General features: G+C 40.9%; 1 protein-coding gene across 1 annotated transcript; it reads right to left on the bottom strand.

Moving 5' to 3' along the window:
* Positions 1-40,927: 40,927 nt before the first annotated feature.
* LOC126475260 (phospholipid-transporting ATPase ABCA1-like) lies at positions 40,928-448,021 on the bottom strand. The gene is made up of 26 exons (XM_050102975.1): positions 447,813-448,021; positions 422,390-422,738; positions 372,237-372,443; positions 366,716-366,819; positions 356,590-356,748; positions 318,796-319,033; positions 307,901-308,065; positions 305,950-306,134; positions 303,611-303,866; positions 281,380-281,534; positions 269,888-270,043; positions 251,111-251,182; positions 235,085-235,223; positions 204,190-204,439; positions 165,212-165,306; positions 160,290-160,402; positions 150,087-150,542; positions 149,698-149,980; positions 117,390-117,515; positions 117,096-117,284; positions 105,332-105,565; positions 86,254-86,483; positions 86,029-86,176; positions 69,588-69,798; positions 56,244-56,463; positions 40,928-41,435 (listed from the first exon to the last, which is right to left on the bottom strand). Exons 2-26 carry the CDS (start codon positions 422,691-422,693, stop codon positions 41,256-41,258), a joined length of 4,875 nt encoding a protein of 1,624 aa, XP_049958932.1. The 5' UTR covers positions 422,694-422,738; positions 447,813-448,021; the 3' UTR covers positions 40,928-41,255.
* Positions 448,022-527,750: the final 79,729 nt, after the last annotated feature.

The raw sequence follows: 527,750 nt of genomic DNA, 5'->3' as shown, positions 1-527,750 counted from the left end.
GTCATGTATTGTTGTTTTTCTGACATGTTCCACATCCTGGAGGACCTCCTCACTACGGATCAATTGGAGTGAAAGTAAATCTAATCTAATCTAATCTAATCTTCGTCATCTGCAGAGCTAGTTGGCATATAAACTTGTACTACTGTGGTAGGCATGGGCTTCGTGTCTATCTTGGCCACAATAATGAGTTCACTGTGCTGTTTGTAGTTGCTTACCCGTACTCCTATTTTTTTATTCATTATTCAACCTACTCCTGCATTACCCCTATTTGATTTTGTATTTATAACCCTGTATTCACCTGACCAAAAAGTCTTGTTCCTCCTGCCACCGAACTTCACTAATTCCCACTATATCTAACTTTAACCTATCCATTTCCCTTTTTAAATTTTCTAACCTACCTGCCCGATTGAGGGATCTGACATTCCACGCTCCGATCCGTAGGATGCCAGTTTTCTTTCTCCTGATAACGATGTTGTCCTGAGTAGTCCCCACCCGGAGATCCAAATGGGGGACTATTTTACCTCCGGAATATTTTACCCAAGAGGACGTCATCATCATTTAATCATACAGTAAAGCTGCATGCCCTCGGGAAAAATTACGGCTGTAGTTTCCCCTTGCTTTCAGCCGTTCGCAGTACCAGAACAGCAAGGCCATTTTGGTTAGTGTTACAAGGCCAGATCAGTCAATCATCCAGACTGTTGCCCCTGCAACTACTGAAAAGGCTGCTGCCCCTCTTCAGGAACCACACATTTGTCTGGCCTCTCAACAGTTACCCCTCCGTTGTGGTTGCACCTACGGTATGGCTATCTGAATCGTTGAGGCACGCAAGCCTCCCCACCAATGGCAAGGTCCATGGTTCATGGGGGGGATTACTTGATACAGAAATCTTTTTGTACAGTAGCTCAATATGTGAATGAAAATGTATATAATCACTAAATTTGTAAGTGTTGTCAAATTAGTATAAGTAATTTTATTTTGAGTACTATCATAGGCATATGACAATTATTTATTGGTATTCCTGTATTTCCTTTGGAATATTTAGTTTATCTTCACTCCTGTTTATATCACACATTTTTAACATGTGAAACAAAAATGTTCTCTTAACTGAATATGCTGTTGTTTAGCTGATATCTTATTTACATTGTATCTTTTATTGCATTTATGTCAGATATATTTCAACTGTGTACAATCTGACACATTCCATATCATAAATATATTATCATCCTTAACATTTGAAATACAATTTCCTGTTAATTGATTGTGCTGTTGTTTAGTTGATTTTTATTTACATTGTATCTTTCTATTGTACTTATACAAATTATATTTGAACTGTGTAGAATCTGACGCATTCCATATCGTTGCGATTCACTTGCTACCAGGATCTATGTCATTCTTATCTCCAGCCAACTGCAGAACAATTTTTAAAATCCCAGATGATGGAAATAGACCAGTTGTGTGCTTTACACCCCTCCCCTGTCCACTTCCAACCTATCAGAGCATAGTATTAAAAAACAGCCCAATTGTGTTAATGGGAAATTAAAACCTTCTCCCCTCCTTATCTCCAGTCAGTCTTAGTGTAGTATTTAGTGTGCTGTGCATGCTGGGGCAAGAGTGAGGGGGTGGTGACCGCTGGTGGGCCCAGGTGAAACACTGTTGACAGTTACAAGTGACTTTTATTGACTTCAGTACATTAGGCAGTGAGGCAGACATGCCTCCACCATTTCCCTGGCTGCTGCTGACGAATGGGCGACAGCTTTTGCTCGTAGCTGCTTAGCAGGCTTCATACATTGCTGAGGCTGACAATCTACGGAGGCCATGACTGTTAATGGCTGCAGTGGTGGCATGTGAAGTCTGGTGTGTGTGGGATCAACCTGCTGTCCTCAGGTAGGTGTTGTATTGCGGCTGTGGCACCAAGTCCCACTAGGGACTCAGTGGTCAGCAGAGCTGTGCGGCATCAAGACCCATGAAGGACTTACTGCTTGAACCCATGGCTGGTGCTGGCACAGACCAGCTGTCTTGCTATGCAGTGTAGCAGTGGCATCATGGTGGTGCTGCTGGTTTCCAGCAATACAAAGTTATCTGTGCCCTAAAGTCCAGACTTATTTACATGCATCCATTGTCCATTTGCTTCACTAAACCCCAGTACCTAGCCACTTCACCCATAGCCAGAGACTCTGTCTGGTGTGATGATATCACCCCCCTTGCTACATACTTACCATTATGCGGCAACATTTACTGCTGTGCTTGTCTCTCCTTGCTTTGTAATCTACTAGTGTGTCTGTTATTATGACCCAAATATCACCACACTGGTGGCTACTGGCTTGCAGCTGTTAACACATATTTTGATGTTGGCTTGCATGTTACTTCTCCTTACTGGGTAGTGGCATTACACTGCACTACCCTCTGGAGAAGACCTGGTGCCAAAGGTCTTACTTTGACCAGTATTCCACTAGGGTCAGCCTACCCCATATTCTATAGATGAACACATTTATTACTAGACAGGTTATTTCTATTTACCAGACAGTTATCAGACTTATCCTGAAATTAAGAAACAACTCTCCACCCCTGTTTGGGGAATCCAGGCAACAGGAACTCGAATCACTCATGCACTTCCAAATGCCTCATCATCTCAGATACATCACGGCTACGCAAGCAAAATCAGAGTCACTATGACGTTAGGTATTGTGACACTATGTCATTGCTACTTGAAATCTAAAACTCCATCCATATAGGCCTCAGAAGGCCCAACAGTACCAACCAAGTGCAATGTCATCCTCAATCAATAGGCATCACTGGATGCAGATGTGGAGGGATATGTGATCAGCACACAGCTCCACCAACTGTTAACAGTTTTTGTATCTGAGGCTGCTACTTTCTAAGTGATGTGGCTCCTCAATTGGCCTCACAAGGGCTGAGTGCACACCGCCCACCAACAGCGCTCAGCAGACCTGGACAGTCACCCATCCAAATGCTAGCCAAGTCCAACTGTTCTTAACTTTGGTGATCTGACGGAAACTGGTGTTACCAGTGCAGCAAAACTGTTGGCACCTGATGGCTGACATCTCAGTACTGAATTACTTGCTGCAGGAATTATTTTGCTGTGATTCACCCCTCCTGTATGGTTATCATTTGACTTAATGAATGGTCTAGTCATGCTTCCCAGGTGAAATTACCTTCTTAGGTAAGGTTCTGCCTGGACAAAGTCTCTAGGGGTTTCTCTGGCCAATACATCTATGTTTGTGTCATATTTAGCAGAGTCATTCCCATCATAGTGGCTGGCAAATTTTATGTCATGTTCCACAGATCATTTTCCCGATTATTTTATCGATATGATGTGGAACAAGTCAGATTATAAATGGAACATACGAGGTGCGGCTAGAAAAAAACCGGACTGATGCTGGAAAAAACATTTATTTGCAATTATTTACAATTTCATGTTATCTCCTTCAATGTACTCTCCTCCTCGGTCTCTACACCACTCCATACGAATTTTCCACTGTTCATAGCAATGCTGCAGATCATTTTCGGTAAGTCCATACATTACTTCCGTCGCTTTTTCTTTTACTGCTTCAACAGTCTCAAATCTAGTTCCTTTCAAGGCTGACTTGACTTTAGGGAAAAGAAAAAAGTCACAGGGGGCAAAATCAGGTGAGTAGGGTGGATGATCTAAGATGGGAATGTTGTGTTTTGCCAAAAACGTCTTCACTGACAACGCACTGTGAGCTGGGGCATTGTCTTGGTGAAGGATCCATGACTTTTTTCTCCACAAATCATTCTGTTTTCTCCGTACTCGCTCACGTAGGGTAGCCAGGACGCTAATGTAGTAATGCTGATTCACTGTTTGTCCCTCTGGTACCCAATCAATGTGCACAATCCCTTTGATGTAAAAAAAAAACAATCATCATTGCCTTGAATTTCGATTTTGACATTCGTTCTTTTTTTTGTCGTGGAGAACCAGGAGTTTTCCAATGCATCGATTGGCGTTTAGTTTCGTGATCGTAAGTAAAAAACCACGATTCATCGCAAGTAATAACAGTTTGTAAGAAAGTGGGATCACTTTCAATGTTTTCCAGGATGTCAGAACAAATCATTCTTCGGCGTTCCTTCTGTTCAATTGTGAGACACTTTGGAATCATTTTTGAACACACTTTGTTCATGTTGAAACTTTCATGAAGAATCTGCCTAACACTTTCCTTGTCAACTCCTGTTAACTCAGACACTGCTCTGATTGTTAAACGGCGATCTTGTTGAACAAGTTTACCGATTTTTTCAATGTTTGCATCAGTTTTTGCTGACAATGGTCTGCCAGTGCGAGTGTCATCACTGGTGTCTTCGCGGCCATCTTTAAATCGTTTAAACCACTCAAACACTTGTGTTCGCGATAAACAATCATCGCCGTACACTTGTTGTAACATTACAAACGTTTCACTTGCAGATTTTCCTAGTCTGAAACAAAATTTGATGTTAACACGCTGTTCTTTCTGTACACTCAACATTTTCCGACGCACAGACAAAACATCAACTACTTAAAACAGACGCCACGGCAGACTGAGTGCAGGAGGCAGATGAAACTCGAGCAGTAGGCGGAGCGAGAGTCACGTGACAGGCCACGCGACTTTCAGCCTTATTGCATTCGTTTTATTGTTTCACCAGCACTAGTCTGGTTTTTTTCTAGCCACACCTCGTACATTACATAACATCACACTTAGTCCCATTTATCAACAATCCACTACTCTATAACTAAACATTTTGCTCCTGTGAGCCTCCACTGTTAATAGCAACGAGCTACTGGTACCACATTATCATATATTGAGTATATCCATTATAAACCTGAGCTCTGAAAATATGGTTTCACCTCTTTCCAGCATGGACATCCTTCCGCTCTACCTCTGAATAATTGCATGATACATGAACTTCCACATGTGGTGATCTTGTGTGCTGGGCATATAGTAACCAGCCTGCTCTGGAATTGCTGAAGCTCATCCTCAGTCATCACTACATGTTGATCCTGTCATCCACTACCAGCAACACCACATCTTCTCTCACTTGCAAAAACTTCTCCACCATCATTAACTTCACCAGTTAAGTATGCATTGAGTAATATTTAAATACAGTTCCCTCACTGACATGTACAGTTGTGCATTATCTGTCAACAAGTCCACTGCTGCACTACAGTGGTAGAATGACTGGTTCTGGCTACCCGGCTCCACTACTAGCTGCAGTTCCAATAGTCACTCTTTCTGAATCTTCCTCAATCCTTTCAGTTACTGCTCAGGGAAGAGCAAGACTGGATTCAACTGCACGTGAAGAACCTGATGCACAGCTTCCTGTAAATCTGTCAGCTCCACTCTTACATCCCAAACATTAAACGCTAAGCTCAGTGACCAACTGTGGCTGGACAATACTATGTCTTGTTGCTTGGGTTGTTGAGTTGGGCTGTTTTGGGGGATGAGACCAAACTGTGAGGTCGTCGGTCTCATCGGATTAGGGAAGGATTGGTAAGGAAGTCGGCCTTGTCCTTTTCAAAGGAACCATCCCAGCATTTGCCTGAAGAGATTTAGGGAAATCACGGAAAACCTAAATCAGGATGGCTGGACGCGGGATTGAACCGTCGTCCTCCCGAATGCGAGTCCAGTGCACTAACCACTGCGCCAACTCGCTCAATGTTGCTTGGAAAATACAAGTCCTCCATCTAGGTGACGACCCTGCAGTGCATCCACTCTGCCTCTGGCAAAGAGACACAGCTCTATCAACACTAGCATTCTTGTCCTCCGGTCCTCCACTATGCAGCACATGAGGACAGGGACCATTGTCACCCTCCCTTCCTTCAGAAGCTTGTTGCCCATGACAGCACACCCCCACATACCATAGATAACTCCTAATATATAATCTTAACTCTATCCACATCAGCCAACCATACTATACAGAAAAGCAATGAAAAATATCGCAAAACATAAGACATAATTATTACTTCATAGGCCTTAATGCATATCAAGCATGAGGTATCTGAACCTCTTCCTCTCATTATCCATCCCTTGGTTTCTTCTTCCATGGGTCCTTCCTTATTCTCATTCTTGCTTCCCATAGAATCACTTCTTGTGAACCCTCAGTCACAGATACCCAACATGCATGATTGTTTACCCTATAGGCAATTGTAGCTTGACAATTTCTGACGAAATAGTCTCGATCACTTGGCAGCGGCCCTGCTATCATGTTACAAACTTCTTCATTTTTTCATTCAGAGTATAAGGACTTGAAAACATCACCCACTGCCCCACTCTGTACTGCAGTAATGTTCCCATTTGCTTCACTTTACCTTCCTCATGGACTCTTCTTCACACTTCCTTCACTTTTCTTGAAAATTCCCAGACTGACTCAGCATTCCTGCTTCACTTTAGTGTAATCATGTCGAATGGTGAAGGTATTTTCTTCCCATACACCACCACAAATGGCGACAAACCTGTGTGTGTACCTTGGAGTTATATCCAATCAATGCAAAGCTTAAATATGTGTCCCAATCCAAATAGCGAGCATTCATGTAATAACCCAGCATCTTCCCTATTGTCTGATGTACCTGCTGTCCTGTTAGCCTGGGGATGAAGTGAACTTGTTCTTAATTCTTTCACTCTTAACTACTTCATCAGATCTAACACAAAGTCCATTCCTGGTCAATAATTATCATCCTTGGTACCCCAAACTTCAATATCCACCTGTTCACAAATGCTTGTGCGATCATACCTGCCTGTTGATCCAGCATTGGTGCAATATTTAATCTTTCTCATTACACAATTTATTCACTGACAGAAAATGCTGTTTTGAGTTTTTGTTTGTTTTCCTTGGTAAATGAAAGTCCAAACTGGTTTCTGCACCATGATCATGTCTAGTTCTGCAAGTGAAATACTTCATATGTTTTCCCCGATTTGCACCAGACATTAGTAGATGTAATCACCTGGTGCAGAAAGGATACCCAATTTTTAATAGTTATTTAGAAACAGACCGACTTCTTCTAGTTGTTATTATGGCCTATTGGTTTAAAAATGGTGTCCATGTTTTGTGCCTTTGGTCCCTAGCCCCAGAAAAGGACCCACAGTTAAGAATAGAATGTGCACAGGAATAGTATGTCACTACAAGGCATTACTGTTATTATCTGATTATAGAACCCAAAGAACATAACAGTCTGCTGACATTCTTTTTGCATGCACCTTTGTGTGTTCATTCCATGTTAACTGAAAACCAGTATTCATTGTGGTGCTTCGTACACAGTCTATATATTTATGAATGAAAGAAGTATTAGTGTCAGTGGTGTTGAGGAACAACTGAAATCATTAAAACTGAACAAAACTCCAGGGCCCGAAGGAACACGTCAGATTCTATACTGAATTTGCAGCTGAGTTAGCCCCCCCCCCCCCACCCCCCCCTCTTACTATAATCTTTCGTAGATCCCTTTAACAAAAAAAATGTGCCCAGTTCTTCAAAAAAGACGCAGGTCACATCCTTCTACAAGAAGGGTAGAAAAGGTGATCCACAGAAGTACCATCCAGTATCCTTGACATCAATTTCTTGTAGAATGTTAGAACATATTCTGAGCTCAAACATAATGAGATATCTTGAACAGGATGACCTCCTCAAAGCCAACCAGCATGGATTTCGAAAACATTGATCATATGAAACCAGACTTGCACTTTTCTCATCTGACTTACTGAAAGCTTTGGATCAAGGCAATCAGGTAGATGCTGTATTTCTTTATTGCCAAAAAGCATTTGACTCAGTACCACAACTATGCTTACTGTCAAAAGTACAATCAAATGGTGTATCAAGTGAAACTTCTGACTGGATTGAGAACTTTTTGGGATGGAGGATGCAACATATTATCTTGGATGGAGAGTCATCATCAAATACAGAAGTATTTTCGGGTGTGCCCCAGGGAAGTGTGCTGGGACACTTGCTGTTCATGTTGTATTGTCCTTGCAGACAAAATTAATGGTAAAAATCAGGCTTTTTGCAGGTGATGCAGTTATCGATAATGATGTACTATCTGAAAGAAGCTGCATAAATATTAAGTCAGATCTTGATAAGATTTCAAAGTGATGCAGAGATTGGCAACTTGCTTTAAATGTTCAGAAATGTAAAATTTTGCACTTCACAAAACAAAAAAACATGGTATCCTATGACTATAATATCAATGAGTCACTGTTGGAATTGACCAACACATACAAATACTTGGGTGTAACACTTTGTAGGGATATGAAATGGAACAACCACAAAGGATCAGTTGTGGGTAAAGCAGGTAGTAGACTGCAGTTTGTAGGTAGAATACAGGGGAAGTGCAATCAGTCTACAAAGGAGATTGCTTACAAATCACTCATGCAACTTCTAGAAAATTGCTCAAGTGTATAGGACCCATACCAGATAGAACTAACAGAGGACACTGGAACGTATACGGAGAAGGGCAGCACAAATGGCCAGAGGTTAGTTTAATCTATGGGAGAGTGTCACAGAGATAACAAAGGAACTGAATTTGAAGACTCTGGAAGATAGATGTAAACTATCCCAAGAAAGTCTACTAACAACGCGGCTTCAAATGATTACTCTAAGAATACACTCCCCCTCATGAACCATGGACCTTGCCATTGGTGGGGAGTCTTGCATGCCTCAGCACTACAGATGGCCATACCGTAGGTGCAACCACAGTGGAGGGGTATCTGTTGAGAGGCCAGACAAACGTGTGGTTCCTGAAGAGAGGCAGCAGCCTTTTCAGTAGTTGCAGGGGCAACAGTCTGGGTGATTGACTGATGTGGCCTTGTAACACTAACCACAACAGCCTTGCTGTGCTGGTACTGCGAACGGCTGAAAGCAAGGGGAAACTAAAGCCGTAATTTTTCCCGAGGGCATGCAGCTTTACTGTATGGTTAAATGATGATGGCGTCCTCTTGGGTAAAATATTCCGGAGGTAAAATAGTCCCCCATTCGGATCCCCGGGTGGGGACTACTCAGGAGGACGTCGTTATCTGGAGAAAGAAAACTGGCATTCTACGGATCGGAGCGTGGAATGTCAGATCCCTTAATCAGGCAGTTAGGTTAGAAAATTTAAAAAGGGAAATGGATAGGTTAAAGTTAGATATAGTGGGAATTAGTGAAGTTCGGTGGTAGGAGGAACAAAATCAAATAGGGGTAATGCAGGAGCAGGTGTAATAATGAATAAAAAAATAGGAGTGCGAGTAAGCTACTACAAACAGCATAGTGAACGCATTATTGTGGCCAAGATAGATATGAAGCCCACGCCTACTACAGTAGTACAAGTTTATATACCAACTAGCTCTGCAGATGATGAAGAAATTGATGAAATGTATGATGAGATAAAAGAAATTATTCAGGTAGTGGAGGGAAACGAAAATTTAAAAGTCATGGGTGACTGGAATTCGAGAGTAGTAAAAGGGACAGAAGGAAACATAGTAGGAGAATATGGATTGGGGGTAAGAAATGAAAGAGGAAGCTGACTGGTAGAATTTTGCACAGAGCATAACTTAAGCATAGCTAACACTTGGTTCAAGAATTGTAAAAGAAGGTTGTATACATGGAAGAATCCTGGAGATACTAGAAGGTATCAGATAGATTATATAATGGTAAGACAGAGATTTAGGAACCAGGTTTTAAATTGTAATACATTTCCAGGGGCAGATGTCGACTCGGACCACAATCTATTGGTTATGAACTGTAGATTAAAACTGAAGAAACTGCAAAAAGGTGGGAATTTAAGGAGATGGGACCTGGATAAACTGACTACACCAGAGGTTGTACAGTGTCTCAGGGAGAGCATAAGGGAACAATTGACAGGAACGGGGGAAAGAAATACAGTAGAAGAAGAGTGGGTAGCTCTGAGGGGTGAAATAGTGAAGGCAGCAGAGGATCAAATAGGTAAAAAGGCGGGGGCTAGTAGAAACTCTTGGATAACAGAAGAAATATTGAATTTTATTGATGAAAGGAGAAAGTATAAAAATGCAGTAAATGAAGCAGGCAAAAAGGAATACAAACATCTCAAAAATGAGATCAACAGGAAGTGCAAAATGGCTAAGCAGGGATGGCTAGAGGACAAATGTAAGGATGTAGAGGCTTACCTCACTAGAGGTAAGATAGATACTGAATACAGGAAAGTTAAAGAGACTTTTGGAGAAAAGAGAACCACTTGTATGAATATCAAGAGCTCAGACAGAAACCCAGTTCTAAGCAAAGAAGGGAAAGCAGAAAGGTGGAAGGAGTATATAGAGGGTCAATACAAGGGTGATGTACTTGAGTACAATATTATGGAAATGGAAGAGGATGTAGATGAAGATGAAATGGGAGATACTATACTGCGTGAAGAGGTTGACAGAGCACTGAAAGACCTGAGTCGAAACAAGGCCCCGGGAGCAGACAACATTCCATTAGAACTACTGACGGCCTTGGGAGAGCCAGTCCTGACAAAACTCTACCATCTGGTGAGCAAGATGTATGAGACAGGCGAAATACCCTCAGACTTCAAGAAGAATATAATAATTCCAATCCCAAAGAAAGCAAGTGTTGACAGATGTGAAAATTACCGAACTATCAGTTTAATAAGTCACGGCTGCAAAATACTACTGCGAATTCTTTAGAGACGAATGGAAAAACTGGTAGAAGCTGACCTCGGGGAAGATCAGTTTGGATTCCGTAGAAATATGGGAACACATGAGGCAATACTGACCCTACGACTTATTTTTGAAGCTAGATTAAGGAAAGGCAAACCTACGTTTCTAGCATTTGTAGACTTAGAGAAAGCTTTTGACAATGTTGACTGGAATACTCTCTTTCAAATCCTGAAGGTGGCAGGGGTAAAATACAGGGAGCGAAAGGCTATTTACAATTTGTACAGAAAGCAGATGGCAGTTATAAGAGTTGAGGGACATGAAAGGGAAGCAGTGGTTGGGAAGGGAGTGAGACAGTGTTGTAGCCTCTCCCTGATGTTATTCAATCTGTATATTGAGCAAGCAGTAAAGGAAACAAAAGAAAAATTCAGAGTAGGTATTAAAATCCATGGAGAAGAAATAAAAACTTTGAGGTTCGCTGATGACATTGTAATTCTGTCAGAGACAGCAAAGGACTTGGAAGAGCAGGTGAACAAAATGGACAGTGTGTTGAAAGGAGGATATAAGATGAACATCGACAAAAGAAAAACGAGGATAATGGAATGTAGTTGAATTAAATCGGGTGATGCTGAGGAATTAGATTAGGAAATGAGACACATAAAGTAGTAAAGGAGTTTTGCTATTTGAGGAGCAAAATAACTGATGATGGTCGAAGTAGAGAGGATATAAAATGTAGACTGGCAATGACAAGGAAAGCGTTTCTGAAGAAGAGAAATTTGTTAACATTGAGTATAGATTTAAGTGTCAGGAAGTCGCTTCTGAAAGTATTTGTATGGAATGTGGTCATGTATGGAAGTGAAACATGGACGATAAATAGTTTAGACAAGAAGAGAATAGAAGCTTTCGAAATGTGGTGCTACGGAAGAATGCTGAAGATTAGATGGGTAGATCACATAACTAATGAGGAGGTATTGAATAGAATTGGGGAGAAGAGGAGTTCGTGGCACAACTTGACAAGATGATGGGATTGGTTGGTAGGACATGTTCTGAGGCATCAAGGGAACACAAATTTAACATTGGAGGGCAGCGTGGAGGTTAAAAATTGTAGACGGAGACCAAGAGATGAATACACTAAGCAGATTGATAAGGATGTAGGCTGCAGTAGGTACTGGGAGATGAAGAAGCTTGCACAGGATAGAGTAGCATGGAGAGCTGCATCAAACCAGTCTCAGGACTGAAGACAACAACAACAACAAGAATATACAACCCCCTACATATCGCTGACATAGGTATCATGAAGATGAGTTTAGAATAATTACTGCACGCAAAGAGGCAATCAGACAATCATTTTTCCTGCACTCCATATGTGAATAGAACAGGAAGAAACCCTAATAACTGGTACAATGGGGCATACCCTCGCCATGCACCTCAAAGTGTTTTGCAGAGTATGGATGTAGATGAAAATTCATAAATTTGCCAATTCTTGAGAGTTTTCTATTATTTTACCATCACGGTTGATTTCTATCTTATTACACTTGTGTCTGCCTTTTGTAATTTTATTTTTTATGGCATTGCATACCGATTTTCTTTTTTTACTTTCTTATATGTATTTTCGTTATTGAATGATATTTTTGTAGCAAGTGGTCCTCTCCTGTATATTTGTTTGTACCTGTGATAGTAATCTAGGATCTGCTGATGAGTTTAGTGCTTTTGTGAAGTACTGAGGAATTTAAGTATCTAGAAGGACTTTCTATTACCCGCTATTATCCATCTATTTTCCTTAACTGAAGTGGCTATTTTTGGAAATGTTCCCTCAAAACTTTATTTAAATAATGTGCAGAATTTAGAGAACCTAGAATCTACATTGCTTTCCCTGTACACTTCATCTCAGATTTGATTAGCCAACACCTTAGAAAAAATATGTATTTTACACTCCAAGAAGATTCTTTTGTAGGCCTGCAGTTTTCAAGATTTTACGAAACCTGTCTTTAGATTCATTATCTGGCAGTAATGATCAGATATGGCTAGATATTTTAGGAATGCTTTACAATTTTCCCTGCCGATATCAGCAAGTACATGGTCTAAGACTGATTCTGACCTTTTTGATCCTCTGGTAGCAGTCTTTCAATTTGTGTTGAGCCAAAAGTGCTCAAAATATTTAGGAAGTTGTTATTAATTTCTCCCTCAACACTAGCGTTAGTATTCATGTCTCCACATATTATTGTGTTAATTTTGGGGAATGAGACTCTTTCTAGGACTTCAGTTAATTTGTTGAAGCAAGTGTTCACATTATCAATAGATGAGCAGTACACACACAGAATGAATAACTTGTTATGGTTGTCTGGTTTTGTTGTTTGATGGCTGCCAATTCACAATGTTTATCTACACTAACTGTTTTCATGTATTCTCTAGCTTTCAAATGAGTGCTACCTTAGATACAAATAAGGTTGTTCTATAGCAGCAGCTTACTTATTCATATGGTGATAGCATTATATGCTGTATTTCATTGTCTCATTGCTCTGTAATGCATACCACTGCACTGTTCAAAGACTGTAATTAAATCTCAGAACACCACACTGTATCTTAGGTGAGCATGTGCATCTGGATAATATGCCCTTTTGACTATTTTCCGAGTAGTAAATGCTTGCAGTACTTCTTTTAACATTAACCTAAGTGTTGAGTTTCTTTTATCTAAGATTATCTTGCAGTCACAGATCCAGGGATTTGAAATAGTTGTGTATTAACTGTTACAAGTGGTTGACATGGATTTGTGTTTTGAGTGGTATGGAGTTGCCCCTTTGAGAAGTACAGTTGAGTGATTCGCAAATAAAATGATTCTGTGACATCTAAATTCAGGTACAAGGAACAGCAGATCCCCCAGTACTGAACTCTAAGATACCCATTGCTTGACTGTTTTACTTTGAAATAGAATTTCAGTTACTGAAGTCAGTTGCTTGTCTGCATACATAATACATTGTATCTCCTACAAGCAACTGCTCAGGAGCAATGCACTCCATTTGTTTGTCAGTAATCTGATACCAGCCTTCAAAAGGCCTTTGATAGATGTGGAAATACACCAGTAATGAGTTGTTTCATATTAAAAATAATTATTATTCAGTTTATTAATCACTGACCACTTACAGCAAATAGGCTTGAACTTTAGATATACAATTAAGAATAATTTTTACATTGAAGTTTTTACAATTTAATTCCACATCTTTTAGAAACATCCTTAACTATTAATGTCAGTCATTTTTATTTCGGATAGTTTGTATACAAAATGGTCACAAACCTACATAGCCCTTACAGTGAAGGTCACTCTGGCATCTCAAACACCTTTCTGAAATGGGCAGTTAACTAAATTGTTGCCCCTCCCACGTTTCTGATCAACAATGCTTTCCAGACTGGAAAATTTCCCATGGTCCTGAAGGCTACTATTGTTATCCCAGTTTATAAGAAAGGGGACGAAAACAGACCTGAAAGTTACTGTCCAACATCACCAGTCATAGCCATAATATCCGAGGTTGTATTAAATTACAACTTTGTAGATATTTTGGGGGTCAAAATCTATTTTCCACTTCACTTTTTGGCTTTAGGCCAGGTGTGTCTGCAGTAAATGCTATAGAAACTCTTGTTACTGACATTCTTGATGGTTTTGAGAAAAAATTCTTCAATTGTGCCTTACTACTAGATCTGAGCAAAATATTTGATACTGTGTCAGGTGAAATACTCACAAATAAGCTAAAGCGGTGTGGTACCAAGGGTAATGAACTAGCACTACTTAGACCTTACTTGAATAACAGAACTCAGGTAGTTATGGTAAATAACTGTCAATCAAATGCACCATCAGCTGTTAGAGGTGTGCCACAAGGCTCACTGTTTGGACCCTTACTTTTTCTGGTCTACAAGAATAACTTGCCTGCTTTATAACAACACATGTCTATAATATATACTGATGACATTATCCTGATTACCATGGTTAACAACTTGGAAGAGTTGAGGAAAGAAGCAAAAGCAGTGCTTGAAAAGTTTATCATATGGCTTAACAACAACAAGCTTATACTAAACAATAGCAAGACGAACTGTGCACTTCTTCCTGCACAAGCTAAATGAAAAAGTAAATGAGAATGATTTTGTTAAACTCCTTGGATTACACCTGGATACCAAACTGACTTGGGGCGGCTGCACTGCACAATTATGTACCAAATTATCTAGCATAATCTTTTTGTTAAACAAATTAAAAACATTCCTACTATCCTTTCTTTCAGTCTCATCTGCAATATTCAATAAAACTACGGCGCAACTCTCCCGGTGCTTAAACAGTGTTCCTGTGGCAGAAACACAGGAATTACAGAAAGCATTTTAAAGACATCTTGATTGCACCGTCCCTTTATATTAAAACAGGTCTTCTTTCCACAAAAAAATAATAAATAAATAAATCAATAGAGAAATAAAAATAAAAGTAAATACATAAATACTTTACCTTGCAGAACAGCTATCCATTCCCATTAAACAAACTAGACGTAGAATTTACTAGGCTGTGCAAGATCCATTCCCATGAAACTAGACATAGAATTTACAGGACTGTGCAAGATCCAAAGTATCTACACATGCACAGAAATGAAGCTATATAACAAGCTACCACCATCAATGAGAGATTTACCAAGTGATACTTTCGAGAAGCACTGTCATAAATTGTTAGTTGATAAGTGTTTCTAATGTTACAGAATTTGAATGTACACAGTAAATCCACTCATCCAAATGTATTCTTCAAATCTGTCACTTACTATAATAATTATGCTAAGAGAGAAATAAAAATTCAATATTTTGTATTCCTGAAACTGCTAAAGTGCATGCAAAATATTACAGAATTGTATAAAAAATGTATGTGTTTCCTACCAGTTTTAAATGCACCACGCGAAATCTGACAGCACTAAGAAAATTTCTAGCAATGAAATGGTAAAATAGTAAACATGATGTAAAACTTCAAATATAAAATTGTCTATTTCAACATATGTTGGCTAACAACAAATAGATAGATAAATTTTGTAGTCTGAGAGAGTGAGTAATCAGTCACATATCTTAACTTTGAAAATATTATGGGGCAGTGTCCAAACAGGCATTGGAAATGTATTAAAAAGGTTTTAGCATGTTATTTTGTGTGAGTTTGTGGTCTTCGTGAGTTGGTGTCTCAGTTTTTTTTTGCCTTTAATGTTGTGAGGATGTATAGTCTCTGGTATTGAACTCATTTGTTTTTATTTATCATGTTAAGCAGTTATATACAGCTATTTGCATAGATTTGTTGTGTCTAAACCAATATTGAAATACAGGGTGTTTGAAAAAGAATTCCCTAGTTTTAATGTTCCCTAAAATCTGTACAAAGTGACATACACTATTCTCGTTTGTGGTGTTTGATTCATCAACTCTCCAATTTTGTCCCTCCTACAATTGGCAGGTCTGGTTGACCTTGAGATGGCACCAGTACTGTTTTTTTCCTGTGTTCCATCAGTTCAGTCCAGGTGTGCGTGCAGTACAGTGTAGAGCAACTCAGCAACAATGTGTATTTCACAACAGAAAGCACACTGTGTTGTTTGGCTTGTGAAAACTGAGTCAGTTATAACAGTGCAACGTAATTTTAGACATTAGTATGATGGTGAACCACCTGCGTGCAGCTCTTGACACTAACTTTCCAGGAAGGTGGATAGGTGGTGTTGTGACAGTGCCACGACATTTAACAGTGCCGCCACGACAGCACGCGCAAATGGCGATAGAGGCGCTCCGTAACTCGGCTGAGCGTGGGAGCGCCACCTAGCTAGAAACGGCGCCAGCCGCATGTCACAGCACGGCAGTTGAATAAGAGATACTGAGTTGTTATCATGTAACGAGCTATTGTTTCTAAGTGAGTGTGTTTGGATATTCACGCAATTATTGGTGATTAAAGGTTATAACACTTTTTGGCGACGAGATTGGATATTTTCACTGCGTTGTGGATTTGTGTGTTCGTGACGGGGTAGAAATGAAACAGCTTATGCAAGCGCTCATTGAACAACAAACACAGCTGACGGCTGCTATTCAGGCATTGTCGACGTCGCTTACTCATCGTCTGTTTTCCTCTTCTCCGCCTACATTCCCTCCTTACGATGAGGCCGCTGAAGATTGGGAGGATTATGAGAAGTGTTTGCGGCAACACTTCTTGGCTTTTGGCGTTGTCGACGCTCCTATGTGTAAGTCGTTATTTCTATCTTGGATTTCCCCACGGATCTATCAGCTGCTATCTCAGTTAGCCCCTCTGCGGGAACCTGCCTCTCTGTCCTTCCAAGAAATGTGTGACTTATTGTCTAACTATTACCGAAAAAACATCCACGTCGTTGCCGCCCATGTGGCGTTCTACCGGTGTCGTAAATAGCCCCATCAATCTTACCGGGCTTGGGCTGCGGAACTACACGGTCTGAGTAGGAAATGTCAGTTTGTCACGGACACTCATCATGAGTCTTATGCTGATTCAATGGTTAGGGATGCTATTCTATGGCTTGCTCCTGATAAAGAAGTTCGGCAACGTGCCCTACAACTGCTAAACCCGTCGTCGTCAGAAGTTCTAAGCATCGCTCAATCCTTTGAAGTGTCTCACGCTGCTGGCGCGCAAATAGACGCGTGGTGTGATGTAGGCGCTGTACAGTCAACTTTCAATGCGGACAATTTGCTGTTTCACAGGAGAACGAAGATGTGGCGGCAGTTCACTTGCGTAAACAACATCACGTTGGGCTGCAACGCTTGCAGCGAAAACAGCAACCACAGAAGCAGGTTCGTTCCACACTTCCTTCTTGTCCACGTTGTTTCGTACAGCATGATAGGGCTGCATGTCCCAAACGTAGGGCTACGTGTAATTCATGTAGGAAAAAAGGCCACATTGCTTCTGTGTGTCAGTCCCCTAAAGTTCCTGTCGACGAGGACGAGGCATCGGACATGGATGTTAATTGTGTGCTTTCTCAAACAAATAAATTATTTATTACTGTTCATGTTCTGGATAAAGACATTCGCATGCAAGTGGACGCTGGCTCTGCAGTAACTCTCATTAATTCTCGCACGTATTTGGAGTTGGGCTCCCCTCCCTTGTCTCCAGTTACGCGAAATCTGAGAACTTATAATAAACAGAAAATTCCTATCATTGGCCAGTTTGATGCTTCCACTGCCTACAAGTCTGATGTTAGGCCACTCACGTTTTATGTGGTGGATCATGCGGGCACTGAAAATCTGTTCGGTTATGATGCTTTCCAGTTGTTCGGGTTGTCCATTGATGATGATGTGCACCTCATATCTGAGGATATTCTGTATCAACAGCTGGATGGATTGTGTTCTGAATTTTCATCCGTGTTCTCTGCTGGTCTGGGTCATGCCAAGGATTTTGAAGCCCACATTACTCTTAAACCTACAGCTCGCCCTAAGTTTTTCCGGGCATGCCCTATTCCGGTGGCGTTGCATGCATCTGTCAAGGCTGAGATAGACAGGTTAACAGCTGCAGGGATTGTCCTTCCTGTTACCTCCAGCGAATGGGCATCGCCCATCGTGGTGGTTTCTAAACCAAACAGGAGTCTGTGATTGTGTGGTGATTTTAAAGCCACTGTCAACGCTCAGAGCCTCATTGACACTTATCCTCTTCCCCGTCCTGAGGAGTTATTTACCAAGCTCAATGGGGGGCAGTTCTTTACCAAACTTGACTTATCATAGGCATACCATCAGTTGCCGTTGGATGCTTCTTCCAAGGAATTTCTCATCATCAACACTCCTTGTAGGTTGTATCAGTACCAGCGGTTACCATTTGGCGTCGCTAGCTCGCCAGCCATTTTTCAGCGGTTTTTGGAACATCTCACGGCTTCCGTTCCCGGCTGCATAAACTATCTGGATGACATTGTTGTCATGGGGGCCTCCACTGAGGAGCACCTTCGCAATTTGCGTTCACTGTTTCAGGTTTTGCATTCGGCTGGGTTGAGGTGCAATCTGGACAAGTCACAGCTCTTCCAACCCTCCATTGTGTATCTTGGTTTCCACTTGTCCCATGAGGGTATACGTCCTCTACGTCAGCACGTTGCAGCCATTAATGCTCTACCCCGGCCGTCTACGGTCAAAGAACTTCAGGCGTTTCTAGGCAAGATTGCTTATTATCACAAATTCATTCCATCCGCGGCAGCGGTAGCTTATCCTCTGCATCAACTGTTACACAAAAACGTCCCTTTCTGTTGGTCCGATGAGTGTGAGCAGGCTTTTGTCCGCCTGAAGGCTCATTTGCAGTCGGCGCCTTGTCTTGCCACATTCCATCCGGGTCAGCCCTTGGTTCTGGCGACTGACGCGTCACAGTATGGCCTAGGGGCTGTTCTCGCCCATCGGTACGAGGATGGGTCAGGACGACCCATCGCCTATGCTTCCAAGACCCTCAACGATGCGCAACAGCGTTACTCTCAAATTGAAAAGTAGGCGCTTGCTATCATTTATGCTCTAAAAAAGTTCAGCGTTTTTTTGTATGGTTCTAAGTTTCACCTCATCACCGACCACAAGCCGCTGGTCTCTCTGTTCACCCCATCAGCGTCGCTTCTGGATAAGGCAGCTCACCGCCTGCAATGTTGGGCCTTATACTTGTCTCGTTTTCACTATGAGATTCACTATCGCCCCACAGCCCAGCATGCCAACGCTGACGCATTGTCGCGATTGCCAATGGGCCCTGACCCGGTTTTCGATCATGATGAACTACTCTGTTTCCACATTGATGAGGAAGAACGTCATGCGGGCGAGGGTTTTCCGCTTACAGGTTCGCAGGTCGCGTTGGGTACTGCACGGGACCCGGTCCTGCGTCAGGTGATCGGATTTGTTCAACGGGGTTGGCCGGACTGGACCAAGGGCCGGGCATCGGATCCCCTTCGCAACTACCATGCCTTGCGCCTTCATCTGTCTGTTCGTGATGGTGTTGTTCTTCTGGCCATGGATGGCACATCTCCACGGGTCGTGGTGACAGCCTCTCTTCGCAAAGATGTTCTCAAACTGTTGCATGAAGGCCATTGGGGTATTTCTCGGACTAAGTCCCTGGCCCACAGGCACGTTTATTGGCCCAGTATTGATTCGGACATCATCCACATGGTTGCTGCGTGTGGTCGGTGTGCTCAACAACTGGCTGCACCTCATACTATGCCCTCTCTGTGGCCTGATCCGGCGCAGCCATGGGAACGGGTACACGCCAACTTTGTCGGCCCCTTCCTTGGTACTTACTGGCTACTGTTGATTGACGCCTTCTCGAAGTTTCCATTTGTTGTTTGCTGTCCGTTGCCCACCACTGCAGCAATGACGCTAGCTTTGTCCAAAATCATTGCGCTAGAAGGTCTTCCATCCACGATCGTCACGGACAATGGCCCTCAGTTCTCTTCGCAGGCCTTCCGTGATTTATGTACTGGACAACGGATTCATCATGTTATAGCACCGCCCTTCCATCCGCAATTGAATGAGGAGGTCGAGCGCCTTGTCCACACTTTCAAAAGCCAGATGAAAAAATTCCTTAGTGATTTTAACACAGATGACGCTCTGCTCCAATTTCTGAGTTCTTATCGCTTCACGCCTCTGGGTGATCGCAGCCCTGCTGAACTCTTGCATGGCCGCCAACTGTGCACTCTACTACACCTGCTTCACCCTGTCTGGCCTTGTGCTGTGTCCCCTAGCGCGGGAAAATACTCGGTGGGCGCCGACGTGTGGGCACGAGTGTATGGATCTCACCCTAAATGGATTCCAGGGGTGGTCAAGGCTCTTCGCGGCTGCCGGCTTTGTGTAATACATACGGACGACGGCATGGTTGTTCGCCATTATGACCAGATGCGCCCACGAGTGATGGCCACGCTGGTGCCACTGCCGCTTCCTTCGCCTCCACCAGCCCGAGAAGCCAGTCCTGTCACTGCTGCCGATCTACCGTACGTGTTGATGCAGCCGACATCGCTACCGCTTCCAAGTACGCCGGAACCGGCCCCAGTCGCGACGCCGCCTTCTCCGGGACCCATCTCGCTGGAGCACACCCCCAGGTCCACAACACCTATGGATGCTGCTCTGGAGTTTTCACCCATAATCTTGTCCAGGAGGCACGTTCCACGCACGAGCTTCCGTCCTGGACATTTTCGACCATACTCTCGTGTCTCTCCGCGGGATCTTCTCGGGGCCTCACAAGAGGCCATGGATGTCTCTGCACTGTCCCTGTCTCCAAGGAAGTGAGTGTTTTTTTTTTTTCAAGGGGGGGAAAAGTGTTGTGACAGTGCCACGACATTTAACAGTGCCACCACGACAGTACGTGCAAACTGGAATAGTGGCGCTCCACAACTCGGCTGAGCGCGGGAGCACCACCTAGCTACGAACGGCGCCGGCCGCATGTCACGGCTTGGCAGTCGAATAAGAGATACTGAGTTGTTATCATGTGACGAGCTATTGTTTCTAAGTGAGTGTGTTTGAATATCCACGCAATTATTGGTGATTAAAGGTTATAACAGGTGGGGCTGGTCCAATACCTTGGCCACCATGAAGCCCAGACTTAACCCCACTGGTCTTTTTCCTTTTGGGGCACATAAAAAATGTTGTGTACAGTGAAAAGATGAGAGACATCAATCATTTATGGGAAAGAATTGTCTCAGCAGTATGGACAGTTACACCTGAAATGTTGGTGAATAATGGTGAGGAGTGGAATATCATCTTGATTTGTGCAGGGCAACAAATGGATCCCACATTGACATCAACTAACATTAAATTTTGTCTCACATTTTTGTGAAAACAGGAACTGCTTTGAGATTTTCAGTGACCTAAGGAAAGCAACTGTCTGGAAAGGACAACAACAATGGCAGGTTAGTGGTTCAGCGATAACAAGAGCAAATTTGTTAATGACAGTTGATAGACTGCCAACTGTAAAGAATATTTTAATCCTCCGGGGGCTGCGACAGAATCATCACTAGCACTTCGCCGCAAAAGGCAAAGGTCCTAGGTTCAAATCCTAGTCTGCCATACAGTTTTCAATCTAGAAGGAAGTTTCAGATAAGCACACACTATGCTGTATAGTGAAAATTCATTCTGGAAACAATCCCTTATACTGTGGTCAAGCCTTGTGTCTGCAGTATCCTTTTTGCCAGGAGTGCTAGTTCTACAAGGTACACAAGTAATCTTCATTGAAGTTTGGAAGTTAGCAGATGAGGCACTAGAGCAAGTAAAACCATGAGGTTAGGTCATGAGTCATGCTTGGATGCGCAGCTACTGAGCACTTGTTCATGAAAGGTTCCCAGGTTCGAGGCCTGGTCCTATACAAAGTTTTAATTCTGCCTGAAAGTTTCAAATCAGCACACTATGACATCTATTTTACTAAACAATAGAAAATTCACATTACCTCTGGTTTTAGTCAGAAAATACATAACTGTTCAGAGACATCAAAGACGTGGAATATCAATCGTAACAAATACTGACAGTGTTCTTATATCAAAGGTCTTCATATGACTTGCAGTAATAAAAATAATTTACTGCTATATCCTTATATTTGCAAACAGAGTTCTCATTAGATTCCTTCCAATCCAGAAAAAATATAAGTCAAAGAAATCCTTTACAAAATTTCAGAGTATGGAAACCATCCTTGTAACCATTGATGGACACCAACTACTTTCTCGAACGCCTGGAATCCTTACCCAATCTGTTACCCCCGGAAACCATCCTTGTAACCATTGATGCAACACTTCCTTATACACAAATATTCCGCATGTCCATGGCCTCGCTGCGATGGATAACTTCCTTTCACGCCGATCACCTGCCACCCTACCTAAAACCTCTTTCCTTATTACCTTAGCCAGTTTCATCCTGACACACAAGTTCTTCACTTTCGAAGGCCAGACATACCAACAATTAAAGGGAACAGCCATGGGTGCCAGGATGGCCCCCTTGTACGCCAACCTATTTGTGAGTCACTTAGAGGAAGCCTTCTTGGTTACCCAGGCCTGCCAACCCAAAGTTTGGTACAGATTTATTGATGACATGTTCATGATCTGGACTCACAGGGAAGAAGAACTCCAGAATTTCCTCTCCAACCTCAACTCCTTTGGTTCCATCAGATTCACCTGGTCCTACTCCAAATCTCATGCCACTTTCCTTGACGTTGACCTCCATCTGTCCAATGGCCAGCTTCACACATCCGTCCACATCAAACCTACCAACAAGCAACAGTACCTCCATTATGACAGCTGTCACCCATTCCATGTCAAACGGTCCCTTCCCTACAGCCTAGGTCTTCGTGGCAAACGAATCTGCTCCAGTCCTGAATCCCTGAACCATTACACCAACAACCTGAAAACAGCTTTCGCATCCCGCAACTACCCTCCCGACCTGGTACAGAAGCAAATTACCAGAGCCACTTCCTCATCCCCTCAAACCCAGAACCTCCCACAGAAGAACCCCAAAAGTGCCCCACTTGTGACAGGATACTTTCCGGGACTGGATCAAACTCTGAATGTGGCTCTCCAGCAGGGATACGACTTTCTCAAATCCTGCCCTGAAATGAGATCCATTCTTCATGAAATCCTCCCCACTCCACCAAGAGTGTCTTTCCGCCGTCCACCCAACCTTCGTAACCTCTTGGTGGTCACCTCCACATCAGGATCAGTTATCAATTCATTGCTGTGTTTAACATCTTATTTTATGTGTACTGTTTTGTGTTCTCGTCTTTGCCTTTTTGTAATATTCCACATTGTTTTTAGATTGTTGCTGGATTGGTCAATGTGCTCATCCTTGTGCATTCTTTCAGTATATTTTATCAACCATGTTAGGGTACATGCATAACTATTACAGTACACTGATCAGCCAGAACATCATGACCACCACCCACTATCAATATAAACCTGTCCAGGCAATACCAGTGTTGAGTGGTACTTAAGATAAGTAAATAAATTAGTGAAATTAGAAAATAAATGAAAAACTTAGTTTAGTTTAGAAGAATTACACACTGGCAAACAGCGGGCAGAGCAGCAGAGCAGATGAGACAATGACCATGAAGTCAGCAAGTTCAGAAGCCATCGCCCTCCCCACATAAGCGGACACTGTCGATTCGGCCATCAGGGCATCGCCCGACCAGCTCACGTGTTTCTCAGTTGTCACATGTGAGCAAAGGCCCTCGCTTACATTCCAAGAGCCAAAGACCAACGTTAAGAAGATTATTCGAGAAGCTTTTCAACGTGACAGAAGAGGCAATGACCGGCTCACGTGTTTCTCAGTTGTCACATGTGATCAAAGGCCCTCGCCTACATTCCAAGAGCCAATGACCGACGTTAAGAAGTTTCTTCGAGAAGCTTTTCAACGTGACAGAAGAGGCAATGGCTGTGAAGTCGTTCACCTCCAGTAAACTGAAGTGAATAAATAAGCGAGACGCAGTGGGCCCGACAGACGAAGGAAGAAGAAAAGAGTAGCAGTTGTTTTCAGTCAGTTTCGGTGCTGAAGACCGTCATGCAAGAAGAGACTACATCACGCACAGACGCACCAAGTCCGCCGCTGTAATGGAATACCAAGCAGCAGCCTCAGCGCCAGAAGACAGAAGTTAAAAGGTATTTGAAGTCTGATTTTTACGTACCTGAGTGACTCGTGAGGATGGGAAGGAGACGGCCTCACATCAGCAGTCACCTGTGAGCTGGAATGAAGGTCTGACAGCCGAAGACTGGCAAGCGGGAGTCTGTTGTTCGAGTCCGGGACACTGGCCTTCCCCCGCCTCGCCCCTCCGCTGGCCGACGCACAACACATGTGGCCGCTTAGAGAAGAGAAACACTGGGACACCACATCCAAGGATCACCATCCGATGCACGACTTTGCTCTCAATAATTAAACGGGCCACAGCACGATGCGCGTCTCCAGTCAACTGGGTGAGACGGCGACACGAGATACACACCGCCAGGCATAATCAGATGCTGCCGCTGACGCAGCAGAAGGCTTCGCAAACGACACAGCTGCCTCTCTCCGAACCAGAATATCGAGTAAGGAAACAGTTGTACGAAACTTGCAATAAAAGTTATCTTGTGTAAAAATGCTGTTTCATTCTACCTCATACCCGTGCCAAGGAAGAACCCACCCTGCCCACATGTTGTTAAGAAAGAAAAATTAATTTATTTAGTATTTTTACCCTGACATAATGCTTTAGAATCAAATGCCCTTTGCAGTAATGCTCATTCTGACAATTGACTAGCATCAAAAGAGAAAATCCAGTTACATTTAGTGTCAGAACTGTTACATTTGGTGTCAGAGAAAAAAACCCTTGGCTCAATATGAGGTGTGAATGAGTCACTAAAGGTCCACAGTTAGTATTGTTTAATGTGTAAAAGGATAGAGGTTCGCAGAGCAGTCGTAATATTTTCTTTATTTAGAAGTGTATTTGCTCTCATAATTTTAAGAGTTTGTCGAAAATATTTAAACATCTTTTTAATTCAGTATAGTAAGATTGTGTAACTAACAGTTTGTAAAATGATGGCACGAAATCGTAGAAAGTCAGAGTCAGCACCACAAGCGGTTTTGACTGCGGAAGCTATTCAGAGCTTAGTTAATCAAATAGTACAGATTAAAAATGATAATAATGCATTATTTAAACAGTTGTGTGAGGTTAGGCAAACCAGTTCAATCCCTCCCACCCTAGATTCCTCAGCAGCAGCCTTGGTAACTCCTTTTTCAGGTAAACCTGTCAAAGACATAACAGCCTTTTTCGATGATTTAGTAGCAGCTGCAAAGTTAGGATCATGGTCAGATGAACAGCTCTTACAAATGACAAAGTTAAGATTGATAGGAGAGGCTAAAGCACATGTATTATACCATGAAGAATCACGGAATGCTCCAACATTTGAGAAATTGAAGAAAGGATTACTTAAACGTTTTCAAAAACAGAACAGCTGTAGATTTTATAGGGAAAAATTAAACACTATCACTCAGAGGCAAAACAAGTCGTTAGAAAGTTTTGTAGATAGGATTAGAAAAGTTAATATTAACACCTATCAGTTGACAACAAGTGATGAAGCAAATAAAGTTATTTTACAAGAGGCAGAAGATAGAGCTCTGGATACATTTTCACGTGGGTTACCTCCTGAAAGGTCCCGTCATGTCAGGGCAGAGTTCCTTAAAAATTTTGCGGAAGCTGTATCTGTGGCGACGGATTTCAAAGAAATAGACATTGCCACCAGATACACGGAGAAGCGAAATGTATTTTCAGCAGGAGTACAATGTTTTAGGTGCGATCGACAGGGACATATAGCAAAAAACTGCAGACAACCTCAATGCACTTATTTTCGTATAATAGGTCACACATTCAAGGAATGCAGGTCTAAGAAAGTTTTGGAAATAGAAAGCAGTTAAACACGAACGGGAATGTCGGAGCTGCCGCCAGGCGTTCCCAATAAAATTTCATGCCATTAAGGCGAATGTGAAGGCGGACTGCTGGTTATCTGCTACCATACAGGATAGGGAGGCAAGGATACTGGTGGATACAGGCGCCAACGTATCAATAGTGAGTAACGAATGCATTGGAGAAAAGAAATATGACCCTCCAAGGTATAGATTGAGTGGAGTAGGAGGAGATAAAGTGAAGTCATTAGGATGTACATCATTGATTTTCTATATTCACGGTGTACAATTTCAAGAAGATGTAGAAGTGGTAACAGAGGTAACTGACGAGGTACGACGCGATCCTAAGGCTGGATTTTCTGAATAAACATCACACTAAAATCGACCTCAGACAGCAAACTGTAGAACTTAGCGGAATAGTGTTTCAGCTAGGTGACACTGCTGCAAAGGGCCCGCTGCCGCAAGATTTCCCCAACCGGAAGGCGAAATCAATTACACTGCGTGCAACGTCCTTGAAGGTTGATTCGCGGGATAAGATACCATTTGGTTCAGGAAAACTTTTCTGGATGACCGTTGACCCTGAGGTACCTACAGATACAATATGTCTAATAGAGCCACTAGAGGAAAATGAGGAATTAGATGTATCACATTGTTTTGTACGTAGAAGTGTTGTACGGCTTCAAGACGTTGAGGGAGAAAGAAAAGTACCAGTACATATTGACAATTTCGGAGTGGAGGACAGAGAGTTGCATAAGGGAATATTAGTAGCTACAGTCAGTACTTTTGAAGAAGAAGATTTCATTTGGTCAGATATTGATGATGGTCAGAAACCAGACGCCTATAAAACCACATTACGCCAGAAGATTGAGCATTTGAAAGGAAATGATAGAGACACAATAGAAGCAGTTTTAGTTGAGTTCCAAGATTTATTTAATGCAGAAGATCCACTACCAGCAACAGATATCACACAGCATAGGATCCCAACAGGAAATAGCCCCCCAGTTTATAGGAAGCCTTATAGAGTTCCGCGTCACTTACAGCCAGTACTGGATGAATTTTTAGAACAGCATCTAAAAGATGGAATTATAGAATTTTCTGATTCGCCTTATAATTCAAATATTGTAATTATTCCAAAGAAGTCTCCCGACAGTACGAATCGATATAGATTTTGTTGTGACTACAGACACCTTAACAAACAAACTATCTCAGATGTTTATCCTCTTCCAAACATTACAGATATCATTGACAGTTTGGGTAACAGTAAATACTTTTCAACAATCGATTTACGTAGCTGATATCATCAATTGGAAGTTGCACCTGAAGATAGGCATAAAACAACATTTTCTACCCCTGGAGGCCAACGGCAAATTATAAAAATGCCTTTCGGTTTGAAAAATGCACCAGCAACTTTTCAAAGACTACTCAATGGAGTATTGTGAGGACTCAAAACTCAGCAATGTTGTGTATATCTAGACGATATCATTGTATTCTCCAAAGACATTAATGAACATGCTGTGCATCTGCGTAACGTTTTTCAGAGACTTAGAAAAGCTAAATTAACGTTAAATATGGAAAAATGTAGTTTTGCATTGACAAAGGCTAAATACCTAGGGCATGTCATTAGTGAAAAAGTTATTAAAACAGATCCTCGATTAATTTCGGCAGTTAAGGACTTCTCAACACCACAACGCGTTAAAGAAGTATAAAGTTTCATTGGTTTCGCATCGTATTACCGAAAATATGTTCAAAATTTTGCTGAAATTGCCTGACCCTTAACCCAATTATTGAAAAAGGGTGCAAAATTTCATTGGTCTGAAGATTGTGAATCAGCATTTTAAACCCTTAAAGATAAGTTAACACACAGTCCAGTATTAGCCTACCCAGATTATAATAAAGAATTTATTTTATCCTGTGGCACAAGTGGTCATTCAGTAGGAGTTGCTTTGAGTCAGAATATTAATGGCGTGGAACACCGCATAGCCTACGCTTCGAGACAAATAACAGTGGCAGAAAGAAATTATTCCACAACGGAGAAAGAATTGTTAAGTGTTATTTATGGCATCAAATACTTTAAATGCTACTTGTGTGGTAGCAAATTCAAGGTTATTTCAGACCATGCAGCTTTAAAATGGTTCCTTGGGTTAAAGGATCCATCTAGTCGTCTTACCCGTTGGGCCCTACGTCTTTTCGAAATGGATTTCGAAGTTATCCATAAACCAGGCAAAAAACACACGAATGCAGACTGCCTAAGTCAGAAAATAGCACTTTTGGAAGCAACAGGCCGAGATACTGCGGACTGGAGAAAGGCACAAGATGAGAATACAGAATGCAAAAAATACGCAACTCAAAAACAAATTTGCTTTGAAGATGGTGTATTATAGCGAAAAACAAAACTTGGACAGCGAATTGTTGTTCCCCAACACCTCAGACAAGAAATAATGGCAGAGGCCCACGATCATATCCTTGCAGGACACGGTGGACAGCGGACAACCGAAAGACGCGTAGCAGAGCGATTTTGGTGGCAAACCAGAAAGCAGGATGTTGCGCAGTATGTTCGTAATTGCATTGCGTGCGCACAACGAGCTGAACTTTCTCGTTTAAAAATACCCTTACAGAGGCTCCCCGAGGCTTCATGTCCATTTCAAATCTGTGGAATGGATCTATAAGGGCCATTTCATAAAATACCTGCTGGTAATAGGTATGTTCTTATGATTATAGATCACTTTTCACTCTATCTAGCTATGGTAAGTCTCCCAGATCAGCAAGCAAAAACAGTTGCCCAAGCTTTAGTTAACTACTGGATATTTAAATTTGGCGTACCTGAAGCTATTATCACAGATCAGGGATCTAATTTTATGTCTGAATTAATGAAACAACTATGCCACTTACTAAAAATACGTAAATTACGCACAACTCCGTTACAACCTCAGTGCAATGGATGCACAGAAAGAGTTCATCGGACAATTGGCAAGATGCTTAGTTATTTTATTAACGAACAACATTCCAATTGGGATACCTATTTACCAATAACCGGGTCGATATACAACGCCAAAACGCATGAAGCAACTGGCATGTCACCTTATGAAGTGGTCTATGGGAGAAAAATGCCGTCCCCCTTTGATGTAATCAGGCAGAAAAACGGAAAAGTCAGAGAAATGGTAAAAGATTTCAGTCGAATGATGAAGGATGTATGGAAAAAGGTTCAAAAATCTAATACAAAGGCTTTGGAACGACAGGAAAGATTAGGTAATGCCCAAGCTAAATATCCAAATTACAAAATTGGTCAGTGGGTGATGCTGTCAACCCCATACATTGCGAAACGAAAAACAAAGAAATTTGTAATAAACTACAGAGGTCCTTATCAAATTATTGAGATCACGTCACCAGTCAATGTTAAATTGCAACTGCCCACCCGAACTACTATCGTCCATGCAAGTCGGTTAAAACCTCTTAAGGGCGCTCCAGATGTAATTCCTTCAACAATAGTGTCTACTTTTCCGAAGGGTGGAGGAAGTTCCCGAAGAGGAAAAAGAGTGGCCAAGCCAGCACAACATAAAGACATGGCACCATACAATCTTCGCTCAAGGGTGCGAATGTCCTAGTTGAATCATAGTAAATTGTGGATAGTATACAAATGTAAATAATTCGTAAATGATAATGTTGTTTTTTTTTTTTTTTTTTTTTTTTTAAAAAAAAAGAAGTTGAATGTAGAAACATGTAGATCTTGTAGTTAACAATATATTCCTTCGTTTCTTTGTTTTTGTTTTTACTAGGTTGATGGCCCATAACTATGTTTGCTTTTTTCAGAAAACCCCATACAAGCATTTCCTTCACAAAACTTATCCTACCTCAATGACTCCCTTGACAGTTCCTTTCTGAAGTCATTAGATATGTCCATAAACTCACAGCAAGGCAAAATTGATGCCAATGTTATGATGCAACATGTCTTAAAATTAAAAAGTGAGCACAAAACTAAAATTATAATGCTAGGAATGGGTATATCTGGAACATTCGTGTTGGTGTTTCTGCTTTGTACAGTTTTCTTTTATTTAAGACAAAACAAAAGGCCAAATAATAATATACCACTTCATCAAATCCAAATTAACTAGATACCACACTCTTAACTGGTGTACTTCAGTGGTTACTTGAGCATTAGTGTATTAATTTTGATTGTACTTCAGTCTTTATTAAACAGTCTCATGTTAAAATAAACAATACTGCAGAACAGATATTCTTTCATTAATATAGGTTAGATTAAACAGGTGTTGCTATGTAATTTTCTAAGTGAAAAATCTACTTTTTTTTATTCATTGTCATCCAGATTTGTTACACTTATTACAACGATTTACGTGTGAACTATGTGATTCATGAGTGTACAGTGCTTTAGTAAAGTGATAAAGTATTTTCAACATACTTAATGTGAAGCATGTGTAATCATCTAAGTCGAGAGTTTTCATTGCTTGTGTTAGTGCTTTTTCTGTGTAAAGAGTGATGGAAACTGTACAACTTCTCAGGTATTCGAGAAGTGCTGTGATAAGTGCATTCAACATGTGGCAAAACCGAGGTGAAACCACGTCCAGACATTGTTGGCCAGCCAGCCCTCATTACAGGTGTCAGATGTCGTATGTAGGCTGGGCAGACAGGTAAAACAGGACAGGTGGTGAACTGTGGCGTAACTGCTGGGAAGAGTAGAAGTGTGTCTGAACAAACAGTGCACTGAAAGTCTCTAACAATGAGCCTCTGCAGCCACGCATATGCCAACGTTAATACCATGACATAGGCAACTATGACTGAAATGGGCATGTGACTATCAACATTGGACATTGGCACTGCATCGCATGGTTTGACGAATCCCAATACCTTTTCCATCATGCTGATGGGATGGTGCGAATCCGTTGTCTTCTAGGGGAACAGCTCCATGACACGTGGACTGTGGAAACAAGCTGGTGGCAGCTCCATTATGCTCTGGGGAATATTCACTTCGGCATTCATGGGTCCAGTGGAGCTCTTGCGAGGCACCATGATGACCAAGAAGTATTTTATACTGGTTGCAGACCACTTACACCCCTTTATGACAGTTATGTTTTCCAACAGCACTGGCAATTTTCAGCAAGATAATGCACCATGTCACAAGGCCAGGATTGTGATGGAGTGGTTCGAGTAACACATTGGTGAGTTCCAATTGATGTGCTGGCTGTGATACGTTGCCGCTGTTGTCTGTGCCAGCTACTAGACAGGTGGTCATACTGTTCTGGCTGACCAGTGTATTTGAGTAATTGATGAGAATCATTGCTTTGTTTACACAAAATAAGGTGTATTCTCTTACTATGGCAGGAATATTTTATAACTGGTGTGATCCAGTTCTTATTTCCATTGCTGTTATTAAACCATACTTTTACCTGGAAATGTCTCCTATAAGTGAAGGACGATTATTTCATGAAATATTCTAAATTTCCTGTTGACATCATCAATTGCATTCATGTCCGACCACTTTCCTTCACCGAGGGTGCTGCTGAGTTTGCTTAATTCTCCTTCTTAAAGATTTGGGTGGGACTGAATTTGAGGTGTCTTTTTTTACCTCAACATTTAATTTGAGGTCTTATAAGTGGCCACTTAATTCTGCATTATGTACTTCTAGCTGTAAGCTAATTTTATTTATAGTCACAAGAACTTGATATAAGATATTATCTGGTTGGCTCACTTACCAGTCCATCAGATATTAAGAATTTACAAGGCTGAACAATGTATCCTGTTTCTATTTTGGGTGAGAAAGTAAATTTTTAAGTCACCATATATAATTAAATTACTCTTCCACTGGTAGAGGGAAACATTCCACTTGGGAAAAATATATCTAAAAACAAAGATGATGAGACTTACCAAACAAAAGCGCATATATATATAATAGAGGGAAACATTCCAGGTGGGAAAAATACATCCAAAAACAAAGATGATGCGACCCACCAAACGAAAGCGCTGGGACATCGATAGACACACAAACAAACACAAATATATACACAAAATTCCAGCCCTCACAACCAACGGTTGCTTCGTCAGGAAAGAGGGAAGGAGCCCTCTTTCCTGATGAAGCAACCATTGGTTGCGAGGGCTGGAATTTTGTGTATATATTTGTGTTTGTTTGTGCGTCTATCGACGTGCCAGCGCTTTCGTTTGGTGGGTCGCATCATCTTTGTTTTTGGATGTGTGTGTGTATATATATAAAGTTTGTTTAAGGAATCATTAAGATTATTTGAGGGAAGGGAAAGAAGGTCAATAAACTGTATCTATAAGGGGCAATCAACAAGTTTCTATTCAAAGGCTGTACAGTTCATATTTGGTATGCTAATATCAAACAAAATCTTCATGAGCACTGAGGCAATCATGCCAGAAATGCACCGGATTGAAGATATCCATTTGGTAGAACATTGTCTCCTGCTGATGCTCAAGAGTTTCTCACTTGTCCGAATGGGATGAGGCTGGTCTACCAGATCGATCGGCATCTCGTCCCAAACCACAACCAGCACAGAACTTGGCACACCATTTCACAATGGTGGTTTTTGGCAGGCTTGCTGCTCCATGCACATTCTTCATTCTTTAATAGATGTCTACCAGTGTTATTAAGCAGCCAAGAAAAGAATAACAGCATGCTGGTCCTGTTTGGGTGCATTTGGTAATAACATCGCCATAGTTCACCATTCTGAATTTACTTCACACACATTGGAAAGACACAAATGCCACTCTAATTTCTTGTCTATATGTCAGTGCTTAAGTACTTGCACTGCAGTTCCATTATACTGCACATATGCTGCACCCTCAAATCAAAACTTTTTGATCTCTCTGATGACATTTAGTACGCTGAATGGTAAAATGTAGGATTTTCCCCCATTTGAGTTTCACTTCAACCTGTTCTACTGTGAAGGCTGCAGATGTTAGATTGCATAGTGATTCCCGCAATTTGTCGCACTGAACCATTAAGCATTACTATAGCAAACATGAGATCTTGACTTGCCTGATGCCAATCTGAACAGCCATCAGTACACCATCAGGGCAGTTTTAAAGCCTGGGATATAACTCCTCGTCCATGTTACTGCATATGCCATATTTTCGCAAAGCATTGTCTGACCATAATGACAATGCATGCAAAGTAGCAGAGGAACCATTGCTTTTCTAGTCTGCATATTCGCCTGCCATGATGACCACTTAACATGTATAGAGTATGGCTGGTCCTCAACTTCACTGCCATCTTTGCATATTGACATATGGTGGGAGGGGAGAGGCTGGCTCCATAAGCACACATCAAGTGATTTGCTCAGTTTCATTGCACTGCATTTAGACAGTCCCTTTAAAGGGTTGTAGGATGTATGAATATCACACCACAATGAATTTTTGGAGATCATGAGTAAGGGTTTAAAGAGACCAAAGAGAGAAGGCCATCAGTCTCCTATGCATGTTCCACAATAGTAGCAGTCTACCCAATCTGTCTATATATTGAGTAAATTGTGTGTGAAATTCTAAGACAGTATGTTAAATGTTTGCGTAGCTTGTACCTAAGGTGGGACATGGGAAATAGCCTGGTATTCACCTAGTGTGATCTGCCTAAAAACCACATTCAATCTGTCCAGCACACCAACCCTTAGATGTTAATCCACCAGGTGGATTCAATCCGAGGCCAGCATCCCTCCTTGTCTAGGAAGTAGTCATATTAACTAACACATGCAGCTACTCTTGCGAGTTCATTTACAACTTTGTAAGCCTAATTATTATACTGTCTCTTGCCTTGCACCTAATCTGAATTATGAAGCTTATTTAAATCAACCATACCCTTCTTAATACTGTAAATTTCATAAATGCTAGTGCACATATTTCTCTACACCTGAACTGATTCAAATATATGTATTCACTGTTCCTTTTAACCTTCAAATTCTCACTCTCATCATGTATTCACAGGTGTACTCTTTTCATTTTGAGACATTTCATTTTATGTTAGAACTTTCCCTGTAACTGAACTTCAACATTTATCTACATTTTCATAACTAAAGGAAATCTTTTACATGTTCACAATCTTCACAAAGCAATGCTAGACAGTTCAGTATACAGATGAACTAGATAAGACAAGAACAAAGTACAGACATAAACTGTGTGAAGAGGGAACAGAGAGATGTATAATCCAGTAATCCCTGTATGTAAGTTGATGACAAATTTATCTGACCTGTTCTACTTCTACATCTACTTACATACTCCACAAGCTACCATAAAGTGTGTGGTGGAGTATACACTGTACAACTACTAGTCATTTCCCTTTCTATTCCACTGACAAATAGCGCGAGAGAAAAACGGCTGCGTTTATGACTCTGTACAAGCCCTAATTTCTCTTACATCTTTGTGGTCATTATTTTCAAAATGTACATTGGCAGCAGCTGAATCATTCTGCAGTCGGTTCCAAATGTAGGTGCTCTAAATTTTCTCAATATTTGCTCAAAATGAATGCTGCCTTCCCTCCAGGAAGTTCCTGATCCACTTCTGTAATACCTGCATGCCATTTGAACCTACCATTAACAGATCTAGCAGCCAGCATCTGAATTGCTTTGATGTCTTCCTTCAATATGAGTTGGTGTGGATTCCAAACAAGAATGGGATGCACTAGTGTCCTATATGCAGCCTCCTTTACTGATGGACCACATTTTCCCAAAATTCTCCCAAGGAACTGAAATTGACCACTTGCCGTCCCTACTACAGTCCTCACATGCTCATTCTATTTCATACTGCTTTGCAATGTTATTCGTATATATTTAATTAAAATGACTGTATCAAGCTGCACACTACTAATGTTCTCCACTACTGGCCATTAAAATTGCTAAACCAAGAAGAAATGCAGATGATAAACGGGTATTCATTGGACAAATATATTATACTAGAACTGACATGTGATTACATTTTCACACAATTTGGATGCAGAGATCCTGAGAAATCAGTAGCTAAAACAACCACCTCTGGCCTTAATAACGGCCTTGATATGCCTGGACATTGAGACAAACAGAGCTTGGATGGCATGTACAGGTACAGTTGCCCATGCAGCTTCAACACAATACAATCAAGAGTAGTGACTGGCGTATTGTGACAAGCAAGTTGCTCGGCCACCATTGACCAGATGTTTTCAATTAGTGAGAGATCTGGAGAATGTGCTGGCCAGGGCAGCAGTCGAACATTTTCTGTATCCAGAAAGGCCTGTACAGAACCTGCAACATGCGGTCATGCATTATCCTGCTGAAATGTAGGGTTTCGCAGGGATCGAATGAAGGGTAGATCCATGGGTCATAACACATCTGAAATGTAATGTCCACTGTTCAGAGTGCCGTCAATGTGAACAAGAGGTGACCGAGACGTGTAACCAATGGCACCCCATACCATCATGCCGGGTGATACGCCAGTATGGTGATGACTAATACACGCTTCCCATGTGCGTTCACCGCAATGATGTCAAACACGGATGTGACCATCATGATGCTGTGAACAGAACATGGATTCATCTGAAAAAATGACGTTTTGCCATTCGTGCACCCAGGTTAATCGTTCAGTACACCATCGCAGGCACTCCTGTCTGTGATGCAGCGTCAAGGGTAACTGCAGCCACGGTCTCCGAGCTGATAGTCCATGCTGCTGCAAACGTCGTCGAACTGTTCGTGCACATGGTTATTGTCTTGCAAACGTCCCCATCTGTTGACTCAGGGATCGAGACGTGGTGGCTGCATGATCCGTTACAGCCATGCGGATAAGATGCTTGTCATCTCGACTGCTAGTGATACGAGGCAGTTGGGATCCAGCACGGTGTTCCATATTACCCTCATGAACCCACCGATTCCATATTCTGCTAACAGTCATTGGATCTCGACCACCGCGAGCAGCAATGTCGTGATATGATAAACTGCAATCGCGATAGGCTACAATCCGACCTTTATCAAAGTCAGAAACGCGATGGTACGCATTTCTCCTCCTTACACGAGGCATCACAACAGCGTTTCACCAGGCAACGCCAGTCAACTGTTTTTTGTGTATGAGGCACCGATTGGAAACTTTCTTCATGTAAGCACGTTGTAGGTGTCGCCACTGGCGCCAACCTTGTCTGAATGCTCTGAAAGCTAAACAATTGCATCTCTCAGTATCTTCTTCCTGTCAGTTAAATTTTGCATCTGTAGCATGTCATCTTTGTGGTGTAGCAATTTTAACGGCCAGTAGTGTATTTGATCACTACGGTTTTGTTTTTCCTACTCACCTGCATAACTTACATATCTCTCTCTCTCTCTCTCTCTCTCTCTCTCTCTCTCTCTCTCTCACACACACACACACACACACACACACACACACACACACACACACACACACACACACACTTGTACCTGTAAGGTGCAGGCATGTGTACACCTGTGACGTGTGTGTGTGTGTGTGTGTGTGTGTGTGTGTGTGTGTGTGTGTGTGTTCACTAGCTCCAGAAAAGTTTGGTCCTGAAAGCTAGAAAGTTTTCTCTCTCTTTTGTGTGGAATTCAATATTTCTGCTATTCAGTGAGTGGTCTCCTTTACTCCTAAATTATTTAAAACGTGTTATCCAAATGTAAAATTTGTAAGTAGGTATAATTATAATGCTAGTTTTTTCTACCACCATCTTCGGACAGATGTTTGGCAATAAAAGTTCCAAGGTGTAACTCTTTCATATGCAAGTACTGTATACTTTACCACATAAAAATGAAAGATAAAATTAATGTATCAAGACCTTCCAAAACAAAGCACTTTAGACAAAAGGGTTGTACACACATACTGCAAAAATTTACATTTCCCTATGAAAAATACCATTGGTTCATGAAATGAAACATGTCTTGAACCTGTGAGAGTGTCATGTCTCTTCCTCATATTTTCTAGGAGTCACTTCTTGTTGTGGTCTTCAGTCCAGAGACTCGTTTGATGCAGCTCTCCACGTTACTCTATCCTGTGCAAGACTCATCATCTCCTAATAACTACTGCAACTTACACCCTTATGAATCTGCTTAGCACCCTTATGAATCTGCTTAGTGTATTCATCTTTTGGTCTCCCTCTACGATTTTTACCCTCCATGCTACCCTCCAATACTAAATTGGTGATCCCTTGATACCTCAGAACATGTCCTACCAACCGATCCCTTCTTCTAGTCAAGTTGTGCCGCAAACTTCTCTTCTTCCCAATCCTATTCAATACCTCCTCATTAGTTATATGATCTACCCACCTAATCTTCAGCATTCTTCTGTAGTGCCACATTTCAAAAGCTTCTATTCTCTTCTTGTCTACACTATTTACTATCCGTGTTTCATTTCCATACATGGCTACACTCCATACTAATACTTTCAGAAAGGACTTCCTGACATTTAAATCTATACTTAATGTTAACAAATTTCTCTTCTTCAGAAACGTTTTCCTAGCCATAGCCAGTCTACATTTTATATCCTCTCTACTTTGACCATCATCAGTTATTTTGCTAAATAGCAAAACTCCTTTACTACTTTAAGTGTCTCATTCCCTAATCTAATTCCTCGGCATCACCTGATTTAATTCAACTACATTCCATTATCCTTATTTTGCTTTTGTGAATGTTCACCTTATATTATCCTTTTAAAACACTGCCCGTTCTGTTCAGATGCGCTTGCAGGTCCTGTGCTATTTCTTCTCCATGGATTTTAATTCCTACTCCGAATGTTTCTTTTGTTTCCTTCACTGCTTGCTCAATATACAGGTTGAATAACATCAGAGATACGCTACAACCCTATCTCACTCCCTTCTCAATCACTGCTTCCCTTTCTTGCTCCTTGACTCTTGTAACTTCCATTTGGCTTCTGTACAAATTGTAAACAGCCATTTGCTCCATGTACTTTACCCCTGCCACCTTTGAAATTTGAAAAAGAGTATTCAAGTCAACATTGTCAGAAGCTTTGTTTAAGTCTACAAATGCTATAAACATTGGTTTGCCTTTCCTTAATCTATTTTCTAAGATAAGTCGTAGGGTCAGTATTGCCTTGTGTGTCCCAAAATTTCTACAGAATCCAAACTGATCATCCCCAAGGTTGGCTCCTGCCAGATTTACCATTCATCTCTAAAGAATTTGTGTTAGTGTTTTGCAGCTGTGACTTATTAAACTGACAGTTCGATAATTTTCACACTTGTCAACACCTGCTTTCTTTAGGATTGGAATTACTATATTCTTCTTGAAGTCTGAGTTGTATTTGACCTGTCTCATACATGTTGCTCACCAGATTGTAGAGTTTTGACATGGCTGGCTCTACCGAGGCTATCAGTAGTTCTAACGGAATATTGTCTACTCCCGGGGCCTTGTTTCGACTTATGTCTTTCAGTGTTCTGTCAAATTCTTCACGCAGTATCATATCTCCCATTTCATCTATCTATGTCTCCCATTTCTATAATATTGCTTTCAATTACATACCCTCTATATTGTCCTTCCACCTTTCTCCTTTCCCTTCTTTGCTTAGGACTGGTTTACCATCTGAGCTCTTGATATTCATACATGTGATTCTCTTTTCTCCAGAGGCCTCTTTAATTTTCCTGTAGGCAGTATCTATTTTACCCCTAGAGCTTCCTGTGATTCTTGGCACTCAGCATACTCACTTTTATTGTACAGAAAGTAATTCCTTACTTCAAAGAAGGTTCTTCCGCCATGTAATCTGAACTTAACAACACTTCTGTCTCACGTACAAAGTATACTTTTGAATGGGGATAGCCTGAACTACCTCTCACATCATGCATCATTACCTCTGCAGTCATACTAATGCATCTATGCTTTCTTGTTTTCACACATTACAAGTAAGATTTAACAGCTCCCTCAAGTTAAGAGGGACCCACCTGGCGTCTTAGTGACCTGGCCTTCCTTTATAAATCTTCCTAATTTAGAATTTTATCTAACAACAGTACTTGGAATTTTATTTCCGGAAGGTAAGAATTGACCAGTCACCTTGCAATTTTATAACCTTAGACAAGTTTGCCATTTCTCAGATAAAAAATCCACTGCTCTGTGGTACAAGGCAAAATTAAGAACTTGAAGCTCCACAGATGTGGACTGACAGTTGTTACAAGAATGTTATGGTACCCACATTGAGCAAAAAAATAGAGAACTAATGTCTACACAGGTGGACTGATGGCAACAATCAGAACCAATGGTTGTTTTCCTGTTTACATACATATTATATATAAATACTATTTCTACTCTGATTTACCTAAACAATATTCTGCGTTAACAGGAACTGTCTTTACATTTTTACCATGGCAGAAGTGTTATGGGTAACGCCATTCAAGAAAGAGACAGCTGTATGTATTATAAAAACAGAAAGAAGGTTGCCAAGGACTTTTCACGTATGCTCAAGAAGTTTTGCTGAGAATCTTGAACACATCCTCCAGTAAGTTCTGATCTCTTGCCATACAATTCCCGTATTTTTGGAGCCCTGAGGAAAACAGTTGTGGCTGTCTTATTTGCTTAGGATGAAGAGGTGTACACCTGGGTACAATATTGTTCCATAGACAAGGGCAAACATTTTTCCACAAAAGCAATGAGCATCTTGCTTCACAATGGGATGGATGTATTAAGAGTTAAGGGAATTACTTTTGAACTAATAAACAGTTTGCTTACTCTTTTTCCAACAGTCTTGTTTTAATTTGATTGCTTCTTCTATCATGTGCTAAATTAAGTATGGTTATTAAATGAATATCAGTTTCCAAGCTGGAGAATTTGACCATGCTTTACTGCCGTTTACTATATGTAAAGAAAGGAAAACTTATTAACTCCATAATGACCGTATATGCTGAATTCTTTCAAAGATCTTTTTATTGCAGAACAATTTTATTTCCCTTTTTAAGATACAATTTCTTTGGCATTTATAAACATATAAAAAGAAGGCCACAGCATATAGCTCACATACATGATTCTTTTTATGTTATTTTATACATAAATGTACAAAAATGCACTGATAATAGAAGGCTCATGTAACTCATTGTCTTAGCACTTCAGTTAAAATATGTTAATACCTATTCCAACATGTATTACTTATATGTTACATAAAAAAGTCATCTCATAAATAAATCCGTAAGTTAAAATGAGATTCGTAGTTTTTAGTCAATGTAATATAGCTGCACACTTTGAACATTACCAACAATTCAAATATTATAAATAAATAAAATATGTGGTGTATCTATCAGCTGCCTTACTGTCTTTATTACAAGCTTTATGACAATTCATTTCCACGCTACTGATAATATCATACAGCAATCATCACTAGCATTGATTTGCTTGACTACAAAATTAAAGCTCAAAGACAAAACATTACTTGTCAGTGCAGTTCCAGGATAATATGAAAAAGAGATAATTACATAAAGAAACAACAAAAATAATAGCTGCACATCGCAGTGTAGTCCTTGTTCTCATCATCCCCAAAAGTAATACATTTTTACACTGCTTGACATTTGAATATTCTGAATTATCTTCCCAAATTATAATGACTGTTCAGGAATCACAAAGCACACATATACTTGCATTTTCTATTTCCTATTCATAGTCCCTAACTTTAATTTATCCCAAGGACTGTAGTGACGTGTCATCAATCTCTATCAATACTAACACATTCTGTCAACAACAACTTATGGATATAAAATGTCTCCATATTGAGGCACAATGAACCCTCAATGCTGAATCTCCCAGCCTAACATAATGCTTGCCTGAATAGACACTGCCATTCACTCCACCATTTTCCCCTTCTTCAATACCCTACGACGTACTCTCTCAATATCTATGTCTTTCTTTGTTAATAAGCTTACATACTGTAGACTGTAACTTATTTTACTCAGTAATATTGCTTACTTTATAAGCAATCAACAGTACAGAATATTTGGCATGATTTATAAAAAAAAAAAAAAAAAAAAAAAAAAAAAAAAAAAAAAAAAAAAAAAAAGAAAAGAAAAGAAAGCGCATGCCAGTATACTTCACAGTACACTATGTAATTCCTTGTCCAGTGAAATTACAATGTTAAATCAAATGCCACACTCAATATTTATTCAGTAACAAGACTAGCACCCTGCCAGTGGAAAAATAATTCTTTGTTTTTTCAGAGCTAGTTTTCATATCAAAAAGATAGAAAAAATAAAAGTTTTAAATAATCTTACAAATATGCATCATAAAGTTGTAAATAGTCTATACAAATATGCATCATTTTTACAGGAGTGATAGTAAACTTAAAAATTAATCTACACATATCATTTTTTTTTATTTTGTCTTTCTAAACTGATGCAATTCCATCTGTATTCTGTCTCGCAAAAGACATAAAAATCTGCTCCAGTGTTGTTTCACTTACAGCATAGTCTTCTATCACTCTGAAATTTTTCTTCATTTCTTCTAATGTTGTAAACAATTGTTTCAGTGTGATTTGTGGATTGGTTATCTGATAATGAAGTAAACCCTAAAAAAAATTGTTTTATGTATAATTAATTTTACTATCAGCAGATTTGTTAATGATACTCAAACTAGAATATTTTACTTTAGGTACGGACTGTTCATAAAATACCTAGTTGTTTTGGGCTGCACATGTACAAATTAGCTTTCTGTTGAGAAATAACTTTAAAAGCAACATGAAAACACGTCTTAATATTAATTTGTCAAATTATGTAACACAACCTAAAACATGAATGAAGATTAACAAAGAAGTTGTACTCCCATGGTTCAAGAGGGAAACATATGATTGAGGAAATTCTTTCACATAATTTCCATGCCTTACATCATTATAAATCAGCGCGTACTATACCTGTTATGAAGGGTACAGGATGAGGTGAAGAAAAGTAAGGAAAGAAAACAGAAATTTTCAGCAAGGTGGGAGACTGTTTGGAAGAGTGGAAAGTAGTTAACTGTACAGTTTGAGATGTAACTGTCAAGTTAATAAATCTACTTAATGCAGTAGTCATACCACATCCATATGGAAGTAGGCAACACACTTTTCAGTTACATTATTTGGCACCTCTCGACTACATGAATACTCTATAATTCATATTTTTATTATCTTCACCTGCAATCTATATTCCTTAGATTTTAAAAGTTTTTTATGATCCTTTAAAGTAATTTAATTACTTGTAGACAGGAACATACATAATATCATTTTATATACTGGGCTTTGAAAATATAGAGATCAATACTTCAAGGAGCCATGTTTCAGTTCAGCCTTTTTGTTGATATTAATATCACTTCAATGATTTAATACAGGTTTTTTTCCTAAAATTCATAAATTTTTATCACAGAATCTGGTTATCCAACGTGTAATAGTGCATTAGTCTTTGATTATGTGTAAATAAAAGCAATGGGAATCTATAAGCATTTTGTCTATAAAATTTGACAATTTATTCATCAGCTACAAAATTTCACAAATTTTGGGTAAAAAAAAAAAAGTCTAACAACAATTATTAGCTCAGATTTTTTCTTTGTTTATAAAAAATGTGTATAGCCATTGAGAATTATGTGAATATTTAATTTTCCATTATAAATATATAAGTTTACTGACAGCAAGAAATGTAATAACTATGCTTGTTATTTGAGAACTAAATCCTTTGCCTGCTCAAGATGTGTTAACGTGTGTTGCTGCTACTGTCCCCAGGTGTTCTGTACAAGTCAAGGAGAGTGGGTCTGCGCATTAGCCGAGTCAGTCTGTGACGTGACGTGCTTTCGATGTTACGATGTGGGGAGTTGGCGACACCATGTCACGTGGCACGGCCGTATGCCACAAGGACCAGTTGAGTTGCAGCAACAAAGAAGCATGGGCTGCTGCCGGAAAGTATTAAAGTTGTATTCACACGACTGGCCAGTGGCGACCAGGATTTGCTAATACCTCGAGTGCTATGTGGATGGATGGCGTGTGAATTTCACACGAAGAAGAAAAAATTAATCGCCAAGCTTTTGTGGTGGGTTCCTCCTTATATATATAGTGAATATTATTGTGTACTTAAGGACTGTTACTGTTGCAGTTGCTTGTGCTAATGGCCAGTAAAGCATTCACTGCAGTGGTGGCGAGACAAGCTATGTTCTGGAACAGCCATGAAATTATGTTACTAAAGTGGCTAGAAATAGCGCCTCGCATTTGTAAGTTTGGATCTGGTGCTTGGTGGCACGCTGAAGGTAGTTGGTTCACTTGAACTTCATTTCTTAATGTAGTTCATTTCTTAATGTAGTTATATATTTAGAATTTTCTGGTTTTATGAATTAGTGGTAGTTGTTTTTTAATAATTTCTTGTGTGTATGGAAGGCAAGTGGCCATGATAAATATAGGTCACATTGTGTTTTAGGGTCGGATAGAGGACGTGTGTATTTTGGTCTATGGCCATAGGGGCCATGATTATTGCGTTAGTGACGTTTTGCCTTAAGCTTGCATAAAGTCTAGAATCTTCCGGACGCTGAGTGTAGTAGAATGCTAATTGTAAATAGAACAATTAATAGTACCCTTCAGTTCAGATAGCATCAAATTAATTTTACCTTTTCAGTAAGTGGAAAACTGAGTGAGAAAGGCGATAGCCGACATTGTAAACATTTGGTTGTTGTTACCGGCACATACAGGGGCCGTTGTCACAAGTGTGACAGTTAATATTGTAAATACTAATTATGGATAGGGCCTTGATATGTAAATGATGTTAACTGATTATTACTGCTGATGAATTCATGTGTATGTGTAATCAATAAAGAAGTCTTGCAACTCCAAACTGGTTGTGTTACTGGCATACAAGGTTAGAGTGTGCAATCGCCACACCAATGGTAGCAGAGCACTCTTTCCGCTGACGGCTTTAGTCTGTTTGTAGTTGCTATGCTTGGCCTTATATTGTTTCTTTTGTCTCTTTTCTGACTTGTCTTTTGTTAATACTGTGGACTTGTTGCTTTCAGCACTTCCTTGTCGCCATGGCCAGTCAAATCTGCCCCGGCATATTGTATTTGCATCAGGATCATCTAGTGCATGAGTTTCGTGAACGCATCCTGTCAACCGAGGGCAGCGTAGCCGATTTAGTGGCCTGACTTTATGCCGCGGCTGACGCTCCAGTATTGTTGTCCATGGATGTTTCTGTCTCGTCTATCTACTTCCCTGGCTGAATTAGTGGCAACTATTTCCCTTTTTGAGCTTAATCCACCTACTCCTAAACAGTTGTATCGCATTCAGGCCCATGGCCCATTACAACTCTTGTCTTATTGATTTAGCCACAGTAGGGGTAGCAGTAATCGTTCTGGGGTTAACTGTTTCGGAGCAGGATTGTGTTAACCACATACTGGAGGGAATCCACCCGCAACACCACACACACTTAGTTTTGGCGGAAAGGCCAGGTAGTTTCCAGCAAATCCAATGTCTGATTAATACAGTGGATGCCTTAACATTTGCTGATGAGCAGATACAAAACTTAGTCTCAAAAATGCGCTCCCCGTGAATCGTCGAGCCACAGGTGCCGACGAACCTTATGCAGAACGTGTCTAACATCCGACTCTGTTTCCACTGTCAAGCTTCCGACCATCTTGTCCGACAGTGCCCAGTGCAGCGTCATGAACGTGCATCTAAGTGACGCCAGAGTGGGGTTATCGTCCGTTTCCCACCTCCCTTACGTATGTGCGTCTCTGAGAAACGAGCCGGTCTGTGACCTGCTCGATTCCGGGAGTTCCCAATCTTTGGTAGATAAGCTGTGGTACCTGGAGTTTTGGCGCTTGTGCAGATTTTCTAGCCTTCGTCCTGGCAGGTACAGATGTCGTGTGGCTAATGGGCAAGAGTTGCCTGTCTTGGGGGAGGTAAGAGTTAAGGTGTTTGTACAAGGATTTTCTTGGCCGATCTTGTTACTGATAGCTGACGGATTGAACACCCCTCTCATTCTAGGGTGTGATTTCATTCAGGCAACACAGTTGGTATTAGACTATACAGGGGGGACGTTTTATTTCAAGTTCCGGCCTGATTGCAAAATTAGCTTTTGTAGTTGCAATCGTGCGAGTGGGGTGCACGCGGTGACTGAGGACGCAGAGCAGGTGGAGGTATGTCACTTAGATCTCGACCAAGCTCAGCAGGTGAAGTGGTTGGTGGACGATTATCCCCAGGTCCTGACCACCAGACTGGGAATGATGAATTTAATTAAGTATAATATACTGTTGACCGATAGTGTTCCAGTGCGCCATGCACCTTACCGTCTTTCCCCACCCAAAATGAAAATATTATGTGAGAAGATCGTTCACATGTTACTTGATGAGGTCAGTAGGTATTCAATTCTCCCTACGCTTCGCCTGTTTTTCTTGTTTCCATGGGACAGAGCGGTGACTATCGGGCTCCTTAAACCAGAAGGTCACACTAGAGTCAGTACCTTTACCGGACCTCCGTAATTGTTACACCAGGTTCAGAGGTGACACCATCTTCACGGTCCTGGACTTGAATCAGGCTTATTACCAAATTCCCCTCACCGAAAACTCTAAAGCAGCCACTGCATTTTGCACCGATTGGAATTTGTTCAAATTTAATTGTGTGCCCTTTGGATTGGCGACTGGTGCAGCAGCATTGTCTCAACTTCTCGATAATGTGCTCGGGGACCTCAAATTCAAGTGCATGTATAACTATCTTGACGATTTAGTCACTTTCAGTGGTTCATTTGAGGATCATCTCGAACATCTGAAGTAAGTCTTTGACAGATTGTGTTCGGCAGGCCTAACGGTGAAGCCCTCTAAAGTTAACATCTGCCGTCTGTGTATATCCTTCTTACGACATCTCATATCAGCAAGTGGGGTGCGTATCGACCAAAGTCGATCAAGGAATTTCTGCCCCCTCACGTCAAGCAGGCAATTGCATGTTTCATCGGTATGACTAATTTCTTCAGGAAATTTATCCTCAGTTTTGCCCAGATTGCAGCCTCTTTGAACCAGCTGCGAAAAAAGAATACTGCCTTCGTTTGAGGAGGTGAACAACAAGAGGGCTTTGAAGCCCTCAAGACAGCAATTGCTACCCCTCCGGTCTTGACGATACCGGATTTTAACCAGCCTTTTATTGTCCAGACGGACGCATTTCATGCCGGCATTGCCGCGGTGTTATTGCAAGAACAACAGGGCAAAAGGCACTCCTATGCACCTCGGTGCCTTAATGACACAGAGCGGAACTACTCCATCTATGAGTGCGAGGCATTGGCGGTCCTCTTTGCTTTAGAAAAATTCACATTCTATTTGGAGCACCGTGAATTTGTTTTGGGATTGTTACAGTCAGGCAGGGAAGAGTACCCCCTGGATCAGATTTTTATCGATTACATTAGCCCTCTGCCCCTTACTAAAAGAGGAAACAGGTACATACTGGTTGCTATTGATGCCTTCACCTGTTTCATGTGGCTTCTGCCCACTCGTGGCATTACTACCGAAATTATGGTGCCAACAGCTGTCTAGGATCATCTCCTGGTTTGGGCCTTCTTATCTAAGGTGTTCAAGGGGTTTTGCTTTGCTAATGGGATCAAACACATCACAACTACTCCCTATTATCCGAAGGCATCCTTCGCAGAGCGTGTCAGTCGGAATTTGAAGGCCGCTCTCTGCATTTATCATTCACGAACACCTACGTGTTGGGATGCTACCTTACCCTGGCTAAACCAAGCCAAACTCTGCCAAGCATGAGTCCACGGGCACTGCGCCTAGCTGTTTAATGTTCGCTTATGTCCCGAACTAGTCTCTCTCTCCAATTTATGGGACATTAACAACCTTCTTCCATGCCAGGTTACTCCGGTGAGTTTGCAGGAAAATTGGAAACGGGCTAAAAATAATTTTGATCTGGCCCACTCGGTATAACCAAGGTAGGCGTTCCTTACACGGTAAGGTCGGGGATCTCGTGCTCATCAGGGATGTTGCTGGCGGTACCGGGTTTGGTCTGAAAGGCAAGCATATGCCACGATTCAGGGGCCCATGCCGCTAGTGAAAATCCTTAGTCCGGTCAACCTTGTAGTCAAGGATCTCTCATCTGGCCGTAATTCCAGGGTGCATCTCAGTCAGGTTAAACTCGGGAACCAGTGTACCCCATAGTCTGCTGCGGTTCCTAAACTAAACCCTCCCCCTCCGGTCATCCTTGGGGGGGGGGGGGGATTGAGCCAGTCCAGTGGGTTTCTGGCACCAGGCGATATCGATTCTTACTCCCATCTTTGATTGTTGTCCCTGTGCCTTGTTCTCTTTGCATCTTTTGAGGCAGGCTATTAATGGTGGCGCGCATGTGCAAGTCGAGGAGAGTGGGACCGCGCATTAGCCGAGTCAGTCTGTGACGTGATGTGCTTTCGATGTTATGATGTGGGGAGTTGGCGACACCATGTCACGTGGCACGGCCACATGCCATGAGGACCAGTTGAGTTGGAGCAACAAAGAAGCATGGGCCACTGCCAGAAAGTATTAAAGTTGTATCGACATGGCTGACCAGTGGCGACCAGGATTTGCTAATACCTCGAGTGCTATGTGGATGGATGGCGTGTGAATTTCACACGAAGAAGAAAAAATTAATCGCCAAGCTTTTGTGGTGGGTTCCTCCTTCTATATATAGTGAATATTATTGTGTACTTAAGGACTGTTGAATGTTGCAGTTGCTCGTGCTAGAGGCCAGTAAAGCATTCACTGCAGTGGTGGCGAGGTGAATTACGTTCTGGAACGGCAATGAAATTATGTTACTAAAGTGGCTAGAAATAGCGCCTCACATTTGTAAGTTTGGATTTGGTGCTTAGTGGCACGCTGAAGGTAGTTGGTTCACTTGAACGTCATTTCTTAATTTAGTTATAGATTCAGATTTTCTGGTTTTACAAATTAGTGGTAGTAGTTGTTTCTTAATAAATTCTTGTGTGTATGGCAAGTGGCCATGATAAATATAGGTCACATTGTGTTTTAGGGTCGGATAGAGGACGTGTGTATTTTGGTCTGTGGCCATCGGGGCTGTGATTATTGCATTAGCGACCTACTGAAGTGACATATTGCAATTTCAATCATCTATTTGAAGGTTGATTGTCACGTTAGGTACTGCACATTTGATTTACATGGTGTCAGCCATTCAGCAAAGACAGATTATCTTGTAAGGTGGACCTTAAGTCATTGGGTGTGGACTGACACATCTTTTCATGTAGTATCTTGATTTTATTTATTTATTTATTTATTTATTTATTTATTTTTTTTTTTTTTTTGGGTCAAAGGAAAATAAGCTCCTTAATTCTGTCCATTGGTTAACTTGTAATATGTTTGTATTAAGGTATTGCTTTTCTATATATATTTGTGTAACTTGTATACAGGGTGTTACAAAAAGGTACGGCCAAACTTTCAGGAAACATTCCTCACACACAAAGAAAGAAAATATGTTATGTGAACATGTGTCCAGAAACGCTTACTTTCCTTGTTAGAGCTCATTTTATTACTTCTCTTCAAATCACATTAATCATGGAATGGAAACACACAGCAACAGAACGTACCAGCGTGACTTCAAACACTTTGTTACAGGAAATGTTCAAAATGTCCTCCGTTAGCGAGGATACATGCATCCACCCTCCGTCGCATTGAATCCCTGATGCGCTGATGCAGCCCTGGAGAATGGCGTATTGTATCACAGCCGTTCACAATATGAGCACGAAGAGTCTCTACATTTGGTACCGGGGTTGCGTAGACAAGAGCTTTCAAATGCCCCATAAATGAAAATGAAGATCGTTGAGGTCAGGAGAGCATGGAGGCCATGGAATTGGTCCGCCTCTGCCAATCCATCGGTCACCGAATCTGTTGTTGAGAAGCGTACGAACACTTCAACTGAAATGTGCAGGAGCTCCATCGTGCATGAACCACATGTTGTGTCATACTTGTAAAGGCTCATGTTCTAGCAGCACAGGTAGAGTATCCCATATGAAATCATGGCGGTGAATCGAGGAAGTACAGTACATACTGACAAAACTAAAATGAGCTCTAACATGGAAATTAAGCATTTCTGGACACATGTCCACATAACATCTTTTCTTTATTTGTGTGTGAGGAATGTTTCCTGAAAGTTTGGCCGTACCTTTTTGTAACACCCTGCATACTACAGTGTGTCTGCCGCTCATGTTTTCCTGTTTTCAGAAACGTGTATATTGGTCGACGCAAGCAAACCTCGCCCCACGAGCTTGCAGTGTGATGGAATGTCAGGATTTGAACTCAGGGCCGTCAGGACTCGGTTAACGCGTGATTTCTCTATTCTGTTCAACGAGAGGCTTATTTTAGGCAGAAGATTTCCTACTGCCCAAAGTTGTGTATAAGTTCACCCTTTGGATCGTGTGTTTGTGAAATCATAATAAATTAACATTTGCTTGCATCCATCACATGTTCGTCAAATTGACGTTTAGCCTTAAGCTTGCATAAAATTTAGAATCTTCCGGATGCTGAGTGTAGTAGAATGCTAATTGCAAATAGAACAGTTAATAGTACCCTTCAGGTCAGATAGCATCAAATTAATTTTACCTTTTCAGTAAGTGGGAAACTGAGTGAGAAAGGCAATAGCCAACACTGTAAACATTTGGTGGTTGTTACTGGCACGTAAAGGGGTCGTTGTCACAAGTGTGACAGTTAATATTGTAAATACTAATTGTAGATAGGGCCTTGATATACAAAGGTTGTTGATTGATTATTACTGCTGATGAATTCATGCATATGTGTAATCAATAAAGAAGTGTTGCAACTACAAACTAGTTGTGTTACTGGTATACAAGGTTAGAGTGTGCAATCGCCACACCACAGCTCTCAGTCCCAAAAATAATTGAGCAACAGAAGTTTCCTGGAGGCAGTAATTCAGCACCTTTGTTACAAGTACTCTGTCAATTTACTGATAAAATTTTGACAGTCAATATGCCTTTATTCTGGACATGAACCAATTTTGCTATCTCTAAGACGTTGGAGCAATGGCTCATCAGATACCCTCAGTATACTATCCAAAGGAAGTAGAAAATTTTGACATTCAAAGTATCTTCACTCTGAACGTGCTCTAATTTTGCCATTCCAAGTCGTTGAAGCAATTATTCATCAGATATCCTCAGTTCTCCATCCAAAGGAAGTAAGTGTGGAATAAAAGCATTTGTGCTGTGTTATTGATTGATTGTTTATGTTCTAGATTTTACTGTGGATAAGACTGATCAACAGAAATTGGCTTCCACAATTTTTGGAAAAGTGATGAGATAGTGGCAGCACTCATGAAGCTATATTTGAAAAGGGGACATAATGTTTATAGCGACGATTGGTATTCCAGCCTAGATCTGCTCCTCTGGCTTCATAACCATGGAACGATCATATGTGGTACTATTTTCAGGAACAGGCACAAGAAGCCAAAACTACAGGACAAATTGAAATGAGGAAAAACCTATTTTATGTCCACTGATAAATGTTTGCACTGAAGTGATGTGACAGAAGAGAAGTGTGGATGTTGAGCAACTGTAATACCGCAGAAATGTTCCAGATGGAAAACACTAACAGAAAGACTGGTGACAGAATATGCCAATTTCTTACAGACGATGACTCTGGTATGGGGAAGTTGACCATACTGACATGCTACAGAGATCAATCAAATCAATATGAAACACTGCGAAGCAGTATAAAAAGTTATTTTTCCGTGTATTCGACCTATGCATTTTAAATTCTCATGCTCCCCACTGAGTAGTAATAAAGTGAAAAAATGGTAGTGTATCATCTGTCTCTGGTAAGAGAAATTGTTGAAGCTTATGTCACAGAAGAGAGGAAAGCTGGCAGATGAAGGCACTTTGATGACAAAAATCCTCTACGATTTACTGGGTAGCATTTTCTAAATATTACTAAAAAAAAAATAAATGCATCTAGAAACCCGGTACAAATGCCGAACATGCACTATACCACCATGTTTCAAGGCTTATATTATAAAATAATTATTAACCGTGGATAATTGCACAGGAAAGATGAGATTACACTGATATGTGTCTAAAACTAAATGAAAAACAGAAAATAAAAATGAAACCAAACACAAAATAAAAATATATTTTTAACTTTGCCAGTGCCAATCTAGACAGTAATGTATTCTAGAGAAGCTTTACGATACAAAAAACTTTAGGTGTCGAGTAACTGTATTTATTTTATATTGAGGGTGGCAAAATCCAGAGCACCCGATGAAGTTGTCACACCCAGTATACCAGAAATATTCAAATGTTCAGAAAAAGCAAGTTGGCTGTGCAGCAAAACATTACAGGTAGTGACACAAAAGTTGTCTCTCAGCACAATTTGCAGTATTAGGTGACAACAAAGCCATATTCGGCATGAAATGCAGTGAGAACATTTGCAGTGATCACAGGGTCAAGGGATAATGCTGAGCATGTAAATGTCACATTTAGTTTATGAAGCTTAGACGCATATTCCATGTCAGTGTATACTGTACGCAATGATTTGAGAACACATATGCGAGTGTGACAGAAAAATTGATATTTTATTCTGAAGTATGTGAAGTTCCTGGGTCTCTCACCAAGAGAGACTGAAATATGACAATGAGCTGAAATTTGAGAGAAGATTTACAAAATTCTACTTACTTCTCCTGTCACAAAATGATGTGCTACAACAACATTTTTTAAATTAATAACACAGTTAGACAATATACAATATTTTGCAATAGGTGGGTGTGAATGTCAAAGTCTCCTTATTTATTTGTGTGTTATAAAACGCTTATTAATTTGTTCATTTAGATGAAAGGTCTTTAGAGAAACAGGGCAATCAAGAAGAAGAAGAAGGAGGAGGAGAAGAAGAAGAAGAATAATAAGAAGAAGGAGGACAATAATGATTATTACTATGGAGAATAAGTACAGATCATAATTTGTAAACAATAGTTTGTTCCTACCTAATTTCTAAAATCACTCTGAAAAACAGAGAAAATTACTGTGTACAATCAATACTATAAGCACTATCACACTTTTGGAAGAATACCAAATCTGTTTGGCTTTACAAAGGATAACAGCATCAGAGAAACCATTATGACATTACACTAGACAACTGAAGCAAGGTCTAAGAAAAAATTCAAGACACTTACATAGGCTCTCTCTCTCTCTCTCTCTCTCTCTCTCTCTCTCTCTCTCTCTCTCTCTCTGTGTGTGTGTGTGTGTGTGTGTGTGTGTGTGTGTGTGTAAGGCACTCCACAGCATAAAATGATACAAGATGTTTGAAATGCATACCATGAGAGGAAGTCTCAGATTAAAGCGGATATTAGGCGATCTTTCTTCTGCTTTGTTCAACGAGTCTATCCAAGCAATTAGCAATAAAAGAAAGGATCAGAAGTAGAACTACAATTCACTGTGAGAGGGTAAAAAAAAAAAGGAGGAGGACGATGTAGGAGCTCCAGAATCAGTGAGGAAAGAAATACGTGGCAAACAATACAGTAACAATGTGATAGAACCTATGCAAAGATATCAAGATTAACTTGCTTGGTACTAAAGACAGACAAGAAGACTTAATACTGTAGGAGAAGACTGAGATTGGAACATATATACAAATGATTGGGGATGTGATTAAAATAAAAATTATTTCAAAATACATGAAACAAAAAGAGTTTGTGAGACTGTAAGTACTCTCTTGTTTCCTGCAGCTGAAAACTTAAGATATTGAATAGTAAGCAATTTCAAATTTTGGAAGTTTCCTTCTTATTCACTAATGGGCTATCAATACAGGCTTAACTGATTCAAAAGTAATTTTTCTCTCAAGGCTTGCAGGTGGTGTTAGCACAGGCACTTGAAAGTATTTAAAACTAACATAACAGAAGTCAGTACCAACGATTTCAACAGTGTAATTCTCAGTTAACAGAAATACAGTACATTCTTCATACACAGTATAGCTATAATATCAAGGCCTTATTTAAGTCGTGGTGCACCTCCAATTTTCTCCATTTTGAGATTCTAAAGCTCAAATGTAACTGAGTGATACCAATTCTCTGACCAAGATACCTGAAATCCTGCAGTCCATCACTTGTGAGGGATTATCATTTCTTTCTATTGTCATCACTCAATTACTGGTATGTTTAAGTCTCAGTATATTGAAATGAATGAAACTGGATGTGTACCACTACTGAAATAAAGCCTTCAATTGACTTTCTGCTGTAACATAATAGATTACTAATATGTCTTCGCATGTTTCTTTAAATTCATCTGGAGAATATGGCAATATATCTTTGAGTTAGTTTCGGGTTCCGTGAATCATTTGCACAATAAATTGTAATGACGTGGAATGAGTCATTTATTTTATCATAAATTATGTTGTAACAACATACTGATTACTTACAAGCGGGTTAAAAAATGAGTTATTTATGAATAAGGGAGATGACTCACCCAAAGGCGGAAGTGCTGAGTCATTTATAGGTGCAAAAACAAAGGGTACGGAGCTTGTCTAGCTTTCAGAATGCTGTTCCTTTTTCTGTCTGTAGGAAAAACGCGCGCGTACCCCCCCCCCCCCCCCCCCCCCTCCCCCCACACACGTCTCTCACTACATTGTGCTCATTTGACTACCAGATGTGTAATAGCCCACAGTGAGTGTACTGGGGTGGAGGGTGGGGTGTGGGTGTGCGTAAGGGTTGGGGTGGGGGTGTGGGTGGCTGGCTTGTGGGAGAGTGGGGAGCCATCTGTCTGCTAGCTAGGGGTGCAGGTAGAGGGGACAGTTGGCAGACTGCTTTGCACATGATTTCACATAATTTGGGATGAGAAAACAGCACACAACTAACTGATGTGGGGACACAAATTAGACGGGGGTACTGAAGCAGGAGAAGGCACGTGCAGATGGACTAGGATGTTGTGTAGGTTGGGTGGGTGGTGGAACACCACTTTAGAAGGGGTTGGAAGTATCTTTGGTAGGATGTCCCTAATTTCAGAGCATGATGATAGATAATCAAAGCCTGACAAGGGAAGTGGTTCAGTCATTTCAGTCCGAGTTGGTATTGGTCGACAAGGGGGGATGCTTCTTTGTGGTTGGTTCTTGGGATAGATGTGAGTATCAGGTGTGTGAGGATATGGCATGGGAAATCTGTTTATGAATTAGGTCTGGAAGGTATTGCCTGTCTGTCTCACAAATGAGGCCTTCAGCATACTGGGCAAGGGAGTTATCATTACTGCAGATGCTTCTACCATGGGTGGCCAGACTGTATGGAAGGGATTTTTTTTTTTTTTTTTTTTATGTGGAAGGGGTGGCAGCTGTCAAAATGCAGGTACAGTTGGCAATTGGTGGGTTTGAGGTGGACTGAGGTGTTGATGGAGCCATCTGAATGGAGGACATCAGCATCTAGGAAGGTGGCACAATGTATGGAAGAGAACCAGGTGAAGTGGATGGGAAAAAAAGGTGTTGAGGTTGTGGAGGAATGCGGATAAAATGTCCTGGCCTTGGGGCCAGATTATAAAGATGTCATCGACAAACTTGTACCAGATCAGGGGTTTTGGGAAGCTAGAAATGTTTCCTGTACAGATATGAGTCAGTAATTCCTGCCCAACACCTTTTACACATTACAATAATAGATATTCTTCTACAGGATAGTAGGAGTTGTCAAGGAGAAACTTTTTCAGTTTGTTTTCAAATGTTACTTTGTTGTCCACCACACATATTATTTCACTGGGCAAATGATAAAAAAAATTTTGGTTGCATTGCTGTGTACCCATTTTTGTGCCAAGGACAATATTAATGTGGTGTAATCAATGTAATTTTTTTCTCTTGGTGTTGTAATTATACACATCATCATTTCTTTTGAACTGCAGTGGATTATTTACAACAAAGGCCATGAGGGAATAAACATACTATGAAGTAGTAGTCAAAATATTTACTTCCTTAAATAGAAGTCTACCAGATGATTGCATGTGAGCACTCACATTTTTCTTACAGCAGGTTTTTGAGCAATTAAGACTTTCTTTCTTAAAGATGAGTTACACCAGGAATGTTATTCTGTATGACATTACTGCGTGAAAATAAGCAAACAGAAACAACTCGCATAGAACTGAAGAGTTGAAAACAACCATTATCAGGGCAATTACAGAAATCACACCAAATGAATTGGCGAAAGCTTCCCAAAACATGCTGAGGGGTGCTGAGTTGTGTATTGAAGTTTATGGTGAACATTTTCAGCACCACCTGTGAACTACTTACCTACTGAGCATTCAGCATGTTGTTTTTCATAATAATAATTAGCTACTCAGTATTTACAATAAACAAGTGCTGTTCATAAGACATGGGGTCACTTCCATTTTATCTTCTCCCTATTGTCATAGATAACTGTTGCCCCACAGTAATGACACACTCGAAGCATTAAACAGCACATTTGCATGATATCCCAGCCAACTGCTTATTTGATTGATAATTATCTAGTAGACATCTGCCTCATTGTGGGATTGTGTTACTAGTTTCGAATTTGTGTCATTTTCTTGCATTGATTGTAAATTTTTCCTCATCTAGCTTCGTGTTTACTGTATATTACTAAGGAACAGGTACATGCTTGCAATTGTGAAACAACAATGGAATGGAACAAGACAATGTTCTTTGTGGCTGGCATGCTTTTTACGTAGGTATGCCCACTGGTGGGTTAAAGAAATAGGTACCTAAAAACACGCCTGTATTAGAATGCAGTGTTCTGTCAAAATTTCAGAGCAATTGGTCAAGAACTTTCAGAAATACACAGTTTTGAATAAATGGACATTCAATTTCTATTTATATAGATCTTCACTATGCTAACTATTATTGCAATCTAAATAACGTATCTTTTTCAGGAGAAAAAAAAAGTGTGCCTCGTGTATGGCTGCCAACCAAGTACCATGTTTTAAGTATAGACCAAAGACAATAATTTTTGAAAACAGTTAAGGCAGGAGAAAGGGAGAAGAGTGTGCGAGGGATAGGGGGAGGGTGATGGTGTGTGTGTGTGTGTGTGTGTGTGTGTGTGTGTGTGTGTGTGTGTGAGAGAGAGAGAGAGAGAGAGAGAGAGAGAGAGAGAGGGGGGGGGGGGGGGGGGAGAGAGGGGGGGAGAGGGGGGAAGGAGGGAGGGAGGGAGAGAGAGAGGGGGGAGGGGGGAAGGAGGGAGGGAGAGAGAGGGGGGGAGGGGGGAAGGAGGGAGGGGGAGAGAGAGGGGGGAGGGGGGAAGGAGGGAGGGGGAGAGAGAGGGGGGAGGGGGGAAGGAGGGAGGGAGAGAGAGGGGGGGAGGGGGGAAGGAGGGAGGGAGGGGGGGGAGAGAGAGAGAGAGAGAGAGAGAGAGAGAGAGAGAGAGAGAGAGAGAGAGATATTTAATACATACCACATGCTCGTCTTGGAGAAAGCAGTTATTTTTAAATTTTTCTTGAAACCAAAATTTCAGTTTGTTCACTTGCTCTATGTCACTTCCAGATTTTATCTTTATCACAACAGTAAAACCTTGCCCAAACACTTGTTTCAGATACTGACTGTTCCCCATGCACATGAACTGTCCGGCCACCATAATTGCCAGGCGAGTACATAAAGCTTCGCATTCCTCCATGCTGTAAAAAAAAAAAAAAAATTGAATATTTATAATGGTTATAATGGCTACTGCTCTAAAATCCTAAGTGAATTAAAACTAAAACTATGAAATAGAACAGCAGTAAAAACTAAATCCTCAAACATTCACTGAGACTTATTCAGCAAATGCGAGAGACAGTATGTTTGCAGGTGTCAAGTTGAACTGATGATTCCATTTTTATACATTAATAAAATTTCAGCTTCTGCTAAAGGACACTTTTAAGCATCCACATATATTATACAACTGTTGTACATACGCATGCAAGTAAGCATGTTCCACATCTCCTCCTAACCACTGGAGTGATTCCAACCAGTCTTGGTACACTTATCACTTACTGTCTGGAAGTCATTGGTGTGGGGATAAGAACCAAAGTAGTTGGGGTGGGGGGGGAGAGAGGGGGAAAAAAACAGTGTAGCCCACAACTCACAAATAGCAATACTTCACTCATCCAGTATTTGAGAATGAGAGCACTCAGAGACAGAGACTTGCAACAAACTTTACACATAATTTCAAACCTTTAAAAAGCTTTCCCTCACTGATGACCCCCCATAAAATGATGAAAGGAGAAAAGTTTATCACTCACAAATTTTTTTCTGTTCATGCAGTAAGACAACCACATGAAGCAGGACATTTTAATTAATTACCTTTTTGTTATTAATTGTATTCACAACATACTTTGCAGACAGTATTCATATATACTACCGAATGTACCAGAAGAATTGTATCATTGGCCAACACATAATTCAGGATATATGTCACGAACACCGAGGTGTGTGGAAAACACCTGCATCATGCAGTATGTTTAAATTTCTTACTTCACTGCTACTAACTCTACATTCAAAACTTTTCACAGACAGTATCCATATCTGCCACTGATTGTACATACAAAAATATATCATTGTACAACACGTACTTCAGGAGATATGATGTCAAAGGCAAAGGTGCATGAAAAACTGCCACATCATACACGATGTTTTAATTTATTGCTTCTTTACTACTAACTCTATTTGCAACACATTTCACAAGCAGTATCTACATATGTTGCTGAACGGACCAACAAAAATATATCATTGTACAACACACAGTTGGGAGATATGATGTCAAATACAGAAATGTACAAAAACTGCAGCATCATGTACAACATTTTAATTTATTATTACTTTACTGCTACCTCTATTTGCAATACACGTCATACACAGTAACCGTATATACCACTGGATGCACATGTAAAATTGTATCACGCGGCAGCACATAGGTCAGGAGATATGACATCATAAACACCGAGTTGCGAGAGAATTAAACAGAAGGGCAAAATTCACTAGAGATACTGGTGACATGTGTACAAATGTGAGTGAAATACATTAAATATATATGTGTTTGTGGGCAATGCCACAGGTAAAAAGGTCATCCTAAATACCTGAACAACTTCAACCAAGTTTGGTAAAAGTATTAGTTCCAATCCGGAAAGAAATGCTGTGGGGTAATGTAGTATCATAGCTTATTAATACTGCCAGTGCTGGTGCCTTGAAGATCCCTGCTTGTGATGTGAGTGGTACTTTGAACAGTGCCACAATGAAGAACCTCTATGATGCTGATCAATGAAGACCACCAGGACAGTGTCTTAAGTGGCGAGCACCAGTCTGCCTGTCTTTAATACTTCCGTGTCACTAGTTGGTGCCAAACATTACACCAAGCTGTTGATAGCTCACTCTACCAGCAAATAATCAGCATACATAGACGCACGCTCTTGTCGGACCTATGCTTATCGCTAGCTGCATCTGCCGCATGTTTTCAACAGTGTAGCAGTTCTTTTGCACAATTTTAGTAAATTATATTTCTTTAAACTGCACTTATGTCAACTAATTCTTTTGCTTGCCTGTCCAGATTCCTTTAGCTACAGACCCTCTGACCACTTCCAGCAATTTATCATTTGCACACAAGGACATAACATTTGGTTCCTTGGAACATAACAGTTACAGACTCGCAACACAACAGGTAAGATCCACCAGTGTCCTATTTGGTGCAGCAAGGAGAGAAAGAAGGGGGAAGGAGGAAATGGACAGACAGTGAGGGGGCAAAGATGAGATGGAAACAGATTTGGGGGGGGGGGGGGGGGGTGAGGAGGAGATGGGCAGATAGAGACAGAGAGGGGGAAATCGACAGGGAAATGAGACAGGAGTTGATGGACAGAGGAATAAAAGAGGAAGAAGTGGACAGAGAGAGGGGATAGGAGTTGATGGACAAAGGAAGAAAAGAGGAAGAGGTGGACAGAGAGAGGGGACAAGAATTGAGAAAAGGGGAAGAGAGAGGGGACAGGAATGATGAAAAGAGGAAGAGGTGGACAGAGAGAGGGGACAGGAATGATGAAAAGAGGAAGAGGTGGACAGAGAGAGGGGACAGGAGTTGATGGACAGAGGAAGAAAAGAGGAACAGGTGGACAGAGAGAGAGAGGACAGGAATTTATGGACAGAGGATGAAGTGGACAGAGAGAGACGGGGGACTGGAATAGATGGACAAAGGAAGAAAATAGGAAGAGGTGGACAGAGACAGGAGAACAAAGAGATAGCCAGAGAGAGGAAGGAGGGGAAATGAACAGAGAAGGGGAAGAGGAGGAAATGGACAGAGAGGGGGAAAAGGAGGAGAGGAACAGGGAGTGGGTGGAGGAGGAGATGGACAGAGAAAGGTGGAGGAAGTGATAAACTGATAGAAGAGTAAAATAAATACATACCCACCCAATGCCAGGTCCTCAGCTAGTAGATGATGAATCTATAGATTGTGAGATTGTGTAGCAAACACAAAGTTTTTTGGATGAATATCGATTGGAGGGAACATACAAAGATACTGGCAAAAAGAATGTCCTCAGCATGCTATGCTCTAAGGATGTTAGCATCTTTGTAATAGCCAATTTTTTGTGGTGACATACTATGCCTACATTCTCTCAATTCTTAGCTATGGGATGCTTTTCTAGGGACTGAAGGCACAAAACATGGACATGGTTTTTAAACTTCAGAAAAGGGCAATAATAACAATAAATGGAGGTAGTAGTAGGACTATTTAAAAAATTAGGCATCCTTACTGCAACAAGTATATCTACTAAACTGTGGTGCCTATCATGGAAAATATTACAAAATACTAGATCAATAGTTCTACACACAGTAATGGAGCAGCAGCCATTTTGGAGTTACATTTATCCAGGAAAAACAAACAAAAAACTCAAAACAGCATTTTACACCACGGGATAAAATTGCATAATAAATTGCCAAAGGAAATGATAAAAATTACTAAAATAAATTTGTTAAGAAAGCAGCTAAAATGTTCTTCACAAGTAATGTATATTACATAACTGTAGATCACTTAGAGGACTCACAGTAGTGGATGGTAATGAAAGGGGTAACTACAGCATCTTTTCATATGTCAGTATATGATTGTGGTTTACTGCTTTCGCAGGTAACATGTTTCAAGATGTAAAATACATGGTTGTTGGTTTGCTGGTGGAGGGGACCAAACAGTGAAATCATCGGTCCCATTGGCTTAGGGAAGGAAGGCAGCTGTGCCCTTTCAAAAGAACCATCCCTGGATTTCCCTGAAGCGATTTAGGGAAAACCTAGATCAGGATGGCAAGAAGTGGGTTTGAACCATCGTCGTCCTGGATGTGAGTCCAGTATGCTAACCACTGTGTCACCTCGTTTAGTAAAATGCATGACAGGACTGTTTGTTGGGTTAGTTTTTCAGGTGGCAAGCAGCACACAGTTGAATCTGGAGTCTGGGATTGAGTTAAGCTTCACAGCAGTATCTTCAGAGTCCAGGAGCCTTTGGTGAACATCTTAGAGTATGCATCAGTGAAGAGCAGAACTATGTTTTACATTGCAAGTAACCGGACACAGTCCAGGAGTCATCTGCAGGTGTCCTCAGTGTGTGCGGCAATGAAGAACAGAACTATATTTTATACTGCAAGTTACCTGAAACAAACTGTGTGTAAATCAAGAAACATGATACAATAGGAAATTACTGAATAAAGCATCACAGCTGTTAAGACCTCATATTCTGGAGGTTGGAGCTGCTCTGTCCAGCTATTCCGATTTGGGTTTTCCATGGTTTTCCTAGATCACATTGTCAAATCCCAGGATTATTCCTTAATCAAGGCCACGAGACATTTTATGTATTCTGTATATTTTGGACTATTTTGATTGGCAATGGATTACCTTGACAAATCCTATATCATTGTGGGATGATTTTTGGATAAATAAAGGTAAGTAAGTACACGAATTGCAAACTTCAAGGCTTGAACCCATGCTCAATCTTAATGCAGTTATAGCATATGCGAAAGACATGGGTGTGATCTTATGATCAGAACGGAACAGAACCTACAGAAAGCCAATAGTAGTTTAAATAAATATTAAAAAATTGTCTCGTTCCAAGCTAATTCTCAGGAAAACTAGCCTAATACCAATGTGGAGAGGATTCAAACTAGACTACAAAAATAATTGCTGCAGTAGGCTGGTATATCCATAAGGGTGAAATCTTCAAGATGGGGACAAATTTTATAACTCTAACAGTGACCTTGGGCTAATAGATGTTCATACAAAATGCTTTGCACTTTTGATATAGAGAACAGTGCAACTGTACCACAAATACCAAGACAGTGCACTACCTGGAACTATAAAGACATATAAGCCAGACAGTGTCCAAGTATCGATAAATTTGGGATAAACACATCAAAATGTTGCTGCTGGAAACTGGCTACCTCTGGGCAGAAACAAACCTACTGCAAGATTGAACCACTGCTCAATTATACTAGCTAATGAATATCAATGGAAGAGTCAGCCATATGGAAGCAACATATACCTATAAGGACTGGGACATAACACGGAAGAATATTCACAATGAAGTGTTAAGAACTGACATAAGATCAGCCTCGTACAAAATAGTTAATGAAACATTACCGATGCAATAAAAATTTCACAAAATACATTTGTCATAAACATCTACAGCTATGTTATTACTCTGCTATTCACAATAAAGTGCCTGATAAAGGGTCCAATGAACTATCTCTCTACCGTTCCACTCTCGAATGGTATGCGGGAAAAAATAGCATTTAAATTTTTCTGTGCGAGCCCTGATTTCTCTTATTTTATTGTGATGATCATTTCTCCCTATGTAGGTGGGTGCCAACAGAATGTTTTTGCAATCTGAGGAGAAAACTGGTGATTGAAATTTCATGAGAAGATCCCGTTGCAATGAAAAACACCTTTATTTTAATGATTGCCACTCCAATTCACGTATCATGTCTGCTATCTCCCCTATTTCGCAAAACAAGCTGTCCTTCTTTGAACTTTCTTGATGTCATCCATCAGTCCCTCCTGATGTTGGTCCCACACCACACAGCAATACTCCACAATAGGGCGGATAAGCATGGTATAAGCAGTCTCTTTGGTCAACCTGTTGCACCTTCTAAGTGTTCTGCCAATGCTCTACCCACAACATTATCTATTTGATTATTCCAATTTAGGTTATTTTTAATTGTAATTGTAATCCCTAAGTATTTAGTTGAATTTACAGCCTTCAGATTTGAGTGACTTATCACATAATCAAGATTTAACAGATTTCTTTTAATACACTTGACAATAACTTCACACTTTTCTTTATTCAGGGTCAACTGCCACTTTTTGCACCAAACAGATATCTTATCTAAATCATTTTCCAATTTGGTTTGCCCATCTGAAGACTTTACAATCAGTAAATGACAGCATCTTCTGCAAATAATCTAAGAGGGCTACTCAGATTGTCTCATATGTCATTAATATAGGTAAGGAACAATAGAGCGACTATAACAATTCCTTGGGGAATGCTGAATATTACTTCTATTTACTCGATGACTTTCTGTCTATTACTACGAACTATGAACTTTCTGACAGGAAATCATGAATCCAGTCACCCAACTGAGGCGATATTCCATAGGTACGCAGTTTGGTTAGAAAACTGCTTGTGAGAAACTGTTCTGGAAATGTAAAAAATATGGAATCAATTTGACATCTCCTGCTGATAGCACTCATGAATTCACGAGTATAAAGAGCTAGTTGTGTTTCACAAGAACGATATTTTCTGAATCCGTGCTGACTGTGTGTCAAAAAAATCGTTTTCTTCGAGGTTCTTCATAATGTTCGAACACAGTATATGTTCCAAAACCCTACAGCAAATCGACATTAGTGATATGGGTCTGTAATTCAGCGAATTACTCCTACTTCCCTTTTTGGGTATTGGTGTGACTTGAACAATTTTCCAGTCTTTAGGTACAGACCTTTCTGTGAGCGAGCAGCTGTATATAATTGCTCAATATGGAGCTATTGTATCAACATACTCTGAAAGTAACCGGACTGGTATACAATCTGGACCAGAGGTCTTGCCTTTATTGAGTGATTTAAGCTGCTTTGATACACCGAGGATATCTACTTCTATGTTTCTCATCTTGGTAGTTGTTCTTGATTGGAATTCAGGAATATTTTTTTGGCGTATTTGGTGAAGGAATTTCAGAAACCTGTGTTTTAATAAGTCTGCTTTAGTGGCACTGTCATCAGTGACTTCACTGTTGTTATCACACAGTGAAGGTATTGATTGAGTCTTGCCACTGGTGTGCTTTTTGTATGACCAGAACCCCTTTGGGTCTTCTGCCAGGTTCCGAGTCAGAGTTTCGTTGTGGAAATTATTAAAAGCATCTTGCATTGTAGTATGTGATATATTTTGAACTAAACTTTGCCAATCTTGGGAATTTTGCATTCTTTTAAATTTGGCATGCTTTCTTCATTGCTTCCGCAGCAGCGATCCAACTCATTTTGTGTACCATGGGGGATCAGTACCATCACTTATTAATTTATGTGGTATATATATCCCTAAATCACCGTCGATACTGTCTCTTTTAAATCATTCCATATCTTTTCTACCCTTATATGATCAGATTGGAAGCAGTGAAGACTGTCTCTTAAAAAGGCAATAAGAGCATTTTTATCAGCTTTAAGTAGACATACTTTGCGTTTCTTTTTGATAGTTGTAGGTGTTACAGTATTCAGCCTAGCAGCAACTGTCTTGTGGTCACTAATCCCTGTATTTGTCACGATACTCCCTATTTGTCCAGGATTATTTGTTGCTAAGAAGTCAAGTATTCTTTTGCAAACATTTATGATTTGAGTGGGCTCATGAACTAATTGTTCAAAATAATTTTCTGAGAAAGCATTCAGTACAATTTTGGATTTTATGCCTGCCACCGTCTTTAAATGTATAATTTTTCCAGCGTATCGAGGATAGATTGAAGTCTGATTGTTAAGTATAACCTGTACCCATACTACTTGGCAGGAACTATCTACTTCAATTTCACTACAAGTTGAACTACTTCTGACAGCAATAAATACTCCACCACCAACTGTATTTAATCTATCCTTTCTGAACACCATTAGACGGTTTGAAAAAAATTTGGCTGAACTTCTTGCCGGCTTTAGCCAACTTTCTGTACCTAGAACTATTTGAGCTTGTTCAGTGCTTTCTATTAGGGCTTGGAGCTCTGGTTCTTTCCCAACACAGTTACGATGATTTACAACTACAATACCGATCATTTCTACAACTATCTTACTGTGTTCCACCCGCCCTTTTCTAGGCGGACAACCTTTATGTGGTTTCCTGGGACCCTCTAACCTAAACAACCACCCAGTCCCTTCCACAAGGCTCCCACTACCTGTGTAACTGCTTCCTGTGTGTAGTAGACTCCTAACCTATTAAGAGGAACTCAGAAACCCGCCACCTGATAGTGCATGTTAAGGAATCTGCAGCCTACAAGTCACAGAACCACCTGAGCCTCTGATTCAGACCCTCCACTCAGCTCTACACCAAAGGACCACAGTCGGTTCTATCGACAATGCTGCAGATGGTGAACTCTGCCTTAATATTACAAGCAAGAGTGGCAGTCTTTACCATTTCTGTTAGCCACCTGAAACCAGAGAGCATCTCCTCCGATCCAAAGCAACGCACATCATTGGTACCGACATGAGCCACCACCTGCAATTGGCTGCACCCTGTACTCTTCATGGAATCCGGAAGCACCCTTTCCACGTCCGGAATGACTCGCACACTGAGTGCACACTGGCTTCCTTCCCCTCCTTGGCAGCCATGTTCCTAAGGGGCCCCATTATGCACCTAACATTGGAGCTCTGAACTAAAAGCAAACCCACCCTCTGTGAATGCCTCGACATTGCTGTCCGAGAGGCTTCCTCTCGAACAGCGTGGATTACTGCATCTGGTTTAGAGACTTTGTCAGCCACATATAATGCCCAAAACCTGTTTGTCAAGCAAACCAGGGAGGTCAAGCAAACCACGATCGGCCCCTTGGAAAGACTATCGCTGCCTGCCAGACTTTGGAATGATCTCCCCGCGTCCAAAGCCCCCCCCCCCCCCCCCCCCTTCCCCCCCACAGTTAACGCAGAACAGGAAATCAGCGATCATAAAGCGGTTACTGCATCGATGATTTCAGCCGTAAATAGAAATATAAAAAGAGATAGGAAGATTTTTCTGTTTAGCAAAAGTGACAAAAAGCAGATTACAGAGTACCTGACGGCTCAACACAAAAGTTTTGTCTCAAGTACAGATAGTGTTGAGGATCAGTGGACAAAGTTCAAAACCATCGTACAATATGCGTTAGATGAGTATGTGCCAAGCAAGATCGTAAGAGATGGAAAAGAGCCACCGTGGTACAACAACCGAGTTAGGAAACTGCTGCGGAAGCAAAGATAACTTCACAGCAAGCATAAACATAGCCAAAGCCTTGCAGACAAACAAAAATTACGCGAAGTGAAATGTAGTGTGAGGAGGGCTATGCGAGAGGCATTCAATGAATTCGAAAGTAAAGTTCTATGTACTGACTTGGCAGAAAATCCTAAGAAATTTTGGTCTTGTGTCAAAGCGGTAGGTGGATCAAAACAAAATGTCCAGACACTCTGTGACCAAAATGGTACTGAAACAGAGGATGACAGACTAAAGGCCGAAATACTAAATGTCCTTTTCCAAAGCTGTTTCACAGAGGAAGACTGCACTGTAGTTCCTTCTCTAGATCGTCGCACAGATGACAAAATGGTAGATATCAAAATAGACGACAGAGGGATAGAGAAACAATTAAAATTGCTCAAAAGAGGAAAGGCCGCTGGACCTGATGGGATACCAGTTAGACTTTACACAGAGTACGCGAAGGAACTTGCCCCCCTTCTTGCAGCTGTGTACCATAGGTCTCTAGAAGAGCGTAGCGTTCCAAAGGATTGGAAAAGGCCACAGATCATCCCCGTTTTCAAGAAGGGACGTCTAAAATATGTGCAGAACTATAGACCTATATCTCTAACGTCGATCAGTTGTAGAATTTTGGAACACATATTGTGTTCGAGTATAATTACTTTTCTGGAGGCTAGAAATCTACTCTGTAGGAATCAGCATGGGTTTCGAAAAAGACGGTCGTGTGAAACCCAGCTCGCGCTATTTGTCCACGAGACTCAGAGGGCCACAGACACGGGTTCACAGGTAGATGCCGTCTCTCTTTACTTCCGCAAGGCGTTCGATACAGTTCCCCACAGTCGTTTAATCAACAAAGTAAGAGCATATGGACTATCAGACCAATTGTATGATTGGATTGAAGAGTTCCTAGATAACAGAACGCAGCATGTCATTCTCAATGGAGAGAAGTCATCTGAAATAAGAGTGATTTCAGGTGTACCGCAGGGGAGTGTCATAGGACCGTTGCTATTCACAATATACATAAATGACCTGGTGGATAACATCGGAAGTCCACTGAGGCTTTTTGCAGATGATGCTGTGGTGTATCGAGAGGTTGTAACAATGGAAAATTGTAATGAAATGCAGGAGGATCTGCAGCGAATTGACACATGGTGCAGGGAATGGCAATTGAATCTCAATGTAGACAAGTGTAATGTGCTGCGAATATATAGACAGATAGTTTTCTTATCATTTAGCTACAAAATAGCAGGTCAGCAACTGGAAGGAGTTAATTCCATAAATTATCTGGTAGTACGCATTAGGAGTGATTTAAAATGGAATGACCATATAAAGTTGATCTTCGGTAAAGCAGATGCCAGACTGAGATTCATTGGAAGAATTCTAAGGAAATGCAATCCGAAAACAAAGGAAGTAGGTTACAGTACGCTTGTTCGCCCACTGCTCGAATACTGCTCAGCAGTGTGGGATCCGTACCAGATAGGGTTGATAGAAGAGATAGAGAAGATCCAACAGAGAGCAACGCGCTTCGTTACAGGATCATTTAGTAATTGCAAAAGCGTTACGGAGATGATAGATAAACTCCAGTGGAAGACTCTGCAGGAGAGACGCTCAGTAGCTCAGTACGGGCTTTTGTTAAAGTTTCGAGAACATACCTTCACCGAAGAGTCAAGCAGTATATTGCTCCCTCCTACGTATATCTGGCAAAGAGACCATGAGGATAAAATCAGAGAGATTAGAGCCCACACAGAAGCATACTGAAAATCCTCCTTTCCACGAACAATACGAGACTGGAATAGAAGGGAGAACCCATAGAGGTACTCCGGGTACCCTCCGCCACACACCGTCTGGTGGCTTGTGGAGTATGGATGTAGATGTAGATGTAGATGATGCCACTTGGCAGCAGCCTTAAGCTGTGTGATGGAATCCAACACAGCCTGGAGCTGTGAGCTAAGGGTCACCAACTTAGCTCACATCTGTACACAACAAGCACAGTTCCTATCCATTACTGAAGTCGCTACTCGTAAAAATATATAATAAACGAACGGTGCACTCGGCTTATTAGCAGTAGGAATTTAAGTGCTCTTTCACTGATGGTCTATCTGACACTGAGCTACGCAAAACAAAAAAAACAAAAGCCTGTACAATATGAGGGTCAATATAAGTGTCTATAACAACAGCGGTATTAAAACAAAACGTTGTGCCTAGTAAGCACTCACTCAAACATGCAAGAAATTACAAAAATAAACTAGTAACTATACAGGTATCTGTGAATATAAGTCGCTCTTGTTGGAAGCACGTAAAAATGTAAAAATATATAACAAACAAACATTGTACTCACCTTATTAGCAGCAGAAACTTGAGTTGCTCTCTCACCGATGGTCTATCCGACACTGTAAATGTATCAACACCCAGACACACATGTATGTCTGTGAAGAAATGATGCCATATGGGTATGTGCAGAAAGAACGACTGATTTCCAGAACACTGAGACAGCACACTCATTAATGTTGGTTCTACAACCAGTTGGAAACTGTTACCTCACAGCCAAGAAAAATACTTGTACATGGTTGGTAGGAAATACTGTGCATTATTTAACAAGTGACCAGGATGAGCAATTATATCTGGGCTATACTGTGTACATTGCAACTGGGGCAGAACTACTAACGAAAGATGCTAAAAACAGGCAAAAGTATGCAAATTATATCTCAGCATTGGAGCTGATGAAAATATGAGGTGGGAAGAAAAAGAAAAAAAAAAGGAAACGAGAGTGAGAGGTGAGAGAGAGAGATAGAGAGAGAACTAAGAAAACTACTACTGCAGTTTCTGTTTGATTGTCTGCTGCAGGTGACTTCCTCCAATGAATTTTCATGCTTGCTAATCATTTTTCGAAGTTAATGTGTTTTATTGCATATGCAGTGGCATTGGCTGTTCTATCATAAATGAAATTTACATGCTGTGTGTCTTTCAGAGCAGCTACACAAGTGATGCTTTAGTGCAAGTCCAATGATCTTTAAGGTTCATACATTTGATATTAGTCTGTAGCATTACGACTCTCGGCACATTATCGACTGAAGAACTATGAAAGTCACCTTCTCTTTTTCATGTTCCTCCTTGTCACTGAGCAATGCACTGAAAAGTAGTCTATCTCTTTAATTGTTATCTGCAATACTACAGTCTTATAGTTGAATATTCCTGGGAATATATTATTATGGACTTTATTCACCTGAAAAAAGCCAATAAACATAGTGGTATGGTGTTCATAGCTATTCAGTGTTGGCGTAAACATGCTACTAGGATGACATATTGGCCGTGTGGTTTGAGGCGCCATGTCACGGACCACGCAGCCCCTCACGCCGGAGGTTCGAGTCCTCCCTCGGGCATGGGTGTATGTGTTTGTCTTGGCATAAGTTAGTTTAAGTTACTTTAAGTAGTTTGTAAGCCTAGGGACCGATGACCTCAGCAGTTTGGTGCCTTAAGAATTTACACACATTTGAACATTTGATGACAAATGATACTGCCATATATATTCTGTTTAATTTTTATTCAGACTGCCTCTGTACTAAATGGTTAAAAGTCGATGCTGCCTTCTGAGCAGAAGATTCGAAGTTCAAATGCCTGTACCTCTTCAGTTTTTTTCTGAGATAGGGGGTCTGGAATGAGGTCCATTCAACACTTGTGACACCAAATGAGGAGCTGCATGCGTAAAGAGGAAGTCGCATCAGGTTTCATCTACTGGCAGTAATGGTTGGAGGGATAGGCGACACGCTAATCATATGTTCCGTGACCACAGGCTGCTGCTCCTACTGCCTTATAGGCAGCAGCTGGCCAGTTGGAACAGGTCTAAGGCCAAACCCTGAGTGATGTTTACATTTAGATTTTTATTCATCCAATCTTGAATATACTTCAGGCGTGAAAAACCAACTTACTAGAAAATCTGTTTTATACTGTACTCTTTTTAATTTGTTGAGATGTTCGCAACTCTTTCCGCACACCACTTCTCTTTCCCGAATGTGGATTTCATTTAGACATTTCTGCTACTGCTCAGTCTTAAGAACAAGATGACGAACTATGAGAGTACTTATGGCCTGCAGATCCTTTTATAAGATGTGGAGTGTCATGAAATTGCTTAGAGTAATTTCAGTGTTGCAGACTACATAAGATCTTCTAAGAAGATGTCTTTTGTTTTACCATTTTGGTATTTTGAAGACTGTGTTTCAATTAGAGCTTTTTGAAATGATATATCAACTGTTTGCATTTCATATTCTACCACATACATAAAGTACAAACACCATTCAGATTTTATATTCAAAATCTGACTCTGCATATAGAGAAGTGACTCACCTGTGAGATGTTAAGACAACAGCTTGTCCTGTCTTGTGGATCTTCCCAAGAACATTCCAAAGTTTCCGCCGTGATACTGGATCCACACCACTTGTCGGTTCATCAAGGAACACAATTGGAGGATTTCCAATTAGAGCAACTGCTGCACTCAGTTTTCGTTTATTACCACCACTATAAGTACCACAAAGCTTTTTTCTGTATTCATTCAATCCTGTTATAACATAAATCAAAAAAAGTCTTGATTGACAACACTGTAAATGAAAAAATAATATTTCACATAAAACAGCGGAAACATGTTGCAAGTTTCTAATACCAATTAACACAAAACTAATTTAAATTCCAGCATCTAAGAGAGTTTGTTTTTTATGTATAAAGTGCAAAAAACTTATGAGCAATGTTTGAGAAGCAAGAGGAATTCTTCTTACATGTTACCTTGTAGTGAGTTAAACAATAATTCAAATATTATGTGCTTTGGCACAGAGGCCTGAAGTACATATTTTTGGAACAGTCAGTGTAGTCACCAAATTTGGTGCAATCTGTATTACCTATTCTTGCATACAATGATAATAATAATAATAATAAAATTGTGCCTAGATATTTATGTAAGTCCAGCAAAGCTGTCATAGGAAAAATGTATAGCCATTTACAGAAAAAACTAGTGGGATGGAATCTAGTCAAGGGAGAAACATGTTCAGTGACCTATAGTCAAGTCAGTGTAAGAAGTTCCCTGATGTTGCAGTGGGCCGGGCATGGCAGCTTTGCCTCCAGCAGTCATGTAACATGATTTTGTAAACGTCTATACGGCAACATCTTAGTGTATTTACGGCTCTGCAGATGGCTACTGTTTTCACTTGCAGCCATCTGATCTTTGCAGTTGAATGCTGCAACAGCACTGACAGCTGTCAGGGATCTTCTTATGCCAACTCAACTACAGAAGAAGACTGCATCTAATGTTACATGAAATTTAGAGAAGAAGGAAAAAAGGAGAAGTAAAAATAATAAAAAAAAGTCTTTCACTTTCATCAGGTGAAAAAAACCTTACCCTTGCCCTTACAGCACTTATTGTTAAAGCTAAATTAACTTACCCTAATTTTACTTTGTTTTAGCCGGCCGTAGTGGCCAAGCGGTTCTAGGCGCTACAGTCTGGAACCGCGCGACCGCTACGGTCGCAGGTTCGAATCCTGCCTCGGGCATGGGTGTGTGTGATGTCCTTAGGTTAGTTAGGTTTAATTAGTTCTAAGTTCTAGGCGACTGATGACCTCAGAAGTTAAGTCGCATAGTGCTCAGAGCCATGTGAACCATGTGTGTTTTAGTCTATAATCACAATTTTTGATTTTGCCTACTGGCTACCAGTTTCAGTACGCATTACCAACCTCAGGTCATGCTATGATAAAAAAAAGACAATACATAGTTAAAATAATAATGTAAGCAACATTTACACAATATTTTCTCTCTATATTAGCAAACATATGGTATTAAGTGCAGCCTAAAAATACACAGGTAGCCCCTCAATCCTGGCACACAGTTATCATGCTCACTTCCCAGGTAGCTACTTCACAGACTAAAAGTAAAGGTCAAGCTGAGCTTTAAATAGATGCAAATTGTGGCAAGTAGTGATAAGTGTGTCCCCTGCGTACAGAGTCTCTTGGATTTTCTTCTTAAGAAACTGTAAAAACATTTAAAGAATAAAAATAGCATCAAATATGAAACAACATGATAAAACAAAGAATAAATGTATGTTGGTTGGTGGCAGTTGAATCTTTTGCAGTCAGTGCCACAAAAATGTTCACACTACTCCTGGACTCATATGAAGAAGAGTTAGGATTACAATTATATCTAAACTAAAATGCTCTGAACAATGTCATTGAAATTCCACTAAGGACACTAGACATTAATCTGTTGAATTGTGTAGCTTAGCAAACCTGAACAGACATTCCAATAAAACCAGAAGCCAATACACAATGGAATCTTACATAGAGGTCAAGATTAATTAACACTGGAATCTCAAATGGAAAAATGACAATATAAACTTGCCAAATCATCTGATAAAATGTCACAGTCTCCCCTTGGATACTTTCACATGGAGGGATTAAATAACCATTTGTGAAAAACTGCAGGTTAGTATTCATTGAAGTTACATTAAAAATCATAGGCATCTCCTTAAAATTACAAAATACATATATATAAAAAAAGAATGGTGCATCATTTCACTGTCTCACAGAAACAAACACACAACACTCACAACACAATCTAAATAAAATTCTCACAAACTCTACAACAATGTGTTCATGTAACAAACATAGCTAAGATATTTGAATATCACAGGAAACAATGACAAAACAAATGTCTACTCAAATTACTTAGTAAACATAAAGTTTCAGCTTACAGGCACAATCCTAACCTTTGTGTTGAGGCATAAAACAAGAGGCTTGAGACATAAGGCAATGGAGTGCTCATCTGGCACAATTATCCAAAAGTAATTTAAAACTGACACTAGTGAACATGTGTAGGAGGTGGGCTTTATTGTCCATTGTAAAAAGAATACATGTTACAAAACCTTGACTACTGTCCCAAACTCACTGCCAGCCAACTAGCAATGCACAAGTATAAAAGTGCTGTATACCATTCAAAACATTACTGCTCACGGAACAAGAAGTAGTGTGTGGCAAGGAACTGTTAGATGATGTTTAAAGGCACATGCCAACTAGGGTAACATGAGCAATAAGGCTGTGACAGGTCCACAATCCATTATGACTATGACTTCTGAAAAGGTGGAGATCAGTAAGACATAGATTCTGCAAGAGTGGTGGGGAGGGGACAGGAAGCATAGGGACTGAAAGGTGCAGAAGAGAGGACAGTAAGGCATGGCATTGCAAGAAGTGTGAGGTGGGAGACAGGAGTGACAGTGCATCATTGCATGGTCGTCCTATCACAAAGACAAAAGCTGTGTACTAGAGCAGGTGGAGAATAATCCCTCATGTTTTGGATAGGTAACTTGCCAGGTGAAGGAGTTAGAATGTACTTTGACAATATTATAGAAAAACATGATTTTTTCACCCAAAAAAATGTTACAACCCAAGCTATATCAGATACAAACAAGATGGCATCAAGGAAACAGTGTAGTGACACAGTGTTTGTTTCAAAAAGTCAAAGGTTTAACAGTTCATTGTGTAAGAAGTGCAAAAAACGTGTTATCAAAGGCATCTTGTGTACAAACTGCAATTTCTGGCTACATGAAAAATGTGCGGAAGTGACACTACAATTCATAAAGAATGACATTTCAGCTTTCCCTTCTTTGCTTAGTACTAACTTTCCATCTGAGCTCCTAATATTCATCATCCTGTCTCAATTCTCTTGGTTATATTGAACACATTTGACAACATTGTTAGCAAAATCCAAAATGTTACTGCAAAATGTGCCATTGACCTAGAGAACTGGTTTGATTTTGAGCAAAGGAGAAGCACGACAGATGCAATAAATAGTATTGTCGAACAAATAAGCAAATATTTAGACAAGAGCAGTAAGGTTACAGAAATTTTTTGTGACCTCACAAAGGCTTTTAGTTCTATAAACAGTACCTTGCTCACTTCACAAACCTAATGAGACTGGGATTGAGGGCAGTGGCTTACAGTGGCTTCTACTTATGGAATAGAAAACACAGAGTGCTGAATGGAGCAAATTACTATTCTTATTGAGCATTCCACATGGCTTTATACTAGTTCAAGTTTCATTTCTGTTCTATGTGAATGAGTTACATCAATATCACCTCCCTGTTATTTTGTTTGCAAACAACCCTTGTGTTATACGAAAAACAAAACAAAGGAAAAAAAGCCCTGAAACATTGTTCAATATTCTCAGCAGCTTAGAAACTGGTTTCAGCTTAATAGTTGAATCTGGAACTATCTCAAACTTATGTGGTGTAGTTTAGAACCAAACAGTAAAAATGTACACACACAGCACAGAGTACCTAACAAACAAACTTAGCAGCTTCATGCAAATATCATCAACTGCAACTGACATGGACATATGGAATATTACCATGCACTTTGTAACTGTTATTAGGTACAGTATTATTTTTCAGGAAGTTCTGCTGCATAGAGTGCATACCAAAGATACAGAATGTAATGAAGATGGCGTTGAAGTATGGAATATGCAGCAGACTCTGTCACAATAAGGACAATAAGAGCACAAATGTTAGGAAGAAGAGAGTGCTGCTGCTAGACAGCAGTCATGGCAGAGTTGTAGGCCCTGTATTAGAGGGCAGTTAGGGAAGTGCTGGGTTAGATCAGGTGATAGGGGTTTAGAGCCTTTGTGTAATGCTTTTACAAAGGACAATAAGGTAGTGATAGTGGGTGGGACAGGTAACAGCTTGGATAGGGATGGGGCATACAACATAGGTGGTGACATTAATAAGATAGCTTCTCTAATTGGTAGCACCAATGTAAGCGTACTTGGCCCATTGTGGCAGCATGATCAGCCTTGTTTCAGCAGTGCTGTTCAGTGAGTCAATGCTGATCTGGAAATGGTGCTGACGACCGCTGACCAGGTGCACACTGCACTGGTTATATTGCAGACTATCAGGAGGTGGGGCTGCACTAAGTGAGGTTTACACCTCAATAGGACAGGGAGAGGGAGGTTGAGGGAGCTAATTATTGGGGGTGTAGAAGGTAGGTGTGGAGACACACAAGGTAAAATATTTGTTGCCATTGTTAATAGGACTAGCCTTCTTTTGGGATAAAGCATGACAGCAGGCTCCCCTCCCTTGTAAGTGTTTCAATCAGTTTAGAGATTTCTTCATCAGGTGCTCAGAAGATTGACTGTTCCACATGAGAGTGAACAAATACTATGAAAATTTGCTTGGAATTATCTACTATTCATCAAAATGTGCAGTCCATTAAAAATAAAGTACACCAGCTTGAAGATGAACTTCAGTCTTTGAACAGTGTGATGGTATGCATTACAGAGCATTCGTTGCTGCTGTAGGATGACATTAAAGGCAAGGGAATGACGTCTTTATATTACAGGTGGCACATAGTTCAAATCTAGTGATGATCTGATCACAATTAGTAAGAACAAACATTTTGAACTGGCAGCCATTGAAAAAAGCTACATGCTGTGAGAATTTAATTATTGCCACATGCCAAATGGTAATGTGGGCATTTTCTGTCACAAATTAACCAAAGTCCTGGAAAGAGTCTCAACCATCTAAACTGACATAATAATATGTGGATATGTGAAGACACTCCAAGGGATTGGGTGAGGTGGAGGGGGGGGGGGGGGGGTTATTTACCATGAAGGAATTATTTGAATGGGGCAAAAATCAGATGATTTACTGAAGAGAAAGAGATTCACACATTGAGGAAGTCAATAATGTTCTGGTCCACCTCTGGCCCTTATGTAAGCAGGTATTCAGCTTGGCACTGATTGATAAAGAGTTGTTTGATGTCCTCCTTAGGGAAATCATGCCAAATTCTGTCCAGCTGGTGCGTTGAATCGTCAAAATGCCAAGTCCACTGGAGGACCCTATCCATAATGTTCCAAATGTTCTCAGTTGGGAAGAGATTCTGCTACCTTGTTGGCCAAGATAGTGTTTGGTAAGCATGAAGATAAGCAGTAGAGACTCTCACCGTGTGCAGGAGGGCATTATCTTGCTGAAATATAGGCCCAAGGTGGCTTGCCATGAAGGGCAACACAACGGGGTGTAGAATATCATCGACATAGCGCTGTGCTCTAAGGGTGCCACAGATGACAACCAAAGGGATCCTGCCATGAAATTAAATAACACCCCAGACCGTCACTCCCGATCATCTGGTCGTATGGCGGGCAACAGTCAGTTTAGTATCTCACTTCTGTCTGTGGCGTCTCCAGACATGTCTTCACTGTTCACTGGGGCTAATTTCAAAGCACGACTCGTCACTGAAGAAAATGCACTCCTTTCAAAGACATTACAGCCCACCATTTGGCCCAACAGCCAGAAGTGGTGGCCTGAGATGATATTTCTTTTTGTAGCAGGACCTATTTGTCATCTGCGGTACCCTTCGGCGGTGGTATGTCGACGATATTCTATGTTTCATTTTTTTGCTCTTCATGGTAAGCCATCCTGGGCTCACATTTCAGCAAGATAATTCTTGCCTGGACACAGTGAGAGTCTCTAATGCTTGTCTTCATGTTTGCCAAACCTTACTTTGGTCAGCAAGGTTTCTGGACTTCTCCCCACCTGAAAACATTAGGAACATTATGGGCTGGCCCTCTGCCCAGCTCAGGATTATGGCGATCTAACACATCAGTTGGTCATAATTTGGCACGATATCCCTCAGGAGGACATCAAACAACTCTATCAATCAATCCAAAGCCAACTAACTTCTTGTATAAGGGCCAGAAGTGACCAATGTGTTATTGACTTGCTCAACATGTGAAGTTTTTTCTCCTGAATAAATAATCCTATTTTTCTGAAATTTTAATCATTTGTTTGTCCTCAAATGTACATCACATCTATTGATTCCAACCAATTCAGATAATTTCTTTGTGATGTGTCATTTCTTCGTCTTCATCTTCTTTTCTCCCCCTTTGAGAGCCTTGAGTACTGGAGCGAAGGTGAAATTACTAATAATTTTCTAAATATTTTAAATATAATTTATCTATTTTGAGCACTTTTGGCAAGGCTTAAATGGTAAACACTGCTATTAGGATATCAAAAAATGTAGCTTCAGTCTTAGACTATATACTTACAGATATCATCAGGGAATATAGTAGGTAATCTTTGCCTTTTTGATCATTATTCTCAGATAATAAAGCTACAGATGGACTTGGTAAAGACCACAGAACTGTAAATCTTCAAAAGGATCTTCTCAGAATATACAAGGTGTGCAACTTTGCTTCTGTCGTTTGCCGATAGGTGGCAACAATGGTAAGTAGTAGTCAAAAGGAACAGATCGCAGACGTCACGCAGTTAGCTTGGACCTTGGTCAACATAATCTCAGTCAAACACTAGTCAATTTGTGTCTGCATCATAAAGTGGTCTTGATTGAAAATGTCAGTTTACAAGCCTAATTCTCATCATTTGTGGGTGGTGTAACGGTTTTGTTTCAATATGAAGAAAACAGCGGCTGAGTCTCATTGAACGCTCTCAAGTGCGTATGGTGAGGACACTATTGTGAAAGAACACGTTGTGAGTGGTTTCATCGCTTCAAGATCGGTGATTTTAATGTCATACACTGGCATAGTAGTGGAAGATGCAGAATTGGAGACATTGCTGAGTGAAGATCACATCAAACTCAAGAAGAATTGGCACAATTAGTGGGAGTGACACAGCAAGACATTTCAAACCATCTCAAGGCAATGGGACTATTCAGAAAGAACGATCTTGGGTCCTACGCGAGCTAAAACCAAGAAACGTTGAACAGCGTTTGTGTGTTTGTGAACAGTTGTTTCAGAAGCAGAAATGGAAGGGATTTCTGCATCACATTGTGACTGGGGATGAAAAATGGGTTCATTACAATAATCCTAAACACAAAAAAAATCATGGGGATATCCCAGCCATGGTTCCACATTGAAGGCCAAACCAAATATTCACGGCTCCAAGATCATGCTCTGCATTTGGTGGGACCAGCTCGGCGTCGTGTACTATGAGGCATTAAAACCAAGTGAAACAGTCACAGGTGCTCATTATCAAACACAATTAAGGTGTTTGGGCAGATTATTAAAAGACAAACGGCCGCAATACAGCGAGAGGAACGATAAAGTGATTTTGCAGCATGACAACGCTCGACGCCACACTGCAAAAGAGGTCAAAACATATAAGAAAACGTTAAAATGGGAAGTCCTACCCCACCTGCCATATTTTCCAGACATTGTTCCCTCTGACTATCACCTGTTTAGATCAATGGTGCATGGCCTGGGTGCCCAACACTTCCAATCTCATGAAGAAGTCATGATTGCATTGATTCATGGATCGCTTCAAAAGACGAACAATTTTCTCGATGCATGACTCTTACACTACCCAAAAGATGGGAGAAAGTAGTGGCCAGCGATGGAAAATACTTTGAATGATACATGTGTAACCAGTTTTTTTTTCCATTAAAGCCTCAAATGATTGGCGGAAAAAAACAGCAGAAGCAAAGTTGTACACCTCGTATAATACTTACTTTTTCTACAAATATCAACAATATCATGAAAAGGATAGACTGCTATTCACTGTAAAGATGACACTTTAAGCTGCAGACAGCCACAACATAAAAACTGTTGCACATTGGGCTTTCAGCCAATGCCTTCTTCAGAAAAGAGAAAACACACATATTCACACAAACAAGCACACATCATGTGAACTTCAGCACTGTCTCTGGTTCCTGTGGCCAGAATGCAACATTCACATGGAACGAAAACAGCAGCCTGGAGTGGGGTGGGGAAGGGGAATGAATATCAGGGTATGGGTGGGAGGAGAGAAGAGCACTCTAGCACTGTCTGGTGAAGCATGCAGACTGCAACAGGACAAGGCTGCCAGTTATAACATACGGAGGCTGTGGGGGATGGAGGAGGTGGGAACAGGGAGTGCAAAATGGGGAGGGGAAGAGAAGAGAATGAGAAAACTGTTGTGTGCATAGGCAGAGACCAGTGCACAGTAAGAGTACGTGGACATGAACTGGGAGGAAGTCATAGGACAGAGGGCACAGAAACTGTTGGGTGGAGGATGGGGGAACAGTAGGTAGCCTTTTTGAGAAGACATTCCAAAAGTAGCCACCTCTACAGCAACAGCTAAGGAAAAAACTGATAACAGTAGGAACACCTCAGACACACTTAAATTTCTCAGTCTTTTAAAAAAGGACTGCACTAATCCACAGTTCCTAGATTACTATCGCAGGTAAAGAAAAATTACTACAGGAGGGCAATGTTTGTTGCAAGATCATTCAATGACAACATAATATTTAAGGCAGAAAATAAAAGCAAAGTAGCATGGGATGTCGTAAGACAAGAAACTGGAAAAGGCTGGCAGATGTGAATGACTATTTCTCTTATTTCTCTGGTATTGCAGAGAAGTTGAAACAAAATCTTCCTATAACACACAAAGCATCACAAAGACCCACAAAGCAACCAGAATGATGTTATTTTCCTCAACAGAGCTTGAAGTCAGGAAAACAGTACAGAAAATAAACAATAAGAAGTTGGCATGTATGTATGAGGACCCAGTTTCTGTTCTAAAAGTGTGCACAGACAGCATACAACCCCCATTAATGAGCATAATAAATGAGTCCTTCAGTCAGGCATTTTTCCAGAGTTTCTACGCATGCACCAGATGTGCACTTACTAAAGAACGGTAATGCACAAAGTAATTGAAAACTATTGGCCCATTTCACTATCATCTACTTTCTTAAAAATATTCAAATCTGTTATACAGGATTGACTAATGAGTTACATGAACTAATACTTCCCCTACTTTGGTTTCCAAAGTAGGGGAAGTACAATAATAGCCATTACTGAGTTCACTCAAGTGGTACTTTAAGATCTTGACAAGGATGACTGTATTTTAGGCATATTCTTAGACTTGCCTTGAGTTTTTTTACACTGTAGATCAGAACGTACTGCTCAAGAAGCTAGAAGCACTAGGTGAAAGAGGAATAGCAAACAAATTTTCCCAGTCTTACATGCAAAACAGAATGCAAAAGACTGAGATAGTTCAAAAGTCTGCTAATGATAAGTTTTTAGTACAACAGTTGTCAGACAAAAGACACATAAACATAGGTGTTCCTCAGGTTAGTGTATTGGGTCCACTACTGTTCTTAATATAAACAGATGATTTTCCAGATAGTGAAAGACATGGAGAAAAAGTTCTTGTCACTTTAATATAAACAGATGATTTCCAGACAGTGTAAGGTATGGACAAAACGTTCTTGTCATTGGTGACAGCAACATCATAGTCACTGATATAACACCAGAGCTTGTGTTAGAGAAAGCAAATGAAACCATCAAGAATGGTTATGGTTGGGCAGTGTGTAATAAATCTGCATTGAACATAAAAAAGACAAACAATATGGACCTCACCAGACAGTGAAAACAATTCTGCCACAATAGGTGTAGATAATAAAACTACTGATTGTGTAACAAGCACAAGGTTGTTAGAGATCTATATTGATTATCAATTAAAGTGAATGAGTGCACAAAGATATTGGCAAAAATAATGTCATCAGCATGTTATGCTCTTAAGGTTTTATCATCAGTATATAATATCAGTATCTCATGCTGACATAATATTCCTACTATGTTCAAGTATTTGCTATTGGGATTCTTCTCTAGAATTATTTACAAAATTGGGCAGTCTTATTGCACCAAGTGAGCACATCTACCAATCTGCGGTGCATATCTAGGATAACACTGCTAAATATTCCACTAATAGCTCTTTATACAATCATTGAACAGGAGCCAGCAATGGACTTACATAAATCAAGGAGAGGGGGGGGGAGGGCTCAAAAACAGTAGTTTCTATCATCAAATAAAATTGTATAATAAACTGTCCAAGGAAATGAAAGGCATTACTAAAATACATCTGTTCAAAATGACAGCAAAAACACTCTTCATAACCATTGCATACTACACAATTAAAGACTACTTGGAGGATTCAGAGTAGTGGGTAATAACAAAAGGATTAACTACAAAGCCCTGTTACATTTCAATACGTGACTGTGATTTACTGCTTTTGCAAGGAATACGTGTCAGGATCTAAACTGCATGGTAGTAATGTTTTGTACAGGTGGGAAATTCTGGGCAGAGATGGAGTAATCCACTGTTGTTGTAGTGGTCTTCAGTCCTGAGACTGGTTTGATGCAGCTCTCCATGCTACTCTACCCTGTGCAAGCTTCTTCATCTCCCAGTACCTACTGCAACCTACATCCTTCTGAATCTGCTTAGTGTATTCATCTCTTGGTCTTACTCTACGATTTTTACCCTCCATGCTGCCCTCCAATACTAAATTGGTGATCCCTTGATGCCTCAGAACATGTCCTACCAACTGATCCCTTCTTCTAGTCAAGTTGTGCCACAAACTTCTCTTCTCACCAATCCTATTCAATACTTCCTCATTAGTTATGTGATCTACCCATCTAATCTTCAGCATTCTTCTGTAGCACCACATTTCAAAAGCTTCTATTCTCTTCTTGTCTAAACTGTTTATCGTCCACGTTTCACTTCCATACATGGCTACACTCCATACAAATACTTTCAGAAACGACTTCCTAACACTTAAATCAATACTCGATGTTAACAAATTTCTCTTCTTAAGAAATGCTTTCCTTGCCATTGCCAGTCTACATTTTATATCCTCTCTACTTCGACCATCATCAGTTATTTTGCTCCCCAAATCGCAAAACTTCTTTACTACTTTAAGTCTCTCATTTCCTAATCTAATTCCCTCAGCATCACCCAATTTAATTCGACTACATTCCATTATCCTTGTTTTGCTTTTGTTGATGTTCATCTTATATCCTCCTTTCAAGACACTATCCATTCCATTCAACTGCTCTTCCAAGTCCTTTGCTGTCTCTGACAGAATTACTATGTCATTGGCGAACCTCAAAGTTTTTATTTCTTCTCCATGGATTTTAATACCTACTCCAAATTTTTCTTTTGTTTCCTTCACTGCTTGCTCAATATAGAGATTGAATAACATCAGGGAGAGGCTACAACCCTGTCTCACTCCCTTCCCAACCACTGCTTCCCTTTCGTGTCCCTCGACTCTTATAACTACCATCTGGTTTCTGTACAAATTGTAAATAGCTTTTCGCTCCCTGTATTTTACCCCTTCCGCCTTCAGAATTTGAAAGAGAGTATTCCAGTCAATATTGTCAAAAGCTTTCTCTAAGTCTACAAATGCTATGAACGTAGGTTTGCCTTTCCTCAATCTAGCTTCTGAGGTAAGTCGTAGGGTCAGTATTGCCTCATGCGTTCCGATTTTTCTACGGAATCCAAACTGATCTTCCCCGAGGTCGGCTTCTACTAGTTTTTCCATTTGTCTGTAAAGAATTCGCGTTATTATTTTGCAGCCGTGACTTATTAAACTGATAGTTCGGTAATTTTCACATCTGTCAACACCTGCTTTCTTTGTGATTGGAATTATTATATTCCTCTTGAAGTCTGAGGGTATTTCGCCTGTCTCATACATCTTGCTCACCAGATGGTAGAGTTTTGTCAGGACTGACTCTCCCAAGGCTGTCAGTAGTTCTAATGGGATGGTGTCTACTCCTGGAGCTTTGTTTCGACTCAGGTCTTTCAGTGCTCTGTCAAACTCTTCACGCAGTATCATATCTCCCATTTCATCTTCATCTACATCCTCTTCCATTTCCATAATATTGTCTTCAAGTACATCGCCCTTGTATAGACCCTCTATATACTCCTTCCACCTTTCTGCTTTCCCTTCTTTGCTCAGAACTGGGTTTCTGTCTGAGCTCTTGATATTCATACAAGTGGTTCTCTTTTCTCCAAAAGTCTCTTTAACTTTCCTGTATTCAGTATCTATCTTACCTCTAGTGAGGTAAGCCTCTACATCCTTACATTTGTCCTCTAGCCATCCCTGCTTAGCCATTTTGCACTTCCTGTTGATCTCATTTTTGAGATGTTTGTATTCCTTTTTGCCTGCTTCATTTACTGCATTTTTATACTTTCTCCTTTCATCAATAAAATTCAATATTTCTTCTGTTATCCAAGAGTTTCTACTAGCCCCCGCCTTTTTACCTATTTGATCCTCTGCTGCCTTCACTATTTCACCCCTCAGAGCTACCCACTCTTCTTCTACTGTATTTCTTTCCCCCGTTCCTGTCAATTGTTCCCTTATGCTCTCCCTGAGACACTGTACAACCTCTGGTGTAGTCAGTTTATCCAGGTCCCATCTCCTTAAATTCCCACCTTTTTGCAGTTTCTTCAGTTTTAATCTACAGTTCATAACCAATAGATTGTGGTCAGAGTCGACATCTGCCCCTGGAAATGTCTTACAATTTAAAACCTGGTTCTTAAATCTCTGTCTTACCATTATATAATCTATCTGAAACCTGTCAGTATCTCCAGGCTGCTTCTATGTATACAATCTTCTTTTATGATTCTTGAACGAAGTGTTAGCTATGATTAGGTTGTGCTCTGTACAAAATTCTACCACGCGGCTTCCTCTTTCATTTCTTACCCCCAATCCGTATTCACCTACTACGTTTCATTCTCTCCCTTTTCCTACTGACGAATTACAGTCACCCATGACTATTAAATTTTCACCTCCCTTCACTATCTGAATTATTTCTTTTATTTCATCATACATTTCTTCAATATCTTCATCATCTGCTGAGCTAGTAGGCATATAAACTTGTACTATTGTGGTAGGCGTGGGCTTCGTACCTATCTTGGTCACAATAATGCGTTCACTATGCTGTTTGTAGTAGCTTACCCACATTCCTGTTTTCCTATTCATTATTACACCTACTCCTGCATTACCCCTATTTGATTTTGTATTTATAACCCTGTAGTCACCTGACCAGAGGTCTTGTTCCTCCTGCCACCGAACTTCACTCATCATCATCTTCATCTTGGACAGTTTCCAGCCACTGGCTGGGTCTGTCGGGAACACAAGCCTCTCCATCGTGTTCTGTCTTTCCACCATTCCCCCTCTTCCACCTTCGTCCAGTTCTCTCCTCTTCTCGTCACACATTCCTTCACTCCCTTCACCCATCTATCTCTTGGTCTTCCCCTGGGCCTCTTCCCCTCCAGTTGCAGATCAAACATCCTCTTTGGAATTCTTCCCTCATCCATTCTCTTCATGTGTCCATACCACTGCAGTCTTGATTTTTCTATCCTGTCCTGTACTGGTTCCTCCTTTAGTCTTTCCCTCACATACACATTTCGCAATCTGTCTCGTCTTGTTTCACTCAACCTGCTCCTCTGGAACTTCATTTCACTAGCTTGTATTCTACTTTTGTCGCTTTTGTGCATTACCCATGTCTCACTTCCGTATGCCAATATGGGGACAAAGTAGGTTGGATTTCTGTGGCACCTCCTTGCTCCAAATAAGCCCCCTAATGCATTTGAAGAACTGCCCTGCTTTTCTGCACCTTTCATTTATTTCTTACTTTCAATCATGCTTCCCAGGTACTTGAAGTTCTCTACCACTTGTAGTTTTTCCCCTCCACAAGTTATATCCAAATTTGGCCTATTCTTCTTCCTTGTTGTGACAATTATTTCACTTTTCTTTGCAGAGAAATGCATTCCATATTGTGCTGCCGTTGCCTCCCATACATCTAACTGCTCTTGCACCTCCTTCTCGCAATTTCCCCATAACATCAGGTCATCGGCAAAAAGCACTGCTTTCATTTTATGATCTCCAATTGCATCTGATACTTGCTGTAGGATTTCATCCATAACAATAATAAACAATAAAGGCGAAAGTGCACTTCCCTGTCGCAGCCAATTTTCCAGCTTGAACCATGCAGTACGTTCCCTCCCCACTTTCACACAACCCTCACTTCCTTCATACATTTTTCTGACTTTTCGTGTTATCTCTTCATCTATCCTTTTGCGTTCAGCACATCCCAGAGCTTGTCCCTATAGATACTGTCATACGCCTTCTCAATATCTAAAAAGGCCATGATTAAGTCCTTCCCGTACTCGTAGTGCCTTTCCTGCAGTTGCCTTACTGCAAATATGAGGTCCATTGTTGATCTTCCCGGTCTGAAACCATACTGCTCCTCTTGCCGTCTACTTTCAATACTGCTTCTTATTCTCTTCTCCAGGATCTTTTCATAGATTTTTCCACAGTGGCATAGCAGGGTGATTCCTCTGTAATTCTCACATCTCCTTTTATCCCCTTTCTTGAAGATCGGGACTATAATTCCTTTCTTCCAATCCTCAGGAATTCTGTTCTCCTTCCACACCACCCTCAGCACTCTGTATAGCCACTGGGTTCCTACTTCTCCTGCTGCTCGTATCATATCCACTGTTACTTCGTCCCAACCTGGTGCCTTGCCCCCTTTCATCCTCTTTATGGCTTCTTCCACTTCATTCCAAGTGAGATCATCAATTTCCCCACTATTATAATCGTCTGCTGCCTTAGGCTCTCCATCGCTGTTAGTTACCCGCTTGACGGCATTCAACAGATCTTCAAAGTACTCCTTCCAAATCTTTTTGAGCTCATGCATTTCCTCCACAACTCTTCCATTATTATCCATGATCCTCAGGCACTCGCTTCTGTCGTTCCTCTTATTTCTTACCATGGTGTAAAGTACTTTTTTGTTCCCTTCACTGTCCTCTTCTAAGGTCTGTCACCGAACTTCACTAATTCCCACTATATCTAACTTTAACCTATCCATTTCCCTTTTTAAATTTTCTAACCTACCAGCCCGATTAAGGGATCTGACATTCCACGCTCCGATCCGTAGAACGCCAGTTTTCTTTCTCCTGGTAACGACATCCTCTTGAGTAGTCCCCGCCCGGGGATCCGAATGGGGGACTATTTTACCTCCGGAATGTTCTACCCAAGAGGACGCCATCATCATTTAACCATACAGTAAAGCTGTATGCCCTCGGGAAAAATTGCGGCCGTAGTTTCCCCTTGCTTTCAGCCGTTCGCAGTACCAGCACAGCAAGGCCGTTTTGGTTAGTGTTACAAGGCCAGATCAGTCAATCATCCAGACTGTTGCCCCTGCAGCTACTGAAAAGGCTGCTGCCCCTCTTCAGGAACCACACGTTTGTCTGGCCTCTCAACAGATACCTCTCCGTTGTGGTTGGACCTACGGAACGGACATCTTTATCGCTGAGGCATGTAAGCCTCCCCACCAACGGCAAGGTCCATGGTTGATGATATTGACTTGTAAAATGGTTACTTCTGTACATTTTATAATCACAAACATATTCTTTAACAGACAATATTATTAAAATTAAATACATTAACAGGATATCAATAGCAGAAAACACCAGCACCGTATCAGATTAATATGATAACAACAATTAATGATGATAAAAATCGACCACTCACTGTATAGAGGAAGCAGCAATTAATGACACACACACACACACACACACACACACACACACACAGACAGAGAGAGAGAGAGAGAGAGAGAGAGAGAGAGAGAGGGGGGGGGGGGGGAGAGGGGGGGGGGAGAGAGAGAGAATCCTTCAACATTTACCAACTTTTCCACTTTCTCTGTTCAGAACAATCCATTCCAGTATTGCAGCAGCCTCAGGAGAACCAGAAGAACTTAGGTCTCTCTGTCTCTCTCTCTCTCTCTCTCTCTCTCTCTCTCTGTCTGTCTCTCTATGTGTTAAGAGAAAGGAAGACCTTTGACAAAAATATGTTTTGCCTTTCAGACAGTACAATAAGAGGAATAAAACAACTGTAATAAATTATTTAAGGTAAATGAAACAAAAACATCCTAGGACAATGAGGTAAAATTCAAATTTTACTGTATTTACAGCTTACCTAGTAAGTTTGTCCACAAATTAATCTGAGAAGTAATCAAAGTATCTGGAACACCACGTAGCTTGGCATACATTGATAACATTTCGTGACCAGTCAAATGTTCATCAAGAGCATCAAATTGCGGGCAATAGCCAATGTGTGACAAATACTAGAAAAAAATATTGAACATTGAAAAAATTCTGCAATTTGAGGACACGTTGAAAAGAGCAAACAAAGTAAAATTACCTTCTGTTTATTTTTTCTGAGTTTGTACTCAAAAATTGAAACTTCTCCTGAAGTGGGTATAATATCGCCCGTCAACATTTGAAATGTTGTTGTTTTACCAGCACCATTAGTTCCAAGCAAGCCAAAACATTCTCCCTCTCTGACACCAAAACTAATTCCTTTAACAGCTGGAAAACTGTGGTATTTCTTCACCAAATTGTAGACCAACAATGCATCATTTTTTACAATTCCTGCAATGAAATAAAATAATTTTAGACTTCATAAAAAGTAAGTGTAGGACAAGTAACTGATACATATTCATTAATTTAACACTTATTCTTAAAGAATGGATTACACAGCATCATATTTCAGTCCTGAAAAACCATCCAAAGAATTTCCAATTTTGCTATTATAATACCTATCAGGCTCATGAATAAACAGGCACAGGGTTCATGATGTAGATTTTTAGATATGATTGGGAAATGCATAAAAGTAATTGTTGTTGTTGTTGTCTTCATTCCAGAGACTGGTTTGCTGCACCTCTCCATGCTACTCTATCCTGTTCGAGCTTATTTATCTCCAAGTAACTATTGCAACCCACATCCTTCTGTATCTGTTAAGTGTATTCATGCCTTGGTCTCCCTCTATGACTTTTATCCTCTGCAGTTCCCTCCAATACTAAATTCATGATACCTCAGATTGTGTCCTACCAACCAATCCCTTCTTCTAGTCAAGCTGTGGCACAAATTCCTCTTCTCCCCAATTCTAATCAGTATCACCTCATTAGTTACGTGACCTACCCATCTAATCTTCAGCATTCTTCTGTAGCACCACATTTTGAAAGCTTCTATTCTCTTCTTGTCTAAGCTAGTTATCATCCATGTTTCACTTCCATGCATGGCTACACCCCATACAAATACTTTCAGAAGAGAGACTTCCTGACACTTAATCTATACTCGATGTTAACAAATTTCTCTTCTTTTAAAACACTTTCCTTGCCATAGCCAATCTACATTTTATGCCCTCTGTACTTCAACCATCATCAGTTATTTTGCTTCCCAAATGGCAAAACTCATCTACTACTTCAAGTGTACCATTTCCTAATCTAATTCCCTCAGCATCGCCTGATTTAATTCGACTACATTCCATTATCCTCATTTAACTCTTGTTCATGTTCAGCCTATATCCTCCTTTCAAGACACTGTCCATTCCGTTCAACTGCTCTACCAGGTCCTTCGCTGTCTCTGACAGAATTACAATGTCATTGGCAAACTGCAAAGTTTTTATTTCTTCTCCATGGATTTTAATTCCTACTCCAAATTTTTTTTTTTTTTGTTTACTTTACTGCTTGCTCAATATACAGGTTGAATAACATCAGAGATACGCTACAACCCTATCTCACTCCCTCCTCGGTCACTGCTTCCCTTTCTTGCTCCTTGACTCTTATAACTACCATCCGACTTCTGTACAAATTGTAAACAGCCTTTTGCTCCACGTACTTTACCCCTGCCACCTTCGGAATTTGGAAAAGAGTATTCAAGTAAACAATGTCAAAAGCTTTGTCTAAGTCTACAAATTTTGTAAACATTGGTTTGCCTTTCCTTAACCTATCTCTTAAGATAAGTTGTAGGGTCACTATTGCCTTGCATGTTCCGACATTTCTACAGAATCCAAACTGATCTTCCCTGAAGTTGGCTTCTACCAGATTTACCATTCATCTCTAAAGAATTTGCGTTAGTATTTTGCAGCTGTGACTTATTAAACTGATAGCTTGGTAATTTTCACACCTGTCAGCACCTGCTTTGTTTGGGGGTTGCAATTCTTCTTGAAGTCTGAGGCTATTTTGCCTGTTTCATACATCTTGCTCACCAGGTGGTAGAGTTTTGTCTGAGCTGGCTCTCCCAAAGGCTATCAGTAGTTCTAATGGAATGTTCTCTGCCCCGGGGCCTTGTTTCCACTTAGGTCTTCCAGTGCTGTGTCAAATTCTTCACACAGTATCGTATCTCCCGTCTCATCTTCATCTACATCATTTTCCATTTCAATAATGTTGCCCTCAAGTAAATCGCCCCTGTACAGACCCTCTATATACTCCTTCCACCTTTCTACCTTCCCTTCTTTACTTAGAACCGGTTTTCCATTTGAGCTCTTGATATTCATACAAATGGTTCCCCTTCATCCAAAGGTCTCTATGATTTTCCTGTGGGCAGTATCAATCTTACCCTTAGTGATACATGCCTCTACATCCTTACATTTGGTCTCTAGCCATTCTTGCTTAGCCATTTTGCACTTCCTGACAGTCTCATTTCTCACTTTGAGGAGACGTATGTATTCCTTTCCGCCCGCTTCATTTACTGCATTTTTAGATTTTCTCCTTTCATCGATTAAATTCAATATCTCTTCTGTTCCCAGGGATTTCTACGAGCCCTCTTCTTTTTACCTGCTTGATACTCTGCTGCCTTCACTATTACATCTTTCAAAGCTACCTATTCTTCTCCTACCATCTTTCCCCCGTTCTTGTCAATCGTTCCTTAAGCTCTCTCTAAAACTCTGTACAACCTCTGGTTCTCTCAGCTTATCCAGGCCCCATCTCCTTAAATTACTACCTGTTTGCTGTTTCTTCAGTTTTAATCTACAGTCCACAACCAATAAATTGTCATCGGAGTCCACATCTGCCCCTGGAAATGTCTTATAATTTAAAACCTGGTTCCTAAATCTCTGTCTCAACATGATATAATCTATCTGAAACTTTCCAGTGTCTCAAGACCTCTTCCACATATTCAACCTTCTTTCACAATTCTTAAACCTAGTGTTAGATATGATTAAGTTATGCTCTATGCAAAATTCTACCAGGCGGCTTCCTATTTCATTCCTTACCCCATTCCATATTCACCTACTACTTTTCCTCCTCTTTGTTTTGCTACTATTGAATTCCAGTCCCCAATGACCATTAAATTTTCATCTCCCTTACCTATTCGCGTAATTTCTTTCATCTCATCATACATTTCTTCAATATTTTCATCATCTGCAGAGATAGTTGGAATATAAACTTGTACTACTGTGGTAGGCGTGGGCTTCGTGTCTGTCTTGACTACAGTAAAGCGTTCATTATGTTGTTTGTAGTAGCGCACTCCTATTTTTTTTTATTCATTGTTAAACCTACTCTTGTATTATCACTATCTGATTTTGTATTCAATAAATCTGTATTCACCTGACCAGAAGTCTTGTTCCTCCTGCCACCGAACTTCACTAATTCCCACTATATCTAACTTTAACCTATCCATTTCCCTTTTTAAAATTTTTAACCTACCTGCCCCATTAAGAGATCTGACATTCATGTTCCAATCTGCAGAATGCCAGTTTTCTTTCTCCTGCTAATGACATCTTCCTGAGTAGTCCCCGCTCGGAGATCCGAATGGGGGTCTATTTTACCTCCGGAATATTTTACCCAAGAGGACGCCATCATCATTTAACCATACAGTAAAGTTGGATGCCCTCGGGAAAAATTACTGGTGTAGGTTCCCCTTGCTTTCAGCCATTGCAGTACCAGCACAGCAAGGCAGTTTTGGTTAATGTCACAAGGCCAGAACACTCAATCATCCAGATTGCTGCTCCTGCAACTACTGAAAAGGCTGCTTCCCCTCTTCAGACACCACACATTTGTCTGGCCTCTCAACAGATACCCCTCCACTGTGGTTGCACCTAACGTACGGCGGTCTGTATCGCCCAGGCATGCAAGCCTCCCCACCAATGGCAAGGTCCATGGTTCATGGGAGGAGTCCTAAATTAGTGTTGTGAAAAAGAAAGACTGTGCATAGGTATCAGCCATGGAAATTCTTGAACAGAATTTCAAATAACTATCCTGTTCAAATTTAGTGTTGGTTTCAGCATTGTAATTGTGGCATCCACAACACAAAAACAATAAAACTGAAAATTATTAAAAGAGATATTATTATCTTCTTTGAAGTTTACACATTTTTATGTGAAAGAATATTACTTAGTCTTTGATCTCATTCCATTCTATTAAACAGATACTGAAACAACAACGACTACCTTCACCAAAGTGTCATGATTCTCTCTCTCTCTCTCTCTCTCTCTCTCTCTCTCTCTCTCTCTCTGTGTGTGTGTGTGTGTGTGTGTGTGTGTGTGTGTGTGTGTGTGGACAAACATGACATTACCTTATCTAGTTCTCTTTCCTGCAGCAATGTTATAAGTGGACTGCCACAAATATTACCACGAGGAATAAATTCTTATCCATAGGACATTATAACTGAGTGCACACATGGGGATGATGACTATAAAGGAGTAACATGAAAAGAACAGTTTTTTACCTTTTATGTATGACATTATGAATTAGCTCTGTTCCACAACATAACAGTAATCTGTTCCTGTGCCTATGCCCCTGACCTACCTCCCATACAAAAAAGAGCTATATAGCATAATGGTGTATTTCGAGGGATATGCTCTGAATTCTATACCAGAAGAAATGAAGAAGAAGACAGGGGCAGATCAACAGTACACAAAAACAGGTGAGGAACACAATTCCCAGCAGTGATGCATAAAAAAATGCCTATCTGCCTGATGACCTTCAAAAGTATGTCTTTGGTGATTAATTAAATTAATGTTCAGTAAAAATAGTATGTCTAGGAGCTCAGGTGTTACATAATCAAGGACCTAGAATCATTTTGCAATGATTCTGCACAAGGGACTCAAAGGAATAGGTGAGGTGAGGAACAGTCCGGAGAGGGACTGGATGTACAATGTATGTGGTTAATAGAGCCAATTACAGTTCCTAACATATCACACATGATGCACTGTAGTGTGTTATCCCAATATAATAATTAGATATGTCTTAACAATGCTTTGAACAAATGTAATAGAATCTGGATTATGATTATGGTGATGTGATGGTTTCAAGTCTGTTATCAACATATTTATCAGCACCCTTCCTGACTATTAACGTATGAATCTACACAAAGCCATGCCTTTGAGCAATCTTATTGGATTGCACCTCCCATTGTGGGACATAAATACAGTAAAATCTTTTTACTGGAAGACACAAACTTAGCGAAGGTCATGTAAACATACGGACAGTAAATGACAAAGCATTTTCACCACAGTCCGCCTCTGGTAGCTGAGTGGTCAGCGTGACGGAATGTCAATCCAAAGGGCCCGGGTTTGATTCCCGGCTGGGTCGGAGATTTTCTCCACTCAGGGACTGGGTGTTGTGTTGTCCCAATCATCATCATTTCATCCCCATCGACGCGCAAGTCGCCGAAGTGGCGTCAAATCGAAAGACTTCCACCAGGCGTACGGTCTACTCGATGGGAGGAACTCGTCACACGACATTTCCATTTTTTTTCACTACAAAATATATTTACAGTGATTAAAAAGACATTTACAAATTGTTTCAAGAACATGGATCACTGTCAGATGATGTAACCCATTTATTAGCAAGAATAAGAGCTTTTAACATGTAAGAAGTTCTGGCACAAGTGTGTAACTTTCATCAGATTGTTTGTTTCAAGTCCATTTGCACGAGAACATATTGTGTAGATACATCAAATGTGTTTTAAACAGGCATTGTTTATTGTAACCACGAAATCTTAATATGTTTACATTGGTGTTGTCTTAGGTCTTAACACTGATCTGATTCATCTCCCCATGCTAGTCTATCCTGAAAAAGCATTTTCATCTCTGTGTTGCTATTGCAATCTAGATTAATTTGAACCTGCTTACCATATTTAAACCTTAATTTTCCTCTACAATTTTACAATTAATGTAAACTATTAAACGAGCTCGTGCAAAAGTGAACAAAGAGACTGTTAAGATGTTTTTCTCCAATATCAAGGAAAAGCTGGAAAATCTCCCACCTAGCAACATGATCAACTATGATGAACTATGATGAAACCAACATGTCGGATGATCCACGCAAGGGAGTAAGCATGATGAAAAAGTGATGGACTCATCAAAATGTAGGTTCACAATAATGATGGCAGCTAGTGCAGATGGTAAACTGCTTCCTCCGTACATCCTTTACAAATCAGAGCATATGTGGGACATGTGGCAAGAAGGTGGACCACAAGGAAACCGTCTCAATAGGAACAAAAGTGGTTGGTTTGACCTGCCAGTATTTTGAAGACTGGTTCTTTACAATCGCTTTGCCCTATCTGAAGAGGCAAAATGGGCCAACAGTCATCATTGGAGACAACTTATCCAGTCACGTGTCTTTACGTGTTATTGAAGAGTGTGAGCGGAACAATATTTCATTCGTTCTCCTTCCCCCCAACAGCATGCACCTCCTCCAACCGCTTGATGTAAACTTCTTCAGGCCAATGGAAGCAGTGTGGCGAACTGTATTAATTGATTGGAAGACACACACTCGTGGGACCATTTCCAAGGATGCCTTCCCATCTCTTCTGAAGCAGACACTGACTAAGATTTCAGCAAACTCCAAGGAAAACATAAAGGGTGGATTTTGCGCCATGGGCCTAATCCCTTTTGATCCAGATCATGTCTTACGAAAATTGCCTGATAATGAGGAAAGCCAGCAAAGCAATGCAGACGCATAGTCTTCCACTTTTGAAGAAATGCCCAAAGAAATTTGTTATCCTCCAAATAAGCTTGGTAGCTCCTGCCGCCACCGCAAACTAGATGTTCAACCTGGAAAATCAATCACTGGCCGAGATTTTCAAGGAAACAAAAACAGTGCTGAAACACGTGATAGTGCTTCTAGCAGTAGTGAAAGTGAAAAAGACACATAATCCAATAAAGTTTTACTGCTGAAAGACGAGGCTTTTCTTGTTGCAGAGTACAAATATGAACGTGGAAACAAGGAGCAAACAAGGCAGTATGTTGGAGTGGCCACAAATGTTGGTGCTATGGAAGTAAGTGTGAAATTCTTGCGCCCACAAGAGAACAGTAAAAACATATTTGCGTTTCCTAATGTCCTCGATGAAGAGACAATATAAAAATTGCAAATTTCGAGAATACTTCCCACATCAGTTAAGAAGAGAGGAATGTTCATTTTTCGAGAAGATGTGCTTTAGACCCGAAGACAATCGTTTATTTAAAGTGTCTGCGACCTAATTTAGAATGATGAGTGAGAAAAATTATTTTGACCTTTTAGTTAAATTACCTTGTTTGTTTCCATCTGTTTTTAATATTTCAGTTAAGAACTGTAAAAAATTTTATTTAAATTCTTGCAAAATAAAAACTTATTTGTAATATATAAAATTCATTATATCATTCCATATCACTTATTCGTAACAAAGGGCCACCTTAAAAGGTGTAAATTGCCACCAAAATCAAATAAAAAGCATGTAGAATTTTCAAAAAAGGCAGTAACTGTGCGAATTTGCCCTCTATATACTGTAACTTTGGACAGAGATTTAAAAAACACATGTGTCCAAAATCAATATGCCTACACATACACTTTCTGGTTCTGGGATATTTTATTCATTACACATATACCATACAACTTCCATAACAATCAATTTAATCTAACAATATATACGAAACTTACAATTAAAACAACAACAAAACCGTCTGAAATCACACCGTTTGACGGTACTTCTCTAATTTTACTATATGTGTCATCTATCTTTACTCTACTCATGGATGCTTCTACAGCACTGCATTTGTTCTCTAGTCATATCTGCTTAGCCATTTTGCAATGTCTGTCAAGCCTTCTTCATTTGCTGCATTACAGAATTTAAAAAAAGGTAAGGCCTCCTTTGAAATCGTAGTAGTGGAGCACCCAATGACTAGACTGAACACAGAAGTGACATACAATTTTTTTTCAGACCAGTTACATTTCTGTATGTAGCATCAGAATCTACACATCCATTTTTGGAGGCTCCAAGGAGAAAAATATTACCAACTTTTAGTTTTCATCATCACACCTACATTCCAGTCAGCATAAGAAGAGCCCCAATAATTAACTGCATTATTGCCAACTTTCAGCTGTGTAATGCTAACAGCTGCAGGCAAAAATGATGATCATCTACACAGATGCAACAACCATGATGCGTTGTCATAGAGACATTTAAAAAGTCACCTTATATGATTGGCTGAGATAAACATGCAAAGCTGCTGTAAACCAACTCACTGTTACTGCCAGGGATCTTCTTACACTGATTTGACTACAGCGTGATGATACAGTGTGCTGTTAGGTACAAAACACAATCATCTCTGGTCTGTATAACCAACAATTTGGACAGAAAGCATTATGTTTCTCGCATGTCCTATCTTTAATGTCACCCTGACATTATCTTTCATAAAGGTAACACATCCTTATCTACCATGATAAAGACGGTATTTGACTGCTGTCCTGGGTAGCACGTTCTCCAGATCTCTCACCCACTGAAAACATCTGTTCATGGAATGCCAAGAGACTGGCATCCCACCACTCATTAGCCACTAATGATTTATACTCTTTGGCACATAGTTTAAGCAGCATGGAATGACATACCAGTACCTGTCATCCAAGCTCAGTTTGAATCAGTGCACACCCTGGTCAGACTCTCTACTGTTGCCAGGGATGGTAGCTTTGAGTACTAAATTTCACACTTTGTACACCAACAAAAAATCTACCTCATTCAAGTAAACTGTAAAGGACCAGTCCCAAACTCTTCCACGAAATGCATGATCTTGGATGCCTCTGCACCTGTTTATGCAACAAATCCTGATGGAATTTTAAGTAAAATTAAATCATCAGTGTGGTGTGTCTGTGCATGCCACCGAAACTTAGCAAGCAAATTTCACTGCCCCATGGGGGTTATATGGTGGGGTAGGCCTCATTCCCCATGTAACTGTAGTTTGTCTGTTCTTGCCGCTATAACTCCGGCACACACTCACTCAGTACTGCGGGGGTTGTATGGTATGTCAGTCCTCCAATCCCCATCCATGAAGAAGGTTTGGAACTGTAAGGGTCTGGTTTGCAGATATGGGTGTCCAAAGGGTGCATCACACCAATGGACTTCCTGTGGGAAGATGGTGAAGCAGCTTGGAATCTAGTGTAAAAGTGGTCAAGACTGGCCAGAATTTTCCTTCTAGAATGTTGTATCATCCAGAATATTTGAGAATGTCCTAAATCTCAGAATGTTGTATCATCTAGAATATTTGAGAATGTTCTAAATCTCAGAGGTAATCCAGAATTAACGGGAGGCAAATTACTAACTCATTGAGGACAGTTGCGGCAAATGCTTGCAGTTATTCCAAAGACAAATCCAACAGCAAAAATCGATGCACATTTGAAGAAATTACTTCTGGGACCTCAAGTAAGGGAAGTACAGTTAAGAACAAATATGAGAGTTCAACTTTCCAAAGAAAAATCCAGGATGGAATAACGATATTATTATGAAAAGACTAGATTGCTACTCACCATAAAGGGAGATGTTGACTCACAGACAGATACAACAAAGAGACTGCTACACAAGTGAGCTTTTGGCCAAAAGTCATTCTTCTAAAGCATCAGCACACACATATTCGCCCAAGCAAAAGGAACACACACGAGCACTGCCTCTGGCCACTGAAGCCAGACAGCAAATAACTGCTTGTGATACAAGAAGCAATCTGTGCTGTGGGGGTAAGGAGGGGGCTGGGATGGTGAAGGTGGGGAATAACAGGGTAGGGGTGGGCAACAGTAGAGTGCTGCTTGTAAGCATACAAGGACGTGCCAGGGACAGGGCAGGGCAGCAAGGTGAAATCAGGGGGTTGGACATGGGATGGGGAAGGGGAGACTACTGGGCGTGCTGGTGGAACAGAAGATTCTGTAGTGTTGGAGTGGGAACAGGAAAGGGGATATGTGAGTCAAGGACAGGGACTAATGAAGGTTAAAGCTAATTGGTTACGATAACATAGGATATATTGCAGGAAGAGATCCCGCCCAAGCAGTTCAGAAAAGCTGGTGTTGGTGGTAAGGATCCAGGTGGCACAGGCTGCGAAGCAGTCATTTACGTGAAGAACGCTATTTTAGGCAGCATGCTCAGCATCTGGACGGTTCAGCTGTCTCTCAGCCACAGTTTGTCAGTGGCCACTCACGCAGACAGACAGCTTGTTGTTTGTCAGGCCCACATAGAATGCAGCATAGTGGTTGCAGCTTAGCTTGTAGATCACATGACTGCTTTCACAGACAGTCTGCCTTTGATGGGATAGGTGATGCTTGTGACCGGACTGTATGGATATAAGCCGTGAGGCAAGGGGTTGGGTCAGGAGTGGAATAGGGATGGACAGGGATATTGAGTAGGTTTGGTGGGTGGCAGAATACCTCTATGCAAGGGGTGCAAAGGATAGTGGTTACGATAGTCCTCATCACAGATCACGATGAAATGTAGTTGAAATCCTGGTCGAAAAGTGAATCAGTTGCTCTAGAACTGGTTGGTACTGAGTCACAAGGGGAACGTTTTTTTGTAACTGAATGGGGTCTCCGGGAGGTGGTGAGTGACTGGAGAGATGAGGCACAGGAGACCGCTTTCTGTAAAGGTTGGGAGGGTAATTACAGTCTGTGAAAGCCTCAGTGAGACCATTGGCATATTTGGAGAGGAACTGCTTGTCACTACAGGTGTGATGATGGCCATGAGTGGCTAAGCTGTATAGAAGAGACTTTTTGGTATGGAATGGGTGGCAGCTATCGAAGTGGAGGTATTGCTGGTGGTTGATAGGTTTGAACTGAAGTACTGAGGTAGCTATCTTTGAGGTGAAGGTCAACTTCAGACCTACCACCCACCATCAATTCCTCCACTTCACCAGCTGCCATTCATTCCATACCAATAACTCCCAACCATACAGTCTATCCACCTGTGGCCTTGCAACTCTAGTGATGAGCACATCCTCTCCAAATATACTGATCATGTCGCTGAGAACGAAATTACCTTCCCAATCTTGTAGAAGGAGATCTCCTGTGCCTTATCTCTCCAGTAACCCAACACCTAGTAGAGGCCTACCGTTCAGCCACAAAGGAGCATTGCCCTCGAGACTCAGTACCACCCAGGACTCTAGCAACTGAGTCAGATTCTCCACCAGGGTTTTGACCACGTCTTATCATGCCCTGAAATGAGGAATATCCAACCGATTATCCTTTCCACCCCTGCCACAGTGGTACGCCGCCACCCGCTGAACCTACACAATATCCTCATCCATACTTATTCCACCCCCATGCCCAACCCCTTGCCTTATGGCTCATAGGCCGTAACTGACCCAGACGCAAGACCTTTCTCATACATCTTCCCGAATCACCTACTCCAGTAGTCACAAGCATCACCTAACGCCTCAAAGGCAGGGCTACCTGGGAAAGCAGTCAAGTAATCTATGAGCTACACTGCAACCACCGTGATGTATTCTACAAGGGCTTGACAACCAAGAAGCTGCCTGTTCACATGAATGGCCACCAAAAAACTGTGACCGAGGGGGAACATGACCAACCTGTTGCTGAGCATGCTGTCAAACACAATGATCTTCATTTTAATGACTGTTTCACAGTCTTTGCCATCTGTATACTTCCTACCAAGCCCAGCTTTTCTGAACTGTGCAGGTGTGTGTGTGTGTGTGTGTGTGTGTGTGTGTGTGTGTGTGTGTGTCCCACTCCTCCCCTACTTCCCTCATTTTTTCCTCTCCCCTACTTCCCTCCTTTGCCTCTCCCCTACTTCCCTCCTTTGCCTCTCCCCTACTTCCCTCCTTTGCCTCTCCCCTACTTCCATCCTTTTCCTGCTATCCCTCCCACTTCCCAACCTCACCCTCCTCCTTCCCCCACAACCCAGATTGTTTTCTCATCAGGCACAGTTGCTTGCAGTCTGGCCTTAGTGGTCACAGACAGTGGTCATGATGTTCTGTATTTTAATGACTACTTCACAGCCAGTGCCATCTGCATCCTTCCTACCAACACCAATTTTTCTCAGTTGTGCAGGTTGGAACTCTAGCTTTTGACTGAAACTTCAAATGTTTAGCAGTCTCTTTGTCTGCAGCTCAATATCTCCTCTATATGGTGAGTAGGAATCTATCCTTTTCACAATACTGTCAACTTTCCAATTATGAAGAAGCAAAACATTTTGTCAGAAAACTCTTAAAAATTAGTGAAGGCAATCCTTCCCCCACAACCCAGATTGTTTTCTCATCAGGCACAGTTGCTTGCAGTCTGGCCTTAGTGGTCACAGACAGTGGTCATGATGTTCTGTATTTTAATGACTACTTCACAGCCAGTGCCATCTGCATCCTTCCTACCAACATGCATGTTGGGAAAGAGGGAGGGATTGCACGACATTGATTGTGTAACTGGCTGAATTGACCTTATGAATGATTTATGTAACATTAGTAAGAGCCCAAATAAATTAACAGATGAAGTTTTCCCACACTTTGTTCAAAATTACTTAAGTTGGTTATTTGAAACAATCATTTTAGCAGTGAGAAACGAAGTACTTGATGATATTAATTCAAAAATTGAAAACAAGAAATACTCATGAACAGTTAACAAAGAATATAATAAAAGCAGGGGGAAAAAAAAACCAACAGCAGCATTTGTTCTAAGGATTCCGCTCATATATACAGAACTCCAAGTTTGATTCAGAAGACTGCAATATCCATTGTTAACACCATTTAGTATCACTATAAGTAAGGCACAAAAACAAACATTAAGATGATATGATATTAATCTGAAACAAACATGCTTTTCTCACAGTCAGTTGTATGCCGCTTGCTCTAGGGACCAGAAACCCAAAGAATTTGTTCATCTAGTCACCAAATAACAAGATGACAAATGTAGTTCATTAAGCAAGTATTGTGATTAAGTTAATTATGTATGAAATACTAGTTAAAACAAAGCAAAGTTAGCTTTCACTAAATTAAACACAGCTACATTGAGAATAAAATGAGTTATTACAGCTATATAATTTCTTTATTTAAAGATGATTCTTTTGATTTTCATTTCAGATGCTACCCTTGGGACCCCTGCTGTGTATTATAGTGGTTATGCGGTGGGAGCTGTTGTGTTTCTGGAAATGTGAGTGTTTGAAGTGGTCAGTATCACATTGTGGTGGGCATCAAGACATCTATCTCTTTCGCATCAATGCATATTTAAGGGAAAAGTTTGAGATTTATCTATATTTAGCTATGGACATTTTTAAATGTCAATGAATCTTTTAAAATGTTCTAAAATATTTTCTAATGTTGTAGGTTTTACAATGTTCCACATAGTTTCTGAATTTTTTTAATGTTCTTGAATGTTTTGAAATGTTTTCGATGTTCTATAAAGAAGTGACAGGCAGAGTACTTTATTTCAAACTAGACAATGTAAAGTCCAAGTTGGAATATCAACAATTATGGAAAAGATAGATTGCTACTCACCATAATGATGACATGTTGCATTGTAGACAGGCAGAAGGAAAAGTCTGTAACACATTAACTTTTCAGCCGAAGCCTTTGTCAGAAAATGGAAACATGTCAGCATTCACATAAGCAAGCACACTTCAGGCATACATGACAACTATCTCAGGCTGCTCTGGCCAGCTTGAGACAAATGTGTCAAATGGGACAAACAATACATAGTGGAGTGGGAAAGAGGGAGGGATTGCACGACATGGGTGGGAGAAGGGGAAACAGGCTGCCTGGCAGAGCGTGCAGAGACTAGAGGGGGCACACAAGGCTGTGTTGGGAGAGGCTGTCGGAGAGGGAGAGAAGGGCATAAAGGAAGCGAAAAAGGAGAGGAGCAGAGAAGTAGAAAAGATCAGTGGTTGCATTGGCATAGAGCAGTACACAATAATGGTGGGATATGAGTTGGGAGAAGATGATAGGACAAAGGGAGCAGAAACTGTCAGGTGGAAGGTGTTGAGATAACAGGTTACCATAGGTCGAGACCAAGATGATTTCTGGAGTGGAAAATGTGTTTGAAAGATAACTCCATTCTGCACAGTTCAGAAAAGCTGGTGGTGGAGGGGAGAATCCAGATGGCCCAGGTTGTGAAGCAGCCAATGAAATTAAGCATGTTATGTTTAGCTGCATGTTGGGCAATGGGGTTGTCCACTTAGCTCTTGACCACAGTTTGGCAGTTGCCATTCGTCCCAGTGAACGGCTGGTTGGTAGTCACTCCAATCATTGAAAAGCTTCTTATATTGTTTTCACAACCAACTAGCTATTCACGAGGATGAATAGTCACCACCAAACTGTGGCCAACAACAAAGTGGACCATCCTGTTGAATAACATGCAGCTGAACATAACATGCTTGATTTCTACAGCTGCTTCACAGCCCAGGCCATCTAAATTTTCCCCTCCACCACCAACTTTTTTAAGCTGCCCACATGGGAGTTATCCTTACATCCCAGCCACAACCTGTGGTAACCTATTGTCCCCAAACCTCCACCTAATAATTTCTGCTCCCTTTTATCCTCTTCCCTCCCTCCCTCCCTCCCTCACAGCCTCCCATTGCTGTATCTGGCTGCCTTGTCCCCCACCTCTACAACTGGCACGCTTCATCAGGGAGCACCATTTCCTCTCCTCCCACCCATACCCTGTTATACCTCCACATTCCACACTCCAGATTGTTGCGCCCGTTCAACACGTTTCTGTTTCAGTCCGTCCTGGACAGCCAGAATAGAATGGAATGGAAGTTTATTGTCTCGTAACAGACAATTTCAAGCCATTGACTATGTACAGGAGACTCGTCACAACACAAAAACTAGTTTACAATTTTCCTTACAATATCAGTAATATAATATATGTTACTGAATAATTAATTAAATACTTAATTGATTAATAATTTTTCGTCAAAGTAACAAACTTTTACAAATTAACAGTCACAAGTACTTGCTCTCTCCTGTTCAAATTTTCAGGTTGTCATTTACGAATTATTCTACTGAATAGTAACATTTCTGCACTAGTTTCTCATATAAGGTTTTTTTAGTGTTTCTAACTTTATGTTGAGCAATTCTCTTCCTTTCACTTTGTTACAAATTTTCATACCCATACAATGTGGAGTGAGATAGTGGCTTGTGTGTGTGTGTGTGTGTGTGTGTGTGTGTGTGTGTGTGTGTGTGTGTGTGTGTAGCAATCTATCCTTTCCATAACTGTTATTTCAAATTATGGTACTGTTGAATACTTCATCAGGTTAAAGAGTACTGCAGAGTATTTTTGAGCATTCAAGAGCACTTTTTAGCACTGCACAGTAAAACCATTGGCAAAAATTTTCAACCTCTCTCTAGATACTAGTGTCTTTCCAGATGTTCTGAGAATAGCAAAAGTTTTACTGCTGCTAAAAAAGTTCTTCTAATAAACTATCAAACTACCACCCCATGTCAGGGTTAAATTCCTTCTCAAAAATTCCACAAAATTTCTGTGCCACACTCATAAGTTTCATACATAAATCACCTCTAATCATCCAACAATATGCCTTTAAAAAGTCTAAGACTGCACAAACAACAATTTATGGATTCTTAGACTGTATTTTTACAATCCCCTGACCAATATAAATTAGCTGCAGGTATTTTCCTGGACTTTTTATAAGCCTTTGATATCCTGGACCATAAAATTCTGCATGAAAAATTAGAAAGACAAGATGTAAGAGGTGTAGCACATAGTTAGCAGTGTTCATATGAGTTTACACTATGAATAAAACAAGAAACAATTCGTTCCTTTCCAGCAAATTAGCAATAAAATATGGTGTACCTCAGGTCTCAATGCTAGAACTATTACTCCTCTTGATTTATGTAGACGATTTGTTGAATTAGTAAGTACTCAGAAAACTATCCCATTTACCAATGATTCCAGCACATTGCTCACTGGATCCAGCCCAGAAACCCTGCAGCCAATGGCAGGAAGTTCTATGGAAAGACTTTCAGAGTGGTTCACATAAAGGAAATTCACTGGAAATCTTGTACATCTCAACATTCATTTATTTCCATCATCTATCCAAATCTCTATTCAAATATGATTAAAAGTGATCCTCTAGAAAATGTAAGTGTGACAAAAATTTTGGGTCTGATAGTTCAGCATGATTTAAAATATGGCATACACATAAATAATTCATCAAAGGAGCTCACATTGGTATGCTATGGTCTACAAATTATTGGGTTCATTTTCTGATGGCACTGAACTCTTTAAATATTTTTAGAATGCAAAAATGAGTTCTAAGAATAATCTTTATCTTTAAAAAGATGGAATCCGGGAAATTTCACTTTGCTAAGCTTGGTGTTCTGCATGTTCTAGGATTGTTCATTTATGAAACTATTTTGTTAAATAGGGACTACCTCTTGAAAACAGGGGAACCACTACAAACAAGAATTACTGTACCACAGGGAAATCAAATACATACCAAGCATATTCAAAAAAATGTCCTATCAAACGAGCATAATTAACATTTATTTCAAACAACAGAATAAGATATCATAGGAAAGAAAAAAATGATACTAAGCTAATATTTAAAATAAAACTAAAGCCATTTCTAATAAAGCACTGTTTCATCTTGTGAAATAATTTCTGAACATGTAAAATAAATGGAACTTAAAAATTTAATTGTATGAATAGTTACCCAATTTTAAATTTTCACACTGTTTTTCTGATACTGGGTATTACTGCATCTTTATTTTGACCTGTAATGTATTACGATGCTGGTACGTGTTCATTTAGATGAAGGGTACATGGGGTTTGACATGAAATTGATGGATTTTGTGCTTGTATGGTCTTCTGTCATTCCCCATTTGTGCTGCATTTTTGTAAAATCTTCCAAAATTTAGTGGTCACATCTTGAAGAGCACATTGGATGTTTTTCTCTAAAATATTTGGGGATGGTATTTTAGACAGATGGAATCCTATTTGTCGTCTTTGTTAATGGTGATATGGCGAGCTCTAGGAGTCAATCTAGCGTGAGGTTGTCCTTGTCTTATCCTCCTTTTAATCACCTTTTCTAACAAGCATAGCGTACCATCAGCCTATTCCAATCCTTGAAGTGTGAAGCACTTACTCCTGTGGCGATGAGTGAGATGTCCCAGTTTCATTTACCACAAACTGCTAGGACTTATTATGACCTGGTAATATGTCCAAGTACTTCCACTTATGAACCTCAATGGGTTTAGAATATTAGGTCTAACTTAAAGACAGATATATGTGGCTGTTCCAAAAATTGGAAGCACCATATGAGTACAGTGATCTTCTCCACTTCACTAATTATGCTCTTCATTATCTTCTTTGTTTCAGTGATGGCTTCTCCTTTCCATTCTCTATTAAGCTGCTGCAAGTTTGTACTTAAGTCTCAGCAGGACAAAGTGTTTCATGCACATATTTGTTTGCTAATTCCAGCTGTGACTCACTAATGTTATAGTCCATATGACATTACATTATTTCGTTTTGCGAAGTCCACAATTTTACTTTACATTTCTGAACATTTGAAGCAAGTTGTCAATCTTTGCACCACCATGAAATCTTATCAAGATCTGGCTGAATATTTATGAAGCTTCTTTTCAGACATTACTTCATTTTATAGGTAATTGCATCATCTGCAAAAGTCTGAGGTTATTATTAATATTGTCTGCAAGGTCATTAATCTTAAACATGAACAGCAAATGTCCGAACACACTTCCTTGCAGCACGCCTGAAGCTACTTCTTCATCTGATGATGAGTAACCATCCAAAATAACATGCTGCATCCTCCCTACCAAAAAATCCTCAGCCCAGCCACAAATTTTGTTTGATACACCACGTGATCGTGTTTGTCTAATAAGTCCAGATGTGGTACTGAGTGAAATGCATTTCAGAAATAAGGAAATAACACATCTACCTGACTACCTTAATCCAAAGCTTTCAGAATGTCAGAAAAGTGAGAATTGGGTTTCACATGATCAATATTTTCAGAATTCATTTTTATCAGTATGGAGGAGGTGATTTTGTTGGAGGTATCCCATTATGTTTGAGCTCAGGATATGTGCTAAGATTCTACAATAAATCGGTGCGAAGGATAATGGACAGTAATACCACCATTCTTTCAATTGTGTGTGACCTGTGCTTCCTTCCAAGTACTGGACAAGATTTGTTGTTTGAGGGCTCTATAATAGATTACAGTGAAAAGAGGGGTTAACTAAGCTGCAAATTCAATACAGAATCTGACAGAGATACCACTGGGTCCTGGAGCTTTGTTCAGTTTTAAAGATTTCAGCAGTTTCTCAACACCACAGACACTAATACTTATTTCATTCATCTTTTTACTAGTATGGGGATTAAATTGGGGTGATTCTCCCATGCTTTCCTTTGTAAAGGAACATTAGAAAACCGTGTCTAGCATTTCAGCTTCTGCTCCGCTACCCTCAATTTCGATTCCTGTATCATTTGCTAGAGACTGGACGCTAATGATGGTGCCACTAACAGCCTTTACATATGACCATAATTTCTTCGGGTTTTGTGAAAGGTCATTTAACAATATTCTGCAACAGTAGTCATTGAAGGTTTTGGGCATTTCTCTCTTTATGCCGAACTGGGTTTCTTCTGCATCACTCTATCTACAGTCCCATATTTTGTTTTACACCGATCATACAATAGTTTGTTTCTTTAGAGCAACAAACCAGAAATAACTGTATGTGGAAATATGCTCACCAAAGGCTTTTGATTGTGTGGAGCATGATATCAGCATATAGAAGTTAAAATATTTTGGGATACTTACATAGCAGCTTCATACTTTTTCTATCAACTGCATGACAGAAGAAGGTGTGTGTTGAAACAAGACTTCAAGGGTTCAAAATTATAACTGACATGAGAGAACTATACTGGTGCATGTGTATTCAGCAACCTGTCGGAGCATACTGAATGTCTTGTGGAAGTTAAAGTGGAGTTCAAGTCTGAATAATAAAACATAGTATGGCAATTCTTTCTACTTCACTGAAGAATATTTCCACAGGAATTTTTGTATTAGGTTCTAATATAATTAAAATTAGCACTACAATACTACAATCATTCACAAAATTTGGTCATATTACTCAATGGCCTTAAATAAAATATACACCCTTGATTTCCTTACGCATCCCAGACATTCATGGAATGTACCATGGGATCTACAGAACAAGATGTATACATGGATGTATGATGGATGGATAACTGAATTAATGAATTTCAGAGTAAGTATTACTTTACCTTGCAATTGCATTTTTACTCTAAGTTCTTCTTCTTTCACATCATCATCTAAAGACCCTCTTACTATCGTCCCTTTAAAGACAAGTTTTTCAATTAATGCATATATTTTCTTAGTCAAACCATATTCTATCAGCAGCAAGATGAAAAAGAAGACCAAGCCATCAATTCCAAAAAACATTATATCCTCTGTCAGGGTGAATTCTTTGGGTAGCACTGTTGCAAAATATGACATGTCTGAAACACAAAACACAAAGGAAAACATTTTCAAACACATCATACATATTTCTACAAGTAGTTTCTTAAGTGTAATTCAGAAGAAATCTGTCATTTACAACACTATATGAAACCAAGTGGTGCTGGTGGCATAACACACAAGAGATTGTCATGAAGTTGTAATTATCACCACACAATATAAAGTTACATAATTAAGTTTTTGATTGTTTGTTTCCAGCTCATGCTTCTTCCACTGTCTACATAACCTGAATGTATAAATATTAATCAAATGCTTTCTTGTAATAAATTCTATATTCTTTGTTTCTTCATAGTTTTGTGCAACATTTTTGTCATATTATATTGCCTTAGTGTTCTACTGATTACAGCTGAGAACATTTCTTGATTATGAGTTTAATGAGCTCAAAGTGGCAATTAATAATGGTAGTAGTTACAGCTGCAAAATATATCTATGTGGTTGGAAACTTCAGTGCCGTCTCACTTCTACGTTCATTGAAAATCAGGATGCATGGAACAATCGTGAATCATTTAGTATCTTTACTACTGTAGAAACTTGGTTTCAGATAAATGGGTTGAATCTAACCATGTCCAAGACCCACACGATGAAGCTCAAACCAATCAGCATAAATGTGAGCAGATTACAATTATTCACAACAACCAAGATGTAAAACAAACTGACTCAGTAAAATCTCAGGATTAAATCTGAATAAAAATTTGGAGTGGCAGATACACAAAGTACCTAGCAAATAAATTGCACAGCTTTACATTTGCAATGCAAATATGATCAACTGCAACTGTTACAGTCACACAAAAAGTAGCACATACATGTTGCATCTGTTATTAGGTATGGTACCCCCCACACCCCCCCTTTTTTTTTAGGGGTGGGGTATGACTCTGTCAACATGTTGTGTCTGCTAAAGATGCAGAAAGAAATCATTTGGAATATGTGCAGCATACATCATAAAGAACCATGTTATCCATTATTTAGAAACCTAAAAAATATTAATTGTCTCATCCCTAAACATTTATGAAATTGAGGAGGGTTTTTTTTCCCTTTTCAAAACTGGCTACAAACAAAAAACTGAATTTTTGAAGAAGTGCAGTTTTAAAATATCAAACCAAACAAGACAATTTAACATTGACACAGATTTTGCAGGCAGGATTCTGATTGTGTGTGTGACTTTTCTAAGCTTTTCATTGTTATTCCAGAACGGAGGGACAAAGTTTCCACATATTTGCAAAGGTTGTTAAATGCAAGCCGGATGGAAGTTAAATTTTGTGTGTGTGTGTGTGTGTGTGTGTGTGTGTGTGTGTGTGTGTGTGTGTGTGTGTGTGTGTACACACTTTACTTCCTATTTTGCAAAGAAATACAATAACCTACTGCAATAACAGTTTAGTAACCTACTTTTCCATAAACGTTTCATAAGCAGAAATGCAAAGTAGCAACAAATGCTACTGAAATAAAACACAAAATACTAGCAACAACAATACTGAAGTGGAAATCTATTGCTCACTTTCAACATTGTTCTTATAAAATTAATCTGCTCCTTCTGGCATGTTAAAATGCCTTATAACTTTTAAGATATACTTCTTCTTTCCCTGGTGATCATGTTGTACTTTTCCAAGACAGCTGTTTTCCTTACTTTCTGGCTGGAGTTTCTGGATGTCCTTGCCTCACACTCTACTCTACAGAATTTCCACTATAAGTATCCGACACCGATAACAATACCTTCTTCTTAGACTTTTCATACACCATCATTTGCTGAGCAGCATTTTGAAAGGCATCTTGCAAGGGACCCTCTGAGTGCAAGGCAGCAAAAGGCCTACCACGTTTACCGCATTTGATGCCCCACATATTGTCACAATATTGGCTGCTAATGGCAAAAGGGGGAACTAATGGAGGTATCCAACACTGAGAACAGCATGAGGCTATGGAGCGTAGCTGAACTGCTTAGTCGATGAGTGCCACACTGCTGCAGTACTAGTAGTGTTGATACAAAGCAGAGCAATGGCAATGATAAACACAGCAAACATTGCATTTGTTGTGCAAACCATCCATTTTTTTTAACTACATTGTTATTCTACCTTAATGTCACTCAGATGCAAAGTGCAGTTTGTGTTTATCAGCTTTTGCTTCAACTGGCTGAGAGGAACTACTGAGTTTTGCAAAAATTCAGTTTTCAACACCTTATAACAATGACAAATGTCAGCTTTTGACAAAATCGTTTCAATAGAATGTGCACGGCTACAAGCTTGATTTGTAACTACAAAAATCTACATTTTGAACAAATGAGCATTTACTGAGTTTTGAAAAATGCTCCTCAATTGTTTCATTTTGTATTCCCCACAGCAATTATTTGCAGGAAAACATTTTGTTCACACATGACATGAGGAGGGGCAGAGGGGGGGAGGGGGGAACACTTTGTGTTCTGTACCCTGAGACTGTATGCCCAAGCTCCTGGACACATAGAAATGAAAATGCATAATAAAATAATAGGGAACAAATTAATGCCAATGAAGTTAGGTTCACCGAAAAGAAAGTTATATGAGGCACTGATACTGAAATACTATTACTCAGGGGATTAATTCATGCAGAACAACTGGTAATTTGAGCTCGATACTACTTGTCACTTATCCTAAGAATATGTAGCTGTTCACAGAAATATCATCTTAGAGTTATATTATTAATTACTAGAGCAAAAATTATTAATAGTCATGCATCCTCCCCACATCTGCAGTTGAACATTATGTATTTAAGAAGTGGATTCCAAAATCACTCATGAAAATTTCAGTCCAAACTGGGCACAGACTGGGAATAATATCAGGTCACGATACTAATTAATAGTCTCATCTCAAATATGAATAATTTTGTGGTAAGCACACCTACTTGGCTAGCCAAATGTCACCCACTTAATATTGATTCTGAAACTTTATTATTGTCAGGATAGTTACACGTTCACCTGCGGATAACTTGGAAAACAATCTGCTCACACCTAAATATTCACACCAAGTTTGATGTGAAATAGGTGAGGTTTCCATGATTCATTATGTCAAATGACTTAACATTTGATGGTCAGGTTTGAATTTCATTTTAATGACAGGATTTACTCTTCTTGCAAGTTTGTGGGATGTGACTAAAAGAAAAGAAACAGAGTAGAAAGAATAGCCTTCATTTTAGGGGTTAGGACGACCATACAGTTAGGGGACTACTGATCTGTGTTAATTATCAAACTGGCCTCATAATCAGTTGTTATGCTTTTGCAAGCCTGTTTTTAATTTAGTCATGAAATAATATCATGCAAACCTGAAAACATGTCATAACCAAGGGGAAATCAAGAAGTTGATCGGTAATCTTTCTTATTCTGTAGTAATATGCTGTTGTCATAGTTAAAATGATGGCTTTTTTGTTATTTATTCTTTAAATTTTTGTATGATTCTGTCTTTGATGGTGATGATTGTTGTTTGATAATGGACTCATAAGTAAAAGTTAGTTGGCAACTAAAATGCAATAGATTATTCACAGCAACGTTTTTAATTCTTAATTCTGAGGGTAAATCAAACAGAAATGGGACTTTAACTATTTTTGAAATTATTTATTGATAAATAAAAAGAAACTGTAATATATTTTCTATACAGTTTCTGAATTTAGGAAAAAAAATTTCCAGCAAGGAGGAAGGCTTTTTTATCCAAGTATTGTAGAACGAACCTGGTTGTCAACTGAACAGGAATCCCTCCATGCCCTCATCATCTTCAAATCGTTGCATCGCTAGAGCTTCTTTCAGCAGTCCAAACAAATTAAAATCACAGTGCAATAGGTCCGGGCTATAGGGAGAATGGCAAAGATGGCAGACAGTGTGAAATACAGACTGTATCAAAAAGAATCACTCAATTTCAAAAAATCATAACTATTATATTATTTGAGATGTGTGTGTGAACAATGTACTTTTTGAAAGAGCAAACTCTCGAGTTTTATGTGGTTTCCACTAGGTAGCAGCAATATGTGTCCACTTCAGTTCTAGTAAAAATAGTGTCAGGACAACAGAAAGCATTGTCTGTTCAACATTTTACGCAGTGCGGTCAGTAATAACTGTTCAGCGTGACATTCATACTAGGTATGGTGTGGATCCTCCTACAGTACAGAGCATTAGACAATGGCATGCACATTTCCAAGAAACAGGTTGTTTGTGTAAAGGCAAATCTCCGGACTGTCACCGAGTGTCTGACATAGACGACCAACACAACTGCCATGGTTTTACAAGGAGTCCACAGAAATCCATTCCCCATGCAGCTTGACAGCTCAACATGCCCCCGAGGTCTGTCTGTCATCTGTCACGTTGACATTTACACATGAAACCATACAAAATTCAGCTACTGCAAGCTCTTCATGAAGGTGACAAACAACAACATGTGAAGTTTTGTAATTTCATTCTTGGCAAGATGGAGGATGACAGTTTCCTTTTACACTTAGTGTTTCATGATGAGGCAACATCCCATTTAAATGGAAGGGTGAACCATCATAATGTGAAAATATGTGGTATGGAACAAAATATAATGTGTTTTGTGCAGTTTCACATGAAAAGGTGTAGGGTCCATTTTTCTTTGCCGAGAACACTGTTACAGGAAGCACATATCTCAATATGTTTGAGAACTTTCTTTTCTCACAGTTGGAGGCTGCTTCAAACAACTTTATTTACCAACAGGATGGGGCACCTCTACACTGGCATCTGGAAGTGTGAGGATTTTTTAATCAAAGGTTACTGAACGATGGATGTGTCACACTGGACCAAATGATTCAGCCTTACATTATTGGCCTCCAAGGTCACTGGACCTGACACTACGTGCTTATTTCTTATGGGGGTTTATAAAAGACACTGTTTATGTGTCTCCGTTACCAACAACAATGAATGAACTGAGACATCGCATAACACTGTGGAAGCTGTAACTGAAAACATGCTCACTGCAGTGTGGGAAAAATTTGAGTATCACATTGACATATGCCGTGCATCTCAAGGGGGGGGGGGGGGGGGGCATACTGAACACCTATGAAAAAAAAAATACATTTTGAGTTTCCCATTCATCAAAAAACGAAATTCATTGTATATTTTTATTAGTTTCAGAAATATAGACATGCCAAATTGGATTGTTCTTTTTGCTACACCCTGTATTATAGTGCTGCTCCTCCTCAATAAAGAGTAAATTTTGCTGGTAAAAAGGAAGCATGTGTAGAATGTAAAGGTGAAACATCAGACCTAAACAAAAGTATTTCTAGTTTGCAACTTGTGATCAGTGTGCTGTAATGGATGTAAATAAACATGCATCTGAAAATAGTGAGCTAATGTTGAAGCAAAATATGATGAAATTAAATCAAGAAAATGCTATGTCCTCACAAAGTGGAAAACCAAAACAAGTGTGGAAACAGCATGAATTTCTTGAACAACAACTGCTATGAAGCACCAACTGTAATGAACCATGAAAAGTCAACAAGTGAACGAAGTGCTCTCAAACTGTTAGGAAATAGTAAGGACAGTAACACCTTTAAAATATGCAATGGAAACAGCAAGAAAGTGGAAAACAAAAAAAAAAAAAAAAAAAAGGTTTGTAAGTAGTGCAAATTTAGTGGGCAACTGCTGTGAAGCAAAAAGAGAACTGAACACAACAAAATTTCCACGTGATAGTTTGACTCATTCCAAGAAACAGACATATACAATATCAACCATGAATGTGGTCAACAAAAATGTGCTGACCTTAAGTTAAGCTGAAATGATGCCAATGTCAGTAATGTTGCCACATGGCTTGATAATGAAGACATGCAAAGACAAAAGAACACTACTTCTAGTATCCAGGAAAGTGCATTGTACAATAGTAAAAGAGCCTCATGTACTAACTGCACAGAAAACAACATTAGGATGGGATCAACAATCTCACCACAATCCTTTTTTAATTTAAGTAAGGAGACTGACTGTGTCGACAAAGTATAAAGTTAATTACATTCAGACAGGGCAGACCTGCTCCTATCTTATAACAACTCTATGGTATTTTTGCATGTCAACATCACAGCTTTAAAAAATAAGACAGGTGATCTTACTGTTCCTCCTACTATGACAAAATAAAAATGCCCTTATATATCTTACTGAACAGTGACTAAATGAGAATCAATTATCTCTGTGTGAGCCAAAGGGCTACTGTTTAGTATAAAGTTTTTGGAGAAGTCTGAACAACTGGGGGGTACTCTGATGTGTGTCAGCTATGATCTTTTGGCAAAATGCACTAATCCTGAAATCAGTAATTTCTGCATTGGAAGTATATTTGAAGCAGCTTCTATACTATTGCCAGATCCCAAACTAATTGTAGTGTCTGCATACTGTACCCCTGACAGCAATATTGATGTCTTCACGGAAGTACTAGGTAGAACAATCTCCCAATTGCAGAAATACACACAAAATAAAATCTTAATCTTTGGGGTTATTAACATTGACACTCGGGGACAACAACAAAGCACTTACACATACATAATGTCCTCAGGTCCCACAATATGTTTTGCGCAATAACAAGCCAACAAGGTATCTATCATGTCCGGACAATAACGTATGCAGAAAGAAATATGTACGAAATAGAGCTTTTTAATACCAAGTATCTATCAAATAATGAAGGGGATATGGTTAAAATTACTGACAAAAAATCCCACAGAGCAATGAGAACAACCCAAGTACATTAGAATTGTTAATGATTGTTATATCGTAACTGTGTATGACAGAATGTTCCAACTTCCTGTTTCACTTTGCAAATGTTGTTTAAGCTTTTGACAACTTTGTTAATCCTTTTTCCAATATCTTTAATAAGTGCTGTCCTAAAGAATTAAAATGATGCAAGGCAAAACCAAGCAAAATTAATTGTATAAGTTTACATCAATGGTTTACACCTGACCTCAAAAAATTGGGAGCATAGGTCATCAATCTTTAAAATATATCAAAGAACAGTGAAGAAGATAGACTTCAGTACCTTCAACTAAGGAAAAGGTACAGATTATAAATTAAACAACAGAAAGAAATAGGAAATGATAACTATATTTAGCAATCAGAAAACAAATGTAAGGTTCCTTGGAGAATCATCAAAGCACAATTGGGTAATACTAATAAAGCCACTTGTGACACTACCAGTATCACACCCAATGTTATGAACAACTTCTTTATTAATTCTGGCAGCAAAGGATACCCAGCTCAACAAAATGTCAACTTAAAATCAGGCATTAATAAACATTTAGAAAATACAAAGTTATTGATATCACACAACAAATCCGCAAAATCCTCATTCAAGTGGGCACAAGTTGCTGTTACTGATATTGCAGTAGTTATAGTAAAATTCATCAATTAGAAATCAGAAGACTTGTATGGTCTATCAAATTCTATTATTAAAAATATTGCAATCACTCTGTGTACTAATATATTGGATTTTTATGAGTTATTATTTTCCAGATTGTTTAAAGACAACAGTAGTTGTCTCTCTAGATAAAAAAGGGGACAAGTCATGTGTTGACAACTATCACCTATTTCTCTTGTACCAATACTTTCAAAAATAGTTGAACATTGCATGTACCAACAAATTTACAAACACTTCACATGCATGGAACACTGAAAAACACTCAGTATGGCTTCTAGGAAAAGTCGTCTACACTGAAAGCTGTTGAAAATGTTGTTTCAACAATACTCAGCACCTCTGAAGCAAAATCATCTGTTGATGCCCTACTGATTGACCTAAGCAACACATCTGATTGTGTGTCATCAGATTCTAATAGATAAACTGAGGTGCTATAGCGTTCAAGATATAGAACTCACACTTACAGAATCATATCTTGACAATAGTAAACAGAAGGTACACTTCATGGTGAGAGCTCTGGATTCTTATATTTTTCGAGAGGCATGCAAGGGAAAGCAGAAAGGTGGAAGGAGTATATAGAGGGTCTATACAAGAGCGATGTACTTGAGGACAATATTATGGAAATGGAAGAGGATGTAGATGAAGATGAAATGGGAGATATGATACTGCGTGAAGAGTTTGACAGAGCACTGAAAGACCTGAGTCGAAACAAGGCCCCCGGAGTAGACAATATTCCATTGGAACTACTGACGGCCTTGGGAGAGCCAGTCCTGACAAAACTCTACCATCTGGTGAGCAAGATGTATGAAACAGGCGAAATACCCCCAGACTTCAAGAAGAATATAATAATTCCAATCCCAAAGAAAGCAGGTGTTGACAGATGTGAAAATTACCGAACTATCAGTTTAATAAGTCACAGCTGCAAAATACTAACACGAATTCTTTACAGACGAATGGAAAAACTAGTAGAAGCCAACCTCGGGGAAGATCAGTTTGGATTCCGTAGAAACACTGGAACACGTGAGGCAATACTGACCTTACGACTTATCTTAGAAGAAAGATTAAGGAAAGGCAAACCTACGTTTCTAGCATTTGTAGACTTAGAGAAAGCTTTTGACAATGTTGACTGGAATACTCTCTTTCAAATTCTAAAGGTGGCAGGGTTAAAATACAGGGAGCGAAAGGCTATTTACAATTTGTACAGAAACCAGATGGCAGTTATAAGAGTCGAGGGACATGAAAGGGAAGCAGTGGTTGGGAAGGGAGTAAGACAGGGTTGTAGCCTCTCCCCGATGTTGTTCAATCTGTATATTGAGCAAGCAGTAAAGGAAACAAAAGAAAAATTCGGAGTAGGTATTAAAATTCATGGAGAAGAAATAAAAACTTTGAGGTTCGCCGATGACATTGTAATTCTGTCAGAGACAGCAAAGGACTTGGAAGAGCAGTTGAATGGAATGGACAGTGTCTTGAAAGGAGGATATAAGATGAACATCAACAAAAGCAAAACAAGGATAATGGAATGTAGTCGAATTAAGTCGGGTGATGCTGAGGGAATTAGATTAGGAAATGAGGCACTTAAAGTAGTAAAGGAGTTTTGCTATTTGGGGAGCAAAATAACTGATGATGGTCGAAGTAGAGAGGATATAAAATGTAGGCTGGCAATGGCAAGGAAAGCGTTTCTGAAGAAGAGAAATTTGTTAACATCCAGTATTGATTTAAGTGTCAGGAAGTCATTTCTGAAAGTATTCGTATGGAGTGTAGCCATGTATGGAAGTGAAACATGGACGATAAATAGTTTGGACAAGAAGAGAATAGAAGCTTTCGAAATGTGGTGCTACAGAAGAATGCTGAAGATTAGATGGGTAGATCACATAACTAATGAGGAAGTATTGAATAGGATTGGGGAGAAGAGAAGTTTGTGGCACAACTTGTCCAGAAGAAGGGATCGGTTGGTAGGACATGTTCTGAGGCATCAAGGGATCACCAATTTAGTATTGGAGGGCAGCGTGGAGGGTAAAAATCGTAGAGGGAGACCAAGAGATGAATACACTAAGCAGATTCAGAAGGATGTAGGTTGCAGTAGGTACTGGGAGATGAAAAAGCTTGCACAGGATAGAGTAGCATGGAGAGCTGCATCAAACCAGTCTCAGGACTGAAGACCACAACAACAACAACAACATGCCTCAAGGTTCCGTAGCGGGACCCTTATTGTTTATAATTTATAGTAATGACCTACCTAGTACCATGCCATGTAGATCAGTTCTGTACGTTGATGATACCACTTTCGTTACAACTGGAAATGACACAGAGTATCTAAAGGGACAAACCAAAGCCAACCTAAGAATTTCTAGTAACAAGTTTAAAGACTATGAATTAACTGGAAATCAAAATAAAACCAAATATGTAATTTTCTAATTTGTGAAATATCAACAATATCAGTGTGTCACTTCAATTTGGATTCCAAATTAACTCTGAACTCCCACACAGATTCTATATGCACTAAATTCTCAAGAGTCATCTATCTATTACACAAACCTAGAGCATCTGCGAGTGAAAAAAATGATGCTCAGTGCTTATTACACATTTTTTCATAGACACACAATGTACTGCATACAGCTTTGGGGCAGTTCCACTGGGGCACAATGAGTTTTCATGTGGAAGAAAAATTTTATCACATGTTTAGCTGGTATATTCAAAAAGAATGTATCTTGTAAGTAACTTTTCAATAAGCTGAGTGTCATGACAGTCCCATCATTACTTATACTCAATTACCTAGTCTACACAAAAGAAACCCAAGAGAACTACAGATTAATGCAATTATTTCATTGTCACAATATATGTCACAAGGAAAAGACTGACTAACCCCTTAAAAGATTACACAAGACTGACAACAGCTATACACACCTTGGAGTAAAACTGTTCAGTGCACTGCCGTCAGAAATACACATTACCTAATTAAAAACCTTTAGAAACATTCTACAAAATTGTCTTAAAAGAAAGCTTTCAATGCTATAGATGAATTTTTTGATTGTGCAATGGAAAATCTCAAATTTAAACTTATACTCATTGTGCGTTAGGATGAAAATTTACATGATTTAACTGTTTCCTTTATTATTACCTGTACCATTATGTATTATTCAATTTGTATGAACTATTAAAATCAATAGCCCGAAAAATGCTTGAAGATGAAATAAATGAATTAAATAAAAGGATGATCAAGTTTAGTCCAGCACATTTCTTCAAGTTTTGAGATCATCAGAATTGCAGTATGGGCCTGGAGTTGTTTTGGAGATGCACCCTTCATCATGTTAACCAGCTCACAGCAGTAAGCAGCATTGATTGCCCATTGCTCATGCAAAAAAAATCAATGAGCACAGTGTCTCATGGCCAAAGAAAATTGTTGAAAAAACCTTGCAACCTACAGTCGAGTGCTGACTTTCACTGGAGATATCTCCTCTTTCCTCTGTCACTCCATACTGGCTTGTTTCAACTTGGAAGTGTAGTGGTGGACCCTAGTTTCATTGTAGATGGTGATCAGGCTCAAAAATGCATCACCTTCTTTCACAAACCTTGCTGTAAGCCTCTGAGAGACCTTTAAATGTCTCCACTTCTAATCCACAGTAAAAACACTAGGGACCCACCTCACAGGTACTTTATGGAACTTGATATCATCTGTGTTGATTGCTTGAGAGCTCCCATAACTTACCCCAACCTGTTCTGCAATTTTGTCAACACTAGCCTATTGATCATCTTCAAGAATGTCTTCGTGCAAATCTTTCTGTCTGCAATGCCGGTCCAAGGATGGTGATTCCATCCTGATTTTCACTCATTCTCATTCTTCTAGGCAAACACATGGTCCTTGACAACGCTAGGTCCCTGAATTGCGCAGTCAACCTCAGACATGGTGAGCACCACTGACAAGCACTAACTGACTGGCCAGCTCTCCCTCTCCTAAGGACCCGTCCCAAACATACTACAAACACAGGGCCAGTTCTAACTGTAAACATGCAGGAACAAAAATCCTGTGTGTACTTGATTTAAACTTGTTTGAAACTGATTTGCCAGGTAATAATCAACAAATCAATATATAAAACCATTCTCCGAAACAAAAAAATTCTACAATGAATTTTATTTACGATTAAGTCATTGTCATCTTTACCTTCATCACAGCCTGGTTGTTTAGTGACCACACAGTTAATCCTCATTGCTGTTATTGTGGCATATTTCTTCATGCTGCTTGACAATGTGTAGTGTGGTATCATGTGAAGCACTGTATCAATGATTTTTCTTTCAGTGTCAAAATTTGGACTCAGTGACATGAGATACACTACAGCACATCCTATTAGACCTGAAATATATTATAAAATTATAAATTAGTGTGTCAAAAAAGATACAAGCGCGACACAAAATTACATTATATATACCTATGAAGTTATGTTCACAGTGTACCTACCCACAATAAGATTGGTAGTCACTATCAGGTTAAATGCACTAGACACTGTTCCTCGCAGATAACTACAAACATATGTGAATGGAATTGCAGAGAATCCATATAATATCAATAACATGACAAAAACACCTGAAAAATTTACAAAAGAATTAGAACTCAATTGTTACAGCTTCAGCTTAGATCCAAAAAATATATAAATTTTGACAAATAGAAAATAAAAATAAAATTTAATTCATTAAATTTGCTTTAAACAACTGCTCAACAGAACAAATTAATACACTTGTTGTCTTCTTTGATGTATGACCCCTTTTTCTGCAGTAACAGCAATAGAGGTTATTTATAGGTTCAATAATGTCTCTTTCGACTGTAATAACAGTATTTCAAGACCAAGTGCATTTTGCTATGTTTTAAGGCATCTTCGGTGGTCACTGCAGCTTATAATCAATGACTTTACACACAGACAATACAATGGATATGCACTGTGACTATTCATGCACATGCAGCATATATATTTTTTATGAATTCTTGCATGTATCTTAACAAACAGCAGAGATCAAAATGCAAAAACTTGGAATAATACCTATTGCTGCAAGTGCACAAATGGTCACAATAAGTAACGATTGTTTCATCAATGAGGGAAGCCACCAATCATCACAAGTCACAGTGACCACTGAAGATACTCCAAAATAAATTTAACATGTTTGGTCTTAATAACACTTTTATTACAGTCACAAAAGACTGCATTAGCCTATATATATCATACCCTGCAGAACAAATTAAATAATTGTCAGAATGGTCAGTTGTAATATATCCTTGTGCTGGAACAGTTTTTGTTACATCTGACACAGAAGCAATTAGCAAGTATGTGGAAATTATACAATAGCTGGTGATCATTAAAGAATATCATAACAGTAATTTTGAAATTAACAAGTGAAAGTCCATAGTAAAGTAACAGGAAAAAATAAAATACAAACATTAGGGTGAGTAGTACTTTCTGTTTGTTTTAAAAAGACAACATACAAACTCAAAAAAATATTGGGTGAATGGGAGACATGCTACCAAGAACACTCCAAAATTTCAATGAAAAACCACTGAAGGAAAAGCAAATACCATAAATGACCATGGAGACAACCGTCATGATAACAAAGACCTGCTTAATAAACACACATGGCAATAAATTAATCTTTACCTTTCAGAATTCGTGATTCTTTTTGCAGTACCAAATCACAAGTTTCAAGAAAGAAAACGTTGAAAGATATGTAGATCATGATCCGTAAGAAAGCCCATGCAAGGTCTACATAAGCAGATTAAAGTAACAACAGAGTGTGGAAACGACAAGTAAAACTAAGATTACAAAACTAGGACAATAAGAGAATTTGGCTCTTGCTTCATATTAATTATCTACCATTTTATTTGAATCAGGAGGTAGAATTTAGTCCTGTTTGCATATGATCATGCATTGTTGTGAAACTGAATGAAGAAGCAGCACCAGATAAAATAGTACATGAGGTTTTCATGAAAGTTACTGACTAGTTTTGCACAAATGGGTTAGAATTATACTTTGTAAAAACACAGCTAATCCAGTTTTGTAATGTTAAAAGTATCTGATTATGTATTGTCCAAGTATACCATCAAGAAATAATAAACAGTGCAGAAAGTATGTTATAAGATATTAGGTATGCATTTTGAAGTGTGTGCCACACAAGTAGAAACACACAAAAGAAAAATAATTATAGTCACAATATACAGGGCTCCAACTGGTAATTTCCAGCTATTCACTAAACAGCTTGATGCAGTATTAAATTTCTTAACTTCTAAAAATAATGAACTCATACTAAGTGGAGATTTTTATTTAAATTTTCTGGAGGATAGTCACTCATGATCCATACTATAGTCTCTTAACACTTCTTGTAATCTCATTCCCTTAGTACAGTTTCCAACCAGTGTTATGGGCACCAGCACTCACTACTACCGATAACATTTTCATAGATATTACCACACTAGCAAATCATAGTATAAATCCAATATTTAATGGCCTTTCAGATCATGATACCCAGTTGATTACATTTAATATAGTGGGGTCCGATTCAACTAACAACAGGAAGTGGGAAACTATATGAATAATTAATGAAACAGGAATTGAAGGTACAAAAAGCTGTTTGAGGAATACAGACTGGATAGATGTATACAATTCACCGGGATAAATGAAAAATATAACTGTTCCTCTAATATAGTCGTAGGTCACATTGAAAACTGCTGCCCTAAGAAAGTAATCAAAGGAAATGGATTAAATGTTTCAAAACCTTGGATTACAAATGAAATAAAAGTATCTTGCAAAACAAAAAGAAGACTGCACTTAATGTCAAGGGAAAATGATGACTACAGAGCTAAATCACATTACAAATTATATTGTAAAATTCTAAACAAAGTAATCAGAATCTCAAAATGTATTTATTTTCAAGAAAAAATAAATGCCTCTAATAACAAGTTAAAAACTATATGGAACATAGTAAAAAGTGAAACAGGAAAAACCAATCAGGCAAATGAGGAAATTATGTTAAATGTAAATAATGAGTTGATTAGAGATATTTCCAAAATTAAAGACACTTTCAACAACTTTTTCCTTTCAGTAGCAGACAACTTATGTTTGCATAGTTTCTCAGCAGACACCTTAAAATATTTAAAAAATGCATTTCCGCAGAAGTTTGACAAAATTCAACTATATCGTACCTCAGTGAAAGAGATTTCTAATATTTTTAGCTCTCTTAAAAATAAATGTTCCAGTGGTTATGATGAAATCAGCACTACCATAATTAAATGTTGGTCCTCAGAACTTTGTGACATACTGAGTTACTTATGTAATGAATCCCTCCACAGTGTTACTTTTCCAGAGAGGCTTAAATATGCTATTGTCAAACCATTACACAAAAAAGGAGACAAATCATCGGTGGAAAACTTCCGCTCCATTTCATTATTTGCAATATTTTCAAAAGTGTTTGAAAGGGTTGTGTACAATAGACTTTATAAACACTTATTACAGAAAAATGTTCTCATTCGCAATCAGTTTGGATTTCAAAAAGGATTGTTAACTGATCAAGCTATAACCACTTTTACAGATGATATATTACAATCCATAAATCAAAAGTTATTACCACTTGGAATATTGTGTGATCTGGCTAAAGCTTTTGAGTGTGTAATCATGATATCCATTTACAGAACTTAAAATATTATAGGATAACAGGATTTGCAGGCTCGTGGTTCTCATCCTATCTTTTTAATAGGAAACAGTGAATGTCTGTATCAGGCTTACCACACAACAATAGTCATTCAAACTATGAAATCATCAGACAAGAGTTGCCCCAGGACTCTATTTTAGATCCCTTGTTGTTCCTATTATATATTTATGACCTTACATATGCAGTGTCACAAAATGCACATTTTGTCTTATTTGCAGATGTTACAAGTATTGGTATAAAAAACAGTACCCATGATCTCACTGAGCCATCAGCTAATGAAATATTTCTAAGTATCAATGGGTGGTTCACAGCAAATGGATTGTCACTGAACTTTGACAAGACCCAGAACATACAGTCTAGTACCGCACAAAGAATACCTGATCCTATGACTATAATGTATTTAAACAATGAAATTAAAGCTGCAGACAGCTTCAAAATTTTAGCGTTATAAACTGGCCACAACCTAAATTGGAAAACTCACACTCTAGACTTAATGAAACACCCTAGTTCAGCTACATTTGCCGTAAGCATGATAGCAGAAGTAGGTGATTTAAAAATGAAGAAGTTAGTTTATTCGCCCTACTTCCATTCACTAATGAGTTATGGAATTATCTTCTGAGGAATCTCCTTTCACAAAGAGAATATTTTCAAAATTCAGAAATGAGTCATTAGAATTATATCTGGTGTCAGTCCTAGATCATCATGCAGAGACCTCTTTAAGAAACTGGCTATTCTGATATTACTTCTTGTACATATACCCACTGATGTCCTTTGTCATTTCCAACATGTCTCTTTTTACACAAAATAGCGCAAACCATGATTATAATACCAGAATTAAAAACAATCTGAATAAGGACTATAAAAGCTTAACATTACTCCAAAAAGGAGCCAAATGCATAGGTACTCATATATTTAATAATATACCAGAGCATACCAAAGGTCTTGTAAGTGCTAAAGACTGGTTTCAGAGTGAATTAAAAAAAAAGAAAACAACCTTTGACTCTTCCCACATCCCAGAGACTCCTCTCCAAGGGATCCATGGAAAATGATAAATGTAATGTAATATTGATGAAAACTTAAACTGGAAAAGTCATAAAGTACACTTGCTACAACATTTAGGTTCATATACTTACGCCATTAAAATAATTGCCAGCTATGGGTATATAGAAGTCAGTAAGTTAACATGTTACGCATATTTTCATTCATTCACTGATGTCTTATGCGATAATATTCTGCAGTATAACCATATTACGAAAAGGATAGTTGCTTCTTACCATACAGCGGAGATGCTGAGTCACAGATAGGCTCAATGAAAAGACTGTCATGAAATAAGCTTTCGGCCAACCAGGCCATTGTCAAAAATAGATCGCACACGGGCGCGGGCGTGCGCGCGTGCTCGGCAAAGAGCTTGGCAATCGCGTTTGCGCCGGTAGATAACACGCCATTTATGGTAACACTGGGAACACCTATTGGGGTCTGGTACCTGAAAAGATGTTTGATCTTTGCCCAACTTTGGAAGGTGACGTATGGCACCCAATGATTGAGACGTATCTCTCCCAACACGCCTGCTTCAGTCATTTGATAAGTTGGCGAATGTGGGCATGGAGCCATTTAAAGGCTATGAGGTGCTCCAGAGAAGAGTGCCACTTATGCCGCTGAAGAGCTTGCCGACGCTCCTTAATTGCTTCAGCGACTTCCAGCGACCACCAAGGAACTGCCTTACGCCAGGGACGCCCTAAAGAGCGAGGGATCACGTTTTCTGCCGCGGAAACAATTGTGGTAGTCACCTGCTCAACCGTGACATCGATGTTACCGTGAGTGGGAGATTCAAAGGCAATAGCAGAGGTGGAAGTTTCCCTGTCTACCTTGTTTAAAGCCCATCTGGGCAGGCTACCGCGGGCCTGATGCTGGGGCAGGGACAGAAAGATGGAGAAGTGGTCACTACCACACAGGTCATCATGTGCTGTCCAGTGGATAGATATGAGAAGTCCTGTGCTGCAAATTGATAAATCAATGGCCAAGTAACTACCATGAGCCACACTGAAATGTATGGTGGTCCCAGTATTTAAGAGGCAGAGGTCAAACTGAGACAGTAAAGTTTTGATATCTCTGCCTCAGCCAATAAGCATGGTGCCACCACATAAGGGGTTATGGGCAAATAGGAAAGGTTTAGGGAGTGCAGCTAATACATTAAGGGGTACTGCACCATCTGGAGGAAGATATACATTGCAGACAGTTATTTCCTGCGTCATCGTTATTCTGACAGCTACAGCTTCAAGAGCGGTTTGAAGGGGCCTAGTGTCACTACAGACTGAGTTTAGGACATAAACGCGAACTCCACCTGACACTCAATTATAGTCGCTACGGTTCCTGTAAGTGGCTCGAAACAGCATATCCAGACACTACGGGATGATGATGGCATTGAAACAGAGGATGACACGCGTAAAGCTGAAATACTAAACACCTTTTTCCAAAGCTGTTTCACAGAGGAAGACCGCACTGCAGTTCCTTCTCTAAATCCTCGCACAAACGAAAAAATGGCTGACATCGAAATAAGTGTCCAAGGAATAGAAAAGCAACTGGAATCACTCAATAGAGGAAAGTCCACTGGACCTGACGGGATACCAATTCGATTCTACACAGAGTACGAGAAAGAACTTGCCCCCCTTCTAACAGCCGTGTACCGCAAGTCTCTAGAGGAACGGAGGGTTCCAAATGATTGGAAAAGAGCACAGGTAGTCCCAGTCTTCAAGAAGGGTCGTCGAGCAGATGCGCTAAACTATAGACCTATATCTCTGACGTCGATCTCTTGTAGAATTTTAGAACATGTTTTTTGCTCGAATATCATGTCGTTTTTGGAAACCCAGAATCTACTATGTAGGAATCAACATGGATTCCGGAAATAGCGATCATGTGAGACCCAACTCGCTTTATTTGTTCATGAGACCCAGAAAATATTAGATACAGGCTCCCAGGTAGATGCTATTTTTCTTGACTTCCGGAAGGCGTTCGATACAGTTCCGCACCGTCGCCTGATAAACAAAGTAGAGCCTACGGAATATCAGACCAGCTGTGTGGCTGGATTGAAGAGTTTTTGGCAAACAGAACACAGCATGTTGTTATCAATGGACAGATGTCTACAGACGTTAAAGTAACCTATGGCGTGCCACAGGGGAGTGTTATGGGACCATTGCTTTTCACAATATATATAAATGACCTAGTAGATAGTGTTGGAAGTTCCATGCGGCTTTTCGCGGCTGATGCTGTAGTATACAGAGAAGTTGCAGCATTAGAAAATTGTAGCGAAATGCAGGAAGATCTGCAGCGGATAGGCACTTGGTGCAGGGAGTGGCAACTGACCCTTAACATAGACAAATGTAATGTATTGCGAATACATAGAAAGAAGGATCCTTTATTGTATGATTATATGATAGCGGAACAAACACTGGTAGCAGTTACTTCTGTAAAATATCTGGGAGTATGCGTGCGGAACGATTTGAAGTGGAATGATCATATAAAATTAATTGTTGGTAAGGCAGGTACCAGGTTGAGATTCATTGGGAGAGTGCTTAGAAAATGTAGTCCATCAACAAAGGAGGTGGCTTACAAAACACTCGTTCGACCTATACTTGAGTATTGCTCATCAGTGTGGGATCCGTACCAGATCGGTCTGACGGAGGAGATAGAGAAGATCCAAAGAAGAGCGGCGCGTTTCGTCACAGGGTTATTTGGTAACCGTGATAGCGTTACGGAGATGTTTAATAAACTCAAGTGGCAGACTCTGCAAGAGAGGCGCTCTGCATCGCGGTGTAGCTTGCTCGCCAGGTTTCGAGAGGGTGCGTTTCTGGATGAGGTATCGAATATATTGCTTCCCCCTACTTATACCTCCCGAGGAGATCACGAATGTAAAATTAGAGAGATTAGAGTGCGCACGGAGGCTTTCAGACAGTCGTTCTTCCCGCGAACCATACGCGACTGGAACAGGAAAGGGAGGTAATGACAGTGGCACGTAAAGTGCCCTCCGCCACACACCGTTGGGTGGCTTGCGGAGTATAAATGTAGATGTAGATGTAGATCCCTTATATCCATGGGGGCAGGCATCTGCATTGCCGGGAACCAGGTTTTCTAGAGGGTAATGCAGATAGCAGGTGTAAAGCTTAACAGTTGCCGCAGCTCAGCCAGAGGGTGGAAAAAATTGCTGCAATTCCACTGGAGGATGACGTCACCATGAGACTGGGAAGGCATGGAACATTTAACGAGGCAGTTTACACCTCAGAGTCACCTGCTGCCACTGACTTTTTGCTGAGCAGTCTATACCCATCGTGTCTGGGGGTCTGGCGAGATCTAGGTCCTCAGTGGACACCAGTATCTCCACCCCATCTTCAGACGCAGAACTTGTAGGTAGCAGTGGTGTGGGTTCAAGAATTTCCTTGGTTTTAGGGGTCTTCTTTTTGGATTTCTCTAACTGCTCCTTGGGTTTCCCTGGCTGGGAGGACTTTACTGGCCCAGTCTCCAGGGCTGAGGATGAGTGTGAAGCCCTATGACCAGCTGCTTTTGAGCTCTTCAGACAATGGCGGGTGTCATCTTTCCCACAAGCAGAAACCTGGGAAGGGAGTGACCCAAGGGATCCCTTCCTAGCGAGAGAAGCCGAAGAAGACTGACGCTTCTCTGGCTTAGATGTGGGGACAGATGTCCCCAATGGTTGGTTTGGGGGGGGGGGGGGGGGGAGGGGGGGGTGTTGATCCTGAAGTAGGTGACTGGGGTTGGCAGAGCTGATGGTACCAGATCTGTTGTAGCGGCAGCGTATGATGATGTCATACATACAGGATGCAGGCGTTCAAATTTTCTCTTAGCCTCAGTGTAAGTCAGTCGGTCCAGGGTCTTGTACTCCATGATTCTCCTTTCTTTCTGGAGAATCCTGCAGTCTGGTGAGCAAGGCGAATGGTGCTCTTCATAGTTGACACAAATGGAAGGCGGGGCACATCCAGTATTGGGACATGATGGGCATCCAATTCCCGACATGTGATGCTGGAAGTACAATGGGAAGACATATTGCAGAACTTCAGCACTTAAAGCACCGCATCGGGGGAGCGATATAGGGCTTTACATCACAGCGGTAGACCATCACCTTGGCCTTCTTAGGCAATGTATCACCCTCGAAGGGCAAGATGAAGGCACCGGTGGCAACCTGATTATCCCCCGGACCCCGATGTACCTGTCAGACAAAATGCACACCTCGCCGCTCTAAATTGGCATGCAGCTCATCGTCAGACTGCAAAAGAAGGTCCCTATGAAATATGATACCCTGGACCACATTTAAGCTCTCATGGGGCGTGATGGTTACAGGCACATTCCCCAGCTTGTTACAAGTGATCAACATCCGTGAATGGGCAGAGGATTCTATTTTGATCAAGACTGACCCAAATCTCATTTTGGACAAGCCCTCCACCTCCCCAAACTTGTCCTCTAAATGTTAAAAAAAAAGCAAAGGGTTCATCGTCATGAAAGATTCCCCATCAGCCCTCGAACATACAAGGTATCGGGGCAAGTAAGATCTGCTGCCATGCTTAGCCTCACATTCCTCCCATGGTGCGGCCAGGCAGGGGTACGATTTGGAGTCGTACTTATGTGCATTGAATTGAGCTCATGAATGCTTAGAGACTACTGGAGTTTCACCAACAGCAAGAGATGATGGACTATGCTTCATTGCTTGTCATCAGCCCTGATGCCACCCACTCCGACCAAGGGTCCTCCCCACAGGCGCCACCTAGCCACAGCAAAGGCCACCTGGCAGGATGGCCATTGCCGGGAGTCCCAATGTCCCAGGGGGATGGGCATCTACCCCTTGGCATATGTGGGGAGTTAACGGTGCAGACATCAGTAGAGCGATCCCTGTGTGGTCAGGGGGCTACAACCAACAGGGTACATGACGGCCCCACCGCAACAGACTGGCTACCATGCTGGATATCAGATGCAAAGAAGTTCATGGTCATCGTCGACGCAGAAAGCAACACTGCATAGCACATGGTGAGAAACGCATCCAGGAAGTGTCTTCGGCCAAAAGATGGAGAATGAGAGAGGCTGAAAAGCGATGACGAGAAAGTGGGCTAAGGATTTCAATGCACGATGGACACAATGCACCATGTAAGGTGCCCTTCCCCAATTGGCTCACTCTTCTGGAAAATTTTGAAGACTGGAGGTCAAACGCTACAGGGGACCATCACATAAACATCAAAATGTGTGAAACTCCTTTTAGTCGCCTCTTACAACAAGCAGCAATACACCAGGCCTATTCTTACCCCCAAACCCACTGGGGGGGAGGGGGGGGGGGGGAGGCAAAGTCTGGGTGTGTTAGTGGAATAGAAGGCTTTGTCATACTGGAATTGGAACAAGGAAGGGGCTAGATGGGTGAAGACAATGACTAACGAAGGTTGAGACCAGAAGGATTACTGGGATGTAGGATATATTGCAGGCAGAATTCCCACCAAAGCAGTTCAGAAAAGCTGCTGTTGGTGGGAAGGATCCATATGGCACAGGCTGTGAAGCAGTCACTGAAATGAAGAATGTTAGATTGGGCGGCGTGCTCAGCAACAGGATGTTCCAGTCGTTTCTTTGTCACGGTTTATTGGTTGCCATTCATGCAAACAGAGAGCTTGTTTGTTGCCATGCCCGCGTGGAATACAGCACAGTGGTTGCAGCTTAGCTTGTAGATCACATGACTGGTTTCACAGGTAGCCCTGCCTTTGATGCGATAGGTGATGTTTGTGACCAGAGTGGAGAAGGTGCTGGTGGGAGGATGTATGGGACAGGTCTTGCATCTAGCTGTATTAAAGGGGTATGAGCCATGAGGCATGGTGTTGGGAGCAGGAGTTGTGTAGGGATGGATGGATACCGTGTAGGTTTGGTGGATCATGAAATACCACTGTGGAGGGTGGGGGGAAGGGAGGTTGAAAGGATAGTGGATTGGACATTTCTCATTTCGGGGCACAACAAGAGGAAGTCAAAACCCTGGTGGAGAATTCAGTCTGCTCCAGTCCTGGATGGTATTGCGTTATGAGGGTAATGCTCCTCTGTGGCTTGACAGCTGGACTTTGGGAAGTGGTGGATGGCTGAAAAGATAAGGCACAGAAGGTCTGTTTTTGTACAAAGTTGGGAGGGCAATTACAGTCTGTAAAGGTCTCAGTAACTGCTCACTTTGGCAAAAAATATTCTTGCCACGAAAGAATGTAATTAGAACCATATGTGGGGTTCATACACATACATCTTGCAATTATTGCTTTAAACTATCGGAATATTAACCACAGCCTCACATTACATTTATTCATTTACAAAATTTATTATCAACACTCCATCCAAGTTTGAGACTAACGGACATACTCACCAGTACAACACTAGATAGAAAAATGATTTGAGTTATCCTTTAATGAACCTAATTTATCATGGAATGGGGTGAAATATGCAACTATAAAACTCTGTGACAACTTACCCATGGAAATAAAATAGACAGACAGCAGAAGTGTTTTCATATTATACAAAGGTTGTTTCTCCTAACAACTCTTACTATACCATACCACATCAAATCGTTTATCATGAATATGGTCTGCAAAACAAGTACCTTCACTGCCCATTATAAAAGCAAAACATCCACAAGACATGGCCAGATGTCAGTGTATTTGCGTACATGTATACACCATCGGCAGGTATAAAAATGATTACAGCTGCAATTCTCTGTAAGGAGTAGAATAATGGCCATCAGAGTGCATTACTGTTGTTACAAGGCCTGATAGGGAATAAAGGGGCACAAAAAGCATCAGCTGAGTGATCACTGTGAAGGATTGGGTTGTTTTGGGGAAGGAGACCAGACAGCGAGGTCATCGGTCTCATCGGATTAGGGAAGGACGGGGAAGGAAGTCGGCCGTGCCCTTTGAAAGGAACCATCCCGGCATTTGCCTGGAGCGATTTAGGGAAATCACGGAAAACCTAAATCAGGATGGCCGGACGCGGGATTGAACCGTCATCCTCCAGAATGCGAGTCCAGTGTCTAACCACTGCGACACCTCGCTCGGTCTCACTGTGAAGGAGGCAGACGTGCTACATACTCATGTGTGACAGCGTTGTCAGCATCTGACACGGTTTGAATGGAGCCTCACTGTTGGTTTCCATTTGGATGGATCGTCAAATCTCACAGTACCTAGATTTGTGGGCCATTTGAATGTCACAGTTGTCAGATGTTGGACTGCACTGGAATGTGAGGGCGAGCAGTCGTCGTCGTCAAAATTGGTCAACCACTTTTGACCCCCACAAAAGATGATGTAACAAGCACACTGTAAACACTTCACAGCTGCACCTGTCAGCTGACAACAAGTAATGGGCTCCCTGCTACATTCTGTGTCATACCATACCACTGGTTGAATACTAGTACCAGCTAGACTAAGAAATTACCGTCCCATGCACAGGCTGCCGTTAACACCACAACTGCATTTGAAAAATGTGATGCCAGCAAGATCCCGAGATCTCTACCCGATAGAACATGGGTGGTACCAGCTTGGACATTAACTCTGTACCAGCGCAGTACCCATGTTATCAATGACCAGTTACAACAGCAGTCGGCCAGCTTGCCTCAAGAGGATACAATGGCCTTATGACACCATTCCTAACTAAATCAGTGCATGCATCTGGACCAGAATGGGTGCACCATCATACTGACAAATGGGCTTATACTGCCAAGTTATTTGTAAGGCTGACTCAATTTTGTAATCACTGAAATAACCTCACTTATCCTCTCAATCCCTGTAATTTCTTTCCATTTCTTCCTCCCCATCTGGATGCTGTGCTTTTTTTTGTCCGGCAGTGTAATTAATTTTGTTGATGTAGAATCTGCATCACGCTCCTGTGATACAGTCACACAGGCTGCAGTGAAAGAAAAATTTAGAAACTGCTTTTTGCGTGTTCACAAGAAAAGCAAAACTGTCAATGTATGCCAGAGTCTAATAGATGTCTGAAAGCTTTAAGAATTAGCAGTTTTCCTAAGGAAGAGGAAGTGAGACTAAAGGTAGATGGAAAAGATAATGATCAATGGGGAATGGATACTAAGGCAACGAAAGTGTAAGGAACAGTGACTAACAATTACAGAACAAAATAGCATTAAAGGAAGACGATGTGACAGATAACCACAGTGTATCTTCCCACCATAAGCTGCAACCATTACTTTATCTTGGATAGTTTACAACTGTTTTCAACACTAACTGCTTCAACTAGTATATTCAACATAGTAGTGCATTACAGGAACTCTACAATATGGACTAAGATGAATGGTAATTAAAGAACTACAAGTAGGTGCTGCTGTAGACAAATCAGGAGGAGGACGGCACACTTTAGAAGGCATATTAACTATGGTATGTATTTTTGGAAGATGGATGCTGCATCTTTTGGAAGGTAAATGAAAGCAAATAAGAAAATTAATATTCCGTCAACATTCGGGTGAGCACTGCTGGATATTATTAATACTCATTGTGATATTTTGTCCGACTACGTTTCAGCCATTCTGAAGGTGAGTCCCTCGCAAGATTGTTAAATAACTTTACACGATACTGTGAAGTAACCATGATGCATGCATGAGAGAGAACACTGTTGGTAACAAGAGTGTCAGTCACAGATACAACTATATAAATCTAAGAATAAAAGAAAGCAAGCACAGAGTCAGCAAATCCACAAGACTTATGAAGTATTTCATTGATTCTTATGAACGGCATGTGTTGGAACGACAGGCAATGAAGGCTTAGAGCAATGTTCCCTTTGAAAGTGCACAAGTGAAATGAGTGGTTCTCATGATTGGTCAAGCTGGAAATCCTTCTCTCTGTAAAGCAGGTTGTCAGCTAATTGCATTTCCAGAGCTTCCTTGATGAGGGAATCACAGCAAAGAGAGACTGTGGCCAGTATCTTAACTTCCCCATAATCCCTGGAATGGCCAATGGAAATACAATGTTCAGCCACTGCAGATTTATTGGGCTGTACAAGGTAAGCATACTGTTTGTGTTCAAAGCAACATCTGTTTAGAGTGCGTATTTATTTGCCCTATGTAGCTTTTACCATACTCGCACAAAATTCTACATACATCCGTCTCACATAAAAACAGTCATCCTTCACAGATCGCAGTAGATCACATTCACTTTATGTTTCAGTCATTATAAAACAGAAAACAACTAATTTCAGCAATGCTATGAAAAGGACAGATTGCTACTCACTCTATAACAGAGACATTGAGTTGCAGACAGGCACAACAAAAAGACTACTAAGCACATTAACTTTCTGCCAGAAGGCCTTTGGCCTTTACACACACACACACACACACACACACACACACACACACACACACACACACACACACACATACATGACTACTGTCTCTGGCTGCTGGGGCCAGACTGCAGAAAAGGATAGATTCCTCCTCACCATATAGCGATGTTGAGTTGCAGACAGGCATAACAAAAAGACTATTAAACACATTAGATTTCGGTCAGAAGCCATTTTTTCTGAAACAGTACATGCAGCTTCCACACGACATGATATTCTCCAGGAGCAGCAAGATCGTCTTCATACCAAAAATCTGGCATCGTGTAGAATTGACTGATCATTTTTAAATAGTCTGAACTTTCCTGGTGTAGCCACACTATCTTACAGTAAAGTATTTGTTTGATTTTCCCAACTGCTTTTCCTGTCAGAAAACTAAATACAGAATTTCTGTTAGGTAATACAGGTTGAATTTTTCGAACCAAATACTTGTCTAAAAAAGGTCTACATGGCTTTGCTAGGAAAATTTTGTTGCTTATAGTGTCATATATGACTGATAGATTTATCACTGCAATTTGCATTACCAGTAAATAATTTTTTCAAAAGTAGAGGGGCACAGGCGGGGGGTGGGGGGTGGGGGCCTATGAGGGTACGATATGCTATTCATGGTTGGCTCGACTGGGGGGAGGAAGGGGGAGGGGAGGGAGGGAGGGAGGGAGGGAGGGAGGGAGAGAGAGAGAGAGAGAGAGAGAGAGAGAGAGAGAGACAGTGATGGGGAGGGAGAGGGAGAGGTGTTCCCTGAGATTACAAACTGAATTAAAAAGCACTTTCTGGGACTGAAATCTGGCTGCACTGGTATTACTTGTAACTTCATTAATTTCATATGTTGCTGGATTATTCTTTGAAGTATTAACCTTTCATCATATGAAAGTTCTGGAAGAATGCAACACTCAACTCTCTCTCTCTCTCTCTCTCTCTCTCTCTCTCTCACACACACACACTCACACACACACACACACACTTGTGCCCCTACATAGTGCAATCAGACACATACTGCTAGGGCTGCATTTCAACAGGTGGATGGGTGTAGCGGTGACAAATTGGTACCAAAGTCAGTGATGTGCAGCACACAATGAAGATGATGTGGAAAGATGGATTGGGATAGTGACAGGATACAGTGACGGGAAACTGTTTGTTAGTTACAGGATGTGGGCACAGTGGGTTAGCGGAGATTGGGGCTATGGGAATTATGGGAATGAAGGATGTTTTGCAAGGGTAACTCCTATCTGTTGTTGAGAAAAGCTGGTGTTGGATGGAAGGATCCACATGGCAAGGATGGTCAACTTCATTTGTGGCTACAGTTTGGCTGTGGCCAATCATTCTGATGGACAGCTTTTTGGTGCTCATGCCCACATGAAATGCTGTGAAGTGATTGCAATACAGCTTGTATATGACATGTCTGTTTTCACAGGTGGCCGTATCCTCTGATGGAACAGGGGGAGCCTGTGAGAGTACTGGAGTAGTATGTGCTGGATGGGTCAGGCAGGTCTTGCATCTGGGTCTTCCAAGGGATAGGACCCTTATGGCAAGGGATTGTATGTGGACACTGGGGGGTGGAGGTGGGGAGGGAGGTGGCACTGGGGTGGCTCAGGCTGTGTGGGTGTCAGAGTACTACTTTAGGAGGTGGTTGAAAGGTTTAGGTGACAGAGGGGGGAGGGGGGGTAACATCCCTTTGCAGCTGATTATTGGGGATCGTGGGGGTTTAAGGGGGATGCAAAGGAAATGGCTTGGAAAATCTGTTTGCAGACTAGTTTTACTGAGTAGTGCACGTTTATGAAGGTCTTGGTGAAACCTAGAGCATGCTGGGCAAGGAAATTATTGTCACTGCAGATATGCTAGTCACAGTTGGCCAGGCTGTATGGGAACAATTTTCTCATGTGGAAGGGATGACAGCTGTTAAGATGCAGATACTGTTGGTGGTTAGTGGATGTAATGGAAGAATGAGGACAGGGTGTTTTGGTTCTGAATTCAAATCATGAAGAAAAGAAACCATCAGTGAATCTGAACCAGACAAGTGGTTTGGAGTTTTGGGAATCTGGGAAGGTTCCCACTTGATGGCCCACAAACAGGTTGGCTTAGGGGGGAGACATGCAGGTGCCCAATGCTGTGCCATGGATATTTTTGTATACCATCCCCTCAAAACAGAAATAGTTGTGTGTAATAACATAATTGGTACGGAGTTAGCATCCCACTTAGTAAATGAATCCACTTCATTTACTTCCAGTATGATGGACGTGGAAGAATTTTGAGCAAATTTTAAACACATTGTAAATCACGCATTGGACAAGTATGTGCCGAAAAAGTGGGTTACGGATGGAAAAGACCCATCGTGGTTTAATGGCGCAATTCGGAGAAGCAAAGGCAGTTGCACTTGCGGTACAAGAAAGATCGGGAGAATGAGGACAGGCAAAAAAAAGTTAGTAGAGATTCATGCTGCTGTAAAAAGAGTGATGCGCGAAGCATTCAACCACTACCACCGTCATACCTTAGCAAAAGATCTTGCTGAAAACCCAAGGAAATTCTGGGAAGCGGTAAGCGGGTCGAAGGCTTCCATCCAGTCACTCACTGATCAGTCTAGTCTGGCAACGGACAACAGCAAAACGAAAGCTGAAATTTTAAATTTAGCATTTGAGAAATCTTTCACGCAGGAGGATCGTACAAACATACCGCCGTTTGAGTCTCGTACTTATTCCCATATGGAGGGCATAGTGATAGACATCCCTGGGGTTGCGAAGCAGCTGAATGGGTTGAAAATAAATAAATCGCCAGGTCCTGATGGGATTCCAATTCGGATTTACAGAGAATTCTAGATTGCATTGGCTCCTTACTTAGCTTGCATTTATCACGAATCTCTTGCCCAATGTAAAGTCCCGAGCGACTGGAAAAAAAAGCACAGGTGACGCCTGTATATAAGAAGGGTAGAAGGACGGATCCTCAAAATCACAGACCAATATTCTTAACATCAGTTTGTTGCAGGATTCTCAAACACATTCTCAGTTCAAATATAATGAATTTCCTTGAGACAGAGAAGTTGCTGTCCATGCATCAGCACAGCTTTAGAAAGCATCGCTCCTGCGAAACGCAACTCACCCTTTTTTCACATGATATCTTGCGAACCATGGATGAAGGGTATCAGACGGATGCCATATTCCTTGACTGCCAGAAAGCATTTGACTCAGTGCCCAACTGCAGACTCCTAACTAAGGTACGAGCATATGAGATTGGTTCTCAAGTATGTGAGTGGCTCAAAGACTTCTTAAGTAATAGAACCCAGTACATTGTCCTTGATGGTGAGTGTTCATCAGAGGTGAGGGTATCATCTGTAGTGCCCCAGGGAAGTGTGGTAGGTCCGCTGTTGTTTTCTATCTACAGAAAATATCTTTTGGATAGGGTGGATAGCAATGTGTGGCCGTTTGCTGATGATGCTGTTGTGTATGGGACGGTGTCATCGTTGAGTGACTGTAGGAGGATACAAGATGACTTGGACAGGATTTGTGATTGGTGTAAAGAATGGCAGCTAACTCTAAATATATATAAATGTAAATTAATGCAGATGAATAGGAAAAAGAATCCCGTAATGTTTGAATACTCCATTAGTAGTGTAGTGCTCGACACAGTCACGTCGATTAACCCAGATAGTCCTGAATTTTTATTTTTATTTTATTTTTTATTTTATTTATTTATTTATTTTTTTTTTCAAAATTGATTTATATCTTATCTACTTTCATTCACAAGGTTGTAAGGAAGAAAGTAAAAACAATTTTGAGTATTTATTTTTATTTAGTATTTCCAAAAATGGGTGTCCTTCCAGAAGGACGTCAGGACAATAAGGGAACATGTTTTTAAAGTATATGACATTGCGCAATTAACTTGTTTCGGTTTTCATACTTTCAAATAAACATAAATAAATTTGAATTATAGGCTAAAAAAGCTAATAAATACAAAAAACAAAGAAAACACCCTATACACATATTTTATGCACTAGTATGATAAGACAAAAAGCAACAAACATGAAGTGGTTCCTCACATTTTATGCACATAGTAGTAGTTTTTTTGTGGCAACTTCGACATTTCAGCTGCTTCTTCTTTTTTGTTACCTCATCTGTTGGTAATTCAGCAACATAATGTTCTCTTCCATCAAATCTAGAATCTAGTTTTGCCCTCTTACTAGGACGTCCTCTGCTGGTAGTGACTATTTTGTGACTTTCAAGAATTGCAGTGACAATTCGACGACGAAATGTCAGATGATCTATGGGTTCTTCATTGTGCTTGTAAAGATCCAAGGCATTTTGCTCTGCAATGTCTATAAAATGTGCAATGATCGGGAAATATCACTCTTTCCCTCTTATAGAGCATCTATATAGGGATACATTTTGGTCAGCTCGATCCATGCCTCCCATATGAGTACTGTAGGAGTGTAATAAGTTAGGTTGAGGCACGCTAATCCTTTTCTTTTGTTCCCTGGAAAATCTTGCTACAGAGCGTAGTGGTTGCACTGTGTCAAAGTTGGTGGCTACAGTAACAACACTGTTATCATTTCAACGTACAATGGATATCCCGGATGCTGAGTCAGAACAAACTTCGTATGATCCTCTATTTTCTTTTATCATTTTTTCTACAGGTGCTAGAGTACAATTCTTAACTCTGTTTCCTCTTATTGTTCCTGTTGCTTCCACGCCCCTCTCTTTTAGGTCATGTAGTAGTTCAACGCTGGTGAAGAGGTTATCAAAGTATATTCGATATGGAACATGTGGAAGTAACTGGTCAACATAAGTCATTACCACACCGTACCCCATACCTTTCGTTTCATAATCCTTACTACACATGCCAGCCCCTTGGTAGGGTTCGAGCCAAATAATATATCCACCACTTGTGCCTCCATACCAAAATTTGAATCCTTATCGGATTGGTTTCCCTTTTATGAATTGTTTGCACCCGTGACTTCCGAAGTATGGGACCATCGATTCATCGACAGAACGATGCCGCACGTGAGGCGCAAATTGTTTGAATCTACTATTCAGCATACACAGTAATGGGCGGATTTTCCCAAAACGGTCTGATTTATCTAAATTGTCATTGTTGCATACATGCAAATTGGAAAAGATGAAGTCAAATCGATGTCTGGACATGGCATTTGTTACAAGGTCGTTGTGACTGTCTTTATCTGATTGACAGTACATCTTTCTGCGTGACACTGTTACATATCCACTTAGCAGAAGTATTGCAATAAACACCAACATCTCATCTTCTGAACAATCACCTAGTCTATTTCTCTTGGCTGCGTACTGATTTGTGTATGTGACCATCATTAGAAGCACTTCGTTATCAAAAAACTGTTGGAAATATTCAAGCGGTGTTCGCCCTTTCTTCATTCCAACTGTGAACATTAGAGGCCATACAGGTGTTGGATTAACAATTTTACCACTTTTCCAGTTATATTTCTTGAGGTTTAGAACTTTATTCTTCGATAGCCTTGCTGGTTTGTTTGTGGTTGTTGTTGTTATTGTTGCTGTTTTTGTACTGCTGGAGGGTCCTGGAACAACATCAGAGGTGAAGGATTGTTTCCTTGTTGCATTCACAGCATTACCATTGGTAAAAATGGCCAAATCACAAAGCGCAGTAGCATTGAGCTGACTTGCTGGTAATTTATCTACACTTGGATTTTCTTCAGCACCAGAATCTTCATCTGTTACATCATCAGTTGAATTTTGAGGAGGGTGTAATGTTACATGCACACCAGTATTAGGTATTTCCTCACCTTTTGATCCTAACATGTCCAAAAGTTCCATCAGTGTAGATCGTTTTTTGTGAATACAAAATGACAACATATTACCCTGACGTCCTTCTGGAAGGACGGTTGAAAACATAATTGAATTACAACTGACGAAAACTTTCAATCGTAATATAAACCCATAAATAATATAGGTTAATTCTTTAAGATATTATATGACAAGTTTCAAAATTATTGACGCAGTATGAAAGAAAATATACATACCCATCGATGACAAGGTCAGTCAGTTCGTCCATGGTAAAATCGGCCCTATCTTCAAGACACAGTTTCTCACTCACTATGAACGACACCGTCAAACTGACTGTCGCAGCGCGCAACCGGCTCTGCCTGCTTCATATAACAATACGTCACGGTCCGTTGCAACAATGCGTTATTCGCAAAAATAAATAATTTCAACAGTGAGTGACGTCGTCCTTCCAGGGTTATCTGGGTTAAGTATTTGGGCGTAACATTGCAGAGTGATATGAAGTGGGACAAGCATGTAATGGCAGTTGTGGGGAAGGCGGATAGTCGTCTTTGGTTCATTGGTAGAATTTTGGGAATATGTGGTTCATCTGTAAAGGAGAATGCTTATAAAACACTAATACGAACTATTCTTGAGTACTGCTCGAGCGTATCCCTATCAGGTCGGATTGAGGGAGGACATAGAAGCAATTCAGGGGCGGGCTGCTAGATTTGATCATCACGCGAGTGTTACGGAAATGCTTCAGGAACTTGGGTGGGAGTCTCTAGAGGAAAGGAGGCGTTCTTTTTGTGAATCGCAACTGAGGAAATTTAGAGGAACCAGCATTTGAGGCTGACTGCAGTACAATTTTACTGCTGCCAACTTACATTACGTGGAAAGACCACAAAGATAAGATAAGAGAGATTATGGCTCGTACAGAGGCATATAGGCAGTCATTTTTCCCTCGTTCTGTTTGGGTGTGGAACAGGGAGAGAAGATGCTAGTTGTATGAGGTACCCTCCACCACGCACCGTATGGTGGATTGTGGAATATGTATGTAGATGTAGATGTAGATGCAGAGTGTGAGGTATGATATGGTGGGTTTGGAATCTGAAGGACTTGGAAAATTAAAGTGATCAATAGTGGCAAGTGATGATGGTGTACAAGGAGGTGGCTTCAACAGTGACAAGTAGGGATTCAGGTGGTTCATACCACCATCCAACTACATCCCTTCCCCCCACCCCCACCCCCCTCCCCTACCCCCTCCCACTAAACCACCACCAGACCAGTTTCCAGGAGTTTCTTATCTATAACTTGAACACACCATGTTTCCCTATGTCCAGAACACACACCTCACAACAGAAGAAAGGACAGACATTCACAACCTTCAAAGAGAATCCAATTCCATCATTCTTCCAGCAGACAAAGGCTCCATCATTGTCATGTTGAATCTCAGTGACTACCTGAAAGAAGAATTCTGTCAGCTGTCTCACTCCTCAAACTACGCCACAGTAATCCCATTCTAGAGGCCCATCCCAGAATATCTCATCCGAGTCGATCTCCTTTCTCGCCCCTATAACACCCTCCCTTCCACCCTCCGCTCACACCTCTAAATGCTTCCCAAATTTCAAAAACCCAACAATCCAGCATGCCCCATTATAGCTCGTTATTGTGATCTCAATGAAAGAATTTTCACCCTTATTAACCAACTTCTACAATCAACAACCTGAAGCCTTCCCTCTTATATCGAAGACACTAATCACTTCCTTCACTGCTCTCAACCATCCCCACCTCATTATCACCTCGAACCCTGCTTAACACTGTTGATGCAGTGACAGCCGTCACCCCTTCCACACAAAAAAATGTTCCCATACAACCTGGCCAACTGTGAATGGAGTATCTCCATTGACAATAATTCCCTTTGCAAGTATGCTCTAGATTTCACCAAGACCTTCACAGCTGCTCCATATACACCAACACCCCTCATGTCTATGGCCTTGTAGCTACTGGACACTACCTCTCTCAACATCCTTTCAATTCCAAAAATCTGCAGCACAGCCTTGGGCATCCACCTGGCACCTGTTTGCGTGCCATCTACAGGAAACCTTTCTAGCCTCCCAAAACCCCACAACCCTCTGCTGGTTCAGGTTCACCGATGATATCTTCACCATCTGGCCTCAGGGTCACAACACACTATCCTCATTCTTCCACAGCTTCAACTAATTCTCTCCCATCTTATAGAGCCAGTGCTATCATCAGTACTTACAACGAATCTGTCAAGACTTCCAGCTACTTTAATAAGTTGTTCTGTTCTGTTTTTTGCCTTTTCCTGCATTGGGCACCTGAATATTTTCTTAAAGGAATTATGGGTGTGAGAAATTCTGAAAAAGTATTAAAAATTGTAGCAAACTGAATATCAGTAACTAATAAACAAACACAACTAATAGGTAACATGTGTAGAAATTTTTTAGTTGATATAGTGGCACTAGTGAAGGGAAGAAAGCAACCAAAGCTACAATAGCTGATGGTACAAATGTACAAGTTAGGACAGGAATGGCAAACAAGACAGGACATGCACAATATGTCTTGAGCCAACTAGAAATCACTGTTATGAGGAACTATGATTGGGTTATTCATGCAACCACAGTTACTTCTTTACATTATTTATTTTTCTCATCTATATGAAATTACAAAAAATTGTTGTCTCTTAAAAGATATTTCAATGGGAAAATTAATAAAAATGCAGTACATTATTTCCAAAAAGTAGTAAATTATGAACAAAAAGACTTGACTGGGGCACCCAAGATACCCCCTCTCAGGTGTGCAATGTGTTTCCTATGGGGAACTTGCTAAAACTATTTTGGGAACATCAACTTTTTTATTGGCAAGCCATGGCAATAACAAAGCTAATGTTTCAACAATTCAAAAACATTTTAACAGGATCTTCCGTCAGTTCTCGGTAGAACAACATTACTTCCCACACTGTCTGTTCCTACATATTCCCATGTTCCTGTATTCTCTAAGTTCTTTTCTTTTATTGAAGTTGTCTGTGTAATCCATATAGACTGCAGTTTCAATTGTTAAGGCTTTCTTTTTACTGGTACTTGTATTACATCTACATCCATACTCCGCAAGCCACCTGACGGTGTGTGGCGGAGGGTACCCTGAGTACCTCTATCGGTTCTCCCTTCTGTTCCAGTCTCGTATTGTTCGTGGAAAGAAGGATTGTCGGTATGCTTCTGTGTGGGCTCTAATCTCTCTGATTTTATCCTCATGGTCTCTTCGCGAGATATACATAGGAGGGAGCAATATACTGCTTGACTCTTCGGTGAAGGTATGTTCTCGAAACTTTGACAAAAGCCCGTACCGAACTACTGAGCGTCTCTCCTGCAGAGTCTTCCACTGGAGTTTATCTATCATCTCCGTAACGCTTTCGCGATTACTAAATGATCCTGTAACGAAGCGCGCTGCTTTCTGTTGGATCTTCTCTATCTCTTCTATCAACCCTATCTGGTACGAATCCCACACTGCTGAGCAGTATTCAAGCAGTTGGCGAACAAGCGTACTGTAACCTACTTCCTTTGTTTTCAGATTGCATTTCCTTAGGATTCTTCCAATGAATCTCAGTCTGGCATCTGCTTTACCGACGATCAACTTCATATGATCATTCCATTTTAAATCACTCCTAATGCATACTCCCAGATAATCTATGGAATTAACTACTTCCAGTTGCTGACCTGCTATTTTGTAGCTAAATGATAAGGGATCTATCTTTCTATGTATTCGCAGCACATTACACTTGTCTACATTGAGATTCAATTGCCATTCCCTGCACCATGCGTCAATTCGCTGCAGATCCTCCTGCATTTCAGTACAATTTTCCATTGCTACAACCTCTCGATACACCACAGCATCATCTGCAAAAAGCCTCAGTGAACTTCCAATGTCATCCACCAGGTCATTTATGTATATTGTGAATAGCAACGGTCCTATGACACTCCCCTGCGGTACACCTGAAATCACTCTTACTTCGGAAGACTTCTCTCCATTGAGAATGACATGCTGCGTTCTGTTATCTAGGAACTCCTCAATCCAATCACACAATTGGTCTGCCCATGTTTAACACCTCTTGTAATTGTCTCATCAAATATTGTTCAAATTTTACTTGGTTCATTTGTTTAATGCAAACTGTTACATACCCACAGTTCTGAATATATTGTTAATGTTAAAATGCAGCACAACCACACTCTCAAAGACTGCATTATGTTCCCTCAACCTCCTCCATTTTCCTGCATTTATTTCTGTTTGTCTTATTGATATTGCTTAAGTTCCTTATGTATTCTGTAGTTGCACTGATAATTGTTTCTTCTTTTAATTGGTTTGTGTATCACTCTCCATGTTTTATACCTCCTGATGTAGCCTTGTCAAGTATTAATTTCATTTTGTTTTATTAGTTTTCTTTATTAATAGAAACTTAACGTATGCATGCTGTTCCTATCTACTCCATTTTTATTTATTTACAGATCAATTTTTTACTATTTCATTGCATTACCACCACACTGGCAAAGATGTTACTTACTGTATGTTTCTGCTTCAGTCTAGATATGTTACTTCTCTTCCAATGTTGTTTGCAAACATTGTAACTTCTTTGGAGATAATACTCCGTAAATGTCTGAAGACGGCCTTGTAAGCCAAAAACCAGTGAACACAATAAAAATTAATACTGTAGATTTCAAAAACACATTTTTCAATAAATGAACTTTCCTATTAATCACTCTACAACATAGAAATGTTATTTGCCAATGCATTTTTATTTAAGGTCTATTTTATTCTGATGTATATTCAGTATATACAACAACAGTCATGAAAGAAGATAGAGCACTAGTTTTGCACATGCACCATGAGGAGAAGCAGGCCACTCCAACCAACTGAAGACCTCAAGACCCACCTTTTCGAGGTTGGAATGAATCCCACTCCCATGACCAAAAATGTAAAATACTAATTACTGAAAAAAAATTAACGTAGGACACCAGTTATGACATGGACTATATGCAACTTGCAGACAATGACACAGATGGCTTGAGGGTTGAGGAATGGGCAAAGGAAAACAACATGAACATAACTGAGCTTCATGACGTGGTTATTATACTGATCTATATTTTGCAAGTTTTGGTACAGAGGAGCATCAAATTCATTAAAATCATATTCTTAAATCACAACATCATCTACTGGTCTCTGAGTTTTTCCATCTCTGGAAACAACTGCGTTATTTCGAGAAGAAGATTTATTTATTTTCTGGGAGACAAATTGAGATGCTTTGAAGAGTCTGATATTACCTTTGAGTATATGGTTGCAATGCCCCAAAATTATGATATTCATAACAGTAAGAAATGTGACATTTATTTACACCTTTAGAGGTTCCAGTTGACAATGCTTTCTCAGAATGACAAAATGGAACATAATACTTATGGAAAGATATTAGAAACTGCATGAAAACTGCCTTTTTGCTGTTGAGATCACAAAATGTGGAGAAGCGATGATGTATACAATGAGAAATGCAAGGCAAAGGAAATGGATTGACATCTTAGAAAAACTAAACACGACCCACAGCAGCAAAATCTCTTGGAATCTAGTAAAGTAGATAATAGAAAACAAAAACCTATCAAACTGCACGACAATAATAATAGACCAGACTGACACCACTTTATGCTTAGAGAGAATGTCAATGGAAAACCAGCTGGGCCAAAAATATTATGTGAGCCAAAGAAGGCAAGAGAGAGATTCACTACCTGTTTCTTCTTAAAATTTAAACATGACATCAATAATTTTTCTAAAAAATGGTAAAGCAGCTGTTGTCGATGACATTTTTTGTAAAGCAAATTAAAGTTTTTGGACCTATTGGGTATTAGCACAGAAATTCAAAAGTAGCTGCCTTCTGAAATCCAGATAAAGTTCAAATATGTTCTACAATTATCTCTTAAAACACCTAGGTAGTTGAAGAAAGCTGGTGTTGGAGGAAAGGATCCAGATGGTTCTGGTTCAGGTTGTGAAGCAGCTATTGAACTTCAGCATGTTGTGCTACTGTATGGTCAGCTTTGTAACTGGCCACAGTTTAGCAGTGGTCATTCATTCTTGTGTACAACTGATTGTCACCCCCACATAAAAAGCTGTGCAATTATTACAACAGAGTTGGTGTATGACACAGCTGCTCTCATAGGTGGTCTTGTCTCTGAAGGACTAGGGTAAGTGTGTGACAGGACAGGGGAGGGATGTGATGTGTTGGTGCATCGGGTAGGTCTTGCACCAGGGAGCTCCCCTGGGATATGACACTTGTGGCGAGCATTTGGTAGTGTTGGTGACATAGGGAAGGACTATGGGAGAAAATTTACATGTTCATAAAATCCAGAATATGCAAGCTGTTCACACTCTTCAGTAGAAGCAGAGACAACATTACCAGATATTACTGCAATGTCTGCAAAGAAAATCACTCTCTCAGGGCAGAACGATTTGAAAGTTTTCACTGAAGTTAATTATTGGCCAGAAAATGAACTTGTTATGAGCGGGACATGTGAGCTACAGAATGAAGATGCTTCTGTTTCAACAGATAATACTGGCAGATCATTTTCTATGGATTGGTTTTATATGAAGTCAGAAAACTGCAGAGAGTTTTAAGGACATGGTGTTGTACTCCTGTGAAATGTGCTGTATATTGCTTTTCTCAGATGCTTTCTAAAAAATAAAATAAAGGGTGAAGTTTTTTGTACAGCTACAAAGATTTAAAACAGGGAAAAAGCTTAACCCCAGAGTATTAGATCATAAAAAAGTTGTCATCTTGTATAAGTATTTGCAACTACAGAAATATGAAACAATCAATGAGGCTGTTTAATTAGAACAACATTAAATCATTTGAGAAATGGAAAGCTGTATCAATAACAATTCCTGATAGTTTATTGTGTTTAGCTATACAATCCTTACCCTTGCATGGTTACTCAGATGAGTTCCTGGAAGTGATAACTATGGAAATTTCCTTGAAACTTCCAAGTTACTTGCCAAATTTGATTCAGTTGTGAATCATTATCTTCACTAAGTTAAGCAACCAGACAACTATGTTGTGCCTTGTCTTTCTCTATGAAGCCAAAATGAATTCATCAAACTACTCTGATCATGTCACAACAGAGATTTTTAAGAAAAATTTTAAGGCTAAGGACCAAATGTCTCAAGTAATTTATTATCAACATAATGAAGGTTCAGAAGTCTTAGCAGACGAATACTTTATTGACCTCATTGTATCACATGGGAAATCAGTTGGTGCAACTGCAGAACATACACTCCTGGAAATGGAAAAAAGAACACATTGACACCAGTGTGTCAGACCCACCATACTTGCTCCGGACACTGCGAGAGGGCTGTACAAGCAATGATCACACGCACGGCACAGCGGACACACCAGGAACCGCGGTGTTGGCCGTCGAATGGCGCTAGCTGTGCAGCATTTGTGCACCGCCGCCGTCAGTGTCAGCCAGTTTGCCGTGGCATACGGAGCTCCATCGCAGTCTTTAACACTGGTAGCATGCGGCGACAGCGTGGACGTGAACCGTATGTGCAGTTGACGGACTTTGAGCGAGGGCGTATAGTGGGCATGCGGGAGGCCGGGTGGACGTACTGCCGAATTGCTCAACACGTGGGGCGTGAAATCTCCACAGTACATCGATGTTGTCGCCAGTGGTCAGCGAAGGTGCACGTGCCCGTCGACCTGGGACCGGACCGCAGCGACGCACGGATACACGCCAAGACCGTAGGATCCTACGCAGTGCCGTAGGGGACCGCACTGCCACTTCCCAGCAAATTAGGGACACTGTTGCTCCTGGGGTATCGGCGAGGACCATTCGCAACCGTCTCCATGAAGCTGGGCTACGGTCCCGCACACCGTTAGGCTGTCTTCCGCTCACGCCCCAACATCGTGCAGCCCGCCTCCAGTGGTGTCGCGACAGGCGTGAATGGAGGGACGAATGGAGACGTGTCATCTTCAGCGATGAGAGTCGCTTCTGCCTTGGTGCCAATGATGGTCGTATGCGTGTTTGGCGCCGTGCAGGTGAGCGCCACAGTCAGGACTGCATACGACCGAGGCACACAGGGCCAACACTCGGCATCATGGTGTGGGGAGCGATCTCCTACACTGGCCGTACACCACTGGTGATCGTCGAGGGGACACTGAATAGTGCACGGTACATCCAAACCGTCATCGAACCCATCGTTCTACCATTTGTAGACCGGCAAGGGAACTTGCTGTTCCAACAGGACAATGCACGTCCGCACGTATCCCGTGCCACCCAACGTGCTCTACAAGGTGTAAGTCAACTACCCTGGCCAGCAAGATCTCCGGATCTGTCCCCCATTGAGCATGTTTGGGACTGGATGAAGCGTCGTCTCACGCGGTCTGCACGTCCAGCACGAACGCTGGTCCAACTGAGGCGCCAGGTGGAAATGGCATGGCAAGCTGTTCCACAGGACTACATCCAGCATGTCTACGATTGTCTCCATGGGAGAATAGCAGCCTGCATTGCTGCGAAAGGTGGATATACACTGTACCAGTGCCGACATTGTGCATGCTCTGTTGCCTGTGTCTATGTGCCTGTGGTTCTGTCAGTGTGATCATGTGATGTATCTGACCCCAGGAATGTGTCAATAAAGTTTCCCCTTCCTGGGACAGTGAATTCACGGTGTTCTTATTTCAATTTCCAGGAGTGTATTTGTGACAAGTTACAAGAAGATGGTCTGAAACTGGAGTACTAATATGGATAAGGATATGATAATACTGTGACCGTGACTGGACACATTAGTGGTACTTGGAGATGTATGTGGGATATAAACCCCAGAGCAGTGTTTGTGCCATGTAGCAGTCACTCACTCAATCTTACTGGATTACATGCAGTTACTGCTGAAACAAAATCTGTGACCTTTTTTTTATTTTTCGGCAGTGTGCAAAATCTGCACATTTTTCTGAACCTTTACACATACGTGAGATGCTCTTAAACAACATGTTCCAATTAACATAAAGAGATCCTGTGACACAAGATGGAGTTCAAAGTATAAATCTGTACATGTGCTTGCTGAACACACTGAAAGCAGCTTTGTAAGCCTTGAGTGATGGATCAGAAGAAACCAGAAATCAAAAGAGATGCAGGCAGTTTGTTGGTTTGCATTATGACCCATCCTTTCTTCGAATTCCTTTATTTTTGGAGCCAGTACTTACCGAATTGAATGATGCTCAGATATACCTACAACAAAGAGGACTTGGTCTTCATTGATGTGTTCAAAAGCCAAAAGCACTGACTATTTCGTGAGGAGACACGCGATTCTCTAGGCACAATGGTCGTAATGCGTAATAGGCAGACATCTACCCAGGCCATCAAACACAAATTCCAAATTGCCTCAGGACCCACTGCAAGTACTATGATAATTATGTGGGAGATGAGAAAACTTGGATTTCATGATCAAGTGACTGCTCACAAGCCACACATCATACCTGTAAATGCCAAATGACGCTTCGCTTGGTGTAAGGAGTGTAAACATTGGACAATTGAACAAAGGACAAACATTGTGTGGAGTGACGAATCACAGCACACAATGTGGCAATCCAATGGCAGGGCGTGGGTATGGCAAATGCCTGGTGAACATTATCTGCCAGTGTGTGTAGTGCCAACAGTAAAATTCGAAGGCAGTAGTGTTATGGTGTGGTCATGTTTTTCGTGGCGGGGGCTTCCAGCCCTTGTTGTTTTGCATGGCATTATCACAGCACAGGCCTACATTGATGTTTTAAGCACCTTCTTGCTTCCCACTGTTGAAGAGCAATTCGGGAATGGCAATTCAATCTTTCAACATGATTGAGCACCTGTTCACAATGCACGGCCTGTGGCAAAGTTTTTACGTGACAATAACATCCCTGTAATGGACTGGCCTGCACAGAGTCCTGTGCTGAGTCTGGGCATTTTGGAATGCCGACTTCATACCAGGCCTCACCGATCGACATTGATACCTCTCCTCAGTGTAGCACTCCGTGAAGAATGGGCTGCCATTCCCTAAGAAACCTTACACATCTGATTGGACGTATGACTGCAAGAGTCACAGCTATTATCAAGGCTATGGGTGGGCCAACACCATACTGAATTTCAGCATTAACGATGGAGGGCACCACAAACTTGTAAGTCATTTTCACCAGGTGTCCGGATACTTCTGATCACATAGTGTCTCTCTCCTCTCACCCATCATCTCCCAATGTTCCATCATCCGGCTACAGAGGATGGTGGTGGTGGTGGTTAGTGTTTAACGTCCCGTTGACAACGAGGTCATTAGAGACGGAGCGCAAGCTCGGGTTAGGGAAGGATTGGGAAGGAAATCGGCCGTGCCCTTTCAAAGGAACCATCCCGGCATTTGCCTGAAACGATTTAGGGAAATCACGGAAAACCTAAATCAGGATGGCCGGAGACGGGATTGAACCGTCGTCCTCCCGAATGCGAGTCCAGTGTGCTAACCACTGTGCCACCTCGCTCGGTCGGCCACAGAGGAGCATTCCCCTCATGACTTGGTACCACCCAGGAATGGAGAAACAATCATATTTTATACTGGGGTTTTGACTACCTCTCACTGTGCCCTGAAATTAAGAAAGCCCTACCCACTATTTTTCCCATCACTCCCACAGTGGTACTCCATGGCCCACTGAACCTACACAATATAGTTGCCTATCCCTACAAAACCCCTGCCCCTAACACCATGCCTAATGGCTCATATCCCTGTCATGGACCCAGATGCAGATCCCCCACAATAACCTACTCTGGTCCGATCGTAAGTGTCACCTATCCAATCAAAGAGAGGGCTACTATCTATGAACCCAGTCATGTGATCTATAAGCTAAGCTGCAACCACTGTGCTGTGTTCTAAATGGGCATGACAACCAACAAGCTGCCTGTCTGCATGAATGGCCACCAACAACCTGTGGCCAGGAAACAGCTGGGCCACCCAGTTGCTGAGTACACGGCCCAACATAAGGTCCTTCATTTCAATGACTGCTTCACAGCCTGTGCCATCTGGATTATTCCTATGAACACCAGCTTTTATGAATTGCCCAAGTGGGAACTTGTCCTGCAATATATTCATTCTCGTAACCCTCCTGGCCTCAACCTTCGTTAGTGTTGTCCTTCGCCCAAGTATCCCCGTCCCCATTTCCACTCCAGCACTAAACAGTTTTCTATTTCACCAATGCACCCACAGTCTTCTCACTTCCTCCCGACTTATGTCTAGCCTCCTGACGGCACCTAGCTGCCCTGTCTCCATCTTGTCCCCATATGCTCCCACAAGCAGCACTTTACAGTTCCCCAACCCTACTCTGTTCTCTCTCTCTCTCTCTCTCTCTCTCTCTCTCTCTCTCTCTCTCTCTCTCTCTCCCCCCCCCTCCCTCCCCCCCCTCCACCCCTCCCTCCCTCCCTGCCCCAACCACCTTCTCCCTCCCCCCCCCCCCTCCTCCAACACCCAGATTACTTCTCATATCATGTATAGATGCTCGCTGTCTGTCCTCAGCAGACAGCAAAAGTGATCATGTGAGGGGGAGTTGTGTTTGCTGAACACGTGTCTGAGTATGTTGTCCAATTTAGAAGAAGGCCTTTTGGCCAAAAGCTTACTTGTTTAGCAGTCTTTTAGATGTGCCCATCTGTGACTTATCTCCACTATGTACTGAAATGTTTAATAGTCAATATTTTCTGTCACCCTATTTTGTTACAATTGTATTGGTACCTACTAACTGTTACAGTTTCAAAGTAATTTGATTTTCTGATTATAATTGTAGGATTTGAAATTAAATAATTCTCAAATTTGGATTTGTAACAGCTTACGAGGGGGCACAATATTTTAAATGTATCCTGGAACTCAAACCCCTATGGTAAACCAGTGACTCTATAGTTGGAGTCATGAACAATGGCAGTCGAGTATAGAAGAGTTCTGCGCATCTACATCATGCATACTCTGACAACCAATAAACGTTTGTTAGTGTTATCAGCAGTCTGCTGCAAATGTCATAGCCAATGCGACCATTAAACATGATTGCAGTGAGTTATTTTTATTCCATCTGTTGTGAGTTGTCAAGGATGGTGATGGTGGCAAGTAAGAAATTCTGCACAAGCAAGTGAGACACACAATTTGCAGCACACACACACATTCTGTAAGTGCAGAGTATGTATATGCACTTACTGCAACTGTCACTTGGAACCCGCAACAATGCAATCCCCGTCTATGTCTTGAGCTGCATGAATTTCCATCATTTACAGATTGGACTATAGACATTATTTAACTTTTTAGATAAATAAAACAAAAATACTGATGTACTAATCCCATTTTTACTTCATTTTTAAATACTGTCTGTTTCACTCAGAGTCTATGAAAAAGGCAAAACAAATTATATTGTGTATTCGTAAAGTGATAAACACAGATATAAAATATTATGCAACACTAGGCACTCTTGAATATTCTGTAACCCATCTTCATAGTAAATTTTTGGAATATATTACTTCACTTCTAAGTGACAACAGTAGCAGCAATGTCAGCAACAGGAGCAGCAGTAGTAGTAAAACTGAATAGACTAGGATATATGTAGAAATTTAGAAGTTGTCCCTTTCCCCATCCATCAGCTGTGAAGGGAAGAGGAAAGGAAGAGAGGGAGGATGGGACAAAAAATAATACTGCTTTCAGTACTCTCTGCCATATAATGTATGGCAGTCCAGGCTATGTGACTGCAAGTGTAGATGTGGGACAAACTGAACACTGACTTCGAATTCCTCAGATGTAAATGCCAAATAAACATATCTCAGTCACAAGTTCTAGAAGTCAGAACTAAGTCTAAAACTGGCAATAGCTTTTACTCCAGATAGACTAAAAACAATGTGAATAACATAGTGTAGTGTAGGATTTCCAAAAACACAAAATGCTTAAAACCATACTTACATAACATCTCTGGTTTAGTGAAAAATCCACGATGATCACACACGATAATACAGGCAAGTAGCATAACGATTACAACTGTAAAACACACAAAATCCCACAGAAAGTGGGATAGCCAGTATGTTATAGGATTCACTCCAGCCATAAATTTTATTTGTTTTGACTTCGCTACTCTTTCTAACAAGGGAAGTGTAACAAAGTTGGATACCACATACAAGACAGCAAGAGGTGTTAATACCACCCAAAGCAGACCAATTATTTCAACTGGAACAGTCTCTTGTGGCTCCTGCAAAATGATAAAAATAAATCAAAAAAAGCATTTATTACAGTTCATAACTTTTAATGCATAACATGATTACATTCAATGAGATAAGAGAATGGAAGTTACTCACCTTTGTCTTAAACGGATGATAAGAGAAAACAATAGAAAACTTATTGTTGAAGAATTTCAACATAGCATTGCTCATGATATTTACTGATATTGGAAAACCATGCAATGCTACATTTGAATACAATGCATTTGCCTGCACACTATTACTATCACATTTAAATTCTGCAGCAACAATTATTTTCTCTCTAAACCTTGCAATATTTGAAACACCTTGTTGGAGAAGTACATCTTCTATGTCATTAGAACTGCTGATAACAGTCAATGTTGACTCTGTAGATTCAATTTCTTTCTCATAAGACTGTATTAAATCCTCACTGCAAAATCCAGGCTGTAAAAACACTTCGGTTCTTCCATAATCGTTCAACGAAAACACATGTGCAGGGATCTCTTTATCAATAACCATGTATTTGAGTGACAGAATTACTGTGTAACTTACAAAACCTACTGCCAATAGTACCTGAAAATTAACCAAATGAAATCAATAAGACAATACAGAATATGAAATTACAAAAAAGAAAGAAAACTTCATTACATCATTAAAAGCTAAAATGGTTCACCGAAACTAATACAGGAATTATGAATTCCTTCGTCAACTTAATGTATAAAATTTCTCCCTACATATTCATGCTTTATTAAAAACCTGAATTTAATAGATCATGGGAAGTTAGCCAAAGATAAAATTTTTGCATCACACACACACACACACACACACACACACACGTGTGTGTGTGTGTGTGTGTGTGTGTGTGTGCGCATGCTTTGATTAAAATAAAACATGACAAATAGAAGAAATTTGATTATCTCTGTTCACATCTTACAATCGTTCAGTGTGAGCACCCATCATCATGTGATAGTGTATTAAGTCAATAAAAGTATTCTTTCCACACTCTGACCAATACATACAGAATAACCAATGCTACACCTATTTTAGTCTTGTTTCTCTTGTCAATAAGATTAGACATAAGCAAATGCACGAATAGAATTTTTCATGTTTGAACAACTTAAGAGACTGAAGTAAGATTATGTCTTCAACAACCACTGATATTTTTACAGGTGAACACCCTGTCATTTTCAAGGCACAAACATAATGAGAGTGTGCTGTGCTGGGAAATTTAAATCCTCAGTATGTGGGGCTACACCCACCAAAACCATAATATGGCATATGCAGAAAGACAACACACACACACACACACTGTAAACACATAGTGCCACCACATAAACTAAGTCAGAAGTATCTATAGTGAACATTCATTACCAGCAGGTGAACAACCAGCATTAACTTTGTCCTTATGTTGTATGACCAGCAAAAGAAAGAGCAGGATTCCAAGTACAATTTAAAGAAAAATCTCCACCTCTATTTAACTATCAGAATTTACCCTAACCACCATCAAATCAGCTGTCAAGTTTAGAAGATAAATTTCTGGGGCATTCCTCATAAAAACAAGCTTAAGACAGAGTGACTGCCTATCACCATTACCATACAAATGGGCACTAGACTACATAATGAGAGAACGGTGCAGCGTTAACCCAAGGAATATAAGTATCGAAAGCCCAAAATTGATACGAGTTTAAACTGCTTGGGATTTGCTGATGATCTTCCTCTCCAGCTGACAATGTTCAAACATCCAGACACCAGCTGCAGTCACTACAAGAAATTGCATGGAAAATCATTAGGGAGGAGGGGGAGGGGAGGGAGGGAGGGAAAGACTGTAAACTTGTCATCTACTACTTGCAAGCAAAATTACAATCAAAAATCATTATCACAAACCACCTGGCTTAAACCTCTGCTAACCTGTCATGCATTGCCTTGTCTAAACTTTTCCCTTCTTTCTTCTGTCCACACCACATCTTCCCTTGTCCAGATGATGTACTGCCTTCTCACAACCCCCCCCCCCCCCCCAAATACGAATATCTCTCTCTCTCTCTCTCTCTCTCTCTCTCTCTCTCTCTCTCTCTCTCTCTCTCTCTCATACAATCGCCCCCTTCCCCACTCACCCCCACCCCTCTCTCTCCCTGACCACACCCACCACCTGACAACCCCTCTCCCCCCCTGCCATTACACTTTTATCACCCAACCCCCACTCTCTCTGCCCTTACCCACTTACCACCCCACCCCCCCTCTCCCCACACTTGCCCTCATAAACCCCCCCCCCACCACCACACCTCTCTCCCCCTGCCCTTACCCCCTTACTGTGTACTGCCCCTCTCCCCCTGCCCTTAGCCCCTTACCTCACACTGCCCCTCTCCCCCTGCCCTTACCCCCTTACTGTGCATCGCCCCACTCCCCCTACCCTTAGCCCCTTACACCAGACTGCCTCTCCCCCCCTGCCCTTACCCACTCACCTCCATCCCCTCTTCTCCCTGTCCTTACCCACACACCCCCATCCCCTCTCCCCCCTGTCCTTACCCACACACCCCCATCCCCTCTTCCCCCTGTCCTTACTTATTCATCTCCACCCTCCCTGCCGTTATTCACTCACCCCCACCACCTCTCCCGCCCTGCCCTTCCCCACTCAGCCCCAACCTGCTTTCTCTCCTTGCCCTTCTCCACTCACCCGCACCCCCTCCCCATCCCTGCCCTTATCCACCATCTCCAACCCCTCTCTCCCTGCCCTTGATGCTGCGGGAAACCTGCTTCTATCTGGCAACATTAAATTCAACTGGCAGCAGCAGTTCCTAAGACACGACAATGAATTTCAGGGATTCACAAGCTTGCTAACAGTGTCTCCCTCTCACCCCAACATCACAAACCCTGAGCACTGTCTAGCCTATGACACATCATTGCAGTCTATATGCCACTGAACTTGAACTGAAAATCATTTGTGTTATCAGTAGCAGTAAAATATTTCTGTTAGTAGCTAGTTTTGTAACGGGAAAAAATGAAAGGTATTCACTTAATGAAGGCTATAAATTAAAACTAATAGCATGTGCTTAAGAATATGGAAACAGAGCACTGACTGGCATTTCAACCGTCCACCAACAGAAAAAAAACATTCACAATTGGCGCGCTAGTACAGAAGAACAGAAAAAAATTAAGACTAAATGTGCCAAATGGCCAAAACTAGAAGGTGCCGTATTGAAATATATTGAAAGACATTGTCAAAATGGCACTGGAATTAGTACAAAAATGATTTAAATACATGCTTGTCCCTAGCACTACAGGTGAACTTAACAGACTTTAAGGGTTGAGTTGGTTGGTGTTACAGATTTATGAAGCGTCATGCACTTAGCAAGCAAATCAATAGCAAAATATCTTGGAAAATGTCACGGGAGGGTGAAGAGAAAATATTATCTTTCCATTGTTTTATTATACAATATCGAAAGAAAACCAGTGTGGAACTAATCTGAATAGCAAACATGGGCAAAACCACTCTGATGTTTGATATGCTAAGTAACAGAGCTGTTGCCATGAAAGGTGCTAAAACTGTAATTATAAAAAACCAGTGGACATGAAAAAATGCACTACACTGTTGTCCTTTCATGTTGTGTTGACAGTGCCAAACTTCATCCAATGATCATTTTCAAGCACAAAACAATGCCAAAACAGTCTGAAATACCACCAGGTGGTGGTGTTCATGTACATGACAAGGGTTGGATAGATGAGGCTGGTATGAAATTATGGATTAACAGAATGTGGGAGAGAAGGAAAGGTTCTTTGAAGAAGAGTTCTCTACTTGTACATATCAGTTTAGTAGCCATTTGAAAAATTCTGTGAAAGAGAAATCAAGACACAGAAATACAGAGCTTGTTGTTAATCTGGGAGGACTTACTTCACAACTGCAACTTCTTGATGTCTCAATAAGTAAACCATTTAAAGTGAACATGAGAGAGGGATGGAACAAATGGATGATGGATGAAACACAACATGCATTCAGCTGAAGGGAGATTTAAAATGACCTACAATCAATCAAATAGGTGTGTCATTGGATAAAACACTCTTGGTCTAGAGCGAGAGAAGACATTATTGTTAAATTTTGAAGCAGTGCAACTTAAGTAATGCTCTTGATGGTAATGAAGACCATATTATATATGACGAGGGCATTGATGACAACAAAGAGGAGGAGGAGGATTTACTGGGACTTTAAAGGTCAATTTGGTTGTATAAATTAAGAGTTTTATTTTAGTTTCACTTTGCAATACAATCTAATGGCCAATGGCATTGCCGCAGTGGTAACATCGATTCCCATAAGATCACTGAAGTTAAGTGCAGTCAAAAATTTTTGTGCCAAAATTTGACTCCTAATGGAACAATCTAATGAATGGGAAAATTAAGATAATTAACAAAGAGGGCAAGGACATTGTACTGAGCTGGCTCAGTGCTTGGGATACTAATATTGTTGATGTTAAGGGAGTGACATGGAAGTATCAGCTCTAACATCATGTGGAACTGTTGAGTTTTAAGTAGCTGAAGTGCCAGATGGAATGAATGTGGGCTGTACCAAAGTGAGTAAGTATGTGGATAGCAAAACGTATGATTAAGTCCGGTACTGTCTACCCCACTGGATGATAATGGGTGTTGTTTAGAGGTCATGGACCCTGGCCCAGATGTACTGGGAAAAGCGTATGCCACTGATTTTTGTGTAGTACAGAGTGGAACTGTAGATGATGATGATGATGATGATGATGATGATGATGATGTAGATACCACAGGGAATGCGTAGTTGATATTGCAGATACTGTCGAAGGAATAGCACACACACACACACACACACACACACACACACACACACACACACACACACACACACACATTACCTCAAAAGCAGTGTGAGTGTAGGAGAAGAAAGAGGGGATGTGTTGGTAAAGTGAGCGATTGAGAAGACAAGTCGAAATCTGTTGAGAAGTGTACACCTGAGGTTCAGAATGTAATAGTAACTCGAGTACTGGGTCACAGACTTGCAGAGCAAGCTGCTCAAGTGTGCTGCTGCTAGCTGTTCTGTTTACAACACAACCACAGCTTGATGATCAGATGAGTGTAATGTAGGTGAAGGGCACAAGGCAAACCTGGGTGTAAATTTTCTGTCCAAACATTATACCAAAATTAACCTTTGGTGATTCACAGTGAAACCCAGACAAACAAAATTCCAGCTAGTATTAACTGTTGCCAGTGGATTGCTGTTGTTGCAAGGTTCGTGCACCTTAAGGGACAAACTGATTAAACTGTGAACAAAACTGCTAAGGCTTAAAGCAAACAACATTGTGCTACAAGGTATCAGGAAGTTGCTTTGCGTGGGCAGGAGTACCTGACAGCTGAGCATTTCAGGGCAAATCCAGTCTGTGATTAGCAACAGAGTGAGAGAGTGTCTGTTGATGTATTCTGGGCGGTAGTACCATATGCGTTCATATCTGAGGACAGATTTGGGAATACACTTTCTAAGAAAGCATAAGGGAAACTGTTGTTGCAATGGCAAAGTAACAAACAATGTTCCTAAATAACCGGCAAAAAAACCACCAGACAGACAAAAAAAGAAGCTGAGCATAATAGTTTAATGGAGTCTGTTCATATGCCTTTAAGGATGATTTGTCAGGGATAATTTATGGAGGGAAAGAGTTTAGTTGCATTATTCCTAGTTTGCAAGTGAATGATAATTGTTGTAAGCATGGCTATTCGCTATTTTAATAGGAGTAATGTTACGAAACGTATTCCCTACTATTTACAATGACGCAAAGAACTACTGCACAGGGCATGGGCCCACGGTTAGGGTTAACCAACAACACAAGAGATGCAATAGTGGCATAGCTAAGTGTAAGAGGACAATAACAGTTTTAAGTTGTGTCTTAAAAGCTTTCATGAAACTACTAACTGTAAAGGAAGACTTGGGTCAGTTGTGAAGAATGTAAGAAAAGTCAAGCCCAGGAGTTACATCAGTACAGAAAATTCGTAGCCTTTAACCTTGCAGCTCAAGCTGCCTAGTATTTAAAGGAGAAACCTGTAAAATATTGTACATTGTGTCCATGTATGTTGAGTTCTGTTGCAGACCAGCCTGAGGTAAACAACCAGGGGCTTCTTTATCTGAAGAGCATTTTTGGGCATTACCAGTGAAACTACCTGCACTAGGTACACCAGTAGAAGGCAGTCGGAGGATGCATGTTTCCTGCAGCATCAGAGACTTTTCAGACAGCATGAGATAAATTAGGCCAGGCATTGTAATACTGCAACCAGACTGGTGAAAATGAACTCTTGCAGTGTGAGACAAGCTGTTGCCACATGCTCAGAATAAGGATTTGTCGTACAGAGTGTGGCTGGAAGCAGCCACATGGCACAACAGGTAGGCTGGGTAAGAGTATAAATGAACATTTATATGAGCCCAGGCATCAGCATTCCAGCAGTGCCAACAGAGATGGGAACGCCACACTGGATGACTGGATGCCCTTGGGTACCTTGCAACTGCTACTATTTCAGACTTCCACTGCCACACCTTCTGCAAGTGCCAAGTCCTCGACCTTCAACTTCATACTTGTCTTTTGGTGGGCTGTCACCTGGTGAACTTCCGGCAGTTGCCTGACTCCTGCCCTGGAGGGCAGCAACTCTAGACCCACACAGTTCCGATTCCCATCCTTCTGTCCTAGGTGCCTTGGCAGTCACTTGCAGGGGCGAGCTCTACTGTCAGAGTCTAGCATCCCCTGGAAGAAACACTGGAGCATCCAGCACTAGAGGCTCTGCTCATAGGTGGCCATATCCCAGTAATGAGACCACATGCCACTGTGTAAGACACTGCAGTCAGCATTTTTTTGGGGGGGGAGGGGGGGGGGGGCAGCTTATGTGGCCTATGTCACAGTGCAGTAACTGTCAGATTGCAGTAACATTACCAGATGCCAAGTTTGTTTTGTTTGCCAATGATACAAATGTTGCAATAAATAGCAAATCAAAAGCAGTCTTAGAAAGATCGGCTAATAAAAAATTTGTGGACATATATCACTGGTTCCTAGCCATTTCTTTGTCTCTAAACTTTGAAAAAAACACACTAGATGCAGTTCAGAATTTGTAAGGGGTGTCCCATGAGTATATGTCTAACATACGATGACAAGAAGATAGAAGAAGTGGACAGTGTTAAATTCTTGGGATTACAGCTTGATAATAAATTCAACTGGGAGGAGCACTCCACAGAACTGCTGAAGCATCTTAACAAATCTCTATTTGCTATGCGAATTGTCAGACATAGGGCATATAAAAATGAAAATGCTGGCAAACTATGCTTACTTTCACTCCATAATGTCATATGGGATTATTTTTTGGGGTAATTCATCAAGCCAAGCTACAGTTTTCTGGGCCCAAAATATGCAATAAGAGTTACATGTGGTGTGAACTCAAGAACATCCTGCAGAGGCCTGTTTAGGGAATTAGGGATAGTAACTACTGCTTCCCAATATATTTATTCCTTAATGACATTTGTCGTTAAAAATATATCACTTTTTCAAACCGACAGCTCAGTTCATGGAATCAATGCTAGAAATAAGAATAATCATCACAAGGATTAAAGTCACTTACTCTTATACAAAAGGGTGTGCATTATTCAGGAATTCAGATTTTCAGTAACTTTACGGCAGCCATAAAAAGCCTAACAACCAATGAAATTCAGTTTAAGAGAAGCGTAAAGGATTTATTGGTGGCCAACTCCTTCTACTCCACTGATGAATTTCTTAGTAGAACCAACTGATTTTTTTTGTGACATCTGCACAATTTCAGTGCACTAATGTGTTTATTCTAAGTAAGTACTGTAGTAGTTGTATTGTATGGTTATTACCTTATAAACAAATAAAAAATTTAGATTTTAAATTAAGTGCATTAATGCTATATTAGTAAATGAGTTTTGTAAAATGATCCTTTCATATAGTGTTCACTAAAAATAAATAAAAAATTACAATCATTCCACTTGGGACCTGTGGAAGGTATATTAACTTATTTGTTTTAGTTGTAAATATTTGTCATGTATTATTGTTTTTCTGACATGTTCTACATCCTGGAGGACCTCCTCACTATGGATCAACTGGAAGGAAAGTAGATTAGATTAGATTAGATTTAATCTGCCATCATATGCTGCCTCTCCACATGCTGAATGGGGCACATCACCGCCTCCACCAAAACACTGCCATTGTACACAAATGAGCGTTAATAAAATGTTTTAACTTTTTGATGTTGTCAGTCCGAACTATCAACAACCTGTTTCCACAACCTCCACACACTGCCATGACCCGACTCCAAAAAAAGTTGCCCTACATTTCTGGACCACTTCAGTGTTGTTTGTGTGAATGTATTTTTGCCAGAACAAGAGCATGAGCTCAAAAGCTAGACTGAATACTATTTTCTGTTACATGCATCCATGCGCCAGACATCAGTCCGCTACTGGTGAGTGGTTGCTCTTCTCTTATTTTACATATTTTTCCATCCAGGAATTTCCATTATTGTCATGTCTTAAGCCTGTGTCACACGGAATAAATTTTGTTATAAATTACAGCTCATATGTAGGCACCGCTGACTGTTATGCTACTTGCCTGCAAGAAGCTTTCCATGTTTTTCGGTGATAGTTCTGATACTACCTCCCTTTTAATATTTTCTGAATGTTACCTGTGCAGGCCAACAAGGAGTCTTGCTAGGATGGAACATCACAAGGTGCAAGGTGGACCCCATCACAAGTGTCACCGCACTAGGGAGGCGCTCAGGTGAAAATTAATATAAAAGCGTCAGTCAACTCCACAGAGCAGAAATACAGCAGTATTGCTTGAATAGATGCATATATGGAAGAGTAGTGTTTAGATGCTGAGAAAGCAGCCACCCCTCAGCCAGGTAGCCTATACAGTGATGTGCACCACCTAGCAAACTTACAGTGATGCTTACTGCGTGTAACACAGGCTTCACAATAACTGTGTGTGTGATATATGCATTTTCATATTGTTCTTCACCATTTTGAAAGAATAATATAATCACTTGCATTCTAATGAGTGGAATACAGGGGTGGTTTGAAAAGTTCTCGGAATCACCATGAGAGGTCAGCACTAGCGCAACGAGTTGTCCACATGATATTTACTGGACTGTTGCCTGTAAACATGTGCCACGTCAGTGCTCTTGGAAGAGAGCTGTGGCAATGGTGTGGCTCTGTTGTTGTTCCAATATGGGGATCTGCTACTTCATTTTCAGCTGTTGTCAAGTGGACAAAGGAATTTAAATTTGGTCTGGAGAGCTTAGATGATGATCTGCACAGTGGCTGGCCAAGACATGTCACTACTCCAGAAATCATTGCAAAGTGCACAAAATTGTCATGGAGGATCACCACATGTCATCTGAAAGGGTATACCACATTTTAACTGAATAATTAGAAATGAAAAAAATTATCTGCGAGATGGGTGCTGCGACTCTTGATGGTGGGTCAAAAACGCATGAGAAGGTACATATCAGAACAATGTTTGGTCCGTTTTAGGAGAAAAGAACAATATTTTTTGCACCAGCTTGTGACCACAGATGAAACTTGTGTGCGCTACTATGCCCCAGAGATAAAACAACAGTCAAAGCAGTGGAAAAAAGCCACCAAAGAAAGCAAAGACAATTTCTTCAGTGGGAAAGGTCATGGCATCCGTGTTCTGGGATGCGAAGGGGATTCTGTTTGTAGATTATCTCCCCACTGGGGAAACAATTACTGGAGAATACTATGCTAACCTCCTGGACAAATTGCAACAAAAGATACATGAGAAAAGACCAGGTTTAGCAAGGAAGAAAGTCCTCTTCCATCAGGGCAATGTGCCCGCACACACGAGCCGTCTCCATGGAAACGTTACATGAACTAAGGTAAGAATTGTTGCCACACCCGCCTTGTGCACCTGATATGGCTCCAACTGACTACCATCTCTTCCCAAAACTGAAAATTTTTCTTGGTGGACAAAGATTCACTTCAAATGAAGAAATGATAGCCGGAGTTGACAATTATTGTGCAGGCCTGGAGGAAACTTTTTTTGAGATGGGATCAAGGCACTGGGACATCGTTGGACCAAGTACATTAATCTACAACAAGTCTACACTGAAAAATAAGAAACGTTTCAGTGTTGTAAGTACCTTTTTTTTTTATTCCATTCTGATAACTTTTCCAACCACCCTCATATTTAGAAAGACAATGATTTCAATTCAGTCTACAAATATTTCAACAATAATAAAAAAGGAACAGCAATAAAAATCTGCTTTTGTACGAGGATTTGTTATACATGTTAGTATTACCTTTGTAAGATGTGTAAACCAATTTCTGTATGTGAACAGAATATTGTTTACAAGAAGTGCTGGAAACTGCCTGAGTATCAGCTTCAACCCACTGACCCGAGACCTGGTTAGTGCTGTTTGAAAAGAACAGAAGTATCTTAACAAATAGGATAACTGTCATCATGAAGGTCACGAATAATATTAATATTACCCAGGACATATGAGATTGCTGATACGGTACAATGGTGTGATATTCAGGTGAGCCTATCTGTCAGTGTCGTCTTGAGCTTTTAGTGGTACAAAATTGGCCTAAAACATGTACTTACAGGAATTGTGATAAACTGACTCAATTATGTACAGTTTAGAGAATGATTTCATTTCTTATGAATAAGGAGTCTGAATGGCATATATCAAATAGAGGTTTCAGACTGCAATGGTGACCAATGCATCTTTAGAGTAGTGTACAAAGGTTTATGAAGCAATTTAAGGATGAAAATCTGACAGTGCATATAGTCACAAATAAGATAATCACACTCCACTACCACTGATGAAAAATGGTGAACAATCTAATCAGGGAAACCTGCAAAATGTACTAATCATGTAAACTAAACTGACACCTGGCACAGTGGCTCATTGAAGTGACCGTAAATGCATTTCCCATTTACAGTCACTCCTGTCAGGCACCACGCCAAGTGTCAACTTATTTTGCATGAATAATACATTACTGTAAAAGTAATCAAAAATCAATATCGTCAAAAGTGTTGCAAATAGGAACCACAGTTTTTTTTTATGAATATGACGAACGAGTCAACAAGTGTGAGTGGGAAATTTCTGTGCTTTTTGTTTCCATCCAGACCACCATTTTTTACATTTGTAAACAATAAGATGTAAGGGATATAGCATGGTATGAATCATGAGGTGGAGTTAGGGGTGCATCAGATCCTCCATGGGACTCTAGTAGAGTTCTAGAGGAGATGGTACTTGAAAACCTTGAAAAATGAAAACAATAGACACAATTCCAAATGGAAACTTTGTCAAAGACTGAAACATATGTATTTTTAGTGGCAGTTGTTACAGTCTTAGATTTTTATGCTTTAGAAGAAAACTTTTGGAATGTAGACAGCTTTTGGAACAATATTTTTATCTATTGAGTAAGAAATGATTTTCCCTTCATTTCATAAACATTTATAAATAATCTTTTTTTAAGAATATTAAGCAAAAGCTACTTAGATCACATCTGACATTTGACACGGATTAATTTTCAGACTGGTTCATACATTTTGAGACTTTTATGACTGAAAAGACACCATCTTTAAAAATAGTGAAATCCCTGGACTAGCAGGACAGAGCGGATGAGGTTATATTTGTGGAAAGGGGCCAAAATAAGTTGCTGTCAGTTGTATTCAACATGTAAGCTTTAGTTGTGAAAACGCACAATAAAATGAGCAAGAGCTAAAAACTCTCAAGGTTTTAATGAAAGAGCTCCATTGATTTAATTTAAATCGGCTGAAGGCCACATATGAAAAGCCAAGGTCCAAGGCCTAAGCAAGGAATTGAGGTACAGGAGTTCTTCTGGAAGTTTCACTTCTTTTAAAAAAATTATTTTTTCCATCAATAAAAATGGGCTGAAGGCCTTAGCTTAAATCTCTCCCATAGAACTCGGCTGAAAGCCACACATTAAGCAAGAAGTGTGTTATGGCTTAAGGCCAAAACAAAGATTTTTCATTGTTAATTCTAAATAGGCTGAAAACTCAGCTGAAGGCCGCATATCAGGATAACAATTTAATGGCTTAAAGTCTAGGAAGAAGAGCTTTCAGTTTAAAAAGGCTGGGGGCCTTAGCTTAAAATATTTCATGTAAAGCTTGGCTGAAGGCCTCATACTAAAGAATAAGAATGTTATGACTTAAGGGCAAGACCAAAATTTTGAATTTTTAATTAAGAGGGATTAAAACTCGATTGAAGGCCACACACACCATGGAGAAAACAATGTTACAGCTTAAGGCCTAAAAAAACAGCCTTGCAACTTAAATGAGCTGAAACTCGGCTCAAGGCCACACGCTGTACTTAAAAGTAAAAGGAAATCACTATGTAAAACAGAAGGAGTGGCACTCAGAAGGTTACAAGGGTCAGCCTGGGAAGTAACACTAACGCACGCTTAGGTGAGACAGACAGCCTGACCGACAAGCTCATAATCGGAAGGCAACACACCCAAGGGACGGTTCACGACCGACCGACAATCTGACCGATTTCCAAAGGTCAGATCCAACTGCACAGAAAATGGAAAATATCAGACAATGAAGAGTAATCGAGATACCAATAACATCAAACTGGGCCTTATAATGATCAAGGCATCAAACATCAGTCAAGACAAGCTTAAAAGAATCCGAAAACACAAGTCACAACTGTCAAGGCACTACCAGAGGCTGCAGATTCTAGGCAAGAAAGCACACGATTTGTTATCACACGCGTCATGGGCTGAGAAAACTCCCGGAGACACTGGCTCGGACCCAACCATGCAGAGGGAACACAACCGACATCTCTGCACTGGAACGAACCGACCCAAATACACGTCGTCGATGAGACGACTGACCGAACAACCAACCAACGGTTGTCCTCGCTGGCACAAATAACAACAAATCATAACAATCGAGTAAGTAATTACTCAACTTGAGGATCCTGCTTTGGAAGAAGGTGAAAAGTCGCTCACACAACTAGCATCTCCAAATGCAACAGTGTGTGCCCACCGCCAAAAGCCCCCGTCTGGCTTCGCGCTGTGGAGACCGCGTTGCTGCTCATTTCCAGTGAGCCAACTAGGTCCAACCACATCACAACTCGGAAAATGGTGTTCGTCCAAAGGATCCAAGACTCGCCGAGCAAACGACCAACGGCAGCCCACCTTCGCCGACAGCGGTCCCAGTGAATACTAACACCATACGTACTCGACTGTTGCTGGCTGCCAACTGTGAACTCTTCTTTGACTGATACTGGTGTCAGTGCTCAGTAGTCTACATGGTGCCATCCGACAACCAGGTGACCAACCATCCAATGGCCTTCTGTCTGTGTCGGCCACAGTCCCGGCGCACACTTGCACCATGCAGACAGGCCTGCTATTGACTGCCAACTCAGTGCCCGACTGCTGCTCTCAACTGAACAGACTTCCTTCAGACGGATGAATTCCCAGAGACACTAGCTCGGACCCAACCATGCAGAGGGAACACAACTGACATCTCTGCACAGGAAGGAACCAACCCAAATACACGTCGTCGATGAGATGACTGACCGAACGACCAAGCAATGGTCGTCCTTGCTGGTAATGGCTGTGTAGACCTCACTGGGTCTCCTTCCCCAACTGCACTGCTGCTGCGTCCTGACCACCCTCCTGGTCCATCCCCGACTGCACTGCTGGTCCATCTCCAACTTACTTCCAGACAGACAATGACGGAAATAGTATCGGTCGCTCCGGAGATGGTATGAGAGTGCACTTATCGATAAGCACTGCTACTGCTGCTGCTGTGCTGCTGTCACTCACGGACAAGTAAGGCAGGAAGTTAGTGACACCAGTAAATGGAATAGGAAAACGAGGTGGCAGAACTATAATAGAAGATGACAAACAATAAATGGGATGAACAGGAGCCGTGCACGGCTCAGATGTGCTCACCTGAATATCACACCACTGGACTACACCAGCAATCTCTTATGTCCTTGGTAATAATAATATTGTGACCAACTTTAAAAATAATGAGAAAGTAGTACTATTGTAGAGTCATTACCCATTTGTCTTACAATGAGCTCTATATAACAATATATCTGCACCTTAAAGAGTGTTTGTTCTCATGTCTTTTCTTAGATTACTTTTTAAAACATGGTGAAGATAACTTTTCATTAATACAGGAAGGAGTGAATCCCTTTTAGTTATTTTACATTAATCTGGTGCTGGTAGATGAAAAATAAATGGGAGCATGACTGATTTGGGATACTCCAGATCAAAACAGATTTACTATTTCATGTGAAAAAAACTTTATATATATATAAACAAAGATGATGTGACTTACCATACGAAAGCGTTGGCAGGTCGATAGAAACACAAACAGACACATACATACACATAAAATTCAAGCTTTCGCACGCAACAAACTGTTGCCTCATCAGGAAAGAGGGAAGGAGAGGGTAAGACGAAAGGAAGTGGGTTTTAAGGGAGAGGGTAAGGAGTCATTCCAATCCCGGGAGCGGAAAAACTTACCTTAGGGGGAAAAAAGGACGGGTATACACACACACACACACACACACACACACACATATCCATCCACACATATGCAAACACAAGCAGACATATTGGTCTTTAAATATGTCTGCTTGTGTCTGCATATGTGTGGATGGATATGTGTGTGTGTGCGCGCGCGCGAGTGTATACCCGTCCTTTTTTCCCCCTAAGGTAAGTCTTTCCGCTCCCGGGATTGGAATGACTCCTTACCCTCTCCCTTAAAACCCACTTCCTTTCGTCTTTCCCTCTCCTTCCCTCTTTCCTGATGAGGCAACAGTTTTTTGCGTGCGAAAGCTTGAATTTTGTGTGTATGTATGTGTCTGTTTCTGTTTCTATCGACCTGCCAGCGCTTTCGTATGGTAAGTCACATCATCTTTGTTTTTAAATATATTTTTCCCGTGTGGAATGTTTCCCTCATGTGACTTACCAAACTAAAGTGCTGGCAGGTTGATACACACACAAACAAACAAACAAACACAAACACACACACACACACACACACACACACACACACACACACACAAAATTTTGTGTGTATGTTTGTGTTTGTTTGTGTGTCTATCAACCTGCCAGCACTTTCGTTTGGTAAGTCACATCATATTTGTTTTTAGATTTATATATAGTACAATTTTATATGGAAATATAACAATGTAAAATATGCACATGAAAAATTTATACACACCATCTGTAGTGTCTACAAGTCTATGTGATTCATCAATTGTTTCACTCCTGACACTGCCATGCTCACTAGCTTCATCTTCACTCTCTTTTCCCACACTGTAATAAAATTGTAGATGGTTATTAAATACGAAATGTAGTAGGAATGGACTTTATAGTATGGCATTTTGTAACAAGTAAATCAATTGACACTGGTGAATTAAATTTATGAATGAAAAGTACCGCACCTAATGAATTATAACAGCTTCCCATAAATTATACACAAAGCTCAAAGCAACTATACAATAATGTATGTTATATAAAAGATAATTAAATACATTAGGTACACACAAAAACCCATATACACTACCTGATCAAAAGTACCTGGTCATCCTTATGTAATGCAGAATTCAGCACTAGAGGTCATGAGAGGCAGATCTATCATCATAGAATGAGATGGGAAATATCGTTTTCTCAGTAGAGAAGCAGTAACAGCAGGGCGGGTCAGTCACGAGATCACAGACTGTGGATGTCACTTGAGTAACAAATCCACCAGGCATTTCAATCCTTCTAAAGCTGCCTCTGTTGACTTTTGGTGGTATGATTGTCAAGTGGAAATGTGAAGGAAGAACCACAGCTAAATCAAGCTCACGCAGACCTCGTGTACTGACAGACAGAGCCCACCGAGGATTGCAAAAGGCAGTTATAAAAACATCTTGTGAAATCAGCAGAAATAATCATTTGCCAGTTCTAAAGTGCTATCAGCAGTTCAGCTAGCACAATTGTGTGTAGGAGTTGAAAAGAATGAGGTATAATGTTCAGACAATTCCTCATAAGTCACATATTTCTGTTGTCAATACTAAGCAATGTCCGAGTTGATGTAAAGAGCCACTGGATAGTGAATGAATAGAAAATGAAAACGAGTGATGAATAATGCAATATCTTGTTGAAATCCAATGACAGAGTTTAGATTTGGTGAATATATGAAGAACATTGGCTGCTATCATGTGTAGCACCAAAAATGATGTAAGGAAGAGGTGTCTTTCATGGTTAGGGTGCAGTCCTCTTATTGTGATAGAGAAAATGATACATGCAGAAGGATATGAACACATTTTACAGCATGGTGTATTGCATACAAAAAGAAAGAGTTTGGAGATGATGATGTTAGCAAGACACTGAACCACATAATAAAGCAGCATCTGTGAGGCAATAACTTTCCTGAAATGGACTGGCATGCCCAGAGTCTTTTTTTTTTTTTTTTTTTTGGGTTTAAGGGCGCTCAACTGCTGAGGTCATTAGCGCCCAGTCATTGTTGGTAGAGCACATGGAATCTGGTAAAACTCAAGGGGATGGGGGGGACACCAGAAGGACAGGTTTTACACCAGAGGCGGTTACAAGGGTAGGAGCCAGAGGGTAGGGAAGGTGGTTTGGGGATTTCATAGGGATGAACCAAGAGGTCACGAAGGTTAGGTGGACGGCGGAAAGACACTCTTGGTGGAGTGGGGAGGATTTCGTGAAGGATGGATCTCATTTCAGGGCAGGATTTGAGGAAGTCGTATCCGTGCTGGAGAGCCACATTCAGAGTCTGATCCAGTCCCGGAAAGTATCCTGTCACAAGTGGGGCATTTTTGAGATTCTTCTGTGGGAGGTTCTGGGTTTGGGGGGATGAGGAAGTGGCTCTGGTTATTTGCTTCTGTACCAGGTCAGGAGGGTAGTTGCGGGATGTGAAAGCTGTTTTCAGGTTGTTGGTGTAATGTTTCAGGGATTCAGGACTGGAGCAGATTCGTTTGCCACAAAGACCTAGGCTGTAGGGAAGGGACCGTTGGATATGGAATGGGTGGCAGCTGTCATAATGGAGGTATTGTTGCTTATTGGTGGGTTTGATGTGCATGGATGTGTCAAGCTGGCCATTGGACAGATGGAGGTCAACATTGAGGAAAGTGGCATGGGATTTGGAGTAGGACCAGGTGAATCTGATGGAACCAAAGGAGTTGAGGTTGGAGAGGAAATTCTGGACATATGTAAAGGCCTTTACATATGTCTGCTTGTGTGTGTGTATGTGCGGATGGATATGTGTGCATGTGCGAGTGTATACCTGTCCCTTTTTCCCCCTAAGGTACGTAATTTTTCCTATGTGGAATGTTTCCCTCTATTATATCAGATAGTGTATTTGGTGGTGGTGTGTCTATATATATTACAGGTTGGAAATAGCTCAGTACCACCCACGCTTTGAAAAATTCAATCACATCGTTCACTGGGCATCAAGTTTACCTCATCCACCTTTCACCTTTCACAAAAAGTATTCTGTTGCCTACCCAACCTGTACAATACCTTATTTCATCCCCATGCAAATCACACTACCAAGAACGCTCCAGGGATCATTTTTCTGCTGTGGCTCTCCCCCTCCTCCTTTCCACACACACACACACACACACACACACACACACACAGAGAGAGAGAGAGAGAGAGAGAGAGAGAGAGAGAGAGAGAGAGAGGTGTATACTATGAATGAAAACAGCCTCATTATTTACTGCCTAAAATAGTCACCATTAAAGTAAAAGTAACCAAAGACACTACCATGCTATTGTTAAAGTGACTCAAGTTATTCAATACTTGTACTATTTAGTTCCTCCCCTACGCACTAGTTCTGAATTGTAAAACTGGACACTATCTCTCCAGCACTATCTCTTCAGCACTATCTCTCCAGCACTATCTCTCCAGCACTATGTCTTTTTCTACCATATCCTTGGACTAAACCCCCACGCAAGCTAGTGTGTGTGGGTGCACATGTGTGGGGAAAAATAGGAGGTAAAGAGCCTATAACCAATCATCTGTATATCAATGGTTGCAAGTCACTTGAAAATCTTATACATTTTGATATCTACAATGAAATCCTAACTTAGCTAATTCAATTTTTTTTAATAACATCACAAAAACTACCACAGCATTACAATTAGTCAGGAAATGACAGACAGTAATTTGCCATGAAAAGTGACAGAAGAGAAAACAAGATCTCAAATTTTCTTTCCCACTGAATAAATCTTGCACTTTCTGACAAGACTGAGTCCTGAATCAGAACTCAAAATTAGAGTTTAGCCCTTAATTATCATGACCCATGTGCCAAATTTACCAATGTTTCTCCCCTAACTACACTTGACACAAAGAAATGCTACAAAATGGTTTAGTCACATCTTAGAGATAGTTTGAAGAATTAAATGTTCACTCTACTCTAAAATGTCCTCTACAATATTTTACAGTATGATCATTGTTCCCAGCATCCACCTAAACTATCTAAAGGAAAGCAACAGCATAGTAAATATATCAATTTTTAATGAATAAAAGAAACATTAACAATAAACATTAAGAAAAAATACTAATCAAGTCATAATATGTCATACTATTCACCCTTTGGTTTGCCTGCCTTTTTAGTTAAGATTATTAATATACAATCATGCTCATAAATTAAGGATAAATGCAGAATACGGTGCCATACAACGTGGCACTACACAAAACTGGGGCTAATAGCATAGGCACTTAGGGAACACACATGTTACAGATCTATAAGTCCACAGTATTGGTGATAAGTTGAGAAAACCGTCCCAAACCACATGTGCTAAAAAACACCACTGTTTCCAGCGCATGTACCCCGACATCAATATGGGATATGATCACCATCAACATATACACAAGCCGCACAACAGGTTGGTGTATTCTGGATCAGGTGGTTGAGCAGCTGCTGGGGTATAACCTCCAATTCTTCCACCAGTGCCTGTCGGAGCTCCAAAAGTGTCATAGGGTTTGAAGACGTGCAGCAATATGTCGACCGAGAACATCACAGATGTGCTCGATGGGGTTTAGGTCTGGAGAACAGGCAGGCCACTCCATTCACCTGATATGTTCTGTTTCAAGTTACTCCTACATGAAAGCAGCTCGGTGGGGCCATGCATTATCATCCATCAGGAGGAAGGTGGGACCCACTGCACCCCTGAAAAGGTGGACATTCTGGTGCAAAATGATGTCTCGATGCACCTGACCTGTTACAGTTCCTCTGTCAAAGACATGCAGGGGTGTATGTGCACCAATCATACTCCCACCCCACCCCATCAAACCACAACCTCCACACAGGTCCCATTCAAGGACATTAAGGGTTTGGTATCTGGTTCCGGGTTCACGCCAGATGAAAACCCAGTGAGAATCACTGTTCAGACTATACCTGGACTCGTCCGTGAACATAACCTGGGACCATTGTTCCAATGACCATGTACTGTTTTCTTGACACCAGGCTTTACAGGCTCTCCTGTGACCAGGGGTCAGCAGAATGCACCTTGCAGGTCTCCGGGCGAATAAACCATGTCTGTTCAGTCGGCTGTAGACTGTGTGTCTGGAGACAACAGTTCCAGTGGCTGCGATAAGGTCCCAAACAAGGCTACCTGCAGTACTCTATGGGTGTATGCGGGCACTGATGGTGAGATATCGGTCTTCTTGCGGTGTTGTACACTGTGGACATCCCGTACTGTAGCGCCTGGACATGTTTTCTGTCTGCTGGAATCATTGCCATAATCTTGAGATCACACTTTGTGGCATACGGGGGCGCGTGCTACGACCTGTTGCGTTTGACCAGCCTCCAGTCACCCTAGTATTCTACCTCTCATAACGTCATGAATATGTTTTCTTTGAGCCATTTTCAACACACAGTCACCATTAACACATCTGAAAATGTCTGCACACCTACTCGCTGCACTGTACTCTGACATTATCAACACACCTCTGCGTATGTGGACTGCTGCCAGCACCACCATGCAATGAACGCAGGTCAAATGCACCGCATGGTCATATCCCGAGGTGATTTAAGCCCGCAAACCACCCACCAGAGCGTTGTTTCACCATGTATCAGCATTATCCTTAATTTATGAGCATGAGTGTAAATACTTGTTTGTTGGGGCTCAGCCCACAGGTAGCCAGCTCGAATTCTAGTGTTGGAAGAAATTTTGAACATAATTTTCTGAGCATCAAGGGAAGCAGAGGTATTGACGGAGTTCTTTAGTATAAAAGTTTACTCCCATGTCCTGGACTAAGTTGCAAATTTCTGTGAGAATGTCTCAAAGTGAGACCCACACCCACTAAACAATAAAGGCTCTTACCATGCAAACTACTGAAATGACATTAACAAGGAAAGTCTGGATGGTGTCATGAGCCAAATGTATATTATGCACTAATTCCATGAGTTTCATAAGCTAAGAGAACAAAATGCAAACAATATGGTACATAAGTAAAATAAAAAGCAATAACTCAGATGATAGACTCTCCAACACAGTAGTAGTAAACACCTTAAATATCTCCATATAAGTAGCAAACTACTGTAAAACATTCTAACAGCTTTACTAATTAAAGTGAGCCTCTTACAGAAGCATATCTCCTGATACAAAAGGCTGGCTTAATTTTTCCTCAGTTCAAAGAAACAAAATACGCTGCATTAAAATTACAGCAAAGAAATAAATTAATCAAATAATCTATGGAACAACCAAACAAATGCCTTTAGAACTTTGAGCTGGGAATACAAGGAGTTTTCCAGGACAAAATTTGTTAATCCACAATTTGTAACCAATAATCTTTATACATATGCAAGCCTACTGAAAAATCTGCAGAGATGTTCATGCAGAAAGTGGGATCTGTTATTATGAAGTTTTAAGAACAATGATCACAAAATGCAAATTATTATTTGAGAAGTAAGAATGTATCCATCCTTGGTAACCTGGATGAGCAGATAGTAGTTGTATACCCCAAACAGGAGAGCTGTTGAGAGGTAAATTAAAGCACACCAGATTTTAGGAAGACAAGGCAGAAAGATTTTTTTCTGTAATTATCATGGCTTTAAAACCACAAAAGTTGTTTTCCAGACAATTCTTGGTTGGATGAAAACCAAAATTGGTAGCAATGAAATGAAAGATGGTATGATATGCAAATGATTAGCTTTTCAGAGAATTCACACAAGGTTGGCGCCGGTGGCGACACCTACAATGTGCTGACATGAGGAAAGTTTCCAACCGATTTCTCATACACAAACAGCAGTTGACCGGCGTTGCCTGGTGAAACGTTCTTGTGATGCCTCATGTAAGGAGGAGAAATGCGTACCATCACGTTTCCGACTTTGATAAAGGTAGGATTGTAGCCTATCGCGATTGCGGTTGCGGTTTATCGTATCGCGACATTGCTGCCCGCGTTGGTCGAAATCCAATGACTGTTAGAAAAATATGGAATTGGTGGGTTCAGTGGGGTAATACGGAACGTCATGGTAGATCCCAACAGCCTCGTATCACTAGCAGTTGAGATGACAGGCATATTATCCGCATAGTTGTAATGGATCGTGCAGCCACGTCTCGATCCCTGAGTCAACAGATGGGGATGTTTGCAAGACAAGAACCATCTGCACGAACAGTTCGACGACGTTTACAGCAGCATGGACTATCAGTTCGGAGACCGTGGCTGCGGTTACCCTTGACGCTGCATCACAGATAAGAGTGCCTGCGATGGTGTACTCAACGACAAACCTGGGTGCACGAATGACAAAACATCATTTTTTCAGATGAATCCAGGTTCTGTTTACACCATCATAATGGTTGCATCCGTGTTTGGCGACATCGCGGTGAACGCATATTGGAACCGTGTATTCATCATCACCATACTGGCGTATCACCTGGCGTGATGGTATGGGGTGCCACTGGTTGCACTTCTCAGTCACCTCTTGTTCGCATTGACGGCACTTTGAACAGTGGATGTTAAATTTCAGATGTGTTACGATCTGTGGCTCTACCCTTCATTCGATCCCTGCAAAACCCTACATTTCAGCAGGATAATGCATGATTGCATGTTGCAGGTTCTGTACGGGCCTTTCTGGATACAGAAAATGTTTGACTGCTGCCCCGGCCAGCACATTCTCCAGATCTCTCACCAATTGAAAACGTCTGGTCAATGGTGGCCGAGCAACTGGCTCGTCACAATACGCCAGTCACTACTCTTGATGAACTGTGGTATCGTGTTGAAGCTGCATGGGCAGCTGTACCTGTACACGCCAACCAAGATCTGACTCAATACCCAGGTGTATCAAGGCCATTATTACAGCCAGAGGTGGTTGTTCTGGGTACTGATTTCTCAGGATTTATGGACCCAAATTGCGTGAAAATGTAATCACATGTCAGTTCTAGTATAATGTATTTTTCCAATGAATACCCGTTTATCATCTGCATTTCTTCTTGGTGTAGCAATTTTAATGGCCAGTAGTGTAAATTAATTTTTCCTCTGACATGTGGGATACTGCCCCATTCCATTACTGAACTACTGTTATATAACCAACAGTAATTGTTGTGGAAAGCTTAAAGCTATAAGATCTGCATTCTAGGTGCAAATATCATCCTCTTTAGTCTCCATACCTTACACACTGTACTTTCTAATGTTTCCATAACTTAGAGAGATTTTTGAGACAAAGGATTTTGCATTTTTGTCAAAACATGCACCAAGTGATGAATGAGCAACTGCACAGAATACCATAAGAATTTTTTAATTATACACATTCTGTTTATTTCAAAACAATATGACATGCAATGAGCATGAAGGAGACTCTTTTCATACATGCATCAAATGATATCAGAAAGCAATCACAGGACTGCACATCATTGATCATTTCCCTCAGTACAGTGTCTGTGAAAGCAAGTGAGCATACAAACAAAGAAGACAATCCTCTAGCAATGCTGAAGTGCATCTTCTAGCCCCTGTACTGACGTAATTGTCTTGTATCAATCTGCAGCAGATAGCAGTTCAGTCACACTGCTTGTTACACATGTTAAAAGCTCTCTAGAGGAGATACAGTTTGTGGAACAAAAGGTCTTTGTCTAAGTATCTGTCACCAGAGAAACAAAATTTTTATTTTCTTAGTAATTACACTGTGGCAGTGAATACTTGTTCATGGTCATTGATACAAAAAAGTACTTTGTGCCACCTGTCAATCAAACAGCTGCTCTTACTTTTGCTCTCTCACCACTGAGGCGATCCTTTCTTATCTGCATCTATCTTCCACAAGCCACTTAATGGTGTTGGGTGGAGAGTACTTCATGTATCACTGTGATTTCCCCATTTCCTATTCCAGTCACAAATAGTGCACCAGAAAACAATTGTTGGTAAACCTCCTTGTAAGCTGGAATCTTTCTCATTTTACTTCATAGTCTTTTTCACAAGATATACATAGGAGTGTTTCTTCTAGGTATGTACACTCCCAGAATTTTTCAGTAAACCACATCACAATGTTCTACATGTCTCTTGTAGTGCTTGCCACTGGAGCTGGGTGAGTATCTCCACAATGCTTTTGTGCTTTTTAAATGAACCTGGGACAAAATGCACTGCTCTTCTTTATGTCTTCTATCAATCCTATGTGGTGAGGGTCACAGACTGTCAAGCCATGCTCAAGTATCAGTCGAACAAGGGTTTTGTAAACTACCTCCTTCATAAGTGGCCTGTACTAACCAGAGATTTTTCCAGTTAATCTCAATCTGTCATTTACCTTTCCAGGGATTAGTTTTATGGGATCACTCCACCTCAAATTACTCCACATACATATTCCCAGATATTTAATGGATTGTTCTGCCATCACATCATAATACAATAATGGGTCTTTCTGTCAGTTAATGTGCAATATGTTACATTTGTTTATGGTGAAGTTCAACTGCCAATCCCTGCATCAACAGCTAATCCCTGTATTTCACTAGAATTCTTTCTTCTTCTTCTTCTTCTTCTTCAATATTTGTCTCTCGGTGTAGCAGTGTACACTCTTTTGGCCCTCTGCCTCTACTTGATGTGTTCTTGTGCTTTGTCAGGATGGTGGCCCTCTATCTTGAGGTATATATGGAGAGCATCTAGCGTATGTTGCCTCAGTCTCCCCTTAGGTAGTTTACCACTGACTTTCAACAAAAACCCATATTTTGTTTCCATATCTCAGTCTGCTTGAAGTAAGTGTCCGTACCTCCATAAGAAGGCTTTCCCTCACCTTCTCAACCATGGGTGCCACTTTGTATCACCTGTGAATTTCATCAATGGCCACATGATCATGAAGGGAGTGGCAAGCAAGATGTCCACTGAAGCACTATGGTTTCCATTACAGAAATGTCATTACTCCATTTCTTTTGTTGCAGGCCAATATTCTGCGCCAACTGGTCAGATTGCAGAGTGGTATGCTTTCAGCTTGAATTGGTACGGCATCATCTATTTAAAAAAAAAAAAAAATGAAGCACACCAGTCATTACTTGCCGTTTAAGTGATGCACTGCTACGGCGGTTTGTGATTTTAAGAATTAGTGAGCTATCAGAGGCAGTTTTTAAGATAAGACCTCTGAAGATCTTTAGCGAACATCCGCTCTCGATCTTGACTGTGTCCGTATTATTTGCATCTGTTGGAAGGTACTCCGTTTTCTTCATATTAAGGCACAGTTCAGTTCTTCCACGCTCTGAGTTGTCACTGAAGGAGATTCTTGTCTTCAGTAGCCAGTAGATCACCTCAGTGTACAGTGGAGTCCAAGGTGCTAGTTTCTGAAGATTTCTGTTGACCATGTCCATTAATGTAATGACCAAAACGGAAGAAAAGAGCAGATCCATGATGAACACCCACAGAAACAGGAAAATCATCCGACATCCCAACAGCAAATTGTACTTGATTTTTAGTACTGTGGTAGAGTAGCAATACACTTTCAATTACTTTTTCAGATACATACTGCTCTCTGAGAACAAACCATGTGAAATCCTCTGCTACTCAGTCAAAAGCTTTTTCCAGGTCCATGAAAGTGAAGTGAAGAAACTTAGACATCTCACATTCCTTCTCAATAAGCAAGCAAGTTGGATGAATAGAACTGGAAGGCAAACAGCCTTCCACAAAGGCACACTGATTGATAGTGAATAACTGGTTGTGAATAAACACTGTTACAAGTAACAGACAAATCTGAACTCCAGTAGCATTTATTGCTCCAATTTTCCATCACTTGTTAAACATACATACTTTTCATCACTTTTAAATTAGTTTTCAAAAGATTTTTTTAAATTTTTTTTTAACATCTCATCAGAGGGATTTGTGAAGAATTGCCATTGTGAAACATTAAAGAAAATACACTCTATACATGTATGGAGCATATCAATGCATTATATCCTTTCAAATTGTCTTTATTTAGAAATTGCCTTTACCAGAGATTCATTTAAAGGGTTGGCTATTCAAAGTGAAATAATGTGGCTTAGGAAGTTGTTGGTCAGGAGGATTAGAAAAGAAGTGGAGGGTTTGGTATCAGGAGGACACTGGGATAGATAATGTTCCACGCCTGCAAGGCCATGTGCATGGTGGATGGTGGTGTGTAAGAGCGTCGCATTCACAGTGACCAACAAGGAGTTTGATGGTAATGGGACAGGATGGTAAAGGGAAGGTGGCAAAGGAAATGAGTAGTATTTTGTGATGTAGTATGGGCATTTATGGACAACAGTTTAAGGGTGTTGGTCACAAAAGACAAAGATTTGTTTTGTAGGAGCATTATAACCAGTTACAATGGCACACTGCGTCCAGTGAGGAGATCTGTGAGGCTACATTTGTGGAGTGGAAGGGGGGGGGGGGGGGGGGGTTTGCTAGTTTATAAGGCTGGAGATGGATTCAGATATCCTGTTTTTGAAAGGACCTAAGACCTGAGGAGCTGATGGAAGCCATACGGGGATTCAGCAATATTATCATTGTCATAAGGCTTGTATTCAGAGGTATCGGAAAGTTGTTGGAGGCCCTCAGCCACATGGTCATTACAATTCATGACCATTATGATGGAGTCTTAATCTGTAGGAAGGCTGGTAAAGTCTACATTGGTATTCAGGTTACAGATAGCTAGGTGTTCCCTAATAGTGATTTTGGACTCACTGGGGACAGATTTAGGCCAGTAGGGACATGTTCAGATTCCTGAAAGATTACCAGGGGAGTAGGGGAGGGGGGAATGTTTACATTGCAGAGATCGAGCAAGGAAAGGTGAGGCCTTTAGGGAGTACTGAGACTTCTGCAAGGATCAGAGTTTTGGTAAGAAGACTGACAAAAGTGTTACAGGATGGGTGTTCAAGAACAGTGTGTTTCATGGAGGATGGAGGAAGATTTGGGGGATGTGGAATGTGCAGTAAGTCAGCAAAGCATGGTCTGGCAACAATAAGAGGTTGACTAGGGGAGGAGGAGAAATCAGAGTGGTAGTCTCTATTGGCAAGAGCTAATCCCATGTGGGCATAAGATAGCAGTAGATCAGAGAACTTCCTCAAACACAGGTGGTGCTTGAAATGCTGTTCCAACTGCTGGAAGGGAAAGAGTTTCTATCGCAGTGATTGCATACAGGAAGTTGTTATCACAGACAAAAAAGATTTTGCGAAAGGAGCAGAGGCTGTCAAGTATGATTTTATATTGTATTCTAGAATTATGTAGACCAGATTGGTGAAATGGAGGAACTGATGGAATTAGAAAAGGGGAGGGGCTTTGTGGTAGGATGGTGACAGTGGAAGATGCCAATTTTAATGCCAAGCTCATTAGGTAGGATCCCATATGCCCGAAAATATTTCCGAAAGAGACTATGTGATTGCTGTTCTGATAAGGCAAAATTTTTTAGAATTGGTGGAGGTAGAATGAGCAGGGATTCATAGTTAGATAGACCAGAGACAAAAGGAGTGACTGAAAAAATAGTAAAAAAGTTAGAAATAAGATTGTCAAAACTCATGGTCGAAGTGATACAATGGAAATAAAGGGTTGGCACTATATAGAGAGCTATGTAGGATGTTAGGAGGAAGGCCAAAAAATGTTTTTAAAGAAGCAGTATGTAGTAAAGGAGCTCAGAAATAGATACGCTCAACTGCAAATTGATATGCACGTCTGTAATAAAACAAGTGTAATTGTACAATGTGATCATAAATAAACATAAATGATCAGTTTACAGTCAAGTTGGCCAGCATGAGTTGGCAGTGGAGCATATATTAAAAACTGTACTCTCACTGCTACCACAGCCATGCACAATTAGGTGGCCATGCATATTTTGGTGTATGTGTGTGACTGTGTTTTCTCATCTTACATTAAGAGCAAGGAGCTCAAAACCAGTGTTAACTGTGTTTCTGTGCACTACACACCAGTCCACTGTATAGTAAGTGTTTGCCTTTATTTTATATATTTATCCACCCAGGAATTTCCATTACTGTAATAGGCTAGGAAATGGAAAAGGGACAAATCAGTAATGTATAAAAATAACTGAAATTCTTGGATGGAACTATACATAAAATAAGGGAAAAGCAATCACTCAGCTATAGCAAATTCATATGTGGTGTGAAGACATACATAACAGAAAACGGTATTCACTAGCTTTAGAGCTCAGGTTGTTTTCTTTTCCTAGCTCCTCACTCCATCAACCAGCTAACACTTGTACCTTTTACCTACTCCCCAAATCCCACATATCCAACAACATGCATCTCCTTACTGGTCATTCCATTGGGGCTGGGAACAATGCTGCCAAAGAATGAACCTCTAACTTTGTTGACCAAAACCTCCAACCAACTGTCTGTAACCTGCCATCCTACATATGCCACATCCAAGACCTCCTACATCTACAGCTACATGACTACTCTACAATTCACACTTTAAATACCTAACAGAGGGTTCACTGAACCACCTTTATGCCATTTCTATACTGTTCCACTCTCTAGCAATGTGCAGGAAAAATGAACACAAACCTTTACATATGAGCTCCGATTTTTCTCATTTTATTCCGATCATCAGTTCTCCCTTCATAGGTGGTTGTCAATGAACACTTTTTTCACTCTAAAGAGAACATTAGGGATTCAAACTCTGTGAAAAAAATTTCACCTCGAAAATAGCCTTGATTTTAATGATTTCCACACAACTCACTTATCACATCTGTTACACTCTCCCCTATTTCACAATAATATAAAATGACCTGCCCATCTTTGAACTTTTTTAGTGTCCTCCATCAATTAAGTCTGGTAAGAATCCCACACCGCACAGCAGTATTCTAGCAGACAACAGATAAGCATAGTGTAGGCAGTCTCTTTTAGTAGAGCTGTTGTATCTTCCAAGTGTTTTGACAATAAAATACAATCTCTGATTTGTCTTCCCCATAACATTATTTATGTGACTGTTGCAATTTAAGCTGTTCGTAATTCTTATTCCTAGACATTTAGTTGAACTGACATCTTTTAGATTTGTGTGATTTCTCATGCAACTGAAATTTAATGGAGTGCTTTCAGTACTCAAGTGGATGACTTCCCACTTTCAATTATTCAGGGTCCACTGCCATTTTTTGCGCCATGCAGATATTTTATCTAAATCATTTTGCATTTGGTTTTCATGTTCTGATGACTTTACTAGACAGTAAAGGACAGTATCATCTGCGAACGATCTAAGAAGGTTGCTCAGATTGTCTTCTAAACTGTTTATATATAGATTAGAGGCAGCAGTGGGCTTATAACAACTTTGGCGGATGTCATTAACTTCTTTTTTACCCAATGACTTCCCTTCAATTACTACGAACTGTGACCTTTCTGACAGAAAATCACGAATCCAGATGTACAACTGAGACAATGCTCCATAGGCATGCAATTTGATGAAGTGTTGCTTGTCAGGTACAGTGACAAAGCCTTCTGGAAACCTAAAAATAAAGAATGAATTTGACATTCCCTGTCAATAGTACTCATTACTTCATGTGAATAAAGAGCAAGTTGTGTTTGACAAGAATAATATTTTCTGAATCTGTGTTGACTGTTTGTCAATATTTTCTTTGAGGTGATTCATAATGTTTGAACACAGCATATGTTCCAAAATCTTAGCGCAAATCAAAGTTACTAATAGGGGTCTATAATTCAGTGGATCACTCCGATTTTCTTTCTTGGATATTGGTGTGACTTGCACAAAAGCAAAATCTTTAGGTACAGATGTATCAATGACTGGTTATATATCATTTCTAATTATGATGCTATTGTGTCAAATATACTCTGAAAGGAACGATAAGTGGTATACCACCTTTATTAAGAGATTTTAGCTGCTTTGTGACAATGAGGATATCTATTTTAAGTTAATCATGTTGACAGAAGTTCCTCATTTGAATTCTGGATTACTTATTTCATCTTTTTTGTTGAAGGAATTTCAGAAAAAAACATGTTTAACAACTCTTGCTTTAGTGGCACTGTCATCAGGAACATTATCTTTGCTATTGTGCAGTGAAGGTATTGAGCCTTTCTTGCCAGTGGTGTTCTTCACATACAACCAGAATCTCTCCGGATTTTCTGCCTGACTTCGAGCCAGAGTTTGGTTGTAGAAACTACTGAAAGTATCACACTGAACGCTAAATTTTGAGCTTCTGAAAAACTCCGCCAGTCTTTGGGTTTAATTTTTTTTTTATTATTATTATTATTTGGCATGCTATTTTTGTTGCTCCTGCATCAGTGTTATGACTCGACTTATGTACCCTGAAGGGTCAGTTCTGTTTGTTTGGTATAAACCTCCCAGCAGCTGTCAATACTACGAGAGGTTATAATTACAGTGCAGCTACTCACAGAGATCCAGCATGTGCTGTAATTATCTTATGGTAGTAAAACTTTGTAGATATTCTAATGCATTAATGTGAAACCTATTTATGCTGGGAAAAAAATTAGTTCCAATTTTGGCACTGTGAATGAAGAAAGATGAATAGAAATGTTTCTATATGTAGTGGATTAGGAATGGGGTCTGGGCAGAAAGTGTCAAACAAGTGAGCAAGACATAATGTTGATTTTATTATTAACTGCCACTTACACAATTTGTTCAATATGAGTACTGGAGATGTCAATGAAATGCTGCATCTGTAAAACAACATGTCAACACTTTCTCGCAGCAGTTATGATGGAATCTGAGCAACTTGTTCCTGTGTACTGGCTTTCAGATCAGTTAGAGACTAAATGTGTCCCTGGCAAACACATTCTTTTGGATATCCCCAGAGCCAAACATCTCATGGATACAGATCAACTGATCTTGCAGTCTATGCATATAGAAAACCTCTGGAGTTAACACATTCGTGGAAGTTTGCATTAAGATTTTCCACTGCATGCGTGCCATGAGGGGTTGCCCCAGCATGTATGAAATCAGTGGTTTCCATGCAGTTGCACTCTTCCAAAGCAGGAATCACATGATGTACAAGGATGTCTCAATAATGTGTACGTGTCACACTACAACTGACAGACCCTCTGGGTGTATTATCTTCAAAGGAGAATGGACTGAGAATAGCGGCACTCATCAATCCTCACCACACAGTCAAGTACAGTGAGTTCAAAGGACCTTCATGTACAACACATGGTTTAACAAAACCACAAATTCTGCAGTTCTCTGTATTCACTGCACCCTATAGCATAAACTGTGCCTTGTCACTCCATAGAATATTGCTCAGCCATACATCATGAACTTTGATCCATGCCAGAAACTGAAGAGCAAATTATGAACATTGCTGAGGATCATGAGGTTTCAGTTGCTACAGCATCTGGATTTTATACAGGTACCAGTGGAGAACAGACCACAAAACTTTCCATACTTTTGACCATGAGATGGACAATTCTCTTAGCACTGCACAAGCATTAGCACTACCTGGGGCATGTGCTGCATGGTCCGTTACAACAACATCAAACTTGTCAGTAATCCTCAGGGATAGGATGCCTTTGTCTTCCAAGTGCCACACCAAGCTCACTCGTTTTTGCAAATTTCCTTATCATCTTCTTTAAACTATTTAATGACTTCAGGCCTCTCCTCAATGATTTCACTCAGTAATACTCTCTCAATGCAGCACTGTGATAGGTGTCATTCATATAATTCAGTTTCACTAACAGTGCACAATCTCTCAACTCGATATCCATACTGTTCACTCATGTTCTAGTTGGTGGATGTCATATCATCATACAATGGTGCACATACCAGATTTGCACCTGGTAGCCACTATTGGATCTAATTTGTTATCCAGTGTTAATCCATTCATAGTTAGTTTGGAAGGAATGGAGGCTGTCTCTTAGGAAGGCATCATGCAAATTTTTATCTGCTTTTTAAAAAAGATACCTCCTGCATTTATTTTTGGTGGTTTTTGGTGTTACAGTATTCATGCTTGCTACAAGGCCTTGTGGTCACTAAACCCTGTATCCACCATAATACTCCCTATTTGCATAGGGTTACATGTTGCTTATAGGTCCAGTATGTTTTCACAACCATTTACGCTTTGAATGGGCTCCTGACCTAACCACTCAACATAATTTTCTGAGACAGCATTTAGCACAATTTTGGACAAAGTTTTATGATTGCCACCAATTTTAAAGATGTAATTTCACCAACATATAGAGGGTAGATTGAAGTCGGCACCAAATATAATTGTATGTGTGGGGTACTTATTTGAAATGAGACTTGTCTTGTATGTACTGTTCAGCAACTGTAATATTTGAGTTGAAAGATTGGTAAAAGGAAACACTTATTAATTTTTTCTCGTTATCAAATATAATCTCTACACACACTAACTAGAAGAAACTATCTAATTCAATTTTACTACAAGTTAGACAACTACTAACAGCAACAAACTGCATTTAATTTATCCTTCTGAACATCACCATGTATTTGTAAAAAATTTTGGCTGAACTTATCTCTAGTTTTAGCCAGCTTTCAGTACACATAACAATTTTGCCCCAGTAATTTCTATTTGTGCCTGGAACTCTAGTTCTTTCCCAACACAGCTACAACAATTTACTACTGTATAACTATGGATCCAATGTCAACCCTTGTCCTGTGTTTAACCTTTACCCTTTGAGACTGAGAACCTTTTTTGTTGTTGCCTGATACCCTCTAACCTAAAAAAACTGGCCAGTCCACTCCACACAGGCCCCACTATCCATGTAGCCCTTCCAATGTGTACTGGACCACTGGCAGACCGCTCATTTCCTTCAACACTAAACCACAGTCCTGTCCACCATATTGCTTGTAGGCTACTGTGGACATGACATTCTTGTACACCAACATCTCCCATGTCCATGACCCTGTGGTCATCCTCCTGATACCACAGCCTGATTCACAATTATTTCACTTTTGAATGCCAAATCATAAAACATGCGAACTCAGTTGGCACCACCCTATGCCAGCTTATTTATGGGCCATGTGGAGGAATCCTTCCTATCCAGTCAACCACTAAAACTCCTGGTCTGCTTCAGACTCTTAACAACATTTTCATGATCCGGACTCATGGCAAGGACAACTATTTGTCTTTTCTCAATAACCTCAACTCCTACTCTGGAATCTGTTTCATCTTTTCCTTCTCAATTCAACAAGCCACTTTCCTGAGTGTCTATCTCCACCTCTCAGATGGCTCTGTAAATATGTCTCTTGGTATCAAGTTCAACTACCACAAACAGTACCTTCAATTTGACTGCACACACATTCCCTGTTCCATGCCACAACATCTTTACCTTACAGCCTCATCACCTGTTGATGCTACATCTGCAGTAGAAAAGTGCAGTTCTTGAAATATATCGAGAAGCCTTCCAAAGCCTTCATTGACAGACACCATCTTAGCCAGCTCATCCGTAAACAAAACCAGCACACCTCTGATCACAAAGTATCACCACAGCCTTTAAAAGCTCAACCACATCTCTTCACCAGGGCTCTGATTACCTCTAGTCGTGTCCTGAAGCGATAGATGTCCTACCGAAAATTCTACTCAATTTACCAAAGCAGTTGTCTGCCACCCACCCAACCAACAGAATATCTTGTCCATGTTGTTGTTGTTGTTGTTGTTGTTGTGGTCTTCAGTCCTGAGACAGGTTTTATGCAGCTCTCCATGCTACTCTATCCTGTGCAAGTTTCTTCATCTCCCAGTACCTACTGCAACTTACATCCTTCTGAATCTGCTTACTGTATTCATCTCTTGGTCTCCCTCTATGATTTTTACCCTCCACGCTGCCCTCCAATACTAAACTGGTGATCCCTTGATGCCTCAGAACATGTCCTGCCAACCGATCCCTTCTTCTGGTCAAGTTGTGCCACAAACTTCTCTTCTCCCTAATCCTCTTCAATACTTCCTCATTAGTTATGTGATCTACCCATCCAATCTTCAGAATTCTTCTGTAGCACCACATTTCGAAAGCTTCTATTCTCTTCTTGTCCAAACTATTTATCGTCCATGTTTCACTTCCATACATGGCTACACTCCATACAAATACTTTCAGAAATGACTTCCTGACACCTAAATCTATACTCGATGTTAACAAATTTCTCTTCTTCAGAAACGCTTTCCTTGCCATTGCCAGTCTACATTTTATATCCTCTCTACTTCGACCATCATCAGTTATTTTGGTCCCCAAATAGCAAAACTCCTTTACTACTTTAATTGTCTCATTTCCTAATCTAATTCCCTCAGCATCACCCGACTTAATTCGACTACATCCCATTATCCTCGTTTTGCTTTTGTTGATGTTCATCTTATATCCTCCTTTCAAGACACTGTCCATTCCATTCAACTGCTCTTCCAAGTCCTTTGCTGTCTCTGACAGAATTACTATGTCATTGGCGAACCTCAAAGTTTTTATTTCTTCTCCATGGATTTTAATACCTACTCCGAATTTTTCTTTTGTTTCCTTTACTGCTTGCTCAATATACAGATTGAATAACATCGGGGCAAGACTACAACCCTGTCTTACTCCCTTCCCAACCACTGCTTCCCTTTCATGTCCCTCGACTCTTATAATTGCCATCTGGTTTCTGAACAAATTGTAAATAGACTTTCCCTCCCTGTATTTTACTCCTGCCACCTTTAGAATTTGAAAGATAGTATTCCAGTCAACACTGTCAAAAGCTTTCTCTAAGTCTACAAATGCTAGAAACGTAGGTTTGCTTTTCCTTAATCTTTCTTCTAAGATAAGTCATAAGGTCAGTATTGCCTCACGTGTTCCAGTGTTTCTACGGAATCCAAACTGATCTTCCCCGAGGTCGGCTTTTACCAGTTTTTCCATTCGTCTGTAAAGAATTCGTGTTAGTATTTTGCAGCTGTGGCTTATTAAACTGATTGTTCGGTAATTTTCACATCTGTCAACACCTGCTTTCTTTGGGATTGGAATTATTATATTCTTCTTGAAGTCTGAGGGTATTTCGCCTGTCTCATACATCTTGCTCACCAGATGGTAGAGTTTTGTCAGGACTGGCTCTCCCAAGGCCATCAGTAGTTCCAATGGAATGTTGTCTACTCCGGGGGCCTTGTTTCGACTCAGATCTTTCAGTGCTCTGTCAAACTCTTCACGCAGTATCGTATCTCCCATTTCATCTTCATCTACATCCTCTTCCATTTCCATAATATTGTCTTCAAGTACATCACCCTTGTATAGACCGTCTATATACTCCTTCCACCTTTCTGCTTTCCCTTCTTTGCTTAGAACTGGGTTTCCATCTGAGCTCTTGATGTTCATACAAGTGGTTCTCTTATCTCCAAAGGTCTCTCTAATTTTTCTGTAGGCAGTATCTATCTTACCCCTAGTGAGATAGGCCTGTACATCCTTACATTTGTCCTCTAGCCATCCCTGCTTAGCCATTTTGCACTTCCTGTCGATCTCATTTTTGAGACGTTTGTATTCCTTTTCGCCTGATTCATTTACTGCATTTTTATATTTTCTCCTTTCATCAATTAAATTCAATATTTCTTCTGTTACCCAAGGATTTCTACTAGCCCTCGTCTTTTTACCTACTTGCTCCTCTGCTGCCTTCACTACTTTACCCCTCAAAGCTACCCATTCTTCTTCTACTGTATTTCTTTCCCCCATTCCTGTCAATTGTTCCCTTATGCTGTCCCTGAAACTTTGTACAACCTCTGGTTCTTTCAGTTTATCCAGGTCCCATCTCCTTACATTCTCACCTTTTTGCAGTTTCTTCAGTTTTAATCTACAGGTCATAACCAATAGATTGTGGTCAGAGTCCACATCTGCCCCTGGAAATGTCTTACAATTTAAAACCTGGTTCCTAAATCTCTGTCTTGCCATTATATAATCCATCTGATACCTTTTAGTATCTCCAGGGTTCTTCCATGTATACAACCTTCTTTAACGATTCTTAAACCAAGTGTTAGCTATGATTATGTTGTGCTCTGTGCAAAATTCTACCAGGCGGCTTCCTCTTTCATTTCTTACCCCCAATCCATATTCACCTACTACGTTTCCCTCTCTCCCTTTTGCTACACTCGAATTCCAGTCACCCATGACTATTACATTTTTGTCTCCCTTCACTATCTGAATAATTTATTTTATTTCATCATACATTTCTTCAATTTCTTCGTCATCTGCAGAGCTAGTTGGCATATAAACTTGTACTACTGTAGTAGGTGTGGGCTTCGTATCTATCTTGGCCACAATAATGCGTTCACTATGCTGTTTGTAGTAGCTTACCCGCATTCCTATTTTCTTATTCATTATTAAACCTACTCCTGCATTACCCCTATTTGATTTTGTGTTTATAACCCTGTAGTCACCTGACCAAAAGTCCTGTTCCTCCTGCCACCGAACTTCACTAATTCCCACTATATCTAACTTTAACCTATCCATTTCCCTTTTTAATTTTCAAACCTACCTGCCCGATTAAGGGATCTGACATTCCACACTCCGATCCATAGAACGCTAGTTTTCTTTCTCCTGATAACGACATCCTCTTGAGTAGTCCCCGCCCGGAGATCCGAATGGGGGACTATTTTACCTCCGGAATATTTTACCCAAGAGGACGCCATCATCATGTAATCATACAGTAAAGCTGCATGCCCTCGGGAAAAATTACGGCTGTAGTTTCCCCTTGCTTTCAGCCGTTCGCAGTACCAGCACAGCAAGGCCGTTTTGGTTATTGTTACAAGGCCAGATCAGTCAATCATCAAGATCGCTGCTCCTGCAACTACTGAAAAGGCTGCTGCCCCTCTTCAGGAACCACACGTTTGTATGGCCTCTCAACAGATACCCCTCCGTTGTGGTTGTACCTACGGTACGACTATCTGTATCGCTGAGGCACGCAAGCCTCCCCACCAACGGCAAGGCCCATGGTTCATTGGGGGGGGGGGGGGGGGGGGGGGGGGGCATCTTGTCCATCCCTATTCTAATCCTGTTCCAAATCCAGCATCCCACGTCTTATTCCCTTGTGGGCAACCCAGGTGCAAGGCACTGTGACGAAGCAAGCTGGGATCTCTTTACTTCCTCTCTTGTTTTGCCAGCTGCCTCCTTAAATTCATTCATTTTCATTTTTGTCTTACTACCATTAACATGCATGAGTATAATCTGCGTTTCCATAAAACAGAAAGGTGGGCCCTCAGTCTTAAGGAATATAACACCAGGTCTAATTTTGTGCTTAGTTTTGTGTATTTAATTAATTTCCCAATTTATTTTGACCATTCCTAGTTAATACCTTTGTTATAAGGTGAAATCAGTAATTGTTTCATGACTTGCTTTGATCCACCTCTAGGCCTTCTGCAAGCAGTTATTCAGTTTGGCACTGATTTACAAAGTTGTTGGATGTCCTACCGAGGAATATAATGCCAAAATCTGTCCAATTAGCGCATTATATTGTCAGAATCTCGAGGTGGTTGGAGAGCGCTGGCCATAATGCTCGAAATGTTCTCAATTCAGTTTGGAATCTAGTTGACTGGAGTAGAATTGTCTCCAGCGATGAGTAACGCTTCGAATTGAACCTTGATGGCCAGCGAAGATGTGTCTGGAGATCCCATGGACAGCACAATACGACAGGACCTCAAGAAGTGGTGGTCTGGTGTGGCATTTCATTTCAAAGCACGTCTTCTTTGGTTGTCATTTGTGACACTCTTACAGCACAGCGGTACATCAACGATATTCTATGCCCCGTTTTTTTGCCCTGAATGGCAGCCATCCTGAGCTTACATTTAATCAAGCAGACGCCGCTCGCACATGGCAAGGGTTTCTACTGCTTGTCTTCATACTTATCAAACACCATCTTATCCAGCAAGGTCGCCGGATCTCTCCCCAACTACGAGGGTGAGTCAAATGAAAACTTTAAATTTGTAATAACAAATCAAAATTTTGCACCTTTATCTTGTACGCTGGTAAGCGTGCTACAAACAGCGTAACAGAATTGCCTGTAGGTGGCAGCATAGTGCAGATGCACACATACCATCACAGTATCAGTATAAATATGGCCGCACCACTTGCGACTTGCACCAGGGAAGAACAGCGTTCTGTTATTCGATTTTTGCATAGTGAAGGTGCAAAACCTACTGAAATTCATCGACGAATGAAGGGTCAGTACGGTGACGCATGTTTGTCACAGTAGCAAGTCTACGAATGGAGTAGGAAGTTCGCAAATGGTGTGACTTCAGTTTAGATTCTATTGTTGACTTACAAACAAATATAAATTGTGTACTAACTATAAACATTTTGAAGAACTACTAGGATTCTTAAAGTATTTATTTGGCTCCATTCGAAAAAATACTAGCAAAGCCAGCCCTTGTTTGGTTCTCAAGTAATTACCAGATTTGTCAAAAGTATTGCTTGCGTAGCTATATCTGTTAATTTCATCATTTAAACAAATAATTCACCATAATCTTTGTGGTAGAAGAAACTGTTAAAAAGAAGTAATTTATCGATGTATTCAGTTAATTGAATGAGTTATGGTTTAATTGTAATTTCTGTAAACTGAACATCGAACAATGTATAGTTTCAGTGCCTATTATTGTGAGGATATATAAAGAATGGATTTTTGTTCTCTACACAGTCAGTCCATGGCTGATTTTCAGAGGGAAATTATGTACTGTTTCAAGGAACAATAATACATCAACTTAACAGTGGAATTAGTGTAACACAAATAGGCCATGGGTTAAAATAATGACAGTGTTTGCTCAATTTATTTGGGAAATAGTGTCACATGTATCTTATTATTCTGCAAGAACTGTGAATTGTGTGGTTAGGTATTTACTTCTCATAGATGTTCAACAGCAAACTATTGTAGCAGTATGCTGACATTTGCCTGCAAACTATTAATGAGACTTAACATTTACCAATAGTGACCTGGCCCTACAACTGTGTAATACTGGGGTGTTGTGAACAGTGAAAGTAAAGAACTGTGGAACGCAACTGTGCAACTGATGGCTACATCATTTACAGTAGTCAGTGTTGAACTTCAACCCCCCCCCCCCCCCTTTTTTCAGCCAGTATAACAATGCAGTATGTCAACACCGAGGACTATAAACAAAAAAATATAGCAGACGAACGTTACAACATGTTCCATACAACCACCCACCAACAGAACACTGCATCGTTGTGTCAAAATGATGTGAGTACCTCTTGCTGCCCATCACTTGCTTTGCAAAGCTCGTGGAGACATGTGGCCGGCTGTTTCCACACTCATACCATATGGTTTCACACTATCATGCAGCAGTTGCTTACTGAGTGCTGGGCAACAGGTGTGTGGAGGGAGGGAGGGAGGGAGGGAGGGAGGGAGGCTAGAACCTCGGAAGGAGACAGCTGGTTTGCTGACTGGGAATGTGCAAGGGAGGTAGGCAGGAACACAGGTTAGGCATGTGATGCAGGGTTGTCGCAGCCAGTGGGGAGTGGTGTGTGCAAAAGGTGACAGAGGGACATGAATTGGGAGGAGCAACAGAATTGATTAGCGGAAATTGTTGGATGGAAGGTGTAGGGGCACTGGGTTTTACTGGAGACTGTGGTCAGGATGATTAAGAGAGAAGATAATTTGTTGGAAGGACAACTCCTACCTGCATAGTTCAGAGAAGCTGATGGTCAAGAGAAAGAGCAAGAAAACAGGTATAAGAGATTAAAATAAGAAAGCAGGTTCCCATGGCTGGCTGACCATGAGGATAAAAAGGAAAAGCCAGCCACTCTGCAACACATTAAAACTTCCACCCTGAAAACACTAGGGTGGAGGACACACAGGGACAAAGGACATATGCTAAAACTTAGAGCAAATGCTAAAACTCACCCTCAGGAATAACATGTAAAACTAAAGCTGCTGTTGAGGCATTGTCACCCAACACCGAAGGTAGGGTGCTGGGAAAGTTAAAAGTCCGCCGCAGAGCGGCTAAAAGATGGCAGTCCAGCAAGAGATGGACGACTGTCATTCATGAGCCACAGTTACAACGAGGTGGGTCTTCACAATGGAGGAGGTAACAATGCGTCAGCCACATATGGCCAATGTGAAGCCGACAGAGAACCCCAGAGTCCCTGCGAGAGGCGAGCATGGAGGTCTTCCACACATTCATAGCTTCCTTAATGGCATGCAGCTTGTTGTGCGTACTGAGGTTATGCCATTCCATCTCCCAAAACCGCAAAGCCTTGCGGTGTAGTACTGAACACAGGTCAGTTTCAGAGGAGCTGATCTCCACGAGCAGCTTCCACATAGCCTGTGTGGCCAGCCTGTCGGAAAGTTTGTTGTCTGGGGTCCAGACAAACACCACTGAACGACTGGACCATTCCAGAGCATAGATGGACCCCTGGATGGTCGCTATCACAGGATGACAAGGGTAGCACTGATTGATAACTTGAAGGCTGCCCAAGGAGTCAGTCCACAGGAGAAATGACTCACCTTGGCATGAGCGAATGTACTCAAGAGCTCAAGATATGGCCACCAGCTCTGCAGTGAGAACACTGCAGCCATCTGGTAAAGAATGCTGTTCTGTATGTCCTCCATGAACATAGGCAGTTAGCCTTCTGCCGCCGAGCAGTGTGTCAGCAGTGCACAAGTAGCAACAAGTGGCTTATTTAGCATTCATATAAGCGTAGTAGTCAAGTTGAAAATTTGTTTGAGTGTTCTTAGTGTACTTGTTTAGTTAAATCCGTCAAATCATTGCGTAGTTTTGTAATTAGCAGGGGCAGATTTGCATTTTAATATCTGTGATGTGTAAAGTCGCGTAGTCGTCTGTCATTTGTTTATTTCTTTCAAATAGAGTCTGTACGTTACTGACAGTATAGTTAGCCTTCTGCCACCGAACAGTGTGTCAGCAGTGCGCAAGTAGCAGCATTACTGCATTTACTAAGCAGCCTTGTATTTTAATAACCATTTAAATTTTGTGTCGAATTGTTTGTGTTCTCTGTAGATTAGTTCAGACGTTCTTTGCACAACAGTATTTAGCATGGATAGGGACTGTGACTGCTGTGTTCGGATGTGGACTGAGTTGACATCCCTTTGCTCCCAGCTTCAGGCAGTGTGGGCATCACTGTGGGAGTCCGGACGGGGGTTTGTCGGGGACGGCCAGCTCATCCCACGCATCCCCCGATCAGACTACGGTTGTGGCTGCCCAGGATACTGCCCACATTGAGGCTGACCCCTCACCCGTGGTAGAGTGGGAGGTCGTTGCGAGGTGTGGCAGAGGGCGAAAGACATTCTGGAGGGCTGAACGGAAGGCCTCTCCAGTTTGTCTGACGAACCGGTTTCGGTCTGTGTCTCCAGATGATACTGATCTTTGGCCAGACATGGCTACTTGTCCTGTTCCAGAGGTTGCCCCTCAGTCTGCAAGATCTGGGAGGTCGCAGAAGGGGGTCTTACTGGTAGTTGGGAGCTCCAACTTCAGGTGCGTAATGAGGCCCCTTAGGGATTTGGCTGCAAGGGAGGGGAAGAAAACCAATGTGCACTCCGCGTGCATACCGGTGGGGGGTAATTCCAGATGTGGAAAGGGTCCTTCCGGATGCCATGAAGGGTACAGGGTGCACCCATCTGCAGGTGATCACTCATGTCGGCACCAATGATGTGTGTTGCTATGGACCATAGGAAATACTCTCTGGCTTCCGGCGACTATCTGATTTGGTGAAGACTGCCAGTTTCGCTAGAGGGATGAAAGCAGAATTCATCATCTGCAGCATCATCAACAGGACTGACTGCGGACCTTTGGTACACGGCAGAGTGGAGGGTCTGAATCAGAGGCTGAGACGGTTCTGCGACTGTGTGGGCTTTAGATTCCTCGACTAGCGCCACAGGGTGGTGGGGTTTCGGGTTCCGCTGGATAGGTCAGGAGTCCACTACACACAGGAGGCGGCCACACAGATAGCAGGGGTTGTGTGGCGTGGACTGGGCGGTTTTTTAGGTTAGATGGTCTCGGGCAAGTACAGAAAGGGCAACAGCCTCAAAGGGTGCAGGGCACAGTCAGGACTTGCGGGGACCAAGCAGCAATCAGTATTGTAATTGTAAACTGTCGAAGCTTGGTTGGTAAAGTACCGGAACTTCAAGCACTGATAGAAAGCACTGAAGCTGAAATCGTGATAGGTACGGAACGCTGGCTGAAGCCAGAGATAAATTCTGTCAAAATTTTTACAAAGGCACAGACGGTGTTTAGAAAGGATAGATTGCATGCAACCGGTGGTGGCGTGTTTGTCGCTGTTAGTAGTAGTTTACACTGTAGTGAAATAGAAGTGAATAGTTCCTGTGAATTATTACGGGTGGAGGTTATACTCAACAACTGAGCTAGGTTAATAATTGGCTCCTTTTACCGACCTCCCGACTCAGCAGCATTAGTGGCAGAACAACTGAGAGAAAATCTGGAATACATTTTACACAAATTTCCTCAGCATGTTATAGTCTTAGGTGGAGATTTGAATTTACCAGGTATAGACTGGAACACTCAGATGTTTAGGATGGGTGGTAGGGACAGAGCATCGAGTAGTGACATTATACTCAGTGCACTATCCAAAAATTACCTCGAGCAATTAAACAGAGAACAGACTCGTGGAGATAACATCTTGGACCTATTGATAACAAACAGACCCGAACTTTTCGGCTCTGTAAGCGCAGAAAAGGGAATCAGTGATCATAAGGCCATTTCAGCATCCCTGAGTATGAAAGTAAATAGGAATATAGAAAAAGGGAGGAAGGTTTATCTGTTTAGCAAGAGTAATAGGAGGCAGATTTCAGTCTACCTAACCGATCAAAACAAAAATTTCTGTTCCGACACTGACAATGTTGAGTGTTTATGGAAAAAGTTCAAGGCAATCATAAAATACCTTTTAGACAGCTACTTGTCGAGTAAAACTGTGAGGGACGGGAAAAACCCACCATGGTTCAACAACAAAGTTAGGAAACTACTGCGAAAGAAAAGAGAGCTTCACTGCAAATTTAAATGCAGCCAAAACCTCTCAGACAAACAGAAGCTAAAAGATGTCAAAGTTAGCGTAAGGAAGGCTATGCATGAAGCATTCAGTGAATTCGTAAGTAAAATTCTATGTACCGACATGACAGAAAATCCTAGGAAGTTCTGGTCTTACGTTAAATCAGTAGATCAAAACAGCCTATCCAGACACTCTGGGATGATGATGGCATTGAAATAGAGGATGACATGCGTGAAGCTGAAATACTAAATACCTTTTTCCAAAGCGGTTTCACAGAGGAAGACCGCACTGCAGTTCCTTCTCTAAATCCTTGCACGAATGAAAAAATGGCTGACATCAAAATAAGTGTCCAAGGGAAAGAAAAACAACTGTAATCACTCAACAGAGGTGGTGGTGGTGGTTAGTGTTTAACGTCCCGTCAACAACGAGGTCATTAGAGACGGAGCGCAAGCTCGGGTTAGGGAAGGATTGGGAAGGAAACCGGCCGTGCCCTTTCAAAGGAACCATCCCGGCATTTGCCTGAAACGATTTAGGGAAATCACGGAAAACCTAAATCAGGATGGCCGGAGACGGGATTGAACCGTCGTCCTCCCGAATGCGAGTCCAGTGTGCTACCACTGCGCCACCTCGCTCGGTCACTCAACAGAGGAAAGTCCACTGGACCTGATGGGATACCAATACGATTCTACACAGAGTATGTGAAAGAACTTGCCCCCCTTCTAACAGCCGTGTACCGCAAGTCTCTAGAGGAACGAGGTTCCAAATGATTGGAAAAGAACACAGGTAGTTCCAGTTGCCAAGAAGGGTCATCTAGCAGATGCGCAAAACTACAGGCCAATATCACTGACAACAATCTGTTGTGAGACGTCTACAGATGTTAAAGTAACCTCTGGCGTGCCACAGGGGAGTGTTATGGGACCATTGCTCTTCACAACATATATAAATGACCTAGTGGATAGTGTCGGAAGTTCCATGTGGCTTATCATGGATGATGCTGTAGTATACAGAGAAGCTGCAGCATTAGAAAATTGCTGCAAAATGCAGGAAGATCTGCAGCCGATAGGCACTTGGTGCAGGGAGTGGCAACTGACACTCAACATAGACAAATGTAATGTATTGAGAACACATAAAAAGAAGGATCCTTTATTGTATGATTATATGATAGCGGAACAAATGCTGGTAGCACTTACTTCCGTAAAATATCTGGGAGTATGCGTACGGAGCGATTTGAAGTGGAATGATGATATAAAATTAATTGATGGTAAGGTGGATGCCAGGTTGAGATTCATTGGGAGAGTCCTTAGAAAATGTAGTCCATCAACAAAGGAGGTGGCTTACAAAACACTCGTTTGACCTACACTTGAGTATTGCTCATCAGTGTGGGGTCCGTACTGCTCATCAGTGTGCGGTCCGCACCAGGTCGGGTTGACAGAGGAGATAGAGAAGATCCAAAGAAGAACGGTCCGTTTAGTCACAGGGTTATTTGGTAAGCGTGATAGCGTTACGGAGATGTTTAGCAAACTCAAGAGGCAGACTCTGCAAGAGAGGCGCTCTGCATCGCGGTGTAGCTTGCTGTCCAGGTTTCGAGAGGGTGCGTTTCTGGATGAGGTATCAAATGTATCGCTTCCCCCTTCTTATACCTCCCAAGGAGATCATGAATGTAAAATTAGAGAGATTCGAGCATGCACGGAAGCTTTGAGGCAGTCGTTCTTCCCGTGAACCATACACAACTGGAACAGGAAAGGGAGGTAATGACAGTGGCACGTAAAGTGCCCTCCGCCACACACCATTGGGTGGCTTGTTGAGTATAAATGTAGAGGTAGATGTAGATCATCAGCCATTGAGCCATCAGCGTAAACCACTTCATGACCCCGGTACATGTCGAGAATCGAGAGGAAGTGACAGCGGAGAGTTGCAGGATTAACTGAGTCCTTAGAGCCATGTGAAAGGCAAAGACACATCCTAGGTGTCACCATGGAAGTGTTCGTGAATGAACCTCAAGTAAAGGTGGTAAAGGCAAGGACTCCAGTTTGGAGAGAAGGGATCGCACACGAACTAAAATTGTAAGCACGGACCTGCGCCACCTATGAGGTAGATGAACCGCCGTGGCCGGGAAAAGGAGATGGTAATTCGGATGAGCACGAGAACTACAAATGTGTGCAATGCAACTGGCCACCAGTTGTACATGCCTAACCTGCAATGGAGGGACTCTGGCCTCCACCAGGACACTGGTCACTGGATGTGTTCTAAAAGCTCCTGTTGCTTGGCGAATGCCACAGTGGTACACTGGGTTGAGTAAACGCAATGCTGAGGGTGCCGCCGAACCATAAACCAGACTCCCATAGTCAAGATGGGATTGAAAACAAGGGCTCTGTAGAGCTGCAGCAGTGAAGGGCATTGTGGTGCTGCCAGCACTTCCGCTTAAGCTGACGGAGGTAAGGAAGCAAAGTCAATCAGGTATCGAAAACCAGTCCTAAGAATCGATATGTCTCCACTACAGTTAGTGGATCATCATTAAAGTAAAGTTTCGATTCCGGATGAACGGTACAATGCCAACAGAAGTGCGTAATACACAACTTTGCAGCCAAAAACTGGAAACCGTGGGCTAGGCCCTATGACTGCGCCTTGTGGATGGCTCTCTGTAGGCGCCCCTCAGCAACACCAGTACTGGTGGAGCAGTACGTAATGCAGAAGTTGTGTCTGCATACAGAGATGGTGACACGTACAGCCCTACATCTGCTGTGCCGATCACAGCTCACTTATTGTCAGTGTATGAACGGAAGAACTGTGTCATGCAGTGCAGAGCTCTGGGCCCAAGGTGTTTTGCCACTCACCAAGATGGCAATGACGTTTTCACAGAATTGGGTGTCTATTCTTCATAGTTCAACAAATTTGGAATGGAATATTTATAAATTATACATGCAAAAGTCCTCATAAATCAGTTTACTATCAAGAAAAAACCTATCAAAATCTCTGCCGTGGTTCCCAAGAACAGCCTGGACTTACAAAATGAAGTTAGCAGCGCACTTCAGTTTATATATGTAGAGAGAGAATATGTAATAAAATATTTTTATTTATTTATTACAACACAACTACAACTTACATTTTATCTTTGCATGTAGTAATATTTTTCTATTATGCTTTCAATGGATGATGACTGCAATAGAAGTTCTAATGGAATAGAGAGAATTTTTATGTGATATAATGACAATTTAACAATTTTCAGTTTTTTCCCCTTACTTGTATTGTAAAACCTTCCTTCTTGCCAAATTTCATGATTCTAGGTCAACAGGAGAAATGCTATTGATTTTAAGGAGCCATGATATGTGTTGTTCCCGGAATAGAAATATACCAAAGGTCAGGTTTGCAGACCAATAGGAAAAGCATATCCAGAAAGTCACTGATATCTGAGAACAGTCCAAGATCGTACTAACTTGAGACAACTACTGAAAGCATAATTTTGTGAAAGTTTTCAGCCCTATTAACTATGCCACACAATAAATAAACACACAAAATGCAAGGAAACGTAAAAGGTGGGAAATTACTTTTTACGCACTAAAAGTTAGGTATAGAATCACCCCCACCCTTTCCCCTATTTTCATTTTCTATTTTTCTATTTTATGTATGATACGAGCACGTAATATGCATCAAAAGACTCGCTGAAGACTGTTTATTAATTAGTAAAGGCTTTCTGAATTTGGTACTATGTTTAGATGACCACCGATATAACACTTCAATGCTAAACACAACAAATCACACTAAAATGATGCATTTTGAAGAGAGGCAGATAGCAGCATACCAAGCACCTACCATGTTAATTTGTGTGTTTGTGAAGCCAAGACAGATTGTTCTGCAGTTTTTGTATTTACACTTGCGTACTACAGAAATATGCAGTTTAAATGTTACACCACATTAAAGATAACTCCAATTTATATTATTTTTTGTGCAAATTGTCCTGCTAAACAGTGAGGAGAAGCAACATTAGCAGCTGAACATAGTAACCTGAACTTACCTAACCATGTGAATGTAGAGATCAGGCTGCTTTACAGATCAATCTGTCACCACAGTATTTATTTCACATTTAAATTCTTTGGCTTCACCAATTCACAACCAAATTGTTACCTACAAACTTAACCTAGACCTTGGGCTACGCTATGGCTCAGTTTGTCACCACAACCAAGATTACAGGAGGGCGGGAAGGGAGAGGCTGTATCACACTTTAGCCGTGAAGTGCACACTTCAAAACATTAATTTATCATTTCATTTATAATACTAAACGTAAATGTGGATGGCTTACATAAATGAGAGAAAGTTATCAAACAGGCAGCACCGTTGTTCCTACTTTTTAACAAAAAAAATCCAAAACTAAGGATATTTTCTTTTTTTTTTTTTTTTTTCTTTTTGTGAATGTTGGCAATGTGGTTTTCCAATTCATAAACGCAATTGAAAACTTTAATATATACATCTACAGCAGAGGTATATTTTTTTTTATTGATTTCATTGCTGCATTTTCATCTGCAATATAAGAAACCACACTGGCACTATCACTACATATCTCGCACTGTCATCATTTTCCTGTATATTAAAGTCAATCACATTTTGAACACATATGCTTTCAAAAGTGCCAAAATTGTTGTCAATACATAAGAAATCTTTGACCGGATGCTCCAACTACAGCTTCTTCTGCAATGAAGCAAGTGCAGTTTCTGTGTTGTCATTATTACTCTCAGATTTGGTGCATCAGACCGCTTTCCTTTGTCTGCTTGAATGTATCCCATTTTTTGAAAGCTGTTGGAGATGGTGAGTCCGTAACCTCCCTGCATGCCTTGACAATGAAGTGCAAAGCATCTAAAATTGACACTTTAAAGGTCTTTTCAGTTTCCTCAAATCTTTGCCTTTTAGGAGATTAACTACACATAGCAAAAAATAAATTTATTTATTTATTTATTTTTATTTATTTATTTTTATTTATTTATTTTTTTTAATGCACAGAACAATAAATCACAAACAGGAGAATTTTCGCGTAGCAGAATCCCATTCTCGCATAAAGGTTATGCAACTGCTTCTCAAATAGTTGTAATTTCATCCACACTTTGTTATTGGCTCTGTTGTTCATGGACAACGTTTTTACTTTCTTAAATTTTTTTTTCTAATCACAAATAGTTTAACTCTTTCTGAGTCATCAGTATGTGTGTCCAGGATTACTGCCTACTTTATAGTGTTTTTCCACCAGACTAATTTTCTCTGCAAGTCCATCTCTATCCAAGATGGTTGCAGAACCTCGGCTGTTCGTATAAAATGTCAAATCAAAACACCTTCAGCCGTCTAAATTTCCAGTTATATTTTATTTGTGCTACCAGTTTCAGTATTACATTGCACCATCTTCAGGCCACCGGACTGATACATAGGAAGAATCCCAACTCTTGTGCAATCATATAGGGATCGGTATACATTCACTACCATCCATAGACTACTACTTAATAAAATGATCCCATTGATCATCACTTGCAAGTGATGATTGAAGGTATTGCTGTGTTAGGAAGTAGTTTGCAGATACCAGTGACTCTGCACTGGCCCCTATTTAGTTGTACAAGAGGTGGGATTCTTCCTGTATGTCAGTCAGGTGGCTTGAAAATGGCATAATGCAATGCTAAAACTGCTAATATAAATAAAATAAAACTGGAAATTTAGACAGCTGAAGATGTTTTGATTTGACATTTTTTAGTGATTTTCATGTTTAAAGGTAAACACTTTGTTTGGAAGAGTGCTGAAAAAGATTTCACCTATGTTGAAGATATCTATTGGTTTATACTGCTTTCTAAGTTACTGTAATCTATCATTCTGCTGTTCACCAACAGTTTCTTTTGTTCACAATGTTTTCTTTGCCAAATACAATTCTGTACATCACATTATAGCATTTCTTCAACCTTGCGATCTATCTGTTAGATGTGGAGCAGTTCTCAATTACACGTATATTAGCCACCTACAGCACCTTTTCATGCAACGTAACACCACTAACTGAGGTGTCATAAATGATGTCTGAAACCAGTTTTTCATTATTTCTCCCAGATCCATATACTTATGGTAACTGGCATATTTAATTTATTTTGAACCTGGCCTACTGTTACTTGCACTTTCCAAAACAGAGTCTTCAATTTTGACAGTGTGCAACACAGAGACAGGTATCACTAAGCTCTATGGTAATGCAATCTGTATTCCATAATGAACTTCAACTTTTCCATGAATTTTTACTTTGTCTTCCATCCAAAGGGTTTTCCAACCACCTTTTCAGAATATTTTCAATCTTAAATCAGCAACAGAAACCACTAAACTATTACCTGAAAGAAGCAGCTAACAACACAACATTTTGATCACTTACACAAAGCTATGAGCAACACTAGACGATACTACTGGGCGAACAGGAAACAGTAAAGTTTTCAATTTCAAAGAGTTCTCAAGAAGTGAACCTGCTTCTCGCTTCTACATTCTCACTTCTTAGCAGTACATTCATTTCCACTAACCAGAACAAGACAAAAGTTTACAGTTTTTGAATTTGCAATTGTGTTCACTTTGTGCCAGCTGCCTTTGTAGGAATTTGGGCCACAATTGATTTCTTCATGTATTATATACTCAGAACATTGAATTTCAGTATGTATTAAAACATGTGGTGATCAGCCAGAACATTATGATCACCAACCAACTATCGATATAAACCCAATCAGGCAATAGCAGCATCACCTGCCGAGGAATGATTGCTAGTCAGATACATGCATGGTGCATGTGGACTCAGTGAGTGTGCTGTCCATGCACAGAATGGTAAAGGTGCACAATCAATGTAAGTTTGATCAAGCACAGATTGTGATGGCCCAGAGTCTCGGCATGAGCATTTCGTAAACTGCAAGATATGTCAGGTGTTTGAGGAGTGCTGTGGTGAGTGTCTTCAACATGTGACGAAACCAAGGCGAAACCATGCACGGGTGTCATGGAGTTGGGCGGCCACCCTTCATTACAGGTGTCGCATGTCGCAAGCTGGGCACACTGGTAAAGAAGGACAGGAGGCGAACATCAAACTTTAGTGCTGGGCAGAGTACAAGCATGGCTGCACACACACAAAGCACCACACACTCCTAACAATGGACCTCCGCAGTTGACGACCCATGCATGAAAATGGTCATGTGACCATTGGCACTGGACGTTGGTGCAGTGGCACTGTGCTGCATGGTCTGATAAATTTCCATACCTTCTTCAGTATGCTGATCGGAGTGCATGAATCTGTCATCTTCCAGGGGAACAACTCCTTTACATTTGTACTGCGGGATAGAGGCAAGCTGGCAGAGGTTCCATTGTGCTCTAGCAAACATTCATTTGGCATCCATAGGTCCAACGGAGGTTATTCAGTTCATCATGACAGTCAAGGAGTATCATATGTAGGTTGCAGACCACATACAGCCCTTCATGACAACTATGTTTCCCAACAGCAGTAGCATTTTTCAACAAGATAACACATAATGCACAATGCCAGGAATGTGAGGAGGGGTTTGAGGAACACAATGGCAAGTTCCAATTGATGTGCTGGCCTCCCAGCTCATCAGATCTGAACCCGATTGAACAAATATGGGATGTGATGGAACGTAGCATCACAGCTCATCATCCTCCTCCCTGGAATTTTCAGGTATTAGGTGATTTGTGTGTGTTTAAATGTAGTGCCAACTCCTTCCAGCGACTGGCCAAGGTCTCACTGCTTCCATGCTATGATGCTTTGCCACTGTTATCCATGCCACAGGTGGACATACCAGCTATTAGGTACGTAGCCATGACATTCTGGCTGATCAGTGTATAATATAGTTGCGACAACAAACACGCAGAAGTACAGAATGAAATATTCCATTAATTTTCAAACATTATGTGAAAACTGAAAGGAGTAAAACATTTTGCAGACAAGTTGTGACGAAAGTAAATAATCTCTGTTTCCACACCAAATAAATACGTGTAAAAGGCACCACGAAACATTATGGAAGTTTGCCCACTGTCTGTCAAGGCATCAACAAGTTAAAAACGAACAGGCATCTGTGGTCTAGTGGTAGCATTAGAGACTAGTGTAGCAGAGGTCATTGGTTCAAGACCCGCAATGGGTGGATTTTAATGTAAGGTAGTCCTTTATATGGATCAGTATGTCTGTGTCAACCGTCAGACTTCAATTAGATGTGTTGTCAGTGCATGAAAACTAGTCCTGAAGCCTGTTTTACACAGGAGCAAGCACAAGCAAACAATGATCATCAAATGTAAATCCTCTCTGGCGTACATGGCAGCAGAATGTGAGCAGACAGTATTTGGCCGAGTTTGCTTTGCTCTCACAGGTGCTCACTCATGTTCCACTGGTCCTCAGTCTTTCAGCAAACTGTCCTAGCAAGATCACTACTTTCGCACTTTGGCACTAGCAGCACAGACAACACCACTCTGCTCTTTTAAGAGTGTACTTTTATTGCTGACAGAAACCATGGGAGTGATAGAGGGATCTGAAGAGAAGGTGATGTTTCTTATAGCTTAATATAGGTGCTTTTAAAATCCAAGAGAGTCACAGTACAAAAGCTGAACAAAAAAAAAAAGAAACAAAATACAGTTACCTGTAAATTGCTAAAGCATTGAAAGACCCAACACCTGAAAATTCATTAGATGCTTTTAACAGGTGTGAACAGATTGAATAGGGTCAAGCTTTACATTTATTTTTAATAAAAACTTAATGCACAATTAATGCTCTTGAAAGTATACGAGTAGGAATATTTTATTATTATTATTATTATTATTATTTTAGTTGACTCATTTGTGCTTATTATAACTAAACATATACAAAAGACCTAATCATTCACTTAGCTTAAATTCATTGAAGTTGTACATGGCTGATGTACCATTCTTATTTCAGAAATTTTTTATGTAATAACCAAATAAATAAGAACTGCTATCACGCTATATGTCCTCTGACCGGCTACATAGCACACTTTTATCAAGCAGTATATGTGACAGGCTATCTGAATATTCACATTTCATTTTACATACTTTATTGACATTATCTGTCATTAATAAAATTCTATAACTGCTTCGCAAGTTGCAGCAATCAGGAATTACTGACATACAGCTCTATTCAAATAATTTTAGTAGTGTCCTGGCTTTAAAATTCCCACTCTACTGTAATGCAAAGCCAGCAAAAAGAATTACATGAGAAATGCAACAAGTTTTGGAATAATCCTAAGGAAGGCTGGAGCTGCAATTAAACAATAAGGACACTACTAACGGGCAAAGCTATCAATCAAAAAATGTGGCTAGAATAATGTCAGTATACTTTCTTAGGAATAGCACACATTACTGGAAACTAAGGCTTGTAGTGACTAGAAACAAGTGAATGTTTACCTGAAGCAACACCTCCTTCAGACTCCTGGTGATATATTTATTTCCATCAGCAACCAAGGCAAGTAGAGCTTGGCAGTGGCAGAAGACAAAGTACTAACATCACAAACTGTTTGCGAACTTTTACTAGAGTAGAGCACCCAAGGCTCAAGAAAGTTAACCAGGTAAAGTTTGTAAAAAGTGTTTGAACACCAACAAACTGTCAAAATCTTCTGAAGTGAGACCTGAGTTTCTCCTGGTGTATACAACTTTCAAACAACTTACGGGTATTCAGCCAGGTAAAATTTTCAGTGACCACCGATATTTCGGATGGAGTACACTCCGCCATTTTCAAGGCAAACTGCGATGGACTGGCAATGTACAGAAAAACTTAAAACCTCGGTTCTTAGACTGATGCAGGAAAGATAACACACACTGAACACTAGTGACACCAAAAATGACCGAAGTCAGAGATATTGATAGTGAAACTACGAACTAGCAGGTGAGGTAACACTGATTCTGTCCCTCAGTTTTTTTGACAATGGAGAGAACAGGATTCCAAACAAAGTTTAAAAAAACCTCCATCCCTGTTTACAAGGTTGCTCGCTAATTTAATCTCAACTGCCTCCTTAATAACACTGTCCCAATAGTTGGACATGCATGCCAATATCTCGGTGTTGTTATATAGCACGGGGTGACCAGTATCCAAGCAATGTTCAGCAACAGCAGATCTACTTGGATGCTGTAATCTTTGAAACCCGCCTGTTTCTTCAGATATGTTGACGATACTTTTGTTGTTTGGCCTCATGGTAAGGAGAATTTGAATGTCTTTCTAGAACATTCTTTTTACGAGGGAGATGAAGAGGATGGTTGCCTTCCCTTTCTTGACGTTTTGGTTAGGAGGGAGGATAATGGATCATTGGGACATGCAGTTTACAGGAATCGACTCACACCACCTTGTATTTACAGGCTAATAATTGTCACCATCCGACTCAGCACGAAGGGGTTCTTCGTACCTTAGTACACAGGGCACATGTTGTTTCCGATGCTGAGACTTTGCCAGCTGAGCTGTCCCTTCTTGAAATTATGTTTTGTCAAAATAGTTATAGTGACAGACAGATTGAATGTGCGTTGCACTATCAACCAACTGTGCATCGGGTGATTGATGATAATTCTGAGTCAACACATAAGTCTACTGCCTTTTTGCCTTACGTAGGAAGCACTTCCAACAAGATCAGTCGTATTTTATAGAAATACTATGTGAAATGCGTTTTCCGATCTCCATCCAAAATTAAAGTGCTTTTGGCTTGTGTTAAGGATGATCTTGGTTTGCATAAGGAGGGTGTATATTGCATTCCTTGTAGCTGTGACATGGCATATACTGGTCAAACTATCAGGACCATGGAGGACCGATGTACTGAGTATAAACGGCACACACACAATTACAGCAGCCAATCAGATCTGCTATTGCCCAACATTGCTTGGATACTGGTCACCCCATGCTACATAACAACACCGAGATATTGGGACAGTGTTATTAAGGAGGCAGTTGAGATTAAATTAGCGAGCAACCTTGTAAACAGGGATGGAGGTTTTTGTTTAAACTCTCTTTGGAATCCTGCTCTCTCCCTTCTCAAAAAACAGAAGGATAGAGTCAATGTTACCTCACCTGCTAGTTCATAGTCTCACTATTGATATCTCTGACTTTGGTCATCTATGGTGTCACTAGTGTTCCTGCGTCAGTCTAAGAACCGAGGTTTTAAATTTGCCTGTACATTGCCAGTTCATTGCAATGAACTGGCAATGTACAGGCAAATTTGCAGTTTGCCTTGAAAATGGCAGGGTGTACTACCGCTGAAATATCGGCAGTCACTGAAGATTGTACCTGGCTGAGTACCTGTAAGTTGTTTTAAAATCTTTTGAAGTCAATTATGTCCGTTTTTTCCCAAAAACATTGTTTCATAAAGAATAAATCACAGGAAAATTATAAATATGTTAACAAAAAAATGGGTGCAAAACAACAATGTGAGCATAGGAAATTTGGCGGGAGAAAGAAAACTGTTGTAAAGGGTGGGAAAACATTAGTAGAGGAATGAAATGTTAGTTTCAGTCCTGAGCCTGAACTGAAATTAACTGAACATATCTGACAGGTTAAAACCACATTTCGCACTGACACACTGCCTATAACTGTTCCTAATTTATAAGGAGTGTTCCAAGTTCTGAAGTGGTTGTTATTAAATATAGTAAAACACAATATGGTAAAAATACAGGGATATTGCAGTCAGAAAATTATGTACACTGTTTGTGATGTTATTTGCTATGAAAATATCAAGGCAAGGTCACATACATAAGATGGATAAATATTAAACTTTTTCTTTGAAGTACAATGTGTGTGTCACTAAAAACCTATGACAGTTGCTTACTGTTAATGTTGTCTGGGCAAGTGCCACAATTCAATCAACCACATGGAGTGTTTACTTACTTCAGAAATACTTCCTCCATTGTTGTAAGTGATACACCAATTCCACCAATTTTGAGAGTATTTTTATTAGCTTCTAATGCATCAAACAGACTAGGAAACTTAGATGTGCTCTTCAAAGGTAATGAAATGCACATAATAGGTCCATTCAAATTTTTGATTGCAGCTTCTGGTATATTCTTTGTAACTGTTTCCCAAACTGCTGATTCATTGCACCCATCTAATTTAATAATGGAGAGATTGTATCCACTACCTGGAAATAAACATCAGTGGTCAAATTGTGAACAAACTGCAATAAAACATTTAGATTTTATTTCACTGTAATACAAAATGGAAATTTATCAAGCACTGGCAGATTTAGTATGAAAATAAAAACAAAGCTACACTTTTCTGTAGCTCTGTATTTCATCACAGTGAAATAATGGTAAAACTAATTCTGGAAGTTTTTTGGAAATTCATAATACTAATTTTTAATTACCATGAATGAGTCGTAATTGCAATTTGGCACACAGTGCATTATGCACCTGACTATGAATAATTCCAGATTCAGAATAGGCAAAATAAGAAACCTTTTATTCCAAGCACGTCGACTGTTGGCATAGTGTTAGTTGTAACAACTGTATTAGAGACTGGCAATGCATGTTAAAACAAACCACAATACACATTTCAAAATATTAGAATAAGCCTTTACAGTTTGAACTTCAATTATGGCTGAATCCACCTTGAAACATTTTCATCAGCATACTGTAGTTCCCAATGAAAAATGATGTTTATTCTGTGTCACTACTGGACATAATAGAAAACAAAAGTGATTTTGTTTTGTCAGGCAGAGTAATAAGAGAACAAAAATAAAGAAGATAAGCACATTTCCATTTGATTTTTTTAACCTTACAATATCTTTATATCTTAATAGTTTAGACTAAAAGAGAATAGAAGCTTTCGAAATGTGGTGCTACAGAAGGATGCTGAAGATTAGATGGGTAGATCACGTAACTAATGAGGAGGTAATGAATAGAATTGGGGAGAAGAGAAATTTGTGGCACAACTTGGCTAGAAGAAGGGATTGCTTGGTAGGACATATTCCAAGGCATCAAGGGATCATCAATGTAGTATTGGAGGGCAGCGCGGAGGGTAAAAATCGTACAGGGAGACCAAGAGATGAGTACACTAAACAGATTCAGAAGGATGTAGGTTGCAGTAGGTACTGGGAGATGAAGAAGCTTGCACAGGATAGAGTAGCATGGAGAGCTGCATCAAACCAGTCTCTGGACTGAAGACCACAACAACAACAACATCTTTATTATGTCATCTTGCATAATACATTGATCGTGAACCAACTGGCCTCCTCCTAATTGGAGACATTTTCATGTTTGGTTACACATACTTCTTGCTGTAATGTCCAGATATGCCTGTGGTCTACTGTCCCATTTCTCCACAGCAGCCTCTATGATGCCCTGTCCAAGCTCTCTGGCAGGAGAGGATGATTGCAAATGGCACATTTTAGCATGGTCCATGCATTCTCAATGCAGCTGAGATCTGGAAAACATGGAGGCCATTCCATTTAACAAATTCAATGTTCCACATGGAAGGTGACCCTGTCACTGGAAACTTGTTCCAGGTTCTAGAGATATCACTTTTGTTCACAGTAACATTCACTGCAATGTACACCTGTCTCACACTCTGCTCCATTAGAGTGACTATTCAAAGCCTCATATCATACATTACTGTTGTCCAGACCATCCCAAAGCAACACAACTCTTATGACGACGCACAGCACAAGTACTGCAATGTTTACAGGTGTCACTGTTACCATAGACTGCACATATTAGCCCCCAATGGTAGAAACATGGACTGTTTCTGCTAGAATTACATTACAGACAAACCAATGTATTCATATTATAACTTATTTCTGGATCACAATGTTCAGTGTTAAAGTTTTAGCAATATGCAAAATTTGTTTTAACCACTGTATTACTCATCCATGAAGTTCTAAGTAACAGAGACCCTAAGGCAAGTTGGAATCATCAAGTCCAATCTTTTGACAGACTTAATAGAGTTTTGACAGAAACTTTCAAGCAGGAGACATGTAGCAATTGCAGACATCACACTTTTGCCCAAACAAATTTCAAGTTTATCAGTGGATGAAGGAATAGTTAAGATAACAGGTTAGTATACTTAGTTTTACTGTGCTGTGAGATCCAAGATGTAATACCAGGGACTAGAAGATAGAATAAGAAAGACTGGTGACAGGTTCCCAAAAGGGAACACTTCTATGCCACAGAAGAGATTAGTAGGAGATACACACCAGGTTTCAAAGAGGTTAAGTGACTGGGTCAGCAGAGATGATCAGAATGGCTAAGTTATGTCAGGCAGGTATCAATGGCAAAGAGGAGCCATTAAAAGAATGGCACAGAGTTTGAAGCTAGGGAAACACACCCCTAGACTGCAGCTCCAATATAAATGCTGAATGTGTCCACATCTTGTGATTCCAGTGACTAGTACAAAGGAGTAGTACATAGTTGCTTTTCCCTCCATGGAAGGTAATGTTGTATTGTGCATTTCACAGGCGATTGAATCACGTTTAGCAGATTAATCTATTCTAATTCCAACTCTCAGTTTTCCCCCACCGTATCTTATGTGCAGTCCAATTAAAATTATTTGACAGTTGACATCTATCACCTGTAACTACACTGTTGCCACATTGGCTGCTGGCTACCATTCAGTTATAGGTGACGCACAAGCATAGCGGTCACTTCACAAATGCCATTAATGTGTAATGCGGAGCAATGTTGCAAGTAGCTGCCACAAGGAGTGATGAAAATGTGAGATTCTCCATTGACAGCTCATTTTTAGTGACCAATGACAGAATTGCAGCAGACGATACTTTTGTAGCCCCAAATTTAAACTCATGTCCTAAACTACCACAACCTCATGATGTGCAATGTGTCCAAGAAAATGGCTGTCAACAATCAGCGGCAAAACTAAAATCATGACTGCTTTGTTCATGGCGATTAAAGCTAATGTCACAAGCAAACTCAAGACAGAAAAATTTTAGTTTTAGCGCTAAAAAACAAAACTAATTTTTCACTATCATTCACTGGTTACCTGAAACTATCCTCACACTATCTACATAAATTGCTGCTTTACCAATTGATGAACAGTCCTGGTTGGTACTTTGTTGTATATTATAGACAATACTGGCAGATCTCAAATGAAAAGAAAACAATGTCAGGAAGACAAATGAGGGCAAATAAAAAAGTCAATACGATGGTGAAAACAATGTGGCAAAGTATTAGAAATTTAAAAAATAGATTTAAATTAATTAACTGAATAAAAATTATAATCAAATATTTAGAGGGGGGGAAAAAACTTTTGAACCTACGACCTTCTACATGACAGGTTACTGTGCCATTCATTGTGTCTTTTCTTACCCACAGACCTCCACCCAACCCTACCAACCATCCTTGCACTCACCAAATTATGCCTTCATCAGCTAGTTTCTTTCAGTTGTATCAAGTTTCCTTTAGTAACTTAATTTTTAGTTTTTAGATTTAACTAAAAACTTCAACTTCATCTAGACCCAAAACCTCCTTCTCCTTCTTAAGAGTAGTTAATAATAAATTCGGGGCATTTTAGAAGAATTAAAATTTTGTTCTGACTGTATTTGAAATCAGGGAACTAAGCTATACCTCTACATACACTCGGACTTCCTCTGAAAATTATTTGTTTATTGTTTTCCTTTCTAAACATCATTGTTTTTATAAACAAGGGTATATGAATAGGCCAAATTTTTCGCTTTTCCAGATGTTCTATTTTTCCCCTTTCTTGGTGCAGGTATTGTATGAATTCGGTTACAGATTCACCCCCATCATTGATGACGTAGTTTATATAGGAATATATAAGCCACGTAATTGTTCTCTTCTTTGAAGCTGGGAACATTTTGAAATCCATGTACATTATCTTCTTGGTGTTAATTTCAGCCATTGTTGTTGTTAACAGCATTGAACATTGAAATTTAATCCACCTACATAAGCCTATGAACAGCTTACTGCTCAGTGCAGCACTGTACCAGTCAAGTCACAACGTTCACAATAAGGGTTTCCCATGTGTCTCTGGTGGTGACACAGTGGTGCTGTCGAAAACTGATCATTTAAGAACATGTAAGTGGCTGACAGCAACATTGGACTTAGTAGTCACATCTGAAAAGTTAGACCACACCAGCTTCCAATTAAGATTTTTATGTTTTATTTGGCTGACTGGTGTATAGATTGTTTCTTTCTGTAGTTCTCCCAAAACCTTTTTTGTGGTGAAGTCTTTTCATTTGGGAGTTTTTCTACAATTCCTACTGTGATTTTAAGAGTGTGAGTAATATTATGCAGGTGTCTGTCACCAAGTTTTACTTCTTGTCGTAATTCCCCATGCAGCCATCAATAAGTCTGAATAAGTCTGACTGACTTGTTGGTTGTTCAAGGATTTTATCAGATTTTTAATGAAGAGGGCTGTGCATTTTCCCTCTCAATCCCTACAGCCTAATCCACCTTCATTTGATGATTTTTTTAGCTGGCCTCTGGCTACAGGGAGTAGCACCCGTATCTAGATGAAGCTTCCCATTTATTTCTTTATTCAAGCAATATATCTTCGCTTTATGGGTATTATTTGAGCTGTATAGCACATTTAAGTTTCTACTGCTGTTCGTTATACAGGCACCTCGTACTTTCTCCACCACTGATTTGGAATTATCCTCAATCAATTCATTCATGTTCTCCTTCAGTTTCACACCAAGTACTTCCTCTCATCACGTTCTGTGAAGGGGTGTGGTGAGAGTTGCGAAGTTTTGTTCAACCATAGGAGCCAGGTTTTGTTGTTGTTTATTGTTCCTCTTGCTGCTTCCTTATAAGAACAGATTATTTCCAATATCTTTCCAGTGTCTTGATGTTGAATCATTGGCATAAGCATTAATGGTGAATGTTTGAGCACCAACATTTATTCCAGAGATCTGGTACTTGATCAAACAGATCTTGGTTCCAAGGAAATTATACACAATATCATGGATAATTGGCATCCCTGTTGGACTGTGCACTGAATTGTGAATTCTCCCTCTAGGTGGCCAAATTGTGAATTCTCCCATGAAGTGGCTATTTATTAGTATTTTGGAGACCATTGGATTCCAGTCTGGCAGTAGCAGATTTATTGTGGCCTGTGGAAAAGTATATTGTTGCATCACATTCCTTAGACATTGGTGACCGAATTTGTGAAAGGCATTTTCTAGGTCATGTTCAACAAGCCTACTGTTCCAGTTTGCTACATCCATGAAGAAGAAATTTTTTTTTTTTTTTTTTTTTTTTTTTGTGGTTTTAGGGCGCACAACTTCAATGGTCATTAGCGCCCTGACTACTCTAAGAATGCACCGCGAGGCACAAGTTGACCACAACAACTAAAAGGGAAAACACGATAAAAGACAGACTGACATGCATAGGATTAAAAAACAGCATCATCAAATGTCCTTAGCGAGGTTTGTCAAATTGATAAAACGAAGAACACGAGCAGCTGCTCGTGGGTCATCCGCTAAAATGGCATCGAAAGTATTTGGCAGGTTAAGATCGAGGCGCAGTGTGTTAAGATCTGGACAGGACATTAAAATGTGTCTAACCGTCAGCAAGTGCCCACATGGGCAGAACGGCGCCGGCGCAGCCTTCAGCAGATGGCGATGGCTGAACCGGCAGTGTCCAATTCTTAACCAGGCTAAAACGACCTCCTCCCGCCGAGAAGGGCGTGAGGAGGACGTCCAAGCCACGGGAAGAGGTTTTAAGGCCCGAAGCTTGTTGTCGGTAAGTGCAGCCCAATCGGCATGCCACAGCGATAAGATGCGCCGACAAATGACCCTGCTAAAATCGGACGAAGGGACACAACAAGAAGCTGTCCGAGGCTGGAGGACCGCAGCCTTGGCCGCGGCATCTGCAGCTTCGTTCCCAGGGATACCGACATGGCCAGGAACCCACATAAAGCTAACTGGAGAACCGACGTCCACCAGCTGCTGAAGAGAGCGTTGGATCCGGTGTACGAAAGGGTGAACCGGGTACGGATCACTGAGGCTCTGGATGGCGCTCAGGGAATCTGAGCAGATGACATAAGCAGAATGTCGGTGGTGGCAGATGTAAAGAACAGCCTGGTAGAGGGCAAAGAGCTCAGCTGTGAAGACCGAACAATGGCCATGGAGCCGGTATTTGAAACTTTGTGCCTCGACAATAAAGGAACACCCGACCCCGTCATTGGTCTTAGAGCCATCTGTATAAATGAAAGTCATGTTGATGAACTTCGAACGAAGTTCCAAAAAACGGGAGTGGTAGACCGAACCGGGGGTGACCTCTTTTGGGAGCGAGCTGAGGTCAAGGTGAACGCGGACCTGAGCCTGGAGCCAAGGTGGCGTGCGGCTCTCGCCCACTCGAAAGGTTGCAGGGAGTGAAAAATTAAGGTGTTGAAGGAGGCGACGAAAGCGAACTCCAGGGGGTAGCAGGGCAGAGACATACAACCCGTATTGACGGTCAAGAGAGTCGTCAAAAAAGGAACGATAAGAGGGATGGTCGGGCATTGACAGTAGCCGGCAGGCATACCGACAAAGCAGTATATCGCGCCGGTAGGTGAGTGGCAATTCGCCAGCGTCAGCATGAAGACTCTCTACGGGACTGGTATAAAATGCTCCGATCGCAAGTCGTAAACCCCGATGTTGTATGGAGTTGAGGCGGCGTAAGATGGATGGCCGTGCAGAGGAGTATACGAAGCTCCCATAATCCAGCTTGGAGCGGACGATTGACCGATATAGACGAAGTAGGACGGTTCGATCCGCTCCCCACGACATACCACTGAGAACACGGAGGACATTTAAAGAACGGGTACAACGGGCGGCCAAATATGACACATGTGGAGACCAGCTAAGTTTCCTGTCAAATGTAAGGCCTAAAAATTTGGTTGTCTCCACGATTGGGAGAGCAACGGGACCGAGTCGTAAGGACGGTGGGAGAAACTCTTTGTAGTGCCAGAAGTTAATACAGACCGTCTTCTCGGCAGAAAAACGGAAGCCATTGGCGACACTCCAGGAGTAAAGACGGTCAAGAGAACGCTGAAGACAGCGCTCCAGGACATGTGTACACTGCGCGCTGCAATAGATGGTAAAATCGTCCACGAAAAGGGAGCCTGATACATCAGCTGGGAGGCAATCCATTATTGGATTGATCGCGATGGCGAAGAGAGAAACGCTCAAAACTGAGCCCTGTGGCACCCCATTCTCCTGGCGAAAGGTGTCAGACAGGACAGAACCCACACGTACCCTGAACTGTCGATCCATTAAAAAGGAACGAATAAAAAGAGGGAGGCGACCGCGAAGGCCCCATGTATGCATGGTGCGGAGAATGCCCGCCCTCCAACAGGTGTCGTAAGCCTTCTCCAAATCAAAGAACACAGCTGCGGTCGGGCGCTTCCGCCAGAAGTTATTCATAATGAAGGTCGACAAGGTAACCAGATGATCAACAGCAGAGCGGCGCCTACGAAATCCACATTGTACATTGGTAAGTAGGCGTCGAGACTCGAGCAGCCAAACCAATCGAGAGTTAACCATTCGCTCCATCACTTTACAGACACAGCTGGTAAGCGAGATAGGTCGATAACTGGAAGGCAAGTGCTTGTCCTTCCCCGGCTTAGAAATAGGGACAACAATAGACTCGCGCCAGCATGCGGGAACATGGCCCTCAATCCAGATGCGATTGTATGTACGAAGAAGAAAACCTTTACCCGCAGGAGAAAGGTTCTTCAGCATCTGAATATGAATAGAATCTGGCCCTGGAGCGGAGGACCGTGATCGGCCAAGTGCGTTTTCGAGTTCCCGCATGGTGAATGGGGCATTATAACTTTCACAATTCGAGGAGCGGAAGTTAGGAGGCCTAGCCTCCTCTGCCTGTTTGCGGGGGAGGAAGGCAGGGTGGTAATGAGCGGAGCTCGAAACCTCTGCGAAAAAGCGGCCGAAGGCGTTGAAGACAGCCTCAGGGGCCACAAGGACGTCATTCGCGACCTTCAAGCCAGAAATTGGTGAGTGGACCTTAGTGCCAGATAGCCGGCGCAGGCTACCCCAGACAACAGAAGAAGGAGTAAAACTGTTGAAGGTGCTTGTGAAAGCAGCCCAGCTGGCTTTCTTGCTTTCTTTGATAATACGACGACACTGAGCACGTAATCGTTTATAATTGATACAATTCGCCACTGTAGGGTGGCGTTTAAATGTGCGTAAAGCACGTCGACGAGCACGTAAAGCGTCTCTACATGCTGCGGTCCACCAGGGGACCGGTACGCGACGTGGAGAAGAAGGAGGGTGAGGGATGGAATATTCAGCAGCAGCGAGAATGACTTCCGTGAGGTGTGCGACCTGACGATCGCAGCTTGTAAAGGTTTGATCCTGAAAGGTCGCCCTGGAAGAGAAGAGCCCCCAGTCTGCCTTGGAGATGGTCCAATTAGAGAAGCACGGAGAGGGGGTATGCTGCAGGAGATGGATAACACACAGGAAGTGGTCGCTCGAATATGTATCAGAAAGTGCATACCACTCAAACCGGCGTGCATGTTGGGGAGTACATATAGAGAGGTCTAAATGGGAATAGGTGTGAGATGTGTCCGAAAGAAAAGTAGGGGCGCCAGTATTGAGGCAGACAAGATCGAGCTGGTTGAAAAGGTCTGCTAACAAGGAGCCCCTTGGGCAGGATACTGGAGAGCCCCAAAGGGGATGGTGGGCATTGAAGTCTCCAGTTAACAAAAATGGTGCAGGTAGCTGAGCAATAAGTTGCATCACGTCTGCCCTGGTAACGGCAGATGACGATGGAGTGTAAACGGTACAAAAGGAAAACGTAAAAGTGGGAAGAGTAATGCGGATGGCAACTGCCTGCAGGCCGGTGTGCAACGTGATGGGATCGTAGTAAATATCATCCCGGACCAGCAACATAAACCCTCCATGAGCTGGGATACCTACCACAGGGGGTAGGTCAAAACGCACAGAGGTGTAGTGTGCCAAGGCAATTTGATCGCATGGGCGTAGCTTCGTTTCCTAGAGGGCTACGACGAGCGGACGGTGCAAGCGGAGCAGCAACTTCAAGTCCTCTCGGTTGGAGCGAATGCTGCGAATATTCCAGTGAATAAGTGCCATCGTAAGAAAAGGAAGATGAGAGAAGTGGTCACCTCGAAGGCCGCTGAGGGCCTGGCTTCGAGCGAGCACTGCCGCCGCTATCAGTAGGCGGACAGTCATCGTCCATTGGGTCGATAGGGTCATCGGCCATCTCGGGAGGATGGCCGGGAGGGGGAGCTTCCTCCGCCGGTGAACGGCCAGATGTACCAGTGGTGCGGCCAAGCGAAACGGATGACGGCCTGGGGCGGCAACCGCTGGGTGGCGCAGGAGAAGAAATGCGCCGTGGCGGAGAAGGAGAACTGTGCTTCCTATGCGCCTTTTTGGAAGGACGTTTAGTGGAAGTACCGGTCGAAGGCTGGGAGCTCGAGGTACGGAGGAAGTCTGCACGGGATGGTTCCTTCTTGAAGGCCCGTGCATCTGACTTCGATGTCTTCGTCTTAGCAGAAGCTGAGGAAGGTGCTGGTGTCTGTGGGGTGATGGGAGGAAGAGGAGACGTCGACCGCGCGATCTTAGCACTGGCCGAACGGACGACCGTGGTGCTGAAGGTCAGATCGCATGTCTGGGTTGCTACCTCCCGGGTAGTCCGAGGAGAGGCGAGGACAGTACTGTATTTCCCAGCTGGGAGCAGCGTGGGCTTCCTACTAGCCAATAGCTTGCGAGCAGCCGAGGTGGACACTTTCTCTTTGACCCGAATTTCTTGGATACAGCGTTCTTCCTTATAGACAGGACAGTCGCGGGAGGATGCGGCATGGTCACCCTGACAGTTCACACAACGAGGAGACGGAGGTGGACAGTCACCCTCATGGGCATCCCTGCCACAAGTGACACATTTAGCCGCACTGGAACAAGACTGTCGAGTGTGATTGAAACGCTGACACTGGTAGCAGCGCGTAGGTGTCGGGACATAGGGGCGAACAGAAATAACCTCGTAGCCCGCCTTGATGCGCGATGGCAGCTTAACACTATCGAAGGTCAAGAAAAGTGTCCGGGTCGGTACAAGGTCATTGTTGACCTTTTTCATGACCCTATGGACAGCCGTCACGCCCTGCTCAGCGAGGAAAGATTGAAGCTCCTCGTCAGTCAATCCGTCGAGGGAGCTAGTATAGACTACACCACGAGACGAATTCAAAGTTCGGTGGGCCTCTACCCGGACAGGGAACGTGTACAGGAGGGTGGCCCGAAGCAGTTTTTGTGCCTGAAAGACACTCTCAGTTTCTAGTAATAAGGTGCCGTTACGCAACCTGGTACAAGATTTGACAGATCCGGCTATGGCATCTACGCCCTTCTGAATAACGAAAGGGTTGACAGAGGAAAAATCCTTTCCGTCCTCAGATCGAGAAACTACGAGGAACTGTGGGGCAGGCGGTAGTACTTTTGTCACTGTTGGCTGGTCACGTTTCCGTTTTTGGGTCGAAGTCGAGAGAGATGGAGTAGAATCCATTGCGGAGGAATCCCCCATGATTGCCAGCGTCTCCGATGGCGCGCTCCTTCCTTGTGGGGACCCTCTCAGAGGGCACTCCCGCCTTAGGTGAATGTTTACACCTCAGGTCACACCTCCCGAGAAACAGAAGGAGGGACCAATCGGCATGGTCAGAAGGTATCAGCTCAGGCAATCACCCCTCCCCGGGCCTGGCCTTTACCAGGGGGTACGCGCGTGCCTTACATGTCTACCCAGGGCGGGGACTTAGGCGTTACCCCGTCACTGGCTACGCGTGCGAACGCGTGGGTCGGCCTTCAGGCACGCACAGGGAGGAAAGAAGAAGAGGAAAGAGAAGAGAGAGAGGGAGAAAGAGGACAGACTGTCTCAAACGCCAAGGCGGAGACCAGAGAAGGCAAGGAGAAGAAGGCAATGAGAAAGCAAGGAGAAGAAGGCAATGAGAAGGTAAGGGGAAAAAGGCAATGAGAAGGCAAGGGGAAAAAGGCAATGAGAAGGCAAGGAGAAGTCAAGGGAAAGAGTAAGGAAGACAGTGAGGTGGAGAAGAGCAAAGAAAGGAACCAACAAAAGGAAGGAAGAAACGAGAAGTGAAAAACCAAAAAGACCACGATTATAGGTCGTGGAACCGTCCGTCTCCGGACGCAGGCGCTAACTACCCCCGTGAGGGGGATGGACTCCTTTTAGTCGCCTCTTACGACAGGCAGGAATACCGCGGGCCTATTCTAATCCCCGGACCCGCAGGGGGGGGAAGAAAATCTGGTCTCCCAGAGAGACAAGCCCACCCATGGCACTGTTGGGAACGCTGCATATCTGACCAGACCCAATTATCTCTGGAAGAGTCTTTTTTAGTCTTGCGGCTATTATGTGCACCATCATTTTTGAGTCGGAACATAAAAGAGTTTTTGCCTTTTAATCAGTTATTCCTTCTTGGTTTCAGACTACTGGGAACAAGGACTGTAATTTCTTGTTCATATTCTCAACATACTTGACCCACTCTGTTTCTCCTTCATGAGCTCTGTCAATTCTTCTCTGATAGATGACCACAAGACTTCGTAAAATTAATATGGTATGCCGTCAATGTCTGGACTCTCATTTCCTTTACAAGGTCTTCAATTTCTTCTTTGGATATGGACTCTATCAACATAGCATCATTTTCTTCAGTGAGGGAAGTCATGCAGTGTTGTAGCAAATTTGTTATCTTGGTAGGATCTGATGGTTGTTCAAATAGTCTCCAGAAATGTCCCTAATATCTTCATATTAACGGTGTCTTTCTCATTGGAAGGCGTCGGATTTTCAGTAACTCTATGTTCGCACTGTTTCCGTTCTCTGCTGAGGTGAAAGATATTCCGTTGTTTGTCTGGAATGTGTCCCCCACCTTTCCAAGAGATTATTTTACCTTCAATTTATTTTTCCTGTAGTTCTATGAGCCTCTTTCTGAATTTCTTCAATTCACAAAATCTGTCTTCTCTGTTATTCACTTGTTCTTGGAGTCCTTGAACAATCGCATAATGGAATTCGATGTTTTTCCTTCTAGTATCACTGATCCTATTCATTATACACTCCTGGAAATTGAAAAAAGAACACCGTGAATTCATTGTCCCAGGAAGGGGAAACTTTATTGACACATTCCTGGGGTCAGATACATCACATGATCACACTGACAGAACCACAGGCACATAGACACAGGCAACAGAGCATGCACAATGTCGGCACTAGTACAGTGTATATCCACCTTTTGCAGCAATGCAGGCTGCTATTCTCCCATGGAGACAATCGTAGACATGCTGGATGTAGTCCTGTGGAACAGCTTGCCATGCCATTTCCACCTGGCGCCTCAGTTGGACCAGCGTTCGTGCTGGACGTGCAGACCGCGTGAGACGACGCTTCATCCAGTCCCAAACATGCTCAATGGGGGACAGATCTGGAGATCTTGCTGGCCAGGGTAGTTGACTTACTCCTTCTAGAGCACGTTGGGTGGCACGGGATACATGCGGACGTGCATTGTCCTGTTGGAACAGCAACTTCCCTTGCCGGTCTAGGAATGGTAGAACGATGGGTTCGATGACGGTTTGGATGTACCGTGCACTATTCAGTGTCCCCTCGACGATCACCAGTGGTGTACGGCCAGTGTAGGAGATCGCTCCCCACACCATGATGCCGGGTGTTGGCCCTGTGTGCCTCGGTCGTATGCAGTCCTGATTGTGGCGCTCACCTGCACGGCACCAAACACGCATACGACCATCATTGGCACCAAGGCAGAAGCGACTCTCATCGCTGAAGACGACACGTCTCCATTCGTCCCTCCATTCATGCCTGTCGCGACACCACTGGAGGCGGGCTGCACGATGTTGGGGCGTGAGCGGAAGACGGCCTAACGGTGTGCGGGACCATAGCCCAGCTTCATGGAGACGGTTGCGAATGGTCCTCGCCGATACCCCAGGAGCAACAGTGTCCCTAATTTGCTGGGAAGTGGCGGTGCGGTCCCCTACGGCACTGCGTAGGATCCTACGGTCTTGGCGTGCATCCGTGCGTCGCTGCGGTCCGGTCCCAGGTCGACGGGCACGTGCACCTTTCGCCGACCACTGGCGACAACATCGATGTACTGTGGAGACCTCACGCCCCACGTGTTGAGCAATTCGGCGGTACGTCCACCCGGCCTCCCGCATGCCCACTATACGCCCTCGCTCAAAGTCTGTCAACTGCACATACGCTTCACGTCCACGCTGTCGCGGCATGCTACCAGTGTTAAAGACTGCGATGGAGCTCCGTATGCCATGGCAAACTGGCTGACACTGACGGCGGCGGTGCACAAATGCTGCGCAGCTAGCGCCATTCGACCGCCAACACCGCGGTTCCTGGTGTGTCCGCTGTGCCGTGCGTGTGATCATTGCTTGTACAGCCCTCTCGCAGTGTCCGGAGCAAGTATGGTGGGTCTGACACACCGGTGTCAATGTGTTCTTTTTTCCATTTCCAGGAGTGTATTTCTGAATGTTTACGAATCCCAAGTTTCACCAGTTTATCCCACCATTCAAGAAAGCTACTAAAGAACTGTTTCCAACAAACACATATTTGATAACATTCACAGAAAACTGTTTTTACCCACTCAACATTGAGTAGGTTACAGTTTAACTTCCAGTATCCCTTTCCCATTACTTTGGGCTGGGGTAAACATTTTATTTTAAAAACTGTATGGTGGTTCAAGAAGCTGATGGTGATTACTCATAGTCCTGTACAGCTATTCCTATCGTGGCATAAAATCTGTCCAGTCTTGAGGCTGACAGAAGGATCTTTTGATGGCTATCTAGGACATCTATGATGGCTCAATCTATGATGTCTGTCAGTTTTGATACTCCAAACATGTTATTTAAGGGGCCACAATTAGAGGTTGATCCTGTTGTGTCCGCCAAACTTACAACACAATTAAAATTTCCCCTCATTATTACGTCACACTCTGTGTGACTCAAAGTATGGGATAGCTCCACTAACAAGCTCTTCTTTATTGGTTCTGTAATTTGTTCCTTGCAAGGAATGAAGGTTAATATTGTTATTTCATTTAATTTGGTTTTGATAAAGTGTCCATAAAACCAATTCTGGAGACTTTTACAAAAGGTTTGGACAACAATTACAAAAATTTGCCCCACCCACATTAATGCTGAAAAGGGAAGATGGAAAAATGGCACATAACAACAAGGAAAATGCCAAAATCATTGCAAAAGCATTTAGTAAACCTTTGGATTGTGAAGAACCCCAGGAACTTTTAGCAAGTAATACAGCCACACCCATCAAGACTCCACCTGATCTCATAAATCCTCCAACAATCCAAGAGGTGGAAACGGCACTCAGAGATATGAAAAATTATAAGGTATGCGGAGAAGACCAAGTTTTTGCAGAAATGTGGAAATATGCCAGTGATACAGTTCGAACATCCTTACACATAGCCCTAACAAAAATCTGGACAGCAGAAAAGGTTCCCGAACATTGGACCGTAGCCATAATTCATCCACTCCACAAAAAAGGAGATAAAAAGCAACACAGATAATTACAGACGTATCTCTCTCTTAGACTGCACATACAAGATTTTCTTCATAATCCTACACAAGAGAATCAAAAAGCAACTAGAGGAGGAATTAGGTAAATACCAAGGAGGCTTCAGACCTTGGAGAAGCTGTGCCAAACTGATCATCACTTTAAAATTAGCCATAGCATATTACAAGAAACAAAATAAACCTCTTGTAATAACCTTGGTGGACATTAAAAAAAGCATATGACTGTATCCATAGACGTTCAATGTTAAAAATCTTAAGAAATTTTGGGCTCCATACAAAATTAATCAAATTGATAGAACTCACCTTAACCAACATTGTATAAAAAGTCAAGATCAGGGGGGAACTCTCTGAGCCATTCATCATAAAAACAGGTTTAATAGAATGAGATTGCTTGGCACCCCTGCTGTTCAACTGTGCTTTAGAATACATAATGAGGGAATAGTACAAGATTAGCCCAAAGAACATTCAAATTGGAAGACCCAAAGACAACATAAGTTTAAAGCTGTCTAGGATTTGCTGATGACCTTGCTCTCTTGTCCAACAATATTCAGTAAACCAAACCACAAGATATCTCAATACAGGAAATAGCACAGAAAATTAGTCTTGGAGTATCCTTTGAAAAAACAGTCATCATGTTAGCAGACCTACCACTCATAAACAAAAGTGCCATAGGAAACCAAGAAATGAAAATTGTAGATAAATTTAAATATCTGGGAGAAATCATAACATATAACCTCAAAGAAAAGCCAACATGGCACAACATAATAAACAAATTGACTAGAGCACAATATATCACCAAGAACACCTACAACAAAAAGAGCCTGTCAATAGGAACATAATCAAAACACTGAAACCCAGCCATTCAATCAGAAATAATATACGCAAGTGAAACCATCTTCAAAACAACTACCGCTGCACAAATAGACAAAGTACTCAAAATAGAGAAAAGAATCATCAGAACTTTCATCAATACATCTTACCAGAAAGATGGACACTGGAGAGTAGCTACAAATGAAACAGTCTACAGGGAAATAGAACCGCTAATGAGCACAATCAGGAAGAAATGCATTTCATTTTTTGGACCTCTAATCAGAACACCACAGAACAGAATCATCAGGAGAATAATAGAAAAATTTTGGAATATTAAGGGCAACATTAAGAGGATTCCAGAAATCAAGGAAGATATGGACGCGCTACAGATTACGTTGGAATACCTAAGAAACAAAACTGACAAAATCAGAAACTCACAGACAAACAAACCAGACTGCAAACGAGAATCAACAAACAGGTAATAGGAAGGGTGATTTCCGATGAAGAAAGAAGGATTAGATCCGAGAGAATGAAAAAGTACTGGGCTGACAGGAAACTGAAAAATTCTTAGTATAAAGTTGGCTATAGTGGACCAGTGAAGGCCACAAAATTTAAATAAATAAATAAATAAATAAAGTGTACATGTGGTCGCTTTTTTAAATTCTCTAATTTCAGTCCTACTCTGGTTAAAATGCAGCAACCCCTTGTGCTAGAGCCAACATTGTTGTACACATTGTATTGCTGTTGTAGGCTCATCTCCTTAAAAAGTACTTCCTGAAGGAAGGCAATGTCTACATCATTGGTTTTTACAAAATTCTCCAGAATCCTCATCTTTTTTCCATCTGTTATTCTGCAGATATTTGGCTTGAGAAGAGCACTCCAATAGTCTATTACAAGCTTTATGTCAGTTTCCATCTCCATTCAAATTTCCCTACTTAATTATCTTGTCTGGATTCATTTCCAGGAGGTTCACTTTGCACTTCTCCTTTCTCTTTGTCTCAGTATTCTCTTTCCACATCTTTCTAATTTTTCTGATGTGTTGCATTTCGATTTGATTTGGTTTTCACTCTCACTGCCTTCTCAACACCTTGAGATTTATTATAGCCTTCTGGTTGCTAGTACCTCCCTTCACTGGGTTAACTGCGTGCTTTGTAGATTGTGTGGCGACACTGATTGCCACACCACTAAAAAATCATGACTGAAGAAAGCAGAAAAGTACAAAAACTGTCAGTAAATAAAAACACACAACTTTTACCACAGTTGACAATAATACTGATCCCTGAAATACATTCCACTGACACAAAAAGCATAACAGGGTCTTCACCTTTGTGACAGTAAATGTCATAAAAATCTGTATGAACCTCTCAAGTTGTTAAGATGCAGAAACAGAATCAATGTAACTTATAGTCAATGTAATCGCACACACATAATGCATGTTGTTCATTTTGGTATAGCATTGGGATACAAACTCGTGCCCAATGATTGAAGTTTCTTAAAAATACAAACAAATACATGCTGCTTTGGGTGGTTCCTAAGTACTGATGCCAAGATTAATCTACACTTTGTGTTTCATTGTTGACATGACTGTGTTGGATTTTTTGGTATAGCTGTTATATAAACATTTGACCTTAGACAAAATTCTCTTAGGAAGGTGTCATCTTCCCTGGCAACTCAAGTGGCCGGGTGGAACAGATCAATAGCCAGGTGGAATTCCTGAGAGGACGGATCACTGATAATGCAGCTAATACAGAAGCGATTACTACACACCATACGGACAGGGTGCCCAAGCCAGCAGCACAGCAGACTAACATCATTGATAGATAGATGTCACTGTAATGGTGACCATGCAAAGTGGCATAATAAAGCTTAAGTCAAACACAAGATCTTATAATTAAATTTTCCCTGAGACATTTAAGTCTCATCTTTATTTACGATAAGGATGAAAGCTGAAGAAATGAATTAAAATTCATGCCAGGCCGGGACTCTAATGCAGGTCTCCTTGCTTACTAGGCAGAAATGCTCACCATTACACCACCGCAGCACTATGGTCAACATAGCTGCACTGACTACTCAGACCAGTGCCCTCCCCAACAGAAACTTCAATTCATATCTCCAGCATATTTTCCTCTTAAATTGTCACTACCACTGCGGCTCTCTGCCACTGGAATAGCACCCCAGCACTGGACGTAGTGGGGAAGTCCTGTACCTCAAGTGATATTATAATTAAATTTTACCTGAGATATTTAAGTCTCATTTTTATCTACAATAAGGATGAAAGTTGAAGAAATAAATTATAGTTTGCACTAAGGCTGGACGTGAACCCAGGTCTCCTAGCTTACTAGGCAGAAATGCTGACCATTACTCCAGCACAGTATAATGGTGTAAAGGTCAGCATTTCTGCTTAGTAAGCTAGGAGACCAAGATTCGAGTCCCAGCTGTGGCAAAAAATTTAATTCATTTCCTCAGCGTTCATCCTTATCAAAAACAAGAGTAACTATTAGGTAAACTGGAAGAGTGTCTGAAAGATAAAGTTGTGAAATTCTGAACCAACCAAAACAGCTGACCAAACTAGAAAAGCAAACCACACATGAATATTGCTCATTTCCAGAGAAAGCATGCTCATTGTTCACCTTACCAGCATGCATGGAGAAGGAACCTCTGTCAGCCTGCCATCTACTCATCTAGCTGTCTACAAGATATTATGTAACAGCAAGTACCATCCCCGTCCTAGGGACTCTGACACTGTCACTCACAGAGTCATTAGCCCTGCTGAGACGGATGTGAAGAACTTTAGCATATTCAATCTGTGAATTCCATAGAAGGCTCAACTATGACTGCTGCTGCTGCCTTCCACCCTAAGGGTCACTGGTTCCCATTTGGGGATGTGCAGCAGCTCTTCTGTCATCACTTGGGGTGTTCCTGGCTCCAGTGTCACAAACACAATGTCACCTAGTAGTCGGCATTACACATTGGTGAGTGCCTCTCTGGTTGGCTACAGGCTTTTACACTATGCAAGACATTCACTGAAATATGAAAGTGACTTTTACGAATCTGCATGAACCTGTAGACCTTCCATAATGTAGAGGTGACTGAAAGGAGTGATACTTAAGGCCTTTTAGATGCCAATATTGTAATTTACTTGGACATGAGTTGCCATGTATGAACGCAATACCAGTTATGTGTGATAGTAGCAGAAGGGTTGGTTATGAAGCACAGCAGTGTTCTGAATCTTGTTGGGCAATGATATAGATGAAAAGATTAGTCTTGTGGTAACTATGGCTGTTTACTTACACTAGCAGTCCCTGGCAATATGACAACATGTTTATTTGTTAGAAGGAGGTTACACAAATACCAGAAAGTGTGGAGACAATGCATGAAGCAGCTGAGCTTTTGAAGGAGCAAGTAGCCGTGTTGTCAGAAAATAATGCTGAGCTGCCATATTACAAAGAAAGGTGGGCACTTCACAAGCCAATAGTGATCATATACAACCCGAGTTGGCAGTGGAAAAAACCTGGCTGAATGTACCTATTTCTTCTGTGGATTCTCTAGCAGCTAATCTAGTGACTCCTTTTTCAGGAAATTCAACTGAGAATGTGTCTGTATTTATTACTGATTTGAAGGTTGATGCTATGTTCGATAATTGGTTGGACGAGACATGCTTCCATATAGCTAAATTACAGTTGGCGACACAAAAACAGATAATGTACCATGAATGTTTAAATAAAATGCAGACATTTGACCAGTTAGCTAATGGACTTCATCAGCGCTACTGTGAGCAGAAGAGTGTGATGTTTTTTAGGGAACAGTTTAATGGTTTGTTGCAAAACCATAATGTGTCAGCAGAAGCATTTTCACGTAAGAACAAAAATTAATGTGCAAACCTAGGAACTAATGCAATATGTGAAGGTAAACAGTTATTCTGCACGAGACACAAAGCTCGGCATCAGAAGTGTTATTGCGTAGATGTCCGACTGACATACCAACAAGGGGCAGTATGGAGAGCCCCGAGAGATTTAGCCGCTGCTATTAGGGTTACCACACGCCGAAGAGTGTTTTCCTCTGAGGTGAAATGTTGTAGGTGTCACTGTATGGACCTCTTTAAGAAGCAATACTGCCAACCTCCATGTTACAAATGTGAAGAAGTGGGGCACTGTGTACACTATTTTCACAGTAAGAAACAGGATAGCCAAAGTTGAGACAAGTGTTCATTAAACAGCAAAGGGAATGCCTCAACTGTTGGACAGCATTCTCAGTAAAACGAAGTACAATAGAGTCCAGTGATGAGTACAGTGATGAGTTTCTAGAAGGAAGCATACCAAGCAGGTAAGTACGTACACCATAGGAATAAATGGGAACAAGTGTGGGAGCAATGGCTCACTCACTCCTTGCCCTTTTTGTTGCGCATTGTTGAGATGTTTGTGTTGTCTGAGGACAGTGCACTGCCAGTTGGCTCACAAAGCACTTGGCTATGTTAGTTATCAATTGCTGGCACATGTAACAGTTGTATTGTATTCGTTCAGGGGTACTGGTGTACATCTTTTTGTCATGAGTAAATGGAAACATGCGACGTTAACTCTCAAAGAAAAACTGAACGCTTTGAAGCGAATAGACAATGGTGAGCATGTATCAAAACTGGCAACGGAACTGGGTGTTGGTAAAGCAACCATTTGTGACTGGAAGAAGAGCAGGGTGAAGCTTGAACAGTCCTGTGCAACATCTTCGGAAAAAACACTCAAAATTCAGCAGACTTTGAAACAGTCCCAGTACGATAAAGTGGATGAATTTATTTTCCTTTGGTTTATGCAGGAAAGAGAAAGGGGAACTCCTTTGAGTGGAGCACTGGTTCAGGAAGAGGCTGTTCACATGAACATGTTAATCAATGGTGATAGTCTTTCAGTGCGAGTACGGGTTGGTTGGACAGATTCAAAAAACATCATGAAATCTGTCAGCTAACAATTACTGGAGAGAAGCTTTCTTCTGACCAGAATGCAGTGAAGGAATACTTAGGGGAGTTTGAAAGAATGTTAAGAGAGGGAAAGTATTTTCCCCAACAAATTTATAACGTTGATGAGACTGGCCTTAATTTTAGGGCATTGCCAACAAAAACCCTGGCATCAAAAGCAGAAGACCATGCTCCTGGTTTTGAAATGTGCAAAGATTGTGTGACTTTACTAGCATGCAGCAATGCTGCTAGTAATCACAAGCTGCCTTTAATGCTGTTTGGAAAATCTGCTAGGCTTTTAAAAACTACCCATATATTATCACAACCAGAAAAAAGCATGAATGGACAGTAAGCTGTTCAAAGAATGGTTTCAGGGCCGGTATGTTCCCTCTGTTCGACTTTTTTCTAAGGAAAATCATTTGTCTCCCCGTGCAATCCTTTTGACTGATAACACACCATCTCACCCCAGCACTGAGGAATTACGTGATGGAGAAATTGTGGCAAAGTTTTTGCCACCGAATGTTACACCACTACTACAGCCAATGGACCAGGGCGTATTGCCAACATTAAAACTGATTCACAGAAAACAGTTTTTAAGAATGCTGATCCAAGATGATAGCATTCCTTTAGTGGGCAAAATAAAAAAGACCAATGTGAAGGATGTTGTTTACTAGGCCGCTGCGGCATGACAGAATATTTCAGAAAATACTCCGAGAAAATCGTGGAGAAAACTGTGAACATCTCTTGAATTTCAGGACAACTTAGTTGAAACTGAAGAGGAAAATCTACTACAAATGTTACAAACAATCCCTGGATGTGAAGAAGCTAGCGAAGGAGACATATATGAGTGGATGGCAGTGGATGGGGCATGTGTGGAGAACCTTACTGATGCTGATTTCGTTGCTGCTGTGACTCAAGACCAGGAAGAAGTGAACTACTGTGATGGAAACGACAATGAGTCTGAAAGCGACAAAGCAGAGCTGGTGCCACACAGTGACGCAGCAGAAGCCCTTGACCTCATGCTACGTTATCTGGAGCAACAGCCCACGGCTACACCTGCTGATTTGATGTTTATGAGATGATAGTGCAACTATGCATCATATAACAGACTGTCTTCATTACGCCAAACAAACAATGACTTAGTTTTTGTCATTCAAAAAGTAAGGATAAAATGTCCACTGTATTTTATTAAGTTTGAAAGCTCTTCTTTCATTTTATGCATTGTTTAAACCTAATGTTTCTTGCCAATTTTTCTAACACATGTTTACTGTACTGTGTAAATTAAAATAGTGTGTATGTACAGCATAGCTGAAATGAGTAGGGGAGCCGTCATTAAGAAGGCACAGGTTGTGGTCTGCAATAAATTGGTCTATAAGAAGACCTCATCTAGATGGAAAGGCACTGCCCCACAAAGGATGATGAGCATTAAAATCCCCAAGGAGGAGGAAGGGAGGAGGAAGTTGCTGAAGAAGGGTGGTTAAGGCAGCATGTGTAAGAGTCCTGTCAGGAGGGAGATAAAGATTGCAAACTGTGACTGCAGGGTCTAAGTGGACCCTAACAGCAACCGCTTCCAATGTAGTTTGGAGAGGAATCCACGTGCTAGCAATGTCTGTACGGACCAACGTACAAATGCCACCAGAAGCCCGCAAGGGTCTGACCCGATTTTGACAGAAAACACGGAACCCACGGAGGGTCGGTGAGTGAGCATCAGTAAAATGAGATTCCTGCTGCAGAGTAGGACGAAAGAAGGGATTTCAATTCCGGAAGGTGACGATAGTATCCATTACAATTCCATTGGAGAACCACAGAACGACGGTTTAAATGAGGGCTGAACACGCTAAATCCAGTCATACCGCTGGGTCCCCACCCGAAGGGGGTGACACCCATGAACGACAGGTCAGAATCCGGTTGTGAAGTCGGGGAAGGGACCTCCGGTGACACCAGAGGCTCTTTGTCATGGGACTTATGTTTCTTCTTCTTTTCAGGCTGAGATCGAGGAGGGCTGTGTGGCATAAAGGAGCCAGCTGCAGCAAGATCAGGAACAGAAAGAGACCGGGCGACCTGGGGGCCGACAGACCGCGGCTCTCGCGGTCGCCGCGCGGCAGCAGACCTTTGACCTGGAAGGTGCTGGGAAGGGGCATCCTGGGAGAGGCGCCCTTGACCGGCAGACGCCGAAAGAGTGGGACACTTCTCCGGCTGGGGAGGGGGAGCAGCGCCCATAGGAGAAGGTGTGGGAGCCACAGGGGAGGAGGGGAGGAGAGGGGTCCGGGATGGGGGTAAGGAAGGGGGAGGAAGGGGTGAAGATGTAACCAAGGCGTAACTAGATGTCATGGACACAGGGTGCAGTCGTGCATATTTCTTACGGGCCTCTGTGTAGGTTAAACGATCGAGGGACTTATACTCCTGTATCTTTTTTTCTTTCTTATATACTGGGCAATCTGGTGAACGTGGAGAATGACTACCATGACAATTTACACATACAGGAGGGGGAACACAGGGACTCCCCTCATGGAGTGGACGTCCACAGTCACCACAGAGAGGGGCCTGGGAACAGCGAGAAGACATGTGGCCAAAACGCAAGCACTTAAAACACCTCATAGGAGGTGGGATGTACGGCTTCACATCACAGCAATAGACCATAATCTTAACTTTCTCAGGGAGGGTATCCCCTTCAAAGGCCAGGATAAAGGCACCAGTATCAATACGATTATCTTTAGGACCCTTCTGAACATGCCGAACAAAGTGAACACCCCGCCGTCCGAGATTGTCCCGAAGTTCCTCATCAGTTTGAAGGATGAGGTCCCTGTGAAAAATCGCACCTTGTACCATATTTAGAGACTGGTGAGGGGTAATGGACACAGGAATTGTGCCAAGATGGGTACAGGCACGAAGGGCCGCAGATTGGGCAGCTGAAGCAGTTTTTATCAGCAACGAACCCGACCGCATCTTGCTCAGGGAGTCCACTTCGCCAAACTTGTCTTCAATGTGTTCCACAAAGAATAAAGGTTTGACACTGGTGAAAGTATCTCCATCAGTCCTGGTGCAAACTAGATAACGGGGGAAAGGTTTTGCCCCTAGACGACGGGTCTGACCCTCTTCCCAGGGGGTAGCCATGGAAGGGAAGGCCGAAGGGGCAAGAGAAGCAGCACTTGAGGAATCAGTTCCACGCAGAGAGATGGCCGCAGAAGAACGGCCAGAGTTTTGGACCCGTATGCGTTTCATCTGCATAGCGTCCACCCTGATACCACCCACTCCGATCAGGGGCTCTCCTCACGGGCGCCACCCAGCCACAGCAAGGGCCGTCTGGCACGGCGGCCATTGCCGGGAGTTCCGATGCTCCAGGATGACGAGCAACCACTCCAAGGCATGCATGAGGTGGTCACAGCTCAGGTATCAGAAGTGTTATCCCTGTGTGTTCAGGGGGCTCAACCAAAAGGGTACATAGCGACCCCACCACACGGGCTGGCTACCGTGCTGGCTATGCACCCTAGCATCAGACAACGACGTAAAAGAAAAGGTGGAATGTACTAGGAGGGCGCATGTCGGAGACACTAGGTAAGGTGCTCTTCCCCAAATGGCTCACACTACGGAGGAGAAATTTTGTAATGGAGGTCAAACCCCAGAGGGGGACCAAGGAATGCCAAAAGGAGGAGATGATTACGCAACAAAGCCGGAGTGTAAAACCAACAGAACCAGGAGGATAGTGGGGGCCAACATAAGCATGGACACCAATAGAGGGAGAGGAGAGGGTGAGGGGAAAGCAGCATGGAGGGGAAAGGAGGGGAAGGGAAAGGAAATGCAGCCCGGGAGAGAAAGAAGGCTGCAATGGCTCGGGGCCCCGTGCTCGCCACGCACGTATCCACAAAAGAGTTGTGGACCCCCTGGGGCAACAAAATGGGGTATAGAATATTGTTGATGTACCATTGTGCTGTAAGGGTGTCACAGATGACAACCAAAGGTGTGCTGTTATGAAAGGAAATGGCATTCCAGACCACCACTCCTTGTTGTTGGACTGTAAGGGTTTTAACAGCCATGTCAGTATCCTACTGTTGTCCTGGATGTCTCCAGACACATCTTCATCAGTCATCGGGCCTTGATTTGAAGTGAGACTCATCACTGAAGACAATTCTGTTCCAGTCAATGAGATTCCAGGCTAAACGTGCCTGACACCACCACATAAGGGGTTGTTGGTGTACAGTGGTCAATGGTTGTCAGTGCAAGGGGCGTTGTGTACTCTGCCTCCTCCTTGTGAGCCACATGTTAATGATCCTCATGGTCACCAAAGGACTAGATATATGTCAGATTGAAGATAATGACAAATCTGGGGCTCTGAGCACCCCTCTGATGATCACTCTGTTCTCACGTTCTGTTGTCTCTCTAGGCCAACCACCTCCTTCTTGAACTGGGTTCTTCCATAGTTCACCCATTCCTGCCATCACTGAATAGTGGCATCGCTTCAATTCAAATGTAAAGTGATTCTTCGATTACTCCAACCAAGTTCTTTGAGCCCAATGACACATCCTCTCTTATAGGCTGACATCTCCATACATTGCTTGCATGCCTGTCTGCGAGGCATAGTTAGTGACTGGCTGAGTATAGGGAACGAAATTCACAAAGACTCTATGCTGTGGTATCAACATGTCTCCTGTTTGCTATCCATACCAGGTTCATGGTGGAACTGGATTGCAGTTTGCAAAAGTCTACAATTTTGCATTTCCATCGATACCTTTATGAATATCAACTTGTGACCACTTTGTGTAACTCCTTCATGGTACATCTTAGAGGGTGTAGTTAAATATTGTACTAAACTGTATGTTTAGTTGCTGGCCAAGTATGTGTTAAGAGTTGAGTATATCACTTGAAAATGGATGAGAGAAGAAATGTTACAACGGGACTGGAGAGTACAGTCTCTTCAGTGTACTGCTGTGGAAAGATAATTTAAAAAACCGTATCAGCAGTGGCAAAACAGATGGGTACAATGCTGAATGGGATGTACAGAACAAAGTAGGAAATATGCATTTTGAAACAAACAAACAGAATGACAGTTCAGTACTATCAAATGAGGTGAAATTGACCAAAAAGTTCAAAATCCATTTTATTTTAAATAACTAAACACCGACCATGAAAATTCATTTACTTTAATTATTGTTTTCACTGATTGATAGTTCTTAATGTGTGCCAATGGCTAAACATTTGGAATACTAAACATCTATCTGAATACTAATCATTTCATAAGCACTGTTTTTTCAACTTTTTTAATGAGTTAAAACTGTTATTCGTGTGATATATAAAATGATTCATGTGCCTAGGTCTCATAATGGAAACTAAAGCAATCACAGAAATTAATCTATTATATTTACGTATTTATAGACATATAAATAAAACTCTGCTAGTTCTTGGCAGAATTGGGGTGAAGTTGACCACCTGAGAAATCCTTGGGTGAAGCTGACCATCTTTTCTTGAGTGTTTCCTTTATGAACATGAATGCAGCAAGAATGTGACCAGATGAACACAGCAACAATGTGACACAAAAGATACAGTAACAATTGTCTTTAACAATTAAGTGTTGGAGATGAGAAGTCATCATCATTGTCTGTGTGTTAACTTACAAATTTCTCAAGAAAGCTACAGCTCTGTTTGTTGCAACTTACAGTTGAGACCATATGAGTTGTCTGTGTGACAATGCCATACATATTCAAATGTTAACCATGTGAACTGAAGAAATATAGCTTGGTTGTTTTAGAATTGTGTCTTACAAAAAGTTTCATTGGAAAAGTAAGCCTTAACAAGACTAGCTGAGTGTAAAAAATTCGCAAAGGAATCCTAAAACACACATTTCATGGTCATCATGGTAAAAGATATGATGGTCAGCCAGATTTTTTATTTTCAAAAAGAGGTGGCTCTATTGAAAGGTCTTCTCGATTGTGCAAACTGGTGATTTTCAATTTCTGCCAGGATCTTTGATATAAAGCAAAGACATTCCTTCACAGAAAAGGCATTCAATCAAAATTTACAAACAATTCTCTGGGTTCTGGTTGGACAACAAGCTTCATATTGCAACACAAATATCAATCTGCATTCTAGTTAGTAACAATATAAAGACAGCTGGAGCTGGTGTGGATCAGTCTACTTCATGAGATTTCCATGATGAACTTGCAGAAAAACTGGATGGGGTTGAAGTGCACAGGTCAGGGTTCACTGTCCATGGAACACAGTTTTGTGTATGTGTCTATGAAATTTCATAAAGTAAACTTGTGATCACGTATTTTTCACCTAAAACTTTGCATATCACTGAAATTAATATTAAAATTTAATTGGGGTGGTTGGTTGGTTTGTGGGGTTGAAGGTACCAGACTGCGAAGGTCATCAGTCCCAAAGTTTAATTAGTTAGTCTGATTTGTTTTTCAATTATTGATAAAGTTTCAGTACAATTAAAGCCACCCTAGAGTTGTAAATAATCCACAATTATCCCATAACAGATGCCTTCTTTTACGGTAAAAGGTAATAGTACAATTAAAGTCACCCTAGAGTTATAAATAATCCACAATTATCCCATAACAGATGCCTTCTTTTACGGTAAAAGGTAATAAAAACCACAACTGTTATTACTACAGCTCAATACCCATGCTCTGAAAGAAAACACAGTATGTTAATTCTATTGCTTTCAGAAATATTTCAGTTTAAGAAAGTTGAAAATTGGTCAGTTCCACTCCAATTGATTGTAACAGTTGCAAAGAAAGGGTAGAAAAGTGCGAATTCTGTTCACACATTCCAGCAGTTTTAACTGAATCTTTGTCCTGCTGATAAACTGCACTTTACAGTAATTAGATACAGTGCCTGAGAACGCCCTGTAACATGGACAAAAACTGGCAACCCAAATAGAGATAAAGTGACCTGGATGGTACCTTTTTTGTTCAAGCTCAGAAGATCCTGAATGAATCTTTCACTCTAGCAAGGTGTACACTAGTTTGAAACTTCCAGACAGATTAATTTATTGGAGCTCAAATCCACAATACCTTAAATAGCGAAGTTGTCCAGGCCCTACTCACAACTTGTCCTCACAGCTTCACTTCTGCCAGAACCTCTCTCCTGCTTTCCAAGCTTCACAGAAATTATTGAGTTTGTCGGAAGTGCATGGTGAGATGGTAGACCTCAGTAACTCATGGAAACTTTAAAAACAAGATGTGGCCATGCTGCGCTTTCTGTTTGTGATGAGAGGAAGCTGCAGCCGAGCCAGAGTGAGCAATTTGCCAGCTGGGGAGGTGTGGGACTGGAGCTATGCAGAGCTTAGTAGCCAAGAGGCTCTTGCCGTGTCATTAATAGGTAGCGGCACCCTTTGGGCCTCAGTGATTGGTGGACATAATGAGTATAAGAACCAACAAGACTGCAGTTCAGGTAAACACATGCTCTGGCTGTGTAGCTGGGAAAACACACATCCAGCCACTGACAAGAAACATAGTGCAGTAGAGAGCATGGCTGAAAATTTGAACACAAATAGTTACAGAGAAATCAGATATAGTTACAAAGACAAACTTCAGATGAGTGCATGGGTGAAAATGTGCCCTCACTATGAAAGCAGTTTTTTTAAATTATTTCCTGTGTAATATTTTATGAATAAAATGAACTATAACAATTAATATCTTAATGATGCCTTAAGCAATTTTTACAAACAAAGTATCAACCAACAAAGAGAGAGAGAGGGGCTGGCCAGTACTTACCTCAGCTCAGTACAGCCGATGTTTTGTGTTATCTATCGGCTGTACTGAGCTGAGGTAAGTACTGGCCAGTCCCTCTATCTCTTTGTTAGTATTTGTTTCACATCTTTATATGAGATTTTCCATTAATCATTTACAAACAAAGTATCTACAGATAGGTGTCACTGAGCACTATCAGACAACTGTAGCAGATTTTTTTTTTTTTTTTATAAACATTACCTATTTTAAATTACAGTACAGTCCAGCATACACATTCTGCATACAAAAAACTGAATTTTCATATTAATAATAAATGACACATTAAAAGTAGTGGCAGTGTTACAAAGTAAACATATATAGGGAAGCACGAATGTACTTAGTTTCAATTGTTTATATTTAGAACACCACACAGTAGAGTTTACCTGAACGAAATCACTATCTATGAGCAAGTTATTTAAGATGGAGAAAAACTAAGAACAGTACTAGAAAGCTGAGGAAATTTATATATTAACTAATGTATGATAAATGTATAAAACATTAAATTTATATTTTCAAAGTTTGTTGCACAAGTTGGAAGTGCTTGCACCTGACATCATGGTAAGGACTTTAACTGGGTCAGCCTTCTTGGCATGGGCACTTTACTTGACATTTGTTCATCAGTCAAGTCTGAGATCTAGAACAGGGAGTACATATGCGTGGCAGCAGGTCACATCTTGAGCTTATCAAAATTATCCTAAGTATCAAGTCGTGAACTTGTGATATATGTGTGTGTCGCTAGCAAAAACTCTGAAATATTTTTGACTTGGGGGCTTTCAATTTTTCGAGTTTTGTGAACTACTCTAAACTCCAAAAATTTACTGCAGTTATTTTTTGTGAGTGGTGTGCCCTTGGAATTCACTTAGTTCACAGGTGTGGAACTTCACACTTGCACTAAAGGAACTTTGATTGCTTTTCTGAAGTTTATGCGAATGTAGGATACTGTTCTGTTTCATTTAAGCCCTTGCTTGGATATTTATTAATTCAATTTTAAACCATAATTAACTTGTGGTAAATGTTACAGTAATCACATAAACTAAGTTTTGTTAAAATTTAAAACAGTACAAGTAGTGAACATTATTTTTCACCCGAATTCCTGCCTGCATTTCTATGAACTCAGAGACTGGATTTTTTTAGGGTTAAAGTGACATGTGCATTGGTTGGCCCTTAGACTGTAGTGCAGCCAACTTTTAGAAACGCAACCAACATTCTGAGGACACATAAACAGTGACTTTTTTATTTACAACTTATTATTTCTGAAGATGCACATGACAGAAACTTGTTGAACAATATTTTGTTGAATCAACAAGAAAACCACAGCTGTAACTCTCCATTTATTATCCATTATGTCACATATGTTGGTCTCTTATGGTTCAACAAGAGTTAGCAGGAACATTCTATCTATCTCATCACATTATTCAGTAAAACCTTGTGATTGGGAGCCTGTTTGTCTTTGGCTGATCCAAAGCACTGACTGATTTTCTCCATTGATCTGTGTACTGTCCTTACACTGTGCATTTGGAAGCCTACTGTGTGGTACAGATTCATGAACAGCAGCTTTGTCATGTGGACTCTTGATGGAAGCAGTGAAGGACTAACAGCTGCCCTTCCTTGGTGCACTACCAATAAGAAATAGTGCAAACATTGGGCCATAATGTGTATCTCACACCCATGTACCCAGATTGGTATTTACATAAGCTTTCAACCACTAACCGAGCCAAAAGAGGGAGCATAATCAATAGCCTTGTAACACTTGAGAAGAATATGTGAATCTCAGCACCTTAGAGATGACATGCAACATTTCAAATGGATTGTGAAGAATAATGGGTACTCCATGAAGGACATCAAAAGTGTGCGGGAGCATAACACCTGGCCAAGTGACATCTTCACAGAAGTTCTGGGCATGGTCTTTCTGCCATTCAACCCCCAAGGTGAAGGACACAATTAGCTGTGTACCGCAAAAACACAACATAAAGGCAGAATACAGACTGATCAAGAAAATCAATGAGTGTCTCAGATCATCAAAGACTAACAGGACTGACTCACAGCATCAGAGATTTACTGAATACCTTACACTTGCAGAAAAATCAACATCAGAATGATGACACAGTCCATTAACACCATAATCATGTAACATAAATGAACTTGTGAGCTGGGTCAGGCAGGAAACTGATCGTGGCTGAGCATGCAGTGAGTGATGTGAAACACTGTACAAAATTTGCCAAAACTCTAGTTATATCTGTGGAAAGGATTCCCATATCCATCTGTTCCAAGAGGTCACCAAGAGGTGCAAGCATAATAACAATTTCAACAAGTGGAAAAGCTTAAGCTAAGTTGATGTTTGATTTGTAACAACCACCACATGTAGGAAATGGAAAGGCATTCTGGTAATAATAATGGAAAAACCCTCAGACAATGCTGTCATAATACCTCCTCACTCATGAGCTCAACTTCAGAACACCATGAGCAATGTAGGATCACTCTTTGACAATATCAGCTAATCTTGAGGATTAAATGTATTATCCATCAAACAGCCATTGACCATTGGCCAAGTAAAACCTATAACAGTATGCATGTGTAAATGGGTTTTTTAAGTAATGAAATTACTGTTCTTCAGTGAAAATACTCTAGTAATAAGTAGATGTGTAACAAATATGGGAAAGATGTAGACTTGATAAAACATGTAAGCAACAATGAAATATAGCTCCTACAGAAGAAGAGTTTCGTTTGAAATTACTAAGTGTGAGATACTGACAGAAGAAAGCATAATGGCATTACCATAAAGCTTTTTCAAAAAGAGGGTTGTTCCATAACATTTAATCTTTCCATGGTCCATGATTGCCACACGATCACCGAGAACATCTGCTTCTTCCATATACTGTGTGCTGATGAGAATTGTCTTCTGGCCCCTCATGCTCTGAAAATACAATAAAAAGTTACATTTTATAATGCAGGTGTAACACTGAAATATAGACAAATTTAGAGGATTCGTGTGACTGAATACTAAAAAAAATACTACAAGCTACTGTACGGAGCATGTGGGAGGGTTCTATGTTCCAATATTAGCCACTGCCTGTCCTATTCCATTCAAGTATGGAGCAAGAAAAATGACTATCCCTATGCACCACCACCCACACATCGTAATACCCAACCCCCCCCCCCTCTCTCTCTCACACACACACACACACACACACACACACACACACACACACACACACACACTTTTGGGTGCTCTGAATCACACATTGCAGGATAGCATGTCCAGATATGGGGCAGTTCAGAGCAGCTGATATTATGATAGACAAAGAAGAAACTGCTGTTGAGAGGTCATTTGTAAGAAACAGTATTTCACATACTAGATATTTGTCTGAGGAGACAATGTGTAATCTATAAATTTGAAAATTAAAGCAAATGAAGATTTAAACATTCATAAAAAAGAATTCAATAGTGCTCAACACTTCTGCTGTTCGGTGAGTTGTTACAGGGGTCATTATCCTTAGAAAAGCCAAAAGAGACCGCATGTAGCATCAGAACAGTTTGCTGTTAGTGAGAGGGCAGGTAGAGTTACAGTAGTGTGCATCACATGATTTCACTGTCCCAGATGAATGAAGCAACAATCTCATGTTTATTTTGCAACATGGAAAAAAAGGCATTTCAAACAGTGACTACACACTTCTATTAGAAGGTCTCAACATTGAAACAGATCAAAGCAGGGCTGGATGAAGCTCATGGCACCTCTGCTTGTGTGTTTGCAACTGTTTACAACTGGGTAAATGAGTTTAAACATGGTCGTACATTCACAAAAGCCTTCAGGATATCCTGTGGAATGACCATTCCTCCCGAAATTACTGACAAAAATCAAGATATGGATTTGAGTGACCAACAAATCAAAGTGCACAAAATAGTTGAAGCCACAGGCATATTGCAAGGTATGCTGTTTTCAATTTTGCATCAAAAAGTGGCATGAAAAAATCTCAGTAAGATGACAGCCACATTTGCTATCAGTGCAGAATAAACACAACCTTGTGTTTGATGCTGAGGCTGTTTTGGCACTTTTCCCTTTGAAATCCTACCAAGTTTCTGCATCAATACATAACTGTCAATGAAATGGGGATGCACTACTACATTCCGAAGACTAAGGAAACATCAAAACAATCAGTTTTTGAAGGGAAACGGACTCTGAAGAATGTGAAGATACTTAAACTGGCTGGCAATGTGATGACCGTGGTTTTTTGGGATGTATGAGGAACCATCTATGTCTATTACTTGAAGAAGGGGCAAATAACAATGAGAGAGTATTATGTATCATTATTGGACCAGATGAGTGGAGAAATAAAGGTAATACTCCATACTTGGAAAAGAAAAAGTCATCTTCCATCAGTACAATGCACAGGCACACACCTGCGCAGTTTTGATGGCTAGAATTAGGGAAATGAAGTTCAGTTTATTGCAACATCCAAAAGGTTAATCAACAACAGGCTCAGGCAACAGTTCACACCAAACCAAGTGGTCATTGCCCAAACAGATTTCTATTTTGGAGATGATCTGTAATTCTACTTCTTGGATGGCTTAAAAAAGTTGGAGCAGTGCTTCGCAAAGCTTATAGAGTTAAAAGGTGATTATGTTGAAAAATACAAAAAGAATCCCAAAATAATTTGATTTTCTTTCTTTTCTATGCACTTGTTTATATTCCACCACGCGTTTTGAATGCAATACGAGGTGTGGCTAGAAAAAAACCGGACTAGTACTGGTGAAACAATAAAACCAATGCAATAAGGCTGAAAGTCGCGTGGCCTGTCACGTGACTCTCGCTCCGCCTACTGCTCGAGTTTCATCTGCCTCCTGCACTCAGTCTGCCCGTGGCGTCTGTTTTAAGTAGTTGACGTTTTGTCTGTGCGTCGGAAAATGTTGAGTGTACAGAAAGAACAGCGCGTTAACATCAAATTTTGTTTCAAACTAGGAAAATCTGCAAGTGAAACGTTTGTAATGTTACAACAAGTGTACAGCGATGATTGTTTATTGCGAACACAAGTGTTTGAGTGGTTTAAACGATTTAAAGATGGCCGCGAAGACACCAGTGATGACACTCGCACTGGCAGACCATTGTCAGCAAAAACTGATGCAAACATTGAAAAAATCGGTAAACTGCCTAATACTTTCCTTGTCAACTCCTGTTAACTCAGACACTGCTCTGATTGTTAAACGGCGATCTTGTCAAACAAGTTTACCGATTTTTTCAATGTTTGCATCAGTTTTTGCTGACAATGGTCTGCCAGTGCGAGTGTCATCACTGGTGTCTTCGCGGCCATCTTTAAATCGTTTAAACCACTCAAACACTTGTGTTCGCGATAAACAATCATCGCCGTACACTTGTTGTAACATTACAAACGTTTCACTTGCAGATTTTCCTAGTTTGAAACAAAATTTGATGTTAACACGCTGTTCTTTCTGTACACTCAACATTTTCCGACGCACAGACAAAACGTCAACTACTTAAAACAGACGCCACGGGCAGACTGAGTGCAGGAGGCAGATGAAACTCGAGCAGTAGGCGGAGCGAGAGTCACGTGACAGGCCACGCGACTTTCAGCCTTATTGCATTGGTTTTATTGTTTCACCAGTACTAGTCCGGTTTTTTTTTCTAGCCACACCTCGTAAATGAAATTACAGAGATTTTGTCAAAGTTCTAACTATGTTACAAGTACACAGTGATGTGCAATTTGTGTAAACTTCAACAAAAAATTCCTACATAAAGGACAATCTCTGACTTATGACCATGAGAGGAAAGCTGTATGCTCTGTGATGCATAATACTTTTCTCTGGACTTGGCAAATAAGCAAGTAATGAAATGAAATAACTCACCCTGGTGTTAATTATACAATGGAGTAGATTTGTATTGAATTTGCAACGGAACTAATCGAATGTATTGTTGAAAGTCAGCCATCCTGCAAATTTTCTAATTCTAAAAGGTGATGAATTGATGAAGTCAAAATAAGTTAAATATCAACGCTAATTCCTGCTGTTTAGGAAGAGTACTGAAAAATACATCATTGTTTACCATGAAAAGGAAACTATGATTTTATTTCACAGATGTATATGAATCCTGACATGTTGCACATTGGAACAGACATTCAGCCAGACATACTTTGGTTCCAAATACTCAAGCCTGCGCAAGATCGGAACTTCCCCGAGGGAATTTTTATTCACCGCAAAAGTATTTTCGTCCTTTTTGAGGTTTTCCTTGGATGGATAATGCCAACCGGATTCCAGTATAGAGAGCTGTTATTGCTTACACAACTTCCCAATGTTCTAATAAAATTTTCTCGGGCTTCCAGCTGTGTCAGGTGGTTAAAATCCCACGAGTTTTTGACTGAGCTCTCCTCAGTCATTGTCAAGTGTTAAGAATGACTGCTGTGTCACCATTGCCGTGTCGTTATATAGACGCACTGCTGGCTGTGATGTCACTGGTACTCTCTTCCTCGCCATATATGGTAATGTTTTCATCCCCTCATCCGTCATGCCCGTTTTAACCTCGCGATGGCTGGGTCACGGGCTGTGCTGAGCTGCAAACCGCCGTCCTTGTTAATGGTGTTTTCCGAGGTTTTTATTTTAATAGCTTCTTTTATGATGCTATCCCAAAATCCCTTCATCCTCAAAACGACAGATGTTTCGTTGAATAGAATTCGGTGTCTAAGGTGTGTTCTGCCACGGCTGATTTTTCTGGATAGCGTAAGCTTAAGTACCTCTCATGTTCCATCCGGCGTTGCTCCACAGTGCGTACTGTCTGGCTGACATAGTAACAGCCACACTGGCATGGTATCTTGTACACTCCAGGCGTTCTAAGCCCTATATCGTCCTTCACAGGCCTCATGAGCTGTCAAATTTTTGCTGGGGGCCTGAACACCAATGAAATGTTATGTCTCTTCAGGAGTGGGCTAACCTTTCCCAACACAGTGCCACAGAAAGGCAAAAACACAAGTTCCTTGCTTTCTTCTTCGGTGGTGTTCTCTTCTCTGTTGGTGTGTTTCTTGTGTGTCACACCAGATATAGCCTGTTACACCTGTCCGTGGCTGTACCTGTTTTCCTGGAAGACTTTTCGGAGGTGGCTCAGTTCTAGTGGCAGACTTTCAGCATCTGAGACAACTTTAGCATGATGGATGAAGGTATTCAGAATGCCACGTTTTTGTGCCGGATGGTGGTGGCCGAGAGCATGCAGATACCAATCTGTGTGTGTTGGTTTCCTGTAGACACTGTGGCTGAGGTGCCCATTAATTTTCCATTGAATCCATTGAACGAGGACATCAAGGAAAGGCAATGCACCACCTGTCTTGACTTCAATCGTAAACCTGACATGGCTGTGAACACACACACACACACACACACACACACACACACACACACACACACACACACACACGTCTGTGTTCTCAGAGAGCTGAAACTACACAGTGTAGTTTCAGCTCTCTGAGACTGCAGATGTGTGTGGAAATTGCGCTGGCGTGAGTGTGTGTGTGTGTGTGCGCGCGCGTGTGTGTATGTGTGTCTACTGCTGACAAAGGCTTTAATGGCCGAAAGCTATAATTGTGTGAATCTTTTTATTGTGCCTATCGTGACTCAGCATTTCCGCTATATGGTGAGTAGCGACTTTCCTTCTCTCGTATTGTTACATTCCACCCTGGATTTTCCATTGTTTGATATTATCACTTAAACATTTTCTTTTAGCAATGTCAAATTTGACTGTATTCATGTTTTTAATTATTACGTTTTATCACTGTAACAACTTGTGCACTTGGCAAGCCCACTATAGACCTTACCTACTGACTCTTCATTTACTGCATTCTGTACAGTTTTAGAAGGGACTTAGAGTAGTGAAATCCAATGAGCTTACGGCAAAAACATATACTGATAAGCCCAAACATTATGACCACTGCCCACCATGATGCTGGATGCCGTCTGGTGGTGATGTGGGCATGGGACACGGTAACAAAAGTATGTAAGCAAAGCAGACATGGACAATGGGATCCTAGCGAAGATATGGGCTGTAAATGGGGAAAATCCACTGAGATAAGTGACTTTGATAAAAGACAGATTGTATTACACAGAGCGTGTGAATGAATAGCTCAAAAATGGTGAAGCTGTTTGATTGTTCACATGCTACTGTCATGAGCATCTACAGAAAGTGGTAGAAGGGCAATGAAACTAATACTAGGAGGTAAACGGTTGTATGTCCATGACTCTTCACTGAATGTAGGGTTCAGAGGCTTGTCTGCTCTATGAAGTAAGACAGATGGTGATGTGTCGCATTTCTGCTAAAAGAACACAACGCTGGTGCATGGAGAAGTGTTTTGGAGCACACCGTTCATTGTACAATGCTCAGTGCGAAAGCTCCACAGCGCACCACCCCTGTGTGTTCACACAATGACTCGATGGCATCATCAATTATGATTGCGGTGGGCATGAGACCATGGGAATTTGACCACTGATCAATGGAAATGTGTCGGCTCTTTGAAAGAATCACATGTTTGCTACGTTAGGTCAATGGTAGTCTCCACAAAAGCCATCATCGAAGTGAGTGGAGGGTGGAAACATGCAGTGCACCATGGACACAGGCTGCTGGCAACACTATTATGCAATGAGAGACATTCTCCTGTGCTTGCATGGGACCTGTTGTAGTGACCGAAGAAATACTGACAGCTGAGAACCACCTCCAACCCCGATATCTTCCCCGACAGTGATGTCATCTTTCAGGAGTTTAAATGTCCGTGTCTCAGTACCAGAAGGAGCATTATAGTGAACTCACATTGATGTCTCAGTGACCAAATCCATCTGCCATAAATCCTATGGAACCCATCAGGGTCGCTATCGTGCGCTAGCACAGTGTACGCAAATCAGAGGCCGGTTATTTACATGAATTACATGACCTGTGCAAATACATTTAATGTCACATACCTCTACAAACCTACCAACAAACTGTCAGATCCACAATACGAAGAATCAGTGATGTATTTCTTTCCAAAGATGGGCAAACAAGCTATTACGCAGCTGGTCATAACGTTTAGGCTCGTCAGTGTGTGTTGTGGCCAATGCACTGCAGTTTGTTACGAACAACAGCAATAGAGGCAGTATGATTCTGCCATATCTGTGGCCTAGTTAAATATCTGCAACAATGCTATGCTGATTTTGTATATACACTCCTGGAAATTGAAGTAAGAACACCGTGAATTCATTGTCCCAGGAAGGGGAAACTTTATTGACACATTCCTGGGGTCAGATACATCACATGATCACACTGACAGAACCACAGGCACATAGACACAGGCAACAGAGCATGCACAATGTCGGCACTAGTACAGTGTATATCCACCTTTCGCAGCAATGCAGGCTGCTATTCTCCCATGGAGACAATCGTAGACATGCTGGATGTAGTCCTGTGGAACAGCTTGCCATGCCATTTCCACCTGGCGCCTCAGTTGGACCAGCGTTCGGGCTGGACGTGCAGACCGCGTGAGACGACGCTTCATCCAGTCCCATACATGCTCAATGGGGGACAGATCTGGAGATCTTGCTGGCCAGGGTAGTTGACTTACACCTTCTAGAGCACGTTGGGTGGCACGGGATACATGCGGACGTGCATTGTCCTGTTGGAACAGCAACTTCCCTTGCCGGTCTAGGAATGGTAGAACGATGGGTTCGATGACGGTTTGGATGTACCGTGCACTATTCAGTGTCCCCTCGACGATCACCAGTGGTGTACGGCCAGTGTAGGAGATTGCTCCCCACACCATGATGCCGGGTGTTGGCCCTGTGTGCCTCGGTCGTATGCAGTCCTGATTGTGGCGCTCACCTGCACGGCGCCAAACACGCATACGACCATCATTGGCACCAAGGCAGAAGCGACTCTCATCGCTGAAGACGACACGTCTCCATTCGTCCCTCCATTCACACCTGTCGCGACACCACTGGAGGCGGGCTGCACGATGTTGGGGCGTGAGCGGAAGACGGCCTAACGGTGTGCGGGACCGTAGCCCAGCTTCATGGAGACGGTTGCGAATGGTCCTCGCCGATACCCCAGGAGCAACAGTGTCCCTAATTTGCTGGGAAGTGGCGGTGCGGTCCCCTACGGCACTGCGTAGGATCCTACGGTCTTGGCGTGCATCCGTGCGTCGCTGCGGTCCGGTCCCAGGTTGACGGGCACGTGCACTTTCTGCCGACCACTGGCGACAACATCGATGTACTGTGGAGACCTCACGCCCCACGTGTTGAGCAATTCGGCGGTACGTCCACCCGGCCTCCCGCATGCCCACTATACGCCCTCGTTCAAAGTCCGTCAACTGCACATACGGTTCACGTCCACGCTGTCGCGGCATGCTACCAGTGTTAAAGACTGCAATGGAGCTCCGTATGCCACGGCAAACTGGCTGACACTGACGGCGGCGGTGCACAAATGCTGCGCAGCTAGCGCCATTCGACGGCCAACACCGCGGTTCCTGGTGTGTCCGCTGTGCCGTGCGTGTGATCATTGCTTGTACAGCCCTCTCGCAGTGTCCGGAGCAAGTATGGTGGGTCTGACACACCGGTGTCGATGTGTTCTTTTTTCCATTTCCAGGAGTGTATTTTATGACACTGTCACTATGGCTTTATTATATTAGGATATGTTATGATACAGGTATGTCTTGTCATATTTTAAGTGCAATGTTTTCATATACGTGAAAGTAATAATTTTTCATCATGGACAATTTTATTGTTCTAATATGTAAGCTGTTCATTATCGTATTTCATTTCTCACATTTTGCTGAGATCTGGAGGCGGTCATTGCTGACCATAACTGGTAGTTTAAGGACCATAAGTTTTATGACAGTTGGCAGAAATAAATTAATTCTACCCTTCCTAGATCACTGTTTTAATCTGTGACCATGTCACAGCTTGTGACACATTATTATGTCCGTGCAGAAAGTGGAACTTTGGATACTATGAGTTGTATAGCAGGATTTCACATACAAAGTCAATAGTTATGGGCCATCTTCAAGAAGATAAAACCATAGAGACTTCATCCATGTCTTCCATATGAAGCCGTACCACAGTCCTGAGACACAGATCAATGATGGGGGATTGTCTTTCAAGGCAATTTTCAATGGCAGGGGCTATCTTCAGTGCTCATCATAGTGAAGAGGATATGAACTAGAGCATGACGATCGGCCAGACACGCCACATAGATGTCCATGGCCAAGACCTAGGCTCAGGACGCTGCAGGCAGCTCCAATCAGAACTTTCAGAAAAGCAGGTCGCTGTTTCTCCATGAGAGGCAGCAATGCTGCAGGCTGAACTGCTTGCAGTGTGGCATTGCAGTTAGTGTTGCTGGCTGGCATGTTGCAGCTCACCATTTAAAACTCAACTGCCTGTAATCATTTTTTGTTTGGAAGTTAACATTTCTGGAATGTTTTTCAAATTTCTGTTGTTTGTAGTGTTTATATAATCTGCAATAGTCGAAGTTTGTATAAATAGCTACACTTCTTGTCCTGGAGTTCAATTCTGTTCTGGCTGTGCACTGGTCTTCATAAAATATATGCCTTCAGTTCTACAGTTCTATGCAAGTTTTTCTAACACTTGATTCGTTTATTTTTGGTAGCTCCAAAAACAATGCAGAATGATCAAAAATACCTAATCAATGCAGAATTTTCTTGCATCATACAATGCACAATTTGTGATAATGTTATAAATACAGGTTGCAGTTTGTTTACTCACTGTTGTGAATTCTATGAAGTTTAGCTTGAAACTAGATGCTCAAATCAGACCAAATAAAATGTCCTGATTCACTGCATTCAGTTATTACATGGTCCAGTCACATTAATGTGATCACTGTCTATGTTTAATGTCAATGTGCAATAACCACTCACAGATGGCAGGTGGCAGCACTACCAGTGGAGGGCATATAAGGCATGGAAGGGGGCTGCGGAAAACAGTGCAGTCATCATTGTAATGCAGAAATGAAGTGATTTATCTGACATCCAGATCATTGGCTTTTGGGCCAAAGGTGGAGGCATTTCTGAAATGGCTAAGTTTGTAAACTATTCATGTGCCATTGTGGTTAAGGAATACTGTCCATGGTAGAATGCCACTATCAAAATTAACATCGAGGTAGCCGCAGTGCACCAACGGCTGTAGATAACAGGGTTGAAAAGCCGCTGTGGAGATGTGTATGGGTGAATAGACATGCAAATGCCAAGCATCTGACAACCCAGATGAACCAGTGGGCTACCAAAAGTGTTTCCTCAATGATCATTCAGTGAACATTGCTGTGTATGAGCTTCCGTGGCCGGTGCCCGGTTTATGCACCAAAGCAGACGGCTGTTCATTGGCAACACTCACAACTGGACATCCACGGAGGCAACAGGTGGCCTTTTCAGGTGAAATACATTTTGTGCTTTATCAGGCTGATAGCCAATGGCATAGAAGGTGTGAAACAATTGAAAACGAAACACTCTGCAACAATCGTCAGAAGGTTCCAGGTTGGAGAAGGGAATGTTATGGTCTGGGGAATGTTTTTGTGGCATTTTCTGGGTGATCTCGTCATTCTGGAAGGCACAATGGATCAACCCAAGTACGTATGTATCCTTGGGGACAATGTCCACCACTACATGCAGCTTGCTTTTTGCTCAGCATGATGGCATCTACCAGTATGACAATGCACCATGTCACACAGCTCACAGTGTATGTGCATGGTTCAAAGAGCACAGCATGAATTTTACCATACTCCCCTGGCCACCAAACTCTCCAGATTTAAACCCAATTTAGAATCTGTGGGACCACCTCGATAGGCCTTTATGAGCAATGAATCCACAACCAAGAAACCTACCACAGCTGGCCACATCATGGCATGGGTTCAAATCCCTGTCAGTACCTCACTGAAACTCTTCGTGGCTGTCTTGCAGCAGTCCACATTGCAAAATGTGGTTATTGAAGCTTTTGACAGGTGGTCACATTAACGTGACAAGACACTGTATGTTTATATTAAAATCAGCAGTTGCTGTAATTCTTTTTTATCCTCTCTTTTGTTAGTTTCTGTAAGGACTCCTTAGTTTAAACAAAACTGCTTTTGTTATTTCTTTACCTGGGATTCTATGTACTATAATTTTTAAAATATTTTGTCTCTTCAATTCTTCACAACAACTTTCAAATACCCTGATCAACGAGAACATTATGACCACCTACACAACAGCCAGTATGTCCACTTTTGGCACGGATAACAGCAGCGAGGCGTCATGGCATGGAAGCAATGAGGCCTTGGTATATCACTGGAGGGAGTTGGCACCACATCTGCACACACAGGTCACCTAATTCATATAAATTTTGGGAAGGGGGTCAATGAGATCTGACTTTACATTCAATCATACTGCAGATGTGTTCAAACAGGTTCAGATCTGGTGAGTCGAGGGGCCAATCAATTTGAATTTGCCACTGTGTTCCTCAAACTACTCCATCATGGCCTTGTGACATGGTGCATTATCTTGTTGAAAAATGCCTCTGCTGCTGGGAAATATGATCGTCATGAAGGGGTGTACACAGTCCGCAACGATACTCCTTAGCCATCATGGTGCCTTGCATGAGCTCCACTGGATCCATGGATGCCCACATGAGTGTTATCCAGAGCATAATGGAGCCACCACTGCCACCCTGTCTCCATCCTGCCATTCAGGTGTCAAGGAACTGTTCTCCTGGAGGATGACAGATTTGCTCCCTCCCATTGACATGACAAAGAAGGTATCAGGATTCATCAGACCGTGCAACACTCTGGCAACTGTACCAACGTCCAGTGCTGATGGCCACGTGCCAATTTCAGTCATAGTTGTCAATGTTGTTATCGTAACATTGGCACATGCATGGTTCATTGGCTGCGGAGGCCCATAGTTAGGAGTGTTTGGTGCACTGTGTGTTCAGGCACACTTGTACTCTGCCTTGCACTAAAGTCTGATGTTAGTTCTACCACAGTTCACCACCTACTCTCTTTTACCAGTCTGCCCAGTATGCGATATCTGACATCTGTATTGAGAGGTGGCACCCAACTCCATGATGTCTAGGCATGGTTTCGCCATTTGTTGAAGATGCTCACCACAGTACTCCTCAAACATATGAGCATTTCAGAAACTCAACAACTTGTCATATCGAGCCTCTGAGCAATCACAATCTGCCCTCGAGATCACGCACCTTCCCCTTTCTACACATGGGCAGCATGCTCACTGATATTACATGCACTGTATGTGTGTGTGACTGAACGTAACTCCTCACCAGGTGACGCTGCTATCACATGGATGGGTTTATATTGATAGTGGGTTGGTCGTCATAATGTTGTGGCTGATCAGTGTGTGTCAACATTTAGGAAATCATCATCATCTCTTATGTTATATGCTAAAGTATTTTTAGTCAGTATATGGGAACCCTCGTGAATTTCGTTACTTCTACAAAAACTAATAGCTACAATATAGTTCTCCAATTCATTATTACATAGCAGAAACTTATGTTAAACATATGCAAAATTATCTTAAAGTCATCTTCAGCCAGACCAATGCCCCATCTTGCAATCAAAATGACAAACAAGCACAAAGCCGACATTGCAGAAAATGGAACAAATCCAAAAGAGAGTGACCCACCTCATGCGACCAAAAGCTCGTAATTGTAAACTCAGCAACATGAGCTAAGCGAACTGAGGCCATCATATGACTGTAACAGCACAGTTTGAATTTGTAAGACAGAGTAAAAGTTTCACAGGAACTCGTATCAGTCTGATGGTATCATGGAAAAGCAACAAGCTGAAATTCTGAAAAAGGGGTGAAGACTGCTGATGAACCTGAAAAAGTATCCCACATTTGGTCATCATTGGTCCAATATATGGCCCAACATAACATCACTGCCTCAAGCCAGTAGTAGTAAATACTCAGGTAATTCACAGCATGCTGACTGGCCTGCCCCACCAAACTCCAACAAATAGCAGAGCTTTCAACACAGGTACTTACATTAGTAAAGAATTTGATGTAATCTTTTGCCTGTGTGTGTGTGTGTGTGTGTGTGTGTGTGTGTGTGTGTGTGTGTGTGCATGCGTGTGCGTGTGCGTGTGCGTGTGCGCGCCCGCGCACACGCGCGTGTGCCCGTTTCCTTTCCGAAGGAACATTTGGCTGAAAACTAACAGTCTTTTTGTTGTTCAAGTCCACAACTCAATGTGTTATCTTCATGGTGAGTAGTAATCTATCCTTTTCATAATATTGATGATATTCCAACATGGACTTTCCACTATTTGTTTCATATATACGCCATTTATGTTTAAATGCATCAAGAATGTGCTTTTAATAGTTTTAAAGACACCTTTTTTATAGTTTTTTTACCTTTTATTCCTTCAGGCAGCCTGCCACCTGATCACTTACATTCATTTTCCTTTATTGATCATAATTTTGCATATTTCAATAAACATCTTGCTTACTGTTGTAAACCCTAACCAAATGCAGGTCAAGCTTTGTAAGTAATCTGTGGTCATTAAGTTACTAGGATCTATAAATATTATTCCAAGCTGATTACACTATTCTCTGATGTTGCAATTTATTTTGCCTGTATATTTAAGGATCACTGATCTATTGTGGATAATGCCACTTACTACTACTCTTGATGTACAAGTACATTTTCTGAAGTATTAATCACATTACTTGTTTCGCTGAAGAAGCATTATTGATTGCAGCTTCAAAAGTAATCTGTCCCCACATGGATAAAAATTCCTTTGTTGTTTGCATTATAATTTATATTCTCTGTTATGCTATGTTGTGCTTCGAGCATATCTTTTACTGTTTATTTAGTTGACGAGTTCTTACACCTCAGCGAACATTGATTGTGCAATCTAATGGTATCAATATTTAAGCACAAAATCTCTCATTATTAGAAATTCATTTTCAACAGTTCATTTAGTACCATATGTACTGTTTTTGTAATTTATGTTTGTCCATTTTTCTGTTGGTTTTGTACATCGTTTATTATTTGCAGTTTTGCCAAACATGCCACCTCATATTGTGGTTATGTTTTGTCACTATTTCTGTATTTTCAAAAGCACATGCATGCTTTTCATTTTTGAGTCTCACACTGGAACATTACAAATGACGGTGACATTATACAGTGTGTTATAATTTAAGTGCAGCTAATCACAGAGAAGAAGTGTGGGCTATTATTATTGTAGGGCAGCAAAATTTCATAGATATTCTAATGCATTAATGCGGAACCAATTTATGCTGGAAAATAAATTATTTCCAATTTTGATCACCAGGTGCAAATGTGATACTGTGGATACAAGAAAGATGTATAGAAACGTATCCATACGTAATGTATTAGGAATGGGATGTGGGCAGAAGAGGTAAGAAAATTGAGAAAAGTATAATGTTAATTTTATTATTAATTGCCACTTACACAGTGTGTTCAATATGAGCACTGCAAATGCCAATGAGATGCTGCATCTGTAGAACAATGTCACCAACAGTTGCTCACAGTAGTTACCATGGAATATGAGCAACATGTTGCTGCATACTGGACTTCAGATCATGAAGAGGCTGAGCATGGTGCTGGTGAATGCCTTCTTTAAGATATCACCAGAGCCGAAAGCTACATGGGTTCAGATCAGATGATCTTGCAGGCCATGCATCTGGAAAATCTCTGGAGATGACACATTCATGGAATGTCACATCAAGCAGATCTTCCAATGGGCGAGTGACAAGAGGTTTTGCCCTATCTTGCATGAAAACAGTGTTTCCACATAGTTGGGCTCTTTCAAAGCAAGAATAACATGCTGTATTAGGAGGTCTCAATAATGTGAGAAGTCATGGTACACCTGACAATCCCTCTGGGTGTATTTTCTTGAAAGAAGAAAAGATCGAGAATGAAGGTGCTCATGCATCCACAACACACAGTCACATATGGTGAGTGCAATGGTTCTTCGTGCACAACATATGGTTTAACAGTACCCCAAATTCAGTAGTTCTGTGTATTCGCCTCACCCTGTGGTATAAATGTGCTTCATCACTCCCCAAAGTTGTGCCCAGCAACATGGTGTCAACTTCAATTTGTGCCAGAAACCAAAGAGCAAATTTAGAACTTTGCAGCAGAGCATGAGGTTACAGTTGCTGCACCATCTGGATATTGTACAGGTATCAATGTAAAATACACCACAAAACTTTCCATGCTATTGACTATGGGATAGACAACCCTTGTGAGACTGCACAAGCACTAGCACTACCCAGGAGTGTGCTTCACAGTCAGTTAGCATTTAATGACACTGGGCCTGTCCTCATACCTGTCAATATAGCACTGTAACTGCTGTTCACATACAACAGTTTCACTAACAGTGCATCATCTCTCTCCCCAACAGCCATACCATTCACTCACGTTAAGGCTTGTCAAATGACAGCATGGATGTCATACTGTCATAAGAACAGTATACAGTACCAAATTTGCACCTAGTGAGCACAACTGTATCAACATTTGCAGCATAAATTGGGTCTGCATTATTGTATTAGAACATCTGCCAAGTGTCACACCTCAACAAAGCAGGTGCCACAATCCTTTGCAGTTTTTTCAAATGGATTTTCTGTCACTGGTTGGGAGACCCCTAAACTTTTTTTTACACTTCTATCGATTTTACTGAATAAAACTTTTATATGACAACAATATAAATGTATTATGCAAGTTGAAGATGGGTGAAAGCCTGAAATGTATCTTGGCATAAAACAATGCTATAACAAAAGTGGCAGTTGCTATCTTCATTCGAGAAATTTAAGTAATTCAATTCAAAGCTATAGAGTTCACCCGCCATTAACATGGACAAATCAATGTTCAATGTGGCAATTTCTTTGATCCACTGATTCTTCCATCCATTTCTTCATTTATCTCTATAATTCCAACAGACTTTCAATTCCAAAAGTTAAGTATTTTAATTAATGTTTTCTATTACTTGAGCTCATATGTAAATGGTCAAAATTCAGCATATTTAAATATTTAAACAATATTCTGTAAAAAGACTCTTTCAACACCATTACAACATATCGTGCAAAGTGTTCCATGGAACACGTAAGTAAATAAGTAAGTAAGTAACTAACTAATCAACCAACCAAACTTGAAATTAAAATCCTTTTGGGTACATATGTATTACAAGTCTCCCCTAGTGTCAATCATTTAAAGCTGACACCAGCATTAACTGTTAATGTTAGTTATTTGCATATTCTATGGATCACAACTGTGGCCTCTCACTATGATGAAATAAGACGGTTTTACAATCATAGTACACATTTTCAGTGAAACATTTGTGAACAACCTGACCATTTACATGATTTCTTATGTTAATCCCCCTCCCTCAACAAACAAACAAACAAACAAACACACACACACACACACACACACACACACACACACACACACACACACACACACACACACACACACCCCATCCTACAATACATTCAAAAATTCTATTACAGAGGAGGAGTGGTTGTCAAACACATATGATATAGTTTGTGTCTGAAGTGAGTTTTAGACTATGCAGCATCTACAAATGGCTTCTGTTACAGACATTTTATACAGATGGCTTCTTTAAAAAGGAGGGAAACAATTTTTTGCTAGTAAAGCTGCCATCTTTCAAATACGATATATGTAGTTATAAGAAACCATAAACATTCCACCCCCCCCCCCCCCCCCTTTCGAAACACAGCATCTGAAAGTACGGTTACACTGAATTGACCACATGACTTTCACAGCTGGCAAATTAATAATGATGATGTAACTTACCAACAACAAGTTCCAGACCTGTCTTCGGACTTCTACATCCATCCCTGAAGTCGGCTCATCCAATATCAACACCTGTAACATTCACAACAATTAACACACATTTACAAGCACAGCCATATCTGCAACCCACCATACCTCACTCACACGCACCACAACCTCAAATACTTGGACATCAATGTGATGTACAGCTTCATCACACACACACACACACACACACACACACACACACACACACACACACACACACACACACACACCAGCTTAATCAAGTTACTGAAATCATTGATATTGGCACAGCTGGAGTTGGCCCAAGGCTAGCAGGCCACAGCCCAAGCCCAGGAAGGCCATTGATGCCAGGGAGCAAGCAGTGGCCTGAGGGTGGCTTTTCCCATAGCCCAAAGAGTGAGACAAAGTTGGTGGCTTGGCAGCCAGAATCTAGAGAGGGCAGAACTGGCTTTCACAAAATAGCAGAGAATGGCTACTAAGAAATACTAAAAAATTACGTATAACAACGAACTATCCATTTACATTTGAATGTATGTTGTAATTTACAAATTCATTAACAAATTCATCATATCACATTCCAAACACAGTAGCATCATCATGGCCATGGGGAGCATGTAATTACATTTCATTATTAATTATATTATAAAAACTACAGAAATCAAAATGATATTATACAAACCATTATAAACTAATACCCCTTGAACACTTAATGCAATCAAGGTATTGCATAATAGCTGAGGTCATCACTGAAAGTCACATTTCTTTAACTACTTCATTTATTGTATTGTACAATGTTTTATGTCTTCTTAATGATGCAGGTGTGCTAGAACACCATATTCTTCACACTTATTCAGAAAATGAATACAGGATGACATCCCTTGATCCTTTCCCTATGTAGCCACGTATCAAATGTATAGTTTATTACACAATTTCTCAATTAATTAATTAATTAAATGTTAATTCAGCCAATATTAAAGACACTCATCACTTTCTTGTGATGAAACTACATTACTGGGGAAAAACTGCAAAATGAACTGTGTTAGTAATATCCATTACAGGGAACACCCATGTCCCACCAATGAGTAGATACTCCTGCTCAATAGCTTCAGCCATTTGAATGGGGTCGCACTGTCGGCCTGCGGGGTACTGAGTGGACGTATCAGTGGCTTCCTGCACGTTTTGGGCACAATGTATAGGTGGTACATCGCTGCTTTCAACAGTGACCTGTGGAACATTCCCACATCTGTGGACCAGATTCTAGATATCCGTGTAGTCAGATGCACACCAAGACTGACACACTATGCGAGCAGTGGTGGCCAACTGAACATCATCCATTTGTTTGCTACACTGTACAGGTTGTTATCCATCTGCTACTGCCATTTCTCAACAGGAAGGTGAAATGGCTTTTTAGCAGGACAATGCATGTCCAGATACGGCTGCTGTAATGTACTGTGCTCTTTGTGGTATAAGACTGCCCTAGCCAGCAAGATCCCAAGACCTCTCACCAACTGAATACTTGGGGCACATGATGCAATGGGAACTTACTTGTTCTTCAAGGCCTGTGAGAACCATTGCTGAACTGCAACAAAAGGCACAAGAAGCCTGGGACAATCTATCAGAGGATGCCATCCATCACCTTTACAATAATTTACATGTGAGAATACATGCTTGCATGTCTACCAGAGTGGGGTGCACTGCACTGATGCAACTGTTTGAGCACTGTTTACTACGAGTTTTCCATCATTTGGTTTGAAATTGTTATCATATACTCTTACAATGATGAGCTCCCTATAGCCTCACTTGCCAATAAAATGCCCACATGCTTGCATACACCCCTTGCAGCAGCGTATTAGACATAGAGAACATTGTGTGTGGAATGAGGGTGTGGGCAGATCTAGACACTTCTTTAAACATGTATGTTGTATTTGTGAATTGTATCTATTTTAAATTGTGATCCATTTGATGTATTTTGTGACTGTTGTAAAATTTGGTGGGCTTACAGAGATCATTGAACTTTGAACCATTTCAGCTGCATTTTTTAAATAATGCTGGTTAAGCAGTAGAAATCTACTCCTGATTGTGTGAGTTTAGATATGCTAACTACTATATTGAGCTTGCTTTATTGATGAGCTGGCAATTATTTTCTGTACATTTTGGTGGAATGGGAACTGGCATTTTTGAACCACAACTATTTAGTTAGTAGTCAGAGAATTACTACCACATAAATATGAAATAAAATGTTCTTTACTGCAACTGATAATTATTGTTGTTTTACTTTATGCTTAATCACATTTTTTGTAGGACCACCATTTCAATTATTTGTGTGTTTTACTGACTGAATAAATGATCAGGTCATTTAATCTACATGCTTTCGTGTTGCCTATAATCAGTCATTCCAAAGACTACAACCTTTTTACCATTTTATTAATACTTCATTTATCTCAACTTGTATTTAATTTCATTTCATACAACATACTGAAACTTACATAAGTTAAAATGCAGGGTTATGATTTAAAGTAATTTTGCATCAAGTTTAGCTACTGAACATGATGTTGCATGGCTCAACCCCAAGATAATATTGCACTAATCTTTAAAATAGAGTCATGCATTTTCCCAGTCATGTTGTGAGAGTGACAATCAACTAATAGATACATCTACATCTACATATATACTCTGCTAGCCACCAAGCAGTGTGTGGCAGATGGCAATTTTCGCACCAAAGTCATATTCTCCCCTCTCTGTTCCACTCGGCGATCGCACGAGGCAAAAACGACTGTCTGAACACCTTGGTACGAGCTCTAATTTCCCTTATCTTTGAATGGTGATCATTACGTGATCTGAAAGTTGGTGGTAATAATATATGCTCTACATCCTCGGCGAACATTAGATTTCGGAATTCCGTTTAGCATGTCGTCTATCTGCAAGTGTATTCCACTTCAAACTTTCTATGAGATTTGTAACGCTCTCGCGATGACTAAATGTACCAGTCACTAATCTTGCCCCTCTTCTTTGGGCCTTCTAAATCTATTGAATCAGACCCAACTGGTAAGGTCCCATACAGACAAACAACACTCTAAGACAGGATGAACTAACATATTGTAAGCAATTTCCTTTGTTGAAGGATTGCATTGCTTCAGGGTTCTACCAATAAACCACAATCTAGAGTTCGCCTTGACCTTTACTTGTGTAATCTGATCATTCAATTTGAGATCATTTAGAACAGTCACACCCACATACTTGATGGATGTTACCGCTTCCAAAGACTGGGCATTTATTTTGTACTCTTACATTACTGGGGATTTTCGCCTTGGTTATACACAGTAGGTTACACGTACTAATATTGAGATATAAATGCATGGTGTAATGAGTGGCAGTTATTTTCTGCAAATCCTCATTGATTTGTTCCTAACTTGTGTGTGATACTACTTTCCTGTAGACTAAAGCAACATTGGCAAACAGTGTAATGCCGCTGTCAATACCATCAACCAGATCGTTTATGTAAATCGTAAAAGCAGTGGGCCTATTACGCTGCCCTGTGGCACACCTGAAGTTACACTGGTTTCTGCTGAAGTCACACCATTCAGGACGACATACTGCTCTACATCTGATAGAAACTTTTCTATACAACTGCATATGTCATTGGATCCCCTCCATGAACCATGGACCTTGCTGTTTGTGGGGAGGGTTGCGTGCCTCAGCGATAAATACAGCTGAACCATAGGTATAACCACAATGGAGGGGTATGTGTTGAGAGGCTAGACAAACATGTGGTTCCTGAAGAGGGGCAGCAGCCTTTTCGGTAGTTGCAGGGGCAACAGTCTGGATGATTGACTGATCTGGCCTTGTAACACTAACCAAAATGGCCTTTCTGTGCTGGTACTGTGAACGGCTGAAAGCAAGGGGAAACTACAGCCATAATTTTTCCCAAGGGCATGCAGCTTTACTGTATGGTTAAATGATGATGGCGTCCTCTTGGGTAAAATATTCCGGAGGTAAAATAGTCCCCCATTCAGATCTCCGGGCGGGGACTACTCAGGAGGACATAGTTATCAGGAGAAAGAAAACTGACGTTCTACTGATTGGAGTGTGGAATGTCAGATCCCTTAACGGGGCAGGTAGGTTAGAAAATTTAAAAAGGGAAATGGATAGGTTAAACTTAGATATAGTGGGAATTAGTGAAGTTCGGTGGCAGGAGGAACAAGACTTTTGGTCAGGTGAATACAGGGTTACAAATACAAAATCAAATAGATGTAACGCAGGAGTAGGTATAATAATGAATAAAAAAATAAGACAGCGCTAAGCAACTACAAACAGCATAGTGAACACATTATTGTGGTCAAGATAGACATGAAGCCCATGCCTACCACAGTAGTATAAGTTTATATGCTGACTAGCTACACAGATGAGGAAGAGATTGAGGAAATGTATGATGAGATAAAAGAAATTATTCAGATAGTGAAGGAAGACGAAAATTTAATAGTCATGGGTGACTGGAATTCGAGTATAGGAAAAGGGAGAGAAGGAAACATAGTAGGTGAATATGGAATGGTGGTAAGAAATGAAAGAGGAAGCCGCCTGGTAGAATTTTGCACAGAGCATAACTTAATCATAGCTAACACTTGGTTCAAAAATCATAAAAGATGGTTGTATACATGGAAGAGGCCTGGAGATACTAAAAGGTATCAGACAGATTATATAATGGTAAGACAGAGATTTAGGAACCAGGTTTTAAATTGTAAGGCATTTCCAGGGGCAGGTGTGAACCCTGACCATAATCTATTGGTTATGAACTGTAGATTGAAACTGAAGAAACTGCAAAAAGGTGGGAATTTAAGGAGATAGGACCTGGATAAACTGACAGAACCAGAGGTTGTAGATAGTTTCAGGGAGAACATCAGGGAATGATTGACAGGAATAGGGGAAAGAAATACAGCAGAAGAAGAATGGGTAGCTATGAGGGATGAAATAGTGAAGGCAGCAGAGGATGCAGAGGATCAAGTAGGTAAAAAGGTGAGGGCTAGTAGAAATCCTTGGGTAATGGAAGAGATATTAAATTTAATTGATGAAAGGAGAAAATAAAATGAAGCAGGCGAAAAAAGGAAAAGAAACGTCTCAAAAATGAGATGACAGGAAGTGCAAAATGGCTAAGCAGGGATGGCTAGAGGAGAAACGTATCTCACTAGGGATAAGATAGATACTGCCTACAGGACAATTAAAGAGACTTTTGGAGAAAAGAGAACCACTTGTATGAATATCAAGAGCTCAGATGGAAATCCAGTTCTAAGCAAAGAAGAGAAAGCAGAAAGGTGGAAGAAGTATATAGAGAGTGTGTACAAGGGTGATGTACTTGAGGACAATATTATGGAGATTGAAGAGGATGTAGATGAAGATGAAATGGGAGATATGACACTGCGTGAAGAGTTTGACAGAGCACTGAAAGACCTAAGCCGAAACAAGGCCATGGGAGTAGACAACATTCCATTAGAACTACTAATAGCCTTGGGAGAGCCAGCCCTGACAAAACTCTACCATCTGGTGAGCAAGATGTTTGAGAGAGGTGAAATACCCTCAGACTGTATGTAATAATACCACTCCCAAAGAAAGCCGGTGTTGACAAGTGTGAAAATTACCGAACTATCAGTTTAATAAGCCAGGGCTGCAAAATACTAACATGAATTCTTTACAGAAGAATTTAAAAACTGGTAGAAGCCAACCTCGGGGAAGAACAGTTTGGATTCTGTAGAAATGTGAGGCAATACTGACCCTACAACTTATCTTAGAAAATAGATTAAGGAAAGGCAAACCTACATTTGCATTTGTAGACTTAGAGAAAGCTTTTGACAATGTTGACTGGAATACTCTCTTTCAAATTCTGAAGGTGGCAGGGGTAAAATACAGGGAGCAAAAGGCTATTTACAATTTGTACAGAAACCAGATGGCAGAGATAAGAGTCGAGGGGCATGAAAGGGAAGTAACTAATTGTTTTTTGCTGTATATTCTATAGAATTTACGTGCATTAGTGTCAGATAGATGTGATAAACTGAAGGTTTCAGTTTTTATTTGCATCTGAATAATATGAACGAAGTTTCTGTTTAGGACAGTTTCGTGTGTAGGTAAATGTTTGTTTACGTTCTTAACTGACATTACATACACTGAATTATCAATTAAGTCAGTGCACAGTACTCAGTATTTACGTTTATAAATGTCATTTAGACTTGATACATTGGAGGTAGCAGTTCTTATACGTTTTATTGGGGAAAGTGATACTGACAGTGAATTCTAACCTCACTTGTAAATGTTTGACTAGCACAACCTGTGACCGTTAACAGTTAAGCAAATGTAAAGTACGTGGTAAATTAGTGTTACACTAAAATATCTGAGTAAATCAGTGTTACAACACAACTTCTGAGCCCATCTTACATACAGTTTAGTTAGCAGAACGCTAAAACTCACCTCACCATCTGCTTAAATTCTTTAGCTTGGTGTGTGCTTCAGTGATTGTGTACTGTAAGCCCATTGGTTTCTATAAAGTAGAGTTCGTATTTGTGTTTTACATTCTGAACTCTTATTGTTAGCTAAAGGTTTTGTTTTGTACCTGCATATGTCAGTGTACAATACTCAGTATTTATGTTTATTTGTGTCATTTAGACTGTGTACATTTAAGGTAGCAGTTTTTATAGTTTTATTAGGTCATTTTTGTGTGTACATAAACGCTTCATTCCATTATAAATTTGAAGTATAATCAGTAGTTGTAGCTTACCATAGGTTACTGTTTAATTTGTTAATAATATTCACTAGATAGCCCCTCGCAGTTTACTGTAGGTCACTGTCTTATTCTTTAGTATTCACTAGATGGCCTCTAGCAGGAAAGTAAGCACCAGATCTAGCTTGTACCATACACTTTTATTGTTTTTCATTGTTGAGTGTCCTTTCTGCCAACTAGAGTGTAGGTGTTAACCTTGTGTGGCAGTAGAGCAGTAGGTTTCCTTAAGTTTCTTGTAGTAAATCAGTTATTAGCTAGGTGGATAGGGACTGTGTCTGTTGTGTGTGGATGCAGGAGTAGTTGGCCACAGTCCAAATGCAGCTGGAAGCTTTGTTGGCCACAGTCAACAAGCTCAAGAGTGCCATCTTGAAGTGCGGTGGGGATGGGGTGCCTGGGGCAGCCTCTGCTGTACTAGATGTGCAGGGGGGGGGGGGGGGGGGGGGATGTCACAGCTCTCAGCCACTGAGCCGACCTCAGGTGCAACTGAGCCGGCCGGCCAACTCTCACCTCAGTGGGGGTGGTGGACTGTGTCAAGGTCTCTAGCCTCAAGGCGAAGGCTGCATGGGGGATGCAGGCTCCTGCCAAGTCCCATGCACTTTGCTAATAGATTCAGTGTGCTATCTGATGCTGGAGGAGGGGAGGGGGGGGAGGAGGCAGAGTCCGATCAGAATGCGCCTTCAGCCAGAAGGATAGTGAATGCTCCTTCAGCAAGGCCCGGACAGTCATGTGGGGGTAGGGGTTTGTTAGTTATTGGGAGCTCCAATGTTAGGCAGGTCACGGAGCCCCTCAGGAACATAGCAGCTAGGGCGGGGAAGAAGTCCAATGTTCACTTGGTGGAAGAAGTCCAATGTTCAGTTGGTGGCCTTCTTCGGGATGTGGAAGAGGCTCCTCCCGCGGCTATCAACCGTGCGGGGTGCAGCCAGCTGCAGATTGTTGCACATGTTGGCAACGACGATGTCTGTCATCGGGGTTCTGAGGAAATGCTTGGGTCCTCTCGACAGCTGGCTAAATTGGTGAAAGTGACCTCCATCTCGCGAGGAGTGGAAGCCAAGCTGACGATCTGCAGCATCGTACCCAGGGTGGACTGGGGTCCTCTTGTTTGGAGCCAAGTGGAGAATCTAAACCAGAAGCTATGTTGACTCTGTGACAAAAATGGTTGTAGATTCCTTGACTTACGCTATGGGGTGGAAGGTTGTAGGATGCCCCTCGAAAGATGAGGTGTGCACTACACACAGGAAGGTGCTACATGCGTAGCACAGTACTTGTGGTGTGCACGTGGTTTATTTTTAGATTAGGTTCCTCCCCTTGCGAAATAAACTGTTGAACTGAAAAATTACCAGTTCATGACCCTGATGTGGGTGTGCCAACTGTAAAAATTGTTAGTTCACCTAAACAGGTCATTCCAGAGGATTTAAATATGCTAACTCTCATGTTAGTAAACTGTCGAAGTGTCTGTAGTAAGATTCCTAAGTTACTGTCCGAAATAAAACAGTATCAATGCCAATATTGTATTAGGTACTGAAAGCTGGTTGAAACCAGACATAAATAGCAGTGAAATTTTGAACTTGGATTGGCCAATGTTTAGGAAGGATAGGACTGATGCTATGGGATGTGGTGTGTTCATTGCAGTTAAAAGCTGTTTAAACGCAATTGAGATCGATACTGGGTCGGACTGTGAAGTAGTCTGGATAAAGCTGTCAATCAGACAAGGAGTGACCATTGTATTAGGATGTTTTTATAGACCACCAGCATCTGCAACAAATGTTGCAGAATGTTTCTGGGAAAGTCTTGAGTACATAGGAAATAAACATCCAAATTATCCATTAGTTATAGGTGGAGACTAATCTGGCAGCCATTGAGTGGGAAAATTCCACATTTATCGCAGGATGCAGAAGCAAAGACTTCGTGTGAAGTTATTCTAGGAGTGCTCTCAACATACAACCTTGATCAATTGGCTGGATAACCAACTCGAGATGGGAACATATTAGATATCTTGGCTACGAGCAGACCTGATCTTTTTGAGAAAGTTAATCTAGAAGAAGGTACTTACGACTATAATGTCATTGTGGCTTCTATGTCAGTGGAAGTTGCAAAAAGAAAACCAAAGAAACAGCGTAGAGTTTTCTTGTTTGTGAAAGCAAATAAAAGTGTCATTAATGAATATCTTCATAGACAGCTCCAAGCATTCACCATGGGACACAAAGATTTTGAGCATCTTTGGTTGGAATTTAAAGGTATTGTCCACTACATGCAAGAGAAGTATGTTCCTAGCAAAAATATAGGGGAGGGAAAGGATCTGCCTTGGTACAACAAACATTTTAGGAAGTTGCTGAGAAAGCATAGGAAGTTGCTGAGAAAGCAGAGTATTTTGCACAGTCATTTCAAATGTAGTCACTGCCCCGCTGACAAACAGAAATTATGCTAAATTAAAGCAGCTGTCAAAAGGTCAATGAGAGATTCTTTTAACGTATTTGAAAGCAATATTTTATCTGCAAATTCTAAAAATAACCCCAAAAAATTTTGGTCGTACGTAAAACCTATGAACGCTACAAATAATTCAATACCTTCTCATGCTGACAGTACGGGTAATGTAACAGATGATGATAAACAGAAGGCCAAAATTCTAAACCTAGCTTTCAAAAACTCATTTACAGTAGAGGACTGCAGCACCATTCCCCCTCTCAATTATCGAACAAACGCATGGATGGCTGACATAGTGTTTAGTGTATCAGGGATCGTAAAACAGTTAAGATCATTAGACACCAGGAAGGCATCTGGCCAAGACAGTATCCCCATAAGATTATATGTTGACTGTGCTACAAATATAGCACCATTCTTATCCATCATCTATCAGAGATCATTAGAACAGCAGAAAGTTCCACGGGATTGGAAGAAGGCCCAGGTCATAGCAATCTATGAAAAGGGTAGAAATTTGGATGCACATAATAACCAGCCAATTTCACTGACATAGATTTGTTGTAGAATCGTGGAACATATTTTGTACTCAGACGTTGACTTATCTAGACTCTGAGAAGCTCATCTGCAGAAACCAGCATGGTTACAGGAAACAGTGGTCATGCGAGACACAGCTGGCCCTCTTTGTGCATGATACACAACATGCTCTAGATACCGGCTCCCAGGTTGATACCATATTTCTCGACTTTCGAAAGGCATTCGACTCAGTTCCACACTGTCGCTTGCTCCAAAAAGTGCGTGCTTATGGTCTATCCAATGACATGTTGTTGTTGTTGTTGTTGTTGTTGTTGTGGTCTTCTGTCCAAAGACTGGTTTGGTGCAGCTCTCCATGCTACTCTATCCTGTGCAAGCTTCATCTCCCAGTACCTACTGCAACCTACATCCTTCTGAATCTGGTTAGTGTATTCATCTCTTCGTCTCCCTCTATGATTTTTACCCTACACACTGCCCTCCAATACTAAATTGGTGATTCCTTGTGCCTCAGCACATGTCCTACCAACTGATCCCTTCTTCTAGTCAAGGTGTGCTACAAATTTCTTTTCTTTCTAATTCTATTCAGTACCTCCTCATTAGGTATGTGATCTACCCATCTAATCTTCAGCGTCCTTCTGTAATACCAACTTTAGAAACTTCTATTCTCTTCTTGACAAAACTATTTATTGTTCACGTTTCACTTCCATACATGGCCACACTCCATACAAATACTTTCAGAAACGACTTCCTGACACTTAAATCTATACTCATTGTTAACAAATTTCTCTTCTTCAAAAAAGCTTTCCTTGCTGTAGCCAGTCTACATTTTATATCCTCTCTATTTCAACCATCATCAGTTATTTTGCACCCCAAATAGCAAAACTCATATACTACTTTAAGTGTCTCATTTCCTTATCTAATTCCTCAGCATCACCTGACTTAATTCGACTACATTCCATTATCCTCGTTTTGCTTTTGTTGATGTTCATCTGATATCCTCCTTTCAAGACACTGTCCATTCCATTCAACTGCTCTTCCAAGTCCTTTGCTGTCTCTGACAGAATTACAATGTCATCGGCGAACCTCAGTTTTTCTTTCTTCTCCATGGATTTTAATTCCTACTTCAAATTTTTCTTTTGTTTCCTTTACTGCTTGCTCAATATACAGATTGAATAACATCAAGGATAGGTTACAACCCTGTCTCACTCCCTTCGCAACCACTGCTTCCCTTTCATGCCCCTCGACTCTTATCTCTGCCATCTGGTTTCTGTACAAATTGTAAATAGCCTTTTGCTCCATGTATTTTACCCCTGCCACCTTCAGAATTTGAAAGAGAGTATTCCAGTCAACATTGTCTAAAGCTTTCTGTAAGTCTACAAATGCAAATGTAGGTTTGCCTTATCTCATAACACAGCAAGCGAAAAGCGATCGTAACCAGTGTCAGGGCTGTACCAAACAAGTGCAGCATATTTTTAATCTCTCATGTTCTTTATTCCTGCCTGTTCTGCATTGTTTGCCAATGTGCCATCTGTTATTCATATCTGTGTTCAATAAAGTGGAATCTATTACACCATAATTCAGTGTAAGTGTTTTATATGTAGAACACAGTGTCCTTACATAACTGGTGAACCAAAGGAAGAAACTGTGCTCGCAAGGATAGGTTATCTGCTGCGATGCATGTGGATATGTACAGTCATTACTATTGCACATAACCTCTTGCACACTATTGATGGCATCATCCAGGACATTAAGAGCAAGGTCAAGATTCTGCAGTACCCGTCTCCTGTGCTGCAACCATCACATTTTGCAGCACGTAGCGATCCACCTTTGAAAATTACGGTTTCAACCACGTCAGTTGCAACACTGAACACTGAGATGCAGTCACAGAACAGTGCTTCGTGTAGCTATACAACAGACTTGCGTGCCATCAAACGCAATGTAAACATGCTCCTGGTCCTTTCACCCACAGGAGTACTACTTATGAGAGCAATAGATCATCCACTCTTCAGCTCTCGTGGTCCTCCCACATCGCATTTGTAAATTTTGGCCCTGCCATTTGCACCCAATCAACTAGAAATTTGGTTTGCATGGTGACATTTTTGAACAGTTGATCTTAGTGATCATTGATCTCAATGAATGTGCTACATCAATGGTGTCAGATATTATACTCTGACGGGAAAAAAGTAGTACACCTAGAAAGATGACAACGATTTTTGACCCGATGATGGCATACATCACCTGGGGGTTAGTAAATGTACTGAGTGGTTTCTACACCATCCGTCAACAGACGGCATAGTGGCATAGCTACCAGATGCCATATGTGTCTACTCTAACTGAGAATGCTCACAGCCATTAGGCTCAGAATGATGCAAACATGTGAATCAAGCAAGCAACCATGTCACAGACACACACTTGTGCTTCCCACTGCCAACTGACAGACAAATTGTGGCCTTCTGAGTGCCACGATGGTCCTTTCAGAGAATTTCCACACAAGTTGGCACAACTCTTGCTGTCAGAAGATTGCTTGGAGAAGATGGAATGATGCATCTTGGTCTCAGCACTGAAAGCAGTTTCTGCCTACACACAAGTGATGATCGTTTGCACATATAATGTAGACCTGACGAGTGCTGTCTCTTAGAGTGCATTCGTCCTTATGGTCTGGGGTGCGATAAGCTATAACTATCGTGCACCTATGGTGTTTCTGGAGGTGACGCTAACCAGTGCTCGGTACATCCAAAATGTTGTCAGATCCATTCTTTTGCCATTGTTGCAACAGAAAGGTGATGTATTGTTCCAACAGGATAATGCTCACCCACAGACTGCACTTGAAACTCAACATGCTCTGCAAGACATGCTCCAACTTCCCTGGTCAGCACAATCTCCAGACTTGTCTACAACTGAGCACATGTGAGATATGAAGGGACGAGAAGTGACTCCTACAACTCGTCAACCAACAACTTTTACAGAACTACATGAATAGGTTGAGCGGGCATGGCATAACTTATCCCACAAAAGTATTTACCACCTGTACAATCAATTGGATGCCCGAGTCTGCACCTCCATTACTGTCCACTGAGGTTACACCATGTACTAATATGGGTGTTTTGGCATGGGTCGATACCTAGTACCTCAGAACTGCTTGTGCTATTGATATGTAAATGTAATCATTTCATGTAACAACAAAAACAATCAATTTTTTACAATATAATGTAACTGGACAGATAAGAAATCTACTCACCAAGCAGTGGCAGGACACACACATAAAAGAAGGTTATAATTAGGCAAGCTTTCGGAGCTAGTGGCTCCTTCTTCAGGCAAAAAGTTGAATGGAAAAAAAAAAAGAGGGTGAAAGGACTAGAGAGGTCTACGGAAAAGGGGTGGATTTCAGAAAAGTCACCCAGAATCACAGGTCAGGGAAGACATAAGGATGGAATGAGATGGAAAGACATTGTTCGGAACTGCACTGGACAAGATTTGAAAACCTGATAGCGTAAAATTGGAAGACAAGGTAATATGCAAGACAGAGATTACTGCTAAAACACTGTGTATGAGTTAATAAGAGTAAAACACTAAGTGCATTGTAAATAACAGAGGTGGGAAGGGGACAGCAAAAAATAAACAGGTAAGAAAATGAAAGACGTAGAAAAGTAAAACAGACTAAAGAAAGGATTAGTTACTGTGAAGAAATGCTGAGACAGGAGAAATTAACTTACATTATGGCCAGGTGTGTGCTGTGAAACAAAGACATGTTGTAGTGCCAGTTTCCACATGTGCAGTTGTGAGAAACTTGTGTCTGGGGGAAGAATCCAAATGACGCATGGTGAAACGGGCACAGAGGCCATGACTGTCATGTTGTATAACATGTTCTCCAACAGGATATTGTGTGTTGCCAATATACACCCTCTGCCTCTGCCTCTGCCTCTGCCCATTCATCGTAACTGATAATTTGGTGGTAGTCATGCTGATGTGAAAGACCGAACAGTGTTTACATAACAGCTGGTATATGATGTGTCATTTCACAGGTGGCTCTCCCTTTGATAGTATATGTTTGCCTGTTACAGGGCTGGTATAGGTGGTGGTATGAGGGTGTTTAAGGCAAGTCTTGCCAGTGGGGACAGTCACTGGGGTAGGAGCCATGGGTTAGGGATACGAATGCAGAATGAGCATAGGGTCTGACAATAATGTTGAGGAGATTGGGTGGGCAAAAAAAAAGCTATTCTAGGTGTGGCAGGCAAAACTCCTAACAGAATGTATCTCATTTCAGGGTACGATTTTAGGAAGTCATGGCCTTGTCAAGGTGGCTGATTAATATGTTCCAGACCAGGATAAAACATAGCTTTTCATCGCCATTCCAATCTCTGCAACATTCTTCTCAGACCCTATGCTCCTTCTCCACCCATCTCCCTACCCTGCAGCTCCTCCCCCCCCAGTGACTGTCCCACTGCAAGACTTGCCCTATGCACCCTCCTACCCACCTCCTTACCGGCCCTGCAACTGGTGAAACACATACTATCAAAGGGAGAGCCACCTGTGAGAACGACACGACACATACCAGCTGTTATATAAACACTGTTTGCCTTTTACATTGGCATGACTACCACCAAATTATCAGTAAGGATGAATGGGCATACTCGTCCTCCCATGGTAGCTGAGTGGTCAGTGCAATGGAATGTCATGCCTAACAGCCCAGGTTTGATTCCCGGCTGGGTTGGAGATTTTCTCCGCTCAAGGACTCGGCATTGTGTTGTCCTTATCATCATTTCATCCCCATCGACACGCAAGTCACCGAAGTGGCATCAACTCTAAAGACTTGCAGCAGGCGAATGGTCTACCCGACCGGAGGCCCTAGGCACACGGCATTTCCAATGGGTACAGGCAGGGAGTGTATACTGGCAACACACAATATCCTGTTGGAAAGCATGTTCTATAACATGATAATCATTACCTCGGTGCCTGTTTCACCATGCACGCCATCTGGATTCTTTCCCCAGGCAACAGTTGCTCACAACTCCACAGGTGGGAACTAGCACTACATGTCCTGGCCGTAACTTACATTATTTTCTTCTGTCTTACAATTTTTTTTGCACTAACTACTCCTGTATTCACTCTGAGTTTTCTACATCTTTCATTTTCTTACCTGTATTTTTTGCTGCCCCCCTCCTACCCCTGTTACATGCAGCACTTGGATTTTCACTCTTATTAACTAGTACATGATGTTTTAGCAATAATCTCTATCTTGCATATAACCTTGTGTCCCACCTTCAAGCTTTCAAGTTTTCAAATTTTGCCCAGTGCAAGCCCCAACATTGTATTTCCTTCAAGCCCCAACATTGTATTTCCTTCTCATCCTGGCCAGTAAGTCTCCCCTGACGTGCTCTTCTGGACGATTTTTCCAAAAAGCTACCCATTTTCCTAAATCACTCCAGTCCTTTTCCTTCACCCCTCTTCCTTCCCTTCAGTCCTTCTGCCTGAAAACGGAGTCACAGGCTCCAAAATCTTGCCTGGTTACAACCTTCTTTTATGTGTGTGTTCTGCCACCACTTGGTGAGTATAGATTTTTTACTATACAATGACATTATGCGATCATTTCATATGGTTTTTTTTTCTTTTTTGGGGGGTGGGGGGTGGTGTATTATGGACGACACCTGCAACACTCGCAAGATGGCACTATTTTGCATTTCACACAGCTTGTAGATCAAGGACTAACACTAACTCTGTACCATGAGAGATGTGGTGACAAGACACCATCAGAATTCTGGAGACTTTTGAACGGAATGATTGATCCCAGTATCACTTTCGATGCTCTGCTGTTACACATTTGGCAACTACAATTGCCAACCCAAATACAATTAATCTTACTTGCTCATGAGGGGCAGCCATTACGCAAGTTGCTCCAAGCTGCCAATAGAACATATATCTTTCTATACTCACATGCCATGGTGACTGCTGTAACATATCTATCTTATAACAGCAACTCCAATCAAATTATAACTTAACCATCTTTCATGGCTACCGAAGCTAGATGCCTAACTTGGTGTTTCTGAAAATTCATAATCTGAGTTGTGTATCTCTTTGCTGAAATAATTTTCAACTGCAAGAAAACTTGGGCTCTCCATGTGTCATGACAGACTCATCAAGTTAAGCAAATTGCCTAAATGATGTGGTCAAAACAAAAATGCAATTAGTTACTTGTTTATTCACACAACACAGATGACATAATGCTGACCCTACAAAACCTGAGACAATACTCACCATGCTAGATCTGCTGCCACCTGTCCTTACATACCTTACAATAATCAAAATACAAATACACTCATTGTTTAAAACAGTAATTTTGAAGGTTACGATTAAAAGTTGACTGGTTTCCTAAAACAAGTTATAGAATTTGGATCTACAATAAGTTATAATCTTCACAGAATAATTAACATGCCGAAATAATAGTGCTACCATTCGCCAAAATACAAGAAATATCTTTCCATGATAACGTTTGACATAGAAATGCTTATATCCTTTTACACTGAAGTGCCAATAATACTGGTACACCTGCTTAATATCATGCAGGGACCCCACGAGCACGCAGAAGTGCCGCAACACGATGTGGCACTAATGTCTGCAGTAGAGCTGCAGGGCAACACAGTGAATCCTGCAGAGCTGCCCATAAATCCGTAATAGTACGAAGGGGTGGAGATTTCTTCTGAACTGCAAGGAATCCCAGATATGCTCAATAATGTTCATGTCTGGAGAGTTTGGTGGCCAGCGGAAGTGTTTAACCTCAGAAGAGTGTTCCTGGAGCCACTCTGTAGCAATTCTGGATGTGTGTGGTGTGGCATTGTCCTGCTGGAATTGCCTACGTCTGTCGGAATGCACAATGGACATGAATGGATGCAGGTGATCAGACAGGATGCTTATGTACGTGTTACCTGTCAGAGTCATTTCTAGACTTATCAGTGGTCCCACATCATTCCAACTGCACACACCCCACATCATTACATAACCTCCACCAGCTTGAACAATCCCCAGCTGACATGCAGGGTCCATGGATTCTCCATACCCGTACACATCCATCCACTCCATACAATCTGAAACAAGACTCATCCAACCAGGCAACATGTCATCAACAATTCAATGCTGGTGTCGACGGGCCCAGGCGAGGCATAAAGCTTTGTGTAATGCAGTTATCAAGAACTCATACGCAGAACTTCAGCTCCAAAAGCCCATATCAATGATTTTTTGTTGAACGGTTCATGTGCTGAAACTCGATGGCCCAGCACTGAAATATGCAGCTATTTGCAGATGGGCTACACTTCGGTCACTTTGAAGATTCTTTTCAGTCGTCATTGGTCCTGCTCTTGCAGAATCTCTTTCCGGCCGTAGCGATGCCAGAGATTTGATATTTTACCAGAGTCCTGAAATTCACAGTACAGTCGTGAGAAGGTCATAAGGGAAAATTCCCACTTCATCACTACCTCAGAGATGCCATGTCCCTTCGCTCGTGCACTAACTATTACATCACATTCAAACTCACTTAAATCTTGATAACCCACCATTGCAGCAGCAGTAACTGATCTAACAACTGTGCCACACACTTGCTGTCTTATATAGGCATTGTCGACTGCAGTGCCATATTCTACCTTTTTACATATCTCTGTATTTGAATATGCATGCCGATACCAGTTTATTTGATACTTCAGCGTAAATACAAGTTTGTTTTTGATATGAAAATAAACCTGAGACCAAAAAAGTGACTTTGTTGCCCAAGAATTTTGGGCACCTAGTTAACATGGAGAGAGAGAGAGAGAGAGAGAGAGAGAGAGAGAGAGAGAGAGAGAGAGAGAGACAGCATGAGCACATTCTAGCTTGAGAAAGAATTCATATACCAGGACTTCCCCCAGTCATAAGTAAAAGAGTTTATGAAGTATAAAAAAGGTCTCCATCTGAATTTGACTCAAGTTTTCACCACTGGCAGGCTTCTTGTCTGATCCTAATGATGCTCATTATAAAATTTCTTTGTGCACCACATGAAAGATTCTAAGGTGTCCAACCTTGTCCCTTTGAACAGTATTTGTTAGCTGTTGAAAGAGAATGAACATCTAAATATTGTAGAATAATTTCAAGGAGCTAAGGCACAATAGGTGTGAAACACGGTATACGAGGGGCGTTTGAAAAGTCCGTGCAAAAATAAAAATTACTTACGTGTTTGGGGTAAACCTTTTTTATTTTTTGACATAGTCTCCTTTTAGACTTCTACACTTCATCCAATGCTGTTCCAATTTGTTGATCCCTTCCGAATAATAGGAATTGTCCAAGTCTGCAAAATAGCTATTAGTTGCAGCAATCACCACCTCGTTTGAATGAAATCTTTGTCCTGCCAGCCATTTCTTCAAATTGGGGAACAGATAGTAGTCCGAGGGAGCCAAGTCTGGACAATAGGGGGAATGTGAAATGAGATGGAATCCTATTTCCATTAATTTTGTGACCACAACTGCTGAGGTGTGTGCTGGTGCATTGTCGTGATGCAAAAGGACCTTTTTCTTTTTTTCTTTTTTCTTTTTTTTTTCCAATCACCAGCATTTTTCTTGCAGCTCGGTTTTGAAACAGTCCAATATCTATGATTAATAAGCACCAGTAATATTTTTACTATTTTCCAGATAGTCGATGAGGATTATCCCTTGCGAATCCCAAAAGACAGTCGCCATAACCTTTCTGGCCAAAGGAATGGTCTTCACCTTTTTTGGTGCATATTCTCCCTTGGTAACCCATTGTTTAGATTGTTGTTTGGTCTCAGGAGAACAGTAATGTATCCATGTTTCATGATGCTTAAAGTCCTGTCTGCCTCCTCCACCCCTCTTCCTTCCCCTTCAACTCCTCTGGCTGAATGAGGTGCCACTGGCTCCAAGAGCTTGCCCTATTATAACCTCCTCCTCTTGTGTGTGTGTTCTGCCACTGCTTGGTAAGTAGATCTTTTACGTAAATAAATTGAAAGGGTTTCCATATGTTATCTTATTTTGAACTCGATCTCCAGTGAGGTACAATGCAAAATTAATATACTCAGGACTCACCTTTGCATCACCTGACAGAGCAACACCAAGTGACAACTTTCGTTTCATCCCTCCTGACAACTGTGATGGTAAACAATGCTTTTTCTTGACAAGATCTAATTTGTTCAAAATATCTTCTGTCTGATATTTTGCTGTTTTTTTTGACAATCCTTTTAGCTGAAAAATAAAAAATGTAAACTGATATTAACAATAACACAACAAAAATGCAATGATTTTTTTTAACCTTATCCCAATTTTCAAATAGAGCAAAAGTTTTAAAATGCACATGTCTGAATTAAACTGGTGTTTATGTTCAGTCTTTAACAAGCAGCAAGTACTAACAAATGAGCAATAAGATAACTTCGCATTGAACATTTTCTTTTTTTTCCAGTGGATTAAAAGAAATCAGAAATGACCATTAAGCAGTCTGGGTGGAAATAAGCAGAAAAGTTCATTTTATGTTTAATTATACTCTCATGCCCTGTTTTGGTAATAAGACATGTTCACAAGCATGAAATGACCTGAATGTCTATAAATCTGCTGACTGTTTAACACAAAAAGTTACAGCTACTGCTAATTAACATAAATTTAAGGTGGCAGCCATGCAGTAGCATCTACATCTACACCTACACAAATGCTCTGCAAGCCACCATATGGCACTTGGCAGAGGGTACCCTGAACCACTACCAGTCATTTCCTTTCCTGCTCCACTTGCAAATAGAGGGAAAGAAAAACAATTGTCTATGTGTCTCTGTATAATACCTAATTTCTTGTATCTTATCTTCATGATCCTTACAGGCAATGTACATTGACTCGGCAGTCAGCTTCAAAAACCGGTTCTCTACATTTTCTGTCATGTTCCTCAAAAAGATCACCACCTTTCCTCCAAGAATTCCCATTTGAGTTCACGAAGCATCTCTGTATCACGTAAGTGTTGTTCGAACCTGCCCGTTCGAAATCTAGCAGCCCGCCTCTGAACTGCTTCAATGTCTCCCTTTAATCCAATCAAGTACGGGTCCCAAACACTCAAGCAGTACTCAAGAATAGGTCACGCCAGCATCTTATATGCGATCTCCTTTACAGATGAACCACACTTTCCTCACATTATCCAACTAAACCAAAGTTGACTTACAACAGTCTTCACATACTTGTTCCTTTTCATATTGCTTTGCAACGTTACATCCAGATATCCAAATGACATGACTGTGTCAAGCAGGACACTACTAATGTAGTATCCAAACATTACAGGTTTGTTTTTTCTACTCAAATGCATTAACTTACATTTTTCTACATTTAGAGATTGGTGCCATTCATCACACCAACTAGAAATTCTTTCTAAGTCATCTCTTATCTTCCTACTGTCACTCAACTTTGACACATTACTGTCCACCAAAGCATCATCAGCAAACAGCAGCAGATTACTGCCCACCCTGACCAACAGATCATTTATGTATTTAGATAACAACAGTCATCCTGTCACACTTCCCTGGGGCACTCCTGTCCATAGCCTCATCTCTGATGAACATTTGCTGCCAAGGACAACATACTGGGGTCTATTACTTAAAAAGTCTTCATGCCACTCACATATCTGTGAAGCTATTCCATGTGCTGGTATATTCATTAACAGCCTGCAGTGGGGCACCGTGTCAAATGCTTTCCAGAAATCCAGATATATGGAATCTGTCTATCACTGTTCATCCATACTTTACACCTATATCATGTGACAGAAGGTCAAGCAGAGTTTCATATGTGTGATGCTTTCTAAAATGGTGCTGACTAATGGACACAAGCTTCTCAGTCTCAAGAAAATTTATTATGTTCAAGGATTCTGCAGCAAACCAAAGTGAGGGATGTTGGTCTGCAATTTTGTGGGTCCGTTCTTTTGCTCTTCTTATACATGGGAGTCACCTGCGCTTTTTTCCAGTCACTTCAGACTTCATGCTGGGTGAGACATTCGTGATAAATTCAAGCTAGGTACTCTATATAAAACCGAATTGGTATTCCATCCAGACTGGTAACTTACTTGCTTTCAAATCTTTCAGCTGTTTAACTGTGCCAGGGATGTTTATTACCTTGCCATCCATACAGAAGTCTGTCTGGTGGTCAAATATGGTATGTTTGTACAGTTCTCCTACATGAATGATTTCTTGAACACAAAATATAAAATCTTTAGTTTTGCTATCTTTAACTACCACACAAGATTGGTCAACAAGGACTGGATGGAAGCCTTAGACCCGCTTAGTGATGTTACATAGGACCAGAACTTTCTTTGGCTCTCTGCCAAATCTGCTGCTAAGGTATGACCGTGACAGTTGTCGCAAGCTTCTCACATATATCTTTTCATAGACACTCTGATCTCTACCAACCTTTGTTTGTCATAAGTGCGTTCTCTTTTGAACTGACACTGCAACAACCTCTGCTTCCATGGAATTTTCCAAATTTCATTGTTAAATGTTGGTGAGTCTTTTCCATCCTTTATGCACTTAGTAGGCACGTAACACTCCAGACCACAACTTACAATCTACTTTGCCCATGATTTTTCTTTGTCTATCTTACTGAAAGTAAGTGATGCTATTTGTCTGCCCATTTCTCTGTAAGTGAGATGCTACCAACTGCTTATCTGCTCTTTCTAGCAGAAACACTCTCCTAGCCCTCTTGGCTAATTTATTAACATGTAATCATAGTTGTTATAATGATATCATGATCACTAATTCCCATTTCTATACCAACATTTTTATATGGTCTGGCTTGTTTGTAGCTACAAGGTCTAAGACATTTCCATAGCAGGTGGGCTGCCAAAATAGCTGCTCACGATAGTTTTCAGAAAACTATGTTCAAAAGTACTTTGCACGACAGCCTTTCTGTACACCCTGCACTGAATCCACAGACATCACAGTCTATACTTGACAGGTTAAAGTCGCCTCCAACTAGAATTGCATGATCTGGGTGATTATGCGCTACTGACTGCAGACTTACTGTGACAACTGTCACAGTGGAATCAGGTGACCAGTAAAAACATCCAACAATTAACTTGATTTCACCTACACCTACACTCTCAACTTTGACCTCAATACGGACAATATTTTTGTCAACTGCAATGAACACTCCTCCTCCTATAGTCCCTAATCTGTCTTTCCGATATACATTCCATGACTCGGTCCCAAGAATAATTTGAGACAATAACTTTTCTGGAGGGCAGTAAATTTGAGAATTTTGTTGCAAATACTTTGACAATTTACTGGTAAAATTTTGACAATCAAAGTGTCTTTCCTCTGAATGCAATCTCACTTCCTTTGCTGTGTATCAGCTGGCAAGTGTTCATCAGAGTACCTCAAATTACCTCATAGACTAAAAAATCATGATGTGCACTCCACAACCACTCTGCTACCCAAGTAGCTGCTTCATTTGCGTAGTGCACCCCTGACCTGTCAAGAGGAACACTACAAATCCCCACCTGATAATGCAGGTTTAGAAATCTGCAGCCAAGACTGTCATAAAGTTAACGAATCCTTTGGTTGAGACTCTCCACTTGGCTCCAAACCAAAGAACCCCAATCAACTCTGCAAACAATGCTGCAAATTGTGTGCTCTGCTTGCACCCCATGTGCGAGGCCAGCAGCCTTCACCACTTCCGCCAGCTACCTGCATGAACTGAGGATGGCCTCAGTACCCATACGACAGATGTCATTGACGTCAACATGAGCCACAACTTGCAGACAAGTGGTACACTGAGGCCCCGAGGCAGACATACTGAGTGTATATTGGTTTCTTTCCAGCCCTGAATGCTATCTGTATTAGAGGGCTCCATAACATGCCTAATATTAGAACTCCCGATAACTAGTAAACCCCTCCCTCCCCCCATGTGCCTGCTCGGACTCTGCTGAAGCAGCAACCACATCTCCTCTCATAGGTGAATGGACGAAGCCAGACAGCCACACTGGGCCTCTGCCTCAAGCAATGTGAATGTGTTACCACCCACCACACACCTTGCTGTGAATGTGGATCTACTGCATATGGGACACTAGGAGCTGACTCGACAGCAGAGCCCGTGGGTGAAACAAGCAACACCTGAGGTGCCCCGTGTGACGTGCCAGATCCTCTGCCATCATTACACAACAAAACAGCAGCCTGTAGGTGACTGACAATAGCCAAATGTGCTTTCAGATGTTCACAAACTGTGGCCATCTCCTCTGTACACACACACACACACACACACACACACACACACACACACACACACACACACACACACACACCCTACCCATCTTAGCAAGTTAACTGAAGACAGACTGTAAAGGCAGACAGAATCCTAGGTATGTAACTTGGTACACTCTTGTTGTGACACCAATGAACACAGATGTGTAGATGAGCTATGCAGCTGGCTGTTCAGAAGAAATGGAAACTGCTCTACAGGCGGAATGAATATACACTCACAAAATGCGAGATTAAACCTAAAGTTCTAAGGTGATGCAATTGTTCTATATTTAATTTCTCCCATGTGTAAATGAACTATTCATCTGCTGCATGTTAAGCAGTTAGCATGTGAATCACTTCAAATGAAACATTCACAGAGAGTATTCTTCCAATGAAACCATCTGTGCATGCTTAGAGAACTTTCTTCAGATTTCAGTTTGGCACGGTCTTATATAGCATATCACTTGGTGAGGTGACATATTGCATGTCATCTTCCAATCCAATGAACAATGATCACTGCCATAAAAGTTTTATTTAAGTAATGAGTTTATTAGAGTATGCTGTTCAGAAGTTTGTTTTCCTTATGTGCAAGTAATCTGGAGTGGATGGAGGCAGAGTACCGGCAAGTAAGGACAGTTACAGCAATCTCATTGCTGTTTGGGTAGTTTATTCCTTGTTGTTGTGTCCTGGCTTTGAGACATAGCGCAAGCCATGGAAAAAGAACTGCAGTGACAATCACAGTGACACCATGGAACAAGAGAGAAACTTATCTGTTAAATTCAATTCAATTCTGTTATCTGAAACTATCAGTTTTTTACACTGTCCATACTTGTGTATTTCTGGTGTTTCAGGTAACAAGAATTTGTTCTACATGGCCACTTCGAGCAATGTTGTTGTTGTTGTTGTTGTTGTTGTCGTCGTTGTCATCATCACTATTGTTTTAGGGCACAAAACAGCAAAGGTAATTAGCGCGCGTCTCATAACTGAAATTGGTCAATTACCACATGAAGTTGAAGTTGATAATACTCAGAGCCTAATCAACTCGAGTAGATGGATAGTTAAAAATGATCTCTTTCCCTCTAAGGAGGCTGCTCAACTGGTACTATAACAAATAAAAAGTAAAACACAATCTAAAGCTCATGCCATGTCTGCTAGTGCCCAGTATACAGCCGAGCTAAAAGTATCTCCTCACAATGAGAGGTGTGAGAGGAAGTCATCCAAACTGTTGGTAGGTGTTATTTTGAAGAGTGCTTCCATACACAGAAGACCAGTGTTCATGACAGAGGGACACAATATTCCTACATGCAGCAACACAGAGATCATCTGAAGGGACAGAATAGGTAAAATGCCTAGATAGCCGGACTGCAGCTTTGGCAGCAGCATCAGCAGTTTCATTCCCTGGGATACCTGGCGGTGTATAGTCCATGATAGGGTCACTTGCAAAGGCAAATAGGGCTACACTCAGCACAGAGCCCCGGGGCAACCAGTTCTCCCAAACACAAGTGTTCAACAATGCCGAACCCACACATATCTCAAAAACCAGGTCTTTTAAAAACTCCTGAATAAAACGGGGCAGTCAGCCTCAGAAGTCACATGTGTACATATAGAGGATGCCCGTCCTCAAGCAAGTATAAGCCTCCTTGAAAACAAAAAACATGGCTATAGTCTGGCATTTCCTCAAACTTTTCATAATGAGGGTTGACAGAGTGATGAGATGATCAACTGCAGAGCAGTGCTTACAAAATCAACATTGTGCATTTGTTAGCAAATTCTGACACTCTAGCCACCAAACCAGCTGACCATCAAACACGTATTCCATCACCTCACAGACACTGCTGGTGAGGGAAATTGGGCTGTAGCTGGATACTTCCAGCAATAACTGCAGCACTTTGAGAAATGGAATCTGATCAGGAAACATTGGTAAGTGCATAGAAATAACTAGGTCAGCAAATCAATAACCAGGAATCATAGCTCACAAGCAAACATCACACCACCACTCAATAACAATGGAACACCATAATCTCCTCTCCATTTCTTCCAAACCTGACAAGGCTTTTTATATGTGGCGTAGGATGAACACACTTGGTAGCAGTGAGGTTATAGTAGACAGTTTTACTTCACTATAGCTTTTAGGTTATTAATTTTACCATTCTTTATTTGAATATAGGCTGCATTGAACATTTTCTTAATTAATAAAAAGAGTGCACAGCATAGGACTCAAAGCAAGGCACCTTGCTTTTCTAGAAAGTTCTCTGTCAAATGAATGGTCTCTCATGTCTAGTGCAGCATGCACTCCACTAATAAATGAGAAATATCTTGTTACTAATAACCCTGAGGCTCTAAGTCGGACCATTTGTCATATCTAATCTTCCAATGATGTACACCCTTAAAATTGTATTTCAGACTATGTGTAAATGGGAGCAAATAAAGAAGACCTACCAATGTATCAAAGCCAGAAAATGATTTGTGGAGTATTGCCAAATAATACAACTGAAATAGCACTGCCTATGAAAAGGACTTGTTTAGAATCGAGTCCCAGTCCAGAGACATATGCTGATAAAAAGAAATTGAAGAACACAAAAAGCAGTTGTAATGGGGAAGCAATAGAAAATCTTTGTGAAAGAACAGGAAAGAATACAGAAATACTAGGTTTCATCATGTTAGATGGTGAGAACCAAATAATTGTTGGAAAGCCATGTTTCATGAATTATTTGGCTCTCACCATCTAGTTTGATGAAATGAAAACACTGCATCTGTGTGCCTAAAGGTACAGGGACTGCTTCATATTTCACAAAAACAAGATTTTGCACTAAGGCCTCAAAAGAAAAACGATGTATCGTTTTGTCCATTCTCAATTAGTATGACACCTAGAAAAAAACTCACAATAGTGACAACTGTCAGTGTATAGATCCTTTCCCAAATGCCTGTTTGAGACACTGTGACATCACTTGCACCCATACTGTCCCAATGGAGACAGAAATCTTTTCATCAAGTTCGCAGTTACCGTCATAGGTCATTTTACAATGCCAGCAGATGTATTCATTTACAGGTACACTAATAATGCATAATCCTTGACAGTATACGGAAACAGAGGTTGCTGGTAAGTTTTGTTAAATTCATTATTATTGTCTTTTACCATTCATTTCCATGTATACAGTTCCCTTCTGTCTGAGAATCTCACCTCCAGGCAAGATGATAAAGTATCATAACTTGCAATCTTCTGCCATATCATCCAATGTATTGTGCTTAGATGTATATCTGTGCAATTCTGAATCATTTTTAGTTGGTCCTTGCAGCATAAAAGTGACTGTCAAGCAAGATTAGGACATTTGCAAGAAAATTTTGCAATCGAGGCTAACTTCTTCAGGACAGAAAACTCATATTAGTTGATTCATAAGAATTAATAAATGCTAACTCTGGTGATTGATTTATTCACATAAAAGGCAAACTTGTGACATCCAAAATGAATAACAATAAATTCAAAAGATAGTGAAACTTATCTCAAGAATTATTATTTTGTATTTTCAATTTTCTAATGAAACAGTACACAGTTTTGGTTGAAAACTTTAATTGTTATCATATTTGTTTAGCACAACAAAATATAAATTCAATAAACCTAAAACTGGATGGTTAGATGGAGATTTGATATCCACTCCTTTCAAATTCACATCCAGTGCTTTACCTACTTTACCATTTTGTCCAATGAATGAATAAAGAGGAGAGGTTTCTATGTTCGTTAATTAGCCCGCCTTAATACTTCCGTTGATCTTCTTTGTTGTACCACAATTTAGTAGCAAATGAAAATCTGGTTCTTTTTGCAGCAGACTGCAGTACTTATGGCAATAACAAGTACAACTGCATACTTTTATTTCTGCTATGGACGACAAAATGAAAAAGTTACACTTCCTGCACAGCTGTCAAGTCAGCCAGACAGTCATTTAACACATTCATATGCATCATGTTTGTACATGTATGAAATTGTATCCAAAAGTTCCTAAAATTTAAATTTTGCATGCAAATGGTTCTTCGTGCACTGAAATACTTCTACATGGCTCTCTATACATCCTCCTTTAATCAGTGAGGCAAATAGCTGTGAGTTGTGCAGTTTGGCTGCTGGTGAGCATATTTTGATTGTCTTGTTTGTGTGCATGCATGATTTGCAGTGATTGAATTGAAGAAGCCATGTGTCTGTGTAATGTTATGGTTAAACTCAGAAACCCACCATAGAAATTCACTAAATGCTCAAGCAAACTTTTGAAGACAATGCTTTGGCTCAGACACAGACTTACGACTCGTACAAGCATTTCTGCAATACCATGATGATAAGATATGGAACATATGAATATATTCTGTGAGAAGAATTGACCACAAGAAGGATTGCCATGAAGTTTTTGCCGCAAATGCTTCAAGATGATAAGAAGCAACATTAAGTTAAAGTCTACAGGGAATGAAAACAATTACTTCAAGACACTCCAAAGCTTCTTTTAAACATTGTGACAGGTGACTAAATGTGTGTTTATGGATATGGCCCTATGTCAAAATTGTCACAATGGAAGTGTCCTCCACCTCAACAGAATAAGGAGGGGGGGGAGGGGGGGGGGGGAATGCTCCACAAGTCAAGAGCAACAACAAATTCACATGTTTAACTGGTTTGTTTGTTATACTGATGGGATTCACTCTTCCTAGTCAGTCAGTAAAGAAATGTTCTGATTTGTTCTAAGTCCTCTAATGGTAAGCAGGAGGATAAAACATCCACAGAAGTGTTGTACGAATGACTCAGCCTACATTACTCAAGTCTTTTACATTAAAATGAGATGACTGTTGTTCCACCACCCACCATGTTCACCACTCTTGCCTTCATGTAACTTCCACCAGATGAAAATCAATTTGAAGGTTCAAAAATTTGATAAACTATAGGAGATTTACGTGGAATCACAGAGGGTACTAAAGACCCTAAGAAAGACAGATTTTTAGCATGCATTTTAAAAGTGTCAGAAATGCAGAGTCGTGTAATCACACCCAACTAGGTACTTTGAAGACATCATACAGAATAGGATCTAAGAAAGACTTCACATTTTTATTAGCATATTTCAGGAAGTTTTGGATACCACCTTGTTACTGTACAGGATGAGTGTGCATCATAGGCAAGGGTACTGTCCGGAGTGCTGTAGGGAAAAAGTTAATGTGGATGAGTAGGAAAAACTACCCCGGAATGCTTGGATACAGTATTACTACGGTCATCCTTGACAGTCACATAGTTTCATTCTCTGGGCATGATGTTGCAAAGTGATGTGAAATGGAATGAGCATGTGAGGATTTTGATAGGGAAGATGAATGGTCAGCTTTACTTTATTGGAGGAATTTTATGGAAGTGTGTTTCCGTCTGTAAAGGAGACCACATGTAGGACACTTCTGGGACCTAATATTGATTATTGAGGATCTGCACCAGTTCGGATTAAAGGAAGACTTCAAAGCAATTCAGAGGTGGGCTGTTAGACTTGTCATTGGTAGGTTTGAATAACATGCAAGTATTATGGAGATGCTTTGGGAACTCAAATGGGAATCCCTGGAGGGAAGGAAAGATTCTTTCTGAGGAACACTATTGAGAAAAATTACAGAACTGGCATTTGAAGCTGAATGCAGAACGAGTCTACTGCTGCCAACATAGGTTTTGCATTAAGGACCATGAATATAAGATATAAGAAACTAGGGCTCATACAGGGCTGTAATTTTTTCCCTTGCTCTACTTGCAAGTGGGACAGGAAAGGTAATAACAATAGCTGAGACAGCGTAAGTTATTGGCTGACAGTTGCAGTGGGCTGGGCACAGCAGCTTTGTGGGCTCATCTCAACCAATAACATAACACGGTTTTGTAAACATCTCTATGGCAACACCTCTGTAGACAGCTACTGTTTTCACCTACAACCATTACCTCTTCACAGTCGAAATTTTGCAACAGTGCTGGGAGCTGTCAGGGATCTCCTTACACAGTCTTGACTATAGTAGTGGTACAGGGTACTTTCTGCCACTCATCGAACAGTGGCTTGCGGAGTGTGTACATAGATGTAGATGGTGGAATATTCATAGTACAAGAGTTTCACCCCCACCCTCCAACCCGTCCAACCCCATTCATGGATGGTATGAAGGAAGAAAGAGAGTCCCTACATATGAGGCCAAGTTCCCCTAATTTTAATGAGTAACGAATTGGAGGAAGTTGTATGTTTCTTGGATTGCTCTTAAATGTCGGATCTCAGAATTATGCACATAAACTTCCAATGTTTTTCTTGTAATGTCTCCCACTGCAGCTTGCTGAGAACTTCCGTGACACTTTCACACTGACTACACAAGCACTCGTTAGTTAATCCAACCTACTAAGGATCCCATGCCAACAAACAGTACTCAAGAACTAGTCAAACAAGGGTTCTGTAAGTGACCTGCTGCATGACTGCTATTACTAGTTAATGTTCAAGAAGAAAGACAGGTAAAAAATAATGATGCAGAAAACACAAATAAACAAATTTGCAATTGGAAAAACAAAATTGCTCTATGCAGCTACAACATGACAAAAAACCACTCCATCTAGTACGAAGTACAATACTCAAAATCTGAAACTCTTTACTGATTTAAACTGTTGCGTAAACAAAATTTGGAATGCTACCCTTAGCTTAAGTAGGCCAGCACAAAATAAATGTATTTTAAATCAAAATGAATTTGTGAGTTCCTAGCAAATTTCTTGCTTCATATGGGAAATGCATCAAATTCTACACATCAACAGCATACACTTTCTATGATGTATTCTGAAAATACTTGTGAATTAACTGTTGAAACAAAATCTAGACTGTTTTCCTGTTTTTACTTGTTCTTTCTACGATACTTTTTATTTCTGAAACGCTTTCAGAATTATATTACTCCTGTTTTGATGGTTAATGGTGCACCATATTATTACATGACTCACAAAGAGTCCAATATAAAAAGTGCTGTGATATTAAAAGAACAGAAATTTCATTTGACATGTAAATTATTTGTGTGAGAGAAAACCCAGGTTTATTATCATTGGTGAATTTACAAATGTCAGAATTAATTCATATTGAACATGTGAGACAAGCACCAGTACATTATTTTCATTACAAAATTCTTAAAGCATTTTGTCTCTTTAAGTAAATAAATAACTGATGGAAAGAACCATTTGATTCAAAAACAAATAAGACATGAACATATATTTCATATTTTCTTTTTGGCATATGAAGCAAAATCCAAATTCACTACTAGTAGGAAGATTAACATAACTAAAGCATCACAGATAAAAGTTAGCATACCCACCATGCCAAAAAATATAAGGTGTTCCTCAACAGTCAACTCGCAAAACAGCATGTTTTCCTGTGGGCAAAGCCCTAAGTTCTCACGAATTTTGTCCAAATTATCTTTGGTGTCATAGCCGTTTATCATCACAGAGCCACTTGTTGCTGAGAACATACCTGTTTTTGGGAAAATCATATCGTCTTTTTAGTACATAAGGAAGTACTTCAACATCCAACAGAGAAAAAATATGTTAAAGATAAGAACAAAGAATTTCCCCCAATACAGTAAAAATGGAAAATGAAAACTTACATGTCTCAAGACATTATATAAGAATCTGCATGTTTTGAAATCTGGGATCTCAGAATTTAAAACTAAGACTCTAATGTATTTCTTGTAATCTCTCCCATGTGGAACTTATCAAAGCACTTTAAGTGTAAAATGTGATTGAACAAGATTTTTCAGGATTCTAGATCTGGCTGATATGAGCAAGAATATATTCTTAGCTCAGGACACCATTAACTACTGCCTATTGTAACATCTGATAGACAGGCCAACATACAACACATCACACACCACTTCAATGCTGGGCAACAACAATCAGTGAACAGCCATACTACCCAGAATCACATCCCCAATGTGAGGAAAAGAGGAATGATTGTTTATGGATTTAAAGGCACTAAACACCTCTGTTATCAGTCCCTCATTTCACTGGACATTCATGCAAAGCAAAGTGAAATGGAAAAAGGAAAGTGGTTAGCTGCAGGATCTGTGGCCTTGTTATCACGAATGAAAATTTGTGGATCAGTATTAGATAGTTAAAGTAAGATAAAATCCAGGTAGCTATAAACCGTAGCTGGTCATGGAAAAATCGACACCAATGCAGATGTGGAAGTGGTCACAGCTGGAGTCCCCCTGCATCAGATATCTGTGGCAGGAGTTGCACGCTTCACTCCCATACCATAATTTCATCACTGAAGTGTACGTCAAGGGTCATCATAGTCAGTACGACTAAAATGGGGTGAGAAAATGAAGACTGTATCGACTACAGAGCTGATTAGCTAAAACAGGTGAATAAAATATGTACATAAACTTAAAAAAATGCATGGAAGTGCAGAGAGAGAGAAAGGGGGTTGAGGCCATTTGGGGTGCACACCACAACAAGAGGTACTCCCACCACATCTACCCCTGACACCTAAAGTTGAGATGCATTAAATCTGTTACAAAACCCACTTTCCACTAGGAAATGTTTGACTTTGTTAGCTGCTATCCCTCATCTGCAAATACAGAGGTTGGACAAAAATATAGAAACACCAAAAACATGATACTATGCATAATAAGGTGCAGGAAACCAATTTCCATTCAAAACAGCTACTTCCAGTCATCTCAGAATGGACATATACAGGTCCTGTATGGCTTTCAAAGAAATCTCATACCATCCAAAGTAGTAGCAAGTTCAGGTAACAATGATGGAGGTGAATAGCAATCATGCACACTTTCTCCAGAGCAGACCAAAACTGCTCAATAATATTGATATCCGGTGACTGTGGTGGCCAGCGGAGATCCAATGAGTCACCTTCAGACTCATAAGACCAGTCTTGGATGATGCAAGCTGTGTGAACACGGGTCCTGTTGTCTTCGAACACAGTGTCACCAGTCGGGAACAAAACATTGTGCCATGGGATGGACCAAATCAGCCAAAATAGTCACATAATCCTTGGCAGTAAAGCAACCTTGCAAAGTAACCCTGGGGTCCATGGAATACCCTGATATGGCTGCCAAAATCATCACCGAACCTCCACAACATTTCAGTCTTGGGACGTAAACTTGGCCAGAAGTGGGAAACAGTGTGAAACAAGACTCATATGACCAAATGACTTTCTTCCTCTTGCAACACCAAACAACTCAGCTCCCCCACCACACAAATGCCAACAATTTATCCACATTCAAATTCACTTAGCTCCAACATACTGCACTCACATCTACAAGAACACTATATAGACCATGACTGACACTTACAACATTTTGAGGACGTGGCACAGCTGCCGTTAGCAGTCAAATATAACTGCACAACATCCAGGCTTGGCTAGCATCTGCATTTATGTTCAAGAATGCATTTCTCACAGTGTTTCCATTTTTTTGTCCAACCCCTGTATGGAGAAACAGACAGGCAGATACACACCCCAGACACCAACCCAACGACCCACAGTACACACCCACTCACCACAGACACACACAACAACTCCACGAACAGCTGACTGGTACGGATCCCAAACACACTGGCAGTACTCAAGAATAGGTCGCACCAGCATCCTGTATGCTATTTCATTTACAGATGAACCACTCTTTCATAAAATTCTACCAACGAAGTGAAGTCGATCATTTGCCTTCCCTGCCACAGTTCTCATATGCTCATTCCATCTCACATCGCTTTGCAATGCTACACCCAGATATTTAAACGACTTGACTGCATCAAGCAGGACACTATTAATACTGTATCCAAACATTACAGGTTTGATCTTCCTCCTCATCTGCATTAACTTAAAACAAGTTATAAAGAAAATAAAATTCCCGATTAAAAATATATTTTTTCCCAGGTCAAAATACACTTTTTCCCAGGGGAAAGTACACTTTCTTCCATGTTAAGTGACAATATACTTTCCCTTCGAGCTTATAAATCATTTCAATGCTCTACAAACACACACACACACACACACACACACACACACACACACACACACACACACACACACACACACACAAAAAAAAAAATAATAATAATAAATACAAATTCCACCAATTACAGCATGATAGTTTTCAAATCACTGGAATCAAAATTTAACCATGCCTGTGAGAAGGATAGCCAACCAGCTAATCCCAAGCCCACATAAAGTGGGAGGGTTAGTCATTGGACTAACCATTCAACTCAGTAAAAAACTGGAGGGTTCCAACGAACTTACATTTAGCCTTCAATTGGAATGGATGTTATGGAAAACAACCCAACCTTGCGAAAGGGAACATGGAATGTGAACTCCTGATAGAAAAATCAACAATGAAGAAAAAAAAAAGAGATTGCTACTTACCATAAAGAAGCCATGTAAAGTTGTAGACAGCCACAACAAAAAGAGACTTAAATAAAGCTTTCAGACACAGACTTCATCACTAAAAGAGAAGGAGACACCATTCATACATACAAGCAAGCATGCCTGATGCACATACGAGTGCCAACTCTAATACCTCAGGCCAGAATGGGATGCAAGCAGCAGCTGGGAAGGGGAATAGTAGTGTATGAGTGGGGAGACGGGTGCAGGGTGCAGCGTGCAGGGTGCAGGGCATCAGGAGGTTGTGGGACAGGGAGGTGGCAAAAAAAAAAAAAAAAAAAGAAGCGAAACAAAGAAAAGTGGGAAGATGGGCAGATGCTTTGGCACAGGGTGGCTAATAAACCGGGTGGGAGATTAGAATGGAGAGGAGATGATATGACAGGAGAGGTGGAAACTGTTGTGTGGAGGGTGTGGGGACAGTATGTTACCATAGGTTGAGGCCAGGATAATTGTGGAAGCAGAGAATATGTTGTAAGGATAACTCCCATCTGTGCAGTTCAGAGAAGCTGGTGGTGGAGGGAAGGATCCAGATGACTTGGGTAGCAAACAGACAACGATACTCGATGAAGAACAACAGAGTAGTAGTAGTAGTAGTAGTAGTAGTAGTAGTAGTAGTTGTTGTTGTTGTTGTTGACTTCAGACTGGTTTGAAGCAGCTCTCCATGCCACTCTATCCTGTGCAAGCTGCTTCATCTCCAAGTAACTACTGCAACCTACATCCTTCTGAATCTGCTTAGCGTATTCTTCTCCAGATCTCCCTCTATGATTTTTACCCTCCAGGACTAAATTGGTGATTCCTTGATGCCTCAGACCTCAGAACGTGTTCTGTCAATCCTCTTCTATCCAATTCTGTTCAGTACTCCTCATTAGTTACATGATGTAGCCATCTATTCTTCAGCATTCTTCTGTAGTACCACATTTCGAAAGCTTCTATTCTCTTCTTGTCTAAACTATTTATCGTCCATGTTTCACTTCCATACATGGCTACACTCCGTACAAATACTTTTAGAAAAGACTGCCAGACACTTAAATCTATACTCAATGTTAACAAATTTCTCTTCTTCAGATAAGCTTTCCTTGCCATGGCCAGTCTACATTTTATATCCTCTCTACTTTGACCATCATCAGTTATTTTGCTCCCCAAATAGCAAAACTCATCTACTACTTTAAGTGTCTCATTTCCTAATCTAATTCCTCAGCATCACCTGGTTTAGTTTGACTAAATTCTATTATCCTCATTTTACTCTTGTTCATGTTCACCTTATATCCTCCTTTCAAGACACTGTCCATACTGTTCAGCTACTCTTCCAAGTCTTTTGCTATCTCTGACAGAATTACAATGTCATCGGCAAACCTCAAAGTTTTTATTTCTTCTCCATGGATTTTAATTCCTACTCCAAATTTTTCTTTTGTTTCCTTTACTGCTTGCTCAATATACACATTGAATAACATAAGGGATAGGCTATAACCCTTTTACCCCTGCCACCTTCAGAATTTGAAAGAGTATTCCAGTCAACAGAGCACAAGGTGAATATTACAGCCCTGCAGGAGGTAAGATGGCCTGGGCAAGGCATGCACAGAGAGAAAATCTTGACAAGTCAAGATGGCACCGATAGGAAAGTATAGTAACAATTTGCTCTCGTCAAAAAAGCATAAAACAAAAAGTTTTTCATGTAGAGAATGTGAAAAGCGAGTGATGAAGGGTATTTTGTGTGTGAAGTGCTATTATTGACTCCATGAAAAGTGCATGAAAGTAAACCTAAAATTCATCAATGATGATATTCCATGGACATGCTATTTTTGTTTATGAGCGAGACTCAAAAAACGAAATTATAAAGTTGCTGCGAAAGGACATTGAGGCATTAAATACTGAAATAGTGACTATAAAAAAAGAAAAAGATAGATTAATATGGGAACAACAGGCTTGCGTGTGTGAAACGGAAATAAAAGAAGCTACAAAAACAAAATTATAGAGCAGCTACACAAGGACAATGAAGCACTGAAAACTGAATTACTGACTACAATGAAAGAAAATGATAGATTATATCAAGAAAAACATTTCTGTGTGTGTGATATCCATCAAACGGAAATAAGCGAAACGGAATCCACGGTTTCTGAAAAACACCAGTCAAGTATGAAACAAAACCTTCAAAATACACATAGTGTGTGAAATGGGATCAAAAACCCACCCACCGGACTATCTGTAAACAAATATAAATGGGAAACAATGACCCACAAAAAGGACAAATGTGAAAGTGCCAAACCAAAACCGATTGAAAAAAGACCTATCTTGTTGGTGACTCCATACTTAAAAGTGTTACAGCTCCAGGATGTGAAATTGCTGTTTGTCCCGGAATCTGATCGCATCAGAGCAGCAGACACTTTCAAAATATTCTAAATTCAAAACAACGTGAAACAAAGTGGAAATGAAAAAGAAGGACAAATACGAAGGTGTTTTCATCCATGTCAGAACAAATTCCATCCAGAACAGCAGTGGGGAAGAAATGATCAGTGAAACACGGAATTTGATCCGCTCAGAAAAAAGTGTGTTTGCATATTCAAAAATTGTCATTAATACAATTTTACACAGAAGGTCATTAAGCGGTACATACCTAAACAAGATAAACAGTGGAACTGGGGAACAGTTGACAAGCTGGGTGCAATTTTTGTAGACTCAAATAAATTTGTAAGTGGTAAGTGTCAGAGAGGATGGGCTACACTTGAACAGGTTAGGTTCAATGACTTTCAGCAAAATGATCATCAACATCCGCAGAATCATTAAAAGCAAGGAAAACTTAAAACTTCCGAAACGGGTGAGAAAACAAAAGTGTTGGTCCAAAATGTAAACTGTAAATATAATGGAACAGATGATACTCTTCAAAGTATAAACAAACTCAAAAATTCTATCTTGACGCATCTAAATACAAACAGTTTAGCAGAAAAACATCCAAATCTTCATTATTCTAAAATTCATGAACTTCAAGTTATTCTTTCTGAACTGGCAAACATAAAGGTAGTCACTTAAATGAACACTGGCTCACAAAAGAATGCGTAGATGTTGTAAATAAAAGTAGTAATTTTAAACTTGCCAGCAGCTTTTGTGGGGGCTTCTGTATCTTATTGCACCCTCCTTAAACTTTAAATTGAAAGAAGATTTTAGTTATCTAAATGAAGAATGTATTTTTGAAAGCTGTTGTGTAGAGCTGTGTGATTTAAATACTGTGACATGTTCTTAGAAAAATTTCAGTATCTCTTAGATAAACTTGTAAAAGAAAGCAAGAAAGAGATTGTGATTGCACGAGACTTCAACTTCAATACATTAAATGAAAGTAGTGACATTGGAAAATTTTGCGATTTAATCCAAAAATCTGGTTTCAAGTTAAACTTTACCATGTGCACTAGAGAAAAATTCCAGTCAGCAATCTGCATAGATAATATTACTACAAATTATCAGTTTGATGATACAAGGAAGTTTTGCCTAGATCTAAGGATATCTGATCATTCAGCTTTGTTTTTAGAGCTCCCCAAAGCAGAGAAACTAAAATCTGAATCTCATACAAAAAGGAATTTTAGCAAAGAAAAGTTAGATTTGTTTTGTGATAACTTAAGTGTTATATGCTAGCCTTTAGACCACTGTGATTCAAGCAACAAAAAGTTTGATAAATTTCTAAATTTTTTTTAGGTGTATTCAATGAAACATTTCCCCAAAAATATTATAAAAAAAGAGTCAGGAATAAACTAAATTGTATTACACCAGACATAAAAATGTCAAGTGCCAGAAAAAGACAGCTCCACGATGAGCTCAAAGTAAATAGAACCCTAATTTTGTAACTTATGTTAAGCACTATGAGACTATATTAAAAAAAGTGATCTGGCGGGGAGGGAAAAAAACTGGCAAATAGTATATTCATAAACAAAGAAATAAAACAAAGGCAGTCTGGTCTGTTGTGAAAACAGAGTTGGTAGTCAATGTTAAAAGTCAAGAAATTTCTCAAATTATGTTTGAGGGTGATATTATCGTAAATCATGTTCAAATGTCAAACTGCTTCAACGATTTCTTTGTCAATACAGCAGAATCTGATGTAAACATGACAGGCCATCAGGACAATATGATTTTCAGGCATAGAGATGACATACAAAACATTTGTTTTAAAAAATTCAGAAAAATCACTCAGAAAGATGTGGAAGACACAATATTATCATTAAAAACAAAAATTCAGCTGGGTGGCATGGAATACCTTCCATGGTAATCAAGGCAGCACACCATATTATTTCATACCCACTGACTATTATTGTAAACCAGTCCTTTGAACATGGGTCTTTCCCAGATGTCCTAATATATGCAGAGATTAAGCCATTATTTAAAAAGGAATCGTATGGGAAACTACTGACCAATCTCTCTCTCCTTCCTGTTTTTTCTAAAATATTTGAAAAACTTGTGGCAAAACAACTAGAAAATTTCCTTACAGTAAATGACAGTATTTGTAAAAATCAGTTTGGTTTTCAAAGCACTATAAATGCCATAGGAGAATTTACAGAAAAAAATAAGCACATCCCTTGACCAGGGTACAAACATCTCAGGAATATTCTGTGATCTAACGAAAGCCTTTGACTCGGTGAACCACTCATTATTACTTTATAAACTGAAGAGCTGTGGGATCGACGAAACTGCTTTACAGTGGTTCAACTCTAATCTGACAGAAAGGAAGCAAAAGTTATTTTAACACCAAATTCAGTTAACTACCAATCCAAATGGAAAAAAATTTCCCAAGGAGTTCCACAGGGTTCAATATTGGGTCCTTACCTGTTCTTGCTGTATATAAATGATTTACCATTTAATATTGATGCTCATTCAGACTTGTTTGCAGATAACACCTCAATCCTGACAGAAAATGATACAATAGAGAAGATTCCAGATAGTATGCAAAATGTTCTGGGGAAACTGAAATCCTGGTTCCATAAAAATGGACTAAAGCTCAATGTTAAAGACCGAGATAACACAATTTGCCTCTAAATTGCCAGAGATATGTCCTAGACAAACAGCCCATAATAATCAGCTGATGACAGAAGTGAGCCATGTGAAATTCTTGGGTCTAAACCTTGATAAAAGTTTAAACTGAAAGACACATATAGACTTCTTGGCAAATAAAGTCCCTATCTTTTGCAATGTTTGTTTTATGTGTATCTGGTGCCACTCATATGGGCACAAGAAAGACAGTCTCCACAGTTATTTTGAATCTGGTATTTGGTATGGGATAATTTTCTGGGGAAACTCTAGAAGCAGTACAAGACTAGTAATTCTTCAGAAGAAAACCATTAGAAATGTGTGCTGCCCACAAAAATGAGTCATGTAGCACCATGTTTAAGAAATTAAAAATACTAACAATTACTTCACTGTACAGTTTTGAAATTTTGAGTTTTGTATATAATAATCAACATAATCTTCAAAAGTTCCATTTTAAGCATAGCTATGGAACTCGTCACAAGGAAAACTTCAAATTTCCTTCGCAGCACTTAAAGCTTTATGCACAGACACCACTATACATGCGGCTAAAAATGTTTAACAAATTAAAAGGAGGAAACATAATAACAATGGACCTTGGTTCGCTGAAAAGTTTACTCCAAAATATTTTAAGAGAGAAATGTTACTACACCATTTAAGAATTCATGAAAGACAGTCTGACACTTTGAACAATAAAAATATATAGCTAATATTGCAGTGTTGTGTGCATACAACAAAGGAAATTGTTAAACTCTTAATTTATAATAAATATTGTAGTGCTGTATTTATTGGCATTATTCTTAAAATAATGTAAAAAGAATTTATGTAAAAATTATATATTATATTTTTGCTAAACTTTATGTATCTCCTGATGTGTACAATGTATGCAATGAGACTAGTAAATCAAATTTTACACTTTACTTATATAATCATATGCAGCAGAAACAAACATGGTCACCATGTATTTGTGACAGGATTTGCGGTACATAACAAAATAGTGGTGATGGCTCTAGAAAATGTCAATAAAAGATATGTTACATCATGATCAAAGGTGTATATATAGAAACACCTCATTAGTAAGTGCCCATGGCCTAACTGAGGACAAGGAGGAAGATGTGAAAAATGAGTTCTATGGCACCTTAGACCAGATGTGCTCCAGATTACCACAGTATGACACCAAAAATGTGTTGGGAGGCTAAAGTACCAAAGTAGGGCAAGAACACTACTGACAACCAGACATAGGCATGATTCAGCTTGCACACTGAATCAAATGATAACACTATAAGGCTCATCAACTTGCCCACAGCTAAAAATATGAAAATAGCCAGTACATCATTTCCCCATAAAGACATACATAAAGCAACATGGTCCTCAATGGATGGACTAACTAGGAACCAAATAGATGATGCACTGATAGGGAAAAAACATAAAAAGGAAGTAACATATGTTTGGACAATGAGAGGAGCTGGTAGGATCAAACAGTTCTCTTGTGTTAATAAAGATGGAACAGTCATTACCAAAACAACGAAGTAAGAGCAACAGTGGCAAGAGAACACAAAGAATAGATGTGATTAGGCTAAAAGAGGAGGAGGTGAATATACAGTTTAAGATTAAGCTTAGAAATAGATTCACAGAATTAGAGAAAGCAATAGGAAAGATGGTGGAAATATCAATACAAAATGGAACAAGATGATAATAGTTATAAAGGAGACAACACAGGATGTACTAAGAGATAACAATAGTAGCAATATCAAGTGCAAGCCATGGTCCAATGAAACATGTAGAAAAGCAGTTCAGGGCAGGACGAAATCCAGACAGGCAATGCTCAGCATTAACAAATATGAAAACCAAATAAAATACATGACAGCCATGAGAGAATTTAAGAGAACAATCAGATGAGAGAAACGATCATTCAGAAATAAACAGATACAAAAGACAGGCAGAGGAGGACCATAGCCAGAACAACAGTAAACTGTTATACAGGACAATGAGAAGCTACAGGAAGAAGTACAGAGCTAAACCTGTGATAAATTAAGGATAAGAATGGAAAACTTATCACTACAAATGAAAGGAATTTAGAGAACTGGAGGAGACATTTCAGAGAACTACCAAACAACCCAGTAGATACCTCCAATGACAAAAACATGACAGAAATCAACCAGAACATACAACCATTAGTTAAAGAACCAACTCTAATGGAGGTGAAGGCAGCAATAAAAAGACAGAGAAATGGGACGGCATAGCCACGATATCAGCAGAGCTTATCAAAGAAGGGAGAGACAAGACATATGAATGATTAGCCAAACTGATAGAAGAGGTGCCGAGGAAAGAAGTAATGTTGGAGCAATGAAAAACTGCTGCTGCATGTCCCATATGCAAGAAGGGAGACAAATTGTTGACACAGAACTATAGAGGGATATCTCTCCTATGCACATGCTACAAAATAACATGAAGAATTGTACTGAACAGGCTCAAACCATACACTGAAGAAATATGAGAGACAGCACAAGTAGAGTTCATAAAGGTTAAGTCAACAACAAGCCGAATATTCACTCTAAGGCAAATACTAGATAAAAACTGGAAGCACAATTACTATGTTCATAGACTACAACAAAGCATAAGACAATTTAGTGAGAGAGGAGAGGTGGAGGATAATGGCAGTGTGTGGGATACCAGACAAGGTAATAAAGCTAACTGGAATCAAAGTGCGGAGTGAAAGTACAGGGGGGTTTTCAGAAATATTTGAGGTAAAAACAGGAGGGAGAAAGGGTGATGATATATCACCAACCCTGTTTAATTTGGCACTCAATAACATCCTGAGGAAAGTAACACAATGATGTACAGGAGTCACCATAGGGAAAAGATAAATGCTCTTGCTTTCGCAGATGATATTGTGATGACAGGAAAGAACATAGAAGACTTGGAGAAAATGGGAAATGTATTGATGTAAGAAGCTAAGAAAGTTCACAGTAATAGGAAGAAGAGTTCAATTAGGACTAAACCATCTAACAATCAGGAATCTAACAATACAGGAGACAGACACATTCACACACCTTGGTGTCAATGACAAATAACAAAATCTTACAGAACAAGAGTTTGTAATGAGTATTCGAGCTGAGGTAAGATGTCTAGGAACTGTACATAACCTCATAAGATCTAAGTTACTATCCAGGCAGGCAAAAATAAGAATACATCATACCATCATCAAAACAATAGTGTGCTACGCAAGCAAATATAGTACTGAGAAAAATGGAGCACTGAAAGAAAATTAACAGTGCAGAATAAGGAAAAACTGAAAATTCAGACAATCATACAAACTACCTGACATTGTAGCGTGTGTTATACAGACACGTTAGGAGTTGAGGGGACAACATAGTAATAAAGGAAGTAACCGAAGGAGAAGCCGAAGGAATGATCACTAGGACAGCTGAAAATTAGGTGGAAGGATAATACCATGGGAGACATTCAGATATTGGGTCTGGGAGATGAAGATGCAGCCGACAGGAAGGTGAGGAAGGCTGGACTGAGTGAGCCCAAGACCAGCTGTAGTTTGTGGGGCCAGTGTAAGTAAGTAAGTAAGTAAGTAAGTATGAAATCAAGATTGTGATGCAATTTTATCAGCCAATCACAGCTCGTATAACGTGATTCCCCTATTCATGACAGCAGGTATTCAGAGCATAGAACTTGTGATGTAGTCAGCCAATAGCAGCATCAGTGTTAAGTAGTACCAACATGCAAATAGGGAAAGCTAATGGTTTAAATTATAAACATTCAGTATAGCTACATGAAAAGCTAAGCTTTCATCTATAAGATTGGTTGTCAAAATTTTTTTGCTGTTTTTCCTGAGGGTGTGGTTAGGCAGGATCCTAAGAGCACAGCTCATATTGCAGAGCTGAATATTTCTGACAAGCACAATTACAAATTTCACTACTGTGCACCAAAAATTTTGTGGGTTACCTGGATGAACAAATGTTCTGACAAGCACTTTGACTTTTCCATAGAAAAGCCAATAAAGTGTGAAACTGCTCAACAATTCACCTCGCACTGTTTTATGAAGGATCATTATTACATAATTTTTAATATATAAAAGGACTAAAATGAAACACTAACTTTAAAGCTTGGTCTTTCTCTTGTGTATTACCCTTTAAGATATATCAAAGAAACACGCCAATAAGTTTTAAATAATGGCATAAATGGCTGGTCTTCTGGGCCCAAAATTTTTCTAAGCAGCTGGACCTCAGGGTGTTAAGTTTTGAATAAGAGTCAAACATTCCGTGATTTAAGAAATTGTCATTCTCACATTTAACACAATCCATCTTGCATAAAAGGTAATTTACTTTGAAAGAAACACTTCTCAAATCACCAATGACAATATTTTCCTGCAACCTGTTGTAAATGTAGACAGTTGTGGTGTCACACTCATCGAAATCAGTTTGTTGTTATGAAGTATTGCACAGTCTTCGTCCTAAAGCCTTTGACACATTTCAGTGTCTATAGGTGCTTGTGTGAGCTGTTTGTTTTGTTGTAAATGGTAAATTGGAACTAAAATTTTATTTTGGTGTTATTCTCTCATTTATATTTTCTTGCTTTGTTAGAGTATCAGTTCTCACCAGTAAAAATTACAAACATTTAACTGGGAACTAACACAAGAAAAATTCCCAGAATTTTAAAAAGTTTACAGGCTTTTCCCAGATTTTTCCCAAATGAGAAGATTCCCGAGCCTTTTCCCAGATTTACAGGTTGTCCCAGGCATATACACTCTGTAGTATTAGAGGATTTAATTCAATGCTCTCCTGGTCCCAGCGAATGATTAGCTAGCACTGATGTATCTGCATTGCTGTCAAGGTCACATCAACTGTGATAGATGCTATCTCAGAGTGGTGTTGACCATTTGAAAATAGATTCAATGAACCACTGCTGAAACAAATTGGCCCTTTACCCCAAAAACTCCGATGTTAAGATGTATCTGCACCACAGTAGGGAAGTATGAGAACTTCATACTGAAGTTTCTTCTTTCACATTCCTACCAAAATAATGACTTTTCCACATTCTTCCTATACAGATGGTTGGTCATGTAATGTGGGCTTTCCCTGCCGGTACTGATGTATTTGATCTTATGGAAAATAGAAATTAAAGTACGATGAGAATAATTTAAAAAACCCACATGTCTGCAGTAAACTGAAAATCCATCATTGCAGCCCACTCTTCTGACCTCCACACTGGAATTTGTAACTGACAAGCCACTGATGCAGTACTGGAGAAGGAAAAGAAAACTGCAAAATTGCCAAAAAATAAGAGCCACTCTACAGGACTCCTTATTGTAGACATTAAGGATATGTATAGTGCTGCTAACATAGGTAAAAAATATGTTTCCATCAACACATTTCTCATAATCTTCGAAAGCTGTTTTTCATTATAATTTTTAAAACATGGAACTAGCCCTAACAAGTAAAAGAGATTGCTGACTAACGGGATTAGAAGATCATGCTGAACAAAGTAGGAATTAAATCAAAATGTTGTAATAAGTCACAATTGATTGACACACTAAATGGACTTTGTCAGTTGCTTGGAATCCAAACACAGCCAAAAACATTTTGCATCAACAGGGAATTCACTACTCACAATGTAAGTTGCTGTGCCCCATTCTTATAACACACTAAGCTGGAGAATTACCCCTGCTACAGAATACTCAGTTTACTGTAACATTGTCTGACAGTTGTTTCCATGTCTACCTGAAACTCACTCAGTCAACTGTCCATGACCAACATTATCAGATAATACACTGACGCAATGCTTGTGTGGCCTTGGGAGACAACCTCCACATCCAAGGAAAACACCAGGGCTTCTGACAATTGTTCAGCAGCTCTCTGACTGTCACAACCTGATGCCAAATAGCCTACTTTGTGGCACAGTCCATACATAGTGTTCACATTTGGGCAATTCTGCTTCCCCACCTCCCAAATGTCAGAAAGTATATCCCCTGCTACTGCCATAAGTTCATGTGATTCTGCAATCTGGGCAACTTCATCTAAAGAAGGTTTGGACAAGGCCAATTCCCTAGTTTAGATCTCAGAAGCTAGTGTTCACATCTCTAATTAGCAAGGCAGCATACCATCCTCAGATCCCAGGTGGCATAAATAACACACCAAATTAGTAAACTTTGTATAGATACAGCTCCAATGTAATGCCAGAGATACAGCTGTTAGAGTTTCCCAGGCATCTGCTAGAGGTCTACACAGATTCCTGCAAGTCTCGGCAGTCAGGTACGTAAACAGCCAAGTGTAATCATTGTTTGATGAGTGCATGCAACAAACAACAGACAAAATGATGTCAAGGTGTTGTAAGGTCTATTTATTTACATTGTATGTTAAAAAATACTCCTATTTAATATGTGACCACATTAATACCACTGCTGTGGTCACATTAATGCACTGTGCTACAAAATAATTTGTACACATGTTGGATAGGACACAACGGAACTGAAAATGTATTACTATGTACATTAGCATACATGTCTCAAAACTTATTCAATAATAGTCATTGAGTATCTTTAGTCTTGCTTTATACATTTGGTACTGATCTTCTGAAGTAGCATTTATATCTGTAGATTTCTGTTTTGTTCAAAATAAGAAAATTTTTTCCTCCTTTAGTGTCAGATGCACAGATAATTAAGGAGTTGGAGAGACCTCTAGAGTTTGATGGAGACAGAATTTGATGGAGACATTTCACAAATCAAAGGCACATCCAGTGCTGAAGAATACAGAGCAGATATTGTTTTCGCAACAGAGGTGGAAAGTGATGGTCATTTATGTGACATTGCTTAAGATACTGCGACAAAGTGGTGGTAGACAGAAAGCGAGAAGTGCCCCTTTTTGAAGTTATATTTCTCAGACTCAGTACACGGATTTAAATTTTTCATAATGTCATACAATCCCACACCACTGAGCAACAATAAGGTGATTAACCAACTGGATTGACAATATGCCGTAACTGGTAATGCAGCAAGAACCAGCACAGGTAATTCTCCCACTTTTCTGTAAATTCATCAAAATTGGCAGATGGCTTGGGGTCGGCGGAGGAAAAGGCTCTTCTGCAGATGCCTGGTCCACCACCAGCCAGTGTGGGAGCAGAGCAATCCCACACACTGCTTGAAGAAGTCCTGCACCTACTCCTGAGGCAACTGTTGTAGTTGTTGCTTCTGGAGGCACAATTTTCTCTGCCAGCATTACAAAAATGCCGGATCCACATTGGCCACAAAGGAACAATATAATATGGAATAAAAGTGCCGCACATAGAACATCCATATCACCATTTTTGTATCTGCACAGGCATGCCATCACTGCAAACCATCCTGACAGTACAAATGTCACTGTTCTAGAAAGCTTTACATGTGGTCAATCTACAAGCGCACAGTCCGAAACCACTTTCAGTTCACATATGGTATTTTACGCTCAGAAATGGGCACTTGGAGCAATGATTTGTGTAAGTTCATGAACCTCTTGACACCCCTGTTCAGGATTCTAACACTGGCCTCTTAATTTTCTTTGATGTCATGTATTTCTTGTTAACAACAAGAATTAGCAGCTTTCACACAGTTAATACTGGGCAGAAATCAAATCTACATTGGTATTATACCTCCTTAACTCTTGTACAGAAAGGCATGCAGTTTATTGCTGCATCTATTTTCAATAAGCTACCACAAGAATTAAAAAATCTTAGCAGTAAACCTCACTCTTTCACATCAAACTTGAATTCACTCTAGGAAAAACATTAAGCAAATTCCTGTGTTATATTGTTGACTATGCTAACATATACTCAGCAGCTTGTGGTCTGTATACGTTTGATGTAAATTTTTATTTTATTCATTATTAACACGTAATTTCATGTGCTGACTCATTCCATGAGCATGGGGATTCACCTCATCAGTTTGGTCCTGTAGAACTAAATGTGTGAAACAAGAAAATAAATAAAATATTCCTGCACCAATCATTATGGAAAACAGAGATAGTAACAACTGTATAGGAGAGCAAGGTCTCTCATAATCACATCCTTGGATAAAATTTTATCCTTCTTCTTGAAGTATCAAATTTGAATAAAAACTCATACTTTCAATTATTATATCCATTGTCTTCATCAGGAATAACTGATGTTGTAACTGCTGCTGTAACCATCCAAAATAAGATTATGCAAAAACTAATAAGACTGATGAATCTAAAACAATACAGTGTTTCCCAGAAGGAATTGGCAGTATTCTCAAATATGACATATGATCATTTGAAGAAAATAATTCTACTAAATATTTGCTTTAAAATGCATACCATAAGAGCTATGAGCACTACTACATCTTCAATAATGTAAACAAAATGTCTTCTATGGCAAGCTCTTTATTTTCCATAATTTGAGAGGTGGTAGTACAGGCCAAAACAACAACAAAAAAGTCCACTACACACAGGCTCCCAAGCGCATAACTTAAAGAGCTATGAGCACTTTTCCATCTTCGGTACTGTGAAACACATCGCTTCTGCTGACCAAGTGCTCACAGCTATTAAAACATGCACCTTATTGTCTCATAAACACAGGCCCTTTTTTCTTGTTTTGCTCCATACTACCTGTTCCCAAAATATGAAAGTAAAGAGCTCACAGCAGAAGAGGTTTCTTCTTCTTCTTCTTTTTCTTCGCCTTTGTCCCACAGCAGCACAGGGTCAGCATGGTTATTAATGGATTTGGCAATTTTAGTTTAAGGGGCAGCCAGATGCATTTGCTATCACCATCATGTTACACTATCCCCACCCTAACTGTCTGCATGCCAGCACACCTCCCTGTCCCAGAACCATCGCCTTAATATGCATGGCTACCCAGGCAGTTGGTGATCTTAGCTCTTAAGGTATGTACCTTAGCGCCCGTTTTTTGGCCCCCCCCCCTTTTTTTTTTTTTTTTACTGCTTTGAGTGATTGTTCCTGTCACGCCTCTGAATACTGACCATTCTTCGTGGGACACAGTACATTTATTGTGAAATAAAGACAAATAAAATTATATTATTAATAAAATAAAAGCAGTCTGTTCAACAGTGCACATCAGCAAAATCAAAATCTGCTGTTGGGTCACACTCAAGGCTGCTCTGTTCCACTCCATGTTTTTTTAACATGATTTGGTCTTTCACAGCATGCTGTCTAAAAGATGGTGGAGACTTTGTCACTCAGGCGTGTACCTGTCTTCAACGAGGGCCAATCTGTAGTCATTCAGTGCATGTGGAGATCTACTGGTGAAGGCAAATTGTAGATTTCAACTGATCCCAGGTATGCCCAATCCATTTCATGTCAGTGGATAACACAACCATTCCATTCAGTTGATTCCTGCCTCCTGGAGAAAGGCCTTTACAGTCATGCACAGGGTACTCATGCAGTAGTGCCTTAAAAGATGAACACATTGCTGAGATGCTGACTTTAGGGGTGGGCAAAAGGCAGGAGGATCCTATTGCAATGCTGTGAAGTCCTCAAGTAAATAAAGGATAGTGGTGAGAAGTGTTCAATATCTGTACATTACACTGGCCACAACATAACTGACCTACCTGTCTGCTGAACTTATGGGACTGAATGCTTGGGAAGCTGTATTGGTACATAGTTCCTTCCACACCTTTCCACAAGTATTATCAGGTGTCTGACAAATCCTACATTCATTCATAAAGAAAACCAACTGCCATTGATCCAGATTCCAATCCAGGGGTTTCCTTCACCACCTTCTTTGCACATCATGGTGCATAGATTCTGTACTGCTCTTTCTAATGGAGGCCTAGATACCAAACTCATCATGTGAAATGAAATTATCATATGACATTATCAGTAAGGAGAAGCCGACTGGGGTCGTTTGGCAGCTTGGTGCAATTCTTTCTATTTGATGCCACTTTGGTGACTTGTGCATTGATGAATATTAAATGAAATAATTAGGGCAGCACAAAAACCCAGCCCGAGATTGAAAAAATCTCCAATATGGCTGGGAACCAAACATGGATCCAATGATCTAGGCAAAGCAAAATTAACCACTAGCCATGAGTTAAGGACCTTTATCATGTGGAGATGGTTGCGTATTACCTGTGTTAACAAAGCCATAAGAGTAGTTTACACAGAATAGTGGTTGAATGTTCAAATGATGTTTCTATGATGTACACCAACCCAGCAAGCAACTTTCCGCTCTAACAACACTTCTTGTACTCACGATCTAAGGTTGAATGAACTTTTTGAAGTACACTGACAGACTGAATAGTGTACACAAGACACACCACCCAATTCATGACTGGAGACAGCATGCATTCCAGGACAACTGTAGAAATGCAAATTTCCTTTTCTACCTCCATTAAAAAAGTAACTGTGTGCAGTAATTTTCTATGGTAAACGCATCATTAAGATGATTTCTGTGAGCAGTTTATAACAAACAAACAACTGGGTGAATTTATGTATAGGCTCTCTACATCGACAGGCTGCTTCCGTACACTACAAAGACTGTAGCCGCTATACTGGCTTTTTGATGCACATGCATTCAATGTGAACAGAAGAGAGAGAACATTTTAAAAAGGAATAAGAAAATGTCTGTAGAATGGTCTGTGACAATTTACAAGTAATAATGCTTGTAAAAATAAATAGGGCACTTCATCCCAGAATATCTTTCAACTCTCAACTGTGTTCTTACTAAGGAGGGAACAGGTCTGCAGATCGTTCTCCTGTTGTGAGTGATCTCACTTACACATTAAAAAATATCACAATATTGCTCTGTCACATAGTAAAAGTGGTCCTTAATGAGTACGTGGGTCCCTAAAATGTTTCACTGTTGTCGCAGATGATGTCTGTTTTTAGGCATTACCTGCCAAAAATGTGCACTCTGGAGGAGACTTGCAGCCAAGTTTAACCCACTTAACACAGAATAAAACTATGTTGTTGGAAGATTTTGCACTTATACCCTTCTTGGGAAGAAACTCCCAAACTGAACATCTACTGCATATATAAACCAAAGAAATCATTATACACTGATATCCTTCCTCCCCTCTTATCCCCATTGCCATTTGTGCACTGCACATAATTAACCTCTCATTAAAGAGTAAAGCCAAAATTACATAAAACCCTAAGCACTAGCATCTACAAGAACTACGTACTGTATCTTACAGCTCCACTAGCACACCTGGCAACACTTCTCAATTGTTACAAATGTATGGGAATTGGATGTATGTCCCCCCCCCCCCTCTCTCTCTCTCTCTCTCTCTCTCTCTCTCTCTCTCTCTCTCTCTGAGCCTATATTATTATCACTGTAAATGCAATCTTGATTGGCAACTGAACTCACTTAAAAACAAAAAAATGGGTAAATTGGTTGGGATCACTGCCATACAGAGTATGAGAGACCTCACCAGCTGCTGGATCTGTAGGGAATCTAGTTTCAAAGTTTTGAAATAGTTCTGATCTGTGAACGCATGGGATTATAAAGTTTTGGATGATTCAGATTTCACAATAATTTCTAATCATAAGCGGATAAGCCATAAATACAAATTTCATGTATACTGTTAAAACTGACCCCAACAAAGAAAATGAAACTGCACATCTGCACAACACAGCAAACCATTTTCTTTCTACTGTCAGTTTTAACAGAACCCCCCCCCCCCCCCCCCCCCACACACACACACACACACAGTGTTAGGGGTACAGCTACAAATATAGTGTCAACTGCCACCTTAATATGCATCCACTTCAGCGTGTTCTCTGCATTAAATATTCTTCCCACAAATACACCACATAATTTACTACCTAGTATTTTCTGTTCAGTCTCAAATGTACCATGAAGTAGACTACACCTATCAGTGTAGACCATCTGTTTTGCACCCATGCGTCCACACTTAAATACCTGACTTTCTGGCCATCAAAAATGAACATTAGTGTCTTGCTTATGCCTTTTGTATTAATCAACTCTTAACAGCTATACTATTAGTATGTAAATGAAGTAAATACTGATGTTATGGTGTTCAGTACACTGTCCTCAGTCACGAACAGAAATGTACGTATGAATACACCTAACATCCCACAAACCGCTACGTTTGCCCTAATGTTTACTATAGCATTGTGCAAAAATTCAAAACGATTCGGTCAAGAACTTTTCAAGAATTTTGGAAAGCACACTTGGTTTTTGTATTAGTATAGATAGATATATACACACTGAAGTGCAAAAGAAACTTGTATAGGCATGTGTACTGAGATATATAAACAGGCAGAATATGGCATTGCGGTCGTCAACACCTATATAAGACAACAAGTGTCTGGTGTAGTTGTTAGATCGGTTACTGAGGCTACAATGGCAGGTTATCAAGATTTAAGCAAGTTTGAACATGGTGTTCTACTCGCTGCATGAGCGATGGGCCACAGCATCTCCGATACAGCAATGAAGTGGTGATTTTCCAGTATGACTATTTCGCAAGTGTACCATGAATATCAGGAATCCAGTAAAACATCAAATCTCTGACATGGCTGCGGCCGGAAAAAGTTGTTGCAAGAATTGGGCCAACGACTGAAGAGAATCATTCAATGTAACAGTAGTACAATCGTTCTGCAAATTGCTGCATATTTCAATGCTGGACCATCATCAACAAGTATCAGCATGTGAACCATCCAACAAAACACCACTAATGTAGGCTTTTGGAGCCGAAGGCCCGCTTTTATACCCTTGATGACTGCATGACACAGGGCTTATGCCTCACCTGGGCTCGTCAACACCGACACTGGACTGATGATGACTGGAAGTATGTTGCCTGGTCAGACGAGTCTCGCTTCAAATTGTGTCGAGTGGATGGATGTGTATGGGCATGGAGACACCCTCATGAATCCACGGACCCCGCATGTCAGCAGGGGACTGTTTAAGCTGGTGAAGGCTCTGTAATGGTGTGGGATGTGTGCAGCTGGAGTGATATGGGACCCATGATACATCTAGATACAATGACAGGTGACAAGTACATAAGCATCGTGTCTGATCACCTACATCCATTTATGTCTATTGTGCGCTCCGACAGACTTGGGCAATTCCAGCACTACAATGGGACACCCCAAATGTCCAAAATTGCTAAAGATGGCTCCAGGAACACTGTTGTGAGTTTCAACACTTCTGCTGCCCACCAAAGCCCATAGTCGTGAACAATATTGAGCATATCTGGGATGCCTTGCAACTTACTGTTCAGAAGAGCTCTCCGCTCCTCTTACACTCTTATGGGTTTATGGATAGCCCTGCATAATTCTGCATGATTCATAGTGTCAATTCCCTCCAGCACTACTTCAGACATTAGTTGAGTCCATGCCATGTCGTGTTGCAGCTCTTCTGCATGCTCGTGGGGGCCCTACACAATATTCGTGTGGTGTACCAATTTCTTTGGCTCTTCAGTGTATAATTATATATTGCACAGGATCACGAGGAACTGTCTTGGAAGCTTGGAAGTCTGTTGCAGGGTATATTGTGCTGAGAAATAATTGTTAAGAAAAGCATACGATATGCTGCACAATTCCCAATTTAGTTACCACTGAAGTTAGCCAATCAGCCCATTGTTAGCAAAAATTCAAGCAGCCCACTAGTGACTGTGCTGCCAAATGTGTTTTTCGTTTAATTTAACCAAACAAGAAAGTGATACAAAAATTGTATATGGAATGCTAGTAAGGATCACACCTGGGTGAAAGGCTTAGCTTCAATCTATCCTATGAGAACAATTGACAGTAACTGTATCTGGTGGGCCACTTGAATTTGCACATGCAATCGCCTGATTGGCTAACGTCAATGCTAATTAACTCTGAAACAGTGCAACATATCAAATTTTTTTCTACAATTATTTCTCAACACAACCTACCCTGTAACACCCTTACAAGCTTTTCAGACTTTCTGATCACCCAGTATATTTTTAAAAATATGCAGCCTATGTCTGTCCAAATGTTTCTTAGAGTAACATGAACGATTTTAAGTACATCAGAAGAGAACTTCGAGATTTTGGGGTTACAACATTAATAACAACTTGCCTTTACATAATAGTATAGATTATGGAACCAATTACTCTGTAAAGTATGCACACAGACAAAATAATTCACTTTGTACAGTGACAAAAAGCAAATAACAAGAAAAATGATAAAAACACTTATCAATACCTGAAAGAATAGACATTGTAGTGGTTTTACCAGCCCCATTGTGGCCCAAGAGAGCTGTAATCTCTCCATTATAGATATCAAGAGTTATGCCTTTCACAGCCACTTTTGATTCAGATTTTCTTAAAGAAGTGTAGATCTTGAATAAATTTTTAATTCTTATTCCTGGCTCCAGATTATCAGGTGGTGCTTCAAAGTTCCTTTGAACATCTGCCTGTGTTTCCAAGTTTTCTATACCATTGTTACTACGAAAACATTGCTGGAAAAAAAGTGTCATAAGCATACAAATTATTCCCATGCTGTTTGAAGATATTACTAGTAACATGAATATGCATCTACTAGCCATAATCCACTATTTTTTTACTCATATGTCTACCATTTGCTTAATTTGCTTCTATTACCATTTTATGGCTCACATTTTACATTATTTATTATCATCAACACCTGATCACAAATATTACTCATTGTATATTCAAGACACTTTCCTTGGCACTGATTTCCCAATCCATTTATGTGTATACACCTCATGGATTGACTGAAATCTTCAATTTACTATTGCTGCTACAGCTTCTTTTCTTCTGCTGTTCCAAACTGTCTAGAGACTCTTCAACAACACCATGTCTAATACAGGGCAGTAAATTTGTGTGTCCAAGATCAAATACAAAAGGAACAATATCATTCACTTACAGACATAAATTCTGCTCACTGACACGTAACAACCTACCTAAACAGCAAGGTGACAACACGCAGAGAAATGGTACACTGCAATGCTATTTCATCTTTGAATCTTTCTTCTTTGAAACTGTAACCCACACATTTTCCAGATATTTAGTAAAAAGCTGAAAATTTTCAAGCCAACACTCGTTTCATGACTCATCTGACCAATATGGCATGCCCATTGTGTATCTCAGCATTCACATCATCTGGACTTCATTCTTCAATTATCAAATTGATTCATATTGATTCATACAGTATAACAAACCAAATATGTCATTGTAAATGGCTACATTTACAAACTGATATAGACATAGTCCAGAAGTGATAGTGATGATGATGATGATGATGATGATGATGATGATCTTTTCTCTTCTCTTTTTGTCAGAATTCCCAATGACACTTTGTTTCTTCCTGTCATATCACAGTAACAATGACAGTTGTGTACAGTGATTCGACTGTCTTGCTGTGTGAAAAAATGTTGACTTTATTGAAAATAATCATTAATTTTTGATAAATGTCAAAACAGAGACAGTTGCCTGTGAGTGACTACAGTGCTCTCAGACTCTCATAAATACTCTTTGAATATAGCAATGTAATCTTATATGGATCATTACTTGTAATATTATCAAAAAGTAGGAAGTCTATATATTGTGGTACATTATGAAAGGGTGCCTTTACACAAAACCATAACCTGCTTAAGTCAGAATAATAACCAGATAATTAATTATTTCTAAAAGCATGTAGTATGAAAGTACTGTTCAGACAATATACCAAGACTTTATAAATTCTAAATATGTTCATTTATCATTTTCAACAGTTTCCTGATTTCATATGAGCAGCAATTAGAAGCCACTTTTGCAATTAATGCAAACTGATCTGGTGCATGAGCTGGATGCAATCACGGCAGTAACAGGATGAATTTTGCTCTCTTGTTTAAAATTATGAAATTGATGGGACTACAATTCACTTCTCATTAAGCTGCTGTCACTGCACAAGAAAATAATGCGAGAAGAATAAATATGATTTAAGGTTTCAGGGTCTTTGAGGTCTGCAGCCTCATAGGAGAAAGTTCCTCAACATTCTCCACCATGCAAAACATCAACTAAATAAATTTTACTGTTGTTCTGAAAATATAGCCACACCATTATCAGTACTATCATTCACACTTAGTTACATATTGACAAGACCGGATGCAACTTAAGGGTTATTAATTTGAAGTTATCATTTTATTTTTTGTATAAAATTTCTTGAAATTATTTTTATTCAGAAACAGAGATTTTCAGTTTGCATTCAAGTCAGACTAGCTTCTTGCCATGCAACTCTTTACGGTACACTGTGCCGGCTTCTCTTAATGATTCAACCATAAGCTGCACAAAATATTCCTAGTAATAGTCTGACTGATTTGTGATGACCCTACTCATCTACACAGTTTATGCTGAAACTTTCTCTCATTGCAATGAATTTTTTGAAACTTACGAACAGTACCAAAATTAGGTAAAACAAGTAGCACCAAAACAGCAATAATGAACAAATTCATGACACGTATGGTGCTGCACTTTTTGATATCAGATTAAAAATGTCATACAATGCATAAATATTTCGACAGTAACACAACTGGCACTTACCGCAAACATGTAATACCAAGATCTGGCAACACCATATTTTCCTGGCTTAACTGTATCCATATAATTAGTAATTAAAATGTAAAGAAGTATACTAAGAAGGTACATTAAAAATACATCAGCCATAGTTAGGTCTTCAGGGTTACCAACTGGAGGAGAAATCACAGTATTCCACTGAAGTCCATCACCTGTAAACAGAAAAATGCACAGTAAAGGAAATATTTTTGCGCGCGCGCGCGCACACACACACACACACACACACACACACACACACACACACACACACACACACACACAACATTTGTTAGCTGTGAAAACTTATGTCGTTCTTATGGGACAATGTGTGCAACTTGCAACTACAATCTAATTAAAATTATCTGTTAACTGACATCTTTTGCTCACCACTGTAACATGCAGGTGACAGTTATCATATGTTTCTCAGTTAAGGCTTGGTCGAACAGTAGCGTTCTTTAAGGTAAATGACATATTGAGAGCGTCAACTATTATGTAGCTCAAGCACTGCCAAGTGAACTCATGCTCTGTTGTGGCATGGTACAAGAACAGATGTCCCAAACATGACATCTTCAACTCTAATTGGAGAAAACCAGTTCTAAGGTGTCAAGTGTTGATGAACAAGCAGTTTTAGTCAGATTCTAATAACAAGCTTCAGGAAAACACTATTTGCATGTAATAACCTACACAAGTGACAAATAACACAACAATTACAATTCTTTCCCTTCCAAATGGCAACAGTAACAGTGGTACATAAAGGGAGTAAATTAGTGGCCACATATTATCAAGTAAAGCACAAAAGTACTGCAGTCTTTAAGAATAAACATTTGCAAAACAATACCACAATTGAAAGGTAGTGATTTAAAGGGGTGTTTTTTTCCTGGTTAAGAAAATAGTTTTTGGTAACAATATGATGCAACAACCACTTTATATAACATCAGAACTGTAGGTCAGGTTGTATCTCAAAATGAAATCTTTTCTTTTCCTTGTGTCATTACTGCTCTAAGGATTGTTTACCCCTGTATTGCTCAGTGTCTGACTAATCTACATGTGGGAGGGTGTGAAACTGAATAACACCAAGTTCAGTTATTTGTAAAAGGAGTTCTCTGGTACTGAACTGAATCCCAAGTTTTTCTTTAACTGCTTAATAATAACTACTATGTCAAAATAAAACAGCAACTATTTTAGTTTTGACTGTTATTGTCCACACAACAGAAGTACAAAGTCAACTCCTTTCTGTAAATTAAGTAAGGAGAGAATTAAATATTATTCTTACGTTGTAGTTTTAATGCTTGCCAGTGCAACCTGAATGGGGAATATGGAGATTACAAAATCTTTTTACAGATTCTGATCCTTGTAGCAGACAATTCTGTGTCTTACTGAAAGACTCCTGATACAAAGTTGTGATTCTGTAAAATGTACGAAAAGGCTGGAAGTGTGTGATGGTGTGCATTTTTGTGTTCTCGTGGTGCAGTAACTGATCTATTAAATTTCCAGAGTCCACCCGCAGAAACTACTCTTCTTCTTCTTCTGCTGCTGCTGCTAATATTTTTGCTGCATACCTTGTGGTCATCTTCATAATGAGCCACATACTGACAGTACAGCACTCATTCTGCCATTTTAAATAACAGACATATAACCATCAGACATTGAGTGGCAAAAACAGTATGCATAAATTGAATCTGTAGCTCCATGGTGAAAGAAGCAGTTGAATTTCACTTAGTGACGAACAGAGATAGCAGTTTCAACCTCAAAAAATTATAGAATCTGGTGCTTTCTTTAATATACTTGCCAACTTATCACTACAGTGCAGCTAATTATGATACATTGATATTCCAGCAAGGATCAACCACACAGCTGTGGTTTAAAACACTGGAATTGGTTCTGTAACTTCAATTTACTACTCAGTTCAAAATTCCTCTTGTGATATGTGCAGACTTACCTCTTAACTCATACTGCCACATTATAATCAGCCCACGAAGAAGACCCCCTTGAGGCAGCAGACACAGTAATTTTTCAACTAACTTTCCTGCTGTTCCAGAGAAGGCATGTACAGCAAAATACAGCACAAACCATGCAGAACTTCCAAATGTCACAGCCATAGTTGCTATAAAATGAAACATTGTGTCAACAGCAGCTATTTAACTCCACATTACACTACATTTACATTAAAATAAAGTTAATGAAACATGCATGTGGCTAGGACCTCCCATGGGGTAGACCATTCACCTGGTGAAAATCTTTTTAGCTGATGCCAATTCAATGACTTGCATGTCAATGAGGATAAAATTATGATGGAGATAACTCAAAACCCAATCAAAAAATGGTTCAAATGGCTCTGAGCACTATGGGACTTAACTACTGAGGTCATCAGTCCTCTAGAACTTAGAACTACTTAAACCTAACTAACCTAAGGACATCACACACATCCATGCCCGAGGCAGGATTCGAACCTGCGACCGTAGCGGTCGTGCGGTTCCAGACTGTAGCGCCTAGAACCACTCGGCCACACTGGCCGGCTAAAGCCCAATCCCCAAGAAGAAAAAAATCACTGACCCAGCTGGAAATGAAACCTGGAGCCCTTGCTTAGGATTCTGCTATGCTGACCTCTCAGCTGCAGAGGTGGGCAATAAAGTTAACGAGAAGTATCATTATGTGAAATTACGAGAATGAATTTTCAGTCACGTTATTTAATAGTGGCACAGGTAATTGACACACAGCTATAATCAAAATTCACATCAATGTCCCCAGAGAGTGTCTGTTACAGAAATGATGACTCACTGAAACCACTTGTCACCATATTCTATTATTAATATTTCCTAATAGTGGAAACAAACAAGGACCTTAAACATAAACAATGAAATACTGATTCATTAGATTTACTCCAACACAACTACTTCACAAGCATCACTGGTAATCAGTTTAAACAACACAATCCTTAAGAAGAACAGGAACTCCATTGAGTCACTAAAGTGGTTATGATGATGTTTCTAGAAGAGTAAAAACATCTTATATGGGCTTGATAGGGCCATCCTTTAGCAAGATCCTCGACAAGATGGCGGTAAGTATAGATGTACATGATGTTACTGCTAAATTAAATTACAGCGATGCAGTTAAAAAGATCGCTTGTATGAAGTGCAAAGATGAACTTAAAATGTATAGTGAACGTATTTCAAGTTTACAATCAGTAATCATAGGATTAAGAAAAGAAAATGACAGCCTAAAGCATGAAAATATGGAGCTTAGGTCGAGACAAAACATGAGTGTACTGCCGAAAGTTAGCAACTATAAGTCGATGGAATGGAAAACAGTGAAAGGCAAATGTAAAGCCCAAGGCGAAAAAATGTCACCTACAGTAAGCAAACCAAGTCTCGAGTGTGAAAACAATTTTAATAACCTTTATTCCGAAAACTGTAGTCAAGTGACTGGATCGAAATATGAGGTAATTTCGAGTGTGTCTATAGAAAACGTTACAAAAAGTAACCTTCGCAGCAAAAAAAAAAAAAAAAAAAAAAAAAGAAAAAAAAAAAAAAAAAAGTGAAAACTCTCGCAAAACAGTTAGACTTGCACTACCTGTGCCTCAGCTCTTACCAGAAACCAATAGTGATAAATGTGAAAGTGTGAAATATGGCGAAAATGAACTTCATAAACTATGCAGTGGAGGGGAAAAAAAAGGGGTAAAAAGTACGATCGTCAAACCGTCGAAAAAAAGGTACAACATTCTCTTATTAACAGACAGCCACGGCAGAAATTTTGCGAGTGTTTTACAGGACAATTACAAAGGTATCCAAGCAATAGGAATAGTGAAACCAAATGCAAGTACGAAATCTGTTACTGATGTCAACCTGCAGGGAAACAAGAAAGAAGAGAATGAATATCTAATGTGTATAGCTGGTGCCAATGACATCAAAAGAAATGAAGAATGAAATTGCCTAGCAAGCCTGGAAAACCTCCTAGAAAAAAATAAATCATGAAACACCATTATTACAACGCTGCCTCACAGGTATGATCTCATGTGCAATTCGTGTGTAAATAAGTTGATTCGAAAAACAAACATTAAAATGAAACAAATGTGTACTCGTTTTGGCAAATGTAAAATATTAGATATAGGCAAACTGAAAAGAAGCCTACATACCAGACATGGTATGCACCTATATTTTGAAGGCAAAAAATTCTTGTGTGACAAAATATGGGAAATTATCAAAGAAAAAGACAAATTAAATAGAATTCTCAGTCACAAAGTAAACAGTGATGTGTTTTTTAGAGGAAAGCATAATAAATTAACTGTTGCATATCAGAATGTCTAGTATGTAACTAATAAAACAGAGCAGCTGAGTGTTTACCTAAATGAAACTAAGCCACACCTCTTCCTAGCAAGTGAATCGGGATGCAAGGAAGAGCAAGCATATGGTTACAGACTAAAAAATTACAAACTTATAAACCTGTACTGCAGAAAGACACACAAAAGTGGTGGGGTAGGCATTTATAGTAGAAATGATATAAAATGTGAAAAAGTGAAATGGATAGATGATCTAAGTACTGAAATGGTATTTGAGGTTGCAGCAGTAAACCTAAAGAATGGAAACAACAGCCGTATTATAGCAGCACCGTATAGGTCACCTGGAAGTAACACAGAAGAGTTTCTAAATTGCCTAGAGGATTTGCTGGAGGGGACAGCAGTGTATAAAAAACACTTGTTGCTTGTTGGAGACATCAACATAGACTCACTAAATAATAGTGTTAATTATTTGCACTATATGGATGGATTACAGTGTTATAACTTTAAACAAATGAACTCAGAACCTACACAAGTCACTGCAAATACGAAGACATGTACTGACCATGTTCTCACAAATGTAGGAAAAGAGAAAGTAAATGTAAACACCTTAGAAAACTACATTAAAGTAAATAAAGCTGTAAACCATAAAGCAGAGAATCTCCCTTCTGAAGTTATTGAACTGAGGGAGAAAATGAAAGATTGCTATATACTTTTTAGAGATACTAAACTACAATATTTCTCAACAAAATATAAACTGCTCAGAAAAACATACAGAGAGTCCTTGACTAACCTAAAAGCACAGAAATATACCTCTGAAATAAGGAACTCTAGCTGTATCAGTAAAACTGCCTGGAAAATAATGCATAAAGAAAGTGGGAAACAGAATTTCTGCGAACACAGCAACATAACATTAAAAGAAAATGGTGAAGAAATAAATGACCCAAAAGAAATGTGTGAGAAATTTATACGTAAGTTCAGTACAGTTGGTACAAATGAAGTTCATGTCAAGCCATAAAATTTTAGTCTTGGAAAATCTAGCCAGTCCTTTTATATCCATGGCATTACTGAGAAGGACGTCCTAATAATCATATCAGCACTTCGACCAAAAATGTCTTATGGCTGGGATGACATTTCACCTAAACTGCTAAAAGAATGCAGGAATGAATTAGTGAAACCCCTGACTCACTTGATAAATACCTCCCTCAGTAATGGTGTATTCCCTAACCTTTTCAAAATTACTGAAATTATACCAGTGCATAAAAAGGGATTAAAAACTGACACTAAAAACTACAGGCCAATATCATTAACCTCGGAACTAGGCAAATTGTTAGAGAGAGTAATACTAAATCAAGTTGAATCATATTCCACCAAACACAATCTGTTAAACAACCAACAACATGGATTTAGAAAAGGGTGATCTTCTACAACAGCAGTAGCATCTTCTATACATGAAATATTAAATAAGCTGGACAAAAGTGACAAGGTAATAGGCACTTTCCTAGATATGAGTAAAGCCTTTGATACTGGGAATCATAGCATTCTTCTGTGTAAGCTAGAAGAGTACGGGTTGAGAGGACTAGCCTTGAAAGTACTTACTTCCTATTTGAAAGACAGGAAACAGTGTATAAAGCTAACTTATAAAAATAATGAGCAGTTCCTAACAACCAAATCAACCTTCACGACACTTCAATGTGGCATGCCTCAAGGAAGCATACTAGGGCCTTTTCTCATCCTTGTTTATGTAAATAACTTATTTTAACCCCAAAATTGCATGGTTGTAAGCTATGCCGATGACATATCCTTCATCAGCTGTGGCAGTGATATGCAGTCTGCAGCTAACAGTACCGAGATCAGTTCCAATACTCTGTCCGCATACCTTACAGCAAACAAGCTTCTTGTAAATAAAGACAAAACGGTAATAATGAAGTTCATCCACAGTTATAATGCTGCCATAACTGATACTGTATTTACATCCCCATTGGGTCTCGCATATGCAAATTCACATAAATTTCTGGGCATCGTTGTTGATGAACACTTATGGAAAGAACATGTAGATAACATTTGCAAGAAAATCATTAGAAATGTGTATCTACTGAAACGGGTCTCAGCCTTCTTGGACCATGATACTTTAAAGCAAATATATTTTGGGTTGATTCATCCGCACCTTCAGTATGGTACTGAGATATGGGGTGGGGCATCAGCAGTTCATATTGACTTTTTAGATCACAAAAAAAGGCAGTAAGAATGGTAGCCAAGGTAAAGTAGAGAGATCCTTGTAGAGAGATCCTTGTAGAGATATCTTTAGGAAATATAAAATTCTTACAGTGTACTCCATGTATATACTGGAGACAGTCATGTTTGTGAAACAAAATCCTGAATTTAAAATGACAAACAGTAATGTACACAACTATGATACACGGGGAAGGGAAAATTTTCATAGAATTGTGACCAATGAAAAGGCAACTGACCACAGCCCACATAGAATGGGAGCAATTTTCTACAATGCACTACTCTGTGAACTCAAGAAAGCAAATCTAAATATGCTAAAGAGTAGACTGAAGCAATTATTAATAGAGACGTGTTGTTACTCGATAGAGGACTTTAAGTTGTAATGCCATCTTGGTAAACGGTGTATATAGACAATGTCTCCAATCTATCAGAGGTATGAAAGAATGTAATTATACACTGTATTATGTGTACTGTACTATTATAAATATAAGCTAAATTGTGTTATACTATGGAGGAATCTACTTGTAGTGCCCTTTTGAAAAATAGTGTGTACAGACACGTGTCTGATCCATATGTTGTTATGAAAGAATGTAAACATTTTACTGTATGTGTGTTATGTAAGCTAAATTTTACTGACAATGTCCGAAAACTTTTTGTTATATGGACAGAAAATAAATAAATAAATAGACCTTTTCAATCAGTGTATGTCTTGAGGTGTATTTCCTGAAAGGTTTAAACCTTTCTATAAAAATGGGTAACAATAACAACATCTGGTAATGCAACAGATGCTGAGGACATACACATGCAGACTCATTTTTGAATGTGCATGCTTGTCAGTAATGGTGGTGACAGTCTAGCCCAAGGGCAGAACTTAAGCACAGCTGCTAGGTAGGTAACATTCAAGGTGCAAGAGATACTGAACACACAGTGAATTCTCCTGCTGCCAAAATCCATCACATCTGCATACGCTGTCATGGGGAGAATACTCACTGAAATATAATATGCCTAGGGTAAAAATCTTATATTTAGTGGCACATGATCCAATAACGCTACGTCAACACCAAAGCCACCACACTGTGTCACTGTGACGAGTTCATCAGCACTAGAAATATTTTTGTATGCCAATGACTATACAAGTTAAAGTTATATTAATAATTGTTATTTGTGCCAATTTTCTTAATGAGTGCTACAAACTGAAATGAGGTGACGACTGAAATGCACTTGTTTATACTACCTAGTATGGGAAGTAGACCACCACACCCTTTCTAAGACCTCGCATGTTTTACATTGACTTTTCAATAAATTTATGCCTGAACAGTTTTATAGCTAATAATAAAGATCACTTTAAGATAAGTTGCAATAGCAAGTTATTAGCTGGAGATTTAAGTGCCATATTAGTAGAAAACTATGCTAGTAAAAAGACACTTGACTTCTACGCATGTCAGATGTTTACAAGTTGGCAAGAATGTGGGGAAAGTATAGCACATTGGGGCTCAAGGTTAGATACCATGTAACGCCATTTCAGGAAAGCTATCAGAGGTACCATGCAAGAATCAGAGCTAGAGGGCAGCTTGCTCTCATTTGGAAATCAAGCCGAGCAGTGTTTATCCAAGGGTTTTAAGATGACAGGATAAAGACAATAGTGCATGCACGAGGTGAGCAGCTAATATTAGCAGCGGCTATAGAAACAGCTCTGACACAGGAGAGTGCAATAGCCTCAGCCTGAGAAAAGATAATCACCTGAGGTGGTGGTGCAGTGCCGTGGACCACGAAGAAAGCCTCCAAGTGTTTCATGCGTGGGAAGCTCGGCCGTATGGTGCAAGAGTGTCGTGCAGATAATAGAATAAGTAGGTGGGGTCAGCTGTATCAAGAAAAGGCAGGGAAACGGACCAAACATGAGTAGTGAGGCACTCACAATATAATTCACCAAGCCATAAATGCCCATGTGTGCGTCAGAAGATCTTAACATGTTTTAAATGCATGCGAAATGGTCATTACATGAGAGACTGCTCAGAAAGTGTTTGCCATGTACAAAATGCGTAAAGGAGAAGTAAAAGCCAGGAAAACTATGTAAAGGTGTAAGAAAGCAGTTGCCTTGCATCTTACCTGGAAAGATATTAACAGTCAAGTGTGAAAGCACAAATGAGTTTATACAACTGGAGTGTCAGGACAGATTTACTAATTGCCTGAGATTTCTCATCAATAGTAGTGTGAAGATAACCCTAGTTGGGTGTAGATTCAGGAAATCGCCAACACATTTACAGGGACAGAGGGAACTGTAACCCTTGAATGTAATGCAAGTGAGCCATTATTTCTATATAATTGTGGAAGGTGTGGATATTCCATTTGACTGGCTGCAGGGCTGAAATTTTTTCAGAGTACATGAAGTCATAATCTGTTATGCCAACAGAAGCCCTTGGATCCACAGGGAACGGATCAGAATGAAGACAGAGTAAGAGGATGAGCTCCACGCATTGCAGATAGGTATTAGTATTCAGACTCTTACTAGTATGATTGTGCAGGTAGAAGAAAGAGATTGCTCTTTCAGAGAAACATCATGCGCAGCGAAAGGCATGTAAGGAAAGGAAAATGGAGTCACAGGATGAGTTCCACTTAGTACATTCAAAGAAAATAGGAGCTCTTGTGAGAGATTCTTAAGCACAAAGTGAGAGACATTTGGAAAGATGAGAGCATGTAGTGACAGAAACACATTAAGTATTGCATTGCAATAGGGACAGGCAACAGGTAATGCCAGACAGAAGCAAAAAGAGCACAACCAAATTGTTTCAGTATTAACAATAGGACCCCAGGAGGAACGAGTGTCCTAAACACTACAGAGGAGAATGTGTCAGTAGACTGCCCCCAAGTGGTAGCAGAAGCAATTCCAGAGGGGACACTGTATTGGTAATGGTTGTAATTTTCCCTTGATTTTAATTCCAATAAAGAAAAATATACCCAGAAATGTGAAAGTTATCAAAAGAAGAAGCTTACTAGGAAACACAGAAAGTTGCCTCTGGGGATCACAAAGACGCCTGAGCACAGACAGTACTGACAAACTGTTACAGCAAGCTGTAATTTTGATCACCGTTAACCAACAGCTGGTACAACAGACAGGGCATTTTCAGTTAGCAATATCAGAAATACAATATGTTATTATCAGTGATTGTCAATTCTCAGGAAGCTATTCTACAGCTGCATCTGATCAATCCCGCTCAAATTGTAAAGTTTGTAGAATTAATAAGAGACAAGGGGTTCCAGAAGCGACCTTGATGTTTTCATTGCTGGAACATCTTATGTTATGTGTTAAAGGTCCTGCTAGTAGAGAAAGACATGTATAACCTCTACAAAATACTATCATTATCATCAGAAGTGGGCATAACAAGACATTTATTTACAAATATTGCCCCAGAAAAAGAGCTACTGCTAGTAGATGACGCAAAACATCAATATGCGAAGGTAAATAATGGGAAATTACAGTGTAACACAATAGGTCAGAGCCTTAGAATTTTGAAATGGTATTTATACTTTTGTTCAGATATGATCTTGGAGAAGTGTGAGGCTAAGATTCTGCAACCAGTGCAAAGAATTGTGAAGGATTGTGTGCAGAAACTAATAATGTTAAGTCTGAGAACACCAGTAAGTAATAAAAAATAGCTGTTTGTTGCAGCAGTAGACTAAGGCAATTTCATGTGTCATGATGGAAGTCCCATAGTTATGATGCTCCGAGGCACAGGGAAGTTAAAATTTTTAGGTAAATATCATAGGTGTACGGCTCAGATGCTGATACAGTCTGAACATATAATACAAACATATGTGCCAAGCAGTGATACTGTTCTGAACTTAAGCATGGAAACAGGTTGCTGCATAGAGAATAATGACACAAGGAATATTAGTAAATTTAAGCTGCACCTGAAAATATAACTTACAATTAGGCAGTTACATAACCTAATGGCTGCAGGACATAAGTTGGATGAGCTACAAAGTGAGATTGAATAATAGGACTGATGTGCCTTCAGTAACTTCTCATTGAGTCATTTCTGTTTCTAGGGTTTCATGGGCTCTGGTGTAGTAAATACTGTGATGATATACTGCCTATGCAGATATTGTAAATGTTGCTGAGACTGTTTTAACTTTGTGTGCAGAACAAAGCGTAACAATTATTGTAGAAAAATGTGTGTTAAAAACGAAATTGTAAATCAGAGCCCAAAGATGGATAAAGTCAGGTATCTGCCTATGATAAGCACAACTTGAGACAGGGAAGAGGCAATTTTTGACAGATCTCTAATGCCTGCTAGACACGTTAGAAGTGAAGTTAATAGTGGTGTTTATCAAAGTATTAATACAAAAATGGACAAATGCTGAAAAATGATAACACTGGTACAAGGTGTGAAAAGAACTAGTGTGAAGTGTTTTCTCTTTCAGGTACTGAAACAGTAATTAAGCTATGAAACATAAATCAATGTATCAAGTGCAATTCGTTGTAAAGTTGATCGTAAAATAGTATGTATACCCATCCTACCAGAAAAGAGAATTGGTAGGATGATAAGAAATGTCTTGTACTGTAAAATACAATGTATCTTACTACAGGCATTAGGATATATAACAATGATTTTAAGTGTGAAATGTAAAAATGTAAACATTTCTCTAACAGGAAAAGATTGAGTTTTACGTATTTTTATCATGGACAGTTTTAAAGCAGTTGTGCACATCTTTGAATGTTATTGTAAAGCAAATATGTATTTTTCCCCAATTAATGCAATAAAATTTGTGAAAAACATGGTATAAGAATTTGTAGTCACTGAGGAGAGCACTTCAAACTTTTCCCTACAGAGAGTGGGAGGGGGGGGGGGGGGGCATATTAAAAAATGCGTGCCTGAAAGGCAACAGAACAGCAACCGGAACAATTCAGTTTTCTAGAAAGTACTCAGAGTACAAAAGAGACACCACAGGAAGGGTGTTGTAGACTCACAAGGTATCACGTGATCTCCCTGCGAGGCACAGCCGTGCATTGGCAGTGACCATGTATGGTCATACACAAGGCCCTGCAGGTTGGTGTCCTGAAGTACCAACATGGAAGGACCAGCGTGGGCTGCAGCACAGTACAAAGACAGGGCGGCATAACCCATGGGAGACTTCAGGACAGACAGCGGTCCAAGAGGGACATCTATGTCGGTCAGGCCCAGGTACTGGACTTTTAGTATTCGCTCTGGCTCTGCTCGTATTCATGCTCAGCCATGTACCTCCTTGCATAGGATTTTGCAATCAGGAGTAGTGTATTTAATTCGAGTCATTATTCAATGCTTGCTTAGATGAGCAATTAGACTGTAGTGTTCAAATCTTGCATTTGTTTGACTATTTCCCAACCAAGTTCCATAATGCTTTCAAACTTCCAGCAAGTGATCTCCATGTTAACTGACTGAATGGTCTTAAAGAAAAACTACAACAATAATTCAACATCTTACTATTATCACTAAGAGTGAAATGACCAAGAGAACAGTAAGTTAAAATGATGTTATGGAAGGAATTATCCTGGAGCACCTGAACAATAAAAGGAAAGTATGGAAAAAAGTAAGTATGGCTAAATTAGAAATACAAATTAGCTTAACTTCTTTATTTTATCAGTGTGTCATTGTTATCCAACTGTTAGCTCCACAATGCCATCTGAAATTTCCACATTAACCTGCCTTTTTCACGACCCAAGTTTGTTTTTCCTCATTTTCATTTATTGTTCTTTACATTTAGTTTATCTCCAATTTCATTATGTCATTTCCTAACAGAAGAACATTTGAAGTTCCAACATACAATACTGGAAGTATGAGGCACTAAAAGACCTGTAACTAATTGTATTTCTAATTTTCTTTCATATTACAGCTGTATTTGAGAGCAAACGTTCAATAGTGCTAACTGACAGGGTATAGCAACTACACAAACATCAACTTCAGATCAAAAATGCCAAATTGAAGGTAATCATGGGGGATATCCAGCTGCCCGATTGCAAAAAACTGCATAACGCATCCACACATCATTGTGAAACAAACACTCTGATAGGAAAAAGAATGAGTAATTGCTCTTTATGCTGCAAATTCATGAAAAAATTTATGCCTATACAAAATATTCTGGGTATTCTTGTAGCATCAAACAAGAGTACAATCTTGAGCTATCATCAGTTATCTTGAGATTGTACATTAGTTTGAGAAGACAAGAATACCAAGAACATATCATACAAGGATGTTGTAATAAGGAACTTCATACCCAAACTCATATCTGAGTAACTATTCAACATAGAACAGTAAACGTCCAATTTAATTAACTCACAACATCATACTTACCCTTTTCAAAGAATGAACTTATGGCAAAGAAACAAACGATTGACGAGATGCAGAACACAATAAGAAAAACCCATAACACAGTAGCATCAGCTTTTTCTATTAGAGGTGGCATCTTTCCCACGCCAAACTTCATCACTAGGACAATACCAGTAACAGAGATCATATTTACAAATAAAGCATTAACCAGCCAACCAGTCCAAAGCATCCAGGATTTAAGGCCCATCAGTTTCATTAATTCCTGTAACAAAGAAAAAGAGATGTTTAAGTGCCATACTGAAAACATACAAAAGAAAACTTTATTTTTATGCATGCATCATGTATGAATAAGAAGAATAATTTGATAGAAAATGGTGCAATGCGGGACAATGAAATAATCTGATGCTGTGGAAGAATGTAGGTCAAACAGATTATACACTGAATTGCGATACATGAGGTGAATTCAAGAAACCAAAGAGTATTACTTTTGAACTCAATAAAAATAATTTCTCAGTGTGTTAGTTCATGTACACCTAAATGGATCCAATATCAAAAGCCTATATACATTCACTGATGTGAAAGACAAAAAGTTAACAAACAAAGCTAAAATTCAGATTACTGTTACTTCTTATTGTTCGTAGTTCCCAGTTTCAGTAACACAAATGGGCTAACCTATATCCTTATTTTACCACTTGCATTATGAGCAATACATGAAGGCTGTACTGCGAAGAGGAATGTACCCAGTATGTACAGTGCCCCCTTTCTTATCCCAACAAATATATCTAAAGTGTTTCATATTTACGAGGGGCGTTTGATAAGTCCATGCAAAAATAAAAACTATTTATGTGTTTGGGGTAAACCTTTTTTATTTTTCGACATAGTCTCCTTTTAGACTTTTACACATCTTCCAACGCTGTTCTAATTTGTTGATCCCTTCCGAATAAAAAGAATTCTCCAAGTCAGCAAAATAGCTATTAGGTGCTGCAATCACCACCTCGTTTGAATAAAATCTTTGTCCCACCAGCCATTTCTTCAAATTGGGGAACAAATAGTAGTCCGAGAGAGCCAAGTCTGGAGAATGGGGGAGGGGGGGGGACTATGAAACGAGTTGGAATCCTATTTCCATTAATTTTGTGATCACAACTGCTGAGGTGTGTGCTGGTGTATTGTCGTGATGGAAAAAGACTTTTTTGCGATCAAATCGCGAGCGTTTTTCTTACTGCTTGGTTTTCAAATGGTCCAATAATGATGAATAATATGCACCTGTAATAGTTTTACTGTTTTCCACATAGTCAATGAGGATTATCCTTTGTGAATCCTAAAAAACAGTCGCTATAACCTTTCCGGTCGAAGGAATGGTCTTCGCCTTTTTTGGTGCAGATTCTCCCTTGGTAATCCATTGTTTAAATTGTTGTTTGGTCTCAGGAATATAGTAATGTGTCTACATTTCATCCACAGTGACAAAACAATGCTTAAAGTCCTGCGGATTCTTCCTGAACAGCTGCAAACCATCCTTGCAACACTTCACACGATTTCATATTTGGTCAAGCATGAGCAATCGCGGAACCCATCTTGTGGATAGCTTTCTCATATCCAAATGTTCATGCAAAATATTATGTATGCATTCATTTGAGATTCCCACAGCACTAGCAATCTCACACACCTTAACTCTTCTGTCAGCCATCACCATATCATGGATTTTACCAATGATTTCTGGAGTCGTGATCTCCACAGGGCATCCAGAGCGTTCATCAGCATCACTTGTGCCCATATGGCCACTCCGAAAATCTTGAAACCACTTATAAACTGTTCTAATCGAAGGTGCAAAGTCACTGTAATGTTTATCAAGCTGCTCTTTAGTCTCCTGAGGCATTTTGCCTTTCATAAAGTAATGATTAATCACCAAACAAAATTCTTCTTCGTCCATTTCTTGACAATAAATCTACTTCTTGACTCACACAAATGCCAAACACAAAGAAATAGACCAATATAGCTGAAACTTGGTGTGCGTTCTTTCCAAAGATGCTGCTAACTAAACATGACCTCGACACGCACCGGTGATGCCATCTCTAAAGACTTTGCATGGATGCATGGACTTTTCAAACGCCCCTCGTATCAAACAACAGAAAATCCAGGATGGAACGTAACAATATAATCAGAAGGAAAGTTGCTACTCACCATATTTCGGAGATGCTGAGTCACAGATAGGCACAACAAATAGACTTTCACAATTAAAGCTTTCGGCCATTGGCCTTTGTCAACAAAGGCCAATGGCCGAAAGCTTTAGTTGTGAAAGTCTTTTTGTTGAGCCTATCTGCAACTCAGCATCTCCGCTGTTTAGTGAGTAGCTATTTTCCTTCTCATAATACAGTGTTTCATATTTATGTTTGATTGCATTCCAATCAAATTTTATGATGTACAGATTTGTTGGCAGACATAAGTAATCATCCAACTTTGAAGATAATGTGGTACACTCATAGTATAATGGTCATGGAAGAGATATTCCATTTCTGCTACAGAGTAAACTTAGTTTGCGAACTGCGTGCTGATTCTCTTGTCTAACTACACAATCTGATTCATAGGAGACCAACAGTTTAACATGGACTCCAAATCACATTGCATCCTTGCAAATTTTTTTTTCCTCCCCCTCCCCCCCCCCCCCCCCTTTGAATCACCCATCTTTGGGGTATGTAAGATCAATCACTTGTTAGATGCTTGTGCTCTCTTTTTCTCCCAGTAGTTCCTCATTCTATCTGATCTCTTCTTTCTTTCCTCCTCTGATATCTGAATCGGTTTCCTGGTGCTGATCTTAACCATTATCAGTAACGAGGGTAGAGGGAAGGCCTTCCAAAGAGAAAATGCGAGCTAGAGCATTGGTGGTTGCCGCGTTGGTAGGTGACGTGCAATGGACAATGAAAGGAAAGTTAGAGTAGGCGTCAGTAATGAGAAGGCAATAAGTACCTAAAAAAGGTCCCGCGAAGTAAGCATGAATTCGCTCCCAGGGCTTCTCAGGTGAAGGCCACGGTGACAAAGATGACTTCGGGGCGGCGGCCTGTGACGCACAAGGGCCACAGGCAGCGACCATGTGTGCGACTTCAGAGTCGATGCCGGGCCAGTACACATGACGGCGCACCAGAGATTTTGTGCGAGACACACCCCAGTGCCCTTGGTGAAGGAGGCGCAAGACCGAAGCACGCAAAGACGCAGGTACCATAACACGCGGCAAAGCATTTTCGGTAGAAAGGAGGATAACACCATCCCTAGCCATGAGGCAGTAACGCAAAGCGTAGTAGTTCCGCAACGGATCAGAAGTCTTAGCGGACGGACGATCTGGCCAACCCTTCTGAATACAGCGTAAAACCCGGGAGAGGGTAGGATCAGAACCCGTAGCAGCCGCCAGCCGGTCCCCGGTGATGGGGAACCCGTCCACAACCCGCTGCTCGGCAACATCCAGGTGGAAACACAAAAGTTCGTCCCTATCAAATGACAGATCAGGACCCATGGGAAGGCAAGACAGTGCATCAGCATTCACATGTTGAACAGTCGGCCGAAAATGAATCTCATAATTGAAACGAGACAAGTAAAGAGCCCAACGCTGGAGGCGGGGTGCAACCTTGTCAGGAAGTGACGTTGCTGGATGAAACAAGGAAACAAGTGTTTAGTGATCCGTAACAAGATGAAATTTGGATCCATAGAGAATAAAAAAAACTTATGAAGAGCATAAATAATGGCCAAAGCTTCTTTATCAATTTGAGAATACTTTTGTTGGGCATCCGTGAGCGTTTTGGAGGCATAAGCAATGAGTTGTTCAGAACTGTCAGAAAAATGGTGCACAAGGACTGCACCGACCCCGTATTGAGAGGCGTCCATGGCAAGAACAAGATGTTGGCCAGGTCGATAAGTAGCCAGGCACAGGAGCTATTTCAGCATAGCCCTCAATTTCTGGAAAGCCGCATCGCATGACGCGGACCAGTGAAAAGGCACGTTTTTATGCAACAGCTAAACCACCGAAGCAGCAGACGGTAAAAACTCGTGATAGCATGCTACTTTCCCCAAGAAGGCCTGCAGTTCCTTAACAGATGTAGGGCGAGGAAGGGCATCGATCGCAGCGACAGTTTGCTGCAGCGGACGAATACCATCCCGAGAGAGCTGAAACCCCAAGTACGTGACAGATGACTGAAAAAAATTTCGATTTCTGAAGATTACACTTAAGACCAGCAGTCTGTAAGACATGAAAAAGTGTGCGGAGATTGTGAAGATGTTCGTCAGTGGTGGAGCCAGTGAAAACAACGTCGTACCGGTAATTTATACACCCAGGGACAGTGAGCAATAATTGTTCCAAGAATCACTGAAAGAGAGCAGGGGCACTGGCAACGCCGAATGGCAATCGTTGGTATTGACAGAGGCCGAAAGGTGTGTTACGGACCAGAAACTGCCGGGAAGCAGTGTCGAGAGGAAGTTGATGATAGGCTTCCGACAGGTCACGTTTAGAAAAATACTGGCCTCCAGCAAGTTTAGTGAACAATTCTTCAGATCGAGGCATAGGGTAAGTGTCGATAAGGCACTGAGCATTTACAGTGGCTTTGAAATTGCCACAGAGACGAATATCACCATTTGGCTTAGCAGTGGCAATGACTGGAGAGGACCACTCACTGGAAGTGACAGGGAGCAAGACCCCTGAAGCAGTGAGTCGATCCAGCTCCCGTTTGACCTGATCACGAAGGGCCACAGGAATGGGCCGAGCCCAAAAAAACTGAGCCGAACAGTGGGTTTGAGCATGATATGAGCTTAAGTCATTTGCACGGTCTAACCCAGGAGAAAAAAGGGATGAAAATGTCATCGACAAGGAATCCAATTGAGCATAAGGAATAGCATCAGAGAACGATATTGACACAATGATCTTTGGAGAACCCAAAAACGCGAAAGGCATCGAAACCAAAAAGATTCTCCGCGTTACTATGGTCAACCACAAATATGGGAACAGTGCAAACGACAGCTTTGTAAGATACCTCAGCGTCAAATTGTCCCAAGAGAGAAATCTTCTGTTTATTTTAAGTCCGTAACTACCTAGTGACAGGAGTCAGGATTGGAGAATCCAACTGAAGATACGTCTGAGAACTGATGATAGTGGCAGCAGAACCAGTATCCACCTGCATGCAAACATCTCGACCAAGTATTTGCAGTCAGGAATAACTTCCCTGAAAGGAAAGAAGTACAATTGACAAACACAGAATCAGAATCAGCGTCATGTTCATGAACAAATCAGCGTCATGTTCATGAACATCATGTATGCAGTCGGATTTGCAAATGGATGACACATGACCCTTTTTTTTTTTTGCATTTGTGACACACTGCCCAACGTTGTGGACAATCTTCTCGGGCCGAGGCTGCACTCGGGAGCGTACTGCGGCCACATCGGCCGGTGGGGACACGACTCACACGCTTCGTCAACACCGCACAGAGGTTGTATTTCCTCGACGTCACCCCATGCCTCTATTTGCGCTCCAGCGGCGCAAGAAATTTTGAAAGACTGAGAGATGGACAGAACTTCATCTAGAGTCGGATTTGCCAACTGAAGGGCATGTTGCCTAACTTCTTTGTCGGGCGCTGAACGGGTAATAGCATCCCGTACCATGGAATCGGCGTAGGATTCTTTGTGAACTTCAGTAACAAACTGACACTTTCGACTGAGGCTGTGAAGTTCAGCAACCCAAGCGCGATAGGATTGATTCGGTTGTTTTTGACAATGATAAAAGGCAACACGAGAGGCTACCACATGCGTATGCTTTTGAAAATAGATGGACAGAAGTGAGCACATTTCAGCAAAGGACAAAGACGCAGGATCCTTGAAAGGAGCCAATTGCGACAACAACCAATACATTTGATGTGAAATCCATGAAAGGAACAGAGACTTACATGTTTGGTCGTCCGCGACATGAAATGCCAAGAAGTGCTGTCGAAGACTTTTTCGTAATCAGACCAGTCTTCCGCCGTCTTGTCATAAGGAGGAAAAGGAGGTAGAGACAACGACGAGAGACGCCCCGCATTTGATGCCGCGACGAAATCACGAATCGCATTTGTGAGAAGCGTTTGCTGTTCTCTGAAACCTTGCAATAGTTGCTCTAAAGTAGCCATGGAAAAATGTGGGTCAACGATGAAAAAGAAAAATTCACTACCTCATCGCCAATTGTTATAACTTCAAGTAGAACAAATGTATTTCAAGGACAACGCAATACATGAAAATCACAGATCAAGTAAACAGAGTAAGACGTGTGTACACTTTAAGAGTCAAATCATAACTGAGTCCGAGTCTAGCGGCCGCTGGCTGGCTGGCCGCTTAGGTGGCGCTGCTCCTGTGTGGCTGGCAGACAGCGCCGCATGTAGAGGACGCGCGTTACTGTGCGGCGGCACTTTGAAAGATTGGCGGCAAGTCACAACACTGTTATCCCATATTTAGGTAGGCCTAGTAGTAGCAACTGTGAAGTAACCACAAACCCAGGTACTTCACCTAATACTTTAACATCCACCACATAAATGAAATTCTATAGTAACACCCTACTAAAATTGTAAATTTTGAGTATCCCTTAAATAAGAACAGAAGAAAAATTTCAACTCATTTATCCATAAGAAATTTACCAAATGGAGGAAAATTCATGGCTTGTGTGTTCAAAATCTACTGAAAAACTTTTTTGCTTCTTTTGTACACTTTTTTTATGCATCAGTTTTGCTCGTATTTTCACACCTTCCTATTGAGATTCATTTGCAACTCAAATGCTCAAGGGAATACAATTGCTAAACATCATACCTGAAAATATGATAATTTTGGGAGTTGTACCTTCTGAGTGAGTAACTGTTGCAAAACAAATCAACTCTGCATACATTATTAGAGACCTTGGGCATTTTTGGTTCTTTTTGGCACTGTGTACTTTACAGTTTTGCATAATACCTAAAAACTGAACTAACAATGGATGTCAGCTAGGTGCTTACTGCAGTGAACAATTTCTCATTACATTTGGTAATAACAGCACCTCTGCTGCGAGTTGTTTAACGATCATTCTCGACTGCTTGTGCTCCAATGTGGTACTTAGCACACTTGTCAAGCAACATATAACATTAACATTTTGTGTTAATTTGTGTAATTTATTAAACAAGTATCCATGTCAAGTAGTGATGGCATATGCGATGTTTCTATGCCAAAGAAAAAGAAGATGCAAGCACTGCATGGGAGGAACAACTGGTATTTCATTCATAGAGGGTAGAGGACCCTAATACTTCCTACAAGGCAAAATACCAACACTATAATGTTTGTGTAGTAGCTACTTTAACTGCATTAAAGAAACAGAAGCAGTCAAAAAAGCACATTAATAAAATGAGTGAAGCACTAAAAATTTTGTATAACTTTTACAGTGTTTTTGTTTAAGGGCATAACAACAAATGACAAACAAACTACCGAATCCGAGCTTAAGTTACCATATTCTTAACAGCGCATGATATCCCTTTTAATACAACTGACCATTTTACACCAATGTTAAAAAGTAAGTTATTTTATTCTAAAATTACGGTACCATAAAATGTTGTAACATAAGAAATGCTATTGTGCCTTCTTACAAAAATGACCTTATTTCCAAGCTTCAAGTGGTAAAATTCTCCATTTTGACAGATTAAAATACCAATATTGCTTCAATCAGTTCTGCTTGTTTTGTTGTGTGTTATTATGACCGAATGGAAGGCTAAATATTTAGAAAACTCTTCAGTTTGGCTGAAATAATGGTAGTGTCTGAAATTGGGGCAACTGTGGACAACCTGTATGTGAAACTCACTCAAGCCTTAGTACAACATAATACTCCATTAGGAAACATAATTAGTTTCGGCTCTGATGGTGCAAATGCTATGGCAGGGAAGCACAATTCAGTGTCTAATCGACTAAAAGAGTCCCTTCCTGGAATCATACCAACAAAATGCATTTGTCATTCAATTTGACTGTGTGCTAATGATGTTTGCAAGGCATTTCTTAGCTGTTGTGAGACACTTGCAAGAGATGTACATAATTAATTAAAAAACTGAGCTAGCTGACATAGCCATTTCCAACTTAATTTTAATTAAGTTGGAAATGGCTATGTCAATTAGCTCAGTTTCAAAGATATATGCAGTTAAAAGTACAATAAATACTACATCCAGTGCAGACTCCTTGGCTTTCACTTTTTCTGCTGTCAAACAGTGGGCAGTGGGCAAGAGAAAAGTTTATCAAGTCCAAAAAGATCCTAAACTTGTTGCATGATCCATTTATTAAACTGCCAGTTTCTAAAGTGGATTTTGCTCAAATTTAATACAATGAATATTTACTTTCAATCTTTAAACGTTCTAGTGCTGACCTTAAAGAAATAAATGGAAAAATCTTTTATACACATTTTACTAACCTACACGAAATAGGATTATGTTCACAGAGAATCTCTGGATACAATTATTGTGGAGCCTGTAGAAGCTGCAGGTGAGGCCTATTTTCAGACATCAATAGCAACTATTTAGGTGCCGAACTTCTGGAAGCAATGAAGTTGAAGGATTTTTTGGTCATGCTTCAACTTATATGGGAACTTAGGGAGAGGTGCCACAACTTCTTAAATTGTGGGTGTAAAGGAATACAGATGCAGTCTGATATTAATGAGCCTCTGCTAGATCATTTACTTGTATTATCTCCAAAAAGAACATTGTATTATATAGAGAGGGAAATTACACCTACTTTAACAACGCTGCCAGATCTTGCACCATGTGTTAAACCAACTGAAATGCAAAACGTGACCTTGGGTGAGCTTCCAGCAAATATTTCTTCGGAATTTGAACTTGATAGATTTTGGCACAAGCTGTTCATACTAATATGCTAAGTACAAACTTTTAAAATAACATAAGTCTGAATCCATGTATGATGAGGAAAATTGTTATGCCATGCTTTTAATGTACATAAATACAGGCATAATTAAAGGAGACTATATACATTGATCAGATTGGACAAATCTCATGGTGCTTTAGCGAACTTCACCCTGGCGTACTATCACTTCCACAGTCCACAGCCAAATGCAGTGAGCACTATAGGAAGATAAAAATCATTACTGCCAGAAGATTGTAAGCTGTCTGCTTGTTACTGTTACCACCCTTATCAGCAACTAGCAATATCATTTAACCCTTAAGCAGTCGCGCGGGGTGTTCAGTACGCCCCAGTCATCCTTACCGATGGATTATTACATAACGGATAGGAGTATAACGTCATGTTCTTTGGTACCTTTCTAGGACGTAATATGAAAGCTTTGAGTAACAATAGAATCTACAATGGAAGACCAAGTTCCAAGAAAACACGCAACAACGTGCCTTGGGATGTTGTCAGCACCTCGCGCGACTATGTTGCAGTGCTGCGAGAAAGCGTTCAGTTGTGCTCCGTAGCAGCTGCTTGTATTTTGTTGCTCTCTGCAATTAGAACAGCTATGGATCATTATGAAATAGAACAAGAAAGAATACGGAAGCTTCTGAAAGAGGTCTTAGATGAAACTTCTGAAGGAGGAGAAGAGGAAGAGGAAGAGGAGGAAACGGACAGTTGTGAAGTTCTCTCTCATCACAGTGCCACGGGAACGGAGGATGAAGATAACCTGGAACTGGAACCACAAGTAAGTGCAGCGGATAATGAAAGCAAGCATGATTCTTTTATTGGAAAGGATAAGGTTACAAAATGGATGAAAAGTTGTCCTAGTCATAACGTAAGAACTAGAAGTGTAAACCACATTATTCATCTCTCTGGTGTGAAAGCTATCGCAAAATCTGCAAAAACTGCTGTGGACTGTTTTTTGATATTTATAAATGACATAATAATTAGAACAATCACATCATGCACAAATATTTACATACAACACATTGAATCAAATTTCATAAGAGACCGTGATGCCAAATCAACAAATTAGGAAGAAATCAAATCTCTTCTGGGTCTGTTGATATTGGCTGGGCAATACACGGCAGAACACCAAAACCTGGAAGACTTTATGGGACACAAATGGTTTTGGAATTGCAATATTTCATGCAACAACGAGGTTACGGCACTTTTGCTTCTTATTGCGTTGTTTGAGATTAGGTGATATTTGAGAAAGACCACAGCATAGAGAACTTGATCGCCTAGCTGCGTTCAGAGAAGTATGTCAAACTGTGTCAGTAATTATACTGTGTCTGAATATACGACAGTGGATGAACAACTGGTTGCATTTAGAGGCAAATGCAGTTTCTGACAGTATATACCAAGCAAGCCTGCAAAATATGGTTTGAAAATTTTCACCTTATGTGACGCAAGAACATGGATACTTCGGGGATCAAAATCTATGTTGGGACACAGTCAGAGGGTCCCTTTGCACTGTCAAACTCGCCTTAGGAGACAGTAACTAGACTTGTACAGCCTATTGAAGGTACAGGACACAATGTGACACTAGACAACTGCTTTTGTTCCATACCACTGGCTGAAGAGCTCCTGAAAAAGAAACTTCCAGTAGTTTGCACGACAGGTCATGAACTTAGAAGTAGCCTTTTTGGCTTCAGAATGGATATCACCATAGTTCCATATGTACCAAAGAGGAGTTAAAAACTTTATTCCCCTTTTATCTTTGCATCATGACGGTGCCATTGACACTAATATTGTGGAGGAAAAGACACCAAAAATTATAACAATATACAATAAGACCAAAACAGGTGTGGACACTATAGATGAAATGTGCACCTACAAATGACAAGAACAGGAAAGACAAGAAAGTTTCTGATAGTTTCTGGGAAGAGCTAGATGATACACTGAAAAACATACTATATAGACATGTAAAGATACTAGAAGTAGATTATAATGCACAGATTGGAAGAGAGAAGCAAAATAAAGGAGTAGTGGCCGAGTACCCTGCACACCAGCGGACAAACAAAAATGGAGAAAGATTAACTGAACTGTGTCGAGAACACAAAATGAGATTGATGACAACACACTTCAGGGCCAAATCGTGTAAGAAAAAGACATGGGCAAACCCATGCACCCGCCTTGGGTAATTCCAAATTGACCAAATAGCAATCAGCTGGACAAATGCTAAAGAGATTATGAACACAAAGGTCAGGAAGAACACAAGAATAGAATCGGGTCACTATCTTACAGAAGTTAAGTGCCTTTGGATTCCAAACAGGGACAGACTGCCACAGACGAATAGAAGAACAGAAAACATAAAGGTAGACAGAGAAATTAAGACACAATCGATCCAGATATGAGGAAGGAATTGAATCATTCAATGAATGAGTTGACATGAAGCGAAATATGGCGAAACAGGCTGAACTATGGGGAAAGGAAGAAAAGAAACGGAAGCACTGGTGGTGGAACAAGGAATGTGAGGAAGCGGTAGAGACTCGCAGGAAAGCCTGGAGAGACTGGAGCAACGAGAAGGACCCGGAAAAATGCAAAGTTTTCTTAGGAGCAAGAAAGGAAGCGGCCTGAACAATAAGATGGACCTGAAGACAGAAGATGAAGCAGGAACTGGACGAGATTGAGACCTACTTCAGGAAAAACAACAGCATACACTTTTTTGGGAAATTAAAGGAGAGTGTAATTGGATACAAGGGTAGAGAACTGTTTATAAGAGATAAGAAAGGGGAGCTGGCCATCAGTGCGAAGGAGAACTGTCAGATTTTTGCAGAGCACTTTCGAGACCTGCTGAACTGTGAACCATCTGAAGAAGAGCTGGAACTCGGGACTGACACAGAAGAGAGAGAGCCACGCCCTCCATGAAGTTGCACATGCCATAAGCAATCTGAAGAATAATAAGGCAACTGGAGAAGATGGTATAGCAACCAAATGATAAAGTGGGGAGGCAACAAAGCAATAGACAACATGACCAACATAATTCACCAGATCTGGAGAACAAAGAAGTTACCAGAAGGATGGAAGAATGCAATTTTAGTACCAATACACAAGACGGGGGACAAGAGAGATGCAAACAACTACAGAGGAATATCGCTACTAGAGATCGGATACAAGGTGCTGTCAAAACTATTGCTCAAGAGAGTAGAAGAACAGGTAGAAAGTACAGTTGGCGACTACCAAGCGGGATTCAGGAAGGGAAGAGGTTGTGTAGAACAGATATTTATCCTGAAGCAACTGATAGAACATAGAGCCTTAAAAAAAACAAAAAGACAGTAATAACCTTCGTGGACTTCACAAAGACATAGGACTCCATCGACAGGCAGATTCTTGTTAGGCTCCTGAAGAACAGAGGACTTGATGGAACTACACAAGAAATCATAAAAGAAATTCTGACAGACACAAAAGCAAGGGTGAGATTCAGAGAAGCACTGTCAGAAGAATTTGAGATCAAGACTGGTGTTAAACAGGGAGATGGACTGTCACCATTGTTGTTCAATATAGCACTGGACGAAGTGATCACGCAGTAGAGAGCAATAAACGAGGAAATGGGGATACCAAACACCCATGTGGGGGACAAAAATTACAACAGGGCTCAAGTGGACTGCCTAGCCTTTGCAGATGACATAGCAATAGCAAGTGAGATGGAAGAGGGCACAAAGACACAACTCGACAACTTAAGTAAGGTAGCCAGAAAGGTGGGACTGAGGATAGCCTATAACAAGACAAAGACATTAAACACCACTGCAGACTGGGAAACACCGGAAGGCACTGTGCAAATGGTGGACAAATTTAAATACCTGGGAGAATTTATAACAGGAAGGAACAGGAGCAAGGAGGGAATAACAGAGAGGATAAAGAAGATGAGGTCAGCCTTCTGCATGATGGCAGAGATATACAATTAAAAGAATATATCCCCAGAGGCAAAGATAAGCCACTACAAGGCAACAGTGAGGAATGCACTATTATATGCTGCTGAGACGATGACACTAGGAAGAAATGGGGCAGAACAACTAGAGAAAGAAGAGAGAAAAATACTGAGAAAAATACTACGTCCCAAAAGAGGTGGAGAGAGGTGGATGCGAAGACCTAGGGAAGAATTGTACCGGAACATGAGAACAATATCTGGGGAAATCAGACTCAAAAGGGAAAGGTTTGCTGGGCATGTAGTTAGGATGAGTATGGACAGAATGACGAAGAGTGTGTGGGAATCAACAGGGAGGACAAGGGGAAAGACACGAACCAAGTGGATTGTTGAACTTCGGAAGGACTGGTTGGAATTGGGGATCAAGGTCGAAGGAAAGGAAAATTGGAGGAACAGATATACACTGATAGATATGCCGGAGATCAATGACAGAGAAGAATACAGGAAAAGATTAGAAAGTCACCAGTGGAGCTGCCAGGAGAAACGGAAACTGAAGATATCGGCAGCAGGAGAGAAGAAGAGAAAGAATGAAGAGGTTCTGGGTGAAAAAGAGGAAAATGCATTCCATCAAGGGGCTACCCGTGGTCCTACAGAGGTAGTAACGCAAGAAGAATAAGAAGAAATGTGCTCTACTTATTCAACTTCAAGAAAAACTAGATGCTGGCCACTTGCCCTATTTTTCTGAATGATTGACATTGCTTGCATTAACGCCTTCATCATATATGCAAATAATAACAATGAGAGGATTTCCCAGGGATTGTTTTTACTTGATGTCGGAAGGTCATTAGTACATCCCATAGTGTGCAACAGAGCAGCCACTCACTCCCTGCATAAACAAGTTAGGGAGAAAGCCGCAAAAATGGTGAGAATCGGAAGACATGAATAATGCACCACCTTTTGAACAAAGAATACTCAAGCCCAGGCACACACCATTTGTTCTCAGAGAAAAGATATAAAAGTTGAATCGCACTGTGCTTGATGTTTGAAAGTTATGTGTGTAAAGCACATGAGAAATGTGTGTGTAAAGTGTTACGATAACACATACCTTTGCAGCCAATGATAGTGACTGATTTCATAAAATGTTCGTACGAGTTCGCTGAACAAATGTTTAATTATATGTATAATGTCTTATACCTGTTGTACAATATGAAGAATAACAGAAATAAATAATTAAACAAAATATTGTTAGAAAATGGGAATTATAGCATTTGTTTCAAATAACCCAATTTAACACTAAAATAATATCAAATAAAACGCTTATGTATCAGGAGACAACATTCCAAATAGCCATTTGTAAAGTAAACATATTCATATCAGTGATATGCTGCACAAGAATGTCCTTATAGCCACGTTTATTTGGGGTGTCAGCAACACCCCACGCTACTATTAATGTTACGAAAAGCCGCAAGACCACATAAGGATTAATGAATGAGGAAGAGTAAGAGATAAGACAGTCCAGTTTCAAAATATTCAGTATTATTCTTTAAACGTAATTTCCTTTTTAAGTGTTTGTTTTCAGCAAGATATTCAGAATGAAAACCGATGTGAGAAACCAGCATCATGTCTAAAATGAAAGGAACTCTCCTTCATCCCACTGCGCCAAATGGTCCTCTGATTGCTGCACCACATTCCAACTGACCAAATCTAATATTGAAAGACTGGTCACTGCTCTTATTTACCCATCGAATGATTCAGATGAAACTGATAAATTTCTGACTATATCAAGACAATTATATTGATGTCAGTGACAATGAATAAATTCATCCAGACAATTACAAACAGTACTAGCAGTGACATTGCTTATTTTTATTTTTTTGTTAAAATGTTTTGATGTTTTTTTGTAACTATGGAATGGAAGCCAATTAAGACTATCAGCATAGGCCGAGATGGTAGTAGGTGGGAAGAGAGACTGAAAAATAAAAATGTATGATATTTTCAGTGGTAGTACAATATTCTTGAAGTGAATTGCATGATCCATTTGCAGTGACTTCCTAACAATCCCACATTTCAAGTAATAAGTTTTCAAGTTTTCTTGGCCCTTGAGCTGTGATGAAAATGGAGAGTGAAAGTACATGGTGATAGTACAGGTACAGAAAGAAGACTTTCCACTATCTTACTCAGTGCTGACCACTCTGGTATGAGATTCTTATTGATCATTTTTCATGGCAGAAATGAAACATGGAAGTAACAAGGTTTTATGAAAGCTTGTTACATGGAGGTTAATGTTCAAATGTTGTGCTTATCTGCAGCAATTAATACGAATTAGCTAGACACTGTTGGATCTCATACATTGGCCGTAGCTGCAAGCGGCTCAGTCTTCTGATTTCTACTGAGAAGTACTGATAGAAAGCAGAAAACAGCTTTTAACAACGGCGAGCTTGCACCAGTGCATTGCACTGTTTGTTGTTCGCTTTGTTTGATACAGACGTGAATTTTAAATGGGGAAAAGGAAATTTACTTTCTCCCAAACTCTAAGTAGAGTTTCCTTTCTTGAAGCAAATGGCAACATCTTTGAATGTAGAATGTGATTTAAGTCATTCAGTTTCCTGCATTGAACATGGAGGACAAGCCAATACAACACAACACATTAAGAAGCACAGCACATGCTGGCAGTTTCCGTGAGGGCTTCCAGCAGTATGGCTGCCTTTGCAAGTACGAACTGACTACAAACTGAGCAAGATAAACACATCACTGCTGAAGAACAGCTGTGTGTTTCATACTGCAAAACAACCACTCATTATGTTCAATGGACTACACAGCTCTTATCGTCAGAGAACTTTTTGAGAAGAAAATCATGTGCTCCAGGACAAAACAAGAGTCGATTTTTGTGCATGTTTTATCGCCATATGCAAGGCGTGAAGTGCAATCAGAATTTAGAGACTAAGTACGTGTCTGTGATAGTTGATGGATCAAATCATGAAAGCTTAAAATTAGTCCCAATTTTAGTTATATATTTCACTCCTACCAAAGGTATTCGTATAAAAAATCTCTTTTCTGAACCTTGGTGGAGAAACAGCAGAATTATTAGCTAGTTATGTCCTGGGCATCTTAAGAAAGCAGAATTTATCTGCCAAGTTTTTCACCCTTTATGCAGATAACTAATGCTAATTTTGGTGGGTACAAGAGGGCTGGGACAAATATTTATTCCAAACTGAACAATGTATTCAAGGCATTGGTTGTGTAGCCCGTGTGGTACACAATGGTGCAGAAACAAGTGGAGACATTCTTTCTATCAATATAGAAACTGTAGTAAAAAAAAAAATTTTCAGCATTTTCATTTTTATAATGTGTGTGTAGAAAAACTGAAACCATTTTGCAATTTTGTTGCTAATGAATATAAGCAGGTTATAGATAGTGTTAAAACTAGATGATTGTCATTGCTGCCAGGACTTATAAGACTTAATGATATTTATGAAACAAGTTTTATTCCATGTCTCAGGACAGGTGTCATGCAATGCTAAAACAATGTTTTGAGAACCCACAGTCATTTCTTTGGCTTCATTTCACACAAATCCACCTGAAAAAGCTATCAAATTCAATCCAAAAATTGGAAAGAACAAATATTTCTGGTACTGAATCAGCTGAGTAACTAGAATTGTTTAAAGAAAAAAACAACAACAGAGATGTAGTAATCATAACATGAAAGCTTTCACAGCCGGCGTCTTCATTAATTAAAACTTCCGGGCTGAATTGCCATGGTCCATAAATAAAACTGCTTCTCCTTCCTGACGTTTCGTTGCCTACTGTGTGCAACATCATCTGAGGTGAGTCGACAACTGGCTGCTAGGTGCTGGAGGTCCCGCTTATACAGAGCACTTAGATGGCGCCACCACTCATCACGTGCTTTCGACTTTAAAACTATATCTGGCTAGTGCCATCTTTCTCGATTATAGGTAATCGGTAATCACTTCATTGGTACAGAGTCGAGCGCCATATCTTGTTCTTGTTGTTGTTGTTGTTCTTGTTGTTGTTGTGGTCTTCAGTCCTGAGACTGGTTTGATGCAGCTCTCCATGCTACTATACACTGTGCAAGCTTCTTCATCTCCCAGTACCTACTGCAGCCTACATCCTTCTGAATCTGTTTAGTGTATTCATCTCATGGTCTCCCTCTAGGATTTTTACCCTCCACGCTGCCCTCCAATACTAAATTGGTGATCCCTTGATGTCTCAGAACATGTCCTACCAACCGATCCCTTCTTCTAGTCAAGTTGTGCCACAAACTTCTCTTCTCCCCAATTCTATTCAATACCTCCTCATTAGTTATGTGATCTACCCAACTAATCTTCGGTATTCTTCTGTAGCACCACGTTTCGAAAGCTTCTATTCTTTTCTTGTCTAAACTATTTATCGTCCACGTTTCACTTCCATACATGGCTACACTCCATACAAATACTTTCAGAAACAACTTCCTGACATTTAAATCTATACTCGATGTTAACAAATTTTTCTTATTCAGAAACGCTTTCCTTGCCACTGCCAGTCCACATTTTATATCCTCTCTACTTCGACCATCATCAGTTATTTTGCTCCCCAAATAGCAAAACTCCTTTACTACTTTAAGTGTCTCATTTCCTAGTCTAATTCCCTCAGCATCACCTGACTTAATTCGACTACATTTGCTTTTGTTGGTGTTCATCTTATATCCTCCTTTCAAGACACTGTCCATTCCGTTCAACTGCTCTTCCAAGTCCTTTGCTGTCTCTGACAGAATTACAATGTCATTCGCGAACCTCAAAGTATTTTGGATTTTAATACCTACTCCGAACTTTTCTTTTGTTTCCTTTATTGCTTGCTCAATATACAGAGTGAATAACATCGGGGAGAGGCTACAACCCTGTCTCACTCCCTTCCCAGCCACTGCTTCCCTTTCATACCCCTTGACTCATAACTGCCATCTGGTTTCTGTACAAATTGTAAATAGCCTTTCGCTCCCTATATTTTACCCCTGCTACCTTCAGAATTTGAAAGAGTATTCCAGTCAACATTGTCAAAAGCTTTCTCTAAGTCTACAAACGCTAGAAACGTAAGTTTGCCTTTCCTTAATCTTTCTTCTAAGATAAGTCATAGGGTCAGTATTGCCTCACGTGTTCCAACGTTTCTACGGAATCCAAACTGGTCTTCCCCGAGGTCGGCTTCTACCAGTTTTTCCCGTTTGTCTGTACAGAATTCACGTTAGTATTTTGCAGCTGTGACTTATTAAACTGATAGTTCGGTAATTTTCGCATCTGTCAACACCTGCTTTCTTTGGGATTGGAATTATTATATTCTTCTTGAAGTCTGAGGGTATTTCAGCTGTCTCGAACACCTTGCTCACTAGATGGTAGAGTTTTGTCAGGACTGGCTCTCCCAAGGCTGTCAGCAGTTCTAATGGAATGTTGTCTACTCCGGGGCCTTGTTTCGACTCAGTTCTTTCAGTGCTCTGTCAAACTCTTCACGCAGTATCATATCTCCCATTTCATGTTCATCTACATTCTCTTCGATTTCCGTAATATTGTTCTCAAGCACATCACCCTTGTATAGACCCTCTATATACTCCTTCCACCTTTCTGCTTTTCCTTCTTTGCTTAGAACTGGGTTTCCAGCAAAGCTCTTGATATTCATACAAGTGGTTCTTCTTTCTCCTAAGGTCTCTTTAATTTTCCTGTAGGCAGTATCTATCTTACCCCAATTGAGAGAAGCCTCTACATCCTTACATTTGTCCTCTAGCCATCCCTGCTTAGCCATTTCGCACTTCCTGTTGATCTCATTTTTGAGACGTTTGTATTCCCTTTGTGCCTGCTTCATTTACTGCATTTTTATATTTTCTCCTTTCATCAATTAAATTCAATATTTCTTCTGCTACCCATGGATTTCTACTAGCCCTCGTCTTTTTACCTACTTGATCCTCTGCTGCCTTCACCACTTCATCCCTCAGAGCTACCCATTCATCTTCTACTGTATTTCTTTCCCCCATTCCTGTCAATTGTTCCCTTATGCTGTCCCTGAAACTCTGTACAACCTCTGGTTTACTCAGTTTATCCAGGTCCCACCTCCTTAAATTCCCACCTTTTTCCAATTTCTTCAGTTTTAATCTACAGTTCATAACCAACAGATTGTGGCCAGAGTCCAGATCTGCCCCTGAAAATGTCTTACAATTTAAAGCCAGGTTCCTAAATCTCTGTCTTATCATTATATAATCTATCTGATACCTACTAGTATCACCAGGGTTCTTCCATGTATACAGCCTACTTTCATGATTCTTGAATCAAGTGTTAGCTATGATTAAATTATGCTCTGCGCAAAATTCTACCAGGCGGCTTCCTCTTTCATTTCTTAGCCCCAATCCATATTCACCTACTATGTTTCCTTCTCTCCCTTTTCCTACTGCCGAATTCCAGTCACCCATGACTATTAAATTTTTGTCTCCCTTCACTACCTGAATAATTTCTTTTATCTCATCATACATTTCATCAATTTCTTCATCATCTCCAGAGCTAGTTGGCATATAAACTTGTACTACTGTAGTAGGCGTGGGCTTCGTGCCATATCTTGTCTAGTTTTACTCCTCCTCCTTTTTTATTAAAATTATTTTTGTGCTTGTAGATCTCTATAGCTTCTCTATACATGCGTGTATAATAATGTGAGGTCCTAGCTATCACATTTGTTTCACTAAATTTTATTTCGTGATCACCATCTTTGAAAACGTGTTCGGCTACAGCTGATTTGTGAATTTGTCCCAATCTACAGTTCCTTGTGTGTTCCGTTAGGTGGGTATTAACACTCCTTTTAGTTGTTCCAATATAAACCATGCCACAGCTAAACAGAATTTTATACACACCTGGGGTAGCTAAGGGGTGTCGTGTGTCTTTCACCGATCTTAAACTTTCACTAATTTTCTTGGTAGGTCAAAAGATTGTCTCCACTTGAAATTTGGCCAAAACTTTCCCAATACGGTCCGAGATGTTATGAATAAACGGAAGAAAAACTTTTCCAGCCAACAGTTGTTGTTGTCGTGTATTTTCAGACACTTTTCTTCTAGGGCGGAGTGCTCGATCTATTTCATTGTCAGTGTACCCATTTCTCTTAAAAGCCGTTCACAAATGGCTTAATTCATCTTGCAAATAAATTGGCTCACAGATGTTATTAGCCCTGTCCACTAAAGATTTTATGACTCCTCTCTTCTGCCTAGGATGATGATTCGAATCCTTATGTAGGTAACTATCTGTGTGTGTGTGTCTTTCCTATATACCTTGTGCCATAAAGTCCCATCTGCCCTTTTAGTAACCAATACATCCAAAAAATTTAGTTGTCCATTACTCTCTTTCTCCATGGTGAATTGTATCTTTGGATTGAAACTGTTTATGTGCACCAAAAAATCACTCAGTTCCTCTTCAGCATGATTCCATATCACAAAGGTGTCATCCACATATCGATACCATTTCAAAGGGCTTTTTTTGGCCAACTGCAGCACTTGTTGTTTGAAAAATTCCATAAATAGATTAGCAATAGCAGGGCTCAGAGGGCTACCCATGGCCACCCCATCAATTTGTTAATAAAACTCATTGTTATATTGAAAATAAGTTGAGGATAGACAATGTCAAAACAAAGCTATTATATCAGTAGGAAACATATCAGCTATGTAAGAAAGAGCTTCGTCAACAGGGACCATGGTGAACAGGGACACTACATCGAAACTGACAAGGATGTCACTTGGACTAACTGTGATCTACCTCAATTTTTCGATAAAATTCATGGAATTTTTAATATGAGTGTCAGTTTTACCTATATACGATTGCAACAAAGAAGCAAGATATCTAGCCAGCTCTTGAGTAGGAGCCCCAATGGCACTTACTATCAGTCTCAAAGGGACATTGGGCTTGTGTATCTTAGGTAACCCATACAGTTTAGGAGGGTAAGCTTCCGTTTTGCAAAGGTATTTTTCATCTTCTGTAGGAATGGAAGAGCGTTTTATGAATTGCTGGGTAGCACTTAACACTTTCGTTGTAGGGTCCTTTTTCAGTTTTTTATAGGTGGTAGGATCCAAGAGGTCACTGATCTTTCTATGATAATCCTCACTCTTCAGGACGACAGTAGCATTACCCTTATCAGCAGGAAGTACAATAATATTCCTGTCCACACTGATCTCCCGTAATGCCTTCCTTTCTCCTAGGGATAAATTACTGCTGGGTGACTTGGCTTTACGTAATATCCTGGCTGTTTCCATCCTGACTTCATTGGCAGAATGCGGTGATAACAGACTAATCCATGCTTCTATACTGGCAACAATATCTTCTGTGGGAATCTGTGATGGAGTGATAGCAAAATTTCTTCCTTTCGAGAGAACAGAGACTTCTTCCTTTCGAGAGAACAGAGACTTCTTCCTTTCGAGAGAACAGAGACTTGCTCCTTGGATAGTCCTTTCTCTCGAAAGGAAGATGAATTAATTGATGAGTTAGGATACGTGAACAAAACCGTTTCTAGAAAACCTGAGTAATGGGAAGAAAATGTGGCTACTGATAAAGAGATGGTGTGATGTATTCCATATACTTAAAAATGTAGGCATTTCTCGTATAAATATAGAGGTGCTTTTGAGTTTTTCTCTAGCTGTGTCATGCACAAATGCTGTCATGGAAAGTCTCTTCAATTGTTAACTCCCTTTGGATCGACAAAAAAAATCATTTCACAACTGAAGTAATTGAAATTGTTAGATACTTATTTTCAATACATCAGCTGTAAGTAATTCTACTACCTGCTATTAAGAAATCCAAAACTTTTACAACATATCAGGTCTTCTGATAAGAAACAAGCCTTAAGTTCGCAAATGACACTTTCACTCAGCAGTGGAGTGTGCACTGATATGAAACTTCCTAGTAAATTAAAACTGTGTGCCAGACCAAGACTTGACTCAGGCACATTGCCTTTAATGGGCAAGTGCTTTGACAACTGAACTATCCATGCAAGACTCATAACCCCTTCTCACAGCTTTACTTCCACCAGTGCCCTGTCTCCTACCTTCTACACTTCACAGAAGCTCTCCTGCTTTGTAGGATGGATTGCTCAAACAAAATTCAGCTTGCCCTTTTCTCACATGGTAGCCTGTGAACCTTAGATGAAGGGCAACAGGCAGATTCCATATTCCTAGATTTCCAGAAAGTGTTTGACATGTGTCCCACTGCAGATTGTTGATAAAGGTCTAGATATGTGAACGGTTTGTTTCTTTTTAATAATAGAATCCAGTACACTGTCCTCAATGACTAATGTTCATGTGAAACAATGGTATCGTCAGTGGAGCCCCACAAAAGTGTGCTAGGACTGCTCTTATCCTCTATGTACATATATGATCTAACAGACGTGGTGAGCAGCAAGAACGGCAACTTGCTCTAAATGTAAAATAAATAAATAAATAAATAATAAATAAAATAAATTAAGTTAATGCAGATGATCAGAATACACAATCCTGTAACATTTGTATACAGCATGTTTAGTGTACTTCTTGACACAGTAGCATCAATTAAATATCAATGCGTAACTTTGAGAAGCAATATGAAATGGAATGAGCACATAAGGTTGCTAGCAGAGAAGGCAAATGGACAAGTTAATTTTATTGGGAGAAATTTGGGGAAGTGTAGCTCATGTGTAAAGGAGACAGTTTATAAAACACTAGTGCAATCCATTCTCAAGTACTGCTCTACTGTTTTGGATCCCCACCGAGTCAGATGAAAGGAAGACAGCGAAGCAATTCAGAGGCATGCTGGTCGATTTGTTACTGGCAGGTTCAATCAGCACAAAAGTACTATGGAGTTGCTTCATAAACTCAAATGGGAACCCCTGGAGGGAAAAGGATGTTTGTTTCATGAGGCACTCTTTAGGAAATTTAGAGAATGAGCATTTGAGGCCAACTGCAAAACTATTCCACTGCCACCAAGGTACACTTCACATAAGGACAATGAAAATAAAATTCAAGAGATTAAGGCTTATACTGAGGCTTTTAGACAGTCAGTTTTCACTTGCTCTGTTTGCATGTGGAACAGGAAATGACTAGCAGTAGTACACTATGCTCTACACTGTACAGAGGCTTGTGGAGTATATATGCAGATGGGGGCTGTAGATAGATCGCTACTCACCAAATGTCCCGACATTCAGAAGCAGGACACACACACACACACACACACACACACACACCTACTGTCTGTGGCCACCAGTGCCTGAATGTGGGTTGCACTAGTCTCTGGCATGAGTAGCAATTCAAGGATGGGAGGGGGGTGGTTAGGATGAGGCATGGAGTGGGCAAGGGGAAAGACAGCAGATTATGAGGTGGGGAAGTTGTGCTATGGTGAGAGGGAGCAGGGACACTGTAGAGACAGGATAGAGTGGCTAGGTGCAGAGTCGGGGTGCCTTGCTGGGGGAAGGGGAGGGGGAGAGGGAGAGAAGATGTAGAGAAGAGGGAAGGACTAGTAGCTGCATTGGTGGAATAGAAGGCATGTGTAGTGCTGGAGTGGGAGCAGGGAAGGGGTGGAGGACACGGACTAGTGAAGTCTGAGGCCAGGGGAGTTGACAAGAATGACTGATATGTTGTAGGGAAAGTTCCCACCTGTGCAGTTCAGAAAAAGATGGTATTGGTAGGATGGCATGAAGCAGCCATTAAACTGAAGCACATCATGTTGGGTGTCATGTTCAACAACTGAGTTGTCCAGCTGAGTTGTCACAGTTTGGTGATGACTATTCATGTGGATAGACAGCTTGTTAGTTGTCATACCCATGTAGAAAGCAGTACAGTTGTTGTAGCTTAGTTTGTAGATTAGTTGACTGCTTTGACAAGCATGCTACCTGTGAAAGCAGTTTTGAGATCTAAGAACTGATCTGCAACCATTGTGTTGCTTCCCACATTCCCACATAGGCATAACAACTAACAAGCTATCTTTCAACATGAATGGTCACTGCCACATTGTGGCCGAGAAAGAGAGAGAGAGAGAGAGAGAGAGAGAGAGAGAGAGAGAGAGAGACGGACCATCCAGTTGCTGAACATGCTGCCCAACACAACAGGCTTCACTTCAGTGACTATTTCACGGCCTGCACTATCTGGATCCTTCCCAACAGCACCAGCTGCACTGAACTACAAAGGTGGGAACTCTCCATCCTTCATCCTGTAGCCCCCCTGGCCTCAAGCTTCCCAAGTCCCTGTCCTCCACCTCTTCCCTATGCCCACTCCAGCACTATATGCCTTCAATTCCACCAATGCACCTATAGTCTTTCCCCCTTCTCTAGATCTCTTTTCTCCCTCTCCCCATCCCCCCCCCCCCCCCTCTTCCCAAGCCCAGTGTCCTGCCTCTGCACCTAGCAACCATAGTGTGTGTGTGTGTGTGTGTGTGTGTGTGTGTGTGTGTGTGTGTGTTATAAGAAAGTAAAAGGATATTTCTTCTTTTTTTTTTTTAATTTCACAGGATTATACACCCAATTTTCAAAGTTTTTTCTTTTATCTTCTCAGTACATATGTTCCTGATTTGTGATTGCATTTTCAACTGTTTTGAATATTTAGTTTACTGCTGACAGTCAAAAGTGTTGGTGAATTGTTACTTATGAAAATGACAGATCAAAGAATTTTTATTGAACTTTGCTTGAAAAACTGGATAAAGTGCAGCATCATGTTTAAAATGTTGACTGTGGTTTTCGGAGAATCTACTATGAGTAAACTGCCCGAAGAGCCAAGGTAAAAAGAAAAAATCAATAATTTCGATCATATCTGAAGGTTCTTCTCACTGTTATCTTCAATTATAATGGGATAGTGCACCATGAGCTCGTTTAGTAAGATATGCGACTTGGAAGTTAGGTGCCACTTGCATAAAGCAATCTGCAGAAAACGTCCAGAAATGTGGCAAAGGCACTTATGGAAACTGGGTCATGGTAATGAGCCCGATCACATCTCAATACTTATTCATGATTTTTTGGCAAAAAACAAAACTGTAATGTTGTCTCAGCACCTATATTTGCCAGACCCCCTATGACTTTCTTATATTCCTAAGGTTGAAGAGAACCATGAAAGAATGTCTTTTTGCCATCACTGATGAGATAAAAAACAGAATTGCTGAATGAGCTGCCGCCATTACGAAAAGTGAGTTTCAGAAGTGTTTTCAAAACTGGAAAAAATGGTGGCACAAGTGTGTTATATTACTTTGAAGGGGACCTTATTGATGAATAAACAAAGACACTTAAAGAAAATCAAAAATTCTCATTACCTTTTTTTTAAACCTTATAAAAGAATAGTTTGTTATTCACTATTTAGTGGAAATGTTGAGTTACAGGCAGGCACAACAAAAAGACTGCTAAATAACTAAGCTTTCACTGTCTGGCTTCTGAGGCCAGATTGTGGCCAACTGAGAAGCAATCATGGTGGTGACGGTAAGGAAGAGGCTGGGAGTGGGAGGATAGTAGGGTAGGAGTGCGAGACAGTCAGATGCTGCTTGTGGGAGCATACAAGGACAAGGTGGAGAGAGGGTAGGGCAGCTACATGCAGTCAGGAGGTAAGGCAGGGGGGAGGGGGGAGGGGGAGAGTGGAAAAGGAGACTCCTAAAGAGACTATGGAAGCATTGGTGAAATAGAAGGCTTTGTATTGCTGAAATGGGGACTGGGAAGGGGATAGGTGGGTAAATGACAATGACTAATAAAAGTTGAAGCCACAAGGATTATGGAAATGCAGGAGATGTTGCTGGGTGAGTTCCCACTTGCACATAAAAGTTCGTATCAGTAGGACAGATTCATGCGGCACAGTCTTAATTTTAATGACTGTTGTGTTGGACAGGAAATTCAGCAACTGTTTCTTGGCCAATATTTATCGGTGGCCATTCATGTGGACAGACAGATTGTTGATTGTCATTCCCAGGTACAATGCAGCACAGTGGTTGCAGCTTAGCTCATAGATTACATGACTGGTTTCAAAGATAGCCCTGCTTTGGATGGAATAGGTGATGCTTGTTACCGGACTGGAGCAGGTGTTGGTGGAATGTTGTGTGGGACAGATCTCGCCTCTAGGTCTATTACAGGGATCTGAGTCATGAGGCAAGGGATTGGGAGCAATGATTGTGTAGGGATGAACAAGGATATCATGTAGGTTCAGTGGACAATAATACCACTGTGGGAGGGGTGGGAAGGATAGTGGTAGCACATTCCTCATTTCAGGGCATGATAAGAGGTAATCAAAACTTTGCAGAAAATGTTATTAAGTTGCTTCAGTCCTGATTTTTACTGAGTCACGACAGGAATGTTCCTCTGTTGCCAGACAGTGGTACTCTGGGAGGTGGTGTGTGACTGGAGAGACAAGCCATGGGAGATCTATTTTGGTACAAGGTTGGGAGGGTAGCTGTAGACTGTGAAGGCCTCAGTGAGACTCTTGGTATATTTTGAGAAGGGCTGCTCATCACTACAAATGCGAAGGCTACAAGTGGCTAGGTTGTAAGGAAGGTATTTCTTGCTATGGAATGGGTGGCTGCTGTCGTAGTGGGGGTAATTACTAGTAGTTGGTAAGCTTGATATAGGCAGAGGTACTGATGTAGCCATCTTTGAGGTGTAAGTGAATGTTTAAGAAGGTGGCTTACTGGGTTGAGAAGGAAAAGGTGAAGCAAATGGGAGAAACGGTTTTGAGGTTCTGGAGAAATGTGGATAGGGTATCACCATCTTCAATCCAGATCACAATTTCATCAATGATTCTGAACTAGATGAGGGGTTTGGGATTCTGGGTGGTTATGAAGGATTTCTCTAGATGGCCCCTACATATATTGGCATATGATGGTGCTCTGTGGGTGCCCATTGCTGTGTCCCAGGTTTGTTTGTAGGTGATACCTTCAATGGAGAAGAAATTGTAAGAACAGAGTCTGTCATGGTGACTAGGAAGAAGATTGTAGGTTTGTAATCTGCTGAGAATTGGGAAAGGTAGTGTTCTATAGTGGCAAGGCCATGGGCATTAGGTATGTAAGTGTAAAAGGAGCTGACATTGACAGTGACGAGAAGGGCACCATGTGGTAAAGGAACAGGAACTGTGGAGAGCCAGTGGAAGAATGATTGATATGCTTGATACAGGAGGGTGAATAATGGGGTGAAGGTGGTCTACGAGAGCAGAGACTCCCTCAGTGTGGGCACAGTAACCAGCTTCAATGGAGCATACTGGGTGGTTGGATGATGGACCTTAGAAAGCATGTAAAAGGTAGAAGTGCCGAGAGTAGTATGGATGAGGCAGGATGCCCCATTGTGGTTGGTTACTGTGCCCCACTGAGAGAACCTCTGCTCTCATAGACCAACACCTTCAGCCTATTACTCACAATCTCTTCTCATATATAAAACATAGCAACCATTTCCTCCAACAACTCTCCACAGTTCTTCTATCTTTACTGCTTGGTGCCCTGCTCATCACCAATGAAGCCACCTCCCTTTACAATAACATCCCTAACGCCCGTGGCCTTCCACTATTGAACACTACCTTTCCCAATGCCCAACAGATTGCAATCATACGACCTCCTTCCTGATCACAGTGACCAACTACATCATCACCCACAAGCACTTCTCCTTTGAAGGCTTTACCTACAAACAAATCCGGAATATGGCAAGGGGCACCCAAAGAGCGCCAAAAGAGTGCTCCCTTCGTCATCCAGTACCATATCAGACTGGAACAACTGAAACACATCCTTCTCCAGGGCTTTGATTACTATCACCATGCCCTGAAATGAGGGCATCCTAGCCAAGATACTTCCCACCCCTCCTAAAGTGATGTTCCGTTGCCCGCCTAACCTTCACAGAATTCTAGTCCATCCCTATGCCATTCCTAATCCCAATCTCCTGCCCCAAATATCATGTCCTTATTGAAGAGCCAGGTCCAAGACCTGTCCAATCCATCCCAGCACTTCCTATTCCAGTCCTGTAACAGGTTAATCCTATCCCATCAGGGGTTGCACCACCTGTAAAAGCAGCCATGACATATAGCAGCTGTGCAATAAATCATCTTCAGCTTGTTCCCACTGAGACATTTCTCCCGCCTATCCAGAATCATTAAATTATACTTCCTTAACTTCAAGATTTTTTGCTCACTCAACAAATGTGACATCTGCAGCACAATTACAGCAGTCTGTGAAACTTAACTAATACATGCACAAATCTCACGACAATGTGAGCACGTAGTGGCTTGATTAGTTGCAATAACAGCTCTTACATTCGTTGCTGTTTCTTTCATAGTCGTCCTACAAACTGAATGCAGAAGGCAGCACCTTTCAAGGTAGAGAGAGAGAGAGAGAGAGAGAGAGAGAGAGAGAGAGAGAGAGAGAGAGAATCCATACAATGTTCTCATATGAAATGAGTAAAGTTTTAGAGTGACAGGTGAATCATGCATTGAGAAAATCGCAGCCTGAGCTAAATTCTGGTACAGTTCTTTTGAACACACCTGTTGTGGCTCGAGTCATATTCAGACTTTGCAGCCAAACTGGTAGCCAAAGAAATAAAATTGGGGGGAGAGGGGGGGGGGGGGGGGGGTGAGAGGGAGCTTGTATCATACCTGAGATAGGCGAAATCAGTTTGCAATCAGGCTGTTAGTGTTAGGCTGCCAGTGTCAGTGTGGGTCTGTCAAATATGTCAAATGCTGGATGCTGGGTATCACACCTTAGGGAGCTCGCACACGTGCGAGTGTGTGTGTGTGTGTGTGTGTGTGTGTGTGTGTGTGTGTGTGTGTGTGGGGGGGGGGGGGGGGGGGGGGGTGACATCCAACCAAGTTACAAAGATGCACGACATCCCACACTAAAGGGTGTGCCACAGCGCACTACTATGCGCAGTACTATGTTTATATGGGTCACATACAAGTTACTAAATATGCATTAAGTTGAAGGAAGACTTAAAGTACATAATGTTATAAATTAATAATAATTAAATAAAAATTTTACATCAGTGATAAATGTGTCAGCTTAAAGAGCTTGGGGAGGGGGACACCCACACCTTTGTCAGTAATTACATCATTCATTACGAAACTGCAGTTATATACTAGTGTAGTATAAAACCACTGTTTTTCAAATTCTAAGACAACTACATGACCGCAATGTGGTATGTGCAAGCAGACTTTCAGTAACACCAATCGCACTATTTACAATGCATATTTTTGTCATTTATTATTTTAATTCCAGCTAATTAATACATTCGCTACCAATATTGACCACAACTTATAGTGTAGTAATCCTATTATAAAACTTATTGTGCCAATTGAAAGGGCAGTTAATTTTTACAACAGGATTAACATTGTAAATTATGAATTTTAAACACTGTTATACAATGAAAGCATGCAATGAAAGTGATAAGGTTTTTGTTAATTGTGAGTGAATTATATGACATAAGACCTCCTGTAACAGCTTGTTTTCATCTTTCAACCATTCACCTGAATGACTATTTTATTTCTAACAATAATCATATACAATTTGGAAAACTATACTGGTGTATAGCTGTGAGCCTAGGGAGCAGTCATTATGGAAAATCCACCTCACTGTTACATAAAGCCAGTTAGATTCTTGAGAGAGATCTTCAGTTTGGGAACATGAATGAGGCAGAATTCACATCAGTTTGTGTGTCAAGTGAGCCTTGTGTTTTAAGTTGAACACAGAATTTTACACACATGCTCTCAGCACTTTTAAATTTTTATTTACTATTTTAAATGTTATAAACAATTTGATTATTTTTAGTCTTTTTTCACAGAATGCTATAAACCATTAATATCGAATAGGCATCAAATTTCTGGTATACAGGAGTGAACTCTAGTCTGAAAAAATGTTTTTTAGGTTTAAAAAAAAAATGAAAACTATTCTACATCTCACCTAAAATCAATGCATTTGGCACAGCACTATTCTAATTTTTTCCTTCCTCATAAAAATAATTTTCCAATTTTCCATAATAATCATTTACAGCACTGATACACTCTTGTTTAATTAAAATCTATTTCCTCGAAGTTCATCGTCATCATCTTGGACAGTTTCCAGCCTCTGGCCAGGTCTGTATGGAACACAGGCCTCTCCATCATCTTCTGTCTTGCCACCATCTCACCGTCTTCACCTTGGGCTGGTCTTCTCCCTTCTTCTGGACATATTCCTCTACTCCTTTCACCCATCTGTCTCTCCGTCTTCGTCTTGGTCTCTTTCCTTCCAGCTTCATCTCGTGTATCCTCCTGGGTATCCTTTTCTCCTCCATTCTTTTAACGTGTCCATACCATCTCAGCCTTGATTTCTCTATCTCCTCCTGTAATGGTTCCACCTTCCTCTCATTTCGTAACCTGTCTATCTCTGTCACTCCAATACTGTTTCTCAAGAATTTCATCTCACTAGCTTGTACTTTGCTTTTGTCTCTTCCTTTCATGACTCAGGTTTCTGATTCGTATGTCAGGATCGGGACATAGTATGACTGGTATATAACCTTTTTACTGATTTGGGGTACATCCTTGCTCAATATCAGGCTTCTGAAATTCTTCCGAAATGCTGCTGCTTTTCTCCCCCACTCATTCACTTCTCCGTCGTTTTTTCCATCTTCCTGTATCAGGCTTCCTAGGTACTTTAAACTCTCCACTTTCCTCAATCATTCGCCACCAATTGTTACTCCCATTGTTACTCTCTCCATCTTTCTTGTTGTGATAATCATCTCACTCTTACTTATACTAAATTTCATCCCATATTCTTGTATTGTTCGTTCCCATACATCCAACTGCTCTTATACTTCCTCCTCCTTATTCCCCCCTAATCATCAGATCATCTGCAAACACCATAGCTTTCATCTTCCTTTCATCGATTATTTGTGCTACTGTACTCATTATATCATCCATCACTACAATGAATAGTAATGGTGAAAGTGCACTTCCCTACCTCAAGTCATTCCTCTGTTCAATCCAAGCTGATCTCTCTTCTCCCACTTTCACGCAGCTCACACTTCCGTAGCACATTTCCCTCATCCTCAAAATAGTCTGTTTTGCTACTCTTCTGTTCTCCAGGGCTTTCCACGCTTTGCTTCTACGTACACCACCATGTTGTTGTTGTTGTGGTCTTCAGTCCTGAGACTGGTTTGATGCAGCTCTCCATGCTACTCTATCCTGTGCAAGCTTCTTCATCTCCCAGTACCTACTGCAACCTACATCCTTCTGAATCTGCTTAGTGTATTCATCTCTTGGTCTCCCCCTATGATTTTTACCCTCCACGCTGCCCTCCAATACTAAATTGGTGATCCCTTGATGCCTCAGAACATGTCCTACCAACCGATCCCTTCTTCTGGTCAAGTTGTGCCACAAACTTCTCTTCTCCCCAATCCTATTCAATACTTCCTCATTAGTTATGTGATCTACCCATCTAATCTTCAGCATTCTTCTGTAGCACCACATTTCAAAAGCTTCTATTCTCTTCTTGTCCAAACTATTTACCGTCCATGTTTCACTTCCATACATGGCTACACTCCATACAAATACTTTCAGAAATAACTTCCTGACACTTAAATCTATACTCGATGTTAACAAATTTCTCTTCTTCAGAAACGCTTTCCTTGCCATTGCCAGTCTACATTTTATATCCTCTCTACTTCGTCCATCATCAGTTATTTTGCTCCCCAAATAGCAAAACTCCTTTACTACTTTAAGTGTCTCATTTCCTAATCTAATACCCTCAGCATCACCCGACTTAACTCGACTACATTCCATTATCCTCGTTTTGCTTTTGTTGATGTTAATCTTATATCCTCCCTTCAAGACACCATCCATTCCGTTCAACTGCTCATCCAAGTCCTTTGCTGTCTCTGACAGAATTACAATGTCATCGGCAAACCTCAAAGTTTTTATTTCTTCTCCATGGATTTTAATACCTACTCCGAATTTTTCTTTTGTTTCCTTTACTGCTTGCTCAATATAGAGATTGAATAACATCGGGGAGAGGCTACAACCCTGTCTTACTCCCTTCCCAACCACTGCTTCCCTTTCATGTCCCTCAACTCTTATAACTGCCATCTGGTTTCTGTACAAGTTGTAAATAGCCTTTCGCTCCCTGTATTTTACCCCTGCCACCTTTAGAATTTGAAAGAGAGTATTCCAGTCAACATTGTCAAAAGCTTTCTCTAAGTCTACAAATGCTAGAAAAGTAGGTTTGCCTTTCCTTAATCTTTCTTCTAAGATAAGTCGTAAGGTCAGTATTGCCTCACGTGTTCCAGTATTTCTACGGAATCCAAACTGATCTTCCCCGAGGTCAGCTTCTACTAGTTTTTCCATTCGTCTGTAAAGAATTCGTGTTAGTACTTTGCAGCTGTGGCTTATTAAACTGATTGTTCGGTAATTTTCACATCTCTCAACACCTGCTTTCTTTGGGATTGGAATTATTATATTCTTCTTGAAATCTGAGGGTATTTTGGCTGTTTCATACATCTTGCTCACCAGATGGTAGAGTTTTGTCAGGACTGGCTCTCCCAAGGCCGTCAGTAGTTCCAATGGAATGTTGTCTACTCCGGGGGCCTTGTTTCGACTCAGGTCCTTCAGTGCTCTGTCAAACTCTTCACGCAGTATCGTATCTCCCATTTCATCTTCATCTACATCCTCTTCCATTTCCATAATATTGTCCTCAAGTGCATCACCCTTGTATAGACCCTCTATATACTCCTTCCACCTTTCTGCTTTCCCTTCTTTGCTTAGAACTGGGTTTCCATCTGAGCTCTTGATGTTCATACATGTGGTTCTCTTATCTCCAAAGGTCTCTTTAATTTTCCTGTAGGCAGTATCTATCTTACCCCTAGTGAGAGAAGCCTCTACATCCTTACATTTGTCCTCTAGCCATCCCTGCTTAGCCATTTTGCACTTCCTGTCGATCTCATTTTTGAGACGTTTGTATTCCTTTTTGCGTGCTTCATTTACTGCATTTTTATATGTTCTCCTTTCATCAATTAAATTCAATATTTCTTCTGTTACCCAAGGATTTCTACTAACCCTCTTCTTTTTACCTACTTGATTGTCTGCTGCCTTCACTACTTCATCCCTCAGAGCTACCCATTCTTCTTCTACTGTATTTCTTTCCCCCATTCCTTTCAATTGTTCCCTTATGCTCTCCCTGAAACTCTGTACAACCTCTGGTTCTTTCAGTTTATCCAGGTCCCATCTCCTCAAATTCCCACCTTTTTGCAGTTTCTTCAGTTTTAATCTACAGGTCATAACCAATAGATTGTGGTCAGAGTCCACATCTGCCCCTGGAAATGTCTTACAATTTAAAACCTGGTTCCTAAATCTCTGTCTTACCATTATATAATCTATCTGATACCTTTTAGTATCTCTAGGGTTCTTCCATGTATACAACCTTCTATCATGATTCTTAAACCAAGTGTTAGCTATGATTAAGTTGTGCTCTGTGCAAAATTCTATCAGGCGGCTTCCTCTTTCATTTCTTAGCCCCAATCCATATTCACCTACTACGTTTCCTTCTCTCCCTTTTCCTACACTCGAATTCCAGTCACCCATGACTATTAAATTTTCGTCTCCCTTCACTATCTGAATAATTTCTTTTATTTCATCATACATTTCTTCAATTTCTTCGTCATCTGCAGAGCTAGTTGGCATATAAACTTGTACTACTGTAGTAGGTGTGGGCTTCGTATCTATCTTGGCCACAATAATGCGTTCACTATGCTGTTTGTAGTAGCTTACCCGAATTCCTATTTTCCTATTCATTATTAAACCTACTCCTGCAGTACCCCTATTTGACTTTGTGTTTATAACCCTGTAGTCACCTGACCAGAAGTCTTGTTCCTCCTGCCACCGAACTTCACTAATTCCCACAATATCTAACTTTAACCTATCCATTTCCCTTTTTAAATTTTCTAACCTACCTGCCCGATTAAGGGATCTGACATTCCACGCTCCGATCCGTAGAACGCCAGTTTTCTTTCTCCTGATAACGACATCCTCCTGAGTAGTCCCCGCCCGGAGATCCGAATGGGGGACTATTTTACCTCCGGAATATTTTACCCAAGAGGACGCCATCATCATTTAATCATACAGTAAAGCTGCATGCCCTCGGGAAAAATTACGGCCGTAGTTTCCCCTTGCTTTCAGCCGTTCGCAGTACCAGCACAGCAAGGCCGTTTTGGTTATTGTTACAAGGCCAGATCAGTCAATCATCCAGTCTGTTGCCCTTGCAACTACTGAAAAGGCTGCTGCCCCTCTTCAGGAACCACACGTTTGTCTGGCCTCTCAACAGATACCCCTCCGTTGTGGTTGTACCTACGGTACGGCTATCTGTATCGCTGAGGCACGCAAGCCTCCCCACCAACGGCAAGGTCCATGGTTCATGGGGGGGGGATACACCACCATATGCTTTTTCAATGTCCAGGAAGGTCATTAGTAGATCTACTTCATATTCATAGTGCTGTTCTTGCAATTGTCTTACAGCAAAAATTAGATATATCGTGGACCTCCCTGTTCTGAAGCCATGTTGCTCTTCTCTCATTTTTCCTTATAATTTTGCCCGAATTCGTGCTTCCAAAATTTCCTCAAAAATCGTTGCACAATAACTCATTAATGTTATCCCCTGATACCTCTTGCACTCTTTTCTATTTCCCTTCTTAAAGATCAGGACAATTATTCCCTTCTTCCAGTCTTCTGGGATCATCAATCTCCAAATAATTTTCATTACTCGTTATAGACATTGTATCCCCACCTCTCCTGTTGCTCGCACCATCTCTACACTTGGCTCATGCAGACCAGGTGACTTCATTCCCTTCATCTTGTCCAATGCCTCTTCCACTTCTTCTATGTAAGGTCTTCTTCTATTTGCTGCTCCTCCTCTTTTTTCCTCTCCCTGGCTTGTTCCTCTTCATCCAGGTCTCCATTCGGGTTCAGGAGTTCTTCAAAATACTCCTTCCACATATTCTTGAGCTGCTCCTTATTCTCTACATCTTGTCAACTTTTGTTCACCGTTAGAGCATAATCTCTCCTACCGTTCTTCCTCTTACTTTTAATCATCTCATATAACACCTTTTTTGAACCTTCACTATCCTCCTCCATCATTCTAGTCCACTGTTCCATAGACTTTGTTCTTTCCTCCACCACCACTCTTTTTGTTTCTTCCTTGCTTGCCTGATACTCTTCTATTGTCTCTACTGTTCTCTTATGGAACCATACCCTAAAGGCTCTATTCTTCTTATGGATCATATCCTTTTTTCTTAGTATTCCACCAGGGTGTTTCTTTCCATCTCTTTTTGTTGCTTGTCCTCCTACATATTGCTTCTGCCGCTCTTACTAATGTTCTCTTGAACCCACCCCATTCCTCTTCTGCCATTTTTGGTTCATCCTTTTGGATGCTTTCCTTTACTACTTGTAGGTACTGTAGCCTGCTTTCTTCCTCCTTCAACTTCCATACCCTTATACATCTTTCCTGGTTTTCTGTCCTTTTATTATCCTTAGTCCCTCTCAGGTTCATTACCAGCAAACGGTGGTCGCTATCCAAAGCCTCTGATGGTATTACCTTAATGTCAATGATGTCCCTATTCATCTCACTATCGTATAGGAAGTAGTCAACTATCGACTTTCTCTTTAAGTCTTGACTGCACCAGGTAATTTTGTCGCTCTCTCTTTTCCTGAACCATGAGTTCCCAACCAGCAAGCCATTCCTTTGACAGAACTCCAGTAATCCTCCAACTTCCTCATTTCGGCAGCCCCAGCCCTCCGGTCCAAGCACACTTTTGCAGCCTTGTCTTTCTCTCCCAACGTGTGCTTTTGAATCTCCCATTACTATCATATTCTTCCTTCCCATCTGCTTCTGCATTCCCTCTTCAAACTCTTGCTTCTCCTCAGAGGTGCAACCCACCTGCAGTGCATACACTTGTATTACCTCTATGGTCATCCCCTTGAGTGATATTTTGGTCTTCTTCATCCTATCACTTATTCTCTTCACTACTTCTTTTAATCCATCTCTTACTACTATTCCAACTCCATTTCTCCTTCCCTCCTCATTTCCACTCCACTACAGTCAGTAGCCTTTCCTCAGTTGTCTCCTTCCTTCTCCTTTCCATCTCATTTCAGCTAATCCCAGTAGGTCTAACTTCCTTCTTTCCATCATGTCTACCACCTCGTCCACCTTTCCAGTCGATGTTTGTATATTTAATGTTCCGAATCTTAGTCCTTGTTTATAGCTAGTTCACTGTCAATTAAATCTGTCCTTTCCTTCAAAGTTACTGTCTGAATTTCCTAGTGAAAAAATAAATAAATAAAAATAGCCACAAAGACCAATCTGGATACTGTACTGCATGGGGAATTATTACAAAAATCAGATTTCACATTTTTGTCTTTGCAAAATCCAATGCTTGAACAAGCACAGTGCCTTAGTGCAAATGCACTTTTATGCAAGCTCATCTTGGTCACTACTTCTACTGCTTCTACTCACTACTGCTTCTAAACACTATGTATGCAGTCCAGTAACACTGTAGAGTAAGAGTGAGCCTCTATTTTACCATTTCCAAATAGTCAGTTATAATGATACTCAATGAGTTTAAAAACAGTCATTATCAGTTTACTTGACAATAAAACAGTGTTGCTGCTGCACCATCACCTTTGCCAACATACTTAGTTTGATAAAAATTCTCTTTGAGTTCACAGAACAGCAGTAGCAAATGATATAGTGCAGGAACTGGCACAAACTAGATGAAGGCATTATCCAAGCATGGAAAAGGTCACAACTCAATTTAGAGTCCATAACAGCCAATTCTGAAGAAAGTAGTACGCATAATACACAGTAATTCCAGTAGCCTTTTGTGATTAGCCTATTATGCAAGTCTCTAGCACTTCAGACAGAAGTCAACCATTTTCTCCTTGCAATTTTATGACCCAAAAAGAATGTCATGCCCTGCTCGTCAGAGCTCATAATCTTGTGAAAATGTTCTGCCACTCTCTGAACTACATCTGCAGCACGAAAACCATACATGCAGAACTGCTGTATGGCACTAATCCTATATAACAAATGTTGTGCTTAAATAGCTTGCGAGTCCCCATACGATTTACAGATGTATATTTATTGAGTAATAGTTTCATTTGGATTATATACATGTCAAAAACAATATACATATGCCCAGATAGCAGGATGGGACAGGCACTCATTTTCTACACAATCACAGCAAACTTCATTACAAGCAGCAACAACATATGCTCTTCATAATAAGGACACACTGTTCTTTACTCACATGTATGTTTGAATGTATATGCAGATGTACATGTAGACGTAGAATGTATTCTTAGAATTTGTCCATATGTCAACATATGACCTCTGTCAGTAGACACTTTATACCTACACAAAACCGCAATTTAGTTGACCACTGAAAACTTTCAGCCTTTACCGGCCTTTTATTCCCAGTTTTCAGTCAGTAAGATAACCTTCACCAGGTTGTTAATCATTTATAGATTTAAGAAAGGACGTATAAATGATACAAAACGAGTACTACATACAATTTACCTTGTTTAAAACATCTAAATATGTATCATACTGATGTAAGAGTTGTGTATTTGATACATTTCAGCCCTTATCATGCTACTAACACCCAATGAGTGGTGTGCTGTACGCGATGTTTACCTGGTATCATTCGGTCCAATGTCTACTCTTTTAACATGCTGCACTTATGTAACAATTTTTACTGTTTCCAGATTATTGTGTTCCATATCATCTACTGTTTGACTACTGCTCCTTAGCTCATTATGTATGTTTACTGTTTTAACGTCATGTAATTTATGTAAGTACCAGTTTTATTCCATGTTCTCCTTTTCAGAGTTGTGAAGTATTAATTACTATAGACATTCATTTTACAATTTGTTTAAAACATCTGTTACTTTCCTTCTCAAGAAGGTTTTACATTAAACTTACGCAACAAGTTGGCTGTATACTTTATATACCGAAAATGAATTTATGGTTGCCGCTGTCAACCATGTTTAAAATTGTGCTTCCAATTTAATTATTTAAAGTGAGTGAAATTCCCTTCTCCTACCACTTACCTTTACACCTGTTTCTTTCTCACTAACAATACGCTTGAGTATTGTTGAACACAGAAATGAAAATCCCAACACAATTAGTACTGCGAAAAGTTGACCCAACACAGTAGGTGAAACGTGTGTGGAAGGTGGATAAGGGAATTTCTGAACAAGCCGCGTAATCTGTGGAGAAAAGAAACAATAAGTGACAATTCACCAGCACACCTGAAAACTCTCCTAATTAGGAAAAACATATTAGCCCAATTAAAATACTAAGATAATTGCTACTATGAGGTACAGCTAAGTGCATTTAAAATACAGCTGCTTTTAAAAGGTTTTTTAAGTTTTATTATCAAAGCTGTGAGAATAGCTTCCTCTACACAGCAAGCTTTTCTGAATACAATGTTGGCTTCTGTAGTACACAGTATTTTAATATATGAATTGTGGCAATACCCCTCCATGCAGACTTTAGAACCTATAGTGTGGCAGGCTAGCTAGCTGCCTGTGAAATCCTGCTGCTGGGACCAGGATATTGTGGCAGAATGACTGAAGACTCCAATCCACCCCAGTCATGGAATGAATTACCTTTTGCCAAGGCCTGACACTATACTGCCTTGGTCCCCAATGTGACCTAAGACGGGGATCGGTCATAAAGATGGGCAGGGCCACTATAAATACATGACACTCAGACCCAGCAGTATCTTATCTTGTCTCTGACTATCAATACCAAGGCATACTCCACCGGAGCCAAAAATCCAACGTGGGCTAACCAGCTTCATCTGCATCTAGTCACTGTATCTGCTAGCTGCTTGCCTACAAGCTATGGCTAAATGTGATGATACCGGGGCTCGAGGCAGAGCCACCAATAGGAGACCCACCTCGACGGTAACTTCAACCAGTCTCTGGACATCCCCAAGAGGAGTTGGTTTCGGAGCCTGCACGCCTTGCACCACATGCTTGACTAATTGCCGGAACAGCCTGCTGTCCATACACAAACAAACCTGCTCCCTGCCAATGCCAGAAGAGCAAAATCTGACACTGGCAAATCACTAAGCCAATGCTCCTGCCTGGTGACTACATGCTGCATGCTGAGGTAGCTTCTGCTGCCAGTCGCCATCTTCAGCTACTGAACAGGCACCTTACTAAATAAGAATGTATTTTTCAGTTGAGCTCTACTGATATCATGACTGCTGAGTAGCCAGTGTTATGCAACCCAGCTACACGTATACTCTGCAAGCCAGTGTACAGTGCGTGGTAGAAGGTCCTGTAGTACTTCTAGTCATTTCCTTTCCTGTCCCACTCAATTGTCTATATGCCTCCATATGAGCCCTAATTTCTCTTATATTATCTTCGTGATTGTTACACAAAGTGGACAATGGTGGCAGTAAATTGTTCTGAAGTCAGCTTCAAATGTCAGTTCTCTAAATTTTCTCAATAGTGTTCCCCAAAGAGAACATCATCTTTCCTCCAAAGATTTCCATTTGAACTCCCGAAGGATCTCCTTAACAGTTCAGTGTCATCTGAATTTACTGGTAACAAATCTAACAGACTGACTCTGAATTACTTTGACATCTTCCTTTAATCCAACATGGTACAGATTCCAAACACCCAAGCAGAACCCAAGAATAGGTCTCCCTAGTGTATTATATGCAGTCCCCTTTACAGATGGACCACACTTCCCTAAAATTATGCCAATAATCAAAGTCGATCATTGCCTTCCCTACTACAATTCTTACATGTTCATTCGATTTCATAACACATACCTGGGAACCTATTCCGTATGCTTGTACTTTCTTTACCAGTCTGAACTGGAGCACCATGTCAAACACTTTTCACAAATCTAGAAATATGGAATCTGACTGTTGCCCTTCATCCTCATTTCACAGGATACACCTTCCTGATTCATGTACACAAGCTTTTCCCTCTGAAGGAAATTTATTGTATTTGAACTGATAATATGTTCAAGAATTGTAGAGCAAACTGATGTTAACAATATTGCTCTGTAATTTTGTGGGTCCACTCTCTTTCCCCTCTTATATACAGGAGTCACCTCCACTTTTTTCCAGTCACTTGGGGCTTTGTGCTGAGTGAGAGATTTGCGATAAATGCAAGCTTAGTAAGGGGTCAATGCTGCAGAGAACCATTTGTAAAACTGAAAAACCAAATCGGGATTCCATCCGGACCTGATGACTAATCTGTTTTCAGTTCTTTCATGTATTTCTTTATGCCACGGATGCCTATTACTATATCATCCATACAGGACTCTTTCTTAAATGCAGAATTTAAAACTTTGGGTTTTTTTTTTTTTTTTTTTTAAAAAAAAGCTATCTTCAATCATCACACCAGACTGGTCAATAAGTGGCTTGACAGAATCTTTAGACCAGCTAAGTGATTTTACATAGGACCAGAATTTTCTCAGGTCATCAGGCAGAATTTTTGCTAAGGTATGATGTTGGTAGTAGTTGTATGCTTCACACATACATCTTTTTACAGACACACAAATCTTTGCCTGTTATCATTTGCGTGTTCTCTTTTGAAATGATAGAGCAACAGCTTTTGTTTCGTCAGCTTTTTCCGAATTTTGTTGTTAAATCATGGTGGGTCCTTTCATCCTGAATCCACTTACTAGACACATACATATCCAAAGCAAGATTTACAATCTGTTTAAAATTTGCCCTTAATTCCTCTATGTCCATCATACTAGAACAAAATGATGACAATTCATTGTCTAAGTGAGATGCTAACTACTACTTAAGTAACCATAGTCACTGTGATGACAACATGAGCACTAATCCCTGTCTATATACTGATGCCATTGATAAGTTCAGACCTCTTTATAACTACAAGATCTAAAATATTTCCACAATGTGTAGGCTGACGAGCTAACTGATCGAGATAGCTCTTAGAAAACATGTTCAAAAGTATTCTGTAAGACTATCTGTCTGTATCCCCTGCAATGAATCCACTGATGTCCCAGTCCATAATCAGTAGGTTAAAGTCACTTCTAACTAGTGTCTCACAGTATTTATGCGCCACTGACCGTAGACTTTCTTCGAATCACTAAGCCTGTCACAGCGGAATCGGTGGTGGCCAGTAAAAACAACCAACAATTAACTGGATTTCAGCTAGACCTGTTATACACAACCAGATAACTTCACTGTCACACTGCAATTCAACCTCAATAGAGAGACGACGACGACGATTTCGGTTGATGGGGTGCTTGATGTCATAGTCATCAGCGCCCTAATGAAAACTCAGCATGCAATTCCCATGGGTGGGGACGAAGGCTGTCCCCACATGCAGAACAGTTTATAGTATATTACAGACTGCTGCCCTTTCCCACCAATTTAGGGATGAGGCCTGAGAGTTCACAAAATTTCATCACCCTTGTAACACTGGAACCAGTATCTACCAGGATGTTGGGCAGATCTCCAACGAGACTGAGGGCTGCCAGCCAGAAGAGGAAGTCTTGTGTTAAAGGGCTACACCTGATGCACAATCTGTTAAGCAGATCTTCCTTCCAGCAGCAAGGCTGATGCGAAGTTTGCCATGCCTTTGTGGTTGATTTGAGTGACCGCAGTTTTTATCTGTCACCTGCAGCCAAACAATCTCCCACTGACGCATGATACATCTGTCAGAAAATGAGATGATGGCATGCAACAGCATGGAACATCGATGGACAGCACTTTCCCAACATGCTTTCTTGGAGGCTTTGTTGGTCAATTTGTTTCCTTGTATCCCGATGTGGCCAGGTACACAGCAAAAGATCACCTCCATGCCACGATGTTGGAGTCGCTGTAAGGAGTCATGGATGAGCTGAATCAGCTGTTCTACTGAATACATTTGGTGAAGTGCTTGTAGTGAACCAAGCAAGTCAGAACAGACAAGAAACCTTGTACGGTGATGTCTGTGAATCCTCTTCAGTGCCATCAGAATGCCATACAATTCAGCATCATAATTTGTAAATTGTTCTGGAAGATGCACCTTAAAAACACTACCAGGGAAAACAGCAGAACAACCAAGAGCATTTTCTTGCTGGGATCCATCTGTATAAACAATGATAAAACTGTGGTACATACTTAAAATAGATGAAAATAAAATCTGGAGTACAAGTTTTCTTGTACTGTGTCAAGCTTAAAACCACTTCGGGCCTCTGAAGATGCCAAAGTGGCAAAGCATTCCATCCCTGGCTGTGAATTTTCATACCTGAGAGATCCAGATCCTTGAGTCAGTCTGTAGCACATATACCAAATGGCTTGGTCGCATGGAGCCATTTCCTGAACAGTGGATTTGACCACAGACCTAAGTGCCAACAACTGAGGAGATGCAGAGATTTTCAGAACCTGATGAGCCAAAAGGATACGTCACCGAATCCAGAGTGGCGGTTCACCAGCCTCTGCACATAGGCTTGAAAATGGGCTGGTCCAAAAGGCTCCAGTCAATATCCGAATGCCCTCATTCATGATGGACTGGATCTAACATCCTGAGATAGGAAGGACAGGTCGATCCGTAGACCACACTGCCATAATCTAAGCGTGATCAAACAAATGTCTTATAAAACTGCAGGAGGCGGGACCTGTCAGCTCCCATGTTTTGCCAGTAAGACATTTCAAAATAGTCAATGACTGGAAGCCCTTTGTTTGTAGGTCTTTCAGGTGTGGGAGCCAAGTTAACGTAAAATACAATCCCTCACTGTGAGCACTGGTTGGTTAAAACTCCGACGAGCATGGTTAAAACTGACACATGTAGTCTTCCCAGGTGAGAACTGAAAACCAGTTGTCTGGGCCCAGGTTTCCAGCCTCCTAATGGTCAGCTGTAGTTACCTTGTTGTCATCTTAAGATCAGAGGAAAAGTAGTAGATTGCAAAGTCATCCACAAACAAAGAGCATTGACAGGTCTCCTGACTGGGGAGGAAGTGTCATTGATAGTGATTGCAAACAATGTGACACTGAAACACTGCCCTGGGGCACACAATTCTCTTGAACATAGCAGTCAGACATGGCATCACCAATGCGATAAAGGAAACACCGGTCCTCGAGGAAGGATTGGATCAGAAGCAGCAAGCATCCACTTAGTCCCCTTTCATGAAGTTGGCGAAGGATGTTGTACCTCCAAGTAGTGTCATACGCTTTTTCGAGGTCAAAAAACACACAAACCAAATGGTTTCAGCGTAAGAAGGACTCCTGTATTGCTGTTTCCAGTAGAATTAAGTTGTCAAGGGTTGAACATGATTATGATGATGATGATGATTATTATTATTTCTTTCTTGTCTCAGACGTTATGTTTGGTTAAAAATTATTATTATTATTATTATTTCTTTACATTCTCAGACATTAAGTCTGGTTAAAAATGGAAAGTGATGCGAACCTTGATCAAGCGTCACTTCCTTTTAACTGTATGGTATGTGTTATATTGCATTTAGGAACTTTCGGGTAATTGAACATGTATCAATAATTACAGATTTCTGTAGTTGTATATATAAGTTTGGATGTAGCTGTATTGCATTGATGTACTGGTGGATATTGTGTGGTATGACTCCTGTAGTTGATAGTATAATTGGTATAATGTCAACTTTATCCTGATGCCACATGTCCTTGACTTCCTCAGCCAGTTGGATGTATTTTTCAATTTTTTCTCCTGTTTTCTTTTGTATATTTGTTGTATTGGGTATGGATATTTCGATTAGTTGTGTTAATTTCTTCTTTTTATTGGTGAGTATGATGTCAGGTTTGTTATGTGGTGGTGTTTTATCTGTTATAATGGTTCTGTTCCAGTATAATTTGAATTCATCATTCTCCAGTACACTTTGTGGTGCATACTTGTATGTGGGAACGTGTTGTTTTATAAGTTTATGTTGTAAGGCAAGCTGTTGATGTATTATTTTTGCTACATTGTCATGTCTTCTGGGGTATTCTGTATTTGCTAATATTGTACATCCGCTTGTGATGTGATCTACTGTTTCTATTTGTTGTTTGCAAAGTCTGCATTTATCTGTTGTGGTATTGGGATCTTTAATAATATGCTTGCTGTAATATCTGCTGTTTATTGTTTGATCCTGTATTGCAATCATGAATCCTTCCGTCTCACTGTATATATTGCCTTTTCTTAGCCACGTGTTGGATGCGTCTTGATCGATGTGTGGCTGTGTTAGATGATACGGGTGCTTGCCATGTAGTGTTTTCTTTTTCCAATTTACTTTCTTCGTGTCTGTTGATGTTATGTGATCTAAAGGGTTGTAGAAGTGGTTATGAAATTGTAGTGGTGTAGCCGATGTATTTATATGAGTGGATTGCTTTGTGTATTTTGCTAGTTTCTGCTCATTCTAGAAAGAATTTTCTTAAATTGTCTACCTGTCCATAATGTAGGTTTTTTATGTCAATAAATCCCCTTCCTCCTTCCTTTCTGCTTAATGTGAATCTTTCTGTTGCTGAATGTATGTGATGTATTCTATATTTGTGGCATTGTGATCGTGTAAGTGTATTGAGCGCTTCTAGGTCTGTGTTACTCCATTTCACTACTCCAAATGAGTAGGTCAATATTGGTATAGCATAAGTATTTATAGCTTTTGTCTTGTTTCTTGCTGTCAATTCTGATTTCAGTATTTTTGTTAGTCTTTGTCTATATTTTTCTTTTAGTTCTTCTTTAATATTTGTATTATCTATTCCTATTTTTTGAGATATTTATAGGCATCTGTTTTTTCCATTTTTTCCATCGCTTCTATGCAGTCGCTGTGGTTATCCAATATGTAATCTTCTTGTTTAGTGTGTTTTCCCTTGACTATGCTATTTTCTTACATTTGTCTGTTCCAAAAGCCATATTTATATCACTGCTGAATACTTCTATTATCTTTAGTAATTGGTTGAGTTGTTGATTTGTTGCTGCCAGTAGTTTTAGATCATCCATGTATAGCAGATGTGTGATTTTGTGTGGGTATGTTCCAGTAATATTGTATCCATAATTTGTATTATTTAGCATGTTGGATAGTGGGTTCAGAGCAAGGCAGAACCAGAAAGGACTTAATGAATCTCCTTGGTATATTCCACGCTTAATCTGTATTGGCTGTGATGTGATATTATTTGAATTTGTTTGGATATTAAGTGTGGTTTTCCAGTTTTTCATTACTATGTTTAGGAACTGTATCAATTTAGGATCTACTTTGTATATTTCCAATATTTGTAGTAACCATGAGTGGGGTACACTATCAAAAGCTTTTTGGTAATCTATGTATGCGTAGTGTAGCGACCTTTGTTTAGTTTTAGCTTGATATGTCACCTCTGCATCTATTATCAGTTGCTCTTTACATCCTCGTGCTCCTTTGCAACAGCCTTTTTGTTCTTCATTTATAATTTTGTTCTGTGTTGTATGTGTCACTAGTTTCTGTTTAATGACTGAAGTTAATATTTTGTATATTGTTGGTAGGCATGTTATGGGGCGATATTTAGCTGGGTTCGCTGTGTCTGCTTGATCTTTAGGTTTCAGATAAGTTATTCCATGTGTAAGTGTATCAGGGAATGTGTATGGGTCTGCAATGTAACTGTTAAATAATTTAGTTAGATGTGAATGTGTTGAGGTGAACTTCTTTAACCAGAAATTTGCTATTTTATCATTTCCAGGTGCTTTCCAATTGTGAGTAGAATTAATTGCTTGGGTGACTTCATGTTGCAAAATTGTCACTTCAGGCATTTGTGGTATCATCTTGTATGTGTCTGTTTCTGCTTGTATCCACCGTGCATGCCTGTTATGTTGTACCGGGTTTGACCATATGTTGCTCCAGAAGTGTTCCATGTCTGTTATGTTTGGTGGATTGTTTATTTCAATGTGTGTGTTATCTATTGCCTGGTAAAATTTCTTTTGGTTTGTGTTGAATGTTTGGTTTTGTTTCCTTACTGATGGGAGGAGGTGGTTGCCAGGGTTGCGGGGATGGCTTAGCTAGTTTCTGATGTTGGGTAGTAGAATGTGCCTTAGGTGATAAGCCTATTGCTGATGGCTTCGAAACAACTTTAGTTTCGAGTGGAGTGTTTCCCCCACAGGTACATCGCAAGTGCTTGTGCTTGCACTTGAATCTGTGGCCCGAGTTTGTGTGGAGGAATCACATTTAGTGACTGGTGTCTTAAGGGCTGATGCAAAAGAAGTAGCAAAAACCAATGGTTGCACAGCTCCGAGAGCTTTTTCAGCTTCACCACAGAGTATACATCTTGTTACTTTCAACTCCTGAATTTTTCCTTTCCGCGTTGTGAACCTCACACTTTCTGCTCCACACTGGGTGATGCCTGGAACAGTTTACACATTTTGGAGGAAGGGTACAAGAATTGCCTGATTCATGAGCTAAGCCTCCACAATTGTCACATGTACCCTTCTCATTACATCTCACTGTGGTATGGCCAAATCTTTGACAGTTGTAGCATCGCATTGGGTTAGGAACAAACAGGCCAACCTTAAGAAGGATATAGCCTGCAAGATATGTTCAGTTAATTCTGGAATACTAAATGTTAGAATAAATGTTGCCGATTTTTCAAATCTCCCATTGACTCTCCTCATATAGTTCTGCACTTTCATGGTGCTCTTAGTTTTCCATTTCTCACGTAATTCCACAGGTTCCACATCCATTATATTGGATCGGGTAACCACACCCTTACTACAGTTAAGGGTGTTATGCAACTCTGTCTCGACTGGGTAGTCATCTAAGACCTCACATCCTGGAAGCTTAGATATTTGGTTTGAATCAGCAGTTTCAACTAGAAGTGTTCCATTATGGAGTTGTTTGACACTTTTTAGAGACCCAGCAATACTTTCCAATGCCTTGTGAATATAGAAAGGGGAGATCTTCTCAAAGGTTCCCCCTGCTCATTTGATTACAATGGAAGTGTTATGGCACACTGTTACTACGATTCTGAGGCTTCTTTTCAGGAGGAGTGGGTGTAGGTACTACCTGATGGTACATCTGTCCCACCAGAACTAGTAGTTTCATGAGAGCATTCCATAAGGATTCCAAGAGATGCTAGGGAAACAACCTTCATGCCTGAGCAAGTCCTATACAACTGGGGGCAGCAGGTGCCCCAGAGGTTGCCTGCTAGATACTGTTTTACCTCAACAGCCATTCACCTCATCAGCACTTAGCACACCTTGAGGTTGAGGTTTTTTTTCCCCCTATTCTCTGAAAAACACAACATTCCACCGCTTGGGTACATGGTGATCGCTGAAGCATGCCCAGAGCTTATTGTGACAGAAGGCTGGCAGCGCTTACCAGTCCCCAGCTAGGAACCCTGGGGTCGCCAAACCTGTGCTCAGCAGCATGAGTATTACCATCAACAGTGCCTCATTCGCAGGCACTACTTTACCTAGGTGAATCATGTGCCCTCTGAGTGGTAAGCAGATATCCTTGGGCTGGGCAGGCATTCAGGGTGCCATCCAGCTGCTGCGGGGCATTTCAGTTTACTGAGCCAACTGAGGGCCATCTCTCTGAATTGTCCATATAGCCCACAGTTTTAATGCAAAAACAGGACCCAGTTATCAACACTTATCCTGGACTTAAGCATCTTCTAAGTCCTCTATGAGCTGCCAGTCATTCACCTCACGCAGTCTTCTGCTACCTTGGCCTCCACTGCCAAGACCTAGTATCCAGAGGTCTTAGACCTTTTCTGTGATCGTGCATTTCAGACAGGTGTCCAACCTGTGGTACATCATAATATAGAAATTTATTCTGTCAGACTTACAGTGAGGGTGCTTAATTACAAACCGTAAATTTAAAGACTGGTCACTGATCATCAAGCAATAAGACAGTTACCAGTTCACATCACCTCAAAAAGTAATGTTTAGTTTTCTGTGACTGATTTTATTACAATGTTTGTGTTGCTAGTAAACTGTTTATCATTCATTACCTGCCTGGGAACCTGCTCTTTCTGCATTAGCCCATACTAGCCCTTATCAAGTACAACATCTGTCGAAGTTTCACAGCGTTGCAACACTGCCATTCAGCCAGAAACTCTAGAGCTTTTCATTCAGCTGTAAACATTATGAAAGCCAACATTCAAACACATCACACAATTTGTTTGGCCACTGTGTTTCAGATTTGCTCTCTGTTAGTCCTTTTAAAAACACAAACACAATAAATTTTTTCTGCATAAAGCAATAACAACATAAGCTCACTTACATTTAAGTCCTTATTGTGCACTCCAGACTCTTTTCTGGCCATATCAATGAAAAAACTGTCAATGTACAGTTGTAATGCTGCTACACCAGCCTTTATATATTGTTCTGTGTTGAAAAAAGTAAACAAATATCTGATTACAAAGAGATATAATAATGAAAATAATCATTTTAATAATATACTGTAATTGGATAAATAAAAAATCTGCTCACCAACTGATGGCAGGAGAACACATGTATATATACAAAAAAAAAAGGAACTTACCTCCACCCCTCTTCCTTCTCCTTCAACCCTTTTGCTGGAAGAAGGGGCCACTGACTCATAAGCATGCACAAGTAGAACCCTTTTTTTATACGAGTGTTCTCCTGCCGCCACTTAGTGAATAGATTTTCTATACATCTAATTACATTGTTTTGATTATAAAGAGAGATTATGTAAAAATTGTATGAGTTCTTATTAACATACTTCTTTCTAAACAGAAATATTACGCTTAAAAAGTTCACAAATGCTGATTAGAGGCATGGATGGGAAAAGCTGATACTAAACAATAAATCAAGATAAAACGTGGACACAAAAACCTGTTTACCTGTTACTGACACACTTCTGCTCCTAGTTACCGAGACAGTAGTAAGTATGTCACACATACGAACCTTTCCCACATTTACATGTAACAGTAACACATATTTTATACCAACTTCGATTAACACCACTGAGGCCGTAGCACATGTGTAACTGGAGAACCACTGCCTATGCCAATAAACATTAAAGAGTATCACACGTGATGTGAAGCATAATCCCATGGAGTTCCTTGCAGTATACAAGGTGCATCGTATGTCAGATGAAGCAAAAGTTAACAAAGTGGCAGAATAATGGATACATTCATGGGCTCAATTAATCAACAATTTATTTAGAGATTTCTGAAAAATTATTTGTCTGTACAGTTGTGCGTGTGGTTGTATGTATGAATGTGTGTACTACTGCTGGAAACAGAATTAGTGCTTGAAAGATAGTGTGAATGCTGTTCTCTGTTGTGTGTTACTGTTCTCCATACCCCAAAAGACATTTGCTAGAGTACCTATAGAATTCCTGATACACAGTCCAACCAATTCACTGGATGAATTTTTCAGTTTCGCAGGGAAACTGGACAATGTATAACAAAGCAAGGTGGGATTTTTTACTTCCCCTCTTGTTTTGCCATCTGCCGCCTTAAAATTCATTCCTACCCCCCCCCCCCCCCCCCCAATTTTAACTGATTACCATTAACATAAGTGAATATAATTTGCATTTTCATGCAAGAGAAAGACTGATCCTCAGTTTTAAAGAATATAACATCAGATCTACTTTTGTGCTTAGTTTTATGCATGTAATTGATTTTCTAATTTATTTTGACTATGCCTAGTTAGTATCTTTTGTTATGAGGTGAAATGAGTAATTGTTTCATAACTTCAATTCTATTGATGACATATAAAAAAATATAAGTTCTCTAATAATTGTAAACACCTGGAAGACAAAATGCTAGTATTCTTAAAGTATCTATTTAGCTCTACTCGAAAATATGTTAGCAAAGTAATTAACAGTTTTGTCAAAAGTATTGTTTGCATAATATATTTGTTAATTTTGTGGTTTAAACAAATAATTTGGCTTAACCCTTGTAGCAGAAGAAACTGTTAAAAGGAACGTATTTTTCGATATATGCAGTTAATTTAATGAGTTAAGTTTTAATTGTAATTTCCGTAAATTTAACTTTGAACAATGTGTAGTTTCAGTACCTACTATTGCGATGATGCATAAGGGCTCAATTTTTGGTCGCGAAACAGTCAGTCGACGGCCTAGTTTCAGACGAGAAGCCTGTGTTGGTTAGAACAACAACAATGTATCGGTGAAATAAGTGTTACACAATTAGGCCGTGTATTTAAACAATGACAGTGTCTGCTCCATATGTACCTTTCTAATCTTCAAGAACAGTGAATTTTGTGGTTAGGTTTTTACTGCTCGTGGATGTTCAATAGTAAACTATTGCAGCAGTATGTGAACGTTTGCCTGAAAACTATTAATGAGGCTTCTTGAAAGGTGAACAATAGTGCACTGGCCATATAAATGTGTATATGGGGGGTTGTGAAAAGTGAAAGTAAAACTGCTGTGAAACGCAACTGTGCATCTGTCAGCTACATCATTTACAGTAGCCAGTACTGCACATCCACCCCGTATTTTTTCAGTCAGTGTAGCAGACAGTACATCGACACCGAGGACAACAAAAGAAGAAAAAGTAGGCGAACTGCTAAAAATGTGTTAAGGAATCCAATCATGCAGACTGATGCAAACAGACAGAAGAGGGATGCATCCAGTAATAGGTAGACAATAATAAGACAACAGACCAGGGCAGCCAAAAAACTGACGAGAAGAAAGGCACGTAACTTGCAGCACAGACCAGGGCACTTCAACCAAAATAATCAATACGGTATTAGTCATCTGTTGCTGAATGCATTCTTTGTGCTGTTCCAGAGATTATGGTAACAATAAAGCAATCCATAATCAGTAAGTCATGAATTCCAGTACTACTAGACCACAAGTTTAGCAACTGAAATATGACAGCAAGTGATAGGTAGTGGGCAGCGGCAGTATATTTAAGTTCTACGGCTCGACATAGAATTAGCCTACGCAACTCCTTTTTGTGGGCATGGCCCATGGGCAATGTTACCTGCTAGATTATGTTGCCTGCTAGATTTTTGTCTCTCTACATTCTGGTGTTCTATCTGGACTGTTTTCAGTCTGAGACACTGTATTAATGTTTTTACAATATTGACCATCCCGGATTTTCCATTTACCTGCATGTTCAGTGTGCCACTATGCTCTGCAATAGAGATAGTACAATGTGCTGCTGAATAGTCACTGTTTGTGTTTTCAATCATAATTACGAAATTGTGATCTCATAGAATGGTGTAAGTACACATTAAGATAAAAACCATTAAATTTTTCAGTATTAAACATTTGAAGCAACTGTTTTGTAGCAGTACAACACTAGGGGATTTGGATTAATACGAGACATTGTTGTTCTCGCAAAAGTAAATTATTGCTCTTAAATTTGTTCAGCAGTTACTAGGGATAGCGATATGGCTGTAGTGTCACGTACGCAAGGTATAAAAGAGCAGTGCACTGGCAGAGCTGTCATTTGTACTCAGGTGATTCATGTGAAAAGGTTTCCAACATGATTATGGCCACACGACAGGCATTAACAGACACTGTACATAGAAAGGTTGTTGGAGCTAGAAGCACTGTACATTCCATTTTGGAAATCATTAAGGAATTCAATATTACAAGATCCACAGTCTCAAGAGTGTGCTGAGAATACCTAATTTTAGCCATTACCTATCACCACGGACAATGGCAATGGCTGACGGCCATCAATTAATAACCAAGAGCAGCAGCGATTGCATAGAGTTGCCAGTGCTAGCTGACAAGCAACAAGGGGGAGAAATAGAAGCAGAAATCAATGGAGGTTGTATGACAAATGTATCCATTAGGACAGTGTGACAAAATTCGGCATTAATGGGCCATGGCAGCAGACACCTGACGCAACTGCTTTTGCTAATAGCATGGCATTGCCTGCAGTGCCTCTCCTGGGCTCGTAACCATACCAGTTGGACCCTAGACGACTTGAAAACTGGTCTGATCAGATGAGCCCTGATTTCCTTTGTAAGAGCTGATGGTAAGTTTCGAATGTGACACACACTCCATGAAGCCATGGCCCCATGTTGTCAACAAGGCACTATCCAAACTGGTGGTGGCTTCATAACGGTGTGCTGTGTTTAAATGGAATGGAATGGGTCCTCTGGTTCAATTGAACTGATCATTGACTGGAAATAATCATGATCAGCTACTTGGAGACTATTTGCAGCTATTCATGGATTTCATGTTCTGAACAATTATGGAATTTTTATGGATGACAATGAATCATGTTACCAGGCCACAATTGCTCACTATGGTTTGAAGAACATCCCGGAGCTTTTGAGTGAATGATTTGGCCACCAACATTAGCATACCTTAATATTTCTGCAGAGGACTTCGAACGACTTGTTGAGTCCACGCTACAGAGCTGCTGGACAATGCCGGGCAAAAGGTGGTCAGACATGATATTAGGAGATATCCCATAATTTTCATTGTGTACAATTGTAGATTTTCTGATGTAGCCACCCTTAGTCAGTGTCAAAAACTGGTAAAAGTAAAATTTTGTTAATAACAGTTGGCTGTTTTATACCTATCACAAATCAAATTTAAATTTTATGTTTCATAAATTCCTGTGTAGCCCTTATGTATGTAAAACTGGAATGTGGGTTGTGTCACTTGAAAAGAATGTCATGTGTACATTCATGCATTTTATACTGTTGTTCAACATAGTATCAGAATCAATATGTGCTACTGCAACAACAGAGCCAGCCATCACAGAGGGATCACTCAGAAACAAATATAGCACTACCTCCAGCTTTTCCACCCTTCAACAAGGGAGAACGAGAACAGGATTCATATTTGTGCTGGCTGCAACAACACTGCAAATAATTCAAGGACAATTTACAGTGTTATTCCACATCTCTCATGAGCTGCATGTGAAATGTTACTTCCCCCCACCTACCTCTTGTCAGACACAGTAGCACTGCCTTTCAAGAAAATGTGTGGGCTTTCATTGCCTTATTATTAGTAGAAGTGCCATCATTGTAGTCTTATTACTCATGGATCACAGATTTAAACTCTTCCTTCGAAGTTCGAATTCCCAAATGTCGTTCCAACATTTAACAATTCCTATGTCAAATTTCTAATTGAAGACATTCCTGTCCAGCTTGCTCCTAATCAATAAATTTGAAATGAGGCACTAAAATGATATGAAGCATCTATGAACAAGTAGTTTGTATTATGCAATCATCCAAACAGGAAGGTTAAACCCTAATCGCTCATGAATGATGACACCAATAGAAACAGAGCACAAGCTTGGATTGGTGAAGGCTGGGAGAAGACATATGTAGGGCTCTTTCAAAGGAATTATCCTGGCATTTGCTTTGGCTGACTTAAGGATATCGTGGGAAACCTGTTTATACAGATGGCTACATAGATTTGCACCACTGTTTCTAGCAACGAGTCAATTAATTTAGCACTGTGCCACCTAGCTCATTGCAGTCGTTCAAAATAGTTCAGGGAGTCAACCAACATTTTGAAGTAACTCAAGAGGTAGTGACAGGATGCTCACAACACTTCATGTATTTCATGCTGGCCCCCTTCTCATTTGACACTGTCAACCGAGTCTTCACTAGAATTAGTGCACACACAAAGTTCAGTAAAACATCTTAAGTGTCTGCTACCATCACATTTGACATATCTCAAAAACCACATCACAGGTGATAGTTTGCATCAATGGGATACTTGCACGGCCTACCATAAACAGCAGCATGTCACGGCAGTTTGTCAAAACATGGAAATAAATCTCTTCAACATACAGTGTTCATTATGGATCTAACAAAACAGCTATTGCACCTACCAGATTCAACATTTGGTCCTTCTGGGGCAGCTTCCGAAAAAGTCTCTTCTATATTTAAAGTTGCCTCTGACCTCACCCGATACCTTAAATATGTTGGTAGTTCATCTTCTTTAAAGTTATCAAATATTATACCAATGAACTTGCCACCACCTTCAAATGCGTTATAAGCACTTACAATATCATCTTCACTCTGTACGCCAATGATTGCTAAAATAAACAAATCATTAATCAATATATATTGAAATGCACAGTACAAAATTTTTACAGCAATCCTCAAACAACATTTTTACAGTAATGCTCACAAGCTGCATTATTAGCAACACCACATTTAGACTGTTATCAGCAAATTAATGCTTACAGAGCACATTTACCAGCCCAATCACCCTCCACACAAAATACAATAGTCTCATACTCACGGAATGAATGTTGGGGATCAAGTGCAGGAATACCACACAGCCATCCTGGGAAAGTTCCTAGTGTATGTGGTTTTCCATTACTTCCCTCTGACCTGTTATGAAGTGTCAAATGTGTACCTGTGTTGTGTGGTTGACTGTGCTTGTACAGTGTATTCTTGTGTTTGTGTTATGGATGAGAGGAAGGAAAATGTTCATCCTCTCCCTTCCTCTCATCCTCTCTTCTCATCCATAACAACACAAACCCAAGAACACTATGCAGGGTTTTCTCCAACAGCATCTGATACTGAACTACGAAGTTGAAACACTGTACACAATATCATTATATTTTATTTATAGCACAATGAGTATAATATTTATGTTGCCAGGGCAAAGAAGTAATCAAAAATGGATAATGAAAGTACTGTAATATGTCACAAACATTTCTTTTATTATTTTATTATCACATTTTCCTACTTCTACAACTGTTTTTATTTCATTCCCAACACCTGACCCCTTTCTCCTACAATTCAATCTAACATCATATTCTATACACTACCACTTTATCTCCACTCAACTTTCTGGTATTTCAAAACTTTTTCCAGGTTGTTGGTCACTGAAGTATCCTGATACTAGCACTCTGTACACTACTTACCCTTCATTTGTTCATTGTTTCAGCACATGCTAATTTTCTATGCTACTCATTCCCACATCCATTTGCTGACATAATTTCCATCTAGAAACCAGTTCTACATCAAATAAAAGCAACACACTTACAAAACGTGTCATTGCTATGTCATTCAACCCTTCTTATCCTCAGAAACATTCATCCTGTCCACAAATCTTACCTTCTATTCTGTGTCCAAATTTAATCAAACCATTTTAAGAACTCATGCCCATTACAGGCTCTGTGAAAGAAGAGATTATTATTATTATTATTATTATTGAGGTCTTCAGTCCAGAGACTGGTTTGATGCAGCTCGCCATGTCCTACAGTAAAGCTGCATGCCCTCGGGAAAAATTACGGATGTAGTTTCCCCTCGCTTTCAACCGTTCGCAGTACCAGCACAGCAAGGCAGTTTTGGTTAATGTTACAAGGTCAGATCAGTCAATCATCCAGACTGTTGCCCCTGCAACTACTGAAAAGGCTGCTGCCCCTCTTCAGGAGGGTCTGGCCTCTCAACAGGTACCTCTCCATTGTGGTTGCGCCTGCGGTGCGGGTATCTATATCACTGAGGGATGCAAGCTTCCCCGCAATGGCAAGGTCCATGGTACAGGGGTGGGGGGGATTATTACGTTATTCAAATCCAGCACTCTCAAGCAAGATGCAAATTGATGAACCTTGCATCAAAGTTGAAGTTGATATAAAATGAATCACACACCATTTCAAGCTTATCCTAAACATATGTACATACAGAATATGCAGCTGATCAGGCTTTACACACACTGATCACCCAGAACAGTTATGATCAAATACCTAATAGCTGGTATGTCCACCTTTGGCTAAGATAACAGCAGCGACACATCCTGGCATGGAAGCAGTAAGGCCTTGGTAGTTCGCTGGAGGGAGTTAACAATACATCTCCAAACACACCACCTAATTCCCATAAATTTTGGAGAGGCTGTTGTTGAACTATGATGCCACATTTAAATTGCACCCAGATGTTTTAAATTGGGTTCAGGTCTGGCAAGCTGGGCGGCCAGAACTTCAACTGGAACTCACCACTGTGTTCCTCGAACCACTTCATGGTGCATTATCTTGTAGAAAAACGTTACTGCCATTGTTAAATATGACTGTTATGAAAGCGAGTCATGGTCTACCAGTGTAAGATATTCCGTGGCCATCATGGTGCGTAGCACGAGCTCCACTGGACCCAAAGATGCCCACATAAGTGTTCCTCAGAGCATCTGCAATGTTCTGCCACTGCACCAACATCCAGTGCCCATTTCAGTCATAGTTGCTGATGTCGTGGTGTTAACATTGGCACATGCATGGGTTTTTGGCAGCGGCGGCCCACTGTTAGGAGTGTTCAGTGCACTGTGCATTCAGACGCACTTGTACTCTGCCCAGCATTAAAGACTGTTAGCATTAAAGTTAGTTCTGCCACAGTTCGGTACCTATCCTGTTTCACCAGTTTGTCCAGCCTATGGCATCTGACATCTGTAATGAGAGGTGGCCACCCAACTCTACAACATATGGATCTGGCTTCACTGCGTGTTTAAGACACTTACCACAGCAGTCCTTGAACACTCAACAAGTTGTGCAGTTTCTGTAATACTTGTGCCGAGCCTACGGGCCACCACACTCTGCCCTCAGTCAAACACAGATAAATCACGCACCTTCCCCATTCTGTAAACTGACAGTACTCTCACTGATACCACATGTACTGTGCATGTGTACAACCATCACTCATTCCACACCAGGTGACGCTGCTATCACGTGGACAGGTTTATATTAGTAGGTCAGTGTTCATAATGTTCTGGCTGATCAGTTTAAATACTTCCAACAGTAACTCAGACAGCTCAGGAACTATGTACATCAAAGATGACCATCAAATTATCATCCACCCATTGATAAAGACCACTACAGTTTTACCTGATGGCTTTCAGCTGAGTCTGCATTAGTCCTCAAATAATCTGAAATCTTCCAATAAAGTAAATTTTGAAAATGCTTCAAAACAAACTATTCTGGAAGTCACGTACATTCTAAATCCTGTTACAGGTGCTTGCACTGTCTACCACTCTTATCTTTCCATCACAGGACAGATATGTCTATACCCATCTGCAATGGCAGATTTCTGCTTTCTTGCCACTTGAAAAAAAGTGCTAGCATCACACATGGCACCATATGCTTAACTTAATTCTTATACACATGTGCTACTACACATATCCCTTCCTGGCATTTAACTGAACATGTTGTAAACTTTTTCTAGTATGTTAATCAACTTCATGTTTAATCATAACTATTTCATTTGTGTATAACATGATAACAAACAAATATCACAATATATGAATAAGAACATTAGCATTTATCCTAATCTCCCTGAGAGATTGAAAACTGGCTAGTCATTGGCCCTAGTTACATACTACATCAGAACCTAATAATGTCTGTGAAATGGCAAGACAGAACAATAAAAGCGACTGAAAAATACTATATACCACAGATTAGACACAAAAATGCACAAATAATTAGTATCACAGTACAACATCTCTGACTTAACGCAGTACGATGTGAAGCGCACAAATGCAACCAGAGTCTTTAAACATTGTGGAATGGAATCCAAGGGGACCTGGATTTGTTCCTGGGGAATCATTCTCATAATTTTTGAATGTAACTTCACAAAGCATAAACAGTGATTGCTACAAGACTACAATGAACAACATGCAAACAAACTGTATCAAAGATACATCCAATTACTGACAGGCCATGAGAATAAGCATTTCAGGGAAGCAACAGAACCCATAGTTCAAAGAAGAAAGCTTGAACATATCTCACAATATGTGCCTGGGCATGTCACTGCTGAAATCAAATGTGTAGATCTATCTAAAGTAGGTGCACCATCTCACAGTCTAAGCCCTTCCTGTTGTGGTTGTTGTTGTTGTGGTCTTCAGTCTTGAGACTGGTTTGATGCAGCTGTCCATGCTACCCTATCCTGTGCAAGCTTCTTCATCTCCCAGCACTTACTGCAACCTACATCCTTCTGAATCTGCTTAGTGTATTCATCTCTTGGTCTCCCTCTATGATTTTTACCCTCCACGCTGCCCTCCAATGCTAAATTTGTGATACCTTCATGCCTCAGAACATGTCCTACTAACCGGTCCCTTCTTTTTGTCAAGTTGTGCCACAAACTCCTCTTCTCCCCAATTCTATTCAATACTTCATCATTAGTTAAGTGATCTACCCATCTAATCTTCAGCATTCTTCTGTAGCACCACATTTCGAAAGCTTCTATTCTCTTCTTGTCCAAACTATTTATCATCCATGTTTCACTTCCATACATGGCTACACTCCATACAAATACTTTCAGAAATGAATTCCTGACACTTAAATCTATAATCAATGTTAACAAATTTCTCTTCTTCTTCCTGATGTAGTAGTTAGTTATCAGATTGACCTCAATACACTGAAATTAAGATACTAGATTGCCCAATGGTGCTCAAAACTATCATGTTTCACATTTGGATGATATGCCTTTCAACAACACAGGCCAACAGGTTGCAGTCACCGCAGCAGAATCTAACACATACACTGACAAAAATGGAAACTGTTACACCATGAAAACCTTGACAAAACACTACCTAACTGATACTCCAGTATAACTGCCTAGGCTTCCACAGCCAAAACTGGTTGACAATGAAGTTTTCCAAGTATTTTACCACATCATAATGTAAAAAAACTATACAGGAGAAATCAACATTTTGGCCACAGTTACAGAAGACCCAGAAGAAAGTAATTGTAACCATGCTAACTAGTATGTGGCAAGACTGATAAACACTGTTGACATACCCTTCATGACCAGGGTGCCAGGTGGCATATTTCACCAGGATAAATCAAGACTCTACACTATAATTCACACCTCAGACACACTGAGGAATGTATGGATCCCCGAATGTCCTGTTCAGTCCTCTGATTCAACACCTATAGAGCAAGTCTGGGATGCGATGACAAGACGTATACAGGATGGTTATAGTTAAACTTTCACTACTTGAGAGGGCCCCCATGAAAAACTAGTGATCGTATGATAACGAAACTTTGTGGAAAATGTGCAAGGACACATGGAAGGGAGATAATGAATAAACCAATAAAAGAAACACATTTTAATTTTCATATGAAAGGGTAACATTCACTAATTGTGCATCACGTTTACACTCCAAGTTATGAGCTTTGCTCAATATGACAGCCTGGAACCACACTAGAGATACCACTTCATAACTGTTTGCAAAACTTTTCAAATAGTGGACAGTGGACTGGTTATCTGTTGTGACACCCTTCATGCACTGTATGAAGATCACACACTGTGTACAGCATTCTCAGCCATGGCAACAATAACTTCTTCAACAACTTGTGGTGCAACTGGCTGTCAACATCTTTCAAGAGCAATTCACAAACCTCAAGGTCATTTGAAATTCTGAATCATGTTCTTCAACTCCTTGCAGAGAGAGAACCTCTCCATATTCCTTTAATGCATCGATACTACCGAAGAGCAGGAGCACTACTGCTGATGTTTTGAAAAAACGGCTTTACAAGTATAGCCCTACTCACCTTGTGCAGACCCACTTGACCGTCTGCAATTGTTATGCATAATGATGCTTGTGTTTCAACCCTACATCGCTGTACCAGTACCGGCACCTAACAGCAAGTCATAAAACTAACAATACTAACAACTCAAATCCCGCAGCGTATCTATACGGTAAATAGTTTTCGACCTATACTAGCTCAAGCAGTAAAAGTTTAATTATAACCACCCTGTACCATCATAACAGCCTCCAGCCAGCAATTTTCATGAAATGACATGGTATATGTTTCAGACATGGCAATAAATTCCTCCAGATATCCGGAGCTTTTTGCTTCCATATCACAATGAATACAAGAGAGTATTCATGACTGTGGGGGTCACACAAAATACTGATGTTGTTGTTGACTGGCATCAGTTCAGAATGGAATGAAAGTTTAATCATCTAATACGTGTTGTTGTTGTTGTTGTTGTTGTTGTTGTTGTTGTCGTCTTCAGTCCAGAGACTGGTTTGATGCAGCTCTCCATGCTACTCTATCCTGTGCAAGTTTCTTCATCTCCCAGTACCTACTGCAACCTACATCCTTCTGAATCTGCTTTGTGTATTCATCTCTTGGTCTCCCTCAATGATTTTTACTCTCCAACTTCCCTCCAATACTAAATTGGTGATCCCTTGATAAAAAAAATCCATGAAGTTTGGTAAATGCTTTACTTTTATTTCAAGGCAAAACACTTTCTGTTCCACTCAAACCATGATCATTTGCAATTTGAAATGTGTGGTTTCTTGGCAATAGGTGTTAACACAATAACATGCGCACTAACAGTCTGACTTGCAGCAGACTGCATAAAACAATCAGCTCAAAAAGTTCCACATCTGTTGCAGTAATCCAGTGTCAAGTAAACACCAAATAAAGCTGTAGAGTCTATTACCACTAGACAGACAACAAACCACAGGCTTGTCACTATATATAAACATGTTCTAACTGCACTCACCATACAGCTTTCTGTCTGCTTGTATAGATTAGTTGGTCTCCTGGAATCTCACTGGCTTCCCATTTACCTGTCTGTACATAGGTAGGTAGTAATGTTGAAAAAATGTTCGAATGTGTTCCTAAGCTTACACACTACTTAATCTAAATTATCTGAAGGACAAACACACACAACCACGCCCAAGGGAGGACTCAAACTTCCGTCAGGATCAGCTGCACAGTCCGTCACTGCAGTGCCTTAGACTGCTCGGTTAATCCCGTGTGGCAGTAATGTTGACAACAGGGATGAGAAACAACTGCATGAGAAATGAACATGTATGGTTCATGTTGGACTGCAGGCCAGAGGGCAGGAATAATCTGTGCCGAGAGGCTTTCTTCCCTTCCGCCCCAATGCCAACCCTACACATGGGTAAGAAAGAAATGGATTATACATGTCGTTCTGCACTGTCGCCTGCTCCAAAAAGTGCGCACTTCCAGTCTATCCAATGACATATGCGGTCAGATAGAAAGTTTTCTAACAGACAGAACAGTATGTCGTCCTGAATGGGGAGACTTCAACAGAAACAAGCATAACATCAGGCATGCCCCAGGGCAGCGTGTTAGGTCCACTGCTTTTTACAATTTCCATAAACGATCTGGTTGACGGTATTAACAGCGGCATTAGACTATTTGCCGATGATGCTGTAGTCTACAGGAAAGTAGTATCACACAAAAGTTGTAAAAAAAATCAATGAGGATTTGCAGGAAATAAATGTGTGGTGTAATGACTGGCAGTTATCTCTCAATATTAGTGTGACTTACTGTGTATAACAAAGTGAAAATCACCATTAATGTACGAGTACAAAATAAATGCCCAGTCTTTGGTAGCAGTAACATCCATCAAGTATCTGGGTGTGACTACTTAAAATGATCTCAAATTGAATGATCAGATTACATAAGTAACGGATAAGGCAAACTCTAGATTGTGGTTCAGTGGTAGAATCCTGAAGCGATACAGTCCTTCAGCAAAGGAAATTGCCTCCAATACTTTAGTTCATCCAGTCTTACAGTATCGTTCATCTGTATGGGACTCTTACCAGTTGGGTCTGATTCAAGAGATCGAGAAGGTCCAAAGAAGAGTGGCAAGATTCGTGACTGGTACATTTAGCCATCGTGAGAGCATTACAAATCTCATAGAAAGTTTGAAGTGGGACGTGCTTGCAGATAGACGACGCGCTAAACATAAGGGGCTGCTCACTAAATTCCAAAATCCGATATTCATTGAGGATGTAGAGCATATATTATTACCACAATGATCACCATTCAAAGATAAGGGAAATTAAGAGCTTGTACTGAGGCATTCAGACAGTCGTTTTTTCCTTACGCGATCAGTGAGTGGAACAGAGGAGGAGGGGGGGGGGGGGGGGGATATGACTTTGGCATGAACAGTGCCCTCTGCCACACACTGCTTGATGGCTAGCGCAGTATATATTATGTAGATGTAGATGTTTTTCCACATTCAAACAGGTCGTGGAGCAAAACCATTCCCCGGAAGAGTCTGAGAAATAAAAAGGCAGAAAGCTAACTAAGAAACACAGTGAAAGAGGAAATGAAAGAGTCAAAATGTGCATCCAACAGGAAAAGAGCAGAAGAAGGTATGGCTTGGGCTGGCTGATCGCAAGAAGAAGAAAGGATGAACCAGCCACTCTGCAACACACTAAAATCTCCAGTGCAAAAGAGAAGGTGAGGGGAAAATGACAGGGAAAAATGAACACCAAGGCAAACAAACAGCAAAGAAAGAGTGAGAAAGAGTTAAAATGGAGGGAAGGTAGAGGCCTGGGAGTGAAGTCCAGATACCCACACTTGGCCATTGAGACCTTGTCTCCCAACACTGTTGGCTGTGGGATGGGAAAGTTAGAAGTCTGCCACAGAGAGGCTAAAATTGGGCAATCCTACAAAACGTGGTTGACAGTCATGTGGGAACCACAGTGACACTGAGGTAGGTCCTCATAACTGAGGAGGTGATCGTGAGTCAGCTAAGTATGGCTGATGTGAAACTGGCAAAGGACAACTGAGACCCAGCGAGTGGCTCATATGGATGAACACCACACAACTGTTGTCTCCTTAATAACACGTTGTTTATTTGACATACTGAGGGTGCATCATTCAGCATTCCAGATTCCAAAAACTTTACGGCATAAGATCGACAGGAGATCAGTCTACGGTGGGCCAATTGCCAGAGTTAGTTTACCGGTAGCCTGTTTGACGAGCCTGTCAGCAATTTCATTGCTTGGGATCCCGAAACGTTCTGGGGTCCAAATGACGGACACTGAATGTCCACTGTTTCCAAGGATATAAAGAGACTTCTGGATAGTCATTGCCAGAGGGTGGCAAGGGAAGCACTGGTCGACAGCTTGTAGGTTGCTTAAGGAATCAATACAGATGACGAAGGACTCACCTGCACAGGAGCTACCAACTCTCCATTGAAAGCAGCCATCCAGCTGTTCAATATGGCCAATATGAGTATAAGCGAGGCATGGACCATGGAGGCATATGTGAGTGGACCCACAGGAAATATGGTAGAAGGAAAGTGTCGAGTGCAGTAAGAAGTAACCAAACATGAATTCCAATTGGAATCCCCAATCTGGGCAGCTGTTGCGGGAGATGGATTGTTGTGTTCAGGAAAAGGGAACATTATTTTGGATGGTGAGGCAAACTACGAATGTGGGTAGTATAATTCGCAAGAAGTTGTCACCTGATTCGCGATGGAGGAACGCCAGCTTCCATGAGGAGGCTATTTACTGTGCTCATTCAGAAAGCTCCCATCGCAAGTCAAACTCCACAGTGGTGTATACGGTCCAGCAGCCACAATGCTGAGGAATGTGAAACCATACACCAGGTTCCCATAGTCAAGATTGGACTGCACAATGACTTTATACAGCTCCAACAGTGTAGGGTGATCAACACCACAGTTGGTGTGGCTCAGACATCAAATAATATTAAAAGCCACCAGCACTTTTCCTTAAGCTGGTGAAGATGGGAAAGCCAAGTTAAGCAGGTGTCGAAGGTAAAGCTGGTCATCGGAGTAAAGTTCCAGTTGTGGCTGGACAGTGCGACGATGACAGAAGTGCATGATGCAAGTCTTGGCAGCTGAAAACTGAAAGCTGTGAGTGAGAGCCCACAACTGCGCCTTTTGTATGGCTCCCTGCAGTCAAGGGTTAGCCACACCAACAGAAGAGGAGCAGAAAGAAATACAAAAATCATCAGCACATAAGAAGGGGGGATACTGAGAACCCCACAGATGCTTCGAGGCCATTAATGATAATTAAAAGAGTGGGACATTCAATAGAGAGCCCTGCGGGACCCCATTCCCTTGGATGTGGGGCAGACTGTGTGAAGCACGAACTTTAACTCTGAAAGTGTGAGGCAACAAAAAGTTCAGAATAAAAATCTGAAGCACGAACCGGAGACGCCACTTGTGCAGAGTAGTTAGGATGTGGTGTTGCCAAGTAGTATTGTAGGCTTTTGTCAGGTCAAAAAAGATGATAATAAGGTGTTGACACCAGGAAAACACTGTTAGGATAGCAGTCTCCAGGTAGACCAAGTTGTCAGTGGCAGAGCGACCTTGGCAAGAAACGCCCTGGGAAGGAGGCAGACGGCCCTGAGATTCCAGGAGCCAACACAACCACTAGCTCACCATACAGTCGAGCAGCTCGCACAGAATGTTGGTAAGGCTGATGAGATGATGGCTATCCAAATCTAGCTGGTTCTTACCAAGCTTTAGCACTGGAATTATGACATTGTCCCACCACTGTGATGGGAATTCGCCATTGCTCCATTTGCGGTTGCAGACGGCAAGGAGGTGGCACTGGTAATCCGCTGACAGACATTTAATCATTTAGGAATGGATGTGGTCTGACCCTGGGGAAGTGTCAGGACAGTTGGCAAGGTCATTGAGAAATTCCCACTCACTGAAGGGAATGTTACATGGCTCAGGGTGACATGGAGTGAACGACAGGTGTCATCATCCCACCCATTGTTTTAGGAGATGAAAGACAGGGTGGTAATTCTCAGATGCAGAGGTGCGAGCATAATGCTCGACAAGTCGCTGTGCAATTACGTCAGGATTGGCAAGTACAGCTCCTTGTGTGAAGATTCCAGGTATACCTGCAGGGGTCTGATATCCATAAAGATGTCTGAGCTTGGTCCAAACATGGGAAGGAGACATTCGTTTTGCAATGGTGGAGACATATCTTTCTTAACATTCCTGCTTCCGTCATTTGATGGGTTGACGAACCTGGGTACGGAGCCATTTAAAGGCAATGTGGTGCTCCAGGGACAGGTGGCACTTATGACGTTGGAGAGCCCCCCTATGGTCTCTAACAGCCACAATGATTTCCAGTGATCACCAAGGCACTGATCTCCACCGGGGGCAACCTGAGGAACAAGGGCTTGCCAATTCAGCTGCGATAACAATGGCAGTAGTGATGGTTTGGATTACCTCATTCATGTAGCCATGCAATGGATATTCAACAGTGGTAGCGGAGGTAAAGCATTGCAGTCATCCTCAGTAAGAGCCAAACTGGGCAAGCGTCCAGGTGAGTGACGCTTGGGGAAGGACAGGAAGAGTAGAATGTGGTCACTACTACCACTCTCCAGTGGAGAGACGGGAGAAGGCCAGGACTGCAAATCGAGAGATCAATGGCCGAGTATGTGCCTCGTGCCATACTGACATGAGTGGGGGGCACCTGTACTGAGGCGGCAAAGGTCAAATTGAGTTAGGAGATCCTTGACATCCTTACCACTGCCAGCAACCTTGGTTCCACCACTTCACAAAGGTTATCAATGGCAACCAATACATAGGAGGGCACTTCACCATCTGGAGGAGAGTAGATTTTACAGATAGTAATTAACTGCATTGTCTTCACCCTGAGAGCCACAGCTTCTAAAGGTGTTTGAAGGGGGCAAAGGTTCACTTCAGACAGAGGTAAGGATGCAGCAGATACCAATATTTTGTCACAGTCAGTACGGTTTTTGTATTATCCCAATAGCCTCAAAGGGTGGGGGTCTGCATTGCGAGAAACCAGGTTTCCTGAAAGGCAATGCAAAAAGCAGTTGTAATGCTTAAAAAAGGTCACAACTCAGACAGGTGGGAGAAAAAACTGCCACAGTTCCGCTGGAGCATGATGCTGTCATTCATCTGGGAAGGCATGAAGAGACCAAGGAGACAGTTTAGGCCTCAGGGTCACTTGCTGCAACCAGCCAAGTGCTGGTATCCAAGACCATTGCGTCTTAAGTGTCAGCACGACCTAGGTCCTCTGAGGATGCTAGAATCTCCACCTCATCCTCGGACATGAAACTATAATGGGGCTTTGGTATGAGGGTAATCAGAGTCTCCCATTTCCTAATGGATTTCTGCTTTATCTGCCTGGCCTCTCACCACTCTTTAGGGACTTGCTTGAAAGGCTTCTCTGAAGTAGCTTTAGGGACAAACTAAGACTGTGAAGCCTGTCAACCAGCAGCAAGTGGCTCCTTCAGCCACTGGCTGGTGTCCACTTTACCACGGGGAGAGACTGTAGAACAGAGTCCCAAGGGATCCCTTCCATGTGAGAGGAGCCAGAGGAAGCTGTTGCTTCTCTGGTTGGGGTGTGGGGACCGATGTCCCCAGCATTTGGGGAGGGTGGTGCTCCCAAAGTAGAAGCTTTGGGAGGAACAGAAGAAGATGTGCCCCAGCCACTAGGAGAGGAGGATGTAGACCGATGATGCTGAAGGCTCACTGGAGAAAGCTTTAACAATGAATGTAATAGTGTCAATGAGGGCGATGTCGTCACAGCAGCAATGTAAGATGACAGCAATCAAACAGGGTTCAGCCTTTCGTATTTCAGTTTAGCCTCACAGTAAGACAGGACCTTGTACTCCATAATTTTCTGCTCCTTTTGGAGTACTGTGCATTCTGGAGAGAAAGGTGAGTGGTGCTCTCCACAGCTGCCACACAGGTGGGAGAATGGGCACGTGGAGTATTTATATGCAGTGGACATCCGCAACCTCGGCATGTGGCACCTGAATTGCTCTGGGAGGACATTTGCCCAAATTTCCAGCACTTAAAGCACCACATAGGGGGAGGGACATTTCGTTTTACATCACATCGATATAGCATCACCTTGACCTTTTCAGGTAACGAATTGCCCTCAAAGGCCAAGATGAAGACACCGGTCGCAAGCCTATTCTCTCTAGGCTCCCTATTGACACTGTAGATGAAGTGAACACCCCGTCATTCTAAATTGGTGTGCAGCTGGTTGCTGGGACTGCTACAAGAAGTTACAATGAAAAATAATTCCCTGGACCATGTTGAGGCTTTTATGGGGAGTGAGTGAAATCTGAATATCGTCCAGCTTGTCACAAGTGAGCAACACCTGGGACTGGGCTGAATCAGGAATGACCCATTGCGCATTTTGGACACCACTGCCACTTCCCCAAACTTATCCTCCCCTTGATCTGGTCAACAAAAAATAGAGGTTTTGTATCCAGAAAGGAGTCCCAATCTGCAAATAAGGCTCTCTCTTTTCCACAGCCTTACTTTCCTCCCATGGTGCAGCTATGGAGGGGAACGATTTAGGGTCATACATGTCAGCCCTGTAATCTACCTTGCCCTTCTTAGAGACTGCTGATACAATTTGGTCACAATCAAGCAATGACTTGGTCCATTTCATTGTGGGTCATCCGCCCCATGGTGCCACCCAGTCCAATCAGGAGCTCTCCCCGTGGGTGCCACCCACCCACAGCAAAGGCCACATGGCATGATGGTTGTAGCCAGGATTCCTGATGCCCCAAGAAGATAGATAGCTACTCCATGGCATACATGTGGAGTATGCAGGTCAGGCATCAGCAGTGCAATCTCTGTGTTGTCAGGGAGCTATGAGCAAGAGGGTACCTGGACAATCCCACCACGACAGACTGACTACTAGGCTGGGTATTGGGTGTGGAGATGATAAGCTATTTTCATATTGTTATTGCTTAAGAGACCATGATTTGGTACCATTGGAAATATAGATGTAAGGTCCCCACTTTGGCAAGCAGACTGTCTATGGGATTAGGCCACAAGATGCTTGTGGCCTGTCTTACTACGTGGTGATGAACAGGGTCCAATAATTTCAAAGCCAAAGGTGGCACTGTGCCATAGAACTGGTAACCATACACCAGGATCCAGTAAATATGCAGCAGAGTAGCACGTATAGTAGCGCAAGAGGTATTGGCAAGGAAGCAGAGATAGTTATGCTTTTACAGGCAGCTAGTTTGAAGTTGACAAATATGGGACCACTGTGTCAGCTTTTTGTCAAAGAGTAGTACCAAAATTCAGGGCTATGCAACAACATCCAAATGCTGGATATCAAGTAGAATTCTAGGTCATGATGAACCATGGTACAATGACAGAAATGTATGACCCGCACTGACAAAACTGAAAGCTTTGGGAAAGGGTCCAAGCGGGTGCACTTTGGATGGCTACAAGGAACTGGAAATCAGTCAACTTTACAAACTGGGATCTATACCAAACTCAAAAGTCTTCAACATATAGTGCAGGGGTAACCACAATTATGCCAGTCATCACTAGCTTACTGATGGCAGTAAGGAAGAGTGTAACACTCAGCATGGGGACCTGAAGGAGATTCTCTTGGATGCAAAGGCCACTGAGGGAGGTACCTACTCTTAAACCAAAATGATCATACGGAAAAAAATCCATGCATAGCCTTGAATGCCCTAGTCATGAAAGGTAAGTAAAATATGATGGTGCTAAGTAGTATCTTATCAAAAAGAACTGCAATAAAAATCAAACTGGATTGCTATTTCCTAGCTAACCAGATAGATAGTTGGGGATCATCACTCTTGGAAACTGCACTGATAGGAAGGCAAAAGGCCCCAAAATTCATGACCCCAGCATAACCATCAGGATATCATTCTTTTCAACCGTTTGTGAAGCACATTGGTGAGGTTGATCAGATGGTAGCTATTGATGGACATTGGTTTTTCTAGTTTAAGGATTTGGATAATGACACTCTCTCCTCCACTGCAAAGGGAAAATTCTTTCTAGCAAAATACAGTTGAAGAAGCTAAGTAGATGGAATGTATAAGTCCTATTCAGATGTTGGACCATCTGATTATGAACTGAATTAGGGTCTAAGGTGATATCATGAGACAAGTCAAGAGCCTCCATCAGTTCCTAGTCAGTTAAAGACTCATTTTGTAATTCATGGTTTACAGGAGGAAAAGAGTAGGTGATGTCTTCATCCAGTCTTTTATGCAATCGGAAAGTGGCTGAGTATGAAGAAGACCTAATGCTATTGCAAAGTGGGTGACAAGAAGTTCAGCAAGAACTGACAGATCCACAGAAATATCATGAAAAAGAAGGAGACCTGGAACAGTTGTTGATCTTTGGCAGATCAGCAGATTTAAGAGATTTTCATGCACCTGAGATGAAGAGACACACGTCTTCAAGTACGAGACATAGCACTCCCAGCATCCATTCTCACTGTACTTAATTAGGAAGCAATTTTTTGCATTTACCTGCTTAAAAGAGACAAGGGCGGTCTGCAAAGGATATCACTTGAAAAACTGAAGGTCCCTTTGATGGTCCTGAATATCTGTTGCAATGTCTCATTCACCATAAGGTACCAACTGCTGGTGGAGGAGGCCTGTAGAAAGGGGGCAGCAGTTCCAACAGTGCAGGTCATCATGTCACAGGTATCAGATTTGAAGCACTGGATTGGGCATGAGAAACACAGCTATAATGGTATACCATGATTTTAAATTTCTTAGGATGCAAATCCCCTAAAAATTAAACCATGCACCCTGTTCAGGCTCTTATGGGGTGTTATGGTATCAAGTATTTAACCAAGTTTCTTGCAAGAGAGTAAAGCATAAGACTGGGAAAAATTCACTGTTTTAACTAAGACAGAACCACTTCGTAGTTTACTGAGGGAAGAGATTTCTCCAACTACATTTCTGATATTCTCTACATAGAATACAAGTTTAGTAGATAGAAAGGACTCTACACCAGTCAGATGCAAACCAGGAACTTGGAGGAGTTAATATCTGTAGTTTGCCAGATTTTGCTTTCCTTCCATGATGTGGTTAAAGGCGGAATATTTCTTGGGGCCATAACAATTTACAATGGAGTATTTTGGTCTCTCTGGAGAGACTGATGGAGTTTCATGGTCACTGACATAACTTAGGTTTTTTATTGTGCAAGATACCATTACGATGGGACCTACTCCAGTCCAGGATTCTCTCCACATTCACTACCCTGGAAGAGCAATGGCCACCTTTCTTGAAAGCCATTTCACTGAGTCCCAGTGCCCCCAAAACAACATTCACCTACATAAAAACATACAGGAAGGTAACACACTGGGCATCAATGGAATGATCCCTGTATAATCTGGGGGGCTATTACTGTATGGGTATCTGGAAACTCCTCAACATGGACTGCCTACAATGCTGAGTACTGGGCAACATGCCCTACCCGACTCGCAGTTCTGTAAAAAAATTTGAAAAGGTGGAGGCCACACCTGGATGTACAAACCAAATCTGTGTTAACCAAAATGAGTAAGGTAAAATAATATTTCCAAAAAGAAGGGGAAAAGCCATAAACAATGCCCTACAGACAAGCTAGGTTGTTAACAATGAATCTCTCCTGCTACATACTATCTTATAAAAGCTGTAGTCAAAGAACAGGAAAGGAAGAATTACTGCAAGGGCTTTGGGTCCCCATGAAAGGCATCGAGGGGGGCTGTTTAACTCTCCCAGATGCAACTGTAGCCCTTTATTCCTGAGCCACTTCACTCCGTAACATTTCATTTCAAGAGCTGCCTTCTCATGTCATATGTCCCGTCTCTGCAGCAAACAGATTCATTAGAAAGTATGTGTCAGAAACATACAGAATGCTGGGCACAATGGTACCCTCAAATTATCATACCAACCATATCTGAATACTTTTCATCCATGACATTGTTAACTATTCCTCATATACCATAACACTTAACACCAAACAACTCACTTAAAGAAATCTGTTTACTGACACTATTGGGGAACAAATACAATCTTAAAGAAACTTATACTCTTCTTACATTTAATCTTATTTGCTGCAAGATAAACAATTTAACCATGTGAAGTGTAAACTAAATGAAATTTAAGTCTGCCCAAAGTATTAGGCATGCATATAACATAATTCATAACAAAAGAGCAGATAACGATGAGTAATGTCTTGGTTATGCACAAGTGGAGGATTGCATTCCATCAATATGTCAGAAGAGCAGTTCAACAACATGCTAATTAATTTAGAATGACACAGAATGACACTCTGCATCTACAATACATAATAAATTTATTATGTTTTCTACATAAAATAAAAATTATGTGGTTAATGGCAACAAACAGGACAGTACTATTCTATTACCCTACAGTGATTATTGCAATGGGAGACATATTCCACAAAATTTTTATGTGTATGTCACACACACACACACACACACACACACACACACACACACACACACACAGAGAGAGAGAGAGAGAGAGAGAGAGAGAGAGAGAGAGAGAGAGAGAGGTGTGGGGGGGGGGGGGGGGGGGGGAAGAAGTGTGGAGGAGGCAGTCAGTACTTGGCCTGCATGGAGTGGATGGATGAGAGAAGGGAAAAGGGAAGATGAGATGGTGGGAAACAAGTTAGTATAGGTTTAGACAAGGGGGATTGTGAGAGTGCAGGATATGCAGTAGAGACAATTCCAAACTGCACAGTTCGGAGAAACTTGTGCTGGAAGCGAACATCCAAAAGGCCCGTGAAATGAAGCAGCCACTGAAGTTATTGATATTATGGTGTGCTGTGGTGTGCAGTATTTTCAGCAACTGGATAGTTAAGTTTTAGGTTTTCCACAGTTTCATGGTGACCATTCCTGCAAGTGGACAGTTGATTACTTGTCATGCCCGCATCAAAGATGCACAGTAATTGCAGCATAGTTGAAACGTAACATGGCTGCTATCCCATGCGGTTATGCATTTTATTGAGTTGGAGGAGCCTGTGATTGGACTGCGGTAAGAGGTGGTAGGTAAATGTATCGGTCATGTCTAGCATCTGCGTTGACCACAAGGGAATCTACATCTACATTTATACTCCGCAAGCTACTCAACGGTGTGTGGCAGAGGGCACTTTACATGCCACTGTCATTACCTCCCTTTCCTGTTCCAGTCGCATATGGTTCGCGGGAAGAACGACTACCGGAAAGCCTCTGTGCACGCTCCAATTTCTCTAACTTTACATTCGTAATCTCCTTGGGAGGAATAAGTAGGGGGAAGCAATATATTTAATACCTCATCCAGAAATGCACCCTCTCGAAACCTGGACAGCAAGCTACACTGCAATGCAGAGCGCCTCTCTTGCAGAGTCTGCCACTTGAGTTTGCTAAACATCTCCGTAACGCTATCACGCTTACCAAATAACCCTGTGACAAAACACGCAGCTCTTCTTTGGATCTTCTCTATCTCCTGTCAAACTGACCTGGTACGGATCCCACACTGATGAGCAATACTCAAGTATAGGTAGAACAAGTGTTTTGTAAGCCACTTCCTTTATTGATGGACTACATTTTCTAAGGACTCTCCCAAAGAATCTCAACCTGGCACCCGTGTTTCCAACAATTAATTTTATATGATCATTCCACTTCAAATCACTCCGTATGCATACTCCCAGATATTTTACAGAAGTAATTGCTGCCAGTGTTTGTTCTGCTATCATATAAACATACAATAAAGGATCCTTCTTTCTATGCATTCGCAATACATTACATTTGTCTATGTTGAGGGTCCGTTGCCACTCCCTGCAGCAAGTGCCTATCCGCTGCAGATCTTCCTGCATTTCGCTGCAATTTTCTAATGCTGCAACTTCTCTGTATACTACAGTATCATCCACGAAAAGCCGCATGGAACTTCCGACACTATCTACTAGGTCATTTATATATATTGTGAAAAGCAATGGTCCCATAACACTCCCTTGTGGCACCCAGAGGTTACTTTAGCGTCTGTAGACGTCTCTCCACTGAGAACAACATGCTGTGTTCTGTTTGCTAAAAACTCTTCAATCCAGCCACACAGTTGGTCTGATATTCCATAGGCTCTTACTTTGTTTATCAGGCGATAGTGCGGAACTGTATCGAACGCCTTCCGGAAGTGAAGGAAAATGGCATCTACCTGGGAGGCTGTATCTAATATTTTCTGGGTCTCATGAACAAATAAACCGAGTTGGGTCTCACACGATCGCTGTTTCCGGAATCCATGTTGATTCTTATGGAGTAAATTCTGAGTTTCCAGAAATGACATGATACTCGAGCAAAAAACATGTTCTAAAATTCTACAACAGATCGATGTCAGAGATATAGGCCTATAGTTTCGCGCATCTGTTCGACAACCCTTCTTGAAAACTGGAACTACCTATGCTCTTTTCCAATCATTTGGAACCTTCCATTCCTCTAGAGACTTGCGGTACACGGCTGTTAGAAGGGGGGGCAAGTTCTTTCACGTACTCTGTGTAGAATCGAATTGGTATCCTGTCAGATCCAGTGGACTTTCCTCTGTTGAGTGATTTCAGTTGTTTTTCTATTCCTTGGACACTTATTTTGATGTCAACCATTTCTTCGTTTGTGCGAAGATTTCGAGAAGGAACTGCAGTGCGATCTTCCTCTGTGAATCAGCTTTGGAAAATGGTGTTTAGTATTTCAGCTTTACGCGTGTCATCCTCTGTTTCAATGCCATTATCATCCTAGAGTGTCTGGATATGCTATTTCGATCCACTTACTGATTTAACGTAAGACCAGAACTTCCTAAGATTTTCTGTCAAGTCGGGGTTGGCTGTGTTTAAATTTTCAGTGAAGCTCTCTTTGCTTTCACAGTAGTTTCCTAACTTTGGGGTTGAACCACGGTGGATTTTTCCCGTCCCTCACAGTTTTACTCAGCACTTACCTTTCTAAAACGTATTTTACGATTGCCTTGAACTTTTTCCATAAACACTCAACATTGTCAGTGTCGGAACAGAAATTTTCTTTTTGGTCTGTTAGGTAGTCTGAAATCTGCCTCCTATTACTCTTGCTAAACAGATAAACTTTCCTCCCTTTTTTTTATTCCTATTTACTTTCATATTCAGGGATGCTGCAATGGGCCTTATGATCACTGTTTCCCTGTTATGTGCTTACAGAGTCGGTTCTCTGTTTAATTGCTCGAGGTAATTTTCGGATACTGCACTCAGTATAATGTCGCTCAATGCTCTGTCCCTACCACCCGTCCTAAACATCTGAGTGTCCCAGTCTATACCCGGTAAATTGAAATCTCCACTTAAGACTATAACATGCTGAGGAAATTTATGTGAAATGTATTCCATATTTTATCTCAGTTGTTCTGCCACTAATGCTGCTGAGTCGGGAGGTCGGTAAAAGGAGCCAATTATTAACCTAGCTTGGTTGTTGAGTATAACCTCCACCCATAATAATTCACAGGAACTATCCACTTCTATTTCACTACAGGATAAACTACTACTACTAACAGTGACAAACATGTCACCACCGGTTGCATGCAATCTATCCTTTCTAAACACTGTCTGTGCCTTTGTAAAAATTTCAGCAGAATTTATCTCTGGCTTCAGCCAGTGTTCCGTACCTATCACGATTTCAGCTCCGGTGCTTTCTATCAGCGCTTGAAGTTTTGGTACTTTACCAACGCAGCTTCGACAGTTTACAATTACGATACCAATTGTTGCTTGGTCCCTGCATGTCCTGACTTTGCCCCGCACCCTTTGAGGCTGTTGCCGTTTCTGTACTTGCCCGAGGCCATCTAACCTAAAAAACCAACCAGTCCACGCCACACAACCCCTGCTACCCGTGTAGCTGCCTGCTGTGTGTAGTGGACTCCTGACCTATCCAGCAGAACCCAAAACTCCACCACCCTATGGCGCAAGTCAAGGAATCTGCAGCCCACCCGGTCACAGAGTCGTAGAGTCGTCTCAGCCTCTGATTCAGACCCTCCATTCGGCTCTGTACCAAATGTCCACGGTCAGTCCTGTTGACAATGCTGCAGATGGTGAGCTCTGCTTTCATCCCGATGCACAGGGCGCAGGATTGGGAGCAGAATTGGAGTAGGGATGGATAAGGACATTCTGTAAGTTGGGTAGCAGCAAAACACTATTTTCGGTGAGGTGTATAGGATATTATCCGTCAATAAAGTCTTTGGTAAGTTTATTAGTATATTTTAACAACTCCTGCTTTCCACTGCAGAAACAGCATCCATGGATAGTGAAACTGCATGAAAGAGAACTTTAACATGGAACGGATGACTGCAGTTAGTCAAGATACTGCTGGTGGTTGGTGTGCTTGATGTGAATGGATATACTTAGAAGCCATCTGAGAGGCAGAGATTAATACCTAGGAAAGTGGTTCACTGGGTTGAGAAGGACCAGGTGGAGTTGATTTGAGAGTAGGTGTTAAGCTTATGGAGTAAAGTATGACGCTTGTCCCTGCCCCGAGTCCAGTCACCACCATAACGTTATGTCTATGTAAGTGAGCTAATCAGCCGTCTAGAATTGGTACAAGATAAGACAAATTTGCTTGCTGGGCTGGATGAAAGTCAATGGAATGAGGATGTCACACAGCTGCTCCATGCAAGCCAGATGCAAGTAGGTCAACAAAGGGCCAGATGTGGAGAAAACCCGTAAGCTGTGAATTCTGACAGCTGTTACTCACATGACCTTTGTACAGGAGAAGTGGAATGTCAGACAATCTTCAAGATGACTAAATTACAGCTCTTTGAGATTCGACAGCAACTCACAGTACAGTAATAATGCAAATCTGAATATATCGACAATCTCAGACAAATGAGTTGCATCCAATGACACAACAATATTTCAATATCTTTAAAACTACAGAAGTTAATATTTCAGAGTGAATAAACACTTACACAATGAAGCTCTGAATAAACAACTTTTACTTGCTTCATTCGATTTCAACAAACAATATCTCCAATGGGCATCTTCATATTTTCGCAGTGCAAAGATTGTTCCATAAAATTTCTGGCAGGCAGCTGCATAAATTTGACTTATTTTTCTTCTAATGTTTCGGCTGAAAACCATCCAGCCATCTTCAGAGTGAGCCAAGGTGACTGACACTCCAGCACTTGCTCTGTCCCTTTAAACCCAGGGACCAGTCCACTGCTCATGCGGCCACAGATACACAAGCCATTAGAGATGTTTGTTGGCGGCAAAGAGGTATAACATATGGATGGAATTAGATCTATGGCTGCGCAGTCGATTCACAAGGTGATATCGATGTACCACTGCAAGCTGCACTGTCGTGACATCTTCATGAGTTTATTAGAGAAATTGCCAGATTCAAAGATTTGTCCAAGCTGGAGCCACTATCTCTATTAATTAAATTCATTGCCAACCGAATTTCAATTGTTTCTTTCACTACAGAGTCCCAGAAAGATGGAGTCAAGGTTAAAATTTTGAAGTTATCATACACCATAGAGTGTCCAGTGTCAATACAGTGCTCTGCCATCACAGATTTATTAGTTTGTAACAGCTGGATGTACATGCGGTGCTCTGTGCATCTCTCCTGGACTGTACTTGTTGTCTGTCTGAGGTATGAACGCCCACACCAACAAGAGATGTTGTAAACCCCAGGCTTACGAAGCATCAGATCATCTAACGGAACCCAGGAGTGCTGCTGTCTTTGGTGGAGGGCGAAAAATCACTTTCACTTTGTCTTTACTGAGGATCCGTCTATTTCTGATGATAGGCTTCCCACGAATAGCAGAAAAGCCATAGATTTAAAACTTTCCGTATCTTCTTCTGCTTTTATTATACCCACTGTTCGCTTCATTTGTAGTGCCTTACATACCTGCTATCGAGAGTATTCGTTCACTTCAAAAACTCTTCTCAAGTGTAAAAGCTCGTCCTCCAGACTCCCTTGTCGGCAATGACGTGTGCTCTATGTACCAGGGTTCTGAGTACACTCATTGCCTGCAAAGGATGGTAGCAGCTATTTGCATGTAAATATAAGTCCGTATGGGTTGGCTTTCAATATACTGAATGTCCTAATGTGCCACCATCTTTGCACTGTACAAACACATCCAAAAATGGAAGACATTCATATTTTTCGATTTCCATCGTGAACTGAATTTGTCTGTGGATGGAATTCAAATGGTTTAAAAATGTCGCCATGGGTAGTCCTTTGTCGCCCTTGGTGGCCAACCTTTTAATGGACAACTTCGAGGAGAAGGCACTGGAACCCGCTAGCTTGAAGCCCACATTGGTTTGGAGGTTTACTGATGACACTTTAATGGTATTGCCCCATGGTGAAGACAATCTAAAAGAAATTTTAAACCATCTGAATTCCATCCACAGACAAATTCAGTTCACGATGGAAATCGAAAAAGATGGATGCCTTCCATTTTTGGATGTGGCACTTTGGGACATTCAGTATATCGAAAACTGACCCATACGGATTTATATTTACATGCAAATAGCTGCCACCATCCTTCGCAGATGATGAGTGTACTCAGAACCCTGATACATACAGCACACGCCATTGCCAATGAGGGCAGTTTAGAGGATGAGCTTTTACACCTGCGAAGAGGTTTTGAAGCCAACAGGTACTCCCATAGCAGATACGAAAGGCACTACAAATGAGGTATAAGAAATGCAGAAGAAGACACGGAAAGTTTTAAATCCATTGCTTTTCTGCCATATGTGGGAATCCTATCATCAGAAATAGGACCCCCAGTAAACACAAAGTGAAAGTGAGTTTCTGCCCTCCACCAAAGACAGCAGCACTCCTAGGTTCCATTAAAGATGATCTGATGCTTTTAAGCCTGGGGTTTACAAGATCCCTTGTGAGTGTGGCCATTCATACATCAGACAGACAACATGTACAGTCCAGGAGAGATGCACAGAGCACCACAGGTACACCCAGCTGTTGCAACATAATAAATCTGTGGTGGCAGAGCACTGTATTGACACTGGGCACTCTATGGTGTATGGTTAACATCAAAATTTTAGCCTTGACTTCATCTTTCTGGGATTCAGTATTGAAAGAAGCAATTTAAATTTGGTTGGTAATGAATTTAATTAATAGAGATAGTGGCTCCAGCTTGGACAAATCTCTGAATCTGGCAATTTCTCCAATAAACTCACGTAGATGTTACGATGGTGCAGCCTGCAGTGATACATCGATATCTCTGTGTGGATCAACCGCGCAGTCATAGATATAATTCCATGCATATGGTATACCTCTTTGCTGCTGGTCAACATCTCTAATGGCTTGTGTATCTGTGGCTGCATGCGCAGTGGTCTGGTCCATGGGTTTAAAAGGGCGTAGCAAGTGCTGGAGCATCAGTCACCTTGGCTCACTCGGAAGATGGCTGGATGGTATTCAGCCAAAATATTAGAAGAAGAAGTCAAATTTATGTGGCTGCACACCAGAAATTTTATGGAAGTAGATGATAGCATAGCACTACAGCTATTGTCCCTGAAAGCTTATTTATTAATTTACAATGTCTTTACATTGCTTTCATTATGAAAATGTTTGTCAGAATGTCCTATTATCCACAATAACACAGCATGAATACGTCATATTTTGTCATACTTTTGTAGTTATTTGAACAGTATACTATTTTGGCAGTAACTTTATTTAAATACTGACTGCAAGTGTTATTAAAAACTGTTAATTAACAGTGGTCACTCTCATGTGTTAGCAGACACCACAATTGAAAACTGAACCACGACACACTTCTGTCAAGATGGCCTAAATAATTGTTTAAATAAATTTAATGACAATTAATTGTCATTTAACATGAGCACTCCTGCACAAGAATACTGTAAATTATCTGAGAGTGACAGAATTTTTGTACCATTTCTTTATTTAAATATTGTTTTAATATATTAATTTAGTGCAGGAAAGTGGTCAACTTGAATCAATTGTATCTGTAGAGCTTAATGACGTATTTTTGTTGGAGAGGGCCTTCAGCTAATGGAGAAGCAGACAGTAGCAAAACATTATAATAGTCCAGTGGAGACTGGGACGAGTTCAAGGGAACAATTCCAAATGTTTTATGTCAAGTGCTGGAAGAAGGCACACCTGCCTATGGTAACGTGCACGATTCAGTCATATAGGTGACTGATTATGGGTGGTGAACAGCCACTGCAGTATTCTAACTTTTGAGGGGACTTTGTACTTTGACAGGTCTGCATGTGCTCCAGAGTAGAACTAACTTTTTCCACTTGATTTACAGAACTGAGAATAAACAGAGTATGATTTAGTGTTCTTTGCATCACGTGAGTTAACTTGTGAATCATCATACTGAACTTTAACTATTTTGAGCTCATGACTGTTTAATGTATTGTGATCATGAAATGGAATTAGTTTTCATGTATCTTTGATGATTATTTAGTTTGAAGATTATGATACCATTCTCTTAACACTCTCAACACAACTTTATTGCATTTGATAAGGATATCTTCTGTCTGTATTTTAACTGAATATCGTAGGACCATTTCCCGTTTATTTCAGACATACTTTTTTGAATAAACATTATTCAACACAATTCTGTGTCATCTACATCAATTACAGACATCAGAATAGAACCCCTTTTATTAAATTATTCATTTGTCTTTTATTTTGTATTTCTGTGTATTTTATCAACACACAATTATAGCCAATGCATAGCCTATTTGGCTGCAGGATCACAGCTACAGGTTAGTATTTGCAGTGAGTTAGCTGCAGGGCATGAAAGCAGACATTCGCAACTCGATCATTTGACTACATTGTGCTATTCTTTTTAAACAGAGTCATGCATAGCCCAAGTACCTAATGTACAAGTAACCACTAGTAAAGATGCAACTGGTTTGCTCGTATGGGATGCTGCTTTTAGGGAGAGCAACTACACGAGCAGTACCTGTTACGTACTGTTGCACCATGAAAATGTTATCAATGACTGGATGGTAAGAATACCTGCAGATGGCCAATAAATACATTAGCATATGATGGTGCCACGTGAGTACCCTCAGCAATACCACAGTTTTGTTTACAGAATTGGCCTTTTTGACAAAGAGAGCTCCAAGTGTGAAATAATTGTACATGTTTGGCTAGGAGGGTTAGGAAAGTGATACTGGGTCTCATGCCCAAGCATAGTCCCAAGCAACTGGAAAAGAGCACAGGTCACTCCTGTATATAATAAAGGTAAAACAGACCAACATAATTATCGACCAATATGCTCGGCAGCCATTTGCTGCAGAATTCTCGAACACATTCTCAGTTTGAATATAATAAATTTCCTTGAGACAGAAAAGCTTCGTCCACAAATTAACACAGATTTAGAAAGCATCACTCATGCAAAACTCAGTTTGCTCTTTTCTCACATGATACCCTACAAATTGTTGACACAGGATAGCAGGCAGATTCCATATTCTAAGATTTCCAGAAAGCATTTGACCACTGCAGGCTAGTGAATGTCTGAGCACGTGATTTATGGTCCCAGATACATGAACGGCACAAAAACTTTTTAAGTCATAAAACACAGTATGTTGTGAGCATTCAGACACATGGAATTCACGAAGAGTGGATCATGGAAGTGTTACAGGACCACTCTTATTCTCTATACACACAAATGATTTGGCAGACAGGGTGAACAGCAATTTATGGCTGTTTGCTGATGATGCTGTGGGGTATAGGAAAATGTCATCATCAAGTAACTGTTGAAGGATACAGGATGAATTAGACAAAATTTATAGTTGGTGTGATAAACGGCAGCTTGCTCCTGATGTGAAAAATGTAAGTTATGCAAAGAGTATTTAAAAAAATCATAATCTTCGAATACAGCATTACTAATGTCGTAACATTCCAAAAGTGATATGAAAGCAAATGAGCACGTCGAATGTGGAGAGAATTTAAGGAAAGAGTACCTTATCTATGAAGAAGACAGCATACAGTGCAACAGTGTGACCCATTACTGCTCAAGTGTTTTGGATCCCCACCACGTCGGATGAAAAGAAGACACTGAATCATTTCAGAGGCAGATGCTAGATTTGTTATCGGTAGGTTCAGTCAGCACACCAAGTATTACGGAAAGGCCTAGGAGACTCAAATGTGATTCTCTGGAGGAAAGACTACATTCTTTTCATGAGGCACTATTGTGGAAACTTAGAGAACTGATATTTGAGGCTGAATGCAGATCTTTTCTACTGTGGCCATCATACATTTTGTGTAAGCACCCCTAAGATAAGATGAGAAGTTAGAGCTTGTACGGTGGCTTTTCGGCAGTCATTTTTCCCTTGCTCTATTTGCAAGTGCAACAGGATAGGATGACTAGTAGTGGTACATGGTACCCCCTGCCATGCACCATTTGGTGGATTGTGAAGTATGTATGTAGATGTAGATAGGTACTGTTTCATGGCCAAATGGCCAAGGGCATGGGGGATGTTGGTGGATCACATCCACAGTGGCCAACAAGAAGTCTGGTGGTAACAGGACACGAACTGTGGAGAGGTGGTAAAAGAAGTGAGCAGTGTCTTGAATGTAGGATGAGAGGGTATGTACAGTAGTTTGGAGGTGTTGGTCAACAAATGCAGAGGTTCTTTCTGTGCGAGCATTGTACCCAGCCACAATGGGACGAACACTGGAGAACTGTGGGGTGGGTTTGTGGGGTTTGAGGTGCAAGTAAAAGGTAGGTCTGCAGGGGGTTGCTGCTGTGAGGACAGATTAATTAAGGTGTCAGGATTTGGGTTGGACAAAAGGCCTTGAGGAGCTGCTTGATGTCCTGCTGCACTTATGGGACAGGATGTGGTTATAATGTTCATTTGCAGAGATGTCAGAAAGTTGGTGGAGACACTCAGCCACATAGCCACTATGATTCATAGCTACTGGGGATAGTCTTTGTCTGTGGGAAAGATGATTTGGTAAGGAATGGTTTTCAGGTTACGAATAGCTGTGTGTTCCATAGGAGTGCTGTTGCATTCTGCAGGGAGGGATTTAGGAAAGAAAGGTGAAACAAGATTAGAAGTGAGGAATTCCTGAAAGTTAACCAGAGGATGGCTGGGTGCAAGGGGAGGAGGATCACGGTTAGGAGGAGGTTGGAATTGTTTTAGACAATGTTCTATGTGGAGTTTGGGTCAGCTGCATCAGTAGGACGCATGGCTCAGAAATGTTACCATTGCAGAGAACAGGTAATGGAAGTTGTGGCCACAGAGTAAAAAGATTTCAGGATTTTGCAAAAGAAATAGAGTCTGCCACGTATGGTTTGAGCTTTGGCTGTTGGAGTATGAAACACCAGATTAGTGAGTGTGAGGGACTGATGAAATTGGAAAAGATGAAGGGTCTCATGGTAGGATGGGTGACAGCCTGAGAGACCAATTTTAATGGTCAGTCCATTAGATGAGAAATCACGTGCCAGACAATATTTCAGGAAGACAATGTGTGCTTGGTGTTTTTTTGAGAGCAAAGGAGAGCTTTCAGAAATGGCGGAAATAGAATGAGCAGGGATATGACTGGATGGTCGGGAGATAAAAAGAGTGACAGGGGATTAAAAAAGTTGAAAATAAGGTGATAAAAACTTATGGTTGATGTGAATGGTAGGTACTATATACAGAGCTATGTAAGAAGTTATAAGGAAGGTCAGGAAAGGTTTAAAGAAGCAGGAGGTAGTTCATAAATAGATATGCTCAATTGCAAATTTACACACGACAGTAAAAAACTGTGCACTCATACAAGGCAATCATAAATAAACACACATGATCAGCTCACAGCCAAGCAAAAGTTGGCAGTGCAGAAAACGTAAAAGGAGCACAGAAATTAAATGTCTAAGAAGGGGCAGTTGCTGTGAGAAGAGGGAGTTGTTGTACGACACTTATTAGCGTGGTGGGCCATTACAGAAGCTGGCATCCAAATTGTGCAACAGAGGGTTCTGAAGGCAGGTACTGCATACGAGAAGAAAATACAGACATATTAAACAATAAAGAATGGACAAATTACTTGCAGATAAGTAACGAAAGACAGTAACAAAGATAAAATGGTATGAGATGGGAGAGAGATAAATTGGCAATGTGCAACAATAACAGAAATTTCTGGATGGGAAAATCTATAAAATAAAGTACAGGCTACCACTTATCTATAGAGGAATTGTGCGTGGTGCACAGAAACATGTAACAGAAAACAACCGAAACTAGCTTTTGAGCATTAGCTCTTTTCTAGTACGAACACACACATTCACACATACAACCACTCAGACAATAAATGTACATGCCCGCAGAAGTGCAGAGAGTGATTACTGAATATCAATTATTGTCAGCAATTGCCAGGGTATATGAAGGCAGAGAGGGAATAGGGAAGAACACATGACGGAAAGAGGGGGTAGCAGGATAGTGTAAGTTATGTCTTCTTCCAGATGACACGACAGCTGCATAACAAGACAAAAGGAGTTCAGTGGGGTAACCATACAAGGGATAGAAGGAGGGAGAGGAGAAAAGGAGAGGAAGATGGTGATGATGGGAGGATCAGGGAAGGGAAAGATTAAGGGGGAGCAGTGGGAAAAACAGAGAGAGAGAGAGAGAGAGAGAGAGAGAGAGAGAGAGAGAGAGAGAGAGAGAGAGAGAGCACTTGCAATAATCAGTATTCAATAATCAGTTACACCATCACTGCAGACATGTACATTTGGGTGTCTGTTGCCTTTATGATCATGTGTGTGAATGTGCATACTCTCAGGCTCACTTCAGCCACATGTCGTCTTCGGTGTTGGAGGGCAAGCATTCAATGTCACTGGACAGCACCACTCGCTGGGTCAGTCCCCAATGCTGTAGTCTGTCTTTTGCTACAAGAACCATAGCAGGCCTCTGCATTGGCAGGCATGCCCTGCCTTCAATGGCAGATTCGTGGGAGTCAGCAGTCCTGCTCCACCACTGAGGTCAAGCCAGCCATTGGCCACTTGCTGCCTTAGTGACCACCAGCCTTGCTGCCATCAACACATGTCCAGGACGGGGTACTACTACTGGAATGACAAGACAAGTGCTGTTGCTTGTTTGCTGATAAGATGTTTGATGGTTAAAGCTATTTTCTTGAGCCAATGCCAGTCAGCATGCTGGTGTCCACCCACTGCCTCAACTCAACCCTGCCATTGCAGGGGTCAAGCACCCCAGGCCCCTACAATATTTTTAATGAAGATAAGTCCTTTACAACATACACAGAAACATTGCTAACAATGTATTACGGACTTACCTTCCCACATAGAGGGTGATTCACCTAACGCTTGCACTGCAATATTGCGGAAATGGAAAGTACTATTGATGTACAATTTCCACAAAATGGATTTATAATCAGAGGCTCATATTGCTCATATTGTTTGCCAATAAACAGATTGTAATAATACTCAGAAAGTGTGTTTTTTCTCCAAACTTACATTTTTTTCAAACTGAACAATGCCTATTGACAGCAACAAACTAAATTACTTTATTGTCACATCTCTTATTTTTACAGACTTAGTAAAATTAATATTTTAAATCAGGTAGGAGGCGAGGTACTGGCAGAAGTAAAGCTGTGAGGACGGGGCGTGAGTCGTGCTTGGGTAGCTCAGTTGGTAGAGCACTTGCCCGCGAAAGGCAAAGGTCCCGAGTTCGAGTCTCGGTCCGGCACACAGTTTTAATCTGCCAGAAAGTTTAATATTTTAAATCCTTTAAATTTGGTTGTGCTGGTAATGTGAACAGCTGAAAGCAAGGGGAAACTATAGCCGTAATTTTTCCCGAGGGCATGCAGCTTTACTGTGTGGTTAAATAATGATGGTGTCCTCTTTGGCAAAATATTCCAGAGGTAAAGTAGCCCCCATTCGGATCTCTGGACGGGGACTACTCGGCGGGCATCATTATCAGGAGAAAGAAAACTGACATTCTACAGATTGGAGAGTGGAATGTCAGATCGCTTAATCAAGCAGGTAGGTTAGAAAAATTAATAAGGGAAATGGATAGGTTAAAGTTAGATGATATGGTTTTTAGTGAAGTTTGGTGGTAGGAGGAACAAGACTTCTGGTCAGGTGAATACAGGTTTATAAATACAAAATCAAATAGGGATAAAGCAGGAGTAGGTTTAATAATGAATAAAAAAAATAGGAGCACAGATACGCTACTACAAACAGCATTGTGAACGAATTATTGTTGCCAAGAGGGACACGAAGCCCACGCCTACCACAGTAGTACAAGTTGATATGCCAATTAACTCTGCAGATGAAGAAGTTGAAGAAATATATGATGCAATAAAATAAATTATTCAGATAGTTAAGGGAGGTGATAATAGTCACGGGGGACTGGAATTCATTAGTACAGAAAGGAAGGGAAGGAAGGAAAAATAGTAGGTGAATATGGACTGGTGGGTAAGGAATGAAAAAGGAAGCTCCTCGGTAGAATTTTGCACAGAGCATAACTTAATAATAGCTAACATGTGGTTTCAGAATCATGAAAGAAGGTTTTGTATTTGGACGAGGCCTGGAGACAATGAAAGATTTCAGATAGATTATATAATGGTAAGATAGAGATTCAGGGATCAGGTTTTAATTTGTAAGTAATTTCCTGGGGCAGATGTTGACTCTAGCTACAATTTATCGTTTATGAACTGTAGATTAAACTGAAGAAACTGCAAAAAGGTGGAAATTTAAGGAGATGGGACCTGGTTAAACTGAAAGAACCAGAGGTTGTAGAAAGTTTCAGAGAGAGCATTAGGGAACAATTGACGAATACAGGGGAAATGAATATAGTAGAAGAAGAATGGGTAGCTTTCAGAGATGAAATAGTGTAGGCAGCAGAGTATCAGACGAGTGGAAATACTTGGGTAACAGAAGAGATATTGAATTTAATTGACGAAAGGAGAAAATATAAAAATGCAGTAAATGAAGCACACAAAATTGAATACAGACATCTTAAAAATAAGATCAACAGGAAGCGCAGAATGGCTAAGCAAGAATGGCTAGAGACCACATGTAAGGGTGTAGAGGCATATATCACTAGGGGTAAGGAAAATTAGAGAGACCTTCGGAAGAAAGAGAACCATCTGTACGAATATCAAAAGCTCAGTCGGAAAACTAGTCATAAGCCAAGAAGGGAAAGCAGAAAGGTGGAAAGTATATGTAAAGGATCCATACACAGGCAATGTACTTGAAGGCAATATTATGGAAGTGGAAGAGGACTTAAATGAAGATGAAATGGGAGAGGTGATACTGTGTGTAGAATTTGACAGAGCACTGAAAGACCTAAGCCAAAATAAGGCCCTGGGAGTAGACAACATTCCATTGGAACTTGGGAAAGCCAGCCACGACAAAACTCTACCATCTGGTTAGCAAGTTGTATGAGACAGGCGAAACACCCACAGACTCCAAGAACAATACAACAATTCCAATCCCAAAGAAATCAGGTGTCGATAGGTGTGAAAATTACTGAACAATTGGTTTAGTAAGTGACGGCTGCAAAATACTAACATGAATTTTTTTTTACGCAAATGGAAAAACTGGTAGAAGCTGACCTCAGGGAGGATCAGTTTAGACTGTGTAGAAATGTTAGAACATGTGAGGTAATACTGACCCTACGATTTATCTTAGAAGATAGATTAACGAAAGGCAAACCTATGTTTCTAGCATTTGTAGACTCTGAGAAAGCTTCTGACGACAATGGAACCGACGATGATGGAATTAAATCAGGTGATGCTGAGGGAATTAGATTATGAAATGACACACTTAAAGTAGTATATGAGTTTTGCTATTTGGGGAGTAAAATAACTGATGATGGTCAAAGTAGAGAGGATATAAAATGTAGACTGACAAGGAAAGCATCTCTGAAGAAGAGAAATTTGTTAACACTGAGTATAGATTTAAGGGTCAGGAAATCTTTTCTGAAAGTATTTGTATGGAGTGTAGCCACGTATAGAAATGAAACATGGACAATAAATAGTTTAGACAAGAAGAGAATAGAAGCTTTCGAAATGTGGTGCTACAGAAGAATGCTGAAAATTAGATGAGTAGATCACATAACTAATGAGGAGGTACTGAATAGAATTGGGGAGAAGAATAATTTGTGGCACAACCTGACTTAAAGAAGGGATCAATTGGTAGGACACGTTCTGAGGCATCAAGCGATCGCCAATTTAGTACTGGAGGGAAGCGTGGAAGGTAAAAACCATGGAAGGGGACCAAGAGATGAACACATATAGCAGATTCAAAAGGAAATAGGTTGCAATAGTTACTCGATGATGAAGAATCTTGCACAGGATAGAGTAGCTTGGAGAGCTGCATCAAACCAGTTTCTGGACAATAAATAAATAAATAAAATTTAGCTGTACAAGATTTCCATGGTGATAGTTTTGATATGAATCCGATGGCTTTCTTTTGAATTTTTAAAATTCTCTGAATATGGACTTCTGCTGTTCCTCCACAAATTCATATATAGTAGAATATGCAGTGTAAATTACCTAAAACTTGCACTGCAAATATTTTGGAAATGGAAAGTGCTATTGATGTGTTGTTTTCGCAGAACATGTTGTTAGTTGGTGACTTGTATTGTTAACCAATCAACAGATCGTAATAATACTTAGGAAGTGTAATTTTTTTTTTAGATAAAATGCCCACTAACACTAACAGACTAAACATAGGATAAATTATTATGTCTGTGGCGTTCGTTGCAGAATTATAGTGTGAGCCATTTATGAAATATCGTATTTTGAAAAGTTTCCACACTGACACTTGTTTGGGCCATTCAACCTGCATAGTTGCTAGGTATAATGATGTTATGCTTGCTTACTCTGTGCTTCTGTGTTCCTTGAGTGCATTACAAGTTCTAGTCAGTTAGTGTGTAACAGTTCACGCAACACGCAAGATTTACCAATGCAGAAAGAGCCAATGTGCTCATGGTGTACGGAGACTGTAGCAAGAATGCAGCTTTTTCTTGTACAGTGTATGTGCCAAGATATCCTAACAGATGTCTACCATCTCGGCAATTATTTATCATCCTATTCAACCAGTTATAAAAAGTCATAGTTTAACATCTACACAATATAACAGTAGGAAACAAGTGATGACAGAAGAGGGGAAATTCTTGCTGCTACTGCAGCTGGTCCACACGTTAACCTCTCACAGAAGCACACGAGGAAGTGGCATGATTCAATTCAGGCAAGTGTCCTATGCATTCTCCAACAACATAGGTTCTCCCCTGCCACATCTCTCTCCGTTGAGACCTGCATGCAAACGATTACGAGAATCATGTTTACTTCCTTATATGGGCATTAAGACAGGATACTGCAGATGTGTCATTATCTCATTTAGTGATGAAGCCACATTTACCAATCATGGCCAGATAAACCACTGAAATGTGCACTACTGGTCTGTTCACAATCCCCATGGCTTTGTTCAGGTGGAACATTAGCACCATGGAGTGTAAACGTGTGGTGTGGGATAGTGAACCATCAGCTCATAGGCCCATTTTTCACAGACAGAATACTGAACGCGCACAGGTATCACAGCTTCCTGTCACACTAGTAGAAGATGTTTGTCTGCAGACTAGGAGGAGCCTGTGGTATCAACATGATGGCAGTCTATCCCATAGTGCACAAAGTACTACAGCACATGTTCACGAACTGTTTCCAAATTGTTGGATTGGGTGCAAAGGACTTGTGCTTTTGTGGCCAATTCCAAGGATTCGATGCCTATAGACATTATTCTGTGGGGCAAGCAGAAAGATGCTGTCTACAAAGACATATCAACTACACCCGATAATATGCAATAATGTATTATTGCATCCTGCACAGCTATCTCCATCGAAATGCTAGCACATGTGCAGCAGTCACTCCATTCCAGACTGGAAGTGCGTATTGTTGCTGCCAGTTGTCATTCAGAACACAACTTGTGATAGTCAATTCTCTCATTACTGCCCAGAATCCACATACTAGTGTACGCACTTGTGTTATTCTTTAGTATGTGCTGCCTCAGGTATTGCTCAAGTGTCAGTGTGGGAACTTTTCAAAATATGATGTCTTTTAAGCGACTCGCACTAGAGTCCTGCAACAAACACCAGAGTTTCTAGTTTACCCCAATTTTAGTTCATTAATTTGAGTAAGCACTGTTCCATTTAAAAAAGTGTATGATCAGGGGGGGGGGGGGGGGGGGGGGGGAGAGGATTATTACAATGTGTTGATTGCCTAACAACTCAAGTCCCTGACTAGCAATCCATTCTGAGAAAACCGCTCATCAATAGCATCTTCCCTTTCCACGATATTTGCAGTGAAAGTTTTAGGTGAGTCACCACATATATTCTAAGGTATATCAATATGTGGAGGAGCAGCAGAACATATTCAGAGAATTTTAAAACTTAAAATAATAATAATAATAATATCAGACTCTCAACAAAACTATGACCATAGAAATCCCGTACAACAGAATTTAAAGCATTAACATCACCAATTTTGTATATGTATGAGGTGTGACAATAAAGTAATGAGACCAATTATTTTTTTCTTCCGTAGGGTGGCAACCATGCAGCCTGCCACTAAAGGTAATGTGTGACCTCAGTCTTTCCTCACCACAGCCGTTGGTGGTGTGCATCCACAATATATGTGCCACGAGTAGTAGCTTGAAGAGTGACAGCCTGTGTTTGCTCCTCGGCATACAAAGGAATCTCAAAATGTTGCACAGCAGTGTGCCATATCTTTCTGTTTGGAACTCTGTGAGAATTTCGCAGTAAAAAAATGGGAAGTTTCAGCAGGCTTTTGGAAATGAAGAATTTCATTGGCATAAGATTTTCTGAAGCCTCAACCAACATGGAAGGTGAAAACTGCAGTTGGCAACCATCAAGAGCACGAACAAAGGACAATACAGCCAGGGAGAATGAACTTGTGCAAGCTGATCGAAGATTAACGGTGAAAATGATTGAAAACTAGCTGAAAATTAACCAGGAAACTGTTGGTATAACATTGACTGAAAATCCACAAATGAAAAAACTTTCTGCCAAAATAGTTCCCAAAAATATCACACAGCAACAAAAATGTCAACAAAGGACTGTGACTGCGAATCTGTTGAAACAACTGGAACTGAACCCCGAATTACAGAGCTGATTTATCACTGGTGATGGAAGTTCCAGCATGATCCTGAGAAAAAATGTCAAAGTTTGTAATGGTGTTTGAAGGAATCACAAAGACCAAAGTAAAATCACATGTCAAAGTCAAAGGTGAAATGCATGTTTTTGCACTTCTTTAGTTACATCTGTATTGTGCACAAACAATGGTTTATCTCTAAGACAGACAGTGAACCAATACTACCAAAAAATTTGTGAGAGATTTTGAAAATGAGTCCATTGTGTCTGTCCACACATTACTAACAACTGTATCATGATAAAGCACCATCAACGTACTGCATTGTCTGTTGGGCAGTGCTACCACAACTTCCTTATTCACCTGACATGGCCCTGTAAGATCTTTTTTATTGCCAAAAATGTAATCAGTTGTTAAAGAACACAATTTTGCACCAGTGTTTCCCTCTCCTTCCTCCTTGCTCCGTCCATCAGTGGTTATTTTGCTGTCTAGGTAGTAGAATTCCTTAACTTCGTTTACTCCATGACCATCAATCCTGATGTTAAGTTTCTCACTATTCATATTTCTGCTACTTCTCACTACTTTCATCCTTCTTCGATTTACTCTCAACCCATATTCTGTACTAAGGCTGTTCATTCCATTCAGCAGATCATTTAATTCTTCTTCACTTTCACTCAGGATAGCAATGTGATCAGCAAATCTTTTCACTGACATCATTTCACCTTGAATTTTAATTCCACTACTGAATCTTTCGTTTATTTCTATTGTTGCATCTTCAATGTACAGATTGAAAAAGACTACATTCTTGTCTTACACCCCTTTTAATCCAAGCACTTCATTCTTGGTCATCCACTCTTATTATTCCCTCTTGGCTCTTTCACATACTGTATATTACCGCCTCTCACTATAGCCTACCTGTATCTTTCTTGGATTTTCAAACATCTTGCACCATTTGACACTGTCAAATGCTTTTTCCAGGGTGACCAATCCTATGAGCTCCCCTAGATTTTTCTTTAGCCTTACCTCAATTAGTCTTGCAGTAGTAGAGGGCAACCAAACAGCTTTAACAAGGCCTTTTCCTGGTATACAAAAAGATGAGTTTCAGAGATGCTACCAACAATGGAAACACCAATGGCATGAGCGGGTGCAGGCGCAATGGAGTTACTTTGAAGATATACCTGTGTTGTTGGTTATACACGTAAGTAAAGGTATTTTTTCTAGCCAGTCTCATTATTTTATTGTCGCATCTTGTACAAGGGTGAGTCAAATGAAGACCTTAAATTTGTAATAACAAAACAAAATTTCATGCCATTATCCTGTACGTTGGTAAGCGTACTACAAACAGTGTGCAGAATGGCCTGTAGGTGGCAGCATAGTGCAGATGAACACATATCATCGCATTATCAGTATAAAGATGGCCGCCCCACTTGCAACTTGCACCAGGGAAGAACAGCATTCTGTTATTTGGTTTTTGCGTAGTGAAGGTGTGAAACCTATTAAAATTCATCGACAAATGAAGGTTCAGTACGGTGATGCATGTTTGTCACAGCAGCAAGTCTATAAATGGGGTAAGAAGTTCGCAAATGATGCTACTTCAGTGGAAGATGCTCCTCATCCAGGTCAGGCACAACGAGTTGTGACTCCACAGAACATTGCAGCAGTTGAAGCAATAGTGAAGGAAAACCGCTGAGTGACACTGAATGACATTGCAGCATGTTTACAGATTAGTCATGGGTCAGCATACCACACTGTGCATGACGTGCTCCAGTTTCACAAAGTGTCTGCAAGATGGGTGCCACGGCAGCTGACTCCTGAAATGAGAGAATGACGTGTTGATGCTTGTAAAGAACTTCTTCGGTGCTTTGAATGAATGAGAAGGTGATTGCTTCCTTGCAAGAATCATTGCTGGGGACGAAACCTGGGTTCACTTAAACCAACTGGAAATGAAGATGTGACCAAGGAATGGTGCCATTCCTCATCACTAACACCAAAGAAGTTTCGAACAGAACCATCGGCAGGGAAGGTTATGCTGACTCTCTTTTGGCATGAAAAGGGCGTGATTTTGGAGCATTACATGACTAGAGGGACCACTGTCATCAGTGCATCATACACAGATCTCCTAAAAAATCAGAACGCGGTCGGCTGAGCGCGTGCCAACTGCTAAAATCGATGATATATCAGGCGATAGCTGTAGACGGGAGCGTAACGGATTAAAATAGGGGAACTCAATTAAAAGGTGTCTTACCGTCCACAGCTGAGAGCAGTAGGGACAGAGTGGGGGAGGATCGCCTCTTAAAAGATGTCGATGGCTAAAAAGACAATGCCCTATCCGGAGTCTAGTTAAAATTACCTCCTCCCGACGACGCGTTCGGGAGGGAGAGGTCCAAGCACAAGGAAGAGCTTTCACGTCCCGCAATTTATTATGGGGAAGTGTCGACCAATGCGCGTGCCATAAATGAACAACACGACGACATAAAACGCTCCGTAGATCGGCGAAGGGAATCGACTGAATAGCTGGCCGAAGAAGAGAGACTGCAGCCTTGGCTGCAATATTGGCCGCCTCATTTCCACAGATACCAACGTGTCCCGGGAGCCAGAGGAACGCCACCGAGACGCCCCCCAGGTGGAGTAAGTGCAGACAGTCCTGAATCCGGTGGACCAGAGGGTGCACAGGATAAAGAGCTTGGAGACTGAGGAGAGAGCTGAGAGAATCTGAGCAGATAACGTACTGTATCCGCTGATGGCGGCGGATGTAGTGGCCAGCCTGGAGAACAGCGTAAAGCTCCGCAATATAAACCAAACACTGGTCGGGAAGCCGAAAGTGATTTGGGGTGTCGCCAACAATATAGGCACTCCCTACACCTAACGATGTTTTCATGCCGTCGGTGTAAATAAATGTGGCGTCCGTCATTTGTGCACATAGAGCAGCAAATGCCCGACGATAAACAAGTGAAGGGGTACCATCCTTGGGAAATCGACAAAGGTCACGAAGCAGGCAGATCCGGGGACGGAGCCAAGGCGATGCTGTACCCCAAGTTGTCAAGAAGGTTTTAGGAAAGCGGAAGGAAAGAGAATGGAGCAGTTGACGGAAGTGGACTCCCGGTGGTAGTAGGGAGGAGGGGCGGTCTGCATACCCTACATCAAAGGAGGCATCGAAAAAAATGTCATGGGCTGGATTAGCAGGCATGGAAGACAGATGGCTAGCATAACGACTCAGAAGGACTGCTCGCCGATTGGACAGCAGAGGTTCAGCAGTCTCAGCATAAAGGCTTTCCACAGGGCTGGTGTAAAAAGCTCCAGACACTAAACGTAATCCACGGTGGTGGATAGAGTCGAGACGCTGAAGAATAGACGGCCGAGCAGAGGAGTAGACTATGCTTCCATAGTCCAATTTCGAGCACACTAAGGCGCGATAGAGGCAGAGAAGGACCACTCGGTCCGCTCCCTAGGAGGTACCATTCAGGACACGGAGGGTGTTAAGGGATCGCAGACAGCGAGCCAAAAGATAGGAAACGTGGGAGGACCAGCAGAGTTTTCTGTCAAACATAAGACCCAAGAATTTAGCGACGTCTGAAAACGGAAGGTTGACAGGACCTAGATGTAAGGAGGGCGGAAGAAACTCCTGACATCACCAAAAATTAACACAAACGGTCTTACTGGGAGAAAAACGGAAGCCGGTTTCGATGCTCCAAGAGTGGAGGTGATCGAGACATCCTTGAAGACGTCGTTCAAGAAGGCTGGTCCGTTGAGAGCTGTAGTAGATCGCAAAATCATTCACAAAGAGGGAGCCCGAGACATCAGGAAGGAGACAATCCATAATTGGATTGATGGCAATGGCAAACAGTACAACACTCAGCACGGAGCCCTGGGGTACCCCGTTTTCTTGGGAGAAAGTACGGGAGAGAGTAGCGTTCACCCGCACCCTAAATGTGCGCTCTGCCATAAATTCGCGAAGAAAAAGGGGCAGCCGACCTCGAAAGCCCCAAGAGAACAGTGTGCGGAGGATGCCTGTCCTTCAACAGGTATCGTATGCTCTCTCCAGATCAAAAAATATTGCTACTGTTTGGCGTTTCCGGAGAAAATTGTTCATGATATAAGTGGAGAGAGTAACAAGATGGTCAACTGCAGAACGATGCTTTCGGAATCCGCATTGGGCAGGTGTTAAAAGACTGCGGGATTCCAGCCAACATGCTAAACGGTAATTCACCATACGCTCCAAAACCTTACAGACACTACTCGTGAGAGAAATGGGGCGATAGCTAGAGGGGAGATGATTGTCCTTTCCAGGTTTCGGAACAGGAACGACGATAGCTTCCCGCCATGTCTGGGAAAAGTACTGTCGGTCCAAATTCGATTATAAAGGCGAAGGAGGTAACGCAGACTATGGGTTGATAAATGCAGCAACATTTGGACGTGGATACCACCCGGTCCTGGGGCGGAGGAGCAAGAAGAAGAGAGTGCATGTTGGAGTTCCCGCATGGAGAAAACAGTATTGTAGCTTTCGCAATTTTGAGAGGAGAAAGCAAGAGGCCGCACTTACGCTGCACGTTTCTTCGGGAGAAACACTGGCGGGTAATTTGAAGAGCTCGAAATCTCAGCAAACTGCTGACCCAACGAGTTAGAAATTGCGACGGGGTCCACTAATGTATCATGCTTGACAGTGAGCCCAGAGACCGGGGAGAAACTAGGCACGCCTGAGAACCGTTGAAGCCGACTCCAAACTTCCGAGGAGGGAGTGGAGGTGGTAAATGAGCTAATAAAGAATTTCCAGCTTGCCTTCTTGCTATCGCGGATGACACGATGGCATCGCGCATGGAACTGCTTATAGCGGATACAGTTGGCCAAAGTAGGATGGTGGCGGAAACCGCGGAGAGCACGATGCCGCTCACGTATTGCATAACGGCATGCCTCGTTCCACCAAGGAACTGGGGGGCGCCAGGCCAATTCGGAGGTGCGTGGGATTGAATGTTCCGCAGCTGTAAGAATAACGTCGGTAATATGTGTGACCTCATCGTCGACGCTGGAAAAGTGACGGTCATCGAATGTCGCTAGAGACGAAAAAAGTGTCCAATCAGCTTGGGCAAACTTCCAGCATCGCGGGCGCACGTATGGCAGTTGAGGCTGCAGTCTAAGGACACATGGAAAGTGGTCACTCGAGTGTGTATCATCAAGGGCGAACCATTCGAAGTGCCGAGCTAGCGGAAGAGTACCGACCGCAAGGTCCAAATGAGAGAAATTTGTCGTGGAGGCAGACAAAAATGTAGGGACCCCAGTGTTGAGGCAAACTAGATCCGCTTGGTGGAAGACGTCTAGCAAGAGTGAGCCACGTGGACAAGGATGTGGAGATCCCCAAAGCGGGTGGTGGGCATTGAAGTCCCCAACCAGCAAATAGGGGAGTGGAAGCTGACCAAGAAGATGAAGGAGATCAGCTCGTGCCACTGGTGTGGACGATGGAATGTATACAGTACAAAGAGAGAACGTGTATCCGGGAAGGGAAAGACGGCAACAGCTTGGAAGGAAGTGTTTAAGTGGATGGGGTGAGAATGGAGAGTTTCATGGAGAACAATCATGAGTCCTCCATGTGCTGGAGTGCCTTCAACAGAGGGGAGATCATATCGGACGGACTGAAAATGAGGGAGAACAAAGCAGTCATGGGGACGCAGCTTTGTTTCCTGAAGACAGAAGATGACCGGCGAGTAGGATCGTAAGAGGATGGACAATTCATCCTGATTGGCTCGAATACCGCGGATATTCCAGTGGATAATGGACATAGGGTGAACAGAAAATGGAGGAATGAGACCAAGGTTGCTGTCAACTCAACGACTGCTCGGAGCTTGCGACCGACAGCATGGAATGGCATTCAGCCGAAGGCAGAAGATCCTGATCCATAGGTTGTTCAGGAGCAGCTCCTGCCACTAGCGATCGGCCGGTTGATCGGCCGCCAGCAGTGCGCCTCGGCGACACAGAAGACGGCCGAGGGCGATTTCCACCAGGTGGTGCTGTAGATGGGACACACCTTGGTGGAGAAGGAGAGAAACTGGGTTTCTTTGTAGCCTTCTTGGAAGTATGATGTTTAGATGAAGGAGGAAGCGATGGTTGGGAAGTTGCGGTACGTAAAAACTCTTCACGGGTACGCTCTTTTTTCGAAGTCTTGGTGTCTGACTTTTGGGCTCGAGATTTAGCAGAACCCGACGAAGGGTGAGCCAGAGAGTGGGCAGGGGAAAGTGGTGAGGTTGAACGGGCGATCTTTGCGCTGGCCGATCTGACGACCATGGCACTAAAGGTGAGGTCGCAAGTCTGCGTGGCCGCCTCCTTTGTTGGCCGAGGAGAAGCAAGGACAGTGCTGTATTTTCCTGTCTGAGGCACGGTGGGCTGTCGACTGGCGAATAATTTTCGAGCAGCAAAGGTCGACACCTTTTCCTTCACTCTGATTTCCTGGATGAGCTTTTCGTCCTTAAAAACGGGGCAATCTCGAGAGGAAGCAGCGTGGTCACCCATACAGTTGATGCAGCGAGGGGATGGAGGTGGACAAGCACCCTCATGGGCATCCTTGCCGCACCCTCATGGGCATCCTTGCCACACGTAACACATTTGGCCGGATTGGAACAGGACTGGCTGGTGTGATTGAACCGCTGACACCGATAGCAACGCGTAGGGTTTGGGATGTAAGGGCGAACGGAAATTATCTCATAGCCTGCTTTGATTTTCGATGGGAGTTGAACTTTGTCAAATGTCAAGAAGACAGTGCGGGTTGGAATGATGTTCGTGTCGACCCTTTTCATAATCCTATGAACAGCCATTACGCCCTGGTCAGACAGGTAGTGCTGAATTTCTTCGTCAGACAATCCAGCGAGGGAGCTTGTATAAACGACTCCACGCGAGGAATTTAAAGTACGGTGCGGTTCCACCCGGATAGGGAAGGTGTGTAGTAGTGAAGTACGAAGCAATTTTTGTGCCTGGAGGGCACTGACTGTTTCTAACAATAGGGTGCCATTCCGTAATCTGGAACAAGACTTTACAGGACCTGCAATTGCGTCGACACCTTTCTGAATAATGGAAGGGTTGACCGTAGAGAAGTCGTGACCTTCGTCAGACCGAGAAACAACAAGGAACTGTGGCAACGATGGAAGAACTGTCTGTGGCTGAGACTCAGTGAACTTACGCTTGTGAGCAGACATAGTGGAAGGTGAGGAAACCATTGCGGAAGAATCCCCCATGATTACCGGCATCACCGATGGCGCGCTCCTCCCTTGTGGGGGCCCTCTCCGAGGGCACTCCCGCCTTAGGTGATTGTTCACACCTCAGGTCACACCTCCCGACAAACAGACGGAAGGACCAATCGGCACTTTCGGAAGGTATTAGCTCGGGTAATCACCCCTCCCTGGGCCTGGCCGTTACCAGGGGGTACGTACGTGTCCTACCTGTCTACCCGGGGCGGGGAATTACGCGTTACCCCGTCACCGGCTACGCATGGAAGTGCGTGGGTCGGCCTTCAGACACGCACAGGGAGGAAAAAAGAGAAAGGGAAAGGAAAGAAGAGGGGTCTCAAACGCCACAGCGGAGAAAAGGGCAAGGGGAAGAGGGAAGGAAAAGAGAAGGACAGAGGAAGGACGAAGACTTGCAAGTGTAGAAAGCAAGGAATTTGTAACAGTTTCGAGCATCCGTCTCCGGATGTAGGCACAAACCATACTCCCAGAGGGGGAGAAAGGGAAGGAAAGAGCCAGAGGTGAGGGGGATGGTGAAGATGGGGGACGGGGAAGGATGCGGAAAGGGAAGGTATGCAGCCCGGAAAGGAAGGAGGGCCACATTAGCTCGGGGTCCCGTGCTCGCTACGCACATATCCACAAAATACACTCCTGGAAATTGAAATAAGAACACCGTGAATTCATTGTCCCAGGAAGGGGAAACTTTATTGACACATTCCTGGGGTCAGATACATCACATGATCACACTGACAGAACCACAGGCACATAGACACAGGCAACAGAGCATGCACAATGTCGGCACTAGTACAGTGTATATCCACCTTTCGCAGCAATGCAGGCTGCTATTCTCCCATGGAGACGATCGTAGAGATGCTGGATGTAGTCCTGTGGAACGGCTTGCCATGCCATTTCCACCTGGCGCCTCAGTTGGACCAGCGTTCGTGCTGGACGTGCAGACCGCGTGAGACGACGCTTCATCCAGTCCCAAACATGCTCAATGGGGGACAGATCCGGAGATCTTGCTGGCCAGGGTAGTTGACTTACACCTTCTAGAGCACGTTGGGTGGCACGGGATACATGCGGACGTGCATTGTCCTGTTGGAACAGCAAGTTCCCTTGCCGGTCTAGGAATGGTAGAACGATGGGTTCGATGACGGTTTGGATGTACCGTGCACTATTCAGTGTCCCCTCGACGATCACCAGTGGTGTATGGCCAGTGTAGGAGATCGCTCCCCACACCATGATGCAGGGTGTTGGCCCTGTGTGCCTCGGTCGTATGCAGTCCTGATTGTGGCGCTCACCTGCACGGCGCCAAACACGCATACGACCATCATTGGCACCAAGGCAGAAGCGACTCATCGCTGAAGACGACACGTCTCCATTTGTCCCTCCATTCACGCCTGTCGCGACACCACTGGAGGCGGCCTGCACGATGTTGGGGCGTGAGCAGAAGACGGCCTAACGGTGTGCAGGACCGTAGCCCAGCTTCATGGAGACGGTTGCGAATGGTCCTCGCCGATACCCCAGGAGCAACAGTGTCCCTAATTTGCTGGGAAGTGGCGGTGCGGTCCCCTACGGCACTGCGTAGGATCCTACGGTCTTGGCGTGCATCCGTGCGTCGCTGCGGTCCGGTCCCAGGTCGACGGGCACGTGCACCTTCCGCCGACCACTGGCGACAACATCGATGTACTGTGGAGACCTCACGCCCCACGTGTTGAGCAATTCGGCGGTACGTCCACCCGGCCTCCCGCATTCCCACTATATGCCCTCGCTCAAAGTCCATCAACTGCACATACGGTTCACGTCCACGCTGTCGCGGCATGCTACCAGTGTTAAAGACTGCGATGGAGCTCCGTATGCCACGGCAAACTGGCTGACACTGACGGCGGCGGTGCACAAATGCTGCGCAGCTAGCGCCATTCGACGGCCAACACCGCGGTTCCTGGTGTGTCCGCTGTGCCGTGCGTGTGATCATTGCTTGTACAGCCCTCTCGCAGTGTCCGGAGCAAGTATGGTGGGTCTGACACACCGGTGTCAATGTGTTCTTTTTTCCATTTCCAGGAGTGTAGTTGTGGACCCCCTGGGGGGTGCATTGAGCGTGGGGGAGATTATGTTGAAAAGTGATACAGCTTTGTACCACTTCTGCACAATAAATAATATTAAAAAAATGTTTAAGGTTTTCATTTGACTCGCCCTCGTATATCAGAATACCTCTTTGATGGGTAAGCTGTGTGCACCTCCAAACACAGATTTTCATGATCAAACACTACAACTAGAGACTTATGATGTCAACGGAAAAAGGCTGAAAATGACATAGGGTGGATTGAAACATATGATGCTTGTTTTATATCTGGCTACAACTTAGCATAATCAGCATAAAGGAACTGAGCACCATCAAAAGAGAACTGATGGAACATCTCATCTTTGGATGTGGATATTAGATGAAGCAATATTTGCAGGAAAGTTCTTAGAACAAACTTGCACTGATGTGACAAAAGTCATGGGATAATGATATGCATGTAAACTGATGGCAGTAGTATCATACACACAAGGTACAAAAGAGCAGAACATTGGCATAGCTGCCATTTGTATTCAGGTGATTCATGTGAAAAGGTTTCTAATGTGGTTACAGATGCAGCTCAGGAATTAACATACTTTTAAAGCTATATAGTAGTTAGAGCAAAATTCAAGGGACATTCCATTTCAGAAATCATTGGGGAATCCAATATTCTGAGACCCACAGTGTCAAAGAGTGTATTGATAACACCAAATTTCAGGCATTACCTCTCACTATGGACAACAGCAGTGGCCAACGGCCTTAAATTACTCACTAAGAGCAGCAGCTTTTGCATAGAGCTGTCATTGCTAACAGACAGGCAACATAGTGTAAACATAAATGTAGGTTATACAACAAGCATATCTGTTAGGACAGTGTGGTGAATTTTGGTATTAACAGGCTGTGACAGCACACATCAACTGCAGTGCCTCCTCCTGGGCTCATGAGCATAGCAGTTGGATCTCAGACAACTGGAAAACCATGGTTTGGCCAGTTGGGTCCTGACTTCAGTTGGTAAGAGCTGATGGTAGGGTTCGAGTATGGCAAAGACTTCATGAAGCCATGAACCCAAGTTATCAAGAAGGCGCTGTTGCAGCCTAATTGCGACTCCATAAAGGTGTGAGCTGTGTTCACATGAAATGGACCGGGTCCTGTTACCAGGCCACAATTTTTCAAGATTGGTTGGAAGAACATTCTGGACAACTCAAGTGAATGATATGGCCACCCACATTGCCCAACATGAATCCCATTGAAAATTTATGGCGCAAGATCGAGAGGTCAGTTCACACACAAAATGCTGCACTGGCGAAGCTTTTGCAATTATGGATGGCTACAGTGAGAGTATGGCTCAGTATTTCTGCAGGGACATCCAACATGTTGTTGGGTCGATACCATGTCGAGTTGCTGCTCTATGCCAGCCACAAGAAGGTTAAACACAATATTAGGAAGTGTCCCATGGCTTTTGTCACCTAAGTGAAATTAAGAATAATATCAAACATTTCTTCCGCATGTGGAAAGCAACTACCTGAGCAGGGAAAAAAGGAAGATACAGCATAGTGCTGAAAATACAGTCCTAGGGAACACACAGTCCAAATGAAAAACTGCATCTCTAGCTCCGTGTATAAGTGCAAATGTAATTTTGAAAAATAGTTTTCAGTTAGTATACAGCATATGTCTTAGTGTAGTTCTGTAGTATAGCATACATATTTAACTTCAAGTATTTCCCTTACATCTGCAAGACTGGTGTGCAAATTAATGCAGGGTATTAGCGTTTACCATTATTATGTATTACTGAAAAGAGTTGTTTTCTCTCTATTTTTTTGCTGCATCTGAAATAACTGGTTACTATTAATTATTTTGTTTTATTATTGCTTATAAAATTTGGTTTTCTTATTTCGATGGCAAGTTTGTACAAAATTTTGTTTATTCTGTATAAAACTTGCAAAATGACCTAGCTAGTACCATTGTAAAATATGATCTATGGACAAAAATAAGTAAATAAGTAAACTAAACTAAAGCAAATTATTTATTGTATTGAAAGGAAAGAGGGAGAATTAAAATCCTGTTCTTGCAGTCCACTATATCAGTCTCCTAAGAATCAACTGCAACTGCCAATGGGGTGGGGTTAGAAATGGAGCAGAAACTGGAGAGGTCTTCCAAAATAAGAGGTTCAAGGACTCCTCACTGGGGATGATATGCTATTTATGGCAGTTGTGAACAAAATCACACCTAACATTCCCCATGAAGTATGATATTAACTAACAGAAATTTATCAGAAAGAATATCCCTGAGTATACCAAAAATGGTGATAAGCAAGCAATGGACAGGAAAAATTATAAATGAGAGAGAGAGAGAGAGAGAGAGAGAGAGAGAGAGAGGGGGGAGGGGGGGAGGAGGAGGAGGAGGAGGAGGAAAGAACAACTGCTGGTTTAAAGTAACATTTTGGAACCTTTTCAGGTGGACTTCAACTACTGGTTCCGTCATTTATCACATGAAGAGGCATGCTGCAAGTTAGTGTTACAACTGAAAAACATGACCAGTGATGGAGGAATTTCAGTAGATCTACTTAATGGAAGCAAATGGTTTATTTTATTGGTTATCAATGGACATTTAGTGAATGTTCCTACCATCATACGGCATCACTTTCCTTTTAGAAGGCATATTTACCACCGCTCCCAGAGGTGGAGTGCCAAGAGCAGTGAGGATCCTCTAAAGGACAGCCAGCAACCACAGTTGACAAACAACAGCAAGAGAGTATAATTTGTCATTGTATTTCATGTAGGCAAACCATTCTGTAATCTTCAAAGCCTTTCTTCATGGAGAGTGGCTCACTAGGAATAATCCTGCTTTATTTGTATATTCTTTGGGCTTTCTGCCCTTATCTCACGTTTTTACCACTGCTAATAATTATGTTGAGTGAGGCATGTGTGAAGACCATGCTGTACTTGGTTTGTTTTATTTGTTGTCTGGCTTGTTTTATTTGTTGCCCAGTCTCACCAATGAGAGTCAATACACAATGAAGTGGTTTAAAAACTCCTTACAATGTTTATCATTTTTGTTAGTTTGCTTGTTTAAGGCACTTATCAGTGCTCTTATAGCACTTTATGAGATGGATGTGGTCAAAATACATTAAAAAAAACAGACATGCTAAATGCTAGGTAAAATCACATTTACTTTTTCCCATGCTTTCTCACATTAGCACACACAGTCTACGTGTTAAGATATTCTATTAAAATATGAATGCACAACCAGGACACAAAACAGTAAGTCCAGAAACTGAGGCTGGCTGTTCACTTACATAATAACTGGATGAGCCAGCCACTTTATCCACATTAGTAAAAATGCCTGTTACAGAGGGAAAAAAATACTTTGTAACTGATGCCTCATTTTCTTTTCAACATGTTACGGTGAGAAAAACTATAAACCGAATGGACTGTGATCCCTTTCATTACTGAAGCTCTCTATTTTGTCATTTTTATAAAAATGTAGCAAAAATTTCACTTACGATTTGCTAGAGTTTTTTCTAATAATCTATTATTTTGCTACCAAATCCTAAATATTATATTTACTGCAGTTAATGACTAAACAACAGTGAGCAACGCCCCCCCCCCCCCCCCGAGCCATGCCCTCCTGGAAATGCATGGAACATCGTTCATTTGGCACCTGTTGAGGGGCTAGAATACACTGGAAATGAAACATGCTGAAATCACTTTGTCTTCAAAGAAAATTGGTCCCTGCCACATCATGGGGTATCACAAACACTTATCAGTTTCTGAAAGGCCAATACCTCATATTTTATAATTCAATATACTTGTTTCAGCTATGTGAAACCATACCTTGTCCATCAAGAAGTTGAGAATGGCTGGTGAAAATCGCTTAGAATTTCCTGTAGAACTCGTGTATGATACATCAACATGTTTTAACTCTTGCAAAGCCATGACTTTCTATGGCTCGGGTTGAAGTTCTTCAGGAGGCAACAGCACATTGTTCATGTCTCCCCCACTCCTTATGACAGATACTTTCACAACTTACTGACGCTGTACCATCTGCTTAAGAATCTCTCCTCCATACCTTGATCCTTTTGATATGAAGCTAACCACATTCTGTACTATGCACAGGTTTTGTTCTCTCTCTCTCTCTCTCTCTCTCTCTCTCTCTCTCAGAGAGAGAGAGAGAGAGAGAGAGAGAGAGAGAGAGAGAGAGAGAGAGAGAATCTGATCTAATCTACATTAATTAGATGCTAATTAGAATGCCATGGAATAAAATTCTAGCGCATCATTACGAAGTATGCCAAATAAAGTGGGGTTCAACAACAAAATGTAAGGGGACAACCTGTTTTGTTTGTGCAAACTGTCAAACTGAATCAGCACCACCATAACTGCCTGGAATTTTCATTTGTAGGCCAATGTGAAGCATAAGGTGTACCAGAACACTCCACAATGACCCCCCCCCCTTCCCCCCTGCTTTCCCAATAACAGGAGACTTACCCCTGAAAGTTGTAAAAACAGCTTTTCTTGCCAATTGTCTACACCAAAATGCTGATTACATGGCTGTTATAACCTAATTATCTAGTCACATACAGCATAAGAAGTTTTCACTGGCACCAGCGTAACAACAACATGAAAACTGTACTAGAGCAATGCTAATCTTTAGAGTAAACTGATTATGCTAGACAGTTATTAATTATGATACGCTAACAGGGACTAAAAGTAAGAAATATCATAATACAATTTAGTACAATTGGTACAACTACTTTGTAACAGCAATACAATTAAATTTTGGCTTCCTAAAACAGTATACTTTGAAATGACTAATTTCTGCCATCCCCTTTCTTTTAATTCACAAGTGTTTCATATGTCATGCCCAAAGAATTTGTTTAAATCATGTCTGGCTTCCAGTAGCACATTTGGCCAGCAAAGTAACATTGTATCTCCCATTTCCCATTCACATAAAATCACTGACAGTGTGAAAAACATGAACAGTAGGATGACAAAATTTGCTCCAAAGAGCTCCCATTTATGTATTCTTGGCTTACATAACTGTACTGTGTAACAAACACTAAGGAAACAATCCACTTCAAAATAAAGAAAGGCAGCTTATTTCCTTATGGTAGGTCCATAGTAATCTTTAAGAAATATAATGTTACACAGATAGCTGCAAAGAGGAACTTACATCGTCTTACGCCGTGTAGAGCAGTATCTACAGTATTCATGAGTTTATCAGTAAAACTTGTAGAAGGAGCATAATATATACGAGTGTCATAAAATGCCAAAGATGAATGTAGCACTTCAGCTGGATCCTGAGGTTCGAACACTACAGCATCTGATTTGGGATAGCTTCCAGGTAATACACAAGCCAGAACCAGAATGAGTACTACTGGTACAACAATTTCAAACAGTGTTACAATTATATTTCGTCTCCTCACAACAGCATGTTTCCAAAGAACCAGATTAATCTGCTGTAGTAGTTTAGCCATCCTTTTTCTGTGTGATGGCTGTTTGTGTCCACACTACAGTTGCCCCTGTGGAAGAAAAATTCAATTAGACATAAAATATCTCACACCTACACAACCAACAGAAATAAGTTTTTAACTTTATCATCTACTTTTATTCTTAAGCAACCTAAACTCCCCTTCCATCTCTGTGCACAATAATAGTAGCACCAGCAGCACGGAAAAAAAATATCACTTTGGCACTAACAATCTCCAAAAGTTATGTCTCACTTCTGTTTGTTGTCATTATGAAGGATGAGTGAAACAACTCACGATATAAACCAAGATTTTAAAAATAAAAAATTATTCCAAGAATAAATTTCACATCTAGAAATTAAGCATATTATAGAGTAATCTCACTATTATGTTGGTGTCATTTATTTATCCTACTATCAGAATCAGACCTTTCATACATAACCGATTAAATTAAGCAACAAGTATAACATGTCAGGAATGATAGATTATAGAGACATTGCAAAAAGGATCAATTATTTAACAAATATACCTATCCAAACAGCAAAAGATATTGGAGATACAAAGAAAGGAAAGGAAAATAAAATCTACTAAACTACTAAGGAAATGATAGCAGTTTTAATTGATCAATAATAGGAACAAGATGGAATGTGATGAATAAAACAAAAATATTCAGAAATCTCCAAAAGTTGCTGTGAGAAGAAACAATCTGAATCTGTTTATGGAATCAATGTGAAACATTAAAAGTATGGAGAAAACAAAATAGGGGACTGTCACATTTCATTAGCTAAAATGGGTAATGGCACAGACAACCAGCAACTGACAAAATTTTACAAGTGTGTGAAGATTTCTTGGAACATATGTATCATTTAAGTGGAGTATAAAAAAACAATTAACAATAAAAACAATAGCATTCTTGATGTAACACTAGATGAGGTGTATATAGTAATTCAAGGTACAAAGAAATTAATGAAACCTTCAGATGATGATTCAATTGTAATGGTTAAAGTTTGAGGGGAAAAGAAAAGAAACAGAAAGAAAAAAAAAATGTGCAAACTTATTTACAGAAAGTCTTCAAAGGAAGACAAGCCCCTCAACACTGGAACAAAGCTATGACACTTCTACTTAATAAGAGGGGAGACATGATAGATAGTACTTTTACTAACCTCTTCTCCAAAATGTATAAGATAATCAATAAAATTATCACCAACAACATATGGAAAAATGTTAAATTTTCATAAATAAAAGGGAAAAAATGACTTTAGAAGTGGATATAATACAACACATCATTTACAAGTCATAATCAAAACTGTAGAATGGAGAAATCTATATGAATTACAATGTGGCCTGAGATTCAGTGATTGAGGGAGCTACTCATTCAATTTCCACAAAATTTGTTTAAACTATTCTTGTAAAAAGCCTAATTAAATCAATGTTAGGATGTGAAGACACATCATTGCCATAGCTTCCATTAATTTCATCATTATTTTGCAAAATTAAGAAATGAAAGAGTCATGCAAGAAGATCCCATATCACCCAATTTATTGCCATTTTATTTTAAATTCTCTAGTTTCAGTGGATATATTTAGGTTGCAATCCTCTGGCACCAAGGTAAACTGAACAGAGAGATTCTTGTTTAGCAAGGCCATTTAGTTCCCAGGATATAAATGGTACACACAACTGTTTTCACCAATGTGGTACCATATGCTGGCCAAAACTGTATGATACAAGACTGTCTCATAACTTGTTGAAATGAGATAAAATCCCTATTTTGTTTAGCTAATCAAAACACACATACATCCTAGAAGTGTGTGAATTGTACATAATCCATTTCATTCACAAAGTAAAAGTTAGCATATTGAAACACTGGAGCTGCTGCAGAACCTTTTGTGTGCAGTGCTTGTAACAGTGATTCATGTCCATAGCAACAAACAATATGCCCAACCCCTTATGTTGTGCAATAATATGTCGCTTTAATGGGCTGACTATTGAAAAACTAGTTTCATTCATATTTCATAAACATTTTGTTTAAATCCTCTGTTTTCAAAGCATATGCTTAAATTCTATGGAAAATGGTACAATTTCCGTGTCTTGAACTTAGTAATTCTGTTCCAAAGTGACACCTACATTTATGCACAAAATAACTGTTTACAGTGCTATGCATTATGACTCCTATTACGTGTGCTTCTGAGTACGATGACACAAAAGACCAAAATACCAAACGTCTTTTTCCAAAACTGTTTCACCGAGAAAGATTGCTCAGTAGATCCTCCTCTAAATCATCACACAAATGTCAAAATAATAGACACTGAAGTAAGTGACCACAGCCCGGTTAGCCGTGCGGTCTGACGCACAGCTTTCCGGATTGGGATGGAGCATCTGGTACCCGGCACAAATCTGCCTGGCGGACTTGTGCCAAAGTCCGGTGAGCCGGCCAGTCTGTGGATGGTTTTTAGGCAGTTTTCCATCTGCCTCGTCAAATGCGGGCTGGTTCCCCTTATTCCACCTCAGCTACACTGTGTGTCGGTGATTGCTGCACAAACAAGTTCTCCATGCCTGCGTACACCACCATTACTCTACCAAGCAAACATAGGAGTTACACTCATCTGGTATGAAATGAGATGTTCCCTAAGGGGGGGGGGGGGGGGGGGGGGAAGAGAGGGGGGGGGGGGGAAGAGTGGGGGGGGGGGGTCCACCGGGGGGGCTGAACTGCACAATAACCCTGAAAGAGCGGTTCGGTGTGGGGCCGTGGAGGGGTGAAGCGGACTGCGGTAGTCGTCATGGGGTTATGGAGCACTGCGGCTACGGCAGGGATGGAGCCTCTCCATCATTTCTAGGCCCCAGTTAATATACAATCCAATAAAAGTGACCACATTAAAACAAAGCAAATGAAATCACTAAGCAGGGGAAAGGTCACTGGGTGTGCTATGATTCTACAAAGAGTGTGCGAAAGAATTTACTCCTCTTCTAGCAGCAGTGTAGTCAGTGGGGAAACGAATATTCCTGTCTTCAAGTAGGGTCATTGAACATATGCACAAAACTATAGGCCTATATCTGATGTCCATCTGTTGTAGAATTTTGGAACATGTTTTCTGCTCATAAAGCATAACATTCCCCCACTCCATGAACCATAGACCTTGCCATTGGTGGGGAGGCTTGCGTGCCTCAGCGACACAGATAGCCGTACCGTAGGTGCAACCAAAACGGAGGGGTATCTGTTGAGAGGCCGGACAAACGTATGGTTCCTGAAGAGGGGCAGCAGCCTTTTCAGTAGTTGCAGGGGCAACAGGTTGGATGATTGACTGATCTGGCCTTGTAACATTAACCAAAACGGCCTTGCTGTGCTGGTACTGCAAACGGCTGCAAGCAAGGGGAAACTATGGCCGTAATTTTTCCCGAGGGCATGCAGCTTTACCGTATGGATAAATGATGATGGCGTCCTCTTGGGTAAAATATTCTTGAGGTAAAATAGTCCCCCATTCGGACCTCCGGGCGGGGACTACTCAGGAGGACGTCGTTATCGGGAGAAAGAAAACTGGCGTTCTATGGATCGGAGCGTGGAATGTCAGATCCCTTAATCGGGCAGGTAGATTAGAAAATTTAAAAAGGGAAATGGATAGATTAAAGTTAGATATAGTGGGAATTAGCGAAGTTCAGTGGCAGGAGGAACAAGACTTTTGGTCAGGTGAATACAGGGTTATAAATACAAAATCAAATAGGGGTAATGCAGGAGTAGGTTGAATAATGAATAAAAAAATAGGAGTGTGTGTAAGCTTCTACCAACAGCATAGTGAACGCATTATTGTGGGCAAGATAGACACGAAGCCCATGCCTACTACAGTAGCACAAGTTTATATGCCAACTAGCTCTGCAGATGATGAAGAAATTGATGAAATTTATGATGAGATAAAAGAAATTATTCAGTTAGTGAAGGGAGACGAAAATTTAATAGTCATGGGTGGCTGGAATTCGAGAGTAGGAAAAGGGAGAGAAGGAAACATAGTGGGTGAATATGGATTGGGGGAGAGAAATGAAAGAGGAAGCCTTCTGGTAGAATTTTGCACAGAGCATAACTTAATCATAGCTAACACTTGGTTCAAGAATCATAAAAGAAGGTTGTACACATGGAAGAATCCTGGAGATACTAGAAGGTATCAGATAGATTATATAATGGTAAGACAGAGATTTAGGAACCAGGTTTTAAATCATAAGACATTTCCAGGGGCAGATGTGGACTCTGACCATAATCTATTGGTTATGAACTGTAGATTAAAACTGAAGAAACTGCAAAAAGGTGGGAATTTGAGGAGATAGGACCTGGATAAACTGAAAGAACCAGAGGTTGTAGAGAGTTTCAGGAAGAGCATAAAGGAACAATTGACAAGAATGGGGGAAAGAAATACAGTAGAAGAAGAATGGATAGCTTTGAGGGATGCAGTGGTGAAGGCAGCAGAGGATCAAGTAGGTAAAAAGAAGAGGGCTAGTAGAAAGCCTTGGGTGACAGAAGAAATACTGAATTTAATTGATGAAAGGAGAAAATATAAAAATGCAGTAAATGAAGCAGGCAAAAAGGAATACAAACGTCTCAAAAATGAGATCGACAGGAAGTGCAAAGTGGCTAAGAAGGCATGGCTAGAGGACAAATGTAAGGATGTAGAGGCTTACCTCACTAAGGGTAAGATAGATACTGCCTACAGGAAAATTAAAGATACCTTTGGAGAAAAGAGAACCAATTGTATGAATATCAAGGGCTTAGATGGAAACCCAGTTCTAAGCAAAGAAGGGAAAGCAGAAAGGTGGAAGGAGTATATAGAGGGACTATACAAGGGCGATATTCTTGAGGACAATATTATGGAAATGGAAGAGGATGTAGATGAAGATGAAATGGGAGATACTATACTGCGTGAAGAGGTTGACAGAGCACTGAAAGACCTGAGTCGAAACAAGGCCCCGGGAGTAGACAACATTCCATTAGAACTACTGACAGCCTTGGGAGAGCCAGCCCTGACAAAACTTTACCATCTGGTGAGCAAAATGTATGAGACAGGCGAAATACCTTCAGACTTCAAGAAGAATATAATAATTCCAATCCCAAAGAAAGCAAGCGTTAACAGATGTGAAAATTACCGAACTATCAGTTTAATAAGTCACGGTTGCAAAATACTAACACGAATTCTGTACAGATGAATGGAAAAACTGGTAGAAGCTGACCTCGGGGAAGATCAGTTTGGATTCCGTAGAAATATGGGAACACGTGAGGCAATACTGACCCTACGACTTATCTTAGAAGCTAGATTAAGAAAAGGCAAACCTACGTTTCTAGCATTTGTAGACTTGGAGAAAGCTTTCGACAATGTTGACTAGAATACTCTCTTTCAAATTCTAAAGATGGCAGGGGTAAAATACAGGGAGCAAAAGGCTATTTACAATTTGTACAGAAACCAGATGGCTATTGTAAGTAGTGGATTGCGGTGTGAGACTTGTTCGAAGTATTTTCACTGGGGGGAATGCAGTGGGGAACCAATGGGCATTCTGGTGAGATCCTCTCCTGGAACTGCATGTTATGTAGCAAGAATAAGTTGATAGAGGAGCAGGAGTGTAAGATCTGTGCCCTTCAGGTGCAGTTGAAAAACGCACAGGAGGAGCTAGGTAGGATGAGGAGGGAGAAGGGGGTTGGGGAGTGGGAGCTGCCTGTTGGCAAGAGATCTGCTAGGAGAAGAAGATTTTCAGATAGTTTTACTATTGGTGTTTACAATAGATATGTGTCAGAGTCTAGTGGAGAGGAATCTCTAGTAGCTGTAGATGGAGGAAGTATGCAGCAGACCTCAGTAGTTACGGTGGCTAGAACAGTTGCAAAGTCGAAGAGGAAGAAGAAGGTTCTGCTGTTAGGTAGTTCTCATGGCAGAGGTGTAGGCCAGCAATTGCAGGAAGTGCTGGGGAGTGAGTACCAGGTCACCAGCATTGTGAAGCCTAATGCAGGATTGGCTCAGGTGACTGTTAACGTAAGGGGGTTATGTAGGGATTTTACTAAAGAGGATCAGGTAGTGATTGTGGGTGGGGCTGGTAATAGTATTGACAGGGATGTGGACTATGACATAGATGGTGACCTGGAAAAGATAGCCACTCAGACTGGCAACACGAATAAGCATTTCGTGGAACTGTTTCAGCATCACGATCGGCCTTATCTTAATACAGCCGTCAGGCGTAATAACATGAGACTTGGGGGCGCGCTGATGACAGAAAGCATGGGTCACATTTCAGTGGTGTCTGTGGAGTCTATCAGCAGGACGGGTTTCACTAGACATGGCCTGCACCTCAACAGGTACGGGAAGGGGAGGTTGGTAAAGCTTATAGGTGACAGCATAGGTGGGGTTGGTGGGATCACTCATGGGAAAATTCCTGCAGTAGTGGGTGTTAGAGCTGCACCTTTTTTAGATTGAAGTCAGCTGATAGGTATTCCTGCTTAAGGGAAGCATCTCTAACAAAGGAACCACTTTTGACAAAGCTTAGGTATCCGAGTAATGAGGGAATTAGTATATTTCATCAAAATATACAAGGTATTAGAGATAAAGTTAGTTAACTGCTTATAGATGTTGACTCAGAAATTATTGGTAACACTTCTTAAATAAGGAGATAATTCAGAGGCTTCCTTTACCAGGATACAGGTTGGCTGGCAGCTTTTTGAGGAGCTCTTTGCAGTGTGGGGGAGTAGCCATGTATGTGAAAAATGGCATCCCACTTGAGTCAATTGATGTTTCAAAGTACTGCACTGAAAAGGTGTTTGAATGTTGTGCAGGTGAGGTTAAATTTAATGGAGCTAAACTTCTAACTGTTGTTATTTATAGATCCCCAGACTTCGATTTCACAACATTTTTGCTAAAGATAGAGGAGGTTGGTTGGTTGGTTTGGGGGATTAAAGGGACCAGACTGCTATGGTCATCGGTCCCTTTTTCCAAAGACAAAGAACACCCACAGAGAATAAAAACGAGGAACAGAAGAGATCACAGACGATACAGAACAAGAGAAACTGAGACAAAGACAAGACAAAACGAACTAAAACCACACAGAGTGTGACGGTGGTTGGCCGACCATAGAAATAAAAAAGGAAAAGCCAACCACTTAGAAACACATTAAAAAAAAAAAAAATCAGTTGAAAATCAGAGGCCAAAGGCCAGAATCAACACAAAACAATAAAATAAAACAGAAACACTCAGATTAAATGATAAAATCCCCCTGCCCGAATAAAACGTAAAACTAAGTCAGCCATAGTGGAGTCGTCTGTTAAAAGGGCAGGGAGCGTATCGGGCAGCGCAAATGTCTGCCTGACCACAGCTAAAAGGGGGCAGGCCAACAGAATGTGGGCCACTGTCAAAGCCGCCCCGCAGTGACATACAGGAGGGTCCTCCCGGCGCAGTAGATAACTGTGTGTTAGCCGGGAGTGGCCAATGCGGAGCCGACAAAGGACGACGGAGTCCCTGCGGTTGGCTCGCATGGATGACCGCCACACAGTCGTCGTCTCCTTAATGGCACGGAGTTTATTGGGTGTAATCCGATCGCGCCATTCAGCGTCCCAAAGCGCAAAAACTTTTCGGCGGAGGACTGCCCGCATATCAGTCTCTGGGAGGCCAACATCCAGAGATGGCTTACTGGTGGCCTCTTTCGCCAGGCGGTCAACATGTTCGTTACCCGGGATACCGACATGACCGGGGGTCCACACAAAGACCACAGAGCGGCCGCAACAGGCAAGAGTATGCAGGGACTCATGGATAGCCATCACCAGACGAGAACGAGGAAAACACTGGTCGAGAGCTCGTAAACCGCTCAGGGAATCGCTACAGATCACGAAGGACTCACCTGAGCAGGAGCGGATATACTCCAGGGCTCGAAAGATGGCGACTAGCTCAGCAGTGTAAATGCTGCAGCCAGCCACCAAGGACCGTTGTTCGGAATGGTCCCCTAGAGTTAGCGCATACCCGACACGACCAGCAACCATCGAACCGTCGGTGTAAACAATTCCAGAGCCCTGATACGTGGCAAGGATGGAATAAAAGCGGCGGCGGAAGGCCTCTGGAGGGACCAAGTCCTTCGAGCCCTGTGCCAAGTCGAGCCGAAGGCAAGGGCGAGGAACACACCACAGGGGTGTACGCAGAGGCGCCTGGAAAGGAGGCGGAACAGGGAAAAACCCAAGCCCGCAGAGAAGCTCCTTGACGCGTACGGCGATCGGACAACCCGACCGGGGCTGACGGTCCGGCAGATGGACGACCGACTGCGGGAACAGGACACGGTAATTTGGATGCCCGGGCAAACTAAAAACATGGGCAGCATAAGCAGCCAGTAATTGTTGGCGTCGTACCCGCAGTGGAGGTACACCTGCCTCCACTAGTACGCTGTCCACAGGGCTGGTGCGGAAAGCACCAGTGGCAAGGCGTATCCCGCTGTGGAGAATCGGGTCCAGCACCCGTAACGCAGATGGGGATGCTGAGCCATAAGCCAGGCTCCCATAATCCAGACGGGACTGGATTAACGCCTGGTAGAGCCGCAACAGGGTAGAGCGGTCGGCGCCCCAGCGGGTGTGGCTCAAGCATCTCAGAGCATTTAGATGCCGCCAACATGTCTGTTTCAGCTGCCGGATATGAGGCAGCCAAGTCAACCGGGCATCGAAAACCACCCCCAAAAACCTGTGGGTCTCCACCACAGCAAGGAGTTCGTCGGCAAGATAAAGCCGCGGCTCAGGATGGACTGTTCGGCGCCGGCAGAAATGCATAACGCGGGTCTTGGCTGCCGAAAACTGAAACCCATGCGCTACAGCCCAAGACTGCGCCTTACGGATAGCACCCTGTAGCTGACGTTCAACAGCTGCAATGCCAGTAGAGCTGTAGTAAAGGCAGAAGTCGTCAGCATACAGGGAAGCGGAGACAGAATGTCCCACGGCCGCAGCAAGCCCGTTAATGGCTATTAAAAACAGACAGACACTTAAAACAGAGCCCTGTGGCACACCGTTCTCCTGGACGTGGCAGGAACTATACGAGGCCGCGACTTGCACGCGGAAGGTACGACACGACAGAAAATTGCGGATAAAAATCGGCAGAGGACCCCGAAGACCCCATCCATGAAGCGTAGAAAGAATGTGATGACGCCATGTCGTATCGTACGCCTTCCGCATGTCGAAAAAGACAGCGACCAGGTGCTGACGGCGGGCAAAAGCAGTACGGATGGCCGACTCCAGGCTCACCAGATTGTCGGTGGCGGAGCGGCCTTTACGGAACCCACCCTGAGACGGCGCCAGAAGGCCCCGAGACTCCAGTACGCAATGCAAGCGCCGGCTCACCATCCGTTCAAGCAACTTACAAAGAACGTTGGTGAGGGGCTAATGGGACGGTAGCTGTCCACCTCCAGAGGGGTCTTTCCAGGTTTCAAAACGGGGATGACAATGCCTTCCCGCCATTGCGACGGAAACTCCCCCTCGACCCAAAGACGGTTGTAAAGATCGAGAAGGCGCCGCTGGCAGTCCACTGAAAGGTGTTTCAGCATCTGACAGTGGATGCCATCTGGCCCAGGAGCGGTATCAGGGCAAGCAGCTAGGGCACTGCGAAATTCCCACTCACTGAATGGAGCATTGTAAGATTCCGGGTGGTTGGTGCGAAACGAAAGGCTCCGACGTTCCAGCCGCTCTTTAATGGAGCGGAAGGCCTGGGGGTAATTCGCAGAAGCGGAACTCATAGCAAAATGCTCTGCTAAGTGATTTGCAATGACGTCGGAGTCAGTACAAACGGCTCCATTCAGTGAGAGCGCAGGGATGCTGGTAGGGGTCCGATAGCCGTAGACGCGTCGAATCTTGGCCGAGACCTGCGAGGGAGTGACATGGAGGCCAATGGTGGACACATACCGCTCCCAGCACTCCTTCTTGCCTTGGCGGATAAGGAGGCGGGCCCGCGCACGCAGCCGTTTGAAGGCGATAAGGTGGGCTAAGGAGGGATGTCGCTTGTGACGCTGGAGCGCCCGCCGGCGATCTTTAATCGTTTCAGCGATCTCAGGCGACCACCAAGGCACAGCCTTCCGCCGAGGGGACCCAGAAGAACGGGCAATGGCAGATTCGGCGGCAGTAACGATTCCGGTGGTGACCGATTGAACCACCGCATCAATGTCATCAGTAGAGAGAGGCTCGAAAGAGGCAATGGAGGAGAACAAATCCCAGTCAGCCTTATTCATAGCCCATCTGCTAGGGCTATGAGAAGAGTGACGCTGTGGTAGTGACAAAAAGAGCGGAAAGTGGTCACTACCACACAGGTCGTCATGCACACTCCATTGGACAGACGGTAAGAGGCTATGGCTACAGATGGAAAGGTCAATGGCGGAGTAGGTGCCATGCGCCACACTGAAGTGTGTGAAGGCACCATCATTTAACAGCGAGAGATCGAACTGCGACAATAAATGCTCAACGATGGCGCCTCGACCTGTGGCCACTGACCCACCCCACAGAGGGTTATGGGCGTTGAAGTCGCCCAATAGCAAGAAAGGTGGCGGCAATTGGGCGACCAGTGCAGCCAGGACATGCTGCGAGACATCACCATCCGGTGGAATGTAAAGACTGCAGACGGTAACAGCCTGTGGCGTCCACACGCGTACAGCGACAGCCTCTAAAGGCGCCTGGAGAGGGACAGACTCGCTGTGCAGAGTGTGAGGGACATATATGCAGACGCCACCAGACACCCTTTCATAAGCAGCCCGGTTCTTAAAATAACCCCGATAGCCACGGAGGGTGGGGATTCGCATTGCTGGAAACCAAGTTTCCTGCAGAGCAATGCAGAAGAAAGGGCGAAGGCTGATAAGTTGGCAGAGCTCAGCTAGATGGTGGAAAAAACCGCCGCAGTTCCACTGGAGGATGATATTTTCCATGGCTGAGAAAGGCGTGAAAGGACTGGGAAGGCAATTTACGCCGCTTGTTCACCCACTGCCACCGATTCAGTACCCGTACGAGAGGCATCCATGGCGTCTGAGGGACCAGCGAGATCAAGATCCTCAGCGGACGCTAGAATCTCGACTTCATCCTCAGACGCAGAGCGCGAAAGGTGCAGTGGGGTTGGTGCCACCGCAAGTTCTTTGCCCTTAAAGGTCTTTTTCTTGGACTTCTCTCGCTGAACCTTGGGTTTCACCGGCTGGGAAGGCTTCACCGATTCAGTCTCCGGGACAGAGGAGGATCGTGAAGCCCTACGCCCGGCCGCTGGTGAGGACTTATGCCACTGGCGGCCGTCATCCTTCCCGCTGGTGGAACCCTGGGAAGGGAGGGTCCCAAGGGAACTCTTACGGGCGAGAGTAGCCGAAGAAGTGAGACGCTTCTCCGGCTGAGAAGCGGGGACGGACGTCCCCGACGGGTGGGAGGAGGTTGCTCCTGAGGTCGGTGGTGCAGGAGCAACTGGTTGGGTAGAGCCCCCCACGGGCAAGGGGGCAGGAGGAGTCTTACTGCTTATCGAGCTGGCTGGAAGTCTCGAAACTGATGGGGCTAGCACAGGTGTTGTAGCAGCTGCATAAGAAGATGTCATTCTCACAGGATGGAGTCTGTCATATTTCCTTTTGGCCTCAGTATAGGTCAGCCGGTCCAGGGTCTTATATTCCATGATTTTGCGCTCTTTCTGAAAGACTTTGCAGTCAGGCGAGCAAGGTGAATGGTGCTCCCCGCAGTTGACGCAGATGGGAGGTGGGGCACATGGAGTATCGGGGTGAGATGGGCGTCCGCAATCTCGACAGGTGAGGCTGGAAGTGCAGCGGGAAGGCATATGGCCGAACTTCCAGCACTTGAAGCACCGCATCGGGGGAGGGATATAGGGTTTGACGTCACATCGGTAGACCATCACCTTGACCTTTTCCGGTAACGTATCACCCTCGAAGGCCAAGATGAAGGCACCAGTAGCAACCTGATTGTCCCTCGGACCCCGATGAACGCGCCGGACGAAATGAACACCTCTACGTTCTAAGTTGGCGCGCAGCTCGTCATCAGACTGCAAAAGGAGGTCCCTATGGAAAATAGCACCCTGGACCATATTTAAACTCTTATGTGGTGTAATAGTAACGTTAACATCCCCCAACTTGTCACAAGCAAGTAAACTGCGTGACTGGGCGGAGGATCAGTACTGACCCAGAGCGCATTTTAGACAAGCCCTCCACCTCCCCAAACTTGTCCTCTAAATGCTCGACGAAGAACTGAGGCTTTGTGGAGAGAAAAGACTCCCCATCAGCTCTCGTACAAACTAAGAATCGGGGCGAATAACTGTTACCTCCATCCTGAGACTTACGCTCTTCCCACAGCGTGGCCAGGGAGGGGAACGTTTTCGGATCGTACTTCTGAGCATTAAATTGAGCCCGAGAACGCTTAGAGACTGCTGGCGGCTGGCCGCCAGCGAGAGATGATGTACCACGCTTCATTGCGGGTCATCCGCCCTGATGCCACCTACTCCGACCAAGGGCCCTCCCCACGGGCGCCACCCAGCCACAGCAAAGGCCACCTGGCAGGATGGCCGTTTCCGGGAGTCCCGATACCCCAGGAGGATAGGCATCTGCTCCTTGGCATACGTGGGGAGTTAACGGCGCAGGCATCAGTAGAGCGATCCCTGTGTTGTCAGGGGGCTACAACCAAGAGGGTACATGGCGGCCCCACCACAACGGACTGGCTACCGTGCTGGATCTTAGGTGCAAAAATGTCCAAGGTCGTCGTCGTAGTTAAAAGAAACACTGCTGAGGGCAGCGTGGTAATCGCACCCAGGGACGTATTCTCGCCCAAGAGATCGAAAACGAGCGGGACACCATTGCAACGACGAGCAATCCGGCTAAAGGTCTAATTGCACGACGGATACAGTGCACCATGTAAGGCGCCCTTCCCCAATTGGCTCGCTCTTCGGATAAATTTAGAAAGATGGAGGTCAAACCCGAGAGGCGACCATCACATAAGGCCGAAAAATGTGAGACTCCTTTTAGTCGCCTCTTACGACAGGCAGGAATACCGCGGGCCTATTCTAACCCCCGAACCCGCAGGGGGGGATAGAGGAGGTTCTTGGTTCACTTTATAGGAAATACAAAAAGTTAGTTATATGTGGTGACTTCAATATTAATTGTATAAGTGATTGTGCAAGGAAGAGGATGCTGGTAGACCTCCTTAATTCATATAATCTTATGCAAACCGTATTCTTTCCAACGAGAGTGCAAGGGAACAGTAGAACAACCACAGACAACATTTTTGTTCATTCCTCATCACTAGAAGGGCATTCTCTTAGCAAAAATGTGAACGGCCTTTCAGATCATGATGCACAAATTTTAACCCTAAAAGATTTTTGTGCTGCAAGACGTGTTAAATATAGTCATCAGCTGTTTAGGAAAGCTGATCCAGTTGCTGTAGAGACCTTTGTAAACCTTATCAAGGAACAAGAGTGGCAAGATGTTTATAGCGCTGATACAGTAGACGATAAATATAATGCTTTTCTCAAGACTTTTCTCGTGCTCTTTGAAAGTTGCTTTCCGTTAGAACGTTCAAAACAGGGTACTAGCACAAACAGGAAGCCTGGGTGGCTGAGTAGAGGGATAAGAGTATCTTGTAGAGCAAAGTGGCAATTATATCAAAACGTTAGAAACAGTCAAAATCTAAATGCAGCAGCCATTACAAACAGTATTGTAAGGTGCTTAAAAATGTTATTAGGAAGGCAAAAAGTATGTGGTATGCAGATAGAATAGCTAAGTCTCAGGATAAAATTAAAACCATATGGTCAGTCGTAAAGGAAGTGGCTGGTCTGCAGAGACAGGTCGAGGATATAGAATCAGTGCGTAGTGGGAATGTCCGTGTTACTGATAAGTCGCATATATGTACAGTATTTAATAATCACTTTCTGAATATAGCAGGTGAACTAAATAGAAACCTAGTCCCAACAGGGAATCATAAAGCGCTCATAGAAAAAAGTGTTCCGAAACTGTTACCTGAAATGCTCCTCCATGATACTGACAAGAAGGAGGTTGAGTTAATAATTAAATCACTAAAGACCAAAAACTCTCATGGATATGATGGGGTATCTAGCAGAATACTGAAGTATTGTTCTATGTATGTTAGCCCAGTACTTAGCCATATCTGTAACTTTTCCTTTAGGAGTGGTCGGTTTCCTGACCGATTAGAGTACTCGGTAGTGAAGCCACTTTATAAAAAGGGAGACATTGATAATGTTGACAAGTTTAGGCCTATTTCTATGTCATCGGTGTTTGCTAAAATTATCGAGAAGATTGTATATACAACGTTACTGGAGCATTTAAATTCACATAATTTGCTGTCAAATGTTCAGTTTGGTTTTATAAATGGTTTAACAACTGAAAATGCTATATTCTCTTTTCTCTGTGAGGTTTTGGACGGATTAAATGAAAGGTTGTGAAGGCTAGGGGGTTTTCTTTGATTTAACGAAGGCTTTTGACTGTGTTGACCACAAAATGTTACTGCAGAAGTTGGACCATTATGGAGTAAGGGGAGTAGCTTACAATTGGTTCACCTCTTACTTTAAGAACAGAAAGCAGAAGGTAATTCTCCGCAATATTGAGAGTGGTAGTGATGTTCAGTCCCAATGGGGCACTGTTAAGTGGGGCATTCCCCACAGGTCGGTGCTGGGGCCACTGCTGTTTTTTATTTATATAAATGATATGCCTTCTAGTATTACAGGTGATTCAAAAATATTTCTGATTGCTGATGACACCAGCTTGGTAGTGAAGGATCTTGTGTGTAATACTGAAACAGTATCAAATAATGTAGTTCATGAAATAAGTACGTGGCTTGTGGAAAATAATTTGATGCTAAATCACAGTAAGACTCAGTTTTTACAGTTTCTAACTCACAATTCAACAAGAACCGATATTTTGATCAGACAGAATGGGCATATTATAAGCGAGACGTAACAGTTCAAGTTCCTAGGCGTTCGGATAGATAGTAAGCTGTTGTGGAAAGCCCATGTCCAGGATCTTGTTCAGAAACTAAATGCTGCTTTATTTACCATTAGAACGGTATCTGAAATAAGTGACTCTTCAACACGAAAAGTAGTCTACTTCGCATATTTTTATACGCTTATGTCATATGGTATTATTGTTTGGGGTAATTCTTCTGATTCAAAAAGGGTCTTTTTGGCTCAAAAACAGGCTGTTCGAGCTGTATGTGTTGTAAGTTCAAGAACCTCTTGTCGACCCCTATTAAATAGTCTGGGAATTATGACATTGCCCTCAGAGTATATATTTTCTTTAATGTCGTTTGTTGTTAGCAATATTAGCCTATTCCCAAGAGTTAGCAGCTTTCACTCAGTTAATACTAGGCAGAAATCAAATCTGCATGTGGAATGCACTTCCTTGACTCTTGTGCAGAAAGGAGTGCAGTATTTGCTGCATCCATTTTCAATAAGCTACCACAAGAACTCAAAAATCTTAGCAGTAGCCCAAACTCTTAAGTCTAAACTGAAGAGTTTCCTCATACTTTCAGAAACGATTTCCTGACACTTAAATCAATACTTGATGTTAACAAATTTCTCTTCTTCAGAAACGCTTTCCTTGCCATTGCCAGTCTACATTTTATATCCACTCTACTTCGATCATCATCAGTTATTTTGCTCCTCAAATATCAAAACTCCTTTACTACTTTAAGCGTCTCATTTCCTAATCTAATTCCAGCAGCATCACCTGATTCAATTCGAGGACATTCCATTATACTCGTTTTACTTTTGTTGATGTTCATCTTATACCCTCCTTTCAAGACACTGTCCATTCCGTTCAGCTGCTCTTCCAAGTCCTTTGCTGTCTCTGACAGAATTACAATGTCATCGCAAACCTCAAAGTTTTTATTTCTTCCTTAAGTCAGTAGGAAGAGCATTTGGAAGGGAATATCAAGGATAGAACGCTTGCATACTCAAAGTAATGATAATGGAGTGAAACTTCTTAGCTGTGCAAATGCCACTAACTTTAGGATTAAGAGATATTCTTTCCTCAGAAGGACATTTACAAGACAACTTGGGTATCAGCAGACAGTAGAACAAAACAACCAAATAGACAATGTGCTGATGATCAAAGGAAGAAAAGCAGTATAAAGAATGTGAAAACTATAAGGGGAGCCGAGACAGGCACAGACCACAACCAGTCAAGACAGAGATAGGACAATTGGCTATAGAAAAACCAAGGGGAGAAAATGGTATAAAAGAATGGGCTCTTGATGTGGACAAACTAAAAGATAATGAAAAGGTGTGGGAATTTGTCATCAAGCTTTTTTTTAAAAAAAAGTTTAGTTTCTAACAATGGAAGACATCCTCGATATTGAAGGCCAGTGGGAAATGATAAAAACAAATGTGAAAGCAGCAGCAAAAGTGTGATAAAAAAAGAGAAAAGAAGAATCCATGGTTCTTGAGAGAATGAACAAAAAGTGAAAGAAAAAAAAGAGTAGCAAAGGGGGAAAAAAACGCACATGAAGATTCCAATGAAAACAAAGAAGCATGTCGAAAGTCTACTGAAAAGAGCAGAAGATGATAAATCTGTAGAGAATGCAAGAGATTTTTACATGTTAATAAGGTTCTTCAGATAAGGAAACACACCAAAGATGTATAGGACTAAAGACAAAAGTGGTATAAATTTGGAAGTCTAAATTTTGGGGAGTTTTTAAATGTTGATGGAAATATAGAAATGGAAGAACGACATATGTGAGAACATAATGCCCTTAATTGCTCTGCCGACACTGAATGAGAAAGTGGATGCAATAAAAATGCCAAAAACAAAAACGTTTCAGGGATAGATGGACCGACAGTTGAACTACTTAAGTAGGTAGGAGATACAATTGCAAATTGGAATGAATAAATAATGCCATCTGGGTGGAAAGAAGTGGTCAGAGGGCAATAAACAAAAATGCAGAAATCAGGGGCAGCTCATTACTTAGCATAGCATACAAAGTGCTCTCCAAGATTCCCCATAAAACAATGGAATCATATTTAAGAGAGATAATAGATGAGAAGCAAGCAGGTTTTATGAAGACTCAATCCCGCATGGGTAAGATATCTGTACTGACAATAGTGTTTGTTGATTTTAAGAAAGTCTATGGCAACATAAACAGAGAAAAGTTGTGGGAGAAAATGCAGAATTTTGGAATACCAAAAGAAGTTACAAATCTTATAAAAGTTACAGTGGAAGACTCAAAGGGAGAGTGAAAATGTGTGGAGAGTATCCCATGGGTTTTGACATAAAAACAAGTGTTAGAGAAGGAGATGGAATATCACCGCTCTTGCTCAATGTAATAATACATGAAGCACTGGGTGCAATAAGTGAAACAGGAGAGGGAATCAGCATACAAATAAAAATGAATGTATTGGCCTTTGCAGATGATGTAGCATAACCGCTGAAAATCTAGACAACCTGAAAATACTGGCAAGAAAGCCATTTCAAATAGCAAAGGAAGTTAGATTGGTTGTAACCATGTGTTTAAAGAAGCAGAAGAGTAAATACCTGGAGGCTGGAGCAAACAACAGAAAAAAAAACAAGACATAGAAGTGAGGATACAAGTGGCACCCAGAGAATCGTATTCACTCTACATACTACTGTCATACAAAATTTTATCAAGAGGAACCAAAATGTGAACACACAAAACTATAATCAGACTAACATTACTATATAGGTCAGAAATATGGTGAACAGATAAGAATACAAAGAAAATGGTAAAGGTTTTCTAAAATAAAATCCTTTGGAAGATATTTGGACCAATTTGCAAGGGAGAAGAATGGTGGGGTCGACCAAAGCGTCCGATCCCACCCGTCTGCTTTGACCCATGACATAAGGCTGTTGTGGTGTGTGACGTCACGACGGCGTAGAATGTAGTTTGTGAGAGTGGCGTATTTGTAGGCGTCGTTTTGATGCTATCGGTGGTGCTCTCTGGTGGTGTGTTAGGTGACGTTTTTGGTTTAGTTTGCGAGTGTGGCGTCATGTGTGAATTTTGGTAAATTGCTTTTTTTATGTCTTTGGTAGGTATGGATATGACTGACAGGGTCAACAGTTTTCGGTCGTCGGCTATGATGAGGGACAGTGGGTTGTCTCTAATAAAATTTCTGTAACTATTCAGATTTTTGGATGAAGTCGTGAAGTGTTCAGTATGTCGTGAAGAAATGAGGCTTACTTAAAGTTCCGGCGTCTCGGACCATGGACGGCTATATATGGAGATGTCGTAAGGATAACAGGTCAAGGGAAGTGTTCGATCCCAATGTGTGGCTGTGAGTGTTGGTATTGGTATCAGGAGATGTTTTTGAGCTATATAGGTCAAGAGAAGTGTCCGATTCCAGATGATATTGTGTTTAGTGATATTTGGGGAGTTTTGTGATGTCTGTTTTTTTCGTCGTTTTGCGTGGTTTTGTATGGGGGTGGGTGTCTAAATTTGTTTATATTTAGTTTTTCCCCACCCAAAAACCCTCTATTTCCCGCGCTTATCCAGTTAGTGTCATTAGGCTTTTTGTGGAACGTGTGTGCATTTGTTTTTCGATGTATTTTCATCCTCATAATGTGTACGTAACGACTTTATTTGCGCCATATTGGAATTGTGGTTTATGGTTGTTTATTTATTTATTTAGCTTATGGCATATAACACATCATATAGAAAAGACATAAAAATCATTAGACACAGAAATAAAGAGTAGTCACAGTTGTAGATATAAAAGTGTTTAAAAATAGTGTATATAACAAACAAAAGTTCACAAACAAACATCCAGATTTGTGACATAGTCTATTGCACTTTCAGTTGCGGTCAGAAACTCATTGGGGTCTCCTGCAAAACGTCTCAGAGGGCAATCTTCCACGATGTGATGAATCGTCTGCCGGTCCGCACCGCAGTCACATCTCGGGGTGGTGATTTTACCCCACCTGTGGAGGCTGTCTGCACATCTGCCGTTATTTGTCCGAATTCGATTCAGGGTCGTCCAAGTTTTCCTTGGCAAATTGAATCCTGGTGGTTGGACATTGATGCATGGCATATTCTGCAGGTTTTGGGGCACAGATTCTCTCCACCGCATTTTCCAGAGTTTGCCATAATCCGGGTGGAGAGGATGCGTATTTTTTGCCTTTTTTAAAGAGGGGTGTCTTGAGCGTAATCTGTTCATCTCCAGGGCAGGAACATCCTTATGGATTGGCAGTTTCTCGTTGTTCAGCACTTTTCCATACTCGCGTAAAAGAGCGTTCTCTCTGCGCAGGTCCGGTGGGGGAATGTTGCTCAGTATAGGTAGCCAGTGTAAAGGCGTTGGCTTTATTGTTCCTGATATCATCCTCATTGTGTAGTTTAGTTGAGCATCGATCAAGCCTGTGTGTTTACTGTTTAGCCATACCGGTGCGGCATATTCTGCTGTTGTGTAGACAAGTCCCAGAGCCGAAGATCTCAGTACAGCCGCGGAAGAGCCCCACGTGGTCCCACATAGCTTCTGTATGATATTATTTCGAGTTTTAAGTTTTGCGGCTGTATTACGTAGGTGTTCCTTGAATGTTAGGGTTCTGTCAAAGGTGACGCCTAGATATCTGGGGTAATTATTATGGTTTAGCTGCCTGTTTTCGAAATGAACGTTGAGCTTTCTTTTTGCTTGGGCATTGTTGAGGTGAAAGCATGTCACCTCCGTTTTTGTCGCGTTTGGCCGTAATCTCCACCTTCGGAAGTAATCTCCCAGCTTTGTTAGATCCGCAGTTAATGTGTTTTCCGTTGCCTCCATTGATCTGCCTCTTGCAGCTATTGCCCAGTCGTCGGCATATCCGAATTTTTGAGAAGTGGTTTCAGGTAAGTCAGATATGTAGAGGTTAAACATCAATGGCGCCAGAACGGAGCCTTGTGGCAAACCATTGTTGAGCTTCATTTGGTCACTTTTTAAGTCGCCCATTATGACTCTGAAGCTTCTATCTGTGAGCATGTTATCAATGAGGTTGGCCAGCTTATTACATGGTATGACCCGCAGCAACTTAAATATCAGGCCTTGTCGCCAAACAGTATCATAAGCGGCTGATAGGTCAATAAAGGCTACTGATGTTTTGAGTTTTTTCTGAAAGCTCGCCTCTATATGAGCTGCTAGGGAGAGGATCTGGTCGGTGCAACTGCGGTTGGGTCGAAAACCTGCCTGTTCAATCGGTACCACTTCAAGAATTTTTCCGCTTATTCTATTGTAGATGATACGTTCCAACAGCTTATAGACACAGTTCAGCAGAGCGATAGGGCGGTAGTTTTGGGGCATGTCATTAGGTTTGCCTGGCTTTAGTATCGCTATAATCTTTGCTCGTTTAAGCTGGTGTGGGATATTACCCAATTCTAAAATATCTGTTAAGAAGTTTGCGAGCCATGTTCTAGTATATTTTCCACAGTGAAGTAGAAATTCCGGGTGGATGCCATCGAAGCCGGGAGCCTTGCCACTTTTGATTTTTGACAAGGCTGCAGCAACTTCTTCCGCTGTGATAGGCTGGGAAAATTCGGAGGTAGGCGATGCCCTTTGTTTTAAAGATCTTAATTCACGTTTGGCGGTCGTGGTGTGTGTTCTGTCCCTTGGTGCTCTTGAGGTTCTAACTATGTGTGCGGCCACATTGTTAGGGGTTATCGGGTGGGTGTCTTTTATTTTACGTTTACTGCCTCCCAGGTTACGGAGTAGGGTCCATGCTTGCCTACTGGATTTAGTGAAATCTAGATTCTCCACGGTGTCCATCCATTTTTCCCGTCGAGCTGCGTCTAAGCTGTGCAACAGTTCGTCCGCGATTTCTTGGTTGTTGGTTTCGGTAAATTCCTGGTACAGGTCTTCGCATCTCTCATTCCAGCCAGGGATGTACTCTTTCCGGTAGCCTCTGGGTACATTCCTCTTAGCCGTGGCGATGACTGCTCCCACAAATCTGTCATAGTTGTCCCTAGTCGGGGGTATCCAACCTAGACACTTGTCAAGGTTTTCTGCAAAGGTGGCCCAGTCTGCCTTCTGGAAATTCCATCGTGGGCGAGGAAAGGATTTTATGATTGGGATGTTAATTCCGACTTTTAAGATAACAGGGCGATGCTGGCTATGTGGGAAATCAGACAGGACTTCACGAATTACGGCTAGCGGTTGGTTGTTTTTGTTTTTAGGGTTATAATCTCGTCTCCATGCTGCTGATCGAAATGTTCCGCGGTCCTTGGCGTTGAAAATCAGGTGGGTGTTAGTCTCCTCACTCCAGCTCATCAGGGATTCACCGTTCTGGTCGTTTCGTGCGTACTTCCAGTTCTCATGGTGACTATTAAAGTCTCCTACGTAGATAGCAGGGTGGGGATATTCTTGGAGTACTTCTGGAGGCCATGGACAGCCGGGAGGCTTATAGATGTTAACTATAGTGGTCTCGCCAATTTTGACAGCAACTTCATGTATGTTGTTGTCTGTAGATATCTTACACAGGGAAGCATTTTCTATCTTATTTCGTATGTAGGTTGCCACGCCGTAATTGCGGTGATAGGTGGCTCCCAGTATCTCGAATCCAGGGATTTTTCCTCTAGAAGCCAGCTGATCTATGTTTTCCGCATGAGTCTCTTATATCGCGACTACGTCGATTTTGTTCTGAGTGAGAACTCTCTGGAGAAATTCACATTTGCTCCTGCTTATGCCTTCAATGTTTAGGTGGCAGACTCGGAGGCACGGTCCGAGTGCTCCAGTCAATTCTTCATCGTTCATTTGGTCGGTATCATTCATGATGTGTTTACCAGGAGATCCAGCACAGGATTATCTGGTTGCCTTTAGTGCTAGTTCATTTAGCGTTACCCAGGGTGCACGTGTAGTATTCTACTACGGACGCGAACGCCATATTTGCGACGTCATGGGTCAAAGCAGACAGGCGGGATCGGACGCTTCCGTATTTCCGAATGGTGAAGAAGAAAAAACAGGGAGCTCTGGGAAGCGTATAATGAACTAGACATTGTTGCAGAAGCTAAGACAAAGAGAATGAGATGGGTTGTGTACATCAATACAAGAGAGGAGGGATTAAGAGAAGTCTTGGAGAAGAAACCTGAAGGTGTAAGACCTTTATCCAGATTGACAATCAGATGGAGAGATCAGGTCAAGAGGAATGTTTGATCTTAGCCGTCAGCTTTGGCCAGTGACAATGTTAATGACTGCCGTCACATCCCCTTTTCGTTCATATATTCACAGACTGGTTGTGGTGACACACTGATATTTAGCTTAGCAGAGGTATAGATTCAGTTTGGAGGTAATAGTTTGGTTGTGAGTTGGTGACGCCAACGAATGTGATAGTAAAAAAAATCCAGCTGTGGTGACATTGATATGTAGCTTTGTCCAAAGTCTAGTGTATGCTGGAAGGTGACAATTTGGTTGCGAGTTGGCAAAGCCAATGAGTGTGATATTAAAAAATCTGGTTGCGATGACAGACTGATCTGTACTTAGCCCACTCAAAATAAATTGCCAGTAACATCACATTATAGTCACCATAATGTTTACAGCATTTGTCATGTTTCCTACATCAATGATCAAAGCCAATAAATCATATCAAACGTTCCTCTCTATTCAAGAGACTAGGTGACCAATGATGTTTCGATATTTGGAGCAAGCACAGAATGTTGTGGGGGAGGATCCTCGATGATGCCAAAAAAGACTGCAAATTTTTGGGCCAGAAGAGTAAGAGTAAGAATAAGTACGCATGACAACTGGGGCCCATGAACTCTATTTCTAGCCATTACATTATGGAGTAATTTCAGATTTTGCATTCAGTAGTGACCAAGTACTTTTGAACTGGAAATGACAGAGTTAAGAAACCTATACTTTAAATTAAGAAATTGAATATATTGACAGGTACTGTATTGTATGGAAGCGGGGACCTCTAAACGACAGAGAGGCATTGTCCCCACAGCAGCCCGCAGTGGTACACAACCCCACAACAGGTTACAGCAGTCCACTCAACACACCGCCACCCACACCAAACCCAGGGTTACTGTGTGGTTTGGCTCCCTCAGTTGAAGGCCCCCCCCCCCCCCCCCAGGAACGTCTCACACCAGATGAGTGTAACTCCAATGTTTGCATGGTAGAGTACTTATGGTGTACACATACAAGGAGAAAGTGTTTGCACAGCAATCGCCGACATAGTGTAAACTGAGGTGGAATAAGGGGAACCAGCCCGCATTCGCAGAGGCAGATGGAAAACCACCTTAAAAACCATCCACAGACTGGCTGGTACAGCGGACCTTGACACTAATCTGCTGGGCGGATTTGTGCCAGGGCTTTCCTGCCCAGAAAGCAGTGCGTTAGACCACACGGCTTACCGGGTGGGCTCATTGATAGGTGGTTACCTAGGCTTTTGATTGCAATGAAGTAAAACTACCAATTTCGTTATTGCAGCTACAGATGAACATTTAATTGTCACTCAATTCCACTTTATTATATTAACTAAATAGTATTGTCTGATACTGCGTAAATCAAGTGATATGAAAGTAAATGCTTATGGAAGATTACTGAGCCACAAAGCATACTATCACTCAAATGTAGAACACAATCAAATAACATTCTTTCCCTGCTAAAACATGATAGTAAAAGTCTTCACACTGTTTGTTTCTTTGCGCATAATGCTAAATCTCCTTCAAGCACTACTGCAAAACACACTGAACACATAATAGCTACTGTTTGGAACAAGTATTTAACTTCAGTAATCTTTCATTTATAAAAAGAAGGGTATTCGCATTAGTTTTGATGCAATATGAGCAAACCAAATCAAAGGACTGCCAACAAAGCTAAATATGAACTAGAATAGAATACCAGAAAAGTTATGACACTGGGTAATTGCTAGAAAATGTCACCACAAGACAACTACATAACTGTATCATGTTGTTGATAAAATAAAGGAAAATACTACCAAGCAGCAACTAACATGTAATGGAAAGTCTTCCTTGAGATGATAAGACTCAACTATCAGTAGAGGGCTGACAAATATCATACAGATGACATAAGAGGTTCAGACGAGTAATTCGCTATTCTCGTACAGTCAGTACAAGGAATATACAGTAGGCCTATCCCCTGCTGCTGAGAACAATGTGTATCACCTAAAATGTTTGGTACCAGGAATCCACTCTGATCCACGATATTATGATGATCATGCGTTATGTAATTTCATACGTAGTACATGTACTTAAAATATTGCATATGTGGAGAGGAAGATTTGTAGCACATATACTGCTTGCAGTGCCATTCTCTAGTGTTGAGGTTTGACATTAGGAATGTAAGTGTTGTCACTGTGTTAAAATAAGGTGTTTCCGCAGACTATATTAGGTTCTAACACGGGGGGAAACGAATCAAAATGGTGAGAGTTCCTCTGTCATGATTTAGAGACAGCTTCATCTGGTAGTCATGTGAGAATAGCCTAAGTAGGTTCATATGGTATGGAATATTATAAGAAAAAGGTACACTGGCGATCTACAATGTAGTTTATTTGGCCGTTCTGTATTTGCGTGAGGTACAGTGACTCCCAGATGGACAACAACTAGCAATATGTTACCCTTTTTTTTTATTGGGCAATGTGTTCTGAATTAATTAATCATACCGGACAGATCGAAAAAATTTGCGCAGCGGAGATTTTTGGCGGGTGGAGGTAGCTTAGAAAAAGTAGGTGATAGGTTTTTGTGTTATCTACCTTGTTTAACGATTTTTATTTTTTCGCTGGTCTTTAATTTCCGTTCGATCGATATTTTCGTTACACTGCAGTACTTGAGCTTTTCCCACTAGGACGATAGTGTCACTTCTATCGGCAGGTTAGTGAATTTCTTGTAGCTATATAGGTGAATCGAAGTTAATGACACAAGGCACATGTCTATGTTATTTGGTTTGACTGAAAAGTATCTATTCGTGGTTGGGGTGCGAGTACTGTGGAACTCATTTGGGCTATGCGGGGAAATGTGGGGTAACTACATGTATCCTACTTTGTAGAAATGTTATTTCGTAGATGCACCCATAGTACACCACGGTCTGAAGATTTGGATTAGACAAGGAACACCTCTCGTTCCACGTCTCTATATTGCGGAGACACTAAATTATATATGAATGTCAAAAACTACCTTTGCAGAGAATATAAAAGGTCCTCAAAAAATTTTATCACAATTGTGACAGTAATTCAATTCAGACCTACCTTTGGAGCGGGCGTATTTCTCTGGGCTAAACTACCATTGGGGTATTTATCCGGTATCCAGTGCCCTGGATAACATATCGCTTTATTTCCATGTCATCACCATCTTTCACTTATACTCACACGCAAAACAGAAACATAGCTCACAGCGTACAACAACACATCATCAATATTCTACCCCAACTGTCAAACAACAGCGTTCTGTACCCCCAAACATGTCAACATCAGAGATATAGCTTTTCAACTACGAACAACTTCGATCAATCGCAACAGTTCTTCAATAGAAATTCTCTAGATCGATTGACGTTCGACGTCAACGGAGAACAGAAGGCAACGTCAGTGGCCAATGGAAGGGTGTTCATATTGGACGAAATTTCAACAAAACATCCCTTAGCTTAGCTTAGTCCTGAATAGCGAAAGTGACTTTATGGTATACCATCCGAAATACAAAAAATCTGAATATAGTATCAGAATTAAGGAGCTAGGACAAGTAGATTTTTTAAATCCGATTCATATTGGATGCAATGGAATGGGAGGTGACATCACCATCATGTGATGGTGTGTTCACACTAGACGGAACATCAAGCAGAATACAGAATCAAAATAACATAATTGTCAATGATAAAGTTTATTAACTGGCACCGTAAAATTTACGATCGTTATACTTGACAAAGATTTTGACGAAAAAACTTGGAAAAGCTTAGCCCAAACATCACAAAACAGAAGGCAACGTGTACAGATGTTTAAACTTATCTATTGTTTCTTTTTCTTTCTAAGTACCGAATACCGTCATTTGAGCTTACTTTGCTCCATAGGGTCAAATTTTTCTCCATTTGAAAAAAAAGTTTCTTTGGTTCACAGATGCTACACTACTTGCTGTATATCTGTGAACAATGTTTTCTACTAATGGTAGCACTTACAAGTTGGCACTCTTGCTCGCATGTTCAGTTTCGGCCCTTTTGAATTTTTCACAAGCATCTTAGTAAAGACGTTCATAAGTGTGTATAAAATTAAGCTGGAAAAATCTGTGTTTTTCATAGCTTGAAATGGTCACTGTGAAGGTCAGTCACCATTATTTTAATTACTCAGAACGTCTAGCTGCTGAAAAGTATCGTAGTTTTTCGTTTGATGGACTATTGTTTGTGTCATTGTCAATTTATTGTTGTAGGTTACGAAATTTCTTACTTTGGGGAAACATTGCACCACAACAAAAGTGGTGCAAAGTATCCCCAGGGTGCATTTCTTCCACATCTACGAACATTTCTGACTTATTTTACCTCAGTAGTGTGCTGCTGGCAGTGAGCAATGTTTGTAATCTCTTTCAGACTGGTGAAAATCCCACGGAAGTATAAGAGAATGGCCGGAAATAGGCGATACTGTGATTACAGCCCAGAAACTCTGGAGAAATGCCCACAAGCCATTAGGAGGAAGGAGATAGCACAAAAGAAAGCTGAAAAACTTTTTAATATCCCAAGAAGAAACATAATTAATAAACTTAAGTCAAAGGAAGGGCGTAATTCACGTCCAGGATTCCCACAGATTTTTACTAATGAAGAAGAAGCAGAGTTTGTAAAATGTGTTTTGCAGTTGAGTAAATATGGGTTCCCTGTTACTCCAATGGAACTCCGAATGATTATGAAGTCATACCTTACCAGACAGGGACGTAAAGTTCCTACATTCAAAGACAATTGTCCAGGCTATGAATGGCTCTTGGGCTTCACCAAATGCCACCCTGAACTTTCTGTACATTTTGAAACCAACATTAAAAGGAGTTGAGCTGCAGTTGATTAGCGGGTTCTCAGAGAATATGGTGAACATTTGCAAGTTAAATTGAAAGGTGTGCCAGCTAGTAATATATGGAATTTTGAAGAAACCAACGTAACTGCCGATCCAGGGAAAAAGAAAGTACTCACAAAATGAGGTTCAAAATATTCAGAAAACGTCTGTAATTCCTCCAAGAGCAGCGTATCTGTAATGTTCGCTGGCAATGCTGAGGGAGAAGTTTTGCCTCCATTTGTTGTTTACAAATCAGCACGTCTATGGTCTACATGGACAGAAAATGGGCCCACTTTAGTCACATAGTCCTAGTGGATGGTTTGACAATAATACATTTAGCGAGTGGTTCACCAGGTTGATGCTACCAAGACTGAAAAAGCTCGAAGGAAAGAAAGTAGTGATCTGTGACATTTTGTCCTCACATTTGACAACTTATGTGCGAGAGCTCTGTGGTGAGAATAACATTTCGTTCATCTGTCTACCAGCAAACAGTACTCACATTACACAGCCTTTGGACGCTTCTTTCTTCGGGCCCATGAAAGTGGCCTGGAGACAGGTCCTTACAGAGTGGAAAAGTAGCAAGCAAGGTTTCAAAGACACTGTCTTGCAGAAACAGCATTTCCCATTTCTGTTAAAGAGATTAATGGATGTAGTTGGCAAGAGCTCAGCAAAGAACCTAATGGCAGGTTTCCAAAAGTGCAGCATTTATCCAATCAATGTTGATGAAATTCTTTGCCATCTTCCATCACGAACTTGTGACAAAGATGGGGCACAAGACTCTTTCATTGAAGCCCTTGAGACTAAGAGAACTGAATGGACTACTGGTGTTGCCAGTAACACTACACCTGGTAAAAGTGTGACAGTAATGCAGAAAAAGGTTTTGAAGAAACACAGAATAAGTCACAAAAATCAAGATAATAGTTCAGGAGAAGATTCTGATGCCATCTCTCTCAGAGTTTCTTCTGAAAATGAGGATTATCTGAGATCTCAAGTCAGATCACCATCACCTGTAGAGTTTGACGTGGATGAAACCCAGTTACTAACCAAGCCAAAGAAGAAAAGACCAGAATTTGGTGAAGTTGTGCACACTGTGAGCCAGTGTGTGATCTTCAAAAATGAGGGGGAATATTTTCCAGGATTAATTACTGATGTAGCGATGATGGAGCTACAATGAGGTCTAAGAAATCATGGAAGTGGCCAATGCTGAAAGATGGAATGAAGAATGACTTTGATGAAATAATTTGCCCTATGCAGCCTCCAAAACAGATAAGCAAACGTGGCTTATTCTCCATACCACAGGGATATTTGACCTATTAACTCACAATATAGGCTACATTTTGTGTTAAATCTTTAATTTGTTAAACTATTTTGGTAATAAAATTGTTTCTGCTAACGAGATTGTTATTTTTTCTAAATTCTGATGGTCAGTCATTGCTCCAGTACTCTGTAGTCCTTATTTCTTTAGTAATTGCTTTATTCCCTTCATTCCCTTTCATTCCTATGGTCAAACATAACTCCAGGCCTCTGTAATCCTCATTTTAAATGAAATTTAAGCATCTGGTGCAAGAAATCCCCAGAGCAAGGAAACTTTGCACCATTTTTTTTAAACAATAAAAAATAGAATTAAAAGGTTATTTTAAGAGATATAAATACAGATTACTTTGCAAAATACTGTTCTAACTAATCAAATCATTTTGAGAATCAAAAACATTAAGGAACCATTGTTTTTAAACTATCAGAAAAACTGTAAAAAGTGGAGCAAAGTAACCTCAAATGACGGTAACTTTTTTTTTCTTTCAGTAGAAGAAGAATAGATGGCTCCTCTTATTTAGACTAAGTGAAAGCTACTTCTTTGTCCAGGTATTGTGAAACGTAAACCATTTTTTGCATTGGATTGGCAAAGCTAAATGCTATAAATACATCAAACAATATTTAAAAAAAAAAACAATACATGGAGCCAGTTCACTTTATCGATTGGTAGTTTTCTTTTCTTAGTACTAATTAACGTAAGAGATAATTGTGTTTTTCTCCTACAATCAGGCATTTTCGGTGTAAAACATCTTTAAACTATAATTGTTTCATATTCATGTTTTTATATATGTGCAGTGGATGCTTTATTTGTCATTCCCGATAATGGGCCTTATCTTATGGAAGAACACTCATGGGAAAAATATCAAAGTTCTCATGGAAATTCGTGTCACAAAACCAACCAAACACTAAAATGAAGCGGCACATGAGTTTCTCATTGCGTATATAATGTTCAGACAACTTACGAGAATGCAGCCAGATGATGCCTTCGACAACCGCCGATATTTCGACAGTTCCAAACATGTTAGTTCCGTGACACGAATGCAACGTGGAACCTCTGTTCAAGAGAATTTAAAATCTCAGTATACAGAGCATTTCTGGAAAGATAACACAATCACACACTGTAAACATTACCAAAGTCTAAATGGCCCCACTGTGACTCACACACAAGCGACGCATTGCAATGATCCATCGCATGCACAGTCTGAATTTCTAAAGGGTTCTGATATCGAGAAGGCTATTTACACCTACAGTGAAAATGTACTTAATTCATTAAATAACAAGTTACAAGCAGCAGGTATTTTCAGTGATTTGTCAAAGGCATTCGATTGTGTGAACCGCAACATCCTTTTAAATAAATTACAATTCTATGGTGTCACGGGCAGTGCTGCAAAATGGTTCAAGTCATACCTCGCTAACAGGAAACAAAGGGTGTCAGTGCAAGGGACTTGTGAATTAAGTCATCAGTCATCATCAGAATGGGAAGAAGTTACATGTGGTGTCCCACAGGGATCCATCTTAGGGCCATTGCTTTTTCTTGTGTACATTAATGATCTCTCATCAGTTACACTGCCAGAAGCTGAGTTCGTTTTGTTTGCAGATGACACAAGTATTGCAATAAACAGTATATCGAGTGTAGTTCTAGAAAAAATCTGCTAATGATATTTTCATGGATATTAATAAATGGTTTAAAGTCAACTCACTGACATTAAACTTCGAAAAGACTCACTATATGCAATTCAGAATCTGTAAGAGGTTTCCACCCAGCATATGCATAAAGTATGAAGAAGAGCAGATAGAAGAGGTTGACAGTCTTAAATTCTTGGGATTACAACTTGTTCATAAATTCAGTTGGGAGGAGCACACCACAGAACTGCAGAAATGCCTTAAGAAATCTGTATTTGTAATTCGAGTGCTAGCAGACATAGGCGACATAAAAATGAAAAAGCTTGCATACTTTGCCTACTTTCATTCCATAATGTCATACGGTATAAATTTTGGGGTAACTCTTCAAGTCAAACAAAAGTTTTCAGAGTCCAAAAGCGTGTAATACGTATTATTTGTGGAGTAAATTCACGGACGTCCTGTAGAAACCTCTTCAAATAACTGGGTATACTAACTAGTGCCTCTCAGTATATTTACTCCTTAATGAAATTTGTCCTAAATAATATATCTCTTTTTCCAAAAAACAGCTCAGTTCATACATACAATACCAGGAACAAAAATGATCTGCACAAGCACGTAAAAGCACTTACTTTAGTTCAAAAAGGGGTACACTACTTAGGAACACTCACCTTCAATAATTGGCCAGAAAAAATAAAAAATTTTGTTACAAATAAAGATCAGTTTCACAGGAGCCTGAAAGACTTACTAGTGGCCAACTCCTTCTACTCCAATGACGAATTTTTTAATAGAAACAAATGATGTATTGTATATATTCATAATATTAGTATTGTTATTTCCACTTTTGTTTAAAAAATATTGACATGTTCCACATCCACGAGGATCTCCTCAGCACAGATCTATGGAACAAAAAAATAATCTAATCTTATCTAATCTAATGCAATATTGCTGAAATTGATCGTTCATCTCGTCTTCACCACGCACAAGCGATTTGCCAAATAATTTCAACAAGTATTATGACCGCTACTGTGTCGAGAAGTTGCGTTGTGGAAATGGATCTATTATGTTTAGCAGCAGTCAAAATCGATGTCTGTAAAAATAAATTAATTAAAAAAAACAGGAATTGTGTTTTTTAAAATTTTTTGAAACGCTTGTCTTTGTAATTGAATGTTACTTTAGAGAATATATTACATTTTCCATTTAGATAAATTGGATTTTGTACATTTTTCTAGTGTGTTAATACAATTCATTTTCATTTGTTAGCTTTCAGTTCCCTTTTTATTCATTGGTCTTATATCTACAGTATACAATATTTTTTGAAATCCCAATGTGTCTGTAGAAATGTGGTCAATCGCTGCACTGCTGATTACCATGACTGTTGTAACAAATTGTAAAAATGTGAGTTCGACTATATATGAGAGACATGAGTATAGCTGTATAATAGATTTGCTATGAATATTTAAATTAAAATATCCACTTAATATTATGATACCTGTTCATCATTCTGTTTAGAAACTAAAAACGTTAACGCTACAGTGTGTGCACTTGTTTCATAAAATCTCAAAATCAGCAAATGGAGCCCACTGTATTGTGACTGTTTCCACGAACTTCCCACCAATTCAGTTTCTATGGCACTAGCTCCAAAATGCTAATCACTGCTAAACTGGAAGGTATATTTAGTAATGTGAGCATTAGTAAATTGTCAAGAGACATGAATGATTGTGAAATAAATGTTAAAACTGCCAAATCTCACTGATTCAGTGACATAAGCTACAACTTATTCATGGAGAGCTACTTTCGAATATGTGTATAATTGCAGATTACTCCACTGAAACAAGAGAATATAAACACATATATTCCAAAAGTATATTTCTGGTGTAGTCCGTTATTATTATAGGCACTTTCCTTGACATGTAACAATTTAGAATGGAGCCTAATGTTTCGCAAATTCTTGAACTTCACTCGACTTTCTCATGCACAAATATATTTGTAAATGTACCTAATTATTTTTACTTCCGAAGGGAAAGTGTTGAAGAATCTTGCTGTCTGCGGCTCAGATGTAGCAACAATTATGGAACTGGTTTCTTCTGTATTGGGTAAACAGTTTTATTGTTTTTGATGTTCTATTACCATGTGTTTTTCCCTTGAGCTGCAGCCGTGGTGGCTTATTTGGTACGTTAAATAACGTTGGCGTTTCATTCCACACAAATTTCTTACACTCCCTATTCACTTATTTCACTGAAAGTTTAGTGAACAAACCTTCACATTGCTGATTAGGTATACGATGTCCTTCTGCGAAAAGTCAGGTCTTCTGATGTTTATAGCTATTTGTTTGTTATTAAAAGAAAACGAAATTCTTTGGGCAATATCTGTAGTGTAAAAAATAATCATACACGAACTGTCCTTGTAATGCACCATTTTATATATCCCAGGAACCTTGGAAAGCCAAAATAAAACAAATGTAGTGACAGTTCTACTTGTTGCCGACTTTGGTGGCACTACATATCCAATCTAATTTAAAGGCTATTTTACAAATCGGTATAAACAAAACTATTCGCACAGATCCGATATCGCATTACGAAGTCTGCTCACTGTCCAGTTAGACTGCTGTTGTTGCAGTGTATAACAAAAATGAACAGAAGTGTCATGACTTTATGTTAAGCCAGGTTTCCACAGGCATGAGTTTCTTACACATGCTCTACCCCTCCACCACTCATGTAAGTCATCTTACATGTGGAAACATATGATTTGCATATTGTAATGCCAACTTATGTGGACGTTACTAAAGCTGAAAGGTGTTCCACTTTCTTGCATTAATTTGCTTCCCCTTCCATTGCCTATGAGCTTCACCAGCTGCCGCTAGGTGAGCTGCTTCCAAGGACACCAGGACACCCACACATGGGGGCGTGGGGTGCTAGAGCTAATTTGAATTCTCTTTTATAAGTACTTGGCCAAGTATTTTAGGAAGAGGACAAAGTTTTCAACAGGGTCAAAACTGTAATTTTTTTATCGCTTCTTATAAACCATTATCTGTCTTCAAAAATATTAAAAATACTCCATATCCCCCCAGGTCTAGCCCCTACAAACTACCATATCAGCGTCCTTCTCTGCTCTGGTTTGTTCAACAGCACAGATATAGAATCGTTTATATATATATATATATATATATATATATATATATATATATATATATATATATATATAAACGATTCTATATATATATATATATATATATATATTCATAGGATTTTAGCAAGGGTCAAGTGTAATTTCAAATCTCCAAAGACGGAAATAAATTTCGATTTCACAGTAATATTTATACACAAAGATTCAAGCAAAAAAATTATCATCATCATACTGAAGTAAAAAAGGACCTTTTCAATACTGACTGTTCTGCATTATTATGAGCCTCAATTCCAGTACTCTTAATCCATTTAATTACTTAAAATGATGATGTGCCACTCTGTCACAACTAAGTGATTATAAGGAGTTAGTGAATGCTGGAATGATATTCCTATCACACTGCTTAAGAACATATTGCCACTTCAGAAAGTATTTATTTATTGACTTGAAGACTAAGCCCATTATTTTGGCATGATGCTAACTTTCTATATATATATATATATATATATATATATATATATATATAGTTTATATATATATATATATATATATATATATATATATATATATATATATATAGTTTATTTTTGGCTAATTTTCCCTAAAAGGAAATCGTTAAGCTTATGACTTTGAAGGCTTGTTCTTCTTGTCCTTCCAGTACTCCTTCATTCTCTTGGAGAGGGCCTCTTTTCTCTCCTCAGACCATTCTTGTTTGGTCCGCTGTTTTAGCGCTTCTGACTTTACTTCCCAATTGTCTATGTGTTTTCGGAAGGTGCTTCTGTCTGTGGTGTTTGTGGTGCCAATTGCTTGTAGGTCTTTTCGGACTCCTTCCATCCAGGCTGTCGAGACTTTAAGTGTCATGATGTGTTCTAGAATTTTCTTGGTGAGTCTTGTTTCAGGGAGTCTATCTAAATGTCCATAGAATTTAAGGCGCCTTTTTCTCATATCGTTCTTGATGTTCGAATATGCTTCTACTGTTGAGTTCTTCTGTAGTCTGTAGCCATCTGGTGTGGGTCTTCCTCCTAAAATTTTCCTCATGATTTTGAGTTCTTCTTTTTTGATTTCTTCAATTTTGATTTTCCTGTTGAGTGCTAGTGTTTCGCTGGCATACAGTACGGCGGGTTTGATCACTGTGTTATAGTGTCTGATCTTGGTGTTTCTGGAAATGCATTGTTCGTTGTAGACGTTTCGTACCATGCCTAGTGATTTCCGTGTCTTCTGTTGTCTGTCTTCGTAAGCCAGTTTCTCTGTTCCGGTCGGTTCGATGATTTCGCCTAGGTATCTGAAGTGTGTGACCCCTTTAATTTTGCCGTACTTGGTTGTGATGTCGTCGCCTTCTCTTGTTAGGACTTGCGTTTTTTCAAAAGAGATTTGTAGGCCGACTTTCACGGCGCATTCTTTCAGGATTTCGATCTGTGTTTTTGCTGATGTTGGGTCATAGGTCAGTATCGCTAGGTCGTCTGCGAATGCTAGGTAAGGGATTTCCAGTCTTTTCCTTCCTAATGTGACTGGTCTCCAGATGTTTTGTCTCCTGACTTCAGCTTCCCATTCGCTCATTACTTTGTCCAGGACGATGTTGAACAATAGCGGGGATAGTCCATCTCCTTGTCTTAGGCCAGTGTGGATTTCAAAGGGGTCTGAGATTTCGCCCATGAATTTGACTTTGGATTTTGTATTGGTTAGTGTCTGTTCGATTAGTCTTCGGGTCTCTTGGTCTAGGCCTTTTTCTCTGAGGATTTGGATGAGGGACTTTCTGTCGATCGAGTCGTAAGCCTTTTTGAAGTCGACGAAAGTGCAGATGATTTTTTTGGGGCTTGTCATGTGGGATTTTATGATTGCTTTCAGGTTGAAGATTTGTTCGGGGCAGGCTCTGTTGGGTCTGAAACCCGCTTGGTATTCCGAGATGGCGGATTCCAGTTGTCCTTGCGTTCTGGTGAGAAGGCAGGTTGATAGAATTTTGTAGATGACCGGTAGCAGGGAAATTCCTCTATAATTGTTTGTGTCTGTCCTGTCACCTTTCTTGTGTAGCGGGTGAATGAGTGCAGTCTTCCAGTCGTCAGGTATGATTTCGGTTGTCCAGGTGTTCTGTATGATTTGTGTGATTTCGTTTAGCGAGTTTGGTCCTAGGTTCTTCAGCAGTTCTGCCGTTATTCCGTCTTCACCGGCTGCCTTGTTGTTTTTCAGTTTCTTTATGCAGTGGAGGATTTCTTCTTTTGTTGGTGATGGTGAGTCTTCCGGTGCGTTGGCCGGTTCTCGGGGTTCGAAGGTTGAGTTAGGTTCCGGGCAATTTAGTAATTTTGAAAAGTACTTCGCGAGCTCTTCACAGTTTTCTTTGTTGGTAAGTGCCAGTTTTCCGTCTTCTTTTCTGAAGCAGAGGTTCTGTGGTGAGTATCCTTTGACTTGGTTGGCGAACGTCCTGTAGAAATCCCGTGTGTTGAAATTTCTGAAGTCTTCTTCGATGGAGTTTAGCTGATCGTTTATGTATTTGCGTTTCTCTTGTCTTATTGTTTTCGATGTTTGTCTTCGAATTTCATAGAAGTTGTCCTGTGTTTCTTGTGTTTTGTTGCTGTTGTAGTTTGTGAAAGCTGTTCTTCGATTTTGTAGGGCGACTTCGCAGGTAGTGTTCCACCAAGGGTGCCTGGGTTTTCTAGTCAGCGGGATCAGTTCTTTGGCTGTGTTCACAATTTTTTGTTTAAAGCTGGTCCAATCTTTCGCCTCTTGTTTTTCCCAGTGTTCTGTGATGTTCGATTCTCTGATCTTTCTTGTATCAAATTTCGGTGAGGTCAATTTCTTTTTGTGTTGTCTTCTTGATGTGAGTTTGATTTTGATTCTTGTTAGGTAGTGGTCCGAATCTATGTTGGCGCCTTTTCTCACTTGGACGTCGTGGATTTCTTTCTGGTATTCATAGGAGACTGCCACATGATCTATCTGGAATTCGCCTAGTGAGTGGACTGGTGATCGCCACGTCTTTTGTTTCTTAGGCTTTTTCATCAGGGAGGTTGACATGATTTTGAGGTTGTTTTGCTGGCAGAGTTCGATCAGTCTGGTGCCGTTTTTGTTGGTGAATTTGTGTGCAGGGAAATTTCCTACTGTTTTTCTGTAGCGTTTTTCTCTGCCGATTTGTGCGTTGAAATCGCCTAGTAGAATTTTCGCGTTGTCTTGGGGTATTTTTGCCAGGGTGGTTTCGAGTTTGTCCCAGAATTTGTCAGTTTCTTCTGGTTTGTCCTTGTTGTCTGCGTTCGTGGGGGCATGTACGTTGATGAGGGTGTAGTTCTTGTTGGCGTGTTTGATTCGCTTGGTCATGAGCCTGTTGTTGATCGCGTTGACTTCTTTTACTGAGTCTAGGATGTTTTTGTTTACTGCTAAGGCCCTGCCGAGGAGTGCTCCTCCTTTGCCGATTTTCCTGTTTGTTCCACTCTTGAAGAATCTGTAGTTTCCGTAGTCTATTGTGTCTGAATCCGTGTATCTTGTTTCTTGTAGCGCTAGGATCGAGATCTTTTGACTGGTGAGTTCCGTTGTTAGATTGTGTAATTTTCCCGTTTGTATTAGTGTCTGTATGTTGAAGGTGCCAAAGTATGTGTGTGTTTTCTTGGGTAGTTTGCCAGAGCGCTCCGACTCGCCCTTTAGTACATCTCCAGGTCCCCCAGAATCCGAGTGCCTGGTTGCCGTCTTGCGACGGGTGGATCGTCCACCTGGGGTAATGTTGTTTTTAGGTGTACTTGCCATTATGCTTGTAATTCGTCTGGCATGCGCCAGTTTGGTAGAACCAGGGATTTTCAGTTCCTGGAGCTCGTATCAGCCGCACCATTGGTGACAGACGCTGGCCAGAGTACCGGTGGTTACCACACAGACGTGTCTGGGCTTTTGTGTTAGTTTTCTTCGTTTCGCCGGTTTTTACTCCGGGTACTTATCCTCGAGGATGTGATAGTTTTGGTCCGCCCCGAGTATTTGATTTCCTCGGTGCCACCCATATCTGGGAGGCTTTCCCCTATCCGCCACCTGGGGAGGCGCCCGATGGAGGATCTATCAACCTCACACGGGTGTATATATATATATATATATATATATATATATATATATATATATATATATATATATATATATATATATATATAGAAAGTTAGCATCATGCCAAAATAATGGGCTTAGTCTTCAAGTCAATAAATAAATACTTTCTGAAGTGGCAATATGTTCTTAAGCAGTGTGATAGGAATATCATTCCAGCATTCACTAACTCCTTATAATCACTTAGTTGTGACAGAGTGGCACATCATCATTTTAAGTAATTAAATGGATTAAGAGTACTGGAATTGAGGCTCATAATAATGCAGAACAGTCAGTATTGAAAAGGTCCTTTTTTACTTCAGTATGATGATGATAATTTTTTGCTTGAATCTTTGTGTATAAATATTACTGTGAAATAGAAGTTTATTTCCGTCTTTGGAGATTTGAAATTACACTTGACCCTTGCTAAAATCCTATGAAATTTTTTTTTGTTTGTATGGGCATTACAGTTGAGTAATAAGTGTTCAGCACAGTATGAATATTGGTTATAAAATTAAGTACCAGTGCCATACCAGTATAACAAATATATATTTACAGCACTTATGATCCATCAGCATCTTGGTTACCTCTGAAAATAAAAACAAAACTGAACTATTGAGACAAAAATCTTACTTTCCGAGGTGCCTTTTGTCAAAGAAGATTATTCTAAAAATTTGTAAAACAAGGCACATATTTATTAGAGAAACATAAGTGTGACTTTCTATAACAAAAACAGTGTTATCATTGACAATGTCAGAGAATCATTACTGGAAAAGAAAAAGCGAATCCTTACGAAACTTTTTTGTTAGCTTTCTGATATCGTTGTTTCTCTTGATCTGAAGAAAGAGGTGTGAACTGTACAAACATCTTGAGTTGTGTGAGAAAATGGAACAGTGTTTTGTATAGTTTACAAATACAGAGTATGACATGTACAACTGTTTGTGAGTTAGGCAGTCATCGAGTACTTTATTCTAAACCAGTTCTGAACTAAGAAGACTTAGTAACATTAATGTCTGATTCACCTCCTTTACAGCTCACACAGGTGCAGCTATTGACAGGAGTCGTGACATAACATACCTTACAAGAATCACAGTAAACAAAGAAGTAATAACTCCAACATTAAAATATTTATAGATGCTGGACTGTCTGAGTACATCAATAACCTAATATACAGAGCTTATCAAGGTAGATGACTCACCACAGCATCATAGTATTATGTAAAATTAACATTTCAATGAATAATACATAATTTCCTTACATGTATCTTTTCTTAGAAGGCCATCAATCAAACTTTTTATTGTTTTATTAAATTTATTGTATATGGCGACCTTACTGTGCCTGTAGCAATCGTCACATAGTTATATGTGTTTGTAAAAGACTGATTGCTATGTACATAATAATGGAGGTAAATATTCATTCCAGTTACATGTTAAAAACATAAGTGGAATAAGAGAAATAAGGAGGAAGAAACATATGAAAGAATGAAGAAGACAAGAAATGAGGTTCTTGCAATATTGTAATAGAAAGAATAAACAGTACTCAAAATGGCAAATGAATAACATGCCATCATTCAAGGTAAGATGAAGGCTTGATATTTATTGACCTGTAGAACAATGTACAATTAGATTCAACATCAAGAATAGTCTTTTTCTATTAAGTTTTTCTAATAGGAACTTCCAGCAGACTGTAGTCTTCTTTGTTAGCCATCTTATATTACAAAGAGCATCGTCACAGAAAATAGTAGCTACCTTGCTGTGCATGACTGCCACACTAAAAGCTTTCTAGTATATGAAGAATAGGTGCAATTCACATAATATTTTCACATTTGAAACTCTGTTTAATCACTAAAATGAAGCCAACCAAAAGAGAACAAAGTAATGAAATATTTTAATTAATCAGACTCAGGAAACAGTAAATGTTGAGAAGCTGACATGGACAATAGATATGGTACATCATCAGATGATGCTGATATTAATAGCTTTCACAATCTGGATTTGACAGAAAATATAAATCAGAGAATTTTTCCAATTAATATTTCAGTGCAGACAGTGGACGATTTACCACCACAACCAACATTCAAAAGCATTTTTCCCAGTGCAGCTATGAACAAGGTATCGCAAAACAACAAGAAACCTCAGGTAGTTTGATGTCATGTGAACAAGGAACGTTTATGAGTGGAGCAGTATCACAAACATTAGGCAACATTGCATCAGTTGATACAAACAGTGCAAATTGGATGATGCAGTTTCCAAGGAATGTGTTTCAAAAATTCGATTTTAAATTTACAAATCTTGCTCTAAAATTTGGTCAGAGATTTTTGCAAATATTAAATGAACAAATGAAACCTGCAGTTAGATTAGATGAGCTAACTGTGAAAAAAGACAATTTACAAACTGCACATGATGACTTAGCAGAAACTGTTACAGAAGTTCAGATAGAAGTTTCTGAACTGCAAACAGTTTTCAAGGATCTTCTTGACAAAATACAAAAGCTGTTGAAGGAGGTCGGATTTATAAAGCTTGAACAAAACTGCATTAGTAGCAATGTAAAGGAATGGAACGACCATGTAGGAGCAGTAGTGCTGGCCAGTGATACCATACATGCATGAGAATTTATAATACAGCATAGAACTTAAATCGATGAGACACAAAAGTTTATGTCTGAGAAAGAAAAGAAAATTTTCGATTATGTATACATTAATACCAAAACTGCAGTGCAACAAATTCGTTCAAAATTGAACACTGGTAGGATCAGTTCGAACAAATCAACTACAGTTAATACAAGAACCATGTCAGTTTCCTAGGTAGACATGAGGATAACTCTCCACCTTGTAGATTTGTGACATTGACGGGAAACCTTCTGGCACATATAATCAGTTGCTGCCATTAATGAGGAACTGAACAAGTTACCACACACCACTGCGTATGTCAACATTACACACACTGGGAACAGATTCTTATCTTTTGTCGATATCAGATAATGAAAGCATTTTGAAACACAGAAAATTTCAGTGTTTACTATTTAACTGAAAAAGGTACAGCCAGTAACATTTATGAGAGCATTTTTAATGTACTGCCATGTAGCTGGTCTGAATAACAAAAAGTATGCTACTTGGTGGAGTTTAATCGAGGTGATCCATTGACTTGGGCTGCAGATACAGCAGACCAATATCAGACCTATGAACAATTCGAGCAGGCCTTTTTGGGCAAATTTTGGTCAACAGCTGTCCTAAAACGATTGCAGTGTGAAATATTTGACCCACAACTATTCAGTTGCAAAGAGGGAGGATTAAGATATATTAACAAAACAAGATATTTGAGTAAACCTATATCTCATGTGGATGTACTGAAGATTTTGAAAGGACGATTGCCACCTTGTATTCTAGAAAAACTGGTCATTATATCAGAGACAGACCTGCAATAATTTTTTTCCCACACTGAATAACCTAGGTGTACACCTGAGTTTCCAAAGTAACAGAAATACACAATCCCACAATAACAATAACAATAAAGGCCATGGCTAGCATCCTTATCCACCATCACAAGACAGTAGGTAGAGAAATAATAACCATCAAGGAATTAAACATAAGCACAGAAAAGGAGACCATAAACATAATCCAGGGTACCATCATTCACTCAGTCGCAATAACCGAAAAACAATGTGGATAATAGGCAAAGAAATACTGAAGCACGTCATGAGTACACGCCAATGAATCTGGAGCAATGCAAAGCAGAGATTAAACAAGGTTCTCACTGCAACCAACAGACAAACTGGCGCAATATAGAACAGATAGTACACATAGCCGAGACTGTTGACAGTTGTAACACACCAGAATGAAGAAGACAATGTAATGGCGGAATTGAAGCTGTGAGGAGAGGTTGTGAGTCTTGGCAGAGCAGTTGCCCATGAAAGGCAAAGGTGCTGAGCTCGAGTCTCAGTCCGGCAAACAGCTTTAATCTGCCAGGAAGTTTCAATAGTAACACTGCTCCACCACCACCAACAGAAAACACCAGTTGGTCGCGGTAAGCCCCTCAACAATGACCGACAATGGGGATATACAGAACGAATGTTTACATTTTCTGAGGTATCAGCAAGATAAAGATGTAAGAGATGAGCTGTATTCGGACTTCTAATGGCAAAGAGGCAGATAAAATCATACAGTACTAAATGTAAAAGAAGGTGATGTATCTATAGACATTATTCATGACTTAGGGACTTCAGTGAATGTAATGTCAGTTAGTTTATTCAATGAATTTAAAAGAAATATAAATGTACCTACCCAGCCTGTGCAAAATTGCAGAATTGTAACAGCAATGGGTAACAAATCACAAGTAGTGAAAGCACCAGCTACTACATTATAATAAAGTGTGGCTTTCTTATCGTCAAAAAACTAATAGCCACCTGCATTCTGAATATGAGTTATTTTTGATGGTATGAAGTGAAAACAGACTTAGGTAAAGGCAAATGATATTTTCTAGTTGAATACCATACATTCTGTCTTTATTAGTCAGTAATTAACAGGAAGTAGATTTACAATTAATTTTTCCAGAGATATTTTTCGTAAATGAAAGCATGTCAATCAGGCTTCAGATATATATAGACTGATGTGTGAATTATACAGGGTAAGGTGCAAGAGTCTTCTTGCCTCACCATGACCTAAAGGAATGAATTAGGTGAGCTACTCTTAAAATATATGCAAATAAAATATGAAAAATTACTGGTGCCATTAAGGGTAGTATGTAAAAGTTGGAGGTATAGCCCCCCCTCCCTCCCTCCACAACCTTTTGTCATTCTTTTATGCAATATCATCTGCTAAAAGGGAAGCACTGCACAAAAAAGTAGCGAGAATGAAAAATTTGGAAATAACTGAATGTTCACAGTCATCTCGCTTTAGCTTTCTTTAAGAGGTTGCGAAACAGAATGTCAATGTCCACCTACTTTTAGATGCCAGAGAAATCAACAGAATTATTAACCCAGTTAGAATAAAGCTAGAAAATTTATATGAGCAATTGCTAAAGTTTCAGCAGATAAAGTACTTAACTAGCATAGATTTGTGTGTCTCACACTGGCAGAGAGCCATTAATCCTGAAAGAAGGATGTATACAGCATTTGTGTGTTCAGGTAGAAGTTACCAATTTTGTGTACTTCCCTCAGATTAAATCTTAGTATGGGGATGTTCATAGCAGCCTTGGATACAGTATCAGGTCCAGAGTTACTAAGTAGACTGACTGTGTACGTGGATAACCTGTTGGTTGCTACTGCAACATAGAAAGGACACCTGGAATTGTGAGCAAAGTGTAAGAAATGTCCAGGGAGTATAATTTCACAGTAAACTTACAAAAGTTTGAGTTTGGAAGTCAGGAGAAAAATGTTTATGTCACGTTATTCCCTCAGAAGAAGTGGTACGAGATAAAGGAAAGATCGATGCGACAACAATTTTCCATCACCCCAAAATAAAAGACTACACAAAATATTCTTAGGCTTAACGTCCTTTTTCAGGAAGTTCATGCCAACTCAATCGCTAAATAGTGATACTCTATTAAACCTATTGAGGAAGAACAATACATGTTTATGGACAACGCAATGCAGAAAGGTATTGATGCAATTAAAGAGGCCCTCGTCAATGCTAACCTGTTATATCTCCTGATGTGACCCACAACTTCTATCTAAGCATGGATGCATCATTAAGGGAAGTGGGGGCATGCCTATTTCAGATCATAAGAATTGACAGAAACTCTGCTGTATATGTGATTAATGTCACAAGCAGAACCTTGATAGTATGTGAAAGGTCTTATTCGCTGACAGAGCTGGAAGCCTTGGCAATCATTTGAGCGTTTAGGAATCTTCAGTACAATTTATGGGGTAAGCATACAAAAGTACCCTGTCCTGTCTCTTAACCTGCAAATTGCTGGACAGGTGTTCTGCCCATTGGTGTCTTTTCTTACAAAAGGAGAACAGAATATATAGCAGGAACACTTTTACAATTGCCACAAGTTTTACACGAATTCAGTGAGTTGACAGGACAAACTTCTGATTTTCGCATTTTTCTTATGTATGATGCACCTACCATCCATACCATTTAAGGATGTGTCGAGATATGAGTAACTTAAGGCAGAAGATGCCCACTGGTGGAATGTAAAATGGAGACTACAAGAAGATACCAGTGAAGCACTGGGTATCTACTATATTCTGCATCAGTGAGTCAATGTAGCACAGCAGTGTTGGCCTAGTGATGCATATATTTGCCTGATGAGTATACTAACAACTTCATTAAATTCACCCACCATGCTTGGGTACACCTTGGGTTATGAAAGTGTACAGACAAGATCGTTTTCTACTGTTATTTTCCTAATGTCCAACACAGAATACACCGAGTCACATGTAAATGTGTCATTTATCAAAAGGTAGAACACCCAAACCGATCTAGAGTAACAGAAGTGCATCCAACTATTCCATCTAAACCAGTGGAGTTGGTCTCACTAGACGCAGTTGACCCTACCACAAACTAAGTGTGGGGTCAAATATGTTACTGCATTATATGATATTTTTTCTGAGTACTTTCACATATATGCAGTTAAAACAGTGACTTCCACACCTATTTTCAGAAGAATTACAAATCATTGTCTACCGAAAGTTGGTAAACTGGTAGCAATATTAAATGATAACGCTTCCAACTTTACAAGAAGTAAGTTGAGAGACTGTTTGAAAGAACAACAGATAAAACACATTGTAGTTTTATGCTTCCACCCAGAAGCAAGTCCAATAGTAAGAACATTTAAAGTGTTTAACAGATTCATTAGGATATATACCCCTCACAAACACAATACATGGATAGAATATTAGGCCCCATTTCAGCAGATATTAAATAATCTTCCACATTCCTCTACAAGATTCACACTGACCAAGTTGATGTTTGGATAGACTGAAATTGATGAGTGAGTCAAACCACTATTATTAGGAGAAAAAGTCAGACAAGCATTAACAACCCTTACTGCAAGAGCAGAAAAGGAAACACAAAGTTATGATAAAAGATTAGGGTGTATGTGCTCTTTTTAACTTACACATGCACCCTAAATCCACCAAACTAAAGAAACTAAAATGTAAGCAGCAACTACTGTATGCAAGGCCTTACATGACAGCCAACAACCGATACCCTGGTTGTTATACTTTAGGTCAATCCAATTGAGGAAAAAATAGAGGGATTATACTCACACAAAGACATAAAGAGTTTTGTGTGATAAAGTCAACTAGGTAAGACAATACATCCTATTACCAAATTAAAAAAACAATTAGAAATTAAAAAAGAGATTAAAAAACTTGTGTAAATGTAAATATTAATTTTTAGACCGATGTTAAGGAAGTAAACTAGAGGGAAAGTAAGAAGAAAAACAAATATGAACAAGAGAGGAACAAGTACACTACTAGCAACCTAAAAATATACTATTAACAATATTCACACTAACCACTCCAGTGAGAAACTATGAAATAAAAGGTAATATAACTAAATGCTATAGTTAAAGTGGGGAGAAATAAGTGCGATTTTTAGGAGGTAACCATTAACTAAATTTTTAACGAAATCCTCATTATACAATCTGACGAGTAAAATGCTTAAATAGTAAGTTTTTATTCTCGGCAAATGTACGTGTTGTAAGACTAAGCTGCTTAAACACAAAAGACAAAAATGTAACTCCACTAAACAGAATTTTGTCTGAATGGACTCAGTTTTAGTACTTATGGATTATACAAGGAATAAGAATAATGTGTCGCAAAAATGGAGAATAATGCACACTTAAACTACTCTACAAATTTTGTGCTTAGGTACAAGTGACAAACTAACTGTACAAAGGGTAGTCGAGCAGTAAAATTGTTAATTTAGTATTAGTTATATGGAAATGATACAAGTGCATATCCCAACCGATGGGAGAGGATACATCAATACAGTGGTAGAAGTTGTGAGGATCCTGCTTGTAGAGTAAATAATTATGAATAGATATATAAGTATGTATGATGCCAAATGATATGTAGACTAGTGAAACATGCATGAATGCTCGTTATGTGAATATGAAAATAAACACTACAATAACGTAACAAAACATACTATTTCTGACGCGTGTACAGTGAATTGAGTATGAATGACTGATGCATCTAGCTGCATAACATTTGAACACTTAGGCTTTTGTCTATTAGCATAACGCATTTAGCAGTAAAGCAATGAGTTAACCTCCGCCCTTTCCCCATAGATGTAGTCGTAAACATTTCAGACAAGTTTAACACATGTAACCACTAGTAGATGGTGGAAAGTTATTACAAAATAACTTTTTAGGTATCTTTACACTGCAGATGTTGAGTAAAATAGTCAGTATTGCACATAATTGAAATCAATGCATTAGTACTCATGATACAAAGAAGAAGAACTAGTGAGATGAATATTCATAGTTACATGAACAGTTCTTAAGAAGTTGATAAAAACAGACTGCTGGGTCGCTATCCTAAAGCTAGAAAGACCATTATAATGAACATCATTTATTCACAGGTATAAAGAATATTTAAGTTGAGAGGTGCAAACAATACTGAAGCAGTAGAAAACATTTTTTGACACAACAGAATAAGTTACACTGTCACCTTTCATATGGAGCCACATGTACATAAACCTGTGCATAGTAGGAAGAGTAATAAGTAAGTGTTAAAGTACAATTCAGTATGGGACTTTAATGTTCACTACAGTAGCACATTTACATAGTTCTTTAGCACATTTCCTTAGTTCTTTAGCAAAGTTTTTCTAGGTGTAGTCTATGTGTCTGACTTATGTTAAGTCTTGTCTTATGCTTCTGCAACTGAAGAACAATTTAGAAGTATATTTCATGGTGAATTCTTCTGCAGTCATTGTTGAATCTAATTTCCATTGTGTTCTGTCGTTTAACACTTTAGCAACGCTATGTGTTGGCAATACTCAGAATGTTCATTTACCTAAAAAGCATTAAAGCAGAGTTAATCTGCATCTTCAAGGAATCTAATAATGTGTTTTAGTATTAGTCAAGCTTTCACGTTTTTCGCCCAAAAATCGTTGAAATGCTCTGAATGTGTAATAAAATCTTATTACAACTTAAATATGAAAAATGTATATATGTACATATAAAGAAACATAAACTTCTGTATAAATGACAACCTTACCTGTCATCGATAAAAAAACTAGGTGCACATGATCTAAGCACAATGGGACTCATAAGAAAAAGGTAATTCTTCTAATAATGACGAATGTTTATGAACAAGTTTAAAGAAATCTGATTTGTGTAATGAAGTGAAATTTTGAAGGGGTATGAGAAGAGACAAGTGTGCACATTGGATCAAAAGGGCGATGGCCAATGTTCTCCTCAACAGCTGTAAACTGCCATGCAGTGACAAATTACCAGCCCCAAGACATCAGTCTCTCGAGAGACAAGTTTTTCCTAAAACATGTCACTACAGGCACAGTATACAAGGCAATTATGAGAATCTCTTCCAAGGCAGTAGGAAATGATGGAGTGAGCTTTGGCATGATTAAGAACATTGTAGACACTATTATTCCAGTTATCACAGACATCTTCAACCTGTCTCTTGTCAGTAGTACATATCCTACTGAGTGGAAGCAAAGTTTAATTCAACCTATACCCGAGACTGACAACCCAAAGTCGCCAGGTGACTACAGACAGATCAGCATACTACCTGCAATATCTACAACCCTAGAATACATCATCCATGAACAGCTGACGGATTACCTCAAAACTCATAACACCCATGATAAATATCGGTCAGGCTTCCAAAGGCACCATAGTACAGCAGCTGCATTAATCAAAGTAACTGATGACATTAAACATGCTATAGACAGATGTGAAGCTACCATCCTAACACTGCTTGACCTTAGCAAGGCTTTTCATACAGTTGACTTTGATATATTACTAACTAAAATGAAACAGCTGAATTTCTCAAACAGCGCAATACACTGGTTCGACAGTTACCTCAAAAACAGAAATCAAAAATCAACAAGTTATTTGTGGGTTGGACAAGTCATCATGGAAAAACGTGCCTTCTGGAGTTCCCCAAGGCTCCATCCTTGGTCCATTACTCTACTTATTGTCCATTAATGATATTGTTTCAGTGATTCACTCCTGCAACTACCATCTATATGCCGACGACATCCAACTGTACATAAGTGCAAGCCCCAAGAACATTGCTGTCGCAGTAGCGAGTACGAACGCAGATCTTTGCTCTGTTTCTCGATGGGCACAGAACCTAGGTCTGAAACTAAACCCCAAGAAACCCCAGGTCATTCTTATATCTCATCCAAAGTTAATCAGCCGGTACTTTCGCGAAACAGTCCCTCAAATACTCCTCAATGTTACTCAACGACCATACCAAAAAACAGTAAAATACCTTGGAATAATCTTGGAGGAACACCTAAATGGGAAGAACAAACAGTCACAGCTTGCCGGAAATTGCTCTCCTCCCTACATGCAATCAAAAAATTTAGAAAAATATTTCCAACCCATGTTAAACAAAAATTAGCCCAAACACTAGTCTTGCCTAATCTTTATTGCTGTGATGTTGTGCATCATGGCACAAATAGTGAAAATTCGAGATGCCTCGACCTAGTGATGAATGCTTGTGTTATACGGTTGTATGATCATATCAGTCCTTCATACTCTCATCTACGTTGGATATGCCCACATAAGGCACACGATCTCCACATGATGTGCTTACTTTGTCGATTTCTTAGTCACTGGTACCCCCAGTACTTATCTTCTCACATTAAACACTTACCATCATTCCACAACCGCAATACCAGATCAGATACATCCAGCATCTTGGCTGTACCTTTACATAACACAAAATCTTTCTCTGTGTCATTTTCCATCTCAGCCATACAACTATGGAACACGCTCCCCTGTGATCTGCGTCTTATCCAGAACCACTCAACATTCAAGAGGTAACTCAAAACTTACATATTAGGGACAGTATAGCCACCATTGTTGTGCCCATCTCATCTCTTTCTTTCTCCTCTCCATCATTGCTTCGAATTTTACCATTCCATTTCTTTTCCTCTAACCTAGCTAGCTCTTCTATATCTCTTTCACCCCAATCTATCGTCTTCTGTCTCTGCTCGATGTGAATAACTCACAAAGCTGCAAGAACATAACGAGAAAGTTCCCAACTAGCAATAGGACTGACATTCATAAAAGAAAAATATGTTTACTTTTATATACATAGTGATTACTATTATTACTATTATTATTCTTGATTGTTATAATTATTTTTTTATTGTTATAATTATTTTTTGATTGTTATAATTATTTTTTGATTGTTATAATTATCCTTGTACTACTGTTATAATCTCTATTTTTTAAAATTAATACTGTATAACACGTGGTATGTCCACAATGTTCTGTACAAACTGAAATTCGTTCAATCTGAGTATGCCTGGTTAGGTGTAAGAGAGGGCCTGAAGGCCCTAATCTTGCCAGGTAAAATAAATGCATAAATAAATAAGGCAAACTACATGAAAGTGAGTTACAGACATGTGATGTATTTACCGAGCTAATGGGTTGCTTAGAAACACCTCATCTTGAGTCACCTTCAGTTTTCACTGTGCCATAAGTGAGCCTGCACACATTTGCTCACGCTATACTGAAAGTCAACAACGCTGTGAGCTCCAAGAGCCAGCCAAAGAATGCAACAACATGAAGACTGACACTAAGAATGATGTAGCTCAATATAGCATAACTGAGGTGTTTAAGGCACATGAACTAACCAAAATATAAATAAGTCTAATTTGTCAAATATGACGAAAACATTGAATAATAAAACAGTGCTTTGTGTAAGTCAGAATAAGTGTAATGGCAATGACGAGTACCTAACATTCAGTATTTTATTTCATTATATGCTGTTCTTTGTGTACTATTGATTGTTGAGAAAGTAAGCTTTAGTTTTCAACTGAGCAAACACTTGACTCTTGTGAGATGAAAAGTACAATAAATCCCTCATACTCTTTGCTGTTCTCCAGTCTCAAAATACTTCCCTTAACTAAATACAAACATTACTCATAGTTAAAAACCTGTGATTTTGAAAACCATGTACATCACTTTTCAATTTTGTAATCACAGTAACAACTACTACTGTCAGCTGTTGTAAGCAAGAACTAATGTATGCCCTTCCAGTATACAGTAGGGACAGAAGTGATGTTACTTAATAGGTTACAAAAATCTTCTGAAAAAAGATTATTCTGAAAGTTTGCAAGAAGAAGCATATATTTATTAAAGAAGCATTACCGCGATTTTATATAACAAACACAGTACAATTACTGAAAAAGTCAGAGTATCATTACTGGAAAAGAAAAAGTGAATCTTTATAATCTTTTTTCCTTATTTTACAGGGACGGTCTCTTCTCCTGTTCTAAGGAAATTGGTGTGGGTGTACAAACAATCTTGATTTGTATGAAAAAATGGAACAGTATTTTGTGTCATTTTCATACAAAATACACAGCATAAAGCATATAGGTATTTGTCAATTAGTCAATCGTTTAGTATTTCAATCCAAGACAGATCAGAACCAAGACGGCTTGACAACATGAATGTCTGATTCACTTCTGTTACATCTAATGTGGAGGCAACAATCGAAATGACTAATGACATAATAGACCTAACAAGGATAACAGGAAACAAATAGGTAAAAATTCTAATTTAAAAATATTTACAAGCACTGGACTGTGTGAGTGTGTCAGTGAACTAATACACAGAGCTTCTCAAGATAGATGACCACAGCCTCACAGGATTACGAAAAATTAACTTTTAAATTTTCAGTAAATATCTATATGTTACCAGAGAAACGTAAATAAACTGTTCAGTAATGTATTGTGTGCATGTGTGTGTGTATGTATATGTATTTCTTGTAACAGTGTCAATCAACTTCTTCATTATTTTATTAAATTATTATACTTCAGTCTATTGCAAATGACATAAGAATTTTGGATTAATGCTCTATACTTCAGTCTATTGCAAATGACATAAGAATTTTGGATTAATGCTCTTTGGAATGCAATACGTATATTGCTGTGACTCCATTATCATCTATTTCAATCTAACTGGTAATTTTATGTGAGCTGGCAAAGTCTTTCATATACTTGTTTTAGACTTTTGTACAGAGCCAGAAATATGGCTCACAAATATTTCAAAATTTATTTTAATCATTCTAAAATTATTTTCGAACGAAAAGTCATTCTCATTAGATAATTTCCGCCTTATTAGCAGGTTTGATAGTGCCAACCTATTCCTACGAGATGTCCATTTCTATATCCAACATCCATGGGTTCCATTTCTCTTTGTGAATGCCATTATCAGTTCTTTAGCTAAAAGCTGCGCATCTTCCATACGAATATCATTCCTCGCCTTCTTGAAAGTCCTGTAAGTCGTGTTTCCAGCTCAGCCATGTGTAAACGCTAATGTGCGTGTAAGGCCAATGGTGGGAGGATGCACGTGTAAGAAATTCAAGCCTGTGGAAACCCAGCTTTAGACCACACCCTAACATGTAAATCATGACCCTCTCTGCTGATAAAGATATACTGTTTGACAGCTGGAGCAACATTAGTGCTCAAGGCGGTGAGAAAGCAGACTGTCACATGGTTGTAGGGAGATTTCTTGATTCTAATTATTTTTCTACTTAATAAACAAAATAGATATTATATTTTTACATTTTATCCATTAGTAAATTACCAAGACACACGAATTATCACTAAATAAATGTAGAAACAGCCAAACGTCACTAATTCAATGACATAAGATACAACTTATTCATGAAGAAATAGTCTTGAATATGTGCATAACTGCACCTCACTGTACTGAAAGCAAGAGAATATGTACATGTATTTCATGCCTGAGATGAATAGACTAGTATTGTTGTCTTTTTTATTATAATAGGCACTTTCCTACATAAGTAAAAATTTTGTATTGGTCTTATGATTCATCCATTCTTACACGTCACTCGATTTTCAAGTATACAAATATCTTTATAAACGTAATCACTTTTACTTCAAAAGTGAATGTGTTGAAAATGCTTGCTGTTTGTGGCTCAGGTGTAGCAACAATTGTGAAACTAGTTTCCTCTGCATTGGAAAACAGCTTTATTGCTTCTGACCTTTTACTATCACATATATATGGTTTCCACTTTGGTACGTTACATATTGTAGGTATTACAATCCATATAAGTTTCCTATGTCCTACATACTCTGATTTGACTGGAAATGTAGCGAACAAAATTTTGCGTTGTTTGGTAGATATGCGACGTCTTTCAGCAAAAGGCCAGGTTTTCTGCTGTTTACTAGCAATTTTTTGTTCTGAAAAGAAAACGACAATCTTCAGTAAATATCTGTATGTTACAAGAGACTCGGAAATAAACTGTTCAGTAATGTATTGTTTCATACCTCCAGGGTCCTTAGAATGCTAAGGAAAAGCAAATATGGTGCCATTTGTTAGTTATTGTCTATTTTTATGGCATCACATACGCTCCCTATTGTAAAACCGATGTTACAAATCAGTATAAACCATACTATTGGCACTCATCCGACATGGTATTCAGGAGTGTAGCTTTCTGGTCACTTGGTGCACTGATATTGAAGTGAGTAACAAAACCGAGACAGTGTCGCGACTGTTATATTCAGTGATCTCTATAATATAATAACTAGCTGTAGATGTATGATCGTATGGCATGGAACTTCGACATACCAACACTCTCACTCTGAAGTGAGCATTGCGTTCTACGCATGTTGTCAACTTTAAGCTGGAACTGTCACGTGATCTCGGTTCGACGCCGTTTGTTTCGATGCCAACTCACACTGCCTGTCATGTCACTTCAAAACATTCCACACTCCATTTAAAATGGCGGCATTAACGCAGGTCGTCAACGGACATCACGGACTATACGAATCATAGTCATTGTAGGCCCATTTTCAAAGAACTGCAAATACTCACAATACCATCACTGTATATTTTTAAAAGCATTCTGTGTACAAGAGCACATATGAAAAATCTATGTACAAATGAGGACTGCCATAATTATAGTACTAGAACTCGTAAGAATTTGTATGTAGAAAGGGTAAGGACAACACAAACCCAAAAGCATGTAAGTTATTTTGGAATAAAACTATACAATGCTCTGCCAGTATACATGAAGGAAATAATAGATGAAGTAAAATTTAAGACTGAGCTTAAAAATTACCTTTTAAGCAAAACCGTCTATGATGTAGGTGAGTACTCTGATTGTGCGTAAATTTATTGCCAAAAATTTTAATTTATATGTCTAAATTTGTACATTTAAAAAATGCCTTGAAAGTGATATTCCATTATTATGTCTGTAGTACTTGTACTAGTATGATAACTTTGTTGTGACAATTCCTACATCATGTAAATGATTTACAGGAAGATAATAAAATGAAAATGAAAATGAAATGAAAACATGTTGCAGCACGTAAAGGGGTAATTTCCAAGAATGATTGCCTATCGAAGTCGTGAGGTCCAAACGATACATATCGAACGTGCGTTTGTAAATCGATCATGCGGCTGGTGGTGGGCGTTATGATCAGTTATCTGTCATCGTCATTTTTATCTGTTTTCCGTCGTTCCCTTAGTTGCTCTAAGTTACATACCTCCTCGAATCATTTGTGAGTCGCTGGGGAAACCCAGACGATTTATGCCGGTAGTGAGTGGGATTTCTGGTGTTCTTGACGCTTCTATGGCGGATTCTCTCACATGGAAAAATCTGATATGCCTCCCGATTTCTGTCATCTGCATAGTTCGCCATGTTGTAACTAGACAACAGAATTTCTACAGATCTGTACATAATAAAAAATTGTTTAATGATTTATGGCTTTGAACTTTACATTAATATACTATGTACAGGTTGATGCAGGAGCAGAATCGAAAAGTATTTTGATTTTACATACTCATGACTTTTTGTGGCAACCATTTTATAATTAGGAAAGAAACAAATTATGAGCATTTGGGCTGGCATGTTTATACATCTGGAGTTCGACATCCAAACAGTGCAGAGATCATTGGTTATGTTAAACTGTGGTTAGACTGTGACACTAGCACTACAACTACACATAATCAAAGGTGACCGACATCAGGAGTTATCAATAGTGAAAATTAATAACCAATGGGTAAGGTAGCATTAACTCTTCTCCTTTGATTTTTGACAAGGGAGGCAGTAGTATCCACACATATTTTAAACAAAAACCTTCATCTCTCTTTATTTATAAGGTCATTTTATACTTTAATTTCAACTCCTTCCTAAGTAGCAGAACAGTAATAGCTCTAAGTACAAGCAATAATTTTCCTATTGTTAATATTCACAGGATGACTGGTTCCAGGATAATGTTCTGCAATAACATATTTAGACTGCTTTGTAAGAGTGAGTGACACTTATGCTCAGTACACCAATACTCCACATTCCTAACAGTCTGACCAATATACGACATGCCACAGCTGAAAGTATTACAATAGGCACCTGCTCACATTACGCAGATCAAGATCATCCTTTATGTATCCTGAAATGGACTGTAATCATAGACGGTATCCGAAAGAAACATTTCTCATCATATTTCCACAGAATATGACCAATCCTGTTCGAAAAACTTCAAGTGTAAGGCAAAAAGCACAAAGACCTTGGTATTATCATCACTCACCCCACGCACAGTTGGGTGATATTGCAACACAAGCCTGAACCGTCCTTCACTAGACCCACAGCATGTCCCAATGTACCATTAACATTCTTCTTGGCCAAGACATCAAGGAAATGAAGGCAGTCATTATTTTCCACATTCATTGTGAAATGAATATTTGGGTGGAATGAATTCAGACATTCTAAACAGCCATTCAAATTCTGAGTACCAAAAGACTAAACAATAAGAGTATCATCCACATATGTGAAAAAAAGACACAAGTTCAATGGCTGCCGATTCCAAGTGTAAGTGGGCTGCTTCTGTATTGGCAACGCTGTGTAGCGCTTTGCATTGGATCTCTGACTGCACTATTTATGTAAGAGACTCTGTGGCTGTTTTGACTCGTTGTTGGAAGTTAATTGCCAGTAGTGGTGGGCAGTTGAAAATTAGTCACCAGCAGTGATGGAAGTACTGTTGGGCAATTGGAGGTGAACAGCCAGCAGTGATGGATGTTAGATATGAGAAGTTAGCGTTGATGGAGAGTAGAGGTCTGAAGTGTTAGTGTAGGCTAATGATCTGTACATGCTCGACTTGGAGAGTGAATATTATTCATGATTATATACCTCTGTACTAGATGTCAATGACGATTTATATTCGTGTCTGAACTGGATGTCACATTATTAAGGTAAAAAAATACATTATTTGGTTTGCAATAAAATCTTTCCTTTGCTAACCACATGCCTATTAGTAGTTAGTGGCTTTAGTAGTAAGAATCTTTTATGTAGCTGGCAGTATCGATGCTTGCTGTATTGCAGTAGTTCGTGTAATGAAAATTTTTGTGAGGTAAGTGCTTAATGAAATGTATAGGTTATTGTTATGATTTCTTTTAAGTCAGGGCCATTCTTTTGAGTTAATTATTTTGAGTCAGGTTGTCCTTTTTTTGAGCAGTCAGATTGCGTTGCGCTAGAATATTGTGGGACAGTGTTGATATGATAAGAATAAGTAAAGATAAAGTAGACTCAGTACGTTCAGTTTACTCAGCTGTTTCAGAATTAAATAACATAGAAGCTTCAACTTCCCATTTCATTCAACAACAGAAGCAGAAAAGAATTTTAATAAAGAAGTTTCACAAGGCACTCAAATTGGCTATAACACGTAGCAATGGACTTCTCATTGGGATCCCTCCCCTCCCCCTCCCCCCCAATCTGTCTGCTTATAGGTCTGGTCACTGGATAAAAAGTAAGCTGAAGTTAACACATTTTTAATGCATTAGACAGAAGGGAGGGACAGACCATAACAAAACTTACAAATAATACCAGAGTCATTCAAACACGTTCCAGCTAATCGACTTAAGAAATCTGTGAAGTTCTTAATGTGATGCTCACACAGACCTACCAGTGGGACCAGACATTTGCAGTACGTCTTTATGAAGTGAGTATTTGTACAAAAATGTATCTATATCTAGAAGTTAATTTTAATGGCGTACAGATAGTTATCTTCCGTTAGCGAAGCTGGAAAATTTCAGAAACTTCATACCTTCAACTTCCATGTAGAAAACCACTGATGTCACAGCTTTCGAAGATACCATGATACAGATTTTAGTGTTCCTTTGGTAAACATTTAAGAGATGTAAATTAAGAAGCTACACATGGAGACAGTAGAAATATGAATTCTATTCAGTGTGGTCAATGAGGCATTTCTATGCAGACAACTCGCATTAGCTCTTCTTCCTGTTCCATTCCTGTTTGCATCACTCCATGCCTGATAGTGCACGGTACCAAAATGTTCCAAACATTAGCGTTCGACAATACTATTCTTCAGGGGGTCATACCTTGGGTTCTATTGATCACAGAAATAAAGAGTCAAGAATATTGCATAGCCTTTGGCCTAGGAACCATTCGTACACCTACCAGAAGAATAGATATACTGTGGCTGTCCTACGGTATGGAGGCAAAATTTAAATATTACATACTTCCTTTGACATAGGTAAATTGAGCAAATCAATTGGTTCTCTTGTATCAGCTATGGTGGAGGGTGTATCTTAGGAGCCTTATCCACTGAAGCGCTGAAGAAAATCGTACAGGCATGGGTATTCAAATACAGTGATATGTAAACAGGCAGAATACGGTCGGAAACTCCTAGATAAGACAACAAGTGTCTGGCGCAGTTGTTAGATCGGTTGCTGCTGCTACAATGGCAAGTTTTCAAGATTTAAGTGAGTTTGAACGTGGTGTTATAATCGGCGCACGAGCGTTGGGGCACAGCATCTCCGAGGTAGCGATGAGTTGGGGATTTTCCTATTCGACTTTTTCACGAGTGTACTGTGAATATCAGGAATCCAGTGAAACATCAAATCTCCGACATCGCGGCGACCAGAAAAAGATCCTGCAAGAATGGGACCAACGACGAGTAAGAGAATCGTTTAACGTGACAGAAGTGCAACCCTTCCTCACATTGCTGCAGATTTCAGTGCTGGGACATCAGCAAGTGTCAGCGTGCGAGCTATTTAACGAAACATCATTGATATGGACTTTAGGAGCCGAAGACCCACTTGTGTATCCTTGATGACTACACGACACAAAGCACTACGCATCGCCTGGGCCCATCAACACCAACATTGGACGGTTGATGACTGGAAACACATTGCCTGGTCGGATGAGTCTCGTTTCAAATTGTATCGAGTGGATGGACGTGTATGGTTATGGAGATAGCCTCGTGAATCCGTGGACTCTGCATGTCAGCAGGGAACTGTTCAAGTTGGTGGAGGCTCTGTAATGTTGTTGTGTGCAGTTTGGGTGACATGGGAGCCCTGATAGTCTAGATACATACATAACCATCCAGTCTGATTACCTGCATCAATTAATGATCATTGTGCATTCTGATGGACTTGCCCAATTCCAGTAGGACAATACACTCGTCTAGTATTGCTACAGAGTGGCTCCAGGAACACTGTTCTGCATTTAAACACTTCCGCTGGCCACCAAACTCCCCGGACTTGAATATTATTGAGTATATCTGTGGGGCCTTGCAACGTGCCGTTCAGAAGAGATCTCCAATCCCTCGTACTCTTACGGATTTATGGACAGCCCTGCAGGGTTCATGCTGTCAATTCCCTTCAGCACTACGCCTGATATTAGTGGAGTCCACGCCACGTCGTGTTGCGACATTTCTGCTTGCTCGCAGGGGACCCCTGCGAGCAGATGTACTAGTTACTCTGGCACTTTTTTTCATGGGCAATTCCTGAGAAAACCACAAAGACCATGACTCGTGGGAACCAAAAGTACCACTTGTGCGGATGGCCACGTCTATAATTTATATTGGTGGCAAATCTTCGAAATTGTTACTGTATATTCTTAAGATGATATTCTCAAGGAATTTAGAAACTTCTTTAGATACAAAAAGTAATTCTCATTTACTGTTCAGTCTCAACTGCATATTTCCATTTACATAACACGTTTTGATCACTCTGGATTACCTTCAGTTCTAAATAGTTGAGTCAGCAATCCGTTCTGTCAATTCAAAATCACATATGCGTTACGGTATCCAGCTGTTCAAAATTACCATACCTAAGCAGAAAATAGCAAAAACGATCTTTGACGGTTTTTGCACTGAGGACCATGATTATCTACATAACTAACCATGGAAAATGGTTTAAATTTTAACTGTAGATTTTTTGGACATTTTTCTAGAAACACCAGTTTCTCGTTTTCGAAAATCTTGGTCCATTATCAAGTTACACCCGAAAGAAATATGATTTTTGGGTACCAAAAATACCTGTTACGGGGACAGACACTTTCTTAATTTCTGTTTGTGATAAGTTGTCAAAATTTTACAGTATGTTCCTAAGATGATGTTCTCAACGAACAGTGTACCTTTTTTCGATATCATTACGCATTACCGAGATCCAAAGGTATTACCATACTTATGCATGTAAAATATACACATAATATCCGCTCTGAGTGGTAAATATAGTTTTAACTGACGAAGTGAATACATACCAAAGCTTCTAGGGTCATTGGAAGGGTTCTGAGTTTACGAAACTACGTTTTTAGTTGCTGTCTTGTCACCAATAAAATTTTATGATGCGCTATCCGTGTATAATGGCCAATTTATGTCTTTGCACGTAGTCTTTACCTGTAAATTATTCGACGGTGCCTACTGGCGGCATAAGCACGTTACAAAAGATTATTTCTTCATACAAAATTCTTTTTACTTCTAAATCAAGCACCGCAAATTGTGGTATACTATAGGTGTGGTCTAAAAATGTTGTGCATTTTTATTTAAAGTAGTGTAAAGTGAGCTTGCTTTGGAAGGGAGACGATTTTGTGTTAATTTTATATTATGCACACTTCTTTGTTGTTTATATGTGTCAAAGTATGTAAATGTATCGAAGTATACAAATACACTGTCAAAACTTTACTGACCTATAGAGTTGGTATATAATCAGCACACCCTGCTATAATAGGGAAAAAAGGGATCTATCTGAAAAATGCTCCTGTCAGACCACAAAGAGGCGAATACGCTGCTCTTTAAAAGACTCTGACAGAAAAGTGGAGAACCAGGTGCCTCACTCCTCATTCTGCCTTCCTCACCAAAAATTTTGCATGTGAAAATATTCATGCTTTTGTGTGCTGAATGGGAGTAACAGAGAGCGATGGTGGAATTGGGAAGAGACAGTGCCAATGGGAGAGAAAGATAGAGGAGGCAGAGTTGGTGGGAAAGAGAAAGTGGCAGTGAATGAGAGAGATGGATGAAGACACTAGCAGTGGGAGTCAAAGAGACAGGAGACAGTGGTGGTCAATGAGAGACAGTGACAGTCAAATAGAAAGAGAGGTGGATGGGGATAGCAGCAGTGGGAGAAAAAGAGAGAATAGACAGTGGAAATGAAAAAGAGAGGTGACTGGAGACCACACTTAGGCTCGGGTGCTCTTAGCCCTCCAGATGGACAAACTTTGATACTTATATACAGGGGAGGGCACATTTTGGACCTAAATTTTAAACATTTGGTTATGGGGGGGGGGGGGGGAGATCTGTTGTATCCCCCAGAAGTTTAAAGGAGACAGTGTAAGTGAGAGAGGAAGAGTGGCAGTGTGATAAACTGTAAATCAATGGGAAAAAAGGAGACACTGGGACAGAGACATATACAAGTATTAACAATGGCATTGAGAGGGAGATGCTGAGTATGGAAGCTTAACTACAAAGAGATACTGGATAAAATGATTTAGAATGTTTTGTGTGAAGAGAGTTGGAATAGGTTTACATGCCAAAATTTTGGTGAGAAAGATGTAATGAGCATTGAGGCAGTTGGTTCACCACTTCGCTGTCAGAGTCTTTTAAATAGGAGTGTAATCACCTTCTTTGTGTTAGTATGAATTTGAAAAATTATTTGAGATTGTCATAAAGGAAAGGACTAAGAAATAAAAACAACTGTCAGAACATTTTCCATGTCCCCTTAAGGCCAAAATCTCTCTAACATCATGGGGAAAATAGTGTAACTTTGATTCTACCAACTGATATTGTTCATCACTTTACTGTCAGTTCCGGTATTTTACGTTGAAGTCATGTTATTGTAAACAGTGTGTGTACTGTGTAGCTTATGATAGATGCTTGCTGCATACACAGATTGAACAGCTTTGGTGATAGGCTACAACACTTTCTCATTTCCTTCTCATCCTCTGTTTTCCTTTTGTGTCCTTCAACTGCTCCAACTATAGTATGATTTCTGTAGAACTTACAGATTATCTTTTGCTCCCTGTGCTTTATCCTCCATACTTTCTGAATTTTGGAGAGTGTATTCCTGCCAACATTGACAAAAGCTTTCACTAAATCTGTAACTGCTATAAAAATACTTTTGTCTTTCTTTAATCAAAGATAACTTGTAAGATTAAGTGTTCCTTCATTTATTTGGACCCAAAACTAATCTTCCCTGTGGTCAGATTCTACAGTTTTTTCCGTTTTCTGCAAATAATTCATGTTAATATTTGGCATCCATGCATAATAAATTTGATAATGCAATAATATTTACACCAGTCACTATCTGCCTTCTATGAAATTTGATTATTATGTTCTTGTTGAAAACTGAGCGTATTTGGCTTGTCTTGTATATCTATGAAACTGAGTGGAATAGTTTCGCCATGACCAGCTCTTCAAAGGATAGCAGAAATTCTGAGGGAAAGGCGTCTGCTCCAAGGACATTATTTCAAAAATGGCTCAGAGCACTATGGGACTTAACATCTTAGGTCATCAGTCCCCTAGAACGTAGAACTAGTTAAACCTAACTAACCTAAGGACATCACACGCATCCATGCCCGATGCAGGATCCGAACCTGCGACCGTAGCAGTCGCGCGGTTCCGGACTGCGCGCCTAGAACCGCGAGACCACCGCGGCCGGCGACATTGTTTCGATTTATATTATTTAGTGCACTGTAAAATTTCCTCATGCGGTATCAGATTTTTCCATCTCATTTTTATCTGCTTCCTCTTGCAACTCAATGTGCTACAACTGTTCTAATCTCAAACGAGGTCAAACTATTGCAGCATTTATTTAAGGTAACAAACTATAAAACGAAATTCACCTTTAAACGAAAAAGATTTGTTACTACCATTCCCATTTGGCTTGCACCCATCATTAACACTTTATCACACAGAGGGCTCATAGACCATGCATGATCTAACCTCTTTCTCTGACAGCAGACAGCCATTACAAACCACATTACCTGATCTGCATACTTCCTCCACAATTATGTCACATGCCTAACATGTCTGGTCAAAAGAGTTACTCATACCTGACCACCATTCAAAATCTACTTCTATGCAGGTATTTATATACTCTATATATGTCAATATGTTGGTCTATCATTTGAAATTTATTACTTTTTGATTTCACTTTGCAAAGTTATTAACATGACATTACATATTGCGAGCCGCAACAACAGTCAGTAGTCAATGGTCCTCCTTTGTTTAGCCTTGCCAATTCTGCACTACGTTATTCAAAATATTTTCCCTACAAACAATAACGTACAAATTGTTATTGAATTAACCCCAGACAGTTACATCATTGTTAGTTACTATTCGTGCAGAGTCTAACCATTTCGTGTTATCAAGGAGAACTCTGCTTTTGGCAAACAGTAGTTGTAATCTATGATTTTGTTCATAATAAATCGTTTGTCTATTTTATCCCTTTGTCAAATATATTGTTGCTACACAACGCTGCAGCTGATTGTCAACACAGGAGGCCCAAAGTGCAAACAAGCTGGGAGCTTGTTTCATCAGAATATGCGAGAGGGAAGTCAAGAACTACTATGCAGTATTTCAACAACAATGTGAAGCAGGCAGAATGCTGTACTGTAACAAGACTAAATGCAGTAACTTCACCTACAGATGACACAAGTACACCTTTCAGGATGCAAACTTCGCATAATTGAACTCCCTGAAAACCTGAAGTTAAACACTACAACAGCCGAGACACTGACAGTCTCACAAAAGAAAGAGCTCATTCGATCAACAGTGTGGAAGGGATCATGGCATCATCTGCTATAAGACCTCTGCCCTCCTCAACCTCATTTGCAGAGTGAGGACATTCCATCTGCATCACCGATACTAATGGAAGACCAGCTCTACTTTTCAGGATGCTCTGTTGAATTTAACAAGTATCTAAAAGCTGCCACCAACTTGGAGTCCACAGCAGACCAGTCATAGAGCAGACTTCTGATCTATAAACCACAGTCCTGCCAGTCAAAATGGTGACAGATTGAAGATGCAGGATGCCCAACTCTTTCATGGATGAATAGCTGATCTACCCATCTGGAAGCTATTGAACTTGGGTGCTGTGCGCCGTTGTAGCCATTACTGGGGCTGCACAAGTACGACTTTACCAGCTTTATGATGGGACCACCACTCTTGTCTGTCCTTCATGCTGCTGTTGGGTTTTCTGTCTTCACACCATCTTGACAAATGACTACAGGGTTATGCAGTATTCTCGAGAATGAGCCTAAGTGTAGCTTCACTCACTGAGAGCTACAACAGAAGTCCATAGTCACACTGTGTTGCGGATATGCACAGCCACTGCACCCTCCTTCTGGCTGAGGCACTGACCTTGGTCAACACTGGGACCTGCGGTCAGCAAGTTCCTCGTCAGGCACTGATATGCCACTTCACACTTTCAGGCAGCATAGAATGTGTGGTAGCTACTAGACAGAGCAGGGAAAAAGATGGAGTGAGTGTAAAACTCTCACCACTGAATTATTTTTAATTGAATGATGTTTTATTAGTGCCCTGGCACTCATCATAATCACTTACTTCCTCTCTTCATTCGACCTTCTGATAACAACACAAACCCAGCCTGTGCCATAACATTGGTGTCAAGAAGTAGAGCTGACACATAACATTAGGGCACACTCCACTCACGTCAGTGAATGATTCTGGCCCACTGCATGATGCCAGAATAACTTGCAGTCCTACATGTTGGGTGCCTGTGGTGCTGGCGTTGGCTCTTGCCGCCATAGACGGACCACACCTATACATCAGCAGCCATCAGCATCTGTCATCATGCAGTGCAATGACTGATCAGTTTCTGTCGGCCAATTTCCTTTTTCTTTTGTACTGGGTCCATGTTGGCTTAGAAGGAACTGCATAGTAATTTGAAAGTCACAGTACATAGGCCAAAGGCCTATCACAGTTCAAAGGTAACTGTAGGGAAGAATTCTTAAGGCTGACTAGGTGTTAGTAATTCATCAGGACATGAATTACTAGATACTAAAGGAATTTCACTAACGTGTGAAGCTTGTAGACGATTTTGCTGTGAAGTGTGGCAGTGCAGTCAGTGTTGCTGGACTACGACATGGAGAAAAAATTAGTATAGTTATTTTAGCTGGTTGATATTGCTTTGGAATACTGCGGTTTCAATTGACCTGAACTGTACTATAAAATGGAGGTTATACAACGACCAGAAACACGTTCAGTACCTTTAAGTTAAACTGTCGTAGCTGCATTACTTCAGGATAAAGCAGAACAAATCCAGGCTAGTGATGAAATGCAAAGGATATTAGAAGCATTACGTGCAGGAGCTGTACTGATGGAGCCACAAGGAGTGGATAACAAGACTGTTGTTAACATACCTATCGCACCAATTGATGCTATGGCATTATATCTTTTCCTTGGAAAACATCTGAAGATGTGTCAGCTTTTTTGGATGATGTTCAGGAAGTAGTTCAGTTAGGAATTTGTATGATGCAACATGTCTTCCCATGCCTTAGTTACATGTAACAAGGGACGTTGAAACAAGTGTCACATAACGTGGCTCTCTTGGTGAGGTACAAACGTTTAAGCAGCTGTCTAAAGAACTAACCCAACACTATTGTGATCAAAATAGAGAAAAGCTGATAGGGTTTATGTAAAAACATGAATCAGTAGAGACATTCTCTACTAGCAGACTTATGAATTAATGCACAAAGCAGAGGCAGAATTCTCTTGCAGGAAGCAGAGAATAGGGCCTTGGACATATATGTTAGAGGTATTTCAGCTGGTATGTCGTGAAAGGTAAGATTGGAGAATCCTAGCGATTTGTCCTCTGCTATTAGAATGGCCACACAGTTGGAGGAAATAGATATTACAAGTTGGGAACGGAGTGACCAAGACGTTTTCTCCTCTGATTTTAAATTTGTGAACAAATGGGCCATGTGAAGAGGCAATGCCGCCAGTCACAGTGGCTTTGAATGTGGTGATGTAGGATATAAGGTTTTGGGACTTCAGAAATAGTAACCAGGAGCTCAATAAAAAGAAGCATTCGTTAAATGCATATTGGAGTCCCTTGACCACTGGAGGTCATTCCCAATAAAGCAGTACACTGCAAGGACAAGCCCAAAGATGGATTGTTGCTTGATTGATGTAGTAGAGAATAATGAGCATAAATTCTTGGTTAACATGGATGCACATGTGTCAGTTATTAGTCTGGACCTCTTAGGTAGAAAGAGACTTCAGTTTCCATGCTGTCAGTTACATGGGGTGGATAACAATGAGGTAGAATCATTGAAAACTGCTCGCTTTTGGCATTTGAGCTGAAAAGTTTAAGGAGCATATAGAAGTGTTGTCACATGTTGGTGAAGAGTACTGTCCAATAATCGGACTTGATTTTTAAGGTTTTAGGTTACAGCCACATCCTTTGACACATGGAGGTCTACAGTGGAAAAGTACAAAGTACAGACGATGTGCAGTGGTTCCTGCATCATTAAGAAACAAAGTACTGCAATAGAATCAAGATCATTTGTTGGCAAGCCATCGAGGATACTGAACAACAGATAGATGCATAGCAGAAAAGTCTTGCAAGATGCTGACGAGTATGTGAAAGACTATGTGTCATGTGTACAAACAGCAGATTTGAGTCACTGTCGTGTGCCATTGCAAAGATTACCAGAAGCTATGAAACCCTTCAAAATGTTTGTTTAGATATTACTGGACCTTTTAGTAGGACAGCAGCTGGGAACAATTATATTCTAAAGATAATAGAACATATTTGTTTTGTAAATAAGTAAGCCTTCTCTTGTTGCACCGTATTTCATTCTCCCAGACATGTTTCGCCTTTTTTCACTTTAAGGCGTCATCAGTGGAATGTATGTATAATGATACAGTTATGATATGCTTTCGTTTTGTTATTTATAATTCGTAGATTATAAAATAGTTCACTTCTCGCTTTTTACACAAATAGTCAACACGATAACTGGGATACATATCTGCAATATACCTCAGAACATAAGTCAAACATTCAAACATACACAGTAGAACAGATTTTTAACCATACGAGGGTGTATATAGCATAAAAATGTCACCCCCTGTTGCTATTATAAAACCTAGATTAGCTATCAAAGAGGAGTCGGTGAAGAAGTTTGCAAAACAGATAAGAGAAATCTGACAGAAGGTAAACGATTGAATATAATAGCACAAGAACATCAAGAAAAGACATGGCAAGGAGAAATTGCTGCAGTATCGAGTAGGTCAGTGAGTGTTGGTAACTAACCCACACAAACCAAAAAGGAGAATGAAAAAGTTTTTAACTAGGTACCAGTGAATGTGAAAGTACAGTTTCTGACGAATACATTGGGGTTCATATTTTCTGTTTTGGGGATTTTGTTCTTGTATATGCTAACGAGCTTGTATTGTGCAGCATTCAGTAATATTTTATTATGAGCTGAAGCTTTTAGAAGGAAGGAGGGAAAATGATGAGAAATTCCTTTTTCTCCATGGTATGCCAGCATGGGCAACCAGGAAGAGTATGATAATTTTCAAGATTCTACACCTTGTACAGAGGGGAATGAGGGGTGAACTACGGAATCAACCTCTTGACTTTTGGTGTTGTGTTCTCAAGATACCTGACATTTTGCTAACGAGGTGTCAGTGGACATTTGGTTTAACTCTGAGCATATGGAAAATGAGAAATGAGGGGCACTGGTTAGAAGATACCGATGGGGAAATGCAGAAAGAAGCTGAGAAAAAGGGAGTTCTAATGGAAATGGAGGAGGAATATCATGGATTATAACTCTCTTATAAAAATCTGAGGAAACCGTTGAAGCAGGTAATCGACATGGCGCCAAGCACATTGATTCAGGGCGGATAAATGCAAGTGGAAACTTTAAATGATAGCTTTTGGGACAGCAGATCATGGAGATACTTGAAATTTCAGTAACACACTAGGTCAGGTACAAGCAGCAGCAGACATTAAAAAGAGTAAGGAGGAATGGCATACCAGCCAACTGAGAGACATGGAGCGGGCTGTACTAAGTAATATAAGCATGGTACAGGAATTAGCAACAGATTTGCTGCAGTACACTAGAACCACGTAGTAGATTATAAATGATGATCTTAAAAGGGTACAAAATCAACAACAGGAAATAAATGGGCAGATAGTTGTAGCTAGAGTGTTACAGATTTTTGTCAGATAGTATCACTGACACAAGATTAGAGACAGTATAATTGCAGGAAGCTGTTTTCTGTTCCATACATGGGCAGCTAAGTGCTACACTATTGCCACTGCAGCAGTTCTTAGCAGGACTACGAGAGGTGCAAAAGGATTTTGTAACCGAGTTACAACTTATAGCTGAACCAACTGAAGGCAATTTAACATTATTTTATCACATATCAGTAGCTAAAGTGAGAACAGATGGAATGTGACTACATGTGTTAACATGTTTTCTGGTAGTAGGCTTAAACGCCTGGTTTTGGTTTATACAGCCTTAGCCTTTGGAATGCAGCACAGTAGTATAGTGGGTACAAGTATGCACTAATGAAGTACTGATAATTTCAGAGAACAGAGAAACATATATGCTGATGCCCACGGAAGAGTTACCATAATTGCCAGCGAGAGAGTGTTATGGTTTGTCCAACCAGAGTGATCTGGACTGACACATACTCTTGTGAACTACAGTTGCTTCTGGGGAAATGTTAAACAATAGAATGACGAAGGAAGGTATTACCCTCTTATCCACATATCCAAAGAATGAACATGCATTGGATATATGCATTATAGGAACTGGAGACCATAATTTTGAATTGCTATACAAAATGTAAGCCATAGGGTATGTAATACCACAACCATTTGGGATCCTACATCCTTTTACCAGTCTCATCCCCACTCTCCCAAAGAGGTCATATGTGTAATATCAGTATGCTACTTTGATTTTGTCTTTTCTGGTTATCCAGATTCGAATACACTGAAGATTTTCTTTTGCAGAAAATTAATAATTAGTATGAATTTAAGTTACTGATTTGACATTGTTTATGTTCGGCATCACCAATATGCAGAATGAAGGAAATATGTTGGGTTAAAAGCTGATGTACCATCAGAATGTGTACATAAAAACTTCAGACACATGGTAGGAATAAAATTGCTATTGTAATTATGGTGTCATTAACAATTAAAGTTTCGATATTTCTAGTCATTGAAATACAACTATTTTTATGTTTTCAAACTAAAAAACAAATTATGTCGATAATAGAAATATGAAATGACAATTTTTCAGTCGAAATTAAGCATTCTCATAAATTGGTTGGTGTTAGTTAATGGAATTGTAATTAAAGTTATATAGAAATGTAAAATGTTACTCATACAAAATTTAATTGATTGAATCTAGTCCTTTCTCAATAAAACTGACCCCTCTGATCACCTGAAAATGATTGCATGATTATCTTTTAAGTAAGTAAAATAATACATGCAGATTAACGAAATACATTGTTGTAATGATAATACTTGTAATTTTTTGTCTTAATAGAAACAGATTCTTTCCTGTCTTTGTATGAAATTATTCAATGTTATTTCATGTAATTTCTATGTAATTTGGGAAGATATATGTAAAAGTTGTAATTGTTAAACCTAAAAAATTTAGTATGTAACAGTGTTAGTAACTGTTTAAAATCATATAAATAGAGGCGATTTGTACCCTGTCATATCACAGTTGGAGTTCAGTTCGATATCAGCCATGAGACAGTGTTAATCAATTTTACATGTACTTTACCACCAAACATCTAGCGTGCGAAATAAAACTTGTTGTGAACACAAATTCTTGGAGCTTATTTCTACCATTGCATGATTCCCGAGTGGCAATGCAGTAACATCAAGATGAACCTACAGCAGCATTAAGAAGTAGCACCCCAGATTCCCCAAGATACATATTATTTATTTGGTGGAGGATATTTGTAGTGTGACGTGGTATATTGTTTTCTTGTGTTAAGCAGCCATACACATCCAAACTTCACCACCACACAAAAATCATTTTACGCCATGTTATATTACAGATATGTCGAAAATGGAGCTTAAAAACAGTGGAGTCTTAATAAAAGGCATGGTTTGCAATATACCCAAAACAACTTTTCACTTACCAGCAAGAGTTATGGGGACAACAATAATCGAGTTGACACAACCTTTGATATTTTCACCACATTCCTGCGCTGACTTGATTATATTTTCACAGTGACGCCCAACGGTTGGCAAAACTGGCACATGATGAAAAGGACGAACATTCATAAATGTGTACCTCAGGTATCCAGCTAAGACACAGTAAAAATTAATGTACACAATTGTAGCCAGAGGGTCTGAAAGGGATACTGTGTGTCAAAAGATATTGTGAACAAAATTGGGAAAATCTGAAGTAAAACAGAATAACATAAAATGGTGTTACAAGAGTCTTGAGGTGCCATCTCTGAGATTACACTTCAGTGAGGTAATAATCTAAAAAACTTTACGTTAAAGATCCAAATATTTGTCAGATATTGATTCAAACAGTTTAATATTTCTGTGTGTTACAAAAGGAACCATTACAAACTATTAAAGGAGGTTTTTTTAAAAAGGTAGACGCCCCAGTAGTATTTTTCTTCCAATTCCTCTCACTGTAATGGCAACTGTGACAGAGCACATGTGGCTCTATGAAATGATCTGCTGTGGACTGAAATATGAGCCCATGAACTACCAGTCCGAGGAAACCAGGACAGGTCGAGAGTCAAGATTACTATCTGCTTGTAAATGGACTCATTCTGGAGGTTAGCTAAGAACTAGGCCTACCTGGTCATAGTAACTGTCAGTCCTTCACCCGAACCTTTAGGGATGTGGAACAAGTTAATGTAAACATTAACAAAAGACAAGTAAGTCATAAAACCATAATTTCAAGTAGTACGGTAGGGCAGTTGCTGGCTGGCGCAGAGTGCATTGTTGCCAGATGTATCCAAGATAATGACGATGACGTCATCCAAGATGGTGGCCTGTAGACTTGACAACAACGCATAATGTCACCCAAGAGGGCGGTGGTGACATCACCTGATGTCGCAAGTACCATTATTCAAGACGGCGGCTTTCGGTGGGAGAGTGCCACGTCCCCTGCCACGCCCCCTGGTGGGAAGTTTGAATTTTGGTGGGAAATTGAATTATGTGCTTCTACGGATCACCTGGCAGTCCCCTGCCCCATTTTCAGACTGTTTTAAATGATTGCACTTTAGCCTCTTGGAAAATGGGCGAGAATTTCGAATTTTGGAGGGAATTTTGCTCCAAGAGCATACGCCTGCAGCTGAGGGGAGTTAGTAGTGTTGTGCCATTAGAGACTGCTCATGATATCATTCAATTCGTATATAATTTGTTTAAATTCATCTACCTCCAGCAGTAGCGGCTTAATGTGGTGTTACCAGCACAAGACGCTAAGATATCAGTGCTTGTTGAGCTGTTGGTATGGAAGGAGCACGTGTTCAATTAGCGAGATGTTGGTGCCAGACAGGAGAAGTTTTAATAGCTGTATTACATGCACTCATTCTGACGAGGAGTGCATCCACAGCTCACCGCATGAAGAATGGAAGTGAGCATTAATGCTTGAACATATGAAGAGGAAGAAAACAGTGCTACAAATAAATGCTTTGCATCAAGATGAATTAAAGATGCATTATACAACACATAGAAACAACTGTCTCTGCTGGAACTGTCTTCCATTTCAGAAACCTACATATAGGCTCCCAGCCCACAAGAGACAACTGCCTTCGATCCAGCAGACCAAAGAACTGAGTTAGTTCGCGAGTTCACTGCTAGAGTGCACCGCGATAGATCACATGTTTTTGCAGTTCAGCTGGGCATACAGTAGCCGCTATCGTTGGGTCGCACTGCCTGGTATGTGCTTTGACAGTTGTGGAGTACGTATCGCTGCCCCCCCCCCCCCTCCCGTCCCCTACCAGTCAGCCGGTTGTCGTTCGACCGCCGTTGCCGCACTGCTACCTACTGCCCATAAGAACAAAAGATTCACTCGCTCCCGGCCCAGCCAACGACACGACACAAACACCTGCTGGAATCCCTTCACCCTTACATAGCAGATAATAATAAGGAAACATACGGTCCTTAAGAGTTTTCTTCACATGCTGGTCTTTCTGAAAATAGGTTAACTCTCAACTGTATAAACAGTGGCGCGATGATGCTGGAAGTATTCACCAACACAAACAAACACCACACCCGAGCTGGACGCGGCCACCTGCAGGAGTCTGAGAATGCTTTCATAACAGGTAACAATGACAAAATAGGCATCGCGAGCTCCTTAAAAGGATTGAGATGTTTATCTTTCCCAAAATAGAAATGGCGTAGACTAAGGGAAGACACTGCCCAGAGTATTCGCATTACTGGAGAAGCTTTTCATTTTCATACTGTGCGTTGAAAGTGCCGCCACACACAGGTGTTCAGTTCATAGCAGCTTCGAACAAAGCTATTCACATGCAGGCTTTTCCCAAAACAGGAATGATGTAAACAAAGGCAATGCAGTGCTAGGGAACACATGCAGGTGTTCTTAACAGCAATGAACAAAGCTATTCACATAAGGGCCTTTCCCAAAATAGAACAGACGTAAACAAAAGGCGATGCGATATTAGGAAATACATGCAGGTGTTCATAACAGTGTTGAACAAAGAGTTCAAGCATTGAAAGACTACGAAAGGCATCTGTTAAACACATTAGATATTTAACTTCAACTCTAAAGAAAGAGTTCGAAACATACAACACTTCAGTACAAAAGTTATAACTATGCATTTCCAGAAAATTTTTCCCAGCATCCTGCTAGATGCGCACCATAACGAGGGAATAATAATTTACAGTGGGCTATATCTTTCCCTCTAGCGTTCTCTGCTTTATTATTCTGTTGCAAGTATCATTCTGCCACTCAAGTAAGATGATATTCACCTTTGAGAAACATTTACAGACTTAACAAGACATTGACAGACATGTATTAAACTTACAATGAAATGAACACACTTAGCTGCTTACGGGCGTTGACATACGTCAAAGGGAACACATGAAAATGTGTGCCCCGACTGGGACTCGAACCCGGGATCACCTGCTTACATGGCAGACGCACCTGAGCCACCGAGGACAGAGAGGATAGCGCGACTGCAGGGATTTATCTCTGGCACGCCTCCCGCGAAACCCACATTCTCAACGTATTGTCCCGCACTACATTCGCAGTGCCCCCGCCCATTATCGGCGCGGCGCCGATTCCCGTAAGAGTTCGGGCACTGTCTGTACATTCGCACAGAAGAAGAAGATGGTCAAGTGGCCGGTGAGCCTTAACTATATATATACTAAGATGGTATCTGTTCTCTCGGACATGTCCGAAAGAAGTGATACCATCTTAGAATACATCTATTAAACTCATTAGATATTTTAACTCCAGATCTGAAGAGTTAGAAACATAATAATTTAGCACAAACGTGTGCACGTGTAGTTATAGCTATTCGTTTCGAGAAATTCGACGTAACAATTTTCCAGCATCATGGTAGAATAGTGTACTAAACTTTCAGTCGCCATATAAGCCTTCGATTCCACCGATAACGTTACTTGAAATTTTATTTTTTCCACTGTATACCTTTACTAAATAGTAAAATTCTCTGTTTTATCATCTGAAGACTTTGTAAATCATTTGCTTCAGTGTTTACGAAGCTAAGCTAAATGTAGGAAACACTAGGTAAAACAGTCAAAGCTTTGTGTTAATACCAGAATTTCTCGTATATAACATTCACCGTGGAAAATCACGAAGCTTTCAGACCTTGAGGGAGTTGCAGCATCTCATCAACCACACGATAAGTGTTGAAAACATTCTCGCATCCAGTAAGTTGTAAAACATACTCACTTCCTTCATGGAGCTGCGAATCGAACTATTTGCCAGAATATTTCTAAAGTGTTCAAATAATTGGAGATCTATTTCCGTTCTCCGCAGCCTAAACTTCTGATGGAAATATCTGCTGAATGCAATGAGCTGGTAATACAGTGTGGTTTTAGATGTGAAAATTACCGAACTATTAGTTTAATAAGCCACGGCTGCAAAATACTAGCACGACTTCTTTACAGACGAATGGAAAAACTGGTAGACGCCGACCTCAGCGAAGATCAGTTTGGATTCCACAGAAATGTTGGAACACGTGAGGCAGTACTGACCCGACGATTTATCTTAGAAGCTAGATTAAGGAAAGGCAAACGTACATTTCTAGCATTTGTAGACTTAGATAAAGCTTTTGACAATGTTGACTGGAATACTCTCTTTCAAATTCTAAAGGTGGCATGGGTAAAATACAGGGAGCGAAAGGCTATTTACAATTTGTACAGAAACCAGATGGCAGTTATAAGAGTCGAGGGGCATGAAAGGGAAGCAGCGGTTGGGAAGGGAGTGAGACAGGGTTGTAACCCGTCACCGATGTTATTCAATCTGTATATTGAGCAAGCAGTAAAGGAAACAAAAGAAAAATTCGGAGTAGGTATTAAAGTCCATGGAGAAGAAATAAAAAGCTTGAGGTTCGCCGATGACATTGTAATTCTGTCAGAGACAGCAAAGGACTTGGAAGAGCAGTTGAACGGAATGGACAGTGTCTTGAAAGGAGGGTATAAGATGAACATCAACAAAAGCAAAACGAGGATAATGGAATGTAGTCGAATTAAGTCTGGTGATGCTGAGGGAATTAGATTAGGAAGTGAGACACTTAAAGTAGTAAAGGAGTTTTGCTATTTTGGGAGCAAAATAACTGATGATGGTCGAAGTAGAGAGGATATAAAATGTAGACTGGCAATGGCAAGGAAATCGTTCCTGAAGAAGAGAAATTTGTTAACATCGAGTATTGATTTAAGTGTCAGGAAGTCATTTCTAAAAGTATTTGGAGTGTAGCCATGTATGGAAGTAAAACATGGACGATAAATAGTTTAGACAAGAAGAGAATAGAAGCTTTCGAAATGTGATACTACAGAAGAATGCTGAAGATTAGATGGGTAGATCACATAACTAATGAGGAGGTATTGAATAGAATTGGGGAGAAGAGGAGTTTGTGGCAGAACTTGACTAGAAGAAAGGATCGGTTGGTAGGACATGTTCTGAGGCATGAGGGGATCACAAATTTAGCATTGGAGGGCAGTGCGGAGGGTAAAAATCGTAGAGGGAGACCAAGAGATGAATACACTAAGCATATTCAGAAGGATGTAGGTTGCAGTAAGTACTGGGACATGAAGAAGCTTGCACAGGATAGAGTAGCATGGAGAGCTGCATCAAACCAGCCTCACGACTGAAGACCACAACAACAACAGCAATTAATGAAATACACATAATGACTCCAGATGCAGAGGCCGAATTCAATATCATCCAGCGTGTATTCAAAATACTGTCGTTACGCATAGTATGAATTATATCGCTGTAAATACATAAATTATCAGAGACTAAGGTCTCTTCTATGTTTTGGTCGCATCTGGCTAGTTCAGGTTCCAGTCGCCAGGGATGCTAGTGGACTCAACCCATCCCACCCAAGAAACTCAACATCCATTGGCTAGTGTCTTGGTGACCTGGGAGGAGGCTCGGCATCCCATTTAAACCCCAGCATACCCATGTTCTCCCTCATTCCGATACAGTTAGACGGTCCGTCTGTCTCGTTTCGTTGTCTTATTCAGCTGTATAATGAAAAGATCTTCAGTGCACAGCAGCGGTGAGGGAAGCGCCCTCCCTGAACGAGGTCCCACGTAAGTTCTTACTTTCGTGTGAGTGTTATTCAGTATGTGAAACCCTGTTTAGAATACAGAACTGTTATGTGCATGTTTGAAGTAAGTATCTACTATGCTCTATTATTATTATTATTTCTGTAGCAGCAACATGTGATGCTGATGATTATTCTTCTCTCTCCACCGGATGTATCCATAGAGTCCCTCCCCAACTTGCTGGGATCAGCACAAGTGGCAGCAAGATCCAACCTGCCAGGACCGGCAAGTTCCTTCCCATCGGGTCCCGCACATGTGGTGTCGGCAAGCTCCAGACTGTTGGGAGTTCCACCTGGGACATCAGTGGTTGAGGTCTCAGCCATGAAGTATCCTCTAACGCAGCTTCTCAGCATGCTGGAGCAGGATAATGAGACTCAATTGTCTGTGCCACTCCTACTGTAGAGTGTGCAACATCGTACTGGGCTCCATCGTACGCAGCCTCCATTGAGCCAAGTGCAAGAGACATTCCAGCATCAGTGCAAGAACAGATGGCTTACCGCACTGGTGTGTATGTTGTGGATGAGAAGCACTCACTCCCCTGTGCGCCATCACCTTTACTATTCGTCTCATCCTATACCCTAACAACTAGCGGTTCAAAATGTTTTCATCTAGGAATTGAAGTTTCACAAGACAGTGACGTGTCAGTTGTCGTAATGCTCGAAAATGTGCCAAAAAATACTAAATTGTGTTTTTCAGACTATGACTGGGATGAACTCTATCACGTATCATCAAGAGGCACATGACTACGGAATATGTTCCATCCCAATCCTACCAGGACATCTACTGTCGAGGCCTAACTGTGAGTATATTATCAATGTATGATGATGCTTAAACTAAGCGTTAAAAGTACCGATGGGCAGAGTATTTACATGCAACACTCAACAGTTGATAACTTGTTCAATCTGCACTCAGCGATAACTGCTAAGATGGAAAGACTAAATAGATGGCTCCCTTATGTTCAAGCTGTATACATTGATATCATAAACTGGCTTCGCACATGCAGCATTCACAAAGAAGATGTAGACCACTATTTTAATACCTGTATAAGTGCAGTGCCGTAGTCTTGCGCTATTCGTCGAATAGGTGTGGAAAATGTTGAAATTAAATTTATTGATGGAATAACAGACTATTGCAATGCACTGATAACATTGGGGGATATAAGTGCAGGGTTTGAGGGAAATAAAAGCAGCTATTTTCCAAATACTACACTGCTGTTATACCGATTAACAAAGAAGCGAGTGTTTTTTTTATGGTGATAATTCTATGTATAATTGTCAATATTTACTATCTCAAATTTGTGTTTGTGTTATTTCTCTGGACAAAATGACACTGCATATAATGTCACATGTGATTACGCACGTTTATGCTCATATTATCTTTTTTATATAAAAGCCTGGTCCTAACACAGTAGGTATCATGGCAGCACCCTTGCCACAAGGAGTTTGTTGTAGGTGACTGGTACTGCGACGATGAAGCTCCAGAGAAGAAGACTAAGAAGAATGGAGTGCTCCTTCCCGACAGCATACGAGCTATAATTGTAGGTCCCTCCACCTGTGGCAAGACAACTGTTCTCATGGCTATCCTACCCAGTACTGATGGAGTCCGCTTCGAGCATGTCTACACATTCTCCGAAACACTATTTCAACCCAAGTATCAGTTAGTGCAGAGAATATTAGATGACGTACATGGTGTAACATACGGGGCAGTCAGTGAAAGTGAAGACATCTCTCCACCTGAAGAAGTTAAGCCAAACACGGTCTTCATATTTGACGATGTAGCTGTCGAAAGCAGGACCAGATCCGTAGATATTTCTGCTTTGGTCGTCATATAGGTGTTGACGTATTTTATTTGAGTCAAACATATTCCAGGATCCCAAAACAGTTGGTGAGGGATAACGCCAACATCACTATAGCATTCAAACAACACAACCTCAATTTAAAACACATTTACCAGGCTCGCGTAGGCACTGACATGTCGTACAATGAATTTGTAAAGATATGTGGAGATTGCTGGAATCACTCACAGTACAGGTTTCTCGTTATTGATAAAACTCGAAAACTGAATGATGGTAGGTACAGTCGGAACTTCCAGGAGTTACTGCATAAAAATGGAAATGCCGTGTGGCTAGGGCCGCCGTCGGGCAGCCCGTTAGCCTGGTGCAAGTTTTTCGAGTTGACGCCACTTCGGCGACTTGCGTGTCGATGGGGATGAAAGGATGATGACAAGGACAACACAACACCAAGTCCCAGAGCAGAGAAAGTCTCCGAACCAGCCGGGAATCGAACCCGGGCCTTTAGGTTTGACTGCCGGCCGCGGTGGCCGTGCAATTCTAGGCACTTCAGTCCGAAACCGCGTGACTGCTACGGTCGCAGGTTCAAATCATGCCTCGGGCATGGATGTGTGTGATGTCCTTAGGTTAGTTAGGTTAAAGTAGTTCTAAGTTCTAGGGGACTGATGACCTCAGATGTTGAGTCCCATAGTGCTCAGAGCCATTTTTTTTAGGTATGACATTCCGTCGCGCTGACGACTCAGCTACCAGGGGTGGACGTTTCTCCAGATATAATCGTACAAAATAGGTGAATGCGGAGTATACTCAACATCATGGACAAATTCGCAAGCATGTCGGCGCTCAGTCTGAGAGGTTAGGTTTACATAGACAAAATGCTCGCATGTATACTGATATGAAATGTCAAACTCTTGAGGGAAGACTCAGCATACTCGGAAAGGCTGTAAAGGGATTGAAGGACAATCAGAAAGTTTTTGCGCTTGACCAATACCGGCTAGTGTAAAGAATTAGCGCAACTGAGGGGAAAATAGAAGCTGAGGTTTTTATTATTGTGGAGGAGGAGGATCCGGGAAAGAAGAAGAAGAACAAAACATATATAAAGCCTCGCGATATACAGAGTTCATATTAGTATGCATCAAGATGTCGACTAAGCATAAAGTCATTCAGGCGAGTAAATCAGTTCGAAAGAAATTACATTTGCTGAGGATGGAGCATATGGAGCGGCAGCAAACACTAAGAGAGACATTTAAGCCCGTTACCGAATCTATCATAAAGCTAGCATCACGACATGATGACAATGTTGAGAACGATCCAATTTCTGAGTTCACTAATCAGTGCGAGACTAGGATACATAGAACATTTGGTGTCAGCAAGGAGAGACTGTACATGCTCGGCTCTCCATCTATAAGTTTAACCTATAGCACAATATGGATCGGGGATAAAGAGTTTAAAAGGACACGTTGCTTAATGAAACTCATTTTCCTAAGAACCTCAAAAAACTTAAAATACTCTTGCAGTGATCGCAAGACATATGGAGAAATACTACAGTTGACTGAAGTATATAAGAATGCAGACGGAACACTAAAAAGCCCACAAAACTCGAAATACACTAGCATGATACAACTTTATTATACACTCCTGGAAATTGAAATAAGAACACCGTGAATTCATTGTCCCAGGAAGGGGAAACTTTATTGACACATTCCTGGGGTCAGATACATCACATGATCACACTGACAGAACCACAGGCACATAGAAACAGGCAACAGAGCATGCACAATGTCGGCACTAGTACAGTGTATATCCACCTTTCGCAGCAATGCAGGCTGCTATTCTCCCATGGAGACGATCGTAGAGATGCTGGATGTAGTCCTGTGGAACGGCTTGACATGCCATTTCCACCAGGCGCCTCAGTTGGACCAGCGCTCGTGCTGAACGTGCAGACCGCGTGAGACGACGCTTCATCCAGTCCCAAACATGCTCAATGGGCGACACATCCGGAGATCTTGCTGGCCAGGGTAGTTGACTTACACCTTCTAGAGCACGTTGGGTGGCACGGGATACATGCGGACGTGCATTGTCCTGTTGGAACAGCAAGTTCCCTTGCCGGTCTAGGAATGGTAGAACGATGGGTTCGATGACGGTTTGGATGTACCGTGCACTATTCAGTGTCCCCTCGACGATCACCAGTGGTGTACGGCCAGTGTAGGAGATCGCTCCCCACACCATGATGCCGGGTGTTGGCCCTGTGTGCCTCGGTCGTATGCAGTCCTGATTGTGGCGCTCACCTGCACGGCGCCAAACACGCATACGACCATCGTTGGCACCAAGGCAGAAGCGACTCTCATCGCTGAAGACGACACGTCTCCATTCGTCCCTCCATTCACGCCTGTCGCGACACCACTGGAGGCGGGCTGCACGATGTTGGGGCGTGAGCGGAAGACGGCCTAACGGTGTGCGGGACCGTAGCCCAGCTTCATGGAGACGGTTGCGAATGGTCCTCGCCGATACCCCAGGAGCAACAGTGTCCCTAATTTGCTGGGAAGTGGCGGTGCGGTCCCCTACGGCACTGCGTAGGATCCTACGGTCTTGGCGTGCATCCGTGCGTCGCTGCGGTCCGGTCCCAGGTCGAGGGGCACGTGCACCTTCCGCCGACCACTGGCGACAACATCGATGTACTGTGGAGACCTCACGCCCCACGTGTTGAGCAATTCGGCGGTACGTCCACCCGGCCTCCCGCATGCCCACTATACGCCCTCGCTCAAAGTCCGTCAACTGCACATACGGTTCACGTCCACGCTGTCGCGGCATGCTACTAGTGTTAAAGACTGCGATGGAGCTCCGTATGCCACGGCAAACTGGCTGACACTGACGGCGGCGGTGCACAAATGCTGCGCAGCTAGCGCCATTCGACGGCCAACACCGCGGTTCCTGGTGTGTCCGCTGTGCCGTGCGTGTGATCATTGCTTGTACAGCCCTCTCGCAGTGTCCAGAGCAAGTATGGTGGGTCTGACACACCGGTGTCAATGTGTTCTTTTTTCCATTTCCAGGAGTGTATAACTTTTACTGAACGACCAACCCCAAAGCATTGGTGAAGGTCTTGACATTCAACATAAACGATTGAACAGTCAACCGCCCCCCCCCCCCCTCAGTATATACAAGGTGTTACAAAAAGGTACGGCCAAACTTTCAGGAAACATTCCTCACACACAAAGAAAGAAAACATGTTATGTGGGCATGTGTCCGGAAACGCTTACTTTCCATGTTAGAGCTCATTTTATTACTTCTCTTCAAATCACATTAATCATGGAATGGAAACACACAGCAACAGAACGTATCAGCGTGACTTCAAACACTTTGTTACAGGATATGTTCAAAATGTCCTCCGTTAGCGAGGATACATGCATCCACCATCCGTCGCATGGAATCCCTGATGCAGCCCTGGGGAATGACGTATTGTATCACAGCCGTCCACAATACGAGCACGAAAAGTCTCTACATTTGGTACCGGGGTTGCGTAGACAAGAGCTTTCAAATGCCCCCATAAATGAAAGTCAAGAGGGTTGAGGTCAGGAGAGCGTGGAGGCTATGGAATTGGTCCACCTCTACCAATCCATCGGTCACCGAATCTGTTGTTGAGAAGCGTACGAACACTTCGACTGAAATGTGCAGGAGCTCCATCGTGCATGAACCACGTGTTGTGTCGTACTTGTAAAGGCACATGTTCTAGCAGCACAGGTAGAGTATCCCGTATGAAATAACGATAACGTGCTACATTGAGCGTAGGTGGAAGAACATGGGGCCCAATCAAGACATCACCAACAATACCTGTCCAAATGTTCACAGAAAATCTGTGTTGATGACGTGATTGCACAATTGCGTGCGGATTCTAGTCAGACCACACATGTTGATTGTGAAAATTTACAATTTGATCACGTTGGAATGAAGCCTCATCCGTAAAGAGAACATCTGTACTGAAATGAGGATTGACACATTGTTGGATGAAGCATTCGCAGAAGTGTACCCGTGGAGGCCAATCAGCTGCTGATAGTGCCTGTACACGCTGTACATGGTACGGAAACAACTGGTTCTCCCGTAGCACTCTCCATACAGTGACGTGGTCAACGTTACCTTGTACAACAGCAACTTCTCTGACGCTGACATTAGGGTTAACGTCAACTGCACGAAGAATTGCCTCGTCTATTGCAGGTGTCCTCGTCGTTCTAGGTCTTCCCCAGTCGCGAGTCATAGGCTGGAATGTTCCGTGCTCCCTAAGACGCCGATCAATTGCTTCGAACGTCTTCCCGTCGGGACACCTCCGTTCTGGAAATCTGTCTCGATACAAACGTACCGTGCCACGGCTATTGCCCAGTGCTAATCCATACATCAAATGGGCATCTGCCAACTCCGCATTTGTAAACATTGCACTGACTGCAAAACCACGTTCGTGATGAACACTAACCTGTTGATGCTACACTTACTGATGTGCTTGATGCTATTACTGTCGAGCAATGAGTCGCATGTCAACATAAGCACCGAATGTCCACATAACATCTTTTCTTTATTTGTGTGTGAGGAAAGTTTCCTGAAAGTTTGGCCGTACCTTTTTGTAACACCCTGTATATTACGATGAGGCAGATGAACTAATAGATAGACTTCGCCTGTTGATGGCTTCGGCTGCAGCGGGTAATACAGCACATTCGAATGAGGTTGTCTGAATAATTTCAGAACTTAGAGAAAGAGGAATCATCGAGTAATAATAGTAAGTATGGAAACAGTACTTCAGGAGCTGCACAAACCAGCATGCAGAACATACCCTCGTAGACATGTGATGATTAAAGGACTGAATGAGTTATGGCGGGTGGATCTTGTGGATATGGGTCTGTATAACCGTAAGAATAAGGGTTTCAAGTATATTTTCATGGTCATTAGTTCATACTCTAAATTCGCATGGGCATTACCTGTGAAAACAAAGACAGGGAGAGATGTTGCTGTGGTGTCCGAGCGTTGGCTGCAAACAGGAACGAATCGATGTCCAGACAACCTTCAAACCGATCATGGTGGAGAGTTTTACAATGAACATTTCGAGACTGTGATGGAGCGGTACGGAATACACCACTACTCAACGTTTACCCACCTGAAAGCGAGTATTGTGGAGCGTCTGAACATAACAGTGAAAGCTCAGATGTAGAAGCGATTTAATCTTCGTGGTTCATACAAGTGGACGGATATCCTACCACAGCAAGGTATAATCGAACCAAACATAGTACAATAAAAAAGAGACCGATTGATGCTCATGACAATTCATTCATGGAGTCGGCATATTTCAGCATTATAATGCTGGATCCACGCAAGCAAAGGTTTAATGTAGGTGACTTAGTACGTATTTCATAGCACAAGACTGCATTTGAGAAATCGTACTTATCAAGGTGGTCAGTTGAAATATTCACAGTATCCAGAGTGCAAAGAACGAACCCCCGAACACATATCGTAAAGGGTGAAGAAATTGCAGGATGCTTTTACACAAAGAAATTGCAGAATAGTTCTGTACCAGATGCATTCCTCATCGAACGTGTAATAAGACGTCATGGGAATAGAGCGCTAGTTAAATGGTTGGGATTTTCTTCATCAGAAAACAGCTGGATTGATGCTGACGAATTAGTATATAACAGGATGCGTAGACCTCAATCACCTCAGTAGCGTACAATGCATGATAGGAGATACACCATAATAAGAGGTGGAGGTGGTATTCTCGTCAAATTACCAGTTGAATTACACATTCCGGGATATAACTTCTGTGGACCAGGAACAAAGCTTCAGAAAAACTTGGCACGTGGTGATAGAGGTATTAACCTACTCGAAGAAGCCTGCCTGGAGCAGGACCTAGCCTACGCCGCAAATAAAGATCTCCCAGCACGTCACGTCGCAGACAGAATTTTAGCTGATAGAGCCCAGGAAAGGAGACGAAGAAAAGACATTGGTATAGGTCAACGTGTGGCTACATTCGTTGTTGATAAAACCATGCGTGGTAAAATTAAGTTAGGCTTAGGAGTGATGAATTTCAAACGAATTATGAAAGCAGCGCGTCCGCTTTGGGGAAGAAGAAGAAATCAGGCTGTCTGAAAAGCTGCATTCTCACCTCGATGTGTGCAGCTAAGCATGCAATGATTAGTAAGAAGCACAACAACAACAAGGAGATGGGTGCAATTAAACCACCTCACGTTCTACCTTTACCCAAGACATCAGATGGAATTATTCCGTTCTTCGTTCCAGCCCTTGCGGCTGTATCAGCAGTAGGCTCACTCACGGGAGGGGCTGCAGCTGTAGCCAAAGATTAGATTAGATTAGATTTACTTTCATACCAATTGATCCGTAGTGAGGAGGTCCTCCAGGATGTAGAACATGTCAGAAAAACAATACATGACAAATATTTACAACTAAAACAAATGAGCTAATGTACCATTCCACAGGTCCCAAGTGGAATGATCGTCGTTTTTTAATGAACACTATATGAAAGAGTCATTTTACAAATACTAATGCACTGAATTTAAAATAAAAAAGTTTATTTATTTGTAAGGTAATAAAGGTGTAATACAAGTACTATAATACTTATTTACGAAGAACACATTACTGCACTGAAGTGGTGCAGAAGTTAGATTGTACTGACACACACACACACACACACACACACACACTCACACACACACACACACACACATATATATATATATATATATATATATATATATATATATATATATATATAATGAACACATTACTGCACTGAAATTGTACTGAAGTTATATTGTACTTATATATATATATATCAGTTGGTTTTACTGAGAAATTCATCAATGGAATACAAGGAGTTGGTCACCAATAAATCCTTTGGCTTCTCTTAAACTGAATTTCATTGGTTGTTAAGCTTTTTATGGTTGCTGGCAAGTTATTGAAAACGTGTGTTCCTGAATAATGCACACCTTTTTGTACAAGACTAAGTGACTTTAAATCCTTGTGAAGATTATTCTTATTTCTAGTATTGATTCCATGAATGCAGCTGTTGGTTTGAAAAAGAGATATATTTTTAATGACAAATTTCATTAAGGAATAAAAATATTGGGAAGCAGTAGTTAGTATCCCTAGTTCCCTAAACAGGCTTCTGCAGGATGTTCTTGAGTTCGCAGCACATATAAATCTTACTGCACGTTTTTGTGCCCTGCTCGTTTTTGTCAAGAATGCTCCAAACGCCCAAGCCCAGCTAGAGGAGGCAAGAAAGCATAATCGTGTCATGGAAGCTGTAGCCATTGGAAAGAGTGTGTACTTGAAACTGTACAAGAAAGGAGTTCGTTAGCTGTTCTACCTGATCGGGCGCTCACGAATAAAAATCTTAAGGTTGTTAAAGAAAAACTCCACATTCCAGGATCCCGTGGTGTCTTTATGCAAGATACATTACCGAAGACCACGTGGCGAAGTAATGAAGGCGGAATTGTGAATTTAGATGTTGCAGGAGGTCCAGGAACCCATTGGGTCTCATATGTCAAGAAAAGTGCAAATACAGTTAATTATTTTGATTCATTTGGAGATTTACAGCCACCTGAAGAATTGCAACGATACTTCACCAGCAAAAGACGAGTTTTCTATAATTTTCAGCGATATCAGGGCTTTAACAGATACTTGCGTGGACATCTCTGCATCATGTTCCTCCTCACATCCTTGATGAAACAGCATGTAAAACTACAACAAAGATAAGTGTATGCTCAACATCCAGGACGGTTGACGTATATAAGAGCCATCATTGAACGTGCCCCCCATCAGCTGCGGTTGATGCAATCTCGTACACTCTGACGTTAAAAGAACGGGCGTCTGTATTACGTGGAAATTACTTTCCGTCGATTGATTTAAGTTAGGTGACTGGCGTACTGCACTGATCGCTCTGGAGACGTATAACAGCATCCCAAATATCACAAAGGCCAACAATAAACTGCATCTGGAAACTGACGGTCAGAAGAAGAGCCTAGAAATACAGCCTGATGCCTACGACATTGATGATTTAAACAACGTCTTAAAACATTCTCGAAAAGTAAATGAACTACGCGCAAACATCAATACGCTTAAATCTGAAATACGAACAGAGAATGCGACGATCGACTTTAGGCAGACTATTCAATAGGTTCACTACTAGGTTTTGCGAAAGATCGTGTTTTGGTGGATTCCAGTAAATTTCACGCATCAGATCAGGCTGTGGACATACTACCAGTCAGCACAATCCACATTGAGTGTAATATAGCTACAAACTCATATCTCAACGATAAGTTGATTCACTCAATTTACGGATTCTTCCCTACAGTTGGAACCGGGTATAAGATAGTTCAGACTCCCACAAACGCGATATACCTCCCGTTGACATTTCAGACATTGGACTACCTGGAGCTACATATCGTGGATCAGAATAATCGACCTGTCCACTTTCGGGGTGAAGAAATCGTTGTACGTCTGCATCTAAGACAAGATGGGGGTAAGGTATAACGCTAGTAAGCAGAGCTCACAGTCAGTCAGTGTGCCACATAAGCGCAAGGTGATAATAAGCTTTAATTACGAGTTCCTTATTTCAATTGGTCTCAAGCCGTGCGATGACCTCACTCAACGTAACGCAGTCAGTGGAGCATGATGGTCGACTTATACGTCGTAAATTCCACTCACATAAGCCCTACGCTTCAACCACATTTAACAAAAATGATGAAATTAGAGCTGTTATTCAGCACCAGGACGCTTAACACTACCTTGCAAGAGCTTCTTATTACTGGACTGCACATTTAAGAAAACTGATGGCGCTATGGTATCACTCTCGAAGCTGACACATAATGCTCCCGCATTCCTGTTTCAAGAGATCCGTTATGAACTTAATGGAATAGAAATCGACCACACAAGTAATTTTGGGCTAGCATCAACCCTTAAGACGTACGTTTCAGCCTCAACCTCAGATTCGAATAGCTTGGAAAATGTGGGGTGGTTCATAGAGGGGCCAGATGTCGGATACACCGGATTTACTGCTTGCATGCCTCTAAAAATGCTTATTAGTGTTACTTTGAGGACATGCAACGAATTATTATAAACGCCAAACAGGAACTTATTTTGGTGCTGAGTGCAAGTGATGCCAATTTATACACTCAAGCAGAGGCAGAGGAAGTCGAAATCAAGATAATAGTGTAGTATGGAAAATGCCCCACATCAGTTTTGCTGACGAGGAATGCTTGATATTTTTAAAAGTTCTGAATGCTGGCACTTACCTGCCGCTAACTTTCCGATCGTGGGAGCATTTTGAATACCATGTCTTACCTACAGCGTCAACACATGTTGTTGTTGTTGTTGTCTTCAGTCCTGAGACTGATTTGATGCAGCTCTCCATGCTACTCTATCCTGTGCAAGCTTCTTCATCTCCCAGTACTTACTGCAACCTACATCCTTCTGAATCTGCTTAGTGTATTCATCTTTTGGTCTCCCTCTACGATTTTTACCCTCCACGCTGCCCTCCAATGCTAAATTTGCGATCCCTTGATGCCTCAGAACATGTCCTACCAACCGGTCCCTTCTTCTTGTCAAATTGTGCCACAAACTCCTCTTCTCCCCCATTCTATCCAATACCTCCTCATTAGTTATGTGATCTACCCATCTAATCTTCAGCATTCTTCTGTAGCACCACATTTCGAAAGCTTCTATTCTCTTCTTGTCTAAAGTATTTATCGTCCATGTTTCACTTCCATACATGGCTACACTCCGTACAAATACTTTTAGAAACGACTTCCTGACACTTAAATCTATACTCGATGTTAACAAATTTCTCTTCTTCAGAAACGATTTCCTTGCCATTGCCAGTCTACATTTTATATCCTCTCTACTTCGACCATCATCAGTTATTTTGCTCCCAAAATAGCAAAACTCCTTTACTACTTTAAGTGTCTCATTTCCTAGTCTAATTCCCTCAGCATCACCTGACTTAATTCGACTACATTTGCTTTTGTTGATGTTCATCTTATATCCTCCTTTCAAGACACTGTCCATTCCGTTCAACTGCTCTTCCAAGTCCTTTGCTGTCTCTGACAGAATTACAATGTCATTCGCGGACCTCAAAGTATTTTGGATTTTAATACCTACTCCGAATTTTTCTTTTGTTTCCTTTACTGCTTGCTCAATATACAGATTGAATAACATCGGTGACGGGTTACAACCCTGTCTCACTCCCTTCCCAACCGCTGCTTCCCTTTCATGCCCCTCGACTCTTATAACTGCCATCTGGTTTCTGTACAAATTGTAAATAGCCTTTCGCTCCCTGTATTTTACCCATGCCACCTTTAGAATTTGAAAGAGAGTATTCCAGTTAACATTGTCAAAAGCTTTCTCTAAGTCTACAAATGCTAGAAATGTACGTCTGCCTTTCCTTAATCTAGCTTCTAAGATAAATCGTCGGGTCAGTACTGCCTCACGTGTTCCAACATTTCTGCGGAATCCAAACTGATCTTCGCCGAGGTCGGCGTCTACCAGTTTTTCCATTCGTCTGTAAATAATTCGCGTTACTATTTTGCTGCTGTGACTTATTAAACTGATAGTTCGGTAATTTTCACATCTGTCAACACCTGCTTTCTTTGGGATTGGAATTATTATATTCTTCTTGAAGTCTGAGGGTATTTCGCCTGTCTCATACATCTTGCTCACCAAATGGTAGAGTTTTGTCAGGACTGGCTCTCCCAAGGCCGTCAGTACTTCCAATGGAATGTTGTTTGCTCCCGGGGCCTTGTTTCGACTCAGGTCTTTCAGTGCTCTGTCAAACTCTTCACACAGTATCGTATCTCCCATTTATCTTCATCTACATCCTCTTTCATTTCCATAGTATTGTCCTCAAGTACATCGCCCTTGTATAGACCCTCTATATACTACTTCCACATTTCTGCTTTCCCTTCTTTGCTTAGAACTGGGTTTCCATCTGCGCTCTTGATATTCATACAATTGGTTCTCTTTTCTCCAAAGGTCTCTTTAATTTTCCTGTAGGCAGTATCTATCTTACCCCTAGGGACATAAGCCTCTACATCCTTACATTTGTCCTCTAGCCATCCCTGAGTAGCCCTTTTCACTTCCTGTCGATCTCATTTTTGAGTCGTTTGTATTCCCTTTTGCCGGCTTCATTTACTGCGTTTTTATACACTCCTAGAAATTGCAATAAGAACACCGTGAATTCATTGTCCCAGGAAGGGGAAACTTTATTGACACATTCCTGGGGTCAGATACATCACATGATCACACTGACAGAACCACAGGCACATAGACACAGGCAACAGAGCATGCACAATGTCGGCACTAGTTCAGTGTATATCCACCTTTCGCAGCAATGCAGGCTGCTATTCTCCCATGGAGACGATCGTAGAGATGCTGGATGTAGTCCTGTGGAACGGCTTGCCATGCCATTTCCACCTGGCGCCTCAGTTGGACCAGCGTTCGTGCTGGACGTGCAGACCGCGTGAGACGACGCTTCATCCAGTCCCAAACATGCTCAATGGGGGACAGATCCGGAGATCTTGCTGGCCAGGGTAGTTGACTTACACCTTCTAGAGCACGTTGGGTGGCACGGGATACATGCGGACGTGCATTGTCCTGTTGGAACAGCAAGTTCCCTTGCCGGTCTAGGAATGGTAGAACGATGGGTTCGATGACGGTTTGGATGTACCGTGCACTATTCAGTGTCCCCTCGACGATCACCAGTGGTGTATGGCCAGTGTAGGAGATCGCTCCCACACCATGATGCCGGGTGTTGGCCCTGTGTGCCTCGGTCGTATGCAGTCCTGATTGTGGCGCTCACCTGCACGGCGCCAAACACGCATACGACCATCATTGGCACCAAGGCAGAAGCGACTCTCATCGCTGAAGACGACACGTCTCCATTCGTCCCTCCATTCACGCCTGTCGCGACACCACTGGAGGCGGGCTGCACGATGTTGGGGCGTGAGCGGAAGACGGCCTAACGGTGTGCGGGACCGTAGCCCAGCTTCATGGAGACGGCTGCGAATGGTCCTCGCCGATACCCCAGGAGCAACAGTGTCCCTAATTTGCTGGGAAGTGGCGGTGCGGTCCCCTACGGCACTGCGTAGGATCCTACGGTCTTGGCGTGCATCCGTGCGTCGCTGCGGTCCGTTCCCGGTCGACGGGCACGTGCACCTTCCGCCGACCACTCGCGACAACATCGATGTACTGTGGAGACCTCACGCCCCACGTGTTGAGCAATTCGGCGGTACGTCCACCCGGCCTCCCGCATGCCCACTATACGCCCTCGCTCAAAGTCCGTCAACTGCACATACGGTTCACGTCCACGCTGTCGCGGCATGCTACCAGTGTTAAAGACTGCGATGGAGCTCCGTATGCCACGGCAAACTGGCTGACACTGATGGCGGCGGTGCACAAATGCTGCGCAGCTAGCGCCATTCGACGGCCAACACCGCGGTTCCTGGTGTGTCCGCTGTGCCGTGCGTGTGATCATTGCTTGTACAGCCCTCTCGCAGTGTCCGGAGCAAGTATGGTGGGTCTGACACACCGGTGTCAATGTGTTCTTTTTTCCATTTCCAGGAGTGTATTTTCTCCTTTCATCAATTAAATTCAATATTTCTTCTGTTACCCAAGGATTTCTACTAGCCCTCGTCTTTTTACCTACTTGACCGTCTGCTTCCTTCACTACTTCATCCCTCAGAGATACCCATTCTTCTTCTACTGTATTTCTTTGCCCCATTCCTGTCAATTGTTCCCTTATGCTCTCCCTGAAACTCTGTACAACCTCTAGTTCTTTCAGTTTATCCAGGTCCCATCTCTTTAAATTCCCACCTTTTTGCAGTTTCTTCAGTTTTAATCTACAGTTCATAACCAATAGATTGTGGTCAGAGTAACCATCTGCCCCTGCAAACGTCTTACAATTTAAAACCTGGTTCCTAAATCGCTGTCTTACCATTATATAATCTATCTGATACCTTCTAGTATCTCCAGGATTCTTCCATGTATACAGCCTTCTTTTATGATTCTTGAACCAAGTGTTAGCTAAGATTAAGTTATGCTCTGTGCAAAATTCTACCAGATGGCTTCCTTTTTCATTTCTCTCCCCCAATCCATATTCACCCACTATGTTTCCTTCTCTCCCTTTTCCTACTCTCCAATTCCAGTCACCCATGACTATTAAATTTTCATCTCCTTTCACTACCTGAATAATTTCTTTTATCTCATCATACATTTCATCAATTTCGCCATGATCTGCAGAGCTAGTTGGCATATAAACTTGTACTACTGTAGTAGGCATGGGCTTCGTGTCTGTCTTGGCCACAATAATGCGTTCACTATGCTGTTGGTAGTAGCTTACCCGCACTCCTATTTTTATATTCATTATTAAACCTACTCCTACATTACCCCTATTTGATTTTGTATTTGCAAACCCTGTATTCACCTGACCAGAAGTCTTGTTCCTCCTGCCATCGAACTGCACTAATTCCCACTATATCTAACTTCAATCTATCCATTTCCCTTTTTAAATTTTCTAACCTACCTGCCCAATTAAGGGATCTGATATTCCACGCTCCGATCCGTAGAACGCCAGTTTTCTTTCTCCTGATAATGACGTCCTCTTGAGTAGTCCCCACCCGAAGATCCGAATGGGGGACTATTTTACCTCGGGAATATTTTACCCAAGAGGACGCCATCATCATTTAACCATACAGTAAAGCTGCATGCCCTCGGGAAAAATTACAACTGTAGTTTCCCCTTGCTTTCAGACGTTCGCAGTACCAGCACAGCAAGGCCGTTTTGGTTAGTGTTGCAAGGCCAGATCAGTCAATCATCCAGACTGTTGCCCCTGCAACTACTGAAAACGCTGCTGCCCCTTTTCAGGAACCACACGTTTGTCTGGCCTCTCAACAGATACCCCTCCGTTGTGGTTGCACCTACGGTACGGCCATCTGTATCGCTGAGGCACGCAAGCCTCCCCACCAACGGCAAGGTCCATGGTTCATGGGGGTAGGGTCAACACATATGGGCTATTAAAACAGCAGTTCAATTGGAGGCACTCGATTCATCATACTTGCGTTTCGAACTGAAAGGCGAGGGAATGTATCAAAAGACTCAAGTGAATTTGATCACTGCAAGTTAACTAACGCCAGAGTCTACTTGAATTCGGAATACTATCCATATGAGAATTTACATCTACAGTGGGACAGCAATGTATACAGTCTAACATTTTACATATATGCGAGATTCCGTTTATCTTACAATGAAGGAGTTGAAAATGAGGGATGTCCACTCAGTCCACTTAATTTCAAGCAACATGACGTCAAGCAACAGGCGTGACTCGGGGTGTGACCTTGAGCTGGATTTAGCCGCTGGACGAGGCAGCCGGGCAACACGGGCCCTAATATTACTAGGCCCGTGTTGCTGGAAAACTAACTTCCGGTTGCACAATGCGGGACGGATAAGGCTTGCTGGCGCTGTGCTGGCGCGTGGTGGCAGGAAGTACTGACGTCATGTTGCTTGATAACTGTGTCTAGAGGCAGCAGCATGCTCATTCGACTCGAGGCAGCCGCACGAAGCACACAGCCATGCCTTACTGTCGGACACCTTTGGTTTTGTTCCTAATAATGTTGTTCAAGTAGGGCTTCTGAGTGGTCCTATCACATTTGTAGGATGCAAGATTAATTTTTCTTGTACTACTACCGAGGTTGTTACTGGCAATTCTTGGTTAACAGTCGTGATTTATTGCTCAAAACAGAATGAGATAATTAAATCAGGACCGGTAGATGTACGAATTGAATTTGAATCTTCAACAAACTTGCCAGATCACACTGCAGCGTATGCTCTAGTTCGCATGATCGTGTTGTTAACTACAGTCGACTGTTCCAGCACAGTTCACGATGTTACCCCAGGGTGTAAGGATCGTAGCTGATGTTCAAGGGTTCTATTACAACGAACGCAAGCGATTCATAATTAAAGACTGTGCAATAATAGCCTTCATACAAAGTGATGGAATAATAGAAACATTCACAGCAAGCGTTGCATCGCCGAAACCTTTCAAGGATATGAAGTGCGTTAAAACGAGGAGAAGCGCAAAATAGCTGAAACGTTTCTTTCATGGACTCCACTGGGACGATCCTGGTATACCTTATAAAGAAATGATTAGATCACTTCGAATATTCGATCATCCTGAGACCATCATCTACGTCAAAGGCGAGGAGAAGATCGCATGGATGCAACGAATCTTCAAGTTTGCATCTATTCAAGACCTGGAATTCTACAGGTGCCAGCTGTCCATAAGCTCAAGAAGAAGAAGATGTTTGAAAATAGTGTTGCGTCTGCTTATGAAAATGTAAAATTACTTTTAAGTTGAATTAATGAAAATAAATGAATTTTTTACCTCATAATCTGTTTTTCTTTCTTTCTATCTAGCTCCTACTTAGACAGCGTGTAGCTTTCCCCAGATCATATGTCTGTGGCTTTGTTCAAGCATAGGAGATATAATTTCAGGCATGTTTGCTGCATGTCTTTGGACGGGGACACGATTACACGCCGCCTGTACTCAAAAACCTATACGTGCAGCACGATAGGCGAAATCCCATGCAATCATTACATATATTTTGTTTTCCTCCAATTTAAACGTAACCTCTTTCATCCTTTAAACTAATATATTCTGCATCTTGCATGGCATTTATATTCATTTGCAAGGGTAAGGATTTGTGAAATAACAACAAAGATGTATGGTGACGAATAAAAATTTTTTATTCCCACATACTCACAGTGGTAATACAGTTTTAGATCCACAAATCTTGTTGTTTTTCAGTTCACGAAGTAATACTGCTTTTAAATACACAGTTCTTGTAACTGTTTGAAGCTTTTTAATTTAAAGCTCATAATTTTTAAAAATAATAGCAATGACTGAAAAAAAATTTTTTGTACTTTACAGCTAATGCAGAGGTTTAGTTTCTCTTACACAAATACTATTACTAGTGAAATTCCACCCAAACAGAAGACTTAATTTATGGTGGGAGCTGGGTGGCTCTAAACATTTTCCACCTCAAGCAGCTGAAATAATTTAATAATGCAATGAAGCGGATGGCCCTAAAGTGCTCATCTCAAACAGTTGCACTAAAATGAACTGGGTCGAACTCACACTTAAAGCAAGTATGACTTGGATAACTAGCGGTAGGTGAAACTTAAAAACTGATCTACTTACAAATGCACTCATCCACTCACATAGGCACATGAAGTTCAAAAGCGAGAAATAATAAGGTAAATTTTTTTCCCTTCATTGACATTTTTTTGATGATTTTGTTTCAATTTATTAAATCTTTTATATACATTGCACATTTTTAATTTTTTTATAATTTTTGCCCAGCATATACTGCTTATGTAGTTCTGACTAGGTATTATGGTGCTTATTTAGAAAAAGATATGTATATATTCACACACAGACATACATATTTACACAGACATCCACACTCAGACGCTCTCACAAGCATACATAAGCACTCACACCCTCAGGCACGCCATACATCACACATACAATGTTTAAACTACAATAAAAGAGCCATGCTATTTGCTAAAAGCCCTCACTCAGACAGTCACTACTCACTCTCTCTCATTCACACCATTGGAGTCCCCCACACCCTCTCACGATTCACGTAAACAGTGTGAATACAGGAGGATTTCGATCCCGTCATTACAAATGGCTCTTTTATCGCCATGAGGCGACAATCCGACTTTAGACTGCAGCACAGTGTACACCTCAAGACCATGTGATCGAATAGTTTGCTGTACCAAATGCAGCGGTTGTGGCGGAGCACCGTGAACGCCGCTGTGCAGTAAGTAGTCTCCGTTCATGAGGACACGTGATGCCGCACGTCGCACACCCTTAGCCCACCTCTAGGTGGCTCCATCTATTGTACGATATGCATACATTTTAGATCTTAGACCCACAAATACCACAATCGGCAGTCCACCTGCCTCATCTTTCATTAAGACGATAATCTTCTTGTTCTGAGCAACAATATCGTAAGAATTATCTGTTGCGTATCCCAATGTGTCAAATTAATTACCGTGACACCTAATTACTTCATATGTTTCGCAGTTCTTCACCCAGTACATGAAGCTATCTGCATCCATATAAAGTAACTTTGGCTCCACGAAATGAGTTTTAGCAAACTCATAGTGGAATCGGTACATGCGGGGTTTGAAGATGTCCAGTATACACATACCCAAATAGATTGATTTCGTAAACGTTCGACATCACCACAGGAAAAAAGTTCTCACTGAAAATTTGACCCGCTTAAAATTCGGGCTGGCGATGAACTTCCTTACACCCCAACGCCCATCCCACTCGGTCCTAATCTAAATATCGCGTTCATTTCGCACATTCTACATGGTTTTACCGAAAACTGAATTATTCATTAATTTGTAAGAGACTTTTTCGAAATCGCTAGTCGCGACTGTCCTCTTTTCGGTATTTAATTCAATATACTCCTTCAGCTAGGGGAACTGACTGAAGGAGCTAGCTCGGGTGATTCTACTTAGCTCCATACCTAAGCTTAGACACTGCTGGTGATCACAATAATTAATTACATTCCTCTGCTTGTGTCCAACAGTGGTCATCAGTTTAGGGATAGTGCTACCTCACGGAACTTGTTGCTCTGGACATAACGGCAAGTCCTTGTCACTTCATGCAAACTAACAGGGTATATGAGGTCTGCCTTCATCACATACCCTACATCAGAATCAGACGCCAGACCCAATATTTTTCCTCGTAAATCCTCTAATTCGTTTTTGGGCACCCATTGAAACCTGCCAACCGGCAGTTGCTGCATCATGGCGTGCCTGTATAAGTTATTCACATCCAAATATAGAATATAACTCGAATCGAGAGATGCATTAAACCCAGCAACCATACGTGGATTTTTGCCTTGGCATGTCTATGGACACAGTGGCAAAGTCCTCCACGGATCCCACACTCAAGGAAAAGAAGCATATCGGCATCAGTCAAAAGTTCGACGCTGCACCTCGTTTTCTTGAGCATTACATCCCAGGACAACCCAGGTGCCATGTAATAAAAGATGGGGTCCAGAGAGTATGTGGCCATACATAAACTCCGGAACTTTTCAAAAACATCCACAAGCAAGCACACGTCGGTGTCCATGTATAGTCTTGCGTATTCGCCCAAATTTGGAATGTTGAATTCCCACCAGACATTCATGGCATGCTCATAATCTGCACTAGTTATGGCATCGCCTATAGGAGTACTGGTAAATGGAGAAATGTCGGGTAGCCTGGTTTTGTCGAGTTTCACCTTATTATCCAGATAAGGGAAAACTCCTTTCCTAGTCACAAGCTGAAACTTTTCTTCATTGGGCTATGCAGATTGGTTGATGTGCATATCCTCTTGAGGTAGAGTTTCAACGAGTTTCTGGAGTGACACCTGCATAAAACTTAGCTTGTCAAGGAAGCAGAGCGTAATTTTTGGCGTCACTCGTTTGGAGAATGAAATATACTTCTCAACACTCTCAGGCAAGACACTGACCTGATTTTTCTCCCAACCTAAATTAACCAATTGCTCAACTAGAAAGTGAGCGTTATACCCACTTAAGTGATGGATGAAAACAGGTTTGTGTCGTGGTAACTGATACTTCAAATCGCACGAATTGTGAGCTACAGTGCGGAACTTCCCCATAAGATGACAATGATCTCTACGCGGAGTTTCAACTTTTCTACCTACCGGCAGCCCACAAATATGACAGTTAACCGCATTATTGTATAATTTGTTGTCCTCCTCCTATTCAGTCATGGGGATGTTGGTACTGTAAAGCCTCTCACCATCCCATGAGAGTTTCTCAAGCTCAGTGAGCAACCAAACAGAAGGATTATCCCTGACATAAGATTCATAGCGGTTAAGACTTGAATCATATGAACATGCAGTTTGGTATACTGCCACATATGGTATGTGTTTTTGCATGCAGGTGGTACGTGATGCTAAGGGGTTCCCTTCACAGCTGGTAATAGGGACAGGGAGACATTCAAAGTCTGTGTATACAACAAATGAATATCTTTCATGGTGGTGAGCATTATCGAATTTAATGAACTTATTTTCTTCTTTAGGCATAAAAACATGTACCAGTTCCATGGATTCACAATCCTCCAGATACCTTTTTAAGTACTTTTCTTCTGAAAAGTTATTTAGACATCTAAAGAAAATGTGTGTTTTTTCTTTTTCGACAATTGGCTGCAAAGGAGGCAGGATGTGTCTTTGATCCATACGTAACGCTGATCATCACCTTCAGACAAGAGCAGCATGTTCATATGAAGACCACGCTCACCTGCATATTTCGAAAAATGGAGTGGTCCAGCTAGAGTATGCTTGTCCTTCTCATCTGGCTTGCTTTTCTGCTTCTTCTTCAGGCCATAAACGTAAACCGATATTCCGGGACTTTGCGCCTCAAATTTTGGTATGTCCTGAATCTTTACAGGGAACTCAATAACGTCAAAGTTATAACATAAATGTTAAGATATATTCCGTATCGAGATATGCGCTCTGGATTTTGTTTAATTTTTCTTTCACAAGCCAGGATTGACCATGTAAAACAAGGTTTATCTTTTTCATTTTGAGCGTTAATGCAAGCATGCTTATTCATAATATCCTCAGGGAGTTTGATATAACAGGACGGACCCTCCAGTTTACGGATCGTAGACATGCATATGGATGTCAAGGTGTGCTATTTGGCTGAGTGCTTTAGCTGACCCTCTTACCTCCATCTCAGAAGACTGGGCCAGTATAGCATCCAAGGTGGCTTCACGATACCACTCAGCAATTGATGTACTCCAAGATATAACGCCATTATCATCACAGATGTAATGTAACGTTTTCTCCTGAGCAGCACCCTGCTGTTTTGGCGAGGGGGTCAACTTACAGCAGATCATTGCATTATATTTAACGGAAATATATCTCGGATCGTCTAGGGCTTTCAGGAGCTATGCTTCTAACACTAGGAAGCACACTTCTAGAAACCTGGCTGGGTCACGATACCTTTATTCTCTATTTTATTAAATGAGATACTCTCCTCAAAGACCCTAACAACCGCCGAGTATGCTAGAGGGGTCATAACGCCACTAATCTGATGACCTTCACTATCAGGAGAGGAAAGAGCGCTACCACTAGCCATGAGTTCACTATCATTAATATTAATACTACTAGTACTACTACTAAGTTGTGTTGTCCACCCAATGGATGACTGAGCTGGCAAGATGGTCGGCAGTGTCACACACCTGGGTGTGACATGCTTACGGCTGCATAGTACCTGCTGGTGGTGAGTAGGTGGAGCCAAGGATGAGGCGCCGCTGTCCAGCCAGTTGGAACAGCCAGGCCTAGCTGTGGGCAGAGCATAGTGAATAATGTTGTGAGCTAACCCCAGAATTAGCCAGTCCACCACCAATTGAAGAGGCGTCAGCGGTCATTTATTGCTGCTGCCCACCTCCATGGACAACCAAGAGCTGGGCAGAAGGGGGGGTGGGGACCCAGTGATGGCTGACTCCATGACCCACAAGTCCGGGTGGTCTGAACCTCGGCCGATAGCTTTGAAAAGAGTGAAGGGATTCCAGCAGGTGTTTGTGTCGTGTCATCGGCTGGGCCGGGAGCGAGTGAATCTTTTGTTCTTATGCGCAGCAGGTAGCAGTGCGGCAACGGCGGTCGAACGACGACTGGCTGACTGAGAGGGAAGGGGGGCCAGCGATAGGTGCTCCACAACTGTCAAAGCACATGCCAGGTAGTGCGACCCAGCGGTAAACGCCACCGCATAGCCAGCTGAACTGCACAATCATGTGATCTATCACGGTGTGCTCTAGCAGTGAACTTGTGAACTACATCAGTTCTTTGGTCTGCTGGATCGGAGGCAGTTGTCTCTTGTGGGGTGGGAGCTTATATGTAGGTTTTAGATATGATAGACAGTTCCAGCAGAGACAGATGTTTCGGTGTGTTGTATAATGCATCTTTAATTCATCTTGATGCAAAGCATTTATTTGTAGGACTGTTTTCTTCCTCTTCATATGTTCAAGCATTAATGCTCACTTCCACTCTTCATGCAGTGAGCTGTGGATGCACTGCTCGTCTGAATGAGTGCATGTAATACAACTATTAAAACTCCTCCTGTCTGGCACCAACATCTCGCTAATTGAAGCGTGCACCTTCCACACTGACAGCTCAACAAGCACTGATATCTCAGCCTCTTGTGCTGGTAACACCACATTAAGCCACTACTGCTGGAGGTAGATAATAAATTTCAACAAATTTAAACAAATTATACGAATTGAATGACATCATGAGCAGTCTCTAGTGGGCACAACACTACTAACTCCCCTCAGCTGCAGGCATATGCTCTTGGAGCAAAATTCCGTCCAAAATTCGAAATTCTCGCTCATTTTCCAAGAGGGTAAAGTGCAATGGTTTAAAAAAGTATGAAAAGGCGGCATGGGACTGCCAGGTGATCCGTAGAAGCGCATAATTTAATTTCCCACCAAAATTCAAACTTCCCACCAGGGGGCGTGGCAGGGGACGTGGCACTCTCCCGCCGAAAGCCGCCACCTTGGATAATGGTACTCGCGACGTCAGGTGATGTCACCACCTCCCTCTTGGGTGACGTTATGCGTTGTTGCCATGTCTACGGGCCGTCATCTTGGATGACGTCATCGCCGCCATCTTGGATACATCTGACAGCAATGCACTCTGCGCCAGCTAGCAACTGTCCTACCCTACTACTTGAAATTAAGGTTTTATGACTTACTTGTCTTTTGTTAATGTTTACATTAACTTGTTCCACATCCCTAAAGGTTCCGGTGCAGGACTGACGCTTTCTATGACCAGATAGGCCTAGTTCATAGCTAACCTCCAGAACGAATCCATTTACAAGCAGATAGTAATCTTGACTCTCGACCTGTCCTAGTTTCCTCGGACTGGTAGTTCATGGGCTCATGTTTCAGTTCACAGCAGATCATTTCATAGAGCCACATGTGCTCTGTCACAAGAAGAATACGACTGGGACGTCTACCTTCTTAAAAAAAAGTGCTTTAATAGTTTGTAATGGTTCCTTTTGTAACACACAGAAATATGAAACTGTTTGAATCAATATTTGTCAAATATTTGGTTCTTTAACATAAAGTTCTTTAGATTATTACTTCACTGAAGTGTAATCTCAGAGACTCTTATGACATCATTTTATGTTATTCTATTTTACTTCAGATTTTCCCAGTTTTGTTCACAATGTCTCTTCATATCTTTTGACACACATTATCCCTTTCAGAACCTCTGGTTACAACTGTGTACATTAATTTTTACTGTGTCTTAGCTGGAAACCTGAGGTACACATTTATGAATGTTCGTCCTTTTCATCATGTGCCAGTTTTGCCAACCGTTGGGCGTCGCTGTGAAAATCTCATCAAGTCAACGCAGGAATGTGCAGGAGCTTGTGACCACCAAAACACACGGATTTGGTTGGTTTGCTACATTCCACTGTATAATTTTTTTTTTCATTCTGCATGGTAGTTATTGAATGATCATTTTACTATTTATTACGAATAAACTGCATTTCGTAATTATTTATTTTAGTTCAAAAATGATGCCAAGTGTACAAAGTATGTTTTGAAAACGGGCACATATTTTTGTATAAAAGGTGCATGAAAATCATTGTCCGCTCCCAGAAGCTGAGTGGTCAGCGCGACAGGCTGTCAATCCTAATGGCGCGGGTTCGATTCCCGGCTGGGTCATGAGATTTTCTCCGCGCAGGAACTGGGTGTTGTGTTGTCCTAATCATCATCATTTCATCCCCATCGACGCGCAAGTCGCCGAAGTGGCGTCAAATCGAAAGACTTGCCCCAGGCGAACGGTCTACCCGACGGGTGGCCCTCGTCACTCGACATTTTTTATTAAAATCATCTAAGAGCAGAAAAAGTTTCTATCCTCCAGAAAAAAATCAGGTCTGAAAGCGTTAACGTAATACGTTACATAAAACTTTTGTAAAAGGATTTTAATCCATTAATCTCATTACAAAATTCAAAAAGCTTTTGTCACACTGTAATCCCAAAAGAGACACCACTTGTCCTTTATAACTTACTTGCATGTAAATTCTGTTGCTTGCATTTATGTATTCACTACGTAATTTGCGTATCCCACATATATCGCCCTTTAAGATTCATTGGCCGGTTACTGTCTTCAATAAAGAGTACAATGCCTTGGATGTATACTACAGGTCCTCGATGACGCATATTCTTGGCGTTTGCACTGGTCGTAAGCAACAGCCTCAATTGTGTTTCTGCCATATAAAGGTTTGTTCAGGTTTATCCTCTGACATGATGGTACCTGTATGACTCTTCTGGTTACAGTATGTCTTTGCTATCTCCTCACATGGCTTCGTGTAACCGAGTGATGTACATATTTTGTACCTAGTAGGAGTAGTAGTAGTAGTAGCTTTATTCATCCTGAGATCTCTTTTTACAAAGATATGGGACATGTCAAAGTATTTACAAATTTAGACCAATTTAAAATAAGCTAGTTCGTATACATATACGTTTACAGACTTCGAGTCAGAGACAATCATTAGATTTGCTCCTGGTATTCAATACTTTTTTCACAAATAACTTATTAAATAATGTAATGCCACACTGTTCACTGATATCTCACTATCAGTCACTGCACACACTGTGCACACATTGTTTCATAAAACACACACACACACACACAGTCCGTGGTCGTGCGGTACGTTCTCTCTTCCCGCGCTCGGGTTCCCGGGTTCGATTCCCGGCGGTGTCAGGGATTTTCTCTGCCTCGTGATGACTGGGTGTTGTGTGATGTCCTTAGGTTAGTTAGGTTTAAGTAGTTCTAAGTTCTAGGGGACTGATGACCATAGATGTTAAGTCCCATAGTGCTCAGAGCCATTTGAAGCATTTTGAACACACACACACACACACACACACACACACACACACACACATACACTGGTGATCTGTGGGCCATTTTCTGTACCGCAACTTCCCATTTGCTATGCTGAATAACTGAGTCAGCATCTCTCTGTAATGAGTGAGATATTGAACTCAGAAAGAAGAAGAGGTGTTCTGATTATACCTGTTTTTGTATTCTAGCACCGATGACGACTATATTGTAGTTGAAATCTGGATCTGCAGTAAAATACGGATTTTTGCGACTGACTGCTCTACTTCTTTAAATTTGTACTTTATAAAGGTTAAGCTTTCGGATTCCAAAAACTTAAAAGTTGGTGTAGCGCGATGGACGTGCAATTTTAAGAACCAAGCTACAACCACGCATAATTAGCTGTTGACAAAATTCAGAGGCCACAATTTTTTTCCGACCTGAAGAGGAGAGCTACAGAAGGTAAATATCAGAGACCATAAAATCTCATGCAGAATAAACTGAAAGTGAGGACACACAGAATCATTAAAGATGTCAACGGCTTAAGTTAATCCATTGACAAAGCTAGGCGGAAAATTCTGCCGAAATTACCTTCCAGTATTCAGGAGGTTCATGTTGTTCTGAACGCATTAAATGTGAATGCTGCACATGGGATGAATTTCTTGTTAAATGATGATGTCAGATAAAAACATTGTAATTTTCAGCGAAGCTGTTAACGGACATTACATTCTGGCGGGTTTTTTATTTATTGAACGATAAGAAAATGTCGTCTTATCAGCATATTTTTTCAACAATTGTTGATAAATGTGATAATCTAGGTCTGAAATTAACACAATCAACAATGTGATCAGACTTTGAAGAAAGCATTACGGAAGCTGGAAGCTAGATGTGAACTCCAAGGACGTAAATTTCATCCAACACACAGCTGGTGACGAAAGATACAAATACTCGGCCTTGCACATGATTTATTACAGAATTGAAATCAGAAAATTTCTGTCTCTTATATTCGGCTTGCCAGTGCTCTATCCTGATAGGGTTTATGGCTGTTTTGTTGAAAACTGAAATTTCGGCTATGCTTATGACTGAAAAACCACAAGCGCTTTGCGATTACTTAGCGGGTACTTATACAGACGAAAACGGACGCAGTCCTCCATCCATATGAGCAAAAATTCGCTGCAGCAGACAGAGAACAAGCAATGCTTACGTTAAAGTTCCGCAGTAAGGACAATAGACACTTCTACTCCAGCAGCCCAGATATATAATATACAGATTTATCGATGCTCTGAAGCTAATTCAACATGACACCAAAATTGCTATTGCAAAAAAAAAAGTTAAGGTCTTTTCTGGCTTTATAATTTATGGTGCAAGGAAGTGGCGAAGCTCACAGCTGAAAAATTACAAGAGTGTGAGGTGTGAAATTATTTTCCCATAAAATAAAACCTGGAAGTGCAAACTAAAACGGAAAATATTGCCCATTTTAAAGATGGATGTACATCATAAGTCACTGTGACAATGAATTTGAAAATACTCCTATGTTTAGAAATACTCGTAAAGTAAATGTGAATACTTTTGGTGTATGAGACACTTGGCCTCCCCGTGGTGTACCCTGGGTAACACGAAATGAATTGTTACAAAAAATACCGTTAATTCACATTTAAGCATTAGAGGCTCACTTTCCTTTGCTCTGAAAGAGCAGGATAATCAGACCCAATTTTCCTTGTTACTTATAACGTACAGTACGTGAAAATTTTTTGAAGTTTCGGCTAGAAGCAATTTTGTAGCTAATTGGTTTGAAAGGCAGGACCGGGTCTCATCCCTGACCGCGGTAGGCGTGACTCCTGCGCCTGAAGGTTCTGTTGCTTGATCAGATTAACTGAACATGATGGATGGATGAATGAATTAACGAGTGCGTGAATAAAGTACGAATAGCCATCTTTGAAACAGTGGAGCACTACATAACCCTGATGCCTGAAGTGAACTTCCGTTGCGATAGCGTGCGAGGGTAAACTGAAGCCGGCCGGGGTGACCGAGCGGTTCTAGGCGCTACAGTCTGGAACCGCGCGACTGCTACGGTCGCAGGTTCGAATCCTGCCTCCGGCATGGATGTGTGTGATGTCCTTAGGTTAGTAAGGGTTTAAGTAGTTCTAAGTTCTAGGGGACTGATGACCTCAAAAGTTAAGTCCCATAGTGCTCAGAGTCATTTGAACCATTTTTGGTAAACTGAATTGACTCTGTCACAACGGTTCAACGAGCGCAGGCTATCCGAGGCAGACGGGTGTCGTCTGTAATCGTGTTAGCTAATGTTCACCAAGCAGAACAATTGATACTTGGATTTTCTGACACGATCTTATCTATTCTGCTGCTGATTGTGTCGAATTGCTTTTTCCGATGAGATACGTTTCTTAAGTCAACACTACAGACAGAGGAATGTCTTTGTCGTATTCTGGAACACGTAGGAGTCAGTGTTGACCGATTTTGTTATCAATCCATCCTCGAAGATAATGTTTATCCGTACATGGTGATAGCGTTCCCTGGGAAGAGAGGGAGGGTGGGCTGATCTTTTAGCAAGTTACTGTACCTTACCAAGCGGCTAAAAGTACCAGCAAGTTCCTGGGCGAACATGATGCAAACTTAATCACTGTCTCATGCCCCCACGATTTTTTTGAGAAAGCAAAACGAGCATAATTAAGAGAACCTCGACACTGGGACTTTACAGTTCGTAACCTCTGCGACGCATATCCTTTCAGTTGTTGAAGTATTGCTGTTGCCGTCAATCGTGGGACAGGACAGAACTAATTAACGAAAATGAGTATTCATATCTCAGCTACGAAAGAAAAAAATATTGGTTGATAGAATATTGATTGATAGAATATAGTTTACAAGTGCCGTAAACCTTAGTTCCATTATATGCAAAACATAATTGTAACACTGTTTACTGTACAATCTGTTAAAACAACTTTACGTCCTACGCCATTGTAAAATTCGTCTTGTAGTAAAAAATCAATTTGTGCGATTTGCGGCGATCGTCGCCCGTCTAGCTTCTTTATACGCCCTGCAATCGATAGATCGATTTGTAAAATCATCGAGTATTTGTACTTCGTTACTTCACGTGGATTCTCAGTCACAGAAATCTCACAGCGCCTCCAGCGAACACAGGTGCGGTGTAAAGGAAAAGTGAAATGTATTTACTCTTCTAAAAGCATTTCTTCTTAAAATCCGGTAAAATTTGGCATTAACTTTCCGTACACATTTACAGAATTTGCTTATGAAGCTACACTACTGGCCATTAAAATTGCTGCACTAAGAAGAAATGCAGATGATAAATGGTATTCATTGGACAAATATATTATACTAGAACTGACACGTGATTACATTTTCACACAATTTGGGTGCATAGATCCTGAGAAATCAGTACCCAGAACAACCACCTCTGGCCGTAATAACGGCCTTGATACGCCTGGGCATTGAGTCAAACAGAGCTTGGATGGCGTGTGCAGGTTCAGCTGCCCATGCAGCTTCAACACGATACCACAGTTCATCAAGAGTAGTGACTGGCGTATTGTGACGAGCCAGTTGCTCGGCCACCATTGACTAGACGTTTTCAATTAGTGAGAGATCTGGAGAATGTGCTGGCCAGGGCAGCAGTCGAACATTTTCTGTATCCAGAAAGGCCCGTACACGACCTGCAACATGCTGTCGTGCATTATCCTGCTGAAATGTAGGGTTTCGCAGGGATCGAATGAAGGGTAGAGCCACGGGTCGTAACACGTCTGAAATGTAACGTCCACTGTTCAAAGTGCCGTCAATGCGAACAAGAGGTGACCGAGACGTGTAACCAATGGCACCCCAATACCATCACGTCGGGTGATACGCCAGTATGGCGATGACGAATACACGCTTCCAATGTGCGTTCACTGCGATGTCACCAAACACGGATGCAACCATCATGATGCTGTAAACAGAACCTGGATTCATCCGAAAAATGACGTTTTGCCATTCGTGCACCCGGGTCCGTCGTTGAGCACACCATTGCAGGCGCTCCTGTCTGTGATGCAGCGTCAAGAGTAACAGTAGCCATGGTTTCCGAGATGATCGTCCATGCTGCTGCAAACGTCGTCGAACTGTTCGTGCAGATGGTTGTTGTCTTGCAAACATCCCCAGCTGTTGACTCAGGGATCGAGACGTGGCTGCCCGATACGTTACAGCCATGCGTGTAAGATGCCTGTCATCTCGATTGCTAATGATACGAGGCCGTGGGGATCCAGCACGACGTTCCGTATTACCCTCTTGTACCCACCGATTCCATATTCTGCTAACAGTCATTGGATCTCGACCAACGCGAGCAGCAATATCGCGGTACGATAAACCGCAATCGCGATAGGCTACAATCCGACCTTTATCAAAGTCGGAAACGTGATGGTACGCATTTCTCCTCCTTACACGAGGCATCACAACAACGTTTCACCAGGCAACGCCGGTCAACTGCCGTTTGTGTATGAGAAATCGGTTGGAAACTTTCCTCATGTCAGCACGTTGTAGGTGTCGCCACCGGCGCCAACCTTGTGTGAATGCTCTGAAAAGGTAATCATTTGCATTTCATAGAATCTTCTTCCTGTCGGTTAATTTCGCGTCTGTAGCACGTCCTCTTCGTGGTGTAGCAATTTTAATGGCCAGTAGTGTATTAGTTCTATGGCGGAACAAATTACAAATAAATTCTCCAAAAGAATCAGTGATTAGATTTCTGCCTTTTAATTTGTCTGAAAGAAAAACACAGTGTCATACTTATATACATCGAAAGTTATAACAGCAATAAAAAACTTAGACGTACCCAAGGCATTATTTCAAATAAATGTTTGAGCGATTGTCAATAAGAAAAAGTAGCTCTGGAGCTTCTTAAGATAAACTTAATTAAGCCACTTTTGTCTTTTGGATCAGTAATGTCCTGTAGAATTATTTTCTATTGAAGAAAGAAATTTTTCATTGGATAAAAGCGTACAATGACCAACATATCCGATTCTCATCCATAATCACCTTGTATACACCTGTTTAAGTTTTTGCATATGTGAATGTAGACTTTCCAGACTTACATTGCGGACAAAATCTTCTCAGACTTGCATCCGAGTGGCTGCGTTGAAATTCCGCGATGTTTCTAGGAGGGTCACTCTCATCATCTTAGCCAGATGATCAAAAGAAGGTTCGTTTGTAACAACTGATATAGTTTTCTCACACACTAATCGTATTCAAAACCATACTTCACATTGGAGGCTTTAGTCGGTGATGAGAGTAATTAAAGTTGTAAAAGTTAGCACTAATTGAAACGTCGCGGAATTTCAACGCAGCCAAGGGGATACAAGCCCCAGAAGATTTCTCGGAAAGGTATCGGATATTGTAAATGCATATATCGGTGCGCAAAACTTATGGACGAAAGTAACTTTCGCATGATGTGTCACTGCCAATAGCTCAATGAAACTTGGACCATACCTAGAAAGAAGTGCTGCAGTATAGTTGTAGAAGATAATTAGAAGTAACACACAATGAGACGGTCAGAAATGACACTTTTATTCAAAGACGATAATTGCAATGGAGTTACCGCAATTCATAACGGTTCTCTGGACTTACAAACGGCGGAACATGATCTTAACATGGTCTGTGTTCACCACAGACGGTAATGCACACTAAGCAACACGCTCCCGCGCTGGTCACAAGGTTGGTAAGGAATTTTTGTGGTAGGACGTGCCATACCTCTACAAGTGATTGGCAACTACTGGACAATCGATCCTTGGTGCATGTGGACGTGCTGCACAGCGTCTCCCCACGAACTCGAACGAATTTAAGGTGGCTGAACGGGCAGGTCAGTCCATTCGCCGAATATCCTCTGGTTCCAAGAGTTCTTCCGCTTGTGCTGTTCCACAAAAATAAAGTTGGGGCTCATTGCACCCCTGGAAAGATGCACATTGGAAAGGAGTATAGTGTCACAATAACATTGACCTGCGAGTGTAACACGTCCAAAATATTTGGAGGTCAGTACGCCTATGCAAAATTGTGCCTCCCCGTATCATAACACGTCGACCACCAAAACGATCATGTTCGACCATGCTCCTGCGTGCATTATGTGT

Source organism: Schistocerca serialis, chromosome 4 (assembly GCF_023864345.2).
Source record: "Schistocerca serialis cubense isolate TAMUIC-IGC-003099 chromosome 4, iqSchSeri2.2, whole genome shotgun sequence".
Lineage (NCBI taxonomy): Eukaryota > Metazoa > Arthropoda > Insecta > Orthoptera > Acrididae > Schistocerca > Schistocerca serialis.
Note: the sequence above shows the minus strand (reverse complement) of the source record. Positions and strands in the feature narration are given on the sequence as shown.

Bases quoted from the DNA above. Each gene is read 5' to 3' on its own strand.
- LOC126475260 (XM_050102975.1), bottom strand. From the start codon at position 422,693: ATGGCTAAACTACTACAGCAGATTAATCTGGTTCTTTGGAAACATGCT. The intron at 306,135-307,900 runs GTAAGTCTGCAC...TTCTGTTTACAG, and splicing joins GTGGCAGTATGAGTTAAGAG to GTGATGGACTTCAGTGGAAT. The intron at 235,224-251,110 runs GTAAGTTACATC...TTGTATTTTCAG, and splicing joins AGGTCTGGAACTTGTTGTTG to AGCATGAGGGGCCAGAAGAC.